This window comes from Mesoplodon densirostris, chromosome 6, assembly GCF_025265405.1.
Source record: "Mesoplodon densirostris isolate mMesDen1 chromosome 6, mMesDen1 primary haplotype, whole genome shotgun sequence".
Lineage (NCBI taxonomy): Eukaryota > Metazoa > Chordata > Mammalia > Artiodactyla > Ziphiidae > Mesoplodon > Mesoplodon densirostris.
The window spans coordinates 126,709,700-127,286,415 of record NC_082666.1 but is presented as its reverse complement, the minus strand read 5'-3'; the positions used below and the strand labels follow the sequence as shown (position 1 = coordinate 127,286,415).

Here is a 576,716-nt window from a genome sequence, read left to right as displayed (position 1 = left end):
TATTGAAGGCTGTCATAGTCCTTTTGTTTAGTTACTTTTCCAATGTGGTTTTGAGAAGATGCATTCCTTGTCCTGTGTTGTCACTGAGGTTTGTGTTCCTTTAGCTCACGTTCACCTATTCTTTTGACAGAGATTTCTTTGAATGCCAGAAGGTTACAAAAGTAACTAAAAACAAGCCAAGCCCAAAGGAGAAAAACCTCTTCCAGTCTTTGCAGATCCAGTTCTGTGTTGGGGCCCTCCTTCAATACCATGCTTGTCCTGAACCTAGGGATAACTGTGCAGTGGAAATTTGGGGTCTCCTCAACACTTTTCTAAATGTGTCTTAATCTAGGCATGCACATAGCCTCCATTACCTAAATTACCCCATGTACATGTTTTTGTTTTCGTTTTTGTTTTGGCTGCTTTGGGTGTTTGTTGCTGTGCACGGGATTTCTTTTGTTGCAGCGAGCGGTGGCTACTCTTCGTTTGCGGTGTGCGTGCTTCTCGTTGTGGTGGCTTGTCTTGTCGCTGAGCATGGTCTCTAGGCACATGGGCTTCAGTAGTTGTGGCTTGTGGGATCCTGAGCACAGACTCAGTAGTTGTGGCACACGGGCTTACTTGCTCCGTGGCATGTGGGACCTTCCCAGAACAGGGCGCAGACCCGTGTCCCCTGCATTGGCAGGCAGATACTTAACCACTGCACCACCAGGGAAGACCTACACGACTTTTTTGAATGTCTTAATCTGCCAAGGAATGTCCCCCAGCTTTTCCTCCCATGCTTTAGGTATCTTGACTGTTATATATTTTGACTGTAACATTTTCCCCCAGTTGTTTATGGGTTGTTAGTTCTCCTTGCAGTATTTTCAATCAAAGCCAACTACTTTTCCAGCCTGAGTTCTGAGTTAGGTAAAACAGAGGTGAAATCCTTCTGTAAGTCCTTCAAGTATCCTTTAGACAGGTTACCACAGATATAAGCAATAATTTGTGACTAGAGTCTGCTCTCCTCGTGCAGAACCAGACAGTAGGTGCCCAAAGCACAGGCTAGCACTCTTCCAAGACGGTCCTATGCTGGAAAAGGTGTGGGAAAACAGCAAGTAAATATGCCACAAATATTTCCTGAAGTTTTCACCTTGCCTTTTTTTTTTTTTAATTCAGTATGTTCTTGGTTCCTGTAAATCTTTGACCATTTTCCAGGCATATGACACACATGGTTTTGCAGTTTGTTTCTTGATGTTTCTGTGTGGGCATAAGAGGTTGGATCTGCTATTCTGTCAATTTGCTGATGTCACCCTATATGCTGTTTCAACGGTTTACTTTTTGCTGAACATTACAGTGGTTTAAAAATATTTAAAAACCATAAATTGGCTTATTAACCTCACAATATTACTTTATTATAAAAATTAATAACCTTAATCCTTTTTAACTGTACCATTCAGTATTTTTAAGTATATTCACCACAAGATATTTCCCCCTCACCCAGCCTCTGGCAACCACCATTGTACTTTCTGTTGCTAGAAATTTGACTACTTTAGATACCTTATAGAAGTGAAATCATACAGTATTGGTCTTTTTGTGACTGGTCTATTCCTTTTCGCCTAATGTCAAAGTTCATCCATGTTGTAGCAAGTGACAGGATTTCCTTCTTTTTAAAGACTAAATAATATTCCATTGTTTGGCTAGACCACATTTTCTTTATTCATTCATCTACTGATGGCTCTTCGTGTTGTTTCCACCTCTTGGTTAGTATGACTATTGCTGCAGTGAACATGGGTGTGCAAGTAGGTTTTAGAGATCTTGTTTTCAATTTGTTTGTGTATATACCCAGAAGTAGGATTGCTGAATCATAAGGTAATTGTCTTTGTAATTTTTAAAAACAAGTTTCAATTTCTTGAGGAACTGTCATACTGTTTTCCATAGTGGCCCCACCATTTTACTTTGCCAGCAATTGGACATAAGGGTTCCAGTTTCTACACATCCTCAATACACCTTATTTTTTGTTTTTCCTACAGTGGCCGCCATAATGGCTATGAGATGATATCTCATTGTGGTTTTGATTTGTATTTCTCTAATGACTAGTGGTGTTGAGTATAATTTCACAGCCTTGTAGACCAGGTGTAGTGGTATCAATCTCCGTGGGTTTTTTTTTTTCTTAATCTGTGTATATCATAATTTTCGGAGGACAGTTTTTCTGAATATATAAATCTCAGTTGACAGGTTTCTTTCTTTCCTCATTACAAGTGTATCATCCCACTGCCTTCAGTTGATTATCAGTTGATAATTATCAAATTATCAGTTGAGAATGTCATTGAGTGTCCCTTGCACGTGTTGATTTTCTCACTGCTTTGAAGATTCCCTCATTGTGACTTTCAGTAGTATGATTATAATGTCTTTCAGTGAAGATCTCTGTGAATTTACAGTACTTGGAAGTTTTTGAGTTTTTTGGATTTGTAGATACATTGTCTTTCTTCAAATTTGGGAAAGTTTCGGACCTTAATGTTTCCAATAATCTTTCTTCTCCTTTCTATTTGACTCCCATAATCTATATGTTATTCCACTTGATGGTGTCTCAGGTCTCTTGGGCGTATTCACTTTTCTTCATACTTTTTCTTTCTGTTCCTCAGGCTGCATAATTTAAAATTTCCTGTCTTCATCTTGGCGGATTGTTTCCTCTGCCTGATCAGATAATTTGTTGAACCCTTCTAGTTAATTTTCCGTTTCAGTTGTTGTACTTTACAGCTCCAAAATTTCTGTTTGGTTCCTTTTTATAATTTCTTTTTGTTGCTCTTTGTATTTTGATCATACATTTTCGGGTTTTCCATTATTTCTCTGTCCATGTTTCTCTTCGGGTCATTAAGCCTCTTAAGAACAGTTATTTTAGTCTTTTTCTAGTATATCCAATGTCTGGAATTTCTCAGGGATAGTTACTTTCAATTAATTTTGTTCCTTTCAATGCACCATACTTCCTGTTTCTTTGTATGCCCTGTGAATTTTGTTGTTGTTGTTGTTATCAAAACCTTGATGTTTGAATATTCTAGTGTGGTATCACTGGAGATTAGATTCTTGCCTAATTGGCTAGTTTGCTACGGGCTTTATGTTTGTTTTCTTATAATTATTGAAGGCTGTCATAGTCCTTTTGTTTAGTTACTTTTCCAATGTGGTTTTGAGAAGATGCATTCCTTGTCCTGTGTTGTCACTGAGGTTTGTGTTCCTTTAGCTCACGTTCACCTATTCTTTTGACAGAGATTTCTTTGAATGCCAGAAGGTTACAAAAGTAACTAAAAACAAGCCAAGCCCAAAGGAGAAAAACCTCTTCCAGTCTTTGCAGATCCAGTTCTGTGTTGGGGCCCTCCTTCAATACCATGCTTGTCCTGAACCTAGGGATAACTGTGCAGTGGAAATTTGGGGTCTCCTCAACACTTTTCTAAATGTGTCTTAATCTAGGCATGCACATAGCCTCCATTACCTAAATTACCCCATGTACATGTTTTTGTTTTCGTTTTTGTTTTGGCTGCTTTGGGTGTTTGTTGCTGTGCACGGGATTTCTTTTGTTGCAGCGAGCGGTGGCTACTCTTCGTTTGCGGTGTGCGTGCTTCTCGTTGTGGTGGCTTGTCTTGTCGCTGAGCATGGTCTCTAGGCACATGGGCTTCAGTAGTTGTGGCTTGTGGGATCCTGAGCACAGACTCAGTAGTTGTGGCACACGGGCTTACTTGCTCCGTGGCATGTGGGACCTTCCCAGAACAGGGCGCAGACCCGTGTCCCCTGCATTGGCAGGCAGATACTTAACCACTGCACCACCAGGGAAGACCTACACGACTTTTTTGAATGTCTTAATCTGCCAAGGAATGTCCCCCAGCTTTTCCTCCCATGCTTTAGGTATCTTGACTGTTATATATTTTGACTGTAACATTTTCCCCCAGGTGTTTATGGGTTGTTAGTTCTCCTTGCAGTATTTTCAATCAAAGCCAACTACTGTTCCAGCCTGAGTTCTGAGTTAGGTAAAACAGAGGTGAAATCCTTCTGTAAGTCCTTCAAGTATCCTTTAGACAGGTTACCACAGATATAAGCAATAATTTGTGACTAGAGTCTGCTCTCCTCGCGCAGAACCAGACAGTAGGTGCCCAAAGCACAGGCTAGCACTCTTCCAAGACGGTCCTATGCTGGAAAAGGTGTGGGACAACAGCAAGTAAAAATGCCACAAATATTTCCTGAAGTTTTCAACTTGCCTTTTTTTTTTTTTTAATTCAGTATGTTCTTGGTTCCTGTAAATCTTTGACCATTTTCCAGGCATATGACACACATGGTTTTGCAGTTTGTTTCTTGATGTTTCTCTGTGGGCATAAGAGGTTGGATCTGCTAATCTGTCAATTTGCGGATGTCACCCTATATGCTGTTTCAACGGTTTACTTTTTGCTGAATATTACAGTGGTTTAAAAATATTTAAAAACCATAAATTGGCTTATTAACCTCACAATATTACTTTATTATAAAAATTAATAACCTTAATCCTTTTTAACTGTACCACTCAGTATTTTTAAGTATATTCACCACAATATATTTCCCACTCACCCAGCCTCTGGCAACCACCATTGTACTTTCTGTTGCTAGAAATTTGACTACTTTAGATACCTTATAGAAGTGAAATCATACAGTATTGGTCTTTTTGTGACTGGTCTATTCCTTTTCGCCTAATGTCAAAGTTCATCCATGTTGTAGCAAGTGACAGGATTTCCTTCTTTTTAAAGACTAAATAATATTCCATTGTATGGCTAGACCACATTTTCTTTATTCATTCATCTACTGATGGCTCTTCGTGTTGTTTCCACCTCTTGGTTAGTATGACTATTGCTGCAGTGAACATGGGTGTGCAAGTAGGTTTTAGAGATCTTGTTTTCAATTTGTTTGTGTATATACCCAGAAGTAGGATTGCTGAATCATAAGGTAATTGTCTTTGTAATTTTTAAAAACAAGTTTCAATTTCTTGAGGAACTGTCATACTGTTTTCCATAGTGGCCCCACCATTTTACTTTGCCAGCAATTGGACATAAGGGTCCCAGTTTCTACACATCCTCAATACACCTTATTTTTTGTTTTTCCTACAGTGGCCGTCATAATGGCTATGAGATGATATCTCATTGTGGTTTTGATTTGTATTTCTCTAATGACTAGTGATGTTGAGTATAATTTCACAGCCTTGTAGACCAGGTGTAGTGGTATCAAGCTCTGTGGGGTTTTTTTTTTTCTTAATCTGGGTATATCATAATTTTTGGAGCGCAGTATTTCTGAATATACAAATCTCAGTTGACACGTTTCTTTCTTTCCTCATTACAAGTGTATCATCCCACTGCCTTCAGTTGATTATCAGTTGATAATTATCAAATTATCAATTGAGAATGTCATTGAGTGTCCCTTGCACGTGTTGATTTTCTCACTGCTTTGAAGATTCCCTCATTGTGACTTTCAGTAGTTTGATTATAATGTCTTTCAGTGAAGATCTCTGTGAATTTACAGTACTTGTAAGATTTTGAGTTTTTTGGATTTGTAGATACATTGTCTTTCTTCAAATTTGGGAAGGTTTCGGCCCTTAATGTTTCCAATAATCTTTCTTCTCCTTTCTATTTGACTCCCATAATCTATATGTTGTTCCACTTGATGGTGTCTCAGGTCTCTTGGGCGTATTCACTTTTCTTCATACTTTTTCTTTCTGTTCCTCAGGCTGGATAATTTACAATTTCGTGTCTTCATCTTGGCGGATTGTTTCCTCTGCCTGATCAGATAATTTGTTGAACCCTTCTAGTTAATTTTCCGTTTCAGTTGTTGTACTTTACAGCTCCAAAATTTCTGTTTGGTTCCTTTTTATAATTTCTTTTTGTGCTCTTTGTATTTTGATCATACATTTTCATGTTTTCCTTTATTTCTCTGTCCATGTTTCTCTTCGGATCATTAAGCTTCTTAAAAACAGTTATTTTAGTCTTTTTCTAGTATATCCAATGTCTGGAATTTCTCAGGGATAGTTACTTTCAATTAATTTTGTTCCTTTCAATGCACCATACTTCCTGTTTCTTTGTATGCCCTGTGAATTTTGTTGTTGTTGTTGTTATCAAAACCTTGATGTTTGAATATTCTAGTGTGGTATCACTGGAGATTAGATTCTTGCCTAATTGGCTAGTTTGCTACGGGCTTTATGTTTGTTTTCTTATAATTATTGAAGGCTGTCATAGTCCTTTTGTTTAGTTACTTTTCCAATGTGGTTTTGAGAAGATGCATTCCTTGTCCTGTGTTGTCACTGAGGTTTGTGTTCCTTTAGCTCACGTTCACCTATTCTTTTGACAGAGATTTCTTTGAATGCCAGAAGGTTACAAAAGTAACTAAAAACAAGCCAAGCCCAAAGGAGAAAAACCTCTTCCAGTCTTTGCAGATCCAGTTCTGTGTTGGGGCCCTCCTTCAATACCATGCTTGTCCTGAACCTAGGGATAACTGTGCAGTGGAAATTTGGGGTCTCCTCAACACTTTTCTAAATGTGTCTTAATCTAGGCATGCACATAGCCTCCATTACCTAAATTACCCCATGTACATGTTTTTGTTTTCGTTTTTGTTTTGGCTGCTTTGGGTGTTTGTTGCTGTGCACGGGATTTCTTTTGTTGCAGCGAGCGGTGGCTACTCTTCGTTTGCGGTGTGCGTGCTTCTCGTTGTGGTGGCTTGTCTTGTCGCTGAGCATGGTCTCTAGGCACATGGGCTTCAGTAGTTGTGGCTTGTGGGATCCTGAGCACAGACTCAGTAGTTGTGGCACACGGGCTTACTTGCTCCGTGGCATGTGGGACCTTCCCAGAACAGGGTGCAGACCCGTGTCCCCTGCATTGGCAGGCAGATACTTAACCACTGCACCACCAGGGAAGACCTACACGACTTTTTTGAATGTCTTAATCTGCCAAGGAATGTCCCCCAGCTTTTCCTCCCATGCTTTAGGTATCTTGACTGTTATATATTTTGACTGTAACATTTTCCCCCAGTTGTTTATGGGTTGTTAGTTCTCCTTGCAGTATTTTCAATCAAAGCCAACTACTTTTCCAGCCTGAGTTCTGAGTTAGGTAAAACAGAGGTGAAACCCTTCTGTAAGTCCTTCAAGTATCCTTTAGACAGGTTACCACAGATATAAGCAATAATTTGTGACTAGAGTCTGCTCTCCTCGCGCAGAACCAGACAGTAGGTGCCCAAAGCACAGGCTAGCACTCTTCCAAGACGGTCCTATGCTGGAAAAGGTGTGGGAAAACAGCAAGTAAATATGCCACAAATATTTCCTGAAGTTTTCACCTTGCCTTTTTTTTTTTTTAATTCAGTATGTTCTTGGTTCCTGTAAATCTTTGACCATTTTCCAGGCATATGACACACATGGTTTTGCAGTTTGTTTCTTGATGTTTCTGTGTGGGCATAAGAGGTTGGATCTGCTATTCTGTCAATTTGCTGATGTCACCCTATATGCTGTTTCAATGGTTTACTTTTTGCTGAACATTACAGTGGTTTAAAAATATTTAAAAACCATAAATTGGCTTATTAACTCACAATATTACTTTATTATAAAAATTAATAACCTTAATCCTTTTTAACTGTACCATTCAGTATTTTTAAGTATATTCACCACAAGATATTTCCCCCTCACCCAGCCTCTGGCAACCACCATTGTACTTTCTGTTGCTAGAAATTTGACTACTTTAGATACCTTATAGAAGTGAAATCATACAGTATTGGTCTTTTTGTGACTGGTCTATTCCTTTTCGCCTAATGTCAAAGTTCATCCATGTTGTAGCAAGTGACAGGATTTCCTTCTTTTTAAAGACTAAATAATATTCCATTGTATGGCTAGACCACATTTTCTTTATTCATTCATCTACTGATGGCTCTTCGTGTTGTTTCCACCTCTTGGTTAGTATGACTATTGCTGCAGTGAACATGGGTGTGCAAGTAGGTTTTAGAGATCTTGTTTTCAATTTGTTTGTGTATATACCCAGAAGTAGGATTGCTGAATCATAAGGTAATTGTCTTTGTAATTTTTAAAAACAAGTTTCAATTTCTTGAGGAACTGTCATACTGTTTTCCATAGTGGCCCCACCATTTTACTTTGCCAGCAATTGGACATAAGGGTTCCAGTTTCTACACATCCTCAATACACCTTATTTTTTGTTTTTCCTACAGTGGCCACCATAATGGCTATGAGATGATATCTCATTGTGGTTTTGATTTGTATTTCTCTAATGACTAGTGGTGTTGAGTATAATTTCACAGCCTTGTAGACCAGGTGTAGTGGTATCAAGCTCCGTGGGTTTTTTTTTTCTTAATCTGTGTATATCATAATTTTCGGAGGACAGTTTTTCTGAATATATAAATCTCAGTTGACAGGTTTCTTTCTTTCCTCATTACAAGTGTATCATCCCACTGCCTTCAGTTGATTATCAGTTGATAATTATCAAATTATCAGTTGAGAATGTCATTGAGTGTCCCTTGCACGTGTTGATTTTCTCACTGCTTTGAAGATTCCCTCATTGTGACTTTCAGTAGTATGATTATAATGTCTTTCAGTGAAGATCTCTGTGAATTTACAGTACTTGGAAGTTTTTGAGTTTTTTGGATTTGTAGATACATTGTCTTTCTTCAAATTTGGGAAAGTTTCGGACCTTAATGTTTCCAATAATCTTTCTTCTCCTTTCTATTTGACTCCCATAATCTATATGTTATTCCACTTGATGGTGTCTCAGGTCTCTTGGGCGTATTCACTTTTCTTCATACTTTTTCTTTCTGTTCCTCAGGCTGCATAATTTAAAATTTCCTGTCTTCATCTTGGCGGATTGTTTCCTCTGCCTGATCAGATAATTTGTTGAACCCTTCTAGTTAATTTTCCGTTTCAGTTGTTGTACTTTACAGCTCCAAAATTTCTGTTTGGTTCCTTTTTATAATTTCTTTTTGTTGCTCTTTGTATTTTGATCATACATTTTCGGGTTTTCCATTATTTCTCTGTCCATGTTTCTCTTCGGGTCATTAAGCCTCTTAAGAACAGTTATTTTAGTCTTTTTCTAGTATATCCAATGTCTGGAATTTCTCAGGGATAGTTACTTTCAATTAATTTTGTTCCTTTCAATGCACCATACTTCCTGTTTCTTTGTATGCCCTGTGAATTTTGTTGTTGTTGTTGTTATCAAAACCTTGATGTTTGAATATTCTAGTGTGGTATCACTGGAGATTAGATTCTTGCCTAATTGGCTAGTTTGCTACGGGCTTTATGTTTGTTTTCTTATAATGATTGAAGGCTGTCGTAGTCCATTTGTTTAGTTACGTTTCCAATGTGGTTTTGAGAAGATGCATTCCTTGTCCTGTGTTGTCACTGAGGTGTGTGTTCCTTTAGCTCACGTTCACCTATTCTTTTGACAGAGATTTCTTTGAATGCCAGAAGGTTACAAAAATAACTAAAAACAAGCCAAGCCAAAAGAAGGAAAACCTCTTCCAGTCTTTGCAGATCCAGTTCTGTGTTGGGGCCCTCCTTCAATACCATGCTTGTCCTGAACCTAGGGATAACTGTGCAGTGGAAATTTGGGGTCTCCTCAACACTTTTCTAAATGTGTCTTAATCTAGGCATGCACATAGCCTCCATTACCTAAATTACCCCATGTACATGTTTTTGTTTTCGTTTTTGTTTTGGCTGCTTTGGGTGTTTGTTGCTGTGCACGGGATTTCTTTAGTTGCAGCGAGCGGTGGCTACTCCTCGTTTGCGGTGTGCGTGCTTCTCGTTGTGGTGGCTTGTCTTGTCGCTGAGCACGGGCTCTAGGCACATGGGCTTCAGTAGTTGTGGCTTGTGGGATCTAGAGCACAGGCTCAGGAGTTGTGGCGCACGGGCTTAGTTGATCCATGGCATGTGGGACCTTCCCAGAACAGGGCACAGACCCGTGTCCCCTGCATTGGCAGGCAGATACTTAACCACTGCACCACCAGGGAAGACCTACACGACTTTTTTGAATGTCTTAATCTGCCAAGGAATGTCCCCCAGCTTTTCCTCCCATGCTTTAGGTATCTTGACTGTTATATATTTTGACTGTAACATTTTCCCCCAGGTGTTTATGGGTTGTTAGTTCTCCTTGCAGTATTTTCAATCAAAGCCAACTACTGTTCCAGCCTGAGTTCTGAGTTAGGTAAAACAGAGGTGAAATCCTTCTGTAACTCCTTCAAGTATCCTTTAGACAGGTTACCACAGATATAAGCAATAATTTGTGACTAGAGTCTGCTCTCCTCGCGCAGAACCAGACAGTAGGTGCCCAAAGCACAGGCTAGCACTCTTCCAAGACGGTCCTATGCTGGAAAAGGTGTGGGAAAACAGCAAGTAAATATGCCACAAATATTTCCTGAAGTTTTCACCTTGCCTTTTTTTTTTTTTAATTCAGTATGTTCTTGGTTCCTGTAAATCTTTGACCATTTTCCAGGCATATGACACACATGGTTTTGCAGTTTGTTTCTTGATGTTTCTGTGTGGGCATAAGAGGTTGGATCTGCTATTCTGTCAATTTGCTGATGTCACCCTATATGCTGTTTCAACGGTTTACTTTTTGCTGAACATTACAGTGGTTTAAAAATATTTAAAAACCATAAACTGGCTTATTCACCTCACAATATTACTTTATTATAAAAATTAATAACCTTAATCCTTTTTAACTGTACCATTCAGTATTTTTAAGTATATTCACCACAATATATTTCCCCCTCACCCAGCCTCTGGCAACCACCATTGTACTTTCTGTTGCTAGAAATTTGACTACTTTAGATACCTTATAGAAGTGAAATCATACAGTATTGGTCTTTTTGTGACTGGTCTATTCCTTTTCGCCTAATGTCAAAGTTCATCCATGTTGTAGCAAGTGACAGGATTTCCTTCTTTTTAAAGACTAAATAATATTCCATTGTATGGCTAGACCACATTTTCTTTATTCATTCATCTACTGATGGCTCTTCGTGTTGTTTCCACCTCTTGGTTAGTATGACTATTGCTGCAGTGAACATGGGTGTGCAAGTAGGTTTTAGAGATCTTGTTTTCAATTTGTTTGTGTATATACCCAGAAGTAGGATTGCTGAATCATAAGGTAATTGTCTTTGTAATTTTTAAAAACAAGTTTCAATTTCTTGAGGAACTGTCATACTGTTTTCCATAGTGGCCCCACCATTTTACTTTGCCAGCAATTGGACATAAGGGTCCCAGTTTCTACACATCCTCAATACACCTTATTTTTTGTTTTTCCTACAGTGGCCGTCATAATGGCTATGAGATGATATCCCATTGTGGTTTTGATTTGTATTTCTCTAATGACTAGTGATGTTGAGTATAATTTCACAGCCTTGTAGACCAGGTGTACTGGTATCAAGCTCCGTGGGTTTTTTTTTTTTCTTAATCTGGGTATATCATAATTTTTGGAGCGCAGTATTTCTGAATATACAAATCTCAGTTGACAGGTTTCTTTCTTTCCTCATTACAAGTGTATCATCCCACTGCCTTCAGTTGATTATCAGTTGATAATTATCAAATTATCAATTGAGAATGTCATTGAGTGTCCCTTGCACGTGTTGATTTTCTCACTGCTTTGAAGATTCCCTCATTGTGACTTTCAGTAGTTTGATTATAATGTCTTTCAGTGAAGATCTCTGTGAATTTACAGTACTTGGAAGATTTTGAGTTTTTTGGATTTGTAGATACATTGTCTTTCTTCAAATTTGGGAAGGTTTCGGCCCTTAATGTTTCCAATAATCTTTCTTCTCCTTTCTATTTGACTCCCATAATATATATGTTGTTCCACTTGATGGTGTCTCAGGTCTCTTGGGTGTATTCACTTTTCTTCATACTTTTTCTTTCTGTTCCTCAGGCTGGATAATTTAAACTTTCGTGTTTTCATCTTGGCGGATTGTTTCCTCTGCCTGATCAGATAATTTGTTGAACCCTTCTAGTTAATTTTCCGTTTCAGTTGTTGTACTTTACAGCTCCAAAATTTCTGTTTGGTTCCTTTTTATAATTTCTTTTTGTGCTCTTTGTATTTTGATCATACATTTTCATGTTTTCCTTTATTTCTCTGTCCATGTTTCTCTTCGGATCATTAAGCTTCTTAAAAACAGTTATTTTAGTCTTTTTCTAGTATATCCAATGTCTGGAATTTCTCAGGGATAGTTACTTTCAATTAATTTTGTTCCTTTCAATGCACCATACTTCCTGTTTCTTTGTATGCCCTGTGAATTTTGTTGTTGTTGTTGTTATCAAAACCTTGATGTTTGAATATTCTAGTGTGGTATCACTGGAGATTAGATTCTTGCCTAATTGGCTAGTTTGCTACGGGCTTTATGTTTGTTTTCTTATAATTATTGAAGGCTGTCATAGTCCTTTTGTTTAGTTACTTTTCCAATGTGGTTTTGAGAAGATGCATTCCTTGTCCTGTGTTGTCACTGAGGTTTGTGTTCCTTTAGCTCACGTTCACCTATTCTTTTGACAGAGATTTCTTTGAATGCCAGAAGGTTACAAAAGTAACTAAAAACAAGCCAAGCCCAAAGGAGAAAAACCTCTTCCAGTCTTTGCAGATCCAGTTCTGTGTTGGGGCCCTCCTTCAATACCATGCTTGTCCTGAACCTAGGGATAACTGTGCAGTGGAAATTTGGGGTCTCCTCAACACTTTTCTAAATGTGTCTTAATCTAGGCATGCACATAGCCTCCATTACCTAAATTACCCCATGTACATGTTTTTGTTTTCGTTTTTGTTTTGGCTGCTTTGGGTGTTTGTTGCTGTGCACGGGATTTCTTTTGTTGCAGCGAGCGGTGGCTACTCTTCGTTTGCGGTGTGCGTGCTTCTCGTTGTGGTGGCTTGTCTTGTCGCTGAGCATGGTCTCTAGGCACATGGGCTTCAGTAGTTGTGGCTTGTGGGATCCTGAGCACAGACTCAGTAGTTGTGGCACACGGGCTTACTTGCTCCGTGGCATGTGGGACCTTCCCAGAACAGGGCGCAGACCCGTGTCCCCTGCATTGGCAGGCAGATACTTAACCACTGCACCACCAGGGAAGACCTACACGACTTTTTTGAATGTCTTAATCTGCCAAGGAATGTCCCCCAGCTTTTCCTCCCATGCTTTAGGTATCTTGACTGTTATATATTTTGACTGTAACATTTTCCCCCAGTTGTTTATGGGTTGTTAGTTCTCCTTGCAGTATTTTCAATCAAAGCCAACTACTTTTCCAGCCTGAGTTCTGAGTTAGGTAAAACAGAGGTGAAATCCTTCTGTAAGTCCTTCAAGTATCCTTTAGACAGGTTACCACAGATATAAGCAATAATTTGTGACTAGAGTCTGCTCTCCTCGTGCAGAACCAGACAGTAGGTGCCCAAAGCACAGGCTAGCACTCTTCCAAGACGGTCCTATGCTGGAAAAGGTGTGGGAAAACAGCAAGTAAATATGCCACAAATATTTCCTGAAGTTTTCACCTTGCCTTTTTTTTTTTTTAATTCAGTATGTTCTTGGTTCCTGTAAATCTTTGACCATTTTCCAGGCATATGACACACATGGTTTTGCAGTTTGTTTCTTGATGTTTCTGTGTGGGCATAAGAGGTTGGATCTGCTATTCTGTCAATTTGCTGATGTCACCCTATATGCTGTTTCAACGGTTTACTTTTTGCTGAACATTACAGTGGTTTAAAAATATTTAAAAACCATAAATTGGCTTATTAACCTCACAATATTACTTTATTATAAAAATTAATAACCTTAATCCTTTTTAACTGTACCATTCAGTATTTTTAAGTATATTCACCACAAGATATTTCCCCCTCACCCAGCCTCTGGCAACCACCATTGTACTTTCTGTTGCTAGAAATTTGACTACTTTAGATACCTTATAGAAGTGAAATCATACAGTATTGGTCTTTTTGTGACTGGTCTATTCCTTTTCGCCTAATGTCAAAGTTCATCCATGTTGTAGCAAGTGACAGGATTTCCTTCTTTTTAAAGACTAAATAATATTCCATTGTTTGGCTAGACCACATTTTCTTTATTCATTCATCTACTGATGGCTCTTCGTGTTGTTTCCACCTCTTGGTTAGTATGACTATTGCTGCAGTGAACATGGGTGTGCAAGTAGGTTTTAGAGATCTTGTTTTCAATTTGTTTGTGTATATACCCAGAAGTAGGATTGCTGAATCATAAGGTAATTGTCTTTGTAATTTTTAAAAACAAGTTTCAATTTCTTGAGGAACTGTCATACTGTTTTCCATAGTGGCCCCACCATTTTACTTTGCCAGCAATTGGACATAAGGGTTCCAGTTTCTACACATCCTCAATACACCTTATTTTTTGTTTTTCCTACAGTGGCCGCCATAATGGCTATGAGATGATATCTCATTGTGGTTTTGATTTGTATTTCTCTAATGACTAGTGGTGTTGAGTATAATTTCACAGCCTTGTAGACCAGGTGTAGTGGTATCAATCTCCGTGGGTTTTTTTTTTTCTTAATCTGTGTATATCATAATTTTCGGAGGACAGTTTTTCTGAATATATAAATCTCAGTTGACAGGTTTCTTTCTTTCCTCATTACAAGTGTATCATCCCACTGCCTTCAGTTGATTATCAGTTGATAATTATCAAATTATCAGTTGAGAATGTCATTGAGTGTCCCTTGCACGTGTTGATTTTCTCACTGCTTTGAAGATTCCCTCATTGTGACTTTCAGTAGTATGATTATAATGTCTTTCAGTGAAGATCTCTGTGAATTTACAGTACTTGGAAGTTTTTGAGTTTTTTGGATTTGTAGATACATTGTCTTTCTTCAAATTTGGGAAAGTTTCGGACCTTAATGTTTCCAATAATCTTTCTTCTCCTTTCTATTTGACTCCCATAATCTATATGTTATTCCACTTGATGGTGTCTCAGGTCTCTTGGGCGTATTCACTTTTCTTCATACTTTTTCTTTCTGTTCCTCAGGCTGCATAATTTAAAATTTCCTGTCTTCATCTTGGCGGATTGTTTCCTCTGCCTGATCAGATAATTTGTTGAACCCTTCTAGTTAATTTTCCGTTTCAGTTGTTGTACTTTACAGCTCCAAAATTTCTGTTTGGTTCCTTTTTATAATTTCTTTTTGTTGCTCTTTGTATTTTGATCATACATTTTCGGGTTTTCCATTATTTCTCTGTCCATGTTTCTCTTCGGGTCATTAAGCCTCTTAAGAACAGTTATTTTAGTCTTTTTCTAGTATATCCAATGTCTGGAATTTCTCAGGGATAGTTACTTTCAATTAATTTTGTTCCTTTCAATGCACCATACTTCCTGTTTCTTTGTATGCCCTGTGAATTTTGTTGTTGTTGTTGTTATCAAAACCTTGATGTTTGAATATTCTAGTGTGGTATCACTGGAGATTAGATTCTTGCCTAATTGGCTAGTTTGCTACGGGCTTTATGTTTGTTTTCTTATAATTATTGAAGGCTGTCATAGTCCTTTTGTTTAGTTACTTTTCCAATGTGGTTTTGAGAAGATGCATTCCTTGTCCTGTGTTGTCACTGAGGTTTGTGTTCCTTTAGCTCACGTTCACCTATTCTTTTGACAGAGATTTCTTTGAATGCCAGAAGGTTACAAAAGTAACTAAAAACAAGCCAAGCCCAAAGGAGAAAAACCTCTTCCAGTCTTTGCAGATCCAGTTCTGTGTTGGGGCCCTCCTTCAATACCATGCTTGTCCTGAACCTAGGGATAACTGTGCAGTGGAAATTTGGGGTCTCCTCAACACTTTTCTAAATGTGTCTTAATCTAGGCATGCACATAGCCTCCATTACCTAAATTACCCCATGTACATGTTTTTGTTTTCGTTTTTGTTTTGGCTGCTTTGGGTGTTTGTTGCTGTGCACGGGATTTCTTTTGTTGCAGCGAGCGGTGGCTACTCTTCGTTTGCGGTGTGCGTGCTTCTCGTTGTGGTGGCTTGTCTTGTCGCTGAGCACGGTCTCTAGGCACATGGGCTTCAGTAGTTGTGGCTTGTGGGATCCTGAGCACAGACTCAGTAGTTGTGGCACACGGGCTTACTTGCTCCGTGGCATGTGGGACCTTCCCAGAACAGGGCGCAGACCCGTGTCCCCTGCATTGGCAGGCAGATACTTAACCACTGCACCACCAGGGAAGACCTACACGACTTTTTTGAATGTCTTAATCTGCCAAGGAATGTCCCCCAGCTTTTCCTCCCATGCTTTAAGTATCTTGACTGTTATATATTTTGACTGTAACATTTTCCCCCAGTTGTTTATGGGTTGTTAGTTCTCCTTGCAGTATTTTCAATCAAAGCCAACTACTTTTCCAGCCTGAGTTCTGAGTTAGGTAAAACAGAGGTGAAATCCTTCTGTAAGTCCTTCAAGTATCCTTTAGACAGGTTACCACAGATATAAGCAATAATTTGTGACTAGAGTCTGCTCTCCTCGCGCAGAACCAGACAGTAGGTGCCCAAAGCACAGGCTAGCACTCTTCCAAGACGGTCCTATGCTGGAAAAGGTGTGGGAAAACAGCAAGTAAATATGCCACAAATATTTCCTGAAGTTTTCACCTTGCCTTTTTTTTTTTTTAATTCAGTATGTTCTTGGTTCCTGTAAATCTTTGACCATTTTCCAGGCATATGACACACATGGTTTTGCAGTTTGTTTCTTGATGTTTCTGTGTGGGCATAAGAGGTTGGATCTGCTATTCTGTCAATTTGCTGATGTCACCCTATATGCTGTTTCAACGGTTTACTTTTTGCTGAACATTACAGTGGTTTAAAAATATTTAAAAACCATAAATTGGCTTATTAACCTCACAATATTACTTTATTATAAAAATTAATAACCTTAATCCTTTTTAACTGTACCATTCAGTATTTTTAAGTATATTCACCACAAGATATTTCCCCCTCACCCAGCCTCTGGCAACCACCATTGTACTTTCTGTTGCTAGAAATTTGACTACTTTAGATACCTTATAGAAGTGAAATCATACAGTATTGGTCTTTTTGTGACTGGTCTATTCCTTTTCGCCTAATGTCAAAGTTCATCCATGTTGTAGCAAGTGACAGGATTTCCTTCTTTTTAAAGACTAAATAATATTCCATTGTTTGGCTAGACCACATTTTCTTTATTCATTCATCTACTGATGGCTCTTCGTGTTGTTTCCACCTCTTGGTTAGTATGACTATTGCTGCAGTGAACATGGGTGTGCAAGTAGGTTTTAGAGATCTTGTTTTCAATTTGTTTGTGTATATACCCAGAAGTAGGATTGCTGAATCATAAGGTAATTGTCTTTGTAATTTTTAAAAACAAGTTTCAATTTCTTGAGGAACTGTCATACTGTTTTCCATAGTGGCCCCACCATTTTACTTTGCCAGCAATTGGACATAAGGGTTCCAGTTTCTACACATCCTCAATACACCTTATTTTTTGTTTTTCCTACAGTGGCCGCCATAATGGCTATGAGATGATATCTCATTGTGGTTTTGATTTGTATTTCTCTAATGACTAGTGGTGTTGAGTATAATTTCACAGCCTTGTAGACCAGGTGTAGTGGTATCAAGCTCCGTGGGTTTTTTTTTTCTTAATCTGTGTATATCATAATTTTCGGAGGACAGTTTTTCTGAATATATAAATCTCAGTTGACAGGTTTCTTTCTTTCCTCATTACAAGTGTATCATCCCACTGCCTTCAGTTGATTATCAGTTGATAATTATCAAATTATCAGTTGAGAATGTCATTGAGTGTCCCTTGCACGTGTTGATTTTCTCACTGCTTTGAAGATTCCCTCATTGTGACTTTCAGTAGTATGATTATAATGTCTTTCAGTGAAGATCTCTGTGAATTTACAGTACTTGGAAGTTTTTGAGTTTTTTGGATTTGTAGATACATTGTCTTTCTTCAAATTTGGGAAAGTTTCGGACCTTAATGTTTCCAATAATCTTTCTTCTCCTTTCTATTTGACTCCCATAATCTATATGTTATTCCACTTGATGGTGTCTCAGGTCTCTTGGGCGTATTCACTTTTCTTCATACTTTTTCTTTCTGTTCCTCAGGCTGCATAATTTAAAATTTCCTGTCTTCATCTTGGCGGATTGTTTCCTCTGCCTGATCAGATAATTTGTTGAACCCTTCTAGTTAATTTTCCGTTTCAGTTGTTGTACTTTACAGCTCCAAAATTTCTGTTTGGTTCCTTTTTATAATTTCTTTTTGTTGCTCTTTGTATTTTGATCATACATTTTCGGGTTTTCCATTATTTCTCTGTCCATGTTTCTCTTCGGGTCATTAAGCCTCTTAAGAACAGTTATTTTAGTCTTTTTCTAGTATATCCAATGTCTGGAATTTCTCAGGGATAGTTACTTTCAATTAATTTTGTTCCTTTCAATGCACCATACTTCCTGTTTCTTTGTATGCCCTGTGAATTTTGTTGTTGTTGTTGTTATCAAAACCTTGATGTTTGAATATTCTAGTGTGGTATCACTGGAGATTAGATTCTTGCCTAATTGGCTAGTTTGCTACGGGCTTTATGTTTGTTTTCTTATAATTATTGAAGGCTGTCATAGTCCTTTTGTTTAGTTACTTTTCCAATGTGGTTTTGAGAAGATGCATTCCTTGTCCTGTGTTGTCACTGAGGTTTGTGTTCCTTTAGCTCACGTTCACCTATTCTTTTGACAGAGATTTCTTTGAATGCCAGAAGGTTACAAAAGTAACTAAAAACAAGCCAAGCCCAAAGGAGAAAAACCTCTTCCAGTCTTTGCAGATCCAGTTCTGTGTTGGGGCCCTCCTTCAGTACCATGCTTGTCCTGAACCTAGGGATAACTGTGCAGTGGAAATTTGGGGTCTCCTCAACACTTTTCTAAATGTGTCTTAATCTAGGCATGCACATAGCCTCCATTACCTAAATTACCCCATGTACATGTTTTTGTTTTCGTTTTTGTTTTGGCTGCTTTGGGTGTTTGTTGCTGTGCACGGGATTTCTTTAGTTGCAGCGAGCGGTGGCTACTCCTCGTTTGCGGTGTGCGTGCTTCTCGTTGTGGTGGCTTGTCTTGTCGCTGAGCACGGGCTCTAGGCACATGGGCTTCAGTAGTTGTGGCTTGTGGGATCTAGAGCACAGGCTCAGGAGTTGTGGCGCACGGGCTTAGTTGATCCATGGCATGTGGGACCTTCCCAGAACAGGGCACAGACCCGTGTCCCCTGCATTGGCAGGCAGATACTTAACCACTGCACCACCAGGGAAGACCTACACGACTTTTTTGAATGTCTTAATCTGCCAAGGAATGTCCCCCAGCTTTTCCTCCCATGCTTTAGGTATCTTGACTGTTATATATTTTGACTGTAACATTTTCCCCCAGGTGTTTATGGGTTGTTAGTTCTCCTTGCAGTATTTTCAATCAAAGCCAACTACTGTTCCAGCCTGAGTTCTGAGTTAGGTAAAACAGAGGTGAAATCCTTCTGTAACTCCTTCAAGTATCCTTTAGACAGGTTACCACAGATATAAGCAATAATTTGTGACTAGAGTCTGCTCTCCTCGCGCAGAACCAGACAGTAGGTGCCCAAAGCACAGGCTAGCACTCTTCCAAGACGGTCCTATGCTGGAAAAGGTGTGGGAAAACAGCAAGTAAATATGCCACAAATATTTCCTGAAGTTTTCACCTTGCCTTTTTTTTTTTTTAATTCAGTATGTTCTTGGTTCTTGTAAATCTTTGACCATTTTCCAGGCATATGACACACATGGTTTTGCAGTTTGTTTCTTGATGTTTCTGTGTGGGCATAAGAGGTTGGATCTGCTATTCTGTCAATTTGCTGATGTCACCCTATATGCTGTTTCAACGGTTTACTTTTTGCTGAACATTACAGTGGTTTAAAAATATTTAAAAACCATAAATTGGCTTATTAACCTCACAATATTACTTTATTATAAAAATTAATAACCTTAATCCTTTTTAACTGTACCATTCAGTATTTTTAAGTATATTCACCACAATATATTTCCCCCTCACCCAGCCTCTGGCAACCACCATTGTACTTTCTGTTGCTAGAAATTTGACTACTTTAGATACCTTATAGAAGTGAAATCATACAGTATTGGTCTTTTTGTGACTGGTCTATTCCTTTTCGCCTAATGTCAAAGTTCATCCATGTTGTAGCAAGTGACAGGATTTCCTTCTTTTTAAAGACTAAATAATATTCCATTGTATGGCTAGACCACATTTTCTTTATTCATTCATCTACTGATGGCTCTTCGTGTTGTTTCCACCTCTTGGTTAGTATGACTATTGCTGCAGTGAACATGGGTGTGCAAGTAGGTTTTAGAGATCTTGTTTTCAATTTGTTTGTGTATATACCCAGAAGTAGGATTGCTGAATCATAAGGTAATTGTCTTTGTAATTTTTAAAAACAAGTTTCAATTTCTTGAGGAACTGTCATACTGTTTTCCATAGTGGCCCCACCATTTTACTTTGCCAGCAATTGGACATAAGGGTCCCAGTTTCTACACATCCTCAATACACCTTATTTTTTGTTTTTCCTACAGTGGCCGTCATAATGGCTATGAGATGATATCCCATTGTGGTTTTGATTTGTATTTCTCTAATGACTAGTGATGTTGAGTATAATTTCACAGCCTTGTAGAGCAGGTGTACTGGTATCAAGCTCCGTGGGTTTTTTTTTTTTCTTAATCTGGGTATATCATAATTTTTGGAGCGCAGTATTTCTGAATATACAAATCTCAGTTGACAGGTTTCTTTCTTTCCTCATTACAAGTGTATCATCCCACTGCCTTCAGTTGATTATCAGTTGATAATTATCAAATTATCAATTGAGAATGTCATTGAGTGTCCCTTGCACGTGTTGATTTTCTCACTGCTTTGAAGATTCCCTCATTGTGACTTTCAGTAGTTTGATTATAATGTCTTTCAGTGAAGATCTCTGTGAATTTACAGTACTTGGAAGATTTTGAGTTTTTTGGATTTGTAGATACATTGTCTTTCTTCAAATTTGGGAAGGTTTCGGCCCTTAATGTTTCCAATAATCTTTCTTCTCCTTTCTATTTGACTCCCATAATATATATGTTGTTCCACTTGATGGTGTCTCAGGTCTCTTGGGCGTATTCACTTTTCTTCATACTTTTTCTTTCTGTTCCTCAGGCTGGATAATTTAAACTTTCGTGTTTTCATCTTGGCGGATTGTTTCCTCTGCCTGATCAGATAATTTGTTGAACCCTTCTAGTTAATTTTCCGTTTCAGTTGTTGGACTTTACAGCTCCAAAATTTCTGTTTGGTTCCTTTTTATAATTTCTTTTTGTGCTCTTTGTATTTTGATCATACATTTTCATGTTTTCCTTTATTTCTCTGTCCATGTTTCTCTTCGGATCATTAAGCTTCTTAAAAACAGTTATTTTAGTCTTTTTCTAGTATATCCAATGTCTGGAATTTCTCAGGGATAGTTACTTTCAATTAATTTTGTTCCTTTCAATGCACCATACTTCCTGTTTCTTTGTATGCCCTGTGAATTTTGTTGTTGTTGTTGTTATCAAAACCTTGATGTTTGAATATTCTAGTGTGGTATCACTGGAGATTAGATTCTTGCCTAATTGGCTAGTTTGCTACGGGCTTTATGTTTGTTTTCTTATAATTATTGAAGGCTGTCATAGTCCTTTTGTTTAGTTACTTTTCCAATGTGGTTTTGAGAAGATGCATTCCTTGTCCTGTGTTGTCACTGAGGTTTGTGTTCCTTTAGCTCACGTTCACCTATTCTTTTGACAGAGATTTCTTTGAATGCCAGAAGGTTACAAAAGTAACTAAAAACAAGCCAAGCCCAAAGGAGAAAAACCTCTTCCAGTCTTTGCAGATCCAGTTCTGTGTTGGGGCCCTCCTTCAATACCATGCTTGTCCTGAACCTAGGGATAACTGTGCAGTGGAAATTTGGGGTCTCCTCAACACTTTTCTAAATGTGTCTTAATCTAGGCATGCACATAGCCTCCATTACCTAAATTACCCCATGTACATGTTTTTGTTTTCGTTTTTGTTTTGGCTGCTTTGGGTGTTTGTTGCTGTGCACGGGATTTCTTTTGTTGCAGCGAGCGGTGGCTACTCTTCGTTTGCGGTGTGCGTGCTTCTCGTTGTGGTGGCTTGTCTTGTCGCTGAGCATGGTCTCTAGGCACATGGGCTTCAGTAGTTGTGGCTTGTGGGATCCTGAGCACAGACTCAGTAGTTGTGGCACACGGGCTTACTTGCTCCGTGGCATGTGGGACCTTCCCAGAACAGGGCGCAGACCCGTGTCCCCTGCATTGGCAGGCAGATACTTAACCACTGCACCACCAGGGAAGACCTACACGACTTTTTTGAATGTCTTAATCTGACAAGGAATGTCCCCCAGCTTTTCCTCCCATGCTTTAGGTATCTTGACTGTTATATATTTTGACTGTAACATTTTCCCCCAGTTGTTTATGGGTTGTTAGTTCTCCTTGCAGTATTTTCAATCAAAGCCAACTACTTTTCCAGCCTGAGTTCTGAGTTAGGTAAAACAGAGGTGAAATCCTTCTGTAAGTCCTTCAAGTATCCTTTAGACAGGTTACCACAGATATAAGCAATAATTTGTGACTAGAGTCTGCTCTCCTCGCGCAGAACCAGACAGTAGGTGCCCAAAGCACAGGCTAGCACTCTTCCAAGACGGTCCTATGCTGGAAAAGGTGTGGGAAAACAGCAAGTAAATATGCCACAAATATTTCCTGAAGTTTTCACCTTGCCTTTTTTTTTTTTTAATTCAGTATGTTCTTGGTTCCTGTAAATCTTTGACCATTTTCCAGGCATATGACACACATGGTTTTGCAGTTTGTTTCTTGATGTTTCTGTGTGGGCATAAGAGGTTGGATCTGCTATTCTGTCAATTTGCTGATGTCACCCTATATGCTGTTTCAACGGTTTACTTTTTGCTGAACATTACAGTGGTTTAAAAATATTTAAAAACCATAAATTGGCTTATTAACCTCACAATATTACTTTATTATAAAAATTAATAACCTTAATCCTTTTTAACTGTACCATTCAGTATTTTTAAGTATATTCACCACAAGATATTTCCCCCTCACCCAGCCTCTGGCAACCACCATTGTACTTTCTGTTGCTAGAAATTTGACTACTTTAGATACCTTATAGAAGTGAAATCATACAGTATTGGTCTTTTTGTGACTGGTCTATTCCTTTTCGCCTAATGTCAAAGTTCATCCATGTTGTAGCAAGTGACAGGATTTCCTTCTTTTTAAAGACTAAATAATATTCCATTGTTTGGCTAGACCACATTTTCTTTATTCATTCATCTACTGATGGCTCTTCGTGTTGTTTCCACCTCTTGGTTAGTATGACTATTGCTGCAGTGAACATGGGTGTGCAAGTAGGTTTTAGAGATCTTGTTTTCAATTTGTTTGTGTATATACCCAGAAGTAGGATTGCTGAATCATAAGGTAATTGTCTTTGTAATTTTTAAAAACAAGTTTCAATTTCTTGAGGAACTGTCATACTGTTTTCCATAGTGGCCCCACCATTTTACTTTGCCAGCAATTGGACATAAGGGTTCCAGTTTCTACACATCCTCAATACACCTTATTTTTTGTTTTTCCTACAGTGGCCGCCATAATGGCTATGAGATGATATCTCATTGTGGTTTTGATTTGTATTTCTCTAATGACTAGTGGTGTTGAGTATAATTTCACAGCCTTGTAGACCAGGTGTAGTGGTATCAAGCTCCGTGGGTTTTTTTTTTCTTAATCTGTGTATATCATAATTTTCGGAGGACAGTTTTTCTGAATATATAAATCTCAGTTGACAGGTTTCTTTCTTTCCTCATTACAAGTGTATCATCCCACTGCCTTCAGTTGATTATCAGTTGATAATTATCAAATTATCAGTTGAGAATGTCATTGAGTGTCCCTTGCACGTGTTGATTTTCTCACTGCTTTGAAGATTCCCTCATTGTGACTTTCAGTAGTATGATTATAATGTCTTTCAGTGAAGATCTCTGTGAATTTACAGTACTTGGAAGTTTTTGAGTTTTTTGGATTTGTAGATACATTGTCTTTCTTCAAATTTGGGAAAGTTTCGGACCTTAATGTTTCCAATAATCTTTCTTCTCCTTTCTATTTGACTCCCATAATCTATATGTTATTCCACTTGATGGTGTCTCAGGTCTCTTGGGCGTATTCACTTTTCTTCATACTTTTTCTTTCTGTTCCTCAGGCTGCATAATTTAAAATTTCCTGTCTTCATCTTGGCGGATTGTTTCCTCTGCCTGATCAGATAATTTGTTGAACCCTTCTAGTTAATTTTCCGTTTCAGTTGTTGTACTTTACAGCTCCAAAATTTCTGTTTGGTTCCTTTTTATAATTTCTTTTTGTTGCTCTTTGTATTTTGATCATACATTTTCGGGTTTTCCATTATTTCTCTGTCCATGTTTCTCTTCGGGTCATTAAGCCTCTTAAGAACAGTTATTTTAGTCTTTTTCTAGTATATCCAATGTCTGGAATTTCTCAGGGATAGTTACTTTCAATTAATTTTGTTCCTTTCAATGCACCATACTTCCTGTTTCTTTGTATGCCCTGTGAATTTTGTTGTTGTTGTTGTTATCAAAACCTTGATGTTTGAATATTCTAGTGTGGTATCACTGGAGATTAGATTCTTGCCTAATTGGCTAGTTTGCTACGGGCTTTATGTTTGTTCTCTTATAATTATTGAAGGCTGTCATAGTCCTTTTGTTTAGTTACTTTTCCAATGTGGTTTTGAGAAGATGCATTCCTTGTCCTGTGTTGTCACTGAGGTTTGTGTTCCTTTAGCTCACGTTCACCTATTCTTTTGACAGAGATTTCTTTGAATGCCAGAAGGTTACAAAAGTAACTAAAAACAAGCCAAGCCCAAAGGAGAAAAACCTCTTCCAGTCTTTGCAGATCCAGTTCTGTGTTGGGGCCCTCCTTCAATACCATGCTTGTCCTGAACCTAGGGATAACTGTGCAGTGGAAATTTGGGGTCTCCTCAACACTTTTCTAAATGTGTCTTAATCTAGGCATGCACATAGCCTCCATTACCTAAATTACCCCATGTACATGTTTTTGTTTTCGTTTTTGTTTTGGCTGCTTTGGGTGTTTGTTGCTGTGCACGGAATTTCTTTAGTTGCAGCGAGCGGTGGCTACTCCTCGTTTGCGGTGTGCGTGCTTCTCGTTGTGGTGGCTTGTCTTGTCGCTGAGCACGGGCTCTAGGCACATGGGCTTCAGTAGTTGTGGCTTGTGGGATCTAGAGCACAGGCTCAGGAGTTGTGGCGCACGGGCTTAGTTGATCCATGGCATGTGGGACCTTCCCAGAACAGGGCACAGACCCGTGTCCCCTGCATTGGCAGGCAGATACTTAACCACTGCACCACCAGGGAAGACCTACACGACTTTTTTGAATGTCTTAATCTGCCAAGGAATGTCCCCCAGCTTTTCCTCCCATGCTTTAGGTATCTTGACTGTTATATATTTTGACTGTAACATTTTCCCCCAGGTGTTTATGGGTTGTTAGTTCTCCTTGCAGTATTTTCAATCAAAGCCAACTACTGTTCCAGCCTGAGTTCTGAGTTAGGTAAAACAGAGGTGAAATCCTTCTGTAACTCCTTCAAGTATCCTTTAGACAGGTTACCACAGATATAAGCAATAATTTGTGACTAGAGTCTGCTCTCCTCGCGCAGAACCAGACAGTAGGTGCCCAAAGCACAGGCTAGCACTCTTCCAAGACGGTCCTATGCTGGAAAAGGTGTGGGAAAACAGCAAGTAAATATGCCACAAATATTTCCTGAAGTTTTCACCTTGCCTTTTTTTTTTTTTAATTCAGTATGTTCTTGGTTCTTGTAAATCTTTGACCATTTTCCAGGCATATGACACACATGGTTTTGCAGTTTGTTTCTTGATGTTTCTGTGTGGGCATAAGAGGTTGGATCTGCTATTCTGTCAATTTGCTGATGTCACCCTATATGCTGTTTCAACGGTTTACTTTTTGCTGAACATTACAGTGGTTTAAAAATATTTAAAAACCATAAATTGGCTTATTAACCTCACAATATTACTTTATTATAAAAATTAATAACCTTAATCCTTTTTAACTGTACCATTCAGTATTTTTAAGTATATTCACCACAATATATTTCCCCCTCACCCAGCCTCTGGCAACCACCATTGTACTTTCTGTTGCTAGAAATTTGACTACTTTAGATACCTTATAGAAGTGAAATCATACAGTATTGGTCTTTTTGTGACTGGTCTATTCCTTTTCGCCTAATGTCAAAGTTCATCCATGTTGTAGCAAGTGACAGGATTTCCTTCTTTTTAAAGACTAAATAATATTCCATTGTATGGCTAGACCACATTTTCTTTATTCATTCATCTACTGATGGCTCTTCGTGTTGTTTCCACCTCTTGGTTAGTATGACTATTGCTGCAGTGAACATGGGTGTGCAAGTAGGTTTTAGAGATCTTGTTTTCAATTTGTTTGTGTATATACCCAGAAGTAGGATTGCTGAATCATAAGGTAATTGTCTTTGTAATTTTTAAAAACAAGTTTCAATTTCTTGAGGAACTGTCATACTGTTTTCCATAGTGGCCCCACCATTTTACTTTGCCAGCAATTGGACATAAGGGTCCCAGTTTCTACACATCCTCAATACACCTTATTTTTTGTTTTTCCTACAGTGGCCGTCATAATGGCTATGAGATGATATCCCATTGTGGTTTTGATTTGTATTTCTCTAATGACTAGTGATGTTGAGTATAATTTCACAGCCTTGTAGAGCAGGTGTACTGGTATCAAGCTCCGTGGGTTTTTTTTTTTTCTTAATCTGGGTATATCATAATTTTTGGAGCGCAGTATTTCTGAATATACAAATCTCAGTTGACAGGTTTCTTTCTTTCCTCATTACAAGTGTATCATCCCACTGCCTTCAGTTGATTATCAGTTGATAATTATCAAATTATCAATTGAGAATGTCATTGAGTGTCCCTTGCACGTGTTGATTTTCTCACTGCTTTGAAGATTCCCTCATTGTGACTTTCAGTAGTTTGATTATAATGTCTTTCAGTGAAGATCTCTGTGAATTTACAGTACTTGGAAGATTTTGAGTTTTTTGGATTTGTAGATACATTGTCTTTCTTCAAATTTGGGAAGGTTTCGGCCCTTAATGTTTCCAATAATCTTTCTTCTCCTTTCTATTTGACTCCCATAATATATATGTTGTTCCACTTGATGGTGTCTCAGGTCTCTTGGGCGTATTCACTTTTCTTCATACTTTTTCTTTCTGTTCCTCAGGCTGGATAATTTAAACTTTCGTGTTTTCATCTTGGCGGATTGTTTCCTCTGCCTGATCAGATAATTTGTTGAACCCTTCTAGTTAATTTTCCGTTTCAGTTGTTGGACTTTACAGCTCCAAAATTTCTGTTTGGTTCCTTTTTATAATTTCTTTTTGTGCTCTTTGTATTTTGATCATACATTTTCATGTTTTCCTTTATTTCTCTGTCCATGTTTCTCTTCGGATCATTAAGCTTCTTAAAAACAGTTATTTTAGTCTTTTTCTAGTATATCCAATGTCTGGAATTTCTCAGGGATAGTTACTTTCAATTAATTTTGTTCCTTTCAATGCACCATACTTCCTGTTTCTTTGTATGCCCTGTGAATTTTGTTGTTGTTGTTGTTATCAAAACCTTGATGTTTGAATATTCTAGTGTGGTATCACTGGAGATTAGATTCTTGCCTAATTGGCTAGTTTGCTACGGGCTTTATGTTTGTTTTCTTATAATTATTGAAGGCTGTCATAGTCCTTTTGTTTAGTTACTTTTCCAATGTGGTTTTGAGAAGATGCATTCCTTGTCCTGTGTTGTCACTGAGGTTTGTGTTCCTTTAGCTCACGTTCACCTATTCTTTTGACAGAGATTTCTTTGAATGCCAGAAGGTTACAAAAGTAACTAAAAACAAGCCAAGCCCAAAGGAGAAAAACCTCTTCCAGTCTTTGCAGATCCAGTTCTGTGTTGGGGCCCTCCTTCAATACCATGCTTGTCCTGAACCTAGGGATAACTGTGCAGTGGAAATTTGGGGTCTCCTCAACACTTTTCTAAATGTGTCTTAATCTAGGCATGCACATAGCCTCCATTACCTAAATTACCCCATGTACATGTTTTTGTTTTCGTTTTTGTTTTGGCTGCTTTGGGTGTTTGTTGCTGTGCACGGGATTTCTTTTGTTGCAGCGAGCGGTGGCTACTCTTCGTTTGCGGTGTGCGTGCTTCTCGTTGTGGTGGCTTGTCTTGTCGCTGAGCATGGTCTCTAGGCACATGGGCTTCAGTAGTTGTGGCTTGTGGGATCCTGAGCACAGACTCAGTAGTTGTGGCACACGGGCTTACTTGCTCCGTGGCATGTGGGACCTTCCCAGAACAGGGCGCAGACCCGTGTCCCCTGCATTGGCAGGCAGATACTTAACCACTGCACCACCAGGGAAGACCTACACGACTTTTTTGAATGTCTTAATCTGCCAAGGAATGTCCCCCAGCTTTTCCTCCCATGCTTTAGGTATCTTGACTGTTATATATTTTGACTGTAACATTTTCCCCCAGTTGTTTATGGGTTGTTAGTTCTCCTTGCAGTATTTTCAATCAAAGCCAACTACTTTTCCAGCCTGAGTTCTGAGTTAGGTAAAACAGAGGTGAAATCCTTCTGTAAGTCCTTCAAGTATCCTTTAGACAGGTTACCACAGATATAAGCAATAATTTGTGACTAGAGTCTGCTCTCCTCGCGCAGAACCAGACAGTAGGTGCCCAAAGCACAGGCTAGCACTCTTCCAAGACGGTCCTATGCTGGAAAAGGTGTGGGAAAACAGCAAGTAAATATGCCACAAATATTTCCTGAAGTTTTCACCTTGCCTTTTTTTTTTTTAATTCAGTATGTTCTTGGTTCCTGTAAATCTTTGACCATTTTCCAGGCATATGACACACATGGTTTTGCAGTTTGTTTCTTGATGTTTCTGTGTGGGCATAAGAGGTTGGATCTGCTATTCTGTCAATTTGCTGATGTCACCCTATATGATGTTTCAACGGTTTACTTTTTGCTGAACATTACAGTGGTTTAAAAATATTTAAAAACCATAAATTGGCTTATTAACCTCACAATATTACTTTATTATAAAAATTAATAACCTTAATCCTTTTTAACTGTACCATTCAGTATTTTTAAGTATATTCACCACAATATATTTCCCCCTCACCCAGCCTCTGGCAACCACCATTGTACTTTCTGTTGCTAGAAATTTGACTACTTTAGATACCTTATAGAAGTGAAATCATACAGTATTGGTCTTTTTGTGACTGGTCTATTCCTTTTCGCCTAATGTCAAAGTTCATCCATGTTGTAGCAAGTGACAGGATTTCCTTCTTTTTAAAGACTAAATAATATTCCATTGTATGGCTAGACCACATTTTCTTTATTCATTCATCTACTGATGGCTCTTCGTGTTGTTTCCACCTCTTGGTTAGTATGACTATTGCTGCAGTGAACATGGGTGTGCAAGTAGGTTTTAGAGATCTTGTTTTCAATTTGTTTGTGTATATACCCAGAAGTAGGATTGCTGAATCATAAGGTAATTGTCTTTGTAATTTTTAAAAACAAGTTTCAATTTCTTGAGGAACTGTCATACTGTTTTCCATAGTGGCCCCACCATTTTACTTTGCCAGCAATTGGACATAAGGGTCCCAGTTTCTACACATCCTCAATACACCTTATTTTTTGTTTTTCCTACAGTGGCCGTCATAATGGCTATGAGATGATATCCCATTGTGGTTTTGATTTGTATTTCTCTAATGACTAGTGATGTTGAGTATAATTTCACAGCCTTGTAGACCAGGTGTACTGGTATCAAGCTCCGTGGGTTTTTTTTTTTTCTTAATCTGGGTATATCATAATTTTTGGAGCGCAGTATTTCTGAATATACAAATCTCAGTTGACAGGTTTCTTTCTTTCCTCATTACAAGTGTATCATCCCACTGCCTTCAGTTGATTATCAGTTGATAATTATCAAATTATCAATTGAGAATGTCATTGAGTGTCCCTTGCACGTGTTGATTTTCTCACTGCTTTGAAGATTCCCTCATTGTGACTTTCAGTAGTTTGATTATAATGTCTTTCAGTGAAGATCTCTGTGAATTTACAGTACTTGGAAGATTTTGAGTTTTTTGGATTTGTAGATACATTGTCTTTCTTCAAATTTGGGAAGGTTTCGGCCCTTAATGTTTCCAATAATCTTTCTTCTCCTTTCTCTTTGACTCCCATAATCTATATGTTGTTCCACTTGATGGTGTCTCAGGTCTCTTGGGCGTATTCACTTTTCTTCATACTTTTTCTTTCTGTTCCTCAGGCTGGATAATTTAAACTTTCGTGTCTTCATCTTGGCGGATTGTTTCCTCTGCCTGATCAGATAATTTGTTGAACCCTTCTAGTTAATTTTCCGTTTCAGTTGTTGGACTTTACAGCTCCAAAATTTCTGTTTGGTTCCTTTTTATAATTTCTTTTTGTGCTCTTTGTATTTTGATCATACATTTTCATGTTTTCCTTTATTTCTCTGTCCATGTTTCTCTTCGGATCATTAAGCTTCTTAAAAACAGTTATTTTAGTCTTTTTCTAGTATATCCAATGTCTGGAATTTCTCAGGGATAGTTACTTTCAATTAATTTTGTTCCTTTCAATGCACCATACTTCCTGTTTCTTTGTATGCCCTGTGAATTTTGTTGTTGTTGTTGTTATCAAAACCTTGATGTTTGAATATTCTAGTGTGGTATCACTGGAGATTAGATTCTTGCCTAATTGGCTAGTTTGCTACGGGCTTTATGTTTGTTTTCTTATAATTATTGAAGGCTGTCATAGTCCTTTTGTTTAGTTACTTTTCCAATGTGGTTTTGAGAAGATGCATTCCTTGTCCTGTGTTGTCACTGAGGTTTGTGTTCCTTTAGCTCACGTTCACCTATTCTTTTGACAGAGATTTCTTTGAATGCCAGAAGGTTACAAAAGTAACTAAAAACAAGCCAAGCCCAAAGGAGAAAAACCTCTTCCAGTCTTTGCAGATCCAGTTCTGTGTTGGGGCCCTCCTTCAATACCATGCTTGTCCTGAACCTAGGGATAACTGTGCAGTGGAAATTTGGGGTCTCCTCAACACTTTTCTAAATGTGTCTTAATCTAGGCATGCACATAGCCTCCATTACCTAAATTACCCCATGTACATGTTTTTGTTTTCGTTTTTGTTTTGGCTGCTTTGGGTGTTTGTTGCTGTGCACGGGATTTCTTTTGTTGCAGCGAGCGGTGGCTACTCTTCGTTTGCGGTGTGCGTGCTTCTCGTTGTGGTGGCTTGTCTTGTCGCTGAGCATGGTCTCTAGGCACATGGGCTTCAGTAGTTGTGGCTTGTGGGATCCTGAGCACAGACTCAGTAGTTGTGGCACACGGGCTTACTTGCTCCGTGGCATGTGGGACCTTCCCAGAACAGGGCGCAGACCCGTGTCCCCTGCATTGGCAGGCAGATACTTAACCACTGCACCACCAGGGAAGACCTACACGACTTTTTTGAATGTCTTAATCTGCCAAGGAATGTCCCCCAGCTTTTCCTCCCATGCTTTAGGTATCTTGACTGTTATATATTTTGACTGTAACATTTTCCCCCAGGTGTTTATGGGTTGTTAGTTCTCCTTGCAGTATTTTCAATCAAAGCCAATTACTTTTCCAGCCTGAGTTCTGAGTTAGGTAAAACAGAGGTGAAATCCTTCTGTAACTCCTTCAAGTATCCTTTAGACAGGTTACCACAGATATAAGCAATAATTTGTGACTAGAGTCTGCTCTCCTCGTGCAGAACCAGACAGTAGGTGCCCAAAGCACAGGCTAGCACTCTTCCAAGACGGTCCTATGCTGGAAAAGGTGTGGGAAAACAGCAAGTAAATATGCCACAAATATTTCCTGAAGTTTTCACCTTGCCTTTTTTTTTTTTTTAATTCAGTATGTTCTTGGTTCCTGTAAATCTTTGACCATTTTCCAGGCATATGACACACATGGTTTTGCAGTTTGTTTCTTGATGTTTCTGTGTGGGCATAAGAGGTTGGATCTGCTATTCTGTCAATTTGCTGATGTCACCCTATATGCTGTTTCAACGGTTTACTTTTTGCTGAATATTACAGTGGTTTAAAAATATTTAAAAACCATAAATTGGCTTATTAACCTCACAATATTACTTTATTATAAAAATTAATAACCTTAATCCTTTTTAACTGTACCATTCAGTATTTTTAAGTATATTCACCACAAGATATTTCCCCCTCACCCAGCCTCTGGCAACCACCATTGTACTTTCTCTTGCTAGAAATTTGACTACTTTAGATACCTTATAGAAGTGAAATCATACAGTATTGGTCTTTTTGTGACTGGTCTATTCCTTTTCGCCTAATGTCAAAGTTCATCCATGTTGTAGCAAGTGACAGGATTTCCTTCTTTTTAAAGACTAAATAATATTCCATTGTATGGCTAGACCACATTTTCTTTATTCATTCATCTACTGATGGCTCTTCGTGTTGTTTCCACCTCTTGGTTAGTATGACTATTGCTGCAGTGAACATGGGTGTGCAAGTAGGTTTTAGAGATCTTGTTTTCAATTTGTTTGTGTATATACCCAGAAGTAGGATTGCTGAATCATAAGGTAATTGTCTTTGTAATTTTTAAAAACAAGTTTCAATTTCTTGAGGAACTGTCATACTGTTTTCCATAGTGGCCCCACCATTTTACTTTGCCAGCAATTGGACATAAGGGTTCCAGTTTCTACACATCCTCAATACACCTTATTTTTTGTTTTTCCTACAGTGGCCGTCATAATGGCTATGAGATGATATCTCATTGTGGTTTTGATTTGTATTTCTCTAATGACTAGTGGTGTTGAGTATAATTTCACAGCCTTGTAGACCAGGTGTAGTGGTATCAAGCTCCGTGGGATTTTTTTTTCTTAATCTGTGTATATCATAATTTTCGGAGGACAGTTTTTCTGAATATATAAATCTCACTTGACAGGTTTCTTTCTTTCCTCATTACAAGTGTATCATCCCACTGCCTTCAGTTGATTATCAGTTGATAATTATCAAATTATCAGTTGAGAATGTCATTGAGTGTCCCTTGCACGTGTTGATTTTCTCACTGCTTTGAAGATTCCCTCATTGTGACTTTCAGTAGTATGATTATAATGTCTTTCAGTGAAGATCTCTGTGAATTTACAGTACTTGGAAGTTTTTGAGTTTTTTGGATTTGTAGATACATTGTCTTTCTTCAAATTTGGGAAAGTTTCGGACCTTAATGTTTCCAATAATCTTTCTTCTCCTTTCTATTTGACTCCCATAATCTATATGTTATTCCACTTGATGGTGTCTCAGGTCTCTTGGGCGTATTCACTTTTCTTCATACTTTTTCTTTCTGTTCCTCAGGCTGCATAATTTAAAATTTCCTGTCTTCATCTTGGCGGATTGTTTCCTCTGCCTGATCAGATAATTTGTTGAACCCTTCTAGTTAATTTTCCGTTTCAGTTGTTGTACTTTACAGCTCCAAAATTTCTGTTTGGTTCCTTTTTATAATTTCTTTTTGTTGCTCTTTGTATTTTGATCATACATTTTCGGGTTTTCCATTATTTCTCTGTCCATGTTTCTCTTCGGGTCATTAAGCCTCTTAAGAACAGTTATTTTAGTCTTTTTCTAGTATATCCAATGTCTGGAATTTCTCAGGGATAGTTACTTTCAATTAATTTTGTTCCTTTCAATGCACCATACTTCCTGTTTCTTTGTATGCCCTGTGAATTTTATTGTTGTTGTTGTTATCAAAACCTTGATGTTTGAATATTCTAGTGTGGTATCACTGGAGATTAGATTCTTGCCTAATTGGCTAGTTTGCTACGGGCTTTATGTTTGTTTTCTTATAATTATTGAAGGCTGTCGTAGTCCATTTGTTTAGTTACGTTTCCAATGTGGTTTTGAGAAGATGCATTCCTTGTCCTGTGTTGTCACTGAGGTGTGTGTTCCTTTAGCTCACGTTCACCTATTCTTTTGACAGAGATTTCTTTGAATGCCAGAAGGTTACAAAAATAACTAAAAACAAGCCAAGCCAAAACAAGGAAAACCTCTTCCAGTCTTTGCAGATCCAGTTCTGTGTTGGGGCCCTCCTTCAATACCATGCTTGTCCTGAACCTAGGGATAACTGTGCAGTGGAAATTTGGGGTCTCCTCAACACTTTTCTAAATGTGTCTTAATCTAGGCATGCACATAGCCTCCATTACCTAAATTACCCCATGTACATGTTTTTGTTTTCGTTTTTGTTTTGGCTGCTTTGGGTGTTTGTTGCTGTGCACGGGATTTCTTTAGTTGCAGCGAGCGGTGGCTACTCTTCGTTTGCGGTGTGCGTGCTTCTCGTTGTGGTGGCTTGTCTTGTCGCTGAGCACGGGCTCTAGGCACATGGGCTTCAGTAGTTGTGGCTTGTGGGATCTAGAGCACAGGCTCAGGAGTTGTGGCGCACGGGCTTAGTTGATCCATGGCATGTGGGACCTTCCCAGAACAGGGCGCAGACCCGTGTCCCCTGCATTGGCAGGCAGATACTTAACCACTGCACCACCAGGGAAGACCTACACGACTTTTTTGAATGTCTTAATCTGCCAAGGAATGTCCCCCAGCTTTTCCTCCCATGCTTTAGGTATCTTGACTGTTATATATTTTGACTGTAACATTTTCCCCCAGGTGTTTATGGGTTGTTAGTTCTCCTTGCAGTATTTTCAATCAAAGCCAACTACTGTTCCAGCCTGAGTTCTGAGTTAGGTAAAACAGAGGTGAAATCCTTCTGTAAGTCCTTCCAGTATCCTTTAGACAGGTTACCACAGATATAAGCAATAATTTGTGACTAGAGTCTGCTCTCCTCGCGCAGAACCAGACAGTAGGTGCCCAAAGCACAGGCTAGCACTCTTCCAAGACGGTCCTATGCTGGAAAAGGTGTGCGAAAACAGCAAGTAAATATGCCACAAATATTTCCTGAAGTTTTCACCTTGCCTTTTTTTTTTTTTTAATTCAGTATGTTCTTGGTTCCTGTAAATCTTTGACCATTTTCCAGGCATATGACACACATGGTTTTGCAGTTTGTTTCTTGATGTTTCTGTGTGGGCATAAGAGGTTGGATCTGCTATTCTGTCAATTTGCTGATGTCACCCTATATGCTGTTTCAACGGTTTACTTTTTGCTGAACATTACAGTGGTTTAAAAATATTTAAAAACCATAAATTGGCTTATTAACCTCACAATATTACTTTATTATAAAAATTAATAACCTTAATCCTTTTTAACTGTACCATTCAGTATTTTTAAGTATATTCACCACAAGATATTTCCCCCTCACCCAGCCTCTGGCAACCACCATTGTACTTTCTGTTGCTAGAAATTTGACTACTTTAGATACCTTATAGAAGTGAAATCATACAGTATTGGTCTTTTTGTGACTGGTCTATTCCTTTTCGCCTAATGTCAAAGTTCATCCATGTTGTAGCAAGTGACAGGATTTCCTTCTTTTTAAAGACTAAATAATATTCCATTGTATGGCTAGACCACATTTTCTTTATTCATTCATCTACTGATGGCTCTTCGTGTTGTTTCCACCTCTTGGTTAGTATGACTATTGCTGCAGTGAACATGGGTGTGCAAGTAGGTTTTAGAGATCTTGTTTTCAATTTGTTTGTGTATATACCCAGAAGTAGGATTGCTGAATCATAAGGTAATTGTCTTTGTAATTTTTAAAAACAAGTTTCAATTTCTTGAGGAACTGTCATACTGTTTTCCATAGTGGCCCCACCATTTTACTTTGCCAGCAATTGGACATAAGGGTCCCAGTTTCTACACATCCTCAATACACCTTATTTTTTCTTTTTCCTACAGTGGCCATCATAATGGCTATGAGATGATATCCCATTGTGGTTTTGATTTGTATTTCTCTAATGACTAGTGATGTTGAGTATAATTTCACAGCCTTGTAGACCAGGTGTAGTGGTATCAAGCTCCGTGGGTTTTTTTTTTTTCTTAATCTGGGTATATCATAATTTTTGGAGCGCAGTATTTCTGAATATACAAATCTCAGTTGACAGGTTTCTTTCTTTCCTCATTACAAGTGTATCATCCCACTGCCTTCAGTTGATTATCAGTTGATAATTATCAAATTATCAATTGAGAATGTCATTGAGTGTCCCTTGCACGTGTTGATTTTCTCACTGCTTTGAAGATTCCCTCATTGTGACTTTCAGTAGTTTGATTATAATGTCTTTCAGTGAAGATCTCTGTGAATTTACAGTACTTGGAAGATTTTGAGTTTTTTGGATTTGTAGATACATTGTCTTTCTTCAAATTTGGGAAGGTTTCGGCCCTTAATGTTTCCAATAATCTTTCTTCTCCTTTCTATTTGACTCCCATAATATATATGTTGTTCCACTTGATGGTGTCTCAGGTCTCTTGGGCGTATTCACTTTTCTTCATACTTTTTCTTTCTGTTCCTCAGGCTGGATAATTTAAACTTTCGTGTCTTCATCTTGGCGGATTGTTTCCTCTGCCTGATCAGATAATTTGTTGAACCCTTCTAGTTAATTTTCCGTTTCAGTTGTTGGACTTTACAGCTCCAAAATTTCTGTTTGGTTCCTTTTTATAATTTCTTTTTGTGCTCTTTGTATTTTGATCATACATTTTCATGTTTTCCTTTATTTCTCTGTCCATGTTTCTCTTCGGATCATTAAGCTTCTTAAAAACAGTTATTTTAGTCTTTTTCTAGTATATCCAATGTCTGGAATTTCTCAGGGATAGTTACTTTCAATTAATTTTGTTCCTTTCAATGCACCATACTTCCTGTTTCTTTGTATGCCCTGTGAATTTTGTTGTTGTTGTTGTTATCAAAACCTTGATGTTTGAATATTCTAGTGTGGTATCACTGGAGATTAGATTCTTGCCTAATTGGCTAGTTTGCTACGGGCTTTATGTTTGTTTTCTTATAATTATTGAAGGCTGTCATAGTCCTTTTGTTTAGTTAGTTTTCCAATGTGGTTTTGAGAAGATGCATTCCTTGTCCTGTGTTGTCACTGAGGTTTGTGTTCCTTTAGCTCACGTTCACCTATTCTTTTGACAGAGATTTCTTTGAATGCCAGAAGGTTACAAAAGTAACTAAAAACAAGCCAAGCCCAAAGGAGAAAAACCTCTTCCAGTCTTTGCAGATCCAGTTCTGTGTTGGGGCCCTCCTTCAATACCATGCTTGTCCTGAACCTAGGGATAACTGTGCAGTGGAAATTTGGGGTCTCCTCAACACTTTTCTAAATGTGTCTTAATCTAGGCATGCACATAGCCTCCATTACCTAAATTACCCCATGTACATGTTTTTGTTTTCGTTTTTGTTTTGGCTGCTTTGGGTGTTTGTTGCTGTGCACGGGATTTCTTTAGTTGCAGCGAGCGGTGGCTACTCTTCGTTTGCGGTGTGCGTGCTTCTCGTTGTGGTGGCTTGACTTGTCGCTGAGCATGGTCTCTAGGCACATGGGCTTCAGTAGTTGTGGCTTGTGGGATCCTGAGCACAGACTCAGTAGTTGTGGCACACGGGCTTACTTGCTCCGTGGCATGTGGGACCTTCCCAGAACAGGGCGCAGACCCGTGTCCCCTGCATTGGCAGGCAGATACTTAACCACTGCACCACCAGGGAAGACCTACACGACTTTTTTGAATGTCTTAATCTGTCAAGGAATGTCCCCCAGCTTTTCATCCCATGCTTTAGGTATCTTGACTGTTATATATTTTGACTGTAACATTTTCCCCCAGTTGTTTATTGGTTGTTAGTTCTCCTTGCAGTATTTTCAATCAAAGCCAACTACTTTTCCAGCCTGAGTTCTGAGTTAGGTAAAACAGAGGTGAAATCCTTCTGTAAGTCCTTCAAGTATCCTTTAGACAGGTTACCACAGATATAAGCAATAATTTGTGACTAGAGTCTGCTCTCCTCGCGCAGAACCAGACAGTAGGTGCGCAAAGCACAGGCTAGCACTCTTCCAAGACGGTCCTATGCTGGAAAAGGTGTGGGACAACAGCAAGTAAAAATGCCACAAATATTTCCTGAAGTTTTCAACTTGCCTTTTTTTTTTTTTTTAATTCAGTATGTTCTTGGTTCCTGTAAATCTTTGACCATTTTCCAGGCATATGACACACATGGTTTTGCAGTTTGTTTCTTGATGTTTCTGTGTGGGCATAAGAGGTTGGATCTGCTATTCTGTCAATTTGCTGATGTCACCCTATATGCTGTTTCAACGGTTTACTTTTTGCTGAACATTACAGTGGTTTAAAAATATTTAAAAACCATAAATTGGCTTATTAACCTCACAATATTACTTTATTATAAAAATTAATAACCTTAATCCTTTTTAACTGTACCATTCAGTATTTTTAAGTATATTCACCACAATATATTTTCCCCTCACCCAGCCTCTGGCAACCACCATTGTACTTTCTGTTGCTAGAAATTTGACTAATTTAGATACCTTATAGAAGTGAAATCATACAGTATTGGTCTTTTTGTGACTGGTCTATTCCTTTTCGCCTAATGTCAAAGTTCATCCATGTTGTAGCAAGTGACAGGATTTCCTTCTTTTTAAAGACTAAATAATATTCCATTGTTTGGCTAGACCACATTTTCTTTATTCATTCATCTACTGATGGCTCTTCGTGTTGTTTCCACCTCTTGGTTAGTATGACTATTGCTGCAGTGAACATGGGTGTGCAAGTAGGTTTTAGAGATCTTGTTTTCAATTTGTTTGTGTATATACCCAGAAGTAGGATTGCTGAATCATAAGGTAATTGTCTTTGTAATTTTTAAAAACAAGTTTCAATTTCTTGAGGAACTGTCATACTGTTTTCCATAGTGGCCCCACCATTTTACTTTGCCAGCAATTGGACATAAGGGTTCCAGTTTCTACACATCCTCAATACACCTTATTTTTTGTTTTTCCGACAGTGGCCGTCATAATGGCTATGAGATGATATCTCATTGTGGTTTTGATTTGTATTTCTCTAATGACTAGTGATGTTGAGTATAATTTCACAGCCTTGTAGACCAGGTGTAGTGGTATCAAGCTCCGTGGGTTTTTTTTTTCTTAATCTGGGTATATCATAATTTTTGGAGCACAGTATTTCTGAATATACAAATCTCAGTTGACACGTTTCTTTCTTTCCTCATTACAAGTGTATCATCCCACTGCCTTCAGTTGATTATCAGTTGATAATTATCAAATTATCAGTTGAGAATGTCATTGAGTGTCCCTTGCACGTGTTGATTTTCTCACTGCTTTGAAGATTCCCTCATTGTGACTTTCAGTAGTATGATTATAATGTCTTTCAGTGAAGATCTCTGTGAATTTACAGTACTTGGAAGTTTTTGAGTTTTTTGGATTTGTAGATACATTGTCTTTCTTCAAATTTGGGAAGGTTTCGGCCCTTAATGTTTCCAATAATCTTTCTTCTCCTTTCTATTTGACTCCCATAATATATATTTTGTTCCATTTGATGGTGTCTCAGGTCTCTTGGGCGTATTCACTTTTCTTCATACTTTTTCTTTCTGTTCCTCAGGCTGGATAATTTACAATTTCCTGTCTTCATCTTGGCGGATTGTTTCCTCTGCCTGATCAGATAATTTGTTGAACCCTTCTAGTTAATTTTCCGTTTCAGTTGTTGTACTTTACAGCTCCAAAATTTCTGTTTGGTTCCTTTTTATAATTTCTTTTTGTTGCTCTTTGTATTTTGATCATACATTTTCGGGTTTTCCATTATTTCTCTGTCCATGTTTCTCTTCGGGTCATTAAGCCTCTTAAGAACAGTTATTTTAGTCTTTTTCTAGTATATCCAATGTCTGGAATTTCTCAGGGATAGTTACTTTCAATTAATTTTGTTCCTTTCAATGCACCATACTTCCTGTTTCTTTGTATGCCCTGTGAATTTTATTGTTGTTGTTGTTATCAAAACCTTGATGTTTGAATATTCTAGTGTGGTATCACTGGAGATTAGATTCTTGCCTAATTGGCTAGTTTGCTACGGGCTTTATGTTTGTTTTCTTATAATTATTGAAGGCTGTCGTAGTCCATTTGTTTAGTTACGTTTCCAATGTGGTTTTGAGAAGATGCATTCCTTGTCCTGTGTTGTCACTGAGGTGTGTGTTCCTTTAGCTCACGTTCACCTATTCTTTTGACAGAGATTTCTTTGAATGCCAGAAGGTTACAAAAATAACTAAAAACAAGCCAAGCCAAAACAAGGAAAACCTCTTCCAGTCTTTGCAGATCCAGTTCTGTGTTGGGGCCCTCCTTCAATACCATGCTTGTCCTGAACCTAGGGATAACTGTGCAGTGGAAATTTGGGGTCTCCTCAACACTTTTCTAAATGTGTCTTAATCTAGGCATGCACATAGCCTCCATTACCTAAATTACCCCATGTACATGTTTTTGTTTTCGTTTTTGTTTTGGCTGCTTTGGGTGTTTGTTGCTGTGCACGGGATTTCTTTAGTTGCAGCGAGCGGTGGCTACTCTTCGTTTGCGGTGTGCGTGCTTCTCGTTGTGGTGGCTTGTCTTGTCGCTGAGCACGGGCTCTAGGCACATGGGCTTCAGTAGTTGTGGCTTGTGGGATCTAGAGCACAGGCTCAGGAGTTGTGGCGCACGGGCTTAGTTGATCCATGGCATGTGGGACCTTCCCAGAACAGGGCGCAGACCCGTGTCCCCTGCATTGGCAGGCAGATACTTAACCACTGCACCACCAGGGAAGACCTACACGACTTTTTTGAATGTCTTAATCTGCCAAGGAATGTCCCCCAGCTTTTCCTCCCATGCTTTAGGTATCTTGACTGTTATATATTTTGACTGTAACATTTTCCCCCAGGTGTTTATGGGTTGTTAGTTCTCCTTGCAGTATTTTCAATCAAAGCCAACTACTGTTCCAGCCTGAGTTCTGAGTTAGGTAAAACAGAGGTGAAATCCTTCTGTAAGTCCTTCCAGTATCCTTTAGACAGGTTACCACAGATATAAGCAATAATTTGTGACTAGAGTCTGCTCTCCTCGCGCAGAACCAGACAGTAGGTGCCCAAAGCACAGGCTAGCACTCTTCCAAGACGGTCCTATGCTGGAAAAGGTGTGCGAAAACAGCAAGTAAATATGCCACAAATATTTCCTGAAGTTTTCACCTTGCCTTTTTTTTTTTTTAATTCAGTATGTTCTTGGTTCCTGTAAATCTTTGACCATTTTCCAGGCATATGACACACATGGTTTTGCAGTTTGTTTCTTGATGTTTCTGTGTGGGCATAAGAGGTTGGATCTGCTATTCTGTCAATTTGCTGATGTCACCCTATATGCTGTTTCAACGGTTTACTTTTTGCTGAACATTACAGTGGTTTAAAAATATTTAAAAACCATAAATTGGCTTATTAACCTCACAATATTACTTTATTATAAAAATTAATAACCTTAATCCTTTTTAACTGTACCATTCAGTATTTTTAAGTATATTCACCACAAGATATTTCCCCCTCACCCAGCCTCTGGCAACCACCATTGTACTTTCTGTTGCTAGAAATTTGACTACTTTAGATACCTTATAGAAGTGAAATCATACAGTATTGGTCTTTTTGTGACTGGTCTATTCCTTTTCGCCTAATGTCAAAGTTCATCCATGTTGTAGCAAGTGACAGGATTTCCTTCTTTTTAAAGACTAAATAATATTCCATTGTATGGCTAGACCACATTTTCTTTATTCATTCATCTACTGATGGCTCTTCGTGTTGTTTCCACCTCTTGGTTAGTATGACTATTGCTGCAGTGAACATGGGTGTGCAAGTAGGTTTTAGAGATCTTGTTTTCAATTTGTTTGTGTATATACCCAGAAGTAGGATTGCTGAATCATAAGGTAATTGTCTTTGTAATTTTTAAAAACAAGTTTCAATTTCTTGAGGAACTGTCATACTGTTTTCCATAGTGGCCCCACCATTTTACTTTGCCAGCAATTGGACATAAGGGTCCCAGTTTCTACACATCCTCAATACACCTTATTTTTTCTTTTTCCTACAGTGGCCATCATAATGGCTATGAGATGATATCCCATTGTGGTTTTGATTTGTATTTCTCTAATGACTAGTGATGTTGAGTATAATTTCACAGCCTTGTAGACCAGGTGTAGTGGTATCAAGCTCCGTGGGTTTTTTTTTTTTCTTAATCTGGGTATATCATAATTTTTGGAGCGCAGTATTTCTGAATATACAAATCTCAGTTGACAGGTTTCTTTCTTTCCTCATTACAAGTGTATCATCCCACTGCCTTCAGTTGATTATCAGTTGATAATTATCAAATTATCAATTGAGAATGTCATTGAGTGTCCCTTGCACGTGTTGATTTTCTCACTGCTTTGAAGATTCCCTCATTGTGACTTTCAGTAGTTTGATTATAATGTCTTTCAGTGAAGATCTCTGTGAATTTACAGTACTTGGAAGATTTTGAGTTTTTTGGATTTGTAGATACATTGTCTTTCTTCAAATTTGGGAAGGTTTCGGCCCTTAATGTTTCCAATAATCTTTCTTCTCCTTTCTATTTGACTCCCATAATATATATGTTGTTCCACTTGATGGTGTCTCAGGTCTCTTGGGCGTATTCACTTTTCTTCATACTTTTTCTTTCTGTTCCTCAGGCTGGATAATTTAAACTTTCGTGTCTTCATCTTGGCGGATTGTTTCCTCTGCCTGATCAGATAATTTGTTGAACCCTTCTAGTTAATTTTCCGTTTCAGTTGTTGTACTTTACAGCTCCAAAATTTCTGTTTGGTTCCTTTTTATAATTTCTTTTTGTGCTCTTTGTATTTTGATCATACATTTTCATGTTTTCCTTTATTTCTCTGTCCATGTTTCTCTTCGGATCATTAAGCTTCTTAAAAACAGTTATTTTAGTCTTTTTCTAGTATATCCAATGTCTGGAATTTCTCAGGGATAGTTACTTTCAATTAATTTTGTTCCTTTCAATGCACCATACTTCCTGTTTCTTTGTATGCCCTGTGAATTTTGTTGTTGTTGTTGTTATCAAAACCTTGATGTTTGAATATTCTAGTGTGGTATCACTGGAGATTAGATTCTTGCCTAATTGGCTAGTTTGCTACGGGCTTTATGTTTGTTTTCTTATAATTATTGAAGGCTGTCATAGTCCATTTGTTTAGTTACTTTTCCAATGTGGTTTTGAGAAGATGCATTCCTTGTCCTGTGTTGTCACTGAGGTTTGTGTTCCTTTAGCTCACGTTCACCTATTCTTTTGACAGAGATTTCTTTGAATGCCAGAAGGTTACAAAAGTAACTAAAAACAAGCCAAGCCCAAAGGAGAAAAACCTCTTCCAGTCTTTGCAGATCCAGTTCTGTGTTGGGGCCCTCCTTCAATACCATGCTTGTCCTGAACCTAGGGATAACTGTGCAGTGGAAATTTGGGGTCTCCTCAACACTTTTCTAAATGTGTCTTAATCTAGGCATGCACATAGCCTCCATTACCTAAATTACCCCATGTACATGTTTTTGTTTTCGTTTTTGTTTTGGCTGCTTTGGGTGTTTGTTGCTGTGCACGGGATTTCTTTAGTTGCAGCGAGCGGTGGCTACTCTTCGTTTGCGGTGTGCGTGCTTCTCGTTGTGGTGGCTTGTCTTGTCGCTGAGCATGGTCTCTAGGCACATGGGCTTCAGTAGTTGTGGCTTGTGGGATCCTGAGCACAGACTCAGTAGTTGTGGCACACGGGCTTACTTGCTCCGTGGCATGTGGGACCTTCCCAGAACAGGGCGCAGACCCGTGTCCCCTGCATTGGCAGGCAGATACTTAACCACTGCACCACCAGGGAAGACCTACACGACTTTTTTGAATGTCTTAATCTGTCAAGGAATGTCCCCCAGCTTTTCATCCCATGCTTTAGGTATCTTGACTGTTATATATTTTGACTGTAACATTTTCCCCCAGTTGTTTATTGGTTGTTAGTTCTCCTTGCAGTATTTTCAATCAAAGCCAACTACTTTTCCAGCCTGAGTTCTGAGTTAGGTAAAACAGAGGTGAAATCCTTCTGTAAGTCCTTCAAGTATCCTTTAGACAGGTTACCACAGATATAAGCAATAATTTGTGACTAGAGTCTGCTCTCCTCGCGCAGAACCAGACAGTAGGTGCCCAAAGCACAGGCTAGCACTCTTCCAAGACGGTCCTATTCTGGAAAAGGTGTGGGAAAACAGCAAGTAAATATGCCACAAATATTTCCTGAAGTTTTCACCTTGCCTTTATTTTTTTTTTTAAATTCAGTATGTTCTTGGTTCCTGTAAATCTTTGACCATTTTCCAGGCATATGACACACATGGTTTTGCAGTTTGTTTCTTGATGTTTCTGTGTGGGCATAAGAGGTTGGATCTGCTATTCTGTCAATTTGCTGATGTCACCCTATATGCTGTTTCAACGGTTTACTTTTTGCTGAACATTACAGTGGTTTAAAAATATTTAAAAACCATAAATTGGCTTATTAACCTCACAATATTACTTTATTATAAAAATTAATAACCTTAATCCTTTTTAACTGTACCATTCAGTATTTTTAAGTATATTCACCACAATATATTTTCCCCTCACCCAGCCTCTGGCAACCACCATTGTACTTTCTGTTGCTAGAAATTTGACTAATTTAGATACCTTATAGAAGTGAAATCATACAGTATTGGTCTTTTTGTGACTGGTCTATTCCTTTTCGCCTAATGTCAAAGTTCATCCATGTTGTAGCAAGTGACAGGATTTCCTTCTTTTTAAAGACTAAATAATATTCCATTGTTTGGCTAGACCACATTTTCTTTATTCATTCATCTACTGATGGCTCTTCGTGTTGTTTCCACCTCTTGGTTAGTATGACTATTGCTGCAGTGAACATGGGTGTGCAAGTAGGTTTTAGAGATCTTGTTTTCAATTTGTTTGTGTATATACCCAGAAGTAGGATTGCTGAATCATAAGGTAATTGTCTTTGTAATTTTTAAAAACAAGTTTCAATTTCTTGAGGAACTGTCATACTGTTTTCCATAGTGGCCCCACCATTTTACTTTGCCAGCAATTGGACATAAGGGTTCCAGTTTCTACACATCCTCAATACACCTTATTTTTTGTTTTTCCTACAGTGGCCGTCATAATGGCTATGAGATGATATCTCATTGTGGTTTTGATTTGTATTTCTCTAATGACTAGTGATGTTGAGTATAATTTCACAGCCTTGTAGACCAGGTGTAGTGGTATCAAGCTCCGTGGGTTTTTTTTTTCTTAATCTGGGTATATCATAATTTTTGGAGCACAGTATTTCTGAATATACAAATCTCAGTTGACAGGTTTCTTTCTTTCCTCATTACAAGTGTATCATCCCACTGCCTTCAGTTGATTATCAGTTGATAATTATCAAATTATCAGTTGAGAATGTCATTGAGTGTCCCTTGCACGTGTTGATTTTCTCACTGCTTTGAAGATTCCCTCATTGTGACTTTCAGTAGTATGATTATAATGTCTTTCAGTGAAGATCTCTGTGAATTTACAGTACTTGGAAGTTTTTGAGTTTTTTGGATTTGTAGATACATTGTCTTTCTTCAAATTTGGGAAGGTTTCGGCCCTTAATGTTTCCAATAATCTTTCTTCTCCTTTCTATTTGACTCCCATAATATATATTTTGTTCCATTTGATGGTGTCTCAGGTCTCTTGGGCGTATTCACTTTTCTTCATACTTTTTCCTTCTGTTCCTCAGGCTGGATAATTTACAATTTCCTGTCTTCATCTTGGTGGATTGTTTCCTCTGCCTGATCAGATAATTTGTTGAACCCTTCTAGTTAATTTTCCGTTTCAGTTGTTGTACTTTACAGCTCCAAAATTTCTGTTTGGTTCCTTTTTATAATTTCTTTTTGTTGCTCTTTGTATTTTGATCATACATTTTCGGGTTTTCCATTATTTCTCTGTCCATGTTTCTCTTCGGGTCATTAAGCCTCTTAAGAACAGTTATTTTAGTCTTTTTCTAGTATATCCAATGTCTGGAATTTCTCAGGGATAGTTACTTTCAATTAATTTTGTTCCTTTCAATGCACCATACTTCCTGTTTCTTTGTATGCCCTGTGAATTTTATTGTTGTTGTTGTTATCAAAACCTTGATGTTTGAATATTCTAGTGTGGTATCACTGGAGATTAGATTCTTGCCTAATTGGCTAGTTTGCTACGGGCTTTATGTTTGTTTTCTTATAATGATTGAAGGCTGTCGTAGTCCATTTGTTTAGTTACGTTTCCAATGTGGTTTTGAGAAGATGCATTCCTTGTCCTGTGTTGTCACTGAGGTGTGTGTTCCTTTAGCTCACGTTCACCTATTCTTTTGACAGAGATTTCTTTGAATGCCAGAAGGTTACAAAAATAACTAAAAACAAGCCAAGCCAAAACAAGGAAAACCTCTTCCAGTCTTTGCAGATCCAGTTCTGTGTTGGGGCCCTCCTTCAATACCATGCTTGTCCTGAACCTAGGGATAACTGTGCAGTGGAAATTTGGGGTCTCCTCAACACTTTTCTAAATGTGTCTTAATCTAGGCATGCACATAGCCTCCATTACCTAAATTACCCCATGTACATGTTTTTGTTTTCGTTTTTGTTTTGGCTGCTTTGGGTGTTTGTTGCTGTGCACGGGATTTCTTTAGTTGCAGCGAGCGGTGGCTACTCTTCGTTTGCGGTGTGCGTGCTTCTCGTTGTGGTGGCTTGTCTTGTCGCTGAGCACGGGCTCTAGGCACATGGGCTTCAGTAGTTGTGGCTTGTGGGATCTAGAGCACAGGCTCAGGAGTTGTGGCGCACGGGCTTAGTTGATCCATGGCATGTGGGACCTTCCCAGAACAGGGCGCAGACCCGTGTCCCCTGCATTGGCAGGCAGATACTTAACCACTGCACCACCAGGGAAGACCTACACGACTTTTTTGAATGTCTTAATCTGCCAAGGAATGTCCCCCAGCTTTTCCTCCCATGCTTTAGGTATCTTGACTGTTATATATTTTGACTGTAACATTTTCCCCCAGGTGTTTATGGGTTGTTAGTTCTCCTTGCAGTATTTTCAATCAAAGCCAACTACTGTTCCAGCCTGAGTTCTGAGTTAGGTAAAACAGAGGTGAAATCCTTCTGTAAGTCCTTCCAGTATCCTTTAGACAGGTTACCACAGATATAAGCAATAATTTGTGACTAGAGTCTGCTCTCCTCGCGCAGAACCAGACAGTAGGTGCCCAAAGCACAGGCTAGCCCTCTTCCAAGACGGTCCTATGCTGGAAAAGGTGTGCGAAAACAGCAAGTAAATATGCCACAAATATTTCCTGAAGTTTTCACCTTGCCTTTTTTTTTTTTTAATTCAGTATGTTCTTGGTTCCTGTAAATCTTTGACCATTTTCCAGGCATATGACACACATGGTTTTGCAGTTTGTTTCTTGATGTTTCTGTGTGGGCATAAGAGGTTGGATCTGCTATTCTGTCAATTTGCTGATGTCACCCTATATGCTGTTTCAACGGTTTACTTTTTGCTGAACATTACAGTGGTTTAAAAATATTTAAAAACCATAAATTGGCTTATTAACCTCACAATATTACTTTATTATAAAAATTAATAACCTTAATCCTTTTTAACTGTACCATTCAGTATTTTTAAGTATATTCACCACAATATATTTTCCCCTCACCCAGCCTCTGGCAACCACCATTGTACTTTCTGTTGCTAGAAATTTGACTAATTTAGATACCTTATAGAAGTGAAATCATACAGTATTGGTCTTTTTGTGACTGGTCTATTCCTTTTCGCCTAATGTCAAAGTTCATCCATGTTGTAGCAAGTGACAGGATTTCCTTCTTTTTAAAGACTAAATAATATTCCATTGTTTGGCTAGACCACATTTTCTTTATTCATTCATCTACTGATGGCTCTTCGTGTTGTTTCCACCTCTTGGTTAGTATGACTATTGCTGCAGTGAACATGGGTGTGCAAGTAGGTTTTAGAGATCTTGCTTTCAATTTGTTTGTGTATATACCCAGAAGTAGGATTGCTGAATCATAAGGTAATTGTCTTTGTAATTTTTAAAAACAAATTTCAATTTCTTGAGGAACTGTCATACTGTTTTCCATAGTGGCCCCACCATTTTACTTTGCCAGCAATTGGACATAAGGGTTCCAGTTTCTACACATCCTCAATACACCTTATTTTTTGTTTTTCCTACAGTGGCCGTCATAATGGCTATGAGATGATATCTCATTGTGGTTTTGATTTGTATTTCTCTAATGACTAGTGATGTTGAGTATAATTTCACAGCCTTGTAGACCAGGTGTAGTGGTATCAAGCTCCGTGGGTTTTTTTTTTCTTAATCTGGGTATATCATAATTTTTGGAGCACAGTATTTCTGAATATACAAATCTCAGTTGACAGGTTTCTTTCTTTCCTCATTACAAGTGTATCATCCCACTGCCTTCAGTTGATTATCAGTTGATAATTATCAAATTATCAGTTGAGAATGTCATTGAGTGTCCCTTGCACATGTTGATTTTCTCACTGCTTTGAAGATTCCCTCATTGTGACTTTCAGTAGTATGATTATAATGTCTTTCAGTGAAGATCTCTGTGAATTTACAGTACTTGGAAGTTTTTGAGTTTTTTGGATTTGTAGATACATTGTCTTTCTTCAAATTTGGGAAGGTTTCGGCCCTTAATGTTTCCAATAATCTTTCTTCTCCTTTCTATTTGACTCCCATAATATATATTTTGTTCCATTTGATGGTGTCTCAGGTCTCTTGGGCGTATTCACTTTTCTTCATACTTTTTCTTTCTGTTCCTCAGGCTGGATAATTTACAATTTCCTGTCTTCATCTTGGCGGATTGTTTCCTCTGCCTGATCAGATAATTTGTTGAACCCTTCTAGTTAATTTTCCGTTTCAGTTGTTGTACTTTACAGCTCCAAAATTTCTGTTTGGTTCCTTTTTATAATTTCTTTTTGTTGCTCTTTGTATTTTGATCATACATTTTCGGGTTTTCCATTATTTCTCTGTCCATGTTTCTCTTCGGGTCATTAAGCCTCTTAAAAACAGTTATTTTAGTCTTTTTCTAGAATATCCAATGTCTGGAATTTCTCAGGGATAGTTACTTTCAATTAATTTTGTTCCTTTCAATGCACCATACTTCCTGTTTCTTTGTATGCCCTGTGAATTTTGTTGTTGTTGTTATCAAAACCTTGATGTTTGAATATTCTAGTGTGGTATCACTGGAGATTAGATTCTTGCCTAATTGGCTAGTTTGCTACGGGCTTTATGTTTTTTTCTTATAATTATTGAAGGCTGTCGTAGTCCATTTGTTTAGTTACGTTTCCAATGTGGTTTTGAGAAGATGCATTCCTTGTCCTGTGTTGTCACTGAGGTGTGTTTTCCTTTAGCTCACGTTCACCTATTCTTTTGACAGAGATTTCTTTGAATGCCAGAAGGTTACAAAAATAACTAAAAACAAGCCAAGCCAAAAGAAGGAAAACCTCTTCCAGTCTTTGCAGATCCAGTTCTGTGTTGGGGCCCTCCTTCAATACCATGCTTGTCCTGAACCTAGGGATAACTGTGCAGTGGAAATTTGGGGTCTCCTCAACACTTTTCTAAATGTGTCTTAATCTAGGCATGCACATAGCCTCCATTACCTAAATTACCCCATGTACATGTTTTTGTTTTCGTTTTTGTTTTGGCTGCTTTGGGTGTTTGTTGCTGTGCACGGGATTTCTTTAGTCGCAGCGAGTGGTGGCTACTCTTCGTTTGCGGTGTGCGTGCTTCTCGTTGTGGTGGCTTGTCTTGTCGCTGAGCATGGTCTCTAGGCACATGGGCTTCAGTAGTTGTGGCTTGTGGGATCCTGAGCACAGACTCAGTAGTTGTGGCACACGGGCTTACTTGCTCCGTGGCATGTGGGACCTTCCCAGAACAGGGCGCAGACCCGTGTCCCCTGCATTGGCAGGCAGATACTTAACCACTGCACCACCAGGGAAGACCTACACGACTTTTTTGAATGTCTTAATCTGCCAAGGAATGTCCCCCAGCTTTTCCTCCCATGCTTTAGGTATCTTGACTGTTATATATTTTGACTGTAACATTTTCCCCCAGTTGTTTATGGGTTGTTAGTTCTCCTTGCAGTATTTTCAATCAAAGCCAACTACTTTTCCAGCCTGAGTTCTGAGTTAGGTAAAACAGAGGTGAAATCCTTCTGTAAGTCCTTCAAGTATCCTTTAGACAGATTACCACAGATATAAGCAATAATTTGTGACTAGAGTCTGCTCTCCTCGCGCAGAACCAGACAGTAGGTGCCCAAAGCACAGGCTAGCACTCTTCCAAGACGGTCCTATGCTGGAAAAGGTGTGGGACAACAGCAAGTAAAAATGCCACAAATATTTCCTGAAGTTTTCAACTTGCCTTTTTTTTTTTTTTTTAATTCAGTATGTTCTTGGTTCCTGTAAATCTTTGACCATTTTCCAGGCATATGACACTCATGGTTTTGCAGTTTGTTTCTTGATGTTTCTGTGTGGGCATAAGAGGTTGGATCTGCTATTCTGTCAATTTGCTGATGTCACCCTATATGCTGTTTCAACGGTTTACTTTTTGCTGAACATTACAGTGGTTTAAAAATATTTAAAAACCATAAATTGGCTTATTAACCTCACAATATTACTTTATTATAAAAATTTATAACCTTAATCCTTTTTAACTGTACCATTCAGTATTTTTAAGTATATTCACCACAATATATTTCCCCCTCACCCAGCCTCTGGCAACCACCATTGTACTTTCTGTTGCTAGAAATTTGACTACTTTAGATACCTTATAGAAGTGAAATCATACAGTATTGGTCTTTTTGTGACTGGTCTATTCCTTTTTGCCTAATGTCAAACTTCATCCATGTTGTAGCAAGTGACAGGATTTCCTTCTTTTTAAAGACTAAATAATATTCCATTGTTTGGCTAGACCACATTTTCTTTATTCATTCATCTACTGATGGCTCTTCGTGTTGTTTCCACCTCTTGGTTATTATGACTATTGCTGCAGTGAACATGGGTGTGCAAGTAGGTTTTAGAGATCTTGTTTTCAATTTGTTTGTGTATATACCCAGAAGTAGGATTGCTGAATCATAAGGTAATTGTCTTTGTAATTTTTAAAAACAAGTTTCAATTTCTTGAGGAACTGTCATACTGTTTTCCATAGTGGCCCCACCATTTTACTTTGCCAGCAATTGGACATAAGGGTTCCAGTTTCTACACATCCTCAATACACATTATTTTTTGTTTTCCTACAGTGGCCGTCATAATGGCTATGAGATGATATCTCATTGTGGTTTTGATTTGTATTTCTCTAATGACTAGTGATGTTGAGTATAATTTCACAGCCTTGTAGACCCCTTTCTTATAGACCAGTTGTAGAGGTAACAAGCTCCGTGGGGTTTTTTTATTAATCTGGGTATATCATAATTTTTGGAGCACAGTTTTTCTGAATATACAAATCTCAGTTGACAGGTTTCTTTCTTTCCACATTACAAGTGTATCATCCCACTGCCTTCAGTTGATTATCAGTTGATAATTATCAAATTATAAATTGAGAATGTCATTGAGTGTCCCTTGCACGTGTTGATTTTCTCACTGCTCTGAAGATTCCCTCATTGTGACTTTCAGTAGTTTGATTATAATGTCTTTCAGTGAAGAACTCTGTGAATTTACAGTACTTGGAAGTTTTTGAGTTTTTTGGATTTGTAGATACATTGTCTTTCTTCAAATTTGGGAAGGTTTCGGCCCTTAATGTTTCCAATAATCTTTCTTCTCCTTTCTCTTTGACTCCCATAATCTATATGTTATTCCACTTGATGGTGTCTCAGGTCTCTTGGGTGTATTCACTTTTCTTCATACTTTTTCTTTCTGTTCCTCAGGCTGGATAATTTAAAATTTCGTGTCTTCATCTTGGCGGATTGTTTCCTCTGCCTGATCAGATAATTTGTTGAACCCTTCTAGTTAATTTTCCGTTTCAGTTGTTGTACTTTACAGCTCCAAAATTTCTGTTTGGTTCCTTTTTATAATTTCTTTTTGTGCTCTTTGTATTTTGATCATACATTTTCATGTTTTCCTTTATTTCTCTGTCCATGTTTCTCTTCGGATCATTAAGCTTCTTAAAAACAGTTATTTTAGTCTTTTTCTAGTATATCCAATGTCTGGAATTTCTCAGGGATAGTTACTTTCAATTAATTTTGTTCCTTTCAATGCACCATACTTCCTGTTTCTTTGTATGCCCTGTGAATTTTGTTGTTGTTGTTGTTATCAAAACCTTGATGTTTGAATATTCTAGTGTGGTATCACTGGAGATTAGATTCTTGCCTAATTGGCTAGTTTGCTACGGGCTTTATGTTTGTTTTCTTATAATTATTGAAGGCTGTCGTAGTCCATTTGTTTAGTTACTTTTCCAATGTGGTTTTGAGAAGATGCATTCCTTGTCCTGTGTTGTCACTGAGGTGTGTGTTCCTTTAGCTCACGTTCACCTATTCTTTTGACAGAGATTTCTTTGAATGCCAGAAGGTTACAAAAGTAACTAAAAACAAGCCAAGTCAAAAGAAGAAAAACCTCTTCCAGTCTTTGCAGATCCAGTTCTGTGTTGGGGCCCTCCTTCAATACCATGCTTGTCCTGAACCTAGGGATAACTGTGCAGTGGAAATTTGGGGTCTCCTCAACACTTTTCTAAATGTGTCTTAATCTAGGCATGCACATAGCCTCCATTACCTAAATTACCCCATGTACATGTTTTTGTTTTCATTTTTGTTTTGGCTGCTTTGGGTGTTTGTTGCTGTGCACGGGATTTCTTTAGTTGCAGCGAGCGGTGGCTACTCTTCGTTTGCGGTGTGCGTGCTTCTCGTTGTGGTGGCTTGTCTTGTCGCTGAGCATGGTCTCTAGGCACATGGGCTTCAGTAGTTGTGGCTTGTGGGATCCTGAGCACAGACTCAGTAGTTGTGGCACACGGGCTTAGTTGCTCCGTGGCATGTGGGACCTTCCCAGAACAGGGCGCAGACCCGTGTCCCCTGCATTGGCAGGCAGATACTTAACCACTGCACCACCAGGGAAGACCTACACGACTTTTTTGAATGTCTTAATCTGCCAAGGAATGTCCCCCAGCTTTTCCTCCCATGCTTTAGGTATCTTGACTGTTATATATTTTGACTGTAACATTTTCCCCCAGTTGTTTATGGGTTGTTAGTTCTCCTTGCAGTATTTTCAATCAAAGCCAACTACTTTTCCAGCCTGAGTTCTGAGTTAGGTAAAACAGAGGTGAAATCCTTTTGTAAGTCCTTCAAGTATCCTTTAGACAGGTTACCACAGATATAAGCAATAATTTGTGACTAGAGTCTGCTCTCCTCGCGCAGAACCAGACAGTAGGTGCGCAAAGCACAGGCTAGCACTCTTCCAAGACGGTCCTATGCTGGAAAAGGTGTGGGACAACAGCAAGTAAAAATGCCACAAATATTTCCTGAAGTTTTCAACTTGCCTTTTTTTTTTTTTTTAATTCAGTATGTTCTTGGTTCCTGTAAATCTTTGACCATTTTCCAGGCATATGACACACATGGTTTTGCAGTTTGTTTCTTGATGTTTCTGTGTGGGCATAAGAGGTTGGATCTGCTATTCTGTCAATTTGCTGATGTCACCCTATATGCTGTTTCAACGGTTTACTTTTTGCTGAACATTACAGTGGTTTAAAAATATTTAAAAACCATAAATTGGCTTATTAACCTCACAATATTACTTTATTATAAAAATTAATAACCTTAACCCTTTTTAACTGTACCATTCAGTATTTTTAAGTATATTCACCACAATATATTTCCCCTCACCCAGCCTCTGGCAACCACCATTGTACTTTCTCTTGCTAGAAATTTGACTACTTTAGATACCTTATAGAAGTGAAATCATACAGTATTGGTCTTTTTGTGACTGGTCTATTCCTTTTCGCCTAATGTCAAAGTTCATCCATGTTGTAGCAAGTGACAGGATTTCCTTCTTTTTAAAGACTAAATAATATTCCATTGTTTGGCTAGACCACATTTTCTTTATTCATTCATCTACTGATGGCTCTTCGTGTTGTTTCCACCTCTTGGTTAGTATGACTATTGCTGCAGTGAACATGGGTGTGCAAGTAGGTTTTAGAGATCTTGTTTTCAATTTGTTTGTGTATATACCCAGAAGTAGGATTGCTGAATCATAAGGTAATTGTCTTTGTAATTTTTAAAAACAAGTTTCAATTTCTTGAGGAACTGTCATACTGTTTTCCATAGTGGCCCCACCATTTTACTTTGCCAGCAATTGGACATAAGGGTTCCAGTTTCTACACATCCTCAATACACCTTATTTTTTGTTTTTCCTACAGTGGCCATCATAATGGCTATGAGATGATATCTCATTGTGGTTTTGATTTGTATTTCTCTAATGACTAGTGGTGTTGAGTATAATTTCACAGCCTTGTAGACCAGGTGTAGTGGTATCAAGCTCCGTGGGTTTTTGTTTTTCTTAATCTGGGTATATCATAATTTATGGAGCACAGTATTTCTGAATATACAAATCTCAGTTGACAGGTTTCTTTCTTTCCTCATTACAAGTGTATCATCCCACTGCCTTCAGTTGATTATCAGTTGATAATTATCAAATTATCAGTTGAGAATGTCATTGAGTGTCCCTTGCACGTGTTGATTTTCTCACTGCTTTGAAGATTCCCTCATTGTGACTTTCAGTAGTATGATTATAATGTCTTTCAGTGAAGATCTCTGTGAATTTACAGTACTTGGAAGTTTTTGAGTTTTTTGGATTTGTAGATACATTGTCTTTCTTCAAATTTGGGAAGGTTTCGGCCCTTAATGTTTCCAATAATCTTTCTTCTCCTTTCTCTTTGACTCCCATAATCTATATATTGTTCCACTTGATGGTGTCTCAGGTCTCTTGGGCGTATTCACTTTTCTTCATACTTTTTCTTTCTGTTCCTCAGGCTGGATAATTTACAATTTCCTGTCTTCATCTTGGCGGATTGTTTCCTCTGCCTGATCAGATAATTTGTTGAACCCTTCTAGTTAATTTTCCGTTTCAGTTGTTGTACTTTACAGCTCCAAAATTTCTGTTTGGTTCCTTTTTATAATTTCTTTTTGTTGCTCTTTGTATTTTGATCATACATTTTCGGGTTTTCCATTATTTCTCTGTCCATGTTTCTCTTCGGGTCATTAAGCCTCTTAAGAACAGTTATTTTAGTCTTTATCTAGTATATCCAATGTCTGGAATTTCTCAGGGATAGTAACTTTCAATTAATTTTGTTCCTTTCAATGCACCATACTTCCTGTTTCTTTGTATGCCCTGTGAATTTTGTTGTTGTTGTTGTTATCAAAACCTTGATGTTTGAATATTCTAGTGTGGTATCACTGGAGATTAGATTCTTGCCTAATTGGCTAGTTTGCTACGGGCTTTATGTTTGTTTTCTTATAATCATTGAAGGCTGTCGTAGTCCATTTGTTTATTTACGTTTCCAATGTGGTTTTGAGAAGATGCATTCCTTGTCCTGTGTTGTCACTGAGGTGTGTGTTCCTTTAGCTCACGTTCACCTATTCTTTTGACAGAGATTTCTTTGAATGCCAGAAGGTTACAAAAATAACTAAAAACAAGCCAAGCCAAAACAAGGAAAACCTCTTCCAGTCTTTGCAGATCCAGTTCTGTGTTGGGGCCCTCCTTCAATACCATGCTTGTCCTGAACCTAGGGATAACTGTGCAGTGGAAATTTGGGGTCTCCTCAACACTTTTCTAAATGTGTCTTAATCTAGGCATGCACATAGCCTCCATTACCTAAATTACCCCATGTACATGTTTTTGTTTTCGTTTTTGTTTTGGCTGCTTTGGGTGTTTGTTGCTGTGCACGGGATTTCTTTAGTTGCAGCGAGCGGTGGCTACTCTTCGTTTGCGGTGTGCGTGCTTCTCGTTGTGGTGGCTTGTCTTGTCGCTGAGCATGGTCTCTAGGCACATGGGCTTCAGTAGTTGTGGCTTGTGGGATCCTGAGCACAGACTCAGTAGTTGTGGCACACGGGCTTAGTTGCTCCGTGGCATGTGGGACCTTCCCAGAACAGGGCGCAGACCCGTGTCCCCTGCATTGGCAGGCAGATACTTAACCACTGCACCACCAGGGAAGACCTACACGACTTTTTTGAATGTCTTAATCTGCCAAGGAATGTCCCCCAGCTTTTCCTCCCATGCTTTAGGTATCTTGACTGTTATATATTTTGACTGTAACATTTTCCCCCAGTTGTTTATGGGTTGTTAGTTCTCCTTGCAGTATTTTCAATCAAAGCCAACTACTTTTCCAGCCTCAGTTCTGAGTTAGGTAAAACAGAGGTGAAATCCTTCTGTAAGTCCTTCAAGTATCCTTTAGACAGGTTACCACAGATATAAGCAATAATTTGTGACTAGAGTCTGCTCTCCTCGCGCAGAACCAGACAGTAGGTGCGCAAAGCACAGGCTAGCACTCTTCCAAGACGGTCCTATGCTGGAAAAGGTGTGGGACAACAGCAAGTAAAAATGCCACAAATATTTCCTGAAGTTTTCACCTTGCCTTTTTTTTTTTTTTAAATTCAGTATGTTCTTGGTTCCTGTAAATCTTTGACCATTTTCCAGGCATATGACACACATGGTTTTGCAGTTTGTTTCTTGATGTTTCTGTGTGGGCATAAGAGGTTGGATCTGCTATTCTGTCAATTTGCTGATGTCACCCTATATGCTGTTTCAACGGTTTACTTTTTGCTGAACATTACAGTGGTTTAAAAATATTTAAAAACCATAAATTGGCTTATTAACCTCACAATATTACTTTATTATAAAAATTAATAACCTTAACCCTTTTTAACTGTACCATTCAGTATTTTTAAGTATATTCACCACAATATATTTCCCCTCACCCAGCCTCTGGCAACCACCATTGTACTTTCTCTTGCTAGAAATTTGACTACTTTAGATACCTTATAGAAGTGAAATCATACAGTATTGGTCTTTTTGTGACTGGTCTATTCCTTTTCGCCTAATGTCAAACTTCATCCATGTTGTAGCAAGTGACAGGATTTCCTTCTTTTTAAAGACTAAATAATATTCCATTGTTTGGCTAGACCACATTTTCTTTATTCATTCATCTACTGATGGCTCTTCGTGTTGTTTCCACCTCTTGGTTAGTATGACTATTGCTGCAGTGAACATGGGTGTGCAAGTAGGTTTTAGAGATCTTGTTTTCAATTTGTTTGTGTATATACCCAGAAGTAGGATTGCTGAATCATAAGGTAATTGTCTTTGTAATTTTTAAAAACAAGTTTCAATTTCTTGAGGAACTGTCATACTGTTTTCCATAGTGGCCCCACCATTTTACTTTGCCAGCAATTGGACATAAGGGTTCCAGTTTCTACACATCCTCAATACACCTTATTTTTTGTTTTTCCTACAGTGGCCATCATAATGGCTATGAGATGATATCTCATTGTGGTTTTGATTTGTATTTCTCTAATGACTAGTGGTGTTGAGTATAATTTCACAGCCTTGTAGACCAGGTGTAGTGGTATCAAGCTCCGTGGGTTTTTGTTTTTCTTAATCTGGGTATATCATAATTTATGGAGCACAGTATTTCTGAATATACAAATCTCAGTTGACAGGTTTCTTTCTTTCCTCATTACAAGTGTATCATCCCACTGCCTTCAGTTGATTATCAGTTGATAATTATCAAATTATCAGTTGAGAATGTCATTGAGTGTCCCTTGCACGTGTTGATTTTCTCACTGCTTTGAAGATTCCCTCATTGTGACTTTCAGTAGTATGATTATAATGTCTTTCAGTGAAGATCTCTGTGAATTTACAGTACTTGGAAGTTTTTGAGTTTTTTGGATTTGTAGATACATTGTCTTTCTTCAAATTTGGGAAGGTTTCGGCCCTTAATGTTTCCAATAATCTTTCTTCTCCTTTCTCTTTGACTCCCATAATCTATATATTGTTCCACTTGATGGTGTCTCAGGTCTCTTGGGCGTATTCACTTTTCTTCATACTTTTTCTTTCTGTTCCTCAGGCTGGATAATTTACAATTTCGTGTCTTCATCTTGGCGGATTGTTTCCTCTGCCTGATCAGATAATTTGTTGAACCCTTCTAGTTAATTTTCCGTTTCAGTTGTTGTACTTTACAGCTCCAAAATTTCTGTTTGGTTCCTTTTTATAATTTCCTTTTGTTGCTCTTTGTATTTTGATCATACATTTTCGGGTTTTCCATTATTTCTCTGTCCATGTTTCTCTTCGGGTCATTAAGCCTCTTAAGAACAGTTATTTTAGTCTTTTTCTAGTATATCCAATGTCTGGAATTTCTCAGGGATAGTAACTTTCAATTAATTTTGTTCCTTTCAATGCACCATACTTCCTGTTTCTTTGTATGCCCTGTGAATTTTGTTGTTGTTGTTGTTATCAAAACCTTGATGTTTGAATATTCTAGTGTGGTATCACTGGAGATTAGATTCTTGCCTAATTGGCTAGTTTGCTACGGGCTTTATGTTTGTTTTCTTATAATCATTGAAGGCTGTTGTAGTCCATTTGTTTATTTACGTTTCCAATGTGGTTTTGAGAAGATGCATTCCTTGTCCTGTGTTGTCACTGAGGTGTGTGTTCCTTTAGCTCACGTTCACCTATTCTTTTGACAGAGATTTCTTTGAATGCCAGAAGGTTACAAAAATAACTAAAAACAAGCCAAGCCAAAACAAGGAAAACCTCTTCCAGTCTTTGCAGATCCAGTTCTGTGTTGGGGCCCTCCTTCAATACCATGCTTGTCCTGAACCTAGGGATAACTGTGCAGTGGAAATTTGGGGTCTCCTCAACACTTTTCTAAATATGTCTTAATCTAGGCATGCACATAGCCTCCATTACCTAAATTACCCCATGTACATGTTTTTGTTTTCGTTTTTGTTTTGGCTGCTTTGGGTGTTTGTTGCTGTGCACGGGATTTCTTTAGTTGCAGCGAGCGGTGGCTACTCTTCGTTTGCGGTGTGCGTGCTTCTCGTTGTGGTGGCTTGTCCTGTCGCTGAGCACGGGCTCTAGGCACATGGGCTTCAGTAGTTGTGGCTTGTGGGATCCTGAGCACAGGATCAGGAGTTGTGGCGCACGGGCTTAGTTGCTCCGTGGCATGTGGGACCTTCCCAGAACAGGGCGCAGACCCGTGTCCCCTGCATTGGCAGGCAGATACTTAACCACTGCACCACCAGGGAAGACCTACACGACTTTTTTGAATGTCTTAATCTGCCAAGGAATGTCCCCCAGCTTTTCCTCCCATGCTTTAGGTATCTTGACTGTTATATATTTTGACTGTAACATTTTCCCCCAGTTGTTTATGGGTTGTTAGTTCTCCTTGCAGTATTTTCAATCAAAGCCAACTACTTTTCCAGCCTCAGTTCTGAGTTAGGTAAAACAGAGGTGAAATCCTTCTGTAAGTCCTTCAAGTATCCTTTAGACAGATTACCACAGATATAAGCAATAATTTGTGACTAGAGTCTGCTCTCCTCGCGCAGAACCAGACAGTAGGTGCGCAAAGCACAGGCTAGCACTCTTCCAAGACGGTCCTATGCTGGAAAAGGTGTGGGACAACAGCAAGTAAAAATGCCACAAATATTTCCTGAAGTTTTCAACTTGCCTTTTTTTTTTTTTTTAAATTCAGTATGTTCTTGGTTCCTGTAAATCTTTGACCATTTTCCAGGCATATGACACTCATGGTTTTGCAGTTTGTTTCTTGATGTTTCTGTGTGGGCATAAGAGGTTGGATCTGGTATTCTGTCAATTTGCTGATGTCACCCTATATGCTGTTTCAACGGTTTACTTTTTGCTGAACATTACAGTGGTTTAAAAATATTTAAAAACCATAAATTGGCTTATTCACCTCACAATATTACTTTATTATAAAAATTAATAACCTTAATCCTTTTTAACTGTACCATTCAGTATTTTTAAGTATATTCACCACAATATATTTCCCCCTCACCCAGCCTCTGGCAACCACCATTGTACTTTCTCTTGCTAGAAATTTGACTACTTTAGATACCTTATAGAAGTGAAATCATACAGTATTGGTCTCTTTGTGACTGGTCTATTCCTTTTCGCCTAATGTCAAAGTTCATCCATGTTGTAGCAAGTGACAGGATTTCCTTCTTTTTAAAGACTAAATAATATTCCATTGTTTGGCTAGACCACATTTTCTTTATTCATTCATCTACTGATGGCTCTTCGTGTTGTTTCCACCTCTTGGTTAGTATGACTATTGCTGCAGTGAACATGGGTGTGCAAGTAGGTTTTAGAGATCTTGTTTTCAATTTGTTTGTGTATATACCCAGAAGTAGGATTGCTGAATCATAAGGTAATTGTCTTTGTAATTTTTAAAAACAAGTTTCAATTTCTTGAGGAACTGTCATACTGTTTTCCATAGTGGCCCCACCATTTTACTTTGCCAGCAATTGGACATAAGGGTTCCAGTTTCTACACATCCTCAATACACCTTATTTTTTGTTTTTCCTACAGTGGCCATCATAATGGCTATGAGATGATATCTCATTGTGGTTTTGATTTGTATTTCTCTAATGACTAGTGGTGTTGAGTATAATTTCACAGCCTTGTAGACCAGGTGTAGTGGTATCAAGCTCCGTGGGTTTTTTTTTTTTCTTAATCTGGGTATATCATAATTTATGGAGCACAGTATTTCTGAATATACAAATCTCAGTTGACAGGTTTCTTTCTTTCCTCATTACAAGTGTATCATCCCACTGCCTTCAGTTGATTATCAGTTGATAATTATCAAATTATCAGTTGAGAATGTCATTGAGTGTCCCTTGCACGTGTTGATTTTCTCACTGCTTTGAAGATTCCCTCATTGTGACTTTCAGTAGTATGATTATAATGTCTTTCAGTGAAGATCTCTGTGAATTTACAGTACTTGGAAGTTTTTGAGTTTTTTGGATTTGTAGATACATTGTCTTTCTTCAAATTTGGGAAGGTTTCGGCCCTTAATGTTTCCAATAATCTTTCTTCTCCTTTCTCTTTGACTCCCATAATCTATATATTGTTCCACTTGATGGTGTCTCAGGTCTCTTGGGCATATTCACTTTTCTTCATACTTTTTCTTTCTGTTCCTCAGGCTGGATAATTTACAATTTCCTGTCTTCATCTTGGCGGATTGTTTCCTCTGCCTGATCAGATAATTTGTTGAACCCTTCTAGTTAATTTTCCGTTTCAGTTGTTGTACTTTACAGCTCCAAAATTTCTGTTTGGTTCCTTTTTATAATTTCTTTTTGTTGCTCTTTGTATTTTGATCATACATTTTCGGGTTTTCCATTATTTCTCTGTCCATGTTTCTCTTCGGGTCATTAAGCCTCTTAAGAACAGTTATTTTAGTCTTTTTCTAGTATATCCAATGTCTGGAATTTCTCAGGGATAGTAACTTTCAATTAATTTTGTTCCTTTCAATGCACCATACTTCCTGTTTCTTTGTATGCCCTGTGAATTTTGTTGTTGTTGTTGTTATCAAAACCTTGATGTTTGAATATTCTAGTGTGGTATCACTGGAGATTAGATTCTTGCCTAATTGGCTAGTTTGCTACGGGCTTTATGTTTGTTTTCTTATAATCATTGAAGGCTGTCGTAGTCCATTTGTTTAGTTACGTTTCCAATGTGGTTTTGAGAAGATGCATTCCTTGTCCTGTGTTGTCACTGAGGTGTGTGTTCCTTTAGCTCACGTTCACCTATTCTTTTGACAGAGATTTCTTTGAATGCCAGAAGGTTACAAAAATAACTAAAAACAAGCCAAGCCAAAACAAGGAAAACCTCTTCCAGTCTTTGCAGATCCAGTTCTGTGTTGGGGCCCTCCTTCAATACCATGCTTGTCCTGAACCTAGGGATAACTGTGCAGTGGAAATTTGGGGTCTCCTCAACACTTTTCTAAATGTGTCTTAATCTAGGCATGCACATAGCCTCCATTACCTAAATTACCCCATGTACATGTTTTTGTTTTCATTTTTGTTTTGGCTGCTTTGGGTGTTTGTTGCTGTGCACGGGATTTCTTTAGTTGCAGCGAGCGGTGGCTACTCTTCGTTTGCGGTGTGCGTGCTTCTCGTTGTGGTGGCTTGTCTTGTCGCTGAGCACGGGCTCTAGGCACATGGGCTTCAGTCGTTGTGGCTTGTGGGATCCTGAGCACAGGATCAGGAGTTGTGGCGCACGGGCTTAGTTGCTCCGTGGCATGTGGGACCTTCCCAGAACAGGGCGCAGACCCGTGTCCCCTGCATTGGCAGGCAGATACTTAACCACTGCACCACCAGGGAAGACCTACACGACTTTTTTGAATGTCTTAATCTGCCAAGGAATGTCCCCCAGCTTTTCCTCCCATGCTTTAGGTATCTTGACTGTTATATATTTTGACTGTAACATTTTCCCCCAGTTGTTTATGGGTTGTTAGTTCTCCTTGCAGTATTTTCAATCAAAGCCAACTACTTTTCCAGCCTGAGTTCTGAGTTAGGTAAAACAGAGGTGAAATCCTTCTGTAAGTCCTTCAAGTATCCTTTAGACAGATTACCACAGATATAAGCAATAATTTGTGACTAGAGTCTGCTCTCCTCGCGCAGAACCAGACAGTAGGTGCCCAAAGCACAGGCTAGCACTCTTCCAAGACGGTCCTATGCTGGAAAAGGTGTGGGACAACAGCAAGTAAAAATGCCACAAATATTTCCTGAAGTTTTCAACTTGCCTTTTTTTTTTTTTTAAATTCAGTATGTTCTTGGTTCCTGTAAATCTTTGACCATTTTCCAGGCATATGACACTCATGGTTTTGCAGTTTGTTTCTTGATGTTTCTGTGTGGGCATAAGAGGTTGGATCTGGTATTCTGTCAATTTGCTGATGTCACCCTATATGCTGTTTCAACGGTTTACTTTTTGCTGAACATTACAGTGGTTTAAAAATATTTAAAAACCATAAATTGGCTTATTCACCTCACAATATTACTTTATTATAAAAATTAATAACCTTAATCCTTTTTAACTGTACCATTCAGTATTTTTAAGTATATTCACCACAATATATTTCCCCCTCACCCAGCCTCTGGCAACCACCATTGTACTTTCTCTTGCTAGAAATTTGACTACTTTAGATACCTTATAGAAGTGAAATCATACAGTATTGGTCTTTTTGTGACTGGTCTATTCCTTTTCGCCTAATGTCAAACTTCATCCATGTTGTAGCAAGTGACAGGATTTCCTCCTTTTTAAAGACTAAATAATATTCCATTGTTTGGCTAGACCACATTTTCTTTATTCATTCATCTACTGATGGCTCTTCGTGTTGTTTCCACCTCTTGGTTAGTATGACTATTGCTGCAGTGAACATGGGTGTGCAAGTAGGTTTTAGAGATCTTGTTTTCAATTTGTTTGTGTATATACCCAGAAGTAGGATTGCTGAATCATAAGGTAATTGTCTTTGTAATTTTTAAAAACAAGTTTCAATTTCTTGAGGAACTGTCATACTGTTTTCCATAGTGGCCCCACCATTTTACTTTGCCAGCAATTGGACATAAGGGTTCCAGTTTCTACACATCCTCAATACACCTTATTTTTTGTTTTTCCTACAGTGGCCGTCATAATGGCTATGAGATGATATCTCATTGTGGTTTTGATTTGTATTTCTCTAATGACTAGTGGTGTTGAGTATAATTTCACAGCCTTGTAGACCAGGTGTAGTGGTATCAAGCTCCGTGGGTTTTTTTTTTTTTCTTAATCTGGGAATATCATAATTTTTGCAGCACAGTATTTCTGAATATACAAATCTCAGTTGACAGGTTTCTTTCTTTCCTCATTACAAGTGTATCATCCCACTGCCTTCAGTTGATTATCAGTTGATAATTATCAAATTATCAGTTGAGAATGTCATTGAGTGTCCCTTGCACGTGTTGATTTTCTCACTGCTTTGAAGATTCCCTCATTGTGACTTTCAGTAGTATGATTATAATGTCTTTCAGTGAAGATCTCTGTGAATTTACAGTACTTGGAAGTTTTTGAGTTTTTTGGATTTGTAGATACATTGTCTTTCTTCAAATTTGGGAAGGTTTCGGCCCTTAATGTTTCCAATAATCTTTCTTCTCCTTTCTCTTTGACTCCCATAATCTATATGTTGTTCCACTTGATGGTGTCTCAGGTCTCTTGGGCGTATTCACTTTTCTTCATACTTTTTCTTTCTGTTCCTCAGGCTGGATAATTTACAATTTCCTGTCTTCATCTTGGCGGATTGTTTCCTCTGCCTGATCAGATAATTTGTTGAACCCTTCTAGTTAATTTTCTGTTTCAGTTGTTGTACTTTACAGCTCCAAAATTTCTGTTTGGTTCCTTTTTATAATTTCTTTTTGTTGCTCTTTGTATTTTGATCATACATTTTCGGGTTTTCCATTATTTCTCTGTCCATGTTTCTCTTCGGGTCATTAAGCCTCTTAAGAACAGTTATTTTAGTCTTTTTCTAGTATATCCAATGTCTGGAATTTCTCAGGGATAGTAACTTTCAATTAATTTTGTTCCTTTCAATGCACCATACTTCCTGTTTCTTTGTATGCCCTGTGAATTTTGTTGTTGTTGTTGTTATCAAAACCTTGATGTTTGAATATTCTAGTGTGGTATCACTGGAGATTAGATTCTTGCCTAATTGGCTAGTTTGCTACGGGCTTTATGTTTGTTTTCTTATAATCATTGAAGGCTGTCGTAGTCCATTTGTTTATTTACGTTTCCAATGTGGTTTTGAGAAGATGCATTCCTTGTCCTGTGTTGTCACTGAGGTGTGTGTTCCTTTAGCTCACGTTCACCTATTCTTTTGACAGAGATTTCTTTGAATGCCAGAAGGTTACAAAAATAACTAAAAACAAGCCAAGCCAAAACAAGGAAAACCTCTTCCAGTCTTTGCAGATCCAGTTCTGTGTTGGGGCCCTCCTTCAATACCATGCTTGTCCTGAACCTAGGGATAACTGTGCAGTGGAAATTTGGGGTCTCCTCAACACTTTTCTAAATGTGTCTTAATCTAGGCATGCACATAGCCTCCATTACCTAAATTACCCCATGTACATGTTTTTGTTTTCGTTTTTGTTTTGGCTGCTTTGGGTGTTTGTTGCTGTGCACGGGATTTCTTTAGTTGCAGCGAGCGGTGGCTACTCTTCGTTTGCGGTGTGCGTGCTTCTCGTTGTGGTGGCTTGTCTTGTCGCTGAGCATGGTCTCTAGGCACATGGGCTTCAGTAGTTGTGGCTTGTGGGATCCTGAGCACAGACTCAGTAGTTGTGGCACACGGGCTTAGTTGCTCCGTGGCATGTGGGACCTTCCCAGAACAGGGCGCAGACCCGTGTCCCCTGCATTGGCAGGCAGATACTTAACCACTGCACCACCAGGGAAGACCTACACGACTTTTTTGAATGTCTTAATCTGCCAAGGAATGTCCCCCAGCTTTTCCTCCCATGCTTTAGGTATCTTGACTGTTATATATTTTGACTGTAACATTTTCCCCCAGTTGTTTATGGGTTGTTAGTTCTCCTTGCAGTATTTTCAATCAAAGCCAACTACTTTTCCAGCCTCAGTTCTGAGTTAGGTAAAACAGAGGTGAAATCCTTCTGTAAGTCCTTCAAGTATCCTTTAGACAGGTTACCACAGATATAAGCAATAATTTGTGACTAGAGTCTGCTCTCCTCGCGCAGAACCAGACAGTAGGTGCGCAAAGCACAGGCTAGCACTCTTCCAAGACGGTCCTATGCTGGAAAAGGTGTGGGACAACAGCAAGTAAAAATGCCACAAATATTTCCTGAAGTTTTCACCTTGCCTTTTTTTTTTTTTTAAATTCAGTATGTTCTTGGTTCCTGTAAATCTTTGACCATTTTCCAGGCATATGACACACATGGTTTTGCAGTTTGTTTCTTGATGTTTCTGTGTGGGCATAAGAGGTTGGATCTGCTATTCTGTCAATTTGCTGATGTCACCCTATATGCTGTTTCAACGGTTTACTTTTTGCTGAACATTACAGTGGTTTAAAAATATTTAAAAACCATAAATTGGCTTATTAACCTCACAATATTACTTTATTATAAAAATTAATAACCTTAACCCTTTTTAACTGTACCATTCAGTATTTTTAAGTATATTCACCACAATATATTTCCCCTCACCCAGCCTCTGGCAACCACCATTGTACTTTCTCTTGCTAGAAATTTGACTACTTTAGATACCTTATAGAAGTGAAATCATACAGTATTGGTCTTTTTGTGACTGGTCTATTCCTTTTCGCCTAATGTCAAAGTTCATCCATGTTGTAGCAAGTGACAGGATTTCCTTCTTTTTAAAGACTAAATAATATTCCATTGTTTGGCTAGACCACATTTTCTTTATTCATTCATCTACTGATGGCTCTTCGTGTTGTTTCCACCTCTTGGTTAGTATGACTATTGCTGCAGTGAACATGGGTGTGCAAGTAGGTTTTAGAGATCTTGTTTTCAATTTGTTTGTGTATATACCCAGAAGTAGGATTGCTGAATCATAAGGTAATTGTCTTTGTAATTTTTAAAAACAAGTTTCAATTTCTTGAGGAACTGTCATACTGTTTTCCATAGTGGCCCCACCATTTTACTTTGCCAGCAATTGGACATAAGGGTTCCAGTTTCTACACATCCTCAATACACCTTATTTTTTGTTTTTCCTACAGTGGCCATCATAATGGCTATGAGATGATATCTCATTGTGGTTTTGATTTGTATTTCTCTAATGACTAGTGGTGTTGAGTATAATTTCACAGCCTTGTAGACCAGGTGTAGTGGTATCAAGCTCCGTGGGTTTTTGTTTTTCTTAATCTGGGTATATCATAATTTATGGAGCACAGTATTTCTGAATATACAAATCTCAGTTGACAGGTTTCTTTCTTTCCTCATTACAAGTGTATCATCCCACTGCCTTCAGTTGATTATCAGTTGATAATTATCAAATTATCAGTTGAGAATGTCATTGAGTGTCCCTTGCACGTGTTGATTTTCTCACTGCTTTGAAGATTCCCTCATTGTGACTTTCAGTAGTATGATTATAATGTCTTTCAGTGAAGATCTCTGTGAATTTACAGTACTTGGAAGTTTTTGAGTTTTTTGGATTTGTAGATACATTGTCTTTCTTCAAATTTGGGAAGGTTTCGGCCCTTAATGTTTCCAATAATCTTTCTTCTCCTTTCTCTTTGACTCCCATAATCTATATATTGTTCCACTTGATGGTGTCTCAGGTCTCTTGGGCGTATTCACTTTTCTTCATACTTTTTCTTTCTGTTCCTCAGGCTGGATAATTTACAATTTCCTGTCTTCATCTTGGCGGATTGTTTCCTCTGCCTGATCAGATAATTTGTTGAACCCTTCTAGTTAATTTTCCGTTTCAGTTGTTGTACTTTACAGCTCCAAAATTTCTGTTTGGTTCCTTTTTATAATTTCTTTTTGTTGCTCTTTGTATTTTGATCATACATTTTCGGGTTTTCCATTATTTCTCTGTCCATGTTTCTCTTCGGGTCATTAAGCCTCTTAAGAACAGTTATTTTAGTCTTTATCTAGTATATCCAATGTCTGGAATTTCTCAGGGATAGTAACTTTCAATTAATTTTGTTCCTTTCAATGCACCATACTTCCTGTTTCTTTGTATGCCCTGTGAATTTTGTTGTTGTTGTTGTTATCAAAACCTTGATGTTTGAATATTCTAGTGTGGTATCACTGGAGATTAGATTCTTGCCTAATTGGCTAGTTTGCTACGGGCTTTATGTTTGTTTTCTTATAATCATTGAAGGCTGTCGTAGTCCATTTGTTTATTTACGTTTCCAATGTGGTTTTGAGAAGATGCATTCCTTGTCCTGTGTTGTCACTGAGGTGTGTGTTCCTTTAGCTCACGTTCACCTATTCTTTTGACAGAGATTTCTTTGAATGCCAGAAGGTTACAAAAATAACTAAAAACAAGCCAAGCCAAAACAAGGAAAACCTCTTCCAGTCTTTGCAGATCCAGTTCTGTGTTGGGGCCCTCCTTCAATACCATGCTTGTCCTGAACCTAGGGATAACTGTGCAGTGGAAATTTGGGGTCTCCTCAACACTTTTCTAAATGTGTCTTAATCTAGGCATGCACATAGCCTCCATTACCTAAATTACCCCATGTACATGTTTTTGTTTTCGTTTTTGTTTTGGCTGCTTTGGGTGTTTGTTGCTGTGCACGGGATTTCTTTAGTTGCAGCGAGCGGTGGCTACTCTTCGTTTGCGGTGTGCGTGCTTCTCGTTGTGGTGGCTTGTCTTGTCGCTGAGCATGGTCTCTAGGCACATGGGCTTCAGTAGTTGTGGCTTGTGGGATCCTGAGCACAGACTCAGTAGTTGTGGCACACGGGCTTAGTTGCTCCGTGGCATGTGGGACCTTCCCAGAACAGGGCGCAGACCCGTGTCCCCTGCATTGGCAGGCAGATACTTAACCACTGCACCACCAGGGAAGACCTACACGACTTTTTTGAATGTCTTAATCTGCCAAGGAATGTCCCCCAGCTTTTCCTCCCATGCTTTAGGTATCTTGACTGTTATATATTTTGACTGTAACATTTTCCCCCAGTTGTTTATGGGTTGTTAGTTCTCCTTGCAGTATTTTCAATCAAAGCCAACTACTTTTCCAGCCTCAGTTCTGAGTTAGGTAAAACAGAGGTGAAATCCTTCTGTAAGTCCTTCAAGTATCCTTTAGACAGGTTACCACAGATATAAGCAATAATTTGTGACTAGAGTCTGCTCTCCTCGCGCAGAACCAGACAGTAGGTGCGCAAAGCACAGGCTAGCACTCTTCCAAGACGGTCCTATGCTGGAAAAGGTGTGGGACAACAGCAAGTAAAAATGCCACAAATATTTCCTGAAGTTTTCACCTTGCCTTTTTTTTTTTTTTAAATTCAGTATGTTCTTGGTTCCTGTAAATCTTTGACCATTTTCCAGGCATATGACACACATGGTTTTGCAGTTTGTTTCTTGATGTTTCTGTGTGGGCATAAGAGGTTGGATCTGCTATTCTGTCAATTTGCTGATGTCACCCTATATGCTGTTTCAACGGTTTACTTTTTGCTGAACATTACAGTGGTTTAAAAATATTTAAAAACCATAAATTGGCTTATTAACCTCACAATATTACTTTATTATAAAAATTAATAACCTTAATCCTTTTTAACTGTACCATTCAGTATTTTTAAGTATATTCACCACAATATATTTCCCCTCACCCAGCCTCTGGCAACCACCATTGTACTTTCTCTTGCTAGAAATTTGACTACTTTAGATACCTTATAGAAGTGAAATCATACAGTATTGGTCTTTTTGTGACTGGTCTATTCCTTTTCGCCTAATGTCAAACTTCATCCATGTTGTAGCAAGTGACAGGATTTCCTTCTTTTTAAAGACTAAATAATATTCCATTGTTTGGCTAGACCACATTTTCTTTATTCATTCATCTACTGATGGCTCTTCGTGTTGTTTCCACCTCTTGGTTAGTATGACTATTGCTGCAGTGAACATGGGTGTGCAAGTAGGTTTTAGAGATCTTGTTTTCAATTTGTTTGTGTATATACCCAGAAGTAGGATTGCTGAATCATAAGGTAATTGTCTTTGTAATTTTTAAAAACAAGTTTCAATTTCTTGAGGAACTGTCATACTGTTTTCCATAGTGGCCCCACCATTTTACTTTGCCAGCAATTGGACATAAGGGTTCCAGTTTCTACACATCCTCAATACACCTTATTTTTTGTTTTTCCTACAGTGGCCATCATAATGGCTATGAGATGATATCTCATTGTGGTTTTGATTTGTATTTCTCTAATGACTAGTGGTGTTGAGTATAATTTCACAGCCTTGTAGACCAGGTGTAGTGGTATCAAGCTCCGTGGGTTTTTGTTTTTCTTAATCTGGGTATATCATAATTTATGGAGCACAGTATTTCTGAATATACAAATCTCAGTTGACAGGTTTCTTTCTTTCCTCATTACAAGTGTATCATCCCACTGCCTTCAGTTGATTATCAGTTGATAATTATCAAATTATCAGTTGAGAATGTCATTGAGTGTCCCTTGCACGTGTTGATTTTCTCACTGCTTTGAAGATTCCCTCATTGTGACTTTCAGTAGTATGATTATAATGTCTTTCAGTGAAGATCTCTGTGAATTTACAGTACTTGGAAGTTTTTGAGTTTTTTGGATTTGTAGATACATTGTCTTTCTTCAAATTTGGGAAGGTTTCGGCCCTTAATGTTTCCAATAATCTTTCTTCTCCTTTCTCTTTGACTCCCATAATCTATATATTGTTCCACTTGATGGTGTCTCAGGTCTCTTGGGCGTATTCACTTTTCTTCATACTTTTTCTTTCTGTTCCTCAGGCTGGATAATTTACAATTTCGTGTCTTCATCTTGGCGGATTGTTTCCTCTGCCTGATCAGATAATTTGTTGAACCCTTCTAGTTAATTTTCCGTTTCAGTTGTTGTACTTTACAGCTCCAAAATTTCTGTTTGGTTCCTTTTTATAATTTCCTTTTGTTGCTCTTTGTATTTTGATCATACATTTTCGGGTTTTCCATTATTTCTCTGTCCATGTTTCTCTTCGGGTCATTAAGCCTCTTAAGAACAGTTATTTTAGTCTTTTTCTAGTATATCCAATGTCTGGAATTTCTCAGGGATAGTAACTTTCAATTAATTTTGTTCCTTTCAATGCACCATACTTCCTGTTTCTTTGTATGCCCTGTGAATTTTGTTGTTGTTGTTGTTATCAAAACCTTGATGTTTGAATATTCTAGTGTGGTATCACTGGAGATTAGATTCTTGCCTAATTGGCTAGTTTGCTACGGGCTTTATGTTTGTTTTCTTATAATCATTGAAGGCTGTTGTAGTCCATTTGTTTATTTACGTTTCCAATGTGGTTTTGAGAAGATGCATTCCTTGTCCTGTGTTGTCACTGAGGTGTGTGTTCCTTTAGCTCACGTTCACCTATTCTTTTGACAGAGATTTCTTTGAATGCCAGAAGGTTACAAAAATAACTAAAAACAAGCCAAGCCAAAACAAGGAAAACCTCTTCCAGTCTTTGCAGATCCAGTTCTGTGTTGGGGCCCTCCTTCAATACCATGCTTGTCCTGAACCTAGGGATAACTGTGCAGTGGAAATTTGGGGTCTCCTCAACACTTTTCTAAATATGTCTTAATCTAGGCATGCACATAGCCTCCATTACCTAAATTACCCCATGTACATGTTTTTGTTTTCGTTTTTGTTTTGGCTGCTTTGGGTGTTTGTTGCTGTGCACGGGATTTCTTTAGTTGCAGCGAGCGGTGGCTACTCTTCGTTTGCGGTGTGCGTGCTTCTCGTTGTGGTGGCTTGTCCTGTCGCTGAGCACGGGCTCTAGGCACATGGGCTTCAGTAGTTGTGGCTTGTGGGATCCTGAGCACAGGATCAGGAGTTGTGGCGCACGGGCTTAGTTGCTCCGTGGCATGTGGGACCTTCCCAGAACAGGGCGCAGACCCGTGTCCCCTGCATTGGCAGGCAGATACTTAACCACTGCACCACCAGGGAAGACCTACACGACTTTTTTGAATGTCTTAATCTGCCAAGGAATGTCCCCCAGCTTTTCCTCCCATGCTTTAGGTATCTTGACTGTTATATATTTTGACTGTAACATTTTCCCCCAGTTGTTTATGGGTTGTTAGTTCTCCTTGCAGTATTTTCAATCAAAGCCAACTACTTTTCCAGCCTCAGTTCTGAGTTAGGTAAAACAGAGGTGAAATCCTTCTGTAAGTCCTTCAAGTATCCTTTAGACAGATTACCACAGATATAAGCAATAATTTGTGACTAGAGTCTGCTCTCCTCGCGCAGAACCAGACAGTAGGTGCGCAAAGCACAGGCTAGCACTCTTCCAAGACGGTCCTATGCTGGAAAAGGTGTGGGACAACAGCAAGTAAAAATGCCACAAATATTTCCTGAAGTTTTCAACTTGCCTTTTTTTTTTTTTTTAAATTCAGTATGTTCTTGGTTCCTGTAAATCTTTGACCATTTTCCAGGCATATGACACTCATGGTTTTGCAGTTTGTTTCTTGATGTTTCTGTGTGGGCATAAGAGGTTGGATCTGGTATTCTGTCAATTTGCTGATGTCACCCTATATGCTGTTTCAACGGTTTACTTTTTGCTGAACATTACAGTGGTTTAAAAATATTTAAAAACCATAAATTGGCTTATTCACCTCACAATATTACTTTATTATAAAAATTAATAACCTTAATCCTTTTTAACTGTACCATTCAGTATTTTTAAGTATATTCACCACAATATATTTCCCCCTCACCCAGCCTCTGGCAACCACCATTGTACTTTCTCTTGCTAGAAATTTGACTACTTTAGATACCTTATAGAAGTGAAATCATACAGTATTGGTCTCTTTGTGACTGGTCTATTCCTTTTCGCCTAATGTCAAACTTCATCCATGTTGTAGCAAGTGACAGGATTTCCTTCTTTTTAAAGACTAAATAATATTCCATTGTTTGGCTAGACCACATTTTCTTTATTCATTCATCTACTGATGGCTCTTCGTGTTGTTTCCACCTCTTGGTTAGTATGACTATTGCTGCAGTGAACATGGGTGTGCAAGTAGGTTTTAGAGATCTTGTTTTCAATTTGTTTGTGTATATACCCAGAAGTAGGATTGCTGAATCATAAGGTAATTGTCTTTGTAATTTTTAAAAACAAGTTTCAATTTCTTGAGGAACTGTCATACTGTTTTCCATAGTGGCCCCACCATTTTACTTTGCCAGCAATTGGACATAAGGGTTCCAGTTTCTACACATCCTCAATACACCTTATTTTTTGTTTTTCCTACAGTGGCCATCATAATGGCTATGAGATGATATCTCATTGTGGTTTTGATTTGTATTTCTCTAATGACTAGTGGTGTTGAGTATAATTTCACAGCCTTGTAGACCAGGTGTAGTGGTATCAAGCTCCGTGGGTTTTTTTTTTTTCTTAATCTGGGTATATCATAATTTATGGAGCACAGTATTTCTGAATATACAAATCTCAGTTGACAGGTTTCTTTCTTTCCTCATTACAAGTGTATCATCCCACTGCCTTCAGTTGATTATCAGTTGATAATTATCAAATTATCAGTTGAGAATGTCATTGAGTGTCCCTTGCACGTGTTGATTTTCTCACTGCTTTGAAGATTCCCTCATTGTGACTTTCAGTAGTATGATTATAATGTCTTTCAGTGAAGATCTCTGTGAATTTACAGTACTTGGAAGTTTTTGAGTTTTTTGGATTTGTAGATACATTGTCTTTCTTCAAATTTGGGAAGGTTTCGGCCCTTAATGTTTCCAATAATCTTTCTTCTCCTTTCTCTTTGACTCCCATAATCTATATATTGTTCCACTTGATGGTGTCTCAGGTCTCTTGGGCATATTCACTTTTCTTCATACTTTTTCTTTCTGTTCCTCAGGCTGGATAATTTACAATTTCCTGTCTTCATCTTGGCGGATTGTTTCCTCTGCCTGATCAGATAATTTGTTGAACCCTTCTAGTTAATTTTCCGTTTCAGTTGTTGTACTTTACAGCTCCAAAATTTCTGTTTGGTTCCTTTTTATAATTTCTTTTTGTTGCTCTTTGTATTTTGATCATACATTTTCGGGTTTTCCATTATTTCTCTGTCCATGTTTCTCTTCGGGTCATTAAGCCTCTTAAGAACAGTTATTTTAGTCTTTTTCTAGTATATCCAATGTCTGGAATTTCTCAGGGATAGTAACTTTCAATTAATTTTGTTCCTTTCAATGCACCATACTTCCTGTTTCTTTGTATGCCCTGTGAATTTTGTTGTTGTTGTTGTTATCAAAACCTTGATGTTTGAATATTCTAGTGTGGTATCACTGGAGATTAGATTCTTGCCTAATTGGCTAGTTTGCTACGGGCTTTATGTTTGTTTTCTTATAATCATTGAAGGCTGTCGTAGTCCATTTGTTTAGTTACGTTTCCAATGTGGTTTTGAGAAGATGCATTCCTTGTCCTGTGTTGTCACTGAGGTGTGTGTTCCTTTAGCTCACGTTCACCTATTCTTTTGACAGAGATTTCTTTGAATGCCAGAAGGTTACAAAAATAACTAAAAACAAGCCAAGCCAAAACAAGGAAAACCTCTTCCAGTCTTTGCAGATCCAGTTCTGTGTTGGGGCCCTCCTTCAATACCATGCTTGTCCTGAACCTAGGGATAACTGTGCAGTGGAAATTTGGGGTCTCCTCAACACTTTTCTAAATGTGTCTTAATCTAGGCATGCACATAGCCTCCATTACCTAAATTACCCCATGTACATGTTTTTGTTTTCATTTTTGTTTTGGCTGCTTTGGGTGTTTGTTGCTGTGCACGGGATTTCTTTAGTTGCAGCGAGCGGTGGCTACTCTTCGTTTGCGGTGTGCGTGCTTCTCGTTGTGGTGGCTTGTCTTGTCGCTGAGCACGGGCTCTAGGCACATGGGCTTCAGTCGTTGTGGCTTGTGGGATCCTGAGCACAGGATCAGGAGTTGTGGCGCACGGGCTTAGTTGCTCCGTGGCATGTGGGACCTTCCCAGAACAGGGCGCAGACCCGTGTCCCCTGCATTGGCAGGCAGATACTTAACCACTGCACCACCAGGGAAGACCTACACGACTTTTTTGAATGTCTTAATCTGCCAAGGAATGTCCCCCAGCTTTTCCTCCCATGCTTTAGGTATCTTGACTGTTATATATTTTGACTGTAACATTTTCCCCCAGTTGTTTATGGGTTGTTAGTTCTCCTTGCAGTATTTTCAATCAAAGCCAACTACTTTTCCAGCCTGAGTTCTGAGTTAGGTAAAACAGAGGTGAAATCCTTCTGTAAGTCCTTCAAGTATCCTTTAGACAGATTACCACAGATATAAGCAATAATTTGTGACTAGAGTCTGCTCTCCTCGCGCAGAACCAGACAGTAGGTGCCCAAAGCACAGGCTAGCACTCTTCCAAGACGGTCCTATGCTGGAAAAGGTGTGGGACAACAGCAAGTAAAAATGCCACAAATATTTCCTGAAGTTTTCAACTTGCCTTTTTTTTTTTTTTAAATTCAGTATGTTCTTGGTTCCTGTAAATCTTTGACCATTTTCCAGGCATATGACACTCATGGTTTTGCAGTTTGTTTCTTGATGTTTCTGTGTGGGCATAAGAGGTTGGATCTGGTATTCTGTCAATTTGCTGATGTCACCCTATATGCTGTTTCAACGGTTTACTTTTTGCTGAACATTACAGTGGTTTAAAAATATTTAAAAACCATAAATTGGCTTATTCACCTCACAATATTACTTTATTATAAAAATTAATAACCTTAATCCTTTTTAACTGTACCATTCAGTATTTTTAAGTATATTCACCACAATATATTTCCCCCTCACCCAGCCTCTGGCAACCACCATTGTACTTTCTCTTGCTAGAAATTTGACTACTTTAGATACCTTATAGAAGTGAAATCATACAGTATTGGTCTTTTTGTGACTGGTCTATTCCTTTTCGCCTAATGTCAAACTTCATCCATGTTGTAGCAAGTGACAGGATTTCCTCCTTTTTAAAGACTAAATAATATTCCATTGTTTGGCTAGACCACATTTTCTTTATTCATTCATCTACTGATGGCTCTTCGTGTTGTTTCCACCTCTTGGTTAGTATGACTATTGCTGCAGTGAACATGGGTGTGCAAGTAGGTTTTAGAGATCTTGTTTTCAATTTGTTTGTGTATATACCCAGAAGTAGGATTGCTGAATCATAAGGTAATTGTCTTTGTAATTTTTAAAAACAAGTTTCAATTTCTTGAGGAACTGTCATACTGTTTTCCATAGTGGCCCCACCATTTTACTTTGCCAGCAATTGGACATAAGGGTTCCAGTTTCTACACATCCTCAATACACCTTATTTTTTGTTTTTCCTACAGTGGCCGTCATAATGGCTATGAGATGATATCTCATTGTGGTTTTGATTTGTATTTCTCTAATGACTAGTGGTGTTGAGTATAATTTCACAGCCTTGTAGACCAGGTGTAGTGGTATCAAGCTCCGTGGGTTTTTTTTTTTTTCTTAATCTGGGAATATCATAATTTTTGCAGCACAGTATTTCTGAATATACAAATCTCAGTTGACAGGTTTCTTTCTTTCCTCATTACAAGTGTATCATCCCACTGCCTTCAGTTGATTATCAGTTGATAATTATCAAATTATCAGTTGAGAATGTCATTGAGTGTCCCTTGCACGTGTTGATTTTCTCACTGCTTTGAAGATTCCCTCATTGTGACTTTCAGTAGTATGATTATAATGTCTTTCAGTGAAGATCTCTGTGAATTTACAGTACTTGGAAGTTTTTGAGTTTTTTGGATTTGTAGATACATTGTCTTTCTTCAAATTTGGGAAGGTTTCGGCCCTTAATGTTTCCAATAATCTTTCTTCTCCTTTCTCTTTGACTCCCATAATCTATATGTTGTTCCACTTGATGGTGTCTCAGGTCTCTTGGGCGTATTCACTTTTCTTCATACTTTTTCTTTCTGTTCCTCAGGCTGGATAATTTACAATTTCCTGTCTTCATCTTGGCGGATTGTTTCCTCTGCCTGATCAGATAATTTGTTGAACCCTTCTAGTTAATTTTCTGTTTCAGTTGTTGTACTTTACAGCTCCAAAATTTCTGTTTGGTTCCTTTTTATAATTTCTTTTTGTTGCTCTTTGTATTTTGATCATATATTTTCGGGTTTTCCATTATTTCTCTGTCCATGTTTCTCTTCGGGTCATTAAGCCTCTTAAGAACAGTTATTTTAGTCTTTTTCTAGTATATCCAATGTCTGGAATTTCTCAGGGATAGTAACTTTCAATTAATTTTGTTCCTTTCAATGCACCATACTTCCTGTTTCTTTGTATGCCCTGTGAATTTTGTTGTTGTTGTTGTTATCAAAACCTTGATGTTTGAATATTCTAGTGTGGTATCACTGGAGATTAGATTCTTGCCTAATTGGCTAGTTTGCTACGGGCTTTATGTTTGTTTTCTTATAATCATTGAAGGCTGTCGTAGTCCATTTGTTTATTTACGTTTCCAATGTGGTTTTGAGAAGATGCATTCCTTGTCCTGTGTTGTCACTGAGGTGTGTGTTCCTTTAGCTCACGTTCACCTATTCTTTTGACAGAGATTTCTTTGAATGCCAGAAGGTTACAAAAATAACTAAAAACAAGCCAAGCCAAAACAAGGAAAACCTCTTCCAGTCTTTGCAGATCCAGTTCTGTGTTGGGGCCCTCCTTCAATACCATGCTTGTCCTGAACCTAGGGATAACTGTGCAGTGGAAATTTGGGGTCTCCTCAACACTTTTCTAAATATGTCTTAATCTAGGCATGCACATAGCCTCCATTACCTAAATTACCCCATGTACATGTTTTTGTTTTCGTTTTTGTTTTGGCTGCTTTGGGTGTTTGTTGCTGTGCACGGGATTTCTTTAGTTGCAGCGAGCGGTGGCTACTCTTCGTTTGCGGTGTGCGTGCTTCTCGTTGTGGTGGCTTGTCTTGTCGCTGAGCACGGGCTCTAGGCACATGGGCTTCAGTCGTTGTGGCTTGTGGGATCCTGAGCACAGGATCAGGAGTTGTGGCGCACGGGCTTAGTTGCTCCGTGGCATGTGGGACCTTCCCAGAACAGGGCGCAGACCCGTGTCCCCTGCATTGGCAGGCAGATACTTAACCACTGCACCACCAGGGAAGACCTACACGACTTTTTTGAATGTCTTAATCTGCCAAGGAATGTCCCCCAGCTTTTCCTCCCATGCTTTAGGTATCTTGACTGTTATATATTTTGACTGTAACATTTTCCCCCAGTTGTTTATGGGTTGTTAGTTCTCCTTGCAGTATTTTCAATCAAAGCCAACTACTTTTCCAGCCTGAGTTCTGAGTTAGGTAAAACAGAGGTGAAATCCTTCTGTAAGTCCTTCAAGTATCCTTTAGACAGATTACCACAGATATAAGCAATAATTTGTGACTAGAGTCTGCTCTCCTCGCGCAGAACCAGACAGTAGGTGCCCAAAGCACAGGCTAGCACTCTTCCAAGACGGTCCTATGCTGGAAAAGGTGTGGGACAACAGCAAGTAAAAATGCCACAAATATTTCCTGAAGTTTTCAACTTGCCTTTTTTTTTTTTTAAATTCAGTATGTTCTTGGTTCCTGTAAATCTTTGACCATTTTCCAGGCATATGACACTCATGGTTTTGCAGTTTGTTTCTTGATGTTTCTGTGTGGGCATAAGAGGTTGGATCTGGTATTCTGTCAATTTGCTGATGTCACCCTATATGCTGTTTCAACGGTTTACTTTTTGCTGAACATTACAGTGGTTTAAAAATATTTAAAAACCATAAATTGGCTTATTCACCTCACAATATTACTTTATTATAAAAATTAATAACCTTAATCCTTTTTAACTGTACCATTCAGTATTTTTAAGTATATTCACCACAAGATATTTCCCCCTCACCCAGCCTCTGGCAACCACCATTGTACTTTCTCTTGCTAGAAATTTGACTACTTTAGATACCTTATAGAAGTGAAATCATACAGTATTGGTCTTTTTGTGACTGGTCTATTCCTTTTCGCCTAATGTCAAACTTCATCCATGTTGTAGCAAGTGACAGGATTTCCTTCTTTTTAAAGACTAAATAATATTCCATTGTTTGGCTAGACCACATTTTCTTTATTCATTCATCTACTGATGGCTCTTCGTGTTGTTTCCACCTCTTGGTTAGTATGACTATTGCTGCAGTGAACATGGGTGTGCAAGTAGGTTTTAGAGATCTTGTTTTCAATTTGTTTGTGTATATACCCAGAAGTAGGATTGCTGAATCATAAGGTAATTGTCTTTGTAATTTTTAAAAACAAGTTTCAATTTCTTGAGGAACTGTCATACTGTTTTCCATAGTGGCCCCACCATTTTACTTTGCCAGCAATTGGACATAAGGGTTCCAGTTTCTACACATCCTCAATACACCTTATTTTTTGTTTTCCTACAGTGGCCGTCATAATGGCTATGAGATGATATCTCATTGTGGTTTTGATTTGTATTTCTCTAATGACTAGTGATGTTGAGTATAATTTCACAGCCTTGTAGACCCCTTTCTTGTAGACCAGTTGTAGAGGTAACAAGCTCCGTGGGGTTTTTTTATTAATCTGGGTATATCATAATTTTTGGAGCACAGTTTTTCTGAATATACAAATCTCAGTTGACAGGTTTCTTTCTTTCCACATTACAAGTGTATCATCCCACTGCCTTCAGTTGATTATCAGTTGATAATTATCAAATTATCAATTGAGAATGTCATTGAGTGTCCCTTGCACGTGTTGATTTTCTCACTGCTTTGAAGATTCCCTCATTGTGACTTTCAGTAGTTTGATTATAATGTCTTTCAGTGAAGAACTCTGTGAATTTAGAGTACTTGGAAGTTTTTGAGTTTTTTGGATTTGTAGATACATTGTCTTTCTTCAAATTTGGGAAGGTTTCGGCCCTTAATGTTTCCAATAATCTTTCTTCTCCTTTCTCTTTGACTCCCATAATCTATATGTTGTTCCATTTGATGGTGTCTCAGGTCTCTTGGGTGTATTCACTTTTCTTCATACTTTTTCTTTCTGTTCCTCAGGCTGGATAATTTACAATTTCCTGTCTTCATCTTGGCGGATTGTTTCCTCTGCCTGATCAGATAATTTGTTGAACCCTTCTAGTTAATTTTCCGTTTCAGTTGTTGTACTTTACAGCTCCAAAATTTCTGTTTGGTTCCTTTTTATAATTTCTTTTTGTTGCTCTTTGTATTTTGATCATACATTTTCGGGTTTTCCATTATTTCTCTGTCCATGTTTCTCTTCGGGTCATTAAGCCTCTTAAAAACAGTTATTTTAGTCTTTTTCTAGTATATCCAATGTCTGGAATTTCTCAGGGATAGTTACTTTCAATTAATTTTGTTCCTTTCAATGCACCATACTTCCTGTTTGTTTGTATGCCCTGTGAATTTTGTTGTTGTTGTTGTTATCAAAACCTTGATGTTTGAATATTCTAGTGTGGTATCACTGGAGATTAGATTCTTGCCTAATTGGCTAGTTTGCTACGGGCTTTATGTTTGTTTTCTTATAATTATTGAAGGCTGTCGTAGTCCATTTGTTTAGTTACTTTTCCAATGTGGTTTTGAGAAGATGTATTCCTTGTCCTGTGTTGTCACTGAGGTGTGTGTTCCTTTAGCTCACGTTCACCTATTCTTTTGACAGAGATTTCTTTGAATGCCAGAAGGTTACAAAAGTAACTAAAAACAAGCCAAGCCAAAAGAAGAAAAACCTCTTCCAGTCTTCGCAAATCCAGTTCTGTGTTGGGGCCCTCCTTCAATACCATGCTTGTCCTGAACCTAGGGATAACTGTGCAGTGGAAATTTGGGGTCTCCTCAACACTTTTCTAAATGTGTCTTAATCTAGGCATGCACATAGCCTCCATTACCTAAATTACCCCATGTACATGTTTTTGTTTTCGTTTTTGTTTTGGCTGCTTTGGGTGTTTGTTGCTGTGCACGGGATTTCTTTTGTTGCAGCGAGCGGTGGCTACTCTTCGTTTGCGGTGTGCGTGCTTCTCGTTGTGGTGGCTTGTCTTGTCGCTGAGCACGGGCTCTAGGCACATGGGCTTCAGTCGTTGTGGCTTGTGGGATCCTGAGCACAGGATCAGTAGTTGTGGCACACGGGCTTAGTTGCTCCGTGGCATGTGGGACCTTCCCAGACAGGGCACAGACCCGTGTCCCCTGCATTGGCAGGCAGATACTTAACCACTGCACCACCAGGGAAGACCTACACGACTTTTTTGAATGTCTTAATCTGCCAAGGAATGTCCCCCAGCTTTTCCTCCCATGCTTTAGGTATCTTGACTGTTATATATTTTGACTGTAACATTTTCCCCCAGTTGTTTATGGGTTGTTAGTTCTCCTTGCAGTATTTTCAATCAAAGCCAACTACTTTTCCAGCCTGAGTTCTGAGTTAGGTAAAACAGAGGTGAAATCCTTCTGTAAGTCCTTCAAGTATCCTTTAGACAGGTTACCACAGATATAAGCAATAATTTGTGACTAGAGTCTGCTCTCCTCGCGCAGAACCAGACAGTAGGTGCCCAAAGCACAGGCTAGCACTCTTCCAAGACGGTCCTATGCTGGAAAAGGTGTGGGACAACAGCAAGTAAAAATGCCACAAATATTTCCTGAAGTTTTCAACTTGACTTTTTTTTTTTTTTAATTCAGGATGTTCTTGGTTCCTGTAAATCTTTGACCATTTTCCAGGCATATGACACACATGGTTTTGCAGTTTGTTTCTTGATGTTTCTGTGTGGGCATAAGAGGTTGGATCTGCTATTCTGTCAATTTGCTGATGTCACCCTATATGCTGTTTCAACGGTTTACTTTTTGCTGAACATTACAGTGGTTTAAAAATATTTAAAAACCATAAATTGGCTTATTAACCTCACAATATTACTTTATTATAAAAATTAATAACCTTAATCCTTTTTAACTGTACCATTCAGTATTTTTAAGTATATTCACCACAATATATTTCCCCCTCACCCAGGCTCTGGCAACCACCATTGTACTTTCTCTTGCTAGAAATTTGACTACTTTAGATACCTTATAGAAGTGAAATCATACAGTATTGGTCTTTTTGTGACTGGTCTATTCCTTTTCGCCTAATGTCAAACTTCATCCATGTTGTAGCAAGTGACAGGATTTCCTTCTTTTTAAAGACTAAATAATATTCCATTGTTTGGCTAGACCACATTTTCTTTATTCATTCATCTACTGATGGCTCTTCGTGTTGTTTCCACCTCTTGGTTAGTATGACTATTGCTGCAGTGAACATGGGTGTGCAAGTAGGTTTTAGAGATCTTGTTTTCAATTTGTTTGTGTATATACCCAGAAGTAGGATTGCTGAATCATAAGGTAATTGTCTTTGTAATTTTTAAAAACAAGTTTCAATTTCTTGAGGAACTGTCATACTGTTTTCCATAGTGGCCCCACCATTTTACTTTGCCAGCAATTGGACATAAGGGTTCCAGTTTCTACACATCCTCAATACACCTTATTTTTTGTTTTTCCTACAGTGGCCGTCATAATGGCTATGAGATGATATCTCATTGTGGTTTTGATTTGTATTTCTCTAATGACTAGTGGTGTTGAGTATAATTTCACAGCCTTGTAGACCAGGTGTAGTGGTATCAAGCTCCGTGGGTTTTTTTTTTTTTCTTAATCTGGGAATATCATAATTTTTGCAGCACAGTATTTCTGAATATACAAATCTCAGTTGACAGGTTTCTTTCTTTCCTCATTACAAGTGTATCATCCCACTGCCTTCAGTTGATTATCAGTTGATAATTATCAAATTATCAGTTGAGAATGTCATTGAGTGTCCCTTGCACGTGTTGATTTTCTCACTGCTTTGAAGATTCCCTCATTGTGACTTTCAGTAGTATGATTATAATGTCTTTCAGTGAAGATCTCTGTGAATTTACAGTACTTGGAAGTTTTTGAGTTTTTTGGATTTGTAGATACATTGTCTTTCTTCAAATTTGGGAAGGTTTCGGCCCTTAATGTTTCCAATAATCTTTCTTCTCCTTTCTCTTTGACTCCCATAATCTATATGTTGTTCCACTTGATGGTGTCTCAGGTCTCTTGGGCGTATTCACTTTTCTTCATACTTTTTCTTTCTGTTCCTCAGGCTGGATAATTTACAATTTCCTGTCTTCATCTTGGCGGATTGTTTCCTCTGCCTGATCAGATAATTTGTTGAACCCTTCTAGTTAATTTTCCGTTTCAGTTGTTGTACTTTACAGCTCCAAAATTTCTGTTTGGTTCCTTTTTATAATTTCTTTTTGTTGCTCTTTGTATTTTGATCATACATTTTCGGGTTTTCCATTATTTCTCTGTCCATGATTCTCTTCGGGTCATTAAGCCTCTTAAGAACAGTTATTTTAGTCTTTTTCTAGTATATCCAATGTCTGGAATTTCTCAGGGATAGTAACTTTCAATTAATTTTGTTCCTTTCAATGCACCATACTTCCTGTTTCTTTGTATGCCCTGTGAATTTTGTTGTTGTTGTTGTTATCAAAACCTTGATGTTTGAATATTCTAGTGTGGTATCACTGGAGATTAGATTCTTGCCTAATTGGCTAGTTTGCTACGGGCTTTATGTTTGTTTTCTTATAATCATTGAAGGCTGTCGTAGTCCATTTGTTTATTTACGTTTCCAATGTGGTTTTGAGAAGATGCATTCCTTGTCCTGTGTTGTCACTGAGGTGTGTGTTCCTTTAGCTCACGTTCACCTATTCTTTTGACAGAGATTTCTTTGAATGCCAGAAGGTTACAAAAATAACTAAAAACAAGCCAAGCCAAAACAAGGAAAACCTCTTCCAGTCTTTGCAGATCCAGTTCTGTGTTGGGGCCCTCCTTCAATACCATGCTTGTCCTGAACCTAGGGATAACTGTGCAGTGGAAATTTGGGGTCTCCTCAACACTTTTCTAAATATGTCTTAATCTAGGCATGCACATAGCCTCCATTACCTAAATTACCCCATGTACATGTTTTTGTTTTCGTTTTTGTTTTGGCTGCTTTGGGTGTTTGTTGCTGTGCACGGGATTTCTTTAGTTGCAGCGAGCGGTGGCTACTCTTCGTTTGCGGTGTGCGTGCTTCTCGTTGTGGTGGCTTGTCTTGTCGCTGAGCACGGGCTCTAGGCACATGGGCTTCAGTAGTTGTGGCTTGTGGGATCCTGAGCACAGGATCAGGAGTTGTGGCGCACGGGCTTAGTTGCTCCGTGGCATGTGGGACCTTCCCAGAACAGGGCGCAGACCCGTGTCCCCTGCATTGGCAGGCAGATACTTAACCACTGCACCACCAGGGAAGACCTACACGACTTTTTTGAATGTCTTAATCTGCCAAGGAATGTCCCCCAGCTTTTCCTCCCATGCTTTAGGTATCTTGACTGTTATATATTTTGACTGTAACATTTTCCCCCAGTTGTTTATGGGTTGTTAGTTCTCCTTGCAGTATTTTCAATCAAAGCCAACTACTTTTCCAGCCTGAGTTCTGAGTTAGGTAAAACAGAGGTGAAATCCTTCTGTAAGTCCTTCAAGTATCCTTTAGACAGATTACCACAGATATAAGCAATAATTTGTGACTAGAGTCTGCTCTCCTCGCGCAGAACCAGACAGTAGGTGCCCAAAGCACAGGCTAGCACTCTTCCAAGACGGTCCTATGCTGGAAAAGGTGTGGGACAACAGCAAGTAAAAATGCCACAAATATTTCCTGAAGTTTTCAACTTGCCTTTTTTTTTTTTTAAATTCAGTATGTTCTTGGTTCCTGTAAATCTTTGACCATTTTCCAGGCATATGACACTCATGGTTTTGCAGTTTGTTTCTTGATGTTTCTGTGTGGGCATAAGAGGTTGGATCTGGTATTCTGTCAATTTGCTGATGTCACCCTATATGCTGTTTCAACGGTTTACTTTTTGCTGAACATTACAGTGGTTTAAAAATATTTAAAAACCATAAGTTGGCTTATTCACCTCACAATATTACTTTATTATAAAAATTAATAACCTTAATCCTTTTTAACTGTACCATTCAGTATTTTTAAGTATATTCACCACAAGATATTTCCCCCTCACCCAGCCTCTGGCAACCACCATTGTACTTTCTCTTGCTAGAAATTTGACTACTTTAGATACCTTATAGAAGTGAAATCATACAGTATTGGTCTTTTTGTGACTGGTCTATTCCTTTTCGCCTAATGTCAAACTTCATCCATGTTGTAGCAAGTGACAGGATTTCCTTCTTTTTAAAGACTAAATAATATTCCATTGTTTGGCTAGACCACATTTTCTTTATTCATTCATCTACTGATGGCTCTTCGTGTTGTTTCCACCTCTTGGTTAGTATGACTATTGCTGCAGTGAACATGGGTGTGCAAGTAGGTTTTAGAGATCTTGTTTTCAATTTGTTTGTGTATATACCCAGAAGTAGGATTGCTGAATCATAAGGTAATTGTCTTTGTAATTTTTAAAAACAAGTTTCAATTTCTTGAGGAACTGTCATACTGTTTTCCATAGTGGCCCCACCATTTTACTTTGCCAGCAATTGGACATAAGGGTTCCAGTTTCTACACATCCTCAATACACCTTATTTTTTGTTTTCCTACAGTGGCCGTCATAATGGCTATGAGATGATATCTCATTGTGGTTTTGATTTGTATTTCTCTAATGACTAGTGATGTTGAGTATAATTTCACAGCCTTGTAGACCCCTTTCTTGTAGACCAGTTGTAGAGGTAACAAGCTCCGTGGGGTTTTTTTATTAATCTGGGTATATCATAATTTTTGGAGCACAGTTTTTCTGAATATACAAATCTCAGTTGACAGGTTTCTTTCTTTCCACATTACAAGTGTATCATCCCACTGCCTTCAGTTGATTATCAGTTGATAATTATCAAATTATCAATTGAGAATGTCATTGAGTGTCCCTTGCACGTGTTGATTTTCTCACTGCTTTGAAGATTCCCTCATTGTGACTTTCAGTAGTTTGATTATAATGTCTTTCAGTGAAGAACTCTGTGAATTTAGAGTACTTGGAAGTTTTTGAGTTTTTTGGATTTGTAGATACATTGTCTTTCTTCAAATTTGGGAAGGTTTCGGCCCTTAATGTTTCCAATAATCTTTCTTCTCCTTTCTCTTTGACTCCCATAATCTATATGTTGTTCCATTTGATGGTGTCTCAGGTCTCTTGGGTGTATTCACTTTTCTTCATACTTTTTCTTTCTGTTCCTCAGGCTGGATAATTTAAAATTTCCTGTCTTCATCTTGGCGGATTGTTTCCTCTGCCTGATCAGATAATTTGTTGAACCCTTCTAGTTAATTTTCCGTTTCAGTTGTTGGACTTTACAGCTCCAAAATTTCTGTTTGGTTCCTTTTTATAATTTCTTTTTGTTGCTCTTTGTATTTTGATCATACATTTTCGGGTTTTCCATTATTTCTCTGTCCATGTTTCTCTTCGGGTCATTAAGCCTCTTAAAAACAGTTATTTTAGTCTTTTTCTAGTATATCCAATGTCTGGAATTTCTCAGGGATAGTTACTTTCAATTAATTTTGTTCCTTTCAATGCACCATACTTCCTGTTTCTTTGTATGCCCTGTGAATTTTGTTGTTGTTGTTGTTATCAAAACCTTGATGTTTGAATATTCTAGTGTGGTATCACTGGAGATTAGATTCTTGCCTAATTGGCTAGTTTGCTACGGGCTTTATGTTTGTTTTCTTATAATTATTGAAGGCTGTCGTAGTCCATTTGTTTAGTTACTTTTCCAATGTGGTTTTGAGAAGATGTATTCCTTGTCCTGTGTTGTCACTGAGGTGTGTGTTCCTTTAGCTCACGTTCACCTATTCTTTTGACAGAGATTTCTTTGAATGCCAGAAGGTTACAAAAGTAACTAAAAACAAGCCAAGCCAAAAGAAGAAAAACCTCTTCCAGTCTTCGCAAATCCAGTTCTGTGTTGGGGCCCTCCTTCAATACCATGCTTGTCCTGAACCTAGGGATAACTGTGCAGTGGAAATTTGGGGTCTCCTCAACACTTTTCTAAATGTGTCTTAATCTAGGCATGCACATAGCCTCCATTACCTAAATTACCCCATGTACATGTTTTTGTTTTCGTTTTTGTTTTGGCTGCTTTGGGTGTTTGTTGCTGTGCACGGGATTTCTTTTGTTGCAGCGAGCGGTGGCTACTCTTCGTTTGCGGTGTGCGTGCTTCTCGTTGTGGTGGCTTGTCCTGTCGCTGAGCATGGTCTCTAGGCACATGGGCTTCAGTAGTTGTGGCTTGTGGGATCCTGAGCACAGACTCAGTAGTTGTGGCACACGGGCTTAGTTGCTCCGTGGCATGTGGGACCTTCCCAGAACAGGGCGCAGACCCATGTCCCCTGCATTGGCAGGCAGATACTTAACCACTGCACCACCAGGGAAGACCTACACGACTTTTTTGAATGTCTTAATCTGCCAAGGAATGTCCCCCAGCTTTTCCTCCCATGCTTTAGGTATCTTGACTGTTATATATTTTGACTGTAACATTTTCCCCCAGTTGTTTATGGGTTGTTAGTTCTCCTTGCAGTATTTTCAATCAAAGCCAACTACTTTTCCAGCCTGAGTTCTGAGTTAGGTAAAACAGAGGTGAAATCCTTCTGTAAGTCCTTCAAGTATCCTTTAGACAGGTTACCACAGATATAAGCAATAATTTGTGACTAGAGTCTGCTCTCCTCGCGCAGAACCAGACAGTAGGTGCCCAAAGCACAGGCTAGCACTCTTCCAAGACGGTCCTATGCTGGAAAAGGTGTGGGACAACAGCAAGTAAAAATGCCACAAATATTTCCTGAAGTTTTCAACTTGACTTTTTTTTCTTTTTTAATTCAGTATGTTCTTGGTTCCTGTAAATCTTTGACCATTTTCCAGGCATATGACACACATGGTTTTGCAGTTTGTTTCTTGATGTTTCTGTGTGGGCATAAGAGGTTGGATCTGCTATTCTGTCAATTTGCTGATGTCACCCTATATGCTGTTTCAACGGTTTACTTTTTGCTGAACATTACAGTGGTTTAAAAATATTTAAAAACCATAAATTGGCTTATTAACCTCACAATATTACTTTATTATAAAAATTAATAACCTTAACCCTTTTTAACTGTACCATTCAGTATTTTTAAGTATATTCACCACAATATATTTCCCCCTCACCCAGCCTCTGGCAACCACCATTGTACTTTCTCTTGCTAGAAATTTGACTACTTTAGATACCTTATAGAAGTGAAATCATACAGTATTGGTCTTTTTGTGACTGGTCTATTCCTTTTCGCCTAATGTCAAACTTCATCCATGTTGTAGCAAGTGACAGGACTTCCTTCTTTTTAAAGACTAAATAATATTCCATTGTTTGGCTAGACCACATTTTCTTTATTCATTCATCTACTGATGGCTCTTCGTGTTGTTTCCACCTCTTGGTTAGTATGACTATTGCTGCAGTGAACATGGGTGTGCAAGTAGGTTTTAGAGATCTTGTTTTCAATTTGTTTGTGTATATACCCAGAAGTAGGATTGCTGAATCATAAGGTAATTGTCTTTGTAATTTTTAAAAACAAGTTTCAATTTCTTGAGGAACTGTCATACTGTTTTCCATAGTGGCCCCACCATTTTACTTTGCCAGCAATTGGACATAAGGGTTCCAGTTTCTACACATCCTCAATACACCTTATTTTTTGTTTTCCTACAGTGGCCGTCATAATGGCTATGAGATGATATCTCATTGTGGTTTTGATTTGTATTTCTCTAATGACTAGTGATGTTGAGTATAATTTCACAGCCTTGTAGACCAGGTGTAGTGGTATCAAGCTCCGTGGGTTTTTTTTTTCTTAATCTGTGTATATCATAATTTTCGGAGGACAGTTTTTCTGAATATATAAATCTCAGTTGAAAGGTTTCTTTCTTTCCTCATTACAAGTGTATCATCCCACTCCCTTCAGTTGATTATCAGTTGATAATTATCAAATTATCAGTTGAGAATGTCATTGAGTGTCCCTTGCACGTGTTGATTTTCTCACTGCTTTGAAGATTCCCTCATTGTGACTTTCAGTAGTATGATTATAATGTCTTTCAGTGAAGATCTCTGTGAATTTACAGTACTTGGAAGTTTTTGAGTTTTTTGGATTTGTAGATACATTGTCTTTCTTCAAATTTGGGAAGGTTTCGGCCCTTAATGTTTCCAATAATCTTTCTTCTCCTTTCTATTTGACTCCCATAATATATATGTTGTTCCACTTGATGGTGTCTCAGGTCTCTTGGGCGTATTCACTTTTCTTCATACTTTTTCTTTCTGTTCCTCAGGCTGGATAATTTACAATTTCCTGTCTTCATCTTGGCGGATTGTTTCCTCTGCCTGATCAGATAATTTGTTGAACCCTTCTAGTTAATTTTCCGTTTCAGTTGTTGTACTTTACAGCTCCAAAATTTCTGTTTGGTTCCTTTTTATAATTTCTTTTTGTTGCTCTTTGTATTTTGATCATACATTTTCGGGTTTTCCATTATTTGTCTGTCCATGTTTCTCTTCGGGTCATTAAGCCTCTTAAGAACAGTTATTTTAGTCTTTTTCTAGTATATCCAATGTCTGGAATTTCTCAGGGATAGTTACTTTCAATTAATTTTGTTCCTTTCAATGCACCATACTTCCTGTTTCTTTGTATGCCCTGTGAATTTTGTTGTTGTTGTTGTTATCAAAACCTTGATGTTTGAATATTCTAGTGTGGTATCACTGGAGATTAGATTCTTGCCTAATTGGCTAGTTTGCTACGGGCTTTATGTTTGTTTTCTTATAATTATTGAAGGCTGTCGTAGTCCATTTGTTTAGTTACGTTTCCAATGTGGTTTTGAGAAGATGCATTCCTTGTCCTGTGTTGTCACTGAGGTGTGTGTTCCTTTAGCTCACGTTCACCTATTCTTTTGACAGAGATTTCTTTGAATGCCAGAAGGTTACAAAAATAACTAAAAACAAGCCAAGCCAAAACAAGGAAAACCTCTTCCAGTCTTTGCAGATCCAGTTCTGTGTTGGGGCCCTCCTTCAATACCATGCTTGTCCTGAACCTAGGGATAACTGTGCAGTGGAAATTTGGGGTCTCCTCAACACTTTTCTAAATGTGTCTTAATCTAGGCATGCACATAGCCTCCATTACCTAAATTACCCCATGTACATGTTTTTGTTTTCGTTTTTGTTTTGGCTGCTTTGGGTGTTTGTTGCTGTGCACGGGATTTCTTTAGTTGCAGCGAGCGGTGGCTACTCTTCGTTTGCGGTGTGCGTGCTTCTCGTTGTGGTGGCTTGTCTTGTCGCTGAGCACGGGCTCTAGGCACATGGGCTTCAGTCGTTGTGGCTTGTGGGATCCTGAGCACAGGATCAGGAGTTGTGGCACACGGGCTTAGTTGCTCCGTGGCATGTGGGACCTTCCCAGAACAGGGCGCAGACCCGTGTCCCCTGCATTGGCAGGCAGATACTTAACCACTGCACCACCAGGGAAGACCTACACGACTTTTTTGAATGTCTTAATCTGCCAAGGAATGTCCCCCAGCTTTTCCTCCCATGCTTTAGGTATCTTGACTGTTATATATTTTGACTGTAACATTTTCCCCCAGTTGTTTATGGGTTGTTAGTTCTCCTTGCAGTATTTTCAATCAAAGCCAACTACTTTTCCAGCCTGAGTTCTGAGTTAGGTAAAACAGAGGTGAAATCCTTCTGTAACTCCTTCAAGTATCCTTTAGACAGATTACCACAGATATAAGCAATAATTTGTGACTAGAGTCTGCTCTCCTCGCGCAGAACCAGACAGTAGGTGCCCAAAGCACAGGCTAGCACTCTTCCAAGACGGTCCTATGCTGGAAAAGGTGTGGGACAACAGCAAGTAAAAATGCCACAAATATTTCCTGAAGTTTTCAACTTGACTTTTTTTTTTTTTTAAATTCAGTATGTTCTTGGTTCCTGTAAATCTTTGACCATTTTCCAGGCATATGACACACATGGTTTTGCAGTTTGTTTCTTGATGTTTCTGTGTGGGCATAAGAGGTTGGATCTGCTATTCTGTCAATTTGCTGATGTCACCCTATATGCTGTTTCAACGGTTTACTTTTTGCTGAACATTACAGTGGTTTAAAAATATTTAAAAACCATAAATTGGCTTATTAACCTCACAATATTACTTTATTATAAAAATTAATAACCTTAACCCTTTTTAACTGTACCATTCAGTATTTTTAAGTATATTCACCACAATATATTTCCCCCTCACCCAGCCTCTGGCAACCACCATTGTACTTTCTATTGCTAGAAATTTGACTACTTTAGATACCTTATAGAAGTGAAATCATACAGTATTGGTCTTTTTGTGACTGGTCTATTCCTTTTCGCCTAATGTCAAACTTCATCCATGTTGTAGCAAGTGACAGGACTTCCTTCTTTTTAAAGACTAAATAATATTCCATTGTTTGGCTAGACCACATTTTCTTTATTCATTCATCTACTGATGGCTCTTCGTGTTGTTTCCACCTCTTGGTTAGTATGACTATTGCTGCAGTGAACATGGGTGTGCAAGTAGGTTTTAGAGATCTTGTTTTCAATTTGTTTGTGTATATACCCAGAAGTAGGATTGCTGAATCATAAGGTAATTGTCTTTGTAATTTTTAAAAACAAGTTTCAATTTCTTGAGGAACTGTCATACTGTTTTCCATAGTGGCCCCACCATTTTACTTTGCCAGCAATTGGACATAAGGGTTCCAGTTTCTACACATCCTCAATACACCTTATTTTTTGTTTTCCTACAGTGGCCGTCATAATGGCTATGAGATGATATCTCATTGTGGTTTTGATTTGTATTTCTCTAATGACTAGTGATGTTGAGTATAATTTCACAGCCTTGTAGACCAGGTGTAGTGGTATCAAGCTCCGTGGGTTTTTTTTTTCTTAATCTGTGTATATCATAATTTTCGGAGGACAGTTTTTCTGAATATATAAATCTCAGTTGAAAGGTTTCTTTCTTTCCTCATTACAAGTGTATCATCCCACTCCCTTCAGTTGATTATCAGTTGATAATTATCAAATTATCAGTTGAGAATGTCATTGAGTGTCCCTTGCACGTGTTGATTTTCTCACTGCTTTGAAGATTCCCTCATTGTGACTTTCAGTAGTATGATTATAATGTCTTTCAGTGAAGATCTCTGTGAATTTACAGTACTTGGAAGTTTTTGAGTTTTTTGGATTTGTAGATACATTGTCTTTCTTCAAATTTGGGAAGGTTTCGGCCCTTAATGTTTCCAATAATCTTTCTTCTCCTTTCTATTTGACTCCCATAATATATATGTTGTTCCACTTGATGGTGTCTCAGGTCTCTTGGGCGTATTCACTTTTCTTCATACTTTTTCTTTCTGTTCCTCAGGCTGGATAATTTACAATTTCCTGTCTTCATCTTGGCGGATTGTTTCCTCTGCCTGATCAGATAATTTGTTGAACCCTTCTAGTTAATTTTCCGTTTCAGTTGTTGTACTTTACAGCTCCAAAATTTCTGTTTGGTTCCTTTTTATAATTTCTTTTTGTTGCTCTTTGTATTTTGATCATACATTTTCGGGTTTTCCATTATTTGTCTGTCCATGTTTCTCTTCGGGTCATTAAGCCTCTTAAGAACAGTTATTTTAGTCTTTTTCTAGTATATCCAATGTCTGGAATTTCTCAGGGATAGTTACTTTCAATTAATTTTGTTCCTTTCAATGCACCATACTTCCTGTTTCTTTGTATGCCCTGTGAATTTTGTTGTTGTTGTTGTTATCAAAACCTTGATGTTTGAATATTCTAGTGTGGTATCACTGGAGATTAGATTCTTGCCTAATTGGCTAGTTTGCTACGGGCTTTATGTTTGTTTTCTTATAATTATTGAAGGCTGTCGTAGTCCATTTGTTTAGTTACGTTTCCAATGTGGTTTTGAGAAGATGCATTCCTTGTCCTGTGTTGTCACTGAGGTGTGTGTTCCTTTAGCTCACGTTCACCTATTCTTTTGACAGAGATTTCTTTGAATGCCAGAAGGTTACAAAAATAACTAAAAACAAGCCAAGCCAAAACAAGGAAAACCTCTTCCAGTCTTTGCAGATCCAGTTCTGTGTTGGGGCCCTCCTTCAATACCATGCTTGTCCTGAACCTAGGGATAACTGTGCAGTGGAAATTTGGGGTCTCCTCAACACTTTTCTAAATGTGTCTTAATCTAGGCATGCACATAGCCTCCATTACCTAAATTACCCCATGTACATGTTTTTGTTTTCGTTTTTGTTTTGGCTGCTTTGGGTGTTTGTTGCTGTGCACGGGATTTCTTTAGTTGCAGCGAGCGGTGGCTACTCTTCGTTTGCGGTGTGCGTGCTTCTCGTTGTGGTGGCTTGTCTTGTCGCTGAGCACGGGCTCTAGGCACATGGGCTTCAGTCGTTGTGGCTTGTGGGATCCTGAGCACAGGATCAGGAGTTGTGGCACACGGGCTTAGTTGCTCCGTGGCATGTGGGACCTTCCCAGAACAGGGCGCAGACCCGTGTCCCCTGCATTGGCAGGCAGATACTTAACCACTGCACCACCAGGGAAGACCTACACGACTTTTTTGAATGTCTTAATCTGCCAAGGAATGTCCCCCAGCTTTTCCTCCCATGCTTTAGGTATCTTGACTGTTATATATTTTGACTGTAACATTTTCCCCCAGGTGTTTATGGGTTGTTAGTTCTCCTTGCAGTATTTTCAATCAAAGCCAACTACTTTTCCAGCCTGAGTTCTGAGTTAGGTAAAACAGAGGTGAAATCCTTCTGTAACTCCTTCAAGTATCCTTTAGACAGATTACCACAGATATAAGCAATAATTTGTGACTAGAGTCTGCTCTCCTCGCGCAGAACCAGACAGTAGGTGCCCAAAGCACAGGCTAGCACTCTTCCAAGACGGTCCTATGCTGGAAAAGGTGTGGGACAACAGCAAGTAAAAATGCCACAAATATTTCCTGAAGTTTTCAACTTGACTTTTTTTTCTTTTTTAATTCAGTATGTTCTTGGTTCCTGTAAATCTTTGACCATTTTCCAGGCATATGACACACATGGTTTTGCAGTTTGTTTCTTGATGTTTCTGTGTGGGCATAAGAGGTTGGATCTGCTATTCTGTCAATTTGCTGATGTCACCCTATATGCTGTTTCAACGGTTTACTTTTTGCTGAACATTACAGTGGTTTAAAAATATTTAAAAACCATAAATTGGCTTATTAACCTCACAATATTACTTTATTATAAAAATTAATAACCTTAATCCTTTTTAACTGTACCATTCAGTATTTTTAAGTATATTCACCACAAGATATTTCCCCCTCACCCAGCCTCTGGCAACCACCATTGTACTTTCTATTGCTAGAAATTTGACTACTTTAGATACCTTATGGAAGTGAAATCATACAGTGTTGGTCTTTTTGTGACTGGTCTATTCCTTTTCGCCTAATGTCAAACTTCATCCATGTTGTAGCAAGTGACAGGATTTCCTTCTTTTTAAAGACTAAATAATATTCCATTGTTTGGCTAGACCACATTTTCTTTATTCATTCATCTACTGATGGCTCTTCGTGTTGTTTCCACCTCTTGGTTAGTATGACTATTGCTGCAGTGAACATGGGTGTGCAAGTAGGTTTTAGAGATCTTGTTTTCAATTTGTTTGTGTATATACCCAGAAGTAGGATTGCTGAATCATAAGGTAATTGTCTTTGTAATTTTTAAAAACAAGTTTCAATTTCTTGAGGAACTGTCATACTGTTTTCCATAGTGGCCCCACCATTTTACTTTGCCAGCAATTGGACATAAGGGTTCCAGTTTCTACACATCCTCAATACACCTTATTTTTTGTTTTTCCTACAGTGGCCGTCATAATGGCTATGAGATGATATCTCATTGTGGTTTTGATTTGTATTTCTCTAATGACTAGTGATGTTGAGTATAATTTCACAGCCTTGTAGACCCCTTTCTTGTAGACCAGATGTAGTGGTAACAAGCTCCGTGGGTTTTTTTTTTCTTAATCTGGGTATATCATAATTTTTGGAGCACAGTTTTTCTGAATATACAAATCTCAGTTGACAGGTTTCTTTCTTTCCACATTACAAGTATATCATCCCACTGCCTTCAGTTGATTATCAGTTGATAATTATCAAATTATCAGTTGAGAATGTCATTGAGTGTCCCTTGCACGTGTTGATTTTCTCACTGCTTTGAAGATTCCCTCATTGTGACTTTCAGTAGTTTGATTATAATGTCTTTCAGTGAAGATCTCTGTGAATTTACAGTACTTGGAAGTTTTTGAGTTTTTTGGATTTGTAGATACATTGTCTTTCTTCAAATTTGGGAAGGTTTCGGCCCTTAATGTTTCCAATAATCTTTCTTCTCCTTTCTGTTTGACTCCCATAATCTATATGTTATTCCACTTGATGGTGTCTCAGTTCTCTTGGGCGTATTCACTTTTCTTCATGCTTTTTCTTTCTGTTCCTCAGGCTGGATAATTTACAATTTCCTGTCTTCATCTTGGCGGATTGTTTCCTCTGCCTGATCAGATAATTTGTTGAACCCTTCTAGTTAATTTTCCGTTTCAGTTGTTGTACTTTACAGCTCCAAAATTTCTGTTTGGTTCCTTTTTATAATTTCTTTTTGTTGCTCTTTGTATTTTGATCATACATTTTCGGGTTTTCCATTATTTCTCTGTCCATGTTTCTCTTCGGGTCATTAAGCCTCTTAAGAACAGTTATTTTAGTCTTTTTCTAGTATATCCAATGTCTGGAATTTCTCAGGGATAGTTACTTTCAATTAATTTTGTTCCTTTCAATGCACCATACTTCCTGTTTCTTTGTATGCCCTGTGAATTTTGTTGTTGTTGTTGTTATCAAAACCTTGATGTTTGAATATTCTAGTGTGGTATCACTGGAGATTAGATTCTTGCCTAATTGGCTAGTTTGCTACGGGCTTTATGTTTGTTTTCTGATAATTATTGAAGGCTGTCGTAGTCCATTTCTTTAGTTACGTTTCCAATGTGGTTTTGAGAAGATGCATTCCTTGTCCTGTGTTGTCACTGAGGTGTGTGTTCCTTTAGCTCACGTTCACCTATTCTTTTGACAGAGATTTCTTTGAATGCCAGAAAGTTAAATAAATAACTAAAAACAAGCCAACCCAAAAGAAAAACCTCTTCCAGTCTTTGCAGATCCTGTTCTGTTTCGGCGCCCTCCTTTAATACCATGCTTGCCCTGAACCTAGGGATAACTGTGAAGTGAAAATTTGGGGTCTCCTCAACACTTTTCTAAATGTGTCTTAATCTAGGCATGCACATAGCCTCCATTACCTAAATTACCCCATGTACATGTTTTTGTTTTCGTTTTTAGTTTCGCTGCTATGGGTCCTTGTTGCTGTGCTTGAGCTTTATTTAGTTGCAGCGAGCAGGGGCTATTCTTCGTCTGCTGTGTGCATGCTTCTCATTTTGCTGGCTTCTCTTTTTGTGGAGGACGAGTCTAGGCACATGGGCTTCAATAGTTGTGGCTTGTAGGCTCTAGAGCACAGGCTCAGTTTTTGTGGCCCACGGGCTTAGTTGCTCCGCGGCTTGTAGGATGTTCCCGGAATAGGGTGCAAACCTGTGTGCCCTGCCTTGGCAGGTGGATACTTAATCACTGAAGCACCAGTGAAGACCTACACGACTTTTTTGAATGTCTTAATCTCCCAAAGAATGTCCCCCAGCTTTTCCTCCCATGCTTTAAGTATCCTGACTGTTATATATTTTGACTGTAACATTTTTCCCCAGGTGTTTGTGGGTTGTTAGTTCTCCTTGCAGTATTTTCAATCAAAGCCAACTACTTTTCCCACCTGAATTCTGAGTTAGGTAAAATAGAGATGAAATCCTTCTGTAAGTCCTTCAGGTATCCTTTAGACAGGTTAAAACAGATATAAGTAATAATTTGTGACTAGAGTCTGCTCTCCTCCCTCAGAACCAGACAGTAGGTGCCCATAACACAGGCTTGCACTCTTTCAAGAATGCCCTCTGGGGCTTCCCTGGTGGCGCAGTGGTTGGGAGTCCGCCTGCCGATGCAGGGGACACGTGTTCGTGCCCCGGTCTGGGAGGATCCCGCATGCCGCGGGGCGGCTGGGCCTGTGGGCCATGGCCGCTGGGCCTGCGCGTCCGGAGCCTGTGCTCCGCGGCGGGGAGAGGCCGCGACAGTGAGAGGCCCACGTACCACAAAAAAAAAAAAAAAAAAAAAAGACTGCCCTCTGCTGGAAAGGGGGTTGGACAACAGCAAGTAAAAATGCCACAAATATTTCCTAAAGTTTTCAACTTGCCTTTTTTTTTTTTAATTCATCATGTTCTTGGTTGCTGTAGATCTTTGACTATTTTTCAGAATTCAGACACACTTGTTTTGGAGTTTGTTTCTTGATGTTTCTGTGTGGGCATAAGAGGTTGGATCTGCTATTCTGTCAATTTGCTGATGTCACCCTAAATGCTGTTTCAACGGTTTACTTTTTGCTGAACATTACAGGAGTTTCAAAATATTTAAAATCATAAATTGGTTTATTGAACTCACAATATTACTTTATTATAAAAATTTATTATCTTAATCATTTTTAACTGTACCATTCAGTTTTGTTACGTATATTCACAACAATATATTTCCCCCCTCACCCACCCTCTGGCAACAACCATTCTACTTTCTGTTGCTACAAACATGACTACTTTAACTACCTTATAGAAGTGAAATCATACAGTATTGGTCTTTTTGTGACTGGTTTATTTCTTTTAGCCTCTCAGAGTTCATCCATATTGTAGCAAGTGACAGGATTTCCTTCTTTTTAAAGACTAAATAATTATCCATTTTATGGCTAGACCACATTTTCTTTATTCATTCATCTACTGAGGGATATTAGTGTTGTGTCCATCTCTTGATTATTATGAATATTGCTGCATTCAACATGGGTGTGTAATTAGGTTTAAGACATCTTGCTTTCAATTTGTTTTTGTATATACTCAGAAGTAGGATTGCTGAATGATAAGGTAATTTTGTTTGTAATATTTAAAAACAAGTTTTTATTTTCTTGAGGAACTGTCATACTGTTTTCCATAGTGGCCCCACCATTTTACTTTCCCAGCAATAGGACATAAGTGTTCCAGTTTCTACACATCCTCAATACACCTTATTTTTTGTTTTTCCTACAATGTCCATCATAATGGCTATGAGATGATATCTCATTGTGGTTTTGATTTGTATTTCTCTAATGACTAGTGATGTTGAGTATAATTTCACAATCTTGTTAGCCATTTGTACATCTTCTTTGGAGAAATATCTCTTCAGTTCCCTTGCGCTTATTTTAATCTTGTGATTGGTTTTTTGTTTATTTTTTAGTTGTAGGAGTTCTTTGTATATTCTATTAACCCCTTTTTAGACATATGATTTGCAAACATTTTCTCCCATGTATATTGTCATTTAACTCTTTTGATTATTTCCTTTGATGTGTAATAATTTCTAGTCCAATTTTTGTAGTTTTGCTTTTGTTGCCTGTGCTTTTTGTGTCATATTGAAGAAATCATTGCCAAATCTAATGTCATAAAGCTTTTCCCATGTTTTTTTCTATGAGTTTTATTGTTTTATGTCTGATGTTAAAATTTTTAATCCTTTCTGTATTAATTTTTTTGTATATAATATAAGGCAATTGTCCAACTTCAGTCTTTGTCATGTGGGTATCTAGTTTTCAAGGACCACTTTTTGAAGAGACTGTCCTTTCCCCATTATGTGCTCTTGGCACCCTTCTTGAAGATCATTTGAAAACGTAAACAAGGGTTTATTTTTGGACTCTCTCTTGTTTTCCATTGCTCTTTATGTCTCTGTTTATGCAAGCGCTATACTGTTTTATTTTATCTTTGCAATATATTGAACCCTGACTGGTACACCACTCCTGTTTCTTAATATTTCTGAGTCACTTTATTTCAAATCTGTCTGTTGTACGCAGCCAAGTTAGGTTTTGCTTTATAAGTCAACTTGAATAGGTTTTGTTTCAATATTAATAGATGAATCAAGCCCACTCATTTATTGATATGTCTAATGTTTGATTGTAATTGTCATATTGTTTTCTTATATTTACTGTGTGCATTGTTATATTTACTGTATTTATTTATGTTGTTCCTTTGGAGTTCTTATTTCCTTTGGTATGAAAAGATTGGAAATTTTTCTGAGAGATAGCACCATAATACCGTTAATAGAGGTGGTCATAGATACCTTTATTCTAACTTTTTACAATTTGATCTGTTAGGTTTAAATATCTTTGACTATTATTTAAATGACAATCAATGAGCTTTTTCTAGTTTCTCCCTTTTTTTGTCTCTTATTTAAAAAAACTGCAGTTTCTACATTGTCAAACTGTACATATTGTGCCACCACTGTCTCTACCTTTGTCATAGTCTTGGATCTACAGTTACAATGTATTTACAGCTGTAGCCTATAGTTTTCCATCATCTCTTAATTGGATAAAACTCATTCTTCCATGGATTTCTCAGGAAGCACTCTTAACTACCATATTCCCTGAGTTCTCGCAGGCTTAAAAACTTTTTCAATAGCTTTGATTCTAAAAGTACAGGATAGCTGAATGTAAAATCCTTGGGTTATGCTTTTTCTTTGCATTTCTTGAAAATGCTATTCTCCTTGTCTTACTTTCTATGTTGTTGTTGGGAATTCTAATGGCAACCCGATGTGTTTTTTTAACATCTTTATTTGAGTATAATTGCTTTACAATATTGGGTTATTTCTACTGTATAACAAAGTGAATAAGCTATTTGTATACATACATCCCCATATGCCCTCCCTCTTGTGTCTCCTTCCCACCTTCCCTATCCCACCCCTCTAGGTGGTCACAAAGCACTGAGCTAATCTCCCTGTGTGATGCAGCTGCTTCCCACTAGCTATTTTACATTTGGTAGGTATATATGTCAGTGCTACTCTCTCACTTCATCCTAGCTTTCCCTTCCCCTTCCCCATGTCCACAAGGCCATTCTCTACGTCTGCAACTTTATTCCTGTCCTGCCCCTAGGTTCATCAGAACCTTTTTTTTTAGATTCCATATATATGCATTAGCATTCAGTGTTTTTCTCTTTCTGACTTACTTCGCTCTGTATGGCAGACTCTAGGTCCATCCACCTCACTACAAATAACTCAATTTCATTTCTTTTTATGGCTGAGTAATATTCCATTGTGTATATGTGCCACATCTTCTTTATCCATTGACCTGTCGATGGAAACTTAGGTTGCTTCCATGTCCTGGCTATTGTAAAGAGTGCTGCAATGAACATTGTGGTAAATGACTCTTTTTGAATTATGGTTTTTTCAGGGTATATGCCCAGTAGTGGGATTGCTGGGTCATATGGTAGTTCTATTTTTAGTTTTCTAATGAACCTCCATAGTGACTATATCGATTTACATTCCCACCAACAGTGCAAGAGGGTTCCCTTTTATCCACACCCTCTCCAGTATTTATTGTTTGTAGATTTTTTTTTTACTTTTTTAAAATTAGTTTCTGCTTTATAACAAAGTGAATCAGTCATACATATACATCTGTTCCCACATCCCTTCCCTCATGCATCTCCCTCCCTCCCACCCTCCCCATCCCACCCCTCCAGGCAGTCACAAAGCACCGAGCTGATCTCTCTGTGCTATGCGGCTGCTTCCCACTATCTATCTACCTTACGTTTGGTAGTGTATATATGTCCATGCCTCTCTTTCGCTTTGTCACAGCTTACCCTTCACACTCCCCATATCCTCAAGTCCATTCTCAAGTAGGTCTGTGTCTTTATTCCCATTTTACCCCTAGGTTCTTCATGACATTTTTTTAAATTCCATATATATGTGTTAGCATACGGTATTTGTCTTTCTCTTTCTGACTTACTTCACTCTGTATGACAGACTCTAGGTCTATCCACCTCATTACAAATAGCTCAGTTTTGTTTCTTTTTATGGCTGAGTAATATTCCATTGTATATATGTGCCACATCTTCTTTATCCATTCATCCGATGATGGACACTTAGGTTGTTTCCATCTCCGGGCTATTGTGAATAGAGCTGCAATGAACATTTTGGTACATGTCTCTTTTTGAATTATGGTTTTCTCAGGGTATATGCCTCGTAGTGGGATTGCTGGGTCATATGGTAGTTCTATTTTTAGTTTTTTAAGGAACCTCCATACTGTTCTCCATAGTGGCTGTACCAATTCACATTCCCACCAGCAGTGCAAGAGTGTTCCCTTTTCTCCACACCCTCTCCAGCATTTATTGTTTCTAGATTTTTTGAGGATGGCCATTCTGACTGGTGTGAGATGATATCTCATTGTAGTTTTGATTTGCATTTCTCTAATGATTAATGATGTTGAGCATTCTTTCATGTGTTTGTTGGCAGTCTGTATATCTTCTTTGGAGAAATGCCTATTTAAGTCTTCAGCCCATTTTTGGATTGGGTTGTTTTTTTGCTATTGAGCTGCATGAGCTGTTTATAAATTTTGGAGATTAATCCTTTGTCAGTTGCTTCATTTGCAAATATTTTCTCTCATTCTGAGGGTTGTCTTTTGGTCTTCTTTATGGTTTCCTTTGCTGTGCAAAAGCTTTGAAGTTTCATTAGGTCCCATTTGTTTATCTTTGTTTTTATTTCCATTTCTCTAGGAGGTGGGTCAGAAAGGATCTTGCTGTGATTTACGTCAAAGAGTGTTCTTCCTATGTTTCCGCTACGAGTTTTAAAGTGTCTGGCCTTACATTTAGGTCTTTAATCCAATTTGAGTTTATTTTTATGCATGGTGTTAGTGAGTGTTCTAATTTCATTCTTTTACATGTAGCTGTCCAATTTTCCCAGCACCACTTACTGAAGAGGCTGTCTTTTCTCCACTGGATATTTTGCCTCCTTTATCAAAGATACTTTATCAAAGTAACCCTATATACATGGGTTTTTCTCCGGGCTTTCTATCCTGTTCCATTGATCTATCTTTCTGTTTTTGTGCCAGTACCATACTGTCTTGATTACTGTAGCTTTGTAGTATAGACTGAAGCCAGGGAGCCTGATTCCTCCAACTACGTTTTTCTTTCTCAGGTTTGCTTTGGCTATTCGGGGTTTTTTGTGTTTCCATACAAATTGTGAAATTTTTTGCTCTAGTCTGTGAAAAATGCCATTGGTAATTTCATAGGGATTGCACTGAATATGTACATAGCTTTGGGTAGTATAGTCCTTTTCACAACGTTGATTCTTCCAATCCAAGAACATGGTATATCTCTCCATCTGTTGGTATCATCTTTAATTTCTTTCATCAGTGTTTTATAGTTTTCTCCATACATGTCTTTTGTCTCCTCAGGTAGGTTTATTCCTAGGTATTTTATCCTTTTTGTTGCAATGGAAAATGGTAGTGTTTCCTTATTTTCTCTTTCAGATGTTTCATCATTAGTGTATAGGAATGCAAGAGATTTCTGTAATTTTGTATCCCACTACTTTACCAAATTCATTGATTAGCTCTAGTAGTTTTCTGGTAGCATCTTTAGGATTCTCTATGTATAGTATCATGTTATCTGCAAACAGTGACAGCTCTACTTCTTTTCTGATTTGGATTCCTTTTATTTCTTTTTCTTCTCTGATTTCTGTGGCTAAAACTTCCAAAACTGTTTTGAATAACTGTGGTGAGAGTAGGCATCCTTGTCTTGTTCCTGATTTTAGAGGAAATGGTTTCAGTTTTTCACCATTAGGAACAATGTTGGCTGTGGATTTGTCACATATGGCCTTTATTATGTTGATGTATGTTCCCTCTCTGCCTACTTTCTGGAGAATTTTTATCATAAATGGGTGTTGAATTTTGTCAAAATCTTTTTCTGCATCTATTATCATGTTTTTTTCCTTCACTTTGTTAATATGGTGTATCTCATTGATTGAGTTGCATATATTGAGGAATCCTTGCAATCCTGGGATAAAGCCTACTTGATCATGTTGTATGATCCTTTTAATGTGCTGTTGGATTTTGTTTGCTACTATTTTGTTGAGGATTTTTGCATCTATGTTCATCAGTAATATTGGCCTGTAGTTTTCTTTTTTGTGTGACATCTTTGTCTGGTTTTGGTATCAGGGTGATGGTGGTGTTGTAGAATGAATTTGGGAGTGTTTTTCCCTCTGCTATATTTTGGAAGAGTTTGAGAAGGATAGGTGTTAGCTCTCCTCTAAATGTTTGATAGAATTCGCCTGAGAAGCCATCTGGTCCTGGGCTTTTGTTTGTTGGAAGATTTTAAATCACAGTTCCAATTTCAGTGCTTGTGATTGGTCAGTTTATATTTTCTATTTCTTCCTGGCTCAGTCTGGGAAGGTTGTTCTTTTCTAAGAATTTGTCCATTTATTCCTGGTTGTCCATTTTATAGGCATATAGTTGCTCATAGTAATCTCTCATGATTCTTTGTATTTCTGCATTGTCAGTTTTTACTTCTCCTTTTGCATTACTAATTCTGATGAGTCTTCTCCCTTTTTTTCGTGATGAGTCTGGCTAGTGGTTTAACAATTTTGTTTATCTTCTCAAAGAACCAGCTTTTAGTTTTACTGATCTTTGCTATTGTTTCCTTCTTTTTCAATTATTTCTGATCTGATCTTTATGATTTCTTTCCTTCTGCTAACTTTGGGGATTTATTGTTCTTTCTCTAATTGGTTTAGGTGTAAGGTTAGGTTGGTTTGAGATTTTTCTTGTCTCTTGAGGTAGGACTGTATTCCTATAACCTTCCTGCTTAGAACTGCTTTTGCTGCATCCCATAGGTTTGGGGTCATCGTGTTTTCATTGTCATTGCTTCTATGTATTTTTTGATTTCCTCTTTGATTTCTTCAGTGATCTCTTGGTTATTTAGTAGTGTATTGTTTAGCCTCCATGCGTTTGTATTTTTTACAGACTTTTTCCTGTAATTGATATTTAGTTTCACAGCAGTGTGGTCAGAAAAGATACACAATATGATTTCAATTTTCTTAAATTTACCAAGGCTTGATTTGTAACCCAAGATACAGTCTGTCCTGGATAATGTTCCATGAGTACTTGAGAAGAAAGTGCAATCTGTTGTTTTTGGATGGAATGTCCTATAAATATCAATTAAGTCCATCTTGTTTAATGTGTCACTTAAAGCTTGTATTTCCTTATTTATTTTCATTTTTGATGATCTGTCCATTGCTGAAAGTGGGGTGTTAAAGTCCCCTACTATGATTGTGTTACTGTTGATTTCCTCTTTTGTGGCTGTTAGCATTTGCCTTATGTATTGAGTTGCTCCTATGTTGGGTGCATAAATATTTATAATTGTTATATCTTGTTCTTGGTTGACCCCTTGACCATTATGTAGTGTTCTTCTTTGTCTCTTGTAATAGTCTTTAAAGTCTGTTTTGTCTGATATGAGAATTGCTACTCCAGCTTTCTTTTGATTTCCATTTGCATGGAATCTTTTTCCATTCCCTCACTTTCAGTCTGTATGTGTCCCTAAGTCTGTAGTGGGTCTTTGTAGACAGCATATATACAGATCTTATTTTTGTATCTATTCTGGCAGTCTATATGTGTTTTGGTTGGAGCATTTAACCCATTTACATTTAAGGTAATTATCGATATGTATGTTCCTATTACCATTTTCTTAATTGTTTTGGGTTTTTGTAGGTTTTTTCCTTCTCTTGTGTTTCCTGCCTAGAGAAGTTCCTTTAGCGTTTGTTGTAAAGCTAGCTTGGTGTTGCTGAATTCTCGTAACTTTTGCTTGTCTGTAAAGGTTTTTATTTCTCTGTCAACTCTGAATGAGATCGTTGCTGGGTAATATTGGTTGTAGGTTTTTCCCTTTCATTACTTTAAATTATGTCCTGCCATTCCCTCTGGCTTGCAGAATTTCTGCTGAAAGATCAGCTGTTAAGCTTATGGGGATTCCCTTGTATGTTATTTGTTGCTTTTCCTTTGCTGCTTTTAATATTCTTTATATTTCATTTTTGATAGTTTGATTACTATGTCTTGTTTTATTTCTCCTTGGGTTTATCCTGTATGGGACTCTCTACAATTCCTGGACTTGATTGACTATTTCCTTTCCCATGTTGGGGAAGTTTTCAACTATAATCTCTTAAAATATTTTCTCAGACCCTTTTTCTTTTCTTCTTCTGGGATCCCTATAATTGGAATGATGGTGCGTTTAATGTTGTCCAAGAGGCCTCTGAGACTGTCCTCAATTCTTTTCATTCTTTTTTCTTTATTCTGCTCTGTGGTAGTTATTTCCACTATTTTATCTTCCAGGTCACTTATCCATTCTTCTGCCTCATTCTTCTATTGATTCCTTCTAGAGAATTTTTAATTTCATCTATTGTGTTGTCATCATTGTTTGCTCTTTAGTTCTTCTAGGTCCTTGTTAAACATTTCTTGTATTTTCTCCATTCTGTTTCCAAGATTTTGGATCATCTTTGCTGTCATTACTCTGAATTCTTTTTCAGGTAGACTGCCTATTTCCTCTTCATTTGTTTGGTCTGGTGGGTTTTTACCTTGCTCCTTCATCTGCTGCAACCCAATTTTAAATGACTCTCTTTGCCTAGAGGCCCTGGGGATTTTTACCCCCTCTTCATATGTAAAGTCTAATGGTTTTACTAGGATATGTCTTGAAACTGACCAATCTGTATCCAAGTCTACTCAGACTTTATTTCTGGAAACATTTCTTGGATTGTAGGTTTAAATATTTGTGCTGTTCCATTATTCTGTTTTTCTTCTTCAGAGACTCCGATTATTCATATATTGGCTCTTCTCTGAGTGTCCTCTATGTCCATCACTTTCTCTGTCATCCTTTTTGCTTACTATTTTTATTTTCACTCTTGGCCTTTCATGCTTTTCAACGTTTTAAAATAAATCTTCAGTTGAACCTATTCTCCCTTGAGTAATTTCACCTTCAAGATGACTTTGTCTTTATTCCTCAAATTCTTTCCTGAGTTCGTTTAACTCTTTTCTACCTTCCTGTTTCATTTTTGGTTATTTCTGTTGTGAGTTTTCTGATTTCTCATTTGAGGTTTTTTCCATATCATATACAGAAATTTTGTTTAAAGGTATTTATTCCTTTTGGAATGTGTGTTAGAGTTTTATTTTGCTTAATGTTTCGTTTATTGGGGGATAATTTTCATCAGCTGAAATATTTTCTCATTGTAATTTTACAGCTTTGCATAGATACTATTTTCTGTTCACTTTGTGCTTTTAAATTTTTTTAAAATAATTTTAAACTTACGAATACGTTTTCAGTCTTTTTCCTCTATAAGCCCCATAATTTACAAGAAAACAGAGTTATTTGGTAGAATGTCCCTGAATTTAATGTTTGCCTGATGTTTCCTCATAATTAGATTCAGGTTGTGCTTTTTGTTTTTTGCAAAAAATGCCGTAAAAGTGATGCTGTGTTCTCAGTGGATCCTATCAGAAGGCACATGATGTTGATTTGTTCCATTACTAGTGATGTTAATTATGTTTGGATTAGGTGGTATCTACCAGGTTCCTTAACTGTAAAGTTACTGTTTTGCTCTTTGTAACTAGGATTTTATGGAAAGATACTTTGAGACTATATGCTTTTGCTCACAAACTTTCACCTGCTAGTTTTAGCATCCACTGACAGTGAGTCCCTAGATCAGTTATTACTAGTGACTAAACAGTGATTTTCTAATGTCTTCATTCTTTCTATATTTCATAGTTGGCATTCTACCCTAAGGAGGAGCTTTGCCTTTTCCCTCATTGATTTATTCATATTAATACATACTGAATAAATAGTACATGTAATATATACTCCTAATTCTTGGGAGATATAGGTAGAAAATATTTAGGTGGAAAGGTCATGTCTGCAGCTTACCCTCAAATGTTGCAGCAAAATAACAGCAATCATACATACACACACACACTCAAGGGTGTTAAAGCGAATGTGAAAAATGTTATACTGTTCACCTAGATTGAATATTTAAGGAATATCACTGTACTATTTTGCAACTTTTTTGCAGATCTGAATTTTTTCAAACTATAAGGTCCAAATATATATATAGCAATTTTAATCAAGACACTGCCAAAATCTTCACAAATATTTGAAAAAAAGTCAGCCTATAGATTTAATTTACTGCATTTGAATGTATTCAAAGTTTATTACCATTGTCTATAGATATTTAACACTAGCGTCTGTGCAACAGTCCTCTGAGGCAGAGGGAGAACATGACACATAAATCTTACATACTAAGATAACAGTACCATGTTCCACACGTTTGTTTGATTCAGTAAACCAAGCACGACAAAGCAGCAACTCAAGATAAATGATTCCAGTCTTAGAACATAAGTGAACTTACCACTTAAGGGAACATTACAAATAATATTAAAATGTTACACAGACTTAACAGAAGTTCAGGATTTCCCCTATATGCTGACAGGTTCATCATGTAGAAACCTGTACATTATAGCACTCTGAGGTTTTAGCAAAGCATACATTACAGACACATTTGCCATACAGTGCAGTTTTATTGTGTAAGACACGAATAATAGTGCACTTAAATCCAGGAGTCACATTCAAATATATCAAGAGTACAGTTGAAATACATGGCTACTGAAGAAATACATACTCTTTTTAAATTTATTTTTTTTAAATAACTAAGTTGTGCAAATACAACACTTTCAGTGTAGATGATAATAGATCTATAAGGATTCTAAAAAGCAGAACTCAAGAGTGTATTTGTGTAGAATAATCCACCTCTCCAAACATACATGCATTTGAAAAAGTGAAGCAAATGTCTTGGGCAGACAGACACAGGCAGTGTTGCACAACTTGTTTTTATTACAAATCACAAATATATTTAATCTGTATACTCAGAGATAAACAGAACGGCCCTAGAAGACAGTAAGCTCTCATCATGAAGTATTTTCCACGACAATGTAGTGTCCGCAGTGAGCCCCGTTATTTTTCATTAATTAAGCAGAAACTACAGTTCTGCACTGTAGTTCAAAAATAGGACATTAGTTTATTTTAAAGGGAACTTAGATTACAAGTTCAGACTTTCTAAAACCTAGCCCTAGAGTTTCAGAAGGTCTCTTCTTGGCTTTTGGTTTAAAGGAAGAAAATGCTGTGGACAGTAGATTATAAGGACTGAGTGAAGGCATAAGTCATTTTATTCAAGAAAGCAAAAATTAGCATTTCATACCATCTGAGAATAAATATTAATGTAGAAACCAGTCTTCTACTGTTTTTTGTTAAGATAGTGAATTACACAAAAATACTACTATAATAACTTATTGTACCAGCTCTGGAGGGGGAAGATCTGAGCCATGTTAAAGAATAAGAATTAATCTGTGTTGTCCTGAGGTATAGAGTAAACCTGTATCAGAGGTACTGAATGAATGACTTCATTCTCTCGTAAATTTCAAAGCTTCCAGAACCAGGGGACTAACTGTTCTAAATATTGCCCATTTTTTGTCCAGGAAATACCTCTCTTATAAAGAGTCCTCCTAACAGACTCATGTTTTAATTCATTAAATCTGGATATGGGTAAATACCAAAACTGTGTCTCAGGTTAAGGTCTGATAGTAAGTGAACCTGATGACTTAGTTATAACTGACAATTAAAACAGCTAATCTTGAAACCAGATAACTTTAAGAGTTACATCTTTAAGCAGATTATTTTTAAATGTAGCAAAATGTTCCCCGTTTTTCACTTCAAGAAACAATTACTGGTCAAATCTTTTCCATGATATTGACTTTTTTATTTAACATAAATGCTGACTGAATCAAAGACTAAAATCTCACTAAATTTTCATCCTTTAAAATGAAAAGCAGTGACACATCACCTCTACAAAATCAGGCTTTAGAATTCAAAGAAAAGTTTTAAAATTCTCCATACGGATCTTAAATGACTATCTATTGTCTTCCAAAGTTTTCCCAAAAATCACTTTAAAAACTTGCTTCAAAGGCCTAATTTTTCTTAGAAATAAAAAAATTTATAGGTGTCTTAAAATTTCTGCTTGTTTTCTTCCCATTTAATAAAATCAAAATGAAAAATTTCAAACTACTGAAAAGTCTTAGACCACCCAAAAAGTTTCAGCATTTTTATATAACCAACAAACTATGTTCTTCTGATTTTTGAAAAATTATTAATTTAAATCTACGCGTCCATGTACTGTAGCAATATTTTTAAAATATTCTTTGTGGGGCTTACTTTTTTGCATTCCAAAAATGTACACAATAATGTACACGAACTTGATTATATCTCATTTTATTATTGGCTTGTAATGGGGTAATCCACATGCTCACTAATTCGGCCATCATTTTCTTCATTAAAGTTTTTAAAGCCATATTTATCAAAGACAATTCTCCAAACTTAACCTTTAATAAGTAGCTTCTCATAAGTATATCCACTGTAATTATTCTTTTCATCCAAGGGATGAGTAATTTAATAGTATTACTAAAAACCCTCTTCAAATTATATTGATAAAGCACTTGTCTTTGACAGAGTTCTCAGGTTTGGGGAAACCTTAGTATCTGTCTTATTAGATGACCCCTTTGAAATTGCATTGATACCAAAGTTTGTTTTTACACCCTGTAAACAGAACTGAGGTTTGGACAATCCCTAATTATAAATTAACGCTAAAACACAAACTTGTCCAAACAGCTTATGATTGCTGTCTCAATAAGAGAAAGAAAAAGAAATTGAAACACTATGCTATTATTGTACTCTGGCTCACATGTAAAATGTTCATCAGGAAGACAGGTATAAGTTGATGGCATACAATTTCTCCATGACCAAAGCTAATAAAAAATCCCTCCAAAGTTTCCACCCACAGAAGCCTTATGGCCAATTAATATTATCAGTGAGAGTCACTTCTAAAGAATCACTAAAAGAAAATCTCTAAATGGTTTTTCTTATGGGTCCATTAACTGAGCAGAAAAAGGCTCCTTCTTCAATTTTGAGGATCCATAAAATGCTAGGGTGTTTCCTCTTTTAAAAAATTAATAGACATTTCACACAACACACAGATATCTACAGCAAGAAAGTATATCTTCTTTGCTCCTTGCCTTATTAGCCTTTATGTGAGGGCTTTAATGCCCCAGATTCATAACTATAGCCAACAAAACAGGTCACGAATAAAACTGGGCTTAGAGGAGAAAGCAGACAAATTTACCAAAAGAGAGCTCTAACTGTGGATTGCTGTCTAGCCTTTTGCTACAAGTCTAAGGAAACAGAAAAAAAAAAGTTTGGGCAACTGGAGATAGAAAGTATTTGCCACTTTCTAAGGTTTCTGAATGTGGCTATAGATTTTGCTACAGTTGATTTTGAAGAATTAAAATTTTAACTCAATACATAGCCCTAAAGCAGGGTTCAGTTTTGGTGTGTTTTACAATGAAATGGTTACATATAGATGGGATAGAAACGGTATTAAAGATTGCCCTTCAACTATCCTTTTAAAGGAAAACTAGAATTGACAGTATCTGTTAAAATGACCTGTGCCACAAAACAAAAATGTATAAGGAAAGCACCAAACCACAAACTTTTAGAATTGCAGGCATAAACCAGCATAGCACATAAATACAGTCGTCATTGTTTCTGTAACATTGAAACATTTCAAATTGGCTTCTGAAGTTTAAAACATAGCTGCATCACGTTCATAAACTTTCACCTCCACTTAAATTATTATTTGCCTAACATATAATGGACAAATCAGCAGAGTCAAGATAAATGTTCAAAAGGCTCAAGACAATAAGAAAATTTTAACCTTAGTATTAGTGAACTCTTAGAATATTTAAAAATAAAACAAAACACAATAAAACACACATATCTGTACATAAACCAGTGCAGTAAGAACTTCAGACAAGGGCGGTGCATCTCTGGTTTAAGGAAACCGTATTTGTAGCTTAATCATAACAAATTAACATCTATTCTAAATGACGGTTTAACATTACATCCAGCATTTGACACACATTTAACATCTGTGTCAAAACCCTAAAAAGCCAATTCAACACTAAAGATACCTTATCAGTAACAAATTCCTACTTTATTTCTATATTGCACACATTTTAGTGTCTGTTACAATAAATTTACTTCTTCTTAATGTAAATATCAGAGGACTATAGCTGTTGCCCATGTAAAAATAATTTACCTTGAATAAATATTCAGCTTTTGTTTTCTTGACAAATCAGAATGAGGATGAATTCAGCTGTCAGTCCAAAACTATTTTAAAGAGAATGGTGTTTTTATGTGGCAAAGATATTGGAAATGGCATGTTAAACACAAAATTCTTCGTTTACCAACCATTTCAGGTTTGAAAAATATTTCTATATTTGGAGTGCTTCAAAGTCTGATCCTTTTTTTTAAGCTAACAGATATTCCCTAAGAGATTAATCATATCCTTGACTGGTCTGGAAAGTGGATGCAGAGAAAAGCTTAGGGTGAAATGGCGTATAACACATATGGCATTAAATAGGTCACTTGTTTCATGTAAAATAAAATGACTAGCACCTCCTTCCTGCTTCCAAAGTGAAGAGGCCTAACAGGCCACATGAAACATGAATAATTATAGTAAGTTCCATTCATAAAATTTTGAGGAGTCCATTATATTAGAAGGTTCTCATATCTAAAGCCTTAAGCTTAAGCTACTGTGTGAAAGTGAACTGAAGGGCAAGGGAGAGAGAGATGGCATACCAGTCCGGACTGTCCTCCGAGGGCTGCAGGGGATCTGGAATTCAGGGGCTCTCCTGCATCCCATCCTCAGTCTCCAGTTCTGCCAACTGCCGCCTAAGGATATTTACTTTTGCTTGTAATTCCTTGTTATATTCAATGATGTTAACCATTTCTTCATATGCTTCATCCAAATACTTGGAAGATCTGTTCCAACGCAGAAAAATACCTATTGAATCCACGAAAGGAAAAGAGAAGGGAAAAAGATACACACAATGGATTAGCATTATAATTGTGGTTAATATATAACTCCATGCATTATAATCCTTCTCATTTTTTCAGAATTCACATCTGTGTTTTATTATACTCCAAAATATACAACAATCTTGAGGTACTGAAAGAGTACAACTGAATACAGTATTCAAGAAGTCACTGTGAGGGAACCTCTATAAGGTTAACAGCTGATTTCTCAGCAGAAACTCTGCAAGCCAGAAGGGAGTGGCATGATGTACTTAAAGTGATGCAAGGGAAGAACATACAACCAAGATTACTCTACCCAGCAAGGATCTCATTCAGATTTGATGGAGAAATCAAAAGTTTTACAGGCAAGCAAAAGCTTTACAGGCAAGCAAAAGCTAAGAGAATTCAGCACCACCAAACCACCTCTACAACAAATGCTAATGGAACTTCCCTAAGAGGGAAACACAAGAGAAGAAAAGGACCTACAAAAACAAACCCATAACAATTAAGAAAATGGTAATAGGAACATATATATCGATAATTACCTTAAATGTGAATGGATTAAGTGCTCCAACCAAAAGACACAGGCTTGCTGAACGGATACAAGAACAAGACCCATATATATGCTGTCTACAAGAGACCCACTTCAGACCTAGGGACACACAAAGACTGAAAGTGAGGGGATGGAAAAAGATATTCTGTGCAAATGGAAATCAAAAGAAAGCTGGAGTAGCAATACTCATATCAGACAAAATAGATTTTAAAATAATGTTACAAGAGACAAGGAAGGACACAACATAACAATCAAGGGATCTATCCAAGAAGAAGATAAAACAATTATAAATCTATATGCACCCAACATAGGAGCACCTCAATATATAAGGCAACTGCTTACAGCTATAAAAGAGGAAACTAACAGTAACACAATAATAGTGGGGGACTTTAACACCTCTCTTACACCAATGGACAGATCATCCAAACAGAAAATTAAAAAGGAAACACAAGCTTTAAATGACACAATAGACTAGATAGATTTAACTGATATTTATAGGACATTCCATCCAAAAACAACAGATTACACTTTCTTCTCACGTGCACATGGAACGTGCTCCAGGAAAGATCACATCTTGGGTCACAAATCAAGCCTCAGTCAATTTAAGAAAACTGAAATCATATCAAGCATCTTTTCTGACCACAATGCTATGAGATTAGAAATCAATTGCAGGGAAAAAAACATAAAAAACACAAACACATGGAGGCGAAACAATACGTTATTAAATAGCCAAGAGATCACTGAAGAAATCAAAACATACCTAGAGACAAATTACGACGAGAACACGACCATCCAAAACCTCTGTGAGGCAGCAAAAGCAGTTCTAAGAGGGCAGTTTATAGCTGTACAAGCCTTACTTCGGGAAACAAGACACATCTCAAGTAAACAATCTAACCTTACACCTGAAGGAACTAGAGAAAGAAGAACAAACAAAGCCCAAGGTTAGCAGAAGGACAGAAATCATAAAGATCAGAGCAGAAGTAAATGAAATAGAAACAAAGAAAACAGTAGCAAAGATCAATGAAACTAAAAGCTGGTTCTTATACAAGATAAACAAAATTGATGAAAAACAAAAAGTTACAGCAGACACCACAGAAATACAAAGCATCCTAAGAGACTACTACAAGGAACACTATGCCAATAAAATGGACAACCTGGAAGAAATGGACAAATTCCTAGAAAGGTATAAATTTCCAAGACTGAACCAAGAAGAAATACAAAATATGAACAGACCAATCACAAGTAATGAAATGGAAACTGTGATTAAAAATCTTCCAACAAACAGAAGTCCAGGACCAGATGGCTTCACAGGTGAATTCTATCAAACATTTAGAGAACAGCTAACACCCATCCTTCTCAAACTCTTCCAAAAAATTACAGAGGAAGGAACACTCCCGAACTCATTCTATGAGGCCACCATCACCCTGATACCAAAACCAGACAAAGATACTACAAAAAAGAAAATTACAGACCAATATCACCGATAAATATAGATGCAAAAATCCTCAACAAAATACTAGCAAACAGAATCCAGCAACACATTAAAAGGATCATACACCATGATCAAGTGGGATTTATCCCAGGGATGCAAGGATTCTTCAATACATGCAAATCAATCAATGTGATACACCATATTAACAAATTGAAGAAGAAAAACCATATGATCATCTCAATAGATGCAGGAAAAGCTTTTGACAAAATTCGACACCAATTTATGATAAAAACTCTCCAGAAAGTGGGCATGGAGGGAGCCTACCTCAACATAATAAAGGCCATATACAACAAACCCACAGCAAACATCATTCTCAATGGTGAAAAACTGAAAACATTTCCTCTAAGATCAGGAACAAGACAAGGATGTCCACTCTCACCACTCTTATGAACATAGTTTTGGAAGTCCTAGCCACAGCAATCAGAGAAAAAAAAGAAATAAAAGGAATACAAATTGGAAAAGAAGAAGTGAAACTGTCATTGTTTGCAGACGACATGATAGTATACATAGAGAATCCTAAAGATGCTACCAAAAAACTACTAGAGCTAATCAATGAATATGGTAAAGTTACAGGATACAAAATTAATGCACAGAAATCTCTTGCATTCCTATACACTAATGATGAACACTCTGAAAGAGAAATTAAGGAAACACTCCCATTTACCATTCCAACAAAAAGAAAAAAATACCTAGGAATAAACCTACCAAGGGAGACAAAAGACCTGTATGCAGAAAACTATAAGACGCTGATGAAAAAGAAATTAAAGATGATATAAACAGATGGAGATGTATACCATGTTCTTGGACTGGAAGAATCAACATTGTGAAAATGACTCTACCACCCAAAGCAATCTACAGATTCAATGCAATCCCTATCAAATTACCAATGGCATTTTTTACAGAATTAGAACAAAAAAATCTTAAAATTTGTATGGAAACACAAAAGACCCCTAATAGCCAAAGCAGTCTTGAGGGAAAAAAATGGACCTAGAGGAATCAGACTCCCTGACTTCAGACTACACTACAAAGCTACAGTAATCAAGACAGTATGGTACTGGTAGAAAAACAGAAATATAGATCAATGGAACAGGATAGAAAGCCCAGAGGTAAACCCATGCACCTATGGTCAACTCATCTATGACAGAGGAGACAAGGATATACAATGGAGAAAAGACAGTCTCTTCAATAAGTGGTGCTGGGAAAACTGGACAGCTACAAGTAAAAGAATGAAATTAGAACACTCACTAACACCATACACTAAAATAAACTCAATATGGATTAGAGACCTAAATGTAAGACTGGACACTATAAAACTGGACACTACAGAGGAAAAAATAGGAAGAACACTCTCTGACAAAAACCACAGCAAGACCTTTTTTGATCCACCTCCTAGAGTAATGGAAATAAAAACAAAAATAAACAAATGGGACCTAATGAAACTTAAAAGCTTTTGCACAGCAAAGGAAACTACAAAGAAGTTGAAAAGACAACCCTCAGAATGGGAGAAAATATTTGCAAATGAATCAATGGACAAAGGATTAATCTCCAAAATATATAAACAGCTCATGCAGCTCAATAGCAAAAAAACAAACAACCCAATCCAAAAATGGGCTGAAGACTTAAATAGGCATTTCTCCAAAGAAGATATACAGACTGCCAACAAACACATGAAAGAATGCTCAACATCACTAATTATTAGAGAAATGCAAATCAAAACTACAATGAGGTATCACTTTACAGCGGTCAGAATGGGTATCGTCAGAAAATCTACAAACAACAAATGCTGGAGAGGGTGTGGAGAAAAGGGAACCCTCTTGCACTGTTGGTGGGAATATAAATTGATACAACCACTATGGAGAACAGTATGGAGGTTCCTTAAAAAACTAAAAGTAGAATTACCATATGACCCAGCAATCCCACTACTGGGCATATATGCAGAGAAAACCATAATTCAAAAAGACACATGCACCCCAGTGTTCACTGCAGCACTATTTACAATAGCCAGGTCATGGAAGCAACCTAAATGTCCATCAGCAGATGAACAGATAAAGAAGATGTGGTACATATATACAATGGAATATTACTCAGCCATATAAAGGAACGAAACTGGGTCATTTGTTGAGACGTGTATGGATCTAGAGACTGTCATACAGAGTGAAGTAAGTCAGAAAGAGAAAATGAAATACCATATATTAACGCATATATGTGGAACCTAGAAAAATGGTACAGATGAACTGGTTTGCAGGGCAGAAACTGAGACACAGATGTAGAGAAGAAACGTATGGACACCAAGGTGGGAAGCGGCAGGGGTGGGGGTGGGGGTGGAATGAATTAGGAGATTGGGACTGACATGTCTACACTGATGTGTGTAAAATGGATGACTAATAAGTACCTGCTATATAAAAAATAAAAAATAAAAAGAAGAGCAGTCACTATGCACATGCTCATTAATTCTTCAAAAACCCCACAAAGTTATGAAGTAGATCAAAATCCTGTTCTCCGATATATTCAGGAATACAAACTGATCATTTACAATGGGATAAATTTTATAGTTTCACAATACAAATCTTTTCTTTCTTTAAACAATTACAGAACTTTATCCAGACCTGTAAGACCTACATGTGTGAAATCACTTTCACTGTAAAAGTGGCAGTTACACAAAAGCAGAACTACACAGACTGTTATTTAAGAGCCTAAACTTCAGCACTCTCTCTCCCTCTCTGTTACTTAGGAGACAGTCTTCCAATTCTGTAGGCAACTGCTTCTTTCCCCAAATAACAATATTTATCCTTTTATTATGGAGTAAAAGACATTTTCTCCTCTACACAGATGTATGTTAATGATATCAGCCCAAAGTAATGGCTTAAAGATACTCAAGTCAGGAGGCACAAACACCTTCCAGGCTGCAACAAGTCAGCAGCTGGCAAGTTCACAAAGGTTTTATGATTAGAATACTTTACATTAGAATACTTTCCATAAACCAAACTGCCATGCACCCTAGAGAGTCCTTCTGTAATGTGTCCAAATGCTAGATAGAAGAAGAAGATAGAAACAGACTAAAGACTGACCTGTGTTGATTTTTCTATTAAATGAGCTTATTTTTAAAATCCTGTTCTTCAATACAGGAATTACTTAATATTAATGGTTGACTACGATGACTACAATGTAATTATAAACAGTAGAGAGACACTTTAAGGCCCGAGTAGTGTCATTATACAGTCCATATACTTACCATGAGAATATTTTACCTAACATAGGATTTCTTCCAGTTCTAAGTTGAAGAGGTACTAAACATACAGAGAAACCCCTTTCTTAATGGTGTAGGAGGAACTCATTCATATAACAAAAAAATTTTCTTCTATCACATAATCCCTAAACTGTCAATGAGGTTTGGTAAAAACAGGTTAAATCGTCCTTTAGGCCATCAGACTCCCAATTTTGGCTTTCCTCCCAACTAACTAGATTCTTGTTTCAGTTATTAAACATGACAGTGGTTTTTAGGTAAATTGTCCCAGAAGTCTTAAACAAGTAGTACAGCTGTAATCTCTCATTTAAGAGATCACCTGTCCTGCATCTGTGACTATCTAAATACTCAATAAGCAAGGAGAAGTTCTGAGCAGCCCCAAATCCCCAAAGCACTAAAGCTCAGACTCAGAGACCCTGGAGACTGAGGCCACTTTCCCACAATTCTAACTAGGGGACACCTCGACTGATAAGATTAGAAGAATAAACTGAGGGGGAGGAAGCAGCTAATGACAGCTATGCCTAGCGGAACAAGCCGTGAGAACTGATGGCCGGAGAGGTGACAGAAACAGGCTCGGTCTCAAAACAAGGAAGCAAAGCAACCTGAGACCCTTTTAAACACAACGGGCAGTTTCCACACAAGAATTGCCCTTGAGAGCATAATGTATTAGAACACAGTATACTAACTGACATTTATAGTACTTCAATTTACCAAACAGCTATCATTCCTGTGTGTATGCCTTATATTGTTTAATATAAAGATGAATAAAAATGTACTTACTACCTTCAAATTGGTTAAAAAGAAATTAAATGGTATTTTATAGTCTTTGTTTAATGAATGGATAATATGTTTTAGATAGGTTTTGGTTATTTTTTTAAAAACAAGCTTTAGGACTTCCGGGTAAGATGGCGGAAGAGTAAGACGCAGAGATCACCTTCCTCCCCACAGATACACCAGAAATACAGCTACACGTGGAACAACTCCTACAGAACACCTACTGAACGCTGGCAGAAGACCCCAGACCTCCCAAAAGGCAAGAAACTCCCCACATACCTGGGTAGGGCAAAGCAGAGAGATTCCCGCACGGAGGAGCGGTGCCGAGCAGCACTCACCAGCCTGAGAGGCTTGTCTGCTCCCCCGCCGGGGCGGGCGGCGCTGGAGCTGAGGCTCGGGCTTCAGTCAGAGCGCAGGGAGAGGACTGGGGCTGGCGGCGAGAACTCAGCCTGAAGGGGGCTAATGTGCCACAGCTAGCTGGGAGGGAGTCCGGGAAAACTCTGGAGCTGCCGAAGAGGCAGGAGACTTTTTCTTCCCTCTTGGTTTCCTGGTGCGCGAGGAGAGGGGATTAAGAGCACCGCATAAAGGAGCTCCAGAGACAGGCGCGAGTCGCGGCTGAAAGCACGGAGCCCAGAGACGGGCGTGGGACGCTGGGGCTGCTGCTGCCGCCGCCAAGAAGCCTGTGTGCGAGCGCAGGTCACTGTCCACACCGCCCTTCCGGGAGCCTGTGCAGCCTGCCACTGCCGGGGTCCCGGGATCCAGGGGCGGCTTCCCTGGGAGAACGCGCGGCGCGCCTCGGGCTGGTGCAACGTCACGCCGACCTCTGCCGCTGCAGGCTCGCCCCGCACTCCGTGCCCCTCCCTCCCGCCCGGCCTGAGTGAGCCAGAGTCCCCGAAGAGGCTGCTCCTTTAACCCTGTCCTGTCTGAGCGAAGAACAGACGCCCTCTGGCGACCTACACGCAGAGGCGGGGCCAAATCCAAAGCTGAGACCCAGGAGCTGTGAGAACAAAGAAGAGAAAGGGAGACCTCTCCCAGCAGCCTCAGAAGCAGCGGATTAAAGCTCCACAATCAACTTGATGTACCCTGCATCTGTGGAATACATGAATAGACAACAAATCATCCCAAATTGAGGAGCCAGGAGTCAGTGCTGTGCCTCTGAGGTGGGAGAGCGAACTTCAGGACACTGGTCCACAAGAGACCTCCCAGCTCCACATAATATCAAACGGCGAAAATCTTCCAGAGATCTCCATCTCAACACCAGCACCCAGCTTCACTCAACGACCAGCAAGCTACAGTGCTGTACACCCTATGCCAAACAACTAGCAAGACAGGAACACAACGCCACCCATTAGCAGAGAGGCTGCCTCAAATCATAAAAAGTCCGCAAACACCCCAAAACACACCACCAGACGTGGACCTGCCCACCAGAAAGACAAGATCCAGCCTCATCCACCAGAACACAGGCAGTAGTCCCCTCCACCAAGAAGCCTACACAACCCACTAAACCAACCTTAGCCACTGGGGACAGACACCAAAAACAACGGGAACTACGAACCTGCAGCCTGCAAAAAGGAGACCCCAAACACAGTAAGATAAGCAAAATGAGAAGACAGAAAAACACACAGCAGGAGAAGGAGCAAGATAAAAACCCACCAGACCTAACAAATGAAGAGGTAATAGGCAGTCTATCTGAAAAAGAATTCAGAATAATGATGGTAAAGATGATCCAAAATCTTGGAAATAGAATAGACAAAATGCAAGAAACAGTTAACAAGGACCTAGAAGAACTAAAGACGAATCAAGCATCGATTAAAAACACAATAAATGAAATAAAAAATACTCTAGATGGGATCAATAGCAGAATAACTGAGGCAGAAGAACGGATAAGTGAGGTGGAAGATAAAATAGTGGAAATAACTGCTGCACAGCAAAATAAAGAAAAAAGAATGAAAAGAACAGAGGACAGTCTCAGAGACCTCTGGGACAACATTAAACGCACCAACATTCGAATTATAGGGGTTCCAGAAGAAGAAGAGAAAAAGAAAGGGACTGAGAAAATATTTGAAGAGATTATAGTTGAAAACTTCCCTAATATGGGAAAGGAAATAGTTAATCAAGTCCAGGAGGCACAGAGAGTCCCATACAGAATAAATCCAAGGAGAAATACGCCAAGACACATATTAATCAAACTGTCAAAAATTAAACACAAAGAAATCATATTAAAAGCAGCAAGGCAAAAACAACAAATAACACACAAGGGAATCCCCATCAGGATAACAGCTGATCTCTCAGCAGAAACTCTACAAGCCAGAAGGGAGTGGCAGGACATACTTAAAGTGATGAAGGAGAAAAACCTGCAACCAAGATTACTCTACCCAGCAAGGATCTCATTCAGATTTGATGGAGAAATTAAAACCTTTACAGACAAGCAAAAGCTGAGAGAGTTCAGCACCACCAAACCAGCTTTACAACAAATGCTAAAGGAACTTCTCTAGGCAAGAAACACAAGAGAAGGAAAAGAACTACAATAACGAACCCAAAACAATTAAGAAAATGGGAATAGGAACATACATATCAATAATTACCTTAAATGTAAATGGATTAAATGCTCCCACCAAAAGACACAGACTGGCTGAATGGATACAAAAACAAGACCCATATATATGCTGTCTACAAGAGACCCACTTCAGACCTAGAGACACATACAGACTGAAAGTAAGGGGATGGAAAAAGATATTCCATGCAAATGGAAACCAAAAGAAAGCTGGAGTAGCAATTCTCATATCAGACAAAATAGACTTTAAAATAAAGACTATTAGAAGAGACAAAGAAGGACACTACATAATGATCAAGGGATCAATCCAAGAAGAAGATATAACAATTGTAAATATTTATGCACCAAACATAGGAGCACCTCAATACATAAGGGAAATATTAACAGCCATAAAAGGAGAAATCGACAGTAACACAATCATAGTAGGGGACTTTAACACCCCACTTTCACCAATGGACAGTTCATCCAAAATGAAAATAAATAAGGAAACACAAGCTTTAAATGATACATTAAACAAGATGGACTTAATTGATATTTATAGGACATTCCATCCAAAAACAACAGAATACACATTTTTCTCAAGTGCTCATGGAACATTCTCCAGGATAGATCATATCTTGGTTCACAAATGAAGCCTTGGTAAATTTAAGAAAATTGAAATTCTATCAAGTATCTTTTCCGACCACAATGCTATGAGACTAGATATCAATTACAGGAAAAGAGCTGTAAAACATACAAACACATGGAGGCTAAACAATACACTACTTAATAACGAAGTGATCACTGAAGAAATCAAAGAGGAAATTAAAAAATACCTAGAAACAAATGACAATGGAGACATGACGACCCAAAACCTATGGGATGCAGCAAAAGCAGTTCTAAGAGGGAAGTTTATGGCAATACAATCCCACCTTAAGAAACAGGAAATATCTCGAATAAACAACCTAACCTTGCACCTAAAGCAATTAGAGAAAGAAGAACAAAAACATCCCAAAGTTAGCAGAAGGAAAGAAATCATAAAAATCAGATCAGAAATAAATGAAAAAGAAATGAAGGAAACGATAGCAAAGATCAATAAAACTAAAAGATGGTTCTTTGAGAAGATAAACAAAATTGATAAACCATTAGCCAGACTCATCAAGAAAAAAAGGAAGAAGACTCAAATCAATAGAATTAGAAATGAAAAAGGAGAAGTAACAACTGACACTGCAGAAATACAAAAGATCATGAGAGATTACTATAAGCAACTCTATGCCAATAAAATGGACAACCTGGAAGAAATGGACAAATTCTTAGAAATGCACAACCTGCCAAGACTGAATCAGGAAGAAATAGAAAATATGAACAGACCAATCACAAGCACTGAAATTGAAACTGTGATTAAAAATCTTCCAACAAAGAAAAGCCCAGGACCAGATGGCTTCACAGGCGAATTCTATCAAGCATTTAGAGAAGAGCTAACACCTATCCTTCTCAAACTCTTCCAAAATATAGCAGAGGGAGGAACACTCCCAAACTCATTCTACGAGGCCACCATCACCTTGATACCAAAACCAGACAAGGATGTCACAAAGAAAGAAAACTACAGGCCAATATCACTGATGAACATAGATGCAAAAATCCTCAACAAAATACTAGCAAACAGAATCCAACAGCACATTAAAAGGATCATACACCATGATCAAGTGGGGTTTATTCCAGGAATGCAAGGATTCTTCAATATACGCAAATCAATCAATGTGATACACCATATTAACAAACTGAAGGAGAAAAACCATATGATCATCTCAATAGATGCAGAGAAAGCTTTTGACAAAATTCAACACCCATTTATGATAAAAACCCTGCAGAAAGTAGGCACAGAGGGAACTTTCCTCAACATAATAAAGGCCATATATGACAAACCCACAGCCAGCATCGTCCTCAATGGTGAAAAACTGAAACCATTTCCACTAAGATCAGGAACAAGACAAGGTTGCCCACTCTCACCACTCTTATTCAACATCATTTTGGAAGTTTTAGCCACAGCAATCAGAGAAGAAAAGGAAATAAAAGGAATCCAAATGGGAAAAGAAGAAGTAAAGCTGTCACTGTCTGCAGATGACATGATACTATACATAGAGAATCCTAAAGATGCTACCAGAAAACTACTAGAGCTAATCAATGAATTTGGTAAACTTGCAGGATACAAAATTAATGCACAGAAATCTCTGGCATTCCTATATACTAATGATGAAAAATCTGAAAGTGAAATCAAGGAAACACTCCCATTTACCATTGCAACAAAAAGAATAAAATATCTAGGAATAAAGCTACCTAAGGAGACAAAAGACCTGTATGCAGAAAATTATAAGACACTGATGAAAGAAATTAAAGATGATACAAATAGATGGAGAGATGTACCATGTTCTTGGATTGGAAGAATCAACATTGTGAAAATGACTCTACTACCCAAAGCAATCTACAGATTCAATGCAATACCTATCAAACTACCAATGGCATTTTTCACAGAACTAGAACAAAAAATTTCACAATTTGTATGGAAACACAAAAGACCCCGAAGAGCCAAAGCAATCTTGAGAACGAAAAACGGAGCTGGAGGAATCAGGCTCCCTGACTTCAGACTGTACTACAAAGCTACAGTAATCAAGACAGTATGGTACTGGCACAAAAACAGAAAGATAGATCAATGGAACAGGATAGAAAGCCCAGAGATAAACCCACGGACATATGGTCACCTTATCTTTGATAAAGGAGGCAGGAATGTACAGTGGAGAAAGGACAGTCTCTTCAATAAGTGGTGCTGGGAAAACTGAACAGGGACATGTAAAAGTATGAGATTAGATCACTCCCTAACACCATACACAAAAATTAGCTCAAAATGGATTAAAGACCTAAATGTAAGGCCAGACACTATCAAACTCCTAGAGGAAAACATAGGCAGAACACTCTATGACATAAATCACAGCAAGATCCTTTTTGACCCACCTCCTAGAGAAATGGAAATAAAGACAAAAATAAACACATGGGACCTAATGAAACTTCAAAGCTTTTGCACAGCAAAGGAAACCATAAACAAGACCAAAAGACAACCCTCAGAATGGGAGAAAATATTTGCAAATGAAGCAACTGACAAAGGATTAATCTCCAAAATTTATAAGCAGCTCATGCAGCTCAATAGCAAAAAAACAAACAACCCAATCCAAAAATGGGCAGAAGACCTAAATAGATATTTCTCCACAGAAGATATACAGACAGCCAACAAACACATGAAAGGATGCTCAACATCTTTACTCATTAGAGAAATGCAAATCAAAACTACAATGAGATATCATCTCCCACCAGTCAGAATGGCCATCATCAAAAAATCTAGAAGCAATAAATGCTGGAGAGGGTGTGGAAAAAAGGGAACACTCTTGCACTGCTGGTGGGAATGTGAATTGGTACAGCCACTATGGAGAACAGTATGGAGGTTCCTTAAAAAACTACAAATAGGGCTTCCCTGGTGGCGCAGTGGTTGAGAGTCCGCCTGCCGATGCAGGGGACACGGGTTCGTGCCCCGATCCCGGAAGATCCCACATGCCGCGGAGCGGCTGGGCCCGCGAGCCATGGCCGCGGAGCCTGTGTGTCCGGAGCCTGTGCTCCGCAACGGGAGAGGCCACAGCAGTGAGAGGCCCACGTACAGCAAAAAAAAAAAAAAAAAAAAAAAAAAAAAAAAAAAAAAAAAAAAAAAAACTACAAATAGAACTACCATATGACCCAGCAATCCCACTACTGGGCATATACCCTGAGTAAACCATAATTCAAAAAGAGACATGTACCAAAATGTTCATAGCAGCCCTATTTACAATAGCCCGGAGATGGAAACAACCTAAGTGTCCATCATCGGATGAATGGATAAAGAAGATGTGGCACATATATACAATGGAATATTACTCAGCCATAAAAAGAAATGAAATTGAGCTATTTGTAATGAGGTGGATGGACCTAGAGTCTGTCATACAGAGTGAAGTAAGTCAGAAAGAGAAAGACAAATACTGTATGCTGACACATATATGGAATTTAAGAAAAAAATGTCATCAAGAACATAGGGGTAAGACAGGAATAAAGACACAGACCTACTAGAGCATGGACTTGAGGATATGGGGAGGGGGAAGGGTAAGCTGTGACAAAGTGAAAGAGCGGCATGGACATATATACACTACCAAACGTAAGGTAGATAGCTAGTGGGAAGCAGCCGCATAGCACAGGGAGATCAGCTTGGTTCTTTGTGACCGCCTGGAGGGTTGGGATAGGGAGGGTGGGAGGGAGACGCAAAAGGGAGGGGATATGGGAACATATGTATATGTATAACTGATTAAATTTGTAAAATAAAAAATATATATTTTCTGCAAAAAAAAAAAAAGCTTTAGTATTTAAGGAGATAAGCTTCAAGAATCTGAAAAATTAATGCAGGTAAACACGTTCTTTAGAATAGACATGAAAATTAAGCCTGGATTACTGTTCCACACAAACAGGATATCTGTATTACTGCACTGATGGATGGCATTTATGTACGTTTTATGGAATCTTACTAGAATGACTACTTCATTACCCCTTCAATAGCCTTCAACAGAACAATCTACCTAATGACTACTTAATAAAGCAAACAGAAACCATCTCCTAGGAGCTTACAGTTTATTCCTGTCCCAACCACCTATCACTTTTCTACGCAAAAAGTAATGTACTTTTCCTCACACCCATTAGGATGGCCTATCAAAGGGGGGAAAAAGCAGAAAATAACAAGCATTGATGAAGATGTGGAGAAACTGGAACCCTTGTTCATTGCTGGTGGGGTTGTAACATGATGCAGTCATTACGGAAAACAGAATTACTGTTCCTCAAAATACTGAACGTAGAATTACCACATGATCCAGCAATTCCACTTCTGGGTACATACCCCAAAGAATGGAAAGCAGGGCCTCAAAGAGATGTTTGCACGCCTATGTGCCAAAATGTGGAGGCAACCCAAGTGCCCACTGACAGATGGATAAACAAAACGTCATGCACACACACAACAGAAAATTACTCAGCCTTAAAGAGGAAGGAGATCCTGTCCCATGCTACCACATGGATGAGCCTTGAGCACATTAATTATGCTAAGTGAAATAAGCCAGTCACAAAAGGACAAATACTGTATGGTTCCACTTATATGAGGTACCTGGCGTAGTCAAATCCAGAGACAGAAAGCAGAAAGGTGGTTGCCTGGGGCTGGAGAGGGGCACTGAGAAGTTGATTGTGGGTACAGTCTTAGACTTACAAGATGAAAAGTTCTGGAGACCTGTTTCACAGCAACATGATATACTTAACCATACTGAATTGCACACTCAAAGATGGTTAAGTTGGTAAATTTTGTGTTTTTGTCACAATAAAAAAAAGTAATGTACCTTCTTATCTTGAGAAAATATCTGATATAAACAGCAATATCCATGTACTCATGTACCAACAGGCAGTCAAGAGAACATCCTAGACTATATTAATAAAAGGTTTGCAAAGGATGTGTGGCTTACCCTCCCACAGCTGAAGACTCTGTGGAGCAACCGAAGGCCAGATGACAAGATTGTTGGCTTCAAAGAGAGGGTTGGTGAACTTACTCAGTTCACAGGGCCGGTTGACCCAAGACCATAGAGACATCGTTTTCTGCTGTAGCTTCAACTTGCATCTGATCAAGAAAGAAAATTGCCATTAAAGCAATTAATTTATGACAACCACTATTAAATGCTCCTTCTAATAGGACAATTTCTTTTCTCTGTATGTTAGAGAGCAGAACACAAGACTTTTAGCAGAGCAACAAAATGTAAAATTAAAATATTTGTCAGCATTTTTAACTGTCAACAACATCAAAACAAAGACTGTTTTGCAGGCTTCCAAAGCTGGCAACAAAGAGTTAATCCACCAAGAAGATATAATAATTATACATATATATGTATGTTGCACCCGAGCCACAAAACATAGGAAGCAAAAACTGACATAATGGAACACAGAAACAGACAATTCTCTAATATAGTTGAGGATTTCACTATCCCAGTAACTAGATAGAAGACAAATAAGGAAATACAGGACTTGAACAAAATGTAAGACAAGTATAGAAAACTCTAACCAACAGCAGAACACACATTCTTCTCAAGTGGACATGAAGCATTCTCCAGGCCAGACCACGTGGTAGGCCACAAAACAAAGCTCAATAAATTTTAAAAGACTGAGATCATGCAAAGCATCTTCTTCAACCACAAGGGAATGAAGTTAGAAATTGATAACAGAAGAAAAACTGGAAAATTCATAAGTATGTGGAATTATATAACACACTTTCAAACAACCAATGGTTTAAAGAGGACATCACAAGAGAAGTTAGAAAATACAGATGAATGAAAACAAAAACACAACATGCTAACACAACTCCAGTGAAAGTAATGCTCAGAGGGAAATTTATAGCAAGAACCTATGTTAAAAAGGAAAGATCTCAAATCAATAATCTAACTTTACACCTTAAGGAACTAAACAAAGGAGAGCAAACTAAGCCAATGCTTGCAGAAGGAAGGAAAAACTAAGACTACAGAGGAGACAGACAAAAAAAACATTTTTAAAGAATAACATCAATGAGACCAAAAGTCGGTTCTCTGAAAAGATCAACAAAATTGTTCCTCTGGATAGAATGACAAAGAAAAAGGAAGATGCAAATAACTAAAATCAAAAATGAAAATGGGACATTACTACTGACCTTACAGAAATAAAAAAGATTTTAAGAAAATACTGTTAACAGCACACCAACAAATTAGATAATCTGGATGAAATGGACAAATTCCTATAAACAAAAAAATTACCTAAACTGACTGAAAAAATAAAAAATCTCAACAGACCTATAACAAATAATCTCTCCACAAAGAAAAGTCTAGGACCAGATGGTTTCACTGGTAAATTCTATCAAATATAAAAGAAAAATGAACACCAATCCTTCTCAAACTCCCCAACAAATAGAAAAGGAAGGAATATTTCCTAACTCATTTTATGAAGCTATTATCACCCTGATGCCAAAGCCAGACAATGATACAAGAAAACTGTAACAGAGGGAGCCCAAGAAAGATGGTGGAAGAGTAAGACACAGAGATCACCTTCCTCCCCACAGATACACCAGAAATTCATCTACACGTGGAACAACTCCTACAGAACACCTACTGAACGCTGGCAGAAGACCTCAGACCTCCCAAAAGGCAAGAAACTCCCCACATATCTGGATAGGGCAAAAGAAAAAAGAATAAACAGAGACAAAAGGATAGGGACGGGACCTGCACCAGTGAGAGGGAGCCGTGAAGGAGGAAAGGTTTCCACACACTAGGAAGCCCCTTCGCGGGCGGAGACTGCGGGTGGCAGAGGGGGGAAAGCTTCGAAGTAGCAGAGAAGAGCGCAGCCACGGTGGTGCGGAGGGCAAAGCGGAGAGGTTCCCGCACAGAGGATCGGTGCCAACCGGCACTCACCAACCCGAGAGGCTTGTCTGCTCGGCCTCCGGGGCAGGCGGGGCTGGGAGCTGAGGCTCGGGCTTCGGTCGGAGCGCAGGGAGAGGACCGGGGTTGGCGGCGTGAACACAGCCTGAAGGGGTTAGTACACCACGGATGGCTGGGAGGGAGTCCGGGAAAAACTCTGGACCTGCCGAAGAGGCAAGAGACTTTTTCTTCCCTCTTTGTTTCCTGGTGCGCGAGGAGAGGGGATTAAGAGCACTGCTTAAAGGAGCTCCAGAGACAGGCACGAGCCATGGCTAAAAGCGTGGACCCCAAAGATGGGCATGGGACGCTGGGGCTGCTGCTGCCGTTGCCAAGAGGCTTGTATGTGAGCGCAGGTCACTGTACACACCCCCTTTCCAGGGAGTCTGTGCAGCCAGCCACTGCCAGGGTCCTGGGATCCAGGGACGGATTCCCCAGGAGAGCACATGGCATGCCTCGGGCTAGTGCAACGTCATGCCGACCCTTGCCGCAGCAGGCTCGTCCCACACTCCGTACCCCTCCCTCCCCCGGGCCTGAGTGAGCCAGAGTCCCTGAAGCGGCTGCTCCTTTAACCCCACCCCGTCCTGTCTGAGCAAAGAACAGATGCCCTCTGGAGATCTACATGCAGAGGCGGGGCCAAATCCAAAGATGAGACCCCGGAGCTGTGAGAATAAAGAAGAGAAAGGGAAATCTCTCCCAGCAGCCTCAGAAGCAGCAGATGAAAGCTCCACAAACAACTTGATGTACCCTGCGTCTGTGGAATACTTGAATAGACAACAAATCATCCCAAATTGAGGAGGTAGACTTTGAGAACAAGATTTATGATTTTTTCCCCTTTTCCTCTTTTTGTGAATGTGTATGTGTATGCTTCTGTGTGAGATTCTGTCTGTATAGCTTTGCTTCCACCATTTGTCCCAGGGTTCTATCTGTCCAGTTTTTTTTAAATAATTATTTTTTATTTTACTAACTTTATAATATTTTATCATACTTTATTCTATTTTGCTTTATCTTCTCTCTTTTTATTCTACCTTTCCTCCTCCCCCTCCCACTCTCCTTTCTCCATCCTTCTTCTTCTTATCCTACTACTACTACTAATTCTTATTTCTAATTTTTCTCCCTTTTATTCTGAGCCGGGAAGATGAAAGGCTCTTGGTGCTACAGCCAGGAGTTACTGCTGTACCTCTGAGGTGGGAGAGCCAACTTCAGAAAACTGGTCCACAAGAGACCTCCCAGCTCCACATAATATCAAATGGCAAAAATCTCCCAGAGATCTCCATCTCAACACCATCACGCAGCTTCACTCAACAAACAGCAAGCTACAGTGCTGGACACCCTATGCCAAACAACTAGCAAGACAGGTACACAAACACACCCATTAGCAGAGAGGCTGCCTAAAACCATAATAAGTCCACAGACACCCCAAAACACACCACCAGACGTGGACCTGCCCACAAGAAAGACAAGATGCAGCCTCATCCACCAGAACACAGGCACTAGTCCCCTCCACCAGGAAGCCTACACAATCCACTGAACCAACCTTAGCCAAGGGGGACAGACACCAAAAACAACGAGAACTACAAACCTGCAGCCTGCAAAAAGGAGACCCCAAACACAGTAAGATAAGCAAAATGAGAAGACAGAAAAACACACAGCAGATGAAGGAGCAAGATAAACACCCACCAGACCTAACAAATAAAGAGGAAATAGGCAGTCTACCTGAAAAAGAATTCAGAATAATGACAGTAAAGATGATCCAAGATTCTATTTCCAAGATCCAAAATCTTGGAAATAGAATAGACAAAATGCAAGAAACAGTTAACAAGGACCTAGAAGAACTAAAGATGAATCGAGCATCGATTAAAAACACAATAAATGAAATGAAAAATACTCTAGATGGGAACAATAGCAGAATAACTGAGGCAGAAGAACGGATAAGTGAGGTGGAAGATAAAATAGTGGAAATAACTGATGCAGAGCAAAATAAAGAAAAAAGAATGAAAAGAACAGAGGACAGTCTCAGAGACCTCTGGGACAACATTAAACACACCAACATTCGAATTATAGGGGTTCCAGAAGAAGAAGAGAAAAAGAAAGGGACTGAGAAAATATTTGAAGAGATTATAGTTGAAAACTTCCCTAATATGGGAAAGGAAATAGTTAATCAAGTCCAGGAGGCACAGAGAGTCCCATACAGAATAAATCCAAGGAGAAATATGCCAAGACATATATTAATCAAACTGTCAAAAATTAAACACAAAGAAATCATATTAAAAGCAGCAAGGGAAAAAAAACAAATAACACACAAGGGAATCCCCATCAGGTTAACAGCTGATCTCTCAGCAGAAACTCTACAAGCCAGAAGGGAATGGCAGGACATAACTAAAGTGATGAAGGAGAGAAACCTGCAACCAAGATTACTCTACCCAGCAAGGATCTCATTCAGATTTGATGGAGAAATTAAAACCTTTACAGACAAGCAAAAGCTGAGAGAGTTCAGCACCACCAAACCAGCTTTACAACAAATGCTAAAGGAACTTTTCTAGGCAAGAAACACAACAGAAGGAATATACCTACAATAACGAACCCAAAGCAATTAAGGAAATGGGAATAGGAACATACATATCAATAATTACCTTAAATGTAAATGGACTAAATGCTCCCACCAAAAGACACAGATTGGCTGAATGGATACAAAAACAAGACCCATATATATGCTGTCTACAAGAGACCCACTTCAGGCCTAGAGACACATACAGATTGAAAGTAAGGGGATGGAAAAAGATATTCCATGCAAATGGAAATCAAAAGAAAGCTGGAGTAGCAATTCTCATATCAGACAAAATAGACTTTAAAATAAAGACTATTAGAAGAGACAAAGAAGGACACTACATAATGATAAAGGAATCGATCCAAGAAGAAGATATAACAATGGTAAATATTTATGCACCCAACATAGGAGCACCTCAATACATAAGGCAAATACTAACAGCCATAAAAGGGGAAATCGACAGTAACACAATCATAGTAGGGGACTTTAACACTCCACTTTCACCAATGGACAGATCATCCAAAATGAAAATAAATAAGGAAACACAAGCTTTAAATGATACATTAAACAAGATGGACTTAATTGATATTTATAGGACATTCCATCCAAAAACAACAGAATACACATTTTTCTCAAGTGCTCATGGAACATTCTCCAGCATAGATCATATCTTGGGTCACAAATGAAGCCTTGGTAAATTTAAGAAAATTGAAATTGTATCAAGTATCTTTTCCGACCACAATACTATGAGACTAGACATCAATTACAGGAAAAGATCTGTAAAAAATACAAACACATGGAGGCTAAACAATACACTACTCAATAACGAAGTGATCACTGAAGAAATCAAAGAGGAAATTAAAAAATACCTAGAAACAAATGACAATGGAGACACGACGACCCAAAACCTATGGGACTCAGCAAAAGCAGTTCTAAAGGGGGAAGTTTATAGCAATACAATCCCACCTTAAGAAACAGGAAACATCTCGAGCAAACAACCTGACCCTGCACCTAAAGCAATTAGAGAAAGAAGAACAAAAAAACCCCAAAGCTAGCAGAAGGAAAGAAATCATAAAGATCAGATCAGAAATAAATGAAAATGAAGGAAACGATAGCAAAGATCAATAAAACTAAAAGCTGGTTCTTTGAGAAGATAAACAAAATTGATAAACCATTAGCCAGACTCATCAAGAAAAAAAGGGAGAAGACTCAAATCAATAGAATTAGAAATGAAAAAGGAGAAGTAACAACTGACTGCAGAAATACAAAAGATCATGAGAGATTACTACAAGCAACTCTATGCCAATAAAATGGACAACCTGGAAGAAATGGACAAATTCTTAAAAATGCACAACCTGCCAAGACTGAATCAGGAAGAAATAGAAAATATGAATAGACCAATCACAAGCTCTGAAATTGAAACTGTGATTAAAAATCTTCCAACAAACAAAAGCCCAGTACCAGGGCCTCCCTGGTGGCGCAAGTGATTGAGAGTCCTCCTGCCGATGCAGGGGATACGGGTTCGTGCCCCGGTCTGGGAGGATCCCATATGCCGCGGAGCGGCTGGGCCCGTGAGCCATGGCCGCTGAGCCTGCGCGTCCGGAGCCAGCGCGTCCGGAGCCTGTGCTCCACAACGGGGGAGGCCACAACAGTGAGAGGCCCGCATACCGCAAAAAAAAAAAAAAAAAAAAAAAAAAGCCCAGGACCAGATGGCTTCACAGGCGAATTCTATCAAACATTTAGAGAAGAGCTAACACCCATCCTTCTCAAACTCTTCCAAACAATTTCAGAGGAAAGAACACTCCCAAACTCATTCTATGAGGCCACCATCACCTTGATACCAAAACCAGGCAAGGATGTCACAAAGAAAAAAAAACTACAGGCCAATATCACTGATGAACATAGATGCAAAAATCCTCAACAAAATACTAGCAAACAGAATCCAACAGCACATTAAAAGGATCATACACCATGATCAAGTGGGGTTTATTCCAGGAATGCAAGGATTCTTCAATATACGTAAATCAATCAATGTGATACACCATATTAACAAGTTGAAGGAGAAAAACCATATGATCATCTCAATAGATGCAGAGAAAGCTTTCGACAAAATTCAACACCCATTTACGATAAAAACCCTGCAGAAAGTAGGCATAGAGGCAACTTTCCCAACATAATAAAGGCCATATATGACAAACGCACAGCCAACATTGTCCTCAATGGTGAAAAACTGAAACCATTTCCACTAAGATCAGGAACAAGACAAGGCTGCCCACTCTCACCACTCTTATTCAACATAGTTTTGAAAGTTTTAGCCACAGCAATCAGAGAAGAAAAGGAAATAAAAGGAATCCAAATCGGAAAACAAGAAGTACAGCTGTCACTGTTTGCAGATGACATGATACTATACATAGAGAATCCTAAAGATGCTACCAGAAAACTACTAGAGCTAATCAATGAATTTGGTAAAGTAGCAGGATACAAAATTAATGCACAGAAATCTCTGGCATTCCTGTACACTAATGATGAAAAATCTGAAAATGAAATCAAGAAAACACTCCCATTTACCATTGCAACAAAAAGAATAAAATATCTAGGAATAAAGCTACCTAAGGAGACAAAAGACCTGTATGCAGAAAATTATAAGACACTGATGAAAGAAATTAAAGATGATACAAATAGATGGAGAGATATACCATGCTCCTGGATTGGAAGAATCAATATAGTGAAAATGACTCTACTACCCAAAGCAATCTACAGATTCAATGCAATCCCTATCAAACTACCACTGGCATTTTTCACAGAACTAGAACAAAAAATTTCAACATTTGTTTGGAGAAACAAAAGACCCCAAATAGCCAAAACAATCTTGAGAACGAAAAGCAGAGCTGGAGGAATCAGGCTCCCTGACTTCAGACTATACTACAAAGCTACAGTAATCAAGACAGTGTGGTACTGGCATAAAAACAGAAAGATAGATCAATGGAACAGGATAGAAAGCCCAGAGATAAACCCACACACATATGGTCAACTTATCTTTGATAAAGGAGGCAGGAATGTACAGTGGAGAAAGGACAGCCTCTTCAATAAGTGCTGCTGGGAAAACTGCACAGGGACATGTAAAAGTATGAGATTAGATCATTCCCTAACACCATACACAAAAATAAGCTCAAAATGGATTAAAGACCTAAATGTAAGGCCAGAAACTATCAAACTCTTAGAGGAAAACATAGGCAGAACACTCTATGACATAAATCACAGCAAGATCCTTTTGGACCCACCTCCTAGAGAAATGGAAATAAAAACAAAGATAAACAAATGGGACCTAATGAAACTTCAAAGCTTTTGCACAAAAAGGAAACCATAAAGAAGACCAAAAGACAACCCTCAGAATGGGAGAAAATATTTGCAAATGAAACAACTGACAAAGGATTAATCTCCAAAATTTACAAGCAGCTCATGCAGCTCAATAGCAAAAAAACAAACAATGCAATCCAAAAATGGGCAGAAGACTTAAATAGGCATTTCTCCAAAGAAGATATACAGACTGCCAACAAACACATGAAAGAATGCTCAACATCATTAATCATTAGAGAAATGCAAATCAAAACTACAATGAGATATCAGCTCACACCAGTCAGAATGCCCATCATCAAGAAATCTAGAAACAATAAATGCTGGAGAGGGTGTGGAGAAAAGGGAACACTCTTGCACTGCTGGTGGGAATGTGAATTGGTACAGCCACTATGGAGAACAGTATGGAGGTTCCTCAAAAAACTAAAAATAGAACTACCATATGACCCAGCAATCCCACTACTGGGCATATACCCTGAGAAAACCATAATTCAAAAAGGGACATGTACCAAAATGTTCATTGCAGCTCTATTCACAATAGCCCGGAGATGGAAACAACCTAAGTGTCCATCATCGGATGAATGGATAAAGAAGATGTGGCACATATATACAATGGAATATTACTCACCCATAAAAAGAAACGAAACTGAGCTATTTGTAATGAGGTGGATAGACCTAGAGTCTGTCATACAGAGTGAAGTAAGTCAGAAAGAGAAAGACAAATACCGTATGCTAACACATATATATGGAATTTAAAAAAAAATGTCATGAAGAACCTAGGGGTAAAACGGGAATAAAGACACAGACCTACTTGAGAATGGACTTGAGGATATGGGGAGGGGGAAGGGTAAGCTGTGACAAAGCGAAAGAGAGGCATGGACATATGTACACTACCAAACGTAAGGTAGATAGATAGTGGGAAGCAGCCGCATAGCACAGGGAGATCAGCTCGGTGCTTTGTGACTGCCTGGAGGGGTGGGATGGGGAGGGTGGGAGGGAGGGAGATGCATGAGGGAAGGGATGTGGGAACAGATGTATATGTATGACTGATTCACTTTGTTATAAAGCAGAAACCAATAAAAAAATTAAATTAAAAAAATAAATAAATAAAGGGGAAAAAAAGGAAAAAAAAAAAAAAGAAGGGAACTTCCTCAACATGGTAAAGGGTACTTATGAAAAAAAAAAACACAGCTAACATCATACTCAACATCACACTCGTGAAAGACTGAAAGCTTTCTCCCTACGATCAGGAATAAAACAAGAGTGCATGTTTTCACCACTGCCATTCAATGCTGTACTGGAAATTCATTAGACATGAAAAAGAAAGAAAACACATCCAATGTAGAAAGGAAGACGTACAATGATTTCTACTTGCAAATAACATGATCCTATGCATAGACAATCCCAAAGAATCCACACACACACACAAACTACTACAGCTAATAAATAAATATGGCAAAACTGCAGGGTACAAGATAGACACACAAAAACAGTCATGTTTCTATATGCCAGCAGTGAATACTCCAAAAAAATTAAGAAAACAATTCCATTTACAACAGCATTCAAAATATTAAAATACCAAGAATAAATTTAACTGAAGAGGTAAAATATTTGTATACTGAAAACTATAAAATATTGCTGAAAGGAATTAAAGACCTAAATAAATGGAAAGACATCCCGTGTTCATAGACTGGAAGACAACACTGTTAAGGCAGTAATAACTACCCAAAGTGATCCACAGATTCCAATGCAATCTCTATCAAAATTTTCTTACAACTCAACAATAAAAAGACAAATAATCCAATGAAAAAATTGGCAAAGTATCCAAATAGATATTTTTCCAAAGAAGTGATACACAAATGCCCAACAAACACATGCAAAGCTGATCAACACCACTGGTCCATTAAGGAAATGCAAATCACGATAATGAGATTTACACCACTTTACACCCACGAGGATAACTAAATCAAAAGGGCAGACAATAACAAATGGTGGAGATGTGGAGAAACCGGAGCCCTCAGACATTGCTGGGGGGAATGTAAAATGGTGCTGCCACTTTCTTTCACGGCTCCTCAAAATGTCAGTTACCATATGACCCACAATTCCACTCCTAGGTTTATATCTAAGATAAATGGATATATGTCCACACAAAAACTTGTATACAAATGTTTAACGCAGCATTATTTATGGTAGCCAAATGATGGAAACACCCCATTCTACAACATGGATGAACCTTGGAAATATGCTTAGTGAAAGAAGCCAATCATAAAAGACCACATATTGTATGATTCCATTTATATGAAATAGTCAAACAGGCAAATTTATAGACTAAGAGCAGATTTGTGGTTATCAGGGGCTAGGGGATGGAGGGAGGGAAAATGGATAGTGACTGGTAATGGATATGGGGTTTGTTTTGGAGGTGATGAAAATGTTCTAAAATTAGGTGCAGTGCTGGCTGCACAACTCTGAATATACCATTTTAAGAAATCACAATAAATACACTTTAAATGGCTGAATATTATGGTAAATGCATTATATCTCAATAAAGCTGTTTTTAAAAAATGTTACATCTTCCCTTTTAACTGAAGTCATCTTTTTCCAAGAAGTTTCAATGGTTTTTAAAGATGTTTTTTAAATCTTTAAAGATTTTTTAAAAATCATATTAGGCTAGTTAATACTCCAATCTCCCAAATTCACAGGGTTCAAGTAATTTCACACTTTGTATTCATAACAGATCTTAAAAGTTCTTATTCTTTCGTATGTAATATTTAAAAGGAAAAAAAAGGATGGTCATTGCTTTCTTAGGTCATCTCTTCTAATTAAACTCTTCTGACTAGCAGAATTCTAGAACAGAGATGAATAGAACCCTAAAGTCAGGAAGCATTAAACTTTTCATCTATTGTTAATAAGGAAAAAAATAGGAAAAAATTAATAATTTATGTTCTATTTGGATTAACTACTTGTTACAGAATAGTTTCTGGGGTGGGAAGGGAAATATTAATGGCAGCTCCATCACAAATCAATCCAAATCCTACTTTTTGGAAGTAGGCCTGTTCTTTTGGCATAAGTAATGAATTCAAGTATAACAATATAAGTATAATCATTTCTATAAAGTCAACTTAAAATGATACTAAAATACCGAAAGTACATTTCATTAATTGAAAAAACTGAGGTACGATGTTCAAAGATTCATTTAAGCCTAAACTATGAATGAACAGCTCAGGGACAATCCCAACCACCAACCCATCTGAAGGTTTTCACAAAGGTTCGATTTTGCAATGCCAACATAATGTAATAGGGAAGAACAAATCTGGCTCCATACTGCATCTGTTTCTTTTACTTTAATCTTTGTATTCTACTGCTTTTGCTACAAGTTAATCACTCAAGGAATGTTGCTTATAGCTTAAAGAATACATAATGGCCCATCTGGGGAACCATGTCTCCCATCCTGAGCAGTAAGCTAAAACACCTTTGTTTAGCTCCCAGGAAACATCCAGAACAGGACCACCTGTGAACAACTGCAGGGACAAAGAAATGAACTGCATCCCCTCCAGAGTCTGGGCAGGAACCAGGAAACATTTGCAACAACTTATCACCTTGTTTTTTTCTTTTTTAACTTTACCTCCTTACCTCCCCTTTTTGTTTTATAAAAGAAACTAGCATCCAAACCCAGGCAAGATGGTTCTTTGTGACACTAGTCCACCAACTTCCCAGTCTGCTGGCTTTCTGAATAAAGTTGCTATTCCTTGCCCCAACAGCTCGTCTCTCGATTTATTGGCTTGTCGTGCAGCAAGCAGTACAAGCTTGGACTCGGTACCAATAAGACATTTTATCTTGAGCAAGTTAGTCCTCTCCCAACTCCATGTATTATCAGAGAAAACACTCAGAGCAAATACCCTTGGGATACAGAAGAAACAGTGCAAACTATAAACAAATCCATTAAATCAGTCAAACTGATCATATGAATCACGTGTGGCTGCAGTAACTACAGCCAAAGCACAGTGAGAAAACACAGAACTTTCTAGAGCAAATAGTTCTAAATTTTTCCCTACTTCTAAAGACAAGAATCTGTAAGAAACTCTAAAGTTGAAATATCTGCCAATTCAGCTTTAAGTAAAAAAACATGTATTGCTCTATGTGCTTGAATTTCAAACAGGTAAAGATGCAATAATTCTATTCTTTTATGGAAACTGTTAATTGTTTAAATTTATTATTCAACTAAATGATGCCAGGTACCAGCCAAGTGACAAACCCTGCCTCCCACCCAGAGGATGCCTTTAGACTGTACCCAAATGAGAAGATTACCAGTTAAGCATCTTTAATGATCATTCTGATATGAATCTTCTAATTAAACCTATAAACTTGATGGTGTCTGGGTTATGAAGTAAGATTGTCACTCTGGGCCTGAGGACAGTTTCTCGGTATAAGAGAAAAATCTAGAGCAGGAGTAGGAAGACCTGTACTACAGCCATACTTTTGGTGACCAACAGGCTGTGTGTCCCTGGACAAGTCATTCACTTCTCTGGATATTACCTTCCTAATCTATAAAACTGGATGGAGGGTAGAATTGAATTATATGTTAAAGATTCTTTCAGATGTTAAATACTATGCTCCTATATAAGGAAAGTAACATTTTAATGGTTGCTCAATTATTCAAAGCTTTATAATCAGTGTATGGACTAATTTTAATCAAATAGAACAAAATCCAGGATATGCTCTCACCTAGCATGTGATAGGCTCACAATAAATTACGTAATTTAATTTATACTAACTGTAACCTCTACCATCTTATAAATAACATTAATGTAGGACCAAATCCTGGTCTCTTAGGAAATGACCAAAACAGCTAAAAATAAAATGGCGCCCACATGAGCAGGTACCCACCTTTCACTTTCATTGTTGCCCAGAAACGTTCCAAACTGTGAGGCATATGCATGCTCAAAGAGCAGGATGAGGAGATTCTCATTAAATTCAAATGAACAAGGGAACTGACGAAGTATCTGCCACACACAGTCCAGGAAGAGAAGAAATACAGGCGACTCCCACTTCTGCTTACTACTACAATAGGCCGACTGTGCACAGCGCTGTTGGAATGGGTGACCAGCCTAAGAGAAAAGACGGAAATGCAGCAGTCATACCCTTGTGAGATCACATTGTAGCACATTATTAACAAATTTCACACAGTTGCAACAAAACTGTTAAATGGAACATCATATAATTTGGGTAGCTGCTCTTTAATGATTTCTTGGTTTAAGACAATCTTCACCAACTAAGGAAAAAGGCAAGATTTCCAAATACTTAACAAGGGTTTATATACAGTTAGCCATAACGTCTGCAGTTGGTCTTGGAATATCAAATAGAAGAATAATGAACTTCAGTAATAATAAACATAAAATAAATCTTTCTAAGTCTGTAAAATCTGGAACAAAGTCAAAGAACATAAGCTCTTCAGGTATAAACAAAGGACAGCTATCCCCTTCTATCCATCCAAAGCACTGTAGACTACTGTAAGCTACAGAAGCCTCACCACTAAATGCAGATAGATATGGGGTTCTCATACACAAATTTTTATCAGGTTACTCCTGATAGTAAGTCTTTAATTACATAAGAAAAAAAGTTACTGTCATGATGACATCTGTATGAATACTTTTATATTAGAGACAAAGCTGTCTTTAGTTTCCCCCTCCCCCCAAAAAGAACTAGAAGAGTCTGTCATCTACTGACCAAAGGAAATTTAAGAATCATTTGGCTCTCTGGCCCACCTGGAACCTGAGTACTGACCTTATCCCCCCAAATCACACCCTTCTAGGTATTTCATAGACATGCTTTATCTTTGGGTCCTCGTGCTACTTTATCTGACAAAGATAATGCCAGGAACGTGAATGGGATTTTGATGCCCATGAAAATGGTAATGCATAAATAAATCAATCATACTCATTTGTTTGTTTGCTATGCATCACAAGGAATGTAGCTGAATAAGATCTGCACCAAATATTTAGGATGGTCTGACTTAAACAGATAAAGGTCAGCTGTCAGGGTGGGCAGACATGGTAAACATAACAGCATTAACACATAATAAATCTGAATTGTAACTAGAAGGGCCAGAAGTGATTTTTCTCCAGAGATACTTCAAGACATATCTAAACATTTGTTTTCAATCACAATTACATACTAAGTTACATGGTGTGTATATATTTAAATTAACCTCTGGCCTGAAGGATTTCCATCTATTTTATGAGACCTTTATTTTAGCTGTCCTTCGGCATTTATATAGGACAGCACTGTGTTGTGCCCTAGGGATAAACAGCTGAATTGGGCAAGGTTCCCTGAACTCAAAGAAGTCACTATATCTGAGTCTAGTTCAGGAAACAAGGTGTGAGGAAAATGGATCAATTTTATCTGTGAAGGAAGTTAAGGTCCCAGAGTCTTCATGAAAGTAGAGATATTTAGCTGGATCTTACAGGATGAGAAGGATTTCACCTGGCTGAGGAAGACGACAGGACAGAGATGAGCAGAAGGTAGAAAGCACTAAAGCACATGCCTTGTACTTACAAGTCCCCACTCCTTCTTTCCCCCTTGTTTATGTCTTTTATCTCTAGCAAGACTAAGTTCTGTGAGACAAGACCATGTTTTACACTTTCTTTGTGTTTCCCCTATAGGTAACAAGGTACAACTAATAACATTTGTTAGGGAAATGAAGTGCCAAATGAGCAATATAAGCAAAGAGGGAGACAGAAATTGAGAGGCAGTAAAGATTACAGGCATTTATTAAGAGGAAGAGAGATTAACTGTCCCTCAGAAAATTAAACATCTGAATCAATCAGAATTTCATATATTATATCCATTCCCACAAACCAGGATCAAACATCAATTATGAGCAGTTCCTCTGTGGACAAAATAGCTTTTCTCACCTGAAGCCACTCTCTCTCTATCAAGGCCTCAAAGCCCTGGATGGTCCTGCTTCTTGGTTCCAAGATGATCTGGGCCAGGGAGGTAACCTGGAGTGTGGAATCAGTTCCTTCTGTTCCATGAATCAGTATGGATGCTCCTTCCCTGGTAGGAAAATTCAGAGGACAAATGGGACACTCCTGACACGGTCAACCAACTCTGTTAATAATAAACATTTCTTGAGTATAACAGTTGAAAGTCTTTTGCATTCTGCTCTGTCCAGTAGGTTTAGAGTCTAAAATGAGGTACATGAAGACAGCTTCCCTTGGGGAAAATATAAAACTATAAGTCCCAAATTTCATAGGGCAAGAACCCATTTACATTATAACAAATTTCATAAAACCTTTTCCTGAATGTTTTCTTCCTTTACAAAACCAGAAAGCAGACCTCATCACATTCACTAGATGCTGAACTTTTCTGCTTTAATATAGTTAACTAAAGCCTTTTCTCATCAAGCCTAGAAACACACAATTAAAGTTATTTTTCTGTATCTCTCTGACCTTGATTCCACCTTTCCACCATCAGTTTCCTGTAAGGATGCCTTCATAAACCATAATGAATCTGGGAAACAAGTCCTAAACCACACTTTGAGAAGCATGAAAACAGAAGAAAAATTTTTAAATATTATATACACAAGTGTCAATCTAGGGACTGCCCTGGTGGCACAGTGGTTAAGACTCCATGCTCCCAATGCAGGGGGCCCAGGTTCGATCCCTGGTCAGGGAACTAGATCCCACATGCATGCCACAACTAAGAGTTTGCATGCCACAACTAAGAGTTCACATGCCACAACTAAGGAGCCCACGTGTTGCAACTAAGGAGCCAGCAACCCGCAACTAAGGAACCCATGAGCTGCAATTAAGGAGCCCACATGCTGCAACTAAGGAGCCGGCAACCTACAACTAAGGAGCCTGCAAGCCACAACTAAGGAGTCCGCCTGCCGCAAATAAGACCCGGTGCAACCAAATAGACCCAGTGCAACCAAATAAAATAAATAAATTCCTTAGGGGGAAAAAAAGTGTCAATCTAGAAAGTCAGTGGCAATGATACCACTATACATTCTGTAGGTGGTGCCTAGGACCCCATTATTATAAAGAGTGGGAGGAAACACCAGAAACTAAACTACATTTTCTCCCCTCCCCTTCTTCTACCTCTCTTTATTGAAATGACAGTGAAGGAAATTGTGGAAAAAAGGAAAATGAGCTCACCACTTTCCCATAAAAGTTTTATGTTTGGTTACTGTTAATTCTTTCCTCATGTACAGATATACTTTACATAGCTGTAACAAAAGGTAACTTATTATTTCCACTTTTATTATAAACATTTTTCCATGTTCTATGTCATCTATAAAAGTATATTGTATTAGGGCTTCCCTGGTGGCTCAGTGGTTGAGAGTCTGCCTGCCAATGCAGGGGACACGGGTTCGTGCCCTGGTCCGGGAAGATCCCACATGCCGCGGAGCGGCTGGGCCCGTAAGCCATGGCCACTGAGCCTGCATGTCTGGAGCCTGTGCTCCACAACGGGAGAGGCCACAACAGTGAGAGGCCCGCGTACCGCAAAAAAAAAAAAAATAATAATAATAATCTTGTATTAATGGTTACATAATATTCTATTAAGTGATGAACTACAATTTACTTAATCCTATAGTTGGACATTCCTGTCACTGCCAATTTTTGTTACACTTTAGATGGTGTACTTAGCTTTTTGTCTTTTGCTGAATTATTCTGGAGTTCTTAATTTGAAAATAAGACTCCCTGAAGTTCACCTATGGTTAAGTTAACAACCCCATTCTCAGGATGCAATCTGATGACTAGACTGAAGGGTACGAGCAAATGTTTTCAGGCTTTTGATATATATTAGATATATATCCTAGTTATCTGTGGTATACTCTAAATTTAATTCAATTAACTTAAGGTCTATTTTTACATTTTGAGTGTTGTAAGGGCAGACTTTTATGGAGGTATAACTAATGAGCTAATATACATCAACAAAGGGAACTCAAACATGGCAAAATAAAGCAAAAACTTCAATTCTCCTAGGAGTATGGAAGTCCCCGTTTGTTTAAGGTAGCCCAAACTAAACAAAGGTGGAGAGAGCAAACACTGTTCTGCTCCTGGGATTACATTCACCTGCATCACCTCTTATTATGGCTGAAAATTTAGACAACATTGTTATAAGGGTTTATGACAATTCATGTTTCATAAGCAAACAAAGCCTCTGTACTCATCATGTAAGGGGAAATATTTTTAACTTAGGTTAAAAAAACCCAAACCTTTAATATATACATCTCATCATTCTGTATTATTTATTTCTCTGCCACAGAACCTTGGTCTTTAACTCCCATATTTTATAAGATAAATGGGCTTCCCTTCTTTTTTCTTTATTGTTTTGGCTGCATCGGGCCTTAGTTGCGGCATGCAGGATATTTTTGTTGCAGTGTGGGCTTCTCTCTACTTGTGGCGTGTTGGTTTTCTCTCTCTAGTTGTAGCGCGTGGGCACCAGAGTGAGTGGGATCTGTAGTTCGCGGCACATGGGCTCGCTCATTGAGGCGCATGAGTTCAGTAGCTGTGGCATGTGGGCTTAGTCGCCCCACGGCAAGTGGGATCTTAGTTCCTTGACCAGGGATCAAATCCGTGTCCCCTGCATAGGAAGGTGGATTCTCTACCACTGGATCACCAGGGAAGTCGCTACACCAGGAATCCCAGGGAATCCTGATTCATGGCACTTGGTGCCCCTGTGGTAAGTTGCTTGCTAACTCACCACATGATCTTAAGCAACCTGTTCTATTATCAATTTTTCATTAATTATTTTTTAAATTACATATATATTTCCCTAATTTGGAAGCATCAATAAAACAAAATCTCAAAGAAAAGTGCCACCTAACTATGTGGTGACAACACTTCTACCTACCTACGGTTTCAGTGGGAATCCCCTTCTTAAAAAGGGCATTCTAACAGAGGGCAGACAGCAGAAGCAAGAAGAACTACAATCCTGCAGCCTGTGGAACAAAAACCACATTCACAGAAAGACAGACAAGATGAAAAGGCAGAGGGCTATGTCCCAGATGAAGGAACAAGATAAAACCCCAGAAAAACAACTAAATGAAGTGGAGATAGGCAACCTTCCAGAAAAAGAATTCAGAATAATGATAGTGAAGATGATCCAGGACCTCAGAAAAAGAATGGAGGCAAAGATCGAGAAGATGCAAGAAATGTTCGACAAAGACCTAGAAGAATTAAAGAACTCACAAACAGAGATGAACAATACACTAACTGAAATGAAAACTACACTAGAAGGAATCAATAGCAGAATAACTGAGGCAGAAGAACTGATAAGTGACCTGGAAGACAGAATGGTGGAATTCACTGCTGAGCAACAGAATAAAGAAAAAAGAATGAAAAGAAATGAAGACAGCCTAAGAGACCTTTGAGACAACATTAAAAGCAACAACATTTGCATTATAGGGGTCCCAGAAGGAGAAGAGAGAAAGGACTAGAGAAAATATTTGAAGAGATTATAGTCGAAAACTTCCCTAACATGGAAAAAGAAATAGCCACCCAAGTCCAGGAAGCGCAGCGAGTCCCATACAGGATAAACCCAAGGAGAAACACGCCGAGACACACAGTAATCAAATTGGCAAAAATAAAGACACAGAAATATTATTAAAAGCAGCAAGGGAAAAATGACAAATAACATACAAGGGAACTCCCATAAGGTTAACAGATGATTTCTCAGCAGAAACTCTACAAGCCAGAAGGGAGTGGCATGATGTACTTAAAGTGATGCAAGGGAAGAACCTACAACCAAGATTACTCTACCCAGCAAGGATCTCATTCAGATTTGATGGAGAAATCAAAAGCTTTACAGGCAAGCAAAAGCTAAGAGAACTCAGCACCACAAAACCACCTCTATAACAAATGCTAAAGGAACTTCTCTAAGTGGGAAACACAAGAGAAGAAAAGGACCTACAAAATCGAACCGAAAACAACAAAGAAAATGGTCACAGGAACATACATATCGATAATTACCTTAAACGTAAATGGATTAAATGCTCCAACAAAAAGACACAGGCTTGCTGAATGGATAAAAAACAAGACCCATATATATGCTGTCTACAAGAGACCCACTTCAGACCTAAGGACACATACAGACTGAAAATGAGGGGATGGAAAAAGATATCCTATGCAAATGGAAATCAAAAGAAAGCTGGAGTAGTTATACTCATACCAGATAAAATAGACTTTAAAATAAAGAATGTTACAAGAGACAAGGAAGGACACTACATAATGATCAAGGGATCAATCCAAGAAGATATAAAAATTATAAATCTATATGCACCCAACATAGGAGCACCTCAATACATAAGGCAACTGCTAACAGCTATAAAAGAGGAAATCGACAGTAACACAATAATAGTGGGGGACTTTAACACCTCACTTAAACCAATGGACAGATCATCCAAAATGAAAATAAATAAGGAAACAGAAACTTTAAATGACACAATAGACCAGATAGATTTAATTTATATTTATAGGACATTACATCCAAAAACAGCAGATTACACTTTCTTCTCAAGTGCACACAGAATGTTCTCCAGGACAGATCACATCTTGGGTCACAAATCAAGCCTCAGTAAATTTAAGAAAACTGAAATCATATCAAGCATCTTTTCTGACCACAATGCTATGAGATTAGAAATGAATTACAGGGAAATAAATGTAAAAAACACAAACACATGAAGGCCAAACAATACATTACTAAATAACCAAGAGATCTCTGAAGAAATCAAAGAGGAAATCAAAACATACCTAGAGACAAAAGACAATGAAAACACGACCATCCAAAACCTATGGGATGCAGCAAAAGCAGTTCTAAGAGGGAAGTTTATAGCTATACAAGCCTACCTTAAGAAACAAGAAAAATCTCAAGTAAACAATCTAACCTTATACCTAAAGGAACTAGAGAAAGAACAAACAAAACCGAAAGTTAGCATAAGGAAAGAAATCATAAAGATCAGAGCAGAAATAAATGAAATAGAAACAAAACAATAGCAAAGATCAATAAAACTAAAAGCTGGTTCTTTTAGAAGGTAAACAAAATTGATAAACCATTAGCCAGACTCATCAAGAAAAAGAGGGAGAGGACTCAAATCAATAAAATTAGAAATGAAAAAGGAGAAGTTACAATGGACACCGCAGAAATACAAAGCATCCTCAGAGACGACTACAAGCAACTCTATGCCAATAAAATGGACAACCTGGAAGAAATGGACAAATCCTTAGAAAGGTGTAACTTTCCAAGGGTGAACCAGGAAGAAATAGAAAATATGAACAGACCAATCACAAGTAATGAAATTGAAACTGTGATTAAAAATCTTCCAACAGGGGCTTCCCTGGTGGTGCAGTGGTTGAGAGTCCGCCTGCTGATGCAAGGGACACGGGTTCATGCCCCGGTCCGGGAAGATCCCATATGCCGCGGAGCGGCTGGGTCTGTGAGCCAAGGCCACTGAGCCTTCGCATCCGGAGCCTGTGCTCTGCAATGAGAGAGGCCACAACAGTGAGAGGCCCATGTACCGCCAAAAAAAAAAAAATCTTCCAACAAACAAAAGTCCAGGGCCAGATGGCTTCACAGGTGAATTCTGTCAAACATTTAGAGAAGACCTAACAGCCATCCTTCTCAAACTCTTCCAAAAAATTGCAGAGGAAGGAACACTCGCAAACTCACTCTATGAGGCCACCATCACCCTGATACCAAAACCAGACAAAGATACTACAAAAAAGAAAATTACAGACCAATATCACGGATGAATAAAGATGCAAAAATCCTCAACAAAATACTAGCAAACAGAATCCAACAACACATTGAAGGGATCGTGCACCGGGATCAAGTGGGATTTATCCCAGGGATGCAACGATTCTTCAATATATGCAAATCAATCAATGTGATACACCATATTAACAAATTGAAGAAGAAAAACCATATGATCATCTCAATAGATGCAGAAAAAGCTTCTGACAAAATTCAACACCCGTTTATGATAAAAACTCTCCAGAAAGTGGGCATAGAGGGAACCTACCTCAACATAATAAAGGCCATATACAACAAACCCACAGCAAACATTCTCAATGGTGAAAAACTGAAAGCATTTCCTCTAAGATCAGGAATAAGACAAGGATGTCCACTCTCCCAACTCTTATTCAACATAGTTTTGGAAGTCCTAGCCACGGCAATCAGAGAAGAAAAAGAAATAAAAGGCATACAAATTGGAAAAGAAGAAGTGAAACTGTCATTTTTTGCAGATGACATGATAGTATGCATAGAGAATCCTAAAGATGCTACCAAAAAACTACTAGAGCTAATCAATGAATATGGTAAAGTTACAGGATACAAAATTAATGCACAGAAATCTCTGGCATTCCTATACACTAATGATGAAAAATCTTAAAGTGAAATTAAGGAAACACTCCCATTTATCATTGCAACAAAAAGAATAAAATACCTAGGAATAAACCTACCTAAGGAGACAAAAGACCTGTATGCAGAAAACTATAAGACACTGATGAAAGAAATTAAAGATGATACCAACAGATGGAGATATATACCATGTTCTTGGATTGGAAGAATCAATATTGTGAAAATGAGTATACTACCCAAAGCAATCTACAGATTCAATGCAATCCCTATCAAATTACCAATGGCATTTTTTACAGAACTAGAATAAATAATTTTAAAATTTGTATGGAGACCAAAAAGGCCCTGAATAGCCAAAGCAGTCTTGAGGGAAAAAAACGGACCTGGAGGAATCAGACTCCCTGACTTCAGACTGTACTACAAAGCTGCAGTAATCAAGACAATATGGTACTGGCACAAAAACAGAAACATAGATCAATGGAACAAGATAGAAAGGCCAGAGATAAACCCACGCACCTATGGTCAACTAATCTATGACAAAGGAGGCAAAGATGTACAATGGAGAAGAGACAGTCTCTTCAATGAGTGGTGCTGGGAGAACTGGACAGCTACAAGTAAAAGAATGAAATTGGAGCACTCCCTGACACCATACACAAAAATAAACTCAAAATGGATTCGAGACCTAAATGTAAGACCAGACACTATAAAACTTTTAGAGGAAAACATAGGAAGAACACTCTTTTTCATAAATCACAGCAAGATTTTTTTTGATCCACCTCCTAGAGTAATGGAAATAAAAAGAAAAATAAACAAATGGGACCAAATTAAACTTAAAAGCTTTTGCACAGCAAAGGAAACCATAAACAAGACAAAAAGACAACCCTCAGAATGGGAGAAAATATTTGCAAACGAATCAACCAAAAAAGGATTAATCTCCAAAATATATAAACAGCTCATGCAGCTCAATATTAAAGAAACAAACAACCCACTCAAAAAATGGGCAGAAGACCTAAATAGACAGTTCTCCAAAGAAGATGTACAGATGGCCAAGAAGCACATGAAAAGCTGCTCAACATCACTAATTATTAGAGAAATGCAAATCAAAACTACAATGAGGTATCACCTCAGAGCGGTCAGAATGCATATCATCAGAAAATCTACAAACAACAAATGCTGGCGAGGGTGTGGAGAAAAGGGAACCCTCTTGCACTGTTGGTGGGAATGTAAATTGATACAGCCACTATGGAGAACAGTATGGAGGTTCCTTAAAAAACTAAAAATAGAATTACCATATGACCCAGCAATCCCACTACTGGGCAATCCCACTACACAGAGAAAACCATAATTCAAAATGACACATGCATCCCAATGTTCATTGCAGCACTATTTACAATAGCCAGGTCATGGAAGCAACCTAAATGCCCACCGACAGACGAATGGATAAAGAAGTTGTGGTATATATATACAATGGAAATTACTCAGCCATAAAAAGGAATGAAATTGAGTCATTTGTTGAGACGTGGATGGATCAAGAGACTGTCATACAGAGTGAAGTAAGTCAGAAAGAGAAAAACAAATATATATTAACGCATATATGTGGAACCTAGAAAAATGGTACAGATGAGCCGGTCTGCAAGGCAGAAGTTGAGACACAGATGTAGAGAACAAACGTATGGACACCAAGGGGGGAAAACTGCAGGGGGTTGGGGATGGTGGTGTGCTGAACTGGACGATTGGGACTGACATGTATACACTGACGTGTATAAAACTGATGACTAATAAGAACCTACTATATAAAAAAAAAACCTAGCACTAAACTTTCTTTGGGTTATTTGTAAGGAAATATGTTAATATAAATTTTTCAGACATTACATGAAATTTCTAAAAATCTTATATGTTCTGGTATAATGTTAGAAGTCAGAATTCTAGTTATTACTTTAAAATGTATATCTCAGAAATAACTAAATTTCCTTGTCAACTGCATTATTATGAACTTTCATCAAATCTTTAACCATGGTCATTTTTAAGTCTTTTGTCATTTACAGACAGTTCTGGGTGTACTCTGATGCTTTTGCAAAAATGTTCCTATAAAAGGGTTTCATCTTCAAGGAATTCATGGAAAAGACTGACAAGTACAGGTTTCTGATAACTGACTATACTGATGAACTGAATGAATAAGCATTTTCAGAACTCTAATGGAAAACTGATGAATTCATAAAAGTGCTAACAAAAGATCAAGATGAAAAAAAAATAATTACATGGGACTGAGTGAACTGATGAGGATGATTATACTTTTTGTGCCTCTGTGTTTGAATAAAAAAGAAAAAATGTTAATTAAAAAAAGGTAAATGATCTGTAATGTGCTTGGAAGCATCAAAAAGTAAGACGAATTAATGGATAGATCGGATGAATAAATGGAAAGAGATGTCATAAAAAAAGAACAATGCATGTATGAAAACGGGATCCTAACATCATCATTAATTAAATTGTTCCATTATATCTAAGAATGCATGCTACTGTCTATGTAAATTTTTTGTAGTCAATATGCTTTTTTCAAAGCTGAGAACAACTGAATCTTCTTGATGACTTAAGAAATAACAGAAGTAGGCATTTTCTTTTGGGGTTTGATAATTTAGCCAGTTCTCTCACCAGCATCTTTTCGGGTTTGATAATTTAGCCAATTCTCTCACCAGTATCTGTGACTGTGTGGTCAACACAATTGCTGTCCTGATTATAATGTCTGATTATATTGTCTAATTAATGTTGAATCTAAAATTTTTACTTACTCACAGAGCTTCATATAGTACTAAAACGTCTACCTCAAGCCCAAGTCACAGCTTCTGGCTCGTCACTTATGACCTGTCTTTGTGGAAATATTACAATTAACCCCTCAGTGTGCTGGGAAAACTGGACAGATACATGTAAAAGAATGAAATTAGAACATTCTCTAACACCATATACAAAAATAAACTCAAAATGGATTAATTAAATGTAAGACCAGATACTATAAAACTCTTGGAGGAAAACACAGGCAGAACACTCTTTGACGTAAATCACAGCAATATCTTTTTCAATCCACCTCCTAGAGTAATGAAGATAAAAACAAACTGACACAGCAGTGTAAAGCAACTACACTCCAATAAAAGAAAAGAAAAACAAAAAAAAAACAAATGGGACCGAATAAACTTAAAAGTGGGACTTCCCTGGTGGCACAGTTGTTAGGGATCTGCCTGCCACTGCAGGGGACATGGGTTTGATCCCTGGTCTGGGAAGATCCCACATGCCACGGAGCAACTAAGCCCATGCGCAACAACTACTGAGCCTGCGCTCTAGAGCCCACAAGCCACAACTACTGAAGCCCGCGTGCCTAGAGCCCGTGCTCCACAACAAGAGAAGCCACCGCAATGAGAAGCCTGCACACTGCAATGAAGAGTAGCCTCCACTCGCCGCAACTAGAGAAAGCCTGTGTGTAGCAACGAAGACCCAACGCAGCCAGAAAAAAAAAACGTAAAAGCTTTTGCACAGCAAAGGAAACCGTAAACAAAAAGAAAACCCACAGAATGGGAGAAAATATTTGCAAACGAAGCAACTGACAAGGGATTAATCTCCAAAATATACAAACAGATGATGCAGAAAACAAATAACCCAATCAAAAAATGGGCAGAAGACATAAATAGACATTTCTCCAAAGAAGACATACAGATGGCCAAAAAGCACATGAAAAGATGTTCAACATCGCTAATTATTAGAGAAATGCAAATCAAAACTACTGAGGTATCCCATCACACCAGTCAGAATGGCCATCATCAAAAAGTCTACAAATAATAAATGCTGGAGAGGGTGTGGGGAAAAGGGAACCTTCCTACACTATTGGTGGGAATGTAAATTGATATAGCCACTATGGAAAGCAGTATGGAAGTTTCTCAAAAAACTAAAAATAGAGCTACCATATGATCCAGCAATCCCACTCCTGGGCATATATCTGGAGAAAAACATACTTCAAAAAGATACATGCACCTCACTGTTCACTGCAGCACTGTTTACAACAGCCAAGACAAGGAAGCAACCTAAAGGTCCATCGATAGATGAATGGATAAAGAAGATGTGGCACATATGCACAGTGGAATACTACTCAGCCATGAAAAGGAATGAAATTGGGTCATTTGTAGAGACGTGGATGGATCTAGAGACTGTCATACAGAGTGAAGTAAGGCAGAAAGAGAAAAACAAATATCGTATATTAACGCATATATGTGGATCCTAGAAAAATGGTACAGATGAACTGGTTTGCAGGGCAGAAATTGAGACACAGATGTAGAGAACAAACGTATGGACGCCAAGGGGGGAAGTGGCGGGGGTGGTGGTGGTGGTGGTGTGATGAGTTGGGAGATTGGGATTGACATGTATACACTGATGGGGATAAAATGAATGAAAAAAGAATGAAATAATGCCTTTTGCAGCAACATGGATGGACCTAGAGATGATCATTCTAAGTGAAGTCAGACAGAGAAAGACAAATATCAGATCATATCACTTATACGTGGAATCTAAAAAACGATACAAATGAACTTACTTACAAAACAGAAATTGACTCACAGACTTAGAAAACACACTTATAGGTTACCAAAGGGAAAGGAGGGGAAGGGATAAATTAGGAGGTTGGGATTAACATATACACACTACTATACATAAAATAGATAATCAGCAAGGACCTACTGTAGAGCACAGGGAACTCTACTCAATACTCTGTAATAATCTGTATGGGAAAAGAATCTGAAAAAGAATAGATATATGTATATGTATAATTGAATCACTTTGCTGTACACCTGAAACTAATACAACACTGTAAATCAAATATACTTCAATTAATTAAAAAAGGAATTAACCACTTAGGAGTATAAAATAATTTATGACTCTAGAAAGTTTGATTTTGTAATTATTTTCATATTTCTTTTTTAAATTGTTTAGAAATGAATAACAAAATATGTTTCCCCCTCCAAAAGTCTAGCTTTAATATTATATCAATATGTTTTTTCTGGCAGACAAATAGATTATTATTTTAAATAACTCAGTTGATAGGAAGATATCTTTGGAAGTTTTCGTTGTGTACATATACTAGCCCCTGGGAATTAAATACTGTTGTCAGGGCTAGGTTTAGAATTTGACCCAAAATAAGCATGCAAAATTCTTTCAAAAAAGAAAAATCACTCTGATAAACTGAAAAACATTATAAAATCAGTAACTACCAGTAAAATTATCTGTTGTTCTTCTTGGTTATAAGTATTTCTCATTTTATTCAGAGATGTATGTTTTTGTTGATGAAATTGTTGGTGTGCAAACATTTAAAAATTAACCCCCCAAAAGGCAATTGGGGTCACATCTGCCCTCTTTTAAAGCAGCAGCCTAGATTTTTTTTAATATAGAAGGATAATGTATCAAAATATTTCATGTTCCGTCTTACACAAGAGTGGGGCAAGTTTTCACGCTTTCCTATAGAAAAAGTTGTTAGCATATATTAATGTGCTCCCAGAGTCTTCCTTCAGCTTTCTGAAGCAAACAAGGAGTCCCTTCTGAAACAACCAAGGGATGGGCATTTTTCCCTGTGAAATAGATTTGCTCTCCCAGCTAGAAGTTTGTATGTTAACTATCCCTGATGTTACTTAAACCAAAAACAACAACAACAAACAAACAAAATAGCATAGAAAATATCAGAGCAGAACAACAGCCATTTAAAGATCCAGGAAAAGATCCAGAGACATACACTCAAGGGTCTATCTGTGTTATTCCTCAATTATTTCTTACAAAAATGTTGGACTCTCAGCACTGCCACTGGGCTGTAATCAGCACAACACAGGCAACTTACTCTGATTTTATTTTTCCTTATCTATAGAGGTAGGGTAATAATACATAACAATTGTTGTTTGGAAGCTTAAAGGAAATTATATATGTATAGGAATTTGAGACATGACTGAGGCAAATCAACAAAGAATAATGCAGGTAGACTTAGAAGTTCAATCCAGGAAAGAAAGAAAAAAGGTGACTGAGGTGGACATGTGGTTTATGAAAAGCAACGTGCCTGTTGATGTTTGAACTGTTCCTTGAAGACAAGGCTTTTGTGCTACTTGAGATACAGAAAGACAAAATCAAGGAGAAACAGCTCAGTGCTCCTTGGACTGCTCTGGCCATTACTCCTGGCAGGGCTTCAATACCAATTGAATGTGATGATAACAGTCATTTAGAAAACAGGAAGGAATAAAAGAGACAATGGAAACAAGATGGGAAAGAAATTAAATTTAAGGCATTCTTTTAAAACTCTGGTTTGCAGAAAACCTCCTTTCAGTCTTTCTCCTGTCTGCTTTCAAGTGGAGTAACTGATGCCTTATCGAGGAGACATCTATTCTCTGTGGAAGCTAATGAAGATATTAGAGTAGAGATGGACCAAGACAAGGACTTAGCCAGCTCTTCTAGGGCCTGTTGCAGCATCCTATGTGAATGCAGATCGGGGTTCTAATTGAAATTCATGTTTATATGGGTTCATTTTTAAGCAAAGTGTTCTCTGTCTTTGAATTGGCTGCTAGGAAGTTCAGCACCCCCCTCCACCCCATCTTTGCAAGTGTATAAGATTTTAAAACGACTTCCCCTGGTGGTGCAGTGGTTAAGAATCCACCAGTGCAGGGGACACGGGTTTGAGCCCTGGTCCCGGAAGATCCTGCATGCTGCGGAGCAACTAAGCCTGTGTGCCACAACTCCTGAGCCTGCCTGCCACAACTACTGAAGCCCACACACCTAGAGCCTGTACTCTGCAATAAGAGAAGCCACCACAATGAGAAGCCCGCACACTGCAACAAAGAGGAGCCCCCGCTTGCGGCAATTAGAAAGCCCGCGTGCAGCAACGAAGACCCAACGCGGCCCTAAATAAATAAATTTTAAAAAAAACCAGGTTTAAAATGAAAAATAAATAAAATAAAATAAAAGGGCATTCTAAGCTTCTGCAACACCTTATACCAATCCTTCTACCCCTGTTCAAGTCTTCTGCCTCAAGCAAGTCTCAAGGATTAGCAACTTTCAACTGAGTGAATAAACTAAAACCACTTCATATACTTCACATCACTACCATCCGGTCTTCTCAACTTGAGATCCAGATATAACTGCACATATCAAGTAGTTTGTAACAAGATAGCTGAGACATTAGAAAGGATCATTTACTGTGTAACAAAATTACATGTTTCCTTTCATTGCTATTTCAAAAGTTCCTTGAAGGCCAAGTTTGGCCCTCTAAGGAGAAATAAGAAAACTTTTCATTCTTTTTCAGTCTAAGAAAAGGAAAATTGGTAGATTCACATTTTAAGGATTTTTATAGAAAAAAATACATCCTTTAGTACTTAAAAAATTTTTGTCATGGAAGACATGTATATGTACATGGTTCACATTCATTCAAGACACATTATCAATTAAATGCCAGACTCTACACACACACTTCACTGATACTGAATGGCATTGACTATCTTCTATAGTTATTCGTAAAATGATGTGAACATAAGATACAGACAGGCGTGAACAGTAACATAATACACAACCACAGGTCTGGATGGAAGCGAAGTCTAGTTGGTGTGAGTGCCCCGCTCCAGAACCCGGAGATGCACTTTACCTGTCGAGACACTGAGCTGCCAGACAGGCAGTTGTCAGAATCTCTTTGATGTGAGTCAGCCAGTTGGAGGCCTCCAATCTACTGAGCCATCGGTCCATGTTATGTGTTTGGTCATTACAAGCTTCCACGAGTTTGATTAAGCTCTCCTGAAGAATGTGATACCTTTCAAAAATAAGAAAAAGTTAAAAAGAAGAAAGAAAGAAAACAGAACATAGAACAATGAAAGAAGAAACCAAATCAAGAACTCAGCCCCCAATATATATCCAAGAGAAAAAGCAGCTCAAAATACTATAAAAATATTTACCTTGCTATATAATAACTTACAGGGTTAAAGACTGAAAAACTAATATTTAAACATGATTGTGAAATGCTTAAATGCCTGCGATGGTAAACTCTTCCTTATCTGAACAGATTAAACCCAGTTTGCATAACTGAATTACCTGACTGAGGAGAGGGCCACAGCACTGCTTTTTGTGACAGGTCACAAAACAGCACCACCAACATCTGTGTCCCGTTCCCACAGAATCAACTCTGGACACGGGTACTGTCAGCAGGGATGCCCAAGGCGAGCTCAGATCCCACTGTTTTATTAGCTCCAACTCCCACCCACTCACCCACCCAGAAGCAATTATAAACCACTAATTGCAAGCATAAAGGAGATGATATAGGTAGAGGAAACAAGATGTGAAAATAAGTGCATAGCAGGGAAATTAAATGTCTAAGTCTTTTTGACTTAGGAAAATATAATTAGGCGTACCATATCTTGTCAGTAAGTTTGGTGACTCTGATCTACAAGTAGAGGAGCAGACCTCATGGTGATGAAATTTCAGAGCTAACAGAGAAAAAATGCTATCTGATCAAAACTCACTTCTGAGCATCCACCATTAAGTTTTCTGCTTATCTTATAAAACACAAGGACAGGATATCCAGCCAATTTTTTGACTCAAGTTAATATGAAGGTTCATTTGAAAACTTGTGATTTTTGAACAGCTAAGGCTCACTCACTCTAAATATCTTCAAATAAGAGTCCAGTACTGTCTCCTGAATCTTTTACCTCTCAATGTACTTATGAATCCGCCTCCACTGGGGATAATGAGCTTCTTGTTCAAAGCCACCTCCTTTGGCTCTAGCTTGCTGAGCTACGTTTAGAGGTCGGGTGTCAATGATGTAGCCACGCTTTCCTGCCCTGAGGGTAGCATTTATCAGCTTCTCATCTTCTTTGCACCGTCTCCCATTTGTGCCAGTGAGTGGCTGGCCACTTCGCATAATAACCTACAAGGACAATAGAGTCTAAAATTTAACAGTAGCTGCTTTTTAAAGTTTCTGCAAACAGAAATGAATTAGCTAGATTAAGAGTATCTCAAAAAACAATTCTGTGAGGAGTCATGTACCACAATGTTCATTGCAGCTCTATTTACAATAGCCAGGACATGGAAGCAACCTAAGTGTCCACAGACAGATGAATGGATAAAGAAGATATGGCACATATATACAGTGGAACATTACTCAGCCATAAAAAGAAACGAAATTGATATATTTGTAGTGAGGTAGATGGACCTAGAGTCTGTCATACAGAGTGAAGTAGGTCAGAAAGAGAAAAACAAATACCGTATACTAACACATATATATGGAATCTAAAGAAAATGGTCATGAAGAACCTAGGTGGGGCTTCCCGGTGGCGCAGTGGTTGAGAATCCGCCTGCCGATGCAGGGGACACGGGTTCGAGCCCTGGTCTGGGAAGATCCCACATGCCGAAGAGCAACTAGGCCCATAAGCCACAACTACTGAGCCTGCGCGTCTGGAGCCTGTGCTCCGCAACAAGAGAGGCCGCGATAGTGAGAGGCCCGCGCACCGCGATGAAGAGTGGCGCCCGCTTGCCACAACTAGAGAAAGCCCTCGCACAGAAACAAAGACCCAACACAGCCCAAAACAAACAAATAAATAAATAAATTTAAAAATAAATAAAGACTCCTGTTCTCTGTTTAAAAAAAAAAGAATCTAGGGGCACAACAGGAATAAAGACGCAGACCTACTAGAGAATGGACTTGGGGATGCAGGGAGGGGGAAGAGTAAGCTAGGACGAAGTGAGAGAGTGGCATGGACATATATACACTGTATATGTATATATACACATATATGTAAAATAGATAGCTAGTGGGAAGCAGCCGCATAGCACAGGGAGATCAGGTCGGTGCTTTGTGACCACTTTGAGGGGTGGGATAGGGAGGGGTGGGAGGGAGGAGATATGGGGGTATATGTATATGTATGGCTGATTCACTTTGTTATATAGCAGAAACTAACACACCACTGTAAAGCAATTATACCCCAAAAAAGATGTTTAAAAAAGTAAAAAAACAGTGTGCCACTTTGGAGATGAATTTGATCCTAAAACAAAGAAATGTTTCTATGTATTGACAATAGTTAATCATTGTAAAACAAAAACAAGACTTGTACTTTTACACGATTTTTCTTCCTACTATCTCAAAATACTTTCACATAATAAATTATAGTTCCTCTTTAAGATCAAATATTACAATTCATTTAATCAGTGAATTAATTATCCAGCAGATCTGGGCCTGTAATTAAGATAATGATAACAGCCTACACACCAGGAAACTTTGGCTTCAACTACATAAACTTAGGGTTGGCAGGTTTTATCAATAATTATAAAGAGAAAAGGCACCGATGGTAAAATAAAAAAAAATTTATGTACTATTATTCTTGTTTTGGGAATCACTTTCAATATCTTGAAAGCTACTTATTTATTCTTTATTCTCCAGTGGGCTTCTTCCAGTATTCCAGGACTTAACCATTTGTCTCCAAAGTCCAAAAACTACATACTTCGAAGTCTGCTTTTGAAACTTTTCTCAAGAAATCCATATCTGTTATACTGATCTATTCCCTGGCGAATGGTTTAGAATTATTTCAAGCTCATCCCATAATACAGGGGTCCCCAACCCCCAGGCCACAGACCAGTGCCAGCCCACGGCCTGTTAGGAACCGGGCCGCAGAGCAGGAGGTGAGTGGTAGGCAGGCGAGCAAAGCTTCATCTGCCGCTCCCCATCGCTCGCATTACCGCCTGAGCCATCCCTCCACCCTTTCCATGGAAAAACTGTCTTCCATGAAGAGTCCCTGGTGCCAAAAAGGTTGGGGACCAGTGCCATAATACATACTGTTATCTTAACTACCTTGAAATTTAACATAAGGAAGGTCATCCAGAGGATGACAATGGCTAACTCTCAGACTGCACTTACCATGTAACTGGACACAATAATATATTTTACGAGTTGTTAAAATGCTTTATGGTGAACCCTAGTGAAGAGAAATACTGCTGAGCAGGCAAGATAGGTGACCTGATTTATAGAAATCCCTTTATCCTAAATATCTACATTTGACTTACTACCAGGGGAAAAAGGAAAATAGGAAGATAGCTATAACTTACCCACTCATTTACTATTGGATTCAAAATGAGAAGCAGAGTTTACTGACAAAGAGAAAATAAGAGGAGAGAAATAAACTTCGAAAATATTTAGGAAACGAACACACAGTGAGCACTTGCCCATTCAATTCCTGACTCCTGTGTTTACTTAAGTGGTGACTAATGACATGTGTCACTCTTTTCCTTTTGAAAATAAAAACGTCTGTTCAATTTACCTTTCACAGGAAAATCTGGTGAGAATAATTAAAATAAAGTATATACCATTATTCTGGTCAGAGAAATTTATTTTTCTACTTAAGAGTGTTAATTTTAAGTATCAACTAAACATTAGCTCCCTTTGTACTGAGTCCTAAAGATAAACTTCTGTGGGCTTTACTAAGGTTAAGCAGCATCATGGAAAGAATTCAGTCATGTCCTGATCACAGAAAACACTCTACTCCTGATTCCCTAAAGCTTAAATAACGGAAGTCCCAGCAGGAGAGACTAATCACTTCAATGAACAGGTACACAGAAAAGGGGAACATTTCTAAGAATCTCAAACCAAGTCTTCCAGTCGATTAAGCAGCAGTATTTATTGTTCACTTACCATTCCATTTTTTTTATGATAATAGCTGAGTACTGGAAAGCGTCCTCCATGTCGAAATGTAGCTACCTTCCGAAGAGCTTCATCATCGATGGCTTTGGGTACTATGACAATTGGTGGGTAAGAGGGGCAAACAGCAAATTCCTTATTGACATAGCTTAACCTCCATTCACTGGTCTGAAAAACACAAAATACTTCAAAGCTAAGCAAGTATCTCAATGTCACAAAATAATCTGAAAACTTTTAAAGGAGCTTAGAGATCAATTTTCATACAGTGAAGAAGCCATCTCACAGGAATTTAATAGAAGGATACCTAGCCCATACTTAAATACTTCCACAGAAAAGGAGCTCCACTCTTCAGAGCCAGCTTCCTACAGTGCTAGGTATCCCTAGTTCCTAGAAAGTTCTTCCTCCTATTGAGCAAAACTTATTGCTCTGTAACTTCCTCTATTGGTTTTTACTGTGATTTCAGTACAAGTTCCCCATTTCACATGACATCTTATGGAATATATGAAAGATAGTTGTTTCTCCCTTAGTCTTCTATTCTCCAAGTTAAATATATTAAGTATATGAATATCAAGCCAACATCATCTCATTCATTCTTGTCTTGGTACCATTTACTTTGTTAATGGGACTCTAAAAGCACAGCAACAGGAAGACTAAAACTCCAGACGATGCTTAACCAGAACAGAACACTGCTAATACTTACATCAAACCCCTTGCTCATTTCTGTTATTTAAAAAAGGAGAAAAATGAGGAAAGACTGTTAACATCTTTCTTAAAGCAATAACAACTTAATACTAAGAAACATTATACTTTTAAGTCAATGAAATAATTTCAAACTCAGTATGCTAAGAACCAAAAGTACAAACATAAAACTATCAAATGACAACTTATTTCTAACATCAAAAATGAAAATCACTTAAAGACTGTAAAAAGCTTTGCACAGCAAAAAACAAACAAAATTATGTGTATGTAAATTTCAATATGTTCCTATAAATCAGAGTTGCCCTAACATGCTGGCCATGGCTTGTAATATGAGGAGGATAAACCAAAGCATGTTTGATAAGTGTATTTAGAAAAAAAATCCTTGACACACTAGGAAGCCCCTTCGCAGGTGGAGACTGAGGGTGGCAGATGGGGAAAGCTTCGGAGTCGCAGAGGAGAGCGCAGCAACAGGGGTGCGGAGGGCAAAGCGGAGAGATTCCCGCACAGAGAATCGGGGCCGACCGGCACTCACCAGCCCAAGAGGCTTGACTGCTCACCCACCAGGGCAGGCGGGACTGGGAGCTGAGGCTTGGGCTTCGGTCGGAGCGCAGGGACAGGACTGCGGTTGGTGGCGTGAACACAGCCTGAGAGGGTTAGTGCACCACAGCTAGCCAGGAGGGAGTCCAGGGAAAAGTCTGGACCTGCCGAAGAGGCAAGAGACTTTTTCTTCCCTCTGTTTCCTGGTACGCGAGGAGAGGGGATTAAGAGCGCTGCTTAAAGGAGCTCCAGAGACGGGCCCCAGCCGTGGCTAATAGCGCGGACCCCAGAGACGGGCATAAGACGCCAAGGCTGCTGCTGCCGCCACTGAGAAGCCTGTGTGCGAGCACAGGTCACTATCCACACCCCCTTTCCAAGGAGCCTGTTCAGCCCGCCACTGCCAGGGTCCCGGGATCCAGGGACGGCTTCCCCGGGGGGAGCGCACGGCACGCCTCAGGCTGCTGCAACGTTGCGCCGGCCTCGGCCGCCGCAGGCTCACCCCGCACCCCATGCCCCTCCCTCCCCCCAGCCTGAGTGAGCCAGAGCCCCCGAAGCAGCTGCTCCTTCAACCCCGTCCTGTCTGAGCAAAGAACAGACGCCCTCCAGCGACCTACAAGCAGAGGCGGGGCCAAATCCAAAGCTGAGCCCTAGGAGCTGTGCGAACAAAGAGAAAGGGAAATCTCTCCCAGCACCCTCAAAAGCAGCGGATGAAAGCTCCACAATGAACTTGATGTAGCCTGTATCTGTGGAATACATAAATAGACAACAAATCATCCCAAATTGAGGAGGTAGACTTTGAGAGCAAGATTTATGAATTTTTTTGTCCTAGGGTTCTATGCATCAATTTTTTGTTTTTGTTTTTAATTTTTTTCTTAATAATTATTTTTTATTTTAATAATTTTATTTTATCTTACTTTATTTTATTTTACTTCATCTTCTTTCTTTCTTTCCTTCCTTCCCTCCTTTAGACAACGAATCATCCCAAATTGAGGAGGTGGACTTTGAGAGCAAGATTTATGATTTTTTCCCCTTTTCCTCTTTTTCTGTGTGTATGTGTATGCTTCTGTGTGAGATTTTCTCTGTATAGCTGTGCTTCCACCATCTGTCCCAGGGTTCTATCTGTCCATTTTTTTCTTAATAATTATTTTTTATTTTAATAACTTTATTATATTTTATCATACTTTATTTTACTTTATCTTCTTTCCTTTTTTCCTTCCTTCCCTCCTTCCTTCCCTCCCTTTCTTCCTTCCTTCCTTTCTTTCTTTCTTCTTCTACTAATTGTTTCTTTCTACTTTTTCTCCTTTTTATTCTGAGCCATGTGGATGAAAGGTTCTTGGTGCTGCAGCCAGGAGTCAGTGCTGTGCCTCTGAGGTGGGAGAGCCAACTTCAGGACACTGGTCCACAAGAGACCTCCCAGCTCCACATAATATCAAACGGCGAAAGTCTTCCAGAGATCTTTATCTCAACACCAGCACCCAGCTTCACTCAACGACAAGCAAGCTACAGTGCTGGACACCCTATGCCAAACAACTAGCAAGACAGGAACACAACGCCACCCATTAGCAGAGAGGCTGCCTAAAATCATAATAAGTCCACAGACACACCAAAACACACCACCTGACGTGGACCTGCCCACCAGAAAGACAAGATCCAGCCTCATCCACCAGAACACAGGCACTAGTCCCCTCCACCAGGAATCCTACACAACCCACTGAACCAACAATAGCCACTGGGGACAGACACCAAAAGCAACGGGAACTATGAACCTGCAGCCTGCAAAAAGGAGACCCCAAACATAGTAAGATGAGCAAAATGAGAAGACAGAAAAACACGTAGCAGGTGAAGGAGCAAGATAAAAACCCACCAGACCTAACAAATGAAGAGGAAAGTCTACCTGAAAAAGAATTCAGAATAATGATACTAAAGATGATCCAAAATCTTGGAAACAGAAGAGACAAAATGCAAGAAACAGTTAACAAGGAGCTAGAAGAACTAAAGATGAAACAAGCAATGATGAACAACACAATAAATGAAATTTAAAATACTCTAGATGGGATCAATAGCAGAGTAACTGAGGCAGAAGAACGGATAGGTGACGTGGAAGATAAAATAGTGGAAATAACTACTGAAGAGCAGAAGAGAGAAAAAAGAATGAAAAGAACTGAGGACAGTCTCAGAGACCTCTGGGAAAACATTAAACACACCAACATTCGAATTATTGGGGTTCCAAAAGAAGAAGACAAAAAGAAAGGGACTGAGAAAATATTTGAAGAGATTATAGTTGAAAACTTCCCTAATATGGGAAAGGAAATAGTTAATCAAGTCCATGAGGCACAGAGTCCCATACAGGATAAATCCAAGGAGAAATACGCGAAGACACATATTAATCAAACTGTCAAATATTAAATACAAAGAAAACATATTAAAAGCAGCAAGGGTAAAACAACAAATAACACACAAGGGAATTCCCATAAGGTTAAGAGCTGATCTTTCAACAGAAACTCTGCAAGCCAGAAGGGACTGGCAGGACATATTAAAAGTGATGAAGGAGAAAAACCTGCAACCAAAATTACTCTACCCAGCAAGGATCTCATTCAGATTTGATGGAGAAATTAAAACCTTTACAGACAAGCAAAAGCTGAGAGAGTTCAGCACCACCCAACCAGCTTTACAACAAATGCTAAAGGAACTTCTCTAGGCAAGAAACACAAGAGAAGGAAAAGACCTACAATAACGAACCCAAAGCAATTAAGGAAATGGGAATAGGAACATACATATCAATAATTACCTTAAATGTAAATGGACTAAATGCTCCCACCAGAAGACACAGATTAGCTGAATGGATAAAAAAACAGGACCCATATATATGCTGCCTACAAGAGACCCACTTCATACCTAGAGACACATACAGACTGAAAGTAAGGGGATGGAAAAAGATATTCCATGCAAATGGAAAGCAAAAGAAAGCTGGAGTAGCAATTCTCATATCAGACAAAATAAACATTGAAATAAAGACTACTAGAAGAGACAAGAAGGACACTACATAATGATCAAGGCATCGATCCAACAAGAAGATAAAACAATTGTAAATATTTATGCACACAACATAGGAGCACCTCAATACATAAGGCAAATACTAACAGCCATAAAAGGGGAAATCGACAGTAACACATTCATACTAGGGGATTTTAACACCCCACTTTCACCAATGGACAGATCATCCAAAATGAAAATAAATAAGGAAACACAAGCTTTAAATGATACATTAAACAAGATGGACTTAATTGATATTTATAGGACATTCCATCCAAAAACAACAGAATACACATTTTTCTCAAGTGCTCATGGAACATTCTCCAGGATAGATCATATCTTGGGTCACAAATCAAGCCTTGGTAAATTTAAGAAAATTGAAATTGTATCAAGTGTCTTTTCCGACCACAATGCTATAAGACTAGACATCAATTAAAGGAAAATATCTGTAAAAAATACAAACACATGGAGGCTGAACAATACACTACTTAATAATGGACTGATCACTGAGGAAATCAAAAAATACCTAGAAACAAATGACAATGGAGACACGATGACCCAAAACCTATGGGATGCAGCAAAAGCAGATCTAAGAGGGAAGTTTATATCAATACAATCCCATGATAAGAAACAGGGAACATCTCGAATAAACAACCTAACCTTGCACCTAAAGCAATTAGAGAGAGATGAACAAAAACACCCCAAATTTAGAAGGAGGAAACAAATCGTAAAGATCAGATCAGAAATAAATGAAAAAGAAATGAAGGAAACGATAGCAAAGATCAAAAAAACTAAAAGCTGGTTCTTTGAGAAGATAAACAAAATTGATAAACCATTAGCCAGACTCATCAAGAAAAAAAGGGAGAAGACTCAAATCAATAGAATTAGAAATGAAAAAGGAGAAGTAACAACTGACACTGCAGAAATACAAAAGATCATGAAAGATTACTACAAGCAACTCTATGCCAATAAAATGGACAACCTGGAAGAAATGGACAAATTCTTAGAAATGCACAACCTGCCAAGACTGAATCAGGAAGAAACAGAAAATATGAACAGACCAATCACAAGCACTGAAATTGAAACTGTCATTAAAAACCTTCCAACAAACAGAAGCTCAGGACCAGATGGCTTCAAAAGCGAATTCTCTCAAACATTTAGAGAAGGGCTAACACCTATCCTTCTCAAACTCTTCCAAAATATAGCAGAGAAAGGAACACTCCCAAACTCATTCTACAAAGCCACCATCACTTTGATACCAAAACCACACAAGGATGTCACAAAGAAAGAAAACAACAGACCAATATTACTGATGAACATAGATGCAAAAATCCTCAACAAAATACTAGCAAACAGAATCCAACAGCACATTAAAAGGATCATACACCATGATCAAGTGGGGTTTATTCCAGGCATGCAAGGATTCTTCAATATACGCAAATCAATCAACGTGATAACACCATATTAACAAGTTGAAGGCGAAAAAACATATGATCATCTCAATAGATGCAGAGAAAGCTTTCGACAAAATTCAACACCCATTTATGATAAAAAACCCTGCAGAAAGTAGGCGTAGAGGGAACTTTCCTCAATATAATAAAGGCCATATATGACAAACCTACAGCCAACATCGTCCTCAATGGTGAAAACCTGGAACCATTTCCACCAACATCAGGAACAAGACAAGGTTGCCCACTCTCACCACTCTTATTCAACATCATTTTGGAAGTGTTAGCCACAGCAATCAGAGAAGAAAAGGAAATAAAAGGAATCCAAATCGGAAAACAAGAAGTAAAGCTGTCACTCTTTGCAGATGACATGATACTATACATAGAGAATCCTAAAGATGCTACCAGAAAACTACTAGAGCTAATCAAAGAATTTTGTGAAGTAGCAGAATGCAAAATTAATGCACAGAAATCTCTGGCATTCCTGTACACTAATGATGAAAAATCTGAAAGTGAAATCAAGAAAACACTCCCATTTATCACTGCAACAAAAAGAATAAAATATCTAGGAATAAACCTACCTAAGGAGACAAAAGACCTGTATGCAGAAAATTATAAGACACTGATGAAAGAAATTAAAGATGATACAAATAGATGGAGTGATATACCATGTTCCTGGATTGGAAGAATCAATATTGGGAAAATGACTCTACTACCCAAAGCAAACTACAGATTCAATGCAATCCCTATCAAACTACCACTGGCATTTTTCACAGAACTAGAACAATAAATTTCACAATTTGTATGGAAACACAAAAGACCCCGAAGAGCCAAAGCAATCTTGAGAACGGAATATGGAGCTGGAGGAACCAGGCTCCCTGACTTCAGACTATACTACAAAGCTACAGTAATCAAGACAGTATGGTACTGGCACAAAAACAGAAAGATAGATTAATGGAACAGGATAGAAAGCCCAGAGATAAACCCATGCACATATGGTCACCATATCTTTGATAAAGGAGGCAGGAATGTACAGTGGAGAAAGGACAGCCTCTTCAATAACTGGTGCTAGGAAAACTGGACAGGTACATGTAAAAGTATGAGATTAGATCACCCCTTAACACCATACACAAAAATAAGCTCAAAATGGATTAAAGACCTAAATGTAAGGCCAGAAACTATCAAACTCTTAGAGGAAAACACAGGCAGAACACTCTATGACATAAATCACAGCAAGATCCTTTTGGACCCACCTCCTAGAGAAATGGAAATAAAAACAAAAATTAACACATGGGACCTAATGAAACTTCAAAGCTTTTGCACAGCAAAGGAAACCATAAACAAAACCAAAAGACAACCCTTAGTATTTAAAAATGAAGCAAATGACAAAGGATTAATCTCCAAAATTTATAAGCAGCTCTTGCAGCTCAATAGCAAAAAAAAAAACAAACAACCCAATCCAAAAATGGGCAGAAGACCTAAATAGACATTTCTCCAAAGAAGATATACAGGCTGCCAACAAACACATGAAAGAATGCTCAACATCATTAATCATTAGAGAAATGCAAATCAAAACTACAATGAGATATTGGCTCACACCAGTCAGAATGGCCATCCTCAAAAAATCTAGAAACAATAAATGCTGGAGAGGGTGTGGAGAAAAGGGAACACTCTTGCACTGCTGGTGGGAATGTGAATTGGTACAGCCACTATGGAGAACAGTATGGAGGTTCCTTAAACAACTACAAATACAACTACCATATGACCCAGCAATCCCACTACTAGGCATATACCCTGAGAAAACCATAATTCAAAAAGAGACATGTACCAAAATGTTCATTGCAGCTCTATTCACAATAGCCCGGAGCTGGAAACAACCTAAGTGTCCATCATCGGATGAATGGATAAAGAAGATGTGGCACATATATACAATGGAATATTACTCAGCCATAAAAAGAAACGAAACTGAGCTATTTGTAATGAGGTGGATAGACCTAGAGTCTGTCATACAGAGTGAAGTAAGTCAGAAAGAGAAAGCCAAATACGGTATGCTAACACATATATATGGAATTTAAGAAAACAAAACTGTCATGAAGAACCTCGGGGTAAAATGGGAATAAAGACACAGACCTACTTGAGAATGGACTTGAGGATATGGGGAGGGGGAAGGGTAAGCTGTGACAAAGTGAAAGAGCGTCATGGACATATATACAGTACCAAACGTAAGGTAGATAGATAGTGGGCAGCAGCCGCATAGCACAAGGAGATCAGCTTGGTGCTTTGTGACCACCTGGAGGGGTGGGATGGGGAGGGTGGGAGGGAGGGAGATGCATGAGGGAAGGGATGTGGGAACAGATGTATATGTGTCACTGATTCACTTTGTTATAAAGCAGAAACTAATAAAAAAAAAATAAAAAATAAAAAATAAAAATAAAAAAAAGAGACATGTACCAAAATGTTCATTGCAGCTCTATTCACAATAGCCCGGAGATGGAAACAACCTAAGTGTCCATCATCGGATAAATGGATAAAGAAGATGTGGCACATATATACAATGGAATATTACTCAGCCATAAAAAGAAACAAAACTGAGCTATTTGTAATGAGGTGGATAGACCTAGAGTCTGTCATACAGAGTGAAGTAAGTCAGAAAGAGAAACACAAATACGGTATGCTAACAAATATATATGGAATTTAAGAATAAAATGTCATGAAAAACCTAGGGGTAAAACAGGGATAAAGACACAGATCTACCTGAGAATGGACTTGAGGATATGCGGAGGGGGAAGGTGAGCTGTGACAAAGCGAGAGAGAGGCATGGACATATATATACGCTACCAAACGTATGATAGATAGATAGTGGGAAGCAGCTGCATAGCACAGGGAGATCAGCTCGGTGCTTTGTGAATGCCTGGAGGGGTGGGATAGGGAGGGTGGGAGGGAGGGAGACGCAAGAGGAAAGGGATATGGGAACAGATGTATATGTATAACTGATTCACTTTGTTATAAAGCAGAAACTAATAAAAAAAAAAAATAGAAGATCTGGCTCATCTATACAATGGACTGTTACTCAGCCATAAAAGGAAACAAAATTTATTTATTTGTTGTGAGGCGGATGGACCTAGAGTTTATCATACGGAATGAAGTATGTCAGAAAGAGAAAAACAAATATTGTATGCTAACACATATATCTGGAATCCAAAAAAAACATGGTTCTGATGAACCTAGGGGGAGGACAGGAATCAAGACGCAGATGTAGAGAATGGACCTGAGGACAAAGGGAGGGAGAAGGGTAATTTGGGACGAAGTGAGAGTGTAGCATTGACATATATAAACTACCAAATGTAAAACAGATAGCTAGTAGGAAGCAGCCGCATAGCACAAGGAAAACAGCTCAGTGCTTTGTGACCATCTAGAGGGGTGAGATAGGGAGCGTTGGAGTGAGACGCAAGAGGGAGTAGATATGGGGCTATATGTATACATGTAGGTGATTCACTTTGTTATACAGCAGAAACTAACGTAACTTTGTAAAGCAACTATAGACCAATAAAGTTGTTAAAAAAAAGAAAAATGAAAAAGAAATGAAGGAAACGATAGCAAAGATCAAAAAAACTAAAAGCTGGTTCTTTGAGAAGATAAACAAAATTGATAAACCATTAGCCAGACTCATCAAGAAAAAAAGGGAGAAGACTCAAATCAATAGAATTAGAAATGAAAAAGGAGAAGTAACAACTGACACTGCAGAAATACAAAAGATCATGAAAGATTACTACAAGCAACTCTATGCCAATAAAATGGACAACCTGGAAGAAATGGACAAATTCTTAGAAATGCACAACCTGCCAAGACTGAATCAGGAAGAAACAGAAAATATGAACAGACCAATCACAAGCACTGAAATTGAAACTGTCATTAAAAACCTTCCAACAAACAGAAGCTCAGGACCAGATGGCTTCAAAAGCGAATTCTCTCAAACATTTAGAGAAGGGCTAACACCTATCCTTCTCAAACTCTTCCAAAATATAGCAGAGAAAGGAACACTCCCAAACTCATTCTACAAAGCCACCATCACTTTGATACCAAAACCACACAAGGATGTCACAAAGAAAGAAAACAACAGACCAATATTACTGATGAACATAGATGCAAAAATCCTCAACAAAATACTAGCAAACAGAATCCAACAGCACATTAAAAGGATCATACACCATGATCAAGTGGGGTTTATTCCAGGCATGCAAGGATTCTTCAATATACGCAAATCAATCAACGTGATAACACCATATTAACAAGTTGAAGGCGAAAAAACATATGATCATCTCAATAGATGCAGAGAAAGCTTTCGACAAAATTCAACACCCATTTATGATAAAAAACCCTGCAGAAAGTAGGCGTAGAGGGAACTTTCCTCAATATAATAAAGGCCATATATGACAAACCTACAGCCAACATCGTCCTCAATGGTGAAAACCTGGAACCATTTCCACCAACATCAGGAACAAGACAAGGTTGCCCACTCTCACCACTCTTATTCAACATCATTTTGGAAGTGTTAGCCACAGCAATCAGAGAAGAAAAGGAAATAAAAGGAATCCAAATCGGAAAACAAGAAGTAAAGCTGTCACTCTTTGCAGATGACATGATACTATACATAGAGAATCCTAAAGATGCTACCAGAAAACTACTAGAGCTAATCAAAGAATTTTGTGAAGTAGCAGAATGCAAAATTAATGCACAGAAATCTCTGGCATTCCTGTACACTAATGATGAAAAATCTGAAAGTGAAATCAAGAAAACACTCCCATTTATCACTGCAACAAAAAGAATAAAATATCTAGGAATAAACCTACCTAAGGAGACAAAAGACCTGTATGCAGAAAATTATAAGACACTGATGAAAGAAATTAAAGATGATACAAATAGATGGAGTGATATACCATGTTCCTGGATTGGAAGAATCAATATTGGGAAAATGACTCTACTACCCAAAGCAAACTACAGATTCAATGCAATCCCTATCAAACTACCACTGGCATTTTTCACAGAACTAGAACAATAAATTTCACAATTTGTATGGAAACACAAAAGACCCCGAAGAGCCAAAGCAATCTTGAGAACGGAATATGGAGCTGGAGGAACCAGGCTCCCTGACTTCAGACTATACTACAAAGCTACAGTAATCAAGACAGTATGGTACTGGCACAAAAACAGAAAGATAGATTAATGGAACAGGATAGAAAGCCCAGAGATAAACCCATGCACATATGGTCACCATATCTTTGATAAAGGAGGCAGGAATGTACAGTGGAGAAAGGACAGCCTCTTCAATAACTGGTGCTAGGAAAACTGGACAGGTACATGTAAAAGTATGAGATTAGATCACCCCTTAACACCATACACAAAAATAAGCTCAAAATGGATTAAAGACCTAAATGTAAGGCCAGAAACTATCAAACTCTTAGAGGAAAACACAGGCAGAACACTCTATGACATAAATCACAGCAAGATCCTTTTGGACCCACCTCCTAGAGAAATGGAAATAAAAACAAAAATTAACACATGGGACCTAATGAAACTTCAAAGCTTTTGCACAGCAAAGGAAACCATAAACAAAACCAAAAGACAACCCTTAGTATTTAAAAATGAAGCAAATGACAAAGGATTAATCTCCAAAATTTATAAGCAGCTCTTGCAGCTCAATAGCAAAAAAAAAAACAAACAACCCAATCCAAAAATGGGCAGAAGACCTAAATAGACATTTCTCCAAAGAAGATATACAGGCTGCCAACAAACACATGAAAGAATGCTCAACATCATTAATCATTAGAGAAATGCAAATCAAAACTACAATGAGATATTGGCTCACACCAGTCAGAATGGCCATCCTCAAAAAATCTAGAAACAATAAATGCTGGAGAGGGTGTGGAGAAAAGGGAACACTCTTGCACTGCTGGTGGGAATGTGAATTGGTACAGCCACTATGGAGAACAGTATGGAGGTTCCTTAAACAACTACAAATACAACTACCATATGACCCAGCAATCCCACTACTAGGCATATACCCTGAGAAAACCATAATTCAAAAAGAGACATGTACCAAAATGTTCATTGCAGCTCTATTCACAATAGCCCGGAGCTGGAAACAACCTAAGTGTCCATCATCGGATGAATGGATAAAGAAGATGTGGCACATATATACAATGGAATATTACTCAGCCATAAAAAGAAACGAAACTGAGCTATTTGTAATGAGGTGGATAGACCTAGAGTCTGTCATACAGAGTGAAGTAAGTCAGAAAGAGAAAGCCAAATACGGTATGCTAACACATATATATGGAATTTAAGAAAAAAAAACTGTCATGAAGAACCTCGGGGTAAAATGGGAATAAAGACACAGACCTACTTGAGAATGGACTTGAGGATATGGGGAGGGGGAAGGGTAAGCTGTGACAAAGTGAAAGAGCGTCATGGACATATATACAGTACCAAACGTAAGGTAGATAGATAGTGGGCAGCAGCCGCATAGCACAAGGAGATCAGCTTGGTGCTTTGTGACCACCTGGAGGGGTGGGATGGGGAGGGTGGGAGGGAGGGAGATGCATGAGGGAAGGGATGTGGGAACAGATGTATATGTGTCACTGATTCACTTTGTTATAAAGCAGAAACTAATAAAAAAAAAATAAAAAATAAAAAATAAAAATAAAAAAAAGAGACATGTACCAAAATGTTCATTGCAGCTCTATTCACAATAGCCCGGAGATGGAAACAACCTAAGTGTCCATCATCGGATAAATGGATAAAGAAGATGTGGCACATATATACAATGGAATATTACTCAGCCATAAAAAGAAACAAAACTGAGCTATTTGTAATGAGGTGGATAGACCTAGAGTCTGTCATACAGAGTGAAGTAAGTCAGAAAGAGAAACACAAATACGGTATGCTAACAAATATATATGGAATTTAAGAATAAAATGTCATGAAAAACCTAGGGGTAAAACAGGGATAAAGACACAGATCTACCTGAGAATGGACTTGAGGATATGCGGAGGGGGAAGGTGAGCTGTGACAAAGCGAGAGAGAGGCATGGACATATATATACGCTACCAAACGTATGATAGATAGATAGTGGGAAGCAGCTGCATAGCACAGGGAGATCAGCTCGGTGCTTTGTGAATGCCTGGAGGGGTGGGATAGGGAGGGTGGGAGGGAGGGAGACGCAAGAGGAAAGGGATATGGGAACAGATGTATATGTATAACTGATTCACTTTGTTATAAAGCAGAAACTAATAAAAAAAAAAAAATAGAAGATCTGGCTCATCTATACAATGGACTGTTACTCAGCCATAAAAGGAAACAAAATTTATTTATTTGTTGTGAGGCGGATGGACCTAGAGTTTATCATACGGAATGAAGTATGTCAGAAAGAGAAAAACAAATATTGTATGCTAACACATATATCTGGAATCCAAAAAAAACATGGTTCTGATGAACCTAGGGGGAGGACAGGAATCAAGACGCAGATGTAGAGAATGGACCTGAGGACAAAGGGAGGGAGAAGGGTAATTTGGGACGAAGTGAGAGTGTAGCATTGACATATATAAACTACCAAATGTAAAACAGATAGCTAGTAGGAAGCAGCCGCATAGCACAAGGAAAACAGCTCAGTGCTTTGTGACCATCTAGAGGGGTGAGATAGGGAGCGTTGGAGTGAGACGCAAGAGGGAGTAGATATGGGGCTATATGTATACATGTAGGTGATTCACTTTGTTATACAGCAGAAACTAACGTAACTTTGTAAAGCAACTATAGACCAATAAAGTTGTTAAAAAAAAGAAAAATGAAAAAGAAATGAAGGAAACGATAGCAAAGATCAAAAAAACTAAAAGCTGGTTCTTTGAGAAGATAAACAAAATTGATAAACCATTAGCCAGACTCATCAAGAAAAAAAGGGAGAAGACTCAAATCAATAGAATTAGAAATGAAAAAGGAGAAGTAACAACTGACACTGCAGAAATACAAAAGATCATGAAAGATTACTACAAGCAACTCTATGCCAATAAAATGGACAACCTGGAAGAAATGGACAAATTCTTAGAAATGCACAACCTGCCAAGACTGAATCAGGAAGAAACAGAAAATATGAACAGACCAATCACAAGCACTGAAATTGAAACTGTCATTAAAAACCTTCCAACAAACAGAAGCTCAGGACCAGATGGCTTCAAAAGCGAATTCTCTCAAACATTTAGAGAAGGGCTAACACCTATCCTTCTCAAACTCTTCCAAAATATAGCAGAGAAAGGAACACTCCCAAACTCATTCTACAAAGCCACCATCACTTTGATACCAAAACCACACAAGGATGTCACAAAGAAAGAAAACAACAGACCAATATTACTGATGAACATAGATGCAAAAATCCTCAACAAAATACTAGCAAACAGAATCCAACAGCACATTAAAAGGATCATACACCATGATCAAGTGGGGTTTATTCCAGGCATGCAAGGATTCTTCAATATACGCAAATCAATCAACGTGATAACACCATATTAACAAGTTGAAGGCGAAAAAACATATGATCATCTCAATAGATGCAGAGAAAGCTTTCGACAAAATTCAACACCCATTTATGATAAAAAACCCTGCAGAAAGTAGGCGTAGAGGGAACTTTCCTCAATATAATAAAGGCCATATATGACAAACCTACAGCCAACATCGTCCTCAATGGTGAAAACCTGGAACCATTTCCACCAACATCAGGAACAAGACAAGGTTGCCCACTCTCACCACTCTTATTCAACATCATTTTGGAAGTGTTAGCCACAGCAATCAGAGAAGAAAAGGAAATAAAAGGAATCCAAATCGGAAAACAAGAAGTAAAGCTGTCACTCTTTGCAGATGACATGATACTATACATAGAGAATCCTAAAGATGCTACCAGAAAACTACTAGAGCTAATCAAAGAATTTTGTGAAGTAGCAGAATGCAAAATTAATGCACAGAAATCTCTGGCATTCCTGTACACTAATGATGAAAAATCTGAAAGTGAAATCAAGAAAACACTCCCATTTATCACTGCAACAAAAAGAATAAAATATCTAGGAATAAACCTACCTAAGGAGACAAAAGACCTGTATGCAGAAAATTATAAGACACTGATGAAAGAAATTAAAGATGATACAAATAGATGGAGTGATATACCATGTTCCTGGATTGGAAGAATCAATATTGGGAAAATGACTCTACTACCCAAAGCAAACTACAGATTCAATGCAATCCCTATCAAACTACCACTGGCATTTTTCACAGAACTAGAACAATAAATTTCACAATTTGTATGGAAACACAAAAGACCCCGAAGAGCCAAAGCAATCTTGAGAACGGAATATGGAGCTGGAGGAACCAGGCTCCCTGACTTCAGACTATACTACAAAGCTACAGTAATCAAGACAGTATGGTACTGGCACAAAAACAGAAAGATAGATTAATGGAACAGGATAGAAAGCCCAGAGATAAACCCATGCACATATGGTCACCATATCTTTGATAAAGGAGGCAGGAATGTACAGTGGAGAAAGGACAGCCTCTTCAATAACTGGTGCTAGGAAAACTGGACAGGTACATGTAAAAGTATGAGATTAGATCACCCCTTAACACCATACACAAAAATAAGCTCAAAATGGATTAAAGACCTAAATGTAAGGCCAGAAACTATCAAACTCTTAGAGGAAAACACAGGCAGAACACTCTATGACATAAATCACAGCAAGATCCTTTTGGACCCACCTCCTAGAGAAATGGAAATAAAAACAAAAATTAACACATGGGACCTAATGAAACTTCAAAGCTTTTGCACAGCAAAGGAAACCATAAACAAAACCAAAAGACAACCCTTAGTATTTAAAAATGAAGCAAATGACAAAGGATTAATCTCCAAAATTTATAAGCAGCTCTTGCAGCTCAATAGCAAAAAAAAAAAACAAACAACCCAATCCAAAAATGGGCAGAAGACCTAAATAGACATTTCTCCAAAGAAGATATACAGGCTGCCAACAAACACATGAAAGAATGCTCAACATCATTAATCATTAGAGAAATGCAAATCAAAACTACAATGAGATATTGGCTCACACCAGTCAGAATGGCCATCCTCAAAAAATCTAGAAACAATAAATGCTGGAGAGGGTGTGGAGAAAAGGGAACACTCTTGCACTGCTGGTGGGAATGTGAATTGGTACAGCCACTATGGAGAACAGTATGGAGGTTCCTTAAACAACTACAAATACAACTACCATATGACCCAGCAATCCCACTACTAGGCATATACCCTGAGAAAACCATAATTCAAAAAGAGACATGTACCAAAATGTTCATTGCAGCTCTATTCACAATAGCCCGGAGCTGGAAACAACCTAAGTGTCCATCATCGGATGAATGGATAAAGAAGATGTGGCACATATATACAATGGAATATTACTCAGCCATAAAAAGAAACGAAACTGAGCTATTTGTAATGAGGTGGATAGACCTAGAGTCTGTCATACAGAGTGAAGTAAGTCAGAAAGAGAAAGCCAAATACGGTATGCTAACACATATATATGGAATTTAAGAAAAAAAAACTGTCATGAAGAACCTCGGGGTAAAATGGGAATAAAGACACAGACCTACTTGAGAATGGACTTGAGGATATGGGGAGGGGGAAGGGTAAGCTGTGACAAAGTGAAAGAGCGTCATGGACATATATACAGTACCAAACGTAAGGTAGATAGATAGTGGGCAGCAGCCGCATAGCACAAGGAGATCAGCTTGGTGCTTTGTGACCACCTGGAGGGGTGGGATGGGGAGGGTGGGAGGGAGGGAGATGCATGAGGGAAGGGATGTGGGAACAGATGTATATGTGTCACTGATTCACTTTGTTATAAAGCAGAAACTAATAAAAAAAAAATAAAAAATAAAAAATAAAAATAAAAAAAAGAGACATGTACCAAAATGTTCATTGCAGCTCTATTCACAATAGCCCGGAGATGGAAACAACCTAAGTGTCCATCATCGGATAAATGGATAAAGAAGATGTGGCACATATATACAATGGAATATTACTCAGCCATAAAAAGAAACAAAACTGAGCTATTTGTAATGAGGTGGATAGACCTAGAGTCTGTCATACAGAGTGAAGTAAGTCAGAAAGAGAAACACAAATACGGTATGCTAACAAATATATATGGAATTTAAGAATAAAATGTCATGAAAAACCTAGGGGTAAAACAGGGATAAAGACACAGATCTACCTGAGAATGGACTTGAGGATATGCGGAGGGGGAAGGTGAGCTGTGACAAAGCGAGAGAGAGGCATGGACATATATATACGCTACCAAACGTATGATAGATAGATAGTGGGAAGCAGCTGCATAGCACAGGGAGATCAGCTCGGTGCTTTGTGAATGCCTGGAGGGGTGGGATAGGGAGGGTGGGAGGGAGGGAGACGCAAGAGGAAAGGGATATGGGAACAGATGTATATGTATAACTGATTCACTTTGTTATAAAGCAGAAACTAATAAAAAAAAAAAAATAGAAGATCTGGCTCATCTATACAATGGACTGTTACTCAGCCATAAAAGGAAACAAAATTTATTTATTTGTTGTGAGGCGGATGGACCTAGAGTTTATCATACGGAATGAAGTATGTCAGAAAGAGAAAAACAAATATTGTATGCTAACACATATATCTGGAATCCAAAAAAAACATGGTTCTGATGAACCTAGGGGGAGGACAGGAATCAAGACGCAGATGTAGAGAATGGACCTGAGGACAAAGGGAGGGAGAAGGGTAATTTGGGACGAAGTGAGAGTGTAGCATTGACATATATAAACTACCAAATGTAAAACAGATAGCTAGTAGGAAGCAGCCGCATAGCACAAGGAAAACAGCTCAGTGCTTTGTGACCATCTAGAGGGGTGAGATAGGGAGCGTTGGAGTGAGACGCAAGAGGGAGTAGATATGGGGCTATATGTATACATGTAGGTGATTCACTTTGTTATACAGCAGAAACTAACGTAACTTTGTAAAGCAACTATAGACCAATAAAGTTGTTAAAAAAAAGAAAAATGAAAAAGAAATGAAGGAAACGATAGCAAAGATCAAAAAAACTAAAAGCTGGTTCTTTGAGAAGATAAACAAAATTGATAAACCATTAGCCAGACTCATCAAGAAAAAAAGGGAGAAGACTCAAATCAATAGAATTAGAAATGAAAAAGGAGAAGTAACAACTGACACTGCAGAAATACAAAAGATCATGAAAGATTACTACAAGCAACTCTATGCCAATAAAATGGACAACCTGGAAGAAATGGACAAATTCTTAGAAATGCACAACCTGCCAAGACTGAATCAGGAAGAAACAGAAAATATGAACAGACCAATCACAAGCACTGAAATTGAAACTGTCATTAAAAACCTTCCAACAAACAGAAGCTCAGGACCAGATGGCTTCAAAAGCGAATTCTCTCAAACATTTAGAGAAGGGCTAACACCTATCCTTCTCAAACTCTTCCAAAATATAGCAGAGAAAGGAACACTCCCAAACTCATTCTACAAAGCCACCATCACTTTGATACCAAAACCACACAAGGATGTCACAAAGAAAGAAAACAACAGACCAATATTACTGATGAACATAGATGCAAAAATCCTCAACAAAATACTAGCAAACAGAATCCAACAGCACATTAAAAGGATCATACACCATGATCAAGTGGGGTTTATTCCAGGCATGCAAGGATTCTTCAATATACGCAAATCAATCAACGTGATAACACCATATTAACAAGTTGAAGGCGAAAAAACATATGATCATCTCAATAGATGCAGAGAAAGCTTTCGACAAAATTCAACACCCATTTATGATAAAAAACCCTGCAGAAAGTAGGCGTAGAGGGAACTTTCCTCAATATAATAAAGGCCATATATGACAAACCTACAGCCAACATCGTCCTCAATGGTGAAAACCTGGAACCATTTCCACCAACATCAGGAACAAGACAAGGTTGCCCACTCTCACCACTCTTATTCAACATCATTTTGGAAGTGTTAGCCACAGCAATCAGAGAAGAAAAGGAAATAAAAGGAATCCAAATCGGAAAACAAGAAGTAAAGCTGTCACTCTTTGCAGATGACATGATACTATACATAGAGAATCCTAAAGATGCTACCAGAAAACTACTAGAGCTAATCAAAGAATTTTGTGAAGTAGCAGAATGCAAAATTAATGCACAGAAATCTCTGGCATTCCTGTACACTAATGATGAAAAATCTGAAAGTGAAATCAAGAAAACACTCCCATTTATCACTGCAACAAAAAGAATAAAATATCTAGGAATAAACCTACCTAAGGAGACAAAAGACCTGTATGCAGAAAATTATAAGACACTGATGAAAGAAATTAAAGATGATACAAATAGATGGAGTGATATACCATGTTCCTGGATTGGAAGAATCAATATTGGGAAAATGACTCTACTACCCAAAGCAAACTACAGATTCAATGCAATCCCTATCAAACTACCACTGGCATTTTTCACAGAACTAGAACAATAAATTTCACAATTTGTATGGAAACACAAAAGACCCCGAAGAGCCAAAGCAATCTTGAGAACGGAATATGGAGCTGGAGGAACCAGGCTCCCTGACTTCAGACTATACTACAAAGCTACAGTAATCAAGACAGTATGGTACTGGCACAAAAACAGAAAGATAGATTAATGGAACAGGATAGAAAGCCCAGAGATAAACCCATGCACATATGGTCACCATATCTTTGATAAAGGAGGCAGGAATGTACAGTGGAGAAAGGACAGCCTCTTCAATAACTGGTGCTAGGAAAACTGGACAGGTACATGTAAAAGTATGAGATTAGATCACCCCTTAACACCATACACAAAAATAAGCTCAAAATGGATTAAAGACCTAAATGTAAGGCCAGAAACTATCAAACTCTTAGAGGAAAACACAGGCAGAACACTCTATGACATAAATCACAGCAAGATCCTTTTGGACCCACCTCCTAGAGAAATGGAAATAAAAACAAAAATTAACACATGGGACCTAATGAAACTTCAAAGCTTTTGCACAGCAAAGGAAACCATAAACAAAACCAAAAGACAACCCTTAGTATTTAAAAATGAAGCAAATGACAAAGGATTAATCTCCAAAATTTATAAGCAGCTCTTGCAGCTCAATAGCAAAAAAAAAAAACAAACAACCCAATCCAAAAATGGGCAGAAGACCTAAATAGACATTTCTCCAAAGAAGATATACAGGCTGCCAACAAACACATGAAAGAATGCTCAACATCATTAATCATTAGAGAAATGCAAATCAAAACTACAATGAGATATTGGCTCACACCAGTCAGAATGGCCATCCTCAAAAAATCTAGAAACAATAAATGCTGGAGAGGGTGTGGAGAAAAGGGAACACTCTTGCACTGCTGGTGGGAATGTGAATTGGTACAGCCACTATGGAGAACAGTATGGAGGTTCCTTAAACAACTACAAATACAACTACCATATGACCCAGCAATCCCACTACTAGGCATATACCCTGAGAAAACCATAATTCAAAAAGAGACATGTACCAAAATGTTCATTGCAGCTCTATTCACAATAGCCCGGAGCTGGAAACAACCTAAGTGTCCATCATCGGATGAATGGATAAAGAAGATGTGGCACATATATACAATGGAATATTACTCAGCCATAAAAAGAAACGAAACTGAGCTATTTGTAATGAGGTGGATAGACCTAGAGTCTGTCATACAGAGTGAAGTAAGTCAGAAAGAGAAAGCCAAATACGGTATGCTAACACATATATATGGAATTTAAGAAAAAAAAACTGTCATGAAGAACCTCGGGGTAAAATGGGAATAAAGACACAGACCTACTTGAGAATGGACTTGAGGATATGGGGAGGGGGAAGGGTAAGCTGTGACAAAGTGAAAGAGCGTCATGGACATATATACAGTACCAAACGTAAGGTAGATAGATAGTGGGCAGCAGCCGCATAGCACAAGGAGATCAGCTTGGTGCTTTGTGACCACCTGGAGGGGTGGGATGGGGAGGGTGGGAGGGAGGGAGATGCATGAGGGAAGGGATGTGGGAACAGATGTATATGTGTCACTGATTCACTTTGTTATAAAGCAGAAACTAATAAAAAAATAAAATTAAATAAAAAATAAAAATAAAAAAAAGAGACATGTACCAAAATGTTCATTGCAGCTCTATTCACAATAGCCCGGAGATGGAAACAACCTAAGTGTCCATCATCGGATAAATGGATAAAGAAGATGTGGCACATATATACAATGGAATATTACTCAGCCATAAAAAGAAACAAAACTGAGCTATTTGTAATGAGGTGGATAGACCTAGAGTCTGTCATACAGAGTGAAGTAAGTCAGAAAGAGAAACACAAATACGGTATGCTAACAAATATATATGGAATTTAAGAATAAAATGTCATGAAAAACCTAGGGGTAAAACAGGGATAAAGACACAGATCTACCTGAGAATGGACTTGAGGATATGCGGAGGGGGAAGGTGAGCTGTGACAAAGCGAGAGAGAGGCATGGACATATATATACGCTACCAAACGTATGATAGATAGATAGTGGGAAGCAGCTGCATAGCACAGGGAGATCAGCTCGGTGCTTTGTGAATGCCTGGAGGGGTGGGATAGGGAGGGTGGGAGGGAGGGAGACGCAAGAGGAAAGGGATATGGGAACAGATGTATATGTATAACTGATTCACTTTGTTATAAAGCAGAAACTAATAAAAAAAAAAATAGAAGATCTGGCTCATCTATACAATGGACTGTTACTCAGCCATAAAAGGAAACAAAATTTATTTATTTGTTGTGAGGCGGATGGACCTAGAGTTTATCATACGGAATGAAGTATGTCAGAAAGAGAAAAACAAATATTGTATGCTAACACATATATCTGGAATCCAAAAAAAACATGGTTCTGATGAACCTAGGGGGAGGACAGGAATCAAGACGCAGATGTAGAGAATGGACCTGAGGACAAAGGGAGGGAGAAGGGTAATTTGGGACGAAGTGAGAGTGTAGCATTGACATATATAAACTACCAAATGTAAAACAGATAGCTAGTAGGAAGCAGCCGCATAGCACAAGGAAAACAGCTCAGTGCTTTGTGACCATCTAGAGGGGTGAGATAGGGAGCGTTGGAGTGAGACGCAAGAGGGAGTAGATATGGGGCTATATGTATACATGTAGGTGATTCACTTTGTTATACAGCAGAAACTAACGTAACTTTGTAAAGCAACTATAGACCAATAAAGTTGTTAAAAAAAAGAAAAATGAAAAAGAAATGAAGGAAACGATAGCAAAGATCAAAAAAACTAAAAGCTGGTTCTTTGAGAAGATAAACAAAATTGATAAACCATTAGCCAGACTCATCAAGAAAAAAAGGGAGAAGACTCAAATCAATAGAATTAGAAATGAAAAAGGAGAAGTAACAACTGACACTGCAGAAATACAAAAGATCATGAAAGATTACTACAAGCAACTCTATGCCAATAAAATGGACAACCTGGAAGAAATGGACAAATTCTTAGAAATGCACAACCTGCCAAGACTGAATCAGGAAGAAACAGAAAATATGAACAGACCAATCACAAGCACTGAAATTGAAACTGTCATTAAAAACCTTCCAACAAACAGAAGCTCAGGACCAGATGGCTTCAAAAGCGAATTCTCTCAAACATTTAGAGAAGGGCTAACACCTATCCTTCTCAAACTCTTCCAAAATATAGCAGAGAAAGGAACACTCCCAAACTCATTCTACAAAGCCACCATCACTTTGATACCAAAACCACACAAGGATGTCACAAAGAAAGAAAACAACAGACCAATATTACTGATGAACATAGATGCAAAAATCCTCAACAAAATACTAGCAAACAGAATCCAACAGCACATTAAAAGGATCATACACCATGATCAAGTGGGGTTTATTCCAGGCATGCAAGGATTCTTCAATATACGCAAATCAATCAACGTGATAACACCATATTAACAAGTTGAAGGCGAAAAAACATATGATCATCTCAATAGATGCAGAGAAAGCTTTCGACAAAATTCAACACCCATTTATGATAAAAAACCCTGCAGAAAGTAGGCGTAGAGGGAACTTTCCTCAATATAATAAAGGCCATATATGACAAACCTACAGCCAACATCGTCCTCAATGGTGAAAACCTGGAACCATTTCCACCAACATCAGGAACAAGACAAGGTTGCCCACTCTCACCACTCTTATTCAACATCATTTTGGAAGTGTTAGCCACAGCAATCAGAGAAGAAAAGGAAATAAAAGGAATCCAAATCGGAAAACAAGAAGTAAAGCTGTCACTCTTTGCAGATGACATGATACTATACATAGAGAATCCTAAAGATGCTACCAGAAAACTACTAGAGCTAATCAAAGAATTTTGTGAAGTAGCAGAATGCAAAATTAATGCACAGAAATCTCTGGCATTCCTGTACACTAATGATGAAAAATCTGAAAGTGAAATCAAGAAAACACTCCCATTTATCACTGCAACAAAAAGAATAAAATATCTAGGAATAAACCTACCTAAGGAGACAAAAGACCTGTATGCAGAAAATTATAAGACACTGATGAAAGAAATTAAAGATGATACAAATAGATGGAGTGATATACCATGTTCCTGGATTGGAAGAATCAATATTGGGAAAATGACTCTACTACCCAAAGCAAACTACAGATTCAATGCAATCCCTATCAAACTACCACTGGCATTTTTCACAGAACTAGAACAATAAATTTCACAATTTGTATGGAAACACAAAAGACCCCGAAGAGCCAAAGCAATCTTGAGAACGGAATATGGAGCTGGAGGAACCAGGCTCCCTGACTTCAGACTATACTACAAAGCTACAGTAATCAAGACAGTATGGTACTGGCACAAAAACAGAAAGATAGATTAATGGAACAGGATAGAAAGCCCAGAGATAAACCCATGCACATATGGTCACCATATCTTTGATAAAGGAGGCAGGAATGTACAGTGGAGAAAGGACAGCCTCTTCAATAACTGGTGCTAGGAAAACTGGACAGGTACATGTAAAAGTATGAGATTAGATCACCCCTTAACACCATACACAAAAATAAGCTCAAAATGGATTAAAGACCTAAATGTAAGGCCAGAAACTATCAAACTCTTAGAGGAAAACACAGGCAGAACACTCTATGACATAAATCACAGCAAGATCCTTTTGGACCCACCTCCTAGAGAAATGGAAATAAAAACAAAAATTAACACATGGGACCTAATGAAACTTCAAAGCTTTTGCACAGCAAAGGAAACCATAAACAAAACCAAAAGACAACCCTTAGTATTTAAAAATGAAGCAAATGACAAAGGATTAATCTCCAAAATTTATAAGCAGCTCTTGCAGCTCAATAGCAAAAAAAAAAACAAACAACCCAATCCAAAAATGGGCAGAAGACCTAAATAGACATTTCTCCAAAGAAGATATACAGGCTGCCAACAAACACATGAAAGAATGCTCAACATCATTAATCATTAGAGAAATGCAAATCAAAACTACAATGAGATATTGGCTCACACCAGTCAGAATGGCCATCCTCAAAAAATCTAGAAACAATAAATGCTGGAGAGGGTGTGGAGAAAAGGGAACACTCTTGCACTGCTGGTGGGAATGTGAATTGGTACAGCCACTATGGAGAACAGTATGGAGGTTCCTTAAACAACTACAAATACAACTACCATATGACCCAGCAATCCCACTACTAGGCATATACCCTGAGAAAACCATAATTCAAAAAGAGACATGTACCAAAATGTTCATTGCAGCTCTATTCACAATAGCCCGGAGCTGGAAACAACCTAAGTGTCCATCATCGGATGAATGGATAAAGAAGATGTGGCACATATATACAATGGAATATTACTCAGCCATAAAAAGAAACGAAACTGAGCTATTTGTAATGAGGTGGATAGACCTAGAGTCTGTCATACAGAGTGAAGTAAGTCAGAAAGAGAAAGCCAAATACGGTATGCTAACACATATATATGGAATTTAAGAAAACAAAACTGTCATGAAGAACCTCGGGGTAAAATGGGAATAAAGACACAGACCTACTTGAGAATGGACTTGAGGATATGGGGAGGGGGAAGGGTAAGCTGTGACAAAGTGAAAGAGAGTCATGGACATATATACAGTACCAAACGTAAGGTAGATAGATAGTGGGCAGCAGCCGCATAGCACAAGGAGATCAGCTTGGTGCTTTGTGACCACCTGGAGGGGTGGGATGGGGAGGGTGGGAGGGAGGGAGATGCATGAGGGAAGGGATGTGGGAACAGATGTATATGTGTCACTGATTCACTTTGTTATAAAGCAGAAACTAATAAAAAAATAAAATTAAATAAAAAATAAAAATAAAAAAAAGAGACATGTACCAAAATGTTCATTGCAGCTCTATTCACAATAGCCCGGAGATGGAAACAACCTAAGTGTCCATCATCGGATAAATGGATAAAGAAGATGTGGCACATATATACAATGGAATATTACTCAGCCATAAAAAGAAACAAAACTGAGCTATTTGTAATGAGGTGGATAGACCTAGAGTCTGTCATACAGAGTGAAGTAAGTCAGAAAGAGAAACACAAATACGGTATGCTAACAAATATATATGGAATTTAAGAATAAAATGTCATGAAAAACCTAGGGGTAAAACAGGGATAAAGACACAGATCTACCTGAGAATGGACTTGAGGATATGCGGAGGGGGAAGGTGAGCTGTGACAAAGCGAGAGAGAGGCATGGACATATATATACGCTACCAAACGTATGATAGATAGATAGTGGGAAGCAGCTGCATAGCACAGGGAGATCAGCTCGGTGCTTTGTGAATGCCTGGAGGGGTGGGATAGGGAGGGTGGGAGGGAGGGAGACGCAAGAGGAAAGGGATATGGGAACAGATGTATATGTATAACTGATTCACTTTGTTATAAAGCAGAAACTAATAAAAAAAAAAATAGAAGATCTGGCTCATCTATACAATGGACTGTTACTCAGCCATAAAAGGAAACAAAATTTATTTATTTGTTGTGAGGCGGATGGACCTAGAGTTTATCATACGGAATGAAGTATGTCAGAAAGAGAAAAACAAATATTGTATGCTAACACATATATCTGGAATCCAAAAAAAACATGGTTCTGATGAACCTAGGGGGAGGACAGGAATCAAGACGCAGATGTAGAGAATGGACCTGAGGACAAAGGGAGGGAGAAGGGTAATTTGGGACGAAGTGAGAGTGTAGCATTGACATATATAAACTACCAAATGTAAAACAGATAGCTAGTAGGAAGCAGCCGCATAGCACAAGGAAAACAGCTCAGTGCTTTGTGACCATCTAGAGGGGTGAGATAGGGAGCGTTGGAGTGAGACGCAAGAGGGAGTAGATATGGGGCTATATGTATACATGTAGGTGATTCACTTTGTTATACAGCAGAAACTAACGTAACTTTGTAAAGCAACTATAGACCAATAAAGTTGTTAAAAAAAAGAAAAATGAAAAAGAAATGAAGGAAACGATAGCAAAGATCAAAAAAACTAAAAGCTGGTTCTTTGAGAAGATAAACAAAATTGATAAACCATTAGCCAGACTCATCAAGAAAAAAAGGGAGAAGACTCAAATCAATAGAATTAGAAATGAAAAAGGAGAAGTAACAACTGACACTGCAGAAATACAAAAGATCATGAAAGATTACTACAAGCAACTCTATGCCAATAAAATGGACAACCTGGAAGAAATGGACAAATTCTTAGAAATGCACAACCTGCCAAGACTGAATCAGGAAGAAACAGAAAATATGAACAGACCAATCACAAGCACTGAAATTGAAACTGTCATTAAAAACCTTCCAACAAACAGAAGCTCAGGACCAGATGGCTTCAAAAGCGAATTCTCTCAAACATTTAGAGAAGGGCTAACACCTATCCTTCTCAAACTCTTCCAAAATATAGCAGAGAAAGGAACACTCCCAAACTCATTCTACAAAGCCACCATCACTTTGATACCAAAACCACACAAGGATGTCACAAAGAAAGAAAACAACAGACCAATATTACTGATGAACATAGATGCAAAAATCCTCAACAAAATACTAGCAAACAGAATCCAACAGCACATTAAAAGGATCATACACCATGATCAAGTGGGGTTTATTCCAGGCATGCAAGGATTCTTCAATATACGCAAATCAATCAACGTGATAACACCATATTAACAAGTTGAAGGCGAAAAAACATATGATCATCTCAATAGATGCAGAGAAAGCTTTCGACAAAATTCAACACCCATTTATGATAAAAAACCCTGCAGAAAGTAGGCGTAGAGGGAACTTTCCTCAATATAATAAAGGCCATATATGACAAACCTACAGCCAACATCGTCCTCAATGGTGAAAACCTGGAACCATTTCCACCAACATCAGGAACAAGACAAGGTTGCCCACTCTCACCACTCTTATTCAACATCATTTTGGAAGTGTTAGCCACAGCAATCAGAGAAGAAAAGGAAATAAAAGGAATCCAAATCGGAAAACAAGAAGTAAAGCTGTCACTCTTTGCAGATGACATGATACTATACATAGAGAATCCTAAAGATGCTACCAGAAAACTACTAGAGCTAATCAAAGAATTTTGTGAAGTAGCAGAATGCAAAATTAATGCACAGAAATCTCTGGCATTCCTGTACACTAATGATGAAAAATCTGAAAGTGAAATCAAGAAAACACTCCCATTTATCACTGCAACAAAAAGAATAAAATATCTAGGAATAAACCTACCTAAGGAGACAAAAGACCTGTATGCAGAAAATTATAAGACACTGATGAAAGAAATTAAAGATGATACAAATAGATGGAGTGATATACCATGTTCCTGGATTGGAAGAATCAATATTGGGAAAATGACTCTACTACCCAAAGCAAACTACAGATTCAATGCAATCCCTATCAAACTACCACTGGCATTTTTCACAGAACTAGAACAATAAATTTCACAATTTGTATGGAAACACAAAAGACCCCGAAGAGCCAAAGCAATCTTGAGAACGGAATATGGAGCTGGAGGAACCAGGCTCCCTGACTTCAGACTATACTACAAAGCTACAGTAATCAAGACAGTATGGTACTGGCACAAAAACAGAAAGATAGATTAATGGAACAGGATAGAAAGCCCAGAGATAAACCCATGCACATATGGTCACCATATCTTTGATAAAGGAGGCAGGAATGTACAGTGGAGAAAGGACAGCCTCTTCAATAACTGGTGCTAGGAAAACTGGACAGGTACATGTAAAAGTATGAGATTAGATCACCCCTTAACACCATACACAAAAATAAGCTCAAAATGGATTAAAGACCTAAATGTAAGGCCAGAAACTATCAAACTCTTAGAGGAAAACACAGGCAGAACACTCTATGACATAAATCACAGCAAGATCCTTTTGGACCCACCTCCTAGAGAAATGGAAATAAAAACAAAAATTAACACATGGGACCTAATGAAACTTCAAAGCTTTTGCACAGCAAAGGAAACCATAAACAAAACCAAAAGACAACCCTTAGTATTTAAAAATGAAGCAAATGACAAAGGATTAATCTCCAAAATTTATAAGCAGCTCTTGCAGCTCAATAGCAAAAAAAAAACAAACAACCCAATCCAAAAATGGGCAGAAGACCTAAATAGACATTTCTCCAAAGAAGATATACAGGCTGCCAACAAACACATGAAAGAATGCTCAACATCATTAATCATTAGAGAAATGCAAATCAAAACTACAATGAGATATTGGCTCACACCAGTCAGAATGGCCATCCTCAAAAAATCTAGAAACAATAAATGCTGGAGAGGGTGTGGAGAAAAGGGAACACTCTTGCACTGCTGGTGGGAATGTGAATTGGTACAGCCACTATGGAGAACAGTATGGAGGTTCCTTAAACAACTACAAATACAACTACCATATGACCCAGCAATCCCACTACTAGGCATATACCCTGAGAAAACCATAATTCAAAAAGAGACATGTACCAAAATGTTCATTGCAGCTCTATTCACAATAGCCCGGAGCTGGAAACAACCTAAGTGTCCATCATCGGATGAATGGATAAAGAAGATGTGGCACATATATACAATGGAATATTACTCAGCCATAAAAAGAAACGAAACTGAGCTATTTGTAATGAGGTGGATAGACCTAGAGTCTGTCATACAGAGTGAAGTAAGTCAGAAAGAGAAAGCCAAATACGGTATGCTAACACATATATATGGAATTTAAGAAAACAAAACTGTCATGAAGAACCTCGGGGTAAAATGGGAATAAAGACACAGACCTACTTGAGAATGGACTTGAGGATATGGGGAGGGGGAAGGGTAAGCTGTGACAAAGTGAAAGAGCGTCATGGACATATATACAGTACCAAACGTAAGGTAGATAGATAGTGGGCAGCAGCCGCATAGCACAAGGAGATCAGCTTGGTGCTTTGTGACCACCTGGAGGGGTGGGATGGGGAGGGTGGGAGGGAGGGAGATGCATGAGGGAAGGGATGTGGGAACAGATGTATATGTGTCACTGATTCACTTTGTTATAAAGCAGAAACTAATAAAAAAAAAATAAAAAATAAAAAATAAAAATAAAAAAAAGAGACATGTACCAAAATGTTCATTGCAGCTCTATTCACAATAGCCCGGAGATGGAAACAACCTAAGTGTCCATCATCGGATAAATGGATAAAGAAGATGTGGCACATATATACAATGGAATATTACTCAGCCATAAAAAGAAACAAAACTGAGCTATTTGTAATGAGGTGGATAGACCTAGAGTCTGTCATACAGAGTGAAGTAAGTCAGAAAGAGAAACACAAATACGGTATGCTAACAAATATATATGGAATTTAAGAATAAAATGTCATGAAAAACCTAGGGGTAAAACAGGGATAAAGACACAGATCTACCTGAGAATGGACTTGAGGATATGCGGAGGGGGAAGGTGAGCTGTGACAAAGCGAGAGAGAGGCATGGACATATATATACGCTACCAAACGTATGATAGATAGATAGTGGGAAGCAGCTGCATAGCACAGGGAGATCAGCTCGGTGCTTTGTGAATGCCTGGAGGGGTGGGATAGGGAGGGTGGGAGGGAGGGAGACGCAAGAGGAAAGGGATATGGGAACAGATGTATATGTATAACTGATTCACTTTGTTATAAAGCAGAAACTAATAAAAAAAATAGAAGATCTGGCTCATCTATACAATGGACTGTTACTCAGCCATAAAAGGAAACAAAATTTATTTATTTGTTGTGAGGCGGATGGACCTAGAGTTTATCATACGGAATGAAGTATGTCAGAAAGAGAAAAACAAATATTGTATGCTAACACATATATCTGGAATCCAAAGAAAACATGGTTCTGATGAACCTAGGGGGAGGACAGGAATCAAGACGCAGATGTAGAGAATGGACCTGAGGACAAAGGGAGGGAGAAGGGTAATTTGGGACGAAGTGAGAGTGTAGCATTGACATATATAAACTACCAAATGTAAAACAGATAGCTAGTAGGAAGCAGCCGCATAGCACAAGGAAAACAGCTCAGTGCTTTGTGACCATCTAGAGGGGTGAGATAGGGAGCATTGGAGTGAGACGCAAGCGGGAGTAGATATGGGGATATATGTATACATGTAGGTGATTCACTTTGTTATACAGCAGAAACTAACGTAACTTTGTAAAGCAACTATAGACCAATAAAGTTGTTAAAAAAAAGAAAAATGAAAAAGAAATGAAGGAAACGATAGCAAAGATCAAAAAAACTAAAAGCTGGTTCTTTGAGAAGATAAACAAAATTGATAAACCATTAGCCAGACTCATCAAGAAAAAAAGGGAGAAGACTCAAATCAATAGAATTAGAAATGAAAAAGGAGAAGTAACAACTGACACTGCAGAAATACAAAAGATCATGAAAGATTACTACAAGCAACTCTATGCCAATAAAATGGACAACCTGGAAGAAATGGACAAATTCTTAGAAATGCACAACCTGCCAAGACTGAATCAGGAAGAAACAGAAAATATGAACAGACCAATCACAAGCACTGAAATTGAAACTGTCATTAAAAACCTTCCAACAAACAGAAGCTCAGGACCAGATGGCTTCAAAAGCGAATTCTCTCAAACATTTAGAGAAGGGCTAACACCTATCCTTCTCAAACTCTTCCAAAATATAGCAGAGAAAGGAACACTCCCAAACTCATTCTACAAAGCCACCATCACTTTGATACCAAAACCACACAAGGATGTCACAAAGAAAGAAAACAACAGACCAATATTACTGATGAACATAGATGCAAAAATCCTCAACAAAATACTAGCAAACAGAATCCAACAGCACATTAAAAGGATCATACACCATGATCAAGTGGGGTTTATTCCAGGCATGCAAGGATTCTTCAATATACACAAATCAATCAACGTGATAACACCATATTAACAAATTGAAGGCGAAAAAACATATGATCATCTCAATAGATGCAGAGAAAGCTTTCGACAAAATTCAACACCCATTTATGATAAAAACCCTGCAGAAAGTAGGCGTAGAGGGAACTTTCCTCAATATAATAAAGGCCATATATGACAAACCTACAGCCAACATCGTCCTCAATGGTGAAAACCTGGAACCATTTCCACCAACATCAGGAACAAGACAAGGTTGCCCACTCTCACCACTCTTATTCAACATCATTTTGGAAGTGTTAGCCACAGCAATCAGAGAAGAAAAGGAAATAAAAGGAATCCAAATCGGAAAACAAGAAGTAAAGCTGTCACTCTTTGCAGATGACATGATACTATACATAGAGAATCCTAAAGATGCTACCAGAAAACTACTAGAGCTAATCAAAGAATTTTGTGAAGTAGCAGAATGCAAAATTAATGCACAGAAATCTCTGGCATTCCTGTACACTAATGATGAAAAATCTGAAAGTGAAATCAAGAAAACACTCCCATTTATCACTGCAACAAAAAGAATAAAATATCTAGGAATAAACCTACCTAAGGAGACAAAAGACCTGTATGCAGAAAATTATAAGACACTGATGAAAGAAATTAAAGATGATACAAATAGATGGAGTGATATACCATGTTCCTGGATTGGAGGAATCAATATTGGGAAAATGACTCTACTACCCAAAGCAAACTACAGATTCAATGCAATCCCTATCAAACTACCACTGGCATTTTTCACAGAACTAGAACAATAAATTTCACAATTTGTATGGAAACACAAAAGACCCCGAAGAGCCAAAGCAATCTTGAGAACGGAATACGGAGCTGGAGGAACCAGGCTCCCTGACTTCAGACTATACTACAAAGCTACAGTAATCAAGACAGTACGGTACTGGCACAAAAACAGAAAGATAGATCAATAGAACAGGATAGAAAGCCCAGAGATAAACCTACGCACATATGGTCACCTTATCTTTGATAAAGGAGGCAGGAATGTACAGTGGAGAAAGGACAGCCTCTTCAATAACTGGTGCTGGGAAAACTGGACAGGTACATGTAAAAGTATGAGATTAGATCACCCCTTAACACCATACACAAAAATAAGCTCAAAATGGATTAAAGACCTAAATGTAAGACCAGAAACTATCAAACTCTTAGAGGAAAACACAGGCAGAACACTCTATGACATAAATCACAGCAAGATCCTTTTGGACCCACCTCCTAAAGAAATGGAAATAAAAACAAAAATTAACACATGGGACCTAATGAAACTTCAAAGCTTTTGCACAGCAAAGGAAACCATAAACAAAACCAAAAGACAACCCTTAGTATTTAAAAATGAAGCAAATGACAAAGGATTAATCTCCAAAATTTATAAGCGCTCTTGCAGCTCAATAGCAAAAAAACAAACAACCCAATCCAAAAATGGGCAGAAGATCTAAACAGACATTTCTCCAAAGAAGAGATACAGACTGCCAACAAACACATGAAAGAATGCTCAACATCATTAATCATTAGAGAAATGCAAATCAAAACTACAATGAGATATCATCTCACACCAGTCAGAATGCCCATCCTCAAAAAATCTAGAAACAATAAATGCTGGAGAGGGCGTGGAGAAAAGGGAACACTCTTGCACTGCTGGTGGGAATGTGAATTGGTACAGCCACTATGGAGAACAGTATGGAGGTTCCTTAAACAACTACAAATACAACTACCATATGACCCAGCGATGCCACTACTAGGCATATACCCTGAGAAAACCATAATTCAAAAAGAGACATGTACCAAAATGGTCATTGCAGCTCTATTCACAATAGCCCGGAGATGGAAACAACCTAAGTGTCCATCATCGGATGAATGGATAAAGAAGATGTGGCACATATATAGAATGGAATATTACTCAGCCATAAAAAGAAACGAAACTGAGCTATTTGTAATGAGGTGGATAGACCTAGAGTCTGTCATACAGAGTGAAGTAAGTCAGAAAGAGAAACACAAATACCATATGCTAACACAAATATATGGAATTTAAGGAAATGTCATGAAAAACCTAGGGGTAAAACAGGAATAAACTCACAGATGTACTTGAGAATGGACTTGAGGATATGGGGAGGGGGAAGGGTAAGCAGTGACAAAGCGAAAGAGAGGCATGGACATATATACACTACCAAACGTAAGGTAGATAGCTAGTGGGAAGCAGCCGCAGAGCACAGGGAGATCAGCTCGGTGCTTTGTGACTTCCTGGAGGGGTGGGATGGGGAGGGTGGGAGGGAGGGAGATGCATGAGGGAAGGGATGTGGGAACAGATGTATATGTATAACTGATTCACTTTGTTATAAAGCAGAAACTAATAAAAAAATTAAAAAAAGAATATTACTCAGCCATAAAAAGAAAGGAAATTGTGCTATCTGTAATGAGGTGGACAGACCTAGAGTCTGTCATACAGAGTGAAGTAAGTCAGAAAGAGAAAGACAAATGCTGTATGCTAACACATATATATGGAATTTAAGAAAAAAAATGTCATGAAGAACCTAGGGGTAAGACAGGAAGAAAGACATCGACCTACTAGAGAATGGACTTGAGGGTATGGGGAGGGGGAAGGGTAAGCTGTGACAAAGCGATAGAGAGGCATGGACATATATACACTACCAAACGTAAGGTAGATATCTAGTGGGAAGCAGCTGCATAGCACAGGGAGATCAGCTCGGTGCTTTGTGACCAACTAGAGGGGTGGGATAGGGAGGGTCGGAGGGAGGGAGACGCAAGAGGGAAGAGATATGGGAACATATGTATATGTACAACTGATTCACTTTGTTATAAAGCAGAAACTAACACACCATTGTAAAGCAATTATACTCCAATAAAGATGTAAAAATAAATAAATAAAATAATTTTAAAAAATAAAAAATCCTTTTACAAGACACAATATTATATTTTTAATTAAATATTTTCACTGTTCAGTTATTCACATTACTAATTTAGAAGACAGTTTCTAATAAATTATTTTTTAAAAAGGAAGTTACCTGTTTCCTGCTCACCCATCATCTAATTCCCTTTCCCCAGAAGCAACCATTTTCAACTCTTTCAGCTTTTTTTAAATTTTTGGCTGTTTTTCACAATTAGGTATTACTTACTGATTTCCTACTCCAGAGAATGCTATGATTCTTCATTGACCTGCAATGCCACTTCTGTCAAATATTAGCTTTCCGCACGTTGGCCTCTCTATTCTGTCCCACTTGTCTAGCTGCAGCAAGTCCATCCATGGCTTTTAGAATAAGCTTTGTATTTAGTAGGCTACGTCTCCTAGAATCCTCTTCCTTCCTGTTCTTCAAGAGAACCTTGGCTCCCCTTGATCCTTTGCTCTTTCATGTAACTTTTATCAAATTCCACTTAAAAACCCACTGGTTTTTTAATAAGATGGCACTGACTTCATAGATTGATTTGGAGACATCTTTATAATATTTAATATCCTTATCTATGAGCATAGTGTCCCCTCCACTTATCAAAGCTTTCTTAATTTTTCAATAAAGTTTTAAAATTCTCTCAATAAACATCTTTCATATCTTTTCTTAGATATACTCCTAGGAACCTTATATTTTTATTGCATTTTAGTTGTATGTCTTCAAAATTATGTTTGGGGGCTTCCCTGGTGGCGCAGTAATTGAGAGTTCGCCTGCCAATGCGGGGGACACAGGTTCGTGCCCTGGTCCGGGAGGATCCCACATGCCGCAGAGCGGCTGGGCCCGTGGGCCATGGCCGCTGGGCCTGCGCTTCCGGGGCCTGTGCTCCACAGCAGGAGAGGCCATGGCGGTGGGAGGCCCGCGTACCACAAAAAAAAAAAAAAAAAAAGTTTGGTGTAGAGAAATGCCTACAATTTCAAGATTCTTTCAGTTTCCTATGTAGAAAAGTATATAATCAACAACTAAGAGCAGGGACTTCCCTGGTGGTCCAATGGTTAAGACTTCGCGCACCCAATGCAGGGGGGCAGGTTTAACCCCCGATCGGGGAATTAAGATCCCATGTACTGTGTGGCCAAAAAAAACAAAACAAAAAAACCCGACTAATAGCAATTTTGCTTCTTTCATTTCAATCCTAATACCTTTTATTTTTCCTTCTTGTCTTCCTGAGTCAGCTAGGAGTAGCGATGGCAGGCATCTTTGTCTCGCTCTTGAACTTAAAGGGAATAATGAAAGATTTGCTTTTTGTATGTTTTTGTTTTTGTAGCTACCTTGTATCAGATTAAATAAATTCCTTTCAAATCCAACTCTGCTAAGAGCTTTTGTCATAAGTAGATGTTTAATTTTATCAAATTGGTTTTTTTTCTCTTCTAATTTTGTTTCACCATGTATGTAATTTGTCTTTTCTCTTTGGTTAATATTGTGATATTCTCTTTGCCTTACTGTTCGATAGCTGAACTCAATACATCTAAGTAAAAATTTCCTTTTGATTATCCTACATGGTGTTTGCTGGGATACCCTTGTGCATCTTTGCAGTCCATAGATTCCCCTCCACACCCAAGACAAGGAAATCACTAATCTGCTTTCGGTCACTTTTAGTGTCTTATTTAAGAAATCTTTGCCTAATCGATGGTCATAAAGATTTTCTCCTGTGTTTTCTTCAAGAAATTGTATACCTTTAGCTCTTATGTTTTAGTCTATAATATATTTTGAGTTAATTTTTGTGGATGGAAGTAAAGGTCTAGATCTATCTTTTATCAGTCCAATTGTTCCAATGCCATTAGTTGAAAAAAACTCTCCTTTACCTATAGAATTGTCTAGGCACCTTTGGCAAAAATTGACCACAAATGGGAGAGCTTCTCTCTAGACCCTCTATCCTGTTCCATGGATTTATATATCTATCCTTAAGCCAATATACCACATTCTCTTGATTACTATAACCTGATAGTAAATTTTGAAATCAAGTAATGTAAATAATTTAGCTATTTTTTTTTCAAAGATGTTTTGGCTATTCTAGTAACTCTGCAGTTCCATATAAATTTCAGGATAATCTTGACAATTTCTACAAAGACATCTATTGGAATTTTGATAGGAGTTGCACTCAATCAATAAATCAATTTGGAGAGAATCAGCATCTTAATGAGAGGTGAGCAAACTATAGTCCACAAGCCAAATCCAGGCCCCTGCTTGTTTTTGTAAATGCAGGCATACCTCAGAGACATTGCAGGTTTGGTTCCAGACCACTGCAATGAAGTGAATATTGCAACAAAGCGAGTCACAAATTTTTTGCTTTCCCAATGCATGTATATGTTTACACTATACTGTAGTCTATTAAGTGTGCAACATCAATATGTCTTAAAAAAATAAAATGTACATACTTAATTTTTAAATATTTTGTTGCTAAAAAATGCTAACCATCATCTGAGCCTTTAGCAAGTCATAATCTTTCTGCTGGTGGAGGATTTGAAATATTTTCAGAATTACCAAAATGCAACAGAGACATGAAGTAAGCAAACGCTGTTGGAAAAACGGCACTGAAAGACTTGCTTGACATAGGATTGCCACAAACCTTCAATTTGTAAAGAACGCAATATCTGAAAAGCACAATAAGATGAAAACGCAATAAAATGAGGTATGCCTGTAAGATACCATTGGAACACAGCACCACCCATTCATTGATATATTATCTATTGCTGTTTTCATGCTGTTAACAGCAGAGTGGAGCAGCTGCAACAAAGATTTCATGACCCCCAAAGCCTAAAGTATTTACTATTGGGTCCTTTACATAACTCAGCCCATCACTGATCTTAATCATATTGTCTTCCAATCCATGAACATGTGTTTCTCCTTTTATTTAGATGTCCTTTAACTTCTCTCAGCAATGTTTTGTGTTTTTCAGTGTATAGATCCTGCCCTTTTGTTAAACTTATTACTAAGTATTTTATTCATTTTAAGATTGCTTATTGCCAGTTAGATTTTGTACACTTGTATCGAGCAACCTTGCTAAACTTATTAGTTCTAGTTATTTTGTTCATTTCTACTCTTATTTTAATCATTTCATTCTTTCAAGTTACTTTGCTCATTTTTTCCCCAGTTTCTTAAGTTGGAGCTTAAGTTGGTTATTTTAGACCTTTCTTCTTGTTTTATATTAGCACTTTAACATTATAAGTTTCTCTCTAAACATTGCTTTAGCTATATTCTACAAATTTTGATATTATCATTCAGTTCAAAATATTTCCTAATTTCCTTTCTGATTTCATCTTTGAGTTACAGATTATTTACAGGCATTTTGTTTAATTTAGAAAGACTGGGTATTCCTCGATACCTTAGTGTTAACTGATTTCTAATATAATTACTCTGTGATCAGGGATTATATACTGTATGGTTTCAATCCTTTTAAATTTATTGATATTTATTTAATAGCCCAGAGTATATCCTCTCTTAGAAAACATACCATGTGCTCTTGCATGTTGTTCATTCTGCAGAAGTTGGGAAGTAGTATTCAATGAATACCAGAAAGTGCTGTTCAGATTCTCTGTCTCTACTTGTTTTGTTGTTTTGTTTCAGTTTAGTTGTTCTATTACTTGCTGAGAGGGCAGTTTAAACAATCTACAATCATCACAGAATTGCTTATTTCTTCATTTCCATCAATTTTGGCTATCAAGCACAAATATTTATTTTTATATATAAATCATTATGTTGTCCTGATGAATTTTATTATTATGGAATGACCCTCTTTATTTGATCATATTCTGTGTCTTGAAGTTTTTTTTTAATCTGGAATGAATAAAGCTACCTCTTTTTTATACTTACTATTTTCATGGCACATTTTCCCCACCCATTTATTTTCAATCCACCTCTTTATATTCAAAATACATCTCTTGTACACAGCAATATTTGCATCTTGCTTTCTTTTCTTCTTCTTCTTCTTTTTTTGGCCACACCACGCAGCTTGAGGGATCTCAGTTCCCCGACCAGGGACTGAAACCGAGCCTTCAGCAGTGAAAGCCTTGGAATCCTAACCACTAGGCCACCAGGGAACTCTCTTGCTTTTTTTTCTTTAATTCATTCTGACAGTCTCTGCCTTTTAATTGGAGCATTTAGCTCACCAATATTAAATAATGATACAGCTGGATTTTAGTCTAGCATTTATTTTGTTTGCCCCTTCAGTTTTTATTGCTGTTTCTTCTTTCCCACTTTCTTTTGAATTATTTAAATACTTTTTAGAATTGCACTTTAATGTATCAATCTTTTAATTATACCTCTTAACATTTTTAAGAAGTGACTGCTTAAGACAATGGTTCTCAGCTAGGGGTGATTTTGCCCCAAGAGAACATCTGTCAATGACTGAATAAACAAGACCAAAAGACAACCCTCAGAATGGGACAAAATATTTGCAAATGAAGCAAATGACAAAGGATTAATCTCCAAAATTTATAAGCAGTTCATGCAGCTCAATAGCAAAAAAACAAACAACCCAATCCAAAAATGGGCAGAAGACCTAAATAGACATTTCTCCAAAGAAGATATACAGGCTGCCAACAAACACATGAAAGAATGCTCAACATCATTAATCATTAGAGAAATGCAAATCAAAACTACAATGAGATATTATCTCACACCAGTCAGAATGGCCATCCTCAAAAAATCTAGAAACAATAAATGCTGGAGAGGGTGTGGAGAAAATGGAACACTCCTGCACTGCTAGTGGGAATGTGAATTGGTACAGCCACTATGGAGAACAGTATGGAGGTTCCTTAAACAACTACAAATAGAACTACCATATGACCCAGCAATCCCACTACTGGGCATATACCCTGAGAAAACCATAATTCAAAAAGAGTCATGTACCAAAATGTTCATTGCAGCTCTTCCAGAGATGGAAACAACCTAAGTGTCCATCATCGGATGAATGGATAAAGAAGATGTGGCACATATATACAATGGAATATTACTCAGCCATAAAAAGAAACGAAACTGAGCTATTTGTAATGAGGTGGATAGACCTAGAGTCTGTCATACAGAGTGAAGTAAGTCAGAAAGAGAAAGCCAAATACGGTATGCTAACACATATATATGGAATTTAAGAAAACAAAACTGTCATGAAGAACCTCGGGGTAAAATGGGAATAAAGACACAGACCTACTTGAGAATGGACTTGAGGATATGGGGAGGGGGAAGGGTAAGCTGTGACAAAGTGAGAGAGTAGCATGGACATATATACACTACTAAACGTAAAATAGATAGCTAGTGGGAAGCAGCTGCATGGCACACGGAGATCAGCTCAGTGCTTTGTGACTGACTGGAGGGGTGGGATAGGGAGGGTGGGAGGGAGGGAGACGCAAGAGGGAAGGGATATGGGAACAGATGTATATGTATAACTGATTCACTTTGTTATAAAGCAGAAACTAATACACCATTGTGAAGCAATTATACTCCAATAAAGTTGTAAAAAAAAAAATGACTGAAGACTACTGGGGTTGGAGGAAAAGAATGCTCCTGGCATCTAGTGGCAGGCCAGGGATACTGCCAAACATCCTACAATGCACAGGAAAGCTTCTCACAACAAAGAATTATCTAGCCCAAATGTCAACAGTGCCAAGTTCGAGAAACTCTGCTCTAGGGATTATAATATATATTGTTAATTTAAATATTAGCCCACATTACGTAATATGTAAAAAACTTAAAGCTGTATTAGTCTATATCCATTCAGCCACACCACACGCAGTCATTTTTAATGACATAGTTTCCATACGTAATATGTCTACATACACTATAAACACCACAAAGGCAATGCCATAGTTTGTTTTTGTTTTTTTAATAAATTTATTTATTTTTGGCTGCATTGGGTCTTCGTTGCTGTGTGCGGGCTCTTCATTGTGGTGGCTTCTCTTGTTGCAGAGCACAGGCTTCCGTAGTTGTGGCACGTGGGCTCAGTAGTTGTGGCTCGCGGGCTCTAGAGCACAGGCTCGAACCCGTGTCCCCTCCATTGGCAGGCAGATTCTTTTTTTTTTTTTTTTTTTCTTTTTTGCGGTATGTGGGCCTCTCACTGTTGTGGCCTCTCCCGTTGCGGAGCACAGGCTCCGGACGCGCAGGCCCAGCGGCCATGGCTCACGGGCCCAGCCGCTCCGCGGCATATGGGATCCTCCCAGACCGGGGCACAAACCCGTATCCCCTGCATCGGCAGGCGGACTCTTAACCACTTGCGCCACCAGGGAGGCCCTGGCAGGCAGATTCTTAACCACTGTGCCACCAGGGAAGCCCCCAATGCCATAGTTTTTGCTTTAAGTAGTCATACATATTTTAAAGACACTAAAAAGAAAAAAAAATAGCTTGTTATATTTACCTAGAATTTACCATTTCCAATATTCTTCAATCATTTTGAATATTCAGGTTTCCCTCTGGTATTATTTCCCTTCAGTCTGAAGAAATTCCTTTAACATTTCTTATAGTGAAGGTCTCTTGGTGACAAATTCTTAGTTTCTTTTTATCTGAAAATGTTGTCTCACCTTCCTCCTTGAAAGATACTTTCACCAGATACAGAATTCAGGGTTGGTAGGTTTTACTCCTTTCAACACTTTAAAAGTTTTGTCTTCTAGTCACCGTGATTTCTGATGAATAGTCCACGGTCATTTGAATTGTCTCTGTGTATGTAATGTGTTGTTTTTATCTGGCAGCTTTCAAGATCTTCATGTTATCATGGTTTACCGACAGCCTGACTATGATGTGCCTAGCATGATTTTCTTCATACTTATCCTGTTTGGGGCTTGTTGAGTTTTTTGAATTCAGAAAATTCACCAAATTTTTAGTTTCTGAACATTATTTCTTTAAGTATTTTTGCTACCTATTCTGTCTATTCTCTCCTGGATCTGTAATTACACATATACTAGACATTTTGATATTGTTCCACATGTTCCTGAGGCTCTGTTTATTTTTCCATAATTTCTCTTCTCTCTTTATTTCTCCAAATAATTTCTATTGCTCTAATTTCAATTTTACTGTTTCTGTCCTCTGTTATTTAGCCTACTGAATATTTTATTTCAGATACAAATTTTTCAAAAAATGCTGAGTTCCATTTGACTCTTCTTAATGTTTTCTATTTCTCTGCTGAAGTTTCCTGTCTTTTCTCTCATTTTAAGCATAGTTTCCTTTATGGAAAATTGGGCAGTTTAAACAGCTGCTCGAAAGATCTTGTATGATCACTTGAACATCTGAGTCATCCTGGGGTGGGCAATTGCTGATTGTCTTTTGTTTTTTGTAAAGAGCCCAGCTTTTTGTGTTACTAAAGAGGTTTAGTTTAGTCAAAAAAACCAAAGCCCATGTCATCATCAGACTCTTCAGATTCTTCTTTCTTTGCTTGCACTTTCTTCTCCTCAGCTGGGACAGCACTGGGGGAGGGGGTCGGGACCTCCTGCTGGGTCAGCACCAGCTGCTGGGGCAGGTCCATTGCAGATGAGGCTCCCGATGTTGACACTGGCCAAAGCCTTTGCAAACAAGCCTGGCCAGAAAGGTTCAACATTTACACCTGCTGCTTTAATGAAGGCGTTGATCTTATCCTCCGTGACCCTCACCTCAGTCGTGCAGGATGAGGGCTGAGTAGATGCAGGCGAGCTCCGAGACGGAGGCCATGGTGCAGGTGAGTGCTAGGCAGGTGCTGCCAGGAGCGATGCTAGTCACCGGACGAAGTGAGGGCTGCACCCCAATGCAGCCTTAGCTTCCTCAGAAGGACCAAGCACCTTACCGGCAGCTGAGGAAAGGGAGCTGATTGTCTTTTTTCTTGAGAACGGGTCATAATATCCTGGCTCAACTTTGGACTGTATCCTGGACATTGTGCATGTCCAGAAACTGCATTCTATTACACACCTTTGAAGAGTGTTATGGTTCTGTTTTACAAGGAACCAGCTTGTTCAGACTTAAACTGCAAACTCTGTAACATCTGAGGTGCACGGCAGCTCAGACCTTAGCTCTGACTGCTCCCAGTCTGTCCCATGCAATCATGGGTCAAGAGTCAGCCAGAGATTCAGGGTTATATAGAGAATCAAGGTTCCCCTCCTCTGGCTCTCTGGTTCCCCAAGCCCTTCCCCTGGTTCCTCCCACCAGAGAGAAAGTGGGCTTTTCACCAGAATGTTAGCTGTCCTATACCATCAATGCCATAACTTCACTGACCTCAGGACAAGGCCTGCAAAATAGGAAATTCACCCTGTCACTCACTTCCCCTAAGTTTTGACTCCCCTCTAAAATATGCTGATTTCTGTTCACTTACCAGAGCCTCCAAGTAGTAGTTTCCTGTATTTTATTCGTAGTTTGTCATTGTGTATCTGCAGGGGGGCTTGTCAGATAGAAGCTACTCAACCATTACCTTATCATCATCTTTGCTGTATATTGTTTCTGAAGTAGTAGATTGGGGGAGTACAGATATACTACATACGTGTATTTCAGCAAAGTGTCTGAAATAATATTTCATGATATCCTAGAATAAAAGCATGTTAAAAGGGGAGGAACTCTTAAAGATCATTTGTCCAATACTTTCATTGTGTAGACTTGGAAACTGAGTCCCAGAAAGTCAAGCAGCCAACATATCTGGGATGCAACATAAGATATCTTGATAGCTAGTTTTAGTACTCTGTCTTCTCAATACCATACATCTCTTTTGGATATAATAGAGAAGAAGGGACTGGCTAATACTATTTAGAAAGTTTTTTAGATGGTCAAAAAACCTTACTCGGGCCTCCCTGGTGGCGCAGTGGTTGAGAGTCCGCCTGCCGATGCGGGGGATACGGGTTCGTGCCCCAGTCTGGGAGGATCCCATATGCCGCGGAGCGGCTGGGCCCGTGAGCCATGGCCGCTGGGCCTGCGCGTCCGGAGCCTGTGCTCCGCGATGGGGGGGGCCGCAACAGTGAGAGGCCCGCGTACCGCAAAAAAAAAAAAAAAAAAAAAAAAACCTTACTCAATGAATACTGACTGATTAAGTGATATATGTCTACCTGGCAGAGAATTCCAATGATATATAGAAGGTCTTATTGTCCTTTTGTCCTATCCTGCATAAATGCACACATTCCTATATTCATTCGCTCAACAAATAACTACTGCTTGCCAATCATGTGCTAAGAATACAGTAGATACCCTGAGAAAACCATAATTAAAAAAGAGTCATGTACCACAATGTTCACTGCAGCTCTCTTTACAATAGCCAGGACATGGAAACAACCTAAGTGTCCATCAACAGATGAATGGATAAAGAAGATGTGGCACATATATACAATGGAATATTACTCAACCATAAAAAGAAACAAAATTGAGTTATTTGTAGTAAGGTGGATGGACCTAGAGTCTGTCATACAGAGTGAAGTAAGTCAGAAATAGAAAAACAAATACTGTATGCTAACACATATATATGGAATGTGAAAAAAAAAAATAAGGTTCTGAGGAACCTAGGGGCAGGACAGGAATAAAGATGCAGACGTAGAGAATGGACTTGAGGACACAGGGAGGGGGAAGGGTAAGCTGGGACGAAGTGAGAGAGTGCCATGGACTTATATATACTACCAAATGTAAAATAGATAGCTAGTGGGAAGCAGCTGCATAGCACAGGGAGATCAGCTCGGGGCTTTGTGACCACCTAGAGGGGTGGGATAAGGAGGGTGGGAGGGAGATGCAAGAGGGAGGAGATATGGAGATATACGTATATGTACAGTTGATTCACTTTGTTATGAAGCAGAAAGTAACACACCATTGTAAAGCAATTACACTCCAATAAAGATGTTAAAAAAAAAGAATACAGTAGAGAATAAGAATGACATGTATGTTTCCCACTGTCCTAAAGTTTATATTCTAGCAGCTTGTATCCTAGACAAGAGAGACAATAAACAAACAATGAATAAGAAGCTTTCACATTAGTGACCCCCTCCTACTTGAAGCTCGCTCTTCCCTTGGCTTTTTCCTCCACTCATCCCTTACATGGTTCATCCTTGGCCCCCTACTTACTTTAGATGCTTTCCCTTGGCAATATCAACTTCTCCCCATGGTTCCCACAATGTATACACTGATTACGCTCAATATTTCATTTTTAACACAGATCTCTCAAATAAGCTCTGAAGTATCTCTTGTACATATTCAATGACATGTACCACACAGGCCCTTTGAATTTGCCATCCCCAAAACTGAACTCAGCTCATTCCCTGTCAAACACATTTCTCTTTCTGTCTTTCCCATCTCAATGGTAAAACCTAGATGCCACTGCCTGTTGTACTTCTCACATCCAGGGAGTGGGTCACCAACTCCTTTTAATTCCACTTCCTGAATCTTTTTGCACTATAACCACTCTGCTACTGATCCAACCATCTTCTTTATATTATTACAGTATCCTATTAAGCAGTTTCTCAGCATTTTGCAACAGAGCTGACTTTCTATAACACAGATCTAATAATTTCATTTCCCCTGTGCCTCGTGGAAATTTTGTCAGCACTTATTTTATTGTATTCAATTACTTAGATAATTATTAGACTTTGAACAATTAGAAGGAAGGGACCATGTTTTGCTTATCTAAAATTTCCATAATCTAGCAATAGTAAGTAAATACCTCAGATCAAGGCATTAAAGATGTTCTCATTAAATCTGTAGATTACAAAATTTGTGGATTACAAAATTTGCAGGAATGTAAAACAGAAATTCAAATATACAAATTGCTTAAATAATTAGCTAACCCCAAAAGGAAATGCCTACGAGGAAAAAAGTGTTGAATATAAGAATGAATGAATGGACAAACAAACAAAAAGGCAAGGAGGATCCCTTAATAACACATGTATAAGGATGAAGGAATTTTAGTTTATTTCATTAGTAATTTAATTCTGAAAAAGGCCAATGCAACTTTGGGGTAAAGTATCAGTAATAGTTCCAATCTATGCTAAATGTCACGGGTACCATGTTTTAAGAGAATCAATGACAAACTGAAGGCCTTGCTGAGGAAAGCAGCCAGGACAAGGTGGGGCCCTGAGTTCAGTATTATGGGAAAAGGCTGAAATAAATACTGATATTTAATCTGTAGAAGAGGAAACTTAATGGGGACATAAAAGTTCTTAATTTGAAGAACAATTCATAGTAGAGGAATAAGACAACCTGAAAAACACAAGGCAACATCAGAAACATGGGGTCTAAGTACAGGGGAACTTCAGGTTGGTATTAGGACTGTTCCCATATGGGACGTTACTGTGTGATTTTGCAAATTCTCTTGCACTAGAGATTTCAAGCAGAACCTGGACAACCACACCGTGGATGTGTTAGCAAAGAGGATTTCTGCACAGAGTAGGAGAGTGATTTGAATGTTGGCTTGTTGAATGTAGACTTAGACTGGTTCACTTATGGCACCTAACTACAAGATAAATCATGAGCAAGTCATTTATACAGACATTTTTGGATAACCAAGAAAATCATCCAGACATCTCCCTTCCAGATCAAATTCTGACTGCCATTTTCCACCTAGGAAGTAACTAAGGATTCCTCTAGGTAGCTGTTAGCTAGTAGTTAATTGATACAAAAGAAAAGCATCATGCATTTGAGAATGTTTACTATGCAGTTTTTAATGCTATAAAGACCCTGAATATAAATGTAAATACAAGTAGTTATCCACAAACTATATAAAAATGCTCCATACACAAGAATGTAAAATTCCCCTTCCTTTCTCACTTTGCTGCTATGGACATCTTTGTTCTTTAAATTACATGGCACCCTGGTCCCTACTTCTTGATCCTCCTAGGACCCATTTACAGAGGTATGTTGGAAAAAGAAAAGTAGTAAAAAAAAAAAAAAAAACTTTTTTTTTTGAAGACCAACAGCGTCTATTTATTGGACAATTGCAGTTTCTTTCCTAATGAGATACAGCCCATTCCTTTTTTCGGGTATTTGTACATTTCAGCCAGTTAGGGGAGAAGGAGAAGGAACACTCAATGACAGACACAGATGTTTCTTTTTTGGTGAAAACAAAAAAACCTTTATAAACAACATCCCACTCGTAAGTAAAAGTGGGATAGAAAAAACTTGATTGTTTTTAATCTGGCATTTATGTATATCTTCTTATTTCATATGTACAGGTTATTTGGATACTATTACCGTCCACTGGCAGAATACTTAACAGTAGAAACAAGTATCAGGATGGAAAACGTATTAACAAAAGCTAAGAAAAAAATGGCTTCAGGAGGGTGGGCAGCAGTAGAAGCACAAAGTGTGCAGGAAGGTCCTGCCAATCTTCCAATCTTCCAGAAAGAATACGTGGATCTAGTACACTGGTCTTAGTAACCCAAATTATAAAATCACAAAAAGCATCCCACAAAAACAAATTGATACATGGTTCTCTAGTGCTCTCCTAGATACACAATGGGTTCAACAGACTTTTGGGAGATGGCTCAGAACCTAATTACTGTATACAAAGCTGTTTCCAGGGAGACACTTTTAAAACACCCCCAAATTAAAACATGTCAGGACTATCTTTATGAAGATCTTAATGTTTTATCAGTAAATCCACTGAAGAAAAATTACTTAAGCTGCAGCAATGGGAACAAATTATGCAAATCTCTGAACGGCAAAGGCTGCAGCACTAATAGCTAATAGATACTTCTTTTAGGCATGGATAAGTCAACTGCACCTTATTACTCGTCGAAAGGAAGTGATCATTTTCACAAGTAAAGTGCTGGGTTATTTCTCATTACCCATAGTTCTCTCAAAAGTTACTCACAGCTGAAGAGTAGAGTTCAAACTCTTGCTCAGGAAGGAAAGAATGCCAGCCATCTTCTATCACTTCAAACATGGGCCGGTAAAAGAAAGGGTACATCAGAGTGATGGAGTCCAGGGTAGATAATGCCTAGGGGAAAAAAGAAATAAAAAAGAAAATTGGAACATATCACAATTTTAAACACTTTCTAATTGCCAAATTGGCATTAAATACGGCCTAATAATGATGGACACCCAATATATTTCTCTAACATGGTATTTATCACTAGACACAATTATACCTTACTTAGGCTAATTACCATGCTTTCAGCCTCTAACAAAGTTTCTGGCACATAACATACACTCAATTAGCATTTGCTGAATGAACAAAAGAACAAAACAATGTGCACACCTACTCAGGAGAAAAATGAAAAAACTCCTTCTTGAGACCATTTAGTAAGCCCTAATAAAAAGGTTCAAATATTTCTAGGGATCAGAGAACAGGTTTTGGTTAGTCAGTAAGGCCTTGGCTCAAAATCCAGTTATTAACTATATATAAACATATGTAAATTATTTAAAATCAGTGTGTGTTAGCAATTGTAAAGAAGCTTAGTAGCCAAAGAGTCAGAAGGGAGTCAGACTGCTGGACTCAAATTCCAGATGCCAATGCAAGAGTGTTTAAGTAATGTAACCACTCTACGTCTCACTTTCCTTAGCTGTAAAATAGAGGAAATAACCTCATAGGGCTACCTCATAGTACCTACCTCTTAGGGCTGTTGGGAGCATTAAGAGAGAAAATGTATGTAACAGGGCTAGAACAGTGCCTGGCACATAATAAACTCTAAAATAATCTTAGCTGTTACATGCTCCACATCGCCTCCATCGATGTGAAATTTCCTCCTTCCTAGAGTGATATGGTCAGGTATCCTCATACCTTTATGTACACTGACCCCAAACCGGGGCAATAACTCTGTGGTCCCAAAATGAGCCTATTGCCATCTGAAGCATGAATTCGGTGACAACACCAGGGAAACCTGACTAGATGGAGGAACTGAGAAACGGAACATCACCTGGCAGCTTCATCCTTCTGACAGGGGAGTTTTAGAAACATTTCTATGAGCAGAAAAAAAAGGCAGCAAAATCAATTAGCATAATTCAAACTGCAGTAATTTTGGAGACACTCAGCTGGAGCGGGGGAAGAGGGCCCAACATCATGCTAACATCCCCAAGCTCTCAGAATAAAGCTACCTCCTTTTAGGTCAGTAGAACCTTTATTTTATTTTATTTATTTAATTTTTTAATTTTATTATTTAAAAGATATTCTTCTTAATATTAAAAAAAATTTTTTTCAGCTTTACTGCGGTATAAATTGACAGTTTTATTAAACTGTAAGATATTTCAAATGTACAAAGTGATGATTTGATACACATGCACATCGTGAAAGGGTTTCCCCCATCGAGTTAATTAACGCATCCATCACCTCACATATTTACCTTCTGTTGTTGTTTATGAAAACATTTAAGTTCTACTCTCTTAGCAAACTTCAATTACACAATACAGTGTTATCAACTATAGTCCATGTTATACATTAGATTCTCAAACCTTATCTCATAAATAAACATCTGTAACTTTTACCAACCTCTCCCTATTTCACCCACCTCCAGCCCCTGGAAACCACTTTTCTACTCCCTGTTTCTATGTTTGCTTTTTTTTTATTTTTTAGATTCCACATATAAGTGATACCATGCAGTATTTGCCTTTCTCTGTCTGGCTTATTTCACTTAACACAACGCCCTCCAGTTTCATCCATGTTGTTGCAAATGGCAGGACTGCTTTCTTTTTTAAGGCTGAATAATATTCCTGTGTGTGTGTGTGTGTGTGTGTGTGTGTGTGTGTGTGTGTGTGTGTGTGTGTGTGTGTGTGTGTGTGTGTGTGTGTGATTTTCCCTATTCATTCATCCATCAACAGACACTTAGGTTGTTTCTATAACTTGGCTATTATGAATAATGCTGCAGTGAACATGGGAGTACGGATATCTCTTTAAGACAATGATTTTGTTTCCTTTGGATATATACCAAGAAGTGGGACTGCTGGATCATATGGTAGTTCTATTTTTAATTTCTTGAGGAACCTCCATACTGTTCTCCATAGTGATTGGTACAACCATTATTTTAAATGCATGCCAGCAACCATTCTGGCAGGCAATAAGCACTCAGGCTCAGACTTGTCGTGATTACATTTCATGTCACTAGAGACAGAACTTTTCCTTTAAACACATTAATGCTCAAAGAACTGAAGTCATTTCAACCCTAAAAGGCCATTGAAACTATACAGAAAATAAGATTCATCTGACTTCCTGCTGTAATTTAGAAAACCAAGCACTTGCCAGTTATTCTTCCAATGGGATTCTATTTATGGCAACAGAATATATTTGGGTATATGGATTTTGATAACAAAGAATAGTTCAACTGTGCTTTATAAGAAATGCACTGGGCTTCCCTCGTGGCGCAGTGGTTGAGAATCTGCCTGCTAATGCAGGGGACACAGGTTCAAGCCCTGGTCTGGGAGGATCCCACATGCCGCGGAGCAACTAGGCCCGTGAGCCACAACTACTGAGCCTGCGCGTCTGGAGCCTGTGCTCCACAACAAGAGAGGCCGCGATAGTGAGAGGCCCGTGCACCACGATGAAGAGTGGCCCTCACTTGCCACAACTAGAGAAAGCCCTCGCACAGAAACGAAGACCCAACACAGCAAAAATAAATTAATTAATAAACTCCTACCCCCAACATCTTCCTTTAAAAAAAAAAGAAATGCACTTATTACTACCAAATTATGTCAAGATGTATAGAAGAAGGGAGGGAAATTGGATGCCAGGAAAAAGGCTAGAGGCCAAGGACACTATGTGTATTTACTACGTTGTTAAAACAATCAACAGAGCATTCATTTTCTAAGGTCAAATTACTTGCGGCTTCTTTCCAGCTGTAAGGGCTTCTACATAATCAGTCAGTTTCTACAGAGCTTTAGGTAATATGTGTAGCTAAATAAACAAGTGATTAGTGTCAGGTGCCAAGAAGTTAAGTAAATGCAATCAGCAAGTGGGGTAACAGGCTTTGCCCTGTTTCTTCACCACAGGCAACTTCACTAACTCCCACCAGCTATCTTACAAGTTATAAAAGGGATAAGGAAAAAAAAATGTGGACGGCTCAGTGAAAATCCAACCCCACAACTGAAAGAAAACACATGCTCAACTGAAGTGGGTGAGTGGCATTCCCTGGCCCAAAGAGCAGGACAGCATTTCCCTTTAACAGCCTAGAAGCCACAGTGCTTTTCTCACTCATGTCAGCAAATTCAGCCAAATCAACATTACTGTGTTATTTCCAAATGATGAATATGTAAGACAAACAGTTCAGCTCATCTTCTCATTTCCTTAAGTAAAATTTAGCAAAAGCAGAAAGAAAAATGCTACATGCCATTTTCTCAGTACCATAACGGTGGTTCCTCTATTTCTCTATTTTTGTTTAAAAGCCAAATGAGATCCTACAGATTTAAGCCTTTCTGCCCCCGTTAACAGTTAAGCCAATAGCATTTATTTTGCATACAAAGCCCAGATCAGTCACTCAAAGACAGAAGGGAAAAAAAAGAATCAGTGTGTCTCTATAATTACCTAGAAAATACTGTAAACACAAAGTTAATTGCTATAATTTAGTGGCAATGATTTAAAATAAAGCAACTTAAAATCCGAGGGTATACCAAAATCGTTGGTTAAAGTGGGAAAGAAAACAGTGTGAGCTCTTCAATTTAAATATTAAATTACCCAAGTAAAATTTCTATTATTTGTTATCTGAACAGGTATTCAATATCATTTCTGTAAATATAAAACAAATACATCCTGTCTTAAGCAAACATAATATATGGAAATTCAGATTTAACTAAAAACAAACAAAAGACTACAATCATTGTTGATAATTACTTGCTTTACAAAAGAAATAACGTTTTTAAAAAGTCTCAGCATTTATATACACACAATGGAATATTATTCAGCCTTAAAAGGGAAGGAATTCCTGTCACATGCTACAACATCGATAAACCCAGAAGAATAAGCAGCATTAAAAACTGCTGTAAGTCAATAAAATCTTTTTACATTCCTATAACAATGACTCAGGGTGAGGCTCTTCCATTCAGTCTTCAATATCTGAGTCACAAACATGACTAAATATCTAAAAGAAACATATAGGGGCAGGACAGGAATAAAGACTCAGATGTAGAGAACGGACTTGAGGACACGGGGAGGGGGAAGGGTAAGCTGTGACAAAGTGAGAGAGAGGCATGGACATATATACAGTACCAAAATAGACAGCTAGAGGGAAGCAGCCGCATAGCACAGGGAGATCAGCTCAGTGCTTTGTGACCACCTAGCGGGGTGGGATAGGGAGGGTGAGAGAAACGCAAGAGGCAGGAGATATGGGGATATATGTATATGTATAGCTGATTCACTTTGTTATAAAGCAGAAACTAACACACCATTGTAAAGCAATTATACTCTAATAAAGATGTTAAAAAAAAAAAAAAGAGCTACAGTGAAGCAGAAAATAAGGTTCCTTTTAATGATTATTTATTTTCATCACATTTTGCTTCCAAAATACTTACCTCAATGGAACTGGCTATATTCAAACATTCCTCCATTCCAGGAATATCCAACTGAATAATTCGAAAATCCTTACATTTTATGATGATGGTACCCAGTGATCCCACAAACCTATAAAAAATTATAAATTATGCTTAGGGACCTATATACTCCCAACTCAAAGTATATGATTATTTCTTTAAAAAGAGGAGGTTATAATCACCATCTATACAGGCAGACGTTCTTTTATTGCACTTCACTTTATTGAGCATCGCAGATATTACGTTTTTTAAAGACTGAATGTTTGTGACAACCATGTGTCCAGCAAGTCTATCGGCGCCCTTTTTCCAACAGCATTTGCTCACTTCATCTCGCTGCATCACATTTTGGTAATTCTTACAATATTTCAAACTTTATTATTATTACTGTTGTTGTTATTATATTTGTTATGGTGATCTGTGATCAATGATCTTTGATGTTACTATTTTAATTGTTTTGGGGCACCAGTAACCATGCCCATATACTACAGTGAACTTAATTGATAAATGTGTGTCCTCTGACTGCCCCACCAACTGCCATTTCCCCATCTCTCTCTCTCTCCTCAGGCCTCCTATTCCTTTAGACACAAAAATGTTGAAATTAAGCCAATTAATAACTCTATAATGCCCTCTAAGAGCTCAAGTAAAAGGAAGAGTCACACATCTTACTTTAACATCAAAAGCTAGAAAGGATTAAGCTTAGTGAGGAAGGCACGTCAGAAGTCGAGACAGGCCAAAAGTTATACCTCTTATGACAAATAGGTAGCAAGGTGTGAATGCAAGGAAAAGTCCTTGCAGGAAATTAAGTGTTACTCCAGTGAACACAAGAATGATAAGAAAGCAAAACAGGCTAATTGCTGATATGAAGAAAGTTTTAGTGGTCTGGATAGAAGATCAACCAGCCACAACATTCCCGTAAATCAAAGCCTAATCCAGAGCAAGGCCCTAACTCTAATTCTCTGAAGGCAGAGAGAGGCAAGAAAGCTATGAAAGAAAAGTCTGAAGCTAGCAGAAGTTGGTTCATGAGATTTAAGGAAAGAAGCCATCTCCATAACATAAAAGTAAAAGCAAAGCAGCAAGTGCTGATGTAGAAGCAGCAGCAAGTTATCCAGGAGATCTAGCTAAGATAATTCATGAAGGCAGCTGCACTAAACAACAGATTTTCAAGGTAGACAAAGCCTTATATTGGAAGGAGATGCCATCTGAGGACTTCCGTAGCTAGAGAGGAGAAGTCAGTGCCTGGCTTCAAAGATTCTAAGGACAGACGGACCCTCTTGTTAGGGGATAATGTGGCTGTTGACTTTAAGCTGAAACCAATGCTCATATACCATTCCCAAAGTCCTAGGGCCCTTAAGAATTATGTTAAATCTACTCTGCCTGTGCTCTATAAATGGAACAACAAAGCCTGGATGACAACACATTCATCAGCACTGAGGCAAGACCCTCCACCAGCAAAAAGATTACAACTCACTGAAGGCTCAGATGATGATTAGCGTTTTTTAGCAATAAAGTATTTTTTAATTAAGATATGTACACTGTTGTTTTAGATATAATGCTACTGCACACTTAGTAAACTACAGTATAGTGTATAATAACTTTTACATGTATTGGGAAACCAAAAAATTCATGTGACTTGCTTTATTGTCATATCGGCTTTACTGAGGCGGTCTGGAACTAAACCTGCAATACCTCCGCCATGTGCCTGTATTCAACTTTCTTCTCCCCTAGTAATCTAATTAAGGAAGAATCAAGCCTGCATCATTAAAATATGAGCCACAAATAATTTTAAATACATGTATTTAAATTTTTTTTCAAATATATAAAGTAATTCATGCTAGGCCAATTCATTTAATGGAGATTATTAGGGGCCTTACTTCAAATAATAGGAAAAACAGATCTGTAATTAATGTATTAAGTGTTTGTGTAGAGATATTTCCAAAGCATAGAAAAACAGTTCATTTCAGATTTTACTTACTTCCAAACTTACAACAGTTGATTTGAAAAATAAGTATCTTTTTTTCAGTCTTTAAAACCTATTAACTTGCAATATCTATTCTAAGTCAAGGAAAACTTCAGAGTAAATGCCACGTGTAATCATAAATTTTGTATCAGTAAGTTTTGAACAAATTTAATTTTACCTTAGTTGGGATTTTTGTCTTCCTTTTCTTGTTTTTTTTTTTTTTGTCTGCACTTGCTGATAGCTCTGATTTTTCTTTTGCTTTGCCACTGACTGCCTCAATTCTTTCCCATTAATACTTCTGAGTATTCCCTAAACTAAGAATTCTTAGATTGATCTAAAGCAGATAATTTTATTTATACTGTGCCTAGCTTAGGAAAACGACTCCTACAGCTACTCTTCCCAAATTCTACTTCAGTTGTAAATACCCCCATGCCCAACATCACTGCACTGTGAATTTGGATACGCAAAACTTATCAACATGGGTCAAATCCTAGCAAAGAAAATTCCACCAGATATCCACAACTAAACAACATAGTGGAATGCCTCTTATGAAATGTATTTTGAAAACTCATACTCTTGGCCCTTCCACTTCTGGCAAAAGTGGAATAACAGGGACCAGATTTACCCTCCTACCTGAAACAACCAAAATAACTGGGCAAAATATAAGGAAAGACTGTTTTCAAGACACTGAACATCAGACAACAAAGAACAGAGCTCTCTGGGAGATGGGTGAGTTCAGTGACTGCCCCAATTTACTGTTTTGAGATTTTCCAAGTTATAGTGAAGGGAGAGGAAAGTTGGGTGGGATTGAGAGTCTGAGGAGACCACCTGTATTAGGAAAGAAGGAAATTAATGAAGAAAATTTGGGTCTCAAATTAGTGATCTCAGATTCCACTATACTAGAAATAGAACAGCAAGTTAAATCCAAAGCAGAGAAAATTAAATAATAAAGATAAAAAGAAAAAAAAATTAATGAAATAAGAGAAGATTCTAGGGAAAAACAATGAAAGCAAAAATGATTGTTTCAAAAGATCAATAAAAGTGATTATAATACTCTAGCCAGACTGATCAGGAATAAAGAAAGTCACAATTTACCAATGTCAGAAATGAGAGAGGTTACAATCACTACAGACTCCACAGACATTAAAAAATAATAAGGGAATATTAGAAACAATTTTATGCCAATAAGTTCAACATGGTAAATGATATGGACAAATTCCTCAGAAGACACAAACTACTAAAGATCATTCAAGAATAAATAACCTGGTTAGAGCTCTATCTATTAAATAAACTGAAATTTTCAATAAAATCTTCCCCACAAAGAAAACTCCAGTCCTGGGTGGCTTCACTGATGAATTCTATAAAACATTTAAGAAAAAATACTATTAAGTCAAGACACACTCTTTCAGAAAACTGAGAAGAGGCAATTACTTCTCAATTCACACCTAAAGTCCAGCATTTCCCAAATACAAAACTCAAAAACATTACAAGAAAACTACAGACGAATATCCCTCATAGACATAGATGTAAAATTTCTAAACAAAACATTAGCAAATTAAATCCAACAATATATAAAAAGGATAATGTATCACGAGCAAATGGGGTTTATCCCAAAAATGCAAGGATGGTTTAACAAAGTAATTTACCATATTAACAAACGGAAAAAGAAAAACAATATGCTCATCTCGATAGATACAGAAAAAGCATTTGACAAAATCCAACAGCTATTCATGATTTTAAAATGAAACAAAACAACCCAACTCTCAGCAAACTAGGAACAGAAGTGAACTTCTTCCAGCTGATAAGAGCATTTACAAAAACAAAAAAACCAAAAAACTCTACCACTAATAGCATACTTAATGAGAAAGACTGAATGCTTTCTCACTAAGATCAGGAATAATACAAGGATGTTCCCTCTCACCACTTCTGTTCAACATTGTACTGGACTTCCCTGGTGGCGCAGTGGTTAAGAATCTGCCTGCCAATGCAGGGGACATGGGTTTGAGCCCTGGTCCAGGAAGATCCCACATGATGCGGAGCAACTAAGCCCATGCACCACAACTACTAAGCCCGTGCGCCACAACTACTGAAGCCCACGCGCCTAGAGCCCGTGCTCTGCAACGAGAGAAGCCACTGCAATGAGAAGTCCGTGCACCACAACGAAGAGTAGCCCCCACCTGCTGCAACTAGAGAAAGCCCGTGCACAGCAATGAAGATGGAATGCAGCCAAAAAATAAATAAATAAAAATTTTTAAAAAATGATTAATACAAACAAGTAACTGGAAACTGAATTTGAAAAATATCACTTGAAATAGCATAAAAAAATATGGGGGCTTCCCTGGTGGCGCAGTGGTTGAGAGTCCGCCTGCCGATGCAGGGGACACGGGTTCGTGCCCCAGTCCGGGAAGATCCCACATGCCGCGGAGCGGCTTGGCCCGTGAGCCATGGCTGCTGAGCCTGGGCGTCCGGAGCCTGTGCTCTGCAACGGGAGAGCCCACAACAGTGAGAGGCCCGCGTACCACCAAAAAAAAAAAAAAAATATATATGAAATACATAAAGGAAATTCGACAAGAGATGTGAAAGACCTGTGAGTGAAAACTATAACACATGGCTGAAAGAAATTTGAGACCTAAATAAGATAAATGGAGAGAAATTTGTTCATAAGTCAGAAGACTCAATATTATGATATCCTATGTTAATTCTCATCAAGTTCATGTATCAACAGGTTCACCACAATTCTCACAACAGGCCTTTCTTAAAAAGAAATTGACAAGCTGATTCTAAAATTCATATGGAGGAATTCCCTGGTGGTCCAGTAGTTAGGATGCCACGCTTTCACGGACGAGGGTGCGGGTTCAATCCCTGGTCGGGGAAGATCCTGCAAGCTGCATGGCGCAGCCAAAAATAAATAAATAAATAAATATTTTTAAAATTCGTATGGAAGTTCAAATGACTTCAAATAACCAAAACAACTTGGAGTAAGAACAAAGTCAGACAGCTAACACTATATAATTTAAAGACTTCGTATAAAAATAAAGACTGTGGCAGCAATGGTATCATATAGATCAATGGAATAGAGCAGAAAGTCTAGAAATATATTCACTTATATACGGACAAAGGTGAGCAAAGACAATTCATTGAAGAAAGGGCAGACTTTTCAAGAAATGGTGCTACAATGATCAGATATCTATATGAAAAAGAGAATTTGGATCTATACATGAACCATATACAAAACCAACTAAAAATGGATCATATATCTAAACCTAAAACTATAAAACTCCTAGAAGAAAACATGGGAGAAAATCTTTGTGACCTTTGGCTAGGCAAAGATTTCATAGCTATCACAACCCCAGTCTATAAAAGAGCTAATAAACTGTATGCCTTCAAATTTTTTAACGTTTGCTCTCTGAAAGACACAGTTAAAGAGAATAAAAAGACAAGCCACAGACTGAGAGAAAACATTTGCAAATCTTATATTTGATAAAAGACTTGTATCAGAATATACTTAGGAAAAAAAAAAACCCTCAAAACTCAATAAGGGAAAGGATTCTGGAAGACAGTGGAATCAGAAGCATTAGGAATCTGTCTTCCCACCTAGATAACAATTGCACTGGCAGAATCTCTTTGCTGTACCTATTTTGGAACTCTGATGTCTATTAAAGGCTTGCAACTTCCAGGGAAAGACATGGATAATAAATTGCAGTTAATTTTGGATAAATTCAGCTCTTAGCAAAATAGCAGCAGCTACCCATTCCCCACCCCCACCCAAGTGACAGGCAGCTGTGGGTATGTTCCTAGAGCAGCTTGCACACAGCTTATAGGAGCCAGGGTGGGCAGAAAGGACCCTGTCCTCCAAATATCAGAGATCTGTTCTGTGATTGTAGATTGCTGATTCCGATCACAGAGGTGCAAAGAGGCAGGCAGCCACTGTTGCAATTCCTCCCACTGTTGCAAGCTGCCTCCAGCCCCCAATCTGTGACTTTCAGTGGATTTACACGGTCAGCTCTCTTCCCACTCTTCTTCATTTTTCACTTTTCCCCTTTCAGGAACCAGACATTAAAGATCTGGACATTTGAAAACAACTGTATATATAGGAAAATTAGGAAGTGACTGTGACTGCACATACCCAGGCTCAGAAAAGACCTGAGAAAGCCTTAAGTTTACACCTCAGGCTGATCCTTGGCATATAGACATCCTACAGCAGTCAAAAAAACAAAAATAATAAACAAAAGAAACCCCCCCAAAACAGCAAACACTGGGGAAGAGGGAGAATCTGTTTTCCATTGTTACCACGTTATTAGATCTAAATGTCCAGTGTTGAGCAAAGAAAAAAAAATCACAAGGCAGAGAAATTATCAGGAAAGCATAGCCTATTCAAAAGGTAAAAAATAAATAAACAGAAACTGTCCCTGAAAAAGACTTGATGGAAGATGATATCTTAGACAAAGACTTTAACAGTCTTAAAGATGCTCAAAGAACTAAAGGAAGATATGGAGAAAGTCAAGAATATAATGTGTGAACAAAACAGAAATATCAATAAAGAGATAGAAGACCTAAAAAAAAAATTCTGGAGCTGAAAAGTGTAAGAACTGAAATCAAAAATTCACAAGCGGGATTCAAAAGCAGATTCTCAGCAAGCAGAAGAAAGAATCAGCAAACTTGAAGACAGGGCAATGGAAATTATCAAGTCTGAGAAACAGACAGCGTGCAGCAACGAAGACCCAACACAGCCAAAAATATATAAATAAATAGTTATTTTTTTTAATCTAGTATTATTGTAACAATGGTTTGTAAACGCACATTTTATTTTCTACATCATTTAAGAGACTAATACATTTAAAAGAATTATTAGATTATGTTTTCAGGCCCAAATACATAAAAATGTAATTTTATGACATCAATGGAAAGCAGTGGGGACAGAGCTATAAAGGAGTTTTTGTATGTTTTTCAAGTTAAGCTGGTATAAATTCAAATTAGAGTATTATAACCTTAGGATGTTAAATTTAATCCCCAAGGTAACCACAAAGAAAACAGCTACAGAATATACACAACAGTAAATGAGAAAAAATTTTAAATATTTCATTACAATAAAATCAACTATGTGCAAAAGAAGACAATAATGAAGGAAATGAGGGACAGAAAAGCTTTAAGGCATATATGCAGCACAATGACAGAAGTAAGTCCCTCCTTACCAATAATTACTTTAAATGTAAACGGATTAAACTGTCAAAGGATAGACATTGGCAGAATGGATAAAAACATATGATCCAACTATAGCCTGTCTCACAAGAGACTCACTGGAAATCCAAAGACACAAACAAGTTGAAATTGAAGGGATGGAGGAAAAAGATATTCCAAGCAAACAGTAACCAAAAGACAGCAAAGAAGGCTTCACTAGTATTAGACAAAATAGTCTATAAATCAAAAATGGTTATGAGAGACAAAGGACATTATCTATTAATAAAAGGTTCAACACAGCAAGAAGGTGTAACAATTATAAACATTTACACATCTAATGACAATCAAAATATTTGAAGCAAAATCTGACAGAAGTGAAAGGAGAAACAGACAGTTCTACAATAATAGCTGGAGACTTTAATACCCCACCAGACAGATATACATATGGAAACAGAGGACTTAATACAATAAACTAACTAGGCCTAACAGACATAGACACGCTACCCAACAACAATAGGATACACATTCTTCTCAAGTGCACATGGAACAATTTTCAGGATAGACTGTTTGTTAGGCCACAAATCAAGTCTCAACAGATTTAAAAAGATAGATATAGAGACCTCCCTGGCACTCCAGTGGTTAAGACTCTGAGCTTCCACTGCAGGGGGTATGGGTTAGATCCCTGGTGTGGGAACTAAGATCCCATGTGCCGCTAGGTGCAGCCAAAAAAAAAAAAAAAAAGATATCATACAAAGTATCTTCTCTGACTACATGGGATGAAGTTAGAAATCAGTAACAAAAGTAAAACTGAGAAATTCACCAAATTATGGAAATTAATACACTTTTAAACAACCAATGGATCAAAGAAGAAATCACAAGGGAAATTATAAAACACAGACAAAAAAATGAAAACAAAAACGTGACATTACAAAACTTATGGGGCACAGAAAAAGCTGTATATATTATATATACATATATATAAAACCACCTGATATATGATAAATCAGTCAAGGATGGGTGTTACATGATGGTTTTAGGAAAACTGGCTTTTGCTACATGAAGAAAAACAAAGTTGGATTCTTATCACACTTGAAACAAAGGTAGAATCCAAATGAATTAAAGACCTAAAAGTGAAGGGTAAAACTATAAAGCTAATATGGAAGAAAAGTAGGAGAATATTCTAGTAATTTTGGGATAAGGAAGGGCTTCTTAAGACTTAAAAAGCACAAACCATAAAGTATCGATGAATTTTGTATTAAAATTAGGACTTCCGTTCCACAAACGGCACCACACAAAAGTTAACAAATGGGTGAGAGATATGGAGAAGATATCTGCAATGTCTAAGGGAAGAATTAATACCTAGAGAGTATGTAAGGAACTGGTGCCAAAAAAAAAAAAAAAAATCACCAGAAAAACAAACACCGAGGAAATTCACAGGCAATCCACAGAAAGGGAAAAAAAATTTTTAATGATTTGCTAACAAATCACTCCCCTTCTACAATCCATTTTCTGCCAGCCACCAGAATCATCTTCTAGAAGTCTACCGATTGCTACTTCCACGCTTCCAACTCTCCAAGGCTTCCTATGAAAACCATCCCAATGGCGTAACAGGCCCTACACCATCTGGCCCCTGCTTATCCCTCCAAGCACGTTTCTGCCGTCTCCCTAGTCCCCCTAGCTTCTACCCCGTGCTCACTGCCCTCCTACCACACCTGCCTCTTTGTTCTTCCTCCTACATGCCAGGCATGGTCCTGTCTCAAGTCTCTGCCTTTGCGTTCCCTTTGGCTGGAACGCTCCTTCCTCCAATATTCACACTGCAGGCTTCCTCCCTTCATTAGTTCAAATGTCACTTGTCTTCTCGAACATTCTTTCTAAATACACTGACTCCAGGCATTCTCTATCGTAACGTCTTCCTGTATTTTCCTTCCTGGCATTTATTACCTGACGCTGTTATATATTTATTTGTTGATTTATGTGAGTGTCCATCTCCTCCACTAGTACATAAGCTCCTCATCTGTCTTAAGTCACCACTGCATCTGCACAGCCCAGACAGAGCTTAGCATACAGAAGACACATGGAAGTAACTCTTTTTTGAAAGCAACAACTCAACAAACTCTGATCTGACCACCTAGCTCTTTCCATTACATCATGCTGCTTCCCAGGAAAAAGATAAATGTGTACAGTTTGTCATTTCTCCCCTAACAGATTAAAAACTGCTTATCTTAAATACTTGGTTTAGCCCAACCAGGCCCAGCGTGTAGTAAACGCTAGGTAAATACGATGAAATGAGCGTGAAAAGCAACTACAGAAAGAGGTAAGGAAGAAAGAAAAGAGTTGGTGGCATGGAGAAACTCTAATTCGTATTCTATGGCACCACTGGCCATTCAGTGGTTAATCCTTTTATTTCCTATGTGCCTATCTGCCCATGCCACAGTTTTCTCTTTTTTTTTTTTTTTTTTTTTTTTTGCGGTACTGGGGCCTCTCACTGCTGCGGCCTCTCCCGTTGCGGAGCACAGGCTCCGGACGCGCAGGCTCAGCGGCCATGGCTCACGGGCCCAGCCGCTCCGCGGCACGCGGGATCCTCCCACACCGGGGCACGAACCCGTATCCCCTGCATCGGCAGGCGGACTCTCAACCACTGCGCCACCAGGGAAGCCCCACAGTTTTGAAGGAGATAAAAATTAACCAAATTCGTGCCCTGGCTTCAAGGAGCTAACATATATGTAACTATCAAAATACAGGTTGTAAAATATACTTATGAAAGAGGTATAATTAAAGAGCTATAGGATTTCAAGGTGAGGGGAATTACTTCTCATTGTGGGATTAACAGAAGAACCTGTGAAAGGCGTGGCAGACTGAAATGGTTAAACTGCATATTGATAGATGAGTAACAGCTGAAAACTTTTCCACAGGAGAAGGTGATCTCAGGAATCTAACAGGAGCCCTCTGCTTGAAAAAATAAATTTATCACCACTTCACCCGTTTTGTTTAACTTCTACTATTAGAAAGTATTTTATTTTAAGGCATAACCTCTCTAGGAATCTTCTTAATACTGTATCCAAATTCTCTTGAGAGGTAATAGAAAAAGCTGTTGTCATTCATTTATACTTTAGTGTTCACTGGATAACCAATTTACCTTCTTCTGGCTAGAGTAAGTACAAAGCCATTGGGGAAATGATAATTCTGACTGCAAAGAAAGTATAACTTTTTGTCTCTGAGGCACTACCCTGGAAAGACAGAGTCTGGGGTGCAAAATAAGAGGTTAATTAATTAATACCTTTAAGAGCCTACTCTGTTCTTTCCAAAAGCCAAACAGAGTAAAAATAAATAAAAGATATTATAATCTCCCATAATGGGAAGTCTTAAATTGATGACCCAGAAGGTAAGAAATAAGGAGAAATATGATAAACTGAACATTTTTGAGAGGAGGGGGAAAGGTTTTGTGGAATTTAGACACTACATACTGAAGTCTACATACTCGAAAGTGGCAAGTAAAGACTTTACCTAAATCACATTCAATCACAACTTCATGAACTAAGATGGACAATTAACATTCAGGGAATACGACGGTGCAAGGAAAAGAAATTTTAAAAGAAAACGTTGCATATCCCCCCACACGGTGTTATGTACCAAAAATGATATCACGATAACAACTACGTGATAACCCAGCCAGACTGAATGGAAACCACGTATCTCATTTGGATGGTTTTCTGCTTTCTAAAATTCAAATCCTCAATCTAGGCCAGAGGGGGCTCGATCTACTGGATGGTTGGGCGATGGGACGCGTTTCCGCAGACCTGCACCTGAGGACCCCAGGTTCCCCGCGGAATAGGGGATGGGATAGGCACTCACCGCTTGTCGATGGCGTCGATGTTTGAATGGAGGAGCCACAGCTCCTCCGTGTTGTCTTGCCGGGAGGACAGGATCAGGTGGTGGCCAGTAAGACACAAGGTCCCCTCGACGGCCGGGTAGAAAGGCCGGTGCAGCACCACATTGTCCACCCGTGGAGTCTTAATCAGCTCCGCAAACTCCATGTTCCCCAGCGGCCGGAGCCGGGGGACTGCCCAGTCCCGGAGGGGCGAGACGGTTACGCCGCCGCTGGGCTGAAGGGAATGACCAGGCGCTAGGCAGGCAGAAGGGGCAGGGACGCGGGCGGGGAGGTCGTGCCCCGCCCCAGGCTGGGGTGAGCGCGGCGAGGCCTGTGGCCACCGTCACAATTCCCGGGAAAGCCGGAGCTGGACCGGGGCTGGGCCAGGCCGGGCGTCGCTCCCTCACCGCTCTGTTCCCCCAGGCCCAGGACTCGGGCAGAGAGAACGCTCCGCGACAGGCCCAGCCGCCGCCGCCGCCACCTGGGGACCCGGCCTCGGGGTAGGCAGGCTGAGGGGACAAGAAGGAGGCCGACCCAGGGCCACTTTCCACGTCCGAGACGCTACGGACTCTTGACGGACGTAGCTCCTCGCAGCCGGAGCCTAAAGCAACTCCGGGCGGAAGCGGAGGGCTCGAAACTCGGAAGACTGGGAAGTCCGTACCGGAAGTCGGTCCCCGCCTAGGTCCGATGAGAATGCTTCCGGAAACACAGCGGGAATCGAAGATTTGTGTTCCTAGCAGGAAAAAGCTCTACCTGCAAGCCAACCGCCGCATCCGCCACCCCTACAAACATTCCGCTTGAGAAAAGGCTGGGGAAAAAGGGACAACGAGAAGAGGTCCCTGACCTGCCTCCCTCCACTTGAGCAGTAATCCCTCTTCAGAGCGTGGGGCTGCCGTAAATTTTGGCGATTTTCATCCATTGGCTGTGAAGAGATGACACGTGCGATTGAGTCGATGATTGTGACCCCACAGAAGCGCCAGGTGTAAGGGAGGGGCACGGCCGGACGCCGCAGACGCCCAGAGAGCGAGCGCCAAGGTGCTGTGATCTTGAACAAGAAAGAGGAAAAGCATAAAAACACCTATGAGAGGGACCTAGGTTGAAATACGTACAGTGCACCGAAGAGGAAGTGACCAATCCTATACTTTGCGGAAACTCAAGTGACGCTCTAAAACACAGTTAATCTGTAGCAGAACTGGCTTCAGTCTAGGTCTATGAAATTCAAGGAATTGGGCCTTGGTCACCACCGCACGGCCTTCCTATTAAATACAATCCAACTGAACTACTTCCAGACACCTAAACTATGCCAGAAATTTACCTGGTGTCTCCCTCCCCTTTTAAACTAACATTTTCATACTAAAATAGGGCATTAGAGGGGAAATATGCAAGGGTTTAAGTCCCGGTCTACTGTCACTTCATTAACCTTTGAAATCTTCACCATCTACAACCCAAGAACAGTGAGTTGGCTTAAGTCTCAGAGCAAAGACCAAATAAATTGCCTGAATTCTCATCAGATCTGTCCCGTTTAATGATGTCTTCTAAAGGTAGAGAAAAATTCTTCAGAAATGTCATGACCTTTTTCTTTAAATTTTCCTGGAAAAAAAAAAGCCTATGAAAAGACCATTGTGTCATTACATTTTTAAATGGTTAATATTCCATAAAGGCATAAACTCTTTTCGCCAATGAGAAAAAAAACTGTCAATAGCGTGTTGGGTTGTTATAATGAAATGCCAGAAACTATTAGAAAATTGCATCTTCTCTGGATTGAAACTCCAAGCATAGAAAGCCCTTGAGATCTTAAGAAAACATATTCAATAGTAAAGAAGAAAGGAGGTGGGCAGCACAATAGCTTAACTTACCACATGAGCAGTAGATGGCAGTAGAGTTCAACAGTAATGGGATAGGCTTTCATTCTATTAAAATAATTAAGTGAAGCTGTAGTCAAACAAGTTATTACCCCAGCTGCCCGGATATAAGGGTCTCAGAGGATTCTGATAAACCAAATAAGATGATGTCATTTATAATGTACATAAAACACTCAACACCTGACAGATATTGTCATCATTTCATGTGTAATAAATGGCACTGACATGTAAACATCTAGATGTTATTCTATCAAGTAGTCAACTAGCATATATTAACTGCCTACCTGGTCATCGCCACTGTGGGGAATGGAAACAATAGATCTGACACGGCCCTTGCCCGCAAAGAGTAATAGCTAATTTGGGAGGCCAAGCCACCCCACATAACGAATGAACAAAATAAGAGAGTAAGTGCTAAATTATGAAGTACAGATTTACGTTCCTGGTTTTGTGTTTCTCCATTGCGCCTTGAGGAGTTAGTAGAAATGAAGGTATTTTGTAGGTCAACAATTGCCAAAAGTAGCAGGAGCATCTCAGGTGGAGAAGATAGTGCCTCTGTGTGCCATTGACGAGCAGCTATTCTCCCTGTGCTTTGTAATTATGTGTTGACTGTAGGCAGCTGAGATGAACCGATAACCGTGTGCTGTGCCTTTCTTGTGTTCTCCATCCCCTTCATCCTCCACGCAAATCAATCACTGAACTGTTGATCATATCTTCTAACAGCTCTTGAATTCCTCCACTTCTCTCCATCCCCAGGGCCACTGCCATAGCTTGTACCATCATTTCTCACCTACTGTTACTTGACAGGAGAAGCCTCTCAGTTGGTCACCTTTCTTCTAGAGAGGTTCTCCTCCAACCCACTTTCTACTTGGCAGTTAAAGCCCTCTTTGCTGTTCCAAATTGCTTTTTTCTTCTCTTAACTTGTAAGTCCCTTTGTGATTTAGCCCCTTTGTGATCAGCATCCTAGACCTCATCTCTCCTACTTCTCTCTACTCAACACAACAGTCCCCAAACCCCATTTCCATGCCAACCATCCTTAAATAGCTTGCTGTATCCTTTTGAGATTTTGCACCCATTTAGAACCTTGCTACCAAGTGGAAGTGTAGAACAGGGACCAGCATCATCAGCATTCCCTGGGAACTTCATTAGAAATGTTCTTTTCCAGAGCTACTGAATCAGAATCTGCACTTTAACAAGACTCCTAGGTGATTTTTGTGCACATGAAATCTGACTGTTCTTTCTGCCTGGTATATACTCATCTCACTCCCAGTACCTTGTCCCTGACCTGCTAATGCCTATCATCCTTCAGATTTCATCTCAGATATCACTACTTCTGGGAAGCCTTCTCTGACTTCCCCTCCAAAACGATGGACTCCATGTTATAAAGGTTCCACAGCACTATGTAATAATAATAGTAATAACAGTTCACATTTTTGAGTGTTTACTCTGCGTTCCAGACATTGTGATAAATGCTTTACAAGCACTGGCTCATGTAGTCCTTCCACAATTCTTTGAGGTTGGTTAGTATTCTCCTTTTACTGATGAGGAAACTGGGGCCCAGAGATCTTAATAATGTTTCCAAGGTCAGACAGCAATAAGTGGTGGAAGCAGGATTTGGAATCAAGTAGTCAAGTGCAGACCCTGTGCTCTTCATCACCGTGCTACATGGCCACCCAGGAGATCTGAGCCCACCTTGGTCACTCTCTCTGATTTCCCCTCTTCAGCTTCTTGAAATAGACTCCTTATGTGTCCATAACAACATTCCACTAGACAGTAAGCTCCTGGAAAGGAAGGACCATTTCTTGATTGCAATATGCCCAGCATCTAGCTTAGTGCCAATACATAGTAGCCACTCAATGTATATTTGTTGACTACATACTCTGTATTTTACCTAACATATTCCACCCTGACCTCTCCTCCACCCCCCAATCTGAGTGACTTTAGATATTATTGTGGATGCTTAAAGCAGTATTTTGATGAGAGTAGGAGGAAGGTGGTGTTATATTGTTCCCACCTTGCAGATGAGGAAATTAAAGCAGATGTATAACTTCCCAGTGATGCTGATATCTATCATCTCTTATGTTTAGTCACTGTTTTACAATTTACATGTTTTCTAATATTCTGTCACATATGGCTCTCAGTACCCTGGCGAAGCAGATAGGAGAGGTATTGGTCCCAGCTCAGAGAAGAATGGAGGCTCAAAGGATGCCGATGTCCTTTCAATGACAAACCAAGCAGAGAAGCAGAAACCCAAAGGCAACAATTCTGAGTCCCAAACCCAGGCCTTTGCTAAATTAAATTAGACTCACTTGACATCCCTTTTATCTGTTAAGATTCTGAAACGTGGGTGTTGGGAGAAGATAGCCATTCTTAAGTAAGAAAAGGAGGGCTGAGGTTTCACTGCACACAGCAACAAAAGGAAGCCTCTGGCAACAGTGATATGGTCCATAGGTCTGTGTTCAGACACTACATTCTAAGAGCCACATTCCTGTGTCTCAGTCACTGAGCTGCTTCATTTTTTTAGACCAATCAGAAGCACGGGAACCGAGCGCTTTAGAAAAAAGTGGCAAACTGGAAGGAAGAGGAGCTGATTTATTTCACTGCACATAAAATAAATCAGCCCCAACAGAATTGCTTGAAACAACACCCAGTAGTTGACAGCTAGAGCTGGAGGAGTGGGAAGGGGAATGGGAAGGGAGGTGAGAGCTGCCCAGTCATCTGTTTCTGTGGTCTCAGGCTCTCTCCCTGTGGTCTCCTTGGGAGTTGATTCTGTATTCCTGCTAGTACAGTTGTAATAGGGAAGAATAAATCTGACTCCATATTAGCTCTGTTTCTTTTACTTTAATCTTTGTATTCTATTGCTTTTGCCACAAGTTAGAATGTTGCCTATACCCTGAAATATACAGGATAGCCCATTCTGAAGGCTCTGACCTTTAAAGGTGTACACTTTTCTATTTGTATAGAGGTAAAAAGTTGTAGAACAGAGAGTAACATTTGTCTTGTCGAGGTTCACAGGAACATGGTGATCAGACCTACAGGGACAGCTCCAAGAACAGAGGATTCCGACACCAGGAAGTTTGCAGCAATCAACCATACCTCCTCCCCTTTGAGTATAAGAGAAGCCTGAATTTTAACTGGGGAAAGATGGTTCTTTGGGACACTCGTCCACCATCATCTTGGTCTGCTGGCTTTTCTAATAAAGTTGGTATTCCTTGCCCTAACACCTCGTCTCTCGACTTATTGGCCTGTCATGAGGCCATCAGTACAAGCTTGGACTTGGTAACACAGCGGCCTTAGCACAGGCGGGCTGCATCCATGGCAGCTGAGGGTCAGGAGTGAATATTCCCAAGAGCAAATCAGAGCTGCATCAACTTTTGTGACCCAGACTCAGATGTCACATAATGTCATTTCCACTGCATTCTTTGGATCTTAAACAGTCACAAAACCCACTCAGTTTTGAAGGGAGAGGACACGGATCCCATCTCTCAATAGGAGCGGTGTCAGAAAACGTCTGCCACAGGGGTGCAGTTGATAGTGGGAAACATATATGTATGAACTCCACTTCCCCTGTGCACACGGGCAGCTGGAAGGAGGAATAAAGAGAATATTTGGAAAGAGAGAACACTCCGGTAAAGTGCTTTTCTGCTCATAGCCATAATGAAGTGAACTAAGAATCTGCAATTACATATAATTGGATATAATTAAAAGAAAGAGACACGTCTAAAATAAAGGCATAATTAAGAAGTAGAAAAATTTACTGGGTGGGAATGTCAACAATGCAAATTCAGTGAATACTGTCGGGGGTTATTTTATTGTCATTGAACCTAAATCAGGATCAAGGTCCAATAAAGTAGGGAAGCAAGTCTGCTCTCAGCTCTTTAAGTCACACTTCCCTAGCCCCCCATTCCTTCTTTCCCCACACAATTTAGGGGAAGCTTTGTATACAAGTTTAAGTGCGACATATAGTTTTGTTTTCAATGCTTTAATTTGTTTAATAGACTATGATACCTGTTCCAATATCCCTTCCTGTCGTCCCTAACTTTCCTTCCTTTGCCTTTACTCCACTGTCCTTTCCTTTCTCATCTTATTCTGCTTTTCTCTCCCCAATCTTTCTTCTCAGAGATGACCACCTTAAGAAGACCTGCAGGGCTTCCCTGGTGGCGCAGTGGTTGAGAGTCCGCCTGCCGATGCAGGGGACACGGGTTCGTGCCCTGGTCCGGGAAGATCCCACATGCCGTGGAGCGGCTGGGCCCATGAGCCATGGCCGCTGAGCCTGCACGTCCAGAGCCTGTGCTCCGCAATGGGATAGGCCACAGCAGTGAGAGGCCCGCGTACCACAAAAAAAAAAAAAAAAAAAAAAAAAAAGGTTAGGAAGGTCTTCCAACGTTGGATGTTTTCATTGTTAAACAGAACGTAGTCTTCATTAGTGTTTTCTCATTTCTAAAAGGGCTGTGCATTGTAATTTAAATCTTTCTATAACAAAACAATCTTTAAGTTCTAGAAAATGGCTTATTTATTTATATATTTACATATATTATATTTTATACATTTGATATTTCAAAGAGTTGGAACAGTTCCTCACAGTTGGTAGGAATGGGATTCATCCTGGGTTCTGAGTTTCTGTATTTAGATGGGGTTGCATTTACAAATCAACTATTAACACTTAGTCTTTTACTAGCAGTCTCAGATTACTTTTATCTGGACCCAAATCCTAAAATCCACCCACCATCCTAATCACCCATCTTTATTTAGGTCCCACCATCCTGGAAGAGTCAGGTATAAAAGACTGAATGGTAAATAGTAGATCCTCAGTGATGAAGCTCACTGGGGGAAAGCTGGTGTATGAGAGCAGGGGAAATGCAGTGAATAAAGCACTATAAGAAAAGAATAAAGGTCATTTTGAACGTTTTGTATCAAAAGGAGTCAGGGCTGGGGTGGGTAGCAGACATTAACTAAAGGTATGAAAGCAATCTGTTAATTACTTGATATTTGCTTTGCCCCTAAAGCTGAACTCACCAGAGTTCCTAACACACTCATTTAGTGCCCATTTTCCATTGTACCTTCCTTTTATGCTGTTTGAATCTACAGAAAAAAAAATTTAACCCTATCTCAAACTAATCACAAAAATAAGTTCTAGCTGAAATAAAGCTCTAAGCATAAAAAAAACCCCACAAAATTATTGCCTTCCATTTTTAGCAATATGGCAGACTACAAACCCTAATAACACTTTGTGTAAAACACCTATAATTGTCTGTTTTTAAAAAAACAAGTATTTTAAAATATTTTTTAAAAACCCGACATATTATTAAATGCATAGCTGGCCTAGCAAAAAAGTAAAAGAAAATTCTCAAAGACCAAAAATAATGGAAATCATAAATTCAGCGATGTGAGTAAGGATCAGAAGCAGTTACTGTTCAAAGAACATCTGGGGGCCTGGAGCTTCCATTTAATCACTTGGTTGAGGGGAAAGAAGACAAAGTCTAGTGCCTACACAGGTGGTGAGTCTACCATCTGGAGACCTTCATTATTTGGGACCCTGAAAGCCACATTTCATTGAGTAATCCAGGAAAAAAATCCTTCCTCTCTTAAGGAGATAGTAAAGCAACTTGTCTCTCTCTCTCTCTCTCTCTCTCTTTTTAAATTTATTTATTTATTTGTTTGTTTGTTTTTGGCTTTGGTCTTTGTTGCTGCACCCGGTCTTTCTCCACTTGTGGCAAGCAGGGGCTGCTCTTCGTTGTGGTGCTCGGGCTTCTCATTGCGGTGGCTTCTCTTGTTGCAGAGCACGGGCTCTAGGCGTGCGGGCTTCAGTAGTGTGGCTTGCGGGCTTAGTTGCTCCGCGACATGTGGGATCTTCCCGGACCATGACTCGAACTCATGTCCCCTGCATTGGCAGGCAGATTCTTTTTTTTTTTTTTCTTTTTGTGGTATGCGGGCCTCTCACATTTTGTGGCCTCTCCCGTTGCAGAGCACAGGCTCCGGATGCGCAGGCTCCGGATGCGCAGGCCCAGCGGCCATGGCTCACGGGCCCAGCCACTCCGCGGAACGTGGGATCCTCCCACACCGGGGCACGAACCCGTATCCCCTGCATCGGCAGGCGGACTCTCAACCACTGCGCCACCAGGGAGGCCCAGCAGGCAGATTCTTAACCACTGCACCACCAGGGAAGTCCAGAAACTTGTCTCTCTTGACTTTACCTCTGAGTGATGGGGAGACAAATATAGGTAAGAGTTTGCACTTCACCCTCACACAGGTTTAGGGCCAGAAGGTATACTGTCTGAGAATCCTGGAACACCAAACTGATAATTTAGTTTTAAGACATCCTGGATTGCTCATATATCAGGTGCCTGAAAAAGCAAATGTAAATATTTGCTCAAAGAATACACCTCAGACCCAAGTCAAAGAAATGTTACAGGTGGGTTCCATGGGACACAATCTCACAATGACAATTTATAAGACACAAGAGGAAACAACTCATAATAGCAGGAGCTAGGAGAAAGAGGAAACAGTAGAAACATTCACAGAAGACTGAAGATATTGGAAAAGAAAGTAAAGTAAATATTTTAATATGTTAATAGAAATAAAAGGAGGTGTTAGAAGTATGACCTTAGAATATCAAATAAGAATGAATTTTGCAAGCTTTACAAGCAATAACTTAGATCTGTTGTAATCTGTACTTAACAATTCGTGCCCAGATAACTACAGAGTATCTACTCAATTGGCTACAAAGACATGCTAAGATCTGGCCACAAAGTCTTATTTAATGCTTAGACCAATATAACATTTTATATGCACTCACCTTAGCAAACAACCTCATGTAAACAACTGAATTCTGCATTAAAAATCCGTCCCCCAAGATCCTCATGGAATCTGTTATTTGACTGTCTGCTATACATACCATAAAATTTTGACAAGGCTCATTTCTGTTGCCCCTTTGTTTCAAACATTTTTGGAGGTCCAACAGAGATCACCCAGAGCTTGCCCCTAAATTCTGGACCAGTGGACATTTTGGCAGCATGAGAAAAGATCTCTGTGCCTCTTAACCTTCTCACCTGAGAGACCATTACTAACTGGAGAGTCCAAGTTGTTGCAGTGATTGGGAATCACTGAGTTATATTACTTGTCAAAACTCTTGCAGGTGGCTGTGAGACTGTTGAAGCTTAATGGTGAGTAGATGACAGTTCATCATATGTTGTTTCTACTTTTGTATGCATTTGAAAACTTACATAAAGACTGAAAAAATAAGTTCTGCTGCATCTATAGAACACTTCTCTCAACAACAACAAACTGTACATTCTTCACAAATGCACATGGAATATTCTCCAGGATATACTGTATGTTATAAAACAGGCCTTAATAAATTTAAAATGAATAAAATAAACAAGTATGTTCTCTGACCATAATGGAATTAAATTAGAAATCAATAACAGAAAGTAATTTGGGAAACTCACAAATATGTGAAAATTAAATAACATAATCCTAAATAAGCAATAGATCAAAGTATAGATAAAAATGAAAATTTTAAAATATTTTGATATGAATGAAAATGGAGATACAGCTAAGGCAGTGTCTGTAGGAAAATATACAGCTATAAATGTCTATATGATAAAAGAACAGATCTCAAATCAATAACCTAACCTTCCATCTTAAGACACTGGAGGAAAAAAGCAAACTAAAACTGAAGCAAGAAGAAGGAAGGAAATAATAAATATTAGAGCAGAAATTAAAGAAATCAAGAAGACAGAAACAATAGAGAAAAATCAATAAAACCGAAAGTTGGTTATTTGAAAAGATCAACAAAATTAACAAAAATTTACAAAGAAAAAAAGAGAGAATATTCAAATTGCTAAAATCAGAATGAAAGAGTGGATATTACTACCAATCTTACATAAATAAAAAGGATTATAAAGAAAAACTATGAACAATTGTATGCCGATATATTAGATAACTTATATGAAATGGGCAAGTTCTTAGAAAGACACAGACTGCTGAAAATCACTCAAGAGAGAATTTAAAAATTTGAATAGATCCATATCAAATAAAGAGATTAAATTAGTAATCAAAAAACTACCCACAAAGAAAAGCTAAAGCCCAGATAGTTTCACTGGTCAATTCTACCAAACATTTAAGAAAGAATTAATACCAATTCTTCACAAACTCTCCCAAAAAATACAACAGAATACTTTCAACTCATTCTGTGAGGCTAGCATTACCCTGATACCAAAATCAAACAAAGACATCACAAGAAAAGAAAACTACAGACGAAATTCTTTTGTGAATATCAATGCAAAAATGCACCCTCAACAAAATGCTAGCAAACCAAATCTAGCAACATATAAAAAGAATTACACACCATGACCAGGTAGGATTTATCTGAGGAATGCAAGGTTGGTTTAACACCTCAATAGAATAAAAAACAAAACCCACATGATTATTTCAATAGATGCAGAAAAAGTTTTTGACAAGACCCAACACCCTTTCTTTTCTTTCTTTTTTTTTTATAAATGTATTTATTTTATTTTATTTATTTTATTTTTGGCTGTGTTGGGTCTTTGTTGCTGCGTGCAGGCTCTTCTCTGGTTGCAGCAAGCAGGGGCTACTCTTCATTGCAGTGCACAGGCTTCTCATTGCAGTGGCTTCTCTTGTGGAGCACGGGCTATATGCATGTGGGCTTCAGTAGTTGTGGCTCACGGGCTCTAGAGTGCAGGCTCAGTAGTTGTGGCACATGGGCTTAGTTGCTCCGCGGCATGTGGGATCTTCCTGGACCAGTGCTCAAACCCGTGTCCCCTGCATTAGCAGGTAGATTCTTAACCACTGTGCCACCAGGGAAGCCCCAACACCCTTTCTTGGTTAAAAAAAACCCACGAAAACAAACAAACAAACAAAACCACTCAACAAACTACACAAAGAAACTTCCTCAACCTGATAAATGGCATCTGTGAAAAACCCACAGCTAACATCATACTTAATGGCTCCAACAGATCAGGAATAATATAAAGTGCTCTTGCCACTTCTATTCAACATTGTTCAATGAAAGGTTCTAGTAAGGCAATTGGGCAATAAAACAAAATAAAATCATCCAGATTAGAAAGGAAGAAATAAAATTACACCTATTTATACTTGACATAATCTCGTATAGAGAAAATCCTAGAGAATTCACACACACACACACACACACACACACACACACACACACAAAACCCCACAACTATTAGAACTAATAAACAAGTTCACCAGGATTGTAGGATATAAGATCAAACACACAAAAATCTTTTGTATTTATATATGCTTGCCATGAACAATCTGAAAATAAAATAAACAATTCCATTTACAATAGCATCAAAAAAATAAATTGAACAAAAGAAGTATAAAATTTATATTCTGAAAGCTGTAAAACATCGTTGAAATAAACTTTTAAAGATCTAAACAAATAGAAAAAATCTCATGTTCATGGATTGAGAGCTTTAATACTGTTAAAAAGGCAACATTCCCCAAAGTGATCAGGTTCAACGTAATCCCTATTGAAATCCCAGCTGGCTTCTTTGTAGAAATTGCCAATCTAGTTATAAAATTTATATGCAAATGCAAGGGACTCAGAATAATGAAAACAATCTTGAAAAAGAAGAACAAAGTTGGAGGGTTCACACTTCCTAAATTCAAATGTTACTGCCAAGTAATTGTTATCAAGATAGTGTGATATTGGCACAAGGATAGATATACACATCAATGGAGTAGAACTGAGAGTCCAAAACTAAACTTATATGTCTAAGGTGAATTGATTTTCAACAAGGGTGCCAAGACCATTCAGTGGGGAAAAGTATACATTTATTTATTTATTTATGGCCACACACGGCATGTGGGATCTTAATTCCCTGACCAGGGATCGAACCTGTGCCCCCTGCATTGGAAGCATGGAATTTTAACCACTGGACCACCAGGGAAGTGCCCAAGAATATTCTTTTAAACAAACAGTGCTAGAACAACTGGATAGACAAATGCAAAAGAATGAAGTTGGACCCTTACCTCACACCATATACAAAAAATTAACTCAAAATGAATCACAGACCTGAATGGAAAAAACTAAAATTATAAAACCCTTAGGGGCTTCCCTGGTGGCACAGTGGTTGAGAGTCCACCTGCTGAGGCAGGGGACACGGGTTCGTGCCCTGGACTGGGAAGATCCCACATGCCGCAGAGCAGCTAGACCCGTGAGCCATGGCCGCTGAGCCTGCGCGTCCAGAGCCTGTGCCCCGCAATGGGAGAGGCCACAACAGTGAGAGGCCCGCGTACAAAAAAAAAAAAACAACCCTTAGAAGAAAATATAGAAGCAGAACTTCATGATGTTGGATCTGGAAATGGATTTTTAGATATGACATGAAGAACATGAGCAACAACAATGAAATATAGATAAATTATGAGGCAGGAGATAGATGGGCCCCAGGCCAAACAGCTGGAGTTTGTCCCCTGTGGACAGAAACTCCATAACAACAGGATAATTGAGAGAGGAGGCTGGGCCTTGCCCAGATAAAAGATAAGAGACCACATATTTCTTATTCTCAAAATCAAAAAGACCTTTCTGTCTATAAAGGTCCTTGGAGGTCAAAAGGGGAGTGATGTCAAGCTACCCATAGGCCTCTTCGCTAGCATCCACGTTGGGTGAGAGATGCATGTGCACACATGGGAAGGTCCTGAAATATACCAGATACAGACTCAGAACCTGTCAAATCAAAATGATCGGCCAAAGGAAACCTGGAAGAAATTCCCATATAAGTGATTTAAACTACCACAAGGGCACAACTCTCTGAGTCCACCCGTGTATCTATCCACACATACTGTACTCTTTTTCCTCCTAATAAAGACTTTACTTGTTTCACTACTTTCCATCTTTGTGGGAATTCTTTTCTGCAAAGCTGAAGGGCCAGGGCCTTGTCACTGGCCAGTGGTCTAGTGGCTAGGATTCAGTGCTTTCACCGCCACGGCCCAACCTCAATCTCTGGCCGGGAACCAAAACCCTGCTTCAAGCCACTGCAGGCTGAGGCCACCCGAGATCAATTGGACCTCATCAGAATTAAATACTTTTGTGCTATAAGCGACACTATCAAGAAATTTAACAGACAAGCCACAGAATGGAAGAAAATATTAGCAAACCATGTTGATAAGGGATTATATGTAGAATATATTTTTTAAAACCTTTTACCAATAAAGAATAAAAAGACAATCCAATTTAAAATGATCAAGGATCTGAAAAATATCACTTCTCCGAAGAAGACACAGAAATGGCCAAGAAACACATAAAAATATGCTTGAAATCAGATAAATGTAAATCAAAACCACAATGAGATAATACTTAAGATGGCTAGAGTCAAAAAGTCAGATAATAAGTGTGAGGATATAGAGAAATTAGAATCTTCCTACGTTTCTGGTTGGAATGTAAAATGGTACAACCACTTTGGAAAACATCCTGGCAGTTCCTCAGAAAGCTAAACACAGAGTTACCATTTGACCCTACAATCCACTCCTACAGAAATGAAAACATATATCCACACAAAAACTTGTATAAGAGTGTTTATAGCAGCAATATTCATACTAGCCAAAAAGGTGGAAACCCAAATGTTCATCAACTAATGAATGGGTAAACAAAATGTGGTACATCCATATGTCGACTGAAAAGAAAATGCACAACCTAAAAGTTGAGAATTATGTTTTATTTGGCGGACTTTCTGAGGACTCAAGCCCAAGAGGCAGCCTCTCCTATGGCTCTGAGGGACTGTTCCAAAGAGGTAAGGGGGGAGCCAGGACATATAGGGGTTTTTGCAATAAAAACCAGGTGGTCCGAACATCAAAAGATTACAGTTAATTAAAGAAAACCAGACATCCCAAGTTAATGTATTGTATGGGAAGATGCAAGAGTCTGGGCTCACTGAAACCATTCCTTTGATCTGCACCTTAACGATCTAGGGCAAGTCTCCTGTTCTTTCTCACCCTGAGTCCCCTCAGGGCTCACCGTAGCTGGCAGCTTTAGTGGCTGATGGCTTGATGGCTGCAACATCTTTTGTTTGCTGATATGGCAGGCGCATTCTTAGTCCACACATAGGGTAGGATAGGATATTGTTTAGCCATAAAAAGGAGTGAAGTACTGATACACGCTACAACATGGATAAACCTTCAAAACACCATACTAAGTGAAAGAAGCCAGTCACAAAAGACCACATATTATGTGATTCCATTTATCATTTGCAAGCAGCTTTTGGCAGGAAAGAGGTCTCTGCAGGAGGCACCCCTTTGTCTTGTCACTAATCTTAAACCAGACACCCCCATGCCCTACTCATCTCTGGCCCTAGCACAGCTTTCAAATCTGTTGATTACACAATACTTCGTCTAACTTGTTGGTTATCTCCGTAGATCAAAGAAGTAGAAATGAAGAATAAGTATGTAACAGATGACCAGATCTCTTCTCTAGCTTCCCATTCAGTAATCTCGCAGAGAAACTGTGTGAACAAGACAGCATCTAAAGAAATATCATGAGGAGTCGACAACCTGCACTGAAGCCTGCACACAGTGGGGGATGAAGAGGACTCTGACCCCCTATCTCAATGATTCACTGAGATTACTTCTCTATTTCCCTTTAAAAGCTTTCATGTCTGAGCAGAATCTTGAGAGGTGGTTTGGGGGGATGTTGAGTCCACCATCTCCCCAGATTGCCAGCATTCTCATTAAAAGCACCTTTCCTTTCTACCAACATCTGTGAGTATTGATTTTGTAAGCGGCAAGCAGCGGGACCCGATTCGGTAACAAAATGTCCAGAATAGAGAAATCTATAGAGACAGAAAATAATTTTGGTGGTTGCTTAGAGCCGGGGCTATAGGAGGACTTGGAGGCAATCGCTAAAGGATGTGGAATTTCTTTTTTGAGGTGGTAAAAATGTTCTAAAATCGATCATGATGATGGTTGCACAACTCTGTGAATATACTAAAACCCAGCGAACTGTACAGTTTAAATGAGTGATTTGTGTGGCATGTGAATTATATCTCAACAAAACTGTTATGAGAAGAGGGAGAGAGAGGGAAAAGCTTCTGGTAAGGGCAGAGAAGCAAATTAGTGTAGGGTTAATTCTTAATCTGCATTAAGCCATGTTTCAGCGAATATGGTCTAAACCTGCATGTCCGGTAGAAATTTCAGAGATGATGGAAATATTCTGTGCTCTCCACTACCCACACATGACTACTGAGCAACTGAAATGTGTCTAGAGAGACTAAGGAACCGAATTTTCAAATCTGTATATGTTGGCACGATGGGTTGTTCTGTTCTAAGGAAACAAATCTCTCACCAAAGAAACTCCTGATTTTTACATGATCATACATTATGCGAAAGATTCTTACAACTAATCAGAAAAATGGAACCAGTGTACCAATTAGCCCATACAGAAGGCCATGGCCTTCATAGGGATAACTTCATAAGACCAAAGTAATTGAATTCCAAGAGGCATTTAAATTTAAAGGTGTGAAAATGCCCAAAGTCCAGAAGGTGCCTTAAGTCACATCAGGAACTACTGTTCCACCTAGAGCTACTCCCACCCCCCCTTTCCATGCCTCCTGCTATGGACTAAATGTGTCACCCAAATTCCCATGTTGTGTTCTAATGCCCAGTGTGATGGTATTAGAAGGTGGGCCTTTGGAAGGTGATAAGGTCGTGAGGGTGAAGCCTTCAAAAATGGGATTCATGCCCTTATAAAAGAGACCTCAGGGTTTCCCTGGTGGCACAGTGGTTGGGAGTCCACCTGCTGATGCGGGGGACGCGGGTTCGTGCCCCGGTCTGGGAGGATCCCACATGCCGTGAAGCGGCTGGGCCCGTGAGCTGTGGCCGCTGGGCCTGCGCGTCCGGAGCCTGTGCTCCACAGCGGGAGAGGCCACAACAGTGAGAGGCCCGCGTACCGCAAAAAAATAAAAAAATAAAAGAGACCCCAGAGAGCACCCAAGTTTCTTCCACCACATGAGGTCACAGCAAAAAGGTACCAGCCATGAACCAGAAGGAGGGCCCTCACCTGACCAGGTTGCCACCCTGATCTTGGACTTCCAGCTTCCAGAAATATGCGCAATAAGTGTCTGTTGTTTATGAGCCACCCAGTCTGTGGTACCTTGTTATAGCAGCCCGAACAGACTAAGATACCACACAAAGGAAATTCCCCTCACCAACCTCTATAACTGTGACAGGAAATCAGGCTCTGATCCAACAACACCCTTTCTCAAAAATCTCTTACACAGATGGGTCTCTGCTGTCAACTAACACATACCCGTTGGAAGCCCACCTTTAGTGAAAGAACAAGTTGTAATATATAAGCCTTGGTCATGAGCAGAGCTGGGAGCTATTTTAAAATCTAATTAAGAGCCCTTAAATTTTTTTTAAAAGTTTTTATTAAATTTATAAAACCTACAATACTAGCCAATCCATGCTGTACCAGATGTGTGAACAAATTCCAAATTACACCCCTAATACAGCTCCCAGAATTGTTCAGAAATGCACGTGGGAATCACCTGGATAGCCTGTCTCCCCAGAGCGTTAGCAAGTGCAGTTGGAAAGTCTTTCAAATTCAATACAGCTCCTATTTTGATGGTTTCTGGGAGTTACAAAGAACATAAATACACAGATAAAGACTCTCAAAGACTCCCCAAAGAGCAAAAAGTTTAAGAAATTATGTCAAAACACCTAATGCTTTAAACATGCTGGCCCTTTAAGAAAGACTCTTCAGCCATGAAAAATAAAACATGCAATTTCCAGGAGAGAGTCAAGCTGCAAATTATGTACTGTAACCACCTATATGTGTATTTCAAATAGTTTAAAGAAATCGGTCTTCTAGAAACTGAAGCATCCAATAGTTTCCTTTTTGGAAAGGGAAATCTCCAATAAGAAGACTTAAAAAGTTAACATAGTTATTAAAACATGGATCAAAAGCAATGTGAATATACTTAACATCTATAGCTGTACACTTAAAAATCGTTAACATGGTTTTTAAAAGGGTATATATTACCCTAACTAGTAAAAATTTAAAAATAATGTCTAAATAAGTAATTAATAAAAGTGTAAAAAATATTCCTGTTGGGCTTCCCTGGTGGCGCAGTGGTTGAGAGTCTGCCTGCTGATGCAGGGGACGCGGGTTTGTGCCCCGGTCCGGGAAGATCCCACATGCCGCGGAGCGGCTGGGCCCGTGAGTCATGGCCGCTGAGCCTGCGCGTCCGGAGCCTGTGCTCCGCAACGGGAGAGGCCACAGTAGCGAGAGGCCCGCGTACCGCAAAAAAAAAATTCCTGTTTTCTAATACTAAACCATTTCTCTCTAAAACGTGTTTGGATCAGAAAAGTAAAAATGCCAGATTAGTTTAATAACATAGCAGTTCCTGTTGATAAATTACAAGGAATAAATAAATGCAAATCAGCATTTGGTCAACAATTACTCATCAGATAATGATTCCACAAACTCCTTTCTGTGTTCACATTTTAAGTAAAATAAGAGTTTTAACATTACTTAGTAAAAATAAGTACAAGAAGATTATATAAAAATCTACATTTCAAGCCCAGAGATAAACCCACACACATATGGTCACCTTATCTTTGATAAAGGAGGCAGGAATGTACAGTGGAGAAAGGACAGCCTCTTCAATAAGTGCTGCTGGGAAAACTGGACAGGGACATGTAAAAGTATGAGATTAGATCACTCCCTAACACCATACACAAAAATAAGCTCAAAATGGATTAAAGACTTAAATGTAAGGCCAGAAACTATCAAACTCTTAGAGGAAAACATAGGCAGAACACTCTATGACATAAATCACAGCAAGATCCTTTTTGACCCACCTCCTAGAGAAATGGAAATAAAAACAAAGATAAACAAATGGGACCTAATGAAACTTAAAAGCTTTTGCACAGCAAAGGAAACCATAAACAAGACCAAACGACAACCCTCAGAGTGGGAGAAAATATTTGCCAATTAAGCAACTAACACAGGATTAATCTCCAAAATTTATAAGCAGCTCCTGCAGCTCAATAGCAAAAAAACAAACAACCCAATCCAAAAATGGGCAGAAGACCTAAATAGACATTTCTCCGAAGAAGATATACAGACTGCCAACAAACACATGAAAGGATGCTCAACATCACTAATCATTAGAGAAATGCAAATCAAAACTACAATGAGATAACATCTCACACCAGTCAGAATGCCCATCATCAAAAAATCTAGAAACAGTAAATGCTGGAGAGGGTGTGGAGAAAAGGGAACACTCTTGCACTGCTGGTGGGAATGTGAATTGGTACAGCCACTATGGAGAACAGTATGGAGGTTCCTTAAACAACTACAAATACAACTACCATATGACCCAGCAATCCCACTACTAGGCATATACCCTGAGAAAACCATAATTCAAAAAGAGACATGTACCAAAATGTTCATTGCAGCTCTATTCACAATAGCCCGGAGCTGGAAACAACCTAAGTGTCCATCATCGGATGAATGGATAAAGAAGATGTGGCACATATATACAATGGAATATTACTCAGCCATAAAAAGAAACGAAACTGAGCTATTTGTAATGAGGTGGATAGACCTAGAGTCTGTCATACAGAGTGAAGTAAGTCAGAAAGAGAAAGCCAAATACGGTATGCTAACACATATATATGGAATTTAAGAAAACAAAACTGTCATGAAGAACCTCGGGGTAAAATGGGAATAAAGACACAGACCTACTTGAGAATGGACTTGAGGATATGGGGAGGGGGAAGGGTAAGCTGTGACAAAGCGAGAGAGTGGCATGGACATATATACACTACCAAACATAAAATAGATAGCTAGTGGGAAGCAGCCGCATGGCACAGGGAGCTCAGCTCGGTGCTTTGTGACTGCCTGGAGGGGTGGGATAGGGAGGGTGGGAGGGAGGGAGACGCAAGAGGGAAGGGATATGGGAACAGATGTATATGTATAACTGATTCACTTTGTTATAAAGCAGAAACTAACACGCCATTGTGAAGCAATTATACTCCAATAAAGTTGTAAAAAAAAATCTACATTTCAAGTTCACTTAGTACTCCTAATCAATTATGAATTTTCATTTTAAAAAGTTATACATCTTCTCTCTGATTTTATCACGGTGTGCAATATAATTTAAAGATAACAGTTTATGCAAGACTTTGAAATTATTATCCTACCACAAGCTTAACTAAATAGAATATCCTAAATTCCTTACAGTTATCAGGTTATCATTACTTACGTGAAATATTTAAGACTGTAAATATAAGCATGAGTATTTAATGAGAGTTACAACAACGAATGGTTTCATGTAAAACCCTGCAAATTATGTGAACCTATGGAATCACTCCATATCTGCCTGGATAAGTTTTCAAGTGTTGTATTTCTCTGACAAATTTTTAATAATAACAGTGATTATATTTTTTAAATGTCAACTAAAATACATTTCCTAAGATCCCTAACTGACCTGAGACCTTTAAGTGCCAACTGAGGAAATTGGGGAGTAATCTCTGCATATCTGGAAATTTTCCAAAGAAAGAATTTTAAATTTGTAAGCAAAGAGAAAGTAAAGTACATGCTCATGTGGTTTTGGCTTATGTATTCTTGTCATATAAAAACATATATCTTTGTGACACTCATGAAGATAAGTAAAAATCAATTATAAACTTTGCCTAATAATATGCTAGGTAAGATGGATTATATGTATAAAATTAGAGTTTCAAAGGGTTAAATAACGTTGGCATTTAAACATTGTTTGGGTACAAGGCCATTAGGAGCAAGGCATGGAGAAACCCTGGGGAGTAAGATGTGATGGCCCCTCAGAGCCTGCAGGGAGGGGTCCCCGCCGCTGCAGTGGCAGTGGCGCAGCACCTGTACTGGTCTAGCCCTGGGGCCTCTCAGGGGAGTGCGGTCCCCACCCGGAGCATGGTACTCACTTCGTCTCAATGAATGAGTTACCGGCACGCGGCCGATCCAGCCGAGGACTGTGCGCTCCCAGCCGCGCGCTGGCTCCTGTGCCCCGCGGTGACACATGATGCGCTGTGCGCTGTGCCTACTGCATACCCTGGGGTGTGCTCGGGCTTCTCGAAAGGTCTGCTAACGTTTGTACAGACTCGAATTCAGCTCTTGGATACTCCCCACTTTATGCAAATTCCTAATGGTGGTGGTAATATTACCTTCAGACGTCTATTAGGCTAGGGCTTCCCCTGGTGGTGCAGTGGTTAAGAATCTGCCTGACAATGCAGGGGACACAGGTCCGGGAAGATCCTACATGCCGCAGAGCAACTAAGCCTGCGAGCCACAACTACTGAGCCCACGTGCCACAACTACTGAAGCCTGTGCGCCTAGAGCCCATGCTCTGCAACAAGAGAAGCCCGCACTCCACAACAAAGAGTAGCCCTCGCTCGCCGCAACTAGAGAAAGCCCGCGCGCAGCAACGAAGACCCAGTGCAGCCAAAAATAATAAATAAATAAATTTATTTTAAAAATAAAGTCCACAGTTTACATTAGAGGTCACTCTTTGTGTTGTACCGTCTATGGGTACAACACAACATATGACATATGTCCATCATTATTGTATAATACAGAATAGTTTCGTTGCCCTAAAAACTCCCTTTCTCTACTTTTTAGTTTAGTTTTAATTGCCCTTTCCAAGATTTAGCCCCAAATTGAGAACCTGTCGAGTTTTTTTGGAATTCCCACCATCTTTGATTTTTCCCCAAATGGCCACTAGGTGGCGCCTAGACAATTCGTACACATATCCCTGACTGGGCACATACACAGGCTAGAAAGGCAAGAATTAATACCTGGGTACAAACAAACTGGTGTGGAAGTTGTATTAAATCTTCATTTATATAAATAGTTGTCTCACCTGCAACCAGCATAACCCTAGAATATCTATAAAGGTGTGGCAAAGACATCAAGCAGCACTGCTTAGGGCCATGTGAATCGGGTCCCCTGTACTTATGGACTATGTCCTTCCAAGAGGGTGTTATTTTCACTGGGTGAAGGCACTTCCTTGTCGCAGAGCACCCCTTTACCCTGTTTCAAAGACATTAGTACAGTATGTCGCTCATTCCAGCCTGGAGAATACCTTCAGTGCATCCCACAGACACGGCTCTCTTTATGGAACAAGTTCTTTTCAGCTGTCAGGCAAGCTACTGGGGCCACTGAACAATTTTACTTTCCATATCTATATCCACATTTCCAAACTTGGAAAAAGTGACCCAGATTGATAGAACTGTCAGAACCAAATTGGCTAACCTAGTTTGTGAAGCTGACATGTCTCGGGTCTTTTGTCTTTCGTGATCAGGAGAATTCATTCCTCTGTACAAGAAGAATACTGAATCCTTATGAAATAGCTCCTGCACGGCCTCTGCATTTTAGGATTATATCTTCTTTAGAGGACTCCACTCGGGGTAACCATACATCCTTGTTTTCCCAGGACAGCCCCAGTTTATGCTTGTTGTCTGTAATGGTTAATTTTATATGTCAGCTTGACTGGGCCACAAGATGCCCAGATATTCAGTTAAACATTATTCTGGTGTGTCTATGAGGGTGTTTCTGGATGAGATTAGCATTTGAGTCTATAGACTGAGTAAAGCAGACTGCCCTTTCTAAAGTGGGTGGGTCTCATCCAATCAGTTGAAGGCCTCAACACAACAAAAAGGTGAATAAGGCACAGTTCTCCCCCACTCTTTCTCTCTATTTCTCTCTGTCTCTCTCTGACTGTTTTGGCTGGACATCAGTCTTCTTCTGCCTTCAGACTGGAACTTACACTGTCTGCTCTCCTGGTTCTCGGGCCTTTGGATTTGAACTGAAACTACATCCCCACCAATCCTGGGTCTCCAGCTTCATGACTGCAAATTTGGGACTTCTCAACCTCCATAATAATATAAGCCAATTTATAGATAGATAGATAGATAGAGATATAGGTATATAATTCCTCTTGATTTTTTTTTTCTGGAGAACCCTGTCTAATACATTGTCCCAGTGTAACTATTCATACCAACACCCTCATTTTACTCCCCACAGTGTCTCTGTTTGGATGATCCCTCTCAGCTGTTAGATTCTGACATTGTCCACTTTGGTAAAAGCTAGACTGAGCTGGTCAGTGTTCTCATCAGCAAGTTGCCACTATCTTGCCCCTTACCCCTCACTGAGGGCCATGCCATGAACTACAAATTGGAGACAGGAGGTACACCCAGCAAAAAGAACATTCAGATCCCAGTGAAGGACACGTTAAATCTACGCTCAGGTGCTGCAGTAACTGCACAGGGAGTAGACCTGTGAGTACCCACCAGAGAGCAAGTTAACTCTGTGTCCCAAAGGTAAGACTCTTGAATGGCACAGCCTTCAGGTTATTTAAAACCAAACCTCTTCACGATGAATTCCGTCAGGGTGCAAGCATAGGATCCACCAAGGTTGCTGGACCAAGATGGTCCAGAACAGAACTGTTGTAGGTTACAGACAACATAACAGAGGCGACACAAAAGATACTCTTTGTTTGGAGCTTTTCTGTTCTTAATATTCCATCTGCTGCTACTATCATGATATTCTCTCACTTATATCTAGTCTTAATTCTGCTCATATGTGTAACGCCTCAAGTTGGGATGCCCACCCACAGATAAAAATTCATAAAAAGTGGGCATTAAATGCTAAATTCACACATGATGGTTGGACTCTATTAAAGATAATGTCAAGGACTTTCATTGACTATTTCAGTGAAGACAATTGGATATATATTTTAAAAGGATGGCTTTTCAAATTTTCTAGAGGACACTGTAAGTGTTCCTGTGTGTGATAACTTTGTAGTTATCAAGCGGTTATATGTTACCCTTTACAACACTGGCCTTGACAATAAGACAGCGAAGGATTACGGAGGTTAAGAATTTTGTCCGTGTGCTGCAGCTAATAAAAGGCAGAACCAGGATTTGACTCAGTTCTGTCTGGCTCCCAAATCTACCAGCTATGGGCTAAACATTCCAGATCCTTCTATTTTTTCTTATAGGATGTGAGTTTGAATGCCGTTGCCATCCTGGTCATGTGCTCTGAATGTCCTTGAATAACCTGTCTGCTTAAATTGTCCAGCCCAGAACTGATGGTGCTGCTCCATGGAATGTTCTGTGCAAAACACAGCAGCCTTCCATCACAGGCTGTTTCTGCAGGGCCCCATCCATCCCATCACCAGCTTCCCATTGACATACATCTTCCAAGTCTTTGCAGGTTATGATGCTGCTCTTAAGACATCTTCCCCACATCCTGTGTTCATTTGTGCCATTGACCTAAGTATATATAACCTTTCACACGTATCCTTGTTACGCCTCCCCCTTTTTTTTTGGCTGTTCCGCATGGCATGCAGGATCTTAGTTCTCTGACCAGGGACTGAACTCGTGCCCCTTTCAGTGGAAGCTCAGAGTCTTAACCATTGGATCACCAGGGAAGCCCCAAGCTTCACCTTATTACTTGAGCCCAGCATATCAACCTCGTGAGATCTTGTGGGATCCTGATTCCAGCATCCAGTCACTCCCAGCTCTACCCCATCCACCAGTTTCACCAACATGTCTGTTGTGTGCTGTTCTTCCTTCACTAGTCCATGGGACATACTGACTGAACATCAGCCGTGGGTCAGCACCATTCTAGGCAGTGGGAACACGGAAACAAGAAGGCAAACCCCTGGCCTTGTGGAGTTCACGTTCTAGTGATGGACACAAACAATAAAGAGATTGATGACTGGTAAGGAGAAGGCCAGGTACTGAAGAAACTTATAAAGAAAAATAAAGTATGATATGGGTTTGTGGGATGTGTCATTGTAGATCTAGTGGCCAAAGGAAGTGATGTTTGTGCAGAGTCCTGAGTGAAATAAAGGAATGAGCAGTGCAGTCATCTGGGAGAAGAGTCTTCCATGCAGAGGGAATGAAGAGCGAGTGCAGAGGTCCTGAGACAGAATGTGCTGGGCCGGTGGGGCTGGAGTGTAGGGCCCTCTCAGCCAGGGGAAGGGATTTGGATTTTATTCTGAATGAGGTGGAAAACCATGGGGGGCTCAGAGAAGACATGCAACATGGTCTGATGGATGTTTCTTTTTTGTGAAATACACATAAAATGTAACCATCTTAAGTGTACAGTTCAGTATGCTCACACTGTTGTCTACCGTCACACCATCCACCTCCAGAACTCTCTACTTCTTGAAAAATTGAAACTCTGTATCTATTAAACAACTCCTCAGTCCCCCCACCCCTCCAGCCACTGGTGACAACCATTCTACTTTCTGTCTTTATGAATTTAACTATACTATGTACCTCATAAAAGTGGAATCTACAGTATCTGTCCTTTTGTGATTGGCTTATGTCACTTAGCATAATGTCCTCAAGGTTCATCTATGTTGTAGCCTGTGTCAGAATTTCTTTTCTTTTTAAGGCTGAATAACATTCCATTGTATAAGTAGACCACAGTTTGTTTATCCATTCATCCATCGATGGACACTTGGGTTGCTTCCACCTTTTGGCTATTGTGAATAATGTTGCTATAAACATGGATGTACAAATACGTCTTTGAATCCTGTTTTCAATTCATTTGGGTATATACCCAGAAATGGAATTGCTGGATCATATGGTAATCCCACGTTTAATTATTTGAAGAACTGTCATACAGTTTTCTACAAAGGCTGCACCATTTTACATTCCCACAAGCAGTGCACAAATGTTCTCATTTCTCCACATCCTTGTGAACACTTATTTCCTGTTTTATTTTTAGTGGGGGCAGATATCACCTCATACCCATTAGCCACCCTAATGGTGGCTTATTGTGGTTTTGATTTGTATTTCCCTAATGATTAGTGACGTTGAGCATCTTTTCATGTACTTATTGATTGTTTGTATGTCTTCTTTGGAGAAATGTCTATTCAAGTCCTTTGCTCAGTTTTTAATTGGATTATTTTCTTGTTGTTGTTGTTATTGAACTGTAGGAGTTCTTTATATATTATGGATATTAACCTTTTTCTCAGATATATGATTTACAAATATTTTCTCCCATCCATGGGTTGTCCTTTCACTCTGTTGATTGTATATTTCAATGCACAGGTTTAGATTTTGATGTAACCCAATTTATCTATATTTTTTTCTTTTCTTGCCTTTGGTATGATATCCAAGAAATATTTGATGTCATGAAGTTTTCCCCCTGTTTTCCTCTAAGAGTTTTATAGTTTTAGTTCTTGTGTTTAGGTCTTTGATTCATTTTCAATTAACTTTTTATTTTTGATATGGTGTAAGGTAAGGGTACAGCTTCATGATTTGCATGTCAATATCCAGTTTCCCAACATCATTTGTTGAAAAGATTGAGTGGTCTTGGCACTTTTGTCAAAAGGCATTTGACCATATATGCAATGGTTTATTTTGCCTCTCTATTTTACTCCACTGGTCTATATGTCTGTCTTTATACCAGTACCACACTGTTTTGATTACTGTGGCTTTGTAGTAAGTTTTGAAGTCAGGATGTGTGAGTCCTCTAACTTTGTTCTTCTTTTTTAAGATTCTTTTAGCTATTTAGAGTCCCTTGATATTCCATATGAATTTTAGGAGAGATTTTTCTATTTCTTCAAAAAAAATTGAGATTTTGGATAGGGATCTGTAGATCACACTGGCTCATATTTAAACACTACTAAACACGACCATACAGAATTTCCAGGATGCAGCAAAAGCAGTTCTAAGAGGGAAGTTCATAGTGGTACAAGCCTTCTTAAAAAAACAAGAAAAATCCCAAATAAACAACCTAATCTAATGCCTAGAAGAATTAGAAAAAGAAGAACAAACAAAACCTAAAGTGAGCAGAAGGGAGGAAATCATAAAGATCAGAAAGGAAATAAATTAGAGATTAAAAATAATAGAAAAAAATCAATAAAACCAAGAGCTGTTTTTTTGAGAGGATAAACAATATTGACCAACCTCTAGTTAGGCTCACTAAGAAGAAAAGAGAGAAGACCAAAAGAAAATAAGAAGCGAAGGAGGAGAAATAACAACTGATACTGTGGAAATATAAAATTATAAAAAGAAAATATTATAAAGTTATATGCCAACAGAATGGACAACCTAGAAGAAATGGAAAATTTTCTAGAAATATATAGTATGCCAAAACTGAGTCAAGAAGAAAAAGATGATTTGAACAGACTAATCACTAGAAGTGAAACAGAATGTGTAATAAAAAACAAACAGACAAACAACTGCCTGCAAACAAAAGTCCAGGACTGAATGGCTTCACTGCGGAACTCTACCAAATATACAAAGAAGAGGTTATAGCAATCCTTATCAAATGCTTCCAAAAGATGGAAGAAGAAGGAACACTCCCAAAGTCATTCTATGAAGCCACAATCACCCTCATACCAAAACCAGACAAAGATAGTAGCAAAAAAGAAAATTATAGGCTGATATCTTTGATGAATATAGATACAAAAATCCTTAACAAAATATTAACAAACTGAATCTAACAACACATAAAAAGGATCTTATACCATGATCAAGTTGGATTCATTCCAAGGTCACAAGGATGGTTCAACATTCACAAATCAATCAATGTGATACCCCACATCAACAAAAGAAAAAACAGAAACCACGTGATCATCTCAATAGAGGCAGAAAAAGCATTTGATAAAATTCAACATCCATTCATGATAAAAACCCTTATGAAAGTGGGAATACAGGGAACATATCTCAACATAATAAAAGCTATTTATGACAAACCCATAGTCAATATAATGCTTGACAGTGAAAAGCTGAAAGTCTTCCTGCTAAAATCTGGAACAAGACAAGGATGCCCACTCTCACCATTTCTCTTCAACATAGTATTGGAATTCCTAGCCACAGCCATCAGAAAAGAAAAAGAAATAAAATGTATCAAAAGTGGAAGGAAAGAGGTGAAGTTGTCATTATATGCAGATGACATGATGCTCTATATAATAAACCCTAAAAACTCCGTGCAAAAACTATTAGAACTGACAAGTTCAGCAAGGTAGCAGAATACAAGACTAGTATACAGAAATCAGTTGCATTTCTTTACACTAACAATGAAATATCAGAAAGAGAATGTAAAAAAAAAATCCCTTTTAAAATCACATTTAAAAGAATACCTAGGAATAAAACTAACCAAGGAGGTGAAAGATTTATACTCTCAGAACAATAAAACATTAATAAAGGAAATTGAAGATGATTCAAGGTAATGGAAAGATACCCATGCTCTTGGTTTGGAAGAGTTTAAATGTAGTTTAATGTAGTTTAAATGGCCATACTACCCAAAGTAATCTATAGATTTAATGCAATCCCTATAAAATTACCCATGACATTTTTCACAGAACTAGAATAAATAATCCTAAAATTTATATGGAACCACAAAAGACCCAGAATTACCAAAGCAATCCTGAGGAAAAAGAACAAAGCTGGAGGTATAACCCTTCCATTCTTCAGACAATACTGCAAAGCCACAGTAATCAAAACAGTGTATTGGCACAAAAACAGACATATAGATGAATGGAACAGAATAGAGAGCCCAGAAAGAAACCCACACACCTACAGTAAATCTTTTTTTTATATATCTTTATTGGAGTATAATTGCTTTACAATGGTGTGTTAGTTTCTCAGTCAGTTAATATTTGACAAAGGAGGCAAGAATACACAATGGAGAAAAGACAGTCTTTTCAACAAGTGGTGTTGGGAAAGTTGCACAGCCGCATATAAATCAGTGAAGTTAGAACACTCCCTCACGCCATATACAAAAATAAGCTCAAAATGGCTTAAAGACTTAAATATAAGACAGGACACCATAAAACTCCTAGAAGAGAACACAGGCAAAACACTGTCTGACATAAATCATAGCAATGTTTTCTTAGGTCAGTCTCCCAAGGCAATAGAAATAAAAACAAAAATAAACAAATGGGACCTAATCTAATTTATAAGATTTTGCACAGCAAGGGAAACCATGAACAAAACAGAAAGACAACCTATGGACTGGGAGAAATTATTTGCAAATGATGTGACCAACAAGAGCTTAATTTCCAAAATATACAAACAGCTCATACAACTCAATAACAAACAAACAACCCAATCAAAAAAATGGCAGACCTAAATAGACATTTCTCCAAAGAAGACATACAGATGGCCAATAGCCACATGAAAATATGCTCATCCTCTCTAATTATAGAGAAATGCAAATCAAAACAACAATGAGGTATCACCCCACACCAGTCAGAATAGCCCATGACCTCGGTTTCCTCATCTGTAAAGTGGAGCTGGGGGTAATAACAAATCTGCTTTATAAGATTTGATGCAGGAGGAGAGGAGAGGAGGGGGAGTTAGTTAATGGGTACGGAGTTTCAGTTTTGCAAGATGACAAGAGTTAAAATGGCTCACTTGGCAAATTCTATGTTATGTGTATTTTACCGCAATTGAAAATAATTTATAAAAACTAAAAAAAAAAAAAAAAATTGGGAGGAGGAATAAGGAGCTCATTTCCACCTGGCACCCCTGTGCCCTTTGCCGTCTGCTGGGGCTCGTGTTCACATCATCACCCGGTGAGGGTCAGCAACTCTGCTTGCCCTCTGGGCTTCAGTTTCCTCACTCATAAACTGAAGTCACTGTGAGAATTAGAAATAAAGCAGAGACAACTGTTAGACTGTAGTCCCAGCCTCAATAAACGGTAATAGTCGTGACTAGCCTGGAATCTATCTGGGAACGGGGTTGACTCAGCCGCCAGTGACCCGCACCACAGACCTGCAGGCGTGGTATCCAGACAGCCCCTCATTCGGGGGCGAGAACACGGCTTCCAGAGCAAACCAGAGGGGCAGAAACATTGCAGCAATGCCAACAAGAAGACAGAAATGTGGTCAGTTTCTCTCAACGGGTAAAACCTGACCAAGTTCCACGGAGCACGGGGCATGAAATTATAAGGTTTTTTTGTTTTGGGTTTTTTTTTGTTTTGTTTTGTTTTTTTGTGGTACGCGGGCCTCTCACTGTTGTGGCCTCTCCCGTTGCGGAGCACAGGCTCCGGACGCGCAGGCTCAGCGGCCATGGCTCACGGGCCCAGCCGCTCCGCGGCATGTGGGATCCTCCCGGACCTGGGTACGAACCCGCGTCCCCTGCATCGGCAGGCGGACTCCCAACCACTGCGCCACCCGGGAAGCCCTATAACTTATTTTTGAAGCACGTGTGCAGATTTAACAAGACGCGTGTATCACGCGCGGTCGCGGCCAGAACACACTCACCTCCGGGCTTTCAACGGGTCTTCCCTCCGAGCCTGCTCCTCTAGCTCCAGGCCTAAGCTGCTATTTGTCAGGTGCTCTGAGATCTTCCCAAATACGGCCCCCTTAAATGAAGGGAAGGCTCAGGAGGGGGGATGGGCTTGACCTCGGACATGATTAGGAAACTGGACAGTGGTCTTCTCTGGCCCGAGGGCGGGAGGGGGGCGGGAAGGAGCACGCTGCCTTGGCTGGAGCCGCCCACCCTTCTCTCCTTCTCTGAGATTCTCCTCCCAGCCCAGCACTGCTCTCCCAGCTTCTCTAAAGCAGGATCCAGTTTCCTGATAGAAAAGCCTTCCTTCCTTTCTTGCATGGCTGTCAGCAGCTGGACACCTCCCAGAAAGGGAGGTGGAAAGGAAATTATTGGGGATTTAAGACCAAGGCGGACCTAGCATAATTAACACCTGGAGTGGATGGTTTTTAACACTTCCCCTTCCATATACAACAAAATTACTTATAGTAACAATATAATAATATTCAGTAGCTATTCAAGTTTAGAACATATTTCATGTACGAACAAAATTTGCACTTGCCAATGGAAAATATTAGATATCACAGTTCTCACTCTATTTTACTGTTTCAAAAAAATTTTATTGAGATATAATTGAATATAACATTGTATTAGCTTTAGGTGTACAACATAACAATTTGATATATGTGTATATTAAGAAATCATCACCACAATAAGACTAGTTAACAACCATCACCACCCACAGTTACAATTCTTTTTTCTTGTGATGAGAACTTTTAAGATCTACTCTCTTAGCATCTTTCAAATATACAAAACAGTATTGTTAACTATAGTCACCATGCTGTACCTTACATGCCCAGGACTTTTTTATTCTATAGCTGGAACTGTTTTTAATTTTAAACACAACCAAAACCTCCAAGTTTGTATCATGTAGAATGACAAAAGTGAAGTAACTCAAGGCCTGTTCCTTTGTCTTTGCAATCGCTGCGTTATCATGGTTCATTTTGAACCTGCTATTTAAACAGGTGTTGGAGACAGTTGCTGCTCAAGGATTAATCAAGAATTAAACCCCAAGCTCTCAATGTTTCTGAATCAAATGGAACTTACCCTGGAAGGAAAATGCATGAAGCTGAGTCCATGGAGCAGGAACTTCAGTACAACGGGGATGTCTCTGGATTAACTTCCAGATAGGATACAATTATTAATGGATAAATAGGAAATGTACCAAGTTGAAGCTTACATATGTATTAATAAAACACAAGCATACCTGCCAGAAGTTGTTTAGAACTTCAAACAATGAGAGATTTATTATTTATTTTGTGTGTGTGTGTGTGTGTGTGTGTGTGGAGTATTTTACCACTGACATTATTCAGAATTGCTGGCACGTGGTGATCCAAAAATATGAAGTGACTCCTGGTCGGTATTATTGTGTTGAATTACAAACCATGTGTCCCTTACTGCCTGCACCAGGACAGGCGGCTTCCCCACCTCTGCGCTTTGTTTGCAGCTGATTTAGAGACGCAGCCTCAGTGCTGCGAGGTTACACATCTGACTTCATTTAAACGAACAGTCTCGAAGTTGAGCGCTTTTATTTTAGGTATAGGACCTCTCAGCGGGGAAGGGGAAAACGAATGGAAAGTCGCTGAATCCCTTTTCTCAGATATCAGTGCTTAGGATTTTTAGAGCATGTTTTATAAATTGAGAATTTGGGAGCAACACTGGACAACAGCTTTTTCAAGTTCCAGGACGGTGTTTGGCGCGCCCTCTGGTGGACAGTTTGAAAATAGAAAGCTCAGATACTATATAAATTAATAACAGTTTACGTGTACATTGTTTATTACGTGCTCTGCTTCTGGCTAGGCCTTTTGCGGGCATTAGCTCATCCTTACAAATGACTATAATTAGGCATCTGATTCCAATTTTACCAATTATAGAACTAAGAGAGGCCAAGTAAATTAACTACAGCTACCCAGTTAACAAGTGGCAAAGCTGGGATTGAATCCAGTTTTGTCTCATTCCAGAGCCTGAGCTGTTAACCACCATGGACTGACTTGCTACCGGCTCCACATCTTAGAGCCTGGGGGCTTGAGGAGTGCCTACCCCAAACTGTGCTTCCAGAACTATAGCTACCTGCACAATTGTGGGAGTTTTTGATGTTCACTTAAAGGTTGTGATTTGCTCTCAAAAAACCACTGTGGCTTGGTTTGTCACTCCTTTCTTCATATATTCTTGTTGCCTTTGTGTCTTAACATGTTCTGGCCAGTTCATGGCAATGGACTTTGGTGTCCAGCAATAGTAACTCTCAGACTTCAAAGAACATTAGCAATATACCTCATCTGTGAAGCCTCGGCAATCTCAGAACCATAGAATTGAAAAAAGCTGGTCCTGGGAGCAGATTGAGGTTATCCAGTTTAGTGGTTTCCCAAGGTGGGCATCTTGAAAACCTCTGGAGGAAGTTTTGGTTGTCACGTGTTTGGAGGGGGCTGCTGATGTTTAGTGGGAGAGACACTGGATGTCCTGCAATGCCCAGAGCAGGTCACACAAGGAGTTTACCCAGGTCCCTTAAGACTTTCTAACGTCCTGCCAGATATTCTGAACTAGAACATCTGCTTCAACTGTGATGGGATTTCAAGATCTGGGATATCTTTTCTGTGACATTTAAAAAAAATTTTATTGGAGTATAGTTGATTTAAAATGTTGTGTTAGTTTCTGCTGTACAGCAAAGTGAATCTGTTATACATATACATATATCCACTCTTTTTTAGATTATTTTCCCATATAGATCATTACAGAGTACTGAGTAGAGTTCCCTGTCCTACACAGTAGATCTTATTAGTTATCTATTTTATATATAGTAGTGTGTATATGTCAGTCCCAATCTCCCAGTTTATCCCCCCCCTTTTTTCCCCCTTGGTAACCATAAGTTTGTTTTCTATATCAGTGACTCTATTTCTGTTTTATAAATAAGTTCATTTATACCATTTTTTTTAGATACCACATGTAAGCGATATCATATGATATTTGTCTTTCCCTGTCTGACTTACTTCACTCAGTATGACAATCTCTAGGTCCATCCATGCTGCAGCAAATGGCATTATTTCAGCTTTTTTATGGCTGAGTAATATTCCATTGCATATATGTACCACATCTTCTTTATCCATTCCTCTGTTGATGGACATTTAGGTTTCTTCCATGTCCTGGCTATTGTAAATAGTGCTGCAATGTTTTCTGTGATATTTCATCCCTCCCACATCCCATATCATCACAAGGAATTATTTTGACACCGAACTTACACATAAGGCCTGGATGATTTGCAAAGAACTCATCCTTTCTTATTTTGCTCTGCAATCTATAACTTAGCTCGGCATCTTATCTCTATTTAACTTAAGGTATTTTCCTCTTTCTCCTGCCATGTACAAATCAGTCAGCTCTGTTAATATTTAGCACTAACTTATATCCCTTTGTCTATCTGTTCTTTGACTTTTTCATTTGCTGTCCTTCTAGGAAATGACTCCTGATTTTTGACTTTTTTTTTTTTTTGGCCATGCTGTGAGGCTTGTGGGATCTTAGTTCCCTGACTATGGATGAAACCCAGACCCCAACAGTGAGAGTGCTGAGTCCTAAACACTGGACTGCCAGGGAATTCCCATCTTTGACTTTTCTTTTTGGCTGTGCCGTGCGGCATGCAGGATCTTAGTTCCCTGACCAGGGATCGGACCCACGCCCCCTGCAGTGGAAGTGCAGGGTCTTAACCACTGGACCACCAGGGAAGTCCCTGACTTTTCTTAAATCTAAACTTATTCATTATAAGTAGGGGCAATAAACCATTTCCTAATGTCTTGCAGTCTAGTTCTGTTAAAAATATAGTGTATTAATATAAAATTTGAGGTATAGTAAAGCCAACAGGCCAAGAGATGACTGCCATTGAAATGATAGTTTGTTACCCACAGTTCCCAAGAGGGGGTACACCACGCCCTGGGGGTGGGACACACAGGGAAGCACCAGGGTGGGTCAGGAGGCAGAGGGAGCTAGGGGGAAATGTGGGCAAGAGTCTTCACTGTGGTTTCTATGGGAAAGCAAAAGTGAGGCAGGGGAAGCTGGCTTAGGACTGGCTAGTCTGGATAATTTCAGTGGGCTCTGGGGCATTGGGGCTGTCCCTAGTGGTCTGGTACCTGGCTCTGGGATGATTAGGACTGGGGGATAGTGGCCTACTGGGAACGTGAGAGCCTGAGAAAGGAGGTGGCTGGGTTGTGGGTTCTGAACTGGTTGGTTTGAATTTTAAAATCCTGCTCTTGGGAAGTCCCTGGAGGTCCAGTGGTTAGGACTCCTGCTCTGGGGCAAGTTGCTTACTGCCTCTAGGGACAGGCTAGCAGCCCTGGGAGGTGTAGTCTCTCCAGGAGCAGCAAGGCCCCAGCAAAGCATCAGAATACAGACAATAAAAGACAGGTTTAGTACACTGCCCAAGCCTTTACAGATTAAAATACGTATTATTGGTTACAATCTATTCACTTGAATTTTCCACTTCAATTACAGTTAGGGCATCAGAGTGGTTTTTAAAAATTATGTCTATAGGTGGTTATAGCTACAATTTTCATTTTAGAACAGCAAAGAAGATGTTACAAATGTTTATTTCAAAACAGGACATAGGGAACTTCCCTGGAGGCCCAGGTTCAATCCCTGGTCAGGGAACTAGATCCCATATGCATGCCGCAACTAAGAAGCCCGCAGGCCACAACGAAGATCCTGCATGTCTCAATGAAGACCCAGTGCAGCCTAAATAAATAAGTATTATAAAAAACAAAAGCAAAAACAAAACAGGACATAGGATCGATGAGGCTGGGAGACACAGATGTTTTACGGACGAGGAAGCTGAGGCCCGGGGATCCCAAGTGGCTCTGCTAGGGTGCACAGTGGGTTACAGGAAGGGCTGGTTCCAGGCACAATCTCCTGGTTCCCCAGGGCTTTCTTTGGCAGTAAGCAGCCTCAGTTGAGGAAAAGACAGTATTAACGTGCTCTGCAAATACCCTCGATAAATACCTAAGATAATGCTCTAGTGTGAAGGCCAAGTGTAAATGATGAATGACAGCAAAAACGTGCCAACAAACTCGAGTCTGCGTTTCGTCTTTTGGTAACAGCACCTGTGTTCCATTTGCTGCATCCTCTCTGCTTTCTCTTGCTTCCTCTGCTTCTGTGTTGGTCAAATAGAAGCAGTGGTTCACTCTGCCTTTCTGACCCTCTTAACAGCCCAACTTCTCCATAAAGTCTTTCCTGACTAGCTAACAGTGAGACCATCATGGTCTCCCAAAGACTTCCCAGAGCTGTGGACACCCTACACCAGTGCTTCCCACGTTTTCCTGCCTATCGTCTGGGGAGCCTGTGAAAATGCAGAGTGGGTGTATCTGACAAGCCCCCTGGTGAGGGCCCTGGCAAGGAGAGCACACCCAGGCCAGCAGGACCCTCAGGCGAGATCTGGGGTTTATCGTCGCAGGCATCTGAGCAACTTTTGAAAAATACAGCTTCCCAGCCCCACTGCAAAGCTGTATCGTCGTAATCTCTAAGAGCAGAGCCTAGAATAGGAATTTTTAGAAACCCTCCAGATCACTCCGATAACTAACCAAGTTCAGAAAAACCGTCTCCCTATAACAACCAACATAAAATGTTGACCTAATGTTTATGGGTACCACACAGACCTTATAACTTAATCTGAAATTGGCTTTGGAAGTAAGCACCTTGCAGGCTACTGAGAACCTAGAGTGAAAGTGATGATTTTTTCAGGCCAGATTCCAAGAACTGTACCTTCCCACACAATTACAGGACCAAACCAGATGGGGAAATGGTCTAAAACAGTCTTGTGATGTTAATACCTTATTTACATGTATTTATACATCTCTTAAGATGATCACAGTAGTTGCCAGAACCCAAATTGAAACATTTTACTGCATTAGAATTTAAAAACTAGAGCATTGATGTATATTTCACCAGAAGCTCATATTTGCATAATTATGAGTGGCCTGCAATTTCTTTTTTTTTTAATATTTTTTTTTTTCGGCTGCGTTGGGCCTTTGCTGCTGCACACGGGCTTTCTCTAGTTGAGGTGAGTGGGGGCTACTCTTCATTATGATGTGCAGGCTCCTCACTGTGGTGGCTTCTCTTTGCTGTGGAACATGGGCTCTGGGCGCGTGGGCTTCAGTAGTTGTGGCACATGGGCTCAGTTGCTCCGCAGCATGTGGGATCTTCCCGGACCAGGGCTCGAACCCATATCCCCTACATTGGCAGGCGGATTCTTATCCACTGTGCCACCAGGGAAGCCCAGCCTGCAATTTCTTAAGTCTATCTCTGTGTCTTAGTTAAAGGCTTGAAGTAGTCCTGGCATTGGGCCTAATCTTACAGAGGGAAATGCTTTTTTTTTTTTTCATTCAGCAAACATTTATTGGGTTCTTACTTATTTGACCGCTATTATACTAGGTCCTGGAAGTTAATGATAAGCGAGGCACAGCCCTGACTACATGGCTCTTACAGTCTAGCACAGGGCTCAGCAAACTACAGCCCATGGGCCACATCCACCCTCATTTTGTAAATAAAGTTTCATTGGAACAAAGCCACACCCACTTATCTACCTGTTGTCTATGGTTGTTTTTAAAAACTAGCTTTGTTGAACTATAGTTCACATACCATAAGATTCACCCTTTTACAGTGTACAATTCGGTGGTTTTTAGTACATTCAGATCCTGAGTATGCTTGCTGATACATTCTCCCCTCCCACCAGCCCCTGGAAGCCACTCATCTATTTTCTGTCTCTATCGATTTGCTTATTTTGGACATTTCACATAAATGTAGCCATACAATATACAGACTCTTGTGCCAGGCTTTTCTTCACTTAGCATCGTGTTTTCAAGGTTCATCCTTGTAGCTCATGTCAGTGGCTCTCTATATGGCTCTCTGGCAGCTTCTGCACTGTACTGGCAGAGCTATGTAGCTGGGACAGAGACTCCACGGCCAGCAAAGCCTAAAATATTTGCAAACACTTATTAAATATTATCAAAGGAGTTTGTGACCCATGGGCTAATGTGGAAAAAAAAGACATTTTAGAATCAGAGTTGGAGAAAAGTTTATGTCAGCAAGTGCCATCCCTCACTTAATTCTGGAATCTCTTCATTGGCCCCCGTGCTGGATGTCTTAGTCTGCTAAAAGGACATCTGATAGATTCTTTTTTTTATTATTTCTTTTTTATTGAGGACACATTGGTTTATAACATTCTATAAGTTTCATGTGTAAAACATTATACTTCTACTTCTGTGTACACTATAGCGTGCGCACCAACAAAAATTTAGTTTTCATCCATCACAGAGGGAAATTCTTCAAACAGTCCTCCAGAGAAGGTGGAAGAGGGTGGGAGGGAGAAGAACAGTGGAGAAAACCCCCCAAATAAGAATGCTGCTTTACTCTACTCAATGCTCTGTGGTGACCTAAATGGGAAGGAAATGTAAAAAAAAGACTGGATATGTATATATGTATAACTGATTCACTTTGTTGTACAGCAGAAACTAACACATTGTAAATCAACTATCTAATTAAAAAAAGGGGGGCTTCCCTGGTGGCGCAGTGCTTGAGAGTCCGCCTGCCGATGCAGGGGACACAGGTTCGTGCCCCGGTCCGGGAAGATCCCACATGCCATGGAGTGGCTAGGCCCGTGAGCCATGGCCACTGAGCCTGCACGTCCAGAGCCTGTGCTCCGCAATGGGAGAGGCCACAACAGTGAGAGGCCTGCGTACCGCAAAACAACAACAAAAAAAGAATGCTGCTGTAGACTGAATGTTTGTGTTCCCCTAAAATTCATATGTTGAAAGCCTAACTCCCAATGTATTTGGAGATGGGCCCTCTGGGAGGTGATTAGATCAGGGCGGTGAAGCCCTTTTCCCTCCCCGACGACGTGGGGACACAGAGAAGTTGGCCATCCATGAACCAGGAAGCGGGGTCTCACCAGACACCAAATCTGCTGGCACCTTGATCTTGGACTTCCCAGCCTCCAGAACTGTGAGAAATAAATTTCTGTTGTTTATAAGCCACCCCGTCTATGGTACTTTATTACAGCAGCCGGAATGGACTAAGACAAATGCCCCTCTGAGCTACAGAAACACTTAAATTTCTTTTCCAAAAGAGCACCGTAGAGAACCGCAGTGATGGACTGTGCCTGCTGCAGACAGAGCTTACACAGTCTGACAAAGAAATAACGCTGAGGCCCGGATGCGAGGATTCAGACAGGTCCTCGGGCTGCTGAGCAAACTTTGGAAATGCCTCTGGTGGAGACTAGGAGCTCCAAAAGGCAGGGTCTTTCCTCCTGCCCAGCACGCCATATAGTGAGAGGTGCATGATGTCTTCGGGCCCAAATGTGCCCCAGAGAGATACACCTCCAACTTCAGGTGACGGATTGTAACAGGGAAGAGCTAAATTGGACCCCATGTTGGATCTGTTTCTTTGACTTTAACCTTTGCTTTTCGTTGCTTTTGTTATTATAATCGTACAGAATGGCTTGACTCTCTGCCCCTCTGCCTGACTGTTAAAGCGCCTTTGTTCCGCTCACAGGGAGACAACCTGACCCTGCCCACCTGTAAATGGCTGAAATTAACACATCCCCGCCCTCAGGCTGGCCATTCCAGGAGATGTTTTGCAAGACTGATGACCCTTTTTACTTTACTTCCTCACCCCCTCTCCCTCTCTGATTCTATAAAAGAAATTGGCATCCAGACCCCGGTAAGATGGTTATTTGGAGACTCTAGTCTGCCATCTTCTTGGTATGCCGGCTTTCCTTGTCTCCACACCCTGTCTCCGATTTATTGGCCTGTTGTGCGGCGAGCAGAGCGAGCTTGGACTCGGTAACAAATTGAGTGTTCTCGGGGTGGGTTGCGGGGGGGGGGGTCATTATGCTCCCCAGGGAGCTGATGAGGACTTCACGTAGCCGGTCCTTGCGAGGGCTTGACCCGAGGTTCCACAAGGCAGGGCCGGGTCTGTTTGGTTCACCCCGTCTACCCAGCACCTAGCACAGTGCCTGGCTCGTGGCAGCTACTCAGAGAACACTTATGATTGATGGACTGACTTGAGGGTGAAATGCTTTTTAGTTTCAGAAGTGCTTTAGCTGATATGACTCCTCATTTCCACCTTCTTCTGGCATCACCTTCAGAGCCACGTATTGCTTTTATCTGACTTTGAATTAAATATGTCTTTTGACTCCGATACGTTGACATCTGGGGCCTTGCTGACCCAGGAAGGACCCTCTCCTGCCCCCAGCGCCAGCCAGTTCTTGAGCAAAGTAAAGGAACTGGGTAGGTGCTCACCTTTCATGTGCAAACCAACCAATTCCAGCCCCCTTCCCCAGCCACCTCCTTTAACCAGCGCCCACACTCTGGGCCACTGTCCCCCTGTCCTAATCACCGGCGGCCCAGGTACCAGACAAGTACGGACAGCTTTGGGCCCCAGAGCCCGCTGAAATGATTCAGACTAGCCTATCCTAAGCCTGCTTCCTCTGCCTTGCCAGCCCCTCCCTGTGGAAACCACGATTGCCCCTCACTCCCTCTGCCTCCAGACAGACCCTGGCGCTTCCCCGTGTGCCTTCCCAGTGTGGTTCAGTGGGTGTGGTCCCCTCCTCTTGAGAACTGTGAGTCATAAACTACTGTGTCAGTGCTGAGTCTTCTCTTGACCTGTTAGCCTTACCATACCTGAATCATAATAAAACCCGCCTTCTAAAAGCAGACATATTGTGAAGTTGCAGGGTATCAGACCCATGCATGTTCAAGTGTAGGTTCCAGGACAGCTTCCACTAGGTAGGATGAGTATCTGCTGTGGATCAGAAATAGTGCAGCTTCTTGAAGCTGTGTGTGGGGCTGTCCCAGGCAGGGTTCAATCAATGCAGCAGGGCCACTAGATACTGTATCTCGCTGTGTAGCCTACCGGGGTGCTGCTATGGCAGATTGCCTGGAGAGAGAGGGGTGTGGCCCTCTGCAGCCAAGGGCAGGTGTGTTTGCTGTCTAATGTAAGAGAGATTCACAGTTTGCCCTGTGGAGCAAAATTCAGACCCGCTTCCTGCCCTTTGGAAATGACTTGGGCTCACGAAGCTCCTTCCCCATCAAGCCACCTGTTCCTGTGCAGGCAGCACCGGCCCCATCACGGCACCCTCTGGGAACGGGGTGGGGGAAGACAAGCACAGGTGCTGATACCCTGGGTTCTGCGGTTGCTCTGAATAGTAGGATCCTTTGTCTCTGACCCAGAAGTCGCATGTCTCCTACCAGCAAGCAGAAAACTGGCCGGCTAACTCACTAGCTTGTGAGTAGGGTAAATCTTAGACACTCCGCCGCCCAGTTGTTGGCCCTCCCTACCCAATACCAGTCTCCTGGGTCGGGGTGGCGGGGGAAGGGGTCTTGCTCCTCCCTCTGTCACTGTCAGTGAGGATGTTCTCCCTGAGGAATGGCTCTATGTCCACCTCTGAAGGGACAGGCGTCAGGAGGGGTCAGAGCTGGGCTGGCTGTGCTGACCCAAAGGAAGGGTCACTGACCACGGGGCCACACAACCCACCCACCACCAAGCCAGGTGACAGAAGAAACTCCCTTGGGGCAAGCCCCGCTATTAGGGTTCCCATCACAAAATGCCACAGACTGCATGGTTTAAACTGCGGAAATGTATGTTCTCAGTTCTGGAGCCTGGAAGTCCCGGGTCAAGGTGTTGACAACTTCAGATCCTGATGAGAGCACTCTTCCTGGCTTGCAGACGGCCACCTTCCTGATCCGTCTTCATACAGCCTTTCCTCTGTGTGCGCGCGGGGAGAGAGAGAGAGAGTGCGCCAGTGTCTCTTCCTCTTTTTATTTTTATTTATTTTCTATTTTTAAATTTTTTTTTTTACTTTTTGGCTGTGCCCCCGGCATGTGGGATCTTAGTTCCCCGACCAGGAATGGAATCCGCGCCCCCTGCAGTGGAAGCGCGGAGTCTCAACCGCTGGACCGCCAGGGAAGCCCCTCTTCCCATTTTTATAAGAACACCAGCCCTACTGGATGAGGGCCCCATCCTTGTGACCTCATTTCACCTTAATTACCTTCCTAAAGGCCTCCAAATACAGTCGGATTTGGGGTTAGGGCTTCAACATATGAAATGGGGAGGGGGGATGCAATTCAGTCCATAGTAGCCACCAAACAGCTGTGAGGTAATTCATTTACACTCATCTTAAAACATGACCAAGCATCTTAAAAAATCTACCTGGGGGAGGAGGAGCAAAAGGTAAACAAGGCCATAGATATTTTACTGTATTTGTCTTTATTTCATTTTTAAATTGTGGTTAAATAGACAAAAGCTAAAACTTACCATTTTAGTCTTTTTTTTTTTTTTTTTTTTTTTTGCGGTACGCAGGCCTCTTACTGTTGTGGCCTCTCCCGTTGAGGAGTACAGCCTCCGGACGCGCAGGCTCAGCGGCCACGGCTCACGGGCCCAGCCGCTCCGTGGCATGTGGGATCTTCCCAGACCGGGGCACGAACCTGTGTCCCCTGCATTGGCAGGCGGACTCTCAACCACTGCGCCACCAGGGAAGCCCCATTTTAGTCATTTTTAAGTGTCCAGTTCAAATGTCATTAAGCACATTCACCTTGTGAAGCATCAACGCCATCCATCCACAGAACTCTTTTCATCTTCCCAAACTGAAACTGCGCACCCATTAAAACTAGCTCCCCATCTCCTCCTCTGTCCAATTCCTGGCAACTCCACCCTCCTCTCAGTCTCTGTGAATCTGACTTCTGTAGGACCTCATGTAAGGGGCACATACAGTATTTGTCCTTTTGTGACTGGCTGCTTTCACTTATCATAACATCCTCAAGTTTCACTTATGTAGTAGCCTGTATCAGAATTTCCCTCTTTTTTAAGACTGGGTTTTTATTTCTAATAACAGCACAGTCCTGAATATATTATAGGCAGAAGAAAAGAAAACAGTAGGGCTTCCCTGGTGGCGCAGTGGTTGAGAGTCCGCCTGCCAATGCAGGGGACACGGGTTCGTGCCCCGGTCCGGGAAGATCCCACATGCCCTGAAGCAGCTGGGCCCGTGAGCCATGGCCGCTGAGCCTGCGCATCCGGAGCCTGTGCTCCACAACGGGAAAGGCCACAACAGTGAGAGGCCCGCGTACCGCAAAAAAAAAAAAAAAAGAAAAGAAAACAGTAAAGAAAGACAGAAGATGAGAGGGTGAGGGTCTTGGAGGAAGGCAGGGCAAGGCAGAGGGAAGGTTCGCTTTGGAGCCAAGCAGATCTGGGTTCAAATTCTGGCATTTCTGCTGCATGATTTTTTGAGTAATTCACGTCATTCCCTCCCCCAGCTTCCTCCGATGTGAAATATAGTTAACGAAGCCCTTTGCTAGGGTCACTGTGTGCGTCCCACAGAAGGGAACCCACGTTTGCTGAGTATATGCCTTGTGCCCTCCTGCATGTTTGGATTCCTGGAAAGGATTGTCTTACTTAAGGGAGGGTTTGCCCTTGTTTTCTGCAGGAAGAAACAGAGGGGTAGAGAGGATATATGACCTGCCCAGGATCCCCGAAATGAGGAGAGAAAGAGCTGTCATTGGAACCCCACATTTTCCTGGCTCCCAGCCCCCCTCCAAGGGCACCAGGCTGCCCTGCGCACCACCCTGTGCAAAGCAGGAATGTGCACCTGTGCTTTCCTTTTCCCCTGAAGGGAGAGGCACCATCCACCTGTCAAAGGGAAAGGGCAGCAGGTGGTAGTCAGCTTGAAAAAGAATGTAAGGATCCCATCACTATGGGGGGAGGGGGGAGCTTGGTAGACAGGGAGAGGCGACAGGTAGCTGCCCCAAAACCTACCAGAGGGAGTCTGGGGGGAGGGGTATCCAGGATGCAGGATTAACACCAGGAAGGCTTGTGAGACTTGGTGACAACTCCAGAAGCTGCAGAGATCCTTGGTTAGCTGGGTTCAGTCTTGCTTGGAGGTACCAAATAGATGGAGTCAGTTAAGACCTTTCCAAATGCCAATGGACAGAGGATTCTGAGTAGGCAATATCCTGGGCCCATACTCCGCAGGAGAGAAGTCAGGGAGGAAAGGCACAGAGCCCCTTGCTGCATGTCTGGAATATTTTCTCCAGGACAGCAGCAGGGAGCTGGCGTATGTGTGCTTTCCCACGTACATATAGGACTTTGGGTGCTTCACACAGACATCTGCTCAACGATCTCAAGCACCTGCCAGCCGTGGAGTTTCAGATGCGTTTCTTATATAAGCAGAGGGGTTTTTTATTCCTGTTACAAATCACTGAGTGACAAAAGCACGGATTCTTTCTGGGACTGCGGAATGCTGGCAGTGTTATCCCAAGGCTGCTATCTAAGGAAAACGTTCTGCTGAGGCCTTGTGGACAACATGATTTCATGTGCTTACTTGTTTCACGCCCATGTATTAAAATAATTCTTTTCAGCTGAAAATGTATCTTCACCTAACATAATAGATGGATGTTGTGAGCGGGTTACATTCCCCAGTGACATTACTATATGGACTGCCTGTCCTCCAGAATCCCACCCCCTCTTTCTGCTTTTCTGTCTTTTTCTGGCACGAAGGAGGAAAATTTGAAAAGAGAATGTTACCTGTACAATATACTTCTTACTCACCTCCCTTTCCCCAAACTTTTCACAGGAGAAGGTGGAGAATCTTCCTACTCAGGTCCTTACCTGTCCCCACCTCTCCATCCCCACGGGCTTTGCCCAACTCAAGCGCTTGTCTTCTCACGCCTGGATCATTACAATATCCCCACCCTCTCCTACTGGTCCCTCGGTCTTCAGTTTTGCTTTATAATCCATCCTCCCCACTGCAACCAGAGTGATGGCTCTAAAACTGCACCCTGGGTCCTGCTACTCTCCTGTTTCACCCTTCACTGACTTCCCATTGTTGCAGGATGCATCCAACCTCCTTACCAAGCCATTCACCTCTCACCCTTCACCCTCCTCCATCTCTCCACCCGGTGTCAAGCTGTTCTACTCATGGACATGGCTTTTCTATCTTCCCGAAATGCTTTTGCCTTCCGTGCTCCCCTGGCAAACTCCTCGTCACTCGTTGGGATGTGGCTCAGGCATCACTCACTCTTGGAAATATCTCAGGTCCACCCAAGCAGAGCTGATCACTTCATCTGAGGCTCCTCCACCAAGCATGGACCTGTCCCCGGGAGTCTCTGATGTCGCCCCTGCCTGACTGAGCATCTGGCTACAAGGACTGACCTTCCTCTTCCTCACAACTCCAGCACACCAGTCCAGTGTTTGACTCAAAGTAGACTCTTTAAAAATGTATGTTGAATTGAAGAGCTATGTTGAAGAAGTTTGGCTGCTGGTGGCAATGGTAAATCCTACCCTCTATGATTATTGGAAGGGTCACTCCAATTCAACAAACATATGTGGACTATTCACTCTGTGCCAGGTGTTCTTCTGGGCACTGAAAATACCAAAGTGAACAGAGTATCATTCCTTCAATTAATGAGCCTAGAGCTACTGAAGGCAAACCAGCAAGAAATATTCCTAATACAAAATGATTGTTACTGTACCAGGGGTAGGAGCAAAATACTATGCCAAAAGTCCTCAACATGGCTATACAGCCAACTCTAGGGAGTTTTAAAAAAATATGCATGATTCCAGTTATATTAAGTATCTAAAATAGTGAATCCCAGGAATTCCCTGGTGGTCCAGTGGGTGGTGCTCCATGCTCTCACTGCTGAGGGCCCAGGTTCGATCCCCAGTCAGGGAACTAAGATCCCACAAGCCATGCGGCATGGCCAAAAATATAAATAAAATAAAATAAAATAAAATAAGTCAAACACATAGAAGCAAAAAAATGTAAAGGTAGTTGCCTGGGGGAAGAGGAAATAGGTTGCTAGTCAACATGTATAAAATTTTAATTATGCAAGATAAGTTAGCTCTAGAGATCTGATATTTGTTGTACCTACAATTGAAATCATACAATTTGTACTCATTTCTGTGTGGCTTCTTTTTATTCAACTTTATGCTCAAGAGAGTTTTCCATGTTGCTATGTGGCAGTATTTGTTCATTCTTATCACCGTAAAGTAGTCCCTAGAGTAAAACACTCATTCTACGGTGTTCCAGTGTTTGGCTATGACTTGTGCTGCTATGAACATTCTTGTGTCTTTTGGTGAATACGTGTACATTTTTTAAAAATAAATTTATATATTTATTCATTTATTTAATTTTTGGCTGCATTAGGTCTTCGCTGCTGCACGTGGGCTTTCTCTAGTTGCAGTGAGTGGGTGCAACTCTTTGTTGCGGGGCCCAGGCTTCTCATTGTGGTGGCTTCTCTTGTTGCAGAGCATAGGCTCTAGGCGCGTGGGCTTCAGTAGTTGTGGCACACGGGCTTCAGTAGTTGTGGCTCGCAGGCTCTAGGGTGCAGGCTCAGTAGTTGTGGTGCACAGGCTTAGTTGCTCTGTGGCATGTGGGATCTTCCCGGACCAGGGCTCGAACCCATGTCCCCTGCATTGGCAGGCAGATTCTTAACCACTGTGCCACCAGGGAAGCCCCATGTACATTTTTATGTAGAGTATACACCTAGCAGTAGAAATGCTGGGTTATAGATTATGTACATGTTCAGCTTTATAGATAATGTGAAATGTTTTTTTCAAAGTGGTTGTACCAATATACACTCCTATCGACAGTCTATGAGAGTTTCAGTTACACATCTTCTCCAGTACTTAATATGTTCTGTCTTTTTCATTTCAGCCATTCTGGTTGGGATAAGGTGGCATCTCATTTTGGTTTTAATTTGCATTTCCCTGATGGCAAATGAATTTTAGCTCCTTTTCATGAGTTTACTGGCCATTTGGATATCCTTCTTTTGAAGTGAATGTTCATGTCTTTTCTGCATTTTTTCTATTGAGTGATATTCTTATTTCTTATAGATTTGTAGGATTGTTTTCTATATATTCTAGATAAGAATTTTTGTTTTGTGTACATATTACAAATGTCTTCTCCCATTCTGTGAGTCACATTTGACTCTCTTATGGCGATGTTTGATGAACAGAAGTTCTTAATTTTAAAGTAATCTAATTTATCTATTTTTTTCCTTTATGGCTACTGCTTTTTGCATCCTGTTTTAAAAATCTTTATCTACTTCAAGGTCATGAAAATGTTCTCCCATTTTTTCCTAAAATTTGTGTTGTTTTACTTTTCATGTTTAGATATGCAATCCATTGGGACTGGCTGTTTTGTTTGGTGTGAGGTAAGGATCATGATTAATTTTCTCTCATATGGAGATCCAATTGATCCAGCACCATCTATTGAAAAGCTCACCTAATGATTAGAGAAACACAAATCAAAATTACAATGACGTATCCCTTCACTCCAATCAGAATGGACATTACCAAAAAGTCTACAAATAATAAATGCTAGAAAGGGTGTGGAGAAAATGAAACCTCCTACAATGTTGGTGGGAATGTAAATTGGTACAGCCACTATGGAGAACAGTATGGAGGTTCCTTAAAACACTAATAATAGTTACCACATGATTCCTCAACCCCACTCCTGGGCATATATCCAGAGAAAAGCATAATAAGAAAAGGTACATGCACCCCAGTGTTCATTGCAGCACTATTTACAATAGCCAAGACATGGAAGTGATCTAAATGTCCATTGATAGATGAATGGATAAAGAAGTTATGGTATATATATATATATATATATATATATATATATATATATATATGAATATTAGTCATAAAAACGAATGAAGTAATGCCATTTGCAGCAACATGGATGGACCTAGAGATTATCATACTAAGTGAAGTAAGCCAGACAGAGAAAGACAAATATTATATGATATTGCTTATATGTGGAATCTGAAAAAAAAAAGATACAAATGAACTTATTTACAAAACAGAAATAGATCCACAGACATAGAAAACAAACTTATGGTTACCAAAGGAGAAGGGGGAGGGGAGGGATAAATTGGGAGGACGGGATTAAGATATACACACTACTATATATAAAATAGATAACCAACAAGGTCCTACTATATAGCACAGGGAACTCTACTCAATGTTTTGTAATAAGCTATAAGGGAAAAGAATCTGAAAAAGAATATATATATATACATACACACACATATACATATATACATACATATATATATGTATGTATAACTGCATCACTATGCTGTACATCTGAAAGTAACATGACATTGTAAATCAACTATACTTCAATTAAAATAAATAAATTAATTTTTTTAAAAAAATAAAAGATCACCTTTCTCCACTCCACTTCAATGTCACCTTTATTGTATTTCAGGGGACCATATATGTACAAGCCTATCTCTGGACTCTCTATTCTTTCCCAGTGGTCTACTTGTCTATTCTTGCACCAATACCATATTTGTCTTAATTACTACAGATTTCAACAGGTCTTAATACTGGCAGTGTTAGCCCTCCAGCTTTTTTTTTGAAACTCCCCCCGCCCCCCACCCTGCGACAAATGAGGAACAAGGCGAGATTATCCACGATCATCCATCACTTCCACTCCACATTATCCTGGCTGCTGTAGACTATGCAATAAGGCAAAGGGGGAGAAGGTTCTGTTATCATCCCAGTTTACCAGATGGGGAATCTAAGGCAAAGAGATGTTAAGTGACTTACCCAAACCAAAGACACCCTGCTTACATTTTCTGAGGCAAGAGACAAACGGGCTCTGGACTGCATATGTATGACCGGACTCCTGTCTATATTTCAAGATCTGCACTTCGATATTAGAAAACAACAACAGGAATAGGGTAGATAACTGGACACTGGACACTGTTATGGCAGGGACAGAGAGGGGCTAAACCTTGTTAAAAGATCAAGAGGTCATACATTTCCCATCCTTGGGGCAAGGGAAACATTGCACATGTGCAGAAAGGCTCCTTGGGGGCCAAGAAGGAGGGGGCACCACCCCATAATATGTGATGCTAAGGCCGTCCCATAGGCCTCTGGGCTAAAATCCATCTTGGAAAAAAAGTTGCACACTCATGTTGGAGAGGGTCCTAGGGCAGGTCAGGTGTGGAAAAAGAAACCAGGTAACTGGCCAAAGGTAAACAAAGACCCAGAAGAACTGCCCTATATAAATGTCTTAACCGCCCCTTTACTGCACTCCTCAGCATTAGCACTTGCTCTCCAGGTGTGCATCTCTGCCTTGCTTCTGTCTTAACTAAACAAACTGTTTCTCTATGTGCTCTCCCACTTGTTGTTGTGCTATGTCTCTAACAATAAGTTTGGTGCCTGTTTTTACAGTTTTTGCCTCCGTGAGAAATGCATTTTTCACTGGGGGCAAGAGCCAGGGGCTGTGGTGGCTAGGATTCCTGATTTTCATCCAGGCTACCCGGGTTCAGTTCCTGGGCAGGGAAGTAAGATCTCGCGTCACGCCACCACTCACTGCTGCCTCTCCGAGATGAGGACGAGCCCAGAAGAGTATCTTGGGGTGGGCACTTCATACATGTGCCCAGATTGGTCCTTTTCTGTCCCATCTTTCTCTCCGGGCTCCCACAGTGCATGTACTCTTGTGTTTATCTGTTTATCCAGTGGACCAAGTATCAGTAACCTACAGAGCTGTGCACCACTCTCCTTCTGAAGTATCGGCCCTGAACCATTTTTGGTCTAGTCTCAGCGAGATCGGGCCCAGTGTCTGAGCCTCTGCCTTTGTGTGAATTCCCCTCCCAGCCTGCTGTCAGTTCACCTGCCTGGCGCTGCAGGTCCCTTCTAGAAGCCACAGCAGATATCTTAGAATGTGCCCCTATGCTTCTGATGTAGCAGCGTTTCCAAAAACAAAGCATATCAGCTTAGTGAGTCCTCACCATCAGGCCAGCTAAACTCAGTCCTGTGGCCCTAATGAGAACTGGGATTTCAGAGAAGACAGGGGAGAGGTGAGCTGCATGTGTTAAAAACAAAAAAAGGCAAAAATATTGTCCTTAACGTTTTCAGCAGCACAATAGCAGCAGGCACTATTTTAAAGTCTTGGATAATTCAATCTTAATTATATGATATGCAGAGACAGTAATAAGTTTACAAATCTGCCAGCAACACCAAACACGTATGTCTTAGAAAATGTTACCCTTTCCCTTGCTTATTGTAGGACTAGGAACTTGGGTAATTGTGAGCAATTAAGAGGGAGTGACCAAACAGTGATTCAGAGGAATCCTCCAGAGACAAGGAAGCCCATGGAAACAGCAAGTCTGGCTGGGTGGGTGAGGGGCACCTGAGGGCTACAGAGGCAGCATGGAGCCCAAAATTGTGGATTGATCCATCACAGCTGAATATGATCCAGAAAAGCAGGTCGGGAGAGCCAAGAGGCCTAACGTGGATGCCAAGAGGCCCATGGCAGCTTTGAGAAGAAAAACGCTGTGGGAGAAACACAAGTGCCTCCCAGCGCCTCGAGCCTTGGTGGGTAAAGCTGGTGTGGACCTTGGGATCCAGCAGTTCACAGGGCTCCCAACCTGGGTCTCCACTCATCAACCAGATGTCATTGTGTCAGTTACCATGGGTGTCCCTTGGCATCTTCCTTGCAGAACAGGGGAAATACCTCCCTCGTGGGAATCATGTTGGAAGTGACTGACAGCACACGTGCAACCACAAGCAGATGTAGGTATGCAGTTAATATCCATTCATCTCCTTCCTGGCCTCCTTTCTTCAGAAGAGGCTAAAATGCTTTTACTAAGGTCATCTGTGATGGATACATGTCCTGGCCCGTGGAAGGTACATGGAAGGTCCCTACGGGCTCCAGGAAGGAACGAATAACTGTTTCCTACTAAATCAAAAAACCAAAAGCACAGAGAGGCCAAGTAAGTTGGCAAAAGCATACAGTAAGTAGATAGTAAGCTGGACTTTAGACCTAACAGGCATCCAAATTCAAGCACAGCTGAATTCAACATGAGAACAAAACTACAGTGTGAGGCTCTGTCCCTTGATCTTCATTCTGAGGTTGCACTGTTTTACAAGAATATTTATTTCAAAGAGAATTAAAAGAAATACCCAAAGAGCTGAAGGAGTGTGAATGCCTGATTACAGTCTTCTTTGGATAAAAAAGAAACTTTGCTTTTGTGGTATGTGTGTTTAGGCAGATTAAATTCATGCTGACTACAAACCCCAGGGTAGAAGGAAAATAAATATGTTCATGAAGACAAGGAGTTCCCAAAGGGAGGAAGAGGAAAAAATCACTAGTTAATACCCTGATGTCAGTTGTCTTTAGGAGAATCTAGATAGATCTCACCATGGCACCCCTGTGCTCAGAGACCCTCTGTGGATGGCTCCCCATTTCCCCAGAATACCCATGCTCCCATGCACGGCATTCATGACCCTCCTATCTGAATCGAAAATATTTTCTCTTCCACCTTCTCCTCTTGCACCCTCTCCTAAGTCACACAGCAGAGGGCTTACTGTGCCCTGAACACTTTCTGAGCTTTGCTGCCTGAGGGTCTTTGCCCCTCCCCCTCTTTACCTGTTGGGAAATGCTAATCAATCTTTAAAGCCCAATTGAAATACCTAAATCCTCTCTAAGTCCTTTCCTAGCACCTTGGCAGGTAATGATTGCTTCCCCTGCAGCTCCAAAGCACTTGGTAGTTTTCTTGTTCCATTCATCGAAATCTGCCTTTTATTAAAATGACATTTATTTGTGAATATGTCTGACTTTCCCTCTGAATCTCTAAACACCCTCTTGGTCCCCCATCTACAAGGCCCCGCACATTATAAGTGTTCAAAGAATGTTAATTGATGGAAAATGATTTCAATAGAGGCCCAGATGAATCGGGTATGGATCAGTCATGCAGTGGGGTCATGCCTTTAAAAGATACAGAAGTATAGCTATTGGCATTTGCATTTGTGCTACCCTGGCGTGACCAGAGCTACTCACAGGACATTCCGTCTGCTTTCACGCATCTCCCTGCCTCCTTGCCGTGGGTTAGGTGGGACCATGCGCGTATTTAGCCAATGGGATATGACCACAAGTGATTCTACTAAAACAATGAAAAGCTCACGTGTGATCCTCCCAGACTTTCCTCTGCTGCTATGGTGACTGACATGGCGGTGGGGTTCAGCCGGTGCAGCTACCAAATGGCAGTGCCTCCATCACCTGGATGCCTGAGTGACCCATGTGCAGCAGAGGGATGATGCATAGGATTCAAAAATGAGAACTAAAGCTTTGTTGTGTTAAGCCACTGGGATTTTGAGCAAAACACAAAACAAAGATGTCAGTACCTCCTGTAGAGTCTATTGCGACCATGAAATGATAGCACAGAACCTGACACAGTCTTTGCAAATAGTAAATCCCTGCTCAATACTAGCTCCGTCTCCCCTTCTATTCTCCCATATGGTGACCTTTAAAATTTCCATTAGTAGATCCAGTTATTTAGCAGAGTGGAAGTTGCGATGGAGCCCAGAACACGTGGTGTTGCACCTGCTCTAAGTGTGGCCCAGATGAGTGGTCTCGGAGGAAACTCCAGAAAGACCAGCGTGAAAGCTCTGAGCCTCCAGCATGGATGTGGAAGTGGGGGAACCCAGGGGTGCCCGCAGTTTGGTATTTTGACTTCTGGCTTGTTTGCCCTCTCTTACATCATGGAAACAATGAATCCTTGCCTGGGTGGGGCAAGAGGGCGAGGCAGACAGAAGCATTTCTGGGTGTCCAGTGTGATGGACAGGGCAGAGACCTAGGGGGCTGTGTCTGGGGTTAAGAGGTTGTGAAAAGAGGTGAGGCTTAGGAGAAAGAAAAGTGTCACCTTTAATCCTATTTGTCCTGTGGGAGTTTTCCCAAGCCAGACAAAGGATGTCGTATCTAATGCCCGGTCACATACAGACATCCAGGGCAGTCTTCATGTTCTCTTTATACTCTGCCACACACTTGACTGCACAGATTTTAAGAAAGACAAAGGTTGTTTTAATAGCGTTAATGAGGGGTGGTGGGCAAATCATAATCTTATAACCAAAACGGTTCACTCCTTTGTGTCAGTTATTGAAAGCAAAGACTCTTTGGTAAGTAAAGAAGAAAAGGGTTTGAAATTGCTTGCCACCCACCTCCTCCACAGGACAGCTGTGAGCATTAAGCAGGGAACACCTCAGTGCTGTGATCACCCTGGAAAAAGCTGCTTTGCCAGCTTCAAATATTCCTGTGACTTGCTTAGGCAGAGCTGAAGGAATGATGGGGGTGGGAGGCTGGCCACTACATGTGGTGTTTTTCTTCTGGGGCTCCCAAGTCACTTCAGAAGCAGAACGACCACTGAGAAAAAGCCCAAGGAGAATGGAGCCCATATTCTGGATTCTTTTTCCCACAAGGCACTTGCCTTTCTGGGGGACCCTGGTCTCCATGCGGTGCCTGGCTGTGACTTCACGTGTCTTCAGCGGTTGGCTTTTAGACAGCTTTGGAGGGACACATTCAGAACTTGCAGAAGCTGGTTGGAAACATGTAACTAAATAAATGCCATGAGCATAGTAATGAAATGAAGATAAAGCATAAACATTTCGCATCCTCTTCCTTGCCAAACAGCTTAAAATGCTTCCAAGGGAGGATTTCATTGGTGGAGAGCTGTGTGTATAACTACTGGGGTGAAGCTGGGTGGCAGAAAATAATCACGGTAATAATAACTGTCGTTTCTTTGTAAAGCAGTTTAGAACTCACAAAGCACACTCCATGCACTTTATCTTCTGCAATCCTACAACACTGAATTCAGGTAAGCAGGTGAACCTGATCGTGATTGCCTCTATGTCATAGGTGGGAACAACCACGCTCTCCAAAGTGAAAAGTCTGAGCAAAATAGCTAGTAAAGTCTTCTGGTTTCAAATCCCCGCCTCCCCCCGCTGCTTTTTTTGTCCTACCAAACAAAAAAAGAAATATACCAAAATAAAAAGCAAAATACACCAAGAAGAATAACAAAGACACATACTCAATGATTTAAAAGAATGGCTTCCCTGGTGGCGCAGTGGTTGAGAGTCCGCCTGCCGATGCAAGGCACACGGGTTCGTGCCCCGGTCTGGGAAGATCCCACATGCCGTGGAGCGGCTGGGCCCGTGAGCCATGGCTGCTGAGCCTGCGCGTCTGGAGCCTGTGCTCCGCAACGGGAGAGGCCACAGCAGTGAGAGGCCCGCATACTGCTAAAATAAATAAATAAATAAAAATTTAAAAAGAGAGAAACAATGTCAGGAGTGATGGGGAGAGGCTTTATAGAGGTTTAAGACGTGATTTTTAAACAAATTTTGTTTGTTTGTTTGCGTAAGGAAACGTATATTTTGGTGGAAGAGAACGGAACGCAGCCTTTTTTCATGTGGAAGAAGAGAACATGGGGTCTCTAGAGGCAGGAGAGAAGCTAGTGCTTTGCTAATCTGAAGATACAATGAAACCTCTCTTGGTGCCAAGAGAGGGCACTTGGATAAATTACAGTAAGTCCCCTACATACGAACCTTCAAGCTGTGAACTTTCAAAGATGCCCACGTGCGTTCCATCAGTGTCAGACGTGAGTGACACTGCAGCCTGCCCATCGTCTCCTACTGCTGACCATCCTTCAGCTCTACCATCTCCCACCTCCTCTCCCTCTTCCAGTCAGTAACTCTTCTTAACTCTTCACTCCATGCCAGCCCCTGTATGCCAGCTGTTGTACTGTACGACTATATTTTTCAAAGTACTGTACTGTAAGATTAAAAATGTTGTCTTTATTTTTTGTGTTTGTTTTGTATGTATTATTTGTGTGAAAAGTATTATAAACCTATTACAATACAGTATTATATAACCGACTGTGTTAGTTGGGTACCTGGCTAAATTTGTTGGACTTACGAACAAATTGGACTTAGGCACGCACTCTTGGAATGGAACTCGTTCGTATATAGGGAACTTACTGTAGTGGAAAAACCTCAGAGTGCATGATTAGTATAAATTTGACTCAAGGAACCATTAGAAACCTGCGTAAGTTTCTAAGAAGGGTTGTGACAGGAGCAAAACACTTGAGGGAGATGATTCTGACAGCAACAGGAGGAAACAGGTGTGTAACTGGGAAATGTCATGGAGAGAGAGGTGACAGAATGCACTCCCAGGAAGACAGACAGGAGTTGCATTGGTCTTTAGAGAGGTACCTGAGGTGGAGGAAACCGTATTGGAGACAGACAATCAGAGTCACCTATGAACCCACTTGAATGACAAAAACCTCATGTTCTACTCCCCTGCTCTCATGCTTATCTCCAAGACTCCAGATAGACTTTCTAGGGGTTGGGTGTGTATCGGAAAAGGCACTCCAGGTGATTCTGACATGGGATACACAAAAGGATGAAAAATAAGACCCCAGTCCCAGGAGAGTTGAGGTCTAACACGTGAGTAGCTAGATAGTGAACCAGAACTGCACGATGCTGTGCCATGTGGTATGACGGAGGTATGCAGAGAAATCTCTGGAAAGTCACGTGAAGGAATGATTCATCCCACATAGAGAAGAGAAGGGTCACAAAAGGTATAGATGAGTCGTTCTCATCCCTGGCTGCACATTTCAAAACACCAGTTAAATCAGGCTCTTTGTGGGGTGGGACTTGGACAGTAGTATATTTTAAAAGCTCCTCAGGTGATCCTAGTGCAACTAGGGTTGAAAATAGTTGTTCGATATCAAAGTTATCCCAGCCTGTGTACAAGGAGTAGATGTTTTCTAGGCAAAAAGAGTCATGGAATTGCTAAAGGCACAGAGATATGGAAGGAGCAGGTTTGGAGAATGGAGAAGAGTCTAGTGTGGCACTTTGGTGATGTGGAGGACATACTGGAAAGGTAAGCTGGGGCTGCATCATGAAGATGCTGGCAGTCGTGGAAGAGGAGAAGGAGACACAGAGGGAGGGGAGGAGGAAGAAGATCATCCTCAAAGTATTGACAGCATGTTTTTCAGAAGAGTGATAAGAGAGACCCGTTTTATAACAACTCTGGAGGGTGAAGATGGACAAAAAGAGACGTAAGGATATCTAACTTTTTCTTAATTTCTTTGGGCCAGGGGAGCCATTTTTGCCTGTACTATAGTTGTGATAAAGCAATGGTCAGTGAGTCTTGGAAAGTATTATGCTTGATAGGCACAAAGATGAATGTCTTCATTCTCCATTAAGTTATTTTTTTAGTAGAATGAAAAGTGTCGGCCCACGTCCCTACCAAAGTACCAAAATGTGAGGTTTTTCTCCCTTCCCCCTCCTCTGAAGATTAGAAGGGATTTCAAGATTGCCTGTCCTTTCAAATTTAAAAAGAGGAATTTAACCCCTTTGCCCCAGCTCTTGGTAACAATTTCACGCAGTGCATTCACATCCTACACACTTAAAGGCAGGCATTTCAAAGGCAGTCTCAGACAATGAGGCAGATCTTTGCCCCCGGGGTCCGGGGAGTGCTATGTGGGCTTTGAGTCTTCCCTCTTCTCTGTCTTTCCCTTTCTTTCCTTGTCTTTCTAAGTGGCCTTAATATTACACTTAATATTAGCTTTTACTGAATAATTTTATTTCTGTTTGGAAATTTAAAAGTTGGTGAATAAAAGTTCATATTTAACCCTTTTTAAAACCTTTCAATTAAGTTGATTTTTACATGTATGTTCTTGGATCGTGTGCTTTTCTTCTTTCCTCTCCTTCTGTGAATCCTAGCCGTTAAGGCAAAGTGCACAAACACAAACAATTTCCAGATGGTAGTAAAAGTGTAATGGTGGCTAGGAACACTGAGAACCTGAGGTTTGCAGATGCTTGATTTTATTTTTAGACTCAGATGGATTTCCTTCTTCAATGCACCCTTCAAGTATTCGTTGAACACCCACTGAATACCCACCGTAGATCAGGCCCCCTGGGTTGGGGTGGGGGACACAGTCAGTCCTTGGTCCCATCTCATCTTTGTAATAACTTTAAGATATAAGTAGGGGGACAAGATTATTTTTACATAATGAAACTGGGGCCCAGAAGTGTTGAGGGCAGAGATGGAGGCTAAACAAATGTGGATCCCAGATCATTCTATCTTTGGAGTGGTGCTCAAAGCAAGTCCTTACATCATGTGATGTGTCTCAATAGCACCTGAGTTACTGCGGAGGTAGTGGCAACTAATAATTTACATTACTATAATGGAAAAAGTGACATTTCTATTATGTATTATTGTTTTGAGATTTTAAAACATGGACTGAAAAAAATGATAGAACCTGGTAAAGCAATTATTTAACATAGGGAATTAAATACTTCATCCTTAACTGTTGCCTGTTGGGAAAGAACAAAATGTTTTAATAAGACACTTTAATAAATATATTTTTAAAATTTAATGTTTTAATAGAACATTTTCCTCAAAAATCCTTTTATAATTACAAACCCTTAAAAAGTATTAATTGATCCAAGGACTATTAAATTCCATATAGTTTGTATTTATATTTTTAAAATTTTAAGTAAGAGTATTGATAACAATAAGGATGATTTTTTATTTTCGTATAACTATCTTAAAACTTTGAAGTACCTTGAAATCATTAGACACTAAAATATGAAAATTCTAGACTACAAAGAATCTTTCTGGCTTAACCCATACCAGTGTTTTATACCTTAAAAAAAAATTTTTTTTACCATATCCTAAGGGATCCTATAATTCTTTATATCTCAACTCACTCCTGAACTTCATTTTTAAAAAAAGCAACAGCAAAATTTCTGAGCTATTGAATAGACACATAAATAGTTACACTTCCCCTTTTTACTCACTGCTATGTTCTGTTCCTTCACCATGCAACGTCTTCCTTTTTCCATTGGGTAATAGAGGTGATTCTGATCATTTCCTTAAATAAATTGAGGTAGCTAAAGTGTAATTCATTAACTTCATATTTTATGTTTTCAAAGTTGAAAGTTTACCCGTGTGGGGCTTCCCTGGTGGCGCAGTGGTTAAGAATCCTCCTGCCAATGCAGGGAACACAGGTTCGAGCCCTGGTCTGGGAAGATCCCACATGCCGCAGAGCAACTAAGCCCGTGCACCACAACTATTGAGCCTGCACTCTAGATCCCGCGAGCCACAACTACTGAGTCCGCGTGCCACAACTACTGAAGCCTGTGCACCTACAGCCCGTGCTCCTCAACAAGAGAAGCCCCCGCTCGCCTGCAACTAGAGAAAGCCTGAGTGCAGCAACGAAGAACCAACACAGCCAAAAATTAAAAAACAAATTAATTAATTTAAAAAAAAAAGAAAGAAAGTTTACGCGTGTGGTACTAAGGACTCCACCCCATTTCTTACCTCAACTCAGACCAATTCTCTTGTTATTCCACTTTGCCTGCTGGGTATACCTCAAAGAGCATGAACTCTTGCAGGCAACTTTCAGACGAACTCAAAATCCCAGCTTCACCACTTATCGGCTGTTAACTTGGGGAAATCACTTAGCTTCTCTGCATCTAAGTTTCCTCTTGGGCAAAATAGAGATAATTTCTTGTCTTCAGGAGGGTGGTAAAAATTAAATAATAATGCATGTTAAACCCCTGGCCCAATGCCTGGTACAGAGCAAGTTCTTAATTGAGGTGAGTTTCCCTGTCTCTGCTTCTGGTAAGCAGATAAACAAAAAGACAAACAAAACCCTTCTTACCCTGGACACTGGGTAGGGAGCTAGGGCTAGGAGCTAACTCTTTTTGGTTTTAAGCCACAAATGACATTCACAGGCTCTTCATCCTGAATCAGACATTTTCAAATGCACATGCCATGAAAGCTGGGTTCTTATTTCTACTTCTCTAGAAAAAGAGCAGCTGTATTAACTCTCTTCTCCTTTGCGAAATGCTAGCTTTCACTTCATAAATCAGAACCTTCGGAGGTTGGATTAAACATTTGAAAAGTCAGCTGGGTTGCAATTTTAAGCACATTTAAGTAAGTTAAATATATATTTTATTATTTCTTTCTATAATAGTGAACACTAAAAATGGATGCTCTTATCAGCGGGGAAACCAGCCATGGGTATACATGATAAATCTGTTTGTTCTGGACTTTTATGGGATTTTCCCTTCTCTTGGGAACCCAGCCTTTCTGTGGTTTACCCTGTAATGTTCTTCCCTGACTCACTCTGCCTCCTGCCCCAACCATGATTGATTGGCCCAGGAGAGGGCACCCAGAAGCAGAGCCAATGAGTCTGTTTTCTAGGACTTTTGGCCTCAAAACAAAAGAGGTCAATTAGCATTTCTGTACTGACACAAACTATAAGATGTAAAACTTGAGAATCACAGTGGACATATTTCCCACCACTTGGATAAATCTGGTAAAACAAATAGGGATGAACTATCTTGGATGTCTCAGGCACCAGTTGCTACACCCTTTCCCAAGTGAACGTGTAATCCTCCAGTTAGCCATCCTTGGGGATCTGCTTTTCTTTATTCCCAAGATGAAGTATTTTGATTGTGGAGGTGGGAGAGGAAAAAAGGAGGAAGGGAAATCAAGTCTTCTCTCCTTTGAGAAAATCTTCTCTGGAGGTAGTTGGTTTTATTTATTTATTTATTGAATTTTTGAATTTTATTTTATTTTTTTTATACAGCAGGTTCTTATTAGTCATCCATTTTATATATATTAGTGTATACATGTCAATCCCAATCTCCCAATTCATCCCACCACCAACCCCCCACCACTATCCCCACTGATAGTTGGTTTTAAATCAATCTACTCATAACAATGCAGCAATCACCACAGGTTATTATTTTAAAGTTTGCAGGCTAGAGCCTTCAATCAACTGTTTACTGAGTTGTCTGCCTCCTTTTCATCAACTAATTGACCCATACCTTTGATAATAAAATCACTTTGGGGGAGGATCAGAAGACAAAAAGTGTGTGTTCATGTGTGTGTCCCAGGACATCTGGAGCACAGGTGCTTCATGATTAAAATGAAATGATAGCGAGTACTTACTATGTGCTTACGTGCATTGTTCTAAGAGTTTATATGTAGCAACTCACTTAATTCTTACAACATCCTACATCAGGGTAGTTGTTGTCATCCCCATTGTATAGTTGAAGATACTTTGGCTGAGAGAGGCTAAGTAACTTGTCCAAGGTCACACAGGTAAAATGGGTGTAGAGTCAATATTCAAATCCAGACAGCCTTGCTTCAGAGTCCTTGCTCTTACTGCCCATGGCATATGATTTTTTATGATAGGATGCAGTATACAGTGCTTCACAGGAGTGCTTCTCAAGCCCCAGTGGATCACTGGACTCCTCTTGGGGAAGGAACATTGTTTTAGACCTGTGGCCATTACCTGCCCATGGTGGGTCATGGGCTCAAGTATGTGTTTAATCACCATCATCTGGGGCTTGTTGGAACAACCTAAGCTGGGATCCGAAAGGCATTAGCCAACTCTGCTGTAAGAAATTCTGCATTTAGGGAGTTATTAGAAGCACAAGGATTTCCTTACACATAGTAAACATCTAATACACAATTGATGAATAAACAAATGAGCAACAACTAGTTATAAAGACTGTCTTAATGTATAACAGGGATCTAAAACTTAATGGCCCACTTCTGAGTGGTAGGATTACAGATGATTTTCACTCTATGTTTTCAGGTTTTTAACCAAGAATGTGTATCCCTTTTTTTAAATCAGAAAAAAAGTATGTTTTAAAAGAGGGACATTCAGATGCAATAATGATTGTGTTGGGTTTTGTTTCATCTTTGTGCTTTATACCCCAAGGTCCAGAAATATTTCATGTGTCCTCAGTGTAAAGTTTAATACAGGTCCTCAACAAGTACTTGTTGTCATGATATTTATTAATAATATATTCCATTTCTAGAAGACCCTGTCCTTCTTGATTGAAAAAAATCATACAGTTAGAAAATATTAAATGGAACTCTTAGAACACTGGAATTAGAAAAAGTACAAACGCTCACAGACACGTGTATTAATTATATGTAACTAAATAGTAGTTTGAAATCCTAATTTTTTCTACATTTTTTGTATCTTTCAATTCAAGCACATCCTTCGTCACCTTAGGGAAAGGCAGAGGCAGGCAGGAAGTAGAAAGAGTCTATCAAATCTCCAGGCTTGTGTTCCAAAAAGTCTAATTCATCAAGGATGGTAGAGTCTGAGGTAGAGAGGGCCTTCCCAAAACCAAAAAGAAAAAATTCCCATGTGGATGACAGAATCGAGGATCGGAGTGTTGGAATAGCAGAGTCCTCTCTGTCATGACCCTGGTGGGGGGGCGGGGCAAGATGTGCTTGGGACATGGGACCATGGGCACGAAGGGATCGTAGCCTTAGGGACCCATCCTGATACCCCAACATGGCTTGAAAGCAGTTGGCCTGAATGTACCCAGCCCTTCTTGGTCCCAGATAAGGCTCTTACCTCTGCATGGAAGACTGGCTGATGGTCAGAAGGAGTTACCTCATTCTAGGTTGTTATGGGCTAAGTTGTGTCCCACACCCACATTTATATGTAAACTTAACCCCCAGTGCCTCAGAGTATGACTGTATTTGGAGAGAAGGTATTAAAGAGGTAATTAAGGTAAACCAAGGCCATAGTGGTGAGCCTTAATCCAATCCTACTGGTGTCCCTATACGAAGAGGAGATTAGGACACAGACATGCACAGAGGGAAGACTTGGGAAGACAGAGCAGGGAGACAACCATCTACAAGCCCAGGAGAGAGGTCCTCAGGAGAAGCCGCCCCTCTTGACACTTTAGTCTTGGACTTCTAGCCTCCAGAACTGTGAGACATAAATTTTTGTTGTTTAATCCACACAGTCTGTGGCACTTTGTTATGACAGCCTGAGCAAACTAATACACACTGAATCTACATGTGATCTTAGAACCATATCACATCCCTGGGAGGACAACTCCAGGATGATCGAGGCAGAAAACTGTCAATCTTATAGGATTAGGGCTTGGAATAGAAACTCAAATGTTTAATGGAGAATAAAACCTTATTTCTTCCACACCAAAACTTGAGCTCTATGATTCAAACTTATTACTCACACTATTTTGTTTCATGTTGATTTTGCTGCATTATATTTGAGGGATCTGATTTTATTTCTACTATTTATTATTCATTCTTTTTAATGTGTCTCTCTTAGAACTCATTATTTTATGACCCATTGTGAAGTTGTTTGAAATCATCTAGTACATTTCTCACTTTCTTTTTTTCCAGTAAGCTTGGTTATAGTAAAATTTGTGTTAATTGTTCCAAGCTGTATGTATATATATATATATATATATATATATATATATATATATATATTCTCCATAGGAAATCTTCACAAAGAAATTCCACTATAGAGACAAGACTTGGGAGAAGGAATTGGAAACCAGATCCCCCAGTTTGCAGCTGATTCAGCTGATGGAAGGCAGAATAAACCACCAATAAATAGTGAGAACAATGGAAAAGGCTTGAAGACTTTTGTGATTTTATCAGCAGATGGCAAGTGTAATTTAATATAGACAAACTAATAATTAATTGGGGAGCAAGGAGGCCAGTCCAGTGATGTGCCTAGGCAGAAAATAATCCTCTAACACAGAGATCAAGAAAATGATTTAGGGATTATTCTTGAAAAATCATTAAAACTCAGTCTAGTGCATAGTTCTGGGAACAAAAGCAAACACAGTGTTAGCAAAGAGAAAGCACAGAAACTGTAGGTGGCAACCGTTAGTTTGAAAAGGACTTTGATCTAGTCAGGAATCTCACCATGTTAGCCATTAGGATGCAAGAAGGTGACAGAAGAAGAATAAAAACTCAAGAATCAAACGTATTCACTTACATAAGAGGGACATGAACTCAAATACCTCAAGGACCAAGCAGGTGAGTAAATGTGTGAGTTGTCATGGTAAGACTTCAGGGAAGGGTGGGGACTGGGTCAGAATGGAGGGTGCTTAAAGGCTTTTAGATTCACGTATGTGAGCACGCCTCCTCCCTAATCCGAAGGTCCGTGGAGGATAGGGCTGTGTCTTAGTCTTGTATCCTGCACTGCATTAAGCATAGTACTTTGCCCCATGGAGATTGGTTGAAAATGTTGCAATGAAGAAGCAGCTCTATGCCATACATAGCAGAAAATGCTGCTGACAGTTGCTGCGTCTGTTCCTCACTGGCTGCTGCGTCTGAAGTTGCGTGTCTAAAAGAGCTTGTGAGTGGGCCTGAAAGCCCACTCTGTGCCTGGCTCAGCCTCACAGTACCTGATTTGCATGCAGTGTGTAAATTATTTCTGTCTCTGTTATGTATAATTCTGCGTTTTCTCTCTTCTGTCAGCTCCTCCCACTTAGCTCGGCCTTCCTTCATCCCAGATTTTCCCCTTTCCTTTTTTAGCAACATAAAAAGGAATTTCTCAGTTGGTTTTTCCTTTTCTGTCTTCTCATCCTGTTTTGTTTTGCTTTGTACTCTTTCCTTTTTCTCATTATACCTATGCTACAAAAGATGGGAAACAAAAGCCATCTCAATGAATTATGTCCTCAGGGCGTGTGATATTCTGGTTAGCAGAGTTTGTGTTTAATTGATATTCTACTCTTTCAAATGGCACAATCCTTTTATAGGTAAGAGAAATAGGTTAACAATTAAGAAGTACACTAGGGGCTTCCCTGGTGGCACAGTGGTTGGGAGTCCGCCTGCCGATGCAGGGGACGTCTGGGAAGATCCCACATGCCGCAGAGTGGCTGGGCCCATGAGCCATGGCCACTGAGCCTGCGTGTCCGGAGCCCGTGCTCCTCAACGGGAGAGGCCACAACAGTGAGAGGTCCGCGTACTGCAAAAAAAATAAAATAAAAAAATAAAGAAATACATTAGGCTGATCTTAATGTTTATTTATATTTTTTGACATTCACTGATATATACAAAAAACCTACGACGTACATATGTAAGTTACAAAGCATAATAATAAATGAATAGCTATGAACCCACCTCTTAAGAACTAGAATGTTAAAAATACAGTTAAAGCTTTTGTATTTTACTTAGTGTTTCTTTGGCACTTATCAATCCTGCCTTGGGACCATTATTATGAGCATCAGTTACAAGTGTACAATACTCTGGATGCACAGCATAATGCTTTTGTCAAAATATAAAATAAGGACTTCCCTGGCAGTCAAGTGGTTAAGACTCCACACGTCCAATGCAGGGGGCACGGGTTCAATCCCTGGTCAGGGGACTAAGATTCCACATGCTGTGGGCACAGCCAAAAAAAAAAAAAAAGTCTATACATATATAATATATATATATACACACACATATATATATTATATATTTTTTTATATATGTATATTTATATATATATATGAAATAAGAGTCTGAGTTGTTTCTTGCATCTGTCTCCTATTTTCCTTCCCGATTCCATTGCTGAGGCCCAGGCTGGAGACATTCATCTAGACCATGACACCAGCCCCTTTACTTCTCTCTCTGTCTCTGTCTTCACCCAGGGTTGAAACTGCAGCTGGATGATGGGGCAAGCCTATAGGGTAGTTGTGGATGGGGAGATTCAGTCTATTAGAGACATGAACATATTTGAACCAATTAGAAATATGGTACCAGTTAACTGAAGTTTTCTACAACTCTAAATAACCAGCGAAGTGTGAATTGATTCTATCTACCTGCTATATTAGTTTTCTATTGTTCTGTAACAAATTACTACAAACCGAGCAGTTTAAAACAACACACAGTTACTCTCCCACAGTTTGTTGGGGCAGGAGGTCAGGCACAGCTTGGCTGGCTCCTTTGCTCAGCTCTCACACGGCTGTGATCAAGGCATTGGCTGGTCTGCATTTTCATCCGGAGGCTCAACTGGAGAAGGATCTGCTGCCTAGCTCAGGTTGCTGGCAGAATTTGTTTCCTTGTGGTTTTGTCACTGAAGGCCCTAGCTTCTTGCTGTCTGTTAGTATGAGGCTGCTCTCCCATCCCAGAAGTCACCTTGCCACATCCAGCCCACCAGGGGAGTCTCCAGCTTCAGCCTGCTGAGATGGAGTCTTATATAAAGTAATGTAATCCAGAAGAGTGACATCATGTCACCTCTGCCACATTCTATGGGTTAGAAGCAAGCCACAGTTCTTTCCACATTCAAAGGGATGGGATTGCACAAAAGTGTGAACAACAGGAGACAAATCCTTGAAGGTCATCTTTTAGGGTCTGTCCACTACATATACCTAAGTAGACAGTGATTTGGAGTAGGAAAAAAATCCTAGTCAGCCATATATATATATATATATATATCTTTTAAAGTCTCTTCCCAAAGATTATGTGTGATTATAATTAACTGAAAGTTGGCTTTCCATGGAAATTTTAAAACCAAAGAATGCATTGCGTAGTGCTGACTGTTTGGAAGGAGTGACTAATTTTAGTATCTAAAATTTAAATCCTTTAATGTGCTCCCCCAAAAGTTCTTTAGTTTAGAAAGTCATAAAATAGAACTGATAAATGCAAGAGAACTATATACAGAAGGAATTATTTTGCCAATTTTTTAAAGGACAATTGATTCTGTTTGGGCTAGGAAAATTTCATCTGTTTATGAATATGATTTTTATCAAAAAGAATATTAGTTTCTCCCTGTCTTCACTAATAAAGGTTGAGCCAAAAAATACTGGTTTATAGAGATGCCAATTAATTCGTCAGCTTAGGATACCCGCATGTTGTCAGCCTGTGCTCTAACTTCTACACTTTCATCAAAGCTGTTTTTCTAAAACAAAAACTAAATTTTGTCATTGCTCTGAATCAAAGCCTCTGATGACTTTCCACTGCCCTATACAATCAACTTTAAAGTCTTAAACCTGACTTTTATGTATCTTCAAAAATGACCCCAGTCTACCCTTACCATCTTCCTCTTCTTTCACACTTCTACCTGCATCTGATGCTGTAGGCACACTGAACAGTTTCAAGAGCACCAGAGCTCCTTCATGGTGCTGCCTCTGCGTCTGTTATGTCCTCAACTTGGCATACGTCCATCCCCTTCTCTGGGAGTTCTAGAGACTTTGCTTTGTTCTACTAGATTCCTTGGGCAAAGTGCTTAATATTTAGTAAGTACTCAATACATATTGCTTGAATAGATGAGTCTCAGACTATTTTTATGTAAAATGAGAGATTGGATGAAATGATGGTTCCTTATGTCTCTCTTTTTAAAATAATTACACAAATTTAGACAATGTAAGAGTGCCCATAAATAAATTAAAATTTGTGATTGAAATTCTAAATGCTACAGGATTTCAGAGGAAGGAGGTATCATTCTGTGTTGGAATAATCAAGGACATTTTTTGCTGAAGAAGGCAGGATTTGAAACAGGTGTTGAAAGATGAGAGTGATTTTGAGCCATTGTTAGCATGATACCTTCTTCTTGTAGGCCTTCATTAAGTTTATTGATGTGAATTTTTGAATTGAATGATAGACAAAGGGGAGGTAAATAGACTTTGTGAATGAAAAAAACAACGAGATCAGAAGCTCTAGTGCAGGAATGAGCCAGATATGTGTGGACAATGAGAAAATTTTCCTGATAAGGGTGTGTTCTGTTCAACAGTGAAGATTAATTTTGACTATGTAGGTTGGGAACAAGATTATGGAAGATCTGAAAACTGAGGGGTGCAGACTGAATTTTGTACTGTAGTAAATAGTGAGCTATTACTTGTTTTCACAATAGCATGATAGAAGTTTAGGTTTGTTAGCGTGGTGGTGGTGAGCAGGCTGGTTGGGAAGACAAGAGAATAAAGTCATGGAGATTAGGTAGGAAGCCTCAACTTGGATAAAAGTCATTCCTTATATTTTTTACATCTCTTTATGATTTAGAAAGCATCCAATAAGAGAACTTCTCACAACAAGCCTCAGAGGAAGATAGGGTAGATATTAATATTCTTATCCTATATAGAATTGAGATTCAATCTGGATTTGTCCAAAGTCACAGAACTGGCAAATAGTGTTCCTGGAACTCAAACCTATTTTGTGCCTTTTTAATCTCTAAGACCAGTATTCCTGTCATTAAGAAATAGAAATGAAAGAGGAGATATCAAAAACTGAAAATATACAACTTTATAAGGTATAATTCACATTATGTAGCAGTAAGTTGTGGCCTGAATATCAGGAAATATAAGTCCTAATCCTTGAGTTAATGTGATCTAGTGTGACCTTAAATAAATGTCTTCTACGGCCAGCTTCCTCTTCCTCATCTGTAACATGAAGGTTGTTCACAAAATGCTCTTTCAATTCATTCTGGCTCAATGGTCTTGGAGTTTGTGAGTGTGTCATCAGCTAGAGGTCTGGATGACCAAGTAAGGCAGGTATCACGCAGTATGAAAATTGGAGGACAGCGTCAATTTGAGGGCCAGGAATGATGAACTCAGGTTTGCACATCAGGAAGAAGTTAAAGGGAGTGGCTGGCAGAATAACAGTCCTCCAGATATGGCCACATCCTTATCCCTGGAATCTGTGAACATGTTACCTTACATGCAAGAGAAATTGCAGATGTAATTAAAATAAGTATTTTTTTGAGATAGGGAGATTATCCTGGATTATCTCGGTGGGAAGAGGGAGGAAGGAGAGTCAGAGTTAGAAAAGAGAATTTAATCAGATGCAGACGTGAAGATGTTAGCTTTGAAGATGGAGGAGGGATATGAGCTGAGGAATGCAGGCAGCCTCTAGATCTAGAAGAAGCAAGGACATGGCCTCTCCCCTAGGGCCTCCAGAAGGACAGCCCTGCTGACACCTTGACACTCGCTGAGACCCCCTCTGGACTTCTTTTTTTTTTTTTTTAAGATTTATTTATTATTTATTTAATTTATTTTTGGCTGCCTCGGGTCTTAGTTGCGGCACGTGGGATCTTTGTTGAGCCATGTGAGATATTTCCTTGCCGCGCACGGTTTCTCTCTAGTTGTGGCACACAGGCTCCAGGGCGCATGGGCTCTGTAGTTGTGGTGCGTGGGCTCTGTAGTTTGAGGCACGCGGGCTGTAGTTGAAGTGCACGAGCTCAGTAGCTGTGGTGCGCGGGCTTAGTTGCCCCGCAGCCTGTGGGATCTCAGTTCCTTGACCAGGGATCGAACCCGCGTCCCCTGCATTGCAAGGTGGATTCTTTACCACTCGACCACCAGGGAAGTCCCTCCCCAAACCCGGCCCCCGGACTTATGACCTCCAGAACTGTGAGGCAATAAATCTGTGCTGGTTTAAGCCACTAAGTTTGTGACAATTTCTTACAGCAGCCTCAGGAAACAAATACAGAGAGTGTCTAGGGAGGGAGGACTAATATTCACTGCCACCTACTGTATCCCAGGTGTTGATATCACAATAAGCTTGTGGGAGAATCAATGTGCTTACTGTTTTATCCATCAGGAAAGTAAACCTGAGAGCGGAAGTAACTTGCCCAGGTGACACAGTAAGAGTGGGAATTCAGATTCCGGGCTGTGTGACTGACGGTTCCATCATCCAATTTCCGGTATGAAAGGCAAAGTCCACAAGAAACCTGCATGGTTGCTTAATCTCACAGTGCTGGAAAACCAGAGGAAATATGGTAAAAAATCAATGAACTAGGAGCTTGGGAACGGCGATGATCTAGCAACATTAAGATCTAGCAACATGAGGCAGGGATGGGCCAGCATCAGCACTAACTCAGCGGCAGGTACGTTTTACACTATTTCAATAAACCATCACAAACCACGCTCTGAGGTACATTTTATTCTCCGTTTTTGTGTCTGAGGAACTGAGGCTTAAATAAGAAACTACCTTGCCCAAAATCCTATAGCTGATGACAGAGCTGGGATTTAAATACAAAGCTCACCTTTTTGACTAACAAAACAAAACAAAACAAAAAACCCAAAAACTTTTATTTAAAAAAAAATGAGGGGCTTCCCTGGTGGTGCAGTGGTTAAGAATCTGCCTGCCAATGCAGGGGACACGGGTTCGAACCCTGGTCCAGGAAGACCCCACATGCCACGGAGCTACTAAGCCCATGCACCACAAGTACTGAGCCTGTGCTCTACAGCCCGTGCTCCACAACTACTGAGCCCACGTGCCTAGAGCCCATGCTCTGCAACAAGAGAAGTCACTGCAATGAGAAGCCCGTGCACTGCAACGAAGAGCAGCCCCCACTTGGCACAACTAGAGAAAGCCCACACGCAGCAACGAAGACCCAATGCAGCCAAAAATAAAATAAAATAATAAATTTTAAAAAAGGAAGAGGCAGAGAAAGGCATAATTTAATTATCACTTGAAAATATATGACACACACACCCCCCATGCCAAACTCACACAGAAGATTGTAATTGGCTTCAGGTCATGGATGTTTATATCATTATTTGCTCTCCAGGGTGCTTAAAACAGTCTTGAGTAGATTGTAGGCACCCAATGTACACTCAGTAGATGGAATCTGTCAGTGGGATAGAGGGGATTCTGTATAAGGATGACTGAAAAGACTGGAACCCTGAAGTCTGGAAGGATGAAGGTTGAGATCTGATGGAACCCAAATGTAGCAGAATCCCCGCTCCCCCTTAAAGCTTTTCTCTGTGCCTCCATCCATCACTGATTTCCTTTCTCCTTCCTGATTGCCCCAAGTGCTTGGGCACTTGATCACTCAGTTTTGCACTTCATCCTGCTGCACTGATAGCAACAGCGCCCCCTGCCTCCTGTATCAACCCAACTTTCTAGTCTCCCCATCCCTCTCTCACATCCTTGCTCTCCAGCCGGATCGCTTTTCTATGCAAATCCTTGTCTCTGGACTGCCTGATGCCCTGACTAGAGCTGGTGGAATCCCTGCCTCACACCAACCTGTATCTAGATCCTCCTTGTCCATTGCTCCAACTTTTGGGGTTAATTCTCCCTTCCCCCACAATGCCTTCTTTAACTCTTCCAGCTCTTCTCCACCACTTCCTCTAATCCTTATAGAAATATAAGAAAATTCAAGAAGGGTTTAAGTCAATTCACAGATGACAGAGTTCTTAAGAGACAGAAACACTTACAAAGTACTCCTCAGTGGAGCTGCTGTCCAAAAACACAGATGTGCCTACCCTTTCATTCCTACCTGTCTCTGCAGCCCTGCATGTGTGTGCACACTCTGCCCCCTTCAAAACTAAAACCCTCCCTCAAACATTTATTGCCTTTCTCCCATCCCTCCCATTTCTTCCTACCACTACCACCATCCTATAGGTATTACATTATTTTTTTGGAAAAATACAAGCAAATAAGAATAGATAACCTTATCCCTTCCCCTTCCTTACAGAAAACATAGCAAGCTGTATTGTTTTGCACCTTACTCTTTGGAGAACAAAGTATACTGCAACTCTTTCTATATCACTAAAAAAGAAAAGTGTAAATTTACAATATCACTGCATGTAGTCTGTAGGGTAGATATGCCACAATCTAACTAATTGAACAAGTCTCCTTTGGGGTTGACACTTCATTTTTTTTCTCTCCCATCTTTTTTCTTGCTATTATAAACAATGCTAAATGAATAATCTTGGTCGCATGTCATTTCTGGCATGTGTATGTTTATCTGTAGGATAAATTCCCATAAGAAGGACTGCTGCAGCAGAGGGTGATTGCATTTGCAATTTTGATAGATAGTGCCTAATTCCCTTCCATAGAGGCTGGACCATTTTGTAACACCAGCAGGAATGTGTGAGAGGGCTTGTTAACATTTCAGTTCTTAACATCAAATATAGAAATGGAGCCTCTCAGGATAATGGGTTCTCTGTGCTTACTCTGCAGTGCTCAAAGAAGTCCTATTTCTATAGAAGACAATTGGATACGAGGAATAGAATTGATAAGGATGACATCCCCCTACTGGTTGTGAGGCTTTACCTAGGCTCAAATTAGGAAAATCTTGTGAAGAATGTAGGAAGCCCCTTTGCAATGCTTTTGCTGGGCAAATCCTCGTGTTGGAATTCAAGTGTCCTGTCTCTCAGATGTGTATCAGCCTCTTACATAATAGGGTCCCCCCAGTGACTAAACCAGTAACACTGACTTCATTTCAAGGCGCCAATAGCTGTCTGGCCCAGGGCAAGGGTAGAGTAAGTGGTTTAGGCTTTAGAGTCTAATCCATGCCTACCCTACCTCCTAAGGGTGAGACTTTGGGTGTCATGAGGCTGATTCAAGCCTGCGTTCTAGACCATTAGAATGGGGACACTAATGCTCATGCCTTTTTGGACTGCTGTAAGATTAAATGGAATAATATTTGGGATAGTGACTAACACACAACGGCATTTGACACTAACTTTCCCTCTTTACCTTTCTGAAAATAACAGAGAATTGGGACAAAAACCCCCAAAGTTCTCTCTAAACAGCCAAAATGTACGCCACAATTTCCATATATTAAATCTGTTTCACTTTACTCCTAGAAGAGGCTCTAAAAATCTATTTACTATTATTTTACATGTTATTCCAACATCTTTTGTAGTTTGGCTTCCCAGCTTATATCCGAGTGGAAATAACAGGGGCCAAAGTTGTTAACTGACTGAATAATGAAAAGCAGAGCTTAAAAAAATTGTTATTTAGAAACAACAATACCAGCAAAAGTGACCAGTAGGCCTGGGTGCCTCTTTAGCAGGCCCATAGACAGTCAGAGCCTCTTAGCATAAGGCTACCTTAAGGGCAAATCATCAAGAAAGGGTTAATTGGTGTGCTGGTAAGAAAGCAGACCAGTGGGTAATGCATTTCTTTTATTCCCTTCCCCACACCCAGTTTACTAAAGAATTGAGATATCTCTGTAATATATCAATTGAGTTTATGAAGATTTACATCATAAAATGTAAAGTAATGCAATGAAAGCCATTTCAAAGGGTAAATTTCAGTTATGTGAAAAACTAATTAATTCACTCATTTAACCAATATTTATAGAGTGCTCACTATGTGTTCAGGACTGTGTTAAATGCTGGACTGGCTTGGACATCTAATTGCTCCAAAATTCTAGGTTAAAAAAAAAAAGTACATTCATAGCACAGTCCAAATTTATGTTAACCTTTCAATGAGTCTTCATGAGAGGTTTATCATCATTGATTTCAATTTTAGAAACTCCTGGGTTCTACAAAGTATCCCTTCCATAGAAGGCAGAATGGTAAAATTGTTGAAACAGCAAATGTAAAGTTGAAATCACTTGACAGTCTGTGAATCTTATATATCTACTTTAAACTTCAATTGTGATAAACCCTTTTGACTTAGCCTCATTTGTCCGCCTTATATAGTGACCGTAATTTACTTAGCTAATTTCACTAGTAGATTATGTTCTTTCAGGGCACAGAGAAACAGAAAATCATAAATATGTCATTGCTGCTTGCGTTTTTATCTCATTTCACAGGCTCACAGGCTCAAATAGAGAAAATGTATTTAAAAACAAATTAATTGCATCTATTTCCTAGAAGTATTTGAAAATGCTTTCATTTATTAGAGATACCAAATCTACTGGATGATAGAATTTAAGTAACTATATGTTGGCATATGTGAACATAGCAATAACAATAATAGCAAAAGTAATAATAATAATAGTTATCATTAATCCAGTGCTTACTACCTATCAGGCATTGTGTTGAGAGCTTTGAATAGACTATAATCTTTAACCTGTCCAACAACTTTTTTAAAAAATAAATTTATTTGTTTTATTTATTTATTTTTGGCTGCATTGGGTCTTCGTTGCTGCTAGCGGGCTTCCTCTAGTTGCGGTGAGCAGGGGCTACTCTCTGTTGTGGTGGCAGGCTTCTCACTGTGGTGGCTTCTCTTGCTGCGGAGCACAGGCTCTAGGCACCCGGGCTTCAGGAGTTGTGGCTCACAGGCTCTAGAGCGCAGGCTCAGTAGTCGTGGTGCACAGGCTTAGTTGCTCTGCGGCATGTGGGATCTTCCTAGACCAGGGCTCGAACCCGTGTCCCCTGCATTGGCAGGCAGATTCTTAACCACTGTGCCACCAGGGAAGCCCTGTCGAACAACTTTTCAAAGAAGCCACTGTTATATTCCCATTTATATAATGGAGGAAACTGGGGTTTAAAGAGGTTAACGATCTTGTTCACATTATTCATGTTATTATTTTAGTGGAACTGGGACTATGCCATCTTTTAAAGGTGTTATTAACTCAAATTCAGTAAAGAAAGAAGCAGTATCTCATCTAAATGCAGAGTAATCCTTACCCGCTGGCTATAAGTTTTATGCCCATAGGAACAAGGAGGCTTAAATTATAGTGTGAAGTAAAAGGATACCCTTATGTGACATGTTTCCAAAAGTAGATTTTGGATTATTTCTTCCCCCCCTCCCCCCTCAAATGGCAAAGGTAAAATTTCTCTTTGAGTACTTTCTGTAAAAGTCTTTACAGGTTTTAGCTTCGCATAAATACCCATGAAAAGTTGTGTACCAAAATATGGAATCCTCACCTTGCCCTGCCACCCCCAAAATTTAACTAGGAGCTATAGTGTTAAATATTATATATCTCAAAATAATGATACTGAACATTTCAAAGGCATCTTTCTTCCCTGAAACCTCAATGCCATACAAATATTACCTAATTTGTCCCATTTGAAGGAAAGTTATTGGCATGATTAGAAGGTTTTACTGAAGGAAGAAGTAGACAGAATCAGAAAAATGAGCACAAAAATCCAGAGAGGTCAATGAGAAAATTCAGGGTTAGAAAATTTTTTCTTTTAACTCCAAAATGTTCTATTCACCTGATCAGTATCAATTGTGACCATGTAGCTTTCTCTATCTGGCTTCAAATATACTTTCACTAGAAGATCATTGTAATTCAAATCCATTCAGTGCTGCTTCATTTTTGTAAATTGTTAGTTAAGTAGTGTACCCTGCACCTATTTTAATGATATAGCACAATGATAACATTTTCACTTATTTAAAGCCACGTTTACTGACAGATCCTTAGCACCAAAAAAATTCTAAAAGGCAATTTTCACACATCCAAAAGCTTGAAGAAGTAACTGACACGGCTTAAACCCTGGCTAGTTCTGAATTTTCCAACTTAAGATCACAGAACTGAAAATTGAAAATGCAGAATTGAAAAACTGCATACTTTAAAAAAAGTTGGTAGAAATACATTTTAATGGTGAAGAAAATACACTCAAGGTCACAATATGCCAATTCAGTCTTCGCTGTAATTTTCAAGACCCAATCAGGCTGGTTATCACTGGATTTTTGCCTGCACTTTTCTTAAGGGAATGGGGAAAACTTTATTGCAAAAGATGGTAAAGTTATCAGTGACAAGAAAATCAGGGGATCAACAGAGGTAAAAGAGGAGGGAGTTGCCTAAATAGAAGTGAGAATCAGTTAGTTGTGTGTGGGAATCTAAACTGACTTACACAATTTCTAAAGACCCTCAAAATAAGAAAAGGAGACAAATTTAAAAGAAAAAAATCAAAAAAGGAAAAGAAACAGCCAAAGAGGTGAGACACAGCCATTTTGATGGGGGGGGCGTCTAACTACACAATGAGGTCATCCTATCTACCGGAAGTGACACGTAATCACCTGCTTTGCACTAGCTCCGCCCCTTCCCTCACAGGTCCCGCCCCTCCGCCAGCAGCCGGGAGGGTGTTAGGGGGCGTTTCTCCAGGAGGAAAGCTGTGAGCTGCGACGCTGAGGAAGGGGACCCCAAAACGTCTGGCACTGCCCCCTCCAGGGATCACTTTGGACCGCCTCACTCGGCCCAGCGGGATTCAGAAACGCCGAGGGGTCAACCTGATGGGTTTCGGGGTCAACGGAAGAGGGGAAGGGGAGCCCTGGCGGGGTGAACCCCCCGGTCCCCCGCCCAGCAGCTGAGGCACAGGAGGGCGGCCATCTTGGCCGGGAGGGTAGGGCTGGGGAGCTGCGGGCGCCGTGCGATTGGGGGGCTCGCCCGGAAGTGACGCCAACTACCCGGAAGCGGAGGGGGTTCCCTGGCCCACTCCCCCCTCGTTCGTTTGCTCCCCCGCTTCCTCCCCGCCCCCCTTCCTCTCCATTCGTTTCCCCCCCCTTTCCCTGCCTTCTCCCCCCCCCACCCGTCCCTCCCCCCCCAACCTCCGGAGCTGGGAAGAGAGTCAAGATGGCGGCGAAATCCGATGGCGGTGGCGTGGGGGTGGGCTTCGCCCAGCTGCACAACCTGGACGAGGCGGTGGGCAGCGGCGGCGAGGAGGACGGGGAGCCCGGGGGAGGCGGCTGCGGCGGCGGCGGCGACGGCGGCGAGCCCGGCGAGAGCAGCGCGCTGCACATCTGCCACTGCTGCAACACGTCCTCGTGCTACTGGGGCTGCCGCTCCGCCTGCCTGCGCTCCCTCCTGGGCAAGACGCCGCGCCGCAGCGCCGCCGCCGCCGACGGGGGGGACCAGCCGCTGCAGCCGCCCGCGGCCGCCGGCCGCCACCCCCCGACGCCCTCGGCCGAGCGGCCGCAGCCGCCGCAGGTGGAGCGGCCGTGGCTCGACTGCCTGTGGATCGTGCTGGCGCTGCTAGTCTTCTTCGGGGACGTGGGCACCGACCTGTGGCTTGCCCTCGACTACTACCGCAAGGGGGACTACGGCTACTTCGGGCTGACCCTCTTCTTCGTGCTGGTGCCGTCCCTGTTGGTGCAGAGCCTGAGCTTCCGCTGGTTCGTGCAGGACTACACGGGCGGCGGGCTGGGCGCCGTGGAGGGGCTCAGCAGCCGGGGCCCCCCCATGATGGGGGCCGTCTACGGCCATGGCGCGGGGGTCCCGGCCACGCCGGGGGCGCAGCGCCTCTGCCGCCTCTCCGTGTGGATCTGGCAGACGGTCATCCACCTGCTGCAGATGGGGCAGGTGTGGAGGTAAGAGCATTGCGGGGGTGGGGGCGGGGGCGGGGGCCTGGCCCTGCAGAGGGCCCCGCGGGCGAGGCCGGAGCCCTCCGGAGTGCGCTCCGCCCTCGAGGGGCCCCGCAGGTGGGCCCCTCGGACAGGCCTGGCACGGGGTCTTGAAGGAGGGCTTTGCCACGCACTTCCCCTGGCGTCTCAAAAAGACCATCGTGCGGTCTGGATCCCTGGCCACGCCTTTTGGCCCGGGGAGGCCCAAGTCCCGCTGTATGTCTTCATCCCTGGTTCGCACTTAGCGGAGACCCTGCCTCATCCTCCCTCCCCTCTGTCTCTCTAGATCTCTATGTTCCCGTGGTCCCTTGCCCCTGTATCCCAAGGTAACCAGGCGCTGGCGCTTTTTATCTGCACCCTAGCTCGCCTCCTGGGGGAACCTTCCTTCTTCCAGCCGGTTTTGCACTCGGTTTTGTGCCCCGGTGAGACACCTTCCCCTCTTTCCCCGTCTTCTCTCCGCAGTGGCCTGTGTGGGGCTCTGTGCAACCCCCCTGGCTGCCTCTCCTTTCAGTGCTCCTTTATTCCACGCCCCCTCCCTCCTTCCTGCGACCCCCATCCCCAGCAAAGGACTCCAAAGCGCTGCTCTCCTTGAAGGAAAAATTACTTTTTTGCTGGATTAGACGTGCCCTTTTCTTAGTGACAGGTAAAATTGTATAATATGTGATAGGTGTAAGCGTTTGTTTTTAACTCTCACCTCCGAAAAATCACTTAGCCACCTGGACATCTCTTCTGGTGGAACGTTGTTTTCGGTAGCCAGGCCAGTGCGCAGGTGATTGATGTTTACACAAGCCCCAAGCTTAGCCCTGGGGCTCTTTCCCTTGTAAATTTATTTCCCATGTGCCAGGTGAATCCCTCAAAAACCACTTGCAGATTTTTTTTTTTTTAATTAGCCTAACTGGCTAAACTAAGGAAATGATTCCATTAAAACGTTGGTAAATCTGTGCCCGCCAACTTAAATCAGCTTGAGTGTATTCTGCAAACAGTGAGTTGTGGGTGAGAGCGTTTGCAAGAAAAAAAATCTTACTGAAGAGAAAGTATACAGAGCTCCTCAGGTACGTTGCTTCTGTGAGAAGACATTTTGCCTACACTGCTCAGGCACCTATTCCTAGTAGGAGATATTAGGTGCTCAGAATTTCAGTTTACTGGTATGTACTCAGGTTAACTGAAATAAAGTTCAGCGTGTTTTGAATTGTTTGTCTGGGTCTCTGTTCAGAATTTTAAATAGAAACATTTCAGAAAGCATGGGGTTGAATTAAGTCGAATCACAAGAGCATGCAAGAACTTTGTCCTGCAGAATTTGCATGCAAATTCAGGATAGGGGACATGTGAGTGGTTCTTGATTTTCCTGGTCCTCTCAGGGTTGTTTACTGGTGTTCCTAGATTGAACCAAGCAACCTTTTTTCCTAGCTCTAATTGTCTGCAGATAATTTATTTCCTGCTGATAGGTTTATAAGAAGAGAGGGAATAAAATAGAAACAAAGATGATTGATTAACTTTTAGCGATTACGAGCCTAATATGGGGCCAAGGAAAATTTTGACATATGTTTTGAATTTGAAATCTAAATCTAAAAACTCCCCAGTCCATACTGAATCAAAGATAGTGTGTTTAACATGGGGGATACCTTTTTTTGGTTTCTTGCAGGTTGGTAAAATGCAAAGGTATGAAGGGGAGAGGGACAAAAAGTATGGGGAGAGATTTTGAAATAGTAGTAAAATTTAACAGCATCTAATTAATAAGTAGGCTTGTACCGAAAGTCACCTATCTCTCCGTGTTAGACGTGGCGATGTGGGCAATCAAAACCTTGGTGTCAGGTTAAAATTCCTAAGAGAATTGTTTCTGATGTAATCCATCCTAGATATTTATTAGCAGTAAAGTTTTCGGACATACTGAAGTTGGAGTCCTGTTTCACAGATGTTTTAGGAAGAATAATCCCCCACCATTGACCTAAACCTTAATTGTATTTGGTAAAGTAGTAGAAGTTCCGGTTGTGGACAAACTGAAAAGTACATTTTAAATATGAATTTAGCTTTTATAATTGTTTAAAACAGGGTAGTGTATTATTTTTCCAGATTTTTATTGAACTTTCAGAGTCTGTAGTGGTAAATATATATATATTATTTTTTTGAAAAGATGCCTGTGATTTTACTATGTCTAAATTTTTTGGTCCTTTTTCAAGATTAGAATATATGTCTAAATATTTTGTGAAGTTGAGGTATTAAAAGACATGCTAATTCATCTAAGTTATTTATTCCAACGTACTATACTTGAAAAGAAATATTTACTGAGGAAGGATTTTATTTTTTTTCAGTAAGCTTGTTTTACTTGAAATACTCCAGGAGCAGAGTCTGCTCTTTAATACCTGCTAGGCATGTGGCTTGCATGGAAATCATTCATAAGTAAAAGCTTTGGAGAAAGGCATTTATTCTTTTCTTGTTTTAATCTCTTGGCAAACTTGTCAGTGTGTATAAACATACATCATCTCAGTTTTTTCTGCACATCTTTTGGGGTTACAGTTTGTTCCCTTAATCATATTTGCTACTGAAATTTTATTTCATGTGGTCATGTGACATAAAGGTTAAGGTCTAAGAATTTGATTTGGGCCACATTTCTAAGAAAAGATATTGGTGAAGTATGTTGTCAAAACTGATTGCATTAAACCACGAAGCGTATCTCTTCATAGGCTTTTTTTTTTTAATGTAAAAGTATTTGACTCGCGTGAACAAAAGCACAGTGCTTATTTAAGAAAAATTAGTTTCCCTTGACGTTAAGGTGGTAAATTTCTATGCATGTTGCCTTTCCTATCAAGATGGAAAATACTTGACATCTCTTTCACCAAATGACTTCACAGAATGTAAGAAAATATTTTTGGCTGGGCCAGAATTGGAGCATGGAAGAATAGTTGCCTGTCGGATGATTTGGTTTCATGAACCTTGTTTTGCAGAGCGCTGCTGTGTGATTAAGGTCTGTTGAATGCATGCTTTACCTTCCCTAATTAATTACTTAACGTGGAACTTACCGTCTCCCTTTATGTGCTCTGTTTTTCAGGTGCTTTTCCCAGGGATAGGTCTGTGAGTCACCCATACCAGGAATAGGGGTCTCACCAGGCTTCAGTTTAGTACAATGAGTTGTTATTAGAAAGTGAGATCGTTTCCTTGGAGGGGTTAGAGCTTAGAAGCAGGTTTGCATGTTGCATTTTTGTGTGTAAATTTTTTCCTTCAGTGTATCGGCTTTTCTTTGCTTCTGTGCTACTTTTAGGGGGTGCTTAGTGTGTTGGCAGTTCACTGCAGTCAAGAAGCAAGTTCTTTGACTAGAATTTCATGTAATGTCATGACGTTGCAGCCGAATCATTAATCTCCCTTTTTATGTATTTGTTTTTATGGGTATGTTTTAAAGATTTAAAAATTTTAATTAAGATTAAAATCTGAATTTTATCTGCCATTTTTAAAGTGAACGTCAGCTGTTCTTTATCTTGGGAGATGAGGCGATGGAGAGGGTTGCCTTCAAGTGAGAGGAAGGAAGCGGTGTTTCACCTGCCGTAATGGGGTCATCAGCCTGCAAACAATCTAAAGCTTTGTTTTAGCATTTTTTTCCATTTCAAGACTTTGATGTAATATAGGGACACAGCTCTTTCTAATCAGCAGCAAATGTTGCTGGGCTGGTGAAGATGCTTTTTTAACTTATCTCCCCCCCACCCTCCCTCAGTGTAGGGATACTTGGAAAATTATGGGGCTTTGTTCTTATTGAATATTTAAGAATAGCGGTTCTTAACTCTGGCTGAGAATAGAACCTACTGCAGCTTAAAAAATGCCTTAGTATTGCTGGACCTGCTGAGGAAGAATTCCAAGGTGGGACCCAAGCAGTCTTATTTTTAGAAGCTCCACAGGTGATCAGATGGGCAGCCAGGCTTGAAAAGCACTTTTAGAATTGGGTTTCAGGCTTATTCCATTTCGAGATTGTTATTGGGTTTGTGTTCTTAATAAATAGGATGGAACAGTTAGGAATGGAATGCTTTGGTATTGTGAAGCTTGGTTCCTGGACAACACCATAACAAAATGACTTTACCTTGGAAACATGATTGTCTAAATACAGTACTTGGGGCTGTCAAGTGTATGCACTTATAGTACTCAGTGTTTTTTTCTTTGAGCCTAAGTATGGATCTTACTCTAAAAAGATTCCTAAATTCAAAGCGTTCTTCAATAAATGTAGCTCACTTCTCTGCCTTTTATGTGATTCAAACAGCAGGTTTATGATTGTGTTGCATGTAAAAGGGAAATTAATTTTGAAATGATTCTCTGAAGTAGGCTTGAGGTAAACAACGCGATTACAAGAGATGTTGGACTAAGTGATCTGTAATGTTCCTCTAGCTCTAAGATGTTGTGATTTAGGAATGGAAATGTTACCTTTCAAATAAGGAAATTCACTCGTGGGGCCAGAATACCAGTCCTAGTCACGATAAAAGATTGTATATGTGTATTTGTGTGTGTGTGTGTCTGTGTGTGTAGGAGACTTTATATAGTATCGGCTTATTACTGGATGAGAATCTCTATATTGTAAACATCTTTTTTTTCCCCCCATTTTGGTCCATATGTTTAATGGAATTCTGGTTCAAAAGAAACTCTGGGATTTTTTTGAGGGGAAACTTGAGGAAAATTGATTGGAGAAAAGTAATGTGTTTGAGTAGTCAAAAAAACCTTTCAAAATTCAAAAGAAAAATGTTGGGAAAAATGTTCCTCTGTCAAGAAGTGAATGTGCTATAGTGTCAGTAATTAGATCAATGTGCCACTGGCAGAGGAATTAAGCAAATAGGTGTTGAAGCAGAGTAAAGAGAGAAATTGACAGGTTTGTGGGAATTCAGTAGATAGTAAAGGTGGCATTCCTAATCAGTGAAGGAAAAAAAGATTATTTATCAAATGATATTGAGACAATTGACTACACAGTTGGGGGAAAAATAGCTCTCTACCTTACATAAACAAAAATTCTAAAAGAATTAAAAGTGTAAACATGAAACATTAAACTGTAAAAACACTAGAAGAAAATGTAGTATAATAATTTTATAATCGTGAAATGGGCAAGATGCTTTGATACCATCAAGGAGAAAAGGGATAAATTTAACAACATAAAGTCTCATTTAGTTACTCCCTTCCTCCTCCCCCTACCTGAAAAATCGTGGAAATACATGATGAGTTGTGAGGGTAGAAGAGTTATATTTAGACAACAAGCTATTACCTAAAGGAGAGCGATAATGGAGAAAGCATCTCTGAAGATCATTTATCATTTTTGAGTGAACAGAAACAGTAAAAACTTGACATCTATGGTGAATTTTCAAGGGAAGGTGATGAAAAATGGCACACTTTGAGTAAAATTGCAAACAGTGCTGAAGGATAGTATTTCCAGAATGATCTAGAAACGAAACACCAAATTTGTATTGCAGAAGGCTAGCATTCCGGAAACCTAGTAGGCACATGTCAGAAATCATGAACAGTTCATTTCTGTCTTTTAACATCATTTGCTTTGCTCCTAAGGCCAATTAGTAAGCATTATGTAATGGATAAATTCTGGAGAGTTGGAAAGATTAGGTGGGATGCAAAAAGAAAGAAACTGTCTCAATTGTTGCTATTTTCATCATGGGTTGGTGTGATTTACAGTGTGCTTTCTGCAAACAAGATTGTGGTTAAAACTTTACTCCTTGTGATACTCTGTTTACCTAGTTCCCAGTCAGAAATTGTGAATTTCAAAGAATTAATTTTTTTAAATCATGAAAACATAGCCTCGTTTAAAAAGTTCACTGACTTTTGTTTTTTGCCGAAAGACAATCCACTATTTACCACTACTGGAGATACTCAAAAACAAAACAAAACAAAACAAAAACAAAGAAAAACACCACAGGACACAACAATAGTATAAAGGGAACATTGGAGTTCAGAAATCAGGTTTATCATTCTGCAAGTTCAAAAAAACCTCTGGCCTCCATTTTCTCATATTTATCAAATAAGGAGTTAAACTGATTGATCTTTCAGGTCCCTCAATTTTAGGAAGTCTATTATGCTATAGGTATTAGCACTCCGAAGTTTTAAACAAGGAATTTCAGACTCTAGTTTGAACAATTAAAATATTTAAAAATGTGGATTTCTCAGGAACTGCTTTGAAGTCTTATCATGTATTATTTTGACTTACTAATTTAAAATTTTTTCATCACTTGTAATCACTTTGCTACCTATAGAGGCATTATGTATATATTGCTACCTAATGTCAAAATTTATAGCAGATAAGACTTTCTGAGAAACTTGGTATCCTGGTTTATTAGCTACTTTTGGGAACTTGCAATTTCAGCTAAAATTACGTTAAGGTGTCCTTTTATAATCCTATGTTTAAAATTTTTTACTGTTAGGTTAAGCTAAAGCAATGCATATATCTAACATATATTTTGGAGATTTTTCTGAGTCGTTTACCTAGATTAATTTCTAATTGGGGAGGAACCTCAAAATCTACTGCAATTTATCGTTTGATATGTATTCTCTAACTTTGAAAAGTTAATGTTTGTAAAATTTTTTTTAATAGCTTTCTTGTCAGTTGTGAGCTGTTTTAGGAAATGATTCTAAGTGAGCTTTTTTTTGTGTTTCGTATTTTATTAGATTAAGGTATAGGTACTTTTTTGGTTTAAGTTGAATTTGGGGAAAAGACATGATTTGCTTGAAGGATTCAGTGTATATTATGACAAGAACACATTTGTACATAAAATTCAGCTTTAGATTTTTCTTTTTGTATGTCTAATGTGGGTAGATCTTGGTATATTGCATTACTATATTTTAATATACTTTAAAACAAATGACAGTATCTTAAGGTATTTTGCATATTGTTAACAAAAAGTATCTTTACGTGTATATTGCTTTTATACTGAAATATCAAGCAAGTGGTTTTAAAAATAACTTTTGTTTTGTATGCAATATTTTGGTCTTTTTAATTGTGAGAAAGCTATTTCTGTTTTATATTGGTCATTAATATATAGAGCATGGATTATATGTCCATCAAATCATTTCTAGGAAGAAATTTGAATATTCAGTTCACAGAAAGGTAAACATATCAGTTTTCTTCACAGCACCCTGGGAAGGGAGGAAGAGTTGATAGTTATTGTTTACCCTGGCCAGATGCTCTCAAAGAATCATAAGTACATGAAGTAGAAAGTTTCTCTTTTACCGTTGTGTCCGCTTCTTCATTCTCTCTTAAACATATTGTACACATGAAGAAAGATGGCGGAGGTGAGGAAGACACCAAATTCTTGGCTTGGAAAGCCTGGTGATAAAATAGAGCCGGCAGGAAATTAGGAACCCAGGCCCTTCCAGACAGCAGGCGCTTTCTGCTTTCTCTCTTTGGCTGTGTTTCTTAGAGTGGTCAGAGAACCTCTCGTATTAGGATAGGCCTGGGGCTTGTTAGAATGCAGATTTGTGAGTCTACTATGGGCTTAAAGAATCAGAACCTCAGGGAGTTGGACCAGGGAATGTGTATTTTTGCTGTCTTTATAATGGAAACTTTTAAGCATACAGGGAAATAGAGGAGTATATTGAACACCCGTTACCAACTACCTGGATTCTGTAATTAACATAGATAGCTTTATGTGTGTTTAACATGTATCATGAGGTTGCACCTCTCCATACTTTGCCTCAAATACTAAATAATTAGACTAATTCTACATAGCTATAATACTATTATCCCATCTTAGAAAATTAATGGTAATCCCATAATTATTCCATAATTCAAGAAAATCATCTAATAGTTGTTTCACGTTCAGATTTGCTTATTTGTCGCCAACAATATCTTTTATAGGTTTTCTCCCTCCTAACACGGATTAATCAAACTTTCTTAATCAGCATTGCTTTTATGTTTCTTTAACGCTAGAACAATTCTTAAATTTTTCTTTTCTTCGTGATGTTAACTTTTGCAGAGTCTGGGCCACTTCTCTTGTATGTTCCATATTTTGGATTGCCTGATTGTTTCCTCCAAGTTTCATCTGCCCTCTGTATTCCGGGTAAACTTGAAGGTGCTTCTAGGGGCTTGATTATATTCAGACTACATACTGTTGTCAGAAGTCCTGCTTTCCACTTCATATTTGCATCATATCACATTATAACCTGATTCATCTCACTGTTCGTGATGCTAAGTTTTATCTCTTGGTTAGGGTTCTGACTGCCAGATTCTTCTGTATAAAGGTACATTTTCCCCTTTGCAGTCAGTAAGTAACTTGTGGAGTAAGACTTTTGGCAAGGTGTCAAGGCCTATTTCCTGACAACCTTTTACCTAATAGTTTCAGTGGCCATTGAGAATCCTTGCCTGAATCAATTATGAATTGCTGGTGGGAGGTGGGATTTGTATTTTAAACAAGCTCCCTAGTCATTCTCAGGTCTCTAAAGTTGGAGAGCCATTGCTGTACTGGAATCAGGAACTGAGAGTTAAAGAAAAAAAAATTCTGTCCTGAAGAAGTTACTATGAATCTAGACACTGGTGGGTTTTCAGCTGGTTGTCAGTAGACAGAGTTTAAACTTCATGTTAGTGTTGGAGGAACAAATTTGAAGTATGTCTCATGTGTTCTCTGTATGTAACAGCAATAACCTGATATAAGGGCTAATATAACAGGTTAGAGTGTACGACTCAAAGGAGAGTGGAGGATGCATAGAAATTACTAAGGTGGAAAGGAAACTATATTAGAAATTCTTTTTTTACAAATGTCTCGTTTAAATTTTTGTAAGTTTTTTTTGTGCCCATTTTCAGATGAAGAAATGGGTTTAGAGAGGTTAAGTAATCTGATAAGTCACTGGTAACTGGTGGAGGAAAGTTTTGAAGCCAGATCTCACTGACGGCAAAATATATGCAGTTTTCTATATCTCTTGTAAGGATCCGGAGCCTCTTCTCACTAATTACTTTGCTTTACTCTGGGACTTCCCTGTCTTGGCTTATTGAAAGTGGAGGAATGATATTCTTGAACCACTGGGGCCTCTTGATGTACACGCTGAGGTCCTTTGAGACCTCTGGTTTCAGCTCTAGTGTATTAGACTCTGCAGACAAGATGCACCCATATGTTGTTGATTCTCTGTTTACCTGTTGGAAATACCAAGAGTAGTAGCTCTTTCCTTAAGGTTATAAAGCAGTTGTTTTCAAACTTGACTGTGCTTTGGGGTCACCTGGGGAGTCAGATATTTGGGTTCTACCATAAGAGATTATGATCCAGTAGGTCTGGGATGGGCCTTAGAATCTATTTTTAAAAGCCTGTGTTTTCAGAAAGATTCCCAAGCAGTGCACAGACAGGGATGAGAACCACATTTCTATAGGCTGATTTCTACCAATATTTACAGTGGTAGTTCTCAGGGAGAAGGAGTTTATATTAGAATCACTTGGGAATATTTTTTTTGTGTGTGAACTTGAGCACTAGGCGTATCAGATATAGAGGGGTGGAATGGATAAAGGAAGCTCTGATGATGATGTTAATGGAACACCAGTATTTAAACAGTCTCTGATTGGACCTTACTCTTAGCTGGAATGGTTGGTGAAAGTGTGTATTAATCAAATGGTAGCTATATTTGCCATATACTATGGCATATGGGTTATACTTAAGGTTTAGAATACTGTAAAGGCATTTTACATTAAAACTGTACAGCATATAATTGAATATTCTTTTGATTCAGAAGCTTCTTTGGAAGTTTGAAGTACCTCAAGGTCATTATTAACACAAATGATCACTGTTGGTGCTCTAAAAGTGCCAGGTTAGAGGCATTTCATTATGTTGGGAAAATTGATATTCCGTTCAGAGTGAATTTCATGTCTCAAATTTTCAGAAATGTTATATTTGTTAAAATTGGTGCCAAGGATAGGATTCCTAAGAAGAAACTGGTGAATGAAAGGGGAGAAGTGTCCTAATAGGTATTAAATAGGTGTCATTAGAGACAGGAATGAAGGAAGCAGAGAAGAAAAATGACCTAACTACGTTTTGCTTGATGGATTCACGGGGAGGAGTAGCTAGGGGAGGGGTTGGGAAGGGGTTTTACAGGCTTTACTCTTCCCTGCTGTAAGATATTTAGTACAGTGGATCAACAGGGACCCCTAAAATCTACACACACCAAAATAACATCCTTTGAGCTCCATCTAGGAATGTACTGTGGCAGTGGTGAGAAAACCCAGGCTCCTTGTAACTCGGAAGCTCAAGGTCAGAACTTCTAGGAGAGATAACAGCTGGCAGAGAGGGACACAGGACGTATGGGCAGGCACACTGTACACTGGGTTGGATCCTCTGTGATTCTGGATAAAAATGAACAGAACTCCAAATCTGTCATTTTGCTTGGTTATAAGGAACGCAGCTTTTGAGTAGTAAACTAAATAGTAGTTATAAATAGCCCTGTTATAATAGTAGTTATAAATAGCCCTGTATGTTTAGGATGCTGCCATTTTGCCTTCTGTAAGGCAGTTTTCATTAAAGCTGTCTCTGAAGGAGAAGATATGCATTCCAATAGAGGAATTATGTATTCAAAATTTAAGCAATCTCAAATGGCTTTGCTTAGACCTAGTGCATGATGGCGCGTTTTGGGATTGGAAGAAAAGAGAAGCTACATGAAGGACTTTTTACTCTGTTCACAAATTAAAAGTTATCAAAACGAAGCTGAAGTTAAAAGCAATTACGTTGTAAATTTGGAAAAATAGAGAATTACAACATGTTTATAGCATTTGTGGACCGTATTTGTGGTTTCCACTCTTTGATAGGGACCACATAATTTTTAGGTAGTTTTCAAGATGTAGTCTAGGATTAAATGAGATGGTATTTGTCAGGCATGTTACAAGATTTTGAATAGGACCCTGTGAGATTGGAATGTGTCATTCTATTTGTTTGGCATCTGTAGTTCACTCTCTCAATTCGTGGTATAATCATATCTACCATAATGTGATATTCCTGAAAACCTTCTCATTCTGTAAAATCACACAATAAAAACAACAGGGCTGTGGGAAAAATAGGATTAAGGCTAGACTACTTAAAACCATGTGACTTTGTAACCAGAACACTAACAAAACAATGACAATCCAAATAAAAATATTAACACCGTAGTATCGGGGACATTTGCACTCAGCTTCATATCCAGATGGTTCAAGGCCTTATTTTATCCTGGGACATGTTTTTACTTTTTTGATATGTAGATTCTTGTAGGTATTAGCTTCTACTGGAGGCCATTTTCACCAAAATTAAAGCTCTGGTCCAGGGTTTAGCCTTCATGTGTGCCCACAGCATCACTAGGTAGAGGAAAGCATAAGGAATATGGAAGACACTAAACCAGCCGCCCCTGCTTGTACCAAAGGAAGGTATTTTGGTAAGATTCTCACCGGTTTTCTTATTCTTGTTTTTTCCTAAGTCTTTATTATTTGTGAAAAACCTTGCCCTTGATAGCTTCAAAACATTAACATGCTGGGAAGGATCACGTACAAACCAAAACTATTTCCCCATTATACTATTGTCGTTCTCATTTTGCCAGTCATGTGTGAAACAATCCATGTTACAAGAGCGTGCATTGTGGCATAACTGACATGTTTTTGGATCTGTGATGGTGTCAAGATGCAGCTCTTGGAGTTGTCAAGGTTCTATTGTTCTGCGAAGTTCTAGTTGTGGAGATAGTACAGCATTTCAAGGTTAAGTGAAAGTTATTCTTCTCATGCTTTGTTGGCCTTTATATACAATAAAGAAGTGAAGAGGGGCTATTTCAATCCACTTTTAAATTTCTGTTTCTGTAACATAGTCATTGGATGGAATGAGCTAATGTCTCAATGCCACATCAGCCCTTGAACTACATATATGGAGCAGGAATGGCTTGAAATTTCGGCTCATTTGAAATGTAGTTATAGTGAGGCTTTAAATTAAAATTCATCTGAGTGTACAGTAAATGGAAAAAAGAGCAACAGTAGCCAGTTGTCAAGGAAAAAACTGATGGGTAGAACAAACAGACGGCTTTCAGCAGTATAAACAGTCTGTTTTCATAGGGTTGTTTTGTTTTGTTTTAGGATTGGGAAAATGTCCACATTAAGTCCAAGTTAGTTAAATGTGAAAGGCAGCAAATATACAATGTGTATGTTGAGTATTACAGTGTTTTTCTTCTCTAACTGTAATAACAAACATTTCAGTGGCTTAACACAGAGGTGTATTGTCTTCTGTCGGTGGTCCTGGCTGATCATGGCTTTAGCATCCTTTAGGGACTCAGCGCCCTCAGCATTCAGCCAGAGAAAGGAAAGAGAATATGGAGAAAGCACAACTGCTTCTTAAAAGCCTTGGCTTGAAGTGACTCACATCACTGGTGCTATCATCCCACAGGGAGAACAGCCCTGTGACTACGCCCATATAAAGGGAAGCCGGGGAATGTAGTCCTGCCCACGGAACAGCTTTGTACTACAGAAGAGGGAGCTTGTGTTTTGTTGACTAGAGACTGAGGAAGAAACAAATCTCTACTTTTTGAGATTTTGTTTGATCAGGTATTCTCCGGATTAGATTAAAGGAGGGAGGGAGGGAGTGTGTGTGTGTGTGTGTGTGTGTGTGTGTGTGTGTAATGTAAATTGCTATTGATTGGAGCATAAAAGAGACAATTCCTTTTAAAACTTCGATTTATATTTTAATGTAATATTTTAGGATTTGCTAGCCATGTCAGATGTCTCATTTTACTTTTTTAAAAAATCTTTATTGGAGTATAATTGCTTTACAGTGTTGTGTTAGTTTCTGCTGTACAGCAAAGTGAATCAGCTTATATGTATACATATATCCCCATATCTCCTCCCTCTTGAGCCTCCCTCCCACCCTCCCTATCCCACCCCTCTAGGTCGTCACAAAGCTTCGAGCTGATCTCCCTGTGCTATGCAGCAGCTTCCCACTAGCCATTTATTTTACTCTTAAAAATGTCAAAACTGTTCTTAGCCTGAGTGTCCTACAAACACAGGTCAACCCTATTTTAACTGGTCAGGTAAAACAAGTAACCCTATTTAAATTAGCTTTTAAAAGTAACAACTACGTTTAATAATTTTAAGTGTGATCTGTGCTAAGTATACTAAATTAAAATATAATAAAATGGTACAACTAGAGTTTTGAATAATTTTTCTTCAGATGAAATTTCATTGAGGTAAAAATGGCCTTCATAGACTAAAGAAAAAGTACTGTAGCCTTGTCAGTGTTTCAAGTCTTAAAAGAAATAGATCATCTGGTTTAGGACAGTTTGGGATCTTGACGTGTGCTCACAGAGGTTGTAACTTTAACAAAACTGTGTCCCATACTTAGGGAACTTGCTGGCTTCTATTCCCCAAATAACTGCCCCCAAAAATCACTCCTTGTTTTTTGTCTTTTAATTGTACAGGCCACCAAATGAATACGTGTGCAAAATTCATACCTAAATTTGGAGATTTACACTAAAACTTTGTTAGTAAAACTGATTGGATTCTATTTGTTTTGTGTGTTAATAATCACTGGGAATGGATTAAAATTATCTAAAAATTCCTTGTAAAGGTGTTAAAGCATCTAAATATGATTTAAAGTAAAACTGAAACTAAAATGTTTGCATCAAAACACGTCGATATGTTTTATAAGTTCTTCTAGAAATCATAAAATATTAAAAAATAGAGACCTGTTAGTCTAGTAGTGAAGGTTTAATGGTCAACTGTTTTAAGATGCTTGTTCTGTTAATTCCAAATATGACTTAAGTTACATTTTCTGGTATTCTTAATTGGCTTTTAAAAAGTAGGTTACTAAAGCATTAAAATAATAAATATACATATTTATTTGGAGGCTATTTAATAATTAAAGTTTCTCTACATAATATTACCACCAGTTGAGACTGTACCAGGGTCTAGATGAGGATCCTTTTTTTTTTCTTACAAAGCCAAAATCTGTGACCTGTATGGCTAATACATAATTAATATCTTCTCAGACTATTGTGCTTGAGAGATAAAACAGCAAATTATAATTAGAATAAAAATCAGACACTGAAACCTTCAATAGGAGCTGTATGGTGTTACAGGTCAAATACACACTACTTGAGATAAAATTTTTTGCCTGGTTGATCTTATTAATATAATTTTAATACTTTTAGTGTGTTTACTTATATTATCTGGTGCTGGCTTAGTCTTTGACTCCCAATATTGCATCTGTTGTATCCAGACAACATTGCCCAGACTACAAGCAGACGTGACTCCCCAATGTGAAGAAGCCACTGGGTGACCCTGTCTGAGCTTGATCAAAATAATTACTGTTACGTCCAGGGATTCCAGAATGTAATACTGCTGCAGATGTTAAAATGCTTACACTGTGTTTAGAAACTTATTCATAAGCCTTTTCAGTTTTCAATTCATAAGCCCACTTGGGTGAATGCTCCAAAATCTTACTTAGTGACATTGTAGTAATATTAATCAATACAGATTGTAGGACTTCTCAAGACCAAAGGAAAAATGAATTGCTATACTTCACGATAGTTACTCTTGGTTGACATAGATACAATCTTAAATAATAGTGTTTAAAACAGGGACTTCCCTGGTGGCACAGTGGTTAAGAATCCAGCTGCCAATGCAGGGGACACGGGTTTGATCCCTGGTCTGGGAAGATCCCACGTGCCACGGAGCAACTAAGCCCATGTGACACAATTACTGAGCCTGTGCTCTAGAGCCCATGAGCCACAGCTACTGAAGCCTGCTTGCCTAGAGCCCAAGCTCTGCAACAAGAGAAGCCACTGCAGTGAGAAGCCCGCACACCGCAACGAAGAGTAGCCCCCGCTCTCCGCAACAAGAGAAAGCCTGTGCGCAGCACTGAAGACCGAAAACAGCCAAAAAATAAAATAAGATAAATCATTTATATAAAAAAATACAAAAAAATTTCAACAAATAATATTTCACACTAATTAAGATGGCTCCTAACTACATCTGAAACTAGCATGATATTGTAAATCAACTATACTTCAATTAAAAAAAAAAGATGGCTCTTATCAAAAAACCTGAAAATAACAAGTATCGGTGAGGATGTGGAGAAATTGGGACCCTTGTGCATTGTTGCTGGTAATGCCAAATTATGTAGCCATCATGGAAGCAGAACGGTGGTTTCTCAAAAAATTGAATATAGAATTATATATGATCCAGCAATTCCACTTCTGGGTGTCTACCCTAAAGAACTGAAAACGGGAGCTTGAAGAGATATTTGTACAACATGTTCATAGCAGCATGATTCATAGTAGCCAAAGGGTGGAAGCAACTCCACTGTCCACAGATGGATGAGTAGATAAAATGTAGCACATATGTGTAATGGAATATTATTTAGCCTTTATAAAGGATGGATATTCTAACACATGATACAGCATTGGATGAACCTTGGTGACATTATGCTAAGTGACATAAGCTAGTAAAAAAAAATGACAAATACTGTATGATTCTACTTTTATGAGGTAACTAGAGTAGCCACACTCAGAGAGACAGAAAGAATGGTGGTTGCCAGGCCCTGGGGGGAGGGGAATGGGAAGTTAGGTAGTTTCAGTCTGGGAAGATGAAAAGAGTTCTGTGGATGGATGGTGGTGATGGTTGCATAGCAGTGTGAATGGACTTAATGCCTCTGAACTGTGCACTTAACAATGGTTAAGATAGTAAAGTTTGTCATATGTATTTTATCAAAATTTAAAAAAATCAACAGACCCTTCAGATAGTTTCATTTTGTCATAGTCCTACTCACTGATTAAACACAGAAAACAAATGAACAAACAAAATCTTTTTCTCTTCCTTGCCCGGTACTGTTGTCAATTTAAAAAACAGAAGTAATATTAATTATGTCCCCACAGCCAATCCATTTGGATCAAGGCATACCTCTTTTTTTTTTTAGTAAATTTATTTATTTTTTATTTTTACTTTTGGCTGCATTGGGTCTTCGCTGCTGCACACGGGCTTTCTCTAGTTACGTTGAGCGGGGGCTACTCTTTGTTGTGGTGCGTGGGCTTCTTATTGTGGTGGCTTCTCTTGTTGCAGAGCATGGGCTCTAGGCGCGTGGGCCTCAGTATTTGCAGCACACGCGCTCAGTAGTTGTGGCCCGTGAGCTCTAGAGCGCAGGCTCAGTAGTTGTGGCTGACGGGCCCAGCTGCTCTGCGGCATGTGGGATCTTCCCGGACCAGGGCTCGAACCCATGTCCCCTGCATTGGCAGGCGGATTCCCAACCACTGTGCCACCAGGGAAGCCCCAAGGCATACCTCTTACCAGTGTTCTAGCCACACTGTGCAGGTGGGCACCGGATCCAATTGTGTTACCTAAAAATATTATTTTAAAATTGGTCCCTTCCACTTATACAGCACAGTGTAACCGTTGTCCAGTAAAAAGTTAGTGCTAGTATTGGTCTTCACAGTGATACTCATAGTCTCAGATTTGAAAGTGAGAACCCAAGTGTTTAAATCTGAAATGACTCCAATAAAGGATAGGTAGGTAGTAGTTTAAATCAAAAGAGAGCTCTTCCAAGTTCTCTCTCCTACAGCCCGACCTGTGGTGATGAGGCACTGCCTATAAGGAGGGCCAGAGAAGCCCGGGCCTTCAGATCATGCCTTTTGGAGGCCAAGTGCTGGGTCTCAAGCCTGCCCCGGACCAACTGTTAACTGGTTACAGTTATTTAACCACTCTGTTCTTGGGTTTCCTCACAGGTAAAATGGGGCTTATTCTGGGTAGAAAGATCAGGAACAGCTTTGTGGAGGAGGATATTACTACCTTACAGGGTTGTTTTGAGAATTAAGACTTAATACATGTAAAGTCTGAGAATAAAGCTTTGATACACTTACTTACTAAATGTTAGATATTAACAGCTTTTTCTACCTGGCCCACAGTATTGAAAATTGTATCAGGCATTGATAAGGTTCTACCTGGCCAAATTTTCTTTCTTTATTTAACTGTTATCCAACCCTCTTTCTACACGTAGAAATATGCCTTGCTTAGGTGTTCAAAGTAAATCCTCCAAATAAAAATGTGATATTGTTAAAGCAGTTAGAACTGTGTATCTATTAAATGATTGTAAATGAAATGATTCGTAAGTTCTCATTGTAAGTGAAGCCAGGAAGAAAACTATAGTCACTTTGTAATTTATTTACATATTGATAAATGCTTGAATAAAAAGTGGATTGTCCATGTTCAAAAATACATTAGGCAGGCAGTCTTTTGAAACAGTCTTGTCTAAATGTCAAACATATTATCTAGCACCAAAAAAATCTAAAATGTTGATATGAGCTTTTTTTTTTTTTTTTTTTTTTTGCGGTATGCGGGCCTCTCACTGTTGTGGCCTCTTCCGTTGCAGAGCACAGGCTCCAGAGCACAGGCCATGGCTCACGGGCCCAGTTGCTCCGTGGCATGTGGGGTCTTCCCGGACTGGGGCACGAACCCGTGTCCCCTGCATCGGCAGGCGGACTCCCAATCACTGCGCCACCAGGGAAGCCCCTATATGAGCTTTTTAAAGGAAAAAAATGTTATTATGAAATATGCACGTATAAACTTTTGATGGATAAAGAGTTTACCACCCTTTAGTTGATAAGGAAAATATTATGTATAAATGGTGTAACTATGCAACAGTTCTTTAAAATCCTCTCAGTAAAGAAAAATGTTAACCAGCCATTTTACACCCTTTCCAAACAACACTGACAGATCTTAGTTCTGTGAACCTGTCAGCAGATGAAAGACCTTCAGTGGTCCCTGTTTGTTCACAGAATGTACCCCAAACTTCTAAACCAAAGTGCGAAGTCCATGGTTCCAGAAGACTTCTCTAACCCCATGTTTCATTACCTCATTACTCCACTATCCCATTTTCATAATGCAACATTCTTACAGCACTATTTCAACCCAGCTCTTCTCATGCTCTTTATTGTTTGTCTCCGTGCAACCTTGTCTCTATTGCAACCTTGGAAACAGCCTTAGCAATTTGGGGAGACGTTTGCTGGTGACCATTTCCCAGGGTCTGGTTGTTTCAGGCGGTGGTTTTAATCTCTTGCCTGGGAAATGTTACACAAACTGGAAGTATGTAGAGGTTTATTTTAGTCTGTTTTCTATGTGTGGTAGCTAAAGTCCAGGTGGGAATTGGTAGATTAATAATAAGTTACTTGCTTTTCATAAAGGAGGCATCTGTTAACTTGTAGTCCAGCTGTTAACCTTAGATGTGTCTTCTCTAGCTAGATGCCTGTTCTGTGGGCAACTGGTCTCCTGTAGGCTCAGGCAGAACCAAAACCAGTCAAAAACTGGAGAATTAAAGAGCAGAGGAAGAGTTCACTTGGTACTTTAACAACTGTCTGTAAGTGCTTTGTCTCACTCCTATTTACAGCCCAAATTACAGTAAAACTAGAAGTTTTTTGTTTGATCCAAGCTCCTCTCCCATTTCTTATTTTTTTCTAAGCTCTCAGATGTTAGTACTTAAAAACTTGGTATTTTTAAAGTGATTTGTCCATGGTTGGGATATTTTGTGTCCTTTTTTTCTCAACTTTAATGTGTGTGTATAACAAGTTCCTTTTTGATTGGAATTCACGTTGTACTCTTCCCTAACTGCCTGATGACCACCTGAAGCCACATAAGTAAGACTATTTAATGAAGTAATCCATTTTTAATATACTAATTTGGGGGGCCCATTTGTAATTTTCAAAGTTTCATAATATTATATTATTAATCCTTGAGGTTGTTACAGGTCGCTCGATCCCAGAGCTGATAAACTTTTGAAAGATTAGACTAGAGGAGACTAATTCCTTGTTGAGCATGTGAAATTACTGATTTGACTGGAACACATATCTGTGGTCTGTTTTTGGTAATTCTGCCTGTAATGGTGTTCATTAGGGTACCCTGTCTCTCTGTAGGACGGTTTCCTACTACTTCTGCCTGTTGGGTGGAAGACCTGGCTTCCACCTGGCCTCTGTGGCTCGGTACCCTGCTCTCTGTGCTGTAGTCAGCTCTCATCTCTGTTACAAAACCAGGTGTGATGGGATCAGTTCTGTGTAGCTTACAGTTAAGAAGGACCTCAGACTTCAGGCTTTCTATGTCAGAGAGGCCTCAGTTGGGCAGTACCTTGGAGTGTACATCAGCCCATTGTATTAGTTTCCTCCTAAGGCTGCTGTGACAAAGTGTGACCAGTGGGGTGGCTTAAAACAACAGAGATTTATTCTCAACAGTTCTGGAGACCAGAAGTCTGAAACCAAGGTGCCAGAGGGCCGTGATCCCTCTGAGACCCTGGCTAGAACCCTCCCTTGCCCCTTCCTAGCTTCTGGTGGTGGCTGTCAGTTCGTGGCATTCCTTGGCTTGCAGCTGCATAACTTCGTATCTGCCTCTGTTGTCTTGTGGCGTCCTTTTCTCTGTGTCTGTGTCTAAATTTTCCTTTTCTTAAAAGGATACCAGTCGTTATGGCCTAAGGCCCAGCCTACTCTAGTATGACTCTATCTTCACTTATTACCTCTGCAACTACCCTGTTTCCAAATAAGGTCACGTTCTGAGATACTGGGGTTAGTTAGGACTTCACATGTTTTTTGGGGAGACACAGTTCAACCCGTAACATCCACGATTTTTTCTTTAACCTAGTAGGTTTGGAAATTCTCTTTCGTGGTTGACCCAACGTTACTCTGACTAAAAATGAAGGCAGTTTGACTGGGTGTAGTAACCCTTCAAACGAGGAAATTATGTGTTTGTGAAAATATGCTGTAATGAAGCTTATGAAAAAGGTAAAAGTACAGCTTTGCCATGGGATAAGCGAGGGTCTTTGAGCTGGACTGTTCTGTGTGATGTTATACATCCTGTTCCACCTCATGTCACACTGTAACAAATGGAAATGCCGTGGGGCTTCCTTACGCATCACTTGAACCCTGCAGATGACGCATTTTTCTCAGTTCCGTAGTGCCATAGGCTTAGGTTTTGGAACAGATCGCTGAGTTCTCAGAGCCTTGGTTTGCCCCTCAGTGGAGTGAGAACTCTACCTCCAAGGTAGGGTTTTCAAGGTTTGGATGCGTCGATGTTGGCGTAGCGTCTGGCACACGTGGCGTGCTGGCCCTGTGGGACTTGCCCTCTCCCCATCTCCGTCTGTCTTCTCATAGTCTTGGCCACGGTGCAAGCGGCTGTCAGTGGAGCAGCTGGAGTCCATCACGCTGCCAGCAGTAACATCTTGCTGCCAGTGGTGCTAAGCTTTGCCCCGGGTTGAGGTGTCTAAGAACAGTAACCAGGAAGATGGCCAGGGGAGGTCTCTCACTCTGATCTAGAGGCTTTGCGGGGGTTTTCGTTCAGTGGGATGCTCATGCTTTATTAAGGTGCCCTGATCGCTGTGGGTCTGAGTGCCAGCGGGTGCAGTCCTGTGGGTGCCTCGAGTGGACCTCATCTGCTTCTCACCCAGATTTCTCCATAGCCCTTGGATTTTGGGGTGGCGGGGAGCACTGTGGGGCAGTATCTTAATGCTTCGGAAAACAGTTTAATATGAAATTCAGCTTGACATAATTTTTTAAAAAGTGTATATATTTATTTTAGAAATAAAGGGACGTTGTAATAAAAACACCAGTTTACCAGTATTTTGAACCATTTTTTGCCCTTTGAAGCATCAATAACATGCTTAAGTGTTCTTTGGAGGGGAATTTATTCTTGACGTAGTAAATATGTTCGATCCTCACTTATCTGTTTTGTTAGGCCATTTACTCAGCTCACCCGCAGTTTCTGATTCTATAAACTGGAAATGATAGTACCTATTATACCAACCTTAAAATTATAAGCATCAAAGCAGGATATAGGCATATGCTGGTCAGTTGGACTAGGTCATTTCTCAGGTTTATTTCAACTGTGAGATGCTTCAGTTTTTTGAAGTTGGATAACTTGTAGAAGTGCTTGTGTAAAACAGTGATAATGTCCGTTTGGGAACACTCGGCACACAGGTTGGGAACTTGTAAAATGAGTTTTACACTCACAGAATAGTGTGTGAGGCAGTCTGTCTCAGAGGTCAGAAATTAGTATTAATTTGTCAGGCTTTAAATGCAAATCAGCATTCCTCTAATTCTTTGACAAGGATAAGCTTGCAAGCCTGTGTTTTTGTACTTGCATTATGCTATTTGCACAGTCAAGAAAAGATCACGAAAAATGCCGAGTAGCACGGTTGTTACTGTTGACACTGCGGGAGGTATAGTGATGATGTTGAGGTGTCATTGGTCTGGTAGGAGAGGGAGGCATAGTGAACAGGGTTTAAAAATCATAAGTTGCTTTCAAAGTGAAATAATTATCTTCAAGTAGATAATCAGAATCAAAAAAATTTTTTTAGAACCTACTACAGAGGGATCTGAGGAACAGATCTTGTAAATGCTTTCTATTTCCTTTTTTTCCTCCTGCATTTTTGTAAAATAAATTTTCACTTACCTGTTTTAGAAAGGGCGTAGGGGGATCCTGGTAATTCTAAATTACTTTGGAGTTTTAGTTAAGTATTCTCCTATCCAGAATGTGGATCGGGGGCGTTTGAGAAAGTGAAAAGATCCTTTGGTTGTCCTTTCTCTTTTGCTTCCCTGGATCTTGAGGAACGAGTTACTGAAGAGAGCTGTAGGACTTGTCAGGAGATCTCAGGTGAGAGCTGGAGTTGGTTTGGAGCAGTGCTCAGGGCAGGGACTCCACGACGTAAGGCAGTGTAACCTCTCAGTGGATTAATGAGACACCAAGGGAAGGCATGTGTGTTCTTTGCTACAGTCAGAGCCACTTTGTTCTTTGAATCAAAGGAAAGAACAGAATGTCTAATTATAATAATCTTCTAATAATTACAATATTTTGCATTCATTTTCTTTAAAAAAATCTATTTGAGTAACTACTAGCCTTCAGAAGATGTTGGAAAATAGTATTTAGGCAGCAGCTGGCAGCTACTAGTGTTGGAGTCTGTGCAGTGCTCCGCTCGTAAAAGATTTCATTAGTTGGACATATACTTTGATTTCCTTATTGCGGCACAAGTACATTCTTTTGAGCAGCTGCTTTGGAAGGGAACGTACAATAAACATTTCTACACGTGTTTTAAATATGTGGGTTTTGTTGGAGTGTCACTTACCATCTGGTAGAGAGAGGAGTGGCTTACGGGTAGCGAGGAGTGGCTTACCCATAGAGAGGACGTGTCTGGAACCTCTGCCTTTTCTCCTAATGCAATTTCAGGTCCCCTCTTGGTTTGTCATTCACTGAGAGGAGATCATTGACAGCTGTAGTTATTTTGTTCCCTTAGATCCTTAAGAAGAATTACATGTAGGATAGAATTTATAGAAATGTTTTGAATTGTACCTGACCAGTAGTTGTTTTAATTTGAAAGTGAATTTTTTATAGTGTTTATTGAAACTTAGTATATTCTAAACAAAAAATATATTGTAAACAAGTCAGACGAAAATACTGATATCTGTAAAAAAAAAGTGAAAGAGCTCCCCTCATCCCCAGTCACCAACAGCAGAAAGGTGCCACATTCACCCCCACCCACCTTTTTTTTCCCCTATGTCCCAGCAACTAACTATCAGAGTGATATCTGAGCAGAATTCTTCGAGTGGTGACTTGTGGTCATGTCATAACCACATTGATTGCTGTTGATAAGAGCGATCACACATTAGTTCTCTGGAGGCCGCAGGGGCATTAAGGGACTGGTGGAGGTGGGTTGAATAAAGGAAAATCCTGCTTCAACAGAGAAGTGGGCAGGAAGGATCACTGTTCAGGAACTTACTCATATTTGGAATAACCACCATCACAACAACTGACTTACGTTGAGAGTCTCCCACAGGCGAGGCATTAAGCGCTTCCATACATCTTACTGAGTCCTCGCGGCAACCCTGCGAGGTGAGTACTCTTGTCCCCATTCATTTTACAGACACGCAAATGGAAGCACAGAGACGTGTGTGGCCCAGCGTCAGACAGCTTAGTGACAGGTTTGAATTTAGCTAGTCTGGCTCCAGAATCACGTTCTCTCAATGTTGTGCCATCTTTTGGAAACACACCTCCGTTCTCTGGAAGCTGTTATATTTTAAAATCATACCTTTTGGTCCCCAAATGAGGCAAATGGAAATTACAGATATGTTAATGACTTAAATAGCAGATGAGAAAGTTGGTATCATTAATTAAATCTATGACTTGAAACAACCCCACTCTTGCGAAGACTTGCAGGAATCCTCCTGGTTTCGCTTGTTAAAGTAAATGTTTTCCCCCGTGAGTCTTCTGTAGTGTTTTATTCTTGGTGTTTTTCTTTGGGGCCTGCATGCTTTCTGGCTTTTGCTCCTGCTGAGTAGGCAAACATATCTGGAGACAGCCATGGAGTAAAGGAAAAGAAAAGCTTTGCAGTTTAAAATTGATTTAGGGGGAAGCTTCTTCTGTGGTTAAAAAAAAAAGGAAAAAACCCTACTCTCCTTTCTATATTAATCATCCCATTACAGTAAACCAAACTCATTTTATTTGTGGGGCAGGCATGAATGTGTCAAAGCACTCAGAAGAGGGAGGTCAGTGCCACTGTGATAATCATGTGATGGCCATGAGAAGTTATTGTTGAGAAAACGTACTTGTGTGGATGCAGAATGTGGAGGGAAACCCCCCTGATGATGGGTAACCTGACCTAGAGTATGTGCCTTAGTGAAGGAATGGTATTTTGAGGGATGCAGCTCCTTAACCTCTGGTAATTAGTAGTGAAACAGGCAATATTTCCTGGGCTGATTTTTCTTTTTTTCTCTCAGCCATTTTTTGAATTAGCTTGTTTTCTGTATGTGTGTGTGCACATCTGTGTATGTATATACATGTCCTTAATTCTAGTACCAGCAGAATTCTCTTTTTTTTTTTTTTTTTTGGTGGTATGTGGGCCTCTCCCTGTTGTGACCTCTCCCGTCGTGGGGCAGAGGCTCCGGACGTGCAGGCAGGCTCAGCGGCCATGGCTCACGGACCCAGCTGCTCCGTGGCATGTGGGATCTTCCCAGACCGGGGCATGAACCCACGTCCCCTGCATCGGCAGGCGGGCTCTCAACCACTGCACCACCAGGGAAGCCCCAGAATTCTTAATGGCATTTTTTTTTTTCTGAGGTGCCCGGTGTCCAGTTGATTTCTTTGGTGGCCTGTACTCCAGCACATCCTTTCTTTTTTTTTTTTTTTTTTTGCGGTACACGGGCCTCTCACTGTTGTGGCCTCTCCCGTTGCGGAGCACAGGCTCCGGACGCGCAGGCCTAGCAGCCATGGCTCACGGGCTCAGCTGCTCCCCGGCATGTGGGATCTTCCTGGACCAGGGCACGAACCCGTGTCCCCTGCATCGGCAGGCGGACTCTCAACCACTGCGCCACCCGGGAAGCCCCATCCTTTCTTCTTTATGCAGTCTGTCCCCTCACCTGACAAAGCACGTTACATTTATGACAAAATAGACTTCAGGAACTCAAGAACAATGTATGTAAAGAGGACAAAGTATTTTCTTGTTCTCTTGGTTTTTTTTGGTAATTTCTTAACCAGTTAGAGTCAAGAATTCAACGTTGCTCATCTAAATCCTTAAGTTGGAGTAGCCATTGTGAAGGGTGATAGAATAGAATATCATTTAAATTATTCAAACCTAGGAATATTTTCTAACATGGCAAAGACTTAAAAAAACAAACAAGAGTTGAATATCCTGTGTGTTCCGATGCTGTTGTTTTTTCCCTCTGAGATTTTGCTTTAGCGCTTGAGATGATGATCAGAATGTTGACTGGCAACAGTTATTTTTAGCAGCGTTAGATATATTGACGGCATAAAATTTACCCATTTGAAGTGTTTAATTCTGTGTTTTTAGTGTATTCACAGAGTTGTACAACCATCACCACAATCTACTTTTAGAACATTTTCATCCCTCCGAAAAGAAACCCTAACCCGTTGTAGCCACTCCTCCTTCTCCCTTTCCTGCAGCCCCTGGGAACCACTGACCTACTGACTCTACAGAATAGTTGCCTATTCTGGACATTTCATATAAATGGAATCATACAATATGTAGTTTTTCCTGAATGGCTTCTTTGACTCTTACATGAAGTTTCAAGGTTCATCCCTGCGGTAGCCTGTATCAGTACTTCATTCCTTCTTATGGCTGAATAATATCCAGCTGTATGGATATACTACATTTTGTTTATCCATTTATTAGTTGATGGACATTTGGGTTGTTTCTCCTATTTGTTTAACAAATAGTGTGGTTAAAATGTGTGTGCAGTTTTTTTGTGTGGGCTGTTTTTATTTCTGTTGGACATATACCTAGGAGTGGACTTGCTGGGTCTTATGATAATTCTGTGTTTAACATTTTGAGTTATTGCATAGGGTAGCAAGCGCACTGTATTTTTTGTTCAGTACAGATATTATCTAATAATCAGGAGCTGAAGTCACCCTTGTTTAAGGCTACCGTGGGGTACTAGTTACTAACCCAGACCTAACATCAGATCCAACTAGAAGCTGCAGACTTCATTTTTATGTCTGTACAGGAGAAATTTTATTACACATATCTGTGAGATCACATACTTTATTTTCTTCCTCTTTGTTTCTATATTGAAAAAATACAGTGGTAAAATACTTAACATAAAATATTCTATTTAAGATTTTTATCATTGTGGTAAAGTATGCTTAAAACTTATTGTTTTAACCATTTTTAAAGTGTAATTCAGTAATATTAAGTACGTTTACAATGTTGTGTAATAATCATCACCATCCATCTCCAGAACTTTTCCGTCTTCCCAAACAGAAACTCTGTACCTATTCAACAATGCCCCATTGCTTCCTTCCCAAGCCCCTGTTCTACTTTGCCTATTCTAGATACCTGATATAAGTGGGATCATACATTTGTCCTTTTGTGTCTGGCTTATTTCACTTAGCATGTTTTTGAGGTTCATCTGTCTTGTAGCATGTATCAGAATTTCATTCCTTTTTAAAACTGGAAAATATTCCATTGTATGGATATATATCACTTTTTGTTTATCTGTTCATCCGTTGATGGACATTTGAATTGTTTCCACTGTTTGGCTTTTGCAAATAATGCTGCTGTGAATACTGGTGTACAAATAACTGTTTGAATCCCTTCTCTCACTTTTGGGTATAGGTGTAGAATTGCAGGATCATATGCTAATTCTGTGTTTAACTTTTTGAGTAACTGCCAACTGTTTTCCTCAGCAGCTGATGAACAAGCGTTCCAGTTTCTCCACATCTTTGCCAACACTTGTTACTTTCCTTGTTTTTTTCATTAAATTCATCCTGGTGGGTGTGAAGGTACCTCACTGTGGTTTTGATTTACATTTCCCTAATGACTGATGATGTCGAGCTTGCTTGTTGTCCATTTGTGTATCTTCTTTGGGGAAATGTCTGTTGAAGTCCTTTGCCTATTTAATTGGCTTGCTTGTCTCCCTGGCAATCACTACAGTTTCTGTTACTCTATTTTCAGTATTGTTGTTGACTGAATAGTAGTGTTAATGTTTTTTCCTATCAAATATAAGATTAAATAAATAGTAAGTATTACATATAAGATTTTTTAAAAAAATTATTTATTTTATTTATTTATTTTCAGCTGCGTTGGGTCTTTGTTGCTGCGCGCAGGCTTTCTCTAGTTGTGGTGAGCAGGGGCTACTCTTCTTTGTGGTGTGCGGGCTTCTCATTGCGGTGGCTTCTCTTATTGCAGAGCACGGGCTCTACGCACATGGGCTTCAGTAGTTGTTGCACATGGACTCAGTAGTTGTGGCTCATGGGCTCTAGAGCACGGGCTCAGTAGTTGTGGCACATGGGCTTATTTGCTCTGCGACATGTGGGATCTTCCTGGACCAGGGCTCGAACCCGTGTCCCTTGCATTGGCAGGCGGACTCTTAACCACTGCACCACCAGGGAAGCCCTACATATAAGATTTTAATAAGGTTTGGTGCGGTGTGATCTTTATAGCTTAAGGCCATATTTTTGGACTTTTTCCCCTCTGCTTAAATGCACCTCTGAAATAACCCAAGGCAGTGGTAAATATGATTTGATTTATTGTTTTATAGTTATGCATCTACTGGCAAAACTGAAATATAGCTAGAATGTTTTTTTATCTAGTTGGTAGACAGTATGCATTTATAATCAGCTTGCAAATATGGCATCACTTGGCAAAACATTAGACAGTGACCACTGCGTGTGGCTTTTGAAGACCTTACTGCCCTCTTATGTAACATGAGACAGTATAACACAGAGTGTATTCAGAAGAAGACAAATTCTAGCATTATACATGAACTAAAAATGACGATTTGGACAAAAATTTGAGGCCCTTGGATGCAAGAATATATAATGTTTTTCTGCTCTTCTTTGTCTACTTTTGTCCCTGATCAGTCATTTTAATACTGGATTGGAATTCATTGTTAATTTTTCAGGAGTGTTACTTAGGAGTTAACTCGTTGCCTTTATTCTGAAGACTGAGTTGGGGAAAAAATAGAAAACAGTTATGGTTTGTATGAAGTGAACCTGAAGCTTGCTGTGACCGTAGACGGCTTGCCGTCTTCTCAGCTGTACCTCATTGCCCCTCACTTTGCTCGTCCAGGCTTCAACTTGAAATGTAATTTGGTTCAGATTCTCCACAAAAGCATAGGAGTTAGTGGGTCTGCACTTCTCTGCTTAAGACAGTAATTACCAAGGGAAAGGTTGGATTACTTACTATACGTGTTGCTTCAGGGGATTTTTTTTGGACTGAAGGTATGTCCTAACCCTTGTGGCACCTCTAGTTCTTTCGTGACACATTATCTCCTTTGAACACCCCATTGGGGAGGTAAACAAAACTTTAATGACATTAAAATGTTTCATAAGTAAGTGATGGTGGTGATCTAGGAGCCACATCACAGAGGTCCAAGGCTGATGTTGTTTCTAATGTTTCATATCTGACAAATGGATTTTAAGAAATAGTTGATTATGTGACTAGAGAAGAGCAGTGTAGTTAGAAACTAGTGGATAGAAAACAAGGAGGGATCTTAAGAATGAAAGACGACCCTGACTTTTGTGGCATATATGTGTGTATTTATTTACTATACTTGGGCCGTATATTCCTTATGTTTTGATGCTTGGTTTATTTGAAAGGAACAAAGCCATATACCTGTTGAAACAGTGACTTAAAACAAGACTCTCTTGAATTTTCATTTCATTTCATTTCATTATTTTTACTTTTCCTCTCAAACCTTTCATTTTCCCCGTAGGAATCCATAGGGGAGAAGACTTAGAATAACATAAATGTAGGAGCAGTAAAAACCAAGGGGAAAAGGCTAACGACAGCTCTGAGTAAGTGCTGGGAAAAGAGGCTGAACACCAGGGGTGGAGAAAAGGGAGAAGTCTAGCAGGTGCCTCGAGTAATTGCCCTCATCCTGGCACGGCTGCTATGACACACAGTTGCGGAGTTTGATATTGTAAAGGATCAGAGAACGGTTGGCTCTGCTTGAGGCACTTTCAAACCTCACTCGTGTGCCCGAATTGAAGTGCAAGCCTGCGGGAAGGTTGGCTTCCTGGCTGTGAATAGGCCAGCTCAGTAGGGGAGCAAGCAGGAAGTAGTGCCGGCTTGGTCACGCGCCTTCTTCCCATTATAGAGGGGAGATGGTGAGGGGGGACCTGAGATGAGCGTCGCTCCTCCAGACACTTACCTTCACGTGACCGTTCAGAAGCACGTGTCTGTAACCTACCAGAACCGTGGGGCTGAGGGAGGGCTGTCTCCCCCCGCGCTCCCCGATCCCGGTGCCATGCAGCATGTGGGGTCTGAGTTCCCAGACCAGGGATCACAACCACCACCCCTGCAGTGGAAGTGCAGAGTCTTAACCACTGGACCGCCAGGGAAGTCCCAGGGTTGTCTTTTTTATGTTTGTTTGTCCTTTTGCTTCGCGTGCATTTTTCAGGGAGAGCTGGGCCAGGGACAGCAGAGAAGATTTAGAACGAAGTAAAATTTAAACCCTTCATTTAACTCTGTGACTGTGGATGCCTTGGACATCAGTGAACTCTCTCTGCCTCAGTTCCTCAACTGTTAAATGAGGTAACATAGGTAAAAGAAGTGAGTTAATGTATCTAAAGTGCTGAGGCAGTGCCTAGCACAAAATAAGTACTACAGAAGTGGTGGTGATGTCAGAAACTAAGAAAAATGAGGAACAGACCATGTAAACAACAAAATCATATGTATTCTATCCCACCCGAATAAGTACCACCACCAGATTCAGTATTCATGTATTTTGTTACTCACTATGTGTTTTTAGAGTTTTGCCCTCAGATTTTATTATGGAACTTAATTTTATCATGGATGTCTATCTCCAGTAGATGCAGGACATAGTTAGTTGTGTGACCAAGTTAAGACATGGTACATGCAGATTTGGGTGTATTTTTTGAGCTCTTTATACTAGGTGAGAACTCAGAAAATGACAGTGGAAACATAAAAAAGGCAAAGTCTCTGATGTGCCACTCACATTTTTCCTGCAACAGTAATTATTTATTAGAATTAAGTGCATATGGAAATAGGCTTAGTAATACATTATCTTGGGTAATAAATGCTGTGCAGTACTTATACTTTATATGCAACTATTTTTAAAAGCACTGTATTTTTTTAAAAAAACTATTTTTTAAGAAGTTTCAAAGAATGGTAATTATTAGGACTGACCCTCACAGAGTATGATTTAATGTGTTCTAACAATTTCTAAATTATTTGTTGATTTCTTTTTTTTTTTGCGGTACGCGGTCCTCTCACTGTTGTGGCCTCTCCTATTGCGGAGCACAGGCTCCGGACACACAGGCTCAGCAGCCATGGCTCATGGGCCTAGCCGCTCCGCGGCATGTGGCATCTTCCCGGACCAGGGCACAAACCCGTGTCCCCTGCATCGGCAGGCAGACTCTCAACCACTGCGCCACCAGGGAAGCCCATTTGTTTATTTCTTTTCTTTTTTTTTTTTTTTTTTTGTGGTATGCGGGCCTCTCACTGCTGTGGCCTCTCCCGTTGCGGAGCACAGGCTCCGGACGCGCAGGCTCAGTGGCCGTGGCTCACGGGCCCAGCCGCTCCGCGGCATGTGGGATCCTCCCGGACCGGGACACGAACCCGCGTCCCCTGCATCGGCAGGCGGACTCTCAACCACTGCGCCACCAGGGAAGCCTCTTGTTTATTTCTTGATCATTTTAAATGTCCTTGGTTTTATTAGAAAATAATTTTAGGTTATGATCACTTGGGTTTGGTATGGTATTGTATTAGTAAAGGGTTCTATTCGTCTTGTTTTCATGTAAGGGGAAACAAATTGGGTAAAATAAACCATTTCTCTTTAAAGAAGAACCGTTTCCTTTTTCCTAAAGTGATATTTTTGGAGGCCCATGGTCCATACAGATTAGCTGGGCTGAGAATGAGATCACTGGTGAATGCATAAAAATGTCTCTGAGGTTTTACATGTTTGTCCTACGGAGTTCTGCTAGGACTTGGCCATTGGATGTGACATCTAAGTAAATGGGTAGTGGTTTCTGGTTCATTACAGAGTTCTTTTTCTGGATTCCAAGTGTCAGTCAAACAGATCACCTTAAAACTTTGAAGTTCAGTGCCTCACTGGGTTAATCAATAGGTCTTTTGTAATGTCTTAAAAATTTTGGAAAGTCTAAAGTCACACTTTTATATAAGCCAAAAACAAACAAATAAAATGAGTTTCTTATATTGTAGTTTGTGGAGAAGAAAGTATGTTCTGTAAATTTTCACTGTCAGAGTGTCAGTATAAAACCATGTTCAGATTCTAATTTAGCTGCCTTTAAGTGAAATTTGAAGTGAAACTATGTACTACCTGATTATAGTAAAAAAATTAGGATTTTTTCCCCCTTCCACAATTGGTCAGGAGCATTCTACTTTAAGTCATGACCTTGGTGAATCTTTATTCACCATTTAGGATATTAAGGCCATAAAGCTTCAGAGAGTTCAGGATATCTTATGGACTAGGAGAAGGAGACTTTTTTTGGGGGTTTACTATGTGGTAGGCATATATATTCCTATTTAATTTAATACAGTCCACTTGTATTACCTGCTTTTCCCTCCCTCCCTCAACTTTTTGTACCTTAACTCTTGGATTCATTTCTCTGTTCATTCTTTTAAAACACTTTAGAGGCTTCCTTTTTTAGTTTTCTTTTACAATTAGGAAGTTTCCTGACTTGGAAAATTTTTAGAAAGGAGCTTTTTTTTTTTTTTTTAACCTTGGGCATATCACTTAATTTTTCTGAGTCACTATTTTTATATATAAAAAATGATGGAGTTGGATTACTTTTCAGATACGACATTCTGCAGAGTAGGATAAAATGAGATTGATCCTTCTGTAGTTTGCTTTCTTTTTCCTTTTCATTTATTCAGCTTCATGTATTTGCCGTGACCTGGATAACTAAGTACAATTCCTTTTTACAAAGGCCCTTTATTCTTTACTTTCCTTCTTTGTTAGTTAAGCCAACCAGAATTTTGAGTCACAGGTACTTGATGATATAGTTTAATAAATATTTTACCATTATATACATATATTAAATATTAAACTCCTGAAAGATCTGTGATAGTTTCTAAAGTGATTGACTAATCAGTAAGGTTTATTAAGGGCTTAAAATGCTCCCAACATTGTAAAGAACTGTGGGGGCCCCTGAATGTGTTTACATTATAATTGGAAAAATAAAAACATCTGAAAGAACAGTCAGGTGCTAAGTCTTGCCCTCTTGAGTAAGTGCAGTCTCAGTCTAGAGGGAGTTGTGTGCTGTGCATTATGGGAGTTGTTGGCAGTTACTGGCAGAAGAATCATGGGGTCCATCCTAACCGTGGGACTGGGTATTTTGGTTGCACTTTTCAAGTTTTGCAAATTTCAGATGGGCAAAAGGGTTAATGCCATCCTAGGTTTGTAGGGACATCCTGAACAAAGGCACTAGACAGGAATTAGGCTGAGGTGGGTTTAGGGGAGGGTTATGGATAGCTTGGGATGTGGACACTGAGTAGACTCCTTTTGGAGTGGAAGCTGGGTCAAGGTAGGTGGTGGTGGAGAGTTAACTTTAAATCCCAGCCACAGGAGTTTAGATCGGAGGTGGGTAGATCTTTGAAAGTCTTTGTTTTTAAAAATGAACATAAAGAAGGGACCTTCTTTCTTCTAGCCTGTAGATGTTGTTGCTTGTTGATTTGATGCTTAGAGCTGCTGTAGTCATCTTATAACCCTGCAAGGGTTGTGAATTCCACCCCCCAAAGATATCTTGATTTCTTGAATTTAATTTCTCCTAGGTACTCTGCCTAGATCAGGTCCTATTGGCAGTTTTGATTTGATTTTGTGTTTTAATGAGTTTTCTTACCTTTGCTATATTCTAGTATTTTAGAATCTTATAGTTGAAAGGGTCCTTGGAGGTATTCAGATCTACCTTCTCAACAAGTACAGGAATCATACACTTAGTTTTTCAAGTAATTGTTATGTTTCTGCTGGAGCGCATGGACCATTTTTTAAGACAACTCTTCCATTGGTAGATTTCATTCCTTAGGTTAAAATCTGCCTTTCCCAGCTTTATCTGGATAAGGTCTAATCCTTTTTTAATATTCCAGCCCTTCAGGTATTTGAGGACAGTCATGATGCCCTCTTCTAAACTTTCTTTTCTCAGTCTAAGTATTTTACTTTCTCTTACTTTACATTTCAAGATTCCGCACCATTATTCTTGCCCATCTTTCATGTGTTCTGTGTCTTAGTGAAGACCCAGAATTGAAAATAATATCCTTTTAAAACAATTACGATGTTTTTATAGCAGTAAGCAACAGGAAACCCCTTCTTATTTGGCTTAAACAATAAGGAATTTACTGTTTTCAGTTGGGAGATGTACCTTTTCTTCATATCTGAACATTCCTGAAATTGAGACATTTTGAACATTTAGGTGAATAGCATGTCAGTGTAGTTGACAGCACCCCCCTTCCTTGTTGACTTATAAAATAGTGATGCATTCTACCACTGCTGTGTCTTATACTTGATGAAACATTGTCTCAAATAGCAAGAGGTCTCATGGAAGAGTAGATTCACAATTGGTTATTTTTTTCACCTTGATTATATCAAGGACCCAGTGTGGCAGGTAGACTTGGCTTACCCTCTCAGAGTTACAGGATGGCCGCAGAAGTTCTAAACATCAAACCTCTAATCAACAACATTTAGAGGCTAGAAGAGAGAAGGTCCCTTCTTTGTGTTCTTTAGTGTGTGTGTGTGTGTGTGTGTGTGTGTGTGTGTGTGTGTGTGTGTGTGTTCATTTTTAAGAATAAGCAGAATTTCCCGAAGTAACCCTCTTAGGTCAGAATTGTCCATTCCTAAACCAATCACTGACAAGAGTTAGAAGTTACCATTATTAGCTCAGTGGTTCTTGGTCAATGATTCTCAAACTTGTGTGCACCAGAATGACCTGGAGAACTTAAACACAGATTGGTGGGCCTTATCCCTAGATTTTTTGATTTAGTACATTTGGATTGGGGACTGAGAATTTGCATTTTTCACAAGTTTGTGGGTGATGCCAGTGCTGCTGGTCCAGAGAGTGGAGTTGGGCCCAATCCCCCTTAAAGTGCATGGCCAACTGATATCCAAACAAAACCAGGGTTTTGTTAGCAAGAGGTGAGGCGGGGCAGTGTGAGGTAGGCAGTTATCCATTTCTGTCACAGTCTAGATCAGCATTTCTCCTAGATGTTGTAACACACTGAAGTGTGGTTATTACTGTGTACAGAATATATTATCATTAGTAAACTAAGATTTGAGAATGACTTACTTAAATCATACGGAGTAGATCAAGTAGATTCAAGATAATGGTTGTTACTCTCTGACATACTTTCTTGAGGGAGGAGAGAACAGGCTGGCCATTCAGTGAGGGCACAGAGAACATACACTTTGGGTAGTATCGATATATAGTGCCTATTAATAATAGCTGACAGTGATGGTTAATAGTGTATTAACTACATTTAAACGTCACACTGACTCATTAGATAGGGACTGGTAATATCCACATTTCACAAGGCAGGAAACGGAGGCACACAGAGGCTAAGTAATGTGACTAGTGTCCTAGAGCCAGTTAGTAGTGGAGTGGGGCTTCAACACCCTGCAGTTTGGCCTCACAACTCCACACTTTTAGCCATATGTTCTACTGTCAGGTGGGGCCTCTGATGCAGGAAGGGGAAGGCTTGAGAGGTTTATTTTATGTTTTTGGCTTGTGTCAGTATGGTGAGATTAGAGTGGTGGTAATTATTGTTTCCCTCCATTCCTTCCTTTTCTCCTGGTTCACCTCTACCTGTGTTTGTGTAATTGATACATTTGAGCATAAGTAGGACTTAAAACCTTGTGTTAGCAATGTCTGCCCACTTTTTGCCATCTATACATTTTATAAACCTGCCTTCTTTGTCTTTTTGCACATACTGGGGAGAAAGATAATTGTGTAGATAGGATTGAGCACAGAGCCCTATGGTTAAACGCTAAGTTTTTGTTGAATGTTACGGGGTGGAGGCTAACTGTCTTCATAAGAGCAGTTTTGTTGGTCAGTCTTTATGGCAAGTAATTCACTAAATACAGAGGTTTTAAGCTGCTTCAGAATCGTTGGGGAAGCTAAAGAAACTCCAGGCCAAGCTTCTAGGCACAACTCCCAAAAGCAGAGTGAAAAACTGAGCTGCCTCAATGCTTGTCATGTCCTGCTTAGCACTTCAGGCTGAAGCCACACTGAACAACTGGCCATGTTCTCTCACTTGTAGGTCTTCGTGTAGGCTGTTCCCTTTGCCTGGTACACTCCATCCACATTCTCTTGGCAAGTGCTTCCCATCCTTCAGATCTCACTGTAAACTTTACTTAACTTTTCCGATCCGTCCATTTGACTCGCCCTCAGACAGTCCAGTGCTCCCGCTCTGCGCTCCCATCGCACCCGGTATCCCCTGTCGTGGCACCTAACCGTTTATTATTGTTTGTTGGTCTGTCTTTCCCCACTCATTGTGTTGTAGTGCATTGTGAATGCTTGAACGTAGAGAGTTGCATGGTTCAGATTTTAAAGGTCACCAATTACACATTTGAAGCGTCATTATCAAGAAATAGATGCCAATCACTAAGTTCTAAGTTGTAATTTCTAATTTTCATAATTATAATTGACTGGACAGATTTTTGCTTTGGTTTGAGTAAAACACCCCTTATGGCATGTCTAATGTAACTTAGTGGACATTGGACAACTGATCTGTTAGCTAATAGTTCTTCGAAGTTTGGAGACTATGAATCTGAGAAGTTTGTAATTAGATGAAACTAGACTCTTACAAAATAAGCTTTTTATTTTTGAATAATTTCAGGTTTACAGAAAAATTGTAAAGAAAGTACAGAGAGTTCCCGTATACTCCTCACCCAGCTCCTTCCGTTGTTAACACCTTACATTATCATGGCACGTTTGTCCCAACTAAGAAACCATACTGTAACGGTGTACGTTACCATTAACTGAACTCCAGACTTCATTTGGATTTCACCAGTTTTCCTATTTGTATCTTCTCTCTGTTCCAGGATCCAGTCCAGGGAAGCAAATTACATTTTGTTGTCACATCTCCTTAGTCTCCTTTGGGCTGTGACAGTTTCAACATTTCGTTGTTTTTCGTGACCCTGACAGTTTGGGGGAGTACTGGTCAGGCATTTTGTAGACCGTTCCTCAGTTTGGGTTGGTCCGATGGTTTTGTCATGGTTATCCCGAGGTGATGGATTTTGGGAAAGAATACTGGACTTTTTTCAAGAAGGAGTGAAATGCCCTTCTTGACACATTGTATCAAGGGGCTCTGATGCCTACACTACATCATGGGTAAGGTTAACCTTCATCACTAGTAAGGTGGTGTTTGCCAGGTTTCTTCACTGTGATGTTACTCTTTTTCTCTTTTGCCGTTCTGTTCTTTGGAAGCAAGTCACTAAGCGGCCCACCCTCAAGGACTGTGTGAGCACATGTGCATGGGGGGATTAAGCTCCACCTCCTGGAGGGGGCAGTGATGACATGTTATTTAGAATTCTGTAAGCAAGATTTGTTTCTTCTCTCCCCGCAAATACATATTTAGATTCATCACTGTGCAGTCACTTTGCAAGTATATTGATGACAGTTTTTTTTAAACATCTTTATTGGAGTATAATTGCTTTACAATGTTGTGTTAGTTTCTGCTGTATATTGATGACAATTTAATAGGCACTTAATGGGTCTCTGCTATGTGACAGGTACTGTGCTAATTTAGGGGGAAGTATTTTTAAATTCTTCGGAGTCACGTGCCTCTGTGAGAAACTGATAACTGCTATAGAGTTTCTCTCCAAAAAACAAAAGATATGTGAAATTTTGCATACAATTTTAGGGGTTTCACAGATCTTTGCTTTCCTTTAAGACAGTCTCTGCCTTCCAGTAATTCAGTTCAGCTGAGGAGACAGGCAGGCAAGAAAATAGAATATGATGTGTTGCCTGCTATCAGGGAAGCCTGAGTTAAGTGTTTTGAGAACACAGTTAAAGGAGTAGTTTTATTGGGGTGAGAGGCTGGGGAAAGTTACAGAGAGAGGATGCCATTTGAGTTTGGGCTTGAAGAATGAGAAAGAGTTAAATGAACAAAAGGTTGGAAAAGCATTCTAAGCAGCGGGAACCCAAGGAGCAAGACGTATGCAGAAATGCATGGTGAGGGTTTAGGTCTTGCCACCGTATAGCTAAAGTGGGAGGCAGATGGGCTAGATATAAAATCGGAGTGGTAGGAGAAGCTCTAGTTGGGAAAGAGACTCGGGTAAGTTTCTGTTTATCAATCTTGAAATGTTTAAATGACTGTGTAATGGTTTTGTCCACAAATTATTTTCATCTTCAGTTTTATGGCTCAGGAATTTACTACTTCACTCACATCATGCATGTATGACTAAGGGGTGAGTAGGAGGTGAAGAAATGCAGACCACTTTCTCAAGATGTTTGGATATAAAGGGACTTGAGGGAGAGAGCTAGAAGATAGAGATCATGGGGTCCAGAGAACTTTTATTCAAGTCGGGAGAGACTTGAATGTATTTAAATAAAAGGAAGGAGCCAGTAAAGAAGGAAAGAGGGTGATTGAAATAGGCCGCTCAAAAGGTAGGAGGGTTGATCCAACACCGAATTGACACTTGGCATCAGGAAAGAATGGGTAAATAATCTAATTTGTAATGAATGGCTTGCGTACATTGTATTTAGAACTATCGGACGTATGTAAGACTTACAGTTGGCTTATAGGTAAAGTTGGGCTGTGGCCTGACCTACTATCTTGCTGTTACTGTATTCATTGTGTTCATTTAGTTCCTTTTCTTTGCTAGGTTCTGGTGATAGGAGAATGTATCAGAGAGTCCATGCCCTTGAACTTAGTTGAGGTCATTAAGGATGTAGGACAGATGTATGAAAGGATCAAACATAAATATAAACTGAGAACTTCCACAGTTCTTCCTCATGCTTTGGGCTGTAGGCTTTGGCCAGAGCAATCACTCTTCATTTTTTTTTCAGGGTGTGGGGAAAATGAAGTTGGGGTCTGTGGTAGTTTATCTGTTCTAAATAGTTTCTCATTTAGAAGTGATTTCAGCCGGTTCTACACTTGGGAAATCCTTGCTGGGCATTTTTCTTTTACCCTTAGATAATTTTAACTATAAACTATGAAGAGGATTAATTTTTATGGTGACCTGTTTTCTTTGTTTTAACTTAGGCCACAATGTTAATCGCTAGTTTCTAATCTGATAGATACTATTTATAAAGGAATCAACTTCTTATGAGGGAAATTATTCCTAAATCATTAAAATTTAGCACATGTTTGAACATAGATTTGACCCTGTGCTTAACAAAAGGAGGTTTTTTGGTTGTGGTTATAATGCCCCTTGGGCATGGTATTAATTGACTTCAGAAATTAAAATGAAACTTCATTAGGCGGCGGTTACTCTTGCGTTTATATTCTTTCTACTCTGAATCCTTAGTGAAAACATACGCTCTTTAAATACTGAAAAATTGTATACTGGTTTTATTGTTACAAACCTGTGTAGTAGTTTAATGACAAACTTTCACTTGAAAGAAACCTCTTTTGTGAGGGATTCTTGAAAAGGAATTTTAATAAGATTATATAATTACAACTAATAATGGACTGAAGCCTTTAAGGTCAGTATAGTTTATGCTTCTAGACTCAATTCATTTAGCAAAATATGTACAGAAGCACTGCGTACATAGCAGGGGATAAAAAAATCATGGTTTCTGTCTCAAGCTTCCTGTTGAGCGGAGACAAATTGAACAAGAGTAGTTGGTGCTGTGAGAGGTGGGTTGTCTGATGTGGGCACGTGTGGCTGTTTATTACTTCGTTTGTGCCAGCAAAGACCTCTTTGGTACTGTGAAATCTGCAGCCTGAGGGATGGGTAGAGTCTGGCGGAAGCGTGGGGGAAGGGTGTAGGAGGCAGAGGGCGCAGTTATGAGGGAGGGAGCGTACCTGGGGAGAGTGGGGTTCCTGTACAAGCAGACCCAGAAGGCTGAAGTGTACGTATGCAGGGGGAGAGCAGGACATGGTGACTAGGGCCACACGGTGAGGGTCTTGTAAGGATTTTGGCTTCATCCTAAAGGCTCCAGAAAGCCATTGCTGGGAGAAGATCAGATTCTTTTATTAAGTTTTGGGGAAGATCACCCTGGAGTGGAGTGGAGCGGAGTGGAGCAGAGATTGATGGGAGGTGTGAGCAAACGTGGGGAGGCCAGTTAGCCGTGTGTAATAGTCTGCAAGGGGTGATGATGGCTGCTTTGTGAGAATTCAGTATTAAACTCTCTACTCTGAGAAATCACTGAAATAGGTGGAAAACTGCATACTTGCTGTAAAACAAACAGCATGTGCCTCTTTTCAGAAGTGGAAAGCTTTAGGTAGTGTGCATAGTTCCTGAATCTCACTTAAGGATCCTGAATTCCACTAAGGATCTGTCTCCTAGAGAGAGTACACGACTCGTGAGGTCTTCCTTTTTTTTTTTCTCATAGGGGGCAGGTGTCCCTTGTTTATTTGATTTTTTTAATGAAACTTTAATGTTCAAATTATAAAGTCTTTGGTCATACTGATTTAAAAACCGATTTTTCTTTTCAGTTTGAACATATCTGACTACCACTCTGGAATACTTGACCCTTAATTAACTAGTAGGGGAGGGAATTCAGTCTGCCCAGATGTTAAGTAGTGCTATTTAAAATTTGGAAGCCCAAAGCAAGACAAGGCTGAGGTGACCGTAGCCAAGCCAAGCAGCCTCTTTTTGAGTAATAAAATAAGCTTGTTAAATGAGTGCAGTTCCAGGGAGTATGTCAAAGACTGGAGAAGCAGGTGCCAGTAGTTGGGGGCCTCAGGATGAAACCACGGGCCTGGCCAGAAGATTCTTAATTGTTTTCATCTCTTATTGCAGCTCAGATAAATATGAAACTGTGCCTGTAGAAATCGTTTGTATTCCCTGTTTGTCTTTCCCTTCCAGGAGGAGTAGAAACTTTATATAGCAGGTTTATGAGAATATGATAAGAAAATTTTAGGGTTCAGTTCTGAACTTCTCTTACTGAGAAGACTTGAAGAGAAGGATTGAAGCAGTCAGTGGAGAGAAAAGAAGACAGGGGGTGTGCTTTCATTTTCTCTTAAAGAATGGGATGATAGGCCATATTTATAGGCAGAGAAGGAACCAACAGAAAGGAAGAGATTACATGTACATTAGAAACTCTTTTAATTTGCAAGAAAACTGTAAAAACACGCTGACTGATACCCTCCCGGAGTTAGCCAACTGCACAGTTTGAGGGCACAGTCCCCAAGACAGCCCTTACTTCTGACACTAGTTGTGAGTTCATGAGTTTTATTTTATTTATTTATTTTTAAAATTAATTAATTAATTTTTGGGGGGCTGCGTTGGGTCTTCGTTGCTGCGCTTGGGCTTTCTCTAGCTGTGGAGAGCAGGGGCTACTCTTCATTGTGGTCCGCGGGCTTCTCATTGCGGTGGCTTCTTCTCTTGTTGTGGAGCACGGGCTCTAGGCGCACGGGCTCAGTAGTTGTGGCTCACGGGCACTAGAGCGCAGGCTCAGTAGTTGTGGTGCACAGGCTTAGTTGCTCTGCGGCATGTGGGATCTTCCCGGACCAGGGCTCGAACCCATGTCCTCCGCATTGGCAGGTGTATTCTTAACCACTGGGCCAGCAGGGAAGTCCCAGTTCATGAGTTTTAAATTACACGTCATTCTGAGTGATGAAATCTTGTGCCATACAGCCAGGGACACGAAGCATCCCTTTGTCCAGTGTATCCCGTCTGTTAGTCACTCAGTAGCCGTCTTGGTTATCAGACCAACAACTGTCATGGTATCCCAGGGCTTATGCTCATGGGATATGACCCTTATTTTACTTAGTAATGGCCCCAAAGCACAAGAGTAACGATGCTGGCAATTTGGATGTACCAAAGAGAAGCCATAAAATGCTTTCTTTAAGTGAAAAGGTGAAAATTCTCAACTTAAGGAAGGAAAAAAAATCATATGCTGAGGTTGCTAAGATCTTCAGTAAGAACAAATCTATTTGTGAAACTGTGAAGAAGGAAGAAATTTGTGCTGGTTTTGCTGTCACACCTCAAACTGCAAAAGTTGTGGCCACACTGCATGATTAATACTTAAATAAGGGACTTCCCTGGTCACACAGTGGTTAAGAATCTACCTGCCAATACTTACTTCAAAGGTAGAAGCCATTCTGGACATGAAATGTACAGAGCAAAAATTTCCCATAATTTCACCCTCACAGAAATAACACTATTAAAAGTTGGTTGAGTGACCCTCTATATTATTCTTACTCACTTTTATTAAAAATGAGAGTATACTATACATATCATGTTACACTTTGGTATTTTAACTTAACATCTTGCATGCCTTCCTGTATCAGTATATATAGCTCTGATTTTGTTAAATGTATATGTAGAATTCCATTGTACCATAATTTGTTAATTCCTTATTGAAAATATTTAGTTGATTTCTGATTTTTTATGAATACAAAAATTATACATATGAATACAAAAAGTTCTTCAGTAAACTTCTTGATACATATTTACCTTTTGTACTTGTGTTAGTATTTAGTAGGCTAAATATTTCTGTATCTCATGATACAAACATAAAAAAACACTCTAAATAGGTACTAATTTGCATATCCTTCAAAGAAGTATTCAGTCTTTTAATCTATCTAGTAGCCAAAATTTGTAGTCCTTGTTGAATTCAAGTGGCTTTTTTAATGTTTTCGCTCAGTGAATTTTGACAAAGTGAGTACTCCCATGTGAGCAGCCTCTAGATCAAGAAACCCGAACCACAGAAATACCCTTGGGGACCCTTTAGTCACTAAAACTGCTCTTCATCTCAACTTAATATTTTTCTGTGTTCTTACTTTTGTACTTACTCCATCTGTCAAGGCCTGGAAGAAGTTTATTAGAAACCTTTATTGATGGATGATTTTATGTCCATTTCTCCTTTGTAGTATTACATGTGTAATACGCACAGGTTTAGATTTTTAAGTTTCATTGAGGTATAATTGACTTACAGAAAACTACACACATTTGAAGTGTATAATTTGATATGTTTTGAAATGTATATCCTCACCCTTGGGATCCACAATTAAGATAACCAACATATCTATCACTATCAGCCCATAATTTCCTTGTGCACCTTAGTAACCCCTTCCTGTCACCAGGCAACCACCGATCTTCTCTTTCACTATAGATTAGTATACCTTTTCTAGAATTTTATGTTAATGAAATTATACACTATGTTTTCATTTCTGTTTGGCTTCTTTTACTCAGCATAATTATTTTCAGATTCATCCATGCTGTTGTGCATACTAATAGTTCATTCCTTTTATTGCCCAGAAGTATTCCATTGTAGAAACCCTAGTTTGTCTATCCATTCATCTGTTAATGGATACTTGAGTTGTTTCCAGTTTGGAGCTATTACAAATAAGCCATGAACATTTGTATACAAGTCTTTGGGCTTTTACTTTAGGTGGTAAGTACCTAGTTGTGGAATGGCTAGATCACATGGGAGGTGTATGTTTAAGGTTTTAAGACATTGTTACTGTTTTCCAAAGTGGTTATACCATTTGGCATTAACATGAACTGCGTGAGGGTTACTGTTGCTTCATATCCTTGCTGGATCAGTTTGCTAGGGCTGCCATAGCCAAATACCATAGACTGAGGGACTTACACAACAGAAATTAATTTTCTCGTGGCTCTTGAGGGTGGAAGTGCAAGATCAAGGTGTTGGCAGGGTTGCTTTCTCCTGAGGTCTTTCTCCTTGGCTTGTAAATGGCTCCTCTGTGTTGCTTCTTCACATGGTCTTTTCTTTGTAGTCTTTTTTTGTGTCTAAATTTCCTCTTCTTATAAGGACCCAGGTCAGATTGGATTAGAGCCCACCCTAACCTCGTTTTTAACTTAATCATCTCATTAAAAACCCATGTATTCTGAGGTACTGGGGGTTAGGGCTTCAGCTTATGAAGTTTGGGACACACAATTCAGACCATAACACTTGCCAACAGTTGGTATGATGAATTGTTGTGATTTTAGCCTTTCGAAGAGATGTGTAGTGGTAGCAGTCTGCATTTCTCTAATGACTAATAATGTTGAGCACATTTTCATCTGCTTATTGCCATCCATATATCTTCTTTGGTAAAGTATCTGTTAAAATTTCATGCCCACTTTTAAATTGGGGTTGTTTGGTTTCTTACTGTTGAGTACTGAGAAATGTTTATTTTGGATACAAGTTCTTTATCACATACACGCTTTGAAAATATTTTCTCCCAGTCTCTGGCTTGTCTTCTTGTTCTTGTAACAGTATCTTCTAATGATCAGAAGTTTTAAATTTTGATGAAGTCTCTTTTATTAATTTATTCTTTTATGGACTGTGCTTTTGGTATTGTATTTTAGAGATCTTTGCCAAACCCAGGAACACAAAGATTTTCTTATGTATTTTCGTCCAGAAGTTTTATCGTTTTAGGTTTTACATCTAGGTCTATGACCCACTTAAGTTACTTATTGTATATAATATGAAGTATGGATCAGTTCTTTTTTTTTTTTTTGTATCAACATCCAATTGTTCTAGTATCATTTGGTGACAAGGTTATTCTTCACTGAATTGCCTTTGCACCTTTGTTGAAAATCAATTGACCATATATGTGTGATTCTATTTCTGAGCTCTGTTCTGTTCCATTGATCTTTTTGTGTATCTTCATGCCAATACCACACTTTCTTTATTACTGTAACTTTAAAAATTAGTCTTGAAGCCATGTACTGTAAGTCCTCAAATATTCTTCCTGAAAGCTGTTTTGGCTCTTCTTGGTCTTTTGCATTTTCACATGCATTTTGGAGTCAATTTATAAATTTCTACAAAACAGCATGTGAGGGTTTTAATTGGGATTGTGTTGAATTTGTAGATCAGTTTGGGAAGAATTGAAATGTTAACAATATTGAACCTTCTGATCCAATAACACAGCATAGTTTGCCATTTATTTAGGTAGTCTTTAATTTCTCTCAGCATTATTTTGTTGTTTTCAGTGTAAAGTTCTTATGTGTCTTTCATCAGATTTATCCCTAAGTATTTAATATTTTCTGATAATATTATTTAATGGTATTTTGTTAATTTCAATTTCTGTTGGTTTATAGAAATACAGTTGATTTTCATATATTGATGTATCCTGGAACCTTGCTAAAATTAGTTTTAGTAGCTTCTTTGGTAGATTCCATGGGAATTTTCTATGTAGATGGTCATGTCAGCTACAAATAAATTTTATCCCAGTGTACCTTAAAGTTGATCTTTTCATTGTTTGTTTTGTTCCTTGGCCTTTTCAGCAAAGAAAATCATTATCTTTAGTGTTGGGAAATATTTCTAACACTACTCTTTTAATCTTTTTTTCTCTTTCTTTCTTTGTAGTGTCAAACCTAGCAATTGGTATTCTAGTGTATGAACAAGGAAGGGCTCTAGAGATAAGGGCTTTTATTTCTCTTGTGCAGTCAAAATAGAAGGTAGTTTTGTGGTATATGCTCTTCCCAGTCTCTTGATTGTTTTTAATAGTTATACTGTGTCAACATATTATATAGCCATTAAATATTATAATCTCTCTTTTAATTTCATTTAATCTTCGTTCTGCAAGTAACCATACAGTTAGTTTATGCTCATAGCGATCTTTATATATGTCTTTGTAGTCATTTTAGTTTTCTAAAGCTTATTCTCTAGTAGATTACTCAGGAAGTTGTTGACAACTTTCTTGAGTTCTTTGCATAGTGATAACTGTTCCCTTAATACTTGAAAGTCACTTATGCTGGTTATAAAAATTTTGACTTGCATTTTCTTTCCTTTAGTATCTTAATTATGTTTCTCTGTTTTCTTCTGTCATAAAATATTGCTGACAATATCAAATGATATTTTCCTCTGTGAGTCATGTGTTCTTTTTGCCTAGAAGTCCCAAAGACTTTTCTTTCAATCCAGTAATTTTTTAAAATTTATTTTATTTTATTTTATTTATTTATTTTTGGCTGCATTGGGTCTTTGTTGCTGCACACGGGCTTTCTCTAGTTGCGGCATGCAGGGGCTTACTCTTCGTTGAGGTGCGTGTGCTTCTCATTGTGGTGGCTTCTTGTTGCGGAGCATGGGCTCTAGGCATGTGGGCTTCAGTAGTTGTGGCACACGGGCTCAGTAGTTTTGGCATGCGGGCTCAGTAGTTGTGGCTCGTGAGCTCTAGAGTGCAGGCTTATTAGTTGTGGCACACGGACTTAGTTGTTCCACGGCACGTGGGACCTTCACAGACCAGGGTTTGAACCCGTGTCTCCTGCATTGGCAGGTGGATTCTTAACCACTGTGCTGCCAGGGACGCCCAGTGTTTTTTTGAGAGTATGTCTGGTGTTGTTCATTTGGGGTGAATAGTCTCAGATAAATGGTATGGTCTTTCAATATGTAGCTTTATATCATTTTTTATTCAGGAAAATGTTCTTGTATTATAATTTTCAGTATTTGTTCTTTTCCATTGCTTTTTTGTTGTTTTAGTTAGAGACTCCTATTTTCCATTAGATTTTCCTTTCCTATCTTTAATATTTGTTATGCTTCTCTTGCATCCTTTTTATTTATCTCTTCATTTTCTTCTATTTAAAAAAATTTCTCCTTTTAGCCATGTGTTTCTCTTAAAAGCATTTTTGTGTTTATTTGCTCTTGTCTTCTAAAATAATGTTCATTTCTAAAATGATGTTTTCTTTTATTTGTTGTTCTTCCTTGAGTTTTCTGAATCACCTCTTCTGTGAATTTAAAAAAAAAATCTGATAGTCATTCATTCCTTGTATCATTTTGATACCATTTATCTGGTTCTGAATTTGGGGGTGGGCATGCTTTTATTGTCTGCTGGGGATATTTGCTGTTTAATATTTTTTCTTTACAATAATTTTGTATGGCATCTGACATCAGTAGATTCTGTTGCTCATTTTTATGTGAAGTTAGTTTTCTCCAACTCTTAGAAGGAGGACTAGTTTAGTTTGTTTTCCCCTCCTCATAGTACTCCTTCTTTTGTGGTTTTTGCACAGACAGCTTGCTTTCTGAGATCTTATGGTTCCTCTCTCCCAGTTTTACCTAGACCTGTTCTTTCTTTCATCTTGTTGTCCCTGTTTTGTCCAGTTTTGATTCCACTCACTGCATTTTCTCCTCAGTGTGGGTCCTTGTCCTGGAAGGGGGGTCCTGGAGGGTCAGTTTCAGGGTCCATGGAGGCACACTGCTGCAGCCCTTTCAGACCTGCATTCATTCACCTGCTATTGGAGTGGGCACAACCTCTCCCTGTTTCAGCTGCTCATCTGATATTGGTCCACTGTGCTTTGCAGTGGGGCTGGAAACTTGAGGGTTGTGGGGTGTCTCCTGTTCCGCCAGCCCGCAGACATCCCATTGCTCTTCTCTGCTTTCTTCGGCACAGTCATCAGTAATATGGTCTTACGGCTGCTGGTGGTTTGTCCTTGCCTGCTTGTACTGTGGAGTTTGTGAGGATTCTTGTCATTGAGTTATGTCATAAATGTTGTCTGTGAACTTTTGGTTTAGCTACCTAAACTGCTTTTATAGGCTGTTTTTATATTTCATTTAGAGAAAATTCTAGTTTTCTGTACAGAAAAATGAAGAATTTTTTCTTATTTCACAGAGAAAAGGATCTGCTTTTATGAAGTAACAACCTTGTGAGGAAGGCCAAGAGGGTAAATTGCCAGTTAAAACTTAGCAATTTGTTTAGTATGTAAGGTTAATGCATTGTTTTATTGTGAAATCACCATAGAATGGGTTAGAGTACTAATTGCTTTTATTAATCACCAACAAGTAACTAAAAATCCAGAATGTGGCAACTAGCTGACTATATATTAGTATGTTATTGGAAATTTAAATGTGAGGTTAATTTTTTTTTTTTTTGCGGTACGTGGGCCTTTCACTGCTGTGGCCCCTCGGTTGCGGAGCACAGGCTCCGGACGTGCAGGCTTAGCGGCCATGGCTCACGGGCCTAGCTGCTCCGCAGCACGTGGGATCTTCCCGGACCGGGGCACAAACCCGTGTCCCCTGAATCGGCAGGCGGACTCTCAACCACTGTGCCACCAGGGAAGCCCCAGGTTAATTTTTTATTATCAGCTAATAAGTGATACAGATACTTCAGTGTAAAAGAAAAAGTGCTTCTTCCTTGGGATATAAGTTATTTCTTTTGTATGGTTTTGCCTATTTTGAGAATATAAAACACTTCAAGTAAAATTAGTCATTTTTGAAGACTCAGAGAACTTATCTAATTGTCCTCCCTATTACATCAATCCTGATTTCCCCTTTTTCATCAACTTGAAGGCCCCCTTGGTTGTAATTTTGATTTTGATTTTTTTTTAAACTGGCAGCTTCCTGTGTTATGTAGAGCAAGGGAGGGCCTAGAAGGGAGAACTAAAATTAAATGAGATAATTCTGCTTCTTCATACCTTCTCAGTTTAGTTATTTCAGTAAGAATCTGAAATCAAATATAGAATGGAAGATGAATGTAGGAAAACCATCTGAGAACCAGTAGTATAGTTTAGACATCAAATCATAGCATTGTTTCAGTAGCAGTTTGGGTACCTATGACATTCTGTATTGAATAATTGTTTTGAATAATAAAGAAACTTGCTTGAAAAATGTAGTTTCTTTTCTTATGTTAGATATATAACCAGTGTTCTGTTCCTCAAATTAAATAAATTCTGATTCTAATTCTTGGTTATTTATACTAATTGGAGAAGATGGTGGGAAAGCCATACCTGCCAATGTTTTGACATGAGATCTGTCCTAAGTATAGGTGATTCATTGTGGGAAGTACGTGCAGGATCTCCTTATGATCCTTGCATTTATAAAATTTTTCTGGAATGGATTTTAAGGGCAGAGTTGTAGCAGGTAGTCAGTTTCTAAGGTAGAGGCAAGTGTTTTAAGAATGTTGTTTGAATGAAGTGATAGGAAGAGCCTACCTGACCGACTGCTCTTCTGTCTCCGAAGATGGAAGGGGTTGCCGCTACCTCAGGCAGGGCAGTTAGAGAGAAGGGCTAGTGCGTCTACTGTGGGTCAAGGGAGAGTTGTTTCAAGAAATAAGATTTTGGACTTCAGTCTTATGTTTTCGGTATGTTTTATATGTCAGCCTTGTTCCAGTATTTCTTTGTTAATTCTAAAGAGCTTAGAATTCTTGTACAATTCAGAAAGCCTGAGATTTAAGAAGAGATGATAAAAAGGAGAAAAAAGACTGGAAGGAGATGCAGAGCTAACCTGTTTTCTTCTTAGTTCAGTTCAGCAGAATCTCTCTGCTGCTTGTGCTTCGTACATATGTCGCTCACCTTGTAGAATGGTATTTTTCCATTTAGGAAAAGTATTTTTTCCTTATTCCATTTGACCCAGAAGAGCAGGTTTTAGACCTTCTCCATGCTCTCCTTTTCTTCCAGAAAACGAGGGGTGGCTGAGATATGGTGGCAGTTTGCTTGACCCTCCTGTAGAGTGGGGTAGTAGAGAACCTAGTCTTAGGTAATGACTTTGAAGAGACATTTATGGGGCTTCCCTGGTGGTGCAGTGGTTGAGAGTCCGCCTGCCGATGCAGGGGACACGGGTGCGTGCCCCGGTCCGGGAAGATCCCACATGCCGCGGAGCGGCTGGGCCCGTGAGCCATGGCCGCTGAGCCTGCACGTCCGGAGCCTGTGCTCCGCAACGGGAGAGGCCGCAACAGTGAGAGCCCCGCGTACCGCAAAAAAAAAAAAAAAGAGAGACATTTATGAAGTCTTGAGATGTGAGGGCTACTGTCTAGGCTTGAGAGAGAACTTCTCCTAACTGTTCTGGCTAGAATATGCAAATGAAGAAAGGTTTTTATTAGCCTTGACTCCCTGTAGTCTTTATCATTGTTTCTTTTTTATTATCTAGTATGTATTGGTTTCTTGGAAGAACTAAAGCATAATGTCAGTAGGCATTTCCTCCCTGCATACAGCTCTTTGAGAAAACTCCATGGTAGAATGGTGGCTCTGTTCTGCTGCTGTGTAGCTGCACGGTTTAGCATGGCCATGGCTTGACTGGACTGGATCTAGCAGCAGGGCGGACTGTGCCCTGCCCGGGTTTCAGAAACATCAGAGAGGAATGTGGAGACAGTTATGTCTTTTATTTAGGTTTGAGCCTAAAGGATGCTTTCGGGGAAGTACAGGTGAGTTGAGGATGAGGCTTTCTGATAGAAGATCAGGGCAAAAGGTAGGAGGCCAGGTCATGAGTGACCTCATAGGCAGATTCTGTTAGTGAGGGGAAGTCAGTGCTAGGTTTTAGGATAGGAGATGGCATGATCTGGTTGGGTCCATGATATAATGGGAGGCATGGCGTTAGTGCTTTTCAAAGTGTGGTCCTGGCATAGCAGCATCCCATCACTGGGGTGCTTGTTAGGAATGCAGATTCTTGAACCCACCCCGGACCTGAACCAGAATCTCTGGGGTGGGCCCAGTCATGTTGAAGTTTCAGGTCCAAGTATTAGAAAAAAATGTGGCTCTTTGGATCAGTAGTGCTAGGAAGTAACGCTAGTTATGTAATTGAGTACTCTGTTTTAGAGATTCTTTCTCCTGGGCAGTTCTTTTTTGCTCCGGTAATCCTTATTTGTAGCTATAATTTAGATGAAAAAAAAATCCAAAGACTCGATGTTGTATTAAATTGAGCGTTTATGTGTTCGGGTTCCACTTGGCAAACAGCTTTCATTTTCTATAGCTTTACAGCTTTCAGCCTTTCTCTGTATTTGTTATATAGATGGGATAAGTGTACCCTCATTCTGTTTCCTTTAGATTCTTAATCTGGATTATGCCTCTTTAGATTTCTGTGTGGAAATGTGTGTGTGATTTTAGGAACTGAAGTTTACTTGAAAGATATAAGTAAGATACAAAGAGGAGAATAGTGATTAAAATAGAGAATTGATGGAAAACCTTTTATTGAGTTTTTTAAATTTATGAGGAGGAAAAATTCCTTAGAAACATAAATTTCATGACCTAACTAAAGTTAATAGTTAAAAATTATTTTGGAATGGTTTAATGGTATAAAACACCTTCAGAAGGTAAACAGGGATTCACAGTCTTCCTTTCATCTATGTCCCTCAGCCGCTGGTTCTCTTCCCCTGAGGCAGCCAGTGTTGTTTGCCTGTACACGCGCGCGCGTGCACACACACACACACACACACACACATTTGTAAATATATTACCATTAAAGTATATTTATTTTTTGCCATAAACAGTAGCATACTATACCTTTTATGATGGACAATTACATTTTTTGAAATCTTTTTGCTGTTGCTGCCGTAATATGGTAAGTGTATATGTATACCACACATGCATACACATAACACATCTAATCTTCACACATGTGTTAACATATCTACAGAATAAGTTTCTAGAAGTTCACTAGCTGTGTCAAAGGGTGTGTGCATGCGCAGTTTTGATAGCTCTTGTCAAACTGCCCTCCATAAAGGCTGTTTACACTAGAGCAAGGTACTAGCATGGTAGGTCTTTAAAGGGAAATTTAGGGTTTCTCTTTTCTAGTACCAGTTTGAACTCCCGCCAGCAATGTGATGAGGTTATTTCTCCACAGCATCACCAAGAGATTGTTTTGAGTTTTTGCCAATGTGGTTGGTAAAAATAATTTTTCAGCAGAGCTTAATTGTGTATAATGTTGATCATCTTTTTATTTGTTTCTGTTCCTTTCTGATGAATTGCTGATAGATTTTGAGTATACCTCATTTACTCAACAAATATTCTTTGAAGAACTTCTGTCTGGTACTTTGTGGGCCTGGGAGATACCCAAATGAAAAATTTGCTGTGGGAAAAAAAAATTTGCTGTGGAGTTAGTTTTTGTTTTTAAGACGGGAGACACTTTGAAATGAAACATGCTGAAGAAGACAAGCCAGGAAAAGAGTACCCGGTATGCCAGAAGGTACACGAAGCGAAATGACTGGTTGATAGAGGATTTAGGGAACCAGGAAATGCCTATTTAGTCAGAGATACATTGTGTGTGATGTCATGACATCATTTCTGGGTCTTCTGCTCAGAATTCAGATAGTTTGACTACAGAATCTACTATTTGGGAACACATTTGTTTTTCACATGATTAGTGGTAACATTGCTGCAGTAAAGTGGAATATTAAGAAGGACTGAAGGTTCTGATGATGTTATGCTGATTCTAGTAGGTGTGTCATACATGGATCCAATGTTCTTTATAAAGGCCCCTAACTTTACTTCTCATTACCGTGTCACTTTCACATTGCTTCTCACTTTGTCTGGATGTCCCATGGCTTGTGATGGAAGGTCCACAATCTACCCTAGTCTGAAGGGGATATATATAGTGTTTCATACATGGTTCTCAATGACTGTCCTGTAGGCAAAGTGCCCAGAGCAGAGCTAGATCAGAGCAGACCCCAAGTAGGTAGGAATGAGGACCAGTTGCAGAGGAGCCAAAGAAAGATTTTTTTTAAGGACCAAGTATTAGCCATAGTGGGGAGGTCCTAGTCCCTTAGCCTAAAGAATTCCAAGGAGACCATACCATTTAGGTTCAGACTTTGAATGACCCTTTCCTTTGTATATCAGTGCCCTTGGCACTGTCTCTGTGTAATGTCCAGGCCCTGGTTTTTGCCCCAGATCCTGATGAATCCAAGGAACATGGATGGATACTGCGAGGAGAGAAAAGAGAAACCCTGAATTTCCCTTTAAAGACCTACCATACTAGTACCTTGCTCTAGTGTAAATACCATTGTAAAATGCTTGTTCTTTGGGAAACTTAAAAACTTCAGATGCAGGTCTTGACTAGAAAGTGAAGAGGAACTGAATTTTAACTCTTCGCTTAAAAATGTATCATTTTGGAAGCATTGAAAATAATTAAACTTTGAGAGTGAACAGTTTAACAACAACCCAAAAATAAATTAAAAAGTGAAACCACCCAACAGATACAAACTACTGTGCATAAAATAGATAAGCAACAAGGATTTACTGTACAGCACAGGGAACTATATTCAATATCTTGTAATCACCTATAATGGAAAAATTCTGAAAAATATGTATAACTGAATCACTTTGCTGTACACCTGAAACTAACACAGTATTTGTAAATCAGCTGTATTTCAACAACAACAACAACAAAAATGACACCAGCTGCTCAGTAGTTTTACTTTATCTTAAGTGCTAAATGCTAGTCTGAAAATGACTTGCTTGTCTTTTTTCTAGAAGTATATGTTTTGAATATGTAATGCGATTTCTTTTTCTGTGGCTTTGAAGAATTAATTTTACTACTTTATTGTCAGACCTTTCATGTAAGAAGTGTGATCAGGGCTTTCCCATGCAATCTGGCACAAGAATGAAGATTGACTCTTAAGCTTTGTACCTCAATATCCCTTTTCCTTATCCCCTTTTATTATATATCAAGTAGATGAGATTTTTTAAAGTAAAGATTGAATTGTTTTCTCACATTCATTGTGAACTGGCAGAAACATGGAAAGGATCATTCTTAGAGACAGTTGACTTGGCTGAAGGAGAGGAGAAAACATTCCTCTCTGTCTTGTTTTCCTGTCCTCCTTTTCACCTCGATTTAAAAAATTAGGTGCAAATGCAAAATTCAAAAACAATAAATTTAGGATGAGTTAAAATTCAGGTAGAATTAAGATATTGTAATTAAGTTATATAGCATTTGACACTAAGTGTATGTAAATCTTTTTTTTTAAATTTATTTATTTTTGGCTGCGTTGGGTCTTTGTTGCTGCATGCAGTGTTTTTCTAGTTGCAGCGAGCGGGGGCTACTCTTCATTGTGGTGCGCAGGATTCTCATTGCGGTGGCTTCTCTTGTTGTGGAACACGGGCTCTAGGTGTGCGGGCTTCAATAGTTGTGGCTCGCGGGCTGCAGGATCAGTAGTTGTGGCGCACGGGCTTAGTTGCTCTGTGGCATGTGGGATCTTTCACAGACCAGGGCTCGAACCCGTGTCCTTTGCATTGGCAGGCGGATTCTTAACCACTGTGCCACCAGGAAAGTCCCTGTAATCTTTTTAAAAATGGTATTTTATGGTGTTTGTGTCCCGTGGATATTCTTATTCAATTTCTAGAGTCAGTTATTAACTCTCGAAGAAGAGATGGTTTCGGCATCTAGTGGGCTTCCTGTGGAAATGGGAAGCAGATCTATGTGCTTGGTAACATTTAAAGTCAGGGATGAACCACTCAAGAAATGTTTGATGATCAGATATTTTTTAAAGTCCCATCAGTGGACTTTAAAAGTCACTTAAACACCTGATTTTGCAGTGATAAACCTTTTTAGCTTTTAAAACCAGTATTTTCCACAAAAAGCAGAGAGTCTTTTTCTCTCTCTCGGCCCCCTCCTGCCACCCCACAATAATCTATCTTTCTAAATTGAGAAATCACTTGGCAAATGAAGAGGAAGTACTCCTTGAAGGCAGAAATTTATCTTATTCTCACTTTTGAATTGTGGTATCTGTTTTAAAGCACAGGTACGATAGGAAATACTCACTAGGGTGACTGTCATTAAGGAAAGGTTAATCTGTGGTGTGCACTCTGCTGTAGAGCAGGGAAATGTGCACGACACAGGAGCTTGCCTTCAAATAGGTTAACACGAAGAGCTTCTGCATTTAGAGTGATTTACTTCTGAAGTTTAGAAGAGACCTCAGCGATCATCTAATTTAGCCAATCCTCCCAATTTTATAGACACAGAAACTGAGACTCAGAGCATTTAAATAGCCCATGCAGGCAAAGCTGGCATCGTAGCCAGAGCTTCTCGCTCGGAGCGCACTGTACAGTGCTTGAGGGGTGGGGCAGAGTCCCCCTGAAATTGACCTGTGTGCTTTCCACCTGAAAACTCTGCATTACTACGTCATAAAGCGGGGCTGGCGAGAATAGAAATGTTAGGTAATAGTAATATTTTTGAATCATTTCATGTGTTCACTGTACATTGAACTCCTGGAAGATACCTACACTGTGGCTTGGACTACGTTCCACAGTACAAAGTAGTCATCTTTGCACTGTTCATTCCTAATTAGTTAAAAATACTCAGTTTTATATCCTCTTGAATTAAAAAATGGTGTTTTACATTTCCAAGTAAATAGCTGTCTTTTACTAGCCTTTTGCTGTTAAGTTCCAGTTCCCTTGCAGTTTGGCGAGCAGATTTGGCTTGTGTTGGTTTTTCTTTTGGAATATGTTGAGATTTTTTTCATGGCCTAATATGTGATCAGTGTTTGTGAATATTCAAATGTATATTTGGAAAGAATGTGTATTTTCTGTTAAGTACACGTGTGTGTGTGTGTGTGTGTGTGTGTGTGTAAAATGTAGCTTATTAATGGGTCTTTCACATCCTTTATGTCCTTACTTATTTTTTGCCTGCTTCATATTTTGATTTCTCAGAAGGGTTTTGCAATAGTCTGAATGTGTCCCCCCCAGATTCTTATGTAGAAGTCTAGCCCCCAAGGTGATGGTATTAGGAGGTGGATCTTTTAGGAGATGATTAGGTCATGAGGGCAGAGCTTCCATGAATGGGATTCATGCCCCTATAAAAGAGGCACTCAAAAGCTTCCTTGCCCCCCTCTGCTATATGAGTATGCCCCGTCTGCCCCTGGGAAGAGGGCCCTCACCTAAACATGCTGGCGTCCTGATCTCGGACTTTCAGCCTCCAAAACTGTGAGAAATAAATTTCTGTTTATAAGCTCCCCATTTATCCAACTTACCCATTGGTATTTTGTTACAGCAACCCTAACAGACCAAGATTCGTTAAAGCCTCCCTCAGTGAATGTTAATTTGCCAAGTTTTGTGATATTTTTTACCAGAGCTGTGTTGGTGGGTATATAAAATTTGTTATTTTTATCTTCTTAGTGGATTATTCAATTTATTATGAAATATTCCTTTTTGTCTTGTTTATTGCTTTCTTTAAGTTCTACTATGAGACTAGCACTGATACACCTCTTTCTCTTGGTATATCTTTCTCCCCCATCAATTCTCTGCACAGATGAACCCTCCATAGACCCAGCCTGGTGACCATATAAAACCTTCTGTCTCTCTCTATCCCTCTAGTCTGCCGGCGTCTTATCCTCATTGTGTCTTACCTTTATACCACTCAAGTGTTTCTTGATTTGCTTATGGTCTGTCTCCCACTTTTGAGTGTTAGCTTCGAGAGAGCAGAGGCGGTACTTGGTCCCATCCTCCCACCCCCATCTTCGTCTTAAACATCTTGCAGAGTCCTGGCATGTAGTGGGCATTTTATGAATGTTGAATGAATGAATGGGGTAATGGTTAGCATAAGAAGTGGTCAGCAGGAGGCCTTCATGAGGTTGGAGGGTCGCTGGTAGGTTTAAAAGCACGATTTGGGAGGGGGTGCAGTTGTTGGTAATGGGGCTGTGCACTGACTGCAGCAGTAGGTGGCTGAGGTTACGGGCAGAAGGGGTGACTGGAGCCCCGGCCTTGAAAGGCCCGATGGCTGGGATGGGTTATCAGTGTGGGCGTTGAAACCCCTGACAGAGATCACAGGAGTCCTTTGGCTTTTATCTCAAGAAGGTGAGGAAACGTTCACTCACGGGTGCTGGGCTCCCTGCGCTCTTCGTGCTTCAGACGGTCTGTGGCCCTTAGTTTTGGAGGAACTCCTGGAAAGGTTTTCATGTTCTCGGTCATAGTTTCTTCTTGGAACTAGAGAGGTGCTGCTCTGCTGCCTTCTCCCGTGGGATGTGGCTGCGGGAAAGTCTGAGGCCAGCCTGATTTCTCTTCCTCCTGGTGGGGATTGCTTTTTCTGCCGGCATGCTTGAAGAAGTCTTCAGTTATAGCCTGTCTTTTCCTTTCTTTTGAGTTGAGAGCAGTGTATGTGAAAGAAGACGAAATGCAGCTGTGTTAGGTAATTCACCTGTGAGCCCCCTTAATTAAATCTTAAAGTGACTAGAACTCTTGTGTTTCTGAATATTTATTCCTTTACTTGTACGAGGCTCCTGGGCATCGGCAGAGATCAGAAGAACTGTTCTAGGTGTGGGCTGTGTCTTCCTGCGGTCACTCAGCTCTCCAGGCCTCCTGTTGGATGGGCTCTGATTGTGACCTGAAGCCCAGACTGGCCGTGAACCAACAATTGTATTTCAACCAAGTACAATCAACATGATTCCATTCTAGAATTAATCCCTTCAGTCTGTCTAATAGGGCTCCCCAGTGTTAGAATCCGATTTTTGTCTAACAGTAAGACCTTTGGTTCGTTGCACACCTTCTGAAATTGCACTCAATTGGGTTTAGAATCTAGGAGGACTTAGGACCCTAGAATTTCTTTCGGGGCTGAGGGGCGGCAGGGTATAGTGGATGGAGCATGGGCTCTGAAGTCAGCCCCACCTGAGGTCAAGCTGCAGAGGTGTCTCTGATTAATTTGATTCAGCACAGGTTGCTTGGCATAATGGGATAGTGCTTGGATGTTATGAAGAATGCAGATAATATTTGTAAGCTATGTTGCACGGTACCTGCCATAGAGTTGGTTAAGTGATCATAGTTTTTATCAGTATTTTGTTAATTTGTGTAGCTGTTGCATATTGAGTTTTAAGAACATTTAAATTTGGACACGTTAAATCTAGTTAGTGCTACTTCTAGATGGCTAGTCTTATATGTTGATTAGTGTTTTTCCTTGATGTAAGCAAATGACTGTAGTCACACTCTAGTTTGTTAACCTGTGTTAATTGGGATTAAACTTTGAGATGGCATAATAGTTGGCCAACTCCCTGTTTTATCTCCTGCGCACTTGGGGCTCTTAAGCTTATGGGTTTAGGAAAGTGGCCTCTTTTATCTCAGGTAATCTTTCTTCAGCCCCTCTCACAATAGCAACGCTCTCAAGCTCGTTTTGAGCACAGTGTTAAATCATTGACTGGGGCACTGGGGATAATCTTAAGTATGATTCTTGACAAGTTAGGTCATCATAGAAGCCAAAGGAGGACAGTTTGCTGGTGTGTCTTGACTTGGATCCTCTTCTGTCCATCCTTATAAGACTAGCTCTTCAAAATATTTCTAGCTGCCTCCCTGAGACCTGTATTCATCGTTGGCCTCCCAGCCTGAGCATATCCCCTATTGGTCCCAATAGAAAAGATGGTTAATTTTTTATGCCTAGCACTTTACAAAGTATTTTTATTGTCATTATCTCAGTTAATCCTCACAACAGTCCAGTGAAGGATCTTCCTTTTACACATGAAAAGAAACCCCAGAAGTCTGCAGAGTTGAAGAGACTTGCTCCAGACCATGTGGTTTAGTGAAATGACCCAACTCACCCACATACAGTGGTGTTGACACAAGGTTTTGTGTTGTCCTAAACTGCCTGAGTGGGATTCTGTTTCAAATAGTATAAAATGAAATCCTGTGTATGGGGTGGTTTTTTTTGGGGGGGACGGGTGAAATTCACATAACATAAAATTAAGCATTTCAGAGAGAACCATTCAGCAGCATGTAGTATGTTCACAGTGTAGGGCAGCCATTGCCACTACCCAGTTCCAAAGCATTTCCATGGCCCTAAAAGAAAACCTGTACCTGTGAGTCATCACGCCCTATTTTCCCTTCCCCCAGCCCCTGGCAGCCCCCAATTTACATTCTGTATCTATGAATTTACCTATTTTGAATATCTTATACAAACGTGATCTTTGTGTTTGGTTTCTTTCACTTAGCATAATGTTCTCAGGGCTCATCCACATGTAGCATTGTATCAGTACTTCATTCCTTTTTATACCTGAATTATATTCCATTGTATGGAGTTACTACATTTTATTTAACCATTTATCTGTTGATGGACAGTTGGGCTATTTCCACCTTTTGGCTGTTGTAAATAGCACTGCTGTGAACATGCATGTACATATTTCTATTCTGTTTCACAGCACTTCATGCTCCTAGGTATTTACCCAGGGAAACCATATGTCCTTGAAAAGAGTTGTATAGGAATGTTTATAACAGCTTTATTCATAATAGCCCAAAATTGGAAGTATTCCAAATCTTGATTGGGGTCTTGGTTATATAGTGGATATACTCATTGAACTGAAACCTAAGATCTGTTTAATTTCACTATACATGAATTTCACTTTATTTTTAAAGAGAAAGAGAATAGGGCAACTCATGAACCTTATTAGAAAAAGAAAATTCTGGCTGCTGTATTGTTTTAGTCTGTTTGGGCTGTTGTAATAAAGTACCACAGACTGGGTGGCTTCTGAACAACAGAAATTTGGTTCTTACAGTTCCGGAGGCTGGAAGTCCAAGATCAGGGCGCCGGCATGGTTGCGTTTTGATGAGGATCCTCTTCCTGGTTCATAGTGGGAGCTTTTCCCTTGTGTCCTCACGTGATGGAAGGGGTGAGGGAGCTTCCTGAGGTCTTCTTTTATAAGAGCACTAATCCCCTTCCTGAGGGTCCCACCCTCAGGACCTCATCGCTTCCCAAGGGCCCCATCTACTAATACTGTCACCTTTGAGGGTTAGGATTTCAACATAATGAGTTCTGGGGAGACACAAACATTTAGACCATAGCATATATTAATATAGGGGGATAAGGGTGGAAGCAGATCAGTTAGCAGTATGGCTTGGCTCAAGATGGTATCAATGGAGCTGGTAAGTAAGTGTTCAGATTCTAGGTCTATTTTGAAGGTAGAGCTAATTGGGTCTGCTGATGGATACGATGGTGGATTTGAGGAGAAGAAAGTTGTCAGGGGTGATGCTAAGGTTTTGGATGAGATGGAGTTGCCGTACACTGAGCTGAGGGAGACTGAGGAGCAGGCTTATCGGGAAATCAGGGATTTGGTTGGGGACATGCAGAGGCGCCTGCCTGACATCTAAGAGAAGGGGTGGAATAGGCAGTTGTGATCTAGGAGGTGGCAGTTCAGGGCTCTGATCTAGGGTGGAATGTAAAATTTGGAGTTTTCAGCACAGATGGTGATTCAAGTCCTGAGACTGAAGGACTTTCCCAAAGGAGTAAATGTAGACAGTGAAACCTGAGAACTGAACCCTGAGGCACTTTTAACTTTTAGGGTTAGGGAGACCGAGAGGAATCCAGCAAAGGGCAGTGAGAAGGCCTGGCCAGTAGGGTGGAAGGAAAACCAGAATACTATGGTGTCTTGAAAGTCAAGTGTGGAAAGTGTTTCATGGAAAAAGATTCATCATCTTGGCTAAATAATATGAGGACCAAGAATTGACTGTTAAATTTAGTCGTGCAAAGATGACTGATGACCTTGATGAGAAGTTCCTGCGGTATGTTAAGGGTGAGCACCTGGTGTGTGAGCTCTGGAGAAGATGGGAGGAAGGTGATTGGAGGCGGTGCGTGTAATGGGGAAAATTGCAGCCTGTTTGTGTGCTTATAGAAATGATCCACAGAGAGGAAACATTTGATGAAGCAGGAGAGAGGGGAGCTAGAGCTAGAGCTGCAGCGTCAAGTTGGTAAGAGAAGGGAAGCGGTCAAAGGCTGAAGTGAAGAAATGGCAATGAACCCAGACCAGCGGGAGGGAGAGGAGAGTAAGTATATGGGCAAGCCGCAAGTCAGTGGGTAGAGGATGAGGGGAGATGGGTCTGTTGGTTTCTGTTTGCTGAGCGAAACAGGAAGCAACAGCTATCAGCAGAGAGTGAGGAAAGGTTTTCAGGGTTGCAGAGAGGGAGGGTGTGAAACAATTACCTGGGAAAGTGGTGTCCGTGGATTAAGGAAATGTAGTTTGATTAAGGGGGCCATTTGGAGTTAGTGGTGGAGGTTTTTCTCCTACCATGTTCAGCTGTTCTTGGACTGGCATGAAGTAGGCAGAAAGTTGGGTATTAGTTGGGTTTTTGCTAGTTGGGGTACCATTGAGATGAGAGAGGGGAGGGGCAAGAGTATTCAAAGGGAGTGATTACAATGATGGACTATAAGGTCTACACTAGGACGTGAGGATCAGGACAGGGTATGGATAATGAAAAGGTGGTAGGATCAATGCGTTGAAGGATCCATCAGGGTTGAGGAATTGCTGGCGCTGGCCTCTCCAGGAGGAGGTAAGCAACAGTCAGGACCACTGCTGTGGAAGATTCGGTGGTGGGCATAGGGCGCTTGAAATTGAGATGACGGGAATGGTTGCAATTGTTTGGTAATGACGGAGTTTAGGGTATGATTAATAAACTCAGTAGCTTGTTTCCATCCTTTGCATGTTTCCTATTTTTAATAGGAAAAACTCAATAAAGCATTTAGATTCCCTTTTATATATTAACTTCATTCTGGCTAATTTGTCCTGTATTAATTGGTACAGTGTTAGGGCTTTAGTGATTGCTTAACCCATATTTTCTTTTTTCCTCCATTGATAAATCAAAACCGAAATAGAAGAATGCGGTCTCACTTTAGTATGAGCTACGCACGGAAGTAGCCATGTCCTCCTTAGTTAATAGTACTGAAGTTTCAAGATAAATTGAATTTTCCCACCAGATTTAAAATGGCTAGCGTAAAATGGGTGGTCAGACTGCAGTCCAGCAGCTCTGTGGTAGGCAGCATCGTGATCCTCCAATGGTGTCACATCCTAATCCCCAGAAACTGTAAGGGTGTTACCTCACATGGCAGAATGGACTTCACAGATGTGATTAAGTTAAGGATTTGGAGATGGCATGGTTATCCTGGGTTAGCTAAGTGGGGTATGTCATCTAAGGGTGCCCGGCGAGTGGAAGGAGGAGGCTGGAGGGTCAGAGGCAGAGGGATTTGAAGACGCTGCACTGCGGCTGGCTTTGAAGATGGAGGGAGGGGCCGTGAGCCTGCGAGTGCATGTGATGCAGTCTCTAGAAGTTCCCCTAGAGCCTCAGAAGGAGGCGTTGGCCTTGAACTCAATCAGTATGACTCCAGCGTCTATAAAACAGACTAACTTGCAGGCCAGCTGAGCTTGATCATAGCCCGATGGGGTGGGGTACATTATATCTAATAAAGAATTGAGACTCTCAGGAGGGGAGGTAAAGGAGGCAGTTTTTAACACTGTTTATTCAGGTACCAATCAGAGTAGCCGCATCTGCTGCTGCTCAGTTGTACTAGAGCAATAACCCTGTGGTGGAGAGTGACACACAAGACTGTTTACCCTGATGTTTTAAAATATACATTAGATAACTGTTTTTAAATAGATATCTTAGACAATATTATATATATAATATCTATATATAGATGATATATATATTATAAGTATGTATTGGATATATTAGATATTCTTTTGCTTAGATTTCTGTGCTCACGAAACAAATGCTTGATTATAATTTGGCTTCCTGTGCTGCATGTCTACATGGAAAGAGCTCAGTGAGCAGATGATTCAATTATCTGGTTCCCTTTGATTAATATATGGGTTTCCAATATGGTTTGTTTGTGGACAGGCATGGCCAGAGGGCTCTCATTCCTCTTGGTCCCCTTGGCTGCTGTAATTTTCACTTAACATTGCTGAATTGGTATTCTGGTTTTAGTTAGTCTGTTGAAAGTCAGCCGGTCCCTGGGAGATGGCTGTACTTGATACACTTGACGATCATTTTGCTGACCCTGTGAGGATTAGTCTCTGGATCTTGAAAATTCAACAAGCTAATATAACCCCAGAAGGCTTGTGTGAGACATAAGATGTTTTCGCCAGGTGACACAGCCCTGCTTCTTCAAAGCCGAGAGATAAACATGAGTGAGCTTTGCTTAAATCTGAATTTCTGTAACTGAAAACCAGGAAAGAGGCAAACACGTTAGTTTTCAGAATCAAGATAATTGCAACACCTGTATAGGTTGGAAAAATGGGCCAAAAGTAAGGTGAAATATAGCATAACCAAGTGTAGAGTTTTGCACCATATCATTTTTTAAAAAATTCGAAGTGTTGGTTGTAAGAAGATAAAGTTTATTGGAAGCCAGGAGAAGGATGGTACCAGAGAAGCAACATGATGTTAGATGGTGTTGATAGGAGTGTAGTATTAAGCACATGGGAGGTAATTAGCGTGTTGTACTGGTACAAAACATTTTAAGAGGATCCTGGGCATTTTTTGAGGGCGTTGGCAAACTGCAGAGTGATCAAGATGGTGACCGTGTAGATATGAAGTCATATACAGTCAGTCGTCTGTATCTGTGGGTTCTGCATCCACAAATTCAGCCAACCTTGGGTCAAAAATATTAGGAAACCTCCAGAAAGTTCCAAAAAGCAAAACTTGAATTTGCTGCCTACTAGCAACTATTCATATAGCATTTACATTGTATTAGGTATTATGAGTAATCTAGAGATGACTTAAAGTGTATGAGAGGATGTGCGTAGGTTGTATGCAAATACTGTGCCCTTTATATAAGGGACTTGAGCATGTGCTGATTTTGGTATCCATGGAGGAGTAGGGGGGAGGGTCCTGGAACCAATCCCCCATGGATACCGAGGGACAACTGTAGACAGAAATGGGAATATTTAACCTAGAGAAGAAGTTAGGGTTGAGGAGGAGGTGAACATAATAGTGTTTTGCATATGCAGAATTTGTAGTACAGCTAAGGAACAGGGGTTTCTCCAGTTAGATCTAGAGGTTAGAACTAGTGCCAGTAGGTGGACATTAACTGAAAGACACGTTTTTGATGCCATACACCCATCGCAAACGTTGGATCACCTATACATATCCCTGCCATTTCTCCCTCCCTTCCTCCTAAAGGAACCTTGATTTTGTCTCTGTAATCTACCCTCTCTGTAGAGGTTTGTCTTTCAAGACAGGCAGACCCCAGCTTCAGGGGGGCAAATCATGATTAGTCTTAGCCAATCATGATAGACCCCTTTTCCTTACTGGTGACTGGCCAGACGTAGTTCTGGTCAGTAAGATGTGTGCCAGCCGTCTTCAGACACAGGCATTCCTCTCTGATAAAAAGATTCAGCAGGGAAGAAATAATCTTCTTACGCTGGACATTGTTATGTCTGCATGTGAAGCCTGGAATGCTAGGTGCCATCTTGAAACCATAAGGAGAGCTAAACCAGTGAGCTCTAGTGGCAGAGTGAAAAGAAGAATGTAGCCTTTGGTGATACTGAACCACTGAGATAACAAACCTTGGAGAGACATGACCTCAGGACTTCTTATTGAACAATAAAAAACAGATGAGTTAATTAATATATCCTGATATAGCTGATTTTTCCTGAATTGTGTAAGACCAAAATGATGCCCAACAGAGCTGCTCTGAAATGAGAAAGATTATTTTCCAAGGAAGCAGTCTTTTTGTCTTTGGAGATATTTAAGCAAAAGTTGAGTGAACATTTGATAGACTTGGGATTCCAGCACTGGTGAAAATTTGGACTAGTTGACTTTAGCTCCTTCCTAATTAAAAGATTCAGGCTTTACCGTTCTAAACACAAAATAAGGAAGCAATCCGCAGTTCAGACAGAAGTTGGGACTCACTTAGCTTCTCCATTTGGTGCCCTCTTAGCTCTCCTAGCATCTCTGCTGCCCTGAGGGATGAATGTGGAACATTGTTTCTCATCATCCTGGATAGCCCACGATCTGCCGCTTTATATCGACAGCTTCCAGAGGGAAGGAAATAGGACACAATTGTGTTTTAGTGTAAAAGACCTTTTCTGTTGTTTAGATGCACTGATTTATGGAGAGAAGAAAGTATCTCAGAGTAGATATTAGAAGTTTTGTTTTACTGTAGTAAAATCTTTTTAGCTTAGTTTTTTCCTTTTGGAAAATGGACCACTTACTCCAGTGTTTTTAATAGAGGATGTTGCAGAGACACAATGAAATGATAATACAGTGGAAAATAGTGGTAGTGGTGGGCATTTATTAGAAATGTTTTCTGCTATTTGAATAGTTTTTTTTTTTTTTTTTTTGGTGGTACACGGGCCTCTCGCTGTTGTGGCCTCTCCCGTTGCGGAGCACAGGCTCCGGATGCGCAGGCTCAGCAGCCATGGCTGACGGGCCCAGCCGCTCTGCGGCATGTGGGATCCTCCCGGACCGGGGCTCGAACCCGTGCCCCCTGCATCGGCAGGCGGACTCTCAACCACTGTGCCACCAGGGAAGCCCCTGCTATTTGAATAGTTTATAAGTCTTTATTAAATTGAGGCCAAAATAAGTAGCTCATTATTAAATTGATATCCCTGAATTTCAAGATGATAGTGAGAAGCTAAGTGATTTTAAAAACAGAAATGAATACAAATGACTCTACCTGTATTCATTATGGACATTATCAGAAACACTAGAGTTAAGTCCTTCTCAGTGTTTAACTGGGTTGTCTTATTGTATTTTAGAAATAAAGGCAAAAAAAGGTTTTAATTCAGGTTTCAATTTCTAACATGACCCGAAGGTGGTATAGAAAGAGAGGATTGTCCACATATTATCGTGAAGTTTCTTTTTGAACTTAGTTTTTATTTTCTCATGAAGCATGTTTGGCTTATGCTCTCAGGAAAATTAATTAACATCTATGGTTACGTTAAAAAAAATGACAATCTTCTGTTACACATTACCACAACATTTCAGAAGCTATAAGAATGACTCAAGAGTAGACAAGTTTGATTTCTGGAATTGTAACATAACTGGTAGTTTTGGAAGCTTCTCGTTTTTCTCCTCATTTTAGACTTCTGTTTCATTAACTTTCCCAAGACCCACTCTGCTGTTAAAACTTTTTCCTGTCCAACCCTGGATTCCTCCCTCTCCTTGCCTAACAGGATATTTTTGAACCACCGCTAACCCTGGGCACTTAGTCAATAAGGGAAAATTTGTCTGTGGTCTTTTCTGTCCCTCTTTACGTGGCAGATTTCAGGTAAAATATACAGGGCTCTGTCTTCCTGCTCTTGGGCAGCCATATTGATCTTTCTTGGGTATTGATAGACTCCAGATCTTCTTCATTATGCCTTTCACCAAAACATATTAATTCTATGTTTCCTGCCTACTGTGCTCCTGTCTGTTCGGTGGTGATTAATCTCATTTTCAGCCATGAACTGAGTTAATAGATGTTAGCTTGTTAACCCTCCACCCCTTTATTTAAAAGCAAACGGACCTGGGAATGCCTGGAGATGCATTTTGGCCTTGATATGCCCTGTGAATTGTGCCGTGGGCGCCAGTGTCCTCTGTGGGCGCCTGCTGCACTGAGAGGTGGCACTTCTCCTGCCTTTCCCCCACTCTTGCTGCTGGGAGCAGTGCTAGTTGCCCTGCGTCCTGTCTTCAGCTCAATACGTAGGGCTGGCTTCCTGGGCCAGCGACTTGTGCAGTTGAACAGGGCCCTGCACTTGGCTTAATGTTTTCCTGTTGCCATCCTGAAATTCTTAACTTTTTTTTTTATGAGGGCCCTGCATTTTTGTTATGCAGTGGGCCCTGGAAATTATATGACCTTCTCATCAATAAGCTTTGCACTCATTGCCTGCTTTCTCTCCTCCGTTGGCTTCCAGCTTTCCCTGTGGGCTTTCTGTGCTGCCTCGGAGCTTCTGCTCACCCCACTTACTTCACCCCCCACCCCATGTACGACTACCTCACATAAGTGGAATCTGCAGGAAACATAAAGTCTGAATTACCTAGTAACTGTCGAGCTGGTATCTGTCAAGGCTACCTGTTAAGATCCTCACAGCTGTTTGTTTGTTTTTTTTTAACATCTTTATTGGAGTATAATTGCTTTACAGTGGTGTGTTAGTTTCTGCTTTATAACAAAGTGAATCAGCTATACGTACACATATATCCTCATATCTCCTCCCTCTTGTGTCTCCGTCCCACCCTCCCTATCCCACCCTTCTAGGTGGTCACAAAGCACCGAGCTGATCTCCCTGTGCTCTGCAGCTGCTTCCCACTAGGTATCTATTCTGCATTTGGTAGTGTATATATGTCCATGCCACTCTCTCACTTCATCCTAGCTTACGATTCCCCCTCCCGGTGTCCTCAAGTCCATTCTCTACGTCTGCGTCTTTATTCCTGTCCTGCCCCTAGGTTCTTCAGAACCTTTTTTTTTTTCTTTTAGATTCCATATATATGTCTCACAGCTGTTTTAAGGTTAGTCCCCTTGGGATCGACAGTATCATTCCATTATGTTTACATTTTCATTTGGGTCCTTTAAGTCCCTCACTATTAATATTTTTAGCGTTTAGCTATACACATATCGTGTAATACAGTCTGCTTAAACCAGTCTGATTAGAAGAAAACATTTATTCAGAAATACGGAGAGAGGTGACATTATTAAGAATCTGAATACTTGTGAAGAGATCAGGACTCCAAGCTAGTCAGCTGTGTTTGAAGGATTATGTAGTATAATGTATACGAACGTACTTTGTAAACTCTAAATTTTTGCCAAGTGCCGGTTTTCTTAAACATAATTGTTTATCATCCTGTGTACTGTTGATGGGAATGTAAACTAGTAGAGCCACTATGGAAAACGATGTGGTAGTTCATCAGAAAATGAAAAATAAAATTACCATATGATCCAGCGATTCCAATTCTGGGTGTATACCCAAAAGACTTGAAAGAATCTTGGAGAAGTATTTGTACACCCATGTTCATAGTAGTGTTATTCACAGTAGCCAAAAGGCGGAATCAACCAAGTGTCCATTGATAGATGAATGGATAAGCAAAATGTAGTCTATACATATGAATGAATATTATCCAACCTTAAAAAGGAAGGACACAAAAGATAAACACATGAACCTGGAGGACTTTACGCTAAGTGAAAGAAATCAGACACAAAAGGGCAAATACTGTATGATTATGATTCTGCTTACGTGAGGTACCTATAGAGTAGTCAGATTCATAGAGACAGAAAGGAGAATGGTGGGTGTTGGGGGAAGCGGGGAAAGGGGAATGGGCAGTTACTGTTTAAAGGCTGCAGAGTTTCAGACAATATGACGTGAATCGTGGAGATGGATGGCGGTGGCAGCACAACAGTATGAGTCTATACTTACTGCTGCTGAACTGTACACTTAAAAATGGTTAAGATGGTTAAAAAAAACTTAGCTGTAAATTTTATCTCAGGGGAAAAAAGGAAAGTAATAATCCTCATCAAGTTGGGGAGTGAGGAGTGTGTGGAGAAACAAAATGGCAGAATGTTGATAGTTATTGAAAGTGAGTTGAGGGTACATGAGGGTTCATTGCACTAGTCTATTGACTTCATATACATTTGAAATTTTCCGTAGTGAAAATATTTTAAATGGATGCCTGCCATTCAGTTTAGAAGACCCAAATTTATTCATCAGGGGATTCTAGTGGCTGCTGCAACCCTCCATAACGATGGACATTTCCAGTGATGAGAGAGGGATATGGCCAGTGAGGAATGGAACAAATTGTGAGGCTTTCTGACTAGAAGAATGATGTCACTTTTCACAGAGAAGGACATTGAAAGGGGTGTGACTTCAGAGGGCAAGAGTATCTCATAGGAAGTTAAAGTACCTGAGTCCCTCTTATTTGCTTTCCTTTTACTAGAACAGTTACTGACTGAGGCCAGGAAAACACTAAAATTTTTTATTGTGCATTAGTGCTCTTAATAACTGTATACCTTCTTCTTATGAGCCCAGACCGGGCTGTAGTTGTTGCCTGTGTTGTTGGGAATTACAAAAAAAGAATGACACAACTACCTGACACTGTAAAGTTAGTAGTAAAAACGCGAATGGCCTGCACTTCATTGAACGTGGACTTGTCATAGACATCTCTACATTAAGACAGTGTGGTTCTGTTTTCCAACACAGGCACTTTTTTCTATTTCTGTTTCAGGGCCAAACACAGGCACTTTCTTTCCCATCATGGACAGAGTCACCACCCAGTTATAAAATGTTTCAGCTATTAGTCTGATCATTTCTTTTAGATAACGCAATCTCTCTTCGCAGGGCTGAAGCATCTCAAAGAGACAGAAACCTTTTAATCTACTTCTAAGAAAACTAGACATCAGAAAGCAGAAACATTCTGATATGTATACACATTAAATTAAACTTCAAAATGTACAAATCTGGTCTTCTAGCCATTGTAAAACAGAGGATGAAGGAGAGGAGAATGTTTTTTATCATTTACATTTAAATTTTATAGAGTTCTCACTCTTGGTTATAATGTGGGGAATTTGGTACAAGAACAATGAAAGTACGTTTTGTTTGCTTTGTATAGAAAATATCTAATTAAGCTTAATTATATGATGGGCTGATTCTGAGCACAACTCAGATCACTCTGTAGACATAAAGAAAAGCCTTGCAAAGAGGTAACATCTACAGCTCATGGTAAAAGAAGCACACTACTTTCTAAACTAAACAAATCTTACATTTCTTTCTAGATCAGTACCAACAGTTCTAATAGAATGTGGGCAGAACCCTTAAATGTTGAACCTAAGAAATTTGACATCTTGCCCCACCTACCAGAATAAGGTGAAAATACTCGCTGCTTATTTTCATTTACTAGAACATAAGTATGTTGATTTCCTGCTCAAGTCTATAAATGTGGTGGCCATTGACTTTTAGCATTTGCTAAAATTATCAAAAATGAAAGGAATAGCATATTCCACAAAGTTTCAAAATGAATAGCCAATGCATACATACATGTAAAGGGAAACATACACACAGTAACTTGCAGGATATAATGGCTAGTTAGTGTGGGATGGCATCAGCTTGTATTCTTTGCAACAGAGTAATCATACTTTTCAATTAAATGTCTATTTTACCTGGATGTCTAATTTTAATAATTTCAGTATGGGAGAACTAGACCACTGCCATGCACCCAGCTACTGGGGTAAGCACAAATGAATGGCAGTGTAATCTGAACATGTGTTCACAGACTGATCAAATTATATTAGGGCATTTGTTTAAAGGAATTTCTTGCTTGAGTTTGTACCTGTTCCATCACTGTGAGAGAGAATAAGGCATAAGATAAGGCAATTTCAAATATACTACTAATAGGGAACCTTATTAAATATGCTGGCTTCCCTGTACTGTTGTAATTAACTTTCTGTCATTGTGTTTGCTTCCAAGACTGATTTGTCCACTGCGCACATTTTGAATACCTGCTATGTATAAAACATTAAGCTAAATACTGAGAGAAGTGGAAGATACAAAAATCCATGACAGCTTGTGCTTTCAAGCTTAGGATAGAAGTCATTTCAGAAGCTGAACTGTCAGTTGAAGACTGAAAAGGTGCTACATGTTAGGATCACATAGGGAGCCTGTTAAGCGAGTGTGGGAGGAGTAGAAGTCAGGCTGCAAAGAGCTAAGGAGTTAAGGGTGAGAGACGAGCACAGTCCCTGGTGCACTTAGGATAAAGCCACAGCCCTCATCGGGCCACGTGAGACGGCTGGCCTGGCTGGTGCCTGTGGGCTCGCCGTCAGGGTCTGTTGACACACCGCCCTTCTTTCTGGTCCTCCCAAGTCACGGTGTTCTCTGCTGTCCAGCGCTTTCACATATCTGGTTCCCTCTGCCTGGAATGCTACTTCTCTTGTTCTTTGCCTGGCCAGTTTCTGCTCAGCCTTTAGATCTCATGAAATGTCACTCCTTCCAAGAGCCCCCGCCATTGCTGCCGTGTAGGACCACAGACACATAGGCCGTGCGGAGTGGCGGCCCAATCGAAATTAAGTCCCCTAATGATTCTGTTATAGACACCAGTGTTTTTCCTGTGTGTCAGTTAACATTTTGAATCCATAAGTGTATCTGCTTATCTGCGTAATGGAATCGTAAGCTCCCTGAGGGAGGGGCCTTGCTAATTTGTGTCCCCAGGCTCTGGTACATAGTCACTTTTAAGGAAATATATTTGAGTGAATGAACAAATGTAGATCATTCTTCAAATTCGGCATTTTGGCAGTAAAGAAAAAGAGGAAGAAGGACATTCTGAAGTCAGTGATGTGTTCAGGGAAATGGATCCTGCCTCAGTCTCAGGGTCAGGGAATCTGAATGTGTCTGTAGGCAAAAAGAAAGGAACCATTGGAGGGAAAACGGAAGATGTAAATGAAGGATTAAAATTCCACAGGAGCTGTGTGATAGAGGAAGAGTTAGCCTTAGAAAGAAGGTCCCTGTGTACCCTTAGATAGGAGAGAGAGAAGGGTTTGGAAATTGTAATCTATTAGTGAGGACTCAAGTAAAATTATTATTAATCTGCTGATAATTTCCACAACACTTTCAATTATAGTGGCCTAGTATCTAAAGAAAAATGCAGGTTGAAAATGTTCAAAATTGTGTACGTGCCAGTGGTTACGCACCATGGCTCCCAGTGAGAAACGATGCGTCGTGATTGTTAGGCCCATTTGCCGTAAACTTTTGAGGGTGGAGGGCTCCTGCAAGTGCCAGCATCTAGTCGTGCCAGGGTAGACGTGCCTCCTTGACCTGCTGAATAATTCAGGGATTCTGCCTCTGGTTAGTGCTGATTTGGAATAAATGTGAAAAGGATTATAGAGTTAAGACCATTTTTAAATGGACAAATATTTTTTTTAGCATTGTTTGTTTCTCCTACCTAGGAGGCTGATTTTCTTCAGTGATGTTTTACTGGGAAGCCTGACCAGTTTCATGTATTGCTTATAATAGTGGGTATCACATAATATAGCAAGACTGTGATTTGTTTAAAAAATAATTAATTAATTGATTTATTATTGGCTGCGTTAGGTCTTCATTGCTGCGCGTGGGCTTTCTCTAGTTGCGGTGAGCAGGGGCTACTCTTCGTTGTGGTGTGCGGGCTTCTCATTGCGGTGGCTTCCCTTGTTGTGGAGCATGGGCTCTAGGCCCGTGGGCTTCGATAGTTGTGGCACGCGGGCTCAGTAGCGGCGGCTCGGGGCTCTAGAGCGCACGTTCAGTAGTTGGGGCTCACGGGCTTAGTTGTTCCGCGGCATGTGGGATCTTCCCGGACCAGGGCTCAAACCCGTGTCCCCTGCATTGGCAGGCGGATTCTTAACCAGTACACCACCAGCGAAGTCCCAAGACTGTAATTTTGAAGGAGCTGGGTTTGGAGTCTAAGATCACTGGAGAAGTCCAAAGCAACAACACACTTTTACTGGACTGGCGCCGGCTCTCGGATGGAGGGTATGGTAAACAATCAACGACTGACTTTGAGGCACACGCACACTGAGATATTGGATAGCCCATTAGGTCCTTAAAAGTAAACTCAAAACCTTGCCACCTGCCCCTGGTATATAGGAGTCAGGAGTGAAAGTGTACTTTGCCTGCCAGAATGTGGTGTGCAGATTTAAGAACATTAGAAGAAGCAAGCGATGGCCAGCTTCAAGAAGCACGGTGCCCAGGACCATGTTGACAGTTTATATCAGGAGTGACAGCTGAGTGCCTCTGTGGTCCTCAACAGTTCTCACATTCACAGGGTGGCTCGCAAGACGTGACTCAAGGCTATAAATTCTTTTCCATTTTGAGAAATCAATCCATAGTCTTGAAATGCTGAAATAAGAAGCATCCTTGAAAAACATTGTAATTATTACATATATAACAAAAATTACTTTATAAGTAGACAGTCCTTCTCCCTATTCTTATATGGTTTAAGAGTTTCTTAGATAGCTTTTCATAATTTTCGTGTTTTTCCCTTTCTTACTCATAGTGCACGCCTTTTAAAAATTATTTTTGAAATGAAAGACATTGTATTTCTGTTCAGCAATGTCATTTATGCACTTAGTAATACAGGTATTCCCCAGTTTTCAAAAGTTCGCTTTATGCCACTTCGTTTTTAAGAAAGTTCTACTTTAGTGCCTGTTTTCACTAACCAGAAGAATTCTGAGGAAGATTTTTGCTTTTATGAAAAAAGACAAAAAGCAAAATAGGGTTCAGTGTCTTTTCCAGCTAGCTGTGACAGAAGCAATGCACACCCAAAGCAGGTAAAACGGCCCCACTGAGCTCCTTCCCCAGGAACCGCACTCAGCATCCAGCCACCATAGCTTTGAAATGTGTGAGCATCTGTGCTTTATCTCGATTTATTTTGTGCATCCATTAGCAAGATTGCCTTTGCTTTATGCCATTTTGGCATATGAAGGGTTTCATAGGAACACTGTCCTTTCAGATAGTGGGTGAAGCCTGTATATCTAGGACACCTCCCCACAGCTATATGAGATGACATATTTTTTTCAAAACAGCTTCCTTTTGACTGACGTTAGGATTGTTTTCCAGATTTTTTCTTTCATTTTTTTGTGTATTAATATTACTGGTGTAGTATTGTCATTATAAATAGTCTCCCTATACAAATAATTTTGCTTACATGAAAGAAGAAGTATAAAGGATCCTAGTCCCAGAAGTCAAATTTGTGGGTTAAGAGCATGTGGGTTTCTACATTTCTATAGATATTGCCATTGTTCCACAAAAATTGAGCACCAGTTTACACCTCTCCCAAAGGTAAATTTGAGCACTGCACCCCCCAGATTCCTGATAATCATTCTTCATCTGTTAGTGTATTTTAATTTACATTTCTTAAGTTTTGAGTGAATTTGAAGGTATTTTCATTTTTATTTCTCAGTGAATTGTCTATAATCATTGCCCATTTTCCAGTGGATTGTCTTTTTCTTAGCAATTTGTAAAAACTGTGGATATTAATATTTGATGCAAATATTTACCTTGGTTTATTGTTTGTTTTTGTTTATAATTGATTTTTTGTTTGGTTTGTCTTTTGTAAAATCAATTGGAACTTGTTTTTGACTTCTAGTTTTTTTAAAATCATAAAGTCCTTCCTGTGTTTCAAAATATATTAAAAAATTGTTTTTATGTATTTTTATAGTCTCATGTTTTAACTTTAAATGTGGTATACCCAGAATTTGTTTTGGCTTAAGGAATGAAGGTAAAGATTTGGCCTTAAGTTTTCCAAATGGCTAGAGTTTGTCTCAGTGTCATTTTTTGGAGCATTTTCCCTTCTTCCTATAGAATCCTTGAATTTGAGATTTTCTGACTGATAAATGTATTTATAGTAACATCTAAACTAAGGGACTGATTTTCATGAGAATGTATTTTACATTGGATGCTCTTGAACAGATAAGCGTTGTTTTTAAAGAAGTTTGATTCTATGATTTGTTGAAATTTATTTTTTTTAATAAATTTATTTTATTTATTTATTTTGGCTGCATTGTGTCTTCGTTGCTGTGTGTGGGCTTTCCCTAGTTGTGGCGAGCAGGGTCTGCTCTTCGTTGCGGTGCGCAGACTTCTCATTGCAGTGGTTTCTCTTGTTGCAGAGCATGGGCTCTAGGCGAGGGCTTTAGTAGTTGTGGTGCACGGGCTCAGTCGTTGTGGTTTGCGGGCTCTAGAGTGCAGGCTCAGTAGTTGTGGCGCACGGGCTTAGTTGCTCCATGCATGTGGCATCTTCCTGGACCAGGGCTCGAACCTGTGTCCCCTGCATTGTCAGGTGGATTCTTAACCACTATGCCACACCAGGGAAGCCCTGTTGAAATTTATAATTAACTTACTGGCACTCATTGATTTTATTAAATGGGAGACCTCAATATATCAGTCTTGAAGTGACAAATGGAGTTTTATGATTAATATAACAAGACTGAGTATAAAATTACTTGCCTTAATAAGCAATAAAGCATGTCTTCTGAGTATTTAAATCTCACTAGTGTATCATTAAAGGTCTTGACCAAAGTGAGAGTAGTGAAAATTGTGGAATTCAAAGAATAGGGTCAAATATTTGTTGTTGTTGCATTATCTGGGTTAGATGGATTAGTTCAGGGAATATGATAGAACTGTAACTTGTATAACAAAACATACTGTGATTGAAGCAAAGGGGGGAAATGAAACTGTGAACATAGTATGGACGAGGATAAAAGTTACTTAAGGGAAAGATCTGAGTTTTGGAGAGGCAGCTACTTTTCGTTTTTTGCCAAAGAATGCTAGCAAATATGAATTGAGAAGAACTGTGGGTTCTCTTTGTTGATGTAAGACACAGATTTGGAATTTACAGATAAGTGAATGTTTAAGGCTTATAGCAAAAGTGTATCTATCAATCATTTATGTCTTCTTTGAAATTTATTGCAACTGAAAAAAGCAGGGATCTATGACATACATGATACATTGACTGTTTACAAATCAGACCAGCATGCAGTTCTCCTTGATGAAGATTTGAATGCATCACAATATAAAACTTATAGAATCATCTTATGAACATCAGTGGGAAATGAACTTCAGAGCTTATTGATTTTGTTTTTAATATTTTCACTTGAGGCAAGCCATAGCCTAAACCTAGATATGACTAGACAGTTCTTTTCTTCTTTATTCTAAATATTTAAGTGTAAATTACAGTTTATTCCTCTAAAGTGTGGTTCTGAGACCTAGAAACTTCAGAGTCAAACCGTTTAACTTTGTACCAGTTGTCCAGATATTAAATTTAGTTGGAATTCACATGAAAAATGAAGGAAGATAAGCTAACTCAGACGTGTCTATAGACCCTTGATTTAAGACAAACATAGAGCTTAAATTGAATCGTGTATATATTTTGATATTTTTTGGTAATGTACCGTATTCCTACACAAAGAATTTCATTGGTATAGATCAAGCAGAGAAATGAAAAACATTGAACAATGTTAGTATAGACTCTAGTGGTAACTTATGTATTTTATTTAATTTAATGGGTATGTATGAATGGTATAAAAAATTTATGAGATATTTGTCTTCATTACACTATAGTTAAGGCCAACTCTTTAAGTAACTTTGGCAGCAGAATTTCTGATTTTAAATTGTGGCTTCAGGTGAATGAAATACTCTTCTATTAAGTGCTTTTAAAGTTTCTTGGCTGACATAACCTTACAAAATAGTCTGAGATGTTTATACTTGGGGTTGAAACCACCAGTGCTCTCCAAATGAAGGATAATTAATTTTCAGGATTGATGTAGGGTTTTGAAAACACAAGCCTCACGTGGAAAGAGACCAGCTGGTGACGGGCGTTCACTTGCAGCGTGAGCGTTGGGCTTCTGAGTGGGTTCTGTTTCCAGTTCTACAGCCTCATTCAGCTGTCGTGTGATACATACCCATCTCCTCCTCTCATGGAAACAGCAATCCTTATTTTCTGTCCCCTTAGCATTATAGCCCAGACCCGAGACAAAAAGTTAGGAAATAAAAGGCTAGGACCCCACTCGCTGAAGTTTGGAATCATCTTTCATATTCAGCATTTGACTTCCAGTGCTTCGAAACATTCCCTATTTGTGGAATGAGTGAACGCTCACTTTGTAGAAACAGGTTAATTGTCACTTACTACTAGCGTTACTGTTGGAACTAGGAGTTCTAAATACACAGAACTGTGTTTCTTAGGGCCAGATCATTGTTCTGGTTCAGCGTTACGCTTCACTTTCTTGCCTTGGTTTATGTGCGTAAAGAAGTGCTAAGCTGCTGTCTAACATCCTTAGCTTCATTCATGATATTGTTACATTTAACTCTGTAAGAAATAAATAAATGTTTCATAGTCTCAGGAGATGAATAAAATATTACTCTGGCTTTGTTGAACCACCTTGGAATTAAATTGTCATTATTGTTATACCCAGCAAGCTGACAGGGTAAGAAGAGCACACTTTCTAAATAAGGTTGTGGTACTCTGGATGGAAATGTGTACATTTTCATTTTTCTGAGATGAATAATGCCTTCTAATATTTTACATTTTAGTGTCATGTTCGAGGTTTCATTTCATGACCATTTGTTCATTCACATGTATTTTTATTTTTAGCTCTAAGCGAAAGACATGAGGCCTAAGACTGAAATGAGGTTGTTTTGAGGCCATCTGATTTCTGGCTAGAAGGTGTACGATCGCCTCGTCCTGAAACCACTGCAGACAGAAGGGTAATGGCAAAGCCTGAGGCAAAGAGAGGCCTTCATGTGTTTCCGTGTCTCCTCTCCTACCCCAGTTCCTTTCTTTTTAAGCTTAAAATTTTAAGTTGTGAACAAAAGGTATTAAACAACATGCTGCCATTCTAACTAAACGGGTTCAAGTATTTAATAACAAAAGGATTAATTATATAAAACTACATATTAATTAAACCTTTTAGAGTTGTTTAAACATAACTTTTAAAAAAATGAGCTCTTGTGAGCTACTTAAGTAGCAAGAAAATATTTATTATACGAAAGCACCTGAGCCCATTAGGTATTTGCAGATTGAAATAATGTTTTTCCTTTGAAAACCAATACAGCTTGCTCTTAACAGGGACTACGGGCTTAATAAGGTTTTCAGAGTAGGAAGTAAGGATTCTTGCCACAGCTTTGCTTTTCTGTCATAAAGAATTTTGATGTTTTCTGTATGTGTGTGTTTTTTGCTTTTTATTTTTTATTTATTTTTATTTTTATTTTTATTTTTTTTCTTTTTGCGGTATGCGGGCCTCTCACTGTTGTGGCCTCTCCCGTTGCGGAGCACAGGCTCCGGATGCGCAGGCCCAGCGGCCATGGCTCACGGGCCCAGCCGCTCTGCGGCATATGGGATCCTCCCAGACCGGGGCACGAACCCGTATCCCCTGCATCGGCAGGCGGACTCTCAACCACTGCGCCACCAGGGAGGCCCTGCTTTTTATTTTTTAAAAGGTAAAGTGCCCATTAAGAATGTTAGTTGTTTCAGTTAAACTCTGCTCTAATTATTATAGGTATCTTAGTTCAAAATATATTTTATAGTTGAAGATAACAGCACTCTATTATAGTAAAACATTTTTCAGGGAGTGTAGTGGCTCTCTTTATTAAGTTTATTCCAACGGACCATGTCCTGTTAAATGTGTTGATATAGCGGTGCTGATAAGGCAATCACTATCCTTCCACGCCCCCAGAATAGAATTTCAGTAGATTCTTTGCTCAGGTTCAAATTTTATACTAAGCCACTTTTTCAGAGGAAGTGGCTCTTCTTATTATTTCATTTCCTGTGCTACATGTAACAGCATTAATAGCAAAAATAATATTATAAATGTCTTATATTTAGTCTAAATTATACATCAGTTTGTTTAATTGATGAGGTGCTGAGAAAATGAAATTGTCATCCTATTCCAGAGAGTAATGCAGAGGGCAAATTCTAAGGAACTGACAACAATACGAATTATTATTATTTTTTTAAGTCATGCTTATTTTCATGTTCTCTTCTACAGGCTCAGTTGTAATATAGTTCTAAACATCACCTCATTTCCTTACAAACAGTGTTTTCTTAAAAACAGTATTACAAATAGTATTTTACTGACCGTATTCTCAGATGTTGAGAGTGACTTAAAATTTATAAAATATATTCTTCTTATTCATATATGTGACTTTCTGTGATAATAGACTTATTCACATGTTATGTAAATCCAGGCACTGTTTTGGTCGACCAGAGTGCAATGACTATATATCTGTGACCTCAATTTATACTTAGATAATTCAGCGTAGCCTTGTTCTAAAGAAAAGCAATGTACAATAGGTTGTTTCCTTGTTTTATCTTATCTCTTAATTTGTTGTTTTACTCTTCTTCTGGAAATGTGAACTCTGAACTCCTGATTTTCTACGGAAAAATTAAATAGGCTGGTCTAAATAGCATGGTTTTTTTAAGGCTGTAGTTAGAAGAATTGTTCATATAGTTCATTTTTGTGTATTAACGTTTTAATGAGAATTACTGATTATTTTTATTTTTAGAAATTCTCATTTCTTGTATTTTCCCAAACAAAATTGTTTTTCTTTTTCAAATAAAGCCTATCTAGATTGACCCTTTTTGATGTTACAAGAACTTTGAAGATCATCTTTCTTATTTCATGTGCTAAAAGTTAATGTAATAGAAGCACAAAGACTATAACCATTACTAACTGGCTAAAAGATAGTTTCTAAAGGTATGAATTACATAAGAATGAAATCAGTAATTTCATTTATGCATCTGAATGTCTGTTACCTTAATGGTAGCTTTTCAAAGAAAATAAAGACAAATCTAATACCACTTTAAAGCCTGAAGCTGTAAATATGAAGATATTTTGACCCAGTAAATATTTAAATAGGTAATGTGTATGGTTTAATATTTATTTTGTTAAAGTAAACTGCCTTGTTATTAAGCAAAACTTTAATAGACTTAAAAGTGTATAACTGTAAATGAGAAAAAAATTAACTTTAAAATGTTTTGAAAATTATAAAAGTAAATATTGACCTTTTCTAAGAAAGTCTTTTCCTTTTGACATTGTTTAATTTTTTTTCCTTTTTGTTTTTTAGGTTTGCAATTTTTTTTGGTGATGGCATGTTCAGAATCTTGGATCCCTAAGTTGAATATGTTGGAAATATTTAGGAACTCTGGAAATTGTTGTTTTTGTATATATAATGACTTTCTAGGTGAACCAATAGATTTAATAAAAAGTATATAAAAGAATAGGCATTATAATTTTGTATTTCTAAGTTAGCATGCATGTCTCAAATTCTCAGCTATCATTATTAGCGTCATACTCTGGAGACAGTTATCTTTTGAAGATTTGGGGGCTCTCATGGACCTCATATTTTCCCAGGCAGTTTGTGTAATCCTCCCATGCCAATTTGGTCAGCTTCTTTGCCTGCCTACCTTGTAGTGTAGCTTACTTAGATCAGTGGTAGTTCTTGATCAGGAGGAGAGAGAAGATAAAATAATCATCAGGTGAGTGCTCGCGTCGGCAGCACATATACTAAGATTCGAACAATACAGAGAAGATTAGCATGGCCCCTGTGCAAGGATGACATGCAAATCTGTGAAGCGTTCCATATTTTTTTATTAATTAAAAAAGCAAATCATCAGGTGACAGTCCTAAAGGTAGTAATTCCAAAACTTCAACCTGGAAATAGCCTCAACATGGTCTATATCAGAATATGCAAATCCTATCCGATATATCCAAATACATTTGTGGCAAAATGCTGCCAATTTTCAAGTTAGATATTATTATGTGGGATGGAAGTGCCAATGAGGAGGGAAAGGAGCTGCTCAGTTTCACCTCCTCCTCTCTCCCTGTTGTAGAGTGAATAAATTTGGAGAGGAAAATGCCAAGAGGCAGACTGTGAATGAAAAGGAGAAGGAACAAAACCTGACTTTCCAAGAAGGACTATTTCCCTTAAAAAATTGAAAATTGCCTATATTCTATGTACACTGTTCAAAAACTATAGGCTCCTTTCATGTAGACCCAGAATGTGAACTAGGTCATTCTTGACCCTCGAAATGGGTGGAGATGTATTTGATAGGAGAATCAGTGCTTGGGTGACTGGAGTTCCATTACTGGTGGTTATCTTCTCTGGCCTGTTCCTGCTGGGATTAGGAACTTGAGGAACATTCTGGGTGGGTAGTTATTTTGATGGTCAAATATGATTGCCTCCCTATCCTTTTGAACCAAAACTGGAGAAAGATTGATTTTTTTTAAGACATTATTCAGAGCAACTTGAAAAAGGATTAAAGAGAAAGGATAAGTAGAATTCAGGGAACTATAGAGATTGAGTGGTAGCTCAGTAGGATGTTAATTGTTTGTTTATTGCAAGTTTTATTATTGGTAGATCAGTAATACAGAAATTGGTGTAGAACAGAAGTTTTCATAATATTTCTATTAGAAGGCGTTTAGAAGCTAAATAAACTACACTGTAACCGCACCCTCCCCCCGCCTCCCTTGCTTTGCTTGGTTAAAGAGGAATTGGCTGACATATATTTAATAAATGGCACAATGAAAACATCAGGTAGATTTTTTAAAAATCAAGTTATATTTTAATCTAAGTGTGTTGCCTATTTAGCTGCTTTCCCATTACAACTGGCTTTTAAAAAACTCTTTTTCTGTGATACTTTTGTCAATAGAGGTGTTTCCTCTTAGCCAATTCTAGCCACAGTATTGACCGGGCCTAGGCATTTGATATACCCTAAAGGAATTAGGCAGGAAAAAACTTGGTCCCTACTGGAATGAATATTTTAAAGACCTTCTTAGATTCTGTGAACACTGTGAGTACAAATGAAAGAGACCCAGGAGAGGGGAAAACTTAAGAGCCTAAGAATAAAAATGATGGTGGGGATGGGGGCGGGGTGGTAAGCTCTTATATAACTAAGCTAATGTGCACTAAGGGCAGGGAATTAGTTTCCTGGAGGTTATGAGGTAGCCTGTGAAACCCCTTGGACAGGAGGCATTCCGATTTAATTTGGGTACTTCACCCTGGCATGCCGCAGTATTTTAAGGATAGTGGCAGGTGATCTTGGGAAATATCGGTGCATTTCCTAACAATGAGTTTGATTTTATTCTGTTATGTTATGAATGGGCATGTAGCTCAAAGATTAGCTTAATTCAAAATAAATATCTTAAATATTAGAGAAAATATTATAAAAATGGGTCTTTCGTCCCTGCTGTATAACTTTAGAAAATAATGCAGAATACTGAACATAGTAGAGAATTGATGGCATGAATATAATCAGTATTTGATGGTTGCTTTTTAGAAACTTCTAAATAGAACCTAAATTTGTTTAAAGTTGTACTACAATAGCATTTCTAGTGTGTATGTCTCATGGGAAGGTCTGTACCTTCTTGGATCACTGCACATCACGGCCTTGCACATCACTGTGAGGATTCAAAAATTGACTCAGTTACCCAGGGATCATTAGATCTTTGGGTACAGTCAGTACATAGGGGCACACAGAGAAAGTGAGCCTCAAACGATGACTATTTGTATTTTGGAAGTTTTAAACCCCATTTTGAAAACCGGCAGAAAGCTATGGATCGTTTCCCCAACAAAACTGCCATTTCTGAGGGTAGAGGGACGGCCCTTGGTTGTCATTCAGGAAGCCCTGATCTAAAAGACCATCTTCATTTTACTTCTGACCTTGCTCCAGCTTTGTTGTCACTCTCCGTCTGTAGTTCTCTGTCACCTTTGAATGGAGCGCCAGATCCTGAAGGATGCTTACTGCCTTACACACTGAACTGAAGCCACAGTCCAGAGCTTTGTGATGTCATGGAGCAAAAAGTCTGCAAAGGGCTGCCCCAAAGGTGCAAATGGTAAGAATAGGGCCTGAGGCATGGGACAGCCCTCCTAGGTAGTACCTACCTCCTGCTGGTTGAGGGGCATTTATTTCATAGTCAGTTGAATATTAATGTTCTGTTTTTAAAAATGAGCGTATTTCTCCTAAAATTTTTAATCATTAAAAAGGTGTTCTACCTAAATGTAACGTTTTTTCTCATGTTTTAGGATATCACATTCATGGTGTGAAATGTGTACTTCAAATTAACATAATGACTGGAAATTTGGGATTCTGTTATTTTGTGACTCTGAAATTTGTAGCACATTTTCAGGAAAATTGTTGAGATTCCTAGATATTTTGTTCTTTATTCCTTTCAAGTTTCCTGCGTGTATGATTTTTTTCTGAATTTTATTAATCTATTTGTAACTTTAGAGAAAACTGCCTTCAGTTCATATTTTGACACAGAAGGGATGCTTTGATTTATCTTATTAGAAACGTGTTTTGACAAAAAATTCCATTTGAGTGGCTCTAATCTCCATTTTGGAATCTCAGATCAACTGCTTGTTATGGCATTCATTGGGACTTTTCTGCAAAATACAGCTTCACTGAGAAAAGGTCATCCTTGAAAAATCAAGAAATCTGAAGGAAGTAATTTTGGGACTGAGTAGAAAGCTGGAAGACCATCATCAGATGACGGCACAGCACCCTCTGGAAACATCTTAGACTTCACTGCTTTTGTACGTGAAACATAATTTGAATGTCTTTTATGAATTGGACCTGTAGACAGATACCGTATATCTTGAATGTAAGAAAAACACAACTCTAGCCTCTAAAACACTGCCGTCAGTACAGTCGACTCTTGATCGTTCACACTGGTGGAGGGAGCCTGGGTCCTTCAGCTAGTTAGACGTCATGTGTTCCGATTCAAAGGTGTTTCTGTGTTCCTTTTGGAATATAGTGTTTGAACTTTTACAACATGTGCCTCCCAATTTCACCTGCCCTGAGAGAGGAGCCTGGGTTCATCTGTGCCCACATACTTGTTCTCTGTCCTTTTTTTTCTGTACTGTTGACCTAAATGTGGGGAAAATGTTGAGCATATAGGATTCCAAAATTGATCAGAATCTGTTAAATCTATCCCACTTCTCCTTCCCAGATAACTTTATTCCATTTCCTTTTCAGCTCTTCTAAATGTTGCCGAATTTTAGCCCCTTTGTCTTAGGTCAGGATAGAATTATAACAGCACTGTCCAGGCTTCTTCCCTCTTGTCCTGTTTTGTTCTGCCTGTGATGGGAGGTTTCCGTTGCTTTTCTCTGCAGGAAGGAGTCTACTTGTGTCCTTGCATTTCCATCTCCCTCCCTGCCTGCGGGGAAATAGAATAGATCCAGACTTAGCAATCTTGGCTCTCTAAGGTTTGCCTATAAAAGTTCATAGTATTGTATTTAAAATAGAGCTTTTTAGCTGTGGTGTTGACAGGTGTCTCCATTGGCCGCCTGCTCTGTGCTGAGGCTCAGCTGGGTGTGCCTGTCCACTCTTTCGCTCACCACCCAGGCCTCTTGAGGCCAGGAGTGAACCCTCACCCTGCCTCAGGCACAGGGCAAGCCAGAACTGACTTCTCTGTGAGCTTGCCTAGGTCCTGGAGTCATGAGTTAATGAGATAGTTGAAGAGATCCATATGTTTTCCCCCAGATGCTAGTAAAAAAAATCATGTGCAGAGAAAATGATCACGTCAATAAGATTTTGAAAGCAAGATTTGTCCAAAAACTTGCCAGATTTGAGGTTAACCTACATGAACCCACATTGACCATCCAGGTATGTCTTACTTTAAAAAATACACAAAGTAACATAACCCTTAGAAAACATTATCAAATTATCCTGACATCTTCAAAATGTGATAATACTCTAAACATTTTTTTTTTTTACAAGTAGCTTTCAGAAACACGTGCAAATGTGTTTTGTGTAAAGGAGTATATACTGTATATAATATTCTAACTCTTGCTGTAATAAAATGAAACTTAAACGGTCTCATTATTTAAAGCCTAAGAGTTTGAAATTATTTTTTTGAGTCAACTTTTACAGCATACAATACTATGTTTGCTTCTCATGGAATGTACACATATCCTTAGAAGCTGCTCTTGTGTGTTTGTTTTCCGCATATTCCACATAAAATAAAAATATTGTAAACAGGGTCCATGTCTCCAGTAAGAGTTTCCAAACTTTTGGCTGTAATTACCAAATCCTTGGGATTGGGCTGGCTGGAAATGCGTATCGAGTATTTCTGTGTACGCAGCAAACTTTGTCCAAATAAAGTAGCTTTGTACTCTGAAGGAGCTTTTAGTAATGATACTTTTGTTAAATAAAATATGTGAGTTAAAGGAAAGGAAATGAACAAAACGATCTGTAAATGTGGTGGTCTAAATTAGTGGTTTGTGACCGTTTTCTATCCAAGTTAACAGCAGTAGTAAGTAGGAATGGGGTGGAGGTGGGATTTGTAGTTGGAAGGGAAAAGAAAGATCCCCATCTGGGATTAGCAGTGGTGTGGGTCAGTGTGTGTAAGCTGTGACCCGTGGACCCTGAATGCAATGTCAAGCTTGGTACTAGAAGTCTATCCTCACAGTTCCTGAATGAGCAGCAGAGGAAGGGTGTTGATCTGAGGCAAAATAGGAAAAAGAAAAGCAAAAACAGTGTAAGGACTTCAAAATATTTCTTCAGTTAAAAAAAAATGTCCTTTAAACTTTTATGTCCTCCTGTCTGCTGTATGCCCTTATTTGGTAAACATGAAAAGCTTGCCATCCCAAGTTCTCTAAAGATATTTAAAAATTTTTGGATTGGTCTGTGAAATTAGAAGGCTGGGAGCTGCTACTTCTTGGAATGTTAATTCCAATATTCTGTGCAATATTAGCATATTAAGGTCCCAGTTGTTTATCCCACAACCCATAACTGATAGGACACTGATTAGGGTGCCAGAGAACAGTTTGGGACGGTGTAGATAATTACTTCACTGCTGTGTCATGGGAGTCATTGTCATAACCTTATTATGGGTAGCAGTTAAAAGGATAGCTGGTATCCTGTTTCAACCAGTGGTTGTCGGGAAATCTCTCAAATTGCCAGTAGTTTTGTGTGAAAATGAACTGATAATGCAAAGATCTGCTACAATACAAACTTTTGAGGAAACCATTTTTACTACTTTGCAGATGATTTTTCAACCTGTGAAATAGTCATCAACATGCAGGAAATTCTACACTAATATGACCAGGAACTATGCAGTGGTTATAACATTTTTATTTCTGCTTATCTCTAATATTAAAGTTCAAGATTGAATAGTCTTGTGTGACCAGACTACTTTTATTAATTAGTTTTAAAAGAACCGGAGAAAAGAATCCCGAAGAAGGAGAAACTAAGGATGACTCTGAGATGTGTTTGGGCCGTAGGGTGATCACCTTCATCTTCCCTCACCGGAAGGCATTTTTCAGAAAAGTATAAGCCACACAATACCAACTTCTGTGTCCCATCTACTTATGTGCTAGCCACTCTGCTAAGTGACATACATATATATATATAAAATAGGTGTCAAGGAGTGAATTTCCGAGAAAGATCCTGAGATTTCTTCCTTTGGCAGCTTTAAGGTGAAGGTCGGTATCCTTCCTGAACAGGTGCTTGTAGGCAAGTTCAGAGGAAGTCAGTGATCTCTAGTCATGGTTTACAATACTCCAAAGTACCTCCCTTTATCTCCAGGGGTGTTGCAAAATTCTCACTGAATTGCTCATTAGGGAAAGCTTGTCATACTCTACATTAAGTGTTTTCCTTAGAGACTTTTTCCTTAGGAGACCGAACTTTGAGTTATTAAACTCAGGGCTATGATGAGTGAGGCAGACACCTGCTTTCTGTATTCACTGGAACTTGAAAGCAAGAATGAAATTACTAAATAAGATGAAATTGGTTTGAGAGATATTGTGGACTTCATTTGCTATATGCTGTACGTCCGTTCCCAAGGGTGGAAAACAATCAGCAAGAGTTTTAAATTTCTCAGTACTGGAAGGCACTACTTTCCCATTTAAATTTTGGATTAAATATTTTGAGCATTCTTAATTTTGTTGCAGAGAAAGGATAATTGATTGAAACCATTTCACCTCAAATATGACCCCAAATTTTGGTAGATGTGCATCTTTGTATTCTGAAGAGAAAGCACACGTTTCTTATGGGCCTTTGATAACACAGGTGTAAGTCCGGAATTTAGTTTTTTTCTCTCATCAATGTCTCAGTCTTGCTCCAAACCAAGTAACAGGTTTAGTCAAATAATACCGCAGGAACTTTCCCTTGGGAATTAAGACTTTCTTTAGCTCTTGAGTCGCTCTCAGAGGCTTCTCCAGGCCCTATTTTGACCGTAGAAAACCACATCACAGAATGAGTTATGCAGTTTTCAAAGCCCCATTTGCAGAACCTGCTAGCAAATGTTAAAATATTCACATCATTTTAGGCTAGTTTCCCCACTTTAAAAAGGGAGGGATTATTCTTCCTAAGTACCAGGCTAAAGACGGGTGAATGAGTGGTTCGTGGATCTCGTTTGGGACCTCCCCTGGTTCTTGTTGGTCCTGATTCAGCAGGACTCCCCCTGGTGTCAGGGCTGAAGGCCAATGGCTGGATTTTAGGAGGTCTGAGGCAGGTGTTGGAGCATGGCTTTTCACATCTACCACCATAAGCAGTTCCTCTTTGCTTGTTTTATAACATCTTTCCAGGAAGTCATTGTAGCAAATTGTTGTTTCTCCCTGCCTCTAGATTTGATGTGGTTAAATTGAGATTAAGAAGTAGAGTTAATTCAGTGGTTGCCATTTCCTCTAAAAAATTGCCATCAGCTGCTGATCTAGAATCCATCTTCCATGTCCTAAATTCTGATCCAAAAAATATCAATTTGGTCTGAGTACCGTGTAAAACCTTGTAATAGCCCTTTCTCTTATCTTCCCATTCTTGGTCTCCTGCCCCGCAGATCTTTCTGGCTCACTACCAACTTTTGGTAGAGAAGTTGATAAGCACCTTAAGGATTTGAAATTTAGAGCAAGACTCAGAGGTGATAGAAGGGAAGTGGCACAGGGATGGGTAAAAGTTCTTATTAAAGTGCAGCAAATACTGGATTAGGACACAGTTACCACTGGTTTATCGGTATATGTTTATGGCCGAACAGCTCAGAGCTGAGGACTGCACGTGAACTCTTGCCTCTCCCAGTTGTTTTTGTCCTCATCTTCCTCCTGCTGATGGAGACTTGAATCCTCACAAATGAAATGTCTGAGCACTGGATTACCCTGGTGCCCAGCCGGGCATCCAGTGGGCAGAGTTTCTGCATCCTTAGACAGCCGAGTGAATGAAAAGGCCACGTTTCTCAACAATTGGAAGTTGTCGCTTGCCAGTCTTGTTTCCTGTTTCTCCCCACCTTTTTCTGTATGAGAGTCTCCAGCAAAATCATTTCCTCTAAAAGCTATTCCGTAGGGGATCTTGAGAAGTGCAGTACAGTTGGACATGGCACCTAAGTAAGTTATGCATTCCTCCAAAATACTGGATGCTTACTGTGTTCTGGACTCGGGAATCATAACACACAAAGCGTGGAGTTTACATTCTGGCAGAAGGAAACAGACACAAGTAAATTATCACACTGTGGCATAAATAGAAAAGAGAGAGAATGTGCCCAGGACCCTGGTGAGGGCTGGAGGGGTAGGTGTCAGTTTTCAAACAGGGAGATCAGAGGAGACCTCCCTGGAAAGTGGGATTTGGGGAAGACGATGTTTGTAGTCATTAGAGCTGAGCAACAGGTTTATCTTAAGGAAGAGAGAAAATATTGAAACATTTACAACAGTTGTGTATGGCTTTTCTTGCCACTCCTTGATCTATGCTAGAGGCTTGCACTGCGTCTAAGACCAGCTGTGCACATTCTTCCTTGTTTCTGCCACTGTCTTTCCTTCTGCCCAGAATCTTTCCCAGGATCCAGCCCAGATGGCATCTACATGACGTTATTTGTGGAGACAGGCAAGGTCATAACAAGGCAAGGACTGCATGGCAGAATCTGACACGGAGAGTGCTGAGGGCCCACTAACAAAGGAGGGCTTTTAGAGGGGGCCCCAGGGGCCACATACTTCGCAAGGGGGTTAGAAGGACAGGCCAGGCTGAGCAGGGTCAAACTCAAGGGTGGTGGAAATGAGACAGATTATGGAGGAGCCCAAATGCCATGGAGGGAGTAGGGGTTAGGTTCTACAGGCAGCAGGGGGCCACTGCTGTCCTCTGGGGCTTCTCCCATGTGGGAGTTCCCACTGAATATAGCAAAGATTCATTGGCTCTTGGGGGTTTGCAGTTTAGAATCTCTGGCAAGTGAGGAATGGAGAAGGTGGTTAGTAGTAGTTTCCTCTCTTCCATCTCTCAGTACCTGTGTTTCCAAAAGCCTATCACTTTTTTTTCTCATAAAAGCATATGATTTGTAAAAATTTCAACTGGCACAGAAAAATAAAAAGCAGAGTTCACCATTTCACTGCTGTTAATATCCTGATCACCGTCACTTTAGACTTCTCAGGAGTATACAGTATTTGCTAACAACATCCTTTGTAATGGGTGCTCCATGCAGATATAACCAACACTGGCTGGAAGTTTAGTGGTTTACGATTCTCATTATTCAAGTTCTTTCCAGTTTTCACCCTTATAAACTCAGTTTCAATAAATAACCTTCTGTATAGTATCTGCACTAACCCAATCATCTCCTTGGTGTAAATGATGGACAATTCCAAAAATGGGGATGCTTATAACTGAGATACAAGATATTAGGATATTCGGCTGTAAGACGTTACCTGGGAGCAGAGGGGGGGGGGGGGTGCGTGCGTGCGTGAGTGCGTGTGCGTGCGTGCGTGCCTTGCGTATGCGTGCGGGCATGTGCGCATGCCTGCCCTTTCCTGTGCGCCTCAGCGACAGCTTACGCCTTCAGAGCTGCGTGGCGAGAGCAGCAGGTGGGTTGAGGGCGGTGGCCTCCGCATTGGGCGCGGAGGGAATCGCGTCTCGTTTCACCTCGCGGTGGGAACACCTGTGGCTCACGACGCGCGTCTGCAGCCGCTTCCAGAGCCCTGACTCACAGGCCGCGGCCCGCAGAAGCCTTGGGTATGTAAGTACTTAGCCCGTATCGTAGCCAGACTCGGGACTTTCTAGCTTCTTCCCATGAAGCTCCTTTGATTCCACGGTTTACCGTTCTCATTAGGCGGATCAAAGAGGCAACACATTTTCCTAGGAAGTTGAACATCCTACCACGAAACCCCGATCTGTTTCTCAGTGTAGAAGTCTTTAGGAGGGTTAAGTGTGTTACTTTAGTTCTTTCGGGGAAATGTCCCCTCTGGAGGTGGTCGAATTGGATTACTCAGTGGGTCTTGTATCTATGCCATCCTCCCCAGCCCCTTCTCATCCTCAAGGTTTCTAGATGGTTCCTAGATTGAGCCATTGTACACTAGACACAATGAGCAGAACTCAAGGAGTCCAGGACTCAGAGCCCTGTTACATGGAGGGTTTGGCTTAGGTTGAAGTCATAAGGTCTATTCCCTCTTCTTAAAAATGGGTGCTACTGGGACTTCCCTGGTGGTGCAGTGGTTAAGAATCAGCCTGCCAATGCAGGGGACATGGGTTAGAGCTCTGGTCCGGGAAGATCCCACAGGCCGTGGAGCAACTAAGCCCGTGCGCCACAACTACTGAGCCTGCGCTCTAGAGCCCGTGCTCTGCAACAAGAGAAGCCACCGCAATGAGAAGCCCGTGCGCTGCAACAAATACCCAACGCAGCCCAAAATAAATAAATTTACCAAAAAAAAGGGTACTACTTAAAAACCATAGCTATGTCACCTGTTCTGCTCATCGGCCAGCCCCGTTGGTGATTACCACCCCTTTCCGTCTCAGGGCCTTTGCCCTCGCTGTTCCCTTTGCCTGGTAACGTGCCCGCAGGGGCTCACAGGGCTCCCCTCCTTGCTTCCATTAGCTTTCTGTAAATTGTCTCCTCATCAGATGTGCAAAGCAGCGTCTCTGGTATTAGCTCCCTTATTTCCTCCTAGCTGCTATCGCAACCTGGCATGAAAGACTTGTCTCCTCCACTAAGCCATAAGCTCAGAGAGGGCAAGGCCTTTGTTTTGTTTCTGGATGTTTCCTCAAAACTAGAACGACAGCTGACATATGTTAGAAACTCAGCAAATACATAATATTTGAAGGAGTGAATGAATGAATCGCCCACTGCTCCCACTTTGGGAGTTGTGAAGAAACTTGGAGCTTTTAAAGGCTCTGGAAGAAAGCAAAAGGCATACAAAAAAGCTCCAACTGCCGTAGAGGAGCCTCGGGGCAGGGTCCCCAGGCGGGGCGGCCTGGCCAGCAGGTCATTCCTGCTTCCAGCCCCTTCTCTGCCTGAATGTTCCCTTGCAGCTAACAGTCCCCCAGCTGGATGGTGACTGTGCCTTTAGAAAACGTTTTCATGGATGACTACATTCAGTAGATACTTTCTGGGCGGCAGCTGTGCTGCCAGGTATCGTGCTGGAGGCCACGGTTACAAAAGTCATCTGGACAGACTCACTGAGCCTGCAGTTTTTCAGGGTGTGAGTTTGGTTGGACAAGACTGCCCTCTGCCATCCTCACACTAAGAGCTCTGAGCGCGGGGAGCTTTGTTCAGCGGGAGGGGGCGCTGTAATGTGGAGCCAGGTGTGCATGAGGAGGTGGTGGCTGCCCGTGTGGTGTGTGGTCCTTGCGCAGGAGAAGGGCACAAGTGGGAGGAAGACAACATGCCCGGCCTCAGGGTTTGCTTCGACTCCCCACCCCCCAAGCCGGGGGCCCAGGGGAGAGGGAGGAAGCTCACAGTATGCCTGTTTTCTCCTGCGAAATTCTTACACCCACCACTTTCCAGCTTAGACTCCTACAGACGAAATTCAGAAGCTAATAATGATTTTAAATATTTCTATGGGTGAATGTTCTAGAAAGTTCCTAGACCAGAAAGTCTATTTAAAAATGACTTTCGAAACAATGAATTTGTATTTCTCCTCCCACTTAAGACTCAAGAGGAACAAAGACTGTTCCTCCAACAATACGAATAGACTGAAATTTAAGGGAACAGGATTTCTAAGTGATTTTGCTCACTTGTTCAAGCATAAATAAATAATCAATCCTTCAACTACTCTAAAGGAGGTATCTTGAACTTTTCTGTAAGGAATCTTTAACTGAAAAGGAACGTAGTACAAACATGCATGACCATGTAATCCAAACTGTAAGTGACTCAGAGATGAGCATGGAGACAGAATTTCTGTCCTCTAGTTAGGAAATACTGAAATACTGTTCTCCAGTAGTTAGACATTAGAACATCAGAACACGTAAAATTCTAAGGATGAGAAGTACACATGACATTAATAGCATCAGGAAAAACCATAGACAGGTAAAAATAGGACCTCATTTTCATCCTGTCCTCTGGGTCCTCTAGATCACATGCCAGCTTTCAGAAATAACACCCAGCTCAGTCCTTCTCAGTGTGTGTGTGTGTGTGTGCGCACGTGTGCACACGTGCACACAACTTGGGGACCTAGTTCAATTGCAGGTGCAGATTCAGTGTTTCTGGAGTGGGACTTGGGATTCTGCTTTTCTAAAAGGCTCGTTGGTGAAGCCAGTACAGTTGGTCCACACATCACACAGACCAGCAAGACTCTTGCTTACCAAGAAGTTTCACAAGCATTTGTCCATGGTAACTTTGTAACTACCCTGTGAGTTGAGCAATGACGGTGTGACCTCCTTTCACACATCCTAAGACAGGTTCCAAGAGGTAGAGTGGCTCAAGTTGTGTTAGAACCCAGGTTTTCTAACTCCTCATGGAGTCTCTTAGGCTAGTTCTAATTTAGTTGTGGCATCGTGAATATAGAACAGGGTGGGGGTGTGGAACTAAAATACCATTTTTGGAAAACCCAGCAGAGAAAATAACGTGGAATTCTGTTACGACAGTACTGTCTCCTGAGGTCTCCTGAGCGGCGCTGATGGACTAGGGGGGTATCAAGGTCACGTGTGAGTTCTTAGACTTGACATTTGTAGGCAACAAGGAGACACAACAGATGGCGAGCACCCTGATGGTGACAAACTTAACTGTCTTTGGGAAAATCGGATTTACCTTGACTAGAGGCTGCCTTCCACATTCCAGATGGAAGTAGAGCTCTAGGGCTCAGTGGCGTTGATTCAGGAGCACTGTACTTGTCACATGGGGCAAAGGATGTGCAAGGGGTCTCAGTCTCACTCAAGATTTGCTCACAGGAAACACAGTGTCTTTATCTCAGCTAGATTTTAATTGGTCTTAAGATGACTTTCAGTGAGGTCTTGATTATGTTTATTCTTCATATGGATTATGCTGAGAAATCACTAAATATTGTCAAACAGGGAAAGATATCTGCGTGGAAACCCACTGTGGCCTCTGTGAACCTCGGGTCTTGGGCCCCAGCTGGCAAGAGGAGGCTGGCTGTCCCTGGGTCCATGAGATCGGAGGCCAGTGACTCTCATACGGCCTTTTACTTTCACGATGACTATTTTCTAGGGAAAGTCTGCTTTATTATTGATGTTGGTCCATCTTCCTTCCTTTTCCAAACTCTCAGGCATTTGCCACTGAGCAGTCCAGTGGTAGCATAGAAAGATTTGATTCATTTGGCATCTGTTCAGCTCGAAAACACAAGTGCCTTGATTTTGCAGTGTTCTAATGGTGTCTTGTTATAAACATAATACACGTTCACTGCAAAAATTTTGGAGATTAAGGGAAAGTACAAAGAAAAAAAACACTATACGCCTACCACCCAGTGATAACTATTGTTACCATTTTGGTATCATTCAAGAACATGTTTTAACAAATTGACACCATTAAAGTTGTTTTTTTTTTTACTATTAAGTTTTGTAACCTATTATTTCACATAAGAATATTAGAATGATTGTTTTCCCAAATTTTGAAATATTATTTAAGAGGGGTTTTTTTTGGACTAGTTGGTATTGCATCACACGGATGTACCCAGTCATCCCTTATTGATGAACATTTAGTTTGTTTCCTGTTGTTTAATATGTTATGCTGCAAGGGAGATCCTTGTACTAAATCTTTATACACATCTCTGGTTCTTCCCTTAGGATAAATACTGAGAATTGGAATTACCGACTCTAAAGATATATTTAAAATATTTGTTGGATGATTGATGCCTCTTGATAAATATTAACAAAGCATGCTCCAGAACAGTTGTCCAGTGTATACCTTTAACTAACATGCACTCTGGCTATTTTGGGGCATTGTTTTTAAACTTTACCTCTTTGACCGTTGAAAAAGGTATCCTTTTGTTTTACTTTGCATATATTTGATTTTCACTAAGACTGTATTTCTTTTTTTTTTGTTTTTTTGTTTTTTTGCGGTACGCGGGCCTCTCACTGTTGTGGCCTCTCCCGTTGCGGAGCACAGGCTCCGGATGCGCAGGCTCCGCGGCCATGGCTCTCGGGCCCAGCCGCTCCACGGCATGTGGGATCTTCCCAGACCGGGGCACGAACCCGTGTCCCCTGCATCGGCAGGCGGACTCTCAACCACTACGCCACCAGGGAAGCCCTAAGACTGTATTTCTTACATGTTTTTCTTTTGTGAAATGCCTCTTAGGTCCTTGGCTCATTTTTCTCTTGGAGTTTTGTTGTTGCTGTTTTTTTAATGATCCCTGAAAGCTCTGTATATTAACATATTAACCTTTGTCACTTGTACGCATATTTTCCCTCATTTGTTACTTAAGCTTGTTTATAGTATTTTTCACATTTAGAAAAATTTACACTTTTACTTAGTCAAATTTTTCAATCTTTTATTTTATGCTTTCTTCTGCATTTATACTTCAAAATGTCTTTGCAGTCCTGAAATAAAATGACTGAAGTTAGTTTTAATTGTAGACTTAATTGGAAGACAGTGGAATTAGGAATTGGCAGCAAGCGTTTTGAGGAAAATACAACCACTAATTAAATGTGAGCTAGTCTTAACCAAATGTGTACATCAAAATCACCAGTTAATGGCTTTAAAAAATTTACCAGTGCCCGAGTTACACCCCACAGCCACTGAATCTGAAGCTTAAAAAAAAAGTACCTTATACAAGTCCACAGACTTAGGAGCGAGAGCCAAGTCGCACATGATTCCCACCAACCCCCTTGCTTTGAGCACTAAATTTTATTAGTGTAGTGGGTGTGTTTTGTCTTACCCTTTACAGTCTGTTAATAATGAAGATCAGAGTGCTTTCCTGAAGAAGGGGATTCAGAGCACAGTGCTGGGGAGCCCCCTACAGTGTTATGATGGGTCTCTGGAAGCAGCAGTCTCCCAAGTCCACATTTAGTGCACATGCATGTGATTATTTCCAAGCTCCATGGCTGACCCACACGCTTGCCACTACAGTATGGCAAGTGGACTTTATTTTTTAGTTGGAAGAGATAATATATTTACAAATTAATATATCTGAGGAATATATAGAACGTAATCTGTTTGAAGAATATCTAGAATATATTAGAAGATACACTGTATTTACAAATTATGAATGTAATACCTCACATTCATATGTTTCTTTTAACCACTATTTGTTATTCTTTGATATATGGTAGTATCTCATTTGAAATGGGATGTAGACCTTGCAAATTAGTATTTACAACTTGGGAAAAGAAAGTCAAACCAAAAATGGCCAGTTTTATATCTCTGAACAGATTTGAATTATGCTCATACATCAAATAGGAGTGAAAGTACACTCCTGTAGCCTGGAGTGGTCTCATTAAAAGGTTTTATAAGGAATTTGCCCACAAATAAACCCATGTTTTTTTAGTGTCCACCCCATACGTAACATCCTGCATTCTGAAGAGCAGCCAGTCTGCCCATGGGAGGTGAGAGGAAGGCACAGACCATCCTGGGCTTTGGGCCAAGAACTTGGCATCTCAGAGCCTCGGAAATAATAGTGATGGTGGTGATGATGGTGATGACGATGATGATGATGGAGATGCCGCCTCATAGGGCTGAGAGGAGGACTAGGTGGTAATTTAACTCCAGTGTCTGGCAGCTGGCAACCACCCCATGAAAGTTGGTGCTACCATCCCCCAGTCTGTCCACTGCTCCAGATGATTTGAAGAAGGCTACTTGGGGGTTAGGGGCAGGAGGCAGAGGGTTCCAAGGAGAGGTCCCTTTGTGTGTTTGAGTTCCCCTGTTCAGTTTGAGAGAGAAATTACATATGCCCCAAACAAAAAGAGATAACATAAAGACACTGAAGTATAAAGTGCTAAATTTCATGTTACAGATAATGCATGTATTATTTATAAAAAATCAAAAAAGGGAGAGACAGGTGTGGCCTGAAGTACACAATTTTTAATATCATTTTCATGTATAAAATGCCGAAACCAGCTCTGAATGCATCTTAGGTAATTAGAAGAAGAAGAAGAAAAGATCATGGTGCCTGAAATCACTAGCATAACTAGGAGGTTGAGAGTGTATGAGGGGATTAAGTGCTGGTGGGCGAGACCAGCCCATGGTAGAGCTCAGGGAGCAAGGGAGGCACCGAAGTTCATGCCAGAGTTTTTCCTGCATCACCATCCTTGTGCCGTGGTGGAGGCTATGACTTGAGATAAACATGCAGCACAGCTGGACGCCGTGGGCCTCCCGGGCAGGCAGGCAGCCCGGCCAGGTCTAATGCACTGTGAGTCCCAGCGCCGGCCCCCAAGGTCTTCCTGCCTGTACTGCCTCCCGTGAGATGAGGGCACCGACTGGCTGATTTGTGTGGTCTTTAGGCCCCTTTCAGCTCTGATATTTCATGATGAAAAACCAATTTATTGATGATTGCGGGCCAGAAGAATTGAAAGAGGTTGAAAGGGATGCTGAGTTCTTTTCTGGCCGCAGTTCCTCCAGTAGAGCAAAGTGAGCTTCTTGACCACCATCCAGGAGAAAGAGTATATCTTGCACCTCTTTCTGGTTTTCTTGCTCATCTTTGCTGGGCAGGACCATGGCCAGCTCTTGGCAGATTTGTGAACTAAGCAGTTTCTCTGTCTTTTATGACCCAGGATATCCCCCATCCCTCATATCCTGGCTTCCAGGGGATACAGATCTTTCCCGCCAGGGTCCCCTCCTAGCTACCCAAAACCTAGAGGGGGTCTCAAGGTCAGAGTGTTCCATGTACAGAGTCCACAGTGGTGTTTGCACAATTATTACTCTTCATTTTGCTCAACAGATGCTTACCCAATAGCTATTGTGTGCAAAGCACTGTGCTGGGCTCTTGGGCAGTATCTTTCAAACCCACTAGTGGGCTTTGACCTCAATTTAATTGGCTACAATCAGAATTCTAAAAATAAAAAATAGAATAAAATAGGAAATGTCAAAGTGCTTCACATACTGTAAGGGAGTATTATTTAATAAAACATTTGTCTCAGTTTTACATTCGTAGGGGTGTGTGTATGTGAGTGTAATGAGTTTCAGTGGAAAATGTATCTCTACTCTGCACTGTAGTCAGAAAAGCTTACGAAACAGTGCTCTGGGCTCCCGATCCCTTATCTGCAATCCCACGTTCCAAAACACGAAACTGTTTTCTTAAATTTGGCACAAGTTCATTTGGCAGCAAAACATGACCTAAATGCTGTAAGGGTATTTATGGCCTCTCTCTATCCCACTTCCTGTGAATATGTGTGCACTTAACTGCAGAATGGATTTGTACCTTAAAATCCAGTGGGCTGTTGTGCTTACTTACTTCCCTAAAGGCCAAAAAATTCTGAACCATAGCGATTGTGGACCTGTGTAACGGATAGAACAGTTTTCATTCATTTAGCAAACGTTTATTGAATGCTTCCCGTGAGCTTGGTGTCGTGCTGGGTGTCAGGTGTGGAAGGAAGAAGAGTTTGTGTGAGACGAATTCTTGGAGAATTTCACGACCCCGTGGGTGAGATAGAGTTGGGGCCACCAGAGCTGGACTTGATTCCTCTCCTTCCACGTTCTCTCTCTCTGTCCGTTCACACAGACCCTCAGCGGCAGGGATTCTCTGCAGGAGGCCTCGAAGTCTCCGACACCAGGGGTCCCCAACGCCCGGGCCTTGGACCATTATGGGTCTGCGGCCTGTTAGGAACCGGGCCGCAGAGCAGGACGGGAGCAGCGGGCGAGCGAGCGAAGCTTCATCTGCCGCTCCCCATCGCTCGCATTACCGCCTGAGCCACGCCCACACCCCTGTCCATGGAAGAACTGTCTTGCACGAAACCGGTCCCTGGTGCCAAAAAGGTTGGGGGACTGCTGTCCTGCACCACGTTTCCAACACCACTTCACGCCAGCGCTTCAGTTCCGCATGTTAAAAATCAGGCTCCAAACACCTTCCTCCTGTATTTCTGTATCCTTAGAAGTACCTCTGTCTCCTGCACCTGGACGCAGCCGCATCCTTGTCCTTGGCCCTGTCATCCAGTTACTGGTCAGTTTCTGTGGATTTTTTTCTGCCTGTAGCCCCTGCCTCTTTTCTCTTCCATCCATTCCCAGCGCCACCTGTTGCTGCCAGAGCGCATGATTACTTCTCACCAGAAGGAGAGGATGGTCTAGAAGTGTAGCTGGGGGAAGCCGGGGTCTTAGGGTCATAAAGACCTGGGCTCAAGTTCTCCCTCTCCCCCATTCTGGCCGAGGGGTCTCAGGCAAGTCTCACAGGACCAGTTGTCTCATCTATAAAGCGGAGGCAATGATAACAGTTTTCATGAGCTGTAGTTAGGAATCGAAGCATGTACACCAAAAACAATACTAAAAGATAAGCCACAGACTGTGTGCAGATATCTGTAGGGCATGTAACTAACAAACGATTAGTATTCAGAACTTATAAAGAACCTCCTTTAAACCAACAATGGAAAAAGACCCTAGTTTTTTAAATGGGCAAAAGATATGAACAGAGAGTATCTAGGCAGGAAATCAAAAGACCAATAAATATATTAAAAGATGTTTGATCTCATTAGCAATGCAGGAAATGCAAATTAGAAAAAAGAAATTTGGGTTCACGTCCATCATATGGCACAACATGTAGGCACGGATGTCAAGCAACAGTAACCTGCATTGCTGGTCCACCGTCTCAGAGAGTGAGCAAGGCCGTGGGTGCCTACCGCACAGCAGCCCCGTCACCAGGAATGCTTTTCACAGCCTTGTTTTTAATGGCAGGAACATCAGAAATAACAAAAATATCCGTTAAAAGGAAAGGGGATAGTCATTCAGTGGAATACTGTGCAGCAATTCTGTACTGTACAGAACTGCATTTGTATCCTCATGGCTAAGTCTGAAAAAAAATGTTGAGTGAAGAAAGCAAACACAGGATATCTACAGTATGAAACCACTTATATCACATTTTAAAACATGCCAAACAATGTTTATTTATATATTATATATATTTACATATATATGTGCATATATTTATATGTGTGTGGGTACATATATGTATCTAGCTTATGAATAAATGTCTGTCTAGCAAAAATATTAAAATACGCCCGGGAACAATTAACAACAAATTCAAGCAGTGGTTATGGAGTGGAGAAAAGTACAGAGAGGCTTTCAATTGTACGTTAAGTGATTTGCTTCTCACAAAGAAAATGAAGCTATTCATGCAGAATGTTAAGTTTTGACAAAGTTGGGTGGGTATATAAGTGTTCCTTGTATTATTCTCTTTTCTTATGTGCTTGAAATATTTCATTTTTAAAAAGCACTTAGCTCTAGCCTGGCACTCAGTGAGCATATAATAAATATTCCTTCCGTCCCATTCAGAAGGTTTCTAAGATTTCCTTTTTCCTGACTAGTCAAATTCCATTCCCTCCGTCTGGCATTCCACATCAGACAAGGTCTAAACCCGCTGATGAGGCACTATGACCCTCCACTCCTGGGTCCCAGACGATTTCTAGTCTTTACTTTAGTGCTCCCCTCATTGGACCTGATGTTCCAGCCATGGGGTCCCAAGTTATGCTTGATGCTTTCCTGCCCCTTTGTCTTGGCCTGTGTGGTTTTCTTGGCAGGAGTTTCCTTGCCCCTTTTCCCTAGCTATACTAACCCAACCCCGCTTCCTGCCTTCCATCCATCCATCGATGCATGCATGCATCCATCCAGCCAGCCACCCACCCGTTTATCCATTTATTGAGCCTCTTTTATGTGCAAGGCACATAAAGCCTACCCAGATTTACTCTGCCACAAATAATCACAACTTTCACAAAATCCCCTAAATGCCTTATACCTCTAAAATGGTGTTTATCATATTACAGTTTATTTTATTTTACCAAATTAGGCACCAAACGGCAGGTACCATCCTATTCATTTTTAATGTTTTGCACTTGTGAGCAAGTACAAAAATATGCTTATGTATTTAATACCATATACTTAATATCATTAAATATACTTGAAGAAATAAACAAATTTCAGATTGTATGTCCAAAACGTTGAAAGCAATGTTAACATTATGGTTTAATCCTCCTTGCTCGAATCTAAGTATTTAGTGTCCTCAGCTCATTGGATTTCGTGAGCGTATCACGCCTTCACTTCTGTCTGTCACCTGAATGAAGGAGGGACATTCTTCCGGAGCCATTCTGCCTCCACATTTACTGAGAACCCGACTCCAGGGCACCAGGCAGAATCTCACCTTTCTAGGGACTTGGCATGAAGTTAGAACAGGAAGATGGTGCCACAAAAAAATTAGTAACAAGACAAGGCAGTGTGAGGTGTGGGTCAAGTAAACGGTGTTGGCATCATGATCTGAAGCCGTCCTTAATGAAACACCTTGTTTTATGCTTGGCTGTATAAGACTGGTTCTGAGAGATTTATTCTTTTGCAAAGGGATCTGGGTCAGAATTATCATTTTATGTCAGATTGGGTTTCTGTAAAATCCTTTTTTTTGGCTCAAGTAGATATTTAACAACATCTTTATTATATGTAAGCTGATACACAGGTGTGGATTTGAAGTTGTCTTCTGATATCACAATTTTATGAGGTGTGAGCCTGAAATCTTTCTGACCTCACACTGAATGGAATTTTCTTAGCACTTCTTCAAAACAGGTGTCTGTGAATTCTGAAAGCTACTAATGTCCTTTGCACCCCTTCCTTTTCCAGTACACTCCCAGGAAACAGTTCTCAGTATAACTGTGGCTAACTTTATGTTTCCAACAACCAGTCACAGGTTGTATGTTTGTTTTTGTGGTTAATCTTTACCCAGGGAGGCTATTTGAAACTCCGAGTTGGAGGGAGTCTTTCCGGGACTTTGCTCTTCCCAGAAAGAAGTCTCTCCTCTGCCTTCTGTGTCAGCTTGAATCTTTCTAGTGATGGGAAGCTCATCATTTCTCAGTGTTGATGACCTCACTGTGGGATTAAACTCCACGTTGTCTAAACATAGTGGGGGGCTGGGCGCTCCCCAGCAGTGGTGCCCACGTAGCATTCCAGGGAGACCCAATCCTCCTCGCAGGGTTCAGGATCTGTGGGCAGATCCCAGTCTTTTGGAACAGTGGGTCTGTTGCAGCTTGTTGTGAGTCTTGGCATTAGTGGAGCCCTGACCTCAAGAATGCTGGTCCTGTTCATTTACCATTAGTGTGAATGACGCGTCTGGCCTCCGCAGCGGCAAATAACGGCATCCAACTTTGGCTGAGTGGGGGAGGGGTGGGAAGAATGAGCGTGAAGCTATAGGGGAATTTGGGTGCCTGAATACAGATCGGACAGGAGACAGATGACCAGGGAGGAGCTGCAGAGGCCCTGACAAAGTCACCCTAGCAGGAACAGGCTCTTCAGAGCTGCAGGTGTGCCCCTGGAACCTCCAGGCATCCCGCGGCCTGGTCAGCGCATCTGATTGGCTGAGACCGAGTTACGTGCCCTCTCCCCAAGGCTTGTTCCCAGCGGAGGAACTGGCTGGAGCTTTCCACCTCTAGGGTGGGGAGCGGCCACCACCTGCTACCAAGACCGCTGACACTGGAGGTTAGGGGCCCAGCCAATAGAGTGAGGGCTGGTGGACTGCCAGAAACCAACAGGGGTTCCTTTTCAGCAACAAACTTTGATGAAGTCCTGAAGTCACCGTATTGAGTATGACACCGTCTAAAAAAGAAGAAAAAAATAAATCGGTTCCCTCTTCCCTGTTCTTTGCTTTAAGCTTTGGCATGTCTGTTTTATTGGCCAGAGAGGTAAATGTGAGTTTGTAACGGAACCAGTGCCAACGTAGCCCTGCCTAATAGGGTCCAGAGACCGTCTGCCAAGACCAGGCCGGCGCTGGCATTAGGAGGTATACTGCAGAATGTGATCAAGTTCCTCCACGGCTGCAGGCTTCTCACTGGGTAATCTCAAAGCCTGGTCAACATTGTTGTTGGAATTTAAGTGTTGATGTGACCTTCCTAACACTCAGAAGCGTGTTTTCTGTGTCTCTGGGTTGTGTGAGGTGGGACAGGGCCCCTGGAGACCCAGGAAAGCCAGCCCCTGCTACCCTGGCGCCCCCGCCACTTGACTGAGCCCCTCCTGCCCTGGCTGCGTCTTGGCGTGCTGTCTGCCTCGGTTTCCGCTCTCCCCCAACCTTGCTTCTGAGCCTTCTGACCACACAACTTTCTGCTCTAGGCCTCCTAGGTATTTGATTCACCAGTTTGACCCAACAGAGAGGTCTTCATGTGGGACAGGGATGGTGACTTGGATTCTAGAAAGAGTCCAGTTCCCCAGTCTTGATTCTCGAAGGAATGTGAACATAAATAGTACATGCACTCTTCGGCATGTGTTTAAAAGGCCATCATTGTAAACGCAACTGGGGCTTAAAAGCTTAGAGTAAGTAATGGATTCACAGCCAGCTTGAGTGAACGCATGGGAGCTGGCTGCTGGATAGTTAATGGCCACAGTTGACTGAGTGGAAGGATCTTACAGACAGGAGTAATATTTAAACTACTGTAAGGCTTGTAAAGCCCCTGAATCAAATGATGCTCCCTCAGGCTGGGGCCCCTGCTGAGCCAGGACAACCCTTTAGTTGCAGGACTGTGATTAGTTCTGGGGCCCCAGGAGTGGGGCAGGGTAGCAGGAAGAGCACTTGGGGTGGTAGTTTACCAGGCAGGCAGAAAAAAAATTGGTTCAGAGTCACTATCAGCCCTGCTTTAAGACAGAGATGCAGTCTGTATTCCCTATGCTGCTTTTTCAGGGAGCTGGGATTTTTAAAAAATTTGGTTTGTTACTCTGTTTAGATGGGTGAGTTGGATTGTATCACCAGTGGACACATTGGCAATTTTCTCCTATGCCGTCCTATTCTTCTCACCCCAGTTAACCCACCCCGCCTGCCCCGCACAATGCTGTGTGATATCGTGGAAACCACTACCCTCTGTAAAGGGGCCCTGAGGGTGCTTCCCTTTCGGGGGTGTTGCTAGGACTCAGTAGGGTGACATAGGTGACAAAGCATCTAGCACTGTGCCAACCACTTCAGTCCTGTCTCGGGAGAAGGTGCTGATTATAGTCAGAGCACATTGTTTTTCAGATCTGAACACTGGTCCCAGACAAGTTCTCAGAGGTCAGCTCACTAAGTCCCTGTGCTGCCCTGACGTGGACACTGAGGTCCCATAGCTACTGCCTGGAAGAGCGGGGACCAGCTCCCACACGTCGTGTTTCCCAGCCGTTTCCCTCTTCAGGGGCGTGCAGGATCCCTTCACAGGGAGCCTCATACTTAGATGGAACGTAAGACAAAGACAGAGGCTCCAGTTATGAAGGGCTTCCCTTGCATTAAAATGGTGCAAAAGCCACTTAATTATTTTGTCATTAAAATATTGCCAGATGCAGATATTGCCTGGAATCTTTTCATCTACGTCTTTTTCATCTTCTACCCTTGAGTCTTCATTTTATATGAGGCAGAAGTTCTTTAAACATCAGATTCATGCATATTTTTCTTTTGCTTTGAAATTAGAGCGGTCCCTTCATGAGATGAAGTCTTCTATGTCAGGGTCTTAATCGGGAGAATAGCATCTGTCCATAAATCTGAAGGTCTTGTCTGGTAGCCCTCCAAGCCCTGCCACCCCCGTACATGCAGGTCTAGATGGAATTCCAGGGAGGGGGAATGAAAGAGGTGCAGCTGCAACAGTAGGATCAGCCATCCTCCAGCCGCCAGCCCCAGTGATACCAGGTGCCTCCTCGAAAAGATTGTCCCTGCAACCCCTGCTGCCGCCACCACGACAGCACACCTAAGAGGCAAGGGAAGGGCAAACATGATAATAACTGCTACCATTCATTCGTCTCCTTCTATGGCCTGAGCCTTGTGCTAGCCAGTTTCCTATGTCATCTCCATTCATCTTCCTGACTCTATGAGACAGGTGTGAATTCTATTTTTAAGTTGAGGTAACGGAGACTCAGAGAAGTTAACCTGCCTGAAATCACAGATGTATTAAACGGTGGAGTCGGGATTCCAAGCCAGTCTTGTCTTTCTTGAAAGGCCACGCTTCTCGAGAAACAGGGAAACAGAAGGCTTCTCTTGGTTGACCACGGTCAAGCACATACGTGGCTCCAGGTTCTGCACTGTAAACGCTGCCCTCTGAGCTTCTTAGGCAGTGGACGGACATGCCACCATTTCTTGACACTTTCAGGTAGGGTCGGACAGCCCCACCCTTTCCCCCTGCCTGAGTCCCACTCCTCTTGTAGTTGGGCGTGACGTCCTCCCAGCCTGGGCAGGGCCTGCTCCTCCCGCCGCCTGGGCCCGCCAGCGTCTCCCACTGGATGGCAGGAAGCACATCTCGTTCCCACTATGTCCCTATAATGCCCAGTGCCTAGTGAGCTCTCATAAATGCAGCATCTGTTGAATGAGTAGCCAGCGAGGGTGTGGCCAAGAGAAAAAAAATCGCACGGAAATGTTGAGCGGGAATGGGATTTAGAGCCTCTCTCACTTTACAGATGTGCAAGGTGTTCCCGTGTATAGGGTGGGCAGAGCTGAGCCTGGCACCCAGTCTTCTCAGGACTCCCGGCCCAGTGCCCCTCCCTGGTCTCAGGCTCAGCACGTGGCTGCAGCGCCCCCAGTGCCATCCTTCTTCACTGGCTCTCTCTGGGTTGTCCTTGTTTAAAAGTACAGTGCAGAGCTATGTTTGTCCAGCAGTCTGTGTGAAATCCAGGTAATAGATGCTGTGGGAGTTCAGAAACAATACACCGCACTCCCGGCTGGGTTGGCAGAAACCACTTCCTCCCAGTAGCCCAGGTATAACCTCCAGAGGGCGAGTTTGGGAGTCACCCAACCCCATCCCCCATCCCGCAAACCTGGGCTTCATTTTCTGGTTAGAGGGACTTTGTACTGGGTCACAGTCTCTTAGGCTAGAAGGGGAAGTCAATTTCCATTTCCCTCCATTGTCAGGAACTCAGATACAAGGAGGATGAAAGCAAGTTCCAGGTCCAAAGAAGAATAACAACTGCACATTAATCCATGCAGCCTTCTCCGTATCCCTGCTTACACTGGAGCCTACAGAGGCACTGATTATTTGTCGCATTCCTTTTGTCTTAAAGTCATGGTTTGACCTCCAGACTGTCTAACTTCAAGCCAAAAAATTGTTTGTGTTTTCCTGAATTTAAACAATACCACAGTAAAAGGAACACGGTCTTTGGTTAACATTCAGCTTCTCCTGGTCCCAGGGAGCCTGCCGGCTTATGTTGGTAAACAAAGTGACACTACGTGACTACCCTTTCCCCAGAGCTGTAAACGTCATGAAAACCCTTCCCATTTACCATGGGGCCACTTACTCTGGTTTAATGTAAAAGACTCCACTATGGATTTAGGTTTTAGAAATGAAGGAGTTCAACTTACATTCCAGTCATGCAGGAAAAATTTCTAAAATGTTAAACACTTACACTAACGTGTAGTATGTTGGTCCTATACATAGTTTGGAAATTGGTGTTGGTTATACTCTTGTCTCATCAATTATGTGCAAAGACCATATTGAGAAGAGAGATTGCTGATCAGGGTGCTTTGGGCTACAGGTACAGAAAATGCACTTCAAAGTAGCCTATGTAATAAGGAAAATGTGTCATGTCATTTAACAAGAAGTCACTAGGTAATGTTACCCTAGGATTGGTTAATTCAGTAGCTCAAAGATGACATCACAGACCCAGCCTCCTTCCATCTTATTGCTCCGCCATCCTCAGAAGGTCAGGCTGGGTTCCACTGGGGCTGCAGAATGGCTTTCAGTGATCCCAGTGTAATATTGCGATACGACAGTGGCCAGAGGAAGAAGAGAAGGTCTCTTTCCACGTGTCTCTCTTTAAGAAGTAGGAAACCTTTCCATACTTCCCCCAGTGGGCTTCCGCCATGTCTCATTGGCCAGGATCCATCATGTTACTGTGCCTAACGTTCATCCCAGGAGGGATGGGGTTGCTGAGGTTGATGCAGGCACATTAGAATTCACTCCGAACCGGAGGTCTGCCACTTTCCCTGAGGGGAGGAAAATCATCTAGATCAGAGTTCTGCTGGCAAGGAAGGAGGTGGGTGGCCAGCCAGTAATGGCAGCCCAGAGCGCTCTTCATGGAGACACTGTCGCACGCCTCCTCAGAGGGTAGGTCCAGCAGTCTTTGAACAGTGCAGCTCCGCACTGATTTTACAGGATTTTACAGGTAGGAGGAAAAGAGGCAGCTAGAGAGAAGGACTTCCAGACCCTGGAACAGAGGGTGGCGAGGGCAAGACAGAGGAGAACGAGCGTGTGTCGGGTGGAGGGTGTTCCACTTGTCCACACGCCAGCCCTGAGCGAAGGCAGACGCCTGCAGGGGGCAGCCTTGCCGCGGAGCCACTCCCTGGCGATCTCGAGGCAGGGCAGGCCCGAGCCCCGTGGGACGGGACTGGCCAAGTGACCTCCGAGGCCTCTGTTCTGTTTCAGATGTCTCTGGCGTTAAATCTTCTCAGAGGATGCAGGCAGCAGCCGCGCCACTCCCTCTGTTGGTAGCGGAGCAAACTACCGCACTGACTTTTTCTTTGAAGTCTCCCCTCTCACCGAGGAGGCGGCATCTAGAAAGGAGATGCTCGCAGAGTGGGACACCGGAGACCTGGAGTAGATTCCTGCCTCCCCTGGGGATTTACTTTGTAGCTGAGGTAAGTCATTTAACCTCTGCATGCGGCTTTCTAGTGTGTACGGCTCGACTCGAGGCCATTGAAAGCTTTTTACTCTTTGTGACATTTCAGAGGTGTCGGTCTCCGGTTGCCTTTATGTGGGCCGGGCAGGATATAGTGTCTTCATCCCATTAGGATCCTTTTCAGTGACTGCACTAATAAAGTGACAGGACACAGATCTGATGAGCACCTCCATGTTTGATGTCCGCCTCTGCCGAAGGCTGACAGTTACCGATAACAACGGTAACAGGTAGCACTGCTCGAAGACCTACTGTGTGCCAGGCTTAGCAGCCGCCAGGGATTTGGGCTCATTAGTGCTCAGACTTCCAGAATATTCCATAGGTCAACCAAATTAAACCTCTGTGTTTTACCTGTAGTGAGATTTTTTTTTCTCAAATACCTCATTTATACTTAAGCAAACATTCATAAACCACCGAGGCACTGCATTAGCGCGAGTCTGGGTTAGGGACGTGCATTCCACTGGTTCTTTGGTTTTTTTAAAAACACGTTTGGCTTCTGCTCCGAATTCTTCCCCTGAGGGAATGTGGACAGCTGCGGTGCCCTGAGCATTTACTGAGAGTGTCCTCCAGGGGACCCAGGCCCACCTGGAGACTTGGTTCCTTCTGTTGGTGCTGCTCAGACTTCAGTGAGCATGAGAATCCCCTGGGGAGTTTGTGAAGCCCGGGTCCCCACCTGCAGATACTCCTGGGTCCCCGCTGCAGACATTCTGACCCGGTAGATTTGGGGTGAGGCTCAGGTGGGTCTTCCTAGCTCCCCAAGTGATGCTGAGGCAGAACATCTGCGGATCCCAGTTTGGCAAACACCAGTCTTGCTGCTGTGCAGAACAGCGGCCCACGGAAGCCACCGAAAAGACCTGACAGAACAACTGGCCTAGGACAAACCAGTAACTTAATTGTCCAGAGAGGTGGGCACTGATGTCAATGGCAGAGGGCCAAGAGCCGAGTCATCTTGCCCCAGCAAGCCTTCCTCTGGAGAGACAGTGTGAGCTGAGGTGGGGAGGGGTTGGGGGAAAGACGGCAGGAGGGGAGGCCACTGCTGTCCCCAGGTCCACACCAGCAGCCCACGGGTGAGAGTCTTTGAGGAGAGGTCTTGGGTGGCTGTCCTCTCGCCAGAAAAGAGGGGTTACTAGCAGCCTGACCTCTGGCAGGCTCTTTCCTGGGCACCATGCTGGGTCATTATCCACCCTGGCACCCTCCCCCCCCAATCACTGTCCACTCCACTCTTCCACCCCTGGCCAGTATCATTCTATAAAGCGAGGAAAACTAGCTCTTCTCATGGGAATGGTTTGAGGATTAATGCATCACACACACACACACACACACACACACACACACACACACCTTTCACATCTAAAACACGTGTGCTCAGGCTCTCTCCCCGGGCCGGGTCCCCTGCACAGGGCTGTGGGCTCCTTGAGAGCAGGAACAGTGCAACCTGGCCCCTGGCATGCAGGGCAGGCATGCCGTGAATACCCGTTGAATCGAATGAACCGTGCTTGTTGCCCGGGATACAGAGACAGGAAGATGTGGCCCCTGCCCTGAAACAGCTCACCTGGCAAGGGTGGGGGGCACGGAGGTCAACTTGTAAGGGTTGTGGGATGAGGCGAGTGCTGATGTTCCTAGAGCTCGGTGCGGGCTGCTCTTCTGGGATGCCAGAAGGCAAGGCAGTGCCTGAGGGTCAGGAAAGCCAGAAAGGAGCGCTTGGAAGAAAGAGAAGGAGGTGACCGTGGGGACAGAGGAGAGTGGGGATGGGGCGGTGAGGCCATCCCCAGCAGAGGCAGAGCTGGGAGATAAGAAACAGTTCAGGGGTGCAGCTTGGGGCCCCGGACCCCAGAGGCTTCTTTCTCAGGCAAAGGAGATTGGGATTTGCCTCGTAGATAGATGAGGAGCATCCCCTGGATTCTGTTACTAGCAGATGCTTCCTCTCCTCGGTCTGAGCCAGTGTTTGCTTGGGAGCTGACCGATGGTGACTGGGTGAGGAAGACGAAGGGTGTTGGAGTTCTCTTCCGCGTAGGGTGTGATAACTGCCCCTTCCCTCGAAGCTGGTAGCAGGCCCAGTACTGACAGACAGGGATGGAGAACCTTCTCTGAGTCTTGGGAAATAGCTAAACTGTTCCTGGCAAGTGCTTCTTCGTAAAAGGGGAAAAAATAGATCCCACACATTAACTCTGAAAGCTGGTGAAGTCTGGTAACTTATTTCAAACAGATTTGGACTGAATCAGAAATACGCCAGGCTGGTGGGTGGAGTTCTAAATTCACACCTTCATCTCACCATTAAGATCGGGTGGATGTTTCATTAGCGTGAGGTGCTATGTAAACATGAAGAACTTTCTGAATAAATATTTTCTCTTTTCCCCTTAATCAGGATATGCTCTCTGGTAAATAGTGCAATTCTTAGAGACAGGAGAGTTTTATTTTTAAATGATGATAGTGTAAATCCTACCTAGATTCTGAGAAGAAGTGCTAAGTGATCCAGCCTCGAAGCAAGATAGTAGTAGCTTCTATTTGTGCAAAGTCGAGCACAGCTGAAATCGTATGTGGCAAATCGCTCTGAGCTCTTGAGGGCACAGTGCACACAGATGGTGTTCTGGCCAGATTTCCAGCTCCCTTGGTTTGGTAAATACTGATGGTCGAGGCCATAGTTTAATTAGGTCAGTAAGCACTGTTTGTGGGTAGACAAAACTGTAGAAAACCAGAACTGGAACATACGCTGGCAGTTAACACTGTGTAACTTATTACTCAGTGTATGTGTGGAAACTGAGGCTCAGAGAGGCCTGGGCAGGGCCACGTGGTGAGACCAGGCAGAGACAGGACTAGGGAACCCCACTGAGGGCCACCTTTGCACCAGATTCCTTATTTTTTTTCTTTTGATGTTATTTGTTGTAAAAATATGTTATTAAAGGATTTTTTTAAAAACTTATCTTCCTACCTCAAAAACTTTAAAATATAGATATGTATTACTACATTTCTTTACAAAAATCTAAAACATGTAGTTGCAGTCATAGTAGGCATACAAATTCTCTGTTCCCCTTCTTAATATAATACAGGTCACTTCCCTTTACAATTGTTTCTTTTTTTAACATTCATTTTATTTATTTATTTGTCTGCATCGGGTCTTAGTTGTGCTATGCGGGGTCTTTGTTGAGGCGTGTGGGATCTTTCGTTGCATTGAGGGCTCTTTGTTGTGGCGTGCGGGCTTCTCTCTAGTTGCGGCGTGCGGGCTCAGTCTTCTCTCTAGTTTTGACGTGTGGGTTTTCTCTCTCTAGCTGTGGCACTCAGGCTCCAGGGCGCGTGGGCTCTGTAGTTTGCAGCATATGGGCTCTCCAGTTGAGGCGCTCGGGCTCAGTAGTTGCAACACGAGGGCTTAGTTGCCCCGAGGCATGTGGGATCTTAGTTCCCTACCAGGGATCGAACCTGAGGCCCCTGCATTGGAAGGCGGATTCTTTACCACTGGACCACCAGGGAAGTCCCAGTTATGTGTCTTTCGTAATTACTTTTGTTTATGACAGTTTACCAGAGCGCCATTGATACTGAACATTTCCTTCTTGTTTGGCCACTTAGATTGTTTTCAGGTTGTTAACGCTGACATCTAATGTGGGTGTGGACATCTTGGTGCGTTTGGCTTTTTCATGTTGAACAAGTTTCTCGCCCTCTTCCCCCGTGGAAACAGTCCCAGACCCTGAAGGGGAAGCGCATGCAGGGTGAAAGGGAAAGCTTTGACCGGGGCTTGGGGAGAGCCCCCCGAGGAGCGCAGTAAAAGCACACAAATAAAGCCCAAACCCCAGTGAGGATGCTACAGCCCGTCAGATCCCACAGAGATGACATAAGAGAGGAGATGAGGGCTCAGGCCTGTGTGCTTGGGCCCTCGGGGGGCGGGGAAGGGGGAGGAGGGGCAGGAGTGTGGGGAGAGCGCTGTGGTCACCCCTCGCCCCCGCCCTCGAGCTGCACTTGGGCCTCCCTGCCAGCCTGGTGCGGGGGTAACAGCAGGGGCCCCCACCAGCTCTCGTAGGCAGCTAGGCACCCCCTGTCCACCGGCCACCAAGTCTCAAAGAGGGAGGTCCTGAGATGGGCCTGGGTCTGCGGTGGGAGCTGCGAGTTACAGGGTGGGGTGTCCGGGGATGTCAGCCTGCCCCCCGGCTGGGTAGAAAGGGCCGGGAGCCCCGAAAGCCGTGCTCTCTTGCTCCCGCTCTCTTTCATGGGAAGGCCACCCCCAGGGACCCGCTGTTACCCTTTCTGGCTTCTTCAGCTCCTTTTCAGTCCTTGAGCCCTGAGTTATCAGAGTAGCAGCACGGCCCAGTCCCTGTTCAGGAAAGTGGGATGTGTGCACCAAATCCTGGGCTTTGTCAGATCGTGGCAGAGCGTCCCAGTCCAGAGGGACTCAGGAAAGCTGGGTTGCCGAGGGCAGAAGGGAGGCTTTGGGGGCCACTCTCGGAGCAGAGGGCCCTTCTTTGACCTCGTCCCAGGTTGCAGGTTGAACCCACATGACTTCAGCTCAGATTGTGAGATTCACCAGCCATTTGGACTCTGCCCCTTCCAACTTGGCCGGGCTCTTGCTCCTGCCTTATGGCGAGGTGCGGACGGCTGGTATGTTATTATTGGAGCCCCATCCCAAGATGAGACGTTCTGGACTCCCGCTTGTCAGCGAGATCTTACAGAGAGTGAAGCTGCGCTTTGCAGACGCCCCCGCAAGCAGGGCTGGACAACCTTTTCTGCGTTCAGAGCAGAAATACTCTCCTCAGCTTTCCTACTCCCAGCTCCCTGCTCCTGGCCACGTGGTAGCATGTTCTGGCGGCAGAAGGAGCTGTCTGTCAGCAGAGCCCAAACTGCCCTGCTTTGACTTTGACTCCCCTCCACCTGAGGTCCCTGGCCATTCGTTCCTTCCAGATCTTAGCAGAGAGGGCGGGCAAGCAGGAGCGTCCTTAAGTGGGTTCCCTGAACTGTGCACAGCCTCTCTGGTCTGTTGGTGCCCCATCTGGCCTCGAAGGACCAGGAGCGTGTGCTTATGCCGCCTTTGACTGCGGCGATAAGGCTGCAGCCCGACTGACCCTGGGGAAAACAGTGGGACTAACACTGACTCCTAATGAACTATTGCAAAGTAAGCCCCCTACTAATTAACGCACGTTAAAGCTTCTCTCTCTCCCCGTTAAGCCGACAGGGCTTATTCTTGTTTACATCTTCTTTGATTGTAAGCTTCCCTTTCAACTTGATGGTCAGAACTCCGTGGGGAGAGGAGGGAGAATCCAGGCTGAGCCACGTTACCACTGAGGGCTCATCTGAGCCTGCTGACATGGGAATTTCCGGGATGGAACAGCCCCAGGAGAGAAGGCAAGGCAAACGCATATAATTTCTCGCTTAAAGTGCGTTAAATGCCCACAGTTTTGGTGTGTGATCAAATCATATTTGAAATACATGGGGCCAGACATATTTGTGATGAACTGCTGTGCAGATAATGGAAATCATTTCAACAAAACTCTCATCCATGCTAAGACCTTAATCAAAGGGTAACCTATTTGACATTGGATCACAGAGAACTGTGTAATTCTGCCCCTGCAGGAATAGATTTATTCCATTTGAGTCATTATTGCATTAGGAAGCTTAGGTCATGCTAAAGGTACAGTCCATCTTCTGGATTTCTCTGGCACCTTCGCTTTTCTCAGTAATCTTAGTTTTCTCAGAATTTGGTCTTCTCTGCATGGAAACTATGCCATTTTGAGGTAGATAGCCTGGAAGGTAGGGGCTACCTCTCCTGGTTCCCTATATTACTTTTACCTAAACTTAGTCCTTTCAGCTTTACCAAAACTTTTGCTGTGGAGGGCCTTGTCCCAAATAATTACAGACCCCTGAGTTTCCTTCATGGTTATTTACCATCGATGTGTCCTGTACATTTTGTCATTTTATTATACGTATCTTATTCAACGAGCCTTAGTTTCCTCCTGTGTAAAATGGGGATGATAATAGATCCATTCTCCTTCCCAAAGAGGTTGGCAACACAGGCAGGCAAACAGAGCCTGACCAGCTGGTGTAAACTGCCGAGAACAGCCAGACACTGGTCTCATGCCGTTCCCTCTGAGTTCTTCTCTTTCTGACTAGGTTATATGCTTTCTGGGGGCAGGGGCTGTCTGTCTCCTCCCCCAGATTATTTCCTGGCACGAGCCATTGCTCAGCAGAGACTTCTTGGCCAGCCAGCTGGACAGAAGTGGGTTGTGCAGACAGCTCTGGAGGACAGCCAGGGAGGCTTGCGGAGCTCGTCCTCAGCACGGCAGGCTGGGGACAGACTCGACCCAGTGGCAAGCACTGCCTTTACATCTCCAAGGTTTCGATCATTACGTTCTGCTGGGAGAAATAGATAAATAGTGAAACTGCTAAAATGAGCCCGATAGTCAGGTCAGTGGAATTGCAAGCGATATCTCTTTTGACGTGTTCTGATTTCTTTTTTCCTCTTTCCTTACCTTCCTCCTAAAATCTGTCCTTTCTTATAAAGAGATAAATCCCTGATTTGGCATATGCTGTAGCTTGGACAAATTGTGTGGGAAGAGACCTCTTTTTGTTAGTTTGCTTAGGAAGCTGTCTTATTATGGGGATGAAAATGACTGGAGAGGCCGGGCTCTTCTAATTAGGCAAAGAACAAAAAAAAATATCAATGAAAAAATGCAGGTGGGCATTTTTTCTTGCTTTTTGATGTGGGTCTCTGCAGATATATGAGGGTGTTGCCCATTTGAGGAAGGACGCTGATCTCAAGCATGTGCTCTCCTTTAGGGGTATTTAGGTACCTTCTGGAATTTTTTTACCTTACTGTTTTTTTTTTTTCTTTTTTCTTTTTGGCCGCACCATGTGGCATGCGGGATCTTAGTTCCCCGACCAGGGATTGAACCCGTGCCCCCTGCATTGGGAGCACAGAGTGTTAACCAGTGGACCACCAGGGAAGTCCCCCTTTATTGGTTTTTTATTACAAAATGTGACCTGGTCTTTGTAACAGAATTCAAAGATGTGTATAAAGCAAAACCACATTCTCCCCTTTCTTCCTTGCCCCTCCTCCCGCCCCAGCCTACCTTCCCCTCCGACAGGTGACAGGTGTTAACTGCTGGGGTGACGTGGACTTCCACACTGTTTATGCTTAGTCAAACTCATATATAGAGCACAGATTTTATTTCACAAAAATAACATAATAGGAGACATATCACCTGCAACTTGCTTTTCTCACCGTGGACATATCTCCAGTCAGAAATACAGATCTATTCAATACTTGCTTATTTTTAAAGGCTGCATTTAGTCCATTGTTCGATATAACCTAAATCAAACTGTTTGATGATGCGCCAAAACGTATTCATTTATTTCCCTGCTGATGCATATTTAGGTCGTATCCCCTTACCCCTTCCTTCTGCCGTTGCCGACCAACAAGGAGAAGCTGCCCACGCACGGCTGTATACACTGGGCGTCTGCTCAGAAGTCACGTTTTCTGCCGGGGAGAAGGAGTTCTCTTCCTGTGAGCGGTGGCTGGAGATCGGCGCCCGGCCCTCGGGTCCTGCTTCCTGCCCTGGAGGAGCAGCGTGCAGGCTGCAGAATGGTTGGCGTTTTAAGGCCCACCGGTGCCCTGCTTCTCCACCTGTGGTCTTGGTTCGGCCCATGGGTCCCTTTGCCTTGGCTCTCAGCTGAGGTGGGTTGGAATAGACTGCTCATGGGGACGGGGCCGCCTCAAGGAGGGGATGTTTGCCTTGGGGGCTGGATGGCATCACTCTGAGATCCCACCTGCACGGCTGGCTGAACGGGCACCCCCTTCCCCTCGCAGCATCCTTGGCGTGCCGAGAACCTCCAGATGGGCTCGTAACAGCCAACTGCTAGGACCTCCCTGGATTGCCACTGAGACCAGCCTGGACCTCTCTCCCGGGGGCGGCCTCTGTCAGGCACAGGGGACCTTGGGCCAGAGAGGCTGGGTGACTCTGCACCAGTCGGTCATGAGCACCCATCAGTGCCGTGCCTAGTGGGCCTGCAGAGCTGGAGAAGAATAAGCAGGGGCTACTTCAGAAGACACTGAGGTGGGGACTTTTGTTAGAGAAGGTGGGTGTCAAGCCAACGGAAAGGAAGAGCCAGCATGGGTTGAGCTCAGAAGCCTGTTCCAGGAAAGGTATAGGGTGTGCAAAGGACCTGGGGCGGGGAGATGCTTAGGCTGGGAAAACAGGGCAGCTCTAGGACCTGGCAGCAGGACAGGGCGCTGGACAGTAAGTGAGGAACACATGCAAAGGGGCCCGATGGCCAGCGTGGCGTGCCAGCAGGCCTGGGTCACTGTCAGGGCCCCAGTGCACGTCCCGCCCTGACGCATCTCTGGTGTCAGACTTCCTCTAGGATGAAACTCCTTCGTTTGGGGGTCTTGGGGGTGGAGTTAGAGAAACGCACACTGCTGGCTCTGAGGTGAGAATGCTGAGTGCTGGGGGGCTGTCACAGTGCGAGGAGCTCCGGGCACAGTGGCGCCCCTGCTGCGGGGTCACGGGGGTGGGCGTTGGGGCCGCACAGGCACTGGGACAGACTGCTCGTGGGGGGCGTGCCTGGCGGAAGGAGCGTGCGGCAAAGTTCCCGGGCTTGCGAGCAGGGACAGGTGTGGGGACGGTCACGAGAACTCTCTGGGCCTCTTTTCCTCGTCTGTAAGATGGTGACAGTGATCCACAGGCTCTCGGTGCCGGCTGAAGTTGACGATGTTGATAAAGGCTCAGGGTGCAGAGTAAGAAATTCAGTCAGTGTCAGCTCTCCTTTCCCTCTGGAATTCCCTCCCCTACTTTATCCTTCCAAATGAAGTTTTAAAAATAGGTCTGTCTTCCCAGGAGACTCAGCGAGACTCAGTAAATCCTAGAATAAGGTACCAAGGGAGGTTGTAGAATACCTTTCCCCAGAGAGCTCTAACAACACAGCTGTCTGGGATGGGCCGGGGTCAAGATCCAGGTCAACAGTGAGGCCCTTGCAACTGAGGGTAAGTGCTCTCCTCAGCCCTGCCCCCTGCCCACCCAGATGTCACCCCCGACCCCCAGGGCCAGCTCGGGCCGGAGCACTTGGACGCCGAGGCTGCTCCCGAGCTCAGCTTCTCTCCTGTGAATCCCCTGGGGTCCTGATTATGAGCAGAAAGGGCTGAGCGTGCGAGGGTTCCCCCCTCCTGTAATTTTAGCAGCAGCAGACTCTGTTGGCGTTCACACTGACACAGATTGGAGCGGTTGCCATGGAGACCAGAATCCATGCCCAGGTTCGCTCTGGAGCTGGGAAGATGGTGCAGGGTTTCTACTTCATAGAGGGGGCTGGGGGGAAACAGCCCCAGACTCTTTCCTTGGCTGTTCTAGCTGCTTCAGCCAAAGATGACCCCAGGAGGTCTGGGCCTGGAAGGTCACCTCCTCCTCTGGGCCCTGCCCGGTGCACAGTCTTGCACTGGGCCTTCACCCACCCAGGGCCGCCCATCTTCCTCCTACACTCTTTTCCTGACATGCAGTGAGGATGAGGATGAATGGTTTATACTGGGGGGTCTGTGGTCCTTTATCCAGAATGCCTGGGGCCACTCATGTTTGGGATTCAGAATTCGGGGTTTTTGAAAGGTGACATGGTGCATGTGTGTATATCGCACAACTCTTGAGTGTGAGGTTCTGGGCAGCACCTCGTAATCAAACCCGTGAATGTTTCCCCAGCAAAGCACAAGAATGTGCAAGCGCATAAAGATTATAAATAACCTGTCAGTTGGGGGCAGATCTCGCTTCCAGGAATTATGAAAAAGCTTTTGGTGTTTCGAGTTTTTTAGATTTTGGAGTTGTAAATGAGATTGTAGTTCACAACTATTTCTGCTTTGCCAGCACTTTCACATTTGTCTTCTTGTTTTATTCTCCTGCAAGCCTGGGTATTACTCCATCTATTTAACAGACGATAAAAGTGGGTCTTAGGATAAGGGACTTGTAAGATCACAGAAAGCGAGTACTGGTGTCGGGATTCAAACGTGGGACATGTTAAGTCCAAATTCCAGGTTCTTTCAGTTATTACCAGATTTTATGGAAGTTGGTGGAGAATCACTTTGCTTCTGAATAACAATAACAATAATAATAATGGCACTGGGACTTCCCTGGTGCTGCAGTGGTTAAGAATCTGCCCGCCAATGCAGGGGACACGGGTTCAAGCCCTGGTTCAGAAAGAGCCCACACGCTGCGGGGCAACTAAGCCCGTGGGCCACAACTACTGATCCCACACACCTAGAGCCTGTGCTCTGCAACAAGAGAAGCCATCACAATAAGAAACCCATGCACCGCAACGAAGAGTAGCCCCCTCTCGCTGCAACTAGAGAAAGCCTGCACGCAGCAACAAAGACCCAACACAGCCAAAACTAAAAATAAATAAATTTATTAAAAAAAAAAATAATGGCACTGAATTAGGAGCTAACATTGATAAAGCAGTCAGGACAGGCTGGGTGTTGTGCAGAATGCTTTTGTGTGGCGTCCTCAAGCAGCCCCGCAACTACCCTGTGAAGGGTGCTTAGACTGAGTATTTGTGTCCACCTCAAATTCATATGTTGAAATCCTAACCCCCAAGGTGGCCATATTTGGAGGTGGGGCCTTTGGGAGACGATCAGGTCTTGAGGGTGGAGCCCCCAATAATGGGATTAGTGCCTCTATAAATAAAGAGACCCCGGACAGCTCCCTCGCCCCTTCCTCCGTGTGAGGACACAGCAAAAAGACGGCCGTCTGTGAACCAGGAAGCGGGTCTTGATCTTGGACTTCCAACCTCCACGACTGTGAGAAATAAATGTCTGTTGTTTATAAGCCGCTCAGTCTGTGGGATTCTGTTACAGCAACCTGAATGGACTAAAACAGAGGGGTGTTATTCAGTAGCATGGTCAGCTTGGGCCTCATAGGAAGGTGACCTTTGAAGGCAGAGATGGAGTCAACCTTGTGGAGTCTGGAGGAAGAACACTGCAGGCCTGTGCTTTCCAACATGGTAGCGGGTGGCTGTCAAGCCCTTGAAACGTGGCTGGTGCAAATGAGATGTGCTGTAAGTGTCCAATACACACCAGATTCCAAAAACTTAGAATGCAATTCAAGAATATGAAATAGCTCACAAATAATTTTTTTTTTTTTTTTTTTTTTTTTTTTTTTTTTTTTTTTTTTTTTGCGGTACGCGGGCCTCTCACTGCTGTGGCCTCTCCCGTTGTGGAGCACAGGCTCCGGACGTGCAGGCTCAGCGGCCATGGCTCACGGGCCCAGCCGCTCCACGGCATGTGGGATCTTCCCGGACCGGGGCATGAACCCGTGTCCCCTGCATCGGCAGGCGGACTCTCAACTACTGTGCCACCAGGGAAGGCCCTTAGTCATTTTTAAGTGTACAGTTCAGTAGTGTTAAGTAGTTTCACATTGTTGTAAACCAATCACCACCACGCATCTCCAGGACTCTTTAATCTTGCAGAACTGAAACTCCATGCTCATTAAACACTAACTCCCTGTTTCCTCTCCCCAGCGCCTGGCAACCATGCTTCTGCCTCCTGTCTCTATGAATTTGACCACTCTAGGTACTTTGTATAAATGGAACCGTATAGTATTTTGTATGTGTGTGTGTGATTGGCTTCTTTTACTTAGCTTCATCCACAGTGTAGCCTTGTGTCAGAATTTCCTGCGTTTTTAAGACTGAATAATATTCCATTGTGTGGATAGACCGCATTATGTTTATCCATCCACCTCTCGATGGACGCTTGGGTTGCTTCCACCTTTTGGCTATTGTGAGTAACGCCACGATAAGCATGGGTGTGCAAGCGTCTCTTGGAGATCAGGTCACTTTGTTGAATCGATAAACTGGGAACAACAACACCTGCTTCTCTTATGTACCTCCCAGGATGGTTTCGAGGATGAAGTTGTGATCGTGTATGGAGTCCTTTGTGAGCGTAAAGGACTGTCTCATGTGGGGGGTTCATTAGAGTCCTTCTCGTCACCACCCTTGACTGGCAAGAGCTGACTTTGACCAGGAGGAATCAAGCTGGGAACGTTTTCCCTAATCCCAGCCCTGGGAGGAAACTGACCCGGACCCTAGTAAAGCGGTCGGCTTAGAGGGCAGGCTCCGGCCCAGCTTCGTTGTCTATACCCAGTCTCTGTTTATTTCTCGGATAGGATAAAGTAGGGGGAACTTGGCTCATTTCTAACCAAGGGACTCATGGCTGGTGTGGACCCATCATACTCTTCCCGGAGCAAGGCTTGGCAGTGTTCCCACATCCCACCCCCAGGCGTGATGGGCTGCCTTGTGGGATCCCCTGAAGGGCCGGGGTAGCCTCCCCTCCCCTCCCCACCTTGCCCAGTGCCTCGGCTTCCCAGAATGGTGCCACCGGCCGCATCCTGTGGGCCATTTGGAACCTCTCCTGTCCTGAGGCTCTGCTCCGAGTCCAGGGCTGGCCCACCGCCCTCTGGGAAAACGACTGTGGTTTCCGCCGAAGCTCCAGCGGTTTTTCCCGCCGCTCTGTCAGCCTTCCTCCCTCATCCTGGGTCTCGGCGTTGTTTGTTCTCATCCTACTCCCAGAAGACTGCTTCCTACAGATGCTCCAGCATTAGAACTTCATTCCGGAACAGTTCATTATCGCCTCACTGGGGCCTGGCGTGCGGCCTCCACTTGGAAATTTCTCCTTGGGGACCAGGGCCCCGAGGCTCACCCTGGGTAGCGCATACACTTTGCCGTCTTTCCGCCCATCTCCCCCAGCTGGACTGTGAACTTGCTGGGGCAGGGGTGGTGTCCCCAAGTGCCCAGCGGAGCTCTGGGACATAGCACGTGCTCAGAGAGTGTTTGCTGAGGGAACGCAGGTCTAGGCTGTATTCTCCAGGGCAGGGCCTGTGAGTCAGGAATCACCTGCATTTCTTTATCCATCCCCTACATCCAGCGTAGTGCCTGGTACACAGCCAGGGCCCGGGAAGTGATTGAGTGAGTAGATGAATGCATGAATGAATCATGAGGCCGCAAGCTCTGTCTGCTCAGGCGGGGCTGGGCAGTGCTGCAGGGCGGATCTCAGATGTTGTATCTGGCAACTGACAGTGGGCCACGGGCTGTGTGGGTGCTGCTGAGGTCGGGGAGACCCGAGGTGGGAGAAAGGGCATAGCTCCTGCTAACCGGAGTTGGGCGTGCCCTGGCTCCATCCTTCCTGTGGCTGCTGGACCTGGTAGAGAGCAGACCTGTGGCTGTGGCTGTGAACCTCAGAGACAGGACTTTGAAAAAATATCCAGCTCCCTATGGCCCCGAGAGTAGGCAAACCCGCCTCTTTGAAGTCTTACCTTCCTGCTCAAACACCCTAAACGTCTAAAATTCCTAACCTTACATGATGTCCCCCGAATCTATGTTTCAACACTTCTTTTTTTTCCCTTCCAATTCTTTTCTTCAAACCAGGCAAAGATACCACTGGGTGTTTTCCGTGTCTCTGGCTTGTTTCCTGGCAGCAATCCAGAACCTACTGCCTGCACTCTGGGCCTCTTGAACGGGCCGTAGAGCCCGGGTCACCTGGCTGGGAGCAGCTCCTGAGTGGCCGCTGGACAGGACTGTCCACCTCAGGGCCTGTCGCTTTACTCTGAACTCCGAGGTCCACTTCGGCCCCTCTCCATTTGCCAAGGGCCAGCAGAACAGCTTCTTGGCAAGGGTTTCTATTTCTTAATCTAGTTTCACAACCTGTGATTGAACTCTGTACAATGCGGGCCTCAGAATTTAGTGGCATCTTTTAATTCTCCGTTACTGATGAAAATTTTTGGTCTGGAAAGAAAAGCTGGCTTTGAGATTGATTTTCATCAGTTTAATTCATCTTCGGCATTGATCGGTGCCTATGTTAGAATGAAAGGCTACATCTGGGCTGTTCCAGATGGACGGGGGCTGTTATTACAGAGTGTCTACAATTGGGGGCAGTTATGGGACCACTGTCACCTTTGGGCACGTCTCACTTTCTGCCTCGTACAGCAGTCCTTCCTGTATGGGTCTCCTCTCCCATGTTTGACTGTGGATCTTTGCAGGCAGGAGGCGTCTCTGAATTACCCTTCTAACGCCCCCAGACCCAGCACGGTACCTGGCACAGAGCTGGCTCTCAGCCAGCATGTGTTAATCACATTTGTTTAAACACAGCCTCCAGAGTTCATTACAGTCCTTAGGTATTGCTCATCAGGAGGGAATCCCAATATTCAAATCGTGCAAGCATGCGTGAATTCCATAGGAACTGGGGTTTGGGTAAAGGTACCAGATATCAGTTGCACAGCTGATGAACGACTACCCTTCTCAGTTAAATGCCGACAGGACCCTGACTTCAGAATGTGCCAGTCACAGGTTCTTGTAGCACAAGGTGGCACCGCTAGCAGGCAGCTCCTGGCACAGTTCACGTATCTGACCACAGATACAATGCCTCTGCCACCAGCGTCCCCCCAGGCCACCTCCACACCCTCATGCTGTTGCCTGATAGGTGTGGCCCGCTGTCCCAGTGCCCAGAGTCCCGGGGGCAGCGCGGGGGTCTGGGCGGACTTGGAGTTCCCTTCCTTCTCTCTCCCCGCAACATGAGACCCGCGCTGGACTCTTGGATCCAACCGTGCGGGGCCCACCCCAGGGACCCAGAGATCGTCAGATTCAACCCTTCTGATATGAGAAGGGGACTCTTGTGCTCAGAGGGGAGGTGACTTGGTCAAGATCACCCTGGTCCAGGTGTCTGGGATTCGAGGGAATCCAGGGAAGGATGCAAGTTCAAGCCACATATGCAGGTTTATTCTAGAACCTCGAGCTGCCACGCCAGGCTCTCGCCCTTGCCCTGCTGGGACAGTCAGAGCCACCCCTCCGCAGCCGAGTGAGTCAGACGCCAGCCTCCGCTGCGTCTCCGCTCCCCGCCGGCCTCCATCGGCGCCCTAAGCCACGGCTTCCACAGGCCTCTCTCGTGCTAGACAGGGCAGCGCCATGCAGCCCTGTCCCTACCCTCCCCCTGGCCTGGGGTCTTGTCCCTCTTTCCTTGCAGCTTCCGCCCACACCTGCGCAGCCCCATCTCGCCCCATGGCCTCACGGCAGCGGGAGGTGTTGGGAGGACTCGTAGCTCCTGCCTCTAGGAGCTGAGGGTCCAGGGAAGAGGCCACAGGAAATAGGCAAAGGCAGAGCAGAGTGACGAGCCCCAGACGGGAAGCAGGCCTGACACGGACCCAGGGAAGAGCAGTTTCATTCCACGTGGAGGCCTGGGAAGCCTCCCCGAGAGGCGCCAGCTGACCTGAGTCGTGTAGCAGGAGAACCTGCAGCGGCGGGAGAGGCAGCCCTGAGGCCTCTGGAGCTGCCGGGTGTGGGGCGGCAGTGGCCAGACATCCAGACCGTGAGGACGCCGCAGGCCCCAGGAGCCTGGGGGCGGGGGCACAGGAGGGCTCAGCTGGTCTTGGGGACAAAGGACTGCCCCTGCCTGAAGGGTCCTCTGTGCTGTGGCGAAGGGCGGGAGGCTCCTGCCGGGACCCTCAGCGGAAGAGAGCCCTGCAGGGAGGCGGCGGCCCCCCGCGTGCCTCAGTCCGTGTGGGAGGACAGGGGTCTGGGCTCTGGGGCCCCGTGTGCTCACACCTGTGGCTCAGGTGTACCTCTCGTGCTTCCCCAGGGCACTGGGGGTGGGAGGTCGGGATTTTGAAGACCTGGATGCGTGTCCTCGGTGAGCCTTTCTGAGCCTCAGCTTCCTCATCGGGAAAATGGCCACATTGATGATAGAACTTCGTTTTAAAAATTGGACTGGTTGGATAGCTTTAAAAAGATTTTTGATTGTGGTAAATTCCACGTGACCTAAAATGTACCATCTCAACCATTTTTAAGTGTACAGTTCAGTGACGGTAAGTATATTCACGTGGTCGGACAGCAGGTCTCCAGAAATTTTCCATCTTTCAAAACTGAAACTCTGTCCCCATTAAACAACTTCCCATTTCCCCCTTCTTCCAGCCCCTAGTAACCATCATTCTACCTTCTGTTTCTACGAATTTCACCTCTTTAGATACCTCACATAAATGGAATTATGCAATACAGTCGTCCCACGGTATCTGCAGGGGATTGCTTCCGGGACCCTTGTGGGTACCAAAATCTGCAGATGCTCGAGTCCCTCGTATAAAGTGTTGTGGCATTTGCATATAACCTGTGCACATCCTCCGGTGAGCTAAATCGTGGCTAGATTACTTACAATAATACAATGTAAATGCTATGTAAATTGTTGTGGAACCCTCGGATACAGAGGGCTGATGGTGTTTGCCTTTTTTTGACTGTCTTATCTCGCTTAGCATGATGTCCTCAAGATTCATCCATATTGTACTGTGTGTCGCGGTTTCCTTCTTTTTAAAGGCTGAATAATATTCCGTTGTGCCTCCGTTTGTGTGTGTGTGAGGATCAAAGGGCTGTGTATGAGAAAGTGACGTGTAAACTCTAAAATCTGTGCATGTGTTTTAGGGGAAAAGCTCTTCCCGGAGTTGGCCTCATTAGATTGTGGGGTTTGGGGCTGACTTGAGCTGAGCCCAAGAAGTAGCAAGGAACAGAGGGAGGACCTGCAGAAAGCCACACCGTGAACAGCACGGTCTTCATTTGGTAACTAAGAGACAGCCCGGGCCGTGTCATCCCTGTTGGATCGATGTGGAAACTGAGGCTCAGAAAGGTTAAGCCACGTTCCCAAAGGTACAGAGCCAGTACGTAGGTAGAACTATGAGTAGAATGCCTGTCGTTGTCAGTCCAAAGCTCTGTGGCTCGTGTGCAGAAAAAATGGTTTATGTTTATACGGGACAAAGACGTCAGTGTCTTCCTAAAGATGCCATAGAAATGGTGGGAAACAGGGAAATTGAGCAGAGAAATTGGAGGTTGAAAGTAGTCTGGGTACAAGGAGCAGATACTAAGGGCGGTTTTAGAAGAGGATTAGGCACAGAGGACTGTCCAGGATGCTAGGATGTGCCTGCCATGAGCAGAAGGCGAGAAGCAGAGAGAGCTGTTCTACAGACAAGAACAGCTACTGACTGCTGAAGAATCCACTGGAAGGACACACCAGTGGGAAATGCAGGGCACGCTCGCAGCAGGGAAAGCCGAAGTCAGGATGCATGTGGGGGGGTCCACACAGCTGGCAGTGGGGCACCGCAGAGAGCAGGAGCAAAATGTGGGGGCACGATGGCAGGGACCTCGGAAATGTGAGGTCCCCTCTGCCAGCTTCATTGCCGTTTTATAGCTGGATAAACAGAAGCCTGAAGATGACTTACCCAAGAATCCAGGGCTCCTGACCTCAAATTCAGTGCTCAGCCCTGACACGTTGCTGTGTTTACTGGGCATCTAGTATGTGCTTAGCTGCTAGAGCATATACACAAGAGCTTACTATGTATTTTAGGCCCACTGCTGGGAGCCAGGTGGGTGCCGTTGGAAGTTGGTGGAAGCAAGTCCAGGTTCAAGGTTGATCAGGAATGACTTCATGGAGAAGGTGGGACTTGAGGAAAAGGCAGAATTCGGGTGGAATGTGAGGAAGGAGGAGGTCATTCATAAGCCAGGAAGGAATAAAAACGCTCCCATTAGCTGCAGGGAGGAAAGGAGGATGTCAGCTGTGATGGTTTCTGACACCAACGTGGGCGGAGTCGAGCGGAAGCTCGAGGGAAACATTCTCAGGCAAATGTTCCCTTGTGAACTGTCTTGGGACAAAGCAAAGAGGAGGAGAGCTGGTGACATCAGACTTGCACTTACAGAATCTCAAGAATGATATCCGTATTTACAGGCTTTTATTTAATGGGTATTAGAGAACATCCTGCAGCTAGCACGCCAGAGCTGTGATTTCCTAGGATGACATGAAATTTATTAAGTAAAATGCAAGTAGAGTTAAAGGAAAACAGTGTAGACACGACAGAAGTTGGTGTGGCTAATCTGGTGTAAATCAAGGTCAGGGTGCCCCGGTGGCTGGGAAGCACCCAATCAAAGGATAAAGTCACACTGGAGGCAGGGTCGGGTAAGATGATGAAGGCTTTGGACAGTGGAGTACACCAAGAAACTTGCGGATTACGTGATTAAAAAACAAAACCCTTGGAAAGTTCTTTCTAAAGATTAAGGGCAGTGACAAGACCCGTGAGACAACTTCCTGTTATAGTTCATAGCTAGGAGGCGATGCTCTCTGTAACTGTAGTTAGGAAAAATCCAGCTCTGTGAACTCCCCGAGTTCCCATCTTTTCCATGGGTGCTGGGAAGCTTCCAGCTAAGTTCTGCACTCATATTGTGTTCCTCCCCTTGAGTCTAGCTTTTAAAAGAAAGTTATAATTATCCCTCCTTCCGCATATATATTCCCACTTAGCATGTCTCTTGTCTTTATGATAATGATTTTTCTTGTGTCATATCCTTTTAGCAAATAGACAGGAAGTGAAGAAATATTTTTAAAGTATTTCCAAGACTTTATTACAAGAGTAACAAGACAGTCGTGTACGGTTTGCTTCCTAATATTAACCACTGAGATCTTTGTCACCCCTCCATCTCCCGTTCTACTTTGTCATTAACTCTACTTGCATCAGAGTTTAGGGCTCAGTTTTATGCCCAATGACAGTAAGAATCCTTAGTCTAAGGTACACAGATTCATAGGTCTTATCCCTTCCTTAATTGGTTTATATTCTTTTATAAGTTATTTTATTATTTTTGTGCTTTCTTGTGATCTATCTTTTTGGAAGTGGAAGATGTATAAATACCTGGAGAAAAAACGGAATGAAAGGATGGAGGATGCAAGTATTTGAAATGTAGAAGGAGATCTGATAGAAGTTGATGTGTATATTTCTTAAGATGGCAGAAAACGGAACGTTTAAAGAGGTAAAAGTCGAGAACAAATCCTGATGATTCTTGCAATATCCTTTTGACCAAGCAATTTATTTTCTTCCCTACAAATTGTTATGCTTCCTTCCCTGAAAGATGGGGGGTTTTTCCTCCTCTTAGCGTGATGAGAAATTAGGACGTATGAGATCAGAGGACAGTGGGCCACCACCACAGGAGATGGGGAGTACGAGTGATAATGGCCAACTAATTTTTTAATAGTTATCCACATGTCTCGACAGAGATGAATAGGGATCGGAAGGGAAGCTTTGACTTCTCTTTCCTAGTTGGCAGATTAATGGGGAGGGAATGTGTCTCAGAGAGTGAGCGGGGTTGTGGTGGGAGGGCTGGGAAGCGGGGAAGTGCACTGAGTACGGAGGGAGCCACTTATTGGAAAAGAAATGGGAAACAGGGCAGAGCGGAGGAAGAGACTGGAGGGCGTGAAGAGGCCGCGGAGTAGGGAAGTGAAGCGTGAAAGAGACCTAACCCCAAACACGGTGTAAATGGAGGGGTGGATGGGCGTTGATATAAAAGGGAACTTCAGAAGGCTGAGCGAAATTGAGGGATGGAGCAAGGCACTCAGTAAGCTTTTGGTCAGACCCGACGGCAAGTTTGGAAGATTTTAAGGGAAATTATTAGCTCAAGGAAGAAGTTCGAAGAGAAAGATGCAGTCACTAATCCCTAATTGAAAGAGAATGGGGACGTCAGTTAAGTCCAAATGTCTGGCAGGATAGCGGCTAAGGGGGAGAGTTGATCAGAGGTGATTAGTGAGTGCCTGTGGCCAAGTCCACATTGCAGCTGGGGGAGGGTGGGGGGTGGGCAGTGTGCCCCAAATTTGCACTGAGCCAGAAGTCTCTGGGGACGTTCCTGGCGTGGCCCCTGCCCCACACGTTCAAATTGGACTCTGACTTGTACATATGCCAACCCAGCCTGACTCACAATATACTGTGCACATAGTAAGTGCTTCTGGGTGTAGGCTAATGTTGGATGCTGTAGTAGATAAATGCCAGACTGTTAGTGGCTTAACAGGATTTAAATTTATTTCTCGTCCACATAGGAGTATAGTGGGGTAATTCGTGGCAGCCTTCCATGGGTGATTCAAGAACCCAGACTACTCACTCTTCCATCTTCAGGGGTGCTAGAGTCCTTCACTTCTAGCCAGTGAATGGGGAAAAAGGATGGACAGCTACCCATGGGAGAGTTTTATGGGACAGACCTGGAAAGGATGCTCACCTCCACACACTTCCCATTGACAATAGCTCAGTCCTGTGGCTACACCGACTGCTAAGCAGGCCGGGAAATGCAGTCTGACTGCATGCCCAGGAAGAAAGAGGGAAACATTTTTGGTAGATACATAGCTGCTTGTATCATAGTATTAAAGGTTTGTTCCATAAAATAAATGAAATTCACACTTTAAGACCGTGTCTCATTAGAGGAAAATTATGTTTATTCCTGTGGGCTTCTTGGCTCTTTTGAAGAACTCAGTGAAATTGCCTTAAAAGAAACTCTATCTGTAGTGCATTTAATCAGTTGCTCGATCCCCATTTTGTTTGGGTCCTATGCTGTACCGAGCACTTAGAAGAGAGGTGGTATTGAAGAAATGACTCCTGACTCAGGAAGCTGGAGACCTTGGTCTCTGCACATGTGATGTATAAATTCTCACTGGGGGGGCTTCCCTGGTGGCGCAATGGTTGAGAGTCCGCCTGCCGATGCAGAGGACGCAGGTTCGTGCCCCGGTCCGGGAAGATCCCACATGCCGTGGAGCGGCTGGGCCCGTGAGCCATGGCCGCTGAGCCTGCGCGTCTGGAGCCTGTGCTCTGCAAGGGGAGAGGCCACAGCAGTGAAAGGCCCGCGTACCGCAAAAAATAAAATAAAATAAAATAAAAAATAAATAAATTCTTACTGGGGGATTGAGGGAGGGTGGGGCTAAGTGAAGGAACATAGAAATCAAGGCATCAGCCTCACTGGAGACCTGATTCTGCCTGTAAACATTTGGCTCACAGATCACATGCTCCCCCCCTGGGTCTCCCAAGAAGCCCAGCAGCTCCTCCCCACCCTCTGGCCTTGGCTCCCCAGGTTTCCTGGGGTACCTTAGTTGGTGTTGCTTCCTGAAACCCACACCCCAGCCCGTGGCAGGCACCTCGTATTGCCCTGGGCAGAGTGCCTTTCCAGCCAGAAGGCCCCAGCCAGGTGAGGCTGGGCAGGAGTCGGGATGCAGGTGGGGACGAGAGATGCAAGCAGCCTCTCCTCCCACCCTGTCTCACCTCCAGATCAGATCTGACTTGCTGTCTGCTGTCAGGTCTGGTTATCCCAGCCTGTCCCTGCCGTGAAATCCTGTGTTTTCAGATTGCTTTCCCCCGGTGCATTAGCCTGCTGCTGTCCTGGTTTCACCCTGTTACAATTCCTGCCTGCTCTTCAGAGGGCCGAGCGCAGCTGAGGGACACAGGCCAGGGAGCCAAGGGCAGCAGCCTCTAATGCCGGCTGCGTCCTTGCCTGACCCCTGCACAGCGACTCAGACTCATTTGAACGGCCTCAGGTTAAGTCCTCGCTCTGCCGGCCGACAGCTGTCCTCCCGCCCTCCCTCTTCCTCTGCCCAGCCTCCTCCGCCTTCTCAGTCTGTGGGCCAAGGAGGTTGAATGGGCCTCCTCTGCTCTCAGCCGCCGGCTCCCCGCCAGAGGGGACTGGACTTTTAACCCTCCTTCCTCTGCTGTTCTCGCTCAGCACCCTGGACAGGGCCCTTCCAGCCCTAATAACCTCGCGTCTGCTGTGTCTCCATCTCCCGGATTGGGGCTGGAGTTCTCCAGGCAAGACAGTCTTTCAGGGTGTGTTGAATGACAGAATTGATGAGTGGATCTGCACAGAGGGAGAGTGGGGAGAGGCTTCTCTTCACCTACCCAGACCTGGGGGTGGGCCCGACGGGCCTCGTCTTCTGCCAAAGGGGACTGTCAGATGGTGGCTCCTAGTTACGTTCTTACTGGTTCAGAATTGTTTAAATGGGCTCTCCAAGTGGACTCCTATTCTGCTTTAGCCTCAGCGAAGAGTTTTCACCATCCACGGTTTGAACGTGCTCCTATAACCCAGCTGTTCCAGTCAGGAACCAGGAAACTGGCCATTTCCACCCCCTCCCCTAGGCAGCCGTTGCAGTCAGAACATGGCTTTGCACCTGACTCCAAACCCCAGCTTGGAGGCTGGGGATAAGTTTTCTCCTCTTGGAGTTGTTATTTCCATGTCTGTAAAATGGGGATAATCATATTTACTATTCAGCGTTGTTAGCAAGTTGGTGTCCGGATTAAAGGAGGTATTCCCTGATGGCACGTGTATTGTATTTCCTGATGGCACATGTATTCCCTGATGGCACATGTATTGTCATTGGAATTATTTTTAAATGCTTCTCCTTGACTACAAGACATCCTCAGGGCCCAGTGTATGGTGCAATAAGTATTACCAGAGAAACACCAAACTTAGCACTGGGCACAGGGTAGGTAGACACAGAGTAGTGGCAGTTCCTGCTTTTTCTGTCTCCCCCCCTAGAATGTGAGTCCCTTTTGGGCAGAAGGTATGACCTCCTATTTGTCATCACTTTGTAACCTCTTCAACCTGTAACAGAAAAAACCCAAACAAACCAATAATCATACAGAAGCAAGACCCTGGGTACTGAAAAATCCAGGGCAAGCACGAAACCACCTCTACCCTTGGAGAGCATATGGGGAACCACCCCCAAGTCATGCCCAGTTCTGGTGCCATGGAGGCCCCGCAGGCTTACAGAGCAAGCAGGAGATCTAGACACAGGTGCTGTCTGGGGAAGGTCTGTGGTAGAGCCGGTGAGGGGGGGGTGTGGAGGGGAAAGTGGAGGGCTGCTAGTATTGCCCTCTGATAGCTGTCCCTCCAAAGCCTTGCTCGCAGCCACCACCGCCCAAAGCCATTTGGAACCTGAGTGACCATCCTCACCTTTGGGATGGAAGCCAGCCCCCCTCTCCAGACCTGCGCTTAGGAGTGGGCTTTGCCTGGGATTCTTCTCCTTAATCACCCACCCCCCTGCTACCCTCCCCAAACTCTGAGCTCAGCCTGGGGCTTGTGGCTGCAGGGTGGAATGGCAGCCACCATGCCATACCGTGCCATACCATACCGTACCGTACCATACCGTACCCAAAACGGGAACACTAGAAACACACTTATATCAGAACGATTTTATTTTCTGAAATGAATTTTTTCTTTTCCTGAATGAATTTTAACCTGGGCCTTATCATCTGCACCTGGGACTGTCTGAAAGGGGATTCCTGAGTTGGGGGATAAATCAGACTAGAGAGACATTTTGTGAAATGCTTAAGATCCATCGAATCACCCACAGTGACACCACAATAGCTTAATAAATTGCCACTGTGTACATTACCTCACTTAATCCTTAACGCGCTTTAATAAGATAGATACTGTTGTTACCACGGTCGGTGTTCTGGATGGAGTAGCACGGCTGGTTGCGGGGAGGCGGGGGGACTGGACCTCAGGCCCTTGCCCGTGGGTTGGAGCGCGGACAGGAGTGGAGATGCGGGAGAGGCAAGGGACAGGCGGCGTGTTGGCTACGCCCTACCGGACGGTCCCGGGCCCCAGCCCCTGGCGCCCCGACGGCCCCTCCTCCTGGGCTGGCAGCGGCTGCCGAGCGCCTGGAAGAGGAACCGTATTTCTCTCGCACGCAGAGCCGGGTTTGTAAACAAACACTGGGGCGGGCGCCGCCGCCCGCGCAGCAGATGGCTCCGCAGCTGCCCGCCCGGACGGTCCCTCCCTCTCACTGCGACGCCCTCCCACGCAAGGGGCCGGCGGCGCCGCCCGGTGCCCGGGGCCCAGTGGACTCCTTCCCATCTCCTTCCGAGAAGCTTAAGCCAGGGGCCTGTGGGATGCTCATGCTGTTTATTTCATTCATTCGTTGATTCGTTCATTCATTCAACAAAGATGTACAGTATAATATGAAGGGACCAGTGCAGGGACCAAGGTGGTCCCTGCCTTCACCACACTGAAGTGAGACGGAGAAGTAAACAGGTCTTGCAGTGCAGCATGGCGAGTGCTATGATAGAGTATGGACACTGTGCGAGGTCAGAGAACACTAACCTGCCATTTCATGGATCCAGGAAGGCTGCCTGGAGGAGGTGCTGTGGAGCTGAGAAAATGAGCAGCAGTTAGGCAAAGTGGGAGGAGGATGGGGAAGAACTGTTCCAGAGGGAGGTAAGGGAGCTTTCTGAACATTTGCAGCGAGATCCTTAGGAGGAGGAACTAGCTTGGGAGGAGCTGGGCTTGTGCCTGAGAGCAGGAGGGAGCCAGTCAGCGTTTGATGCACAGGGCGAGACCCTTCTGGGTCTGTGTTCTCATCCCATAAAATGGGGGGATTGAACTCAATCTGAAAGGTAGTTCCCAAACAAGGCTGGCCCTGGAGTGTCGGATAAAAATTCAAGTTCCAGGCTGCACCCCAGACCCTTCCAATCAGAGCCTTCTGGGACAGGCTCTGCAATCTGTATTTTTAGCAATCTCTCCAGGTGACTCTTGGTGAAGGCTTGAGGTCCGGTGGTCTGAGGAGGTGGCAGATGTGGGGTGAGTAGTCACAGTGTTGGATGAGGGTGATGTATAGGCGATCCATGGGCAGAGTTCTGATCCTCCCGGTGCTCAGCTCTGAGGCAGATCACAGAGCGAATGGTGTCTGTCCCCGGAGAGCGTCACAGCTGGGCCGGTGCTGTGGATGGACAGGCGATAGAAGAGGGTTGGGGCCCCAGCTCTCTCTCTGGGCCTCTGCTTCATCAACAGTAAAATGGGGATGATGATACCGGCTTCATGGGAGGATTAGGGAGGGTCCAATATGGTAAATTAGCCCAAGGGGCCTGACCAGGGAGCATGCTCTGGCTACGTGGGCAAACCTTGGCTGATGGTCACCTTTGCCAGTGATTCTCAGACGCCTCATCTGACCTAAACCTGACCACCTGTAGGAGCTTTGAAACATGCTGGCCGCTGCTCTGAGATTCTGAGCCAGGAGAAGGACAGGCCTTCTTAGGCTCCATGGATGATCCTGGTACCCAGCAAAGTTCAAGGGCACTGAGCAAGCTGTCGTTCATTGAAGGAGTGCACTGAGCTCTTTCTTAAGTGTCTGTGCCTTAGGTCCACCCAGTGAGGGCACGAACGGAGGTGACCAGTAGCACCAAAGAGAAGAAAAGTATGAATGGTCTGAACCCATCAATCATACCAGGTCTCACTGTCTCATGGTTTCTGGCTACTGAGTAACAAACAGCTCTACAGTAGTGGTTCTGGGTTCAACTCTCAACTCTGCTGCATACTAGATGGGTAACCCTGGGTAGATTATTTAATGCTCTGTGCCTCAGCTTCCCCACCTTTAAATAGGTGTAATAATATATGTCATAAAGTTTTAATGTAATTAACTAAAATGATGCACCCAGAGTACCTAAATCAGGGCCTGGCGCTATATAAGTGCTACCTATTGTTATTAACATCTGAAGAGTAAATAACCAAATGAGAGTCAATTGTCATTTAATTTACCATTTGGGGCAAAGATTCTTATCTTACCCAGTCCCCCCCAGAATCCCATCTTCTTTCTAGGCACACGGCTGGCCTGCTCAGCTAGACCACATTTCCCAGCCTCTGGGCACACCGTGCCCATGAGACCAAGTTCTCATCATGGACCCTGAGCAGAATTCCCGCTTGCAGCTTCCTCACGTGGGAAGGACATGTAGGCTTTCCACCCTTCCTCTCCACTGGCTGGGAAAGGCAGCAAGTATAGCAACCTTGGAAGCCATGAGTTGAGAAGGGCACAGCTGACCCATTAGCCAGTCTTGATAGGATGACTTCTTTTTTTATTTTTTTACAATAAAAAAACATTTTAAGCATCTAATTTAGTGGTTTTACCACTAATTCCAGAACATTTGCATCATCCCCCAGAGAAACCCTGTCCTCCTTAGCAGCCGCTCCCCTTTGCTCCCCTCCCCCCAGCCCCTGACAACCACAAATCTACTTTCTGTCCCTGTGGATTTGCCTGTTATGGACATTTTGTATAAATGGAATCATACAATACATGGTCTTTTGTGAAGGGCTTCTTCCACTTAGCATAATGTTTTCAAGCTTCATCCACGTTGTAGCATGTATCAGTACTTCATTCCTTTCATGGCTGAATGCTATTTCATTGCATGCATGTACTACATTTTGTTTATCCATTCAGCAATTGATGGACATTTGGGTTTTTTCCACTTTTCGGCTATTATGAATAATGCTGCTGTGAACATTCTTGATGAGTTTTTGTGTGGTGGGTACAGAACTAGTAGTAGAGTTGCTGGGTCCCATGTAACTCTAGGTTTAACTTTTCAGGACCTGCCAGGCTGTTTTCCAGAGAGGCGACACCATTTTACCTTCTGATAGAACCTCTTGGAACAGAGCTGCCTATACACCTGGACTATCACATGCAAGAGAATCCAAATCATATTTTGTCTGAGCCATTGCCTTTTGGGGTGTCTTTGATACAGCAGCTCAGCTGTCACCCTAACGTACCGTCCTACTGAATTTTCCTACCAGTTGTGGGACTAAAAGGACTAGAGCAACACATTTGGTCTGGCATAAAACCTACACATGTGGAATGGTCTCGCATTAAGGTGGGAGAATCCCACAGTCCATGCATCCATTCATTCATTTGTCTATTCATCCATCAAACAATTTTGAGCTCTGAAGATTTGCCAGACATTATGAACCAGAATCCCTGCCTTCGAAGATCTCACAGTCTAGCTAGAAAGCCAGGCAGGCAGTTTGGCCACCAGGATGGACTCTGGGCATGGAATTCAGGCAAAACTGAGTGGGGTCCAGATTCTGCCTCACTTGCTGGATGAAGGGTTCTGAGCAGGTTACTTCAGCTCTCTGAGCCTCACTTTTCCTCATCTGTAAAGTGGGGATACTGACACCTACTTGCAGGGAACTTGGGCCAGTTAAGAACCATGTGTGCTAAGTGGCAGACATGGGCTAGTTGCTCCCAGTGGTTGTTTTTAATAACCCCTCACTGTGGACGGCACAACGGATTCTCCTCCAGAGCTGGGGTCAGCGGTGGGGGGCAGGGAGTGGGATTCAAAGGGCTTCACAGGGGAGAGCACAGTGCACCTGGATCTGAGAGCTGGGGAGGGGTTTACCAGGTTGAGGGGGTGTGGGACGGGCGGAGGGGGCCGCTAATGCAAAGACGGAGAAGTCTGGAAGTTCACGGCCCAGTTGGAGAACAGTTCTGAGCCTTAAGTGGGTAAAAAGCACTTCACTTCCACCCCAGCCCTGCCGCCCCTGCTGTCCAGCCCTGGCCTGGCCCCAGGGCCTCTGCGGCCTCTGCTCAGGAGGCCTCGGCTTTCCACCCCGCACCCCGCCCTTGAGCCCTCTTCTCTCCTGCCCCCTCTGGAGACCCGAAACTCTGCTCATTCCGATGCGGGCTTTAATCAGAGCTTAAGACCCGTCGAACCCCCAAGGATCCTGGTTGCCTGACCTAATTTTTGAAAAATCCAGTCTCCATCGGGTTTGGGGGCTGTCGGTGCTTTCTTACTGCACTGGGGACAAAGGAGTGGGGTTTTTCCATTCGCATGAAAATCAGGAAGATGACGATGATGTTGACAGCTGTATTAGTGTTAATAAAATAATTTCCTATTGAATCAGGGCGGTGGTGTGGGGAGAGCACAGTAAGAGTTCAAAGGGGATCTAGACTGCGATCCTGATTCTGTGAGTCATTCTCAGCCAGTTTCCTCCTCTGAAAAATGATGGACTCGTCTGGATGCACTCCCAGGGTCCCCCCACCTGACAGTCTGAGGCTCCATGCAGGGACCCTAGGATCTGCCACCCAGCTCCCCATCACTGGGAGCACTGGGCCTGTGATGCACTCAGCCTTGCCATCCCCCGGGTGACCGGGGCGAGTCCTTCACTACTCTCTGTCTTTCCCGGGAGTGGCCTGAGGATCGCAAGCAGGTGTGTGAACCAGCCCGGCCTTGCCCCTGGAATGGAGGCCCGGGGGAGCATTTTCCTGGAGGAGAGTGGGCCTCAGGCCTAGTGTGGCCTGGAGGCCCAGGTCTGATGAATCAGCTCCTTGAGCCAGAGAGCGTGTGCCCCCTCAGAAGGGCCGTGTGACTGTCATTTATTGCCTTTGTTTTTTTTTTTTTTTTTTTTTCTTTTCTTTTTGAGGTATGCGGGCCTCTCACTGTTGTGGCCTCCCCCGTTGCGGAGCACAGGCTCCGGACGCGCAGGCCCAGCGGCCATGGCTCACGGGCCCAGCCGCTCCGCGGCATATGGGATCCTCCCAGACCGGGGCACGAACCCGTATCCCCTGCATCGGCAGGCGGACTCTCAACCACTGCGCCACCAGGGAGGCCCCGATTGCCTATGTTTTGATGCTTTGACATCTGGGACCTCGCTGAACATAGAGGGAGCCCCCCTCCCAGGGGTAGCCCATTCGTAGAGATAGTGAGTAGCTCACCTGCCGGTGCACTTTTCAGATACAGTCCCCGCCACCGCCTTTACCCAGCCCTCACATTCCAGAGCACTGTCCCTCTTCCCTAATCACCCCGCGGCCAGGTACCAGACAGCTGGGGGCAGCCCCGTGCCCAGCACGCACTGAGCTGATCCAGACTGGCCGGTCCTGAGCCTACCTACCCTGCCTTGCCCTTCGTCCCTGCAGAAACCACAGCAAAGCCTCTGATACAGCCCCCAACTCCTGCTGCCTCCTGGCTGACCCGGGTGCCTCCCAGAGTGGCCCCTCCTATTGGATCTATGAATAATCAAGTATCTTTTCAGAGCCAGGCGTCTGCGTTCTGTTGGAAACTCACATTTTCCAAAACACTGTATTTTAAAACATGGGCCCCCTGCAACGACGTTCACATCTTCTGTGCTTCCCGCACCTCCAAGTAGCAGAGTTCCTCTCTGGCACTCAGCTCTGTGGGAAGCCGGGCATCCTCAGGACCTCCTGGTGTCTGCTGCAGCCGTGCCACGCCGGCCTGCCCTGAGGCAGCCTTACCCACCCATCCCTCTGGTCCAGAGGCTAAGTCACTGCGCCGTGCCAGGTGCTCCGTGTGCTAGTACCGGTCTCAGGGTGATGGGATCCAACGAACGCCAAGGTATTTCTGTTTTCTTCTGTATACTTTTCTGTGTTTTCTAAATGTCTTAAAGTGAATATACATTCCCTTCAAAATCAGGAAGAATGTTGCAGAATATTTACTCTCCCTCCACGTTTAAAGATTCATCCAATCTGACTGAAAGACGCTGCCCCCTACCAGGTACTCATGCTGCGTGCTGTTGGAACACAAATAGAATGAGGAAAGCATACTCCTTGCTCGCAAGGAGCTTTCAGTCTTGGAATATTCTAGAATGGTGCATGGGAATAAAATAAGCCAGGAGGATGAAGATGGTTGTGTAGAATTAAGGCAACAAACACGTGACAAGACACAGGCAACCATTTTTTTTCTTTTTTTCACCACCTCCACCCATCTTGTTCACTGCCCCACTCCCCCATCTGCCAAACAGTTTTTTTTATTTGGCTCAAAGCAACTTTTTTGCTATTGGTCAAGACAGAAGTTATTTACATTGACTTCCAAAATATGAGTTTAAGAGAAATACTTAGATATTGAAGAGGAATGTTAGGGTTGAAATACTTAAAGGAACAGTGTCATGCATGACAATAATTACAAACTACCGTAGGAATACCCTTAAGTAGCATGTGAAGAATAGAGTGAACTTTAATATGTGAAAATTGTGAAAAAGTGTTGGCTATATTTATGAAAAACTTCATTTATATTTTACCCATTCATCTGTATCCGTTGCCATCTTCAAAATTTATTACGCATTGACTCCATTATGGTTCAGTCAGCCCAGACAAAGCAATTTTAAAGCTGTTTTCTTTCGTTTCATTCATTTAACAAGTGCTTATTGTATGTTCATTATCTGTAAGATGCTGCATGTGCTCTGGGCTATGATTCAGATGCGGCATATGGGGAAGGGAGCTCGGAAGCAGAGAGTGATGTCTAAGGGCTTGGGCATTGGGGTCAGTCGGGCCTGGGTCCTTCCTCATTCCTCTGAGCTCGGGGACCATCGCGCTGAACAAAGCTGCAGTGGGCTCCTGGACCTCCCTGCCGGCTCTGTGACTTGGGAATTCGCTGAACGTTCTTGTGGGTGTGACATGAAGACAGTAGAAGCTCCTACCTCATGGTGCTCTCGCAAGGATGAGCTAAGATGGTGCACGTGGAGAGGGGAGCTTGCTGGACATGTGTCGCTTCTCGTTGTATGTTCGTTCATTCCTTCATCACTCAGTGGTTGAGCCCCTACTGTGTGCCAGGCCCTGTGCGGTTCACAACAGTGAACAAAACAGACAAAGATCCCTCCCTTGTAGAGCTTCCATTCTAGTGTGCAGGGGAGATGGAGAACATGAGAAATAAGTAACATGTGTGGTGAGTTAGGTAGGGACGAGTGTGATAACGACAAATAAAGCAGGGGATGAAAGAGGGCGGGGGGAGGATGCCATGTAGGGGAGTTGATGTTATTTTTGTTTATCGTTTCATTTGGGTGGAAAACCGGGGCACAGGGAGTGGCGGTGAGTAGCAGGCTTGTGAGATGGGTTGGGTCTCTGGGCGCTGAGCGAGGCTTTCAAGCAGCGTGGGGCTTCAGCTCCTTGTTCCAGGCTTGAAGGGGGTGGGGCCAGGCAGTGGGGAGGCCGCAGCCATGGGAAGGGAGAGAGCAGGAGCATGGGAGCTGGGCCGCCGAGAACGAGGCCCCAGATCTGGGCTAGTGGGCACCGAAGTTGGGGGAAGCCACCTTGCCTGTGGGCTCCTTGGCCGGGTCTGGGCCATCCTGGGCTGGGAGAGGGGGGGCCGTGGGTGAGCCAAGAGGGGTGATGCAGGACACAGGAAGCTTCCCCTTCCCAGCTGACCACCTGCCTGGAGCCTGGAAAGGTGAGAGGGGCAGGAAGGTAGACACAGGAGGCCGGAGGGATGTGAAAAAGCGGTTCATGTCTCCCTCTTCCATTGAGAAAAGCTAGTGGGTTGCGAAGAGTAGGAATAATCGTCAGATTTCCCCCAGATCAGCAGAGGTATTCATTGTTGCATGGGTGTGGCTGCTTCTGTGGACCACTTGGGTTCTGGAACTCAGTGGTCCCAACACCGCGTCACGGGAAAACTGGTGTCTGACTCCCGCTGTGAGAGATGCTTTTATGAGGATGAGTCTATAGGCGGAATTGCCTTTGGGGGAGCTGTTCGTCTCTCAGCCATGAGCCCAGTTATTTGTAGAGAAACTGCTGACCCCTCTTTCGCCGCTTTCCCAGTGAACTCGGGGACTATTTACCCAGCACTTCTCAGAAGAGCCTTGGGAGCTGCTGCTGGCAGTCGGCAGCAACTCAGTAGTTCAGCATCACGGGGAACGGAAGGGGTCTGGGGAACCAAGGAGCTTGTGGGAAATGAAAATTTCAACAATGTAAGTAAAGAACTTCCCAGTAAACGCATAAATAAAAAGCAGGCAATCTCCTGGGAGTAGCAGTCAGGCTCAGCTTAGTTCTGCCTTCCCAGGGTTTGATGGAAGTGGCAGGAGGCCTCCTTCCGTTTTTAACAGAATCACCTCCATGTAAGGTTACTGCCTGAGCTACAGAGCAGAACTCGGGCAGGAGAGCTGTGAATCCAGGGCGTGGCCTGGAGGCGGGGCCTGGAGGCGGGGCCTGGAGCTCTCAAGGAGGGTGAGCCCTCTTCCCACAAACGTCCAAACAAAATCCCTGGATGTGCCCCCTCGGGCTGCCCTCTGGCTTTCCCCTTTCAATTTTATTTTTTTTAAATTTTGTATTGTGTTTTGTCCGCACCACATGGCATGGGGGATCTTAGTTCCCGGACCAGGGATTGAGCCCAGGCCCCCTGCATTAGGAGCATGGAGTCTTAACCACTGGACCTCCAGGGAAGTCCTTGGCTTTCCCCTCTTACAGAGGAGAGCGCAGGCCCGACCCCCACCCAGGCCTCTGCTAGCCCATAGGGCCTTTGCATGAATTAGGAAGCGGGCCCTGCCTTGAGTAACCCTTGTAAGTTATGTACAAGGTGGTCCAGCCCACCGCTGCCTGGGGAGCTCTCAGGGCCCGGTGGGCAGCAGCCGCGGCAGCCCCCACTGCTGGCTTCACACATAGGCCAGCAACATCGCACCCTGTCCATTCCTCACCCCGCACCTTCTTTCCACCCACCACCAAGGTGAGGCAACTGTTCCACGTTGTTCTCTCAGAGGGAGCAGGAACTGGGCTTCCTGAGGGGGCAGGCAGGAGAAAGAAATGACTTCAGGTCCCTCCCAGGGCGTAGTTGGGATATGGTGCCATGACGTGGGCACGTACTAATGAGTGTTCCAGGTGGAAGTATGTAGGAGGGTTCTTTCTCCTGCTGCTGTGGGACTCAGTCAGGAGGCCTGGAACCGCAGTGCCCACCCACACACTCTTTAGATAACTTGGTTTATGTTTACAGTGTAAATGACACACCACCCCAAGACATTACATCCTTGGGCAGTGCACAACCTGAACACCTGCACATGGGTGACATTTTTGTCCAGGGCACACAGCTTCATACTCAGGCCTCATGGCTTCTAATGGTCATCAGTGGGGAGTTAGTAGTTAAGACTGAATTCCTTGAGCAGTCTTCTTCCTCCTCTGATCCTGCTCAGCATTCACTGTCCAGATGTTGCTTGCCTTGGACGTGGGAAAGGCCATGTCTAGTGGAGGAAGGAGGATATGGCTCCCCTCACAGCGCCTTCTTTCCTGTGGAAGGAAGTTCCATTCCCTTAAGCTGCTAACGTCACTAAAAGACGTTGATTTATATCATTGCTGGGTGCTGCCTACCCAGCAACCATGACAGTCTGTGTTCTTGGAACTTGGACCCTTTGATTCCCTGCTCACTATTCCCATCCTATTTTATTTCTCATAAAACAGTATTGTGGCAACATCAGAGAGAATTTAAAGAAGAAGAAGCGTCCATCACGATTCCACCTTTGTAGCACAGTGGTCCAGCGGCTCTTTCCCTTTGCCGTGTTCCTGCCAGGGCTTGCCCGTGTGCACGTGCATTTGTGTGTGTTTGAGGATGCTTTTAAATCACTGAATTCTAGGAAGCTGAAGGAACTAGAGAATATCTCCCTACGATCCCTGCTTAGGTGGGGTGCGGGGGGTGCCTCCTTTCTCCTGGGGTGGGATGTGTTTGTTGGAGAGAACAAACGAAGGAAAGTGTTTTGTGGACGGGGTGTGTTTTTCTTCACAAGGCAGAGCTAGTGAATCTTGGTCCCCGTGGGGGATTCTCAGGAACAGAAGGCTAGAAACAGAGTTGATCAGTGAAAGTTGCTCCAGAGAGAGGGAGCCATTGATAAATTCCCGCATGCCCAGGGGGTGGTTGAAGCTCCTATGTTTGCGGGAGCGCACGGGAGCCAGGGAGGGGAACAAGGGGACCGGGCCGGGCTGTGGTCTCCTGCCGCCCGCCGCCCACTCTGCGCTGTCTAGGGATGAGGGAGAGGTCCAGCTCCCCAGAGCCAGCTTTCGTCCTAATTAGTGCAGGAGCATCAGGGATTGATCTCTGCCTGTGACTGGCGGGTCCACCCAGGTCTGTGGGGGACAGCGACTCCCAGGAGAGGGAGAGGCGTGTGGGGGCTGGAGGGCTGGGGGTTACTTAGCCATCAGAGGAGCCCCGCCTCCTGTCCTGCCCCTCCTTTCTCCAGAGCAGAGGAGAGCGAGGCCCTGAGCGGGAGGTGGTTTATCCACGAGGACACACTGCGCCCATCCCAGGTCACCGCAGGGCAGGGGAAGGGCCAGCCGGGAGCCAGCACCCTGGACGCCTCTGCAGGACCCGCCCCTGACTTAGAGCCTCTTCAGTGCTGCCACCAAGTGTCTGAGTCTAGACCCCAAATGGCCCTGATGGGCGAGTGGCAGTTTTATCTGCGTGGGTTGAGCCCTGGGGGTGCTGGTGTGAGGGGGCAGGTAGCCGGCCAGAGGTCAGGCAGTCCCCGAAGGTCTGGGTGGGTAGGGTGGGCGCCCTTCTCAGCAGAGCCCGGGCTGGTTGTCCCAGCGTCTCTGGGTCAGTCTGGCAGCTCTCTGGGTGCAGGGAAGGGATTGCCACCGGAGGAGCTGCACACACATGGGTGTGTACACGCGCACACGCACGGGCACACACACAGGCATCATCGTTGCTGTTAGAGGTGATGGGACCTTTCACCAGGCGGGTGCCTTGTTCATTGTCACCCCAGTGGCTGCGGCGCTGCCGTCTGAGCGGCGGCTGGATCCTCACGCCCCTGCCCTTGCCCCTGGCCCTGCCAGGCCTTCTCTGGCTCCCCCCACCGTCTCTCCCTCCTGTCCCTCCTTGTGCTCTTGTCTGGGGCACTGGGTCCCACACCTGTTTACCTCTTAATTTGCCGGCTTTGAGGACAAAGCATGCGCCACTGGACGTGTGGACGTGACCTTGTCTCATTTGGCAGGTGCAGGGAGGGGAGGCAGTGGAGCTGAGCAAGAGCGGGAAGAGGCGGAGGCGTGTGAGTGGCGAGCGGGGACAGCGAGCCCCAGGGCCTTCCTGCACACGGGGCTGGCGGGCAGTCGTAAGTCAAACCCCGGCATCTGCTGCTGCAGGGCTGTGTGTCCCTGAGCAAGTTATAGAACCTCTCCGAGCGTGTGAGTGGCGAGCGGGGACAGCGAGCCCCAGGGCCTTCCTGCACACGGGGCTGGCGGGCAGTCGTAAGTCAAACCCCGGCATCTGCTGCTGCAGGGCTGTGTGTCCCTGAGCAAGTGATAGAACCTCTCTGAGCATGTGGGAAGTGGGCATCAGGCACGCCATCTGCCTCCCCCAGGACGCTCGGGCTGGGAGGGTGAGGGCTTTGTCGGGAGCACTGCCGTATGCCCCCTGCCTGCACGGTGCTCGGCATGTACAGACGCTGGTCCAGGTGCTGAAAGAAGGCCTCTGAAGTAGCACATGGACGACAGTGGAAGCTGCTGCCCGAGACTCAGGAAGCCGGGCTTTGGTGCTTGTGTGGTCCAGGATGTTCTGTTCTGGGGCTCTGCCCCCAGGGTGCTCTGGGCCTGCATTCTTCTCGCTTCCCCTCCCTCTTCTCACCTTCTAGTTCCCTGAAGGGTGTTCACAGGCAACTTTCCACCCTCCTCTTCATTCATTAATTCAGGAGCTGGTCATGGGGCACCTGTTAAGTGCCAGATGCTGGGGACACAAGGGTGAACAAGGCACATTCCGTCTCTGCCCCGATGAGTTTGCCTTGTAGTGAGAGCTTCTGTGGGACAGGCAGCTAATAAACAGACTCATGTGCTAAATAGTTAAACTTTGCTGTAACTGCTGGGAAGCAGAGAAGCAGGAAAAGTGGGTGGGTGGGTAGGGAGGGTCTGCTTTGCATAGAGGCTGAGTTTCCTCACTCGTAAGACCAGGAGGTGGATTAGGTCTCACAGCTTTCTCTACCTTGCTCTGCCTGGATCAGTAGCTGGTTGGGAAGGCGGCTGGAAGGGCACCACAGGGCATGGATGGCTGATCAGGTTTGCAGGGTTTCAGCAATGGACGTGTCTCCAGCCCTGACCAACAGCCTCAGGGAGCCCAGAGGGCTTCCCGAAGAGAGGAAGCCTGCAGTGATTGGTGTCTGAGAAGCGAGAAACCTGGTTCATGGAGGTCCCCGAGCTTTCCCTCTGGGCCAGCCCCGGGTGGGTGAGGCGATCCTGACCGAAATGGAGAGAAGGGAGGAGAGACAGCCAATTGTGACTCAAGGTGGGGGAGGGACGGGTGGAGAAAACCAGAGTGAGAGCAAAGCGGGCCGGGCCGGAAGAGATGCCTTCTGCCCTCAGCACTCCTTCCTTCACTCCCTCCCTCCTCAGACAAGTACTTGCCAAGCAACGTCTGTGCACCAGGCTCCGTTGTAAGCACCGGATGGTGGTGAACCAGACAGAGAAGATTTCCACCTTCGTGGAGTCTCATGGGGAAGGCAATAAACAAATACAGTAAATCGTTTAATCTCCAATGATAATAAGTGCCATGGAGAAAAAAGCCAGGGAAGGAAAGGCACCTGTGGGGTTGGAGGTCAGGGTAGGGCATCTAGGCTGTGACATTTAAGTGGAGCCCTTAGTGATGGGAAGGAGCACATGAGATCTGAGAAGATCTGGGGGTGGACCTTCCAGGTGAGGGAACAGCAAATATTAAGGTCCCAGAGTGGGAACATGCTTGGAATGTGCGAGGACCAGCAAGGAAGCCAGTGTGGCTGGAGTGGAGAGAGCGGACGGGAGAGATGTAGGGATACAGAGGCAGGAGAGGACTTGGGGTTTTGTGGTAAATGTAATCGGAAGTCATGGGAGGGCTTTGGCTGTGGGAGCACGTATTAGTCAGGGTTTTCCAGAGACACTGAATCAACGGGATATATATAAATACAGGGAAAGATTTATTATGAGGGATTGACTCATGCAGCTATGGAGGCTGAGGACTCCCACAGTCAGCCATCTGCAAACTGGAGTCCCAGGAAAGCTGGTGGGGTAGTTCAGTCCAAGTCCAAAGGCCTAAGAACAAGGAGCACCAGTGTCCAAGGGCAGGAGAAGATGGGTGTCCCAGCTCCAGCAGAGAGAGAGAATTCACCCTTCCTCTGCCTTTTTGTTCTGTTCAGGCCCTCAATGGATTGGATGATGCCCACCACAAACCCTACCCCACAATGTGACAGTATTGGGAGGGGGGTCTTTGGGAGATGCCTAGGTCATGAGGGTGGAGCCTTCATGAATGGGATTAGTGCCCTTATGAAGTGTACTACTCTCACAAGAGAACTTTCTTCCTCTCATTGCTTTCTGCCTTATGAGGATGCAAACAGAAGAGGGTCCCACCGGAACCCGACTGTGCTGACACCCTGATCTTGGACTTTCAGCCTCCAGAACTAGGAGAAATAAACGTCTGTAGTTTATAAGCCATGTGAACTATGGCATCTTTGTTATAGCAGCAGTAATGGACTAAGACACTTGGGCAGACATAGAACTTGGAGACATAAATTTGGGAGTCTTCAGTGTGTAGGTCTCTGGATGAGATCACCTAGGGAGAGAGTAGAGAGAGAGACCTGTGCTCAGGTCTGAGCTCTCCAACATTTTGGAGGACAAGGAGAAGAGAGGGCAGCAGGGAGCCCGAGCATGGCCAGGGAGCTGGAAGGAACCTAAAAGGCTGTCTGGGGACCAAGAGAAGAAAGGCTTTCAACAGATAGTGGCCCACTGGGTCACTGAGTACTAAGATGGGTACTGAGAGTGGATCATCGGACTTGGGAAGACTAAGGTCTGTGCTGGGTTTTGACGAGTGGTTTTGGTGGGAGGCGTGGACAAAAGCTTGAACGGAGAGAATGACAGGTGGCGGCAGTGAGTATTGATGGTTTCTTTGAGATGTTCTGCTCCAAGGGGAAGCTGACAAATAAGGGTGGTGGCTGGAGGAGACTGTGAGGTCCAAGGAGGGTTTTAAGTTTTGAAGGTGGGACATAGCACAGAAGGCTTCTGTGCTGATGGGACTGGTCCAGGAGAGAGAGCCATGGTGGTGCAGGAAAGGGTGGGGACAGTTGCTGGGGGACGTCCCCGAGCGGGTGCTGGGGAGTGGGGCACGGCTGTCCGTCCCTGGGGACGGGAGGGAAGGTGGGGGACAGGGTGTGTGTGAGTGGTTGCAGATGTGATGGAGGGAAGGAGAGGTCGTTCTACTGGAAAGAAAAGGATCTACGGGGCTTCCCTGGTGGTGCAGTGGGTAAGAATCTGCCTGCCAATGAAGGGGACATGGATTCGAGCCCTGGTCCAGGAAGATCCCACATGCCGCGGAGCAACTAAGCCCGTGCGCCGCAACTACTGAGCCTGCGCTCTAGAGCCCGTGTGCCGCAACTATGGAGCCCACGTGCCTAGAGCCTGCACACTGCAACAAAGAGTAACCCCCGCTAGCCACAACTAGAGAAAGCCCGTGCCCAGCAACGAAGACCCAACACAGACAAAAATAAATAAAATTAAATCTTTAAAAGAAAAAAAAAAAGAAAAGGATCTACGTTTGTTCCTTTTTCCCTGATCGTGTCCTTCCTCTTCCTCTGTTGCTTTGATGGGGATCCCAAAAGTCAGGGTGCATTTTTTTTTATAAAGGGAAATCTTCCCACCTCTGTTTCTCTCCCTCCCCTCACTTTCCAGTCTCTGGGATTCAGCTGAAGACCTAAAAATATGTTTCTGTCAACACACTTGTCTTTTCCTCATTGTTCTTCATATAAATGCAGACTGGCAGAGCTGGGGGGACCTCCGAGGCCACCCGTCCAGTTCCACTCCCTTATTTTTACAGATGAGGAGGTCATGGCTTGCAGGGACCAAGTGATTCGCTCCAGGTCTCTGATGCGGATGCCGCTGTTGTTGAGATCAGGCATAATCTCAGCGTGAGCGGATGGGTGGTCGGGTGCTGTACCTGGCACGTTTCTCTATGCTGCTTAGACCAGTGTCACAGGATCAGTCCTGAATGAGGCCTGTACTACAGAGCTCGTGGACCAGACAGTGGATGTGGAGCTGGCCGCTGCAGCCCAGCTCTGGCAGGAGGGTGGGAAACTATTCCTGGTATCCCTTTGCACATAGTTCCATTCTGCAAGTAAAACTCCTGAGGAGCAGAACATACTGTTTCACAGTCACAGAGCAACTACCAGCAGGTATCTGATCTCTTGATGGTTAAAGCAAGGGGCCCTGGGAAGGCAGCAGATGATGTATAGGTAGTTCCCATTTGGTGATGGTAAACAGAGGCGTAGAAAAGGAAATTGTCCTTTCAGCCCCTCTGCAAGGGCAGGTGGGCAGGAGGATGCAGTCCCTCTGTGCTTGCCTTGTGTTGCCTCTGTTTGCCCCTTGGTGATTCCTGAAGGGTCTTTAAAGGTAAATAGAAAAAGATGGTAGAAAAATCTGCCCATCAGATTTGGGTAACCTTTTCTTTTTCTTTCTTTTGTCTCATCCATTACTAGAGGAAGGTATTAGCCATACCCTTCAGGTTTTTTTTTTTTTTTTTTTTTTTTTTTTTTTTTTTTTTGCGGTACGCGGGCCTCTCACTGTTGTGGCCTCTCCTGTTGTGGAGCACAGGCTCCGGATGCACAGGCCCAGCGGCCATGGCTCACCGGCCGAGCCGCTCCGCAGCATGTGGGATCTTTGCGGACTGGGGCACGAACCCGCGTCCCCTGCATTGGCAGGTGGACTCTCAACCGCTGCGCCACCAAGGAAGCCCCCCTTTGGGTTTTATCAGCCACGTGTTTCCCTCGGAGCCACCTTTATGAGCCCCTGGGGGAGGTGGGAGCATCCAGCACCTGCACAGGTTCCTGCCTTGCAGAGGTGGGTCTGAGTGCCCAGGCTGCTTTGTTTAGTTTCCTTCTCTCTTGTTTAGCCTCCTCCCCTCGGGTTTCCCAGTAAAGAATTGGTGGTGGTGGTGGTGTCGGCAGATCCCGGGGGCCTGAAAGGCTTGGGTGTTCAGGCCCTGGACGGTGGGTGCTATCCTGCAGCCCCAGTGGAGAGGACTGGGGAGGGGAGTTGGGGAGCCGGAGCCGGGGGCAGCCAGCCTCAAGCCCGAGGCTGTGTTCGCAGCATCTGGTTCTGCTTCAGGCATCCATCTCTCTACAGATAAACAGACTAACAACGCACAGCACCAGCTTAAGGAGAGCTCTGAGCCCTCTGCCAGATCATGTCCTGAGAAACAGGGAAACAGACAGAGGTTCTGGCTGCTCACCAAATAAGAATGAAATGAGGCAGTGGGAGAAGCCAAGGGAAGCATGAAGCCAGTAGGTCTGTTCTAGCCAGGAGGACTCCATATAAGACTTTTACAAGAATAAGCTGCCTCGCAGCAAGCCAGCGAACACCGTGCCCATCCCGTGGAGGGCTTCTGAGCTCCCCAAAGCCCAGACCCACTTAGCCTCCCCAGAAAAGTTTCCTGCCGCCAAGGCCGGCCACTTCTGCAGGGTGACCTCCAAAGTGCCAGCCAGGGCAGCCATCACAAGGAACCTGTCCTGACTCATTCCCAGCAGATGCCCTGTTGATCCCATTGATAAAAGCTGGCAGCTACTGCCACCGCCGTGTGCCCGGGCAGCCAGCCAAGCCCCGCTTCATTCACTTGACAGGCGGCCGGGCTGGGGGGAGTGGGGTAGGGAGGTACAGGGGGACTCGGGCCACGGAGGGATGGAGCAGAGGCCGAGGTCAGCCCCAGGACTCGGCAGAGCCAGGAGTAGCTCCAGTCCTGAAGGCCATGGGCCTTGAGTGAGTCCAGGAGTAACCCAGAAAGGGAGCCCACCCCCGTGGCATCTTCAGCCTGCAAGGGCCCTGTGAGGACTGCCTGGATCAGTTACTCGCAAACCTCGGGGCTCATCCGAATCCCCTGGGGTGCTTGAAAAAATACAGATTTCCCAGTTCTACCTAGAAAATCAGACACCTGGGAGTTGGCCCCAGGAATCTGTATTTTTAACACATTCCTCAGGTGTTTCTCAGGGGTGCATGCAGTCCTGGCCTGGCCTTTGGTGACCCTGAAGCTGGCTATGCCCCTGTCCAGGCACCAAGGCAGGACTCAAAGGGAAGCCAGCTCGGAAAGCTACAGGACTGGACAGGAGTGCACTTCGGGGACCTGCAGGCTGTTCAGTTTAGATCCCCAGCCATCTCGTGGTGGCTGTAGGAGGGTAGCTGTACAGACCAGCCCTGGCCTGGAAGGCTGGGCTTCAGGCACTGCCTGTAACTCTATCACATCACCTAGTTAATTATTTTATACACACTGCTCCACACTCTCTGAAGTTATCTTATGACTTGCTTACCTGCCTGAGCAAGTAATTAGTTGTCTATCTGCCACCACTGAAATTGTGTTTCCGTGGGTTCGTCTGTTTTGGTTACTGCCGTCTGCCTCATACCCAGAAACGGGCTGACACGTCACTGGGCCTCCATTCCTGCTTGGTTGTTGATTTGAGTTATGAGGTACAGGAGGCTCTCGGGAAAACTCCCCAAATTGTTGAGGTTTTCAGGGAAGCCCCTGACGTTCCGGGTCCCATCTTCCCTCTTTAGCCCCGTGACTTCCTCAGGAGTAGGGCAGGAGTGTGTGGGGGAGGATGGAGCCTATCGTCCCACTAGGGCCCGGATGGGGGTGTGTTTGTTTGATTGTGTTTCAAGTGAGTCTACCTGCAAAGGTCATGTATGTCTCAGGCAAGTGTACATTCAGCAGCATTCCCGGAACAGATAGACATGGCTCAGGCCCCGTCCACAAGCCAAAGCACCAGGCGTGGGAAGAAATCTCTGTGGGTTTCTGCAAGTCTGAATCCATTTCATCAGCGGGACGCAGGGACACAGGCGGGCAGGGAGCGAGAAGGCAAGGCTTCCGTAGAGACGGTAGTTCCTCTTCCTGCCAGGGAAGAGCTGAACTTCCTCTCTGATCCACGCTAAACAGTGTGTCTTTTCAGAACTGCAGACAAATAAAATTGAAAAACAGGGACAGGGTGCTGCTTGCTGATGGCGTGTCCTGACCAACTGTTAAGGCTTCCAAGGTCAGCTGTACCATCCATGTAGACGCTAATTTTCCACATGAGTGAGTGTCACCAGAGCAACATGTGACCTCTGGCTACTGCTGTGACCGTGTGTGTGTGTGTGTGTGTGTGTGTGTGTGTGAGAGAGAGAGAGAGAGAGAGACAGAGACAGAGACAGAGAGACATAGAGACAGAGAGAGACAGAGAGACAGAGACAGAGACAGAAAATCACTTTGTTATTGCAGAAGAGGTAGTCCTGTTCATTGTGGTCAGGAGAACGCAGGCTTTGGGGTCCAACAGGCCTATGCTTGAGAACTTCTTAGGAAGGCAGTTAACCTCTCTAAGGATAGTTTCCTCATCTGTAAAACTGGGACTTTTACCACCAGTCATAAAGTTGTCATAAGGAGCAACTGAAAAAAGCATCATTCACTTAGCAAAGTTCCTGGGACCATGTAGTTCTATCATAGCTGTTGTTGTGGCTATTGTTTGTGTGTGTGTGTGTGTGTGTGGTAAAATACAACATAAGAGTTACCAAATTAACCATGTTTAAGTGCACAGCTCAGTGGCATTAGGTACATTCATATCGTTGTGCAACCATCACCACCATCCATCTCCAGAACTTTCTTATCCTCCCAAACTGAAACTCTGTACTCAAATAACTCCCCACTTCCTTTTCCCCCCAGCCCCCAGCAACCCCCATTCTACTTTCTGTCTATGAATCTGACTGCTCCAGGTACCTCATATAAGTGGAATCATGTAGTATCTGTCCTTTTGTGACTGGCTTATTTCACTTAGCATAATGGCCTCAAGGTTCATCCATGTTGAAATGTGTCAGAATTTCCTATTTAAGGCTGAGTAATATTCCGGTGTATGTATAGACCGCACTTTGTTTATCCATTCATCCATTGATGGACACATGGGTTGCTTCCACCTTTTGGCTGTTGTGAGTAATTCTGCTGTGAATGTGGGTGTGCAGACGTCTCGCTGAGACCCTGCTTTCCATTCTTCTGGGTGTACACCGGAAGTGGGATTGCTGGATTATATGGTAATTCTTTAACTTTTTGAGGAACTGCCATATGGTTTTCTACAACAGATGCAGCATTTTACATTCTCACCAATAGTGCACAAGGGTCCCAATTCTCCGCATTCTCACCAATACTTATTTTCTGTTTGTCTGTTTTTTTTTTTTTTTTTTTTTTTTCTTTTTGCGGTATGCGGGCCTCTCACTGTTGTGGCCTCTCCCGTTGCGGAGCACAGGCTCCGGATGCGCAGGCCCAGCGGCCATGGCTCACGGGCCCAGCCGCTCCGCGGCATATGGGATCCTCCCAGACCGGGGCACGAACCCGTATCCCCTGCATCGGCAGGCGGACTCTTAACCACTGCGCCACCAGGGAGGCCCTGTCTGTTTGTTTTTTTGTTTGTTTTTTTTTTTTTTTTGCTGTACGCGGGCCTCTCACTGCTGTGGCCTCTCCCGTTGCGGAGCACAGGCTCCGGACGCACAGGCTCCGCGGCCATGGCTCGCGGGCCCAGCCGCTCCGCGGCATGCGGGATCCTCCGGGATCGGGGCACGAACCCGTGTCCCCTGCATCGGCAGGCGGACTCTCAACCACTGCGCCACCAGGGAAGCCCTGTTTGTCTGTTTTTAATATTAGTCACCCTATGGCCGTTGCTGTTTTTTTTTTTTTTTTTTTTTTTTTTTTTGTGGTACGCGGGCCTCTCACTGTTGTGGCCTCTCCCGTTGCGGAGCACAGGCTCCGGGTGCGCAGGCTCAGCAGCCATGGCTCACGGGCCCAGCCGCTCCGCGGCATGTGGGATCTTCCCGGACCGGGGCACGAACCCGTGTCCCCTGCATTGGCAGGCGGACTCTCAACCACTGCGCCACCAGGGAAGCCCTGGCCGTTGCTTTTTAACTTAGAAGTGTTGAGACATATTAAATGTTTCTATTCTTCCAATTTCCTTGGTGGTATCCACTGAGCCACACCAGCATACTGGATGTGGTGGAGACCACAGAAATTCAGTAAAGAAAGGGAACAGGAAAAAGCTGGGGGGAGCACAAGAGCTAAGGATTATCCATTTTGTGGCGTGTGTAGAAGGTGGACGCCCTGTCAGAGGCGTGTCAAGTGGACGGGGCATCGGTCTGGGAGGAAGAACTAACATGTATTAAGTGCCAGTTGGTTGTTAGGCCCAGTGTGGGGCATTTACTCTTCCTAGTAACTCTGCTTGGGAGGAGGTGTTGGAAGCTGAGGCCCCAGGAAGCGGAGGCTGAGCAGGGGCTCCCACGGCTGGTGAGCGGCAGAGCTGGGACTTGAACCCGGGTCCCGGGACTCCACATTGGTGCCGAGGAGGCGGCTCTCAGCCCTGGCGTTAACGTACGATTTGGCCTTAAAACAAGTCATGTCTGCCCCCAGGGCCTTGCCTCCCTCATCAGTGACGTGGGCGTGGGGCGGAGGGCCGCGTGAGCCCCAGGTTCTCCACTTCTGTGGGGCTCTGCCCTCCATCTGGTCTCGGGAGGGTCCGGGCCTGGGGGCAGCTGGTCAGACGGGTGGAAGCCTTAACAGTTGGTCATGACACGCCATCAGCAAGCAGCATCCTGTCCCTGTTTTTAAATGTTATTCGCCTGCAGTTCTGAAAAGACACGCTGTTTAGAGTGGATCAGTCAGGGAGGAAGTTCAGCTCTTCCCTGGCAGGAAGAGGAACTACCATCTCTACGGAAGCCTTGCCTTCTCGCTCCCTGCCCGCCTGTGTCCCTGTGTCCCCCATCCCTGCAGGACGGTGAGCGTCGAGAGCTGCACGTGTGTGTGCGGGTGTGTGTGCCGGGTGGGGCAGGCCAGCTGATGGGGAAGTCACAGTGGGGACCACCAGAGGAGCCTTCTGGACACGTCCATGGACTCTGGGCAGGCAGCGAGGGCCCTGCTTTCTGTGTCAGCTGGAGACCTAGAGGCTAAGTGGCCGCAGGCCGGTGGCCCCCATCTCCCAGACCCCGTGCTTCTCCCCGTGGCTAGGATGATGGGGATGGCTAGACCAGCTGGGGCAGTCCCTGTGCGGCGCTGAGTGCTACAGGTGAGTCACTTAGTCCGCCCCTCCCAGGAACCAACTCTGTGAGGTGAGTAGTCATAATATCTCCCTTAGAGAGAAGCTTAGCGTAGTTAGTCCCACCGACCATAGGAGGTGGGGGCTGGGATGGGGGTACCTGCCCTTCCTCACCTCCTGGAGTTATTGGGACAATCAGAACCGGATGGCTAGAATTAACATTTATAAGAGTGAGTTTAGGGTGGAAAATATAATGCAAAGAACAAATAAGATATTTCCATGGGGAAGCAAAGGTCTTTGGAGTTGAGGTTAGAAAGCTAATGTCTTTTGGCAAGTTACTCACCTTCCCCAAGCCTCAGTTTCCTCATCTGTAAAATGGGAAAACAATCACCCCATGTGCTTACAAGACAGACTTGGTGGCAGGGTGATGTGAGAGAACATTTGTGGATGTGTTTGATAAGCCACAAAGCACACTCCATGCTGGCTGTGGTGACAGAGGCCTAGGGGCTCAGGGCATCGGGGGTGGGCGGGGGAGTTCATTCATGTGATGGAAGTTTCCGGGGCTGTCTCTGTCTAAAGGAGGATGCATTCAAAGATGTACAAGATGCAGTCTCTGCCTCCAGGGACTCTGTGGATGGCGGGCAAAGAGACCAGGGCATGCATAACCAAAAATTAACTCCTCAAGCCAGAGAGTGGGAAGTTTCTTAAAGGCGGAACTTCTGGAGAGCCCTAGGTAGGTGAAGGAAGGAGAAGTCAGGGCAGGCTGCATGGAGGAGGTGGGCAGCCTGGGAGGGGGAGGCTTGATTTCCCATTTCCAGTTTCCACGATGGCCTGCCTGGGAGACTTCCCCAACCCTGGCTTCTCATCCTCGTCCCTCTGCGAGTCCTCCCCCTTAGAGCGTTTGTCATTTTTCTTTTTCTCCCCTTTTCTTCAGCAGAAGTGCATTGGGCATGTATTATTTATGACAATTAAGTTAATATTTTATATTTTATAGGCTTAAATCTTTTATCGTCTCATAATGCATGGAGTCCCTGGGGAGTCAGCATGCCCTGGGCACTCCATGGAGGTCCCACCTGAAAAGGAGCCCCTCTGGGTGGGCCTGGGCCATCCTGGGCTGGTGGGGGCACCGCGGCGCCTGAGGACCTGGCAGCGTGACCTGCAGGCTGCGTCCACCCCTGGACTGCAGCTTGGCGGCCGGGCTGCGTTCAGGCCGGGCTAGCTGGCGGGGCGGCCAGTCTCCTCCACCCACGTTCACTGAGTTCCAGAGACCCGGCAGGGGGAGGCACGTGTAGGGCCTTCTCGGGGCCCGAGTGCCAGGGACGTCCGGCAGAGCTGCCCCACTGCTGCAACGGCAGGGGCCGCGACGGGACCACGCTGGGGACCCCGGTGTTAGTGGTAAGCGGACAAAGTGGTGCGAAGTGAAAAGGGCAGGGCGCAGGTGTGTCTCAGGTGCTTTCTGTTGGTAAAGAGACAGGGAAATCGGACAGTGTGTTCCTCTTTGCTTATGTGGACATAAAGGGCTTCTACAGGGCTGGAATATGGTGCTGGCCTATGGGCCCCCGGGGTGGGGGAGGTGGCAGGAGGGCCTTACACACACGTATGTGTAGTTTCTGTATTTATACACATAATCACGTGTATATATATATATATATATATATATATATGTATGTATATCTATAATTTTTGGAACAGTTTGAGTCTATTAAAGCCATCTTTAATGTCTTATTCCACCCATGGTGTGAAGCCCCAAGGTCTTGCGTGCCCTGGCCTGGGCCCGATGGAGGTGGGCTTGCCCTCAAGCCCCTGCCAGTGCCCCACTTCCCAGGGCTCCGGCCCTGCTCCCTCCTCTCCTGGGCGCTGACCTCCCTCACCATTCCCTCCTTCCCTCTGCTCCTCCGCCCTGTCCTCGGTCCTGGCCGGCTCCTGCTCTGGGACTGGTATCTTCTACCCCAGCTCCCCTGCTCACTTGTCTCGTCTGGCCCAGCTGCTCAGCTGGTCTGTCCAACCCATTTGTTCTGCGATGTTCATAGCCTATAGTGACGTGTGTCCAGCAGACCACGCCCCTACCCCCAGACCGTGACAACAGTACGTTCTCATGGGATGAAACTCGGAAAATATCAAGCCTCGATTCTGAATGACCCACAACCCCCTGCCCAGAGGTCATGGACTTTCACCTCTCGTTCCTTTCCTTCGTTTGTTAACATTTGCGTGGTCAGCGTTATTTTCAAAGGCTAAGTTGAGATCATGCTCTCCCTAGACTTTTCTATTCTGCTTGTTTCCCCTGAATATTCTGTTATAAGCATTCTCCAAGTTTTTAGGAACCCTTCATGAAAAACATTTCTAGAATTTATTATAGAGACGTACTGTACAGTGAACTGCTCCCTGGTTCCTAAACAGCATTTACACTCCAACGCCGGCTGGGGAAGTGGCCTCTAACTCTGATGGAAGGGACAGAATGGGCTGATGTCCGTAAAGAACCCAGAGCAGATGTCCAAGATGACACAGAGGGCCCTCGTGTGTCCCCTGACCAACACGCCCACCTGAATCTAGGAGGCCTCTTCAGGCCCCCAAGTTCTGAGGTTTGGTTTTCTCTGTGAGAAAGCGATGCATATGACCAGTGATCCCCTTTAGATGGGAGGACAGGAAGCTACTGGGGCCAGGAAAGAAGGAAGGGAGGAAGGAAGGAAGGGAGGAAAGGAGGAAGGAAGGGAGGAGGGAGGAAGGAAGGAAGGGAGGGAGGGAGGAAGGCAGGGAGGAAGGAGGAAGGAAGGAAGGGAGGAAGGGAGGGAGGGAGGAAGGCAGGGAGGAGGGAGGAAGGCAGGGAGGAAGGAGGAAGGGAGGAAGGGAGGGAGGAAGGAAGGGAGGGAGGAGGGAGGGAAGGGAGGTGGAAGGGCAGTGGAAAGCGGGGGCTCCTTTGCCTGCCGGCCACCCACCCTGGGCTTCTCATTGCAAAGCCTTGGCCTTTCTAAGCAACTGCCTGGGGTTACTCTTCCTTCCTACTTCCTCCCCTCCCTAAACTGAGGGAGGTGGAGGACTGGCTGGAGCCAGGATGGAAGAGGTGAGTGATTGTTGAAAGGTGGGAAACCCGGCCGTGGAGGCATGAATAATTCAGTGCATGAGCAGTTAGCCAGTTGTGCTTTTAAGGAGTGAACGGGAAGCTTGTTCTGCTAACGGGCTGACGTCCTTTTGCTCTTTGGAGAGCAGCTTCCCCGAGTCCCGTGGACTCCGGCGTGAGCACCCCGGTCTGCGTGCTGAGTGGGAGCACGCGCACAGAGAGGGCCTGGGACAGTCGCTTGTTCATTCAACAGACATGTATTTAGGCACCCGCTGTCCTGGGGGCCGTGCTGGGGAAGGGGTGAGTACAGAGGAGAGTTGGCACCGATCCTTGTGGAGGACGTGTGGTCCTCAGGTGACCCCTCCTCCCCTCATACCCAGCAATCTCTCTCCTCCTGCTCACCATGGATGAGTCTCTGCTCCAAGTGCTTTGTTGGCACCAGCCGCATCCCTGTCTGGGTTCCACCGTCCTCATCTGTAAAAGGACAGAGGTACACAGAGGTCCCTTACGTCCTTCCAGCCCATAAACACTCGTCCCCCCCCCACAGGGGGTGTCTGGTAAGAGGGGAGGGTGGGCTTGGCCCGACCATAGTGGGTGCGGGGCCCTCGAAGCTGCAGAGTTCTGCTTGGTTTCACTGGCCAGTCACTCCTTGTCACCCCAGGTCCTCAGTCTCGCTCCTTCGGTGGTGCCTCCCCCTGCCTTTTGTATCCACACTTCGCTTCTTTTCTGTTTCAAACCTGTGAGGTAGATGTGTAATGGGTTTATGTGACTTGAATGCATTTGCATGTTTCCTCCTCTTGGCCTTTCACTGGTAAAGTGGAGTTGAGTGGTGAGCTGTTTCCTTTCTGGGCCGCTGTGGCAGTTACCAGCCTTCAGTCTTCCTCTGCCAAAGTCTCCTCCGGTCTCACTGGCTCCAGCTGGGCTCTGGCCCTCCCTGAACCCGTCGCTGTGGCTGGACCTGAGAGACCTGCCCTCCCTGGAGCGGAGAGTGTGTGTGAACTGAGAGTTGGGGTTTGGGGCTTCCATGGTGGGAAATGGGTGAACGTAACCAGGTAGCTACAGCTACAGAAGCCCACCTAACCCCCTCTGGCCAAACTGAACAAAGCTAGGTATTTCTCCAAGTCCCTGAAGGATGAAAGCCACTTGATTTATTAAACGACTCAAATTACTTCTCTGAGTGCCTGAAGTGTATTCTTCCTCTCTCCCCTCCATTTATTAGTGTCCCCTGCACAACAAATAGTTCCCTGCTTCCTAGTTTAATTATACTTTAAAATACCTGTGTCACCTTGGGTGAATCCCCAAACCTCATGGGGATGCGGATCCCTTATCTATAAAATGAGAGGGCTGGCCTAAATGAGTAATTTTCTAACATTTTAAAAGCAGAGGCATCTGTTTCTCAAATTAAATCCGACACAAAGTCCCAAAATACAAAACAGATACCAATAATGTTCTCATAAAAAAAAGGGTCCCCACCTTAAGACTTAGAATATTCACTTTTTATCAAATCAGTAAATGAGAAAAATGGGTCCATCCTGACAACACTCTTTTTTTTTTTTTTGGCGGTACGCGGGCCTCTCACCGTTGTGGCCTCTCCAGTTGCGGAGCACAGGCTCCAGACGTGCAGGCTCAGCGGCCATGGCTTACGGGCCCAGCCGCACTGTGGCATATGGGATCTTCCCGGACCGGGGCACGAACCCGTGTCCCCTGCATCGGTAGGCGGACTCTCAACCACTGCACCACCAGGGAAGCTCCAACACTCATATTTGAAATTAGGGATTGTAGTTAATATATTTACACATCAGTCTTGGCATTTAATTACATCCATTGTGTGTGTGTGTAACAGTCTTAAGAAAATCCTTATCAGCTCAAATCAGTAGTTGTAAGAGTTTTCTAACAGCTCAATTGATAATTGTTGAGCTGTTTCATCTTGAGTGAAACAGATCCAGAAGCGTGATGGAGAGTATTGCATAATTTTCTTTTCACAGTAGAATCTCTAACCCATGTCCATTCCTTATCATGCATGTGAATGGGATACTAATCCAGACAAAACCCCACAGGAGGCACTAACGTCATCTGTGGAATGATGAGAGCATCATGGGTTGTGTTTTTTCTGAGGCTGCACAGCTGCCTTTCATGCTGAGTCTGGAAGGTGTTTCAAGCTTATACATGCCTGGCGTTCGCTGAGCGCAGCCCATGGGAGCCTTCGGAGTGCCCAGCCTCCTGCGTTTAACAGGGCTGGGTGTGCCCAGTTCTGCGCTCACCAAAGACCTCTACATGGCCACGGCCATGTTCCAGGGAGTTCAAATATGAGGCGCATCCGGGTCCCACTGCACAAATGTGACATAAGCCCAAGTTAATGGTATTGGTGGCCTCTGAGGTGTCCAAATTTGGCACATAACTTAGAGCATTAAGGTTGCTTTTCTTGTGGTTTGAAAACATAGTTATATCGACTTAATGAGACTTGCCTTCAACTTCTTGAGAGCAATGTTTCTCAACTTTTATCGTGTGTCAGGTTTAGCGTGCTAAATTTTCAAAACGTAGCGTGCAGTCGCCGGGAGGGTCTGGTAAAGTTCAGATTCTTGGGCCGCACCCACAGTGATTGTGAGTCAGCAGGTCTGCGGGAGCCTGAGAATTTGCATTCTTGACCCGCTCCCAGGTGATGCTGATGCTGGCCCACAGGGAGTGGTGAGGTTCACGTTCAACAGCTTGAAAATGACCTGGTCGGAGATCTCTGTGGGGTCCTTCTTACCTTAAACGCATATGACTCGCTGAGGTGGGGCACGGAGGGTGTTCCTCTAGGTCCCCCTCCTCTCACAACTCCAGCACAAATGACCACCTAGGAGAGCAGACTAGAGACCTTCTGAAAGTCCTGCAAGCTCTGAAATGCTCTTCTCCCTGCCAGTGAGGAAGAGGCTTTCACAGGTAACTTTCAGTCAGACACAGAGGAGCACTAGCCGCAGAGTCGGACCTGCCTGTCTCCTTGCCAGGAGCTGCGGCCCTTCGAGGAGACCCCTCACCTCGCCGCGCTCCGTGTCCTCGTCTGCAGCGTCAGCTGACTGATCTCCTCCTGCCTTCCCCACAGGAGGATGGATCTCAAAGTGTTGTGTATGCAGACCTGCCACTGTCCGTACACCTGTGAGGGGCCCTTACTGTCAATATCTGTGAAACCCTTTCTCCTGCTCTTTCTGGGCAGCAAGGGACACTTCAGGCCTCTGAATTCTTTCTTTTTTTTTTTTTTTGCGGTACGCGGGCCTCTCACCATTGTGGCCTCTCCTGTTGCGGAGCACAGGCTCCGGACACGCAGGCTCAGCGGCCATGGCTCATGGGCCCAGCCGCTCCGCGGCATGTGGGATCCTCCCGGACCGGGGCACGAACCCGTGTCCCCTGCATCGGCAGGCGGACTCCCAACCACTGCGCCACCAGGGAAGCCCTGAATTCTTTCTTCATCAAGAACCCCACGATGCAGCTCAGGTTCCAGAAGTTTAGCTGCAGAGCAGAGCTCACTCTCAAGCCTCTGGGGTCCCTCTCCGGGCTCCCCTTTGTGTGGATGCACAGAGCCCAGCTCACCCCACATGATCCTTTGCCCCGGGGTGTGGGGGTCAGACAAGCCTGTCTGGGTGCTGAGATCCGGCCTCGTGCTCCCCTGCTCCTAGAGCCACACTCTGCTCAGGGCCTGAAGCAAAGGACCCCGTCGGTGTCTTGGTCTCCTGGCTCCTGCGGGCCGATGAGGGGCGGGAGCAGCCGCAACTCGGGAAGATGACTCGATGGTACTGCTGATGCTGGCGGTGATGCCGATGGTGCGAGCTGGAAATGGGGTGCTACGTCATCGCTGTCATCGTCATCATCATCATCCGAGCAGCCAGCAGGTTGTGGGGCTGGGCACTGGGCTGCGCGTGTCACACTTTGTCTCTCGACCTCAGGGCAGCCCCTTAAGGTAAGTGTCATCATCCCCATTTGACAGATGAGGAGACTGAGGCTCAGAGAGGATCTGTAACTGACCCAGCATCACACTGCTACTAAGCATGTATTGATCTGAAACTCAAGAGTCTTTGGGGCACCTGCTGGTGGCCAGCACATCAGCAACGCACCCCAGGAGAAGCCTGTGTTGATTCATTAGTGCAAGGGTGCAGGCGAGGCTGGGCTGGAATATATGGAGATGAGCATGCTGAGGCCATTAAATGTCACACGTACATCCTTTCCATCTGTCAGCCCTGTCCCCATCAAAGGCCGGGGGACGGGGAGGTAAGAGGGTAGACAGGCCTGGCAGCCACTGGCCTCCCTGGGTGCTGGCGCCCTTAGGGGCCTGAGCTCAGGGCCAAGGTCGTCTCCCATTCCATCCAGTTTTAAGCTGCCATCAAGCTGACCTTCCTAAGATGCACACCGCCCCCTTCCTGGAAAGCCTCCTAGGGCTCCCTGTTGCGTATAAGGTCAGAGCCAGGCTGCTCAGCCCAGCGTGAGGCCCGTTTCTCTGGCTCGCTGGCCCTGCGCCCTGTGTGGCCCCGTCCCACCCGGAGCTTCCTCTTGTTTCCCATAAACTTCCTCAACATTTTGCCTTTTGGCCTTTGCTCATGCTTGCAACTCTGCCCTCAGTGTCCTTCTCTTTATTTTGTTTGGGCAAGTCCCCATCCTGCAAAGTAAATTTCCTGTACTCCATACCGTCCTCCTTGACCTCTGAGACCCTCCAGGCTTCCTGCTTCTCTCCTCTGGACTCCTTCAGCCCCTCCTCTGTTACCTCGCCTCGCACTCACCACTTTCCCAGAGTCTCCTTTCCTCCTCCACCCAGGTTGTGTGCTTGTCGAAGGTGGGAACTTTGTCTGATTTGGTTGTGGTCCTGGACGGCGATCTGCAGACAGCTGGCGCTCAGCACATCACTGTGGAAGAAATGACAGGCAATGCTAGGGTGGCAGACATGCTGCTTTTGGAATTTGAGGATCTGGGTCGAGTACTGGCTCCCTGTGTGGATCCGCATAATTCACCCACAGAGGGAGCTTGCTGAGGCAGGTGTCCTCAGACTGCTCTTCGAGCAGCTCTGGTCCAGGTGGACTTGGAGGCAGGCCCTTTCTTTTTTTTTTAAAATTGAAGTATAGTTGACTTACAATGTTGTGTTAGTTTCTGGTGTACAGCAAAGGGATTCAGCTATATATATATATATATATAATATATATATATATATATAATTTTTCGTATTCTTTTCCATTACAGGTTATTACAAGATACTGAATATAGTTCTCTGTTCTCTACAGTAGGACCTTGCTGTTTATCTGTTTTATGTATAGTAGTTTGTATGTGCTAATCCCACACTCCTAATTTATCCCTCCCCTCCCTTTCGCCTTTGGTAACCATAAGTTTGTTTTGTATGTCTGTGAGTCTGTTTCTGTATTGTAAATAAGTTCATTTGTATCATATTTTAGATTCCACATATAAGTGGTAGCGTATGATATTTGTCTTACTCTATCTGATTTACTTCACTGACTATTGTAATATCTAGGTCCATCCATGTAGCTGCAAATGGCATTATTTCATTCTTTTTTTATGGCTGAGTAGCATTCTGTTGTGTATATATACCACATCTTCTTTATCCATTCCTCTGTCGATGGACATTTAGGTTGCTTCCATGTCTTAGCTATTGTAAATAGTGCTGCAATGAGCATTGGGGGTACAGGTATCTTTTCTAATTATGGTTTTCTCCAGATATATGCCCAGGAGTGGGATTGCTGGATCCTATGGCAGCTCTATTTTTAGTGTTTTAAGGAAACTCCATACTGTTCTCCATAGTGGCTGCACCAATTTACATTCCCACCAACAGTGCAGGAAGGTTCCCTTTTCGCCACACCCTCTCCAGCATTTATTGTTTGTGCACTTTTTAATGATGGCCTTTGTGACTGGTGTGAGGTGATACCTCATTGTAGTTTTGATTTGCATCTCTCTAATAATTAGTGATGTTGAGCATCTTTTCATGTGCTTATTGGCCATCTGTATGTCTTCCTTGGAGAAATGTCTATGTAGGTCTTCTGCCCATTTTTTGACTGGGTTGTTTGTTTTTTTATTACTGAGTTGAATGAGCTGTTTGTATATTTTGGAAATTAAGCCCTTGTCAGTCACATCGTTTGCAAGTATTTTCTCCCATTCTGTGGGTTGTCTTTTCATTTTTTTAATGGTTTCCTTTGCTGTGCAAAAGCTTATACGTTTGATTAGGTCCCATTTGTTTATTTTTGCTTTTATTTCGATCGTCTTGGGAGACTGACCTAAGGAAACATTGCTACGATTTACGTCAGAGAATGTTTTGCCTGTGTTCTCTTCTAGGAGTTTTATGGTGTCCTGTCTTATATTTAAGTCTTTCAGCCATTTTGAGTTTCTTTTTGTGTGTGGTGTGAGGTAGCGTTCTAAATTCGTTCATTGATTCCCATGCGTCTTTCCAGCTTTCGCAGCACTGCTTGACGAAGAGACCGTCTTCTCTCCATTGCATATTTTGAGGCAGGTCCTTTCTGAGTCTGAGGGGCTAGTAGAGCTGTGAGGGGAAGAAGGGGCTCTGGAGCAGTGCCCACAGTGGGTGAGGTAGGAGCCATCACCATCATTACCATCACGGTCATATTATCACCTTCATCATCATCACCATCATCATTATCATCATCATCACCATCATCATTATCATCATCACCATCACCATCATCATCATCATCATCACCATCACCATCATCATCATCACCATCACCATCATCATCACCACCATCACCATCACCATCATGATTATCATCACCACCATCACCATCACCACCATTCTCACCATCACCATCATCACCATCACCATCACCATCACCACCATCACCATCACCACCATTCTCACCATCATCACCATCACCATCACCACATCATCATCACCATCACCATCACCATCATGATTATCATCATCACCATCACCATCACCACCATTCTCACCATCACCATCATCATCATCACCATCACCATCACCATCACCATCACCACCATCACCATCATGATTATCATCACCACCATCACCATCACCACCATTCTCACCACCGTCGTCATTGTTATTCCCATTGTTGTCATGGTCATGATCACCATTATTATCACCATGACCGTCATCACCATCATGATCATCCTCATGATCACGGCTGTCATCACCATCACCATCACCATCACCACCATCACCATCACCATCATGATTATCATCATCACCATCACCATCACCACCATTCTCACCACCGTCGTCATTGTTATTCCCATTGTTGTCATGGTCATGATCACCATTATTATCACCATGACCGTCATCACCATCATGATCATCTTCATGATCACTGCTGTCATCACCAACATCACCACCATCATGATCATCACAGCCACCATCACCAGCGAAGCCACCACCACTCCTCAGTGCTCTCTGGGGGCCATGCCTTGTACTAATGTCGCTATGGATGTTATCTCCTTCAGTCTTCTCAAGAGCCTTGTGAGGTGGGTCCCAGGAGTACAGGAGGGGCAGGGTGCAGAAGGGTGCCTGGCCATGCCCTGGAGCAGACTCTGGGTGCTCGTGTGTGTGGATGGCACAGGTGCCAAGCCATCCTGCTGCGGAAGGAGCCCGCGCCTTCTCTGGTGAGCCTGGAGTGAGCATATGGGGTGCTTGCCCCTTGATATCCATTCCTTCGCCCAGCACGTCTCTATTACAAGCCGTCTTCGTACCAGATGCCAAGTTTGAATTTGATCCAGGCCAACATTTTTTTCCATTTTCACAAAACAAAGATTTTATTTTTCTTTTCCTCAACCTCTCCCTCCCCAACCTAAACTCCCGTGAAAATAGCATGCGTAGCTGAGCCTCAGGCCAATTTGTGTCTTTGTGCTCAGCACACACACTCCGTCTTTCACACCACAAACAGCTTCGCTTGGAAGAAATATGTTTTCCCTCTGCAAAACTGCCATTTTAGGCCAACACATAGAAGGCAGAAAGAGACTATTTCACTTTTTCTTCCCCTGGAAGAACCCACCAAGATGTTGTTTTCCCTTGCTTTTTCTGGCGGGGAGAGATTTTTTGACAGCTTTCGTTGCTATCTGGCTCTCAGCCCTACGTCTAGTGCCAAGTTGTGAAGGAAGCAAAGGAAAAACTAGATGAGCAAAGGCAAGATTCTCCTAGAGGGGCACCAGAACGCTGGAACTCAGGAGTTATAAGGGACCTGGCGGTAAACCCTGTCTCCTGACCCCCCACCAGGAGCTCCCTCTCGGAAGCCCTGGATGGGGATACCCCTGTGGCAGGGCACGGGCTACCTGCTGGGGGTCCCGAGGTGCACTCATTCAACACACATCCTCCCACACTTTCTTCCTACAGGCTGGAGACGGGGTGGGGGGGGCAGGTGCTTTGGGATTACAGAAATGAATCAGTCATGGATTCTGCCTCCATTCTTTCTAGTCTAGTAGAGAGTGGAGATTTGTATATTTATTTACTGTAACATTGAGTAGGAATGAGATGTGTTGACTGGGAACTGTGAATAAAGTCCAGTTTCACATGTGAGGCTCATTTTAGCCACAGGGAAGTCAGGGGGGTTGGGGGAGGAGCTGGCACTCAATCCGAGCGTGACTTTCCAGCGGGGTCCTTGCAGGTGCACTGGAGTTGGCTGCTGTGAGCCCCACCCTCATTCACCCTCCCTCTTCTCCCTCGCCCAGCTCTTTGTGTGTGTGGCAGGTCTTCAGGTGCTGGTGGACAGCTGCTGAGTGTTCCTGAGTCTCCACTCTCCTGGGCTCGTTTCCTGGACCCTCACAGCCTTGTGGTTCTGTTCTCATGGCCCGTCTCCATGGTGGGAGTGGAGTGGTCCTTTCCACCATGGAGCCAGGTTCCCGAGCCAGGAGCCCCTGTGGGCCATGCTGGGCTTTGCAGGGCTTGTGTGGTCAGACCTCATCGCTCAGCAGCGTTCTAGATGCAAGAGAAACCACTGAGCTAGCAAAACCCAAAGGAGCTATCCCATGAGACCCAAGGCGAGAGCGCCGCTGGGCCTTGGGATCACCATGAATCAGGAGGTGGATGTCCAAAGGATCCCAGCGACTTCCCTCCACCTGACCCTCTCAGCGTTTTCTCTTTCAGTGTCAGATTCTGTTGGGCTCAGTTTGGGTCAAGTGCTCTTCTGGTGACAGGGAGGGATCAGGGGAAGGGCCTCTGATTGGCCCAGCCTGAGTCAGTCCGTCTCTGGCCCAACCAACAGTAGCCAGTGGACAGGGTCATCTCCTCAAGGCTGGCAGGGCCCACCCCACGGTGGGGGAGGGGCGGTTAGAGAGATGGGAGTTTCACTGTGGGCTGGGGAGATGGCCGCTGGGCGTCCCCTATGCCAGCTCTGCTTTTACCAGTTGTTCCTGGGTCTCCATTGTCTAGTCTTTAAAATGATAACAAGACCACCTACTCCATAGTGTTCTTGTAATAATTATACGGGACAGCACTTAGAGCGTTTCCATAGTCCTGGCACATGGCTCACATCTATTAAACGGTAGCAACCTGTGTGCTGGATGATGGGTCTGAGGGAGGATTTCCCTGGCTGGTCTTCCCATCTGGGGGCTTTCAGATGAGGGTATTGAAGTAGGGAGGCTTCAGTTCACACCATCCCCACCTCCACGCCTTGAGATCATTGTTATGGCTGGTTAGCAGTCTGTGCCATGAGTCTTCTGATGTGCCCAGCAGGGCCCGTTTCCCTCCTGCCCAACAGGAGGCTGAGCCAGGGGAACCTGGTCCTGTCCTCAGAACCACAAGGACGTCTGTCCACACCCCCAACCCACTGCCCCGCCAGAAACATGCCTTCGACTTGCAAGGTCTCGGGTTCTAAGGGACCCTTGCAGGGGGTCATTGCTGGTGGGCTGTCATTCAGGCACAAGCCATATTTCTCAAGAGGAAGGTTATATTTTCCTGGGGCTCGTCACTAGATTTATTTTTTACTTTTGAGTTGATTAGGGTATTCAGTCTGAGGATTTCTGGGCGCCTCCTCCCTGTAAAATACCCTATTGGTGCACAAAGGACTCTGGCTACTAGGTGTTAGGAGAAAAACACCAATGGCTGCACAGGGTTCTTGCTTCAGGCAGTCTGGAAGGACCAATCCCATGAGGCCGACGTTATCAGGACAATTGTCCTGGCATGGCTGGATTTGGGGCCATTCTGGAGGACCTGTTGGCATCCAGATGGAAAGGGAAAAGGGATGAGGGCATTTCAGGTCAGGGGCAGGTATGTGGAGCCACTCAGAGAGGGAAATGAGCCCAGATTGGGCAGGAGAGAGAGAGGGAGCTAGCTGCGCTGGGGTGGAGATGTGTGCAGGGTGAGCTGAGACAGGCACAGGGTGGGAGCCTGGATGACTGCAGATCGTGACTACCAAATAAAGAATGGTCTTAATTCAGCGAGCACTTGGGAGCCATAGCAGGTTGTGGAGTGACGTGTGTATGTGGCTTGGGTGTTATTATTGCTGCAGATTTGTGTGTAGGATGGACTGGTAGACCAGTTAGACCAGCGGTCCCCAGCCTTTCTGGCACCAGGGACTGTGTAAGATAATTCTTCCACGGACGGGGGTGTGGGGGATGGCTCAGGCGGTAAGGCGAGCGCTGGGGAGCGGCAGATGAAGCTTCGCTCGCCTGCCCTCTGCTCACCTCCTGCTGTGCGGCCCGATTCCCAACAGGCCCTGGGCCACTACAGGGGCTGGGGACTCCTGAGTTAGACTGTAACAATTGTTCCAAAGTGGGTGGAAAATAGCTCCAACCAGCATGGTGCAGCAGGGATGAAAAGGAAAGGATTAGTCCAAGAGCAGTTTTTTATTTTTAATTAAAAAAAATTTTTTTATTGGAGTATAGCTGGTTTACAGTGTTGTGTGTTTTTACTGTAGAGCAAAGTGAATCAGTTATACATATACATCGATCCACTCTTTTTTAGATTATTTTCCCATAGAAGCCATTACAGAGTGTTGAGTAGAGTTCCCTGGGGTATGCGGTAGGTCTTTATTGGTTACCTATTTTATATATAGTAGTGTGTCCAAGAGAAGTTTTTTTTTTTTTTTTTTTTTTGCGGTACGCGGGCCTCTCACTGTTGTGGCCTCTCCCGTTGCGGAGCACAGGCTCCGGACGCGCAGGCTCAGCGGCCATGGCTCACGGGCCCAGCCGCTCTGTGGCACGGGGGATCCCCCCGGACCGGGGCACGAACTCGTGTCCCCTGCATCGGCAGGCGGACTCCCAACCACTGCGCCACCAGGGAAGCCCCAAGAGAAGTTTTGAAGGGAAAACTGCGAGGTGAGAATATGAGTAAGAGAGAAGTTAGAGAATCCCAGGTTTCAGGCAGGCGGGGGGGCAAAGGGAAGCCCGCTGAGGACATGGGGGTGGGTGGCTTGGCAAGGGAGACCATGAGTCCCTTTCCTTGACACGCTGAATGCCGTAGTCCCCTTGGGCTGCTATAACAAAAACCATAGACTGAGAGGATTAAACAACAAACATATTTCTCATGGTTCTGGAGGCTGGGAGTCCAAGATCAGGGCGCCAGTGTAGTTGGGTTCTGCTGAGAACCCTCCTGGTTCACAGACGGCTGCCTTCTGACTGTGTCCTAATATGGTGGAGGGGGGGAGCTCTGGCCCCTTCATCTCCTTCTAAAGGCCCTGGTCTCTCATGACCTCCTGGAACCCGAATCACCTCCCACTCACCCACCTGCAAATCCCATTGCATTGAGCGTTAGGGCTTCAGCACGTGAATTTGGGGGGACACAAGCATTTGGTCCATAACACTGAATATGAGGGCGCAGCAAGGGCCTTCTAAAGGGAGAAGCGCTAAGGATGGTCAGGGGTATCAAGGGAGTTGGAGGCCAGGTTGGGTGTAGGACTTGGAGGTCATCAGCCCAGCAGGCAAATTGGGGCTGCAAGGGTGCAGGGACTGGGAGGAAGGGGCGTGGAGAGAATGGCAGAGAAACAAGGCGGGATTCTTGGGAACAGCTCGTTTAGGAGGAAAGAGCACTGCCCGCGACACAGGACTGGAGGGTCATTGGGGGCTCAGCCAGCATCTGCTGCCGGCTGCCGGCGAGGCACCAGGCGCAGGCATGATTTCAGGTGAGTGAGGTGTGGTCCTGGCTCTTAAGGAGCTCACAGCTGAGAAAGACGGAGAGACACGTACCAGCGGCCTCTCAGCACAAGGGTCACTGCAGAGGGTTCAAATCCCCTCTTCCACCCAGCAGCAGGGTGACCTTGGGCAAGCCACTGGCCATGTCAGAGCATCAGTTTCTACATGTGTAGACAGGGAGAATGACAGTCCCACCCACAGGGCTTCTCTGAGGATTGATGGGCTGGTACATGGGAAGAGCTTTGCCCGGTGCCCGGCTCTTATTAAGTGCTTGCCATTAGCATACTCATGATTACGGAGCAACGTCATATAGTGTACTGAGTGCTAAATGCAGCCTGCAGGAGCACCCGTAAGATTGGGTAGCTGGGTAGGCAGGGAGCACAAAGCTGGAGTCCCTAGAAACAAGAAAACATGGTGTCAGCTCATCAAAGGTACTGTGGTCTCATTCACTGCTGCTGGGAATGCAAAAACAGTGCAGCCATTTCGGAGGACAGTTTGGCAATTTCTTACAAAACTAAATATATTCTCACCATACGATCTAGCAACTGCACTCCTTGGTATTTACCCAGAGGAACTGAAAACTTATGTTCACACAAAAACCTGCGCATGGATGTTTATAGCAGCTTTATTCATAATTGGCAAAACTTGGAAGCCACCAAGATGTCTCTCAGTAGGTGAATGGGTAAATACACTGTGGTACGTCCAGACGATGGAATATTATTCAGCAATAAAAAGAAATGAGCTATTGAGCCACTAAAAGACATGGAGGAACCTTAAAAGCATCTTATGAGGTGAAAGAAGTCAACCTGAAAAGACTACATATTGTTTGATTTCAGCTATATGAGATTCTAGGAAAGGCAAAACTGTGCAGGCAGTAAAAAGACCAGTGGTTGCCAGAGGTTGGGGGGAGGGAGGGATGAACAGGTGGAACACGGGGTTTTAAGGGTGCCGAAACTACTCTGCATGATACTGTAATGGTGGATACATGTCACTGTACGTTTGTCCAGACCCACAGAATGGACACCACCAAGAGTGACTTCTAATGTACACTGTGGACTTTGGGTGAATATGACGTGTCAGTGTAGGTTCTTCCGTGGTACCAAACGGACCACTCTGGTGGGGGATGGTGATAGTGGAGGAGGCTGTGTGTAGGGGAGCAGGGACTATTATGGGAAACCCCTGTACCTTCCATTCAGTTTCACTCTGAACCTGAACCTGCTCCATAAAATAAAGTCTGTTATTTTAAAAATAGCAAAAAGGAGTGTGGCTGTGCAGAAGGCCAGTCCTCACTTTAAATAGTGAATTGATGAAGCAGTCGTTTGAGCATTGACGGTTCAGAGACCGCAGCGTCGAGCACAGGGGACGCAGAGAGGAGGGTGGGCCCTCAGGAGCCGCTCTCATTGTGCTGGTGACGCCGCATTGAGGGGGCACCATGATACAGGGGCACGGGGAGCAGCACCTGGAAGAAGGGGGCTCCCAGCGCAGCCTCGGGGGGCTGTAACGGTGGGCCTTGAAGGCAAGAGGCACTGGACGGAGGGGTGGTTCTCAGGCTGTGCCACAGGACGGGCACTGACACCGCCCGAGTGCCACATCCTTCCTCTCCTTCCGTTCTTCCTGCACCACGTCAGGGATGCGTGCGTCCCGTGGCACAGGTGAGGAAGCGGGTGAGCCCTTGAGCCTCGGACCCAAATGAGCCGTGTGGTGTGACCTGGGCCAGTTCACCACGTCTCTGAGCCGTGGTTACCTTGGCTTTAAAACAGGACCAATGCCTGCTTTGTAGAATTGTGGTGAGACTTAAATGATGTAACAGATAACGAATGTTCTAGATCTGTGCTGGCCAATAAAATATAACGTGGACCAGAAATGCGAGCCACGTTCGGGATTTTACATTTTCTAGTAGCCACATTCAAAAAAACAGCGAAGTAGGTGAAATTAATTTTAATAACATATATGTAAAGTGATGTTTTACTTAATCCAATGTGTAAAAAATTATCATTTAAATGTAATCAGTATAACATTTGTTCATGAGATAGTTACACTTTTTTTGGACTAAATCTTCGACATCTGGTGTGTGTTTAGTGCTCACAGCACATCTCAGTTCAGACCAGACACATTTCCCAGGCTCACTGGCCACGTGTGGCCAGAGACTGCCATACTGGAGAGTGCAGCTGTTCATAAATATAGGCAGTTTGTATTTCTCCCTCTACAACATCACAGTCCAGAGCTTCGCTAATCACTCATCCAGTCACACTCTATCTAGCGTGTATTAGTACTGTTAGATCAAGAGCTCTATTTCATGCACAACGATTGTATATTCATAAATTCTAACTCATGAATTCACACTCTTGAAATCACAGGCCTGTGCAAACACAGGAATTAGGCTTTTGTTGCCGAAGCAATTTGTGTTCACCTCTTTGGGACTATTCACCAAGCTGGGCATGTGTCCAAGCTAGTGTGTGAATCACTGTCTCCTCTGACACTGCCCCAACTCTGAGCCTCTTGGAGGGAAAAGATGTGTCTCCTGCGTCCCTCCATCTGCGCACCAACCCCTCGCTGCATCCAGAGTGTCTAGATCCTAGCCGGCCCAAGCAGGTTTTCAATAGGCATTTTTTGAATAGACTCCATCAACCAAAGTATCAGTTCCTTTTAGAAGCGAAGCATATTGTAAAGAAAAGGCTCTAAAGTCAGATTATGTAAAAATGTGTTGAAAGGCAGCAGGGACATCAAATGTAACCAGGGGATTGAAGTTTCTTTTCTAGTAGACGTGAACCTGGCAGAGGTGAGTGCAGGGTGCCAGCAGATGGGTGTGTGTTTGGGAGGTGAGGCCGGAACAAAAGCGTCTGGAGATTTGTCGCAGGCGTTTGAACTTCTGATGAAATGAATTCTGTCTCACCCCCGTGTGACACACTCCAATCAGCTCAAAGGTCTTATAGAAGGTGGGAGCTCCCTGTTCTCCCTGTTCATGTCAGAGCCGTCATCTGGGGACATCTGACCCCGTGACCCCTCCTGCACCTTCCGTTGCCGGCATCCACGGGGACTCAGAGACAGCCACGCTAGGGAGCAGGCTTTGACCAGCTTAGTGGTGCCCGTGCGACCGGGCCAGCCATGGCTGCTACCCCAGCCCAGGACATGCCTGCAACCCCAGGGAAGGAGGGACAGCCCAGTTCTGGGCGTTCCCAGGGCTCACAATGCCCATTCTGTGTAGCTGTCCGCTCACCTGTACTGTCTCTTTGAGAAGCATCCATTCTACGCTCTCTTCCACATTCTTAGGGCTGCCACGGGGGCCGGCAGAGGCGGCACCTGCCAGCAGGTAGTGGAAATGTGGGAGGGCACCTCATAGAAGCCTGGGTGATTTGGCCTCATGGACAGAGGTGGGATAGTCCTGGCAGGAATGAAATCCTGGTGAGCAAGGCAGGAGGCGGAGCGGAGGACAGCCACATACGTGGTGTGCGTTAGTTGGTCAATTCCAGTAACAAATTTATACTGCCATATATCGACTGTTTATTATGTACCAGACACGTTACTAAGCGCTTTACATGGATTACGTCCTCTGATCCTTGGAGCATCCCTGCAACAAGGGTTCTGTCGTATTCCTGTTTCACTGATGAGGAAACAGACTTAAAGGTTGGGTAACTTGTCCCAGGTCACCCAGATGGGCAGGGGGTTTGGGGGGCAAGGGGACAGGGATCAACAGCCCAATGAAAAAGGGTGAACATTTGGATGGAGAGTCAGAATACACACACACACACACATCTCAATAGGCATGTTGTCTGCAACAAGGCAACAATAATTTATCAACGTTTCATGAAATCTCTGGGAGAGGGAATTCCTGAACCACTTCCGTGGAGCAAAGGGTGGAAACTGGAAATTAATTGTACATGATCTTGCATGACTACTTTAAGATGGTAAACGTGTTTGGTAGAGGACTGTGTGTGCGGCAATGTGTATATTGTAATGTAGGTGAGATATAGTCATGAGGACTTTCCCAGGTTTGATTGCAATCCTGATTCACCCTGTAAGGTTTTAAGTTCCCCTTCTGCAAATGTTCCCACCTGCCCAACCCACCTAGCTGGGGAAAGCCGATTGCCTCAGTCATGAAAGAAGGTCTGGAGTGACAGGCAGGCCTCAGGAGGGGAACAGTGCCGCTCCAGGTGATGCAGAGGCGGGGGAGAAATTCTCAGTGGAGGAAGGCTGTCTGTGGAGGGGGCACGTTTGGGAAACGGTAACTGAAAGAAAAGCAGCTCTGAAAGAGACTGAAGGCGTCTTCTCTGGGTGTGGGTTTCTTCCCCCCACACACACATAGAGCAGGGGTGGCCTAGAATATCTTTATGCCCCTCCTGCTGCTCCCATCCCCAAGGGACCATCTTAGATTCTAAGACAGAAAGCATCTCTTTAGAAAGTAATCACCGCCGGCTGACATCACACGCCCATCCACCGCAGCCGCCTGCCCCAGCCTAGGACCCGCATCCCCTGCCCCCTGCAGTGTTTTTCAAACTGGGGCCTATGGACCACCAGCATCAGATGCCTTGGGGGGGCCTGTGAGGCACCCCAGCCACCCGCCGGGAAAGAGCGGGGTGGGTCAGGGGTCTGCAGGTGATTCTGGCACGCGCTGGGTCTGAGAGCAGCGCCCCCCAGTGGCGGCCAGGGCGGGACTCGGGGCGGGGGTGGGATGCTGCGCGACCCGGGGAAACGCGCGCCACCAGCGCTGTCCTCTCCGCCCCGGCACTTTCTCACCACCGCCCTGACTCACTGATTGAGACAAGTTCCTGCCCCTGTTTTTTTTTTGCTCAGCACATCAGCAGCTGAGTGTGAGCCTTTGGTCTGGAGTTTGAACAAACTGGAGCTGTACTGTCAGCGCCGACGCGGCTGCGCCAGTGGAGAGGGACTGGAGGAGCGGCGCTTCCCTCCCTGGGGCCTGGCGATGCAGGAGCTTTGGGTTAGAGATTCCTAGCTGCCGCTCTAGGACACTGAGGATGTTTAAGAGGTGTCTGATGAAGTAAATATTAATTAAATATTAAGAACAAATATAGAAATGGAAATGACTGCTCTATTTTTGTAGGCTGTGTGGTATAGTTGAAAAAACTCAGGCTTTAGGGATAAAAAACCTCGGGTCTTTGTTCTACCACTTAACCACTGAGGAGCCTTGGGACAAATAACCCCTTTGAGCCTCAGTTTTTGCATCTGTAAAAGGGGAATAATCAACCTTAGTTGTGTTGTAAGGACTAGAGAAGAAAACAAGTGGAAGAATGTCAGTCCTCCTCTGCTTCCATTGCCCACTTCATCCCTTGATTGATGACTCAGTCTGGCATTTTGATGCTCAGTCTTTGTCCCATACACTGTATCCAGGACCTGACTTCTGGCATTTGTCTAATGTCGTCATGTGCTCTTGCACTTGGAGTGGACCTTGCCTTGGACCCAGCAGGACCACTCGGCCACTTCTTATCTGCAAGAGTTTTGGCTCATTGATTGCAGAGGACAAATACCCGAGTCCACAGTTAGAAGTGCTGCTCCTCCTAATGATGGCCATGGTAACCTGGGCAGGACGGTGGGCTTGGCATGACCTGCAGACCTTTCCCAGAGTGCTCATTGGAGCACTGTTCTGCAGTCCCTTTTTCTAGACTTGTGCTTTTGGCCCCCTGCTGTCTGTTCCATGCATAATCACACGAGTAAGAAGGGTTAGATTCTCTAAGAGAGGGACCATTCTGTCTAGGACACACTGCCTGGACAGGGCAGGGGCTGCTTTGGTTACATTTCTTGAAAAGTTCCCCAGTGGGCTGTAGGCTCCTCAAGGCCAGTGCCTTGTTTCTTTTCTTCGTTTTCTGCAGTGTCCAGTCCAGTGTTCAACCGGAGGCAGGGGCTAAGTAAATGCTGTTGGGGACACAGAAGCAGTTGGTCAGGGTTATTTATTTGCTTGAGACTCTGTTGTGTCTTCTCTCAGAGGCTGCAGTGTCTTAGGACACAGAATCTCCAGGCTGAGTTTGTAAAACAGCCTCTTTCCCAAGGAAGCTGTTACATGGAGGTTGGTTAAGGCCTGGGGAGACCAGGGCTTGATGTGTCTTAAAGCCAAGCATTTGTCCACCGGTCCTTTTTAAAAGGTTAGCTTGAATCCTCCCGTCCCACCGGCAGATCTCATCATGGTCCTAAGTAGCTCACCTTTACATAGTACCCACTGCGTGCCAGCCGCTGTTCTAAGCACCCCGCATATATTAACTCTTCAGATCCTCACAGCAGTCCTGTAAGACAGCTACCCTTATTATCCCCATTTTACAGATGAGAAAACTGACAGTAGAGAGGCCAACTACCCGCTTAAGGTCATACAGCAAATTTTGGGGAAGCATACTTTTGTAAAAGTCTTGAAAATATATCCTAAATCCTCATATTAGGAGTAAGTACAAAGTTGGCCTGAGAAACTAGCCCATAAATGCCAATTAAGGGCTCCTTGGCTGGGATTGCAAGGACCAAGGGAGGGGAAGGAGTCCCTTAGGGGCTGGAACATTCCTCTTTCGGAAGCACCCAAAGGGCTTTTCCCTGTCAAAGCCATACCTCGTAACACTTCACAGGCTTCAAGCACATGGCATTTGTCTTCTCGTTTGATTCTCACAAATACCCTATGAAGCGCAGGCAGAACCATCCCCATTTTACAGGGGAGGTCACAAAGAGCTTAGCGCAGGGCTAGGTACAGAGTAGGGACTCAGTTCTTACTTGTTGAATTAATTCTTGAACGAGCTGCTATTTGGACGACTGGACAATGGATGAGCTTCCGTGAGGAGGGAGGAATGGCAGGGGAATGGGCTGGGGTCTCTGTGTGGAGGTGGGGGGGCACACACAGTTGCATTTGGGGACCTGTTAGAAGACAGAGTCTGCCATGAATCACACAGGCTTGAGTGTATCTGTCACCCCCAAAGGCAAACACACACGGCTTTGTTTATTTTCGTGTCCCTCTACTTCTCGGGGGCCAAGCATAGGGCCAAAGTTAAACCCAGGGTTTAACTTCCTGCGTTAAACTGCATTAAGCGGGGCCAGTCCCCGCCTCCCCCAAGAGCCCAAGCTCAAGTGCCAAGACCTTTACGTGAAGTCCCCTCTTCCTCTCCCCAGCCCGGAAGTCCCCGTGTTGCAAGAGTCAGGGCAGATGCAAGCCCTTCTGAGACAGGCCAGGGGACTGGGGCTGGGCAGCGGGAACGTGGCTCATTGTTTCCTGTCATCTGCTCTGACTGGGCCTGGCTCTTCCCCGGAGAGGCAGCCCCGCCCCGCCTGGGGGAGGAGAGCCATCATCCCTCCTCACCGTTGATTTCTTCGTGGTTGCTCCTCCACTATTTATGCTTCAGCCCAGCTGGCAAGTGAGCACCACGACCTCTGATCGTATTTCCCTTTTCTCGGTTCAAGCTTAGGAGGAAGTGAAGCATCCGCGGAGGTCACAGCTTCTGAGCCCCACGGGTGCCCAGTCAATGCTCACACTCCTGGCCGAAGGTTGGAACCAATTGACTACGTTAGCCTTGCCTCCAAGAGCGGTGTGTGCAGGCTCAGCTGGGGCCTCTCAGCCTCGGCCAGCTGTGTCCCGGGGGCCAGAGCCGGCTGCCACCTGCTGAAGACCCCACCGCTTGGTGGGACCCGTGCCCTGGGGCTGGGACTGGGTAGAGCCAGAGCACCATCCATGCATTCTCGCAGCCCATTTCCCGAGTCTCTTGCCGCCTTTGACCAATGCCAGGGAGCCCTGTCTCCACCCCCAGAAGAGAATGCCCAGCAGCCTACCTCCCCTCAGGCAGCTGCAGCTCTGGAAAGCTGGGATGGAGGAAGTGCCACTTCACTTGGTCTGGAAGTCCAGGGGTGAGGGATCTACGTGTGAGCGTGGAATGACTGTACGACCAAGGTTTCCTCATTTATCTTTGGTGGAGGTCTTCAAAGCCCGCTTAGAGAGGAGAGAGAGGGTGAACCAGTGCCATGCAGTTCCCATTTGCTCTGGCACTGTGCTAGGCCCCCGAGAAGCAGAGGGACACAAAAATAAACAAAACCATGTGTTTGCCTTTGGGGGTGACCTACACTCAAGTCTGTGTGATTCATGGCAGACTCTGCCTTCTAATAGGTCCCAAAAATGCAACCAGGAAGAAGGAAAGGGGGACGACATTTTAACTGGGGATAAGAGAGGGGCTGAGGGCCTGAGGAATGGGGCTGAGCCTTGAGGCTGCGGACGACTTGAGAAAGTGGCTATGCAGTGAAGCCCAGGCAGATGGTCAGCTGAAGACAAGCATGGCAGCTGGAGACCCTTTGGGAAGCAGGAAGCAGTCTGCTGAGGCTGTGGCATGGGGTGGGGGACAGCAAGTGTGGTCACTAGGTGGCCTGTGAGAGATTTAAAAAGGAGGCTGAGGCCAGGGTGAGGAGCTGGTTTGAATCTTCTTTCTCGGCACTGGGGAGCTATTGAATGTTTGAGGCAGGAGAGTAATGTGCCACGTGCCAGGAAGAGTATTTTCATGCTGTGAGCCTGGGTGTGTAACTCTGATAAGAATGATAACCTTTGACAAATAAGCGTGCATCTCTCCCAAGTGTATCTGTGAAGGATACACACCGTGTCATGACCTGGAATAGTGGGAAGTCCTGGTTTTTCCACAGACAAACTGGATGGTAGCTCTCAGCTCCTGCCTTCATGTGCTTTGTCCCCCTCCCTCTGGAGACCCGCATCTTATGGAGAGAAATACCAGCCTAGAGTCCCCGTGGTGGAGGCATCTGTCATCGGTCTCCCCCTCCCGACCGCTGCCCCCACCCCGGGTTCGTGCAGCGGGGGAGGGCCCTGAGATGCCGCCTGACACATGCCTCTGCAGGTGAGCAGCCGTGCCCAGGCATTCCGTTCAGGAGCAATTTAGACATCCAGGTCTCATCCGGAAAGACAGGTATGAACCGGGCTCCTTGCGGTCACCATGGTAACCGGTCACACGTCTCAGCTGGTGGCAGGAAGGGAAGGAGCCAGGAGCTGAGTCACCCTGAGGGGGAGGCCGTGCCTGGATGGGGGTGGGGGGATTAAAGTCAGACAGATGGAGGGCCTGCTGACAGCAGTGCAGCCCTGTGACATCCGGAGCTTCTCCAGTAGGAGGCCCGATTAACTCTCGGATTGTCATGTGTCCATAGGCCTGGGGACAGATCTAGCAGAGGGCACAGGAACAGAAGAAATCAGCTGGTGGTCAGGGCCTCTCTCAACCTGGCATCAGCCAACCTTCTCCTCTTCTCTTGGACGCCGTCTACTACCCACCATCACCTTAGGGAACTGTGATCCGGTCCCACCAATCTGCTTCCCGTGCCGGGAAAGATGGGGCATCCACTCCTATGGGTGCATCCGGGTGCATCTGCCTGGAAGGCCATTTCTTCTCCTGGAAACTCCCAACCCTCTCTTCAAGACCCAGGTCAAATGCTTTCCCTCCAGTGTTTCATAATTCTCCATCCATAACCTCTCCCAGGGCACCTATCACATGGAGTTACTGTGAGGGGGTCTGATGCCCACCAGAGCGTCAGCCCCTAGTGAGCAGGCACATGGCCTGTTGGTCTCTGGGTGACAGGACCCAACAGTGTGTGCCTACAGTAGGCTCAGCGGATGCTGGTTGACAGAATGGATGAATTAGTGTGGTGATGTTGGTAGGCAAGCCTGGCAGAATCGGAGCTGTGCCCAAACTACCTGCAAGCAGAACTTGGGTTTCCAGTCTAAGCTGCTATTGTGGTTAGTTAGAAAGGGGCTTAAAGCACTTTACAGTTTGCACAGCTTATGCAGCTGGAATGCTGCAGCTTCATTTCTATTAAGCAGGTTGTGAAAGCCTGGGTGCTGTCCTGGCCAAACTGGGGTCCTGGGTTGTCCCTTCAGTATACATTCGTATCTCTTATCTGTCCGTCTATCTCTCTCTCTCTCTCTCTCTCTCTATCATCTGAAAGGTGACTTGCTCAGGACTTGGGCGCTGGAGGGTCTGAGAGAAGGTGGAAACTAGGAAGAAACTGGGAAACTAGAGAAAGAGAAGGGTAAATTGGCTCCGGGCCTTCCGGGCTGGGCTCGGGAAGAGATGAGGTGGTGGGTAGGAACGATGTGCTGTTTCCGAGCTAAGGCGTGGAAGAGGTGGGGCACCAGTGGGGCTCGGACGCCGGCCGCAGAAGGCTAAGGCGTGGGGACGAGGGCTCCAGGGGAATGATGCCATTCACGGCCGTGACAAGGGAGGCGGGGGCTCTCGAACGCCCCCGCCGAGGGCTCCGCGCATCCGCAGCCAGCCCCCGGGAAGCGCTCTCGGGACGCGAACTGGGACTTCCTGGTAACAGCCCTGGCGACACCGGGCGGGAGTGTGCAGGCAAAGGCGACGGGCGCCGAGCGGAGCCGGGAGGAAGGGTAGGCGGGCTCCCGGGGCGGAGGGGCTCGGGAGCGAGCGGGATGCTCGCGCCCCGCGCGCACACTCACCCGGGGTCGCCAGCCTGGGCGCGCGACGTCACCAGCGGCCGCGGCGCTGACTTGCTTGTGCGGACCGCAGACTCTCCCCACCGGGGCGGGGTACGAAGGGGACGCGGTGGGGGCGGAGGAACGTCCCACCTGGGAATTGGGCTCTTATGTGGAGCCTTCTCTCCCTTTCCCCGTCTCCGGGGCGCGAGCCCCTCGGAGGCCCGGCTGCGTGGAGTCTGAGGAGGTCCCCGGAGGAAGGCGCGTGGGGTAGAGGGCGCAGGGGGCGAGGCCAGTGGGCTGGGGGCGGGATGTGTGTGTGGGAAACCGGAAGGGCAGGATGTTGGCGACGGATCCGCCGAGAGCCCCGAGTGTCCAAGTTCCTCTAGCCTCCCCAGTTGCTGCCGGCCCAGCAGCCCGAGATGTAGCGGGAGAGGCCGGAGTCGGCAGGGTTGCGCCGCCACCTACCAGCGCCCAGCTGGCTCTCAGAGCCGGTCAGTTTCCCCCCTTCCTCTCTCCTTCCTTTCCTCAACCCTCCCCCTCATTCCCTTCGTCTCCCTCCTCCACCCGCCTCCCCAGCTTTCTCTGTCCCCTCCTTCCTTCTGGTTCTGAGCTCAGCCAGTCTCTGGAGGGCCTGGCAGTGGGTCTCGGGTTTATCCAGCCCTGCAGCCTGCCTGAGGCTGGAGAAACCCAGCACCACCTGGCCCGGCGCCCATTCCCAGCTTCAAAGACACTCAACAGGGAGACATCCGTCTTTGCCAGACCTGACTGAGTTTCTCTGCCAGCTGCTTCCACGCCTTCCCACCGCCAACCCCCCATTAGGTACCCCCTCTAATGCGGTGGGGTTTCTAGCAGGTGTGGGAGTTACGGGGCAAAGAACGGCCCCCAGCCCATTTAGAGGTGTCCGTGTTACCATAAAGACGCCCCCACCCTTCCTAAATCCAAAATCTGGACAAAGGAGGAGTGACCCTTTTCACAGATAGTTGGGCATTCTGGATAAATAAGGTGCCGCAGGAGAGGATTTGAGAGCCATGCCAGGAGAAACTGGGGGGAGGTTGAAACTGGAACTAAGGGGATTTGGATTACCTCCAAAAAGGAAAAGTGTATCGCTTTGTGCATTTCCCCAGAGTGAACACACCCAGGTAGACAGCACCTAGATCAAGCTATTACCTGCGCCTGAGAAGTGCCCCACGTCTTCTAGCCCCAAACCCAGGGTACCGCTGGTCCTGGCTTCTCTCATCGTAGATTCTTTTTGTCTATTCTAGAAGTCTGTAGGAACGAAGTCATACAGTATGTACTTTTCAGTCCTGGCTTCTTTAGCTCAACATTCTGTGTGTGTTTGGGGAGGGGGGGGCGGGGTGCCCATGTTTGACTGTGGTCGCAGGTGTTTTGGAATTTGGATGTCCTTCCTAACAGGACATATCGTTTTCCCATCCAAGAGAGTGGAGGGGGGCCGCAGGGGGCGTCTTTCTTGTCTTGGATTCATCTTCCTGGGGGCTTTTTCTCACTATCCCCTGGGGCTTTCTTCTGCAGGAATCAACTTTCCTGTTGCCCACTGGGTAGAGGCTTTACCCAAGATTCCTGCTGAACAGCCCACAATCCTGACACCTAAATTTCTCCTAGCAGATTTCCGTTCCTTTCTGCAGGAAAGGCTTTGGGCTGAGACTAAAACTGGAAAAGTGATCCTGAAAGAGATGTTCAGGTGAAGCTGTGTTCTTCGAGGCTCCAGGAGGGAACCAGTGTGAGAGTGGGGAGGGCTCCAACCTTCACTGAAGCATTTACAGGGGCCAGTGTGTAATTAGTACCCTTAGGAGCCCGCAGGGGAGTTTCCTGCCTTCAAGGAAAGAACATTTGCAGGCCTACACAGGTTAACAGCTTCCCTTTAAATATTTTCCTTTTGTGGTGAGCTCCGTGCCTGCTTTTGAAAACGTGGTCATTTTTGAAAACAAGAATCAATTCTCCCAGAAGGGTTGGGAAGGGCTGCCACACTCCGTGGGAGCCTTTTCTTCCTCACGCATAATAAAGATTGAGATTAGGAAGGCAGGACACATGCTTAGGGGCTCTGAAAATATGGATTATGCAAATGAGCTATTTAAGGACCTTTAAAAATGCTCACCCGGTCCCAGAGTATTTACTGGCTGTTAGAAAATGGGGATTGTCTAAATGGGCATTGAGGGACCTTTAAGCGCACAGATTATGATGGATCTGGAGAGCCGAACAAATCCCTTCTGGTCCGTTAGGCCCGTCTGCTGGGTGAGGAAAGACATGTTTGGACAAAGCTGAGGTTTCACGCAGTGGCCGGGGATGGGTTGGGGTCTGTCCTGCAGGCCTGGATGCTGGAGGAGGAGAACGGACGCTGGAGGAGATTGGTGGCCTCACAGGGAGCCCTCCACACGAGTGGCTTGGGTACAGGTGGGCTGGAAGCCAGAGCCATGGACAGGGTGACTCCAGAGGCTGTTCTGTGGCCCCCAGACTTCACAGAGCAGATCCCTACCACTTAAGGAACGCTTCTGAAGTACGTTCTGATTTTTAACTCATTCTGCAAAGCAAAGGCGGAGCATCCATATAAATATGTGAGCACTGGTTTCCACGTGCATTGTGGGGACTGCTGTCTGCACTAGTTCTGGATTAATGGGTGGTGTTGGTTCCCATCAGCAACACAGATTCGGGGCCAGATCTAGGCACTGTGGCATCACAGGAGGGGGCCAGATATTAAGTGATCTCTCTTGATGGATCTGTGGCGACAAATGGCTGGTGTGAAAGTCAGTCCTTGGCTGTCTGGAGCCTGCCTCTGCCAGGCAGACCCAGACAGAGCCCTCAGGCAGGAGTGTGCATCTCCAATAAATACAAACATCAGGCCTTGTTTCCTGATGCGTCACTTTTGTGGCCTTATGAGTCTGTATCCCAAGAGGTCACTTTGCCAGATGCTGTGGTAAATCCTTCTCCTCCCCTTCCTGCCCCACAGACCCCCTTTCCTCTGCTCCTTGTTGACCGAGAGACTCCTAGAAAGCCGCACGGTGGGTAAGGTCAGTCTCCTCAGTCTCCTGCCTCTGCATTTACCTACGACGGCTATCAGGAGACATTGGGCAGGTCCTTAATGTCTCTGAGCCTTGTTGTCTTTCTCCACAAAGCAGAGGTATTGATGGTACCTGCCCTCGAGGGTCACTTGAGGATTAAATGCCTGCTGTGGAGCAATACATGCTAGCTTGGAAGCCCAGGTTCCCACTGACTTGGCACCCAACCTGCTGTGTGACCTTGGGAAATTCACTTCCCCTCTCTGGGCTTTTTTAAATCTTCAAGCTGAGGGAAAGGGTGGTCTACAGATATGTAAGGACTCTTATAGCTCTTATAAGCCCAGATACTGCAACTCAGCAAGGCACCGCCTCTTTCCTGGGGGCCAAGGGATGTCAGAAAGGCCTTGGATGAAGGATGCTCTGGGACTGCAGAGGATTAATTAGAATGGAATCGCATTTATTACAGCAGTTGATTAGACATGCCTGACGTGAGGCAAAATGTATTCGTTTGTGGTAGTTAATGAGCTGCTAATGTATTTACAGTGCGTTCCTGGGGAGCGCTATTGACACCAAGAGAAAAGGGGGGCACTAGATTGGAGGAGAAGGAGTGAATGGGGGGGAGGCATGTAAGCTGGGTGGGTGGTGCGTGGGTGGAAGACAAGTTGAGGGAAGGGGGTGTTTTTTCCATTGTCTACGTTTCTCCAGCTCTTCTCCCTCCCCGGTGGTCCTGGAAACCCTTAGGTAGACTATGAGTGTAGTTTGGGGCTACTGTCAATAATATTGATAATAATAATAATAGCAGCAGGAACAACCACCCTAATAATGGACAGCCACTCACAGCTGTTGAGTTCCTATTATGTGCAAATGGTGTTGTGAAGACTTTACATTTATTAAGTCATATCATCCTTCTTATGAAATAGGGGCCATTATTATCCCCATTTCACGGATGAGAAAATAGAGGCCCAGAGAGGTTTAGTAACTTGGCAGGTGAAATTTATCTGCACGGCAGTTCTCTAGCAGCTGAGATCTTATAGAGGCTTGGGCCATGGCCTTCTTATGTGTTGCCATGCCGGCAGTCAGGGTTGGGGTATGATGGGGGGTCCTGGGACCTGGAACGTCAGGCCAGGGGTGGCTCCTGTGGGGCTGGCCCTAGCCATAGTTGAATCCCTTCACCATGTGCTCTGATAGGGGCTTCAAGGCCCTGCCCACCATGTTCCAGATCCTCCTCACCAGGGTCATTAATGAGCATGAATATCGCTAAGGCTCTTGTCACTGACATCCGGTGGTCTTGAAGCTGGCAGCATGGTGCCCGGCACGATCGTGCCTGAACTGTTTCGTCGCACACGTAGGGATAGCGTGCTGCTCCCCTGGCACCAGTGCGGCCCCTGAGTGGCCCCTCAACCGGGCACTTCTTCCCTTCCAGCCCCAATTGACCCTTTGCCTCGGCTGCTTCCTCCACCTGGAATGTTCTCCCCCTGCCACTCTCATTGCCAGCCACCCTCACTCCCTCCTTCAGATCGTTACTCAAGTATCTCAGCCAGGCCTTTCCATCCCTCTGGCTCCAGGTATTCCCTGTCCCCTCTGCTTTATTCTCCTCTCTACACTTACTGCCATGCGTATCACTTATGTATTTATTATCTCCTTCCCAGTTAGATTGTAAATTCCGTGAGGCTGCCGTCTGGGTACCCTCGTTCTCTGCTGTATCCTTAGCATCCAGGACAGGCCTGGCACTTAATAGAAGCGCCACAAATGTTTGGTGAGTGAATGAATGAATGAGCAGATACAAAAATGAATGCAGACTTTCAGGACCCTCCTCTTCCTGGTGCCCACCTGCTTTGCCGTCTCATCCCCTGTGCACCTGTGCCCTTCTGGCGAAGGCACCTTCGCTCTGTGGCTGCAGGACAGGATGCTGCCCCCTCCCGGGGCCCCGCCTGCCCCCTGCCTGGGAAGGCTCTCTGGTGTCCCCTGAGGCTCCCACTTCCTTTCTCTTGGTTCCTGTGGTGTCCCCCACTTGCTTGTGTGTTGGCACTTTTGTCATTGTATTGTTGTAATGGCTTGTTTCCATGCCAGTCTCTCCCAGTAAAGGGGGGGCTTCCCTGAAAGGACTGTGGTTTTGGTTTTGGGGAAGGAACCTGAGTTTTGAACCAGAGTTCAAATCCCGGCTCTGCTAGTGACTGCTGTAGGACTTTGGCAAGTCACTTAACCGTTCTGAGCCTCAGTTTTCTCATCTGTCAAACAGGGATAATCGTCTTGACTTGATAAGGTTGCTGAGAAAGGTGAGACAATGTTTACAGTGTCCTTAGCAAAATGCATGGTGTATGGTAGGCAGGGCATGGCTTAATAGGGGGTGTGAGTGAAAAATGACCACATCACTCAAGCCAGATTTCAGCTCCCACTCTGGTGGGAAGCTTCTGCTCTTCGACCTCCTGGGAATGTCTGGTTTAAATTTGTGTCAGTGTCATGAAAGAGAAAAAGGGAAGGAGGGGGCCACTGTTTTAGACTAAAGGACAATAAAGAGGCCTGACAATAAAATGGAATACATGAGCCTTGATATTGGGCCAAGAAAAAGATTATAAAGGACATTTTGGGGAAAACTGGAAATTTTAAATATGGGTTAATTATTTGCTATTATTGAATCTTAAATATGTTTCTTGGTTGGGCTTTAAAAAAGGAATTTTTTTTGTGTGTGTGGTACATGGGCCTCTCACTGTTGTGACCTCTCCTGCGGCGGAGCACAGGCTCCGGACATGCAGGCTCAGCGGCCATGGCTTACGGGCCCAGCCGCTCCGCAGCATGTGGGATCTTTCCAGACCGGGGCACAAACCCGTGTCCCCTTCATCGGCAGGCAGACTCTCAACCACTGCGCCACCAGGGAAGCCCAAGAAAAAGGAATGTTTATTAATGAGTGCAGATTGTGTGCTAGGCATTATGAAAACATTTTACACATGTTCCTTCACCCCCATGAGGTAATTATTATTATCCCATTTTATAATGTGGAACTGAGGCTTAGAGAGGGAAAATCATTTTCCCAAAGTTACACCACTATTAAGTGCCTGGGACCAGTTATTATTATTATATTTTAATAAACGTTTTATTTCAGAACAGTTTTAGATTTACAGAATTATTGCAAAGGTGTTACAGAGAGTTCCCATATACCCCATACCCAGTTTGTCCTGTTATTAACACTTCACATTAGTATGGAACATTGGTCACAATTGATGAACCAATATTGATACATTATTATTAACTAAAGTCCATACTTTATTCACATTACCTTAGTTTTGTCTCATGTCCTTTTTCTCTTCCAGGATCCCATCCAGGACACCACATTACATTTAGTCATCATGTCTCCTCAGACTTGTCTAGACCGACAGCTTCTCAGACTTGTTTTTGGTGACCTTGACAGTTTTGAGGAATGCTGGTCAGGCATTTTGTAGAATGACTGGGACCAATTCTGAACCCAAATTTGTCTTACTCTATAACTCACGCTATTTCTATCAGGCCCTATCTAATTTCATGGAGAGAGAGAGAGAGAAAGAGAGAGAGAGAGAGAAAGAGAGAGAGAGATAGAGATAGATAGATAAATTACCCTGAAGCAATTTGCCAGAGGCCGCGGAGCTACGGAATAGGACCAGCCCACATCTACTGACTTGAGAGGTGTAAATTGGGGCCTGGTTCCATGTCTGTGCTAACGAACCCCTTACACAACTTCAGACAACAGTTTAAGAGGAATAATCCTTCAGGCCCTTGCTCTTTCTGAGCTCAAAGGTCCTTGTGCACATAAGCCGGTGTCCCTCAGCTTGGGGAGCCCCCCGGGCCCCACTGTGGCTGCTGGAGGTGGGGTCTGATAGAAGCAGCTTGGCCTGTGGCTCACCCAGGGCTCCCGGCAGCACCTCAGCCCGGACAGACGTGCTGCGTCCAGCGTGGAGCCCCGGTGGGCTGAGGACAGGAAGTGGCGAGGGGCACCTCGCTGAGGAAGAGGGAATCAAAGCCCTGGGGTAGTTTGCAGTGTTTCCTTGGGCTGCCCCCAGAGAGCCTGCGCCAGCCTTTGGCCTTTGGGTGCACACCGGAGCCGAGTGGGCGACAAGGCCGTAGTGGTGGGGGATGTTGTGGAGGGCTGGGCGAAAGGGAGTGGGCTCAGTTCTGTAGATAGCAGGAGCCACTGAGGGTGTTTGAGCAGGACGGGCACCGTGAGAGTGACATGCGAGCGTGGTTAAACCAGGGCGCTTCTTCCAGGTACGTCACAGTGCGTGCAGGAGCCGCGCAGTAGGACGTGGTTGGTGCAGGGCTGCATCGTCCTGCTCCCTGGGCGAACGCAACTGTCAGAAATGCACTTAGGTCTCTGAATAAGGCAGACACGTGCTCCCCTCTCTTCTCTCCCAGGCAGAGCCCACTCAGCCCTGGTTGCTTTGCTCTTGGGCCCTTCACAGCCCAGCTCTGCCATCCGTCCCTGTGATCTCAAGCTTCTTGCCTGCCGGTTGCCTCATTCACCTGAGTTTTACCTCTTCTGCCTCTAGGGAAGGGGAGCAAGGGGACCTAAAAGGAAGGCAGGGCCTCCAAAGACGGCCCTCTGGTACCCCTGGGGCAGACGTGGCCACCCTTGCATCCACAACGAGTAGATGAGATCTGGGTGGACTTTTATCCTTTTGTTTTGTTTCCTGCTTCTTTCACCAAGTGTGCTTTGTTTGGGGGAAAGGAAGAGCTGGCTCCATCAGCCCATCTTCCTCTGTGGGTTTGGTATAATCTGTTCTGTACCCGACTCATCAATATTGAGGGCAATGATGCTGATAGCTGGGTGGAAGCTACAGCTTTATTAACAGTTAACAGCTTTATTTCTTTGTGCATGTAAAAGGCTGCAGGGGAGGTCTGACCTGATGGAAGGGAAATATTGGCTTTCAGGCATCAGATGACTATCGGGATCACATCCCAATGTGCCAGACCCACAGAAGCTGTCACGTTATCTCTTGGTCTTGAGGCAGGCACAGAATAACCAACGTAAGATGCATTTGGAGGCAGGAACAGAATAACAAACTAACAGAGGCTTAATAACAAAGGCATTTAATTATCTTACATGACAGAATGCTGGAGATGGGCATTCTAAGAATGGTCTGCAGTTCAAAAATATTAGGAGGTTGGGGCTTCCCTGGTGGCACAGTGGTTGAGAATCTGCCTGCTGATGCAGGGGACACGGGTTCGAGCCCTGGTCTGGGAGGATCCCACATGCCGCAGAGCGGCTGGGCCCGTGAGCCACAACTACTGAGCCTGCGCGTCTGGAGCCTGTGCTCCGCAACAAGAAAGGCCGCGATAGTGAGAGGCCCGCGCACCGCGATGAAGAGTGGCCCCCGCTTGCCACAACTAGAGAAAGCCCTCGCACAGAAACAAAGACCCAACACAGCACAAATAAATAAATAAATAAATAAATAAACTCCTACCCCCAACATCAAAAAAAATGTTAATATGTACAGCGTTCTGGAAATGACCTTCTTTACTATGAAAAATTAAACTTACCATGAAGATTTAAAAAAAATATATTAGGAGGTTGGACCCCTGTCTCTGCAACTCACCTAGCCTGTCCCTCATGCTCATAAACTAGCTGCCACAGCTCCAAGCATCAGAGCAGCATCCCAAGCTGGATCTAAGGGGACAGGTATAAAATGAACCTTTTCCTTAGCAGCTCTTTCCTCTTACTGAGGAGCAAAATCCTAACTAGAAGCCACCTAGCAGGGTTCTTCTAAGGGTTCCTTGGCCAGAATTTTGTCATATATCTACTTCTACACTAATCACTGGAAGAGGGATACAGGATTAATTGCTTGACTTAAACAAATCATGTTCATCCCCTGGGTTAGGGGAGGAGCCTCCTCTCTCCACTTTGCAGCTGGATCAGAGATGAGCTTCTATAAACTAAGGGAGAAGAGGGAGATGGCTGCTAGATGGGTAACCTGCAGAGGCAGCCACAGAAAACCCCGTATCCAGCTGGCCAGGGATGTCTGCTTGTTCTCTAATGTCTTCAGGGGAAGAAATCCTACAAGCTCTGTTGGTATTGTACTGCCAGGCTCTCTTGTGACCTCTGAGCATTTACACTGTGCTCTGTGTCCTCTGCTTGGGACACCAAACTCCACTCCCCTGGGGCTGGCCTGCATGAGTCTGCAGGCCCCAAGCTCGCAGAGAAGCTCCTGTGTCCCTCTGCTGTGTCCCCAGCACTCTGGACATCCACGGATGCCTTGCTCCATACCACTTGGTGGCTTATCTTTCTGTCTCCCAACATAGAACGTACATTCTGGGAAGACAGATAGAGTATCTTGGTCACATTGGTGTCTCCAGTGACTGGCTCTGTCGCAGGCATCCGACGTACAGGTAAGGAGTGAACAATGAAAACTGTGATACGTTCCTACCGCCCCAGTTTCCCCCAGGTGGGCACTGAGTGAATGAATGAACCAAAGTCCCGCTGCCAAGGCCGCTTCACTGGCTCTCCTCCTTCTGTTTCTTCCTCCCCAGCCTGTTTCTCATCCCACTCCCTAGTGAATCCATCATTCCGTCAATCTGTCTTGCATATTTTTCTTCTTTCTCTCTTTAATGAAAACATTTCTTATTATAAGTTATAGTGTCTGTTGTAGGAACTGAGAAGCACAGATATGCAGAGGAAGAAAACAAAATGTAATCTCAGGGCTTCCCTGGTGGCGCAGTGGTTGAGAGTCCGCCTGCCGATGCAGGGGACACGGGTTCGTGTCCCGGTCCGGGAAGATCCCACATGCCATGGAGCGGCTGGGCCCGTGAGCCATGGCCACTGTGCCTGCGCGTCTGGAGCCTGTGCTCTGCAACGGTAGAGGCCACAACAGTGAGAGGCCCGTGTACCGCAAAAAAAAAAAAAAAAATTGTAATTTCATGGTTCAGAAATAACCACTGTTAACAGTTTGATTCATATCTTTTAATATTTGGGCTAGCATATACATATATGTTTAAAAGTAAGATTAGGGGGACTTCCCTGGCGGTCCAGTGGTTAGGACTCCACGCTTCCACTGCAGGGGGCACGGGTTCGATCCCTGGTCAGGGAACTATCCCACAAGCCGCATGGTGCAGCCAAAAAAAACCAAACAAATTAGGATTATAACATAACATATGTTTTTCCTTACCCAACGTGTTACAGCATATTTCTGTGTTAATGCACACCCATGTCATCATTTTTTATTGTGGTAAAATACACATGATATAAAATTTACCATCTTCACCATTTTTAAGGCTACGATTCAGTGTTAGTAAGTACCTTCATGTTGTGCTCCCGTCAGCACCATCCAGCTCCAGAACTTTCCCATCATCCCAAACTGAAACTCTGTCCCCATTAAGAACTAATTCCCTCTTCTGCCCTCCTCCCAGCCCCTGGCAACCACCGTTCTACTTTCCATGTCTATAAATCTGACTCCCCCAGGTCCCTCATGTAAGTGGAGTCATACAGTATTTATCCGTTTGTGCCTGGCTCATTTCATTTAGCATAATGTCCTCAGGGTTCATCCACGTGTCAGAATGTCCTTCCTTTTTAAAGCTGAGTGATAGTCTACTGTATGGTTAGACCACATGTGGTTTATCCATTCATCCATCCACGGACACTTGAGTTGCTTCCACCTTTTGGCTGTTGTGAGTACTGCGGCTCTGAACAGAGGCGTACAAATATGTCTGAGTCCCTGCCTTCACTTCTTCGGGATGTATACCTGGAGGATGAATTGCTGGACGCTACACGTCACCATGATAATGACAGCACAGCATTCCACTGTGTGGATTAGCAACCGGTTCCCTTAAGCAGTTCTCTGTTCCTAGCCTGGTAAGCAGTTGCCACTTTTTATAAACATCAGACTAATAAACATCCTTGTCAATATATCTTCACGCTGCAGTGAACTTTTTAAAGTAGATTTGAGCATTTCACTGCCCTGGCCTAAGACTCCCAGGTTTCCTCCTAACACACAGGCTTAACTCCATTTCAGCGGCTCAGGGGGTGCGGCCCTCGCGTCCTGGTCCCAGCTGACACTACCCTCGCTCACCCACTCATTACTCAATCCTGCAGTGTTCCAGGACTGCTGTGCCCCGATCGCCCAGCATCCTTCCCAGTCTCCTTGGAACACACGGCCATCCCTCCTTCCACCAGGACTCGAGAGCCCTCCCAAGGTTCACCTCGACTCTGTCCTCGCCCGTGAATGTCTGGCTTGCCATCACAGCAGAATTAAACACACCTGCCTCTGTGCTCCCAAAGCTCCTTGCCTATGTCTGATAGAACATTTCTTACATGTTAACCTAACTATTTGTTGATGGAGGTAGTCTGGGAGAGCAAAAGAGGGAAAGTTTTGCAGTCTAGCAGACCTGCTCCAGAATCCAAGTTCTTTGTTTTTTTTTTTGTTTTGTTTTGCGGTACGCGGGCCTCTCACTATTGTGGCCTCTCCCGTTGCGGAGCACAGGCTCCGGACGCGCAGGCTCAGCGGCCATGACTCATGGGCCCAGCTGCTCCGCGGCATGTGAGATCTTCCCGGACCGGGGCACGAACCCGTGTCCCCTGCATCAGCAGGTGGACTCTCAACCACTGCGCCACCAGGGAAGCCCCCAAGTTCTTATAGTACCACTTTGGGCAGGCTGTGTGCCTTCTCTGAGCCCCACTTTGCTCATGTGTAAGATGGGGGCTATCATTCCTACTTTAAAAGGAATATTTGAGCATTGAAGATGATGAATGTAATCCACAGTGCTGACACAGATTAGGTATTAGACTATTAGTATCAGGCTGGTAGCTATGATGGCAAGGCTGTTGATGATCATATGGTATTGATGTTGGTGATGATGACAGAGATGATGGTGGTGATGATAATGGTGGTGACGATGAGGGTGGTGATGATGACAGGGCGATGATGATGGTGATGAGGGTGGTGATGGTGGTGGTGGTGACGAGGATAATGCTGTACTTGTCCTGCTGTTAGAATGTGGTCCCTACTTGGGCAGGTGCTGTGCAGCTTCATCTCTGCTTCCTCAGTGTCTTGCACAGAGCAAATACATAGTAAAAAGTACATCGGTTACTTCAAGGCTGATTTGCTTTGCCGGGGGCTGTGGTACCCTTCCCGAATTAACCTGTTCAGTCCCAGCCGAGCCTCCTTGGGGTCCTCCCTGGCTGTGAATTTTGTGAGCTGAGGCAGCACAGGGGGTAGAGCCTCCACCTTGCAGCTACAGAGTTGGGGTCTGCCCTCAGCACTGCCCTTAACCGGGCCAGTCACCTCCCTTTTCTGGCCTTTAGAGCCCCCATGAGGCCCTCCCGTTCAAACCCCTGGTTTCCATCCAGAAACGACTTGCTCTGCAACTGTGCCCAGAGTATTCCCACAAATGAGTTTTCCATCCCAGCTGGAATAGGCACCAGCACCTGAGGATGGACTGCACCCGGCTTCCCTTTTGCCTCCTTTTCCTGGCACTCCAGGTGCCCAGCGTGCTGCTCACATCTGGGTGCTGAGGGTGGTGGGGCCGGGTGAGAGGCCACAGCACTCACAGTCCCTGAACTCACATGTCCACCGTGGCCTGGGCTGTCCCGTGGTCACCGGTGGGGAGAGCCGTGAGCTGTCACCGGTGCGTCACCTGTCAGGGACCGTGCTGAGTGGGAGGGGAGACAGCCTTTGGGATGTGGACGGTTCCTGCACCTGCGTCCTTTCCACTTGCTACTGATATTGGACAGCGCGTATTCTCTGCAGTTCTTTTCTCCTACCTTCTTCCCCTGGCGCTGGGAAGAACTGCAAGCACCGTGAGTGCTGAATCTTTGCAAGGATTCTTTTTTTTTTTTTAACATCTTTATTGGAGTATAATTGCTTTACACAATGGTGTGTTAGTTTCTGCTTTATAACAAAGTGAATCAGCTATACGTATACATATATCCCCATATCTCTTCCCTCTTGCGTGTCCCTCCCTCCCACCCTCCCTATCCCACCCCTCTAGGTGGTCACAAAGCACCGAGCTGATCTCCCTGTGCTATGCGGCTGCTTCCCACTAGCTATCTGTTTTACATTTGGTAGTGTATATATGTCCATGCCACTCTCTCACTTCGCCCCAGCTTACCCTTCCCCGTCCCTGTGTCCTCAAGTCCGTTCTCTAGTAGGTCTGCCTCTTCTTTGTGAGGATTCTGAAACCACTGTGCATGTGCACTGAGTGATTCCTCCTCCAGCAAGCTCCATCTAGGAGGGAAGATCCTATGTGGACATAGTAATTTCCAGACAAAGAAAGAGGCCCGCAGGTAAATTACTTTGGAGTTCAGAAGGGAGGGTCTTGGAGGAAGATGGTGCTGGCCACCCAGGACAGGGGCAGGGGAGGCATTCCTGGCCTCCAAGACGTGCACAAAGTGTACAGAGGAGGAGGGGGTTTGAAGTGATTTGTGCTTTCCTGGCAGGAACCCGGAATAAGTCTGCATTTGGGGGAACCCACATAAGGAATAACATGGATTTATCTGTCCACTGGAGAAGAGGGCAGAGTCATCCTTATAATCCCAGAGGTCCGACTAGGAAACAAGGTCTGTTGGAAGGATGTGCTGTGAGGAACAGGGGCTGGTGAGGGAGCGAGTGGGGCCCGGGGCAGCCTAACGTGCCCAGGGGCGAGGGCGCCTGGAAGCCCCAGCCCTGGGTGGGCAGGCCTCGAGCCGAGCCCCTTGCCCCTGACTGGCAGTGAGCGGCCTGCTGGGGCTGCTCTGGTGACCTGCAGGGCCAGGAAGTCCGCCTTTACCTTGTCCCAGCTCCTCTTCGGCACACGGGCTATCTTTTTGCGCCCCTTTCCTAACTCCGAGATGGGCAGTGGTGGCAGCCTTTCATCCCTGCAGCTGCCTGATGCAGGGGGACCCGGAAGCAGTGTCTGAGCGGGCCTGGCTGGCTCAGAATTGGCATCTGGGGGCCGGCTCCAGGAAGCAGAGGAGACTTTTTCTTTTTTTCTTTATTAATTTTTACTGGCGTCTAGTTGCTTTACAATGCTGTGTCAGTTTCTGCTGTACAGCAAAGTGAATCAGTTATACATACACATCTATCCCCTCTGTTTTGGATTCCTTCCCATTTAGGTCACCACAGAGCACTGAGTAGAGTTCCCTGTGCTCTACAGTAGGTTCTCATTAGTTACCTATTTTATACATAGTAGTGTGTATATGTCAGTCCCAATCTCCCAATTCATCCCACCACCCGCTTCCTCCTTGGTATCCATATGTTTGTTCTCTATGTCTGTGTCTCTATTTCTGCTTGGCAGATAAGTTCATCTGTACCATTTTTCTAGATTCCACATAGAAGCGATATTATACGATGTTTGTTTTTCTTTCTGACTTACTTCACTCTGTGACAGTCTCTGGGTCTACCCACGAGAGGAGGCTTTTCCTTTACACAGTAGACAAATTGCTGCTCAGTTGGAATCAAGCTGTATCGCTGCTGTGAGATAATAGTTTAAATATATGAGAACCAAGGCTCTGCCCCTCCCCAGCTGTCTACCTCAGCTTCTATTTGTGGGAGCCTCAGGGCAGTGCGTTATGAGAGGCCACTTCCTAAGTGGGTGACCCTGAGCTGGTGACTTTTAATCCTCTGACCCTCAGTTTCCCCATCAAAAATGGGATTCTTCCTTCACAGGACTGTTTTTGAATAAGAATAGAAAATATATGTATGGCATCTAACATTTAGCCTAGGATCAATAAAGGTTAGCTCTGTTTCTTATTTCCCATATGCTAAATCATAATAGAAAGCCAGCAACTATTCTGTTGTTTCCTCCCCCTAAATCCAGATTTCAGATACGTATAGGGTTTGTTTAAAGTTGGGGCGCGGGTGGGGGTACTTCCCTGGTGGCTCAGTGGTTAAGAATCCGCCCGCCAATGCAGGGGACACAGGTTGGAGCCCTGGTCCGGGAAGATCCCACATGCCGCGGAGCAGCTAAGCCCGTGCGCCGCAACTACTGAGCCCGTGTGCCTAGAGCCCGTGCTCCGCAACAAGAGAAGCCACCGCAATGGGAAGCCTGCGCACCGCAATGAAGAGCAGCCCCCGCTCAACACAACTAGGGAAAGCCCGCGCGCAGCAACAAAATCTCAATGCAGCCAAAAAAAAAAAAAAGTTGGGGGAGGGGTGCACCTTCCTAAGCAGAAAGGCAAAGGCTTGAGGGGGTGAAATAGCCGAGAGAATCTCTAGGAAAGACTAATTATGCTCTGAAACATATATGTCTATCCAAATGCAGCTATGTGTTCAGCGAGGAAGGACACGATATGTCGTGATGCACTGTTTCTCACTGAGACGCCACTTCAGCCTTGTGCACTGTTCAGCTGCAGTGACCTTGTTTCTTCACCTGAGGGTAGCAGGGTAGTAAGGCTGCACGGGGGCTCTGGTCCTGCTCTTTCTCGCAGAGCTTCAAACACGCCTCTTGGCTTGATGACTGGGAAAAGTCACCTCACCTCAGTCAGTCTGTTTTCTCATCTGTAACTTGAGCGTGTTGGGTTAGGTGTTCCCTGAGGTTCCTCCGAGAACAGAGCTTTCTGGTTGTCCTCACAGATGGGCATCTCTATTAACTAAACCCATGGAAGGGTCAGACACTTTCCTCTCTCAGATTTCTCTGAATCCTCTGAATTGTCCGTTTATAAGCCACATGAGAGTTCTCTAGGTTGGCCTTAAATCTTGGGGTCCTGGGAGAAGCCTTCTTGACCCTGCCTGTGACTTGCATAATGGCCTGGAGCTGAGCATCTCATGCTGTCCCAGGAGTGACTGGTGGGGCTCCGTCTACACACATTGATTCCCCCGCACCCCCGTCCGCAGGAGGAAGGCTAGTTACTTTAAAACTTCCCCTCAACTCATTTTATACCAACCAAACCAGGTGTAGAACAAGACTCATTTCTCCGTCTCCTTGGGCTACCTCACTGTTTGGTCAAATATGGAAAACAGCTTTTTTTCAGAACTTTTAATTAATTTTGTCGTCTAGGAAGAGACTGTTTGCCCCCCATGATGGTGGCCCAACTCTTCTCTTTTGAAACAAGAAAAGGCTGTCGGGGACTTCCCTGGTGGCGCAGTGGTTGGGAATCCGCCTGCCAATCCAGGGGACACGGGTTTGATCCCTGGTCCGGGAGGATCCTACATGCCGTGGGGCAACTAAGCCCGAGAGCCACAACTACTGAGCCCAAGTGCCACAACTGCTGAGGCCCGCAAGCCTAGAGCCCATGCTCTGCAGCAGGAGAGGCCACCGCAGTGAGAAGCCCGCGCACCACAATGAAGAGTAGCCCCCGCTTGCTGCAACTAGAGAAAGCCGACGCACAGCAATGAGGACCCAACACAGCCAAAAATAAATAAATAACATTAAAAAAAAGAGAAAAGGCCGTTGATTTCTTTAAGCATTTTTTTTCTGGAAATGAAAAAGCATAAATAAAGAGAAAGCGCTCACTGATAAGTCCTCTGCCCAGAAACAATCTGTCAACATTTTTCCTAATTTTATTTTCATGTTTTCATTCACATTACTGAGATCATACTATAAATACAATCTGCATGCTGGATTTTTCTCTTAACATCGTGTTATGAGCGTTTTCTCATGTCAGTAAAATAGAATTTGAGTGCTTGCTCACGACTTCATAGACGAGATGAATCGTAAGTTAGCCATTTCCTCAGGGTTGGATGTTGAACTTGCCTCCAGTTTCATAAATGATGCTGTGAACAAACTGAAATTTCCCTTACTTACTGTTACCTAAGTGTATTTGAAAGAGGAAGACAGCTGGGCTTAGGAAGGGCAAGAAAAGCGTTTCTGTTACCTTCCAGTTGTGGAGTGTACCCTGTAGTTTACGTTTATTCTTTTTTAAAATAATTAATTAATTAATTTACTGGCTGCGTTGGGTCTTTGTTGCTGCATGCGGGCTTTCTCTAGTTGCGGTGAGCGGGGGCTACTCTTCGTTGTGGTGTGCGAGCTTCTCATTGCCGTGGCTTCTCTTGTTGCCGAGCATGGGCTGTAGGCGTGCGGGCTTCAGCAGTTGTGGCGTGTGGGCTCAGTAGTTGTGGCACGTGGGCTCAGTAGTTGTGGCTCGTGGGCTCTAGAGCTCAGGCTCAGTAGTTGTGGAGCACAGGCTTAGTTGCTCTGCGGCATGTAGGATCTTCCTGGACCAGGGCTTGAACCCGTGTCCCCTGCATTGGCAGGCGGATTCTTAACCACTGCGCCACCAAGGAAGCCCCTATGTTTATTCTTAGAATGATCATGGGAGCCAGGTTTTACGGATGGGAAACTGAGACTGTGAGAGATTTAGGAATTTGAGTGTCAAGTCATACAGCTAGTTAGCAGCTGTGTGGGATTTGACCTTGAGCTTGTCTGCCTGCAGAGCTGCCTTCTCCCTGCTGCCATACTGCTTGGAGGCAGAAGGAACAGAGTCTGTGGGGTCTGGGCTGCAGGGAGCTGATGGGCCCACCACCAAGGGGTGTTCAGATGTTAGCTGTTGGGGTGCTTGTCTGCGAGGGCCCAGGAGACCTGGAGCCCTGGGGGCAGTAGAGGAAGTGAGTGCCCAGCTTGATGAGCTGGGGAAAGTCAATCCACAGGGGTGTAGGGCTGAGTATCCGCCAAGGTTTCCAGCCTGCTTTGCAGAAAACCAGCCCAGGTCCCTGCATCTTCAGCTTCTGCTCCTGTCCACCACTTTCCTCTACCACTCCTAGTAAATCTGAATCACAGTGTTTGGCTTTGTACTCATAAATTTTAAGTGGAGTTCTAACCAGGCCTGTCAGTAAGATGGAGAAGGGCGGGTGAGAAGGAGAACTGAATTCTAGGAATCTGGACTATTTTTAAACACATCCTTGTTATTCCAGATCTTGCAGGTCATTGGTACCAGAGAAGAATTTTGCAGACCTGACAGCTGGTGTTAAAACAATTAGGCTCAAAATGACAACCAAGGGATGTGTGTGTGTGTGTGTGTGTGAGTGTGTGTGTGTGGCACCACACTTCCTCTTTCTCCTCCTTGAATCGTGGGGAAGCTTTCCTAGGCATGTCTTGAGTGGGGCCAGCTGGGTTGGTGGGAGGATGGGTGATTTGGGGAATGAGCTCCGGACTGTGCTTTGGGGGGAAGTGGTGACAACCCCTCTGTCGCACACACAGATGTCACCCCAGACCTGCACTCCCCTCCCTGGCCTCAGCCTTCTCTCCCATAAACTGCAGGGCAGGGTGGGGAGGGGGGTAATTAGGACCTCTCTAAATTCCCCTTCATCTCTAGATCTGGATCCTGTGATTGGGACCACACATGCCTCTTGGCATCCTATTTTATGGTCACTGTGAGTCCCTTTCCAGTCGTCCCTGACATTCTGCTCTGAGAGTCTATGGCTTGGCCTCTTGTTAACAGGAATTCTCTGGGCGGGGGCAAGAGACAGCTTTGTCTAGCTCATTATCCTTCATGACCTCCATCATTATCTGGACACAACATGTCTTTTATTTTCATTTCCCCCAGCACTTCCCAGGGTTCTCCAGAGAAACAGAACCAATAAAAATAGAGATAGAGACAGAGTCAGAGAGATAGTTATTATAAGGAATTGGCTCACACGGTTATGGAGGCTGATGAGCCACAAAGTCTGTAGCTGGTTAGCTGGTGACCCAGGAGGGCTGACGTGTAATTCAAGTCTGAGTCTGAAGGCCCAGGAGCTGGTGGTGTAGTTGCATTCTGAAGGCTGGCACGCTCAAGACCTGAAGAGCTGATGTTTCAGTGTGAGTCTGAAGATGGGAAAAAAGTCATCCCAGTTCAAAGGCTGTCAAGCAGGAAGAATTCTCTCTTATTTGGGGAAGGGTCAGTCTTTTTGTTCTAGAACATTCAGGCCTTCACCTGATTGGATGAGGCCCACCCACATTAGGAAGGGCAATCTGTTTTACTCAGTCTACTGATTCAAATGCTAATTTCACCCAGGAGCACCCAGCATAATGTTTGACCAAATGTCTGGGCCCCCCATGGCCCAGTCAGCTGACACATACAATTAGCCATCACACCACCCAATATTCTTTACCCAGCCATACTCTCATGGCTTTTCATGCCCCCTTACAGATGTTCATGTCCATAGGCCATTGCATGTGCTATCCCCTCCCCCTGGAATGGCCTCCTCTCTGTAACTCTCTTCTATAAGAAGAAATTCTACCCATGGTGCCTTAATTATTTTTTTAAGTGGTAACTCACCAGCTAGAAGGAGAGAACAGGGTTTGTGATATTCTGAGGTGGCTGAAAGCATAGACTCTGGGTTCAGAGCCTGGCTCTTCCGCTTACTGGCTGTTCTGGCTTTGGTTTAATTTGTATTCCATCTTCTTGATCTGCACAGTGGAGATTATAATAGTACTTACTTCATGGGGTTGCTGTGAGGATTGAAGGAGCTAAAACATGCAAAGCTCTTGGAACAGCATCTGACTCACAGAGAAGATGAGATACTTATAGATAATACTGTTGTTGCTGCAGTCCCTGGGCTAAGCAGGTGCCTGACATATACTGGATGCCCCGTAAGTCTTTGTTGAGTGGAGTCATTTACAATGAAGTATATATAGAAAATGTGAAAGTCAGTACAGATGTTGTGGTCTGAGAGAAAAACTATGAAGACATGGGGTGTCCTCCTTGGAGAAAAAGTGCATATGACTAGAAAGGTCATGGTGAGTGTGTGTGTGTGTGTGTGTGTGTGTGTGCGCGTACATCTGTCTGGTTGGTGGGGAAGGACTTTGCTTATTTCTCTCCCCCTCCCCTAAGGCCAGTCCTTTTCTCATGGACAGAAGCTGTCTTTACACAACCACATATGCACGATTCTGTTGACACCGCCTCCGCGTACAGGAGACAAAAAGCTAAGAAAATGGGGATGGGTGGGTGTCATGTTTTATTCTTCTTCAAAGAGGAAAATTGCAAAGGAAACCTGTAATTGGGAAAATTTTATTTCTTGCTCTCAGCAGAGTAGAGATGTGTTCCGTTCCTTCACGCTTAACTTCCGCCAAATACGAAGAGCGTAAGAAAAAAGTAGTGTCTATAGAAAAGCAACTCAAAGCCTCTCCTCACATTAGCTGGAGGCCATCAGAAAATATTGTCAGGAGAGGAGAGAAATCACTGACAAAGGAGGAGAGTGAGCTTCGGAGCTTTGGAACTTTGGAGACCCAGCTATGGTAAAGCTCAGTGTGCCCACTGGTCCCCTCACCCCCGGAAGTGCCCCTTAGTAGAATAGAGAGAATCACAGTGAGTTACAAAGGTATAGTTTAGGCAATATCTATGAAAAATATTCTTGATCTGAGAAGTTGATAATAGATAATGATGACCAAAGAAAAACATTAAATTTTTTAGGCACTGCTTCCTTTAAAAGTTCTCTCCCCATTTAGATTTATGTGGATCTGAAGCATAGAATCCCAGAACTTAGTCCTGAAGGAGTTTTTGAGAGGATCTATTTCAACCTCCGTGATCATGTAGGTAAGGAAACAGGCCCAAGAGGGTGACTCACCTGAGGACACATGGCCGGTGTAAATCGCAGATCTTTCATTGATCCATCACGTTCACCCAGTTCTCAGCTGACTGTGTTCAGCGAAGAGACGAGATATTGTCAGAAAGATTCCAACACTTGCGGCTTCCCTGGTGGCGCAGTGGTTAGGAGTCTACCTGCCAATGCAGGGGATGCGGGTTTGAGCCCTGGCCCGGGAAGATCCCACATGCCGCGGAGCAGCTAAGCCCATGCGCCACAACTACTGAGCCTGCGCTCTAGAGCCCGCAAGCCACAACTACTGAAGCCTGTGCGCCTAGAGCCTGTGCTCCACAACAAGAGAAGCCACCGCAATGAGAAGCCCGTGCACCACAACAAAGAGTGGCCCCCACTTGCAGCAACTAGAGAAAGCCTGCGAACAGCAACAAAGACCCAACTCAGCCATAAATAAATAAATAGATAGATAGATAGATAAATAAATACATTTATAAAAAAAGATTCCAACACTTGGAGCCAAACCAACTCGGGGGAGAGTATGAGATTTATGGGTAATTGATGAATGGCGTGTGAACGTGCACAGATGCGTAACCTCTCAAGACTTCACCAAACAATAGAATAATATGCTGATTCCTAATCACTGGGACCCTGTCATGATGGTCCAGCAATATTGCCCCCAGCACCATTAGTCACAGGAGAATTGACTCTGGAACAAACTAACTTTTGTCCAGTTTATAGGCTGTGATGGTTAATTTTATATGCCAAATTGCCTAGGCTAAATGGTACCCAGACAACTGGTAAAACATTGTTTCTGGGTGTGTCTGTGGGGGTGTTTCCAGAGGACACTAGTATTTGAATTGGTGAACTGAGTAAAGCAGATGGCCCTCCCCAGTGTGGGGAGGCCCCATCCAGTCCACTAAGGACTCTGATAGAACAAAAAGGCAGAGGAAAGGCCAATTCACTCTCTCTGTTGAGCCGAGACCTCCATCTTCTCCTGCCCTTAGACACCAGCGCCCTCGGGTTCTCAGGCCTTTGGACTCAGACCGAAGGAATTACACCACTGGCTTTCCTGGTTCTCCAGTTTGCAGGCAGCAGATCATGGGACTTCTCGGTCTCTGTAACCACGTGAGACAATCCTCTCTTCTGTATCTCTACCTATGTCCTACTGGTCTGTTTTCTCTGGAGAGCCCTGGCTAATACATAGACATAATTCCACCCAATCTTCACAACTACCCATGCAGTAGGTAGAGTGAGTCATCCCCTACCCTAGACCCAATCACAGAGCTCAGCCCCCTGCCCTGCTGCATCTCACAGAGTGTGTTGCTGGTGCTGAACATCATCCAGGCCAGAACAAAAGTCATTCCCACGAGCGTCTCACAAGGTAGCTCGGATTTGTGGTAGACATAAGGAGAGAGAGAAAGCTTGGAGCAAATGCAGATTAAAGCTCCCAGCCCAACTCAGAGTCCTGGCTATGCAATCGAGTCCTGACCTCATTGGTACTGATATTCCCATGAAGTTCCTTGAAGCCTGACAGTCTCTGCAGACAGAAGCCTGGCTTGATCCAGGGAGTCTTCCCTGGCATCGAATGTAAACATGTAGGTCACTGTGCGTAGCCGTCTTATCCTGCAGAGAGTGGCCACTGCTACTCTAGGATTCTCAGCAGGTGACTGACCCCCCTAAAGACGCTAGAGACCAGGTCTTGGGGTGCAGTATTTTGGTGGTGATGTGAGGGGGGGAGGTAGCCCTTTCCTTGGGATATGGGGACCTTAAGGCCCTCAACAGTAGAGCCCATCATGAGGAAGCATCTTGAGAAAATCCCGAGGACATTGATCATGGGGGACATGGGATGCCCCCAAAGCCTGTCTTTGAAGGAACTTGATGATGACTGGGAGGACCTTGCTGGGGCCAACCTGCTCCCCATACCTGGAGGAGGGACCGCACCCCTGGTGGGCTTATTGCTCACATTTGTAGCATCTCCACTGAAGGAGGCTCCTCTTCCTCCGGTAATTTCACCCTCTGGTATGCTATAGCCTCCAATCAGGCAGCTTTCCTGATTTCTAGTTCAGCCTCGTGAATTAACACACCAAATTTAATAGCTCACAAATTGATTTTTCTGATCTCCTGCCTCTAACCAGCATACACTGGTAGCAAAAACAAAAATGCTTTCTTGTCTATACATCTTGCATGGTCTCTGCTTGATGAGGCAGATGGCTTCTTACAATGTGGGTCTAGCCGAAGTCCCCCTTGTTGCGGAATTTTCTCAGACAATGCTGTCTAAATACAAGGGAGACGTTGCCACCAGACTGGTGAATGTAGCTCAGGGGTTGAACGTACCTCTTAAAATGGCCTTGGCAAAGGTGTGACTTGTGATAAAAGAAGTTTGTTTTCTGTACATCACCATTTTCTTTTCCCTACCCTTTTGCTTTTTTTTTCTGTCCTTTTCCTGGGCTAAGAAGGGGGAAGACATCATGTGTTTTGGAAATAGACAGATTTTTATTTGCATTCTGGCTCTACCATTTATTAGTTCTCAAGCTCAATTTACCAAAGTCCTCTGAGTTAGTTTCTTTATCTGTAAAATGGGTATGATTTTTCTCTTCTCTAGTTGTTCTGCTGATTAAATGGAGTAATACATGTATAAGTGGAGAATAGGTACTTAATAAATATAAGTCTCCTTCAGCCTCTGAGGCACCTGCATATGGAGATAATGTGGAAGTAACACATAGGTCGTTTCTAACTCTGATCATTGAGCCTAGCTTCCAGATTTGGTTCTTAGAGTAATGGTGACCTTGTGACCAGGCTGAGGACAGTCAACTCATGGGGCGCCCCCTCCACCTTCCATCTGGCAGGGAGTCTCCTGCAGGTTTCCCACAAACCCTGAACTTTGAGCCCAAGTCCACCAGTTGAGTCCTGCCTGGAAAGCATCAAACTCCAAGAGGCTTAGCCGAGTGCCACCCTCAGGAGCAAGCCAGGAGCCAGGCCTGGGGAACTGGCCCAGTGAGGACCATGCAGTCACTCAAAAGGACGGTGTCTGGAGGTGTATGACAAGCTCAGGCTGGAGTCAGATTGGTGTGGACTTCCCTGGAGCTCCCAGGTTGTGGTGTTGGTGGGTGGCCACGTTGCATCATGGGTGCTTATAGAGGGACCTCAGCTCCCAGCTAGGGGTTGAGGTCAGGACCCAGGGGCTGGCAGGGCTTTCAGGTGCCCAGCCAAGGAGAAGGCAGTTTCTAGTGTTTCTGGCTGCAGCAGATGAGTGGAATACCAAGCGGGATCTAGGCCATACGATGGGGGCCAACCCAGGCTGGGTGAGCACAGGGATTTGCTGAGCTCAGAATTCACCCCAGATGCAATCCTGACAGCTTGGGGTGGCTTGAGGCTGCAGATGTGGAGCTTGTGTAGGGCTGAGTGGGGTAGGGAGCCCGAGACCCCCTTTGCAAGAGCCTGGCTTTTGGATGATTGAAACTCCCATGGAAATATTCCAAAGGACCACAGAGGAAGAGCCAGGGTGTGTGAATGGGTTAGGAGTCAGGTGGGCTGGGGGCAGGGCTGCTCCAGGACGACAGGACTCCAGGCCAGGGGTGGGCTCAGGTTGAGGCAGGGAGGGAGGAGCACAGCAGAGGGAAGACGCAGGGGGCAGCCTCTCGGCCTCCCACCTCCTCTGCAGCCCCTTCTCCCCTCCCCGCCTCAGGAGCTTCAGTTGCAGGGGTACCTGCTCCTGGAACCTGAGCATCGAGGTGTGTCCCCCTTGAAGACTCGGGCCCCTCACAGCTCACCCTCCACCGGCTGGGCCGGGGCCTCCTCCCCGCCCTCAGCAGCTCTTTCCCACCCCCTTTCTCTCCTTCCTTCCTTTTACGACGTCACCTCTCGCCACTGCCCTCACACCCCGTCCCCTCCTGCCGTCTGTTCCTCTGCCTCCTGGCTGCAGGGCTGCCGTGAGTGGTAGGTGCTGATTAAGATGGATGGATTCGTAAGAGACATTCAACGTGACTTGAATAAAAAACACCACAGCCTCGCCTGGACGCGAGGGCGTGCGGTCAGAAAGTAGCATCACTGGGGAGATGAGTTTACGACTGCAGCGTGTCCTTAAAATAGCCTGTGCCCCTCCACCTTCCACTTAGGTTTCTATTTATATAAACGTAGATACACGCACGTTGACATTTTTAAACAATCTTTTCTCGATTTCCCGCCTACCCTCTTCTCTTCCTCCTTATTTGTTAACAGAGACCAGGCACCAGTTTTCAAAAGAAGGGTAAGGATCCAAGGTCACTGGGGAAAGGTGACATTCTCCGACCTCCTGAGGTGGTTTTCAGCTTCAGGTCAGCATGAGGGCAGCACCATTCGGGAACCTAGGGGAGCTGAGCTTGAGATCACCAGTATCCATTTGGCAGTGCTCTCCCAGGGGCTGTGGCTGTGCCCCAAAGACCAGTCACAGCATCAGCTGTCCTCTTGGAGACTTGCTCTCCAGATACAGAATTGAATTGCTTGATACGCAGTCGCTGCTTGGTTCGCAAGATGAAGGAGGTCAGGACACTTGTTCAAGGTCACGTGGGAGTGGAGGCTTCCCTCCCCGGTCCTTCCTCCTGATGTGCTGCCTAGGCCTCACTTTATGTTGGGAACTAGAGGGATGAGAGTTCCCTTCAACACGTCAGATTTATTTTAAAGGGTCACAGACTGCTACTCACTCAAACTTGAACCCCAAGTTTCGAGTTTCTCAGTATTCAAAGAAATCAAGACCTTGTTTATAGACAGTGCCACTGGATTATCGAGAGAAGCACACCTGCCCCTCTAGGTAAGGAGGGAGCACTAGGGGCTAGTGAGACTCAAGGTCCCCAGCATACAATCAGCGGGGGGGCTAGATGAATTCTTCATTCTGATCAGTAGCCACTAAAATCTGTTGGTCTGTGGGGTGTGTGTGTGTGTGTGTGTGTGTGTGTGTGTGTGTGTGTGTGTTTATGGTTAAATGCAGCTATAGAATTTACCACCATCTATTAATTTTTTTGGTGAGCTCTTTGAGAAATAATTGATAGCTGAACAGCAACAGGCTGGGAGATGATGATATCATCACTCTGCTATTTATAGATCTCCATTCCCTGAAGAGTGCAGATCTTGATATTTAGATTGTGAAGGCCTGTGGGTAGGACTCCTGCCCAGTTCTGTGCTTCCTGCTGTACCCATCATATGGCTGTCTCATGATATCCGTTGTCAACCACCTGTTTATAAACAGGAAGCTGAAATATGGAGCCAAGATCTAAGTGGAGAATGGAATTACCCAGTTCTATTTTCCCACTAGGCTTTACTATATCTATCTATATCTATATCTATATCTATATCCATATCTATATCTATATATGTATGTATGCATATATTTGGCAGCAAAACCAGAGAAGAACAGTGTTTGAACCAATTCCAATCTAGCTGTATGGTCAGGAATAAAAAGAAAAATGCTATCTTACACAGGATGAGGAAAGAAAGTTGAGTCAATAGAGATAGATATTGAAGATAAATTACTGAAGACAGTAATCCTTTAATGAAGTTTAGACTAGAAACCATGATTCTACTCTGGTCTGGGTCTAGAGGTTCACTGACTGCTCACTCAAGTCCATAGAAAACCTTTCTGGAACCTGGGACATTCTTTGTGTGGAAGGCCCCTTAGAGTCTGCTTTTATGTTGACTTGAACTGTTGTTTTGCTGCAAATTGGGACCTGTAGCAATCCTGAGGACCCAGAAAAGATAGACTCATCTTGTTCAGATCTTAACGTCCAAATTAATCTTGAAATAGGACCTGCTTCTTTGAGCCCTCTGAATCAGAATGATCCCCAGGCTAGTCTGTGAGCAAGAGGATCAAGGAAGAACTAACTAGAACTTTCAAGGGGAAAGAGGAAGGCAACTTCAGCTAGAACAAATCTTTGAACTCTGAGAACAAGTATGAGCTACAGTGGGTTGTGACCATGGACAGCTCCTGTTTGGACCAGAGAAGGCTTTTCAGAACCATGGTCAGCAACTCCCGGTGTGAGAACAGTGGTAAACTATTCTGCATCTGCTCCGCGCTGTCTCCCAGCCACACTGGCTTGTGACCGTGGACAGCTACTGGGTGGGTGGATGGGGGGCAGTGAGGGCACAGAGCAGATTTTTCAGAACCATGGCCAGAGACAGCCCCACCCTAAAAGCCCCTGCATACCTCCTTTGTACTGGAGCAATTCTTTGCTAACACTGCGTTGAAAATTACTGTGTATAACCACTACCCATCCAGATACCAGGCTGTTGCAAAATTTAATGCGTGTGTGTGTGTGCGCATGCATGTATAAAGGGTCTGTCACCTTTACAGCCTCTCATGAGGTGGGGAGTATCATGACCTCAATCAGCATTTTACAAGGAATGCCACTGCTTTCTAGGAGAGAATGATAACCTCCTGTAGATCACATTGTGCAGTGGTGACCATAACCTGGTTTCCCAGTTTGTGATCTTCTGTGTAGATCATCTGATCACATGAATACCAACTGATCAAGACTGAATCATGGCATTTCATCTGATGCCATCACATGTAGCAAACAGAAGTTAGTGAAAAGAGGGCTTCCCTGGTGATGCAGTGGTTGAGAGTCCGCCTGCCGATGCAGGGGACGTGGGTTCGTGCCCCGGTCCGGGAGGATCCCACATGCCGCGGAGCGGCTGGGCCCATGAGCCATGGCCGCTGAGCCTGCGCGTCCGGAGCCTGTGCTCCACAACGGGAGAGGCCATAGCAGTGAAAGGCCCACGTACCGCAAAAAAAAAAAAAAAAAAAAAAAAAAAAGTTAGTGAAAAGATACCAAGAGGGAGGGACTGGCTTGGCTATGTTGTTTCTCATATAATCTCTGCCAGACCACTTCCCATTCATAAAGAAGCACTTTTTTCTAATAGTCTGTAACCTAGACAGGATATTTACATGTGTATTTTACACGTGCATCATTACAATATTATTAATAATACTTTTTCAGCACCACCTATGTGCTAAGCACTATTCTAAATGCTTTACATGCATGATCTCATTAATTTTCATAACTTCAGTTCTGTGAGATACTGATATTGGCTCATTTTATGGATAATTTAAGACTAAAACTGAGAGGCTAAGCAACTACTAAATGTTACCTATCCATCAGATAGTGGAGCCAGGATTTGAACCTATGCTTCCAGTCACTCTGCTATATTGAGGGCTGTTATTTTAGCCTCCTCTCTCTTCCCTGTGACTTCTTTCAACTACTGAAATGGATTTGGTGTTTAGCATTATATCTAATGTAGATATTGGTGATCTCATGTCTCACATGTTTTGTGATTTTGGCTTAGCCAAGTTTCAGCTAACTTGTATGTCCAATTGTAAGTCATTGTGTAGTGACCCCTCTGGCTATCTTGTTTTTATCACAGACAGTTCAACCAAAGGAATGATAAGAAAAGTATTAACCCATGTACAGTTTTTGTCAGACTTGGTGGTTCACTATTCATTTCCCTTATTCCAAGCAAATGAGCCAATTATTCACTCTTTCTGTTTAACCACTGGGTTCTCTGGGTGGTTGCACTCACCTGGATATTGGCCCTGTTAGGTATTACCCAACTCCCTATATAATATAACCTTCGTGGAGCCCAGGCCCCTTACTAGGCTGTAGTCTAGTCTGTTTCTTGGTACTTAACACAGGTAATTGTGTTGAATCAACAGAAGAATGTAGCTGGGTCCCAGTGGTATTCAATGACTGTCAGGATGGAATCTCATTGCCAATGTCAAGTGAATCCTTCATGTCCAGGGCGGTGTCCTCCGTCTCTTCTGTGAGTCATCTAGAAAACACTCCACAAGTCACTGAACGGAAGGGTAACTTTGCAACTTCAGTCCACAGCAGGGCCTATGGCAGATGGTAGACCTTGAATTCAGAGAGCCATGGTTCTCTTCTTTTTTCTTTTGCAAGTTTGTTTTGTGAAGAAGAATTGGGACCAGTAACTCTCTCTGACCTCTTTTCTTCCTTTTGCATCCTAAGTTGGTGCCAATTTCTGTGACTGTGATACATTTTACACCTCTTGTCTCTGAGTTACTGATGGACCTCAGAACAGGCCCAGATCATTCCCCTTTGTATGTAATATGTAGTGAATTCTATACAGTCCGCTCCTCAATAGCTCCCGTGTCTGTGTGCGCCTTGCATGGAAAAGCAGAAAAGGGACGGGGTGGGGGGGAAATGGAATTGAGCTTGGACTCCCTGTTCCTTCAGATTGTGGGTGACACTTGCATGACAAGGGGGTTCTCAGCTCTCCGGGAAATGATGGTGGTGTCTGTAGGTCTACATAATGTCTGTAAGGCCTGCTGGGGACTTCCAAACAATGAAAAGCAAAAGGTTCCAAAGGAGACCAGGATTCACCAAACAGAATCACCGGATGTCTCAGAGAGAATGACTGGGTGTATTCATCTACTTGCTTATTCAGCAAAGATTGTCTGGGCACCTCTTTTGTGCCAGGAGCTGTGCTAGGTGACGGGGGGACAGTAGCAAACAAAACAGATTAAAAACCCGTGCTCCCATGGAACTTACATTCTAGAGGGGAGTCAGAGAATAGATAAAACAACTAAGAATCATGTTAGACAGGGACACGGCACAAAAAGCAGGGGATTCATATATGAAGTATTGTGGGAGGGAGTGCTGACATGTTAGATGGGATGGCCAGAGAAAGCCCCATTGAGAAATTGACTTAACTGATATTTTAGTGGAAACATTTAAATACACTCCAAAGTAGAGAAGATAGCGTCATTCACTTCGTGTACCCGGGACCCAGAGAAGGTGGTTCTCGAGTAAAGACCTGAGGGTAGTGAGGAGTGAAGCATGCAGATGCTGGGGAAAGAGTGTTGCAGGTTCCTTCAAGGCCCTGAGACAGGAGCTTGCCTAGAGTGTTTGGGGAGCAGCAAGAGGCCATTCGGGCTGGATGGGGGAAGAGGACAAGGGAAGGTAGTGGGAGATGATGTCAGAGAGGAAATCGGGCCCATATCATGGGGGAGGAGGGGGGTCTTGGGAGCCATAGTAAGGACTTCGGATATTTTTTAAAAAACTATATTGTGACCACCTAGAGGGGTGGGATAAGGAGGGTGGGAGGGAGACGCAAGAGGGAGGGGATATGGGGATATATGTATACGTATAGCTGATTCACTTTGTTATACAGCAGAAACTAACACACCACTGTAAAGCAATTATACTCCAATAAAGATGTTAAAAAAAATGTACACCATGTTGTACATTAGATACTCAGACCTTATTCATCTTACAGCTGAAAGTTTGTACCATTTTACCAACTTCACCTTCTTTCCCCCACTCCCTAGTCCCTGGCAACCACTATTCTACTTTGTTTCTATGAGTTTTATCTTAATTCTTATTCTTTTTAATATTAAGATTCCATGTATAAGTGAGATCATGCAGTATTTGTCTTTCTCTGCTGGCTTGTTTCACTTAGCATAATGCCCTCAAGGTCCATCCATGCTGTCACAAATGGTAAAATTTCCTTTTTTCTCATGGCTGGGTAATATGACATTGTGTGTATACTCACCACATTTTGCTTATCCATGTATTTGTTGATGGACACTTAGATTGTTTCCATGTCTTGGCTATTGTGAATAATGCTGCAGTGAACATGGGGTGGGTACAAATATTTCTTTGAGGTAGTGATTTCATTTCCTTTGGACATATACCCAGAAGTGGGATTACTGGATTGTACTGTTTGGTAGCTCTATTTTTAATTTTTTGAGAAACCCCCATACTGTTTTCCATAGTGGCTATGCCAATCTATGTTCCCACAAACGTTGCACAAGGGTTCCTTTTTCTCCACATCCTCACCAACACTTGTTATTTATTTGTTGTCTTTTTGATGATAGTCTTTCTAACAAGTGAGGTGATGGGTCAGTGTGGTTTTGATTTCCATCTCCCTGATGAATAGTGATGTTGAGCATCTTTTCATATACCTGTTGGCCACTAGAATATCTTCTTTGTAAAATTGTCTATGCAGTTCCTCTTCCCATTTTAAAATCAGATTGTTGTTATTTGTTTTGTTTTGCTCTTGAGTTGTATGTGTTCTTTACATACTTTAAATATTAATCCCTTATCAGATTTATGCTTTGAAAAATTTTTTTCCCATTCCATAGATTGCCTTTTCATTTTGTTGATGGTTTCCTTTACTGTGCAGAAGTAAGGTATTTGTATTTTGAAGTAAGGTCTCTGTATTTTGATCTGAGTAAAATAGGGAGTCGTAGATTTTTGAGGAGAGAAGAGACAGGACGATTTACCTTTTAACAGGATCCCTCTCATTTCAGTGAAGATAGACTGTGAGGACAAGGGTAGCAGTTCTTTCCTGCACGGAATATCCATTGCATGGCAGTAATCCAGGTGAAAGAGAAGGGGATTGGATTAAGGCAGTCACATGAGGGCTGGTGAGAAGTGGTTGAAATATGAATATATATTTGAAGTCTACAGTAATAATAATAGATTGGATGTGGGTGGTGTGAGAGAAAAAAGTCAAGGCTGACTCCAAGGTTTGGGGCCTGAACAGCTGGAAGGATGGGTTTCCCAATTTTCTCAACTGTAAATGGGTGATGCTGCTGCTGCTCTTATCAAATGGATTATTGAGAGACTTTGAGTGAATTGAACTAGTGATGCCATTTTAGATTCCTCGGACCGAAGGCACCTCTTCAGGAAATAGTATTGTGGCACCTAATTGTTCACCTATACATATACGTGTTTCTCTGTCGTATTTTGGAGTTTCTTAAAGGTTTAAAGCTGCTTAAACATTTCTTTCTTAATACATAGGTAGTGTTTGTAGATTACTATATATCATGCACTCAGCTAAGCCCATCACATACATTTCATTTAATCCTTAAAGCAAACCTGTGAAAAAGATCTTAGTTAGTATCATTACTTTATAGATAAGAAAACTGAAGAGAGGTGAGATTAAAAGGAATACTGCCATATACACACTGCTATATTTAAAACAGATAACCAACAAGATCCTACTGTATAGCCCAGGGAACTCTGCTCAGTATTCTGTGATCACCTAAATGGGAAAAGAATTTGAAAAAGAATAGATACAAGTTGATGTGTAACTGAATCACTTTGCTGTACACATGAAACGAACACAACATGGTTAATCAACTCTACTCCGATATAACATAAATACCTTTCCATATTTGCTTTATTTATCTAAAAATAAAAAAAATCAAAAAGGAATATTGCCCAGCTCAGCTCATATATGGCAGAGCTGCAGTTTAAGCCCAGGTGTGTCTAATTCTAAAGTTTTTCTCTTAACTGTTCAGTCCGCTACCTCCCATTTCCTTTTCTTTCTCAAAAACCACAAGTCCCTCTCTTGTTGATCAGAGTTCAACCACCTCTGTGTAGCACAAAGAGTTTTTAAAGCTTCTCCATAGTACCAAGATTTTGAAATATAAAGATGATCGTGGTCCTTTTATCTTTAATATGAGTTACCAAATTTTTCCCAGTTGGTTGTTTGCCTTGATTTTATGGTATTTTTGTTTCATGAAAAAAGTTATTTAAAGAAATCACATTTGTAGATCCTTTTTATGGTGTGGGGCATAATGTCATATTTAGCAAGGCTGTCTGAATGATGAGATTATAAAATATTTTCCTCATTCTAATATAATTTCATTTTATGTTTAAATATTTGATCAATCTGAAATTTACTTGTTGTATGTTGTGAAGTAGTATCCACTTTTCACTTTCCCAGAAGTCTAATGATCTGTGTTACCATCATTTATTGAGTAATCCCTCTCCATCCCCAACTGACTTGAAATAAACGCCACCTTTGTGGCAACATATCCCAATATGCTTTTCAGTCAATGTCTGGCCTTTCTAATCTATTCAGTAGATCTGTCTGTATCTTAAGTGTCAGGACTACACTGCTTTAACTACTATGTAGCTTTGTAATATTTTTTAGCTATTAGTAGTCTCTTCTTATTACTCCTATTTTTTCAGAAATTTCCTAAGTATTCTTTATGTTTATTTTTCCATGTGAATTTGAGAACCTGCTCATCTAGTTAATCTGTTGGTATTTTTATTGGAGTCAAGTTAAGTTTTCAGATTAACTTAGGGAGAATTAAAACTTTTTGCGATGTTGGGACTTCCTGTCCAAGAACACAGGTCGCCTTTCCATCTGTTTAAGTCATAGTCGAACTTTAATATTTTCTTCATACACATTTCCTGGTGTGTATTTTATCTTTTATGTTACTATTATATGGTACTTTCTTTCATTCACTGGTTGTTTTCATTTGGAAAGTTGGTAATTACTGCTTATTAATTCTGTAGTCAACCACCTAGTTGGATTCCTTTACTTATCAGTTGATTCTCTGGAATTTTCACCTGAAAATAGTAATAGTTTTACCTCCTCCTTTCCAGTTTTTATATTTCTTTCTTTCTCTGTCTCTAGTTTGAGTTCACTAGTACCTTCGGACCAATGCTAAAAATTTGTATTGCTAATAGGCGTTCTTGGGATACTTCTAATGTTTCCCAGATAAGCATGATGCAGCCTTTTGAGTTGAGAGGTGTGTGTGTGTGTGTGTGATTGTGTATGCAAGTTAAGAATTTTATTGTATTTTAAGATAAAAGAAAGAGTTTTATTTTGATTGAGAATGGATGTTGAATTTTATAAAATGCCCTCAGTGTCTGTGGAGATGATCATATAATTTTTCTCTCTTGATCCATTAGTATGGAAAGTTATGGTAATAGAGTTCTTAACACATCCCTATGTTTGTGGGCTCCATGACTCATCTGAGACAATGTCTTTCTTTTACTGTCCTGCTGGATTCTGTGTGCTAATATTTTATTTAAGAGTTTGCAATATTTCTAAGTAAGATTGGTCTATAGTTTTATTTATGTTTTTGTCTTTCTGGTTTTGTTGTCAACGATATACTGGTTTTATTTTAAAAAATTAATAAGCTTTCCTTCTTTTTCTGTGTTCTAGAACAGTTTAAATAGCATGGCAGCTGTCTGTTTCTTAAGGATGAGATAGAATTTTCTATAAAACCAGTTAGGCCCAGTTCTTTTTAGTGTGTTCAGCTCTATAACAACTTTTTTTCTATGATAATTATTTTCCTTACCTCTTCTGTCTTTCTAAAGATTGGTTTTGGTAATTTGTACATTTCTATAAAATAATTCATTTCATTCAGGTTTGCAGATTTAGCTGGGTAGAATGGAGCAAATAAGTCTTATATGTTTCCTTTAATAACTTCTGTGGTTGTTTCCCCATCCCATTTCTTATTTTGTGCATTTGTGCTTTCTTCCCTTCTTTTCTTGATTACAATAGCTAGCAATTTATTTTATTTTTTCTCAAAGAAGCAGTTCTTGAATTCGTATACCATTTAAAAAATTGTTGATTCATTAATTCTTTATAATATTAATTCTGCTTTTACTTTGCTTAGATTTATTTTATTACATTATTTTCTTCTCCAGATCCACCTCAGAGCTTACATTTGCACAATAGTATTTACAAATTGCAAGACATATTCATACATATTCTTTCATCTGATTCTTACAAACCTATAAGGTAATTGGCAGGTACCCCCATTGGACAGATAAGAAAACAGGTGTAGGGAAGTTAAATGACTTGCCCAAGGTCACACAGCTGGAAAGGAGCAGAAATGGGGTCCAGATGGGGCCCCCCTCCCCAGGGGTCTTTTCCCAGCATGCCGTTCCTCCCCAGGGGCTATTTTCGCACCCTTTCCTTGGACCTGCAGTCACGCCCCCCCTCCCCCCCAGTACCTTCTCGTCACTGTGCTGAACTCCACCCCCCTTCCGCCACTTCAGCCTCTGCAGGTGAAGGTCACAGCGTGCGGAGGGGTTAAGAAATGCCAGGGGCTCTAATTCCAGCCACAAATCAGCTTCTGATTCTTTTCTTCACCTGCACCCAAATCCCTCCCTTGTAAGCTCATGAAACTGACTCCAGAAGGATCTCTCCTGGACTGTGGCCTTTTCCCCAATACTAACTTGACAGCAAATAGAACATTTTCCGTATTTTTCTCTTCGTCACAACAGAGCCGCTAAATTCCTTCTCAGCCTCGGGGGTGGATCAAACACAGGTTCAGGGCGCACGTATGGAGGCACGGAGCAGCAGGGGTAGGAGAGGCGGGTGCTTGTAAAGAGCACCGCGCATCCTGTCTCACAGAGGTGGGGCGGCACCTGGGGAGCGGGTGTGCCTGTCACTTTTGCACACATTGTACAAAGGCATCTTAGACAAGGGAGCAGGGACACGTGGGACATCTCCCCAGACTCCCTTCTTTCTTGTAAAAGTAAATGTTTCGTTTGCTCTCTTGGAGTTGATTTTCAACTGGGAGAAATCAAAGGGAAAGTGCAATTCTCACTGTATCTTTTATTTATCTTGGCTCCGCTGCCACATATTAACTTTGCCACCTGCCATTTGCCTTTGAAAAAGAGCTGATCAGAGAGACATCATAGAGTTGGGTTGACATGTGCAGACTTCACGGGGACAAAGTGATTGCATCTCCACCTGAAAGTCCTTTACTCGTGGCAGCCTTGCCGTGGGGCAGCAACTAAGGCTTCTATGTTGACGGTGGCCTTCAGTGCACGAAAGTCTGGATGGGATGAGCCTTACTCTATATAGGCTTAGCAGCTAGCCTTATTCCAAGTCGGAAGCTTTTTCTAAACAAGTCTTTGGAATAAAAGCACAATTCATGGATTTACCCATTTTTTCATTAGCCATCCTTTGGATTTGAGATGTGACATCTCTACATAATAATAGGTCCTATTATTAACCATGAAATGGTAGCACTTCCGCTGGAGAAAGAAGGAATAATCAAAGAAAGACTTAAACTAGAGCATGAAGGGTTAAACTTAGTTATAAGGAAGAAATTGCTAGACACGGAGGTAGTCAGCCACTGGAACAAGTTATAGAAGGTAGCTGGGCAATGTCACTGCCTGGACATCTTTAAAAGAAATGTGGTTATATTTTATTGCTTGGGAAAGTATAGTCAATACTAAAGTGGGAGGTTTATTCTAGATCCCCTGTGCCTGTAATCTAGACATTTTTAGATTTAGGGTCAGAAATGCTAGACTCTCTTTTGCTCTTAAACTATTGACACTTCTATCCAATCCCCCTGCCAAGGCGGTTCGGCAAGACCTGGGCACTTCCTGAAACCCCTTCATCCCTGTGCAAAGCCCTGTCCTCCTCACCCTCATGTCTGATCTGTCACTGGGGCTTGCTGGCTCTGTCTTAGAAACGTCGTCTCTTCTTGGTTGGTCCTTCTTTGCTGTGCCCGCTGGTTCCGTGCTGTACCCTTGATTCAGAGCACCCCAGGCCCACCTGCAATACTGCCATGGATCCCAAACCACATGGACGATTGATGGAATTGATCCAGCCATAGGAGCTCTTAATGATTTCACTCTCAGAAAATTGATTGACTTCCTATGTCTGCACTCAGACCCACATCCGTGAGCACACGGGTCTATCTCCAGGTTTGCGGTTTGTGCACGAGCTGTGGCTTTGCTCTTTACTCATGCATCCTCTTACCTGGGCCTACCTGAGAGTGGATGAACAGTAGCAGATGACAAAGGTTTTGGGGGGAAATGGGATAGGAATTTTTTTTTTTTTTTTTTTTGCGGTACGCGGGCTTCTCACCGCTGTGGCCTCTCCCGTTGCGGAGCACAGGCTCCGGACGCGCAGGCTCAGCGGCCATGGCTCACGGGCCCAGCCGCTCCGTGGCATGTGGGATCTTCCCGGACCGGGGCACGAACCCGCGTCCCCTGCATCGGCAGGCGGACCCTCAACCACTGCGCCACCAGGGAAGCCTGGGACAGGAATTTAAAGGTGAAAACAGTATCTGCATTCCTCTGGCATTTTCTCCCTATGAGCTTCACGTTTAGGATCTTTCTTTTGATGCAGCAACGTATGGGGCACTGCCGCCCCCCAGAAGTGCCCCTGGCTCCAGTCCCTCCAGCCTCAAGGGGGCTAGAGCGACCTTTTGTAGAGGACCTGGCTGGCTGGGGAGGAGGCCGTCAGGGGGACTGGCTCTGACGTGGTGACAGTGCTGCCGCTTCCCACTGGGAGTCACCTGGGTCCCAGACAGTCCCCCCAGGGACCAGGAACACGCTGGCTGCTGGGTGGGGCTCAGTGTACCGGGGGCCACCAGGTCTCCTGCACCTGTCATATTCCTTTTTCTGCAAGTACAAAGGGACATTCATTAGTTTCCTTTATCTGTTACTTCAGCAAATGCGTATTGAGCCCCACTGGGCCCTGCAGCGGCTGGGGGGACGGGGTGAACGGGCCTCAGCCCTTCAAGGAGCCCTTCCTGGCGGGAGAGGGTGGGAAGAGGGGTAGAGTGAGATGCGCTCCCCCGGGAGACCCGCAGGGGAGGACGAGCTCTTTTCCAGCTGGGGATTCAGAGAGATTGCAGAGAGGAGGTTGAAGAGGGGGCTGGGCGCTGATACTCAGGGGGGACTTCGACAGGAGGAGGGGAGTGGCGGGAGTTCCAGGCCAGGGGAAGGTCAGAGGGCTGGGTGTGGAGGTGGGCGCCCCGGCCGGGGCTGGGCATAGCAGCAGGGTGATTCGCCCAAAGGGGACCTTCTGTGTGGCTGGGAAGGTAGCAGGATGATGTTTGGGAGACCGGAAATGTCCCGCTGAGGAGTGTGGCCTTGCCCATAGGCCCTGGGAGCCCCCTAATTTCCTAGTGGCAGGATAAGGCTGTACATCAACCTTTGGGGGGTCGGGAGAGAGTTGTCCGGCTACCTCTGGGGCCGGGGAGGGTGGCCGGTGGCCACGGCCCCGCAGCTACACCAGTGCGCTGAGCCTGGGGCGCTGATTTGGGGTGGGGAAGCCTCAGCAGTCTGTGGATGTGGGTGTATCCATGGAGGCTGAGGATGAGTGCCTCGGTCAAAGCAAAGAAGCGATGCAGAGAAGAGAGGAGGGCCCAGGACAGAGCTGGGCAGGCAGGGCAAGAGCAGCCCGTTTCCTTCTGTGTCAGGGTCAGAGGCTAACACTGCAGCTAACGTAGCCACCGCGAGCAGGGTGCCTGGGGTGCTGCGCTCTCTTTCTTTGGAAGAGAATGCCTGAGTCCCTAATAAGAAGCTCATAAAATACACCTATTTCCTATTAAATCAAGCTTTAATAAATTGTTCAACCCCCCCCCATATTACATGCATTATTTAATTTGTTTGAGATGGAGTATATTTCCCAGGATTTATAAATCCATGGAAATTTATTAAGTTTTGACAAGAGTTATTGAATGTTTTATTAAGTTTTTCAAACTGGCACATGTTGGAGGGCATAAAAATTATTAATTAATGCATAACATTAAATACCAATAAATTGCATGGTGTATTTATGAACTCTCTTTGAAGGTCATTAAATATGCATATCAGGCAATAAATCTCTTCTCTACTATAAATCTGTTCTGAATTGGGGCGAGTTACAGTTTGGGTGGTAGTGGGGAGAGGTAGGCGTTGCTGGATGTCCCTGGGGTGCCAGGTGGCTCACGGGAACAAGGGACCAGTCTCCTTCGTTTCCACCACTCCCTCTAATGCAATGGGAAGCAGGCTCAAGTCGGTGGGCCCTTTAGGTTTCAGATGTGGAATCAGAAGAGCAAACATCTGGAAGTTGGAGAGAGGCAGGTGACAGTTCCTGCCCCCAAACGCTGTGTCTTCAGTCATCACCTGCATCACTGTCAGCTGCTGAAATAAGAGCTTCCATTAGTTAAGGGCCTGTCGTGTGTTCTGATGGCACCTTTCAAGAACTCACTCACCTCATCCTAACCCAGTCGCGGAGGTTAAGTGCCTTGCCTAAGTAACTCGCTCATTCCAAAGCCCCGCCTCCCCATCCCAGAGCCTGCCTCAGTCATAGACCCTCAGAGACAGAGGGACTCCAGCCCTCACGCCTTCTTCTGAGAGTGGTGACAAAAGCGATGATTATTTGGGGTGCACAAGCCCAGATGTCCTGGTGCTGTGAAGGCTGTTGGTGACGATTGGCTGTGTTTGTGTAGGATCAGTTGTTACATATTTTGAGTCACATCCAGGGTTGTCATTTAGTCTGATCCCAGATTCCCCCAATGATGGGGGCCTCACCCCCTCCCAAGGCCCGCGGACAGACTGCTTGTATCATTAGACACTCTCTTCTTTCTTACCCTGCGCAGCAGGTTAGATCATTTCTCCCGTCAGTCTTCACGTGTCTTCTTCAGGCGGTCACCAGAGGGCAGTGTGGCCGGGGGGTGGGGAGACCGGAGGCAAGGGTTCTAGACTCTGCTCTACCACTGGTCAGCCAGGTCACTCTCCCCGGGCTCCGTCTTAGTCAAACGAGAGTGCTGGCCTGGACAACCTCTGTGGTGCCAGCCAGCCTTGGGAGGCTGGGAGGCTGCTCCTAATGGGAGCTTCCAAGAGATGAGGTCTCACGGCAGAAGCAAAGGGTCCTGGATGTGAGCTCAGAAAACCTTACTAGCTTGTGATCTCGGGCAGGTCACTTGACTGTTGACGTCTGTTGCATTTGGGGGGCATCCTTAGACCCTAGTAGTCATTCAGCGTTTCGTGGCCCAGGCCTCATGAAGGTGGTGGGCTGAGTGACACAAGCAGGGGAGTCGTCACTGCCTGGGGTCTTCGAGCTCAGACACTTGATGGCGTGTGTGCTCAGACTCCCTGTGTCCACACACCCGTTCGTCACTCAGGTGGGTCCTCAAGTAAACTGGCGCTCGCTAGCTTTTGGGGGGGGCCACGTCGGTTTGGGAGGGATTAAAGCAAAGGTGTCTTAGGTAGCCTGCTGTGAGGCTGAGACGGAGGGCTAGAGACAGAAACAGAGGCAGAGACCAGGAGTGACAAAGTCGCTGGGTGAGCCGCTTAGGAATAGGGGCCGCTGAGCCGCTTCAGTGGCTCTGTGACGCGCGCTCATTCAGCACACGTTTGTCGGGCCTCCCGTGCCAGGCCTGAGAACGCAGAGGCAGGGGCACAGTTTCCACTGCTGCTCAGCCTGGACTGGAGCTGGCCCTCCTGGGGCAGCTGGCCCCTCCTGTCCCCCTGTGCTCACTGCTGGGCACCTCGTGGACACTGCTAACCGCTTGCTGGATGAACGAGAACAGGACAGTGTCCAGAGAGCAGCTGGCCGTCGGGTGGGGATGGCCCGAGTGCACATTCATTGCCCTGCCAGACTAGGTGGGATGCACGGTGGTCACCTGCCAGCTCCTCTGGCTCTCGGGCCCCCTACCAGCATGTGGACCTGGACCAGCTGCCATTCGAGGCCCCCCGTGGCCTCCCCACGGCAGCTTCCCATGTGCAGATCCCCTCGTTACACGGATGATGGAGGACGATGTGGGCCCTTCCCTTCTACCCTCTCATCCGACAAGTGCATGTTGCCATTCCTGACCTCATAGATCCTCCCACAATGTGGGGGCAACTTCCGGTGCTTCCCTGTTCCCCATGAAGGAGACTCAGAGACTGAGTGGATAGCCCGTGTGACCCAGCGGGGCTTTGAACCTAAGTCTCCCAGCGGGACGTGGTGGAGACAGTGAGGCCTGAGCAGAGGCCATTGCTTGCCCTCACCTCCCAGCTGGGATTTGCATCCCGGCCTCCTGACTCCCCCACCAGCGCTCCTACAGGGGCTGTGCCTCCCTGTCTTGAAAAGCTCGCTGGACCGGATTCTTTGCCTTTTCTCCAGCCCACAGAGGAAGGGTGGGCTGAGCAGAGAGCTTTTCCTCCTTCCAGCCGTGTGCCCGGATCGGGCTGGTGGCTAGGGCGTGGAAATACTCCCCGGGGGGAAGGCGCCAGGTCCTGCCCTCTCAGGACATGAAGGGTGGGAACACGTTGCTTTGCTGTGTCTGCTTCTCAGTGCAGCTTTATTTGAACCTGCAGTTTCAGAGAGCTGGGGGATCTGCCAGAGTGGCTTTTCTTTCCTGGGCAGCTGTCGGCTGACACTGCTGTGCTATTCCTGCTGGAAGAAGCGGGTCTGTGGCTCCTCGTGAGTGTGAGGTCATGTCAGCCACGCCCCTCTGCAGCACTCTGTCGGGGCAGCTCAGGGGCTCTTTGCCAGCACGTGGCTACTGGTCCTCTCTGGTCCCCTGTTGCTGTTGACCCACCTGTGGGAGGCTTGCTCAGGTCAGGATGGGACCACTTGACGGATGAAGAAACTGAGGCTCAGAGAGGCTAGGCAGCCCCCCACTCAGGTCACCTGCCACCAAGTGGCAAAGCTGTGTTTGTTTGTTTTTTTTGCGGCCTCTCACTGTTGTGGCCCCTCCTGTTGCGGATCACAGGCTCCGTACGTGCAGGCTCAGCGGCCATGGCTCACGGGCCCAGTCGCTCCACGGCATGTGGGATCTTCCTGGACCGGGGCACGAACCCGTGTCCCCTGCATCGGCAGACAGACTCTCAACCACTGCGCCACCAGGGAAGCCCCAAAGCTGGGTTTTGAACCCAAGTGCTGTTTTAAAATTTTTATTTTTTAAATTGTGGTAAAATATACATAAAATTTGCCATTTTAACCACGTGTCAATGTACAGTTCTATGACATTAAGTACCTTCACATGGTTGTGCCAACACCACCATCCATCTCCAGCATTCACCTACTCAATGGAAACTCTTGTACGCACTAAACAATAACGCCTCATCAGTCTTAGTCAGCTCAGGCTGCTGTAACAAAAAAAACCATAGACTGGGTGCTTTAAGCAACAGACATTTACTTCTCACAGTTCTGGAAGCTGGGAAGTTCAAGATCAAGGTGCCAGCAGATTTGGTTCCTGGCAAGGGCTCTCTTCCTGGCTTGCAGGCGGCCGTGTTCTCACTGTGCCTTTCCATGGCCCTTCCTCAGTGTGTTCACGGAGGGAGAGAGAGCTCTCCTCCTCTTCTTTTTTTTTTTTTTTTTTTTTTGCGGTACGCAGGCCTCTCACTGCTGTGGCCTCTCCTGCTGCGGAGCACAGGCTCTGGACGCGCAGGCTCAGTGGCCATGGCTCACGGGCCCAGCCGCTCCGCGGCACGTGGGATCCTCCCGGACCGGGGCACGAACCCGCGTCCCCTGCATCAGCAGGCGGACTCCCAACCACTGCGCCACCAGGGAAGCCCCTCCTCCTCTTCTTTTAAGGGCACTAATCTCATCATAAAGACCCCACCCTCATGACCTCATCTAGACCTAGTCACCTCTCAAAGGCCCCACCTTTTAATACCATCGCACTGGGGGCTAGGGCTTCAGCATATAAATTTAGGGGAACAAACACCATCTCCCCTCCCCCCATGAGCCCTGATGCGCTGACATCGAATTCTGTGCTCTTTCCTCCGTTGCTTGGTACAGATGGAGCCTTTTTCTATGGAAGCAGCTCTTGGAGAAGAAATAGAGTCACTAAGGTGACATTTCTTAGCGAGAGGGAGAAGTGCAGAATGAGGCTGAAAGCGAGACCATTTTCTAGACACCTTAGATGGCAATCCAGCTCTTCACCTGGCACGTCTCCCTCCCCAAAGCTGGGGATGGGGGTGAAATACATAATTTTTCCAGCAAAGGCCCAAGCCCAGGATGTGGCTGGGCTGCCCTGTGACCAGGGTCTGGCGGGGCATGTGGTCCACATTTCAGGCTGAGGAGGGGGACCCTGGCCTCTCCTGGGATATCTTCCTCCCCCAAGCTGGCGGTCACCACTCTGTGCTGCCCGTGCGCTATTTTGAAGAGGAGCGCAGGAGAGGATCCAGCAACACTGGTCCCACCGTGTGACCGGGGGAAGGTGCCGTCCTCTCTGTCCATCCATCTTCCTGTCAGTAGGAGGCCTTGCTCGTTCCACACGCCTAAGGAGACGTGTTTCCCTCTAATTCCTGGCTTATTTGTTAAGTTAGGAACATACAGCACAGTGTTCTCTTAATACTAACATGTCAGGGTCCACGAGCACCCGTGGAGCCCCCCCTAGCTGCCAGGCCCTTCCTGAAATAGCTTCTCCTCCCTCCTGCCCTACTATCTCACAGTGGCAACTGGGACATAATGGGAAGCATCACTGGGCAGTTGGAAAGATAGGAGTTCCAATTTGGCTTTATCATTCACTCACTGTGTGACCTTAAGCAAATGGCTTCACCTCTCTTCAATTTCCTACTTGTAAACAAAACAAAACAAAAAAAGGAATGATAGTAATATCCAGAAAACGGAGATCCCATTTGGAAAGCACCTAGCCATGGTACCAACACAAAGTGGGCACTCAAGAAATACCAGTAGGGTTTCCCTGGCGGCGCAGTGGTTGGGAGTCCACCTGCCGATGCAGGAGACGCGGGTTCATGCCCCGGTCCGGGAAGATCCCACGTGCCGCGGAGCGGCTGGGCCCGTGAGCCATGGCCGCTGAGCCTGCGCATCCAGAGCCTGTGTTCCACAGCGGGAGAGGCCACAACAGTGAGAGGCCCGCGTACCACAAAAAAAAAAAAAAGAAAGAAAGAAATACCAGTAGCCTCACACCTTCCCTGGGCCTCAGTTTTCTCATCAATGAAGTGGGAATTTCAGAGGGAGTTTGGAAAGACTGAATGAATAGTGTGTGGAAAGTCTGGTACACTGAGGCTTAGCTAGTATCACTCCTTCCTCCCTTTGCAGTTTGGAGCCCAGCAGACACGGATCCTAAAAGTAGGGGAGGCTTTGTAGGCTTTCTGGGCAGTGGGCATTTCGATGACTGTCCTGGGAGGAATGGCCCCTGTAGTGTGTCCCTCGTCCACCATGGTTTTGTTAACGCTTGGTGGTGTTCACTGAGATACTGGGACATCCATGGCAGTTAGTAATGGGTAACGTTAAATTATTAGCTTAGAACATGGGTCAAGTTCATTCTTTCAGAATAAGTGTTCCACCCATTCCTGTTCATTGGATCTCTGGTCCTGTGATGTGTGTTCTCAAGGAATACTTCTGCGTGATGTACAGTAATACCCTCCTGACCCAGAAGAATCTAATCTGAAGCTTCATCTATTAGGCATGTTCTCAAGGAATGAGAAAGAGCAAAACTACTACTGAATGACCAAAGTAACTGCTACAAACTCCACGTGCAAAAACTTAGCAAGATTCCTCCCAGAGCTGCCAGGCTTTCCCTTGGGACTTACAGAGTGTGACTCTTGGCATAGTTCTCTTTTAAGTTGTGTGTGTGTGTGTGTGTGTGTGTGTGTGTGGTAAAATGCACATAACATGAGATGTACTACTTTAACCATTTTTAAGTGTACAGTTCAGTGGCATGAAAGACATTCGCATTGTTGTGTAGCCATCACCATCATCCAGGTCCAGAACTTTTTCATCTTCCCAAACTGAAACTGTACCTAACTCCCTATTCCTCCCTCCTCCAGCCCCTGGAAACCCCCATTTTACTCTCTGTCTCTATGAATTTGACTACTTTAGGTAACTCCTAAAAGTGGAATCGTACAGTATTTGGTCTTTTGTCACTGGCTTGTATCACTTAGCGTGATGTCCTCAAGGTTCATCCATGTAGCATGTGTCAGAATTTCCTTCCTTTTTAAGGCTGAACAACACCCTGTTGTGTGGATGGACCACATTTAATTAATTGGTCTGTCACTCCCAGTGCAGTTTTTTTTTTTTTGCGGTACGCGGGCCTCTCACTGTTGTGGCCTCTCCCGTTGCGGAGCACAGGCTCCGGACACGCAGGCTCAGCAGCCATGGCTCACGGGCCCAGCCGCTCCGCGGCATGTGGGATCTTCCCAGACCAGGGCACGAACCCGTGTCCCCTGCATCGGCAGGCGGACTCTCAACCACTGCACCACCAGGGAAGCCCCCAGTGCAGTTTTAACGAACTTGCTCTCTTCCCTCCGTGCTGATACATCCCAAGACCATATGACTTGACAGTAACCAGTGGCCCCTTCAGAGTTTACAAAGCACTTTTACGTGTATGTTCTGTCCATCTCCTGTCTACTCTGTAAGGCAGATAGAATCCTGAAGGAGGTGAAGTAATCTGCTCCAAGTCCTACATTAGTAATTAGCAAAGCACACACTCAAACTCCGTCTAATGGCCAACTCCAAATTCCATGTTATGTCTCCTAGAAAGCTCTGTTCTGTTGAGGCCGGGCTCATATTCAAAATAGTGAACAAACTGTGAGGCACAGCCATCAACTGATCTCCTCAGGAGAGAGGTCGCCCCGAGGCCCCTGCTGTGCCAGGATGAACCCTAGGGCAATCAGGGGCAGGGGCGCTCAGGGTGTTCCAACCAATGGCTAATCGTTAATCGGTGCAGAAATACTTAACAAATACTTCAGGTCCATGGTCCGGAGGCACGTCACTGATTGTCACTCCTGGGATTGGGTTCTAGTGGGATTTACAGAGGTGGAGGCAGTGTTGTAAGAAGGGGCTGATAAATCCATTTTTGGAAATCAAGACTGGAAAATGTGGCCCCGAGAAGTGTTTCCTTTATCGAATCTGTCACCCAGTGCAAGAAGTGACGCAACTGCTTCTTTTTTTTAACTTCATTTTTTATTGAAGTAGAGTTGATTTACAGTGTTGTGTCAATCTCTGCTGTGCAGCAAAGTGAAGATACTTGCACCCCTCTGTGCACAGCAGGACTATTCACAATAGCCAAGACATGGAAACAACCTAAATGTCCATCAACAGAGGAATGGATAAAGAAGATGTGGTACATAGATACAATGGAATTCTACTCAGCCATATAAAAGAACGAAATAATGCCATTTGCAGCAACATGGATGGACCTAGAGATTCTCATACTGAGTGAAATAAGTCAGACAGAGAAAGGCAAATATCATATGATATCACATATATGTGGAATCTAAACTATGACACAAATGAACCTGTCTACAAAACAGAACCAGACTCACAGACATAGAGAGAGCAGACTTGTGGTTGCCAAGGGGTCGGGGGGAGGCAAGGACTAGGAGTTTGGGGTTGGTAGACAGGAATGTTTCTGATTGGGTGACTTATTCCCAACGGTGGGCTCCATGCTGGTGCAGGGTCTGAGCAAGAGCACATGGGATGCTGGGGGCGGGGAGGCGGGCAGCCAGCACCCCAACATGAGTGTGGCTGGCACACATCCCTCCCCATTTGGGACCTCAGCTTCCCCACTGGCAAGAGGGGGCATCGCCAGGGTCCCCAGAGAAGAATGTGGAAGTGAAGGTAGTTAGGACTACTGGGCAGGGGGACCTTGACTTGGGTCCCTTTTAGTCCCAAACCACTGACTAATTTTAGGAAGTTGCTTACCTTTTCTTGCCCCAAGAGAAGGTCTCTTTCAATTTTCACATTCTGAAACTCTCTGGAATATTTACCCCTACTCAATTCCAAAATGTATTAAGCCTGCTCACAGTTGTACAGGAAAATTAAAAGAATACAGAATAAAATCCCAGTTACAAGAGACCAAAGAGGAGTTGGGCCAGGGTGCCTGAGTTGAATGGGGCTACGGTTGAGAGCTCCGTTTATCACTGAGCTTTCCGGCAGCTGAGGCAAAAAGGGAAACATGTCACACTCTCTGATCCAAGGGTGCTTCAGATTTTCCTTAAGAGGGAGAGACATCTTCCTGGCACTGAAGGGGTTTATTACCTGAGTCCTCATATCAAAGGCCGAAGCAACAAGGTCTGGCTGAAATTTTGTTACAAATGGACAGCTTTCATTTTGCTCCCTCATAAAACCTGAGGGCAAAGACATTAAATTTTATCCCAGGGAAGGCCTTTCTATAGTTAAAATAATGAACTCTATGTATGTGACCTGACTTAAAACTGAGGCCCAACAAATGAATTAATAATCCATCTTGATGAGGGCCAGCACTGAGAATCTACAGGAATGAGCAGTTAACAGACTGTATCTTGCAAACATCAGCGTCTCGGTGAGTTTGGGGCAGTTCTGAGTCCCGGTCATTTTGTGTTTACATTCTCTGGGGTGGGCCTGTTATGTTGTTAGTTTGAAACTCTGTGCCTTGGCACCAGGCAGCACAGGTACGTGCTGACACTCCATAAATACTTGTGGAATCATATGTTAGTTTCCAGACAAGGATTCAGGCCACAGAGGATCTGAGAGAATGTTTGGTTCGATGCCCTCATTTTACAGACAGGAGTCTGAGGCGCGGAGGGCATCTTGACCTGCTTGGATCACGTTGTGTTATCCAACGTGGTGGGTTTGGGTCCAGCACCCAGGCTTCGTCCCCCAGGCCCCGCTCAGCACTGTGTTGTTGCCAAAGCCTGGTACCCTGACCTTTTAGGATGGCAGTTGCTTTTGTACAACCTGGGAACTTGTCCGGCTCCCTCCTGCTTGATTCAGAGGGAGACCATTCATCTACTAATCGATATAATCCAAACCTGGTTTGCGTAGTAAACCTATTTTACAGATGAGTAAACTGAGGCTCAGAGAAGACAAATGCTGTGTTCATGGATCATGCTTCCAGTAGGTATGGGCAGAGGGGTGTCCCTAGATCAGTGGAACTGACACTTGATTGTACACACCAATCACTCAGGGGTCTCTCTGGAATGCAGATTCTGGTTTAGGAGATGTAGGGCCTGAGATTCTGCATTTCTAACCAGCTCCTGGGTGATGCTGACATCGCTGGTCCTAAGACCACGCTTGTGCAGCCAGGCTCTAGACCGGTGGCTCTCAGGCTTGGCTGTGCATTGTAATCACCTGGGGAGCTTTGAACACGAGGGGCCTGTACCCCACCCCCAGAGATCAGCGTGCAGCCTGAGCACAGGAAGTGTTCCCTGGGTGATTCTAATGTGCAGTGAATGTCTAAGAACTGCTGCCCTAGCCCAGCGCTTCTCAAAATGTCAGGGTGCATCAGAATCGCCCGGGGGGGGGGGGCTCGCTCAAACCCAGATTCTTGAGCCCCACCCCCAGAGATGCTCTTCTGAAGGTTCTGAGAGCAGGGCCTGAGAACTCACATGCCGAACGGATGTCTAGGTGGTGCCAACCCTGCTGGTACAGGACTGCTCTCTGAGTGGCACGGCTGTACCCGCCAGCGTCTCAAAGGGTGGGCCCTGGGTGAGCAGCATCAGCAACATTTGGGAACTTGTTAGAAATGCAGATTCTCGGGCCCCACCCCAGACACACTGAATCCGAAACCCTGGGGGTGGGGTCCAGCAGTCTGTATTTTAGCAACCCTCTTCTCACCCCCCGGGCAATACTGATGCACTCTGAAGTTTGAGAGCCCCCGCTATAGACCTTTAGGCATCATTGCACCTGGAAAGGATCCCGGCTCCATCTGCTCAGCTTGGGCTGAAAGGTGAGCTTGGTGCCCTGGAGGAAGCCTAGCACTCGGGACGCTGAAGATCATTCTTTGGTTCCCCGGGAGCCAGGCGGCCCACACCTGCTGGGCGTGAAACAGCACCACATGGAAATCAGAAGCGCCTCTGCTTGGCCCAGACCAGATGCATCACAAGCTTCTCTCCATCGTGAACTGTCAGAAGCAAGAACATCTGTTAAATTGTTCTCACTTTCATGTTCTGTGCGGAGTAAGAGTTAAATTGCCAAATGCTGTCAGACAGCCTTCTGTTGCCCCGGCAACACCCTGCAGCTGCTTGAAAGGGAGAGATGGTGCTTTCAGGCCCCAAGCCCTCACTCCCGCATGCCTCAAGTGAGCTGTTTGCTGTCCCGGTTTTCCTTCTGGAAAGAGCATATAATCCAGAACGGCTCCCACAGGGCCCCTGAGGGCCTGCGATTATCATGTAAAATGACCGGAAAGCCAGGAGGATGGCCATATTCTTGTATTCTTCCTCCCTGCGCCCATACAGCAAATTATCCGTGTGCACAGGCGCTGTGCTAGGTGCCAGCGGTCCACGGCGAGCCCGGCAGCTTCTCGTGTAGGCGTGTCTGGGGGCCCTCAGAGCCTTCAGGGACCACGGTGCTTGGGGAGGGGTGTGTGTCATGATTGTTTTCCTGCCCCGAATGTGGGAAATCTGGGGTCCTGTGACTGGGAACTGTTCCTCCATCTGTGCCTTTGTGCCTCTGGGGCTGAGCTCCAGCCCTGAGCAAGGCTGTGTCTTCAGGACAGGCCTGGGGGTTCAGTGTGCTCAGTCCTGCAGAGCTGAGAAGACCGGTGTCCTGGGAGTCCCCTCTGGAGGCCATGGGGTGGAGGGTTCAGAGAATCAGCCACTAATGTCTCCCACAACTGCCTCTCCATGCAGGCTGTCTCCTGGGACACATAGATGCAGCCCTGCACCGGGGAGGTCAGTTGGGACAGTGAATGCAGCCCAGGCACCCAGGAGAAGGTTCTCAGAATTCACAGACCACAGGTGGTACCCTGGGCTGATACCTGAGGCCTGGGGACACCCTCCCGTCTGTGGATTCTGGGTGGCTGGGATGCCCCACCTGGGGTACCAGGCACACTGGGCTCTTCCACCACCACTGACTCTGCAGCCCCTGAAGGTTGGGGATGGGAGCGTAGCAGGAGACGGTGGAATTCTAAGAGCGATCGCGTCTCTGCTCTGTGCCGCTCACTGTGCTGGATGGTTCACACACTGCTCACAGCTACCCTCTGAGTGGGTGCTACATTGCCATTACAGAGACACAGAAACGAAGGCTTAGAGAGAGGTCTAGTAACTTCCCCCCCTGGCACATGGCTGTGAGCTAGGAGGTGAATTCCCGACTGACCCCAAAGTTCATTTTCTACTCATTTCATTCACTGAATGAATGATTAAGAGCCTACTTTGCACCAGGCACTGTTTTAGGTGCTGGGGATTCACACCAAGCAGGACTCCCTGCCCTCGTGCCATGATCATCTTAGTGAGGGCAGACTGACAGTAAACAGGTACCTAAGTGAAGCAGTGGGAATAGGAGAGATAGTAAAGATGGCTTAGAGAAGAGTAAAGCAGAAAAGGGGACGAGGAGTGTTTGGCGGGGGCTGGGGGATGGGGGGCAGGGTGCTGCTCTTTTACATGGGGTGGTCGGGAGAGGCCTCGCTGATAAACAGGCCTGAAGGGGAGAGCTGTGTGTGCCTCTGGGGAAAGAATGTTGCAGGCAGAGAGAGCAGGTAGTGCAAAGGCCCTGAGGCAGGAGCAGGCTTGAGAGCACCTGTGGGACTAAAGCCAAATGAGTGAGGGGGAGAGGTGGGCAAGGACACGAGGAAGCAGGGGCTTTTGTTGAGTCCGTGGCCGTGCCTCTGAGTGAGTAGGAGGCTGCACTGGGTATTCAGTCTACCGTCGGGGCCCAGGGTGGTTGCAGGGGGACCAGTGAGGATGCCCAGGCTCAGAGGGCAGTCGTTACTTGGAAATTCAGACAGGGGCCAAAACAGATCCTATCTACTTCAAAAACAGGATATATCAGCTTAAAAATGCAGCAGCGGAGATAAGTGCTATTGAACCAAATCCCCTTGCAAGTTCCAAAGAGGCAAAATATAAAAAAGAAATAATAATACACGTGCACCCTCTAGAGAAAGTCCTTCCTGGCCCACAGCTTCAGAAGGAGGCAGTCAAGCCCTTCTCCCTCTTAGAGCACCAGGGGACATCCCTCTGAGGCTTGCTACAGCCAAACTCCAAACCCCTCAGTGGCAAACTGGGCTGAAGAGAGAGTTGGGGGGCTGCAGAAATGTAGCAGGAGACTCTGTCACCCAACGCAGGTTGAGGAACTGAGTCGCCCCGGGTGATTTAATAACCTCTCCACTGTATGGTAATATTATGCTTCGGAAAAAAGCATTTAAGCCTAATTATGGTTTGCATTTTCTTGTTTTTCTTTTTTTAAAGAAGATGTTGGGGGTAGGAGTTTATTAATTAATTTATTTTTGCTGTGTTGGGTCTTCGTTTCTGCGCGAGGGCTTTCTCTAGTTGTGGCAAGCGGGGGCCACTCTTCATCGCGGTGCGCGGGCCTCTCACTGTCGTGGCCTTTCTTGTTGCGGAGCACAGGCTCCAGACGCGCAGGCTCAGTAGTTGTGGCTCACTGACCTAGTTGCTCCACGGCATGTGGGATCCTCCCAGACCAGGGCTCGAACCCGTGTCCCCTGCATTAGCAGGCAGATTCTCAACCACTGCGCCACAGGGAAGCCATGCATTTTCTTACCTCTTAAAAAAGATTGAAAATAAGTCCCCTCCGTGCTCTCAGAAGGTACACCTGCTCGCCACTCAGGCACCAACCCCCCACCACCAGAAGTGAAAGTGGCAGTTAAGCCAAGATCCTTCGTTGTACTTCAGAGAACAGTGCAGGCAGGGCAGCATTTAAGGGAGAAGGTGCTTGACACTCTCCCCTGAATAAAAGGTACAGCTTTTACTCTAAAAAGGTGGTGTGTAATTAGACATGCATTTTGTATCTGATGAGTGAGAAATGCCCCCATTTTATTACCAGTGAAATAACTATTCTTGTGGCCTTTGGCATGGTGAGAGGTCCCAGCCACAGCCCCTGGCCTGCCTTCTTTCTCTCGAGACACCCACACCCTCGCGTTAAAAAAGTGAAAAGAGGCGAATCGGAGTACACATTTCCTGTTTTCCAACCCCCTGGGCCAGGATGATCCTGATGGCACGCTGGAGCCGTTTCAAGCCTCCATCCAGGTGGGTCCCTGTGCATGAGGTTCTGCCCAAAGGGACAGTCTTGAAATTCTCCTGGATTTCTTCATTTATGCACTCATCGGAAGTTTCCTGTTTCTCCCCCCACGTGTCAGGGGGGTCTGGATTCTGGCTCATGGCGAGTCCCACCCCTGACACCTGTTTCTGCCGCCAGCCCCGGCCAGGCTGGTAGGAAGTCACACAGCTCTCGGTCTAAAAGCCGTTCTGTGTCATGACTTCTGTCCTCCCCACTGCCCACCGTCACTCACACCACTGCCCTTTCTTGTCTAGAAAGTGGCCAAGAGCCAGTTGGCTACCCCATGGCATCCAGCTTCCCCGCTGGTGGGCACACAAGAGCCAGAGCCAGCTTCTTAATCAGTAGATTGGATCTTGCCACTTTGCTGTTTAAATCTTTAAATCTTATCATTCTAAAGCCTTCCCTTTTTACTGAGGAAAAAGCCCACCTTCTTGTGGGGGCTCATGGGTCACCTCTGCTTTCCTCTCTGACCTCGTGTCATGGTGTTTGCTGTCCCCTGCTCACCGTGCCTCAGCCATTCCGGGGACCTGCCCTCTGCCTGCAGCATTCTTACCCTGGACCTCAGGTCTCAGGACACATGTCCCTTCCTCAGAGAGACCTTCTTATTGGTCAGTCCAACCTGGTCACGCCCGGGCATTCCCTGTCACATGGCCCTAGTTTTGTTCTCTTGATGCCAGCTGTATCCCAAGTGCCTAGAACAATTCCTGCTGTGTGTCAGGCTCTTAAATACTATTTGTTGAAGGTGTGAGTGGTTAAATGGATGAGGGGGTGAGAGTGAGTGAAAATTCAGGCCTTGGGATGTGGCGCGGCTTTGATGTCAGACCCGAAGTTCTGATTCTCTGTGAACTTGGACAAATCCTTGGCCACCTCCTAGCCTCTGCTTCCTTATCTGTAAATGGAGAACAACCCTCCCTTGCTGGACTATTTTGGGGATCAAATCAGATGATCATGCCTCAGTGGCAGACCCAGGGTGGAAATTCACAAGGTTTCTTTCCCTTCCCCTCCAGCAGAGGTGGTGTAGGGTCACTCCCCGATCAAAGGAAAGGCCTCAGCTCACACTTTAATCTGCTTCTCTCCTGCCTTTGGGAACATGTGCATCCTTTCCCCGGGACTGGGCTGTCAAGGCTATGCCTCTAACACTGCGTGATAGTCATGGGTTAATGGGTTTGAGGCTTCCCTTGACATCCTGGAAACTATACCTGGACCCACCTCCCTGGGAAGAGATCTGTGTGCACTCCCCGTCAGGAGGCAGCCTGGACCTCGGGCAGGTTGAAGACAGGGCCCAGACGACGTGAAGTGAGCAGGGCGCCAGGGCACAAAGTCAGGAGGCTGTCACTCTTGGGGCTGTGCAAGGGCAGGGTTGCACCTGAGAGCGGGGGACACCTTGAATTCTCTCCCTTCACCCCTCATGGCTCCAGCCATTTGTTCGGAAGGGACCCTGAGAAGGCCCTCCCACCCATTCCTGCCCCCGGAGCACGGGGTATCTATCCAGCTCCGTAGATGGTTGACTCTTCTGTGTCTTCCTCCTGTCTTCTCTGAACTGGGTGGTACGGACTGAATGCTTGTGTCCCCCCCCAAAAGTCATGTGTTGAAGCACTAACTCCTAAGGCAATGGCACCCTGATTTGGGAGGTAATGAGCTTTAAGTGAGACCATGAGGGTGGGGCCCCTGTGACGGGATTGTGTCCTTATAAGAAGAGGAGGAGACCAGAGCTCTGTTTCTCCACCGGGTGAGGACACAGTGAGAAGGTCGCCATCTGCAAGCCGGGAGGGGAGCCCTCGCCAAGACCTGAGTCTGCTGGCACCTTGATCTTGGACTTCTCAGCCTCCAGAATGTGAGAAATGATGTCTGTCTGTTGTTTAAGTGCTCCCGCCAGCCGCAGTCTGCGGCATTTGGTTACAGCAGTCCCAGCTGACGGAGACGGTGGGCAAGATCAGTCTCCGTATAATGTCCATCCATTGCTCCCTGCCCTCCGGGGTCACAGGGGACAGGTGGCAGCAGAGGGGCCCAGTTCCTCTGTCATTTCTGCAGTCTCCATGCCAAGCTCACTGCAGAGGGGTGAGAGGAGAGGCACCGGAGAAACCCTTCAGCCATCCTGGAGGGTGGGGAAAGCCACGTGGACTGTCGTTATCCCTGCGTGAGTCCACGTGCAGGAGCCCCAAAGTACGTGGATCCCAGGGTGACCAGGCGAGGTGGTCAGAACTCAGGGCATCAGCACCCCACTTCTGGCAGCAGGAGCCCTGGAGAAGGGGTGTCCTCCAGCCTCCAGGAAGTTTGGGGCACCTTCTCGGGCTTAATGTTTTCCCGTTGAAGCATAGATGTGTCTTTTGCACAGAAGGAGGGACCCGTTTCCCAAAGCAGGTGCTGCTCCCAGGCCTGGCTGCCCAGCCCTCAGGGCAGGGTGCCCACAGCACAGTCAGCATTCCTGACGCCTCCCCTGTGTCCCGTCTCCAGGGACTCTCAGACTTGGTGTTACTTTCTCAGCTGAACGCCTCGTGCCTTGTGGGATAGAGACGAAGGAGTGAGTCAGCCCGTGCAAAGATGAGAAATTGCAGCTGAAACGGTACGGCCTTTGTCAGCTAGTGACCGGCCTGCTTCTCCATCTGGAAATGGAGAACAGGGGTGGGAGTGGCCTCAGCTCTTCCCACCCCTGCTTCTGTGACTCCACCCCTGACAGCAGCGGGCACGCCCCTTCCCAGGTGACAGACGCCTCCGAAACTGCCCGTCCTGCCAATGGATATTCGTGTCTCGGGATGACCCCCGCCCAGAATAACTCTCCGTGGGCCCTTCTGGGAGAATGGTGTCACCCACCAGGCAGCTCATTGTCACTTTCGATGGAACCACATGAAGCACAGTGAAAACCAAGATGAACGTCCTAATCACATAATTACATTAGTGCCGGCTCCAAAGAGTCAGCAGGCTCCCCGAGTCCCAGGGTTCGGTCCTGTTTCCCAGCCTCCTCACAGATGGCACGTATAGAACATTCCTTTTCCAGACGACTTGCCTTGGTTATCATCCAGGCAGGGGAACTGAATCTCATGGAAGGGCTGTGCAGAGTCCAGTTGGAGACTATTTTGAGATTCAGGGATTAGATAAGCAGGGCTAAGAGCCATTTAGATCTTCTAGCCTGACGCAAATGAGGGCAACTGAGGCCCAGAAAGGGCGAGTGACTTACCCAAGGTCACACAGCACTCCCCTGGACCAACAGACTTTACAAATCACCATGATTTCTTCCACTTGTTTTGGTCTAGTACATATAGGAAACGTCTGTTTCATTACAAATCTAACTATAATAACTTGTTTTTAGCAGTTAAAAAATAAACCTTAAAAAAGAATAATATATTGGGGTTCATTCTGAGATTAGGTGTACTTGTCGGCCCTTCATTTGGTTTAGTTCAAGTTTCTGGACCAAACATGACCAATTCTGATCTGAATGGATTTCCTCAGTCTCCAGTTTGGCTGGTTTGGAGGAGGGAAGGAGAGGCCTGCCCTGGGTTGGGGTGAAGTTCCCCTTGGCGAGCCCCATCCTCCCCCGGCAGTGGGACTGGACGCCAGGGAGGGCTGGAAACACGCCACGGAGGGAGAGTGGGCCTCGGCAGGTGGAGTCTCCATCTGTCCAGCCGCCCGTCTCATCTCTTCTTCCTGTTGGTGACTGCGGCATCGGTACCCCAGGGCCTGCCTGTCTGTCTCCTGGGAGGCCGCCAGACGTTAGCACTTAATCCCTCAGTCACCAGGAGGCTGTCACTGCCAAGGGGGAGTGAGTGGGGTAGGGGACACGCAGGGGACCTCGGGTCTGCTTCTGGAAGCTCCCTCCAGGCCTGCGATGCCCAGCTGAGTGGAAGGACCTATCTGGAGGAAATGGGGTCTCCCTTCCCATGGAGACACAGCTGTGAGAGAGGCCTCACCTGTACCCAAGAAGCTGAAGGCAGTTTAATTCCAAATTCTGGTCCAGTCTCTCTCCCCACCCGCCAGCGGGGTGGAGGTGGTGTGGGAGATGCAGAGGGGTCAGCGGCCACTTTGCGGCGGTTGTTGGCTGTGGCCCCTTTCTTTGGCCCCTGCTGCTTTCTCCTGGGAAGCCCCCTGCCTGGCTGCGGGCCCCTCACTCCCTGGGGCTTGCCTGGCCTCTTGGCGCCAAGGTGGGAAGAACTGTCCTTCCAGCGGTGTCCGCGCATCCCTGTGCCTGAGTGTCCCTGCTCCCCTCAGGTGAGCTCACTGCCCCTTGGGAGATGTCTCCTTCGAGTGTGGGGCAGGCTCGCTCCTGCCTCGTAGAAAGGGTGGTGCTGGCGCCCCAGGGCCGAGAAGATGGACCCCAAGTCAGGGCTAGAGGCGTGACAAGCTGCCAGCATCCCGCTACCATCCACCCAGGTGGGCGGTGCAGAAAGTAAAGGGGAATGAAGCCAAGCCGATGACCCTTGGGTTGAGGGGCGGGATCTGTCCCCCAGGCCCCGGAGGAAGGTTCTGCAGCTTTCCTTTCCAGCCGGAGGCAAATTGTGAGCGTAACGTGGTAGCCCAGCCCTCCTGCCCGCCCCCTTCCCCCCACCCATAGCACCTGGCCCCAGAAGAGGACCCGTGAGGGGAGGCAGAAGACGGCAGAGAAATGCAGGCCGGGCGCCAGGAGACCTGGGAGGCATCGCAGCCAGGCGCTTCTCTCGGAGCCTCGGTCTTCTTTGTCTGTAAAGGAATTGGCTGGATTTCTGCCTCTTCTGCCTCTAACTTTCTGTTATTCTTGCAAAGCGAGACAGGATATGCTACCTCCTTTGGCTTAAGTCAAAGGAATGACTGTCTAACAGCAGGAAGGGGACCGGAGTTTGAACCCCCGAGTTCAGAGCCCCTTCACCCCCACTCTGCACCCACCCGCCTCCTTGCCAGACGACCCCAGGGCCGGCACTCGCCCAGAAACCGTCAGCTGAAGGAACAGACAGAGATGTCCCTTCTCTGTGGACGGTCCTAGGACTCCATTAGTTTGCCACGACTTCGTGACACAGTGCCACAGACCGGGGGCTTAAACAACAAGAACTTATCTTCTCATCGTTCTGGAGGCTGGAAGCCCGAGATCAGATGCCAGCGGGGCTGGTTTCTGCTGAAGCCTCTCTTCCTGGCTCGTGAGTGGCCGCCCTCTCCCCGTGTCCTCACGCGGCCCTCCGTCTGGTCTGGGTGAGCACAGAGGGTGAGATCGCTGGTGGCTCCTCTTATAAGGACCCCGGTCCCATCAGGTTAGGGACCTAAATGAACCTTAACCACCTCCTTCATTGCCCTGCCTTCAGGTGCGGTGGGGGTGAGGACTTCGACATACGAATCGGGGGCGGGAGGACACAGCTCAGTCCCTGACAGCCGCCTCCGTGCTGTGTCCTCACATGGTCACCCCTTAGTCTGTGTGTCACCTGTGTCCTGAACTCCTCTTCTTACAAGGACACCTGTCACATTGGATTAAGGTCCACTCCTATGGCCTCATTTTACCCTAATTTCCTCTTTAAAGATCCTATCTGCAAATATACTCACAGTCGGAGGGGTTAGGACTTCAACATACACAGTTTAGCTCATAACAGAGTCCCTAGGCAGACGTTTCTGGGAGTGACTTCCCTGTAAACAGGGTGACAGCACTTCAGGGTGACGATGATGAGGGACGGAGCTGCGGGGAGGTAACAGGAGCAGGTAGCCACGCCACGTGGCGGCGGAGGGTGACCCTGGAGACGCCCAAAGACCAGCCTGGGCTGCTGTGCCTGACCTCAGGTCTTGGTGGGTGAAAGTCAGTGAGGCAACCTCATGGCCTCAGTGTCCTCGTCTGTAGAAGGGGAATGATGAAGGCCACCTTGTCTATGTCACAGACACAAAGGAAACGGGACAGTATGATGCACTGCGTACGCTGGTTGCTCTGTCTGCTTGGGGGAAACACATGTCTTCTGGGTGCAAGGATGAGTTTTTGTGGCTGGTCAGATGGACTTGTCTCTACAGAAAGGTGGCTTTGGAGCAAGGCGAGCCATTCTTTGCGTAGAAGGAAGGGTGGGGGGCGGGGCAGGGGACATGGCTTGTGCTGCGACGCCGGGAGCCCTTTGGGACGCCAGGGGCCATCATTCCTTTTATTTGAAACATTTCTCTCCCTTGTTTGGGGGGATAGTACCTTAAGCCACTGTCATCTTAGTGCGGATTAGCTTGATCAGTTTTTCTCTTCTGTGACAAAAGGAATTTGAAGAACATGAGTCCCGACTCTGGTTAGGGGGGAGGGGCCGGGACTGAGGAGGTGGGCTCCCGGCTGGCCCCTGGGGGCTCCTGCGGGGGTTCCAGGAGCCTTGCTAAGCTGCGTCAGTGGGGAATTTGGGCAGCAGTGATCCAACGAGCTGCCGAAAGACCAGCTTGAACACCTGGGTGACTTTTCCAGTGCTTTCCCTGGGGCACTGCTGATCCATCCATTGAGTTAATCAAGACTCATTCCTTCATTCACTCACAGAAATTAACTGAGCACCAGCCGCGAGCCTGGCCCTGTGTGGCCCAGTCCTTGTTCTAGGAGCTCATGTTCTCATGAGGGAGGCAAAGGAAAAACAAAACAAGCAACACAAAATTACAAGTATGTTAGAGTGTCCTGGGGGCTGTGGTGACAGGTGCTGGGGCGGGAGGGGAACAGAGAGGGTGCCACACACTCCCCAGGGGAGCGGAGGGGAGAGGAGGAAGCGGACAATCCCCAGAAGGGATGTTTGGGCTGGGTGTTGAATAATGAGGAGTGAAAGGGAGAAGGGCATCCCAGGAGGCCACAGAGCGTGAACAAGGGAGTGGGGAAGGGTTTGGCCCTGGACGTGTTGAGGGGGGTGTCTTGGGATGGCCAGGAGGGAGATGCTGGGGCAGGTGGCTCAGGAGTCCGAGCCCACTTCCTCTCTGGGACTGCAGGGGGGACAGGACAGGGGAGTCTCAGCCACCCCAGCCCGACCTTCTTGCCGGCCTGGTGGGCCTGTCGTTCTCAGAGAGCTGTGGCATCAGTGCCGGGCTCTGCCCAGTGGGACCCTCTGCAGGGCCAAGCGGGGCCGGGAGGTCTCACCCAGCGCTCGTGAGGTCCAGGCAGTGCGAATCCAGTGAAAGCTGCTGACTGACAGCTGCGAGAGACTAGCACCCAAATGGGGGGCCTGTAGCACTGACCTGGTCACCCCATTCAGCCAGCATCAGCCAGAGCCTGCTGGATCCCTGCCAGGGTCTGGGCTGGCTGCTGCAGGGCCACAAGCATGGGAGACGGGGCCACTAAGCCCCTGGAGCTTATAGCTGGTGGCCCAGGGATGGTACTAGATGCAGAGTGATGGGCACAGTAAGGTGGGCACAGTGACCCCATGCAGTCCCCGTCCCGGGCCCCTTTTGCTGTGAGAAGGACCATGGATCTGTGTAGGGCTGGGCCCAGCATCGTGGCCCCACCCTCTTGCCCAGGGGCCAAGGGAATCACTGCACGGCCACTGTGCCCCTCCCAGCATTTTGACAAGTCATCCACGTTGAAATGAGCATGCAGGGCTGCATGGAAAGAGGAGGTGGCCAGCGGGGGCAGAGACCAGGAGCTCATCCTGCCTCTGTCACACTGAAACTTGGACAAGCCTCTTTGAACCCCAGTTCCTTCTCTATATAAGGGGAGCCCCAGACTAGCTCACTCCATGTCTGGCATCTCTCTGGGTGTCTGTCAGGGAAACAGGAGCCACACGGCTCAGGTTCCCCTCCCAGCTCTGCCACCTACCACTTGTGTGACCTTAGGCAAGTTATCTGACTTCCTTGTGCCTCAGTTTCTTCATCTGTAAAGTGGGACTATGGTAGAACCTACCTCACAGGTCACGTTAAGTGAATTAATACACACAAGGCACTTAGACCTGCATCTGACATAGGTCTCCACTCAATAAATGTTAGAAGGCAGAGAGAGAGAGAGTGAGAGAGACAATCTTGAAAAAGAATGACAAAGCTGGAGTAATGAAACTTCCTATTTTCCAACCTTACTACAAAGCTATAGCAAACAAGATAGTGGTGCTGCCATAAAGATAGACATGTAGGTCAATGGGACAGAATTGTCCAGAAAGAAATCCTTACATTTATGTGCAGTTGATGTTTGTCAAGGGTTCCAAGACAGTTAAATGCGGAGCAAGCAAAAGAATGAACTTGGGCCTTACGTTACATCTTACATAAAGCCCAACTTCAGTGGATCATAGGCCTAAACATAAGAGCTATAACTATAATACTCTCAGAAGAAAACACAGAAATAAATCTTCATGGCCTGGGGTTAGGCAAAACCTTCTTAGATGTGACACCAAAAGCAGAAGCGACAAAAGAAAAAATAGACAAATCGGACTTCATCAAAATGAGAAACTTTTGTGTTTCAGAGGACATCATCAAGAAAGTGAAAAGACAAGCTACAGAATGGGAGAAGATATTTGCAAATCATATATCTGATAAGGGACTAGTCTCTAGATTACATAGAGAACTTTTACAAATCAGTAATAAAGAGATGAATAAGCCAATTAATACAAGGACAAAAGATCTGAATGAACATTTTTCCAAAGAAGATATACAAATGGCCAATAAGCATATGAAAAGATACTCAACATCATTAGTCGTTAGGGAAATGCAAGTGAAAATCACAAGATACCACTTCACACCCATGAGGATGACTAAAATTAAAGACAGCTAATAACAAACGTTGACAAGGATGTGGAGAAATTACAGCCCTCCTGCATTGCTGGTGGGAATGTAAAATGGGGGAGCCACTCTGGAAAATTGTCTGGCAGTTCCGCAAAAAGTTAAACCTAGAGTTACTATATGACCCAGCAATTCCACTCCTAGTTCTGTACCCAAGAGAACTGAAAACACATGTCCACACAAACATTTGTACATGAATGTTCACAGTAGCATTGTTCATAATAACCAAAAAGTGGAAACAACCCAAATGTCCATCAAGCAATAAATGGATAAACAAAAGGTAGTATATCCATGTAATGGAATATTATTCAGTAATAGAGAGGACTGGAGTGCTGACACATGCTACAGTGTGGATGGACCTTGAAAACAGTGTGAGAGAAGCCAGACAGAAGGACACATATTATATGATTCCATGTATAGGAAATGCCTGGGGTAGGCAAATCCATAGAGACAGAAAGTAGACTAGTGCTTGCCAGCTGCTGTGGTATGAGGGGTGGGGAGTGAGTGATACTGGGTCTGGAATTTCTTTCTGGGGTGATGGAAATGTTCTGCAATTAGGTAGCGGTGTTGGGCTGGCCTGGAGGCAGGTGGGGCTGAGGCATGGGGTGGGAGTTCTGGAAAGGCCTGAGACGGGCTCACAGAGGCAGTGGGAGGCCATGCTGGGCACCTGTGCTGAGCCCAGAGGAGAAAGACACAGCTGTACCTCTGGGCCTTCTCCTTCCCAACCACCCAGTCCCAGCTCCAGTTCACGCTGAAGCTGATCCCAGTTTCTTAGGGGCTGGATGCCCACTCCTCGCTCTGACCCCCTCCCTGGCTCAGGCTCCCCACACCCAGCTCAGCTTGGTAAGGAGGAAACCTCGTCCCTCCAGTCAGCTCCCCACCGAGGCCCCCTACCATGCACGGCCCATTTCACACTGGACCAAGCAGCAGTGGACGGTGGAGGGGCACAGGGATCCTGGACATCCCAGCACACGCAGATGTCCATTGGGGTCCCCTGCCCAGGAGGCACTCGACAGCCTCCTCCCTGAGGACGTCACCTGAGTAGGGAGCACAGGTCAGGCTGCATGTCCCCAGGCCTGCCCCTCACCCCCAGGGGAAGGTCAGTTCTGGTCCCAAACTCCCATTGATTGCCAGTAGATACGGAGTGAGATGAGGGGTGGTAAAGGCCACGTGGCCAGGCTTCTCATTTTACACGTGAGGACACTGGGGTCCTGAGAGGTCGAGGGACTTGTGTAAGGAGGTGGAGAGACTGGGGCACAAAGATCAGAAGGGAACAGTGCGATGTGTCATACACAAGAAGCTACTACTGTTATTGGACACTAAAGCCAAGCTCCTCGGTGATGAGCCCCAGGTCATCCCGTCTCCCCGCGTGCCTGCCCTGCCTGCAGCCCCGCCGCGTTCCTGCAGCCCCTGCTCAAGCCCTTTCCCGTCTCGGAGCTGTGGACCATCCGTTCCTTCCGCATGGCTGGGCCCCTGGCTCCACGCCGGCCTGTGCTCCGCGCATGCGCACACACACCCACGCGCATTCCGCCGTCTCTATCCCTGGGCTTTGTTCGCGCCAGGCACTTATCACCCCGGAGATGATGTTACATAATTATTCGCTCCTTTGTTTATTGTCTGCCTCCACCTGGAACATGTGTTCAAGGGCTGGGGCCTGAGATGCCGTGTTCTCCAGGCTTCCCGAGTACCTGGTACAAGGGACTGCCCAGGGTAGCTGTCCCTGGGGAAGCTGGTGGACTCCGGTTGGGCAGCTCGTGGCGGTTTTGAAGACATCATCACAGGGAGACGGTAGAGCACGCTGCTGAGGTTCTGGGGCTGAATCTCAGCTCCTCCATCCTTGCTGTGTGACCTTGGGCAGGTAACATACCATCTCTGGGCCAACCTCAGGTTGCTCATGTATAGAATAGCACAGTAATAGTACCTGCCTGATGGGGCAGCTAGCTATGAGGGTTGTGTAAGGTGGCCCATGAGAAACTTCTAGCAAACTGCCTGCCTCATAGAAAACGTTCGACAGTTACTCATGGGCAACCTTGGCAGGGGAATGGTTTGGCCTGCGAGCGAAGGGTCTGGTGCCGTTCAGCTGTATCGTATGCTTTTGCATCTCAAATTCTGTTCAGAATGTGCTGAGGTATGAATTAATGAATAATTAAGCATTCTGTGTCTGAGGCTAGGCTTTATAGTCTTGTTACATATTCTTAGACCGAGACTTGTACGGACTTATCACTTTCTTCATTTGCACCTGTAGGAAATCAAAAGAGAAGCCACAAGAGACCCTTATCCCCATTTTATGGATGACGTGATTGGTGCTTAAGATGTTGATGTGTTTCTGGCCATCTCAGGCCTGGTCAGCGGGGGTGACAGAAAAGGCCTGGGCCCCTGGGCCCTGTTGTAGCCACCCTCTGCCCTGCCTGGGGCTGCTGGCCCAGGGTGGATGCTCTCTGCTCTCACAGGCTCCTAGGAGGGGCGCTTGCTGCGTCCTGGCCTCGGGAGCCCCTGGGGAATGGGGCATCTGAGACTGGGCGGGGAGGGTGCCCTGTGCCACATTGGCTTCAGGGGGCACCCTGTTAGCAGGGCCTAGAGGGTCTGGGGGCTGAGAGCAAAGGGGAGCCCCCATACTACCCACCGGCCAGGCCGAGACCGCCTGCAGGAGGCAGTGGAATCCCACCCTCCCCTGCTCAGAAGCCGTTCCTCCCTCTCAGCGTTGGCCTCCTCTGGTCCCAGCCACCCCCTCCCCATCCATCCTACCGTCTGTCCGTCCATCCATCCATCCATCCATCCATCCATCCATCCATGGACTAGGGAGGATGGCAAGGTGAGAACAAGCCAGCTCATGACCTCAGAAAGCTCCCAGTTTCAGCCCCATGGGTTATCTCTCATTAGAAAGATCCAGGAGAGGGCCATGGTGGAGGAACCGTAAGCTCAGCCTGTGCGCCCTGGGTCAAGGCAGGCGACACTGGGAAAGGGGCTTATGGCTGTAGAATTGGTCCCTTTGGTATCTGAGGTTCTGCCCAGACTTCACTTCCTCCTGGAACCTTCCTCACTCCCCCACGTTGGGTTAGGAGCTCCTCTTCTGTGCTCAGAGGCCCTCCTGCTTCAGGGTACAGTCCGTAGTCTCTGGCCCTTGACTCTGTGTCGTTGGATGAGTTATTTATGCCCGTGTGTTTCAGTTTCTTCATCTGCAAAATGGGGGTAACAATAGATGCACCGTGTTCAGTAGCATCGTTCCACTTAGCATTAGGTGCCCTTGCCTGTCTCCTTGCTGGATGGGAGCTCCTTTAGGGCCACATCGCACCTGGCTCTGTGTCCAGCACGTGGGAGGCCTCCTGAACTCCTGTCAGGTGACTGTTCCATGAACGATGTGCCCTCCCGGCCACAAGAGCAAGAGGTCAGAGCTGCAGGGAGGGGACTGGGCCCAGGGCTGGCCCCCCGCACTTACAGCCTGTGCCCTGTGCTGCTGGGGGGCCACCGCCTTCTGCCCTGACTGCAGGGGGGACTCCAGACCACCCCTGGCTGGAACCTGAAGAAGGCCATGAGGAAAGGTCAGTGCAGGTGTGTCAGAGGGATCGGCGAGTGTACACAAACGGAGAGAGAAGCCAGAGAGTCATTGTATTGTTTATTATTCTTCTTAAGCCCCGTCTGGTGTGGACCTGAGAGGGAGTGCCAGTGCCTGAAAGCAGGGGATCGGGTGGGACGGACCCAGAAAGGACCCCCCCCCCCCGGCAGGTGATCTGAGCTCAAGGCCAGAGGCTGCCTCCCAGCCCACCATCCCCCAGCCCAGGTGGAAACGGCCAGCTCTCAGCCTGCCTACATGTATGAGGTGTTGCCCCGGCTCTGTGGCCTCGTCCCAGGCACTGCAGCCGTCACCAAGAGGGGCCCGGCCCCCTGCAGGCTGTGGAGCAGTTAGAGAGAGTCTGCACGGCTGCCCCCTTGGACGCGGAGATCTGGAAAGAAGTTACAAACGATCGTTCAGCTCTTTGCGGATGGGGAGGCTGGGGTCGGGTAAGGGGGACAAAGGCCCTGGCCAGGCTCTCAAGCCGGTCACCTGCAGAGGCAGCCCTGACTGCCAGGCGTCCTGAATGTCAGCCCAGTGCTCTTCCTACATCCCCTGTGTCCCCAGCAGCTCACTGGGACACCATCACGGAGAGAACAGCACGAGTGGGAGGCTCACACAGCGAACTCTGGCCTGGGTGCCCTCTCTCATGTCTGACTTCGGCGGCCTCCCAGGGAGGCTGGACTGCCCAGGGCGTTGGTAAGCGAGCTGGGCCTGGGCATCACCTGGAGATGGGCTCTAAGGTGTGGAAACATCACTGGTCTCACTCCTGGTGCAGTGCAAACTCGACTAAATGTCACCTTCTATTCCTGTTTCTAGCCTGCTTCCCTGAAAATCTCCAGGAAACAACACACGTGATGTTGTCTGGCTTCCCAGAGTGGGGCTGGGGACCTGAATACAGACGTGGGCTTGGAGGGGCAGAGACTGATCTCCCGGGCAGCCCTGAGCCTCTCCCATGCAGGAGAGCAGTCTGCAGGGGGGTTGGGGGGGTGCCCAAGAGGAGATGGCCCAGGTCCTCCAGGGTGACCACTGATCTGGAAAGATCTCTGGGAAGCAGACCAGGCCCTACGAGGCCTGTGAGGTCAAGGTAGTGCCAGGGCCTGAGAGTTCATCTGGTCTTATCTGCTCATTTCACTGAGAAGGAAACACGTGGGAGGAACGTCCCCAAGGCCACAGAGCCAGGACATGGTGCCAGCAGGACACAGCAGAAGAGCCTTGAAGCCAGGGTCAAATCCGTCAGTGAGTGGTCCCATGGCTTCCTCCTTGATCCATCCCTCACTCTCCAGGGGCAGCGTTCACAGCTGGAAGGCAGTTTCCAGAGCCTAAACCAATAACCATGCCTGACACTGGTGCAGAGATTGTATCTTCCATGGGTCAGAGAGGAAGCATGATGCAGAGGAAGAACACGGGGACTCGGGCTGGGTCCCCCGTGCCTGGCGCAGTGCCTGGCATGCAAGAGGGGTGTACATTGGGGAGGGGGCTGGATTGCAGCAGCGAAGCCCTCCTGAGAGTCTGAAAGGGACAAGTTCAGGGCACATGAAAGGACAAGATGGCCCACAAGGAGAATAAGCCCCAAGAGGTAGTATCAGGAAACCAGAACACCTCCTTGGACGTTTCAGAAAAATTCGTTTGCTACAGACCCAGGATGGGCTAGAAAAGGGGCGCTGGGACATGTTAGCCACACCCTGCATGAGAGGCTTATGACAAAGGTACAGGCGTGGCCTCCTGCCAAGTGCCCAGGGTCGCTCAGGGCCGCTGCCCTGGGCAGGCTCATGTTTATATGTTGATCGCGTGACTCAGAGCTCCAACCGAAGTGCACGTCCCTTTACTGTGGGCCCCTCAAGGTCGTGAGGTACTTTGTCTTGTTTTTGTTTCCAATTTTTAAATTTTTTAAAATTAATTTTTATTGGAGTCTAGTTGCTTTACAGTGTTGTGTTAGTTTCTACTGTACAGCAAGATGAATCAGCTATACGTATACATATATATGTGCCTTCTTTGGATTTCCTTCCCATTTAGGTCTCCACAGTGCGTTAAGTAGAGTTCCCCGTGCTATACAGTATTTTCTCATTAGTTGTCTATTTTATACATAGCATCAATAGTGTGTATGTGTCAATCCCAATCTCCCAGTTCCTCCCACCTCCCTTCCCCCTTGGTATCCATACATTTGTTCTCTACATCTGTGTCTCTATTTCTGCTTTGCAAATAAGATCATCTATACCATTTTGCTAGATTCCACACATATGTGTTAATATACGATTTTTGCTTTTTGGTTGTGAGGTACTTTGAACACACACTTTAATGTGTCCTTTGTTTGGGTGGAGCCGACCTCTCCCAAACTGCTCAGGCAGCTGGGTGCGGACCGGCTGCCTTGGATCGAACAAATCCGTTGCACCAGGATGCAGGCAGAGCAGCACTGGCTGGGCTGTTGTCAGAGTCTTCAGTTCTAATCTGAGGGAAGGTGAAACGGGCTTTCCCACGGTGGGCACTGCAGTGGTTCCGACTCCAAGCAGAAAAGCACAAGGGCGGTGCCAGGGATGGGCTTGGATGGAAAGAGCCCGTGCCAGCTGGAGAGAGGAATGCAGTCACGTATTCACCCAGGACTGGGGACTTAGCTGGCCAGAGAGGGAGGCTTGAAGACAAGTTAGGGGTGGGGGGAAGAAGAGCAGGGAAGAGGGCCCCAGGTTCTGCTCTGGGCTGCCGCTCCCGGACGCCCCCAGTGGAGGATCCAGGCTGACCTGAGCCTTGAGAAGAGGGGGGCTTTCCTTACACCTACCCTGGAAGGTTGGACTATAAACTTCCTAGAGCACAAGGATTTTACTAGCAGCCTGCCCAGTCGGTTCATTCATTCATGAGACAAACACCAAATGCCCACCGCGTGTCTGACAGTGTGCCATGCACCAGGTATGCAAAGATAAACCCAAACCTCAAAACTTTGGTCTTGGGCTTCCCTGGTGGCTCAGTGGTTAAGAATCTGCCTGCCAATGCAAGGGACACGGGTTCGAGCCCTGGTCCGGGAAGATCCCACATGCTGCGGAGCAACTAAGCCCGTGCGCCACAACTACTGAGCCTGCACTCTAGAGCCCGCGAGCCACAACTACTGAGCCCACGTGCTACGGCTACTGAAGCCCACGCACCTAGAGCCCATGCTCTGCAACAAGAGAAGCCACCGCAATGAGAAGCCCACGCACCGCAACGAAGAGTAGCCCCTGCTCCCGCAACTAGAGGAAAGCCCGCGCTCAGCAACAAAGACCCAACACAGCCAAAAAAAAAAAAAAAAAAAAAAAAGAAAAAGAAAAAACAAGCAAAAAAGCCCCAAAACGCGTTGGTCTCTGTCCTTCTGGGAGTTTATAAGGTGGAACAAAAAGCATTTCTCCAACATGTAGGTTTGCAAAGGTGTTTTGATTTTTTAAATCAAGTTTCTTGCAGAGTCTCAGAGAAGGAGCAGTAACCCGGGCCCCACTGTGCCGGTGGGAAAATGAGGCTGGTGGGGAAGTTTGCACCCACGTTCTGCTGTGCTGAGCCCTGGGATGTTGAGGGATGCTTAGGCCACCTTGCCACCAAGACCCTACATCCAGGAAGAGTACCAGTGGCACCCACAGCAGCCACCTCCCTTCCCTGAAGCTTTGTGGAGCTTTTCTCTGCTATCTCCCCTGGGCCCGGCAAAGCAATGCCATTTCACGCCTGCTTTCGCAGGTGCATTCCCCACGCCGGCCACCACTGCTCAGCTGATGTCAGATGCTGGAGAGAAGGGCTAAAAATAGCTCCAATTTGACGCGCTGCTCTTGGGGGCCAAGCTGGCAGCTGGCCCCTCCATCTTTCCTACACGCTGAAGGCATCTCAGCTGGAGTTGGTGGGGTGGGTGGGAGATGAGGTGGGGAATCAGAGGGGCTTTCGGGCCAGCCTGGCAGTGGAAGGTTGCAGAGTCCATTCTCAGACTCAGAAAGAGCCCATGATCCACAGCCGGGGCTGCGCTGGTGCACTGTTCCTGCTGTGCCAGCTTGGGGGCCCCTTGAGCCACCCAGACCTGCATTTGGGTGGTTTGAGGGGGTCCTCGGCTAGGACTTGTGTATGAACACACACATGTGTGTGCCCAAGTGGACACTGGGTACACCGCTCCGTGCCTACAATAAATTAAGACACTTCCAGCCCCTGTGCTCCGTGAGTTGCGAGCCTCTGCCATCTAACAGCCCCGTAGCTTTGCTTCTCTCTGAAACTGTCCAGAGAGGGGCGAAAAGCCTGCCTTGTTGTAACGTTATCCTGTCAGGCTGGTTGGTAAGTTATCTCTTGTCTCCAACCCAAATCATTCCTGATTTAAGTGTGCTCCTGGCACCCATTCGGGTCGTCTGCCTCGGGGAACATGTATTTTATGTATTTGAAGGAAGTGTTGCAGGCATCTCTTTGGTCAAATGAGACTGTCAGAGTAGGTGATAAATTCACCTTAGCAGCCTCTGATTTGATGTTTACTATGGTGGGCTGGGGGCAGCAGCTGTACAGACGTCCCTCCTGGGGGTTAAGATCTAGCTGGAGAGGCATCTCTGTACATAAATGACTCCAGTACAGCGTGGGCTGCGAGGAGAGCTACAATAGGGGAGGGGAGGGGCTTCTAGGGGTGGAAAACAGGCGTGTAGCACAGCCAAACAAATCGAGGCTGAAATTTGGCTTTCCAACTTGGCATGCTCTTTAACCCCTCTGAGCCTCAGTTTTCTGATGTGTAAAATGGGCTAATAATCTAATTCATAGAATTGTGGAAAGAAGTAAGTGAACTGAGGAGAGAGGGAATGAGAGAAAGATAAGGAACAGGAGAATATAGTGTTCTGGGTTAGAAGCACCCTCTCTGGAGTCCAGCGGCCTGGTATGAATCCCGGTAGTGGCGTCCTCAGGTGCTTCAGTTTCTTCATCTGTACATGACTGTAAGGTTCTCATGTTAAATGACTTAATACATGTAGAGAGTTTACACTGTGTCTGGTATGTAGGGAGAACCCAGTAAATGGAAGCTATTACTATACTGAGGACCCAGTATAAGGGGAGGATGGGAATACTTTGGCCCCGGCATGGAGTAAGGCACGTGGGGAGAGCTGGGCCTTGCCCAGGGGTGGCTGCTTGGGCGTGGAAACAACAGAAGCAAAGACACAGAGATGGGCACATGCTGGGAAGGTCTGGGATGGGAGGGCCATCAGGTGTGGCCAGGGGTCCTGGGCAGGTGTGGGGTGGGGGAAGACAGGAGACTGGCCTGGCTGCACAGCCAATAGGGAGCCACCCAGGTTACTGAGTCCAGGTTAGCCTTGATATCCTCATCTGTAATATGGGGATGGCGATAATAATAACCTGGCAGATGCTTGCAAGCTGAACCCTGATCCTGTCTGCGATAGCTCGGATGCTGGTGCCCCTGAGACCTGTGATGGTCTGGAAGAGCTTGAAGGACTTTTCTCTGTCCTGACCTGGGACCACAGGGGACAGCTGCAGGAGTTCCTACCTGGGCACAGAGTCTATGTCATGCAGGTGGGAGCACAGCCTTTTTGACATAGCAGCCTTGGAGCCCCCGTTAACGCCTGGTGACCCAGCTCAGCAGTCCTCAGCGGGTGACAAGCCCCAGACTGCCAAGGTTCCTGCACAAGCCCCATGCAGCCCGGGACCCTGAAACCTCCCCCACCCCCCTTTTGGGCCACTTTCTTCTACAGCCACTGCATGGCCACCTGGCCCTAGACCCTTGGGATGTGGTCAGCAATGGAAAGGACACAAGGGGGGACTTCCTCCCCACCTCAAAAGATGGACCAGACGAGAGTGCAGATCACACAACGTCACGGTAGGCCTCAGTGCCTTTGCTGTGATCACAAGTCAGGATTCCCGAATCGGTCAGGCACAGGTGGAGGTGAAGCGGGACAAGTGTGAACAGGGCTGGGGGCTGCGCACGTTCAGATGTCAGTGAGCCCTTGGGTGCTTTGGTGGCAGCTGGCCCAGCTCTGTCCTAGGTGTCGGGGGCAGGATGTTGTCTGACTGGTAGCTGCAGTGCCCCATCCTCTCTAGGGTGGGTTCCCAGCTACCAGGAAGGGACGCGCGTTTGGCTTTCCTCTGTGCCTGCTGTGATGACAGCGAATGGTCGGGGCAGGCAGGGACCCTCCCCCTCAGGGATCTGGGGTTGGATCATGTTGACGCAGGGATGTGATCATGGGCTACAGGTGTCTCTACAGGTGGAGCCCTGGACGTGTGCAGTGTGTTCGTGTGCGTGGTGGTTTGTGCATGTGTGTCTGTGGTGTTTGTGTGGAGTGTTCTTGTAGGTGGTGTGTGTGTGGCTGTGAGAGTGTGTTCCACGCCCACCCAGGATAAGGGTCAAATGCCCCTGGAGGTGTGGCTGCTTATATTTAAATACAACAGAAACATAGAGGTATTTTAAAAATTGAAGTATAGTTGACTTACAATATTATATTTGTTTCAGGTATATAGAAGGGTACTTTGATATCTTTATAGATTATACTCTGAACAAAGTAATTATAAAGTATTGACAGTATTCCCTGCGCAGTGCGTTTCATCCTTGTGACTTATTTTACACCTTGCAGTTTGTCCCTCTTAATCCCCTTCACCTATCCTGCCCCTCCTGTCCCCTTAAGGGAGCTAATTTAAGTGGTAGGTATGGGTTTTTTTTAATATAGCATTTTACATGCTATATTTTTATTTATTTATTTATTTATTAATTTTTTCGCTGTGTTGGGTCTTCGTTTCTGTGCGAGGGCTTTCTCTAGTTGCAGCAAGTGGGGGCCACTCTTCATCGCAGTGCACTGGCCTCTAACTATCGCGGCCTCTCTTGTTGCGGAGCACAGGCTCCAGACACGCAGGCTCAGTAGTTGTGGCTCACGGGCCTAGTTGCTCCGCGGCATGTGGGATCCTCCCAGACCAGAGCTCAAACCCGTGTCCCCTGCATTAGCAGGCAGACTCTCAACCACTGCGCCACCAGGGAAGCCCAGTGGTAGGTATGTTTTTAAATTTCAATTTCCAATTGTTCATTAGTAGTCTACAGAAATATATTTAATTTTTATATGCTGACCTTGTATCATGAGACTTTGCTTAACTTGCCAATTCGTTCTATGAGCTTATTTGGTATGTTTCTTGGGATTTTCTATCTAGACAATCATGTCATTTACAAATAGGGACAGTTTTACTTCGTTCCTTGTAGTTTGTATATACTTTCTTTTTCCTGACTTATTGTACTGCCTGGGGCTTCTAGTATGATGTTGAATAGGAGGGGTGAGCTTAGACATTTTTGCCTTATTCCTGATCTTAAGAGGAAAGAATTCAGTCTTTTTATCATTAAGTGTGATATTAACTGTTAATTTTTTTTTCTTTTGGCCGCACTGAATGGCATGCAGGATCTTAGTTCCCTGATCAGGGATCAGACCCACGCCCCCTGCGGTGGAAGCGCGGAGTCCTAACCACTGGACCACCAGGGAATTCCCTAAATGTTAATTTTTATAGATATCCTTCATCTATGTCAGGTTAAGGAAGTTCTTTTCTATTTCTAGTTGGCTGAGAGCTTTTTTTAAAAAAAAGAGTGGATGTTGAATTCTGTCAGGTGCTTTCTTTCTGCATCAGTTAATGTGATAGGTGGTTTTACTTGTTAATATCATTGATTACATTTATTGATTTCTGAATATAGAATCAGCCTTACATTTCCAAGATAAACTCCAGTTAGCTGTGGAATATCATTCTTTCTGTATATCACTGAATTTGTTTTGCTAGTATTTTGTTGAAGATATTTGCACCTGTGTTTATAAGGGATATTATCTGTAGTTTTATTTTCTTGTATGGCATGTGTCTGGCTTTGATAGAGTAACGCTGACCCCATAAAGTGAACAGAGAAATGTTCTTTCCTCTTTTATTTTTTTGGGGAAAAAAAGTGTGTAGAATCGGGCTAGTTCTACTTTAAATGTTTGGTAGACTACTTTTTTTCTTAAAGCGGATTCTCTAAGCTTCAGGCCCCACAAAACCTAGACTCAGTCCTGTCTGGGGCTTTGAGGATGAGTTGCTGTCCACAATCAGAGATTTCAAAATGCTACTTCTGAGGCTGTCATAAGAAGCAGCAGGGGCCTGTAGGTGCAGACAGGTGAAATTATTCAGCCTCCTGCTTTTGCAGAAATCACTCATTTCCCTTAGATCTAGGCAGAGCTATAGCTGACTCCCAATGGGGTAACACGATTTGGGCAAGACCTCTGATTCGCCTGAACCGTGATTGACTATGTGACTTTGGGGAAATCACTCATCCTCTCTGAGTCTCCGATGAACCAACGGGAAAAAGATGACAAATGTGTCTCCTTCACAGTGCTGCTGTAAAAGTGAAAATGTGCTCAGAAAACTATAGAGAGTTCTCCTGGAGGTATAAGGAGCTTTAAACAGTTCCATGGTTTACAAAGTAAGGGGAGGAGATAGACTTGGAAGGAGAATAGTGTGGACCGAAGGAAAGACAGGAGGAGAGCCCCTTTGTGGGGGGTGGCGGGCAGTAATAGCTGCCATCCTCGGCTTCTGGTCTTCCATCTGTTCTCACAGGCATTACATCATTTGAGCCCTGAGACCCTCTAAGGGGACATGATGGCATGCATCTATTTGTTCAACACGTCCTAGGGTCCTACTCTGGGCCAGGCATTGTATAGATGAGGACACTGAGGCTCCATGAGGGTAGGAGATGTTCCCCAAGGCAACACAGCCAGTGACAGAACTGGAAGAGAGCCCAGGTGTTGGGGGCAAACAGTGATTTTCCACTGTAGTCAGGGGAGCAAGTTGGACTAAGTTTAAAAGAGAAGGGACAACTGGTCTACCTCTGAGGGGCATGTGGGTAGGCGTTGAGAAGCACAGGCCCCAAAGCAGACTGCTGGGCTTGAAGCCCTCTTCAACCCCTTACTTAGCTGGGTAAACAGAAGCACATTTCTTAACCTCAGTGCTCCAGTTTACCATATGTTGAAGTGAGGGTAATAGTGCATCTACCTCATACATTTGTTGGAAGGATTAAATGAGCTAATAAGTACAAAATGCTCAGAACACTGCCTGGTACATATATATGAGTGCCACATAAACACTAGGTATTATTTGTAAAGATGCTAGGCCATCCTTAAGGCTCTAAGAAGCCACAGAAGGATGGAGTTAACAAAAGGTAGGCAGAAGCTTAGAGATCCTCCCGTCTGCCCTCTGTTTTGGATGAATACAGAAGGCCCGGCCTCGGGGGTGACTTGCCCAAGGTCGTGCAGCCCTGCAGACCATAGGCCAGGCCCAGCTTTCCTGAGTCCTCACTCCATGAGGACACGCTGTACCCCTGCTTTTAGATCCGTGCGTTTCATGATTCTTAGGAGAGAATGGTGTGACAGGAGGCTACACAAAATCCAGGCGGAAGCAAATCAGGAGGAGGAGAGTTGCATGTCTTCTCTCCCGCACTACCTTCCCGGGGGAGGTGAGCTTTCTGGAACCTGCCAGGGAAGGGGAGGAGGTAAGGGAGCAGCAGCCCACCGTGTGTCGCCTGCAGATGCCGGGCTTTCCCGTGGGGACTCGTCACACCTGGGCCTGCCCCTCGGCCTCGCCTGCTGCCCCCTGCACCCCAACGCTGGCGCCGAGTCGGGAAGGTGCAGGCCTTAGGGGGCCGCTGGCGGGGGATGAGATCACTGCGCGGAGCAGCCTTCCGGCGTGGCTTAGGGTCTGGCGCCACCTTGTGGCCAAGGGCCAAGGCTGTCTTTGCACAGGGGCTGAAGGCTTAGCAAGAGGCCGCTGGCTGGGCGGCCTCAGAGCTCACCTAGACCCACTGTGGACTTTACAGGGTCTACTGGGAACTCAAGGACTTAAGGATAGAAGAGAGGGGTGCAGGAGCCAGAAGGGGTGAAATAGGTCGAAGGCCCTTGATTGGTAATTTTGAACCGGACTCTGATTTAGCTCCTCCTCCACAGTGGGTGACTGTGTGTGAGCTGGTGTCCCTGCGAGGCATGATTTCCAGTTTGGGTCTTGGACTTGATCCCAGTGCACTCTGGGCTCCTAGCATCTGTTTGCTCATCGGTGGGGAGAGGCTCTGGCTTTGCCCACTCCCAGCCTCATCGACTCCCATATTTGGGGATGTTCTCACAGAGGAAATGCAAGCTTGGTTTCTCTGGTAGATGTTACGGTTGAACAGGCATTTCTGGGCTCGTTGGCTTTCACTGCACTGGCCATGACGGGCAAAGGGGCTTGTGGCTTGGGGAACATGGGGGTGGAGTTGCTCCCTCTGCCCTGGTAGGGCAGACCTAGGAGCATCTGAGTGCCGCTGGTACCTTGGCCTGGGACCTGGACGCATAGGCTTGGCTCTGCTACATAATCAATCATTCCTCCACCTTGAGCCACCTTCTGAGTCTAGGAGAGCTAGAGGCTGTGGTCTGAGTGCACCCCTGAGAGAATATAGATGTGTGGTCTGGCCCCTGTGGGAGTCTGTGGCCCACAGTATTGTGCGTTGCAGGTGCCACGTCTGGGCAGAACTGAGTCTTGGAGCACAGAGACCACATCTGACCTGGGAGACCCACGGCACCAAGGCTCCGCCGGCCGCAGGGCCGTTCTGGGTGCCGGTGTGGAGCCTCTGGACCCGAAGCCCTGCTGCACCACCTCCACCCGGGCACCCTCATCCCCACTGCTCCGCCCCCCGGGCCATCATCCAGTCTGACTAACCCGACCCTCCCCTCTGCCCTAGGTTCAGAGTCTGGCTTCCCAGCGCCTCCCAACGACTGGTGACCCCATGTCCTCAGGGCCGGCATCCCACCCAGGCTCTTCCTACCGCCACGTCAGCTAGGCGGTCTTCTCTTTCAGGCCCAAAGTTCCGATGTAGCTTCCCCTCCTTTGTCTCCTTCTCTTTCCATTCTCTCCTGCAGAGCTCTCTCCGTCTCTCTGTCTCTTCTCTCTGTGTGTCTGTCTCCGTCTCCCTCTCTGTCTCTCCATCTCTGTGTCTCTCTGTCTCTCTGTCCCTGTCTCTGACTTTGTCTGTCTCTTTCTTTCTCTCTGTGCCTGTCTTTCTGTTTCTGTCTCTCCCTATCTCTCTGTCTCTGTCTCTCTGTGTCTCTCTGTCTCTGTGTCTCCCTGTGTCTCTCTGTGTCTGTCTCTCTGTGTCTCTCTGTGTCTGTCTCTGTGTCTCTCTCTGTGTCTCTCTGTCTCTCTCTGTGTCTCTCTGTCTCTGTCTCTCTGTGTCTCTCTGTGTCTGTCTCTGTGTCTGTCTCTGTGTCTCTCTGTGTCTCTCTGTCTCTCTCTGTGTCTCTCTGTCTCTGTCTCTCTGTGTCTCTGTCTCTCTGTTTCTGTCTCTCTGTCTCTGTGTCTCTCTGTTTCTGTCTCTGTCTCTGTCTCTCTGTGTCTCTCTGTGTCTGTCTCTCTGTGTGTCTCTCTGTCTCTGTCTTTCTGTGTCTCTTTGTCTCTGTCTCTGTGTCTCCCTGTGTCTCTCTGTCTGTCTCTCTGTCTCTGTCTCTCAGTGACCCCATAACTTTACGGGTCAGGTACAACAACCTCCCTGCCCCTTTCCTAGCCCCTCCCCTGGTCCTTTGATTTTGGGAACTTACAGATGGAGGCCCAGAGAGAGGCAATGACTCATGGGAAGTGATGCAGCCAATAAATGACAGAACCTGGAACAGAACAGAATTCAGGGCCCTGTTTCACTTCAGAGCTTCAGTTTCCCCAGGTGTTAAATGATGACAACCAGACCTGCCCCACAAGGCACGGCAGGGCCTCCGGGAGATGCCCGGCCCGCAGTGCCTGGCGAGGCTGGCACCCCCGGCCTCTCCACACTGGCCCCGACACCGTCCCTGCTGCGGTGCCTCCCTCCCCTTAGTTTTCTGCAGGGTTGTTCTCCGCTCACTCCAGGGAGTGTGTGGGCAGAAAATAAGGTGTCCATCCCAGCCCCCCGGGTGGGTCTTTTCAGAGATCCAGTCCCTTAAAGGCTCTTAGGAATCTAGAGAAGCAGCCATCAGGTGTTCATCAGGTGTCGGATGGGCTCACTGTCACCAGCACGTGGGGTTCAGGTCACGCCGATGGTTCAGGTGGGCTGCTTTGTGTCCCGATGCCCACTCTGGGGGACCCTGGCCCACTCGTTCCTCTGTGGGTCCGGTACACGCTTAGCGCACAGGAGGGAGGCCCGCTGTTTTGGACCTGGAGAGGAGCATCAACTACGGTTTTAAATTATTTTACAAATGTGTGTTTTTGTGTCTTTGCCTCTAAAGCATGGGCTTCTCGAACGTCGATGCAAGGTGAGGTGGTGACCCACTTCTCCCTTTGCTCCTGGGGGGTGGGGGTGTATAGAGCCCCTCCCTGTGAGCCTCTCAGAAATTCGGTGTAAACGTGGCATGAGCTGCCTTCGCCGTGTTCTGACAGTGCTGCTCTGCAGGAGTCTGAGCGCCGCGGACAGGAGGCTTCCTTCTGCATCCACAGCCACTGGGGAGATGGCGTGAACACAAACAAGCTCAGGTGTCCGTGAGAGACAGAGGAGACACGAGAAGGGGGGGCGGGGAGAGAGACCGGGCGGTGGGACAGGAGGGGCGGGCAGGACCCCGTGAGCCGAGGGAGGGGCTCGGATTTTATTCTGAACGTGATGGGAAGGCATGGGAGTGTTGAAAGAAGGTGGTGAGGTGACTGCATTTGTGATTTTCACAAAGCACCTTGGCTGCTATGCAAAGAATGGGTTGTTCTGGGTCAAGAGTGGACCCTGGGAGACCAGTTAGGAGGCTTCCGCTTCGATCCAGGAGAGGGGGGTGGTGGCGGGGACCAGGCTGGCGGTGGTGATGGGGACAGAGAGAAGGGACCGTCCAGCAGCCCCAGGTGGGCCCCTGACGGTGCTTGAGGACAGTGGGGACTCTGTAGGGGGGTCAACCATGCTCTCAACCTCTGTGATTCCGGCTCGGCGGTTTAAAAGACACAATGATATACATTCCCAAGGGGCGGCTAGGGGTGCAAGTGTGGGTGTGTCCTATTGTCTGTGACCTCAGTTTATGGTGCATATTCTTTTTTTTTTTGGCGGTACGCGGGCCTCTCGCCGTTGTGGCCTCTCCCGTTGCGGAGCACAGGCTCCGGACGCGCAGGGTCAGCAGCCATGGCTCACGGGCCCAGCTGCCCCGCGGCATGTGGGATCTTCCCGGACCGGGGCACGAACCCATGTCCCCTGCATCGGCAGGCGGACTCTCAACCACTGCGCCACCAGGGAAGCCCAGTGGTGCATATTCGTGATCCTAACTAGGCCCGCAGAGCTGTGCTCTCTGAACCTTGCGTTTGTCCTGGCGTTGCTGGCTCCTCTGGGCCGGGCCTGGCCCCAGGGACGGCTGGCTGGCTTGGATGCTACCTTCCATCCTCCCCTTGACTGTGGCTTGGAGACAAGCTTCCAAAGTTTAGGTGAAAGTGAGGCAGGCCTGGGGGCTTCCTCACGTGGACCTGGATACACGCCCAGCACGCGGATTATCTCCCTAATCTTCCCGCCAGCCGTGTGACGCTGTGATTCTGCTGTGTGAGAGAAGAGTAACGAGGACACGGAGTTGGGTAATTAGTCCAACGTCCCGCAATGAGCAGGTGACAGAGCCGGGATTTGAACCCGGAGCCTGTGCCCTCTGCCTGCACCTGCTCCCTTTGCCCCTTGTCCCTCCCGGGTGGAGTGGGCTCAGTGCTTTGTGTGACTGAGTCCTGGGCTTCACCTGGATGGAGGCTCCACTGCAGGCCGTCCCTAGTGTAGACGGATGGAGGCTCCATTGCAGGCCGTCCCTAGTGTAGACAGATGGAGGCTCCATTGCAGGCCGTCCCTAGTGTAGACGGATGGAGGCTCCACTGCAGGCCGTCCCTACTGTAGAGCAGGGCATGCATGAGCTTTGGTGTCCAGCAGCCTGGGGCCGCCTCCTGGTTGCTCCGCCCTCCGGGTCTGGAACCTGTACAAGTAAGTCCCGCCTGTCTGTCCTACGTGGGAACTACACCTGCCTGTCTCCTGGAACCCAGGCAACACGCAGTGGCCAGCCAGCCAGTGATACTTAGTACGGGCTTCATAAATGCTAATTCCCTTCCCTCCTCCTCCAGAGAGGTGAAAACCCTGCAGGAAGGTTCCCCCTGGGACCCTGAACTCCAGCCAGCCCACCTGCCCCCTGAGCTCACCTGTGATGCTTCCCTGGCAGGCCTATGAGATCGCCTGGTCCCACTCTTCCATTTCTTATTTTACAGATGAGCAAAGTGAGGCCAGGGAGGGGACAACTTGCCTGGGACCTGTTCCCTGGCCTGCCCCCACCCCACCCCACCCCGAAGCCTCAGCACCCCGTCTGTGGTCCGGCAGAACCCCTGGAGCTGGTCCAAACGCCCGGAAGACCTCAGCGCCCAGGAGGGGATGCTGGTGTGTGGGGACGGCCTGACCCTCCCACGGCGCCCACGCCGACCCACGCTCTCTGTGTTCTGTCCGTCTCTCGGCAGGTATATCCGCACCATGTACCTGGGGATTCAGAGCCAGCGGCAGAAGGAACACCAGCGACGCTTCTACTGGGCTATGATGTACGAATATGCAGACATTAACATGCTGCGCCTCCTGGAGACCTTCCTGGAAAGCGCCCCCCAACTGGTGCTACAGCTCTGCATCATGATCCAGAAGAGCCGCGCCGAGACGCTGCCCTGTGAGTCCCCTCCCCCTCCCCGGGGCTGGGGGCGTCGCCCTGGTCCCCGAGTCCCCACTCCTGGCACAGGATATCCGCGCCCCTGCGTGCGAGCCGGCCCCGCCGTCACGTGAGCAGAGCAGAGCCGGGTCTCCGTGTCCCTGGAGCAGCAGGGCGGAGGGCCCGAGTCTCCCAGTCCGGGGGGAGAGGCCCCTTGTCTCGGCGCTGGCCTGAGCCGCGGTGTTTGCACCTATGCGGGATATGGGGAAGATGCCTTAGGACAGCGCGTGCCCAGGAGGCTAAATCACGTCAGGCGGCATTAGCAGTTTTAGACGTTTTTAAGCTGTGGTGCTCTTGCTTCAAACCCATGTATAAAGGGTAGAAGCCCCACTTATAAAACAGGCTCCAGTAGCTCTGTTCTAGGTAGATGGGGATGGGGGTCCAGAGCCCAGCGTGCCCCACCCACTGGCCGCACCTCCCCACTCCTGGCCCCTGTGGCCCCAGATGGTCTCGGAGCGCCCGGGGCCCGGTCCGGACAGCACTGGTCTCTACAGCAGCGGGAAGCCTCTGGGGGCCACTGACTGCCCAGGAAGACCTTTCCACGTTGGCCTCCTCTGGTCAAGGTGGAGTCTCACCCCAGGTCGCCAATGTCAGGGCAGACCCCAGGTCAGAGCAGCCTGCAAGTGTCCTCGTCGTGTCAGAGCCCATTTCAGCAGGGCTGGAGCTCCAGCAGGGGAGAAGCTCTAGGGTGGGGAGGGGCTGGAGGTCACAGCACTTGGGGGACCCTGGGGACGTTTTGCCTGGGGAGGACTTGAGCTGTGTGAATTTCAACATCTTGAAGGGATGTCGGGGAAGGATGACGGTTCCAGAGGGTCTGGAGGGAGCTACGGGGGGGGGGGGGGGCGTTATGGACTCTACACGTGGGAGACATTTCAAACAGTAGGAGCCGTCCAGTGATGGGAAGACTGTCTCAGGAAGTAGGGAGTTGCCCGTCCTGAGGAATATTCAAGCAGAACTGTTGCTGCAGGGGCTCAGCCCAGAGGCTCCTGACTCGAGAGGGCTTGAGCACATGTGATCCGGAGTAGCTGGGGCAGAGGGTCTGTTCCCTATGCCCACCTCTCCCTGGCCAGTGGGGCCTGCTGGCCTCCTGGGTCCTCACCGCTGGGCCCACAGCTCCCCAGCTGCTCCAGAGGGCCCTGGGTGCCACCCAGTTCATGAGCACCTGTAGGGGGGGGTCTCCAGCAGGACACCCCCTTGCCCCACGGGGCCCCAAGCTCTGGCCTTTCATTGAACTGCTATGACTCTTTGGTATAACGGGGAAGATGACAACCGTACCTGATTTTGGGGGGATGCAATGGTACACGGCATGTAGAACACTTTGTTATCCAGCTCTGCAGGCATCTGAGGGGGTGTGTTTCGCATTGCCAGGGAAGTGGCGTGGGCAGGCTCCTAGGGTGATCCCCCGTCTTCCGCCCCGTGCGTCATGCCGCCCCAGCTGCCTTGCTGCGCCCACTCTTTCTATGATCACTGCTCAGGTTATAATTGCAGAGAGGCTGCATGTGAAATCCCCAGAGAGGAAACTTGAGGGGCAGCCGATGTTGCTTCCTAGGGGTCGTCCTGACATGGGAGCCCAGGCGGCCCATGTCAGCAAAGGCTAAGGGGCCGCTGGGCGAGCCTTTGTCAGCAGGAGCCTGGGAGTGACAAGAGCCAGGCTACTTTGGCCTGGGGAAGCGCTCCCTGGCTCTTCCACCCACATGCCCGTCTTTTCGTGCCAGCGGCTCAGGGATTGGGGGAGCACTTCCCCCACATGTTTGGTGAGTGGAATAGTTATTTCTCGAAATAGACTTGCACAGTTAAACACATTTGGGGACTGCTGGGCCCGACAGAAGTCAGTGGCAATCTTTGCTGTTGGGTTGTGAGTCCCCAGGATGAGGGTCTGCAGGGCTGGCTGGGGTGATGGGAAGGAAGGAAACCGGCCGTCACTGTCATGGAGCATAGACTGTAAGCTCTTGGCATGTTCCTTTTTCCTTTTAATTCCAACCTTTTATTTAATTTATTTATTTATTTTGGGGGCACATCGTGCGGCATGTGAGATCTTAGTTCCCCAACCAGGGATTGAACCCGTGCCGGCTGCAGTGGAAGCATGGAGTCTTAACCATTGGAGCCAGAGAAGTCCCATGTTCCTCTTTCTTAACTTCTAGAATATTTGCTCATCACTGGACCCTTGTGTTATGGTGGTAGAGGCCTTCCCTCTCTTTTCCCGTAAAAAGCTGCAATGAAATTTATGCCCTTTAAAGAAAACCAGTTTAAATATTAGAAATTGGAGGAGAGGAGAGAAAGTCTGTGAACTTGGAAGGGATGTGTTGGCGACACGGACCCTGTGAGTTCTTAGAGGGCCGTGGCCTGGAAAGATGGGGCGACTCCGCCTGCTGCTTGACAGCTGTGTGACCTTCAGCACGTGACCGAGCCTTTCTGTTCCTCAGTTTTCTCTTTTCTGAAATGGGGATAATATTGCTACTTACCACAGAGGGTTCTTCTGAGCACTTTTGACGTGATGAATGTCAAGGGCCTCGGGCCGCATCTGGCCATTTTGTGGTTGGTGATGGTCGAGCTTTTACTGCAGATACACTTTCTGAATTGGACCACGAGTTACTAGTGAGATCATGGCTAACTGACGTTGTCTGGTGGGCTTTTGGTGACACCTGTCCACTCTATACCGTTAATGCTAGTAGATGGTTAGAAAGATCACTGTTGCTGTAATAGGTGAGTTTTCCATGGATCTTGCTCAATGCCAACCTCTTCCACTTTTGCTACTTTTGCCAGCTATCCACCTTTTATTCCTCTTTTATCACTGGGTTAGCAGTACAGTATTTGGCCTGCAAGATGGATTTGTATCCAATTTACCCACAAAACCAGACTCAAGTCAAAACATAATATTGGTTGAGCCAAAAAGTTCATTCGGGTTTTTCTGTAACACCTTAAGGAATCTTACGTAAAAACCCGAACGAACTTTCTGGCTAACCCAATAGTAACAGTACTAATAAATCATGGAAATCTTATGCTAGAGTCATTTGGGTACTTCAGTGGGGGTCTTCCTTAAATCTGGTGTCTTGAAAGTTTAAGTAAAGATATAAAAGGGGCATGTTATCTGACATGCCATTTACACTAGTAGTGAGTCTTTTGTCTGCTGAAAGCTTCACGAGGCTTCTAGGCTGTGACAGAGTTTGGAAAGCAGTCCTGAATAGGGAGAAAAGCCCGACAGAGCTGCGTATAAATTCCACCTCCACCATTTATTGGCTTTACGACACGGGGCAAGTTAATTTCCTAACTGGGCGTCTTCATCTGTAAAGTGGGCATAATAACTACTTTTGGATGGTTGTGAAGGTCTAATGAGCTGCACATACCCCTCTACAGCACCTTGGCTGGCGTATTATGGGTACTTGATACAGTCTGCCATTCAACAAGATGCATTAAGTCAGGAGCCATAGTGTGTGCTGAGGGTAACAGGGAACATCACAGATGTGGTCCAGGCCCTCATGAATCTTCCATTCTCTCTTGGGAGACATAACAGAAGCAGCTAGACAGCTAGCATGCTGTGGGAAGTGCTTTAAGCAAACAATCAGGGTGCCAAGACCACAGTACCTGGGGTGGGGTGTGGAGACAGCTTATCTGGGCAGGAATGTCAGAGAAAGCCTCTCCAGAGAGGTGACATTTCGGCTGAGCCTAAACACTGAGGAGGCGCCAGCTATGTGAGAAGCAGATACAGCCTTCCGGGCAGAGGGAACGGCATACATACATAAAGGCCCTGAGATAGGAAACGCCTGGCTTGTTCTAGAAAATGAAAGGACTCGGCATAGCTGGAGATTGGCGGTCTGGGGAAGGAGAGTGATGTGGGGAGGGTGGAGAGGAAGGCAGAGGCCTGACAGCTTGGGTTTATACCAAGTGCCGCGGGGAGGGTTATGTAGGAAATCTTTTAAAGAAGATTTCCTTTCCTGCTGTGCAGGGAGGAGAACAAGGGCTGAGCCAGGCACGCTGGTTAGAGGCAGCGCTGGAGGCCCAGGGGTGAAACGATGGGGTTGGAGTGGAAGCCAAGTGCACGGGTTGGAGGGCTGCTCTGGAGCGGAAATCAACAAGGCTTAGCAGGCCTGGTGCAGGCAGTGATAGAAGGAGGGCTGGGGCTTTCTAACAGGGTATGTTGAGGTGGAGGACACTCTACGGGGGTTGGGTTTGGGGGATTCGGTCAAGAGTTAGTAGCTCTGTCACCTTTCCTGGCTTTTTTTTTTTTTTTTTTTTTTTTTTGCGGTACGCGGGCCTCTCACTGCTGTGGCCTCTCCCGTTGCGGAGCACAGGCTCCGGACGCGCAGGCTCAGCGGCCATGGCTCACGGGCCCAGCTGCTCCGCGGCATGTGGGATCTTCCCGGACCGGGGCATGAACCTGTGTCCCCTGCATCGGCAGGCGGACTCTCAACCACTGCGCCACCAGGGAAGCCCGCTTTTTGGGTTTTCTGACCCTTCCACGTGAACATTGGCAGGGCTGAGCGAGCGCCCCTGGCTACACCCACACAGCACCTGAGCCTGCCTTTTTGGGTCGAGCTCACCATGAAGAGTGATCCTCCTTACAGGGCTCTGATGACCACTCGCCCGTGGCCTCACGACCCTACTTGTCAGGCACCTGCTCTGCTGTAGGCAAGATGCTGTGTCAGGAATGGATTTGCAAAGATACCTACCCTTCGGTAGGTGTTCCTAAACACCAAGCCCTTAAGCCTTGGTTTTCTTTTAAACAAGCGTTGGGCTCTGAGATCCAGATAGGCCCCTTGTCTTTCCATCCCTTTGGTGTTAACCTCTCGCATAGGTTTCTTCTTTCTTTCTTTCTTTTTTTTTTTTTTTTTTTTTGCGGTACGGGGCCTCTCACTGTTGTGGCCTCTCCCGTTGCGGAGCACAGGCTCCGGACGCGCAGGCTCAGCGGCCATGGCTCACGGGCCCAGCCGCTCCGCGGCATGTGGGATCTTCCCGGACCGGGGCACAAACCTGCGTCCCCTGCATCAGCAGGCGGACTCTCAACCACTGCACCACCAGGGAAGTCCTAGGTTTCTTCTTTCTTAACCTCACTTGTCAGCTCCTCTGACATCAGAAGCCCACCAGGGGTGTGTACCTTAGCTTCACTTTTGCTCCTTTCTCCAGCAAGAGAGCGCTGCAGAGAGGCAGGTGTTCGTCCAGTTTCTCTGCTCCCGTCTGTACCTTTGTCTTCAGCAGCCACCCCAGGAGCTCTTCCTCCTTTCCCGAGTGAGGACGAAAGTCATCCCAAGGAAGCAGCAGCTCCCTCTCCGGGCTTCCTCTCCGGATCAGGTTTCCATCTGCGTGAGGCCGAGGCTTCCAGGTTCCGGTTCTCGGGGACGAAGGCCAGGGTCTGCTTCTCAGCTGTGTGGTTGGTTAAACGGGTCCTCCCTGCCTTCCCCTCCCCACAGTGAAGGACGTCCGTGTCTCTCCCCCTGGGAGATTTCTTTTCTCTAATGTGAAAAATGCTGTCTTGTCTCTCCAGTCCCGCTCATATGGACATTAGCTGTTACCCTCCAAGTCTGGGACACAAAAGTTGGCTCCTTGATCATTTAGGATTTTGGTTTCACTTAGGTGAAGCAGCCACCCAGAAAGTGACGGTGATCTTGTTGGACCTGCATAGGGAGGCGGGCAGCTGAAGGAGTGCTGCGTCCTGAGTCCACTGTGCTAGAACGCGGCAAGGGATGCTGGGACAATCTCTCCCATCTCATCTCTGAGCCTGAGTAATATGAGTGAGGGCAGGAGGGATGCCTGAAGTCCTTTCAGTCTGGCAGGCTGTGACTCTAAGGAAGAGAAAAGTGGGGGAATCTGAGCAAGGATCGGACAGGAGCAATGTTTAATTATTAGGCTAGACATTCACATTAGAGGCAATCGCAAACTCAAGGCCTCGTGGGAACTCCCAGCTCCAGGAAAGACGGCAATTAAGTGATCTTCAAAAGATCTTTTCTATTTCTTAAGATTTCCGAGGAAAGAAGGCCTACAGATTTCATGAATGATGTCTTCCTGTGTCACACGTCTCTCACTCCTGGGGCGTGGGTGGAATGGAAGAGACCCTGAGAAGGAAACGGGGGCGTCCCTGTAAGCTGTTCTCCTTCCTGTCTGAGCCTCACCTTTTTCATCTCTAAAAATAAAAAAGGGATCCTTTCCATTCTAGACACAGTTGGAAGTGTTAGGTGGGGCAGGACAGCAAGAGGAGTCCTAGGGGTGAGGCGGTCACTCCATGGCCAACCTGGGGTGGGGTTTGGGTCTGACGCTGACCAGCGGAGAGCTGAGTCCTCTCTCAATTCCAGGCCCTCTTGTGCGTTCAGACCCCACGTGCCCCAGGCTGCCAGACCCTGGGGGTCAGGAGCCTGCCCGCTGTAATACCTGCCCACCTGTGACCACATGGAGCCCATCCCCACCTCCTGCTGTTCTTGGGGACCCCATCATTCCCTTCACCCCCCCACCCTGCCCCAGTAATAACCAAGTACTTTGAGGCCTTCTCTGCTTCTCCCTCTGGTAGTCTCCTGAGACTCTCGCCTAGAAGAAAAGGTGCTGCCCCCTGTTTGTTTGGGTTTTTTTGCGGTACGCGGGCCTCTCACTGCTGTGGCCTCTCCCGTTGCGGAGCACAGGCTCTGGACGCGCAGGCTCAGCGGCCATGGCTCACGGGCCCAGCCGTTCCGCGGCATGTGGGATCCTCCCGCACCGGGGCACGAACCCGTGTCCCCTGCATCGGCAGGCGGACTCTCAACCACTGCGCCACCAGGGAAGCCCCTGCCTCCTGTTTTGAGTGGTAGAATGCTCCTGCTGTGGACCTGGCTTCACCCTCTGATTTGCACTTAGAAGCTGCATCAGTCCCATAAGGCCCTTAACCTCTTTGAGCCTCGGGGTTCTCGTTTGTAAACCATGGATCGTAACTCCTGCCTCAGAAGGGTTTTGTCAGGAGCAAGTGAAATACATCTGTCTGTGTCACAAAGGGGGCCCCTGGCAATCACCCATCCGAGGCCCGCATTGCTGCCCTGCTCAGCAAGGCTCTGGCTGGGCGACGTCACCCGCTTGGCAGTTCTGCTTCCTTCACCAGGCTGCTCGCCTGAGCTGCCGTGGAGCTCAACAGCGGTCTGAGAGCCCTCCGCAGCCTCCTGACACAGTCCCTTCCAGGGCTCCAGGGGCCGTTCCTCCTGGCTAACCAGGCCAGGACCGTGGAGAGTGCTGGTTCTAGCCCAGCACAGTGCCGAAGGCGCAGCAGCAGCGGCGAGGTCAGCCTGCGATGGCCAGTCTCGCGCCTCTGTCCCCCCCGTTTCTCCCGCTTCTCCCTCCTCCCCACCCTTCAGTCCCTGGTGCAGGGTGGGCGGTGCCCCTGCCCTTGGCCCAAGCCCTTCTCCCAGGATTTCTCTTGTGATGGTCAGATCGTGCGGTGGTCAGATCGTGCGGTGACCTGTCAGGGAGACGCAGAGCCGGTTGGCTGGAGGAGCAGTTCGCGGGGGAGGAGGGGGGATGTGACAGGAGAAAAGGTGGGAACTCCAGCTGTGGGCGCCGGCTTCTAGCCACCCCCCTTGCCCGTTAATTTGGCTGGGATCTCTGATGCATCACTTAACCTCTCTGAGCCTCGGTTTCTCCTTTTTAAGTTGGGAATAATCGTACCTGCCTTAATCTACTCAAAGAGGATGGGTGGGGACCCTGTGAGATTAAAGGGGAAGCCACCTGGGGACTAGGGGTAAGGGTTACACATGCGGTTACTTTGTGTCTCGGGTGAGGGAATGACTTTGGGGTTTAGATTAAATTACATCATTGTAGCTTAGAATCCCAGCAGGACCCTCCTCTCCCCCCACTCACAAACCTGGAATCCCAGGGCCCTGCAAGGTGAGATTGAGCTGGAGATGCTCTTGCCCCTGGCTGCAGGCCTGCTTCTCTCTTGGGAGGGCATGATTGTATGAGGAAATCAGTTAGGTTAGGTCTTTGTCAAAATATTATAGGTATGGGCTTCCTTCTCAGGGCATTGAGACTGGTTGGCTGTTTGCTCCTCAATGAGGGTGGATTTACTGGAACTTTCCAGGGATAGCAGACGGATTTCTTCACAGTGTGCTTCAGGCCCACCAGGATCCAGGCATCCACGAGGCTTGTGCCAGACCAGCTGAGTGGCTGACATTTGTTCTAGATCTAAAGTTTGCCTTTACCTAGTTGGCTGTGAAGATGGTATTTTGATAGCTCTGATAGCATCTTAGAAAGAAGAGGCAACCGAATCAGAGGGCTGGATTTAGCTTTCCTCCTGCCCGGTCCTTTAAATGCCCGTATTTGACCTTGAATCTCCTTGAGAGGGGGGCTGTTGCCTTCCCCCATGTTCCCAGAGTGACCGTCAACTCATGGTCAGCTGCTCAGAAGAGACTCATTGTCCAGGTATCAGACCGCAGAGATGCTGTTCTCATGACCTCTCCCAAGGTCACTGGTCTGCGCCCCAAGGGCCTCTTTCAGGATCTTGAGCACTTCTCAGGAGGAACTGTAGAAAGCCTGAATCTCCAGCTGTTTGACACATGCAGGTTCACAGTTTGTTTTTAACTTGAGAACATTGAGGAAATAGGAATAGGAACCCCATCACAGGGTTTCTCATTCTCAGCATTAGTATATCTGGGGCCAAATCATTCTTTGCTGTGTATTGGGGAGCTATCCTATGCTCTGCAGAATATTTAGCAGCATCCCTGGTTCCTACCCACTAGATGCCCATAGCGCCCTCACCCCGAGCTGTGACAACCAAGAAAGTCTGCCAGATGTCCTGGGGGTGGGGAGCGATGGGGGAACGTAACATTCCCATTGAGGACCTTTGCCCTGCTCTTAAATGGGTGATTGTGGGTGGTGCCAGCTGAATATGGCCCCTCAGGATGTCCACTTCCTAATCCCCTGAGCCTATATGTGGCACTTTATGCAAAAAGGACTATGCAGACGTGATTAATTTAAGGGTTTTGAGATGGGAGATTATTCTGGATTATCCAGTTGTATCTGATATAATCGGAGGGGTCCTTATAAGAAGGAGACAAAGGATCCGAGGGACAGAAGGCGATGTGACCAATGGAAGAGTTGAAGATGCTATGCTGCTGGCTTTGAAGAGGAAGGAAGGGGCCGTGAGCCAAGGGATGCAGGGAGCGCAGCTCTGGATGCTGGAAAAGGCAAGGAAACAGATTTTCTCCTGGAGCCTACAGAGTGAGCCCAAACCTCTGACACCTTGGATTAGGACCGATAAAACCCATTTCAGACTCTGACTTCCGAACTGTCAGATAATAAATTTGTGCTGTTTTAAGCCACTAAATTGGTGATAATTCGTTACAGCAGCCATAGGACACTGATATAGTGGGGAAAGTGGCTTTCTTTAACTAAGCAATTGAAGCTAGCTGTTTACAAGATGTGATCAGGGCATCAACAGCATGGTTATCTGGGGTTTGCATTTGTGACTTTGCTTGGGAAAGTGTATCTGTGCAGGTGACACATTTGTTGGGTGACAACTCTGCACCAGGCATGGGATTACAGGAATGGATAAGCCATTTTTTCTACCCTCAAGAATAAATGTTAGTTCTATCCTCAGGGAAGTCACAGTTAAGGGAGAAAGACCAGCAGTCAGCAGAAAATGTGACTATAAAATAGTGGCCATCGAAGAGACATGCACAGGATGATGTGGAGAGTGCAGAGGTGGTACCAGTGCATTCTGGGGGAGTCAGAAGGGGGTCCCAGGAGGAGATGGTGCTGACCTCAGCCCTGGAGGATGAGCAGGAAAGGGGAGAGGGATGACACGAGCAAGGGCCAAGGGGCTTGAGACAACATAGCGTGCGTATGGGGGTCCGTATCTCTACTCACACCCGCTCATATGTGGGCATCATACTTTGCCAAGTGCCAGGCACTGAGCTAACCCCTTGCATAGCCATTTGTCTTTTGATCCTCGCAGTAACCTCATGAAGAGCATTCAGTTATTGTTGCCTTTTTACAGGTGAGCAAATAGGCGTGATGCTGGGCATCACTTGACAGCAGGGTGGCAGAATCTAGCCTGGTTCCAGAGCACACACGCAGAACCACGGTGCTCTCCTGCCTCTGTGAGGGGGTTAATATCACTAGATCCTGACCACGGGCCTGGGAGCAGGGCCCAGACGCAGAGGGCTTCGGCACCGTGAGTGGGAGCTTGGATTTGAGCCCATGGGACAAGGGAATTACTGGAGGCTTTAGCCTTGTAACCCCAGGCCACGGGGGACTTTGGAGCTGGAGATACTGGGTTTGCAGCTCCCTCTCCAACAGTTTGCTAATGTTGTAACTGTTTTAAAAGACAGGTTTTGGGCTTCCCTGGTGGTGCAGTGGTTGAGAGTCTGCCTGCCGATGCAGGGGACACGGGTTCATGCCCCGGTCCGGGAGGATCCCACATGCCATGGAGCGGCTGGGCCCGTGAGCCATGGCCGCTGAGCCTGCGCGTCCGGAGCCTGTGCTCCGCAACGGGAGAGGCCGCAACAGTGAGAGGCCCGTGTACCGCAAAAAAAAAAAAAAAAAAAAAAGACAGGTTTTGTTGTTATTTAGGCATCTCAAGGGCAACAGATCAGGAGACAACTGCCATTGAAAAGATCGTTTGTTACTCACAGATCCCAAGAGGAGAGGGCATGCCACACCATGGGGTGGGGGGCCACCTGGGGAAGCACCAGTGTCCATCAGCAGGCAGAGGGAGTGAGGGGAAAATGGGGGCAAGAGGCTTTATTGTGGTTTCCCAGGGAAGGAATGAGTGAGGCAGGGGAAGCAGGCTTAGCATAGGCTGGTCTGAAGAATTTCAGGAGGCTCTGGGGCACAGCGCTGTCCCTAGTTGTCTGGTACCTGGCCCTGGGGTGATTAGAACAGGGGGATAGTGGCCCAGAGTGTTAGAGCCCAATAAAGGAGGTGTGCGTTCTGGACTGGTTGGCTTGCATATGAAAAGCACTTGTGGTTTGCTACTTTGAGGAATTTGCTAAACCTGGGAGGGGCGGTCCCTCCAGGATCAGCAAGACCCCACAAGGCAAACCATCAGAATAAAAGGGCATGCTTCCTGCAGTAACTAGACAGATCCTTTTACCGCTCTGTGCCTTGGTCTCCTCTCCTGTACAATGGGACACCAGTAGACACTTCAGGGGATTATTGTCAGGATTAAACGAAATAACTTATGCAAAGTATCTGGCATAATGCATTGGCATTGGGAACATTCATTGAATGTTATTCCTCTTCATCTCCGTCTTGTACCCTCAAGGTTTTCTTCTAAAGGACCCAGGCATAAATGGAGGCTCCCGGGGAATTCCCCTTTCCCCGGGGGAAAATGGTGGGAGGGAAGGTGCCTGGTGGGTCACAGACCCCTTTCCCTATGGGCCCCTTTGAGAATCAGGGGACAGCTGTGGACTGTCTCGTGAGAAAAATACCCACACGGTTTTGCACATAGTTTCAGAAGGACCTGACCAATTGCTGCGCTGCCCTTGGGGGCTCACATGCATCACGGCACGTACGAACTTAAGGAAAAAGGGGACAAGTAAGAGAGAACGTGTATGAGGTGGCGGGAGATGCTAAGGTGGGAAGTTAAGCCTGGAAGGTGGGGGAGGCACTGGGGGTTGCAGTTTTCAGCGTGCTGGCCAGCGATGGCCTGAGAGGCCGAGCCCTGGTAAAGGCCTTAGTGTGGTGACACTTGGGGACCTGGGGAAGGGCCCCCAAGGTGGAGGACAGAGCCAGCGCACATGCCCTGAGGCGGGACTATGCCTGGATCACATGGGACAGAGGGAGAGCGCGGGGCTGGCGTGAGGTGACCTTGGAGCAGGAAGGGGCCGTCTCATGTAGGGCCCAGGATGAAGGCCTGGTGCCATGAGAGGGACTTAGGTTCGAGGCCATTGGAGAAGGCAAGTGGTGCAGGGCGTGGGTGGGGACTCGATGGCACACACTTGTAACTCCAGGCAGTGTCACGAGGGGCCCTACAGGCCTTATAAGGACCACGGCATTAACCCTGAGCAAAGCGGTGTGTCGGTAGGAGAGGCTGGCCGTGCCGGGTTTAGAGGCCAGAACTATTTCCCTGGCTTAAAACAACTTCGGTTCATTTCTTGCTGTTGCGCCTCTATCACAGGTCATTGTGGCGGGGGTGAGGGAGCGTGCCCTTCCTCCTGGATGTGACACACACATGCTTCTGCTCATGTGCCAGTGGCTGGGACAGGTCACAGGCACAGCTGAGTTCGGCAGGGCAGGAAGGCATATCCTCCCTGGGAAAAGGTTGAAAGTCAGGCACCGTTGACGGGCTGCCATGCCTGGGAGGTCCCGAGGAGAGACGTACCTCGGCTTAGTCACTTTGGTGGAATTGCGAGTGGCCTGTCGGGACAAGGGCGGATGCAGGGAAACCCCCTAGGGGGTCCTCCCAACAATCTGGGCAAGAGAGATGAAAAAGAGGTGTCACCACCTCTGCACTTACAGGCAGGCTCAGGGAGGGACCTCCAGGGTGGGTCCTCGGCTTTGCAGGCCTACAGATTGGCCATCGGTGTTCACAGAGATGATCAGAGGGGCTCGATAACCAAATTAATAAGAAATTGATATAGAAACCTGAATGCTCATTCCTTCACTTATGAACGGGGATGGGAAGACATACCTTTCCAGTGATTCAAAAGAGAATCTGAGTTTTGGAGTTAGATAGCCTGTGTTCAAATCCCGGTTCTGTGATTCCGTAACTACTTGATATGGAAAAGTGGCTTCGACTGTGAGCCTTCATCTCTGCGTCTTATTTTTATTTTTTATTTATTTATTTATTTTGCGGTACACGGGCCTCTCACTGTTGTGGCCTCTCCCGTTGCGGAGCACAAGCTCTGGACGCGCAGGCTCAGCGGCCATGGCTCACAGGCCTAGCCGCTCCGCGGCATGTGGGATCTTCCCGGACCCGGGCACGAACCCGTGTCCCCTGCGTCAGCAGGCGGACTCTCAACCACTGAGCCACCAGGGAAGCCCCATCTCTGCGTCTTAAAATCAGCCTCAGATACATTTATAGGGAAGAATGATCCAGTTAATGGGGGTCACAGCATAGAGTCTGGGCCAAGGTAGCTGTTCAGTAGAGGGGGTATTTTATTGTTATTGAAACTTATTAGAGATTAGCAGGTGACATAATGAGCCTGAATTCAGAGCCAATAAAGAGATTTGTCACAGAAACCATGGTAAGACAATGCTCTGTAACAGAGACTCCTGCTGTGGGGGCCAGATTTGAATTCTGTCCCGCTTGGACCATCTCCCTGATGTTAAGGGGCATGTTAAGGTATAATTTCTCAGATGTCAGCTTTCCTGAATTATTCCAATCCTCCCTTCCTTCCTGTGTTTACACCACGCCACTCTGACTGGCCTTGGGTCTTTTCAGATTGCCTCAGCCACCGGCGTGTCTGTCCTGAGGGTTACATCCACAGTGACGGATGCCATCTTTTATTTTGACCCTTCCTAAAGGTCAGTCTGGAAATGTCAGGAGCGTCTTAAGGTGACCCCATGTGGTAACCTCATGTGGGGATCACACTCTCTCCAAATACAGAAATGGGACTAAAATGAATATGTCAGTGCTTGCAAAAGTCTACTGCTCGAAGAAAACTGTTAGACCTTAAATTATTTACTGTGGATGTATTTTCAGTGTAAGCTGAAAAAGGAGATTGATTTCTTTGTTGCTGCCGCATTCAGACTTACAGAATATAATTCTGACTGATCGCCAGGCAGTTCATCTGATTTGCTTAGAAGTGTGGAGTAGGAATGTGGAGGAGAACATGACGAGGCTCCTCTAATTTGCAACAATGTTCGGCAAGCTTAAGGGGTGTGCTGGTAGATGCTTAACAACCAGTTCTTAGCAGGGTTGGAAGGAACCCTCATTTGTAGCATTTGCCAATTTCTGTGGTGTAAATATTCCCACCGCACCTGTTTCAGGCCTCTCACATGACATCAGCCAGCCCACAAAATTCCTGCCCATTTGACAGTTGGATCTCGGAAGCCAGGATGACTGGCCCCAGCACGCAGACCGTGAGTGAGGAGTTAGATAATCCCAGGGGTCGGTGGTCGCACTCGTGCTTACTCCTGTGTAACCCTGGCCAAGTTCCTTGACGTCTCTGAGCCTGGTTCACAGATGGCATCCTTGAGGCTGGTTTCCTTTCCCTGGTGGCCCGGGTAGGAAAGTGCCTTTATATCATCACTCCCTTGCTGTATCCCTTGGGTGGAGGTTAGTACAGGAGACAGGCAGTGATGCTTAGAGAGCTGTGCCCACAGCTGCCTTATCTTTTTCTGAGAGCGTTTCTAAGCACAGGCTGGGCTTTTTTGAAATGTAGGTGAAGTTTGATGGGTGGAAAGAGAAGAATTGCCCGTCTAATAGGAGCTCAATCTGAAGAAAATAGACAGTGGAAATTAGACGAGCAGGTGGTAGACTTCCCCCAAACCTTAGCTTCAGTGGTAAAAGGAGGGAGGAGGTGAGGGCTGAGAGAGGCAGATGTTGACCTTGACGTGTGGATAGACAAATAGCAACTTGAGCCTGTTTCTTGGTTTGGGGAATCTCTGGGGGACCCACCCATGGGGGGACAATGCCATATAAATTAGGTGTGTCACAACGGGAGTGTGGCCACGTCCACATCTCTTAAATTCAGAGTCAGTCTCCTCATCTGGAAAATGGGGATAACAGCCCAGCAGGGAAAGGATGCCGTAACTGGGGACTAGCTAATGGTCAAGTGTGAAAGACAGAGTACATCCAAATGACAGATGTCAGAGTCAGGGGGAGGTGCATGGGCCCAGTCCTCTGAATGCCACCCTTAGGAATTGGTCGCCAGCCTCACCGAGAGCTCTCGGTTGTGACTCGGGGGTCAGGAGTGAAGGGAGTTGGGAGAGTTAAGGGAGCAAGGAGGTTACCCTCGAGAAGGTTGCAGAAGAGACGGGGAGAGGTGGGATCTCACGGCAGAGGGTGCAGGGTCCAGGGGGCTGTTCTTTGTACGCTGGCGGCACTTGCCCACGGAGACACGCTGGTAGGAGGGAGCTGGGAGCTAGGAGTCTGCACAGCTGACTCTTCTGCCCCCGCTGTGCTCTGCTCAGCGCCCCATCCAGCGCCTCCTCCTCCTCGAGTGCTTTCCAGCGTGTGATTTAGCGTGGGGACCAGAAGGGAGCTCTCTGTGGCAGAAGGGAGAACAGGCAGCTGGTGACAGGGCCAGGCATTCACCGCCCCCGCTCTGGGAAACAAAGTCCAGCAGTGGACCCCACTCGCCCAGGCTCACAAACATTCCTGGGGCCAATCCAGGCGCTCCTGCGGCTTCTCAGACACTCCTTGAACCCGCATGCAGCGTTCCCCCGGCGAGACCGTCTCGCGGTTTGGTTTCTCCTCGAGCCCCCTTTCTGGCCGCCATTCCCTGGCCCCCAGCGCCGCTCTGCTCTGGTCCATCCGGGTCATGGCCCTGCTGCTTCTGGCCAGACTGCAGCCTCCCTACCTCGCCCTGATGACGGCCCTCCCGCCGCCCCGGTCCCTTGCACGGCATCACTCCTTTCCTCCTGGTTCCTCCACGTCATCTGCCCCCGACCCCTCTCTGATTTTAGGGTCCCGACCTTCCCCCAGACACCCTGTCACCCTGTCTGCTTCTCACATGGTGGGACATCCACGCTCATTTTTGGCTTTGTTCCCCAACTAGCAACAGTTCAACTGACAGTGACCCTCGGATATTGCGGGGACACCAACAAATTGGTGGTGATGGTGACTTCCCAGAGGACCGCCCCTGCTTGGTCAAGGGCCTCCGACTGCAGCCTGCAGCCCCTCATGCTCTGCCCCGTGGGTCATAAGGTGTGGACATCCTGTTTCTGGAAACCTTAGCCCCTGGGTCTGGTGATCAGAGCCCCAAGGGCCCTGTCCCAAGCCTTTCTCAGGGGGTGGCCCCCACGAGGCTCTGGCTTAGTGACTTCCCAGATGGTGGGGCTGAACTTGGGTCACCCAGTGGGCCCGCTGCAATCCCCCCTTCCTGGTCTGCAGCAGGAAAAGCGAGCAAGCCGTGAAGGTCACTGCCCAGAACTCGTCATAGCCGAACGTGGGGTGTTTTACAATTTCCAGTCTGATCTTTGCAATGCAGAAAATGATGGAGCTATAAGTGAGAGGAATCATAAATGTGCCCAGGCCTGTCTGAGAATTTCACTGGGGGCCACGAGGCTGCTTCCACAGCCGGTTGCTGTGGTCTTGGGGTCTTGGCCAGGATAATGCATTGACTTTTGGGTTGACCTCGGGCCAGACAGAAATCTTCCAAGTGAGCCACTGCAGGAGGAAAACCCTGCACTTCCTCCCTCTGTAATAATATACGCTGCAGGCCTTTGAAGATTAATCACGTAACAGAGGGAAAGTGATCTCAGTTAATTCTGCTGGAGTCATCTCTTTCTTTGTGGCTTGAATGTTACTTTCCTGAGGAAGGTGGAAGAGAATTCAAATTTGGTTTTTAGCTCCATAATCAGGGGCCTGTAGGTACTACACCTCCCATCCACTCTTGGCAAAAGATTCAAATCCTTTACACCCAGAGGGCCCAGTCCCTTCTAAGGCCAAATCTGGAGGGTCCATTAGTACGGTGGCTACTTTCAAGGCCATGGAGTCTGAGTTTGAATTCCAATTCTACTTCTTGATAGAAGTATGATTTTTGAAAAATATCTTGTTCATCCAAAAAATGGAATGGGAACACTGTATCCAATATCACAGACTAGGTGGCTAAAACAACAGAAATTTATTGTCTCACAGCTCTGGAGGCTGGAAGTCCAAGATCAAGTGTCGGCAGGGTTGATTTCTCCTGAGGCTTCTCTCCTTGACTTGCAAACGGCCGTCTTCTTGCTGTGTCCGCACGTGGTCTTTCCTCTGTGAGCACAACCCAGGCATCTCTGTGGGCCCAAATGATCTGTTCTCATAAGGACAATAGTCATTAGGGTGGATTAGGGCCACCCTAATGATCTCATATTACCCTGATTGCCTCTTTAAAGGCCCTATCTCCAAATGCAGTCACATAGTAAGGTCCTGGGGGTTAGGGCTTCAACATAAGAATTTGGGGGTGGGAGAGGTGGGGACATTGCCCATAACAAGTGCCTACATCACAGGGTTCTTCTAAATAAGATACACGCTCAGTGAATCATGGTGTGTGGTTTCTCTGGGGTAGCCTCTGTTTCCTGTTGGATGCGTGGGTTTGAAGTGGGTGGTCTGTGAAGCTCCAGAGGATATAACGTTTGGCAATCTACAATTTCACCATGTCGGGAACAGATGAGGCAGAGAGGTAAGACGGGGGCTGGACATCAGCCAGCCCACAGGCCCCCGGCCAAGTGTCAGCTCTCAGCTCTCCATGTGACGGTCTCCCGAGCCCCCCTTGTAATTCAGCAGTGATGTCTCATGACGTTTGGGGAACATTCATACCACATCCTAGAGAGAACTTCCAGAAGCGCTGACCGTGGACCGAGGCAGTGTGCACGTCGGCTCAGAGGGGAGTGATTTCTGCTATACCCTGAAACCATAGGCATGGATCTGGAAGTGGCGTAGGTGACCCAGAAGATAGATTGATGATGAAGGATTGAATTTCGCTTCGCCAGTGCGGTCAGTGGACGTTTGAATTCTTCTGTGCTCATCTTGGGCATGGATGGGGCTACCATCACAGCACACCGAACAATGAAATCAGGACGGCGACAGCAGAGGGGCTGTCCTGCTTCTGCACCCCAAGTTTGTTCAGAAGCACACTCAGTTAGACTGGATCAGACCACGCTTCGGCAAAAGCTAACTTCTTACTTCATGAGCTTGTGCTTTTCTGCAAACAGGGGAAGTAATACCTTTTGCTTTATTAGAAGAAACAGAAAAATCAAACCTTCTTTCCATTCAGCTGCTGTAGAGTTCCCCCTCATCACTGAGGGTCGGTAGCACCTCTGAGATGTATCACTTTTAGCATCAAGAAATGGGTTCGGGCTTCCCTGGTGGCGCAGTGGTTGAGAGTCCGCCTGCCGATGCAGGGGACACGGGTTCGTGCCCCGGTCTGGGAAGATCCCACATGCCGCAGAGCGGCTGGGCCCGTGAGCCATGGCCGCTGAGCCTGCGCGTCCGGAGCCTGTGCTCCGCAACGGGAGAGGCCACAACACTGAGAGGCCCGTGTACCGCAAAAAAAGAAAAGAAAAGAAATGGGTTCACCAGGAGAGGGGTAATGCCGCAAAGAAGCTTTCCGAGGATGCTCCAGTGTTGGTAACAAGCCTGGCCCAGACGATCAAGATGACTGCACATTCCCTGCCGTCCAGAAACCTACAGCCTAGATCACATGACTCCCAAGGGAACCCATTCCCCTCCCTGCCCCGGCCTCCAAAGAACACGAACACAGGAGGCTCTGAAAGGTTATAGCATAGCCACTGTGACCTGGTCGCAGGAGACCACACGGCTTCAGCAGAGGCTGATGGAAATGCCCTGTGTGTACAAAAGGCAGAGCAGGACACACATAAGTATTGTGTTCAGAACTTTCCAGAACAGTGAGAGGAAAACCATCAGGTGTTTTCAAGGTTGGCTTCTATGGAGAAACTGGCATTGTTTCTTCCCTGTTTATTTTCCACATTGGCTGTGATTCTTGCAAAAGCAACACATCCTCATTGTCACAGTTAACCTCCCAGGCTTTTCCTGTGCTCTGCCAACACACTGGGTTTTGGCATCAGACTCTAATGTTCTGCAAGCTGCAAACTGGTGCATCTCCCTGAAATGTTGGAAGGGAGGTACCGCGTGGGATGGGTGGGGAAGGACAAATGGGCGGGCGGGGGGAGGGAATGACAGAGGACTTTGATCCTTCACTGGGGTTCAAGTGGAGAGGTGAGGTGGGGCCGGGGAAAGACCAACAGAAGGCTGGAGCTCTGGACCAGCTTCCTGGGTCTCCTGATGAATGAGGCTCCTGGATCTGACCTTTGGGCTTAAGAGAGAAAACGACCAGGTCACTTTGATGTCAGCCTGGAAGAACGCCGCAGGGGAATCGTGCTCTGGGGTGAAGGTGGGGAGTTTGATAAGGAGGCGGTGGTCCATAGGGTAGTGTTCAGGACTCCAGCTGAATTTAGCTGCATTTAATTCTGAAATCTTGGGAGAGAAGAAAGACAAAAGAGGCACTAGATGGACTGAGTGGAGATAATGCCTGAAGGTGCAGTGGGGTGAGGGAGTCTTGCTCCAGAGGAGATGGTATGACGATGCCTGACCCACGATTGCCTGCTCATGGGTGGGTTTGGAGAGACTCCAGCCACCGTTGATTGTGTTTAGATTGACTGAGTTACAGATATCACATAGGCAGCGTCATAAATAAAATTGCTCTACCGTCCCTTGGGATCAGACACATTCGCTTGCTCGTTGAGGAGACATGTAGGTAATGATGTGCGGAGGCCTTGGAAAGCTCCCCGGGCTAGGGAGGGGAAAGGCATCCCCAAAGCCCAAGTTACACTGCTCATTGCAGGACAGAAGCAGAGGAGGACAGGGCCTCACCCGTCAAGGCCTCAGGAACCTTGAGCAGTGGCTGATTGGAGAAGGCCACAAGGAATGTGGGGAGACCACGAGACACAAGAGTGCATGAGAAAGCAGTCAGAGAAACACAGGCTATCCCCGGGTCCTTGATCAGGGGGGCCTTAGGGAGTGGATGGGGAAATGCCAGATAGAAGAAGATCCCCTTAAGGGCTCCTTGGCCTTGAGTGAGCTGACGAGAAGGGGAAGGGTGACTCCAAAGCCTTCTCAGAGTAGAACAGTTGTGCAGCTTGGGGCAGTTAGTAAGCTCTCGGTCTTGACAATCGGTGATCCATTCTACTGGCTGCTCTGAGAGCACAGCCTGGTAGTGACAAGGACACCGACCCCGCCGTGAGCTTATGATCTCTTATAATGGAACACATGGGGTCCCTCCCACAGCAGAGGTGAGGAGCCAGCACCGTGGTCCTGGCTCTCCAGCCCCTTGGCAAAGCACGCCAACCTCAGCTTCACTCTTGAGCCGTGGATCTCCAGAAGTTCTGGACCGGGTCGTTGACACTAAAGCTAGATTTCACAAGCTGTCAGCTTAGGGAGCAGCCATGGCCTCCAAGTTCGGGTCCTGATTTTGTGTTTCTTTCTCCCTCCTCCTTTAGATCGTGGTGTGTGTGGGCGTCTCCTCGGCTGGCAGCCCTGCTGTGCCCTGCGGTTGAGGTCCACGGTTTTGACTCTGTGGGTTTGTGTCTTTCCGGCAGGTGTCTCCTCTGTGACTTCCCTGATGTCCCTGGCTTGGGTGCTAGCCTCCTATCACAAGCTGCTGCGGGACTCCAGGGATGACAAGAAGAGTATGAGCTACAGAGGGGCCGTCATCCACCTCTTCTGGCGCCTCTTCACCATCTCATCCAGAGTTATCTCTTTTGCCCTCTTTGCTTCCATCTTCCAGCTCTACTTCGGGATCTTCGTGGTGGTTCACTGGTGCGCCATGGCCTTCTGGATCATCCATGGCGGAACAGACTTCTGCATGTCCAAGTGGGAGGAGATCCTCTTCAACATGGTGGTAGGGATTGTGTACATTTTCTGCTGGTTTAACGTCAAGGAAGGGCGGACTCGATATCGAATGTTTGCATATTATACGATAGTCTTGACCGAGAATGCTGCCTTGACGTTCCTTTGGTATTTTTACAGAGACCCGGAGACCACTGACTCCTTTGCGGTGCCAGCACTGTGTTGTGTCTTTATTAGCTTTGTGGCTGGGATTGCAATGATTCTCTTATATTATGGTGTGCTGCATCCCACGGGGCCGCGAGTTAAGGTCTTGGCCAGCTCCTGTTGTGCCGAGCTGCTCTGGGGCATCCCTTTGCCCCCCGATGTTGAGCCCATGGCGCCTCAGACCCCTGGGTACCGGGGGACCCAGGTCACGCCTACCAGAGCCGTAACGGAACAACAGGAGGATCTCACGGCTGACACTTGCTTGCCCGTTTTCCAAGTGAGACCCATGGGGCCCCCTACCCCGTTGGGGCGTCCTTACCACCCAGAAGGGCCCCTCATTAAGATTGACATGCCAAGAAAGAGATACCCAGCTTGGGATGCTCATTTTGTAGACAGGAGATTGAGAAGGACTATTAACATCCTGCAGTATGTCACCCCCGCCGCGGTAGGCATTCGGTATCGAGATGGACCGCTCCTTTACGAGTTGCTACAGTATGAGTCTTCACTCTAAGAGCATCTTGACCCAAGTTGAGAAGGGGACCTTAAGTTTGGTTTGCGGTGCACACCGCTTGCAAGGAATACAGCTCCTCCCTTCCTCCAATACACAGAACTACCACCACCACCACCAATGCTACAAAAAAACAAAAAGAAAATAAGTCACAACCCCTTCAGATAAGCTTTCTTTCCAGTCGCTGTATGTATACAAAGATATTCTCTATGTTTTGTAAGTAAAAACAAAAAGAAAACCTTTCTTTTGTTTTTTACACATAAGTAACAGTATTGAAAAAAATCCCACACTATGGTTCATACGGTGGAGAAGAAGGAGTTGTCTCCACTCCAAAAGAAAAACAAAGTTTTATACCTTTACACCAAGTGTAGGTCATTTACGGGATTGGTGCTGATTGAAAGAACAAAACAAAACAAACACAAACAAACAAACAAAACCTTCAACTGCCTTATGCCCTTAGGTGCTGAGTTTCATTAAGTACTGTCACGTTTTCTCATGCAAAACTCTCTGGTGATTTTTGCACTGGGAGAGGGAAAATTAAACAATCAAATGAAACCAATCTAGAAACGAAACAAAAACCAACCAACAAATAAAACACAAAGCAATCATTCTTCCTATCTGATGATTTGTATTGAAGCAAACAAATTGACCAAAAGCAAAAGCATAGAAACCCCTCCCTCTCTTTGGTTTCTCTCACCCTTCTCCTGTCCCTGCCCCCAACTTCTCAGCCCCTTCTTGGAGCCAAAGGGCCATTTGAAATTCAGATGGTTGGAAAAGCTCCTTGAAGCCTGACTAGGTGCCATTTTAGCGTTCACCTATTAAGAATCACATTTGTTTCCTGGTGAAAAGCAAAACAGAACAAAACAAAAACCACCCTAATAATTCGATAAGAAAAGGAAATTCTAAAGCAAATTAAAGGAGATTTCCATATATGTAATCAAAGAGAATCAGTAATAATAAAACTCAGCATAGTAGCAAAAAGAATGACATCAATTTAAAGGCACAATACTTAATCAGTGACTGGCGAAAATGATTTGTTCTGTCATTTTAAGGCCGTGAAAGGTATACATTTATCCCATGTGATATTGTGTAAGGCCTCTTCTGTTTCCATTTGGTGGGAAGCCTTAAATTGATCTGGAAAGAATTCTTCATTTTTCGTTTGTGCTTTTTAAAAATAGTAACACAAAGAGGAAAATTAGAACATAAAAAATAAGTTAAATTGTAATAACTGACCCATTTCAAAGACTGTTTGGTGCTTCTGTCTTTCACCATTGTGGTTGGCTGAAAGTATTCAGCTCACTTGGTGCATCTGGGTTGAGTGGGAAATTTTGTGTGTGTCGTGTATGTGTGTGTGTGTGTGTGCGCCCATAGCACACGTGTGTGTGTGTGTCTGTGTGTGTGTGTGTCTGCTGCAAGGTCTTGCCAGAAATGTAGAAAAAACAATATAAGACAGACTCTGGGTATCGCTGAGGTGGAGTGTAAGGGGCTGGGAAGTGGGGAGCGGGGTGGGGGCTATTGCTTTACCTTGAGCCCCTGTATGATGGCGAGAGTCACACCAGCAGCATACTCTGGGTCTTAGAGGCCGTGTCATTTGGGTGAAAATTTGATTCAATTATTTATTTCCTCATTGTACCAAGTTGAATTTCTGGAGGTGTTGCGAGTATGTTCAACCATTTTTTAAATGTTATTTTTCAAAGTATTGCTCTTGTAAGGAATATTCTGTTCTAGGGCATCGTTTCAATTCCATCTTATCTCTACTTGGGCACAAAAAAAAAAAAAAAAAAGGAAAAGAAAAAAATCACAAAAAGAAAAAAAAATCTCCACAAACAAGATATATATATATAAGTCTCTATATACACACAATATTTTTAAGTAAAAATACTGTTAGTCTTTGTTGTGTGTAGCTGCGATTTTTTTTCTTAATTCCAGATATAACTGTTTAGGGTGCAAGACCTCACACTGAGCTACTCTTAAGAGAAGTTCAAAAGCTGAGGAATTTTTTTTTTTATGTTTGTGGGGTTCTTTTAAAAATATATGTTATTCAAAGAGGTTTCTCCTTTCCTCCCTTCATTGTTTATCTAAACCTGTAAAAAACAAACAAAGCAAAACAAAAAAACCCCACACATTTTAAATTTCAGTTGGGTTGTAAAACTGGATTCTCCTTCCTTTGCTCAGAGCCCTTTGATTTCCGTGATTATTACTAAATTTGCAGTGCTGTCCTGACCCCTCCCTCCCCGACGTGGCTGTCCCCTCGGGTTCTCCCTGGCAGCGGGACGGAGGGCAGAGGAGGGGCAGGAGGGCACGTCCAGGAAGCACTCCGCACAGAGCACACCCAGGCCTGGTGAGGACCAGCCCTGCCGGCCTGTCCCCACCCATCTGAGGGCTGGTGCCCCTCGGCGATTAATTGGGAGTTCCAATCTGGTCAGAGGCGCTTTTCCTTTTTATTCTGCTTCCCTACCAAGGGCTTAGCTCCTGGCTTACTCTGCAGAGGCTGGAGGAGGTGAGGCCATTTGAGTGGGGCGCGATGCTGTCCATCCTGTGCATCCCATCCTCCCCGCTTGCTGGGGTCCCAGCTCTCGTCTGCCTCAGCCCTTTGGATGTCTGTCACCAGAGTGGTCCTTGATACTGTCCCCTGTGCATCCCTCTGGGACCTCAGCCACTTGGACTTGTTTGTTCTCAGATTTAGTTCCTTTCTCTTTTTCATTTCGACGCAGTCACGGACTTTAATTTGCCACCTCTGTTTTACTAATACACATTCAGTGTTCACGGGCGTGCGGGCGTGCGTTTACATGCAACTGAGAAAACTGCTGACGTCCGTTGACCTGGAGCGCCAAAAGTCGGGGTGACTAGGGAGGGCTCTCTGGAGCTTTAGCCACTGGGAACAGAGTTGAAGACCACAGGATGTTTCAGGAAGCCTTTCTTTCCACCTGGGCTGGTTGGACTGGGCTCCACAGGACTCAGGCAGGAGGGTGCCCTGCTCCCCTGACATGCTATTCCCCACTCCCTTCATTGTGCCACAGCCTTTCCTAAGGATGAAAATACGCATCTATGAGCAGCAGCAGGGAAGTCCAGTTCTGCAAAGAGACAGGAAAAGGAACAAAAATCAAGAAAGAAGTAAAGAACATGGGAGGGTGGGAGGGAGGAGGGAAACATAAAGAAAGTTTTCATCTGTCCTCTTACCCCATGAGAGGTGGTGGCCTCAGCCCACCCCAGGAATCCCATGTTAATCAGCATTTGCCTGACCCCTGACAAACCCTTAAGGGCGCTGAGGCACCAGCTCATGGTGCCCCAGCTGCTCCCCAAGGGAACACTTAAGATGTTTTAAAAAAAAAAAATCTCTGGGCCCACTTCTTGCCCAGAAATTCCTGATGAAAACTAATTAACAAGCTCCAATATTTAGTTCTGGTAGGAGATAAGCACACTGTACCAGGAACTAGAGAATAAAATAGGAAACTATGTTTCCTTATTGCATCCCCATCAGATATGCCCACAATCCCCCACAGAAAATCTGGCTCTTCTTTCCATTCTCAGAAAAGAATGAAGAATAAAGATGGTGGCATCTCTCAAGTCAGGCTGATTTTGTTAGCGTCATTTCTGTAAGCTCTCCTTCTCCCTCGCTCAGTAGGTCTGCCTCTTCTCTGGGCACCTGCGTGAAACCTCAGTCCCCTCACATAGCATCAAGGCAGTGTCCCCTGAGCTCACTGTCACAGGCCTGTGACATCCCAAACGAGAGCTAAGAGGGTTTAAATTCATCAGATGAGCCCCACTGACCTTACCCACCCCCAGAGTTTCTCATTTCTCCAACACGTTCCTTCACTCTGTCTCCAGAAGGTTCCCCTTGTTCTGCGGGGTCAGACTTGTCCCAACAGGCAGGGGGCTGGGAGTGCTGTGGCGGGTAGGCTCCATCCCTCTTGGTGGCACATGCTGCCGGCATGTCCCTCTTCAGTCAAGAAAGACAATACTTTCCTACGGCCCGGGGGCCCCTTCACCCCTCCTAGATCCCCCAAACCCCACCTCTCCAGGCACAAAGTCACCCCAGACACCCAGAGGCCTAACCCGTCCCCTCAATAGCCACAGCCCCTTTGAGTCCCAGGGTGGTTTAAAAGAGTATAAACACCTGTCTGGACCGTGGTCCTGAGGGTGGACCACAGGCATCAGACCCTGTCCCAATAGGAGCCCTATTCTCAGGAAGAAAAACCTATAGGTTCTTAAAAAGCACCGAAGGACATCATTTTCCCCATTCTCCCTCTACTTTTATCCCCTCCCGTACAGTCATAGAGGTTTCCGGTGCTGATCTTGTCCAGAGGCCCTCTGAACGGGCATGGCCTCACTGTGTGCACCGAGACTCCCCTCACGGTGTTGACAGGCCCTCTGCGGGAGGCATACTTCCTCTTTCCCTTTCTGTTCTGCTCCTTGCTCCTGGGGGTCGGGAGAGCTCTAACGAGCCCCAGGCCCTGATGCCCCCAGACCGTAGCAAAATTTTGTTTCTCCATTACCTAGGAACAGAAGGAATAAGAGGACAGCAGTGTGCCCGCTCAGAGCCTTTGGGCTGGAGGAAAGGGTGTCAGGCCCTAAATTGATGGGGACTGGGGCGTATTCTACACACAGCCTCCACACCCTCCTGCTGCTGGCCCTCAGGTGGAGGGGGGTCAGTTCCCTAGCATTTGCTTGGCCCACATGATGGCATTGTCTTTGCCAAGGAAAGTGGCTTCTTACTCCAAGTGAGCCCTTTGGAGGCCTCTGATGTAGGATGACAGCAGGTGGGGGGGGGGTCTTTGTGAAGGACACACTCCCTGTGCACATTCCTTTGATTTTCTCATCCAAAAACTAACATCTGTTATTTCTTCACCAAACTGAAAAATATTAAAATAACACTACCAGATTTGGCCTGGGGAAGGGGGTCTGTATCTGGAGAGTGGGAAGAGAAGATGGCTTATTGCAATGCCTTTCCCCTGATTCCAGTGATATTCCCAGTATAGACCAGAAAATGGCCGGGGAAATCTCGAAGAGCTCAGGGGAGACCGGGAAGAGCCTCTGCATGAGGGGAAAGGGGAGGACACAGAGGGCAGACTCATCCCCAGGGCCTGCATCTGCCTTAGACGTAGCAGTTCTGCTCATTTCGTTCTCAGACATTGATCGAGTACTAGATTGTGTCTGGCAGCCTTCCTCGGGAAGCACACACAGGTGTCCTATAGGAAGTGAATCTAAATCAACATCCGCTCCTCTTATTAAAGCCCAGATGTGCATGAAGTCTCTTCATCCAACACTGGCCACTGTTGTACAAACATTACAGTCACGCACACGGCACAGAAACAAACATGCCATCCAGATAAGCCACATTCCGTTCTCACCCACAGCTTGACCTCCTGGACATGGACATTGCAGTGGTCAGCTTATCGCAGCCTACAAAACCAGAAGCTCGTAAGAGGACGGTCCCAGAGGACCTTAAATCAGTGTTTCCCCGTCCCAGTTGCAAAGCCCGTGAAAAGGCCATCCTGCCTTCTCAGAGATTTTTTTCGAAGCCTCTCCCTGGGGGAAAAAGATGATGCTTAGTTTCATTCCCTGCAGTGGCAACCTAAGCCTCTTTCTCACCTCTCCTGAGCTATTTTAAAGGTTCCATTTCTTGCCTGAAACGCTGCATCTTATGCTATTGGCCAAATATCAAAAGACAAGGGCACTGCCTTGATCTGCCTGCAGCTTTATTCCTCTGCCTGCCTCCTTCTGTCTGCCTTACTTGACTCTCCCGGGCACCATCTGTTTCTTCCCCTCCTCCTGGGAAGGAGCTGTGCCTTCTTATTCCCTGTACCTTTCCGTGTAGTGGCTGGCAGGACAAGGCTGGTATGTGTTGGAGCCAAAGGTCGGGAGTCCTATTCATGGCAGCTCCTGAGGGCAGCAGACGGACGCCGTGGGAGTTCCCCCTGCACACAGCCAACACTTGGTGTCAAGGGCTAAGAATAGACCAAATGGGAAATGAGCAGGCAGGACCTCAGGGGCTCCTGCCCTGGTATGCCCCATCCCATGCAGAACAGTATGCACGCCCCAGTGGGAGCTGCCTGCCCTTGCCGACCCCTAACACGAATCGCAAGACTCCACACCGGAAACTGAAGTCAAGTCAGCTCACTCATGCTCGTCCAGGAGGGTCTACTCCTAAAATACATCCTCAGACCAAGGAGAACAAAGGAATAATTTCCTTTGGATATGGTGCCAAGTGGTCACCCAGCAAATGTCTCTCTAGAAGCGGCCTTTGGCCATTTGACATGGTGGATACAGACACCTGGTCACCTAGTAGATGAACTCCCTTGGTCGGTTTCTCCATCCTCACCATAGCTCAGGGGTCCTCGGGCTAGAGTGGGGCTGGGAGATTTGTGTCAGCTGTAGACCTCCTAGAAGCTCATCTTTGGACCCAGAAAGATCAGGAAATATCACAGGCTGATTCAGGGTCCCCACTGTGACCGTGGATAACTCACTTCACCTCTCGGTGCCTTGGTTTCTCCATCTGTAAAGTGGAGAGAAAGAAGGCCGGCTTTTTTCTCTCCTGCTCAGGGATGCTGTGAGGATTCAGTCATTATTGCCGGTAGCGGAGGCATCATGTAAGGAATAGTGGTGGCCTCGTTACTTGGGAAGTGGAACCACAGAAAGGTAGCGTGTTTTCTGGGTGCAGGGGCACCTGGAGGCTCCCAGGACAAGCAGCACGGCTGGGCAGGGAAGAGTCTCACATACCCGTAGCTCTTAGATACTTTACAGCACTGTGAACCCAGCACAGTGGGACTCCGGTTAGGCAACCGGCAGTCCCCTGGCTCAAGCTGGCCCCTTGCAATTCTAAAACCAAATGTCCTGATGTTAATTTTTCTTAAAGTACTGGAGAATATAGGGACGGATCAATTTGAAAACTGATGTTCATCAAGCTTTGGGCAGACAAGAGAATGGGTGAATTTGGAGAGTATTTGGAGATTGTTTTTAAGGTGGTTGAAAGCTCTTCAGGAAATAGCTCTCACTTTTGTTCTTCCTTAAAATCTTTTTCAACATTGAGGGTCCTCTCATCAAACGGACTGGCCTTCTCTTTGCCTCTCTGCAGAATACAGAAACAGAACTTCGTTGCTGTTTTTTATTTTAAATCCCTTCAGCCAAAATGTGGGTCCCAATGTTGGGTTTTAATCATTCCCTGGTGTGCTTTGAGTGGAGCCTGCAGGCAAAGATTCAGAGACAAACAGGGGTTGGTGGATATATCACTAATGGTTTTTATCCAAATCCAGGTATTTTTCCCCTCATCATTTGAATTGGAAACATTCAGTTGAGTTTTTCTTTCCTTTTTTTCTTTTTTTTTCCTTTTCACTATGGGGTGGCTGTTATCAATTCAACTATTAAGATACCCTTTGAGCAAGAAAACAGACCCATCCTAAGGACCTCCATGTATGATACTTCTTAGGGTCTAAACCAGAGTGAGGGCAGGTGGGAGCAGTGGAGAACGACACCAGTGCTCTGAGAGGGCCAGCTGTAACACTGATTTTCTGTTGGCTCTGAGAACCTTCTTGGAGAGGAACATTCTAAAAGCTTCACCAGTTGTAGCTCAGTCAATCTGGCTCTGGCTCTGGTCCTTTCCTGGGAGTTCAGGTGTATTCTCATGTAAAAATTCTCACCCCAAAAAAAAAAAAAAACAAAAAACAAAAAAAGGCACCTCCTGAGCCTGTCCTAAAGGTCCAGGTGCTGCTGCAAATCCTCCTGCTCTTTGTGCAGCTCTGACGAGAGCTCCTTTCCCACCTGCTCTGACTCTGCTCTCCAAAATTTGTATTATTGTTTTGAGAGCACAAGGGACCAGATCATAGTTTGGAATTCAGTAATGACTTCTGTTTGATTTTGTATCTGATCGTTCTGTGGATAGGCCAAATCGTGCTGGGATTCTTTCTTTCCACAAGCATTTCTGATGGTAACCAGAAGGAAGGAATAACTGAGACGTCCATTCTCATCGGCACTCCTCTTCTGACCGGGACGGATGGCGGACGAACTGTATGGCATTTATGCACGAGGACTTCGAAGATGGCCACGTGGAGCCACAGAGAACAAAATGACTCAGTAGATGTGCAGGAAGAGTGATAAAGAAGAGGAGGGTTCCCAGAAGTACGTGGAAAGAAAATAGCGGCCACCATCGAATCGCTACTTCCTATGCACTCTGGGGCAGAAATATCAAGGCATGTTCTTTTCAAAAGGAGGAAATTGATTTTATGGAGTGACGTATTTAAGCGTTATTGTTTCAGTGAAGGGTCAGAGAAAGCATCTATGGGAAGGAAAGGCATGCTCTCATGAACAGATCATGTCATTGGAAGTAAAAACCCAGGACTCTATCCTGCAGACCTAAGTGAAGTCACTCTTGGGGCCAAATCCTCTTTCTGTAAAATGAGAAGAGTGTTACTTACTTACCTCACAGGGGTGTTGTGAGGATAAAGTCACTAATGTCTGGGAAAGCACTCTGAGGATAAAAGTACTGTCAAGTTTGCTTCCTATTTAAAATCCTTTTAAACATTCATTGAGCACCTGTTGTGTGCAAGGCACCATCTGGGTGCCGTGGAGAAAGGGGAAGACGATCTAGCTCCTTTTCTCTTTTTTGATTAACGAATATTTTAAAACAATACAAGAGGACAGAATTAACAGAGTTTTCTCTATGTGGGTCAGGAAAGATGTTCTCTGTCT

The 576,716-nt window shown here is 43.3% G+C and overlaps 2 protein-coding genes, 1 non-coding gene and 1 pseudogene across 3 annotated transcripts; 2 read left to right on the top strand and 2 right to left on the bottom strand.

Annotated features, from left to right (window-relative positions):
- Positions 1-106,960: 106,960 nt before the first annotated feature.
- Positions 106,961-222,104, bottom strand: MTMR9 (myotubularin related protein 9). The gene is made up of 10 exons (XM_060102642.1): positions 221,480-222,104; positions 210,475-210,583; positions 205,853-205,978; positions 158,798-158,971; positions 155,826-156,043; positions 154,772-154,933; positions 140,676-140,817; positions 138,649-138,869; positions 125,898-126,049; positions 106,961-111,720 (listed from the first exon to the last, which is right to left on the bottom strand). Exons 1-10 carry the CDS (start codon positions 221,659-221,661, stop codon positions 111,557-111,559), a joined length of 1,650 nt encoding a protein of 549 aa, XP_059958625.1. The 5' UTR covers positions 221,662-222,104; the 3' UTR covers positions 106,961-111,556.
- Positions 200,423-200,754, bottom strand: LOC132492288 (large ribosomal subunit protein P1-like; annotated as a pseudogene).
- Positions 222,105-294,489: 72,385 nt separating the features above from the next.
- On the top strand, positions 294,490-568,034 carry XKR6 (XK related 6). The gene is made up of 3 exons (XM_060101448.1): positions 294,490-295,223; positions 546,680-546,876; positions 567,070-568,034. The coding sequence occupies exons 1-3, from the start codon at positions 294,490-294,492 to the stop codon at positions 568,032-568,034; spliced, it is 1,896 nt and encodes a 631-aa protein (XP_059957431.1).
- Positions 373,063-373,169, top strand: LOC132492849 (U6 spliceosomal RNA). Its single transcript, XR_009532904.1, has one exon. It is a non-coding gene; the product is annotated as a U6 spliceosomal RNA (small nuclear RNA).
- Positions 568,035-576,716: the final 8,682 nt, after the last annotated feature.

Coding starts and splice junctions, on each gene's coding strand:
- MTMR9 (XM_060102642.1), bottom strand. CDS start 221,661: ATGGAGTTTGCGGAGCTGATTAAGACTCCACGGGTGGACAATGTGGTG. Junction 158,972..205,852: donor TTGAACTCTACTCTTCAGCT/GTGAGTAACTTT, acceptor TGTGTTTTTCAG/ACCAGTGAATGGAGGTTAAG. Junction 126,050..138,648: donor GGCAACAATGAAAGTGAAAG/GTGGGTACCTGC, acceptor TTTCTTGATCAG/ATGCAAGTTGAAGCTACAGC.
- XKR6 (XM_060101448.1), top strand. CDS start 294,490: ATGGCGGCGAAATCCGATGGCGGTGGCGTGGGGGTGGGCTTCGCCCAG. Junction 295,224..546,679: donor CAGATGGGGCAGGTGTGGAG/GTAAGAGCATTG, acceptor GTCTCTCGGCAG/GTATATCCGCACCATGTACC. Junction 546,877..567,069: donor CCGCGCCGAGACGCTGCCCT/GTGAGTCCCCTC, acceptor TCTTTCCGGCAG/GTGTCTCCTCTGTGACTTCC.